This window comes from Heteronotia binoei, chromosome 9, assembly GCF_032191835.1.
Source record: "Heteronotia binoei isolate CCM8104 ecotype False Entrance Well chromosome 9, APGP_CSIRO_Hbin_v1, whole genome shotgun sequence".
NCBI classification, from domain to species: domain Eukaryota; kingdom Metazoa; phylum Chordata; class Lepidosauria; order Squamata; family Gekkonidae; genus Heteronotia; species Heteronotia binoei.
The window spans coordinates 101,860,084-102,436,799 of record NC_083231.1 but is presented as its reverse complement, the minus strand read 5'-3'; the positions used below and the strand labels follow the sequence as shown (position 1 = coordinate 102,436,799).

Below are 576,716 nucleotides of genomic sequence, written 5' to 3'. Positions count from 1 at the left end.
GAAGCAGAGAAAATATTTAGGGCCGAACTGGGTGGCCCCCCCAAACAAAAATTGCTGCTGCAGGCCCAAGCCCTGCCCTCCGCAAGCATCACCCCCAAAATATCCAGGAATTTCCCAACCCAGAGCTGGCAGCCTTAGTTAGGCTACTTGCTATGAGCAAGAGTGTCAATGAGCAGTAAACAAAGGCAGTGTAGGGTTGCCAATTCCGAGTAAGGACATTTCTGGGGTTTGGGGGGCAGAGCCTATGGAGGGTGAAGTTAGGGAAAGGGAAGGGAGCTCAGCAGGGGTGTAATGCCAAGAGTTCACTCACTGAAGCTGCCATTTCTTCCAGGGAAATTGATCTTTTTCAGGTCCAGGAGAACTCCAGGCCCTGCCTGGAAGTTGGCGACCCTTGCTGAATAGTGGGTTCCTCCCCCAAATAAGAAGGCAGGCCTTGGCACTGTAACTACAGCCAACAGCCACCCACTGGTCCCTTGCAGGTGACAATAAGTGGTTGCTGCCTTCAGGAGGGCAGTTGGGGGAGGAAGACCTGTGCCACCATTCAGGTGGGCAAGTACCCAGCAATGTCAAGATGCAGTGGCCAAAGCATCCTCTGTTCACCCACTCCTCTCCTCATTGATGGTGGCTGGTAGGCTCAGTCCAGCTTAGTAGAGGTGACAGCGACCACTTCCATGGCCATGCAGCAATAAGGAAGCCCACGTCAGGGTCAGTGGTGACCGTAAGCCTACTCAGAGATGGTGGACCGTCATCAACTGCCTAAAAGTGGCAAGCCATGGGGCCAGCTCTACACTGGATTTTCTGTCTCCGCAGAGAAGGAAGGATTGCTTTATCACCGTCTCTATGATGTGGTTTCACTAAAGTCTGGACTTATCTGTTACATTCTTATCCTACCCTTAAGAAGATCAGGGCAGCCCACATGATTTCCCTCCTCCACAATTTATCTTCTCAATAACCTTGTGAGGTAAACCCATCTGAGAAAAAGTGACTGACTCAAGGTCAAATAATTAGGCTTCAGGGAAGAATGAGGGTTTGAAACTTTCCAGCTCTAACATTCCAGCCACTGTTACTGAATGGGCATATATCCATTGTGAAAGATGTTCTGGATTTAGAAATATTTTAGCAGTATTTATTTCCTAACACAGAGGACCAAGTCCTTGCATACCAGAGAGTCTTTCTCTCTTCACTATGAGGTTTATTGCATCTTCTTTGTGAATACTAATTAGTAAATGATTTATTTATAAACCTTGCCCATTACCAAATACTGCGAGTTTTTCGTGGGGTAGTGGGTAAACTCTCAGGCAATGATCTGGGGTTCCATGGTTCAAAAATCCAGTGAGCCATGAAGCTCACAATGTAACTTTTGGTGTGTCATTCTCTGACAGACTAAGCTACCTCACAGGGTTGTTATGGGAATAATTGGAGACGGGAGAACCGTGGTCACCATCCAGAACACCTTAGAGGCAGGCTGAGGTAAAATACCCCAGATAACCTGAAAAGACTTTTGGCAAATTTGGGCCAAAATTAACCTGAACTATGGATTCTTCCTAGAACTTTGTCTCTTCACTGTGAATATTAACTAAATTCCTGAGCCTGGGGCTAACTCCAGACCCACAGCATTATCTATAACTGTGGAGACAGGAAAGTCTCTTCAAAGTGCATGCAAGTTAACAAGCATCTAAGCAGTAACCTGATCTCTTCCTGTGTTCTTTTTTGAGTGAGCATGTATATTCTTACATATCAACCTTTCTTTTATGGTTTTATCCTGCCCTTCCTGCAAGAAGCTCAAGGAAGCATATATGCTTCTATCCTCCTCCATTTGACCTAACCACCTTGTATGCTAGATTAGGCTGAGAGAGATGGAGAATGAGTGAATGACCCAAGGTCACCCAGTGATTTTCATGGCTGAGTGAGGATTCAAGCTCAGGAATCTCTATTTCTAGTCTGACATTCTAACCACTACACCACAGTGGCTCAGTGGAGAGCCAGTTTGGTGTAGTGGTTAAGAGCAGTAGACTCTAATCTGGAGAACCAGGTTTGATTCCCCACTCCTTCTCCACATGAAGCCAACTGGATGACCTTGGATCAGTCACAATTCTCTCAGAGCTGTTCTCTCAAGGGCAGTTCTCTCAGAGCTCTCTCAGTCCCACCCACCTCACAGGGTATCTGTTATGGAGAAAGGAAAGGAAAGGAAATTGTAAACTGCTCTGATACTCCGCGTGAAGGGTGGGGTATAAACTCAATCTCTTCTCTTCTTCTACATCAGCTGGATCCACCATATGGGGATCAACTTGGGATAACACTATTTATTTATTTAGTTTATCATTACCGGAAGCTAAACAGAGTCTTCAGCAGTGAAAAGTCATGAAGGAAACTTAAAGCATCCAGGACACCGTTGGAGCCTCTTGGAGCTAAGCTTTATTTATCAAACGGAAAATCAAATATCCACTCTCCATCCTAAACAGAATTAAATCCTTCTCAGCCCATTGACCTCAATGGATTTAGAAAGGACTAACCATGCTTAGGATGGCACTGTGCATGTCCCGGTTGCTTAGCTATCCAGCAACCAAAATCTAAGTTTGGTAAAGTGCTCTGCTTAATTTCATTTCCCTAGCTCATGAATTTAAATGTTGTGCTTTGTTAGGTTCAAATGATCATGTTTCATGTTTATATATAAGATATATTGCGTTCATATGAAAAACCCATAAATTAAGGGTTTAAATAAGATCATAAGTGTAGCCATGTTGAATCAGACCAATGTTTAGTCTAGCGTGCTGTTTCACACAGCAGCCAACCCAATGGTTTATAGCCATTGATGGACCTTTCCTACATAAATTGTGGTGTAGAGATCAGAGAATGTGGGGTAGAAGTTAGAGGCTAGGTAGGATCTGGGACACCAAGGTTTTAATCCCCACTCTTCCACAGACCCCTCTGTGTTCCTCTGTGTCTCTCTAAGCTTAACTTAACTCTCTAAGCCTACTTCAGGATAAAATGTTGTGAGGATAAAACATAGGAGAGGAGAAAGATCTCAGCCACTTTGAGTCCCCGTTGCGGATAAAGGCACAGTATAAATTAAATAAATAAATAAAAATTTTAAGCCATCTAAAGCTGGTGACCATCATTTCATCCTGTGGCATGCTTTGGCTCCACTTTTCGAGAACTGTCTATGGAAAGCACGAGCTGCATTCCCAAAATTCGTGTTACATCTTCATGAATGTAGGATTGTTGAGTATTCTCTGATGGTGGTAACAGCTTGCAGAACCCCGTCAAAGGACGGGGACAAAGGGTGACAATTGGGGGCGAGCTCTCCCGGAGGCGCACACTAGATTGTGGGGTGCCCCAGGGAGCGGTTCTCTCCCCGATGCTATTTAACGTCTATATGCGCCCCCTTGCCCAGATTGTCCGGAGGTTTGGGCTGGGTTGTCATCAGTATGCAGATGACACCCAGCTCTATCTGCTGATGGATGGCCGACCTGACTGCGTCCCAGGGAACTTGGACCGGGCATTGCAGGCCGTGGCAACTTGGCTTAGGCAGAGTGGGCTGAAGCTGAATCCGACGAAGACAGAGGTCCTTTGCGTGGGTCGCGGTGCTCTGGGAGGGGAAATACCACTCCCGGTTTTTGATGGCGCGCCGTTGAAAGCGGCGCACCAGGTCAAGAGCCTGGGAGTTTTACTGGAGCCTTCATTATCGATGGAGGCCCAGGTAGCTGCCACTGCCAAGTCAGCATTTTTTCATCTGAAGCGGGCAAGGCAGTTGGCTCCTTTCCTAGAGCGCCGGGACCTAGCAACAGTGATCCATGCGACGGTCACCTCAAGATTGGACTACTGTAATGCCCTCTACATGAGGCTGCCTTTGTATCGAACCCGGAAGCTGCAGCTGGTGCAGAACGCAGCGGCCAGGCTGCTATTAGGACTCCCGAAATGGGAGCATATACAGCCGGGGCTGCGTCAACTGCACTGGCTGCCAGTTGCATACCGGGTTCGCTACAAAGTGCTGGTCATTACCTTTAAAGCCCTATATGGTCGAGGACCTGCCTACCTGAAGGACTGTCTCTCCCCATACGAGCCCCAAAGAGCACTGAGGTCAGCAGGGAAGAGCAAGCTGACTGTCCCTGGGCCAAGGGAGGCAAAATTACAGACCACACGGGCACGGGCTTTCTCCGTGGCAGCCCCCAGCCTGTGGAATCAACTCCCGGAGGAGGTGCGGGCCCTGCGGAGCTTAGACCAGTTCCGCAGGGCCTGCAAGACCATCCTCTTCAGGCAGGCTTTTTTAGAATGCTGATAGAGGATGACTGAACGGAGGATCCAATAAAGTGATTCTTCAATGACTCTTGCCACTATTTAAATATGTAACAGCGCCCGGAACACCTCTGCTGCTGTTAAACTATAGAATAGATATATTATAGATTATAGATGCTGGATTAGTGTTGTTTTAAAAAAAATTATGCTGTTTTATAATTTTAATGTGTCTATATGTTTAATGCACTTAATGTATTTTAATTACTGTATTTATAACATGTTTTATTGAATGTTTGTTAGCCGCCCTGAGCCTGCCTAGGCGGGGAGGGCGGGATATAAATAAAAGTAATAATAATAATAATAATAACCTTGCAGAAGGGCTGTGGCTCAGTGGCAGAGCATCTGCTTGACACATAGAAGGTCCCAGGTTCAATCCCCGGCATCGCCAGTTAAAAGGACCAGGAAGTAGGTGAAGGGAAAGACCTCTACCCGAGACCGTGAAGAACTACTGCCAGTCTGAGTAGATAATACTGACTTTGGCGGACCAAAGGTCTTGTGTTAATGTGTTTCATGTGAATCTGATAGGTAATGATTTAGAGCCCCCAAAACAAAACAAAAGCCTGACCACCGTGACAGGCCTGTTCCTTAGAGTTATGTCAACTTGCTAATGGTTTTTAAAGTATTCAGCCCTTTTAAGAAACTCAGCATTGAGTCACCATATCGGAGAAATATGGAGAGGAGCCATTAGTTAATAATGGCATACATTCTGCTATTTAACAGAACGGCTTTGAGTGGTTTTAGATTTCTGTTCTAATGGATATATGTTGGCAGCTGGCCTAACTTTCATTAGGAAAGCAGGAAAGAAGAACACTAAGATGTGCACCACAAGCAAAATACGTTCCAAAGTGTTTGTTTATTTTACTTCATGCCTGTTCTCACCTGTCAAACATGCAATCTTTGATTATTAGGACTGAGCTGGAATGGCTTGCCTCATTTTCATCTCCCATTTCCATCCATTTCAGTATTGGGTCCATTGTTGTTGTGCTCCTTGGCAGTTTCTTCCTCTTCCTGAGCCCACCTCTCACATGCCTTACCCTAAATTGCCCACAGTGCTGCCTTACCTTCAATGTTCCCTTTAAGCTGCAGAGTCTTGTGAGCAAAAATTGTAAATTGTGAGCTGCTACTGGCATTAAAGTTGTGAGCTTTTGCATAAATTAGTGTGCTCCGGGGTCATCCTTCCTGAGCTAAGACAAAAATGTGTGAGCTGGAGGCTAAAATCCGTGAGCTAGCTCACGCTAACTCAGCTTCGAGGGAACATTGCTTACCTTGTGGATCACGGTGACCCATACCATTTTGTCACTGAGGGTATGAAGCTGTCTCCAATACAATGATGTCTGCATTGCTTGCAAATAAAATCAGTTGGGTTGCCACAGTCAATGAGATTAGTGTGGGCAAGGGAGCCCAGGGATTCCAAATAGCAATGGAACAATACAAATGCTTGGTGTGGTGAGGCCCCTCAGCCACCACCACAGTCCAGTTGGGTTATTTCTTCAGTTGTCCTGAAGGTACCTGGAGGCTGGCATCCCTAGGCCCAGCTCTGGAGGGCCACAGGTAGAGACTTCCCATGGGGCCCCTCTCCTTCTCTGCCTACCACCATGCTCCCTGCTCATACCGTCCCATATGCTTGCATGCCTTCCGCCTGCCTGTTTGTCCTTCCCCTATCTGCTCACATTAGGGAGGGCTGGCCCACAACCCAGTTTCAGAGCCTTCATGACCCACTTTTGGGTCTTGACCCATAGGCTGGGAAGCACTGCCTTAAGCAACTTCTTACTCTTCATGGCTGGGAAGCACTGCCTTAAGCAACTTCTTACTCTTCTTCATTCAAAATAAGAAATTTTATTCCTGCTCTCAGGCTGCCAGAGTTTAGGGTTACTCAGTAAATCTGATGGGCAGTGGGTTGAAGAGTGATGAAAGGAAATGTTAACATGCAACACATCTGAAACCTGTGGAATTCACTACCACAAGGTTTATTGGTGACAATGACCAATGAAGATTTCACAAAACTTCCACGTGCACAGTAAGGATGAGCCTGTATTTTGAAAACTGACTCTGTTGATTAAAATATCCCCATGCGTTTCAGTTTTATACCAATATCATGCTGATTTTTTTCCGGATGCACTAGTTGTGTATAAATTGTGTAAAAGAAACATGCAAGAAGCAAAGTGTTAATTAACAATAGTGATGAAAATAAGTTGGGGGGGAGGAGAATCATCTTCAGTACTTCTTTTGTTGTGATACCCAGAGGCATCTAACTGGTTATTCTTAGCATGCTGTAAGAGGGGAAGTTGGGCTTCATCTGTTCTTATAGACAGCTTCAAGAGGGGATTGGATAAGCATATGGAGCAGATGTCCATCAGTGGGGCAATGATGTTCTGCATTCTTGGTGCTTCGGGGGGGGGGGGCAACAGTGGGAGGGTTTCTACTGTCTTGGCCCACTGATGGACCTCCTGATGGTACCTGGGTTTTTTGGCCACTGTACGACACAGACTGTTGGACTGGATGGGCCATTGGCTTGATCCAACATGGCTTCTTATAGCAGGGCTATTCTAGTATGTGTTGGTGGACAGGCATCATGTTTGCAGGCTTTGGTGTGTGTGCATCAGGTTTCTCATGCTATGTTTCTTGCGCAGGGGTCACCTTTGGGCTTGTTTTAATTTCCAGATTTTAAACAGACTTACACAAGTGAACCCATCTAGCTGAATGCAGAGAGTTTGTGGCTCAGTGGTGGAACACATGATTTCCATGAAGAAGGCCTCACATTCAGTCCCTAACCTCCATGTTAAATGGACTTGGGCTACTGAGAAAGACCTTTCTATGCCTGGGATACAATTGAACAGCTGCCACTCAGTGTAGACAATAATAAACCGATGGGAAACCGATGTTCTACCTCCAAAATAGGGGTGCTTGAACACTTGGCCATGCAGCTCATGTGCTGTTCACCAGTCTCAAACAAGGAGCTGATTTTTCGATGGACTGTTCACTGACCTATTTGTGTGTGCATGCAGGGCAGTGCAATTGGTTTTTTGTTCATGTGCATTACCACATAGCCCAACTGAGTTTTGTTCCTGCTTTCCTTGCTGTGTCCACACTCTATTTCACAGGCAGTTGTTTAATAAATAGACAGCTAAATCAATCACAAATCGTCTGTATCACTGCCATTTGGTGTTTGTCTAAGTGGTCCTTAGTACTGTTAATAGCTGCTTATCTGATTGGATAGGTAACATTTCTGCACATGCGCAATATGGGGGGGAGGGGAACCTGCTGTAAACCTGTTCAGCAGGCATTCAGTTGTTGGATGTTGAGCTGAACAGATCTGGGGGTCGGTTCACATATTGTCACAGTCAAATGGAGTAAGTTGGCTGCGTAGACACTTGTGATGCAAAATGTGTGGCATCCTGGTGGTGGAAAATGCCGTCAAGTCACAGCCAACCTTTAGTGACCTTGTAGGGTTTTCAAGTTAGGAGGTAGACAGAGATGGTTCGACATTGCTTGCTGCTGCATAGCAACCCTGGACTTCCTTCAGGGTCTCCTATCCAACTACTAGCCAGGGCCAACCCTGCTTAGCTTCTGAGATCTAATGAGATTGGGCTAGCCTCAGCCATCCAGGTCATGGCATGACATTTCTTGTATGAGGCCATTTTGTATGTTCACGATAGTGCCCAGCAACCATGAGTGATATGTGCCTGCCAACCCATGTTTTGTGGTAGTCCTATCCGGGGCTTTTTTTGTAGCAGGAGCTCCTTTGCATATTAAGCCACACACCCCTGATATAGGCAGTCCTCCTGGAGCTTACAGTAGGCCCTGTACAAAGAGCTCTGTAGGCTCTTGGAGAACTGGTTGCATCAGGGGGTGTGGCCTAATATGCAAAGGAGTTCCTACTACAAAAAAGTCCTGGTCCTATCAAAAATAGAAGGTTTATTAAGCAATGGGCTGCCATAGAGGCTGGTGGTTGGTGGTGGGGGCAGGATATCAGTGGGAAATTGTGCAGGACTCTTTGAAAAGGTGGTTTACAATGGCAGAGGTGAAGGCAGAGCTGGAAGGTGCGCATGTGCCATTGCTTTTGAGTGCATGATCCCACCGTACCAGGTTGGAGAATGTGTTTACTCCCCAAACCTTAGGCATGAGACTAGTGCATGTGACCTTTTGTGGGGCTGTAGCATTTGGGGTGGACTTTCTGGCTAAAACAGTGTGGCTGTCGTGATTACAAACCAGGCAGCTCTGCCAATGATTAACCAGTTTATTAAACGGTGGCATTAAGTTGTGCTAGCAGGAGAAGAGAGAGAGGGGGAGCGAGAGGCAACTGCTGGGAAACAGATTGTTTCTGAGCAGAGAAAACAGAAAAGGTGCAGAGAACAGCCGTTTTTCAAAACCGAAGACTGTGATTCCCTGCACACTTGTCTGGGAATTAAATTCCTTCCCCGATTAGATTTGGAAGATGACATTTTGTTGGTGGTGTTAATAATAGGGGAAAAGAGCTTTGATTACCGAGCATGAAAACAGAAATAACATGGAAGTTACAAGGGACTGAAGGAGCAACTGAGATTAATGGCGGGGGGGGGGGGGGGGAAGCTGGGTGCTCATGTGAGAGGCAGAAGGGCTCTTAAGCTGCTACACGTGACGGTCGCTTGAAGTCAACTCAAAGTCAACATTTTTTTTAAAGAAATAATCAACACGGTTAGACACTGTGCAGGCTGCTGTGTGCCTCCTGTACATTGTTTTTCTTGCACCTGCCGCATGCATGCAACGGGCTAGAGCAGAAGGCAGAAGCAGCAGCAGAAGCCGCAGCAGCAGCATTGAAACACTTCCACTGAGAATAGTTGGACAGGCAAGCTAGCTGTACTGGCGTGTTTTGCACAAGGCGTGTATTCTTTCAGCAGATGCTGAGGAACTTGTGTGGTGTAGCTGAGCGGCCGATGCCACGGGGGCTGATGAGCGTCCCACGAGAGTCGGGGGGCAATAGGAAAGCAACAAATCATCCAGAAAACCTTACGCCCAGAGTGGAGGCGTAATTGTGCATAAGAATTGGGGGGGAGGCCTTTTGAAGAGCATCGCTAATGGACAACATGTAGTCTTTGGGGAGAGGCTGTCGTTATTTTTGTGGAGATAAAAAGGAGCCAGCGAGGAGCATCCAAGGCAATTCTTTGGGGGTCTTTTTTTGTCATTGTTCTCATCTTCTGTTCATGCACTGCTATTTGCTGACCTTTCCCAGTGGAATCTTTGCTCCCCCTCCCCATTCGCTCCACTCCACGCAGTTCAAGCCAAGAAGAAGCGCCGATCCCCCGAAACCATGCTGCAAGACCCCCACGAGACACCTTAAATGGACAATATACCTTTATGTTGAGATTCTTTTTGTCACGACATTGCCTCTGCAGGAAATAAAATTGAAAGCTTGAGGGAAAGGAACCGGCAAGACGGGAAGGAAAGCCATCTGGAAACGACTAGCTAAGAAGAAATCTTGGTTTATTTTAAAAGCACTCGGTAGCTAAAATCTACCGAGAAGATCACAGGAAGTCCAAAGGGGAAATGCTGCTCCGAATAGTAGTAAATGAGAATGATTGATAGCGGCTCGTCATCTTGTAGTGGGTTTTAGCCACATGCTCTTTGGGCTGCAGGTGTATCTTAGGCCTGTATGATGCCTGAAGACAGGAATACGGGGGTCCGTGCCTCAGGTGCCTTAGCATCATCCCCCTTTGTTCCCAAAACTACCTACAGGAGAATTAAGCGGTGTTTTAGCTTCCGCAAAGGTAGGTACAGTTTTTCACTTTTTTGGGGGGGGGTAGAGGGTGTTGCAAGGTTTGGGGGGCGGGGATTGAAACACTGTTGTCCGTTTAATAGAAATTTAGAAACAAAGGGTAAGAAACAATAACACAATGTCAACTCCTACTGGCCAGGTTTTGTATCCTTGATTTATAGTTGTAAGGTTACCAGGGGGTTTGTTTTTTGTTCTGTATGGCATTCTGTGAATGAACATTACAGAAGGCAGAAAATAAGTAATAGTTTTGACAGCACTTGTGAGCTAACAAAAACCCCAGGAACACCAAGTTGCCCTTCGGCTTGGAAGAAGTAGCCTGATATATCTGTAAGCAGGGAAGGAGAGTCAAAAGTCTCTAAAGACGTCCAGTGAGCTAGAGGTTTGCCATACACATTTGATCCCTTTCCCCTTTGCTGCCGGGTTTTATGTGCTTGCTTTTCATCCGTGGTTCATATTTTGACTTCGCTTGCTGCAGAATGGATTTTTACAGATGGTACATGCTCCTTTTCCTGCTTACAGGCTTCCACTGTGTATTGTAATTGGGTATTGTAATTGCATGCCTGTGTGTCTAGCTCAGCTACCGGTGGTGGTGAGAGAGGGAAATATACATTCTCTGGGTAGGAGTTGGCAGTGATGCAAGATATACATGAATGTAAGAGTCCTACAGGATCACGCTTAAGGGTCTGAGTCTTCCAGCATTCTCTTTCCAAATGTCAAAAGCTTCCAGGAAGATTTTGAGCAGGACTCAGTCACAGCAGCCCTCTGTGCACATCTGGCATTCAAAACCAGTATGCTTCTGAACTCTCATGGCTAATGAACCTTCATTCTCAGAGGCAGAATATCCTTCATTCCATACGGCTAAAAATTTAGGTCCCAGATGAGAAGAGAGCTCTAGAGATCTCTCTTTCACTCAAAATGTGGGAAACTGTCACCAGTATGTGCAGGCAGGGCAGGGGAACTGTATGTTGGATCCTTGGGAGGGCAGTGGCTTTGATGTCATCTTTACTGCCAATGTTGTCATTTGTTTTATTGTTTTGGGGAAGCTCTCTGCATAAAAGATCGTAGGATAAGTCAATGGCTGTGAGCCATTTCCTGTGTCTGCTCTTGCATGTGGGTAGGCATTTTGAGGGGGAGGGCAGATTGCACCATGCATCAATCATTTGTTACAAGGACAAACGGTGATTATGCATGCTAGGCAAGCCTTCCTTACATGTGTGTGTGTGTGTGTGTGTGTGTGTGTGTGTGTGTGTGGATAATGTGAAACTCTGAGATTGTGGCTAGTAATAATGCTCTGGTCTGATGGGCCAGTTCACAAAGGTGAAAGCTAGAGATGAGTAAAATTCTCCCATGCCCTCCAAGAAATGTCATGAATCATATCAAAACTCTCTAGTTGCCCTTGAAATCCCTACAGATGTAATGACTCCCCAATTTGCTTTGAATTTTGCTTCAGGCAATGTTCAGTGGTATCTCTCAGGATGTGTGAAGTTCCCCCGGGAAATTTTGCTTCCTTTGAAATACCTGCAGATGTTTCCACATGAGCATTACTTCTGAATTTCACTTCAGGTGAATTTTGGTTTATGCATTTAAAGGAGCTTGCAGACAAACGTTTAGGGAGTTTAAGTGGCAGAAGACAATAAGAGGGGAAAAAGAGCAATAGCATCATTCTGGTCATAACTTTGAGTGATGCCACAAGAATGTAAGAAGAGCCCTGCTGACCAGTGGTCTATCTAGTCCAACACCTTATTTCACACAGTGGCCAACCAGTTACCCTGGAGGGCCAACAAACTGGGCAGAGAGGCTGGATTTTGCCTTCTAGCGCTTGTGTTCAGAATGTTACTGCTTCTGAATGTGGAGGTTCTCTTGAGTTGTCATGGCTAATGGCTATCAGTACAACCACTGTCACTGAATCTCACAATTAAAATATTCACTGAGCAAAGAAGTATTTATTTTTGTCTGTCTATTGCCCATCGGCTTTATTGGGTACTGCTGAGTTCAGCTTTAATGGGAGAAGAAGAAAAAGTTCTCTTATCTGAATGGCTCTTGCTTTGAAAACCCAACTAGGGTTTTCAAGTCAGCTGTGATGTGACAGCAAAATCATCATCATCATCATCATCCCCAGCAGGGAGTTTTCATTTTTCACCACTGTTCCATGCTGAATTTTCACGCTGCCCACTATAACCCCAAGATCACTTTACCTCGCAGTCTCTCCACCATTCGGACCCCAACAAAAAAAGTTGATGATGCAAATAATCTTCTTGTTGGGTTTCTACAGATAATTTCAGTTAATGTCACCTGTAGATAGAAGCAAGATTCTTGGAGATTTGAGACTCATCATATGCCCTTTTAAGTCCTTGGCCATCATGACCATTAGAGCAATTACTCAGTGGAACAGGCTTCCTCGGGAGGTGGTGGGCTCTCCTTCCTTGGAGGTTTTTAAACAGAGGCTAGATGGCCATCTGACAGCAATGACGATCCTGTGAATTTAGGGGGAAGTGTTTGTGAGTTTCCTGCATTGTGCAGGGGGTTGGACTAGATGACCCTAGAGGTCCCTTCCAACTCTATGATTCTATGACCAGCAGGCTAATTTAAATTCATTGACCACGATTATAGTAAAAGCTTCTTTAAAGAAGGGTATATTGCCATGGTTGTTGGAGGTGGCAGTTTTCTGGTCTCTGCTGAAACTGACTTTGATCCAGCAGACCTGAATATTTATTTATTTAATTATATCTATATCCCACCCTCCGCTGATGGGCTCAGGGTGGCTAACAATTTATTTAATTTATTGATATTTAACCAAACATTTTTCAGCAAGGTCAATGAGCTGGCAGTATGGTTGACATCTCTCCCACTATCCTCACAACAACCCTGTGAGGTGGATTAGTCTGAGAAGAAGAAGACTTCAGATTTATACCCCACCCTTCTCTCTGAATCAGAGACTCAGAGCAGCTTACAATCTTCTATATCTTTTCCCCCCACAACAGACACCCTGTGAGGTGGGTGGGGCTGAGAGGGCTCTCACAGTATCTGTCCTTTCAGGGCAACTCCTGTGAGAGCTATGGCTGACCCAACTGTAGGTGGAGGAGTGGGGAATCAAACCCGATTCTCCCAGATAAGAGTCCGCACACTTAGCCACTACATCAAACTGAGGGGGAGTGATTGGCCCCAAATCCCTCAGTGAGTTTCATGGCAGAGCTGAGATTTAAATCCAGGTATTCCCAATCAATGTTCCCTCTAAGCTGCAGAGCCTTGTGAGCAAAAATTCTACTTTGTGAGCTACTGGTATTAAAGTTGTGAGCTACTGCATAAATTATTGTGCTCTGGGGTCATTCTTCCTGAGCTAAGACAAAAATGTGTGAGCTGGAGGCTAAAAGTCTGTGAGCTAGCTCACGCTAACTCAGCTTAGAGGGAACACTGTTCCCAATCCTTGTTCAACATTTTATCCACCACACCATGGTACTTAACCTTTGGGCAACCATAAGGTTCTAACTGATATGAACTGGTGGCTGAAACAGACTAAGATTTCGAAGTTAGAGACCATCAATAAGTTGACAAGTCTCCACACTGTTTATCTTTGCCATCAAATCCATGTGCAGCACTGGGTTCCTATAAGGCTTTTGCATCATAACGGGGAAAGGCTTATGTCTCCGATGTTTATTGGCAATTGGTTTGTTTTATTCTTTAATTTTTCCGTTTTTGTTATAGCATGCATTTGGATACTTTATTGTCCTTATTGATTTCAATTGAAAAAACATATTTCTTGCTGTAGCTTTGGAGTTGTCTGCTCAGCTTGGATGGAATTCTTCAGGATTCTGTCTGTCAGGCATGGTATTCTGCTTCCCAGTTCCAGCCAGAAAGGAGAAAGGGTCCATGTTTTCTAGGCAATTAATTTTCTCACTTGACAGGTGGGCACAGGTAGACGTTTAGCAATCCCAGAAAACAGCATGACAGAGCAGGCATAAAAAGGTGTTTAGTATCCCACCCTAGTAGGGTTGCCAAGTCCAATTCAAGAAATATCTGGGGACTTTGGGGGTGGAGCCAGGAGACTTTGGGGATGGAGCCAAGATCAAGGCTGTGACAAGCATAATGGAACTCCAAAGGGAGTTCTGGCCATCACATTTAAAGGGACAACACACCTTTTCAATTCCTTCCTTCCATAGGAAATAATGAAGGATAGGGGCACCTTCTTTGGGGGGTCATAGAATTGGACCCCCTGGTCCAGTCTTTTTGAAACTTGGGGGGGGGTATTTTGGGGAGAGGCACTAGCTGCTATACTGAAAATTTGGTGCCTCTACCCCAAAAAACAGCTCCCGCAGAGCCCCAGATACCCGCAGATCAATTCTCCATGATTTTCTATGGGAATAAATCTCTCTAGGGAATAACAGAGTTCCCAGCAGACATTTCCCTCCCCTCACCCCGCTTTCTGACGCCCCTTAAGCGGGGGGAGGGCCTCCAAACCGGGGGATCCCCTGCCCTCACCTGGGATTGGCAACCCTACACCCTAGAAAAGGTAATGTGTTACACAGTAAAGTAAAGTAAAAGCCCAGTGACACCTTAAAAACTAGCAACATTTATTTCAATAGTTTTTTTATGCAAAGGATCTTGTCTTCAGACAAATAACTGAACTTTTGTTTTATTTTGCTAAGGTAGACTAATACGGCTACCTAGAAATGCCAGCCTCCAAGTGGGACCTGGGGATCTCCCAGTATTACAACACATCTCCTGACTACAGAGATCAGTTCCCTTGGAGAAAATGGATGCTTTGGAGAGTGGATTCCATGGGTGGAATCACACTAGGAATTTGGCATGGCAGTATCACAGCTGTGAAAATGCCGGTGCTCTTTGATGCGTACCATGACAATCACACAGCCCCCATCCTGCTGCTGGGAGAGGCACGGACTGCACACACACAAGAGGAGCATTAAAATTTCTCCTGCATGTGCAAGGCGGGTGCATCGTGTGCCTCGGCTGTTCAGACAGCCAGGGAATGCGGCCTGCATGCGTTTTAGAGATTTGCTACTGGGAAGTTCCCGGTAGCTATTTAATCCAGTCCCAGCCCATCCTAAGACGAGGTAAAGACAGGCGGGTCTCAGGAGGCATATGTGTGCATGTGATCACACACATTAAATCCGTAGGGGAGGCATGGCTAGGTTGGCCAAACATCTTGTGTGATCTCACCCTATGGCATTGTACTCCACTGATGTCCCTGTCCTCCCCAGGCTCCACCCCCAAAGCTCCGAGGGCGTTTTCACACTGACCTTAATCGGCAGCGACGCCCCTCTTCAGCGCGCAGGATCTGCCCGGATTTTGCACCAATTGTCGCGGAGCACCCGGAAGAGCTGGAAAGTCCCGCGGCTTTTGCGGCGCAAATGGAAACTGGGTTTTGGCGGTTTCCATTTGCACCGCAAAAGCCGCGGGACTTTCCGGCTCTTCCGAGTGCTCCGCGGCAATTGGTGCGAAATCCGGGCAGATCCTGTGCGCTGAAGAGGGGCGTCGCTGCCGATTAAGGTCAGTGCGAAAACGCCCCAAGACTTTTCCAACTGAAGCTGGCAACCCTTCCTCCCACCTTCTGCTGGTGTACAGGAAGAACTTGGCAACCCAATGGCTACCCCTTTGCAGTTCCATATTAGACAGAGAGGGTTGCATTTGGTACCCTGAGAATGCAGGCACTTAAGCACAACTCCTCAAATACTGCGTAGGAATTGCAAAAGCGATCGACAGAGAACCTTATAAATGTTTTGTCTTTCAGTCAGAATGCACTTGACATAGGTGGTGAAATGGCAGTCCTCCATGCTTATGTAGTATCAGTGAAAAGCACTCCTCAGCAGAGAGGTGATTGGTGGCGTTACCGTAAACAGAGACTTTTCATGGCTTCTTCAGTTGCAACTGATGTTATACTCCAAGGGTTGATCAAGGTGTCCAGCCGTTGCTTGAAGGCTGCCAGTGAGAGGGACCTCACCACCTCCCTAGGCAGTCATGTTCACTGCTAACCTGCTCTACTGTAAACAATATTTCTAATGTCCTACTGGTACTTTTTTGCCTGACTAAAGGAGATTAGATTTATACCCCTCCCTTCACTACCCGAAGGAGTCTCAGAGCGCCTTCAATCTCCTTTCTCTTCCCCTCCCCACAACAGACACTGCTCTTGAGAGGAACAACTCTGCAAGAACTTCTAACTGACTCAGGTCACATCAGCAGGGCTTGAATTCAGCAGGAGCTCACAGGAGCACAGCTCCTGAACCTCCAGCCAGGGTCTTCATGCACACAGATCCTGGGGCATATGTGATATGCTACTGAGCTCCTGCACCTTTTTCCTACAAAATGACCCCTGCACATCAGCAGGTGCATGTAGAGGAGTGGGGAATCAAACCTGGTTCTCCCAGATAAGAGTCCACACACTTAACCACTACACCAAACTGGCTCTCCATTTGAAGCTCATTCTACCACAGAGTTTTGCCCAAAACCAGAGCATTGCCCCCCGATGTCACTGACATGCCTACGCCACTTCTGAATGGCATAGGTGCATTGCATTTGAGGTTGTTACTCTCCCCCAGGCCTCGGATTCAGCAGGAGCTCACAGGAGCACAGCTCCTGAACCTTTCTGAGAGTTTCCCCTCCTCCTCCCTACCTTGTCCATTGAATAATAAGTGCAGCTGCATAACAATCCCTGGATCAGCTCCACCACCTATTTTTCTACAAAGCAACTCCTGCTCTCCCCCACTGGCCAGCTGGGGGGCATCAGATACCGGGGTGTCCCTCGCCTGCCATGAGGGACCTGGCAAATCTAATATCAAATTCAGTATAAGGCAGCAACTTCATGTGTTTATGGACATTTTGGACCGTGCCACCTCTTGGGCAGAAATGATGCATCAGAGTTGGAGAGCAGTTGCTCGGCAACCACAACCACATGGGTGCTTTTACTTTTTCTTGAGCATGCTCGAGGGCAGCCAGTGTTTTTAGATCCAAGTAGCTACGAGAAAAACTCGTGGGAAATGGCAGAAATGCTAGTAGATGCGCTTGCCAGCAATAGGATAGAGTTACCTGCCCAATCACCTGGCCACTGGCACTGGGCCCTTTATAATATATCCATGAGAGGAACAGCAGAGGTTGTTGAATCCCATCTGGCCTGGCCTGGCCTTGCCTCAGCTTCTGTTACGCTTGAGTCATAACTATTCCTGGAATGTTTGGAAAGGGGGGGGGGGGGAGGAGATTAACTGATTGCAGAAGTTGGTTCCTTTCCCCTTCGTAGCCATACACTTTTTAGACTTAGCAGTCCAAGGCTCTTCTTAAAGAAGCTAGACTATCAGCTGTTCTCCCCCCCCACACACACACACACAGCCACACACACACCTTTCAACATTCCAGTGACCCTCTGTTCTGAACAGAAAAGCAGCCAATGAGTGCAATTTTCCTTTGGACTTTTCTTCATGGTGATGTCAAGAGGGAAGTCAGAAGTGCAAGCAGTGATCCTCCCAGTCTGGTTCAGTCCACACATGCCTGTGGGTTCGCCTGTACTGGTCCTTTTCCCATCCCTTCTACAGCCAGGAACAACTGCCAGACCTATGTGGGTTGTGCAAAGGTGAGATAAGCCGTCTTCCTCTTTCCTCAGATATCCTCCTCCAATTCCACGCGCACCCACATTTTTTTTTGTCTTTATAAAAGGGCAGAAAAAATTGTCAAAGGTCCAAACAAGATGGTATCTTTCTTAAGAGTAAAACCAGAGGAAAGCTTCAAGGAACAAAGTTTGCATTGGTGCAATGGGTAGGGTTGCCAGCAGTGTTCCCTCTAAGCTGAGCTAGCATGAGCTAGCTCACAAATTTTTAGACTCTAGCTCCCACATTTTTGTCTTAGCTCAGGAAAAAATGACCCCAGAGCACACTGATTGATGCAGTAGCTCACAACTTTAATGCCAGTAACTCACAAAGTAGAATTTTTGCTCACAAGACTCTGCAACTTAGAGGGAACATTGGTTGCCAGCCTCCAGGTGGAAATCTCCTGGGATTACAGCAGATCTCCAGGAGACAGAGATCAGTTCGCCTGGAGAAAATGGCTGCTTTGGAAGATGGACTCCATGGCATTATACCCCATTATACCTCCCCAAACCCTGCACTCCCCTGGCTTCTGGAATGTGAGAGCTGGTTTGGAGTAGTGGTTAAGAGCAGTGTTCTCTAATCTGGAGAACCAAGTTTGATTTTCCACTCCCGCTCCACATGAAGTCTGCTGGATGACCTTGAGTCCATCAGAGTTAACTCAGAGCTCTTTCAGCCCCACCTACCTCACAGGGTCACTTGCATTGTGGGAAGAGGAAGGGAAGGTGATTGCAAACCGCTCTGAGATTTCTTTGGGTAGTGAAGAGCAGGGTAGAAAACCAACTCTTCATCCTCTTCTTCTCCACTCCCCAAATCTCCAGGTTATTTCCCAACATGAAGCTGGCAATCCTAGCCATGGAGCAGTTTGCTGTTGTTTATTGTTCTGCAGCATTGTTCTTCCTCCGTGAGGAAGACATTTTAAAATCAAGTTTATTGGTGATGGAGGATAGAAGCCAATCGGACTTCCTTCCCAACCTTCTGTGATGGTACATTCAGTAATTATTTTTTATGATGGTGGAATTGGGAATTAACACACCAGGAGTGCTAAAGAATGCCTTTTTAGAGTTGTCACAGTTTAGAAGAGCTCTGTTCAGATGACACAGCTATAAGCTTCTGTATTACGATAGCATTGTTATGGATATTTCTGCCTTATTTTAAAAAAAGGTATTTCTAACTATCTAAACTCAATATAGGGCATCTGCAGAAATAAATACATAACTTTCACACAAGGGTGGGATATTCCAAAATGTTCATTCCCAGCCTAGCATGAGAGCATAGCATTTTCTGTTCAGAGCTCTAGTTGGATTCCTATTCCACATATCGCTGGCCTGTCGATTAAAATCATTTCCCATCTACATTTTATTTTTTTTAATTTATTTTTTAAAAGTGGGGGGGAGAAGGGAAGGAGACTATAAATGTGTCAGAGTAAAATGTGTCTGAGTGACCTGGAGGTGGGGGAGGCAGACTTTTTAATTAACCACGCCAAGGAATTTAAATTAAAATGCACAGGGCTGCATGATAGACCGGACATACCATCCCAGTGCTATGGATATGGAAAAAGAAATTGGACTGGCATTTTGGAGTTTCTTGCAGTATTTTATCTCTTAGATCATTGAATCTCTGTGCATTTTTGCAAAATCATTTTGTACAAATATAGCCACACTGAAAAACCAAGCCATGCCCTACAGTTGTCTATTGCAGTTACGCACACACACACCCAGTAAGAAAACCTTAGTATGAGCACTCAAAAGTTCTTGACATAGCTGGAAATGAGTCAAGCATGAAATCATGTCTTTGGGCTTACTCACTTGTTTCTGAGACTGCCATGGGATGAACATTTCTTGTTCCAGGACCGTTCTGAATTTTTGCTCTGTTGCTTCTAAATTCTACTTTAACTAGTTCATTCTAAATTCTACTTTAACTAGTTAATTCTAGAACTGGAGCGTATAGTACATGGCTGGCTAGTTCTTTTAGTCCCTTCAGTTAACTTGCATCTTTTCTCTAATCAGGGGTGGAATTCTAGCAGGAGCTCCTTGGCATATTAGGTCACACACCCCTGATGTAGCCAATCCTCCAGGAGCTTACAAAAAAAAAAAAGCTCTTGGAGGCTTGGCTACATCAGGGGTGTGTGGCCTTATATGCAAAGGAGCTCCTGCTAGAATTCCACCCCGTCTGTAAGAAAAATCAGTGGCTATACTGACTAGTGGCTCCTCAATCCAAAATCCTCAAGCTACCACTCTAATGAGCAAAGTTTTTCTTTCTTTCTGAATTATAATTGAAAAAAACAGTGACATATAACAGCTAGCCATAGGACTGATTTAGTTCACTGAATCCTTCCTTCCTTCCTTCCTTCCTTCCTTCCTTCCTTCCTTCCTTCCTTCCTTCCTTCCTTCCTTCCTTCCTTCCTTCCTTCCTTCCTTCCTTCCTTCCTTCCTTCCTTCCTCCCTCCCTCCCTCCCTTCGGTTGAGCTTGAAGACTTCCTCCTGTCTGAGGAGATTTTCTCCAAATTTCATAGCTCTTCCATTGGAAGAACAGCTAGCGTTGTTGTGGGGAGTGAAGTTTCATTATTCAAAATTATTTTTTAAGCTATAACCATTGTTTCCTCTTATTCTATTTTTCTCTTTTGAAAGAAGAATTTATCTTTCATTAAAATTTGTAGTTAACTGTTCACCTTTTTGTAATACTACTTTAATTACTATCTGTAGTTCCTGTTCAGCCTTTTGTCACTTCAGTCCTTACACACCACAGGCTACTCTACAAGGAGGATACAAATGCTTGAAGAGACATTACATGCCTCTGGGCATCCGCAGAATGGAATTCTGTAGAACCTCCTTTCCTGCTCCTCTTCTTTCTGAGTTTCTCTTTCAATCAAAATGAAATTGATTTGAAACAGAATTCATCAAAAAGAGGACAATAAGTGGCTTGTTGGATTTTAGGGAGAAATTGGTTTAAATTAAAAGAATTTCTCTTAACAACCATAGGATGAGCCACTTAAGTTGAAGGATGGTTCCTGTGGCTGGAGGAATGCTACACAGAAGATGGCTGGATCTACCCACCACGTCACCAAAAGAGTTCCAGAGGGTAGCTGTTAGGCTTGCCAATCCCCAGGTCCCAGCGGGGGTTCTTCCGCTTTCCCAGGCTACTTCCCGCCCCCAGAAAACTATGTGCCTTTGGAGGCTTCAGTCTCCGATTGAAAGGCTTCCTCTTGGGATGATGTGTCTGTGTTACTTTTAAGAAGTTGGCAGCAATTCGTGAGTAGAGATGCCAATCCGTTGCTTCAGTTGCCAGAAACGGGGGGGGGGGGAGGGAAACGTCTGCTGAGCACTTCATTATTCCCTATGTGGAGATCGATTCTCTTAGGGTATAATGGGGAATTGATCTGGAGGTTTCGGGGGCTCTGGGGGAGCTGTTTTTGAGGTAGAGGCACCAAATTTTCAGTATCGTATCTAGTGCCTCTCCCCAAAGTACACCCCAAGTTTCAAAACGATTGGACCAGGGGGTCCAATTCTATGAGCCCCAAAAGAAGGTGCCTTCATTATTTCCTATGGAAGGAAGACATTTAAAAAGGTGTGCTGTCCCTTTAAATGTGATGGCCAGAATTCTCTTGGAGTTCAATTATGCTTGTCACACCCTTGTTCCTGGCTCTGCCCCCAATTTCTCCTGGCTCCACCCCCAAAGTCCCCAGATATTTCTTGAATTGAACTTGGCAACCCTAGTAGCTATCTTACTGTGCAGTGGATCAGCTAGATTTGAATCCAGTAGCTCCTTAGATGCCAACAAGATTTTAAGGGTATTCTGGGGGTATGAGCTTTCCAAAGTCAAAGTCAAAGAATTATCTGACAAAATAACATCTATGTTTTAGCCCAGTTATCGGGCCACATATAGGACATTATATGTCACCATCCTGGTATTTACTCCATGATTCTCGAGCTTACTAAGGAGCCTTTGATGAGGAACTTTATCAAAAGCTTTCTGGAAGTCAAGGTAAACAATATCTATTGGGTCTCCTTTGTCCACATGTTTGTTCACCCCCTCAAAGAAATGTAACAGGTTAGTGAGGCAAGATCTTCCCTTACAGAACCCATGCTGAGACTTCCTCAATAACTCGTGTTCATCATTGTGCCTACTCATTCTGTCATTGATAATGGTTTCTACTAACTTTTCCAGTATTGAAGTCAGACTGACTGGCCTGTAGTTTCTCGGATCTCCTCTGGAACCCTTTTTAAAGATGGGGGTGACATTTGCTACCTTCCAGTCCTCAGGAACGGAGGCAGAAAGATTACATATTTTTGTCCAAAGATCCACAAGTTCAGCTTTGAGTTCTTTCAGAACTCTTGGATGTATGCCATCCGGACCTGGTAACTTATTAGTTTTTAATTCGTCTATCAGTTGTAGGACCTCCTCTCTTGTCACCTCAATCTGACTCAGGTCTTTCAACACCCCTTCCAATATAAGTGGTTCTGGAGCAGGCAAACACTTCTCATCTTCCACAGTGAAGACAGAGGCAAAAAATGCATTCAGCTTCTCAGCCATTTCCCTATCCTCCTTCAGTAATCCTTTGACCCCTTGGTCATCCAAGGGCCCCACTGCCTCCCTGGCTGGTTTCCTGCTTCTAGTATATTTGAAGAAATTTTTATTGTTGGTTTTTATGTTTTTTGCAATATGCTCCTCATAGTCCCTTTTTGCCTGCCTGATCACAGTCTTGCATTTGATTTGCCACAGCCTATGTTCCCTTTTATTAATTTCACTTGGACTAGCTTTCCACCACTTAAAAGAGTCCTTCTTACCTTTTACAGCTTCCATTACTTTGTTTGTTAACCATGCAGGCCTTCTCTTATACCTGTTTGTGCCTTTCCTAACTTGAGGTATATATTTTATCTGAACTTCTAGGATTGTAGTTTTAAATAGCCTCAAAGCTTCCCCAAGGGTTTTGATTGAATTTACCTTTCCTTTCAGTTTCCTCTTCACATGCATCCTCATCTCAGAGAATTTACCCCTTTTAAAGTTAAACATGGTTGTGCCGGTCTTTTGCAGCAACTCTCTATTTATACAAATGGTGAAATCAATAACGTTATGGTCACTGCTGCCAAGCGGTGCGATCACTTTTACATCTCTCACCAAATATTGGCAATTACTTAGGACCAAATCCAGGATCGCCCCACCCCTGGTAGGTTCAGAGACCATCTGCTCCATAGCACAGTCATTGAGAGCATGTAGAAACTCAATCTCTTTCGACCAGAACACATATTGACCCAATCAATCTGCGGGTAGTTAAAATCACCTATGACGACACAGTTTTTACGTCTAGCCACCATCTTTAAGCCTTCCATCATATTATAGTCATCCTCTATCTTTTGATTTGGTGGGCGATAACAAACTCCCATAGTTAAATTGCCTTTTGGGCCCTCTATTTCAACCCAAAGCGTTTCTAGAAGGGAATCTAATTCTCTGACCTCAGTCTTACTGGACCATATGCCCTCTCTGACATACAGAGCCACCCCACCTCCAACCCTTCCCTCCCTATCTTTATATAACTTATATCCAGGAATCACCGTGTCCCACTGATTGTCCTCATTCCACCAAGTTTCTGAAATTCCCACAATGTCTATGTTTTCTCCCAACACTAAACATTCCAACTCACCAATTTTACTTTGAAGACTTCTAGCATTTGTGTACAAACATCTATAATTTCCCAGGCAAGCTAGGCCCGCCACCTTCCTCCTGCCACCTCGAGACTCTGGCAGGCAGTCCATTCTGTTTGTCACCATCTCAGTGGACAACTCTGATCCATTACCTGGTAGAAAAGTATCAGCTAACCCTTCATCTCTTTGAGATGAGTTTTCCCGAACCAGAGACATTTCATCTCCTGTCGGCTTTCCCCAAGATTTAGTTTAAAAACTGCTCTGCCACCTTTTTGATTTTAAGCACCAGCAGCCTGGTTCCATCCGGGGACAAGCGGAGACCGTCTTTTTTGTACAGCTCCCGCTTGTTCCTGAAAGCATCCCAGTGCCTAACAAACTTAAACCCTTCCTCCTTACACCATCGTCTCATCCACACATTGAGGCTTCTAATTTGTGCCTGTCTCTCCAGCCCTGCACATGGAACAGGTAGCACTTCTGAGAAGGCTACCTTGGAGGTCCTGGCCTTAAGTCTCCTGCCTAGCAGCCAAAATTTTTCCTCCAGGACATCATGACTGCATTTTTCCAAATCGTTGGTGCCAACATGCACCACGACCACCGGCTCCTTCCCAGCACTGTCTATCAGCCTATCTACTACACTCGTAATGTCCGCTACCTTCGCACCAGGCAGGCAAGTCACCATATGGTCAGTACGCGGTTTTGCCAACCAGCTGTCTACTTGCCTAAGGATCGAATCACCAACTACCAAGACCCACCCCCCTCTCCCTGCCCAGGGATGGTTCCTTGGCACGAAAGGATTTCCGCTCACCAACTGAAGAAGAGGTCCCTTCTGAGGGCGCATTCCCCTTATCCTCAGCCTGGTGCCCTGTTCCCTCTCGACCCTCATGCTCCCTGGCAGCAACGGGGCTGCCACATTCAGAGCAGGGCTCATCTAACACGTCCCCGAGAGTCTTCTGTGAGTGCCTAACTGACTGTCTCTGCTTCTCCAGATCAGTCACCTCAGCCTCAAGGGTACGAACTCGTTCCCTGAGGATCAGGAGCTCCTTGCATCGAGCACACACCCAAGACTTCTATCCTGTGGGCAGATAGTCATACATGTGACACTCAGTACAAAACACTGGAAAGCCCCCACTCCCCTGCTGGCATTCTACCTTCATGATAGCTTTTTAAAAATATGCTGTCCCCTTTTAAACCCTGTTTGTTTATGTGGCTCCCCGCCTGGAGAGTCTACTTACCTTATTGGGAACACAAAGAATCTGGGCTCCTGGTCCTTACACAGCCCCCATTTTGGGGAGGGCGGGTTATAAATTGAAATGAATGAACGAGCAAAGGAACGAACGAACGAATGAATGATGCTTTGACTCTTGAAAGTTCATGCCTGAAAATGTTGTTGGTCTCCAAGGCACTACTGAATTTGTCTAGCTGTACCACCTGGTGGTTGAACAGTTATCCCAGAAGCAGCAGGGGCCCAGAAGCCAAAGCCCAGCAGTTGACCTTCAGAGACATACTGCTTCTGAACTGGAGGTCCCATTCAGCTATACTGGCTAAATAGGTTCCTTTCTATATTACCAGTTGTGCATTGATAAAACACAATAAAAATAATCTCAGTGCAGTATTAAATATGCTCATCTCGACTTTCCTTTTTGTGCTGTGTTTAACATATGCTCTGTCTCATTGATGGAAGTCCACAACAAATGAATTTTGAGGCAGCTGTACAGACCAAGGTAGTGACTCCCTGCACATATGCTGAACAGTGGCACACCAGACCATTGGGCTCAACACGAAGGACTAGTTCTTTGGCCTAAGAGAAGCACTTCCCCCCACCCCTCCTGAGGCGCAGGCAGCTGGCACTGCTTTTGGGGTGTCTGGCTAAATGCAAGCCTTCTGACTCCTCCCTCCTTTTTGCAAGCACATCAGCATCTTCCTAGGTAGATGTTCCTTTTGGGTGTAGGGGGGGGGCAGTTAGACCCCAAAGCTTCCCTGTGGTAGTACAGATTACAGTATCAAGATTCCTTTTCTGCAGTTCTATAAGGAGCCAGTTTGGTGTAGTGGTTAAGTGTGCAGACTCTTATCTGGGAGAACCTGGTTTGATTCCCCACTCCTCCACTTGCACCTGCTGGAATGGCCTTGGGTCAGCCACAGCTCTGGCAGAGGTTGTCCTTGAAAGGGCAGCTGCTGCGAGAGCCCTCAGCCCCACCCACCTCACAGGGTGTCTGTTGTGGGGAAGGAAGATAAAGGAGATTGTGAACCGCTCTGAGACTCTGAGATTGTTGTGAATGACTCTGAGTTGTGGATGAACTGGAACTGAAAACTGTATACAAGTGGTATTTTGTACAAATTTAGTTTTGTTTTTTTTAATGGCACAATGGCATCTGGATCGGGGTGGTGTGGCGGTACTGATGTTGTTAGACCTGTCGCCTGCATTTGATACGGTCGACCATCGGCTACTGACCCGCCGCCTCGCCGATGTGGGGGCTAGGGGGTCAGCCTTACAATGGCTCTCCTCCTTTCTTGAAGATCAAGGACAAAGGGTGGCAATCGGAGGCGAGCTGTCCCAGAGACGCACACTGGATTGTGGAGTGCCTCAGGGAGCAGTTCTCTCACCAATGTTATTTAACATCTACATGCGCCCCCTTGCCCAGATTGCCAGGAGATATGGGCTTGGGTGCCACCAATATGCGGATGACACCCAGCTCTATCTACTAATGGACGGCCGGCCTGACTGCGTCCCAGAGAACTTAGACCGGGCTCTGCAGGCTATGGCAACTTGGTTAAGGCAGAGTGGGCTGAAACTGAATCCAGCGAAGACAGAAGTCCTTTGCCTAGATCGGGGCGCCCGGGGAGGAGAAATACCTCTCCCGGTCTTCGACGGGGCACCGCTGAAAGCGGCGTGCCGGGTCAAGAGCCTGGGAGTTTTACTGGAGCCTTCACTATCAATGGAGGCCCAGATTGCAGCCACGGCCAAGTCAGCCTTTTTCCATCTGAGGCGGGCAAAGCAGCTGGCCCCCTTCCTAGAGCGCCAAGATCTGGCAACGGTGATTCATGCAACAGTCACCTCGAGACTAGACTACTGTAATGCCCTCTACGTGGGGCTGCCTCTGTACCGAATCCAGAAGCTGCAGCTAGAACGCGGCGGCTAGATTGCTGTTGGAGCTCCCAATGTGGGGTCACATACAGCCTGGGCTGCGCGAACTGCACTGGCTGCCAGTTGTATACCGGATTCGTTACAAAGTGCTGGTTATTACCTTTAAAGCCCTATATGGGGCTTTAAACTGAGTGTAGTTACACTAGATGTCTGCTGTCCCTAATGTTTTAAATGGTTTAAATGTCTTAAAATTTTAAATGTATTAATTATTTTAACTGTTTTTATGCTTAAATTCTATTTATGTCAAATTCTTATGTTGTGAGCCGCCCTGAGCCACTTGTTGGGAAGGGCGGGATATAAATCATAACAAACAAACAAACATAAATAAATAAATAAATAAATAAATAAATAAATAAATAAATGGTCGAGGACCTGCCTACCTTAGGGACCGTCTCTCCCCGTATGAACCCCAGAGAGCACTGAGGTCAGCCGGGAAAAACCTGCTGAACATTCCCAGGCCGAAAGAAGTGAAGTTGCAAAGCACCTGCAACCGAGCTTTCTCTACTATGGCTCCACGCCTATGGAACCAACTTCCAGAGGAAATGCGGGCCCTGCGGGACCTTGAACAGTTCCGCAGGGCCTGCAAGACTACCCTCTTCTGATTGGCCTTCACTGATTGAGAGGGAAACTGGTAAAGAACTCACCATCATAAACGTAAACGTAATTATAGCACTAATGTATTTTATTAATTTTAGAATTTTAATCAGAATCAGAATTTTAATTAAACTGTCAATGTAGTTTTATTAATACTGTATGATCAATGTATGAAATAATGTTGTTAGCCGCCCTGAGCCTGCTCCAGCGGGGAGGGCGGGATACAAATAAAAATTGTTGTTGTTGTTGATGCTTTTGTTCTGTTTTAGAAACTAGGCCTGGAAGCCTAATTTCATGGGAGAGGATTTAGATGAGAAAAAATTTTTGGAAGCACAATGGACTCAAATATATAGCTTAATCTTATAGCTATATGTAGTGGCAATGATCTACATTACGTGCTTAGAATCTCATTTTAGTATTTTACTACCCTGTATGTAAGACATAGGCTTGTGCCAACCCAGCTCACTCTGTGACTATCAGAAGTGTTTTGGAACGTCTTCTACTTCATGGGTCTCTGTCTTTTTCTGGATCATGTAACTAGCTAAACTGGGTCAGATTAACTGTCCCTCTAGCTCATCTTCCTGTCTTCTAACAACAGTCAGTCAGGTAAATTTGTGAATATATGATGGAGGCATGTATGGAGACAGTCAGTCAGGTAAATTTGTGAATATGTGATGGAGGCATGTATGGAGACAGTCAGGTAAATTTGTGACTATATGATGGAGGCATGTATGGAGACAGTCGGTCAGGTAAATTTGTGAATATATGATGGAGGCATGTATCCTGTTAGCATCTAGAGATGCCACAAATTTTACAGCAAACATGTTTGACAGCCACAGTCATCTATGAGGTGAACATCCTATCTATCCTATCTATTCACTGGTCTGTTGGCCACCTTGCATGAATGTTCAGAAACCTTGTACCTGTGTAGTAGCTGTGCAGTGGTGGAGTTTCACTTATTTACTTTTCCAAGTCGTTGCATGGTGTAGTCAGTGAGACTGATTCTACCTATGAACAGGGTTGGATTGGGTCACTAAATGTGGGGAATGCCCCTCCCATAAGGGTGCATAAAAATGTTTGTGTGCAAAAATAATGCAAATAGAGCAGATGTATATGAACACAAAATACTAATACTTAAAAAAAAGTTTACTTAGAACCATTGCCTCACAGATTGATTCACTGTCTACTTGTTTATACCATCCAGGCCTTTTTTGTTGCAGGAACTCCTTTGCATATTAGGCCACACCCGCACCCCCCGGATGTAGCCAATCCTCCTGGAATTTACAGTAGATGATAGCACTGGTTGCCAAATGGCATGCAGTGACAAGAGGTTGGAGGAGGGAGGAAAGTTGGATTTCCATCAGGGGCTGTAGGAATGCACATATGTGAAGCACTGTTGATTACTCTGTGCTGTTTGAATACTTCAAAAGTAAGCTGATGAACAGGCTCAAACTCTTCACTAACAGCAAACTATCCAACTGTTATTTGGCTCCCAGATCACAGCTGGTGAACAGATGTTGAGCTGAATAGGCGGGTATTTGAGTAACCCTTTTAGCATCAGGGAGTCAAAGACTTGCTGTCTCTGAAAATGAAAGTTGAATTTTTAACTACTGATAAACCTATCCTCAGTGTTTTCTTCTAATCCTTTTGAAAAGTCTTTTATGCCAGTGTCCATAGCAACATTCTTCGCAAATGAGTTCAATGGGTTGATTGTGCATTGTGTGGAGATAGAACTATTTTTGTCTTAAACATGCTACCTGTCAATTCAAAGGAATGAAACTGAGATTTGTACTAAATTTAATATTATTTATTCGCCCTTAATAGTCTTTAATCGAGAACAAAGGCACTCTCTCTCTCTTTCTCTCTCTCTCTCACATGGATATTCTTTCTATATTGCTGATTTCTGTGTTGTTGCCTGCATTGAATGTGACTCCGAAATCAACTACTACATATCTGCTGGGAACAAATTTATATAGGAGGTCTTCTTGTCTTTCAGCAGACTCTTGATGACATTGGCTACCTTTGGAAGTAAGGTACAGACCAAAGGAACCACAGAAAGTATTTCTTTGTGGTGGGTAAATTCCCTAATATTACAAGGAATAATGAAGAATTCTTGGGTGGAGAGTCTCTCTCTCTCTCTCCCTCCCTCCCTCCCTCCTTCCCTCTCTCTCTCTCTCTCTCTCTCTCTTTCTTGAGACTTTGCCAATCACACTTAATTGGCAAATGCTGTTTTGGGACACACCGCCTGACAGATGGCTGAGAAGAAGGGAAGGAATAATTTCTGGAGGGTACACTATAGATTTTCTGGAGATACAAAATCCACTTCAGCATGGGCAATCCATAACACCATTCCTAAAATTAACTTATCTTGGTTGCATCTTCCCTGTAGCAAATAATATTGTGCTGCTCGCAACCTGGATTCATGTGGTAATATTAAAAGATGTGCCTATGCGTGAGACTCTGAGGTATATTTTTGCTGTGTTGTTTCCAAACAGATGGTGTCAGGTGAAGAATCCAAATTGCACTGTAAATAATGCTGAGACCTAATATTTCTTCCTGCTTTCTGTTCTTCTGTTGGTTTTGAGGAAGAGAAGATACAAAGTAGTGTCATTAATGGTGGGGGAGAAGCTATGTGTCTCTGGAAAAGTCTATAGTTCCTTTGGGAGCCAGCAATAAAAGCTCATATGAAAGGCTGGCTAGATTAATTCGTTTGATCTGTGATGTCCCTATTGCCTTCTTCTCTCACAGTAACTCCAAATAGAGGGCAGGTTATGATGCTATGTGGAAGTATTTGTTTCCTTCCTTCCTTCCTTCCTTCCTTCCTTCCTTCCTTCCTTCCTTCCTTCCTTCCTTCCTTCCTTCCTTCCTTCCTTCCTTCCTTCCTGTCTTGTGGCTCTCAAACATATGATGTTCATGTCTTGTGGCTCTCTGACATTTATTCTATGTGGCTCTTAAGTTAAGCAAGTTTGGCCACCCCTGCTCTAAGGGCAGCACACATATGGATTGCCCGATCGGTTAGGCTCTGAGTAAGTGATTGGCTCAAGATTATCCTGTGAGCCGAGAATGGGGATTATCTGTGATTTGAGAGTGGGAATTATCAGTGGGAAGAGAGTGGGGATTTGACAGCCTTAGCCTTCTTGGTCCAAATACAACTATAGAAGGCTGGATCTCTCAACTTCACACTCACTAGCCTGCTTCACATGTGATCCCTTGAGAACGCACACATGGAATTAGTTAATCGCTAAAAAGAGTAATGCTATGAGGGGTTCACTGGGGGGAAACTGTGTAGATCATGACACTCCATTGTTTCCACATGTATGAACTCCCAGGATGATTTTGAAAAAAAAAACACCTGTCACGCCAGAGCAGTATGATGGAATCAGGCATTGTTGTCAACAAGGGATGATTTAGGACTTCTTCAGACCTCATGAAATTTCATGCACAGCAATGATTTCTCTAGTGGAAATGGCATGGGGCTCGCATGTGCAGTTCATCACATGCACCTGTTTTACAACATGTGGATTAAAAAGTGCTGCCAAGGGTGGCCTTCTGTCACAGGTAATGCAACATGAATTGGATACACATGGACTCGCTTGTGGAATTTACCCGATGTAGGACGTTCATTCTCAGCAAAAAAAATCTGGCCTGTGCATTCCTTTGCGCATCTTTTGTGATGAAGGGATTTTAAATTAATATTTACTGTCAAGAGTCCTCTGAAACTATGAGAAGACATCGGACACCTGTCTTCTTGGGGACGATGCTATGATTTTTGGCCTGCCCTCTTCCATCTCACAATAGAAAATCATACAGTCTCCTGATCCTTCCGCTGCCATAGCTAGTTGCAAGGAATGCTAAACTGCCCTGTTCAATATCTATTTATTTAGAAGAAGAAGAAATTGGATTTATATCCAACCCTATACTCTGAATCTCATAGTCTCAGAGCGGTCACAATCTCCTTTACCTTCCCCTCCCCCCCCCAATAGACAACCTGTGAGATAGGTGGGGCTAAGAGAGCTCTTACAGCAGCTGCCCTTTCAAGGACAACTCCTATGAAAGCTATAGCTGACTCAAGGCCATTCCAGCAGGTGCAAGTGGAGGAGTGGGGAATCAAATCTGTTTCTCCCAGATAAGAGTCCGCACAGTTAACCACTACACCAAACTGGCTCTCTTACTTCATTTATAGCCTGATTTTCACTCCATTGGGGACCCAGAGTAGCTTACATCATTCTCCTCTCCTCCATTTTATGCTCATAACAACCCTGTGAGGTACATTAGGTTGGGAGTGTATGACTGATCCAGGGTCACTCAGCAGGACCTCAAGGCAAAGTGAGGTTTCGAACCTGTGTATCCTAGATCCAGTTCCAGCACTCTAACCACTACACCACACTGGCTCTCTTCAAAGAACTTTTGTAGTACTGAGACAAACTTGGGGTTGGGGTGTCCCATGAATATTTTCACAACCTCAGAAAGTGTCCTGTGTCTTTTGGGTGATTGGGGGGTGGTGTTACAAAGGGTACAGAAGCAATGGAGGAGAGAGACAACCTGTTCCAGCTACTTTGACTAACGATCCAACACATTGTGTGCTTTGATTTGCTGAATTGCAACAGTGAAATTGTCATTGTGCAGCACAGCAAAAACAAGAGTATGGATGTGCATTGGAACATGCCTTGGAATACAGATCACAACACATGTCATCTATCTGTACTAAATTGCTCTCAGTGGGATTCATACTTGAATGTGCATTCTGATGTAAATCCAAATAAGCATTTTCCAATATATTTTCTGTTATTAATAGTGCTGGATCAGATAGAGACAGAGCAAAAATGGTTCCATTTGCATGTTGATGTCACTGTGTAACCAACTCTTACTGGTTCTGTGGTCATGTTAAATTGTTATGTGATCCCTGATTGGCCAGGATAATGTAATAAAGGGGGCCGGGAAACTTTAAAAAAAATGACAACAGAAGCATCAGAGGAACAATTGCTGCAAAAAGACATGAAAATAGCACAAAAACAAAAGGCAGGAGAATTCTGGAATGTTTTATACAGCCCCAGAAAGCAAACTGAGGGTAAAAATTCTGCACTGTTTCAGGATTTTGACCTTCAATCTAGTTTGAAGCTCCCTCCTTTACCGACCTCAGCCAGTTTCCTCAGTTCTTCGAAAGGGCTATCAAATCTATAATTGTGAGTGTGGTATATATGTAATGGAACAGTCTCTCCACCCCCCCCCCCACCCCACACCCCACAGTTTGGTCCTATTGGATTCAATTTGTTCCTATTGAATGGAGCTCTTGTTTCTGTTTCCCTAGTTGTTGGCTGTGGGAAATGTCCTCTCACAAAAAAATATTTTGAGCCAGCTTGTCTCTGCTGAATGAACCTGAGAAGAAGTGCCTGAGCACCCTAACCTGGGAACCCACAGCCAAAGGGGGAACATTACAATGAGCAATGGCTACTCTCTCAATAGAGGGGTTGCCAAGCTCATACCTGCCCTGAATTTGCATCCTGATGACTGGTTTTCCATGAGTCCTGTTCTTATGATCCATCAAGCCAGCTGCACCCCCCAGAAAACCTCCTGTGTTTTCAGCATGCCGGGAAACTGAGTTCTTCAAACACCTAGAAGGCCATTGCTTTCATAAGAGCCATAGTTGGTAGCGACCTTCAGCTTGATGGATCGCAAGTTATGCCAGCTGACATTCAGTCTTTGCTTATGAGCAGCATGTGTGTGTTGACCCAGCCTCGCCGGTTTATAGGAAACAAGGCAGCAAGTGAAGAAGAAACAAAGGCAGTATGTTGTAACAAAGCTCACATTTTTCTTGGTGATGAAGCAGGCAGAGGGGAGCAACAAGGTGTCTCAAGGGAGTTCTGCACCAGGAGAACTGGCTTTACCTTCATTTATCTCCTTTGTACCCTTGAGCTGAATTGCACACGGAGGAGAACAAACCTTGGCATCGAAGCATTAACATCTGCCTTTCCTCTTCCTGGCACTACATATATAAGCTTGCACTTTTTTTAGTGAATCAGTCTCACTGAATTGCTACCTGAGGAATAGAGCTTTGACTCTCAAGAGTTTATACCCTGGATATCTTGCTGGTCCCCGGGGGTGGAATTCTACTATACATATTTGGCCACACCCTCCTGATGTAGCCAATCCTCCAAGAGCTTACAAGGCTCTTTTTTTGTAAGCTCTTGGAGGATTGGCTACGTCAGGGGAGTGTGACCTAATATGCAAAGGAGCTCCTGCTAGAATTCCACCCCTGCTGGTCCCTAAGGGGCTGGACTCAAATCTAGATCTTGTACTGCAGACCAACACAGCTACCTTCTGAGACTAGTCTTGCTTTTGTTAATGTTAGATGTTCTTCTCAGAAAAGTGCAGTACTTTAGGCCAAGGACACCATGAGTGAGAGAGAACGCTTTCAGGGGCTTTTATCATATGAGAAGCCCTGAGATACCAGGCAAGGAACCACTGGTGTTTCAGCTGTGGCTTGTCAGTACCATCCCTCCTGAATCCTTTTCTCAGTTTGAGGAGCTTAAGGACATCAGAAGGGCCCTTCTGGATCAGAAGTGCAGAGCCAACCCTGCCTTTAGGCATACTAGATGATTGCCTAGGGCAGCAGCCTTCTGTCTCACACGGCCTTCTGTCCATCATCCTGTCTCACACAGTATCCAGCAGTACCTCTGGACAACCAACAACAGAGCATAGAGACCTAGACCTTCCCCTGATGTTGGCTTCTGGCTCTGGGATTCAGAGGTTTAGTGCCTCTGAATGTGGAGGTTACCCTCAGACACCATGGCTAAGAAGAAGAGAAGAAGAAGATATTGGATTTATATCCCGCCCTCCACTCTGAAGAGTCTCAGAGCGGCTCACAATCTCCTTTATCTTCCTCCCCCACAACAGACACCCTGTGAGGTGGGTGGGGCTGGAGAGGGCTCTCACAGCAGCTGCCCTTTCAAGGACAACCTCTGCCAGAGCTATGGCTGACCCAAGGCCATCTCAGCAGGTGCAAGTGGAGGAGTGGGGAATCAAACCCGGTTCTCCCAGATAAGAGTCCGCACACTTAACCACTACACCAATGGCTCTAATAGCCATTGATAGACATCCTCCATGAATCTATTTAATCCCCTTTTAAAGCTTAGTGTCTCTAATTTTATTGTGTATGTTGGAGGTGGGGAATAAGGATAAAACAAAGTGACGTGCCACAATGACTTTCTCCCTGAGGAAAATACTCTGAGGCCCCAAGAGACAGATTAAGATACTTAGAAAGCATTACTAGCCTATTTACAGAAACTGAGTCACAGGATTTTTCACTTGATTTTGGGGTTGTGCCTGTACGCTATGAGGAAAGGCCCGGAAGGAATTTTTGCTCAAAGGTGGTTCTCAGCAGCCTTAGTTATATTACAGTGTAACGCCTTGTCCTTGTTTACCAGAGTTTACCAGATACCAGTATGTTTCTGCAGTGAGCCAGACCATAGTGCCCTTCATAATGGAAGGGGGGAAGACTACCCTTTGACACTGGAGCTCTTTCCAGAGAACCTCCACATTCAGAAGCAGTAAACCTCTGAATCCCAGAGCCAAGAGGCAACGTCAGGGGAAGGCCTCAGCCTCTATGCCCTGTTTGTTGGCCCTTCAGAGGATCTGATTGGCCGCTCTGTGAGACAGGGTGCTGGACTAGACGAACCATTGGCTCTTCTATGTTTTTTGAGATCATTGCCATTACGAAGACTATGTGTTTCTCTTATACCCCATGTGTACCACTCTCAATCCATAAAACCTTTTCACTGTGTAGATGCTAAAACTTGAAGGATTCATTGACTCTTTCCATGTCATTTTAATTAGTAAAGATACACTGTGTGTATGCCACATAGGACCACAGCATGGCTCAGGGGATTCTGGAACATACTTGAAAGGGCGTATTTAGGTAACTCAAGGCCCGTGACAGACCTGTTGGGCTTCACTGTTGCCTCACCTGAACTGAGACTCTGACCAGAGTATTTTTACAGTTGCTGGTGCAAGAGAAGATTGGTAGTTTTAGCCAAGTTGTCTTTCACAGGACTTGACTATTGTTATAAATCAATGGTGCGGTCTCATTTGGAGTACTGTGTGCAGTTCTGGTCGCCACACCTCAAAAAGGATATTATAGCATTGGAGAAAGTCCAGAAAAGGGCAACTAGAATGATTAAAGGGCTGGAACACTTTTCCTAAGAAGAAAGGTTGAAACGCTTGGGACTCTTTAGCTTGGAGAAACGTCGACTGTGGGGTGACATGATAGAGGTTTACAAGATAATGCATGGGATGGAGAAAGTAGAGAAAGAAGTACTTTTCTCCCTTTCTCACAATACAAAAACTCGTGGGCATTCAATGAAATTGCTGAGCAGACAGGTTAAAACGGATAAAAGGAAGTACTTCTTCACCCAAAGGGTGATTAACATGTGGAATTCACTGCCACAGGAGGTGGTGGCGGCCACAAGCATAGCCACCTTCAAGAGGGGTTTAGATAAAAATATGGAGCAGAGGTCCATCGGTGGCTATTAGCCACTGTGTGTGTGTGTGTGTGTGTGTGTATAAAATTTTTTGCCACTGTGTGACACAGAATGTTGGACTGGATGGGCCATTGGCCTGATCTAACATGGCTTCTCTTATGTTCTTATTGGTTTATTTTTCCAAAGGGGAATCCTGATGAGGCTTCAGAAGTTCTTGGATGGAAACTTTTGCTTTTCCCCATATGCGCTATAGTTTTCAAAGCAAATCCCCAACTGTATTTCCAAATGAAGACATCTAAAACCTGTTCTGTGCATTGCAGCTGAAAAATTAATTACTTGCACTTTTAAACCCTCAAGTCAGGCTTAATTGTTGATTTGTGTAATTTCCCATAAGCTTTATAGTCAGCTTCATCAGTATTGGATCCAAACGTCAATGGAAATACAGGTGTACAAAAATGTATATATATTTGTATAACTTCTACTGTGGGAAATGTTCCAGTTAATAAATAACCACCCAATGTTTTCCTTGTTAATCATATGGCTCTGCTTCTTAGATCTCCTAAATGACCTTGAGTCTTGTTGATGGATTTAAGAGGAGAAAATCTCCAGAAAATAAAGAACTCCAGTCCTGCTACATAACTGCACTATGCACCTGGTCCTTCCATTCTATTAAACATAAACTAAAGGCAGGCATCCTGAAAATGCTTCATTTTAGGATTTTGAATTTTAGAAAATAATCTGGATTTGATACGTATGCATGAAAGATTCTGTTGTGTATAGGATCCATTCAGAACACCAAGTTCTACAAGCCTCTTATCTCATGGCGATTCCAGATCCACATAATGGGGGGGGGGGGGGCAGAACTGCTGTCTCAATCCATCCAATTTCTACTCATTTTTAATTCCAGGTTTTCTTTTCAATGCAAGTTTACTTGCTACTGCTTCTGACTTTCTTTGGCCATAGTCCAGAAACCCACTGGCATATGGTGTTAGCGGTCCCATTGTCAACTACAGGTAGGTCAGGGTCTACGTACACTGATACTCAGGTAATGCACAAGGAAACTAACCTCTTGTGCTGTAAAGACCATTATACAGCCAATCCAGCCATATTGATCCTTGCCTTTGTAACTGTGGCTAGATTACTGCAACACAGTTTACATGGGACTGCCCTTGAAGATAACCTAGGCACTTCAGTTGGTTCAGAATAAAGGTAGTAATCTGCTGACCGGAGCTCTTAGTTGTGATCCTGTCAGACCCATTTTGAAACAACATCATTGGCTACTTTGTCTTTTTTGCTTTTAATCTAAGGAGCTGGTTCCTTAACACTCTTCATAACCAGGGACCCAGGTAGTTAAAGATACCCTTTTTCTGGTGAACCTGTGATTATTTCATTCTCATAGTGGTCACTTAGCCCAAATCTATTAGAATGGCTACAGCCTGATCAAAAGCTTTTTTGTCTGTGGCATCATCCCTCCAGAACAGCTTTCCAGAGGAATTTAGGAGGTTGTCAACTTGGCTTTTTTCGTGGGGGGGAGGGATTCAAAGGGATTTTGGAGGCTGAAATTCTGAGCCAATGATTCCACTGGGTTGGATTTGAATAGGTGTTTGCCTAGTTGTTGGGACACATTACTTGTAAGTAGGGGCCATTTTGTAGAAAAAGAGGTACCAGAGCAGCACAACTCATTTGCATATGCCACACACCCCTGGCATCGCTGGAAGGTGTACTCAATTCTATCAGCTCAATTCTATCTACTTTAAAATGCTTTGTTGAATTAGAATAGTCATAATAAAACCATAATAATTGTCCCATCATGCTTTTTAAATTACTTTTTCCTATGTGGCCAAAGTGTTATGATGGAGATTTCCATCTGTCTGCTTTATATGTTTTGACTATTTTCCCTTTTTTCGTGGAGGGAAATATTAGAAAGTTTGTCAGCTCTTAGAGTTTAGTGAAATTCTCACAGGGGGGTTGAACAGTGGAGCCCAGAAGCAAGTATTTGGGGGGTGGAGGCTAGAAAGAAAGAGCACCATGAAATTTAGAGGTTCTGGAGCTCCACTCTGGCGAGCTCCTGCCCAAAATGAGGGCTGCCTTAAAGCACTTTGTACCTCTTGTGAATGGAAGGAAAAGTGAGGCATAAAAATTGCATAAAATAAATGAAGTAGGTGTGACCCAAACAGAAATAAGTCATTCCATTCTGGATAATCCTGATGTACCTAATACTTTGATTGCATTCATGTAAATGCAATGTAATTATCTTGGTGCCACTTGAAGACATTTATGCAAACAGTCATTCAGAGAGACACATTAGCCAGGTTATTGGATGGAGTCTGCATAGGATGGTCTTGAACAATGATGGTGGAGGATGGTCATGTGTTCCAGCATTTAACTGCTTGAAACCCTTCCACATAAATGAATCTTCCTAGCTATGTCATAATGATAATCGGGGGGGGGGGGGAGGGGATGAAAGAAACAGGTGTTTTGTTTTACAGTAGGAGCTTATTTGTCCTTTTTTTGTGAACAAAATTTTTATTTTGCAATATATTGAAAAGAATTCTACTATCAAAATCTAAATATAGTCCATCAATACATTACACAATTTCTTACCCCTCCCACCCTCCAAATTGTGACCTCCGCCGGTATACAAAACAAATTAAAAACCTTTTAAAAGTAAAAATTCACATATATAGAATCTTAACTAAAAGTTATTATTCACTTAACTTTATTTAACTCCAATATAACTACTATTCTTATTCTTTTACTCATTACTTACTTCTTAATCCTCAGTATTACAGATTTAATCAGATAACCATAATCTATTCTTATTTGCACTTTTAAAAATTCAATTATTACTTGTTAAACATTGAACATATATTTCATAATCCTTAAATCATCACTAAAATTATTCAAATCTTAATCTTATCTTAACTCACATAAACTTACTATATAAACTCAGCTACTTATATTTTGCTACTAAAACAGTACTCAGTAATCACAGTCCTTTTGGACTTCCGGGGTTGGAAAATGCCGAGCTGAATTGCTTCTCAGAAGGGGAGCAGGCTGGGGCTTCTGTTCGGGGTAGTGGAGGGCAATGTAATGCCTACTGCCTACTTTTCTCAGTCAGAGATCCGTCCTAATATGCACAGGAAACTCTGAGGAGGGAGTTGGCTAAAAGGGAGTCCCGGGGGGGGGGGCTCCTTTGAGGCTTTGAGGGGTCTCCCCTCAAAAGCTTTGACATAAGCTTGACAGGATCCTAACCTTCTTTGAGACTGCTAAACATCTAAATCTATACAAGACCGGTGTTGGATCTGGATAACTGTAGAAAAAAGGTATTGATGACTATCTTCATTCCGGGACTATTTAAAATTAAACAAAATAAAATCAGAAGGTGGGAAATAGAGATTCAGAAAGCTTGGAAGAAGAGGGGGAGAAGGGGCGAAATTTGAACTTTGTAAATTTAAAGGACAGTGCTAAAAAGTGGAAAGGAATTTATTGTTTTGTCTACTTGCAGTTTTGGTGAAAAAGCCCCATCATCACAGATTTGCAGCTCTCACACTCAACACAGGAAATACGTCAAACATCGCAAGATCTTTTTACCAGTGAAAACGGGATTTGGTGGCAAGAAAAGCAGGATGGAAAAGGGAAATCATTGAAGCAGCTAGCCTACTCTAGGGCTATTATGTCATAGAAAAACATTGGCGGCCATTGTTAGAAGGTCAAAATTTAAACAAAGTTTTTAAAGTGTTCGGGACATTAAAAATTGGTGAAGCTGACAGAGGTGACAATTATAAGGTAAATACTATTGGACATTATCGCTGATAATTATTTTAGAAGCCTTTTGAAGGAAAATTTTTTTAAAGGGAAGCAGAAAGTCGCAACCGCCGTTTTGGAAGAAATAAAAACTTTAAAAATTAATATCTGGGCCCAGGAGGCTCTGAGGATGGCGAAATTAGGCTTATTGAAAAGGGCAAGCCTTACTCTATCAAACCTGATAGTTTAAATTTATTGTGGAGAGGTCAAAATTTTTGGTGTTTTTTTTAAATGTCAGAGCATAAGTTAACCCGTGCAAGGACTGCCTCAATGGAGAAAATGCAAGAGCAATTAGAAGCAATGGAAGCCAGGATGATGAAAGGGGTGAGAGACATGATAACGGCTTCTAAAAAAGAAATTAGAAAAGACATTGAAGAGCTAAGGAAAGAAATAGAAGATCTCAGAAATGAGACTGTGGTAACATCAAAGAAAGTGCAAGAGGTGGAAGAGAGAGTGAAAGTACATGATTCCACCTTGTTAAAAATGCAAGAAAAGGTGGCAGTTCATGACTGCAAATTGATGGAAACCCAGATACGCCTGAGAGGAGTACCTGAGGATGAAGAGACTGATTTGAAAGGATATATAATAAGAATAATTGCAGAATTTTTGGAGGAAGATCCTGAAGGAACTAGAAGTACGTATGACTATATGTATAGAGTGAACTCACTATATACCAAGAAAAATAATCTTACCAAGAGATGTGGTTATAAGATATATGACAAAAGAAATGGTGGGAAAAATTTGAATAAAAATTTTGAAAAGACATTGATAGTGGGAGGCAGCAGAGTAATAATCATGAAAGAATTGCCAAGACAAATGATAAATGACAGAAAAGCATATAAAAAATTGACAGAAAAATTACGTGACAATGAAATGAGGTATAGATGGATAATACCTGAAGGCCTGAGCTTTGAGCTGCTAGGAAAAAGGATTGCAATTACAAGCACACAGGAACTGCGTAGGTTTTATGAAGAACATAAAGAATTTGCACCATGATGGATTACAAATTATTATCTTGGAATGTAACTGGACTAAATTAACCACACAAAAAAAGGCAACATTTCACTGGATTAAAAAGCAAAATTGTAATATAGTTTGTTTACAAGAAGTGCATATCAACCAAAAGGTTTACAAATTTTTATGGAATAAACAACTGGGACTAGAATTTTATTCATTGGCTGAACAGAAGAAAAGGGGAGTGATTTTCTATATTAAACAAAAATTGGAGCTGAAATTAGTGTTTAAAGATAAAGATGGAAGATTTGTAGCGATAGAAATAATATTAAATGCAAAAAAAAAGTTGTTATTGGGACTGTATGCACCAAATGGTGCAAAGGATGCTTTTTTAAAAGACATTATACAACAATTTGATGAACTGACTTATGACCAAGTTTTGATAATGGGGGACTTTAATGGAACAATTAAGAACACACTAGATAGGTCTGGGGGTAAAAAAAAAAATAATAAGGAAGGAAAATTGCCAGAGTCTTTTTTTGAATTGGTCAAACAAGAAAATTTGGAGGATATATGGAGGAAATTTAATCCTGAAATGCGGGACTATACCTTTTTTTCAGCAAGACATAGAACCTTTTCCAGAATTGACATGTTGTGGGGCACTAAAGACTTAGACCTTATAACAAATAAAATAGAGATTTTACCTAAAATTGGGGCTGACCATAATCCAATAATGTGGATTACAAAATTGTCTAAGTTGAGAAGATGGAGATTGAATGAGGATTTACTAAAGAATAAAGAAATAGTGACATCTCTACTAAATGAAACTAAAGCTTTCTTCCAAATAAACGATAAAGAGGATATAGAATTTCAGACGGTCTGGGATGCTTATAAAGCAGTAATGAGAGGAATATTGATTACATTGAATAACAAAGATAAGAGGGCAAAAGAAAAACAGATGTTGGACATTAAAAATGAAATAAAGAAAAAAGAAGGGGAACAGAAAAAGGCCAGAGAAAAAGAAAATTATAAGGGAGATTACAATATTACAAACGCAAATGAGACATTTGTTAAATAAAGAACTGGAATGAAATCTAAAAAGATTGCAGCAGAAATCTTTCGAGGGAGAAAATAAACCTGGGAAATATTTGGCCTGGCAACTGAAGAAAAAGAGAAATAAAGTAAAATTATTAATAAAATTGTGGTGGATGGAAGAGAGGTGGTAGATCAAGAAGGAATAAAAAGAGAATTCTTTAAGTATTATGCCAAGTTATTTAAAGGTGTTAAAATAAGGAAAGAAAAGATGGATGAGTACTTACAAAAGATAAAAATAGCACCCTTAGCAGAAAATATGCGAAAAGTTTTGAACGATCCAATTGAAAAAATAAAAATTGAAGCAGCAATTAATGCAATGGAAAATGGAAAAGCACCTGGGCCAGATGGATATATAGCTACATTTTTTTAAACCCTCAAAGAGGAGTTAATCCCTAAACTTCAGAAACTGATGAATATGATAAGAACAAAAGGGAAAATACCAAATACGCGGAAGGAAGCTGTTATTTCGTCGATTCCAAAGGAAGATAGAGATGTTACGAACGTAAAAAATTATAGACCAATTTCATTATTAGTTAATGACTATAAAATATATACAAGAATCTTGGCAGAACGGTTTAAACAATATTTGATAAATTTTATAAAGGAAGATCAAGCGGGGTTTCTTCCCAAAAGGCAAATAAGAGACAATATCAGAACTGTTGTAAATATTGTAGAATATTATGAAAGACATCCAGAAAAGGAAGTAGCATTATGCTTTGCAGATGCAGAGAAAGCATTTGACAATTTAAATTGGGATTTTATGTTTGCAGTAATGGAGAAAATGGAGCTGGGAGAAAGCTTTATAAGAATGATAAAAGCAATATATACTGAACAACGTGCAAGGTTATGTATAAATGCTGATCTTACAGAAAACATGATAATTAGTAAAGGTACAAGACAAGGTTGTCCACTTTCTCCACTGTTGTTTATAATGACTCTTGAAATATTACTGATGCAAATTCAAGAAGATAAAGAAATAGAAGGATTAAAAGTAAAAGGATTTACTTACAAATACAGAGCATTTGCAGATGATATAATGTTTATAAATGAAAACCCCATACAAGTCACACCTTTGTTGTTAGCCAAAATACAAGAATATGGGAAGTTGGTGGGACTTGGTATTAATAAAGAAAAATCAAAACTTCTATGTAAAAATATGCAAATAAATAAGCAACAAGAATTGCAAAGACTAATGGGCTGTGAAGTTACCTCCAAGGTAAAATATTTGGGTGTGGAGATAACAATGAAGAATATTGATTTGTTCAAAATAATTATGAGAAGCTATGGCGTAAAATGGATGAAGATATGTTAAAGTGGAATAAACTTAATTTGTCACTGTTGGGTAGAATAGCTGCAATTAAAATGAATATTCTACCAAGAATAATGTATTTGTTTCAAACTATTCCGATTGTGAAAGAAAATAAACAATAATAGATGACAAAGAAAAATTTCAGAATTTGTGTGGACGGGGAAGAAACCAAGAATTAAAATGAAAATTTTAACAGATGCAAAAGAGAGAGGCGGATTTCAATTACCAGACTTAAAATTATATCATGAAGCAGTTTGCTTAGTATGGACAAAAGATGGATAATGTTGTTAAACAAAAAACTCTTAGCATTGGAAGGTCATGGAAATAAATTTGGCTGGCATGCTTATATGTATTATGGGGGGGGGGGAGATAGATGGCTTTTTCTCTCACCATTATATAAGAAAGAGCTTGCTAAATACGTGGATGAAATATAAGAAATATGGAGATGAGAGAAAACCGTTACGGATAGTGCCAGCCGAAGTGATAAAAATAACAGCTGAGACAGGTGAAGAAAAGTGGTTGGCATATAATCAACTATTAAAAATACAAAGTGGCAAAATAGAATTGAAAACTGCTGAAGAGTTGAATAATAAATATGATTGGTTTCAAATGCAACAAATAAAGAGCTTGGTGGAGAATGACATTAAAACTGAAGGAATAAGAAAAGAGCAAACAGAAATGGAAAAAGTTCTGCTTGGAGACAATGAAAAATTAATTTCAAAATTACATAAATTACTTTTTAAATGGTCTACGGAAGATGAAGTAGTGAAATCTCAAATGACTAAGTGGGCAATTAATGTAAATAAAGAAATACAGATGGAAACTTGGGAATATTTGTGGAAGAACTTTATGAAGCTTTTGACGTGTCATAGTATTAAAGAGAACTGTTTTAAAATGATGTATAGATGGTATATGACTCCTAAGAAATTGGCAAAGATGAATAATATGCCAGACAGATGTTGGAAATGTAAAAAACATGAAGGTTCTTTCTACTATATGTGGTGGACTTGTGAAAGAGCAAAAAAGTATTGGCAGATGATTCAACAAGAAATTTCTAGGATCTTGGGATATGAATTTAAGAAAGTTGCAGAGACTTTTCTTTTGGGATTACAAATGGAAAAATTTCCAAAAGAAGATAGAACTATAATTTGGTACTTGCTTTCAGCTGCTAGGACATTATATGCGCAATTGTGGAAGCAAGGAAAAATGCCAGAGAAATGGGATTGGATTGTAAAAGTTGTGACATGGAGTGAAATGGACAAATTAACAAGAATTTTAAGGGACTCTGATTTAGAAGTTTTTAAGATGGAGTGGAAAAAGCTCAGAAGATATGTAGAAAAAGAGTGGAAAATAAAAGGACATTGGACAATTTTTGGTAATGGTTAAGTCTTAGAAAAAAGAATATTAATTTTTGTTTTTATTAGTTAAGGGTACCTTTAAACATTAGTACTTTAAGTAAATAACACTGGCGGGGGTCAAGTAACGGGGGGAGGGGTGGGTAGAAAGTAACATATGGGATAGATAAAAGAAGTTATTAATGATGCAAGAAATATAATTTGTTACCATATGTTACCAAATAAAATTGTTTTATTTGCGTGTCTTCTAGTTTGATCTTGGACTGCTTTGACCCACTCAGCTTGGAGGAAGTCGACAGAATCCTTGTCACAGCACGCCCAACGACTTGTGATCTGGACCCGTGCCCCTCCTGGCTAATTAGGGCTTGCCAGGAGGAGCTAAGATGCCCTATATGGGACATAATAAATAGATCTCTTTCAGAGGGTCTCTTTCCAACACCCCTGAAAGAGGCACTGGTCTGCCCTCTCCTGAAAAAGGCTACATCAGACCCGGCCGAATTGGCTCATTACCGGCCGGTCTCAAATTCGCCCTTTTTGGGCAAAAATATAGAAGAAGAAGAAGATATTGGATTTATATCCCGCCCTCCACTCCAAAGAGTCTCAGAGCGGCTCACAATCTCCTTTATCTTCCTCCCCCACAGCAGACACCCTGTGAGGTGGGTGGGGCTGGAGAGGGCTCTCACAGCAGTTGCCCTTTCAAGGACAACCTCTGCCAGGGCTATGGCTGACCCAAGGCCATTCCAGCAGGTGCAAGTGGAGGAGTGGGGAATCAAACCCGGTTCTCCCAGATAAGAGTCCGCACACTTAACCACTACACCAAACTGGCTGTGGCGTTGCAGTTGCAGGACTTTCTGGATGACGCTTCCACCTTAGATCCATATCAGTCCGGCTTCCGCCCGGGCCATGGGATGGAGACAGTTCTGGTCGCACTCATGGATGACCTCCGGCGACATCTGGATCGAGGCGGCTCGGCAGTATTGCTGTTGTTAGACCTGTCGGCGGCGTTCGACATGGTCGACCACCGGCTGCTGATCCGTCGCCTCGCCGATGCAGGAATTCAGGGGCTAGCCTTACAGTGGCTCTCCTCCTTCCTTGAAGATCGGGGACAAAGGGTGGCGATTGGAGGAGAGCTGTCCCAGAGACACCCACTTAACTGTGGGGTGCCTCAGGGGGCAGTTCTCTCCCCGATGTTATTTAACATCTACATGCGCCCCCTTGCCCAGATTGCCCGGACGTATGGGCTGGGCTGCCACCGGTATGCTGATGACACCCAGCTTTATCTATTGATGGACGGCCGGACTGACGATGTCCCTATAAATCTGGACCGGGCGTTGCAAGCCGTGGCGGATTGGCTCAGGCAGAGTGGGCTAATGCTGAATCCAGCGAAGACTGAGGTCCTTTGCGTAGGTCGCGGCGGGCCAGGAGGGGAGATCTCCCTACCAACCTTTGACGGTGCGTCACTGATTCCAGTGCGCAGGGTCAAGAGTTTGGGAGTGCTACTGGAGCCTTCCTTGACAATGGAGGCCCAGATAGCTGCCACTGCTAAATCCGCCTTCTTCCATCTTAGGAGGGCGAGGCAGTTGGCCCCCTTCCTGGAACGTAGAGACCTGGCAACTGTGATCCACGCAACGGTCACCTTGAGGCTAGACTACTGTAATGCCCTCTACATGGGGCTGCCCTTATACCGAACGCGGAAACTGCAGCTAGTGCAGAATGCGGCGGCCAGGCTGTTATTGGGACTACCTCGGTGGGAACATGTGCAGCCTAGGCTGCGGGACCTGCACTGGCTGCCGATTGTGTACCGAGTTCGCTATAAGGTGCTGGTTATTACCTTTAAAGCCCTATATGGTCAAGGACCTGCCTACCTTAGGGACCGCCTCTCCCCATATGTTCCTCAGAGAGCACTGAGATCCAGTTCACGAAATCTTTTAAAAGTCCCTGGACCAAGGGAGGTTAGATTGAAAACAACGAGGGAGCAAGCCTTCTCAACAATGGCTCCACAATGGTGGAATCAACTACCAGAAGAGGTGCGAGCCCTGCGAGACCTAAATCAGTTTTGCAGGGCTTGCAAAACTGCCCTCTTTAAGCTCACATTAAGATGAAACCCAGGAAATGACATCTAGCCATCTTATACATAGTCTGAACTGTAGCACCGGAACTTATAATTTATAATGGTCTAACTGTCTATTTAATTTTAACTTAATTTATGAATGCAATTTTATCTATTTTAATTGTTTAATTGTTCTGTAGTAATATTGTATTTTATTGTAATCATGGTGTATACCGTGTCGTGTTAGCCGCCCTGAGCCTGCCTTTGACAGGGGAGGGCGGGATATAAAAATAAATTTATTATTATTATTATTATTATTATTATTATTATTATTATTATTATTATTATTGTTGTTGTTGTTGTTGTTGTTGTTGTTGTTGTTGTTGTTGTTGTTGTTGTTGTTATTTAACCCGAGTAGTCACAATCCTTTTTCTCTTTTAGAGTTCAGTTAATATTATGAAAAACCACTAAATGTCTCTTCACCTTCCATTGCATCTCCACATAGCTGATTTGTCCTTGATTCCTTGCCAGAGAGATAAAAGGAAGGAAAAAATATAATACAGTGCCAGCAAAGCCAGTTGCTAATAGAAACATGGTTGGTTGGGGAGAGAAAAGCTCCTTTCTCTGAGGGATAAACAAAACTGCGTAATCAAAGTAATGTTGAGTTTGTGATCTTCATTTATCCCATATAGATCCCTCCTTTTGTGTTGGGATTCACAGTGGCATATATAGGATCCCCAGGAGGTCTCCTATCTAAGGACCAACGGCACAAATATGCTTAGTTTCAGCAAGCTGGCTCTCATCCAATCACACCTTCATACCTAGATAGATGGTACCAGATCTTTTTTTTTTCTGGAAAAAGAGGTGCTAGAACTCTCAAGAGGGAACTGAAGGAGAAACACATGGATACCCCTTGTGAACATTTAAACATATGTTTTTTTTAGAATTTTGTTTCCATGAAGAGATTCTGGAACTTTGTTTCCACCATGTTCCCCCAGGGAAAAAGTCCTGGGTGGTACCAGTGTTTATGCAGTTCGTAGTCACACACCTCAGATTATTTAGTCCCAAAATGGAGCTATGGCTCAGTAGTACAGTATCAGTTTTGCATGCAGAAGGTCCCAAATTCAATCCCTGGCCTCTCCATGAAAAGGATCAGGTCATTAGTGATGTGAAAGACCTCTGTCTGAGACCCTAGAGAACTACTGCAGGTCTGAATGGGCAATACTGACTTTGAAGAACCAATGGTTTGATTCAGTATAAGGCTGCTAAATGTGCTCAAAATTAAAAAAAAATGCCTTTAAAAATGAAATAATGTTGGAGGGAGTGAAATTTGTTATGAATTGGTTATGATCACTTGTTTTCAATTTAAACTTTTCTGAGGATGAGAAATACCTTCTTGTTTTCCCTGAGAGCCAGTGTGGTGTAGTGTTTAAGAGCACTGGACTCTAATGTGAAGAACTGAGTTTGATTCCCCGCTCCTCTTTCACATGAAGCCAGCTGGGTGACCTTGGGCCAGTCACAGTTCTCTCAAAACTCTCTCAGCCCCACCTACCTCACAAGGTGCCTGTTGTGGGGAGAAGAAGGGAAGGAGATTGTGAGCTACTCTGAGACTCCTTAGGGTTCTGAAAAACAGGGTAATAAAAGCCAACTCTTCTTCTTGATTTTCAGCAATTCCCCTTGAAAACTGTGAGCAGTTTTATTCCTTCAGGGTTTCCTTGTGGGAGTCCAAGGATAGGAAAGTATCCCACAAAACAGCACAGAGAAATGTGCTTATTTTTTCAACCAAGACTTCTATTCCCCTCCACCCCTAAAGGCAAATTGGATTGCCAAAAGCAAAACCTGTCAAAGTTCAGCCCAGCCCTAAATATGCTACCAAAAGTTTTAGACTATCATCCTACATCCATATTGGAGCTAGAAATCTTACCTACCCTATGGCTATTATGATGAGATCTGATGCTTCCCAATGAACCAACTCTGCAATTCCAAAGTTCATGTAAAGATTATAAAGACCTCTGTAGTGCTTGCTGACAGATAGAAAAAATCCATTCTGTCAGCAAATAACATGAAGGATTACCTACATCCAGTCTGGTGTAGAATGGAAAGTCATTTTTATAAACACATTTTTCATGTAAACATGTGCGTTTAAACAGCAACTGTGGTGGAACAGGAAACCTTTCATGTCAAAAGATTCCCTTTACGTTGCATTAAATAAACTTCCTCCATAAATTCTAGTTGTTGTCCACTGGTTCTCCCTGTCTCATAAAAGAGGGCTGTAAAGAGAACATGCATAAAATCATGTTGAGAAATGGAGATTTCTAATATTTATAAAAATGTTCCATAGTACCATCCTGGGCAGAGGTGTACCATTCTAAGCAATTGCATTCAGTGGTCTTGAAAAGGGTGCAGTTCTGCCTAGGATGGCATTGCTGGTTTGCAGCTGAAAACTGAGGGGGGGGGGATTACAAGCTGGAGAAAATATTCAGATTTGACATTGCCATTTAAACTGTCCTAGAGGGGAACATGATCTCTTGTAACACAAAGTTCAAATAATGCCATTAACTCTGTGCTCAAACTATGGATAGTCTTATAAGTGCAGAAGAAACTGTGTGGACCTCATGGCTTGGTAAGTGAGCTTGTGATTTGCATTGAGAAGGTCATATTTCAAACTCTGGCATCTCCAGTTAAAGGATCAGTTGATCCCTTCTCTGTCTTAGACCTTGGAGAGTCGTGGCAGACTAACCAATGGCCTGGCTCAGTATGAGTCAACTTCAGGGCATTTTTTTATAGCAGGAACTCTTTTGAATATTAGACCACACCCTCCTGATGTAGCCAGTCCTCTTGGAGCTTACAGTAGGCCCTGTACTAAGACCCCTGTAAGCTCTTGGAGGATTGGCTACATCAGTGTGTGTGTGGCCTAATATGCAAAAGAGAGTTCCTGCTACAAAAAAGTCTTGGTTTGGACTCTCAAATGCTTGTAACCACGGAAGTCTTGTTGGTTTCTAAGGTGCTACGGGACTTGAATCTAGTTATTGTTATTAATCTTACGTTGCTGACATTCCATATCCTGGGAAGTGGCGGAGGGGGGGGAGGAATTGCAGCCTTAAAAAAAAAATGAGAGGAGAGAACAAAGAGAGGAACTAATTCTCAACATGCAAGATGCCATCACAAATGTGTGTTTTTATAGGCAGAGATTTCTTTCCCGCAGCCTACCTATGCCTCTTCCTTGTTGTTGCACGCAGGTATCTTTGGGCAGAAGCTGGAAGACACCGTCCGATATGAGAAGAGGTATGGAAACCACTTGGCTCCCATGCTGGTGGAACAGTGCGTGGATTTTATTCGGCTGCGTGGGCTGAAGGAGGAAGGGCTGTTCCGATTGCCCGGTCAGGCTAACCTTGTGAAAGAACTGCAGGATGCTTTTGATTGCGGGGAGAAGCCATTGTTTGACAGGTAAGGTGGGGAAAGTATCTCCTTCCAGACTCTTGACATTCCCCAGGACAGGCAGAACCATTCTCTTAAAGGCCCATGGAGTACGTCAAGGGACCATGCTGTGAAATAGATGGAGTCATCAGCCGGGGAGAGTTCCAGTCCCTGCTGAGCCACGAACAAGTTGCCCCAGGATAATAGCCTCCAAATTAATTTTATCCTCAGGTGGACAGCCAGTTAATAGAACACCAGTGTACTGTGGTTAGCAGGTCTCTGCAGATGCTGACATTTCAGATGGTGAAAACCAAACAGGCTGAAACACTGGGAACTTCTCAGCTGATCCTCCTTATCCAGAAGGTTCTGTCATAAACATTACCAGTTCTGCGTGGAATCTAAGCATGCTATTCTGATAATGTCTGAAATGTACCTCTGTGATACATTCCATGTTGTTAAGCACAACCTGAATCATCTTGAATGTTATATTTTATAACTTCATCCTCCTCCTCCTCTCTCTCTCTCCCCCCCCTCTCTGTTTGTCTCACTCTCAATTCAGTTGTGAGGAGGGTCTGTGGCTCAGTGATAGAGCATCTGTTTGACAAACTGGAAGTGCCATTTTCAGTCATCTGTATAGCTAGTTAAAAGGATCTAGTTGTAGGTGTTGTGGAAGACCCCAGCCTAAGATCGTGAAGAGCCACTGCCAATCTGAGAAGACGGTGCTGATGCTGACAGACAATGGTCTGATTCAGTATGGTTCAGTATCAGGTTCATGGGTGTGTTCAGTGCAGACACTGTAAATCAGAAGAGCCCTGCTGGATCAGACCCATAGTCCATCTAGTCCAGCATCCTGTCTCACAAAGTGGCCAACTGGTTCCTCTGAATGGCCAACAACAGGCCTTCTCCTGATTTTGCCCCTGGGCTCTGGGATTCAGAGCTTACTGCCTCTGAATGTGGAGGTTCCATGGTTTAATTAAACTATATGTGCTTAGTGTGATGGTAAGTAATAGGGTTGCCAAGTCCAATTCAAGAAATATCTGGGGACTTTGGGGGTGGAGCCAGGAGACTTTGGGGGTAGAGCCAGGAGACATTGGGGGTGGAGCCGGGAACAAGGGTGTGACAAGCATAATTGAACTCCAAGGGAGTTCTGGCCATCACATTTAAAGGGACAGCACACCTTTTTAAATGTCTTCCTTCCATAGGAAATAATGAAGGATAGGGGCACCTTCTTTTGGGACTCATAGAATTGGACCCCCCTGGTCCAATCATTTTGAAACTTGGGGGGTACTTTGGGGAGAGGCACTAGATACTATACGTAAAATGTGGTGCCTCTACCTCAAAAAACAGCTCCCCCAGAGCCCCCGAAACGTCCAGATCAATTCCCCATTATAACCTATGAGAATCGATCTCCACATAGGGAATAATGAAGTGCTCAGCAGATGTTTCCCTCCCCCCCCCCCCGTTTCTGGAGACTCTGAAGCGACGAATTGGCCTCTCTACTCACGAGTTGCTGCCAACTTCTTCAAAGTAACACAGGCACACCATCCCAAGAGGAAGCCTTTCAATCAGAGACTGAAGCCTCCAGAGCCGCCCTGAGCCCGCCTCTGGCGGGGGAGGGTGGGATATAAAAATAAATTTACTTTACTTACTTACTTTACTTTACAGAGGTGGAAAGGCACATGGTCCTCTGGGGGTGGGGCTTCCCCTGCTGGGGGCGGGAAGGAGCCTGGGAAAGTGGAAGAACCCCCGCTGGGACCTGGGGATTGGCAAGTCTAGTAAGTAACTACGTTTGGATAGGGTCAGAAGGGAGGAGCTTAGCCTTAACTACAGTCTATATGCAGATGTCCTTGTTTAACTGTGGTTTATTCTTTAGTGACTCCCTCTCAGGCTACAGAAAGAAGGCAAAAAAAGAAACGCAGGATTTGTTGAGGCAAACACAGGATCTGTTGAGCTGATTTCTGGTCTCACAAACCAACCATCATTAAAATAAATAGTGAGATTTCTGAACTCAGCCTCTTTGCCTCTCTTCTTCCTCATTGCAAATCCTGTGGCCCAGCTGGTCTCTTTGCTTTGTGATGATCTAGAATGAGGAAAGAAAGCCATGAACAATGGCATTTTAAACTTGAGATGGAAAGGTTGCCGTCGTCACTAAAAAAACATGCCCTAATTTTCATCCGACTACTCAGGTTGCTAGGTCCTTCCTGGCCACCAGTGGGGGATAGAGAAGTAGAGTGGCCAGATCCAAGGTGGGAAACTTCTGGAGGTTAAGGGGTGGAGCCTGGGGAGGTCAGGAACCTCAGTGAGGTGCAGTGCCATAGAGCCCAGCCTTCAAAGCATCCATTCTCTACAGGGGAACTGATCTCTTTAGTTTGGAGATGAGCTGTAATTCCAGAGGATCCCTGGTCCCACCTGGAAGCTGCCATGGCATCTCTGTACTCAAGGACCGTTGCATTCCATGTTCCATGAGAGCCAGTTTGGTGTAGTGGTTAAGTGTGGACTCTAATCTGGGAGAACCGGGTTTGATTCCCCACTCCTCCACTTACAGCGGCTGGAATGGCCTTGAGTCAGCCATAGCTCTTGCAGGAGTTGTCCTTGAAGGGGCAGCTGCTGTGAGAGCCCTCTCAGCCCCACCGATCTCACAGGGTGTCAGTTGTGGAGGGAGCAGATAGAGGAGAATGTAAGCCACTCTGAGTCTCTGATTCAGAGAGAAGGGCGGGGTATAAATCTGCAGTCGTCTTCTTCTACTTCTATTCCGCAGGGGGAGGAACATGTGTGGAAAGCCCTTTGTTATAAGATCTTGCCCATTCATTGAATGGCATTCGATCGATGCTGCCTGCCTGTTTTGCCTCTGCAGTATACTGAGCAGAGAGCCTGCTGTGAGGGATGGTTCCTCTGCGCTTCCATGTTTATGTAGCTAAGGAACATTCCTGCTAGCCTCAGCAACTATATTTCCTGCCATTCAGCAAAGGCACTTCGGCAAGATGGGCCCCTGCAGATTAGCCATAGTTCCTTTAGTGTAGCACTGGAGCTTCTGTGTTCCACTTCTTTCTCGTTGATAAACTTGATGGTGCCCTGGGAGTGTGGAATTTTCCAACTCTGTTATGATGTGGGGAAAATAATCATTTAAAATAAACAGTGCTGCTCCTTGCAGGCTAGTAGCAAGGTTTCACAACTGGAATTGATATAATAGGTTACTTAATGGCATGCAGGATTTAAATTTGGATTGTTATCTGCATTTCTTGATATCCCGGCGATATCTTGTGTGGCTTTTTCATTTGCTTTATTTTCTTCGCGTTTGTGCAGTGAGACATTCTCAGGCATATAGTAATGGCGTTTTGCTTATGTATTTGAAGATTAGTATTGTTTCCACCCTGCTTTGTGATAGCTTGTTGTTATGAGCAGTACACTAAAAAAATTGTCTTGCCTACATCCTGGCCTTTGTAGGTTTGCAGCATTAGAAAAATAGTGATGTCCCTTGTCTTGTACAACTTAAAGCCGCTAAAGGTAGCCAGTGCCTATCCCAGTCTTTTATAAGGAGAGGGGCTGTGGCTCAGTGGGAGAGCCTCTGCATTGCACACGGAAGGTCCCAGGTTCAATCCCCTTTAAAGCCAGTTAAAAAGGACTAGGCCACGGGTGTCGAACTTGTTTGTTTCAAGGGCCAGATTTTACCCAAATGGGACTTTGTGGGCCAACCCATGCTTGTCATAAAATCTCTGCCAGGTAGCAGAGATATAAACTTTATAAAGGATACAGGAAAACACAAAGATATTTTTTTAACTTAAAACACAAACATGCTTAAAAGTCTTGTGATTTTTTAATGGAAGGTTGGGGGATTTGACAATGCAATTTTTAAAATAAAACATGAAGAAAAAGCACAAGGATCACAGAAGAAACTAAAAATATAAAATGCTCTAAATCTAGGAAAACATGAAATGGCTGGGCTTTGCAAGCTTCTCCCCCCCCCCTCCCTCGGTCTACTCAGATTAACAATGGTTTTCCAATGTAATATCCATCCCCTTTTGGCTGTGGGTTCCCAGGGTAGGCACCAGTTATCAAGTCCATTCAGCAAAGACAAGCTGGCTCAAAGCATCAACCCTTTATTCACAAGGAGCTTCAACTGGCCGTAAATGCTGCAAAAAGTGAAAGTGCCTTAGTTCCACTCCATTGAAATACACTGCAGTACAAAGTTGCAAGGAAAACACGGAATGGATTTCCCATTAAGATCTCTTGGTGCAGAGACCTTAATGGAAAATCCATTTTTTTTCCCTTTCAGCTCTGCAAGCCCAGAAGCCAGCAAATACAAGGCAGAAAAAACTGGGGATGTTGTTGGCAGCCCCTGAGCTTAAAAGGGTGAGGACAGGATGGGGAGGGTGGGAGGAAACAGCCCCGCAAGCCTAATTAATGCCCTGGTTGGGCTGGGAGCTTGATAGCCCTGGACTAGGCAGTAAGTGATGTGGAGGAGATCCTGGAGAGTCTCTGCCATTCTGAAAAGAATACTGACTTTGATAGACCAATGTTCCAATTCAGTGTAAGGCAGCTTCATGTGTGTTGTCCATCTGTGAACCCTCATACTTTACATGAAGATAAATGCAGGGCCAGCTCACCCACTAGGCAAACTAGACGGTTGCCTGGGGCTCTGGGAGCGGGGGGGACCTCCTGGTGCCCCAGGCAAGCGCCTAGTTGCCTGCCTCCTCCAGCTGCCCACTGCCACCACCTGCCACCTCCTTTCCCTTCCCTTCCCATCCCTTCGTCTCCCTCCCCCTGGTGCAATCCCCCCTTAGCGTGATCACAGTGCAGTGTGCCTGGGCCCTGCCGGCCGCGACGTGCATCTTATCTTCCGAAGGACACACAGGGGGGAGGTGAAGGGAAGGGGAGGAGGGGGCGGCCAGTGTCACGGCTTGGCATGGCGCCCTCGGGGTGTGACAGAGCACAGTGCTGTGCTGCAGTGCTTGCGGGAGCAGCAGGGGGGGCACCTGCCTGGGGTGCCATGCACCCTTGGGCCAGCGCTGGATAAATGTAGAATGTTCAGGCTTATATACAACAGCTAAGCTCAGTACCGCTTTTCAGAAACACTGCTGACAAGTGGCCAGATTTGCCCTCTCAAAGCCAACCAAAACAAGTGGACTTGCAGAGCTGCCGAAGAACCTCTGGTGTGGCCCCTGTATTAGCAAAGCTTTGCTGCACTCCCAGTGCAATGTGGAATGAACCACAGGAGGGCAGCAACTACACCACAGAAGTAATTAGACTTTTGATGCATCTTTAAGAAAAGTTGATTGTCCAGGTGCCTAGCAAGTGGACGCAGGTAATGCTTCTGTGAGTGCCGCTGTCCGAATTGGGTGGTGCACACCGAAGAACAAAGAAGGGAGTTGGTAGCTTAGTGATTAGATCCTGCTTCCATAGTTGGTGTGATGGAACTTTGGGGCTGGTAGAACGAGGTTTTGCCATCTGCTCAGGGAAGATTTGCATACACGGCAAGCTACTGTCGTAATGAATGAGTGCTGTTTGTTTACAGTGACATTTTCCCCAGCTACAGATGTAAACAGGAAAACAAAGAATTGGATTTCATTGATGCATACAAAAAGGAAATAGGCAGTGATTTTTAAACAATTGCTTCAGAGGAGTCTATTGTGTTTTAAGGAGCAGCTGGGAGCCTAGGAACAATTGCAGGGGTGGAGGACTGTTTGGAAATCCTCCTCCCCTCCTCCCCCCAAAATAACCCTTTCTGGATGTTCTAACGCAGTGGCACTCACTCTGCCAACAGCCAAGAGCCACATTTGAAATTATTTTCAACTGAAAGAGCCATGATTTCCTTCTGCCTCTAATTGGAGTCCTGCACTTTAGAGAGGCTCAGCTTATTATTATTTTTTGTTTAGTGGCAGCTGTTTCAAGGTGGGAACCATGTGCCATCCACAAGACCCACCAGGCAAGGGCCTTCCCCCCTTTCCTGAAACGTGGGGCAGGTGCCGCGTTGAAGAACAGTCATCCGAAGAAGCCACCAGTGGCTCCCAAACCCCACTGAGTGAGCATCACTGCTTTAGGCTCTTGGGGACTTATGAAGACTGATTGCCCCCCTTTTTTTGCTGTCTACTCACTCTCAGCTGCTGTCATCATTTCATAGTCCTGGAACATACTCAGGCCGCTTGAGTTTGTGGGGGGAGGGGGGTTGTCTTTGCTTAATTGACACAGTAAGCCAATAAGTTGACTATGAGTGGCCAGTTTGGTGTAGTGGTTAAGTGTGCAGACTCTAATCTGGGAGAACCGGGTTTGATTCCCCACTCCTTAACTTGCAGCTGCTGGAATGGCCTTGAGTCAGCCATAGCTATTGCAGGAGTTGTCCTTGAAAGGGCAGCTGCTGTGAGAGCCTTCTCAGCCCCACCCACCTCACAGGGTGTCTTTGTGGGGAGAAGATATGGGAGATTGTAAACCGCTCTCAGTCTGATTCAGAGAGAAGGGCGGGGTATAAATCTGCAGTTGTTGTCATCGTCGTCGTCTTCTTCTTCATCATCATCTCTGCAGGGCCCCTCTGTGTTGCTTTCATTATCCATACAGGAGACCACTCAGCTGATTATGAGACACAATGGATTTTCTGTTCTTCATATAAATAGCTGTGGTTTTAAAACATATTCCCAAGTTATCGTTGCAGTGTGGGAAAAATGAAAAGAATGACATTATATCATCCATCCTCGAAGAAGCTTATCTGGAGTAATCCTATAGACAGTAGTGAAATTGCATTGGAAGCTGACTGAGGTCTTTGGCAATGGTCTCCAGAGGATTTTTCATAATAGCTTCTGCACATGTAACACAACTGCTGGCTTGTTAAATTCCTAATAATACAGTTTAGCAGGCTGCTTTCTGGCAAGTGTCGTAAGCAGCTTGTCATGCGTGGTGTGCTTTTGTTGTTGTGGGGAAAAGCTCAACAAAGCTTGGTTTAAATTGGTGGCCTCAAGCAAAACATTTACCTCTGCAAGCATTCCACAGGGCTGTCATCTCACTTAAATGCTTTTGTAACATGACAGTGCTATGTACATGGGCCAGCACATACAAGAAGAATTCCCAAAGCTTATAGAGTCTAAATCGTCTGCTGACAACTGGCAAGTATTTTTCCCATGGCTAGTGCAACATTTGCTCCTGCCTGGATAGCCAAGGCTAGCTTGGTCTGATCAGATCCTGGAAGCTAAGCGGAGTCAGCCCTGGTTAGTACTTGGATGGGAGACCAGCAAGGAAGTCCAGGGTTGCTGCACAAAGGCAGGCAGCCTGTCGGTCACTTCCGGGTTCCTGTCCTGCATCTCGACCTGTGTTATTAGTGACAGGCTGCTTCGGCGTGCCGCTGCGCCGGCCCCCTGGGTCCCACAACGATGGGACCGATGCCACAGGGACGGGCTCGAAACACTCTATAACCCCTCAAAAGAACAGCAGTCTAGCTCGCTTCCCCCGAGCCCTGCCGCCATAAGCCTCAAGGGGGCTCATTTTGCGGCATCTCCCGGTGGGAGGGTGGCACCCGCACGGGACACATATCAAATGAAAGAGGGGGCGCAGGGCTATCAGAAACAGCCGGCAGAGGGAGTCGGGAGACCACCCCACTGGGGGATCCACACCCCGAAAGTGATGAAGGTGGCGCAGATAGAGCCAACAGAGCAAACAGGACAAAATAAATAGGCTGCATTATGCAGCACAGTCTCACTGGAATCTCACTGGAATCTGACTGGCTTCTCAGCATGGAACCCGTTCTCTCTAGTCTTCTCACTTTGAAAAAAGTAAAAAAAGAGTTTTATTTAACTTTATTTCCCCCTTTCCCTCTCTATAAATAATCTTGGTGTTTCCGGCGGTGATATTTGGGGGATTTTTGGGGACGTCACAGGAAGTGCTGTGAAGTCACTTCCTGCTTCCGACAGGTGGCGCGGGGGAAATGATGTCACAGGAAGTGATGCCACTTCCTGTTTCCGGCAGGTGGCGCGGGGGGAAATGATGTCACAGGAAGTGATGTCACTTCCTGTTTTCTGCGGTGGCATGACATCACCGGAAGTGATGTCACCGGAAGTGACGTCACTTCCTGTTTCCCCCTCAAGGTGTCTCTGGCTGGCCTGCAGAAATTATGGCCACCCTATCCCCCCCCCCATAAACAACAGTATCATGGAATGTCCCCTTCCCCCCAATTTAAGTACTGCCTTTTATTTGTTTTCCACTTTTTCTCAGACTACAGTGGTTCAAGGAGGCTCACAAAACTCCCACAATAACAAAATTGTTGAGTCCAGTAGCACCTTTAAGACTAACAAATTTTATTGTAGCATAAGCTTTTGAGAAACACAACTCTCTTCGTCTTGGGCTACTGCCTGCTCAGACTGGCAGTGGCTCTCTGGGGTCTCCAGGTAGAGGTCTTTCACATCACCTGCTTCCTGGCCCTTTTTTAAACAGGTGGTGCCAGGGATTGAACCTGGGGCCTTCTGCATGCATACTGTACCTCTGAGCCACTGGTCCACAGTATCCATAATTCAAGTTCTGACTTGTAAATAAGTTTTAAAAGTAGGACATAATTGCCAGGCAGCTTTATTTTTACTTGTATACATCTAATACATACATTCAGTGAGATGCTTGTGCCAACAAAAGGCTGTATATTTGCAAGACAGGAATCATCTTGCAACCAAGCTCCGTATCACGGTGTGTGTTGTCATGAAACCAGTGCTGTGTTTGCTCATTTTCTCAGCTGTTTGTTCTTTTTGGTCTCATTACATGCTGGCATGAGGCCTACTCTGTGAAGAAGGAGAGTGGGGGAATTACATTGGCAATTGGCAAAGAACCATCTCTCCATTTGTCCTACAAATCAGAACCAACAGCACATGAGTGTCTCGTTGGTTAGCAGCCAGCCAGGTTTTCTCTCTAGTATTTTTCCCCCATTCGTAGAATAAGTTCCAGTTCAGCATCAAATTGCCCAAAAAGTTTTTGAGACGGTCAGCCAAAATTCAAATATATTTTATATTTCCTGTCAGCTGCTCTAACATTTACAAGTCCCTTTAAACCCCAGCCCATAGGCCTGATCAACAAGAAGAGACAGACCAAAAATCTGATTTCAAAATGTCCTTTGAAAAAGAGAGATGGTCCCTATCAGCTGTGTGTTTGTGTTAGTGCATGCACACGTGGGCACAGATGTACACACATAATATGCCTATGCATGCATGTCCCATGAATCACCTCAGCTTGGGAAGTTCTGCCCATTTAGTTCTGTTCTCGCAATATATGGATACCTTTCTTAGCATAACAGTTACAACTTCCCTAATACTGCTCATGTCTAGGATCTTCAGTAAATTGCCCAAGAAGTCAGTTTGGTGTAGTAGTAAAGTGTGCAGACTCTTATCTGGGAGAACTGGGTTTGATTCCCCACTCCTTCACACGCACCTGCTGATGTGACCTTGAGTCAGTCACAAGTTCTCACAGAGCTGTTCTGCTCAAGAGCAGTTTCTGTCAGAGCTCTTTCAGCTCCACCTGCCTCACAGGGTGTCTGTTGTGGGGAGGAGAAGGGAAAGGAAATTGTAAGCCATTCTGAGGCTCTTTTGGGACGTAAAGGGTGGGGCATAAATCCAACCTTCTCCTCCTCCTCCTCTTCTGTCAATGGACAAAAGTGGCGTAGTGCTGGATGAGACTGGAAATATCCCTCACACAAAGTCATGTGTCTGCTGCAAGCAGTCTCTGCAGAGAAGGACCTGCATCTGTGCTAGGTGAACCTGGGAAACTGCCTTATTGGTTCACTCCACGTTCCCTCCTCTGACTAGCAGAGGCTCTCCAGGCCTCAGGCAGGGAAAAACATTGCCCCAGCACTTGAGACTGCTCATCTGGAAATGCGAGGGGTTGAACCTGGGGCCTTCTGAATGCAGAAATGTGTGATGCCAGTCAGTCACGTAGAGCAGAAAGAGGCTTCAAGGGTCACCTAGTCCAGCCCCCTGCACAACACAGGAAATTTATTTATTTAATTTATTTTTTGTTAATTCGTATTCCACCCTTTTCTGCAAGTGGGCTCGGGGCGAATAACAACAAAAGTTTAAACAATTAAAAACTACAAGCTAAAACCATAAAATACAATAAAACAAATAGCATATATGTCACAGGCGGTGGTTTCCATTGGGCGCGTTCTATATATCAGTACAGCAGTGGGCCCAGAGATGGAATAATAGATTAAGATAAAATAATATAGCATCATGAAAGGCCATGGAGGCCAAGCAGATGGAAATAAGGACATCCACTGCCTCAACCGGAGGCCCAGCAGAATAGCTCCATCTTGCAGGCCCTAAGAAATGGCATCAGGTAGGGCCCGGATCTCCACAGGGACCTGATTCCATGAGGCTGGGGCCAAGGCCAAAAAGGGGCAAGTTGAACATCCTTCAGGCCACGGACGGTCAGAAGATGCTGCGAAGCAGAACGCAGCAATCTCTGGGGCGCATATTAACAATTAATTTTCCCACACACATGCTCCTGAAATGTTTTTGGGTGTGGTTGTAGATAATAACAATATGGTGAAGTCAAGGGATGATATTAATAAATTCTTGTGAGTTGGCAGATTCCTTAGGCTGGCAGATTCATGACATAGGAGACCAGCTGCTACTGAAGGTAGATGGAAGGAGTGATAGGAGATATAACTAACTGATAATTACTAACGCACCCAACCAATAGAGTCCAGAGGCACCCATCCAGTAGTCAACATAGCTGCTGTCCAAGGTCCTGAAGGAAAAGGTCTTTTTTTTCTTTTTAAGAGAGCTCATCAGCTGACTTGTAGAAAGATCCAGGTGGGCAACTGTATTAATTTGAAGCAGTAGAACAAAGCAGGAGTTCAGTATCACCTTTAAGACCAACAAGTTTTTATTCAGAACATAAGCCTTCGTGTGCATGCACACTTCTTCAGACGTGGAATGAGGTACAGTAAGCAGAGCTACATTCTAACTAGTAGAAACTTAATGGCCTTGGGCAATGTGAACTTAGAAACACCTAAGAAGCTGTCAAAAGCAGCCGCCTGTTTAAGATGCTACCATAACATACCATACCATCAATAGCTTGCTTCCTCTGTTATTAAAGAGCTAAAATCGTAATATAGCTCCTGTCTAAAACTGCAGAGTCTCAAAGCTGTTTGCCAGCATTAATAACTAAAATGTCTTAATTGTCTTGTAAGGAAGGATCATCAGTTCCTTTATGGAAGGAGGGCTGAGCCATAAATATGAAAGTGTTGCATCCTCTTTCCTCAAGCCCAGGTCATAGAGATAGGGGAGCATGATTTTCCTATCCAGAACCTCATGGGCAGAAACAGAAGGGAGAATGAATGGTGGCTGAGCATGCTGGGTGTATCAGCAGAAAAAGAAGACGACCTGTGTCTTAATAGCTTTCCTGTAAAGACCAAACTTTATCTTATTTTCATTGGCACGCCACCTTCCTCTCCACTGGAGAGACGCAAGGTGGCTTATGTAATTCTCCTCCATTTTATCTTCACAACAACTCTGTGAGGTAGGTTAGGCTGAGAGTAATGTGACTGGCCCCAAGTCACCCCGCAAGCTTCCATGGCAGAGCAGGGATTTGAACCTGGTTCTTCCAGATCCTAGTCTCGCACTCTTAACCACTACACCATCCACTTTTTTACCATTATTTCACACAAGTACTCCTGACAGTTGCACAGTTTTTCTTCCAAGAGATTCTGCGTGGGTCTTCTCTTGAAGTGCCAGATCGGAGGATTGCTCCCGAAAGCTCTCACTCTGCTACGTATGTGTTTGTGTAGTTATTGAAATTATGGATTTGGCTTCATTTAATGAACACACACAGCCTTTTTGACCCCTGGTTATACAAGCAAACCTTCAATTAGGCATATACAAATGAAAGTAAACGAAACCTGGAAGTCCTTAAAAGAAAATTTTAATGAAAGAAATGAAATTGGAATTCTTTCCACCCCCCTTTCCTGTTTAAAAAGCAAATTATCTCTCCTGTAATTTGTTCATTGCCATTATTGTATGATTGGAAAGATCTGCTAGGGTAGTAAAATATTTGAAATGTCACAGAAATGTGCATTAATATTAATGTTGGAATACTTTCCCAGGCAATTTCCATAGATAAACAAAACCCGAGGAATTTCAAAGTGAGTTGGGGGGTGGTCTGTTCATGACTGAGGGTCTCATGAACTTGTGGGTCACTTCTGTAAGCAGCAAGAACCATCTGTTACGTTTTCATCAAACTTCTTCAAGAAGATATCATGCAGGAGTCAGTAATATGCAGGTAATAGAACTCAACTTGTCTGAGAGCCAGTTTGGTGTAGTGGTTAAGAGTGTCAGACTCTAATCCGGAGAACTGGGTTTGATTCCCCCCCTCCTCCACTCGAAGGCAGCACGATGACTTTGGGTCAGTCACAGTTCTCTTAGAGCTGTTCTCTCAGGAGCAGTTCTCTCAGAATTCTCTCAGCTCCACCTACCTCACAAGGTGTCTGTTGTGAGGAAAGGGAGGGAAGGCAATTGTGAGATGCTCTGAGACTCCAAGTAAAGGGCAGGGTATAACTCCTCCTTCTCCTCCTCCTCCTCTTCTTCTTCTTCTTTTTCTTCTTCTCTTTCATCAGGATTACCTAGATCAGGGCTATCCCAGGTTCATCCATAGAACAACCCTGCTAGGCAAGCAAGGCTGAAAGGAGCTGACTGGCCCAAAATCCAGACTGAGTATCATGCTGAGTAGGGATTTCCGTCCCAATCTCTATGGTCCAAATCCATATGACCGAGGGCCAAACTACACATTACCTTTACGCGAGTTTTCTACAAGGACTTGCAGCTAAAGCACAGCTGCAAATTGCTAGTCACATCTTCATTTAGAAGCGTTTCAGGGACCTGATTCAGATGATGACCTCAGCAGGGAAAGACGAGGGGTTCTTGCCTTCCCGCCCCCAGCTGTTTTGGCTCTAGAAAACAGCAGGAGGAAGGCAGGAGCTCCCACCTCCCCCGTTCTATCATCTCAATCTGAACGAGGCCACTGCAGCATTTTTAAATGGAGTTGTCACTGGGAACTCACTGCTCCAGAATGGCTGCATGTCCCCACAGCAAACTCATATTAAAAGATGTAGCTCCATCTCGAGCCCCTGTGAAATGGTTCATCAGCGCAAAGGCTGGTTTATGCCATAAGCAACATTGCTGTAGTGGCTGGGGTTTTTTGTTTGTTTGGTTTTGTTTGGGGCTTTTTATTTGCACCAATTAATGATGCAGATCAAAAACACAATAACCACGACTGTGAGCTGCTGTCCATTTTTGCCAAATGCCCTTTCTGGTTGAGCTCCAGCGTGTTCTAGTCACATTGTATGTGAGCCAAGGGTATTATGAAATATTCTGGCTGAAGGGGAAGAAGCTGTAGTTGAATGCAGACAAGATACTTGTTGGGAAGGCTGGTGGTGGTGGAAGGGGCTGTCAGGTCACCGCTAACATTGCAATCCTGTAGGGGTTTTAAGGCAAGAGATGCAAAGAGGTGGCTTGCTGCTGCCTACCTCTGGATGAGGGTAACCATACTGCAAACGGACCAGGTAATGAGATGGTGCCAGAGCTTTCCCGTGGATCAGGACCGGATCTACATGTTTTTTGAGGGGGGGGGGAATTAAAAAATGATGCCCCCTTATAGGCTATTCTATCTTATGGTCCCATAGAATAGAATGGACTCCCTACCCAATTTGCCACCACCACCCCTCTGTTGGCGCCTAGGGCAAGCAACCCCTCTGCCCCCCCCTAGATCCGGTCCTGCCATGGATGACGAAACAAGTGGGTGCTGTTGCCAGTAATGCCTTCATTCACAAACTGGTTCACAAACTGGCTGTTTCTAGATTCATTCCGTTTGGCCAGGTTGGGCTAAGAACTGAGAGTCCTGTGTTCAGATTTGCCAAGGGAGTGCACTGGGGCCCAACGCAGCTTACAATATTTTTCATCCCTTTTCCATTTTCCCCTTCCAACCAGGGAATGCCGGGCAGAGAGAGAGTAACTGGCCCAAGGCCACCTAGCAGGCTTCCATGGCAGAGGCGGGATTTGAACCTGGATCTTCCTGATCCTGGTTCACTAGACCTCACTATTTGTTTTGTTATTTATTTGTGTATTTACCTTATTTATAGTCCGCCTTTCTCACTTGGACTCCAGGCAGATAATACAGAGTGAGGCCTGGTTGGTCAAAAGGGGAGCCCCCATGCATTCTAGGACCTGCAACCCCCCGCCCCAGCCCCAAAGCAATTGTGTGGGAGACACCAGTCAGTGTTCCCTCTAAGCTGAGTTGGTGTGAGCTAGCTCACAATTTCTTAGCCTCCAGCTCTCACATCTTTGTCTTAGCTCAAGAAGGATGGCCCCAGAGCAAACTAAGGTATGCAGTAGCTCACAACTTCAATGCCAGTCGTTCACAAAGTAGAATTTTTGCTCTCAAGTCTCCACAGTTTAGAGTGAGCATTGATACCAGCTGCCAGATCCAGCCTCACACAGATATCCTTCCCACGTGGCCTTGCTTGCTGGTGTCTCCGCCGTCCCACCTGAGGCCGCCTGCGCATCGGCTTCCTTAAAACGCTGACTGTGAGCACGATTCTCACCGCGCCTGTGCTCGGTAGCGATAGTAAAGCATTAACATATGTATTTACAGCGACCCGCTGGGCCTCTGTATTTATTGTTTATGGGGGAGAAGGAGTAACAGCTTCAGGCGGCCTCATTGGCGGCAGCCACATCCACCACGCTTGTGATACTACAAAGCAAAAAAATCAAAAATGCTGTCGATGCAGCAACCGGAGGGAAGGGAGTCCAGGAAGGGGGGGCTCAGACAGGAAAAAAGAGCTCTAAATCTGTGCTGCCTGCTTGCCAAGGATGGGATTTGGGTCTGTTTGCACACACTTAAAGCCTCCGTATTGTATTCCTGGCGGGAGCTGCATTGGCGAGGATCCTGTCGGACAATACAACGCAACAATTAACTCATCGCTCTATGGCTGGACTGTGTCGACGCCAGCCTCCCTGCTCAGAGGGGAGGAGAAGCAGCAAAGGGTTAACTTGAAGAGGACAAGAATTCCGAAAATCCTCAGGGGCATGGGCTGTTTAATTAAATTCCACACGAATCAGTCCCAAATAGCTGGCTTGCAACTTGCCATAGTCCAGCCAGGGATTTAGCCAGAGAGGCTAAAAGAGGAGGTTATGCTGACATCCTAAAGCAGGGGTGGCCAAACTGTGGCTTGGGAGCCAAATGTGGCTCTTTCACACATATTGTGTGGCTCTTGAAGACCCCCACCCCACCCCCATCACTGCACAGAGAAGGCATTTGTTCTTTAAATCACCTCTCCAAGCCAAGCCAGCCAGCAGCTTGGAGAATTCATTTAAAGTTAAAGTTGCTTTCTTTCCACCTCTTCCTCCTTCCTCCATCTATTTCCCTCCCTCCCTTTCTTGTGGCTCTCAAGCATCTGACATTCATGTCTTGTGGCTCTCAGACATCTGACGTTTATTCTATGTGGCTCTTACATTAAGCAAGTTTGGCCACCCCTGTCCTAAAGGTTTCGAAGTGGCATCTCCTCGCGTGTAGAGCCATGCTGGTGCTTTACGCTAACCGTACGTTTGTCTTGAAGCTGTGGCCCGGATTAAGTGTGGTGGGCTTTGAAGAGCCACTTTATGTAATCCTGGAGTAACAGAGAGGAGCGGCAATTAGAAAGCAGCAAAAGACTGAACATCCCGGAGAATAAGAGTGAAATGGAGTAGAGAAAAATCAATCATAGTTCACAGAAGTAAACTGATTCAATTTAATTTAAAATTAGCTGGGTAATATTTGGCCTCATTTGCCAGGTAATCAAGAGAAACCTCAGGTTGGCTTAAAGGCAGAATCTTGGCAACCTTACATCATTATGGGGCACATTGACCCCATTTGGGTATATTAGAACAGGAAGATGAATGTGATGGGTAGAAAGGCCCTCTATGAAGGCATCCTGTGATCACACAAAGTACGGGAAAGATTTACAAACCTTCCTCTCAGCTGCAACTGAAAACAATCTGGATTTTGTCTTCTGCATGACAATTCCATTGTAATCCTTACAACAGTTCTGGAAGGTAAATTGGGAACCCCCCAAATCAGGTGAGATTCGAACCCAAGACTCTCCGCATCCAGTTTAATGTTCTGCACACCACACCAGCTTTACAGATAAAATGACTTTTTCCTCCCTCTAACAGCCATGCATAGGGCTTTTTTGAGCAGGAATGCAGTTCTAGCTGGCTTGGCATCAGGGGGTGTGGCCTAATATGCAAATGAGTTCCTGATGAACTTCTTGTTTTTTTTAAAAAAAAAAGCCCTGTAATGTTGTCTGCATAGGGCTGCCCTTGAAGGTGCTTCAGAAACTACAGGCAGTCCAGAATGCAGGAGCAAGATTGCTCTTGGAGGGTTCCCCTTGGAGAGATAGTATCTATCCTGTCTTGAAACACTGCACTGGCTGCCAGTGGATTTCTGACTGAAATTCAAGGTGCTGGTGATTAGTTCGAAAGCCCAAAACAGGCTGGTACCTTCATACCTGGCAGACTGCCTTTTTTGACATGTTCCTCCCCAAAATTTGCGCCTTTCAGCTTGCAACTTGGTTGTAGTGACTGGCCCCTGGGATATTTGCTTGCCACCCATTGGGATGAAAACCTTCTTTGTGGTGGCCCCGTCCTGGTAGAACCAGCTGTCAGATGATATATATGAGCCCACCTTGGCGGGGAGGGCGGGGTATAAATCGAATTAAATAAATAAATTAAATAAATAAATAAATGTGGGCCCTGCAGAATTTATCCTGGTAGAGCCAGCTGTCAGATGATATGTGGGTTCTGCAAAACAGAACTCTTTCATTTGGCTTTTAGTTAATTGGGTTTGTTATGTGGGCTGCTTTTTAGTTTTGTTTGTATTGTGTTTTCAACTGAGAGTTAATGTTCTAATTGTCATTAGCCACCTCGGGACCACCAAATGGTGAAAGGTGACATAAATTTAATAAATAAATGCACTAGTAGCAACAACATTGTTCAGTTTGTGTTTCTTGCACAACCTGAAGTGTTTGTTATTGTTTTATGAATATCTGGTGAATGGGGAAGGAAGGATGGAGAGCATGTTAGAAATCCCAGAAATGGGATTGGCAGCATTTGGGGTGAGGATTAACAGGGCTTTTTATAGCAGGAACTCACAGGAACATAGTTCCGGCTGGCTTGGCATCAGGAGGTGTGGCTTAATATACAAATAAGTTCCTGCTGGGCCGCTTCTACAAAAAGCCCTGTGTGAAACAATGGCGATGTCAGGGGTGTGGCCTAATATGCAGATGAGTTCCTGCTGGGGATTAACATGAGCTGAGGTTTATTTCAGCCAGAGCTCCCCAGGAATTATGTTGTGGTTTTGCAGTGAAGAAGAAACTCAGTGAGCAAGGAGAGCCCCAATTTCTATGAGGTTAATCTTTTGCCATGGGAAGGGGGGCACAGTTCTCTTTCCAAAAGTTTAGGGATCCCCCAAGGTGTGTGTGTGTGGGGGGGTGTCAAAATGTCCAGTCTTTCCCCCTTTAGGCAAAACACCAATAGAGAGGGAGGCCCCCTTGTGCTGTAAACTGCGTATTTTAAAGGTGCTGCAAATAAGGTGCTGTGAATTTAGGGGGAGGTATTTGTGAGTTTCCTGCATTGTGCAGGGGGTTGGACTAGATGACCCTGGAGGTCCCTTCCAACTCTATGATTCTATGAAATAGGATTGCCAGCCTGCAGGTGGGACCTGTAGGACTTCTAGAATTACAAGATCACCACAGTGACCTCTCCCCCTGGAGGAAATGGCTGTTTTGGACGGAGGACTTGTGGCATCACGATCCCAGTTGAGTCTCTCCCCCCCCCCCCGCAAACTCTGTCCTCTCCGGGCTCCACCCCCAAATCCAGGAATTTCCCAATCTGGAGTGGCAACCCTATGCAGCAACCACAGTACAAAGCATTCCCAGAAGGGAACATTTGCACATTTGCCTTCCCAGTGTGGTGTTGTGGTTAAGAGCAGCAAACTGTAATCTGGAGAACTGGGGCTGGGGGGAGGTTAATACCCCGCTCCTCCTCCACCTGAAGCCTGCTGGGTGACCTTGGGCCAATCCCAGTTCTCTCCGAACCCTCTCAGCCCCACCCATCTCACAAGGTGCCTCTTGTGGGGAGAGGAAGGGAAGGCAATAGCAAGCGGCTTTGAGACTCCTGAGGGTAGAGAAGAGTGGAGTAGTATTAAAAAAAACCTCTTCTGCTTCTTCCCACTGACACCCCCCTTAAAAACAGAGGTGGGGGCTTAACTGCATGAGTTTTAACAGGAAGCCCCACCCCATCTCAGTTCATTTTGCAGGACGTGTGGCCAGCTCCCACTTCTGGGGCAGGATGGGGGGTCTTCAAACAGAGGTGAAAAAAGAGGGAGATTTCTGGCTCCTTTTGGGTTCATGGCCTGAGAAGGGGTAAAGTTACATTAGCTAGATTCTACTTCCTCGGGTGCATGAAACAAATTAGAGATGATGAGTCCTGGGCACCTTTGAATCCTGGCATTTTATTAATGAAGGCCTGCCTTAGGAAAAGCTCCCATCTCATTAAGGAACCTCAAGAGCTTCCTTGACAATCCTCTTTTAAAACCAACGCAGAAAATAACCTTCTAGGCCGAACCTTTGCTGACAAGGAAGCCTATTTCCTACATTCTCATTTTACAACACCACCATCTAGTGGTCATAAGGTGCTACAGCATCGTTTGCAAGTCCGTACACCTGCCTGCCTCATTAAAAGAAAAAAAAACAAGTTGTGGTGTGCATTAATGAGCATGCTTGAAATAAGTCCAAGCTACAAACGTTTGCCAAGAAATGTGTATATAATTGGACAAAGTGGATAGAGAAAATGTATCCCCCTCCCCTCCCTAACACTAAAACTCAGTGTCAGACAACAAAATCGATCAACAGTAGATTCAGGACAGACAGAAGTAAGTCTTCAGACAATTCACTATCACAAGATGTAGTGAGGGTTTAGAGGGCTTTATCTGTCTATCTATCATTACATTATTTATAGTCGGTCTTTTTTCAGTGAGAATCTGACCAAGTCGTGGAACAGAATGGAAACCTCCATTGGTGCTTCCACATGGCGACTGTTTACAAGTGGACTTTGCTATTCTTACACAATAAAAATTCAGTTTTTAAGTGTGTTATTTAGTGTGTTGGAACACACCCCATGTTTGGAGGCAATGTCTCTTTCTGACAAGTCAAGTCAGCTGTTTTCATGTCTTGCTTGTGGGTTTCTGGAAGCATTTTGCCAGCCAATCTGGGAGAACAGGAAGCTGGACTAGAGAGCCCCTTCAGCTTGAGTCAGTGGGGCTCTTAATAGCTCAGCAGTGGGATTTCTAAAGCCATGCAAAGATTAGCCTTGCATAGGTAACAAGTAAGATAAGTTCAAGAATCCTTGGGCATTAGGGAACCTACAGCCAATGGTTAGCCATTTTATAAAACACGCAGGAGAAGAAGAAGTGTTGGTTTTTATACCCCACTCTTCTCTATCTTTAGGAGTTTCAAAGTGGCTTACAATTGCCTTCCCTTCTTCCCCTCACAACAGGCACCTTGCAAAGTAGGTGGGGCTGAGAGGGTTCTGAGAACGGGGACTGGCCCAAGGTCACCCTCTTTCCTCAGCAGTAGTGAAAGATTTCTTCAGCTTTGTTTTAGATATCTGACATTCCTCCCCAGAGATGATCTTCCCCGTTCTTGTCCCTGCAGAAACACAGATGTACACACAGTGGCATCGCTTTTGAAATTGTATCTCAGAGAGCTCCCAGAACCAGTTATCCCGTACGCCAAGTATGAAGATTTTCTATCTTGTGCCAAACTGCTCAGCAAGGAGGAGGAAACGGTGAGTTTGCTGCCTCTTTCAGCTTGCAAGATTATCCTCTGCTTCATAATATGAATTGGGGAATTGGAGCAGATCAGCAACGCTCCCTTAGCCTCCTTTAGATCTCACCTTTCCTTATATATTATGTTTCCTACTGCCTCTACACACATATTAACACAAGGCGTCTCTGCTTGAGGACTCTGTGCATTCCTATAAAGTGTTTGCTCCCTGAACATAATTTCAGAAGATAGACCTAGGTGGGCAGCCTTGTTGGTCTAAAGCAACAGAACAAATTTTGAGTCCAGTGGCGCCTTTCAGACCAACAAAGTTTAATTCAAGGTGTGAAATACAGACCTTACAAGGTTCCTTTTTGAAAATGTAATGAGAAAGCAGCCTGTAGCTTTCATTTTGAAGTGTCTACAGTGCTCTTGGAATGTTTTCATAGCATTGTAATGTCAGTCTTGGGAAGACCTTCTTTATATGAATGAGCTATAGTTCCACTTTTAAAAAAAAAAAATACAAGCAGCTATTGCACATGGAAGCTCACACCTTTAAGCTACCACTGAACTCAAAATTTGTTCTGTAATTTCAGAAGGTTGCCATGTTGGTCTGGAGTAGAAAAGCACGTTTTGAGTCCGGTAGCAGATCAAGGTGATAAGGGGGCCAGAGTGGCTGTCACCCTCCACAGCTCTCAAGGAGTGAGCAGTGACTCACAAAAGCTCACCCCCTGCCACAAATTGTGTTAGACTTTAGGGTGCTACCAGACTCTTGCTCTTTTCTACCCTCCACAATGCCTGTCTCTCCCATCAAACCCATGGCAAGAATAAGAGGCAACCCAATACTAAATACAAGGAGGGATGATTGAGATTCTCTACAGGAATCAGATCAAATCCTTTAAGGCAGTCTATCAAGAATATGAAGGGAACAAAGAAAGGTGCCTGCACATGGTGACTGCTTGCAAGTGGATTTTGCCATTCTCACACAGTAAAAAAATCCAGTTGCAAAGCACCTTGTTTAGCGTGCTTGAACGCACCAAGGAGCACTTTGCAAAGGAAGGCAACGGCCAACCACCTCTGCTCATCTCTTGCCTTGAAAAGCCGTATAACAAGGGTGGCCAAACTTGCTTAATGTAAGAGCCACGCAGAATAAACGTCAGATGTTTGAGAGCTGCAAGACAGGAAGGAAGGAAGGAGATGGGAGGGAGAGGTTGAAACAAAGCAACTTTAACTTTAATGCACTCTCCAAGCTGGCCAACAGGGCAGTGGGGGCTTTGAGAGCCACACAATATGTGTGAAAGAACCATGTGGCTTCCGAGCCACAGTTTGGCCACCCCTGCCCTATGACATGAAACTTCACGGGGTCACCATGAGTCAGTTGCAACTCAGTAACACACATTACCTATTTATATTGCACAAAAGGATTGTACTTGTTGATTAAAAACAAATAAACAAATATCATGCCAACATTACACTTAGCATCTCTCCCAAGCCCCCACTGCCTTTGGCTTAACTTTTCACAGAGCTTTCCCTAGATTTTATGGTTTGCTATCCGGCCAGCCAGGAATCCTAGAAGCGCTTGACCCTGGTGAGGCAACTCAAGTGATTTCTCCCCCATCACCACCACTTTCTCTGATTGCCCTGAAAACATGTTGAGCCAGCCAAGTCTGTTCATCCTGGTAGTCCAGCTGTCTAGAATTCATCACATTCAACATGGAGTGTTTTTGCTTTAAGCACTGAATGGTGGTGGTGGGGGGGGGGTTATTTTGTAATAGTTCCGATGCTACAAATGTTTGTGCATTTTTCTTTATCTTCACTCAGGGGCTGAATGAATTAGTGAAGCAAGTCAAGAGTCTGCCTGCAGTCAACTACAACCTGCTGAAGTATATCTGCAGGTAAATATCCTCCCTTGGTTCTCAACGTAGGTGTTACAGCAGTGCCCTTGAAGACTGAGGTGTCTCAGCAAACACGCTGGGCTTAGACTGGAGGAATTCTATGTAGCTTTGCATTGTATATCTGCTCAGAGTTTTAGGCCAGGGGTCCCCAGCCTTTCTAAGCTGCAGGCACCTTTGGGATTTTGAGAGGGGGTGGGGAGTGCCACCCCAAAATGGCTGCCAGAAGGTGAACCCACAACTCCTGGGAAGAAAGAAATCCTAAGAAAGACCCAGGTACTTACAAGTCCTCTTCCCCCTCCAGTGGAAACCCCTTTCATTCGGTTGAGGCAGGGCCAGTGCATCCATTAGGCAACCTTAGGCAGTGCCCTGGAGAGGCACTGAATTGGGCATCCCCCTCCGAGGCAGTGGGTGCGGGGGGAGCGAGTGAGCGAGGAAGGGAGAGCCACTGCCTTTCCCGCTTGAAGATAAAGGCCCCGTCGATCAGCTGATCAGCGGGCCCTTTCACCTGCACCCACCCACATGTTTTTAATCACCCGGGAGGGAGAGGGCAGCAGCGCCGAAGGCAGCATGCATCCAGGCGTGTGTCCAGGTCACAGTGCACATAGCCAGGCTGCAGGGAAGCTCCACCCTGCCTCTCAGACGCCCCTCAGGTCAGGCAGCTGAGGTGAAGCAAGGATAGCTGGCTTCCTGGGGGGGGGGGGGTTGTCCATGGATGGGGGGAGACTGGGGGGGGGCCTTGCCTGGGGTGCCTTATAGCCTTGCGCCAGTGCTGGATTGAGGGCAGCCAGTGACAAGTCCTGCCTTACAAGGACTCTGCCCACTTTCTGAAAGGTTTGGCAGGAGCCAAGAGAAATACTGGCAGGCGCTCAGGTGTTCATGGGCCCCAGGTTGAACTTGTTTGATAAAAAACACTGGCTAAATGGATGCAAAGCGCAGGTCTTACATGAACACTATGACCGATAACAGACGGACTTTCAAAGCCGCCCGGGGGGTGGGAGGCAGGTGGACCCAAAAAACGCACCCACAAACGCACATCTGCCTCCCGTCCCCGTCCTGCTCCCGAGTCACCCTCGGCTTGCCGGGAGCTGGCTTGAAAAGGCACCACTTTGAAAGTGGTGCCTTTTCGCTGGGGTGCCTCTGAGGCACCTCCCCAGCCATCTGGAAGGCCCGGAAGTGCCCAGGGAGCACCTGGGGAGCCGCAGATGGGACACATGAGCATTCCAGATGCTCCCCTGGTGCCCACGGCCCACCCCTTTTCTGAGTACCGTCTGGAAGCTCCAGGGCACTCCATTTCCAGCCAGCTCTCTTTGGAGCGGCTTCAAGCCGCACCAAACCCGGCTGTTTATTGTCAGCCTATCGGTCTTTATTAGGCTACTGGGAGAGCACTTGACTATACTAACCTTGTAGGCAGGCCGGGAGATGTGGTTACTTTCTTGTTACTTTGGGCCAACCCCAGGATGTAATGCCATCATTCCCCGTTTCCGCATGGTACTTCAGCAGGGTGGGAACAGGCAGCATCCCATGCATCAGCTGGAATCCTTACTGGGCTGCTCTGCCGTGATTGTGTTAAAATAAAGCAGTAGACAAGTAGCACCTTTAAGACCAACTAAGTTTTATTTAGAATGTAAGCTTTCGTATGCTCTTAAGCAGACTTCATCAGACAAAACGTGTTAAGACAGTGCTTCCTTTTTCCCCCTGTGACAGATTCCTAGACGAAGTCCAGTCCTATTCTGGCGTAAACAAGATGAGCGTGCAAAACCTGGCTACTGTCTTTGGTCCCAACATCCTGCGTCCCAAAGTGGAAGACCCTCTGACCATCATGGAAGGTAAGGTGTGTGTGTGTGTGGGGGGGGAGTCAGGTTGCAAAGCATCGTGAGCCAGTCTACGATATGCACTGGAACATGAAGGATTTCAGCATTTCAGCAAAAGATTGCACTAAGTTAATGAAACACTTCCTGGTACCCAGGACTAAAGAGTGAAACAACTGTAACAAAATATTGCAGATAGATCCAGGTGGGTAGCTGTGTTGATCTGAAGCAATAGAACAAAGTTGGAGTCCAGTGGCACCTGTAAGATCAACAAAGTTTAATTCTGGGTATGAGCTTTCATGTGCAGGCACACTTCATGAGACACCTGGTGAAGTATGCCTGCACACCAACACTAACACCAGAGTGAAAAATGCCCTGGCCCTGGTCAAGAAGAGCCAGACATCCCTTGGGCTGGGGGCTACTAGTAAGTTCTGATCTGCTGATGCAGAGCTCTTCTGGGAGGATCTGTGGATGCAGGGCTTTTTTTTTTGCAGCAAGAACTCCTTTGCATATTAGGCCACACACCCCTGGTGTAGCCATTCCTCCAAGAGCTTACAGGGCTCTTCTTACAGGGCCTACTGTAAGTTCTCAGAGGATTGGCTACATCAGTGTGGTGTGGCTTAATAGGCAAAGGAGTTCCTGCTACCAAAAAAAAAGCCCTGTGTGGATGGATGTACTTGCAGGCAGTCTTTTTTTTTTTTAATTTGTTGTTGTCATTACTAAAAAATATCCAAAGCATCTACTTAATCCCAACAAGCCATTTATCAAGGTTATTGGTGTTGCTCCTTTCCTCTGTGGGTTTACATCCCTCTCGTCAAGAAATGACTTATTTTGTTCATTAGAGAGTCAAGGAGTATGCAAATCAAACTGTTCTCCTAATTGCAAAATAACACATATTTCCCCATAACTCACCGAAACCTGAAAAGATGGATGTTGTGACTGTCATTCTAAGAAGTGACTGTTCAATACAACTCTGTCATTTAAACTGTAGCCTGGTGTAACTTGCATTTGAAGAAAAACAACTTGCACTATTCAGTCTAGAACTAGAAATGATAGAGAGCATGGGAAATTATTCATTTTTTTCCCCATTTCCTTTTATGAAAACATTTACACCCCGCCTTTCCTTGTGGTGTGAAGAGCCCCGTGGCACAGAGTGGTAAAACGGCAGCACTGCAGTCGGAGCCCTCTGCTCACAACCTGAGTTTGATCCCAGCGAAAGCTGGTTCAGGTAGCCGGCTCCAGGTTGACTCAGCCTTCCATCCTTCTGAGGTCGGTCAAATGAGTACCCAGCTTGCTGGGGGGGAAGTGTAGATGACTGGGCAAAACAATAGCAAACCACCCCGTAAAAAAGTCTGCCGTGAAAATGTTGTGGAAGTAACGTCACCCTAGAGTCGAAAACGACTGGTGCTTGCACAGGGGACCTTTCCCCCTTGTGGTTCAAGGTGGCTTGCAATAATAGTTAAAAACATTTCCTGTTAAAACCAAAAATAACATTACCAGCCCCATATCTCACCCCCCCACACACAAAAAAAGCCTGCCATTAAACCCCCTCTTGAAAGTCCTGGCATGCAGGCTGGCCTTGCAAGGCTGCCTGAAGATCTCCATGGAGGGGACCCCTCCGTCTTCAGGGGGCTGGAGCCACGATGGAAAAGTTCGGGGCCATCCTGAGTGGTGAGATAATCGACAGACGGCCACCTGACGGCCATTGTTGGCACACAGAGACATATGGAAGGACACAGTTGAAAGTGCATGGCCCATCTCAGACAAATGCCTAGAGTGGCCTTTGTTAATTTTTTTTTTAATGTTCCCAACCTTATTAGAAGAAGAAGAAGGTCTTGGATTTATATTGACCCTTCACTCTGAATCTCAGAGTCTCACAGCAGCTCATAATTTCCTTTACCTTCCTTCCCCGCAACAGACACCCTGTGAGGTGGGTGGGGCTGGGAGAGCTCTGACAGAAGCTGCCCTTTCAAGGACCACTCTGCGAGAGCTATGGCTAACCCATTCCAGCAGCTGCAAGTGGAGGAGTGGGGAATCAAACCCGGTTCTCCCAGATAAGAGTCCATTCACTTAACCACTACCCCAAGCTGGCTCTAGCAGGATCCAGGAGGGAAAAGGGAGTGGCCACTGCCGGAAGCCAAATTCCAAAGATGGCCTCTATAAAATCAAGGCGAGGTCATGTTGCCTGCCACAGAAAGGAGCGCAGCTGTTGATCGTAATGCATTGAACAGGGCCTCCCACTGACACCCAGGAGCTTGTTTCAATTGATGACATTCTGCAAGGCAGGGCTGGAGGCTTGATGCTCTCTGGCGGCCCCTGCTGGCTGCTCTCCGTTCAGAAAGGCTGATGATGTTGACATCAGATGAATGGAAGAGCCCTTCTCGCAGTCGGCAGAACGTCTCGCCGCAGGTTTCTGAGTCCAACCAACGGCATTCCAGCTCAGCCTCGAGTAATATTGAAGTGAAACTCATAAACAGTAATTAGATCATTTGTCTTCCCACTCATTATTGCTGTTCCCTCCCTACGCGCGCACACACACACCCCCTTTCGGTGTTCTGCCTGCCTTCCTGAACAAGCAGGCTGTTGCCTTTAGATATCTGACTCGTTCTGACATCGTGCCCCAACATTTATCAATATGCTGGGATCAGCAGAGGATCTAGTCATGTGGCCAAGTCAGGAAGAGGGGTTGTGTGCCACCCTGAGTAACACTGGACGTGCCATGGAGCTGACGTGCAAGAGGTTCGCCCTGATCTCGACATGCGTGCCAGACCACGCTGGCTGCCACACTGCAAAGCTGATAAAAGCGCACTGAGAACTAGGCCAGAGAGTATTAATAGTGTGATTCTGTGTGGAGGTGCTCCAGACTTAATGGGAGTAACTCCGCACAGGATTGCGCTGCAATTCACAGACTTCCAGCAATGCTTCCATAGACAGGCTTGGTCGTGCACAGGGCTTTTTTTGAGCAGGAACGCACAGGAATGCAGTTCCAGCTGGCTTGGTGTCAGCGGGTGTGGCCTAATATGTAAATGAATTCCTGAAGCCTTATGTGAAACAATGGTGACATCAGAGGGTGTGGCCTAATATGCAAATAAGTTCCTGCTGGGCTTTTTCTGCCAAAAAAGCCCTGGTCATGCACGTGCTAACCTCATGCACTGCAGGCTACAAGTATTTTTGTTTGTCACCTCAACTGATGACGCTGGCATATGCTGAATGTGACCATTAGTCCATCATGGTCGGGGTGGCCAAACTGTGGTCTTTCAACATATCTTATGTTGTTAGCCACCTTGATTCTCTGTAGAATGGTTGGGATATAAATCTAACGTAATAAATAAATAAATATTGTGTGGCTCCCACTTCCCTTGGAGAGGGCATTTCTCTTTAAATCACTTCTCTAAGCCAAGCCAGCTGGCGGCTTGGAGAATGCTTTTAAAGTTAAAGTTGCTTTCCTTCTATCTCTCCCTCCCCATCTATTCCCTCCCTTCCTTCCTTCCTTCCTTCCTTCCTTCCTTCCTTCCTTCCTTCCTTCCTTCCTTCCTGCTTTCCAACATCTGATATTTATTCTATGTGTCTCTCACATCAAGCAAGTTTAGCCACCCCTGGTCTATATCATCTATTCAGACTGGCAGCAGCTCTCCAGGGTCTCAGGCTGAGGTCTTTCACATCACCTGCTGCCAGATCCTTTAACTGGAAATGCTGGAGATTGAACCTGGGGCCTTCTGATGTCCTGCCATCTAGCCACAGCCCCTCCCTTCCCCTCCCCTAAAGGGCAGCTGCTGCGGTCAGAGCTGGGTGCCAAATGCTGGTTCATATTGAGTTTAGCACATGGTATTGACTGGCTCATGACCTTGACAGTGCGGCTTGGTCCACCTCCTTCTGTGCAACTGCAACTTGCAGAGGGGTTTTCAGCTCAGAGAAATCCCCCTCTAGTCCCCAGTTTGCTCTCTCTCCCATCTACTCAGAAGCAGTTCTTGTGACTGAAAGGGTGCCAACTGCAGGGGGGGGAGGAAGAAGTCCCTCTTCCCTTCCTTCCTTCCTTCCTCCCTCCCCCCCACCCCCCAGCACCTTGAGTGCTGTGCCAGCCTCCTGAGTCCTGGGAACCTGAAGTTTAGGGCATTAGGTGCTCTGAAAACTACATTTCCCAGGACGTCCGACACCTGGGTCTCAAAGCATCAGAGGTAATAGGAATAGAGAGAAAGAGGGGAAACAATGATCTTGCCACTGCTGTTGTAGGAAGCATCAACTACAGTCAGGTAAGTGCCCTTGATGGGTGGCTCAATAAAGCCAAGCTATTCTAAAAAATTTTGGCAGGGGAGAAATTATCTTGATTTGCTGAGCCTGATTCCATATTGAGCCTGAAGCGGGGAGAGGTTTGCCCATCTTAAAAGAGGTATTCCTAGGGCTTTTTTTGTAGCAGGAACTCCTTTGCATATTAGGCCACACACTCCTGATGTAGCCAATCGTCCAAGAGCTTAAGGGCTCTTAGTACAGGGCCTACTGTAAGCTCCAGGAGGATTAGCTACATCAGAGGTGTGTGGATAATAGACAAAGAAGAAGAAGAAAAAGACTGCAGATTTATACCTCGCCCTTCTCTCTGAATCAGAAACTCAGAGCGGGTTACAATCTCCTATATCTTCTCCCCCCACAACAGACACCCTGTGAGGTGGGTGGGGCTGAGAGGGCTCTCACAGCAGCTGCCCTTTCAAGGACAACTTCTGCCAGAGCTATGGCTGACCCAAGGCCATTCCAGCAGGTACAAGTGGAGGAGTGGGGAATCAAACCAGGTTCTCCCAGATAAGAGTCTGCACACTTAACCACTACACCAAACTGGCTCTCCAAAGGAACTGGTACACCAGTTCCTGCCACAAAAAAAGCCCTGGGTATTCCCCCATGTGTAAGATGGAAGGGGGAGACACACCTTCTAAAACGAGGGAACTAGGGACGTATGCATGTGTCATCATCCGAAAGCTGCGTCCTTCCCTTTCAAGACTACCATTTTCTCATATCATGCAAACTGAAGCAGTTAACTGACTGCTGATTGGGTAACAGCCCTCATTATCCTTACCCGTTTGACAGGCCTTGTGTTGTCTTCTAGGTACTGTTGTGGTCCAGCAGTTGATGTCGATGCTGATCAGCGAACATGAGCTGCTGTTCCCGAAGGATGCCGACCTCCAAAGTGGGCAGGAGGTGTGTAACAACAACAACGAGATCCAAAAGAAAGTCATCATAGGTCAGCTCCAGAACAAAGAGAACAACAACACGAAAGATTCGCCTGTAAAACGCTGCTCTTGGGACACACCCGAATCTCCCCAAAGAACCATCGTGGACAATGGGTCTCCCACTGCACAGCCCGGGAGCAAGTCAAACAGCCCCAGGAACAGCATTCACAAGCTGGATGTCACCAGAAGTCCACCCATCACGGTGAAAAAAAACCCAGCCTTTAATAAAGGCAGTGGCATAGTCACCAACGGGTCCTTCAGCAGCTCTGTAGAGGGCCAGGAGAAAACATCTCCAGCTTTACCCAACGGTACCTTGCAGACCAAAAGAACCTCTTCGCTGAAAGGGCCGGTAACCAAAATGGGTACCCACAGTGTGCAGAACGGAGGTGTGAGGATGGGCATTTCCAGCACAGATGCCCACAGCAACTCTCTGAACAGCCGCAACCAAGGCTGGATGCCCAACGGATACGTGACATTGAGGGATGGCAAGCAGAAGGAGCCCATGAGCGATGCGGGCCAACACAACAGACTCTCTACTTACGACAACGTACACCAGCAGTTCTCCATGGTGAACACAGAAGACAAGCAGAGCGTCGACAGCGCCACTTGGTCCACCTCCTCATGCGAAATATCCCTCCCCGAACATTCCAACTCTTGCCGGTCTTCTACTACCACTTGCCCCGAACAAGACTTTTACGGGGCCAATTTCGAAGACCCCGTCTTAGACGAACCCCAACACGAAGAGCACTCCAACCAAGGGGATTATGAGAGCAAAGGCGACCGGAGGAGTGTTGGAGGGCGCAGCAGCCGGGCCACCAGCAGCAGCGACAACAGTGAAACGTTTGTGGTCAACAACACAAGCAATCATAGTGCTTTGCACAGCCTCGTGTCAAGCTTAAAGCAGGAAATGGCAAAGCAAAAGCTGGAGTATGAAACCAGGATAAAAAGGTAAGTGCCCATAGCAGGATGAGTAGCTCATTAATCTGGGCATGCTGATAGGTGAGGCATAGCGAGGCCTCCGCAGCATGAGGAACTTGTTTCTGTAGTCCGTCTCCATTTTTATTGAGCATGTGGACACCTTCAGAATCCTAACATAGGATGGTGGACACAGCAACAAAATGGCTGCCATCAGCAGCAGAGTCAACCACAAAATGGCTGCTGTGGGAGGTGGAGCCGCATGTACAAAGAAAGCTTAAACATATGGGAGAAGAGGAATACTTTTTTAAAAAATACACTGAAAAAGAGGTGTAAGAGAGCAAATAAACCAACTGTGGCGGCAGCTGCCACAACAATGATGTTATTTAAATGAACAGCTAATAAGGTCACCAGTGGCCAGTCAGACACTCTGCTGGGTAAGGGCCACACCTGGACCCACTCACTTTCTTGACAGACGTCAGTGGGCAACATGGTGCCTGCGGCCAACACGTCAGGGACGCCTGCTATAGCTTATTTTGTGTGTGTGTGTTTAAAAAAACATCCTGCTTGTTCAGCTCTCTGAGCCCTCAAGGCAGCAAACACAGATTAAAATATATGATTATTCACCATTGCAATAACGGTGTCTAGATGTGGTGTGCAGAGTTACTCCAATCTCAGCCATTTGGAAGAATTGTCCTGTATGTCAACAAGCTTCAGCTTTAGGTCACCTGCTGAGAAGTAGAATTGTAAAGGCTCACTTGTGAGCTCCTGTTACTTTGGATAGGTTTTTTTTTTTCTGTTCTGCATGTCTTACACCCTCTAGTGGTCAATTAGATATTACATTACTTTATGTCCAGCATAAAAAAGTGAGATATGCTGGACATTAAGTAATGTAATATCAAATCGACCACTAGAGGGGAGTAAATCATGTGTGAAACAGAAACATCCCCCCCCTTAAAGCAATGGAAACACACGAGAAAATGAGAATGCAAAAAACACACGAGAAACGCACAAGAAAATGAGAATGCAAAAAAGTCCTACAAGTCAGTTGCTCCTTCTGCTTCCCATGCAATCTTTTTCTCCCCACACACTCCCCATGTCTGCATATGCAAGTGATTCTTATGATGCCACTTCTTCAGATAGGAAGTTTTGGGATCTGTGAAACCCCTTTCTGGTATCTCCCAAAATTCCTGAGTGGGTATCTCTGAATCAGTTTTGCCTTTTGCTTCATATGCAAATCTGGTAAAAACAACAGGATTGTTGAATCACGCACAGTTTGCCATTGAACCAGTTACCTGGATAGGCTGTCAAGCAAAGGCTGGAGAGACATTTGTAAGGGATGCTGTACCTTGGGATTCCTGCCCTGGGGGAAGGGACCTGCTGCTAGGTTGTCTGTAAAGCATTCTGTGGTTCTATTAAACCAAAAGTAGAAGTTTCTGCTCACCCGCTGTGGTACTCTAGAGGGGCACCGCATGCATTGTGATCAGTGCAGTGGTCATTAAACCCTGCCCTTAATAGTTGGAGTCAGTGCAGTCGCACACAGCAATCGCTTGCACAGCTTAAATCCAAAGAGTTATTGTAAGTCACTTACAGACTGGGCCACTTCTCCTCCTTGGTAAGAAGAATGTGCCATGAAGTCACAACCAACTCATGGCGACCCCTCCACAACGTGTTCAAGACACGAGACCTACAGAGGTGGTTTGCTGTTGCCTCCAGCTGCATAGCACCCCCAGTCTTCCTTGGTAGTCCCCCAACCAAGGACTGACCAGTGTTTCCTCTAAGCTGAGTTAGTGTGAGCTAGCTCACAGTTTTTTAGCCTCTGGCTCACACATTTTCCTCTTAGTTCAGGAAAAATGGCCCCAGAGCAAGCTAATGTATGCAGTAGCTCAAAACTTTTAATGCCAGTAGCTCACAAAGTAGAATTTTCGCTCACAAAACTCCACAGCTTGGAGGGAGTATTGGTGCTGATCAGGGTCAACCCTAGACTCTCTGGCACTCTAGGCGAGGCTAACTTTTGGTGCCCCCCACTGCTCTGATAAAAAGGGGGGGCACCCAATTTAGTGCCCCCAGAAGGCCAGCACCCTAGGCAATCACCTAGTTTGCCTAGTGGCAAGGCCTGCCCTGGTGCCGACCTTGCCCAGCCCTACTAACCTCCCAAGCTCTGATGAGCCTGGGCTAAGATGGGCTATTCGTCTCGCTTCCTTGAGAAAGAGCTTCACTTTATTTGCTGGCTTGGTGAGCCTCAGATCATCCCACAAGGGCCTTCCGTGCAGATCCCAAGGAGGGAGTGGGGGGGAACCCATTTAAATTATAGATGCTCCGACATGAAGTGATGCATTAATAAGTAAGAAAAAAAGGTCAGGAGACATTTTGGCACTTGGCTTAATTTATCTCTCAGGGGGATGATATATCCCTCCCCGCCTCCCTTCTGCCACCAGGTGATCTAAAGATCTAGCTGTAAATGCAAATGAGAACCATGAAATTTATCTCTTCTGACACCGAGGGACAAGAGTGAGAGGCACTCAGAAAGGAAGATGTATTCCATGGCGGCTGCAAGGGCGGAAGTCGCTCCGCAGTGGCTGGCCCTTCAGATTCATAGCATGGGTTCTAATGAGCCCGGGAGACTTTCGATTCCATTCTAGGAAATTGCAAATGAGCCCTGTGGATGGCTTCAGCATTTCAAGAGTCCAACGTTCTAATGTCAGACAAAAGCTAGTAAAGATTCCTAATTTTTACCAGGGTGCTGAAAATGTTGGGGGGGAGGGAGGCGCTGGGGACATTGGAATTAAGTTATTTTGCACTGATGAAACTTGAGTTTTCAAAAACATCAGCTTCACTACTGTAGGTGCCCGAAAATGTTTCAGGAACTGACACAAGTGGTAATGCCCGTCTGTCAAAGCCAGTTCCTTGGCTTCCATCAACTGGGCATGCTGGACTACCAGCCAGACGCGAGGCCAGGGACAGAGGAGGGAGAAAGGAGGGCATGTGCAAGAGAAGTGGCAAACAGGAAAGAACTTCATTTGCAGTTTTCTAGCCAGTTGGTGTAGTGGTTAGACCTGCAGGCTCTTATATGGGAGAACCAGGTTTGATTCCCTACTCCTCCACTTGCAGCTGCTGGAGTGACCTTGGGTCCGTCACAAATTCTCTCAGAGCTGTTCTCTAAAGAGCAGTTCTTGAAAGAGCTCTCTCAGACCCACCTACCTCACAGGGTGTCTGTTTTGGGAAGGGGAAGGAGATTAGAAGCCACTCCGCAAGTGAAGGGTGGGATATAAAGTCAATCTCCTCCATCCTCCTCTTCAATAAAGGGATAGAAAAGCTAGCCAAGGGAGTATCCAGCAAGGGGGAGTTATCCCACCTGCCTAGGACTTGGCTGCTCCCAGACCTAGACAGCCTACCAGGGAAATCAGTCTCTGGGGCTGTTGAGAGAATCCCTTGGCATCCGTGTTCCCAGCTGAGGCTGCTCGAATGCCATCAGATCAGCTCATCCAGTCATCACTCACAAACATGGAGAGTCTGACTGCAGTTCACCGCATCCTCCTATCCCCAACTTATCTGGGGTTCAGGTGATCCTGAGCTCCAGGCTACCTTTGGCCTTAATTGTTCATAGGGCTGGCCTTTGGTCCCAAGAAACCTGACCCAGCATGCAAGTTCTTTCAGTGTCTCAAAGCCCCAGCATGCTGTGCTATAGATAATTCTGCCCAGCCTTGGCTAGCCTGGGCATCTTTGGGCCCTGCCCAGAAGCATTTCTGTTAGGGTTGCCGTGACTGGGTTGGGAAATACTTGAAATTTTGAGGGAGGAGTCTGTGGAGGGAGGAGTTTGGGGAGTGGCTTATAATGCCAGAGTCCACCTTCCAGGGCAGCCATTTTCTCCAGGTGAATTGATCTCTCTCACCTGGAAATAAGTTCTCAGTCCAGGATATCTCCAGGGGAACTACATGACACAAGGGACACGTCTTCCTCATAGAAGCCAGTGCCCACAGAGGCCTACTTGATGCAGTCCCCACAAACAAACACACACAAGATGGAGTGGATAGTTGAGAGGAGTAACACAAAATGGCGGAGAGGAGACACATGTATGCTACATTGAGGAAACAAAGGCATAAAAATGTAGACCGGATGCAGACTGACCCTCAGACAGACCCTAAGAAGGTGACATGAGAAAGACCAAGAAGGGGAAGAAGCTGTCGAAGAGTTCAGCAATGCTGACTGGCCACGGGAAGCATGTCTTTTGTCCCAAGGCCTTGAAAGAGCTGATCATCCAGGGCCTTGCAGTGATGCAGATGTGGATTGCAGCAAAGTCTACAGAAGGAGGAGGGGCAATGGTGGAGCAAGTCGGAACAGGGTGGTGCTTATTTATTTCTCTATTCACCAGCTGCAACTGGTCCCCCAAACCCTGCTTCCAAACACAATGCTTAAAAGGATACTAAAGAGTACTGCTTTGTATGGAATTAATTGCCACAATAGTTTTTTATGGTCAGTTTGGCATTTAAAAGAAATTAAATTTAAAAAACTGGCCAGTAGGTATCTAAAGGACAGTCAAACTTGTAGTGCCCATTGTCAGAGATGTAATACCTCTGATTACCAGATGATGGAGACATATGACATAGGATGGCTCTGACTAGTGTGCCTTGTTTGTGAGGTTGCTGAGAACATCTGGATGAGAATTGCTGAGACACGTTTGGTCTGATCCAGAGTGGGTAGACTGAATAGAGATAGACTCCAAAAATTCACCAGTATTCATTGAGAAGGAACCTGAGGGTGACAAACGCTAAGTCTAAATACCAAATTGCTTAAATAGGAAAGAACAGGACACTGTTGTGGTTGGTGATTACTCCACCTCATGAATGAGAAGCTGAGTGTACTGACCTACATCTACACCTTGACATACTCTAGTGAGTTTCAGGATCTTCAAAATACCACTGTTGCCAGGGCTTTTTTTTGTAGCAGGAACTCCTTTGCATATTAGGCCACACACCCCTGGGGTAGCCAATCCTCCAAGACCTTACAGGGCTCTTAGTACAGGGCCTATTGTAAGCTCCAGGAGGACTGGCTACATCAGGGGTGTGTGGGCTAATATGCAAAGGAGTTCCTGCTACAAAAAAACCCCTGGCTTTGCTATTTAGAGATTAGGAACTGGATATCTGTATGGTCTAAATGTTTTAACTTACTTACCTACCTCAAGTATGCTGATTTAAGCCAGTATGGTTAGTTATTAGCCTTGACCCAGAGACATTCATGCCTATATGAGTCGCCTAGATCAGATAATGAGTCATAAAATGGACAAGTTGTTCATAGGGAACAAAAGAACTAAATTCTCCATCCCCAGCAACTGCATCGAGGGGGGAGTCTCTCACACAGGGCCTGATGGCACAGTTTTTTATGTGAAGCAATGGAGGGGGTGTGACCTGATATGCAAATGAGTTCCTGATGGGCTTTTTCTGCAAAAAAAGCCCTATGTGAAACAATGATGATTGTGAGGGGGTGTGGCCTAATTTGAAAATGAGTTCCTGTTGAGCTTTTTCTACAAAAAAAAGCCCTAATTATGTCAGCATCTTTTTTGGTGCAATAGAAGATCCAGGTGTTAGAAAGCACTTAAAAAGTGTGCCCCACCCTCTTCGCCAACAGCAAGTTGAGTTTACAAATATCCACTGCATCATTGTCTTCTGTTTCCATCCCTCCAGTCTGGAGCAGAGGAACCTCTCCCTGGAGACAGAAATGATGAACCTGCATGATGAACTGGAACAAGAGAAGAAGAAGTTTACAATGGTAGAAATTAAAATGCGCAACGCCGAGCGGGCCAAAGAAGATGCCGAGAAGAGGAATGACATGCTGCAGAAGGAGATGGAGCAGTTCTTCTCAACGTTTGGGGAACTGACAGTAGAGCCGCGTCGGCCCGAAAGAGGCAACACCATATGGATCCAATGAGCACAGCTGACCAAGACTGTGGGATTCTGGGGGGGGGAAAGGGTGGTTAGGATATTACATTGCAACAGGTGACTGGTCACCTGGCTGAGGCTAGCACTCAACATAATGTTGTCAACCTTCAAAAGAAAGCACCATGTCCGCGTCCACCAACCACATCTGCAGTGTGTCCTTTTTGAATTGACAAATCATACCCTTTGAATGCATCATAATGCTACTGTCATGTGTTATACCTGGGTTTGTGTACATAGATTTTAAATAGGTCATCATGACAAAAAAAAAAAAAGCATAGAAAGAGATGAGAAAAAAATATTTTAAAGGCAAGTCTTATATTTAAACCAACACGTCATTGCAATCAAGCTTTATCTTAAGGCTTTTCTCCTTTGCACTTAACATAATAAGCTATTTTTGGCATTGTGTTACCATTGGCTTATTTTGTATATTTTCTTTCGGTTGCCCCCCCTTGCTGGGGAATTAAGATAAATATATATAATGTTAGCTATTAAACAAAAAGATAGTGTGACCGTGCTGTTTGTGCCAATAGATTTGCCCACGACCAAAAAACAACAAAAAAGTGTAAATACTTTTATAAAAATATAACATGAGCATCTAATAAGTTCCAAGTCTTCCTTCCTTCTTTTTGTGTGCGTTAACCTTCCATTCATTCAGCTCAATCCAGACTTCTCCCTATACACACTTTGGGGTGAGCAAAACCCTCCCACTGGCACGGGGCTCCATGTACAGGAGGGCTACTACTGGTAGTTGGGAACCCAGAGGTCAGAGGAGGTGGCATTTTGAGAGCCAATTTGGTGTTGTTAAGTGTGCAGACTCTAATCTGGGAGAACCGGGTTTAATTCCCTACTACACACAAAGCCAGCTGGGTGACCTTGAGTCAGCCACAGTTCCTGCAGAGCTGTTCTCTCCACCTACACCTACCTCACAGTGTGTCTGTCGTGGGGAGAGGAAGGGGAGGAGATTGTAAATTGCTCTGAAACTCTGAATGAAGGGTGGGGTATAAATCCAGTCGCTTCCTCCTCCTCTTCTTCTGGCGAAGATCAAGTTGGGTCAAACTGGCTGCATGCAATGATGAGTTACTAATCACACTTTGCCAAACAGCCAGCTCATTCTTGCTAATTAATGCATAACTGGCAGATACAAAACTTGTGGGATCAAACACATCTGCCTCTCTCCGCCTCTGCGCTCCATCACAGATCACTTCCTTCGCCTGAACACCTTCCTAAAGCCTTGGGGATTGCCCTGAAGGGTTCAGTGACTCAGATGCTACCAGATTAGCATTTGAGACTGCAGGTGGGGAGGAAACTGTAGGAAGCCACTTGGGATGCTGCAATTTTTTACCACAATCCCAATCAACAGCCTAACAGACCACATTCAGCAGTGTCAGTCAGATGCTTTTGGGTCACCTGATCATACCAACAGTCTGCCAAACTGGCGTAAACTGGGTTTTCAGATTGATAGGAGGGCACTGTGGGTGGATTAGAAACTTGCTCAAGGAGTGAGATTCTAATACACTACCCCTATTGCTGCATTTGGGGAAGGGAGGAATGTGTCAAAGTTAAGAGATTGAAGGAGTTCAATCTCTTAACTTTGCTGTATTTCAGCCTTCACCAAACGCAAGGATTGGGGGAGGAGGGGGTGGATTAAAAGACCACTTATAGTTGAGCTGAGACTCACATTTTCAACATATCCCCACTCCCCAAAACTACTGTATTTGAGGAAGGGTGAAACCAGTCCCATAGCTAGGGCTTTTTTTCATGGAAGGAACTCCTTTGCATATTAGGCTGCATGCCCCTGATGTAGCCAATCTTCTTGAAGCTTACAGTAGGTCTTGTAAGAACAGCCCAGTAAGCTCTTGGAGGATTGGCTACATCAGAAGGGTGTGGCCTAATATGCAAGAGAATTCCTGCTACAAAAAAGGCCCTGCCCATAGCCATGGTGGGGCCCACGAAGGTGGACGCCCCCTCCCCAATTTGTGGGTAAAAGTTGTTTTCATTTCCCTGCTAGCAGTCACCTTCTAGCTGGAGGTGTGGACTGACCATCATTTCATTGTCTCTGGCCAGAGAGGTCATTAGCATTTTTAAAGCATTCCTGAGGCTGGAGAGAAATTGACTTGATTTATGTCCTCTGTTACATGCTAGATGATAAACTTTTTAAAAAAAACCTAGCAGTAAGTAACATTAATATGAAGTTTCTTATAAAAGTTCCTTTGTGAGGCCTGACCTGGAATAGACATGCACAAGGTTTTTGTGCAGGAACGCACAGGACCACAGTTCCTGCTGGCTATGGAAGCGTTTCTGCTAGTTTGCAGAGTTTTCGGCTGACTTGGAGAGCAGGCAGGCATTTAAGAGGCTGTCTGTTGAAGCGCCTGCCCCTCCAAGCGTGCTTCTCCAATCGAGTGGCTTGGAGAAAACAGGCACTTTCTAAGACAGCTAACTACCTGCCTCTTAGGCTTGCCAGGTCCCCAGGTCCTAGTTCTGCAGGCTCCTTTCCTCCCCCAGCCAGCTGGCCGGCAGGGAAGCTCCAGTCCCAGCAGTAGCCATGTGTCTTTCCACTTGGGAAGGCTAGAAGAAGCTGAGGGAAGGGCTTGCTTTTTGGAAGGTATGTGCCTTCAAATTTCTGCAGGAGCCTGGGTAAGTCTGTCTTTGAGTCTGTGAAACTTTGGAAAAGTAAGAGAGCCTCAGTTGTTTTGCATTCTTGAGAAACTAAGTATCTGGTTGTTTTGCAATCAGTTTTTGAAAGTCCTTTGCAGGGTAAATAAATAGTGGGGTGAGGAAGTAAGTCTCTGTGAGTCTCTGTTTGCTTTGCATTTGTTTTTTAAAGTTCTTTGTGTTGGGAAATTTTGTGAGGGAAGTTGCACAGTAAAATAGATTGGTTTCCTTGTGTTAGTCTTGGTTAGATTCAACCACTCCTGAGAAAATTGCTCCAGCGAGATTACAATTTTTGTGTGTGTATGCTGTGTTTATTTTGGCTGCTCCGGATGTGTGTGTTTCTGTGTGTCTTAATTCCTTGAGCTATTCTCAGAAGTTCTGCATTATTTCTTTTTAATATTATTAGTATAATTATTGCCTTCCTTCTTCAGAGTTCTTTCCACAAACCTTTGTGTCACTATGCTTTCAGTGGTTCTTAATACCTGGTCGTATCTACCTTTGTCACAGCCATTACTTTATGTTTCTTCCTTCTGCTTTAGGGAGGGGGAGTTGAACAACTATGTGGATGATCTGTAGTCATGGTTGTGAATGTTCTCTCTTTTTAAAGGAGATATATTTAGATATCTCCGTCAGGTACTCCTTTACTTACTGAGTGAGCTTCCTATTCAAAGATATTCAGCCTTTGAAAACAGTTTTTAATATTCAAATAACTGTTTTAGAAGTATTAGTTTCTCCCTTCAGGTTTCATTTTTTTCATATACATTGGTGTTTTCCACAAATACTAGTGCCTTATGATTTCATTTCTTTTTATTTTTTGTACCTTTAGAAGCTCATTGATTTTTTTTAAGCAAAAGACACTTATTTCATTTTTTTTTAATGCAAGGATTGAGACAAATTCCACAATTGCTAGAATGTTCTTAGGATCCTTATCACCGAACCAAAGAGCCAGGTTTTCTGGAGTATTTGGGGGTGGGGCTTGTGCTTTTAAATGAAACATGATTTCCCTTTTTACATTTTGCTTTATAATTAATTTTCCACCTTTTGAAGGCATATGAAAAAGTCTTCTATGGTCTTGTATCTGTCAGTTTCTTTTATTCCTCAGAGTTCCTTCAGAAATTTAGTCCTGAATTTCTCAGTGTTCTGTTTCCTCCATTTAAAAAAATTAGCAACATGGCAAACTTTGGTAATTGTGTTGGAAACTGCTTTAAAGCTAAGGTACATAGGGTGCTTGTCTACTAGAGTAACTATAGTGTCTTTACTCTCTCTAAAACTTCCAGCATCAATCACTAGAAACTCTGAGGTGGGCATGGCTGGATGACCACACTTCTTGTGATGTCAGAGGGTGTGGCCTAATACACTAATCAGTTCCTGCAACCATGGGTGTGGCCTAATATATAAATGATGGTGATGTCAGAGGTGTGGCCTAATATGCTGAGTTCCTGGTGGGCTTTTTCTACAAAAAAAGCCCTGGACATGCATCAGATGCTTAGACAAAACAAAACAAAACAAAACAAGAGCAGCTTCTCCATTCCTTTGCACAACCTGATCTGCTTAACCATGTTTCCTCAGAAGCAAGCTTTGCAATGTTAAACTGCCCCCTGCCTGCCCCCCCCCCCCAAAAAAAATTCTGGCTACAGAGTTGGCTGAAACACAGAAAAGTTTGAGATCTGACACTTGTTAGGCTGGCATTCCTATTGTGAGAACGTGATGTATCATTAGAATACAATGAAGTGACTTGTTGAACACTGTGGAATGAATCGACAGTGTATCAAACCAACTATCCAAAATTCAGGATCCCATTTGTGACCAGCAAACAAGACATGTGCCAAACTGACAGGTGTTCTGATATCCTGAGAAGAGACAGGCCGGGAAAGAGACTTCCTCCTGCCCAGATGTGGAATTCTAGCAGGAGCTGCTTTGCATATTAGGCCACACACCCGATGTAGCCAATCCTCCAGCTGCTTACAAAAAAGAGCCTTGTAAGCTCTTGGAGGATTGGCTACATCAGGGGTGTGTGGCCTAATATGCAAAGGAGTTCCTGCTAAAATTCCACCCCTGCTCCTGCCTATATATGCCTGCCATAGCTTTTACACAAAAGATGCATGGGAGGGGATTCGAAAGGACAGGAGGGAGGCAAGATAGGGGAAGGAAGCATTCTGCTCCAGTTTGTATTTCAGTCTAAGCCAGAAAAGATCTCAAGGTCATGATGCACACCTTTCACACTGCAGCATGACAAATTCGGGGGCATCTTCAAGAGCGATGTATCTAAGGTTAGTCCCACTATGCTTCAGAAAAGTTTATGAACACCCTCCCCCATATAGTTCAGGTTTACAGTGTGTTCTTAATACAGCAGCAACAAATACCCCTTTGGGACATGCATTGTTGGAATATTGTGTATGAAGCCCCAGAATATGAGCTAACAGCAAAGGATGCAGCTACCTTGCTGAAGATAACCTGTCCGGATCTGATCAGTGCCCAGGTGAGGGATTTCAAGTCAGACCCTTTAGAGTCCCAGATGGAAGGAAGGTGGGATATAGATAAGTGTTGTTTCCCAACCCAGAGATGGTAATCCTAACCACCTATTTACTTCTCCTTTGTGAAACCCTGTTGCTAGCATTGGGAACAAAGATTTCCTTCTGCTGCTCAGGAAATGAGAATGCTGAGCTTCACTGGCTACTAGACACAATGCTGGCTAGTATAGACAAGTTTTAATATGGTCCATTAGGATACATATGCATCTAACTCCCCCATCCCTGCAATTCACTGCCACAGGAGGTGGTGACGGCTACAGGCATAGACAGCTTCAAGAGGGTAATGGATAAGCATAGAGAGCCAGTTTGGTGTAGTGGTTAAGTGTGCAGACTCTTATCTGGGAGAACCGGGTTTGATTCCCCACTCCTCCACTTGCACCTGTTGGAATGGCCTTGTGTTAGCCATAGCTCTGGTAGAGGTTGTCCTTGAAAGGGCAGTTGCTGTGAGAGTCCTCTCAGCCCCACTCACCTCACAGGGTGTTTTGGGGGAGGAAGGTAAAGGAGACTGTAAGCCGCTCTGAGATTCAGAGTGGAGGGAAGGATATAAATCCAATATCCTTCTTCTTCATCATCAGTGACTATTAGCCACAGCTTATTGTTGGAACTCTCTGCCTGGGGCAGTGATGCTCTGTATTCTTGTGCTGGGGGGGGGGGGGCACAGTGGAAGGGCTTGTAGCCCTACTGGTGGACCTCTTGATGGCACTTGGGTTTTTTGGTCACTATGTGACACAGTGTTGGACTGGATGGGCCATTGGCCTGATCCAACATGGCTTCTCTTATGTTCTTATCCCATACTGAACACATTGCTTAATCCAGGGTTGTGAATTTCACAGGTCAATTGCATGTCACCCAAGCCTTGACTTGTGGTTGGGTAGATACTCAACAACCTCCTTGGGTTTTCGCTTTCTTGTCTTTGATGGGTTCAAGAGTTTGTTTCCATTGATGAAGGTACTTTTCATCACCAGACACATAACATTACCGTACACAACCATATCTTCAAGTTGCCAACCTCCAGGTGGTAGTTGGTGATCTCTTGGAATTACAGCTGGTCTCCAGCTGACAGAGATATGTTCTTCTGGAGAAAATGGCTGCTTTGGACATTGGTATTATACCAATTGAGTTATTATTATTATACCAATGGAATTATACCATTGAGGCCCCTCCTTTTCCCAAACCCTACCTTCCCCAAGCTGTACCCCCACAATCTCCAGGAATTTCTCAACCCACACCTGTCAACCCTATCATGTGCAACGTACTTGACTGACTTTGCCAGATTCAGTTAAGAATTAGTACTGTCCATGCTGTGAAGCTATGTAAAACCATAGAATTTTGGATCAAGGGATCTCATCCATTACGCTCAATGTGCCAATAAGATTCTTAAGTAAAACACCCTTCATTAAGAGAAATCTGTGTCATTCGGCATGGCCCAGGAAAAGCTTCATTTCAGGTGCTATACCTGTACATAGCGCAATATTGATAACGGGGGTGGAACAGGGTTGGCTCGCTGCTGTTAGAGAGATACCTTGGCCAGTGAAGGATACGCAGGGAGCTCAGCTGATACCACCCCACTGAAACGACACTGTACTCCCAAGTTGTAGAGCTGGCCCTGTGATCAAGGCAGGATGCTTTCTATTTCCAGCTGCATTTTTCAGAGCAGAATGAGAAAGTAGCTAAGGTTTGGGAGTCTACTTTGGTGGAGCCTGAGAATCCAGAGGGTCCCCGTACAGATTGCAAACCAAGTTCCATGAGATGGTCTATTTATGTCATTTCAGAAACAACTTTGTTGTTCGCGAGAGTGCCAATTATGAGTTGTGGGGCAGGGTCCCTTGTAAAGATTTGTACTGGGTCTACAGAAATTACTGGTAGGGCCTGAAGGCGATCTAATCGCTTTACTATATTCAACCAGTAAGTATCTGGTGTGTGTGAAATGCTGTCCTTACAGCCAATTTAAGATGGCCCCAACAAGGGGCTTTTAAGGCAAGTAAGAAGCAGAGATGGTTTGCCATTGCCTTCCTCTGCAGAGTCTTCCTTGGTGGTCTCCCATCCAAGGATCAAGCCTGCTTAGCTTCCAAGGTTCTGATGAGACTAAGCTATACCATGCCACCTTCCCTCCCAGCAAGTATCTTACCGGGGATCATTTTGTAGAAAAATAGGTGGTGGAGCTCATCCAGGGATTGTTAAGCAGTTGCACCTACTATTCCATGAACAAGGTGAGGAGGAGGTGGAACTCTCAGAAAGGTTCAGTAGCTGCACTCCTGTGAGTTCCCACTGAATCTGAGGCCTGTATCTTACAATTATGTCTCAGCCCTGGAATTTGTTTGAGACTTGGTTATACAACATGCAAAGTGAATGAAATGTGTGTTTTGAGTACCAGAGAGCCAGTTTGGTGTTGTGGTTAAGTGTGTGGACTCTTATCTGGGAGAACCAAGTTTGATTCCCCACTCCTCCACTTGCAGCTGCTGGAATGCCCTTGGGTCAGCCATAGCTCTTGCAAGAGTTGACCTTGTAGGGGCAGCTGCTGTGAGAGCCCTCTCAGCGCCACCCACCTCACAGGGTGTCTGTTGTGGGGGGAGAAGATTTAGAAGATTGTAAGCCTCTCTGAATCTCTGATTCAGAGAGAAAGGCAGGGTATAAATCTATAGTCGTCATCTTCTTTTTCTACCTGGAAAAATAACAAGACACGCCACCACAAATTGTAGCCTCAACAGCATGTCTGCATTTCTTGGTTCTGAGCTTGTGACATCCAGAAATGTTTGAATCTCTCCTGTGTGTGTGTGTTTTGTTTCAGAAATACACTATCACACTGACCACAACCCAAAAGAACTGAGACAAGAGTTCAAGAAGACAAGAAGACTGAAAGTTTTTTTTTCTTTTTTTGGCACAAAGGGGAAAATAGATTCCCTTCTGCTTTTAATAACTCAAAACAAACAGAAGTTTAGAATGCATTGACTCAACATTGATCCACAAAAAGGTTGATGAACAAAGCCCAGACCCCTCCATTCCCCCTCATACCACCCACAGGAAACAATGAAAGGTAGAAAGGAAAACGGCTGAAGAAGTAAACAAAACGTACGGATGTTCATTTCCTTATCAAATGTCACATTTGTCAGTTCATCCATGCTCACTGGCGTCGACTTTTAAATCACGTTCAAAACTAAGACCTCGCAATGAAGTTGGACACTTTTTCCCTCTTCCAGTCTTGATGCAAAACTGTGGCTCTTGCTTTTGTGTGTTTCTTTTTTCCCTTTTTTTTGTCGTAATATAGATATAGAGATAAAAAAACTACTTTGATCAACACTGAGAGGTTACACTCCTGGTCGTCGTGAATTATACTTGGAAATCCAATCATGCAGAACTACAGGCGGGTGCAACTTGGGTCTTATAACAGGATAGGCATGGCAAGGTGAACAGTTGGGGGGGGGGGGTGTTGCGAGATGGGATTGGAAATCCTGGTACCGTTTGTTGCAAAACATATTACTGGCCTTAAGTCCCACTTGCTTCAATTTACTAAATATACATAATTCGTTATATACACATAGAATCCTCTAAGCCGTTCCTCTCCAAGCTGATCGCCAGCAGAGGAAATGGCTGGAGGTACCTCATGTAGATCTAGGGTGGCTTTCAGGGAAAAGACAGAGAGCGACAGATTGTTGTAGATTAATTACAAAGAGAGAGGGAAAGAAGGAGTACAGATATTTACATCCTACATCATCTTGCCAGGTCAGAGAAAATGCACAGCCCGGTTCAACAGAAAAACACCACATCGGATAAATCTGGTGGGCCATCGTTTTCTTAGGGTTATTGTTTGTAACCCTCAAAGACACAGTAGTTCCCCTGAAACTAGCATTAAGATATTAAGACGCTCCCTAGTACCAGTCATGTGTGTGTATGTGTACCCTGACTGACAGTAATTCTGTAGGATCTCAAGTCAAGATTTCTGCATCTGCTAGCTGAGCTCTTTCAGCTGGAATGCTGGGAATAATGTTAAGGGGAGATTCAACATGCAAATCTTGCGTTCTTCCCTAAACCATGTTCTGTTAAGGCTAACCGTACAACTCCAGCTTTGGCTGGAAGAAGCCCATAGCCTCTTTTCTTGCAAAAGACAATTGCAAGCATTGATCTGCCTGCAGTGTGGGTCTAGCGCCTCGGTGACATGTACTCTTTGCGTGAAGCACCTATTTGCTGGTTTTAGGATGGGTTGCCAACATCCAGGTGTGGCATGGTGATCTCCTGCTATCACAACTGGTCTCCAAGCAACAGAGGTCAGTTCCTGTAGAAAATGGCTGCTTTGGGGGGTGGGCTTTACAGCATTCTACCCTACTGAAGTCCCTTCCCTCCCTAAACACCACCCCGCCCCCCCAGGCCCCAGCTCCAAAATCTCCAAGTATTTCCCACCCAGTGCTGGCAGTCATAGCTTTAAGACTGTCTTCAGAAAATACGCTTCACCCAGCAGCTATATCCATGTGTGTACAAGATGGCTGCCACTGAACAGCATGGAAGGCATCTGGGGAAACATCCATAAGGTGTTTCAGAAAGACCTATACCCACTCGGGGGGGAGGGGGGGTTGAGATCGAAACAATGGTGCAGGAGGAAACTGGCCTGTGTTTACTGGAACATCCATTCCTGGAAGCAGCTCCTCTCTTTCATCCCTATGCAAAGCAATTTGCATCCATAAAATAGGTTAATAATGAAAGATGGGTGCAGGCTGTTCTAAGACCAAAGTATTTCTTTTTCTGGCATGCAGCCTAATCTTAGCCACATTCTGCTGAACTACTTCATTACAACTGAGCTCATAGAAAACACTCTGCAGTACAGCAGTCTTTTCCAGTGGAATGGACCAGAAATGAAATTCAAGCAATAAAGTTCATGAGCTGTGCGGTCTTTTCCTGCAATAAAAGCAGGATCTGACATATCACCAGAATACAGTTGTTCCTTCCAGCTTACCAGGAAAGATGGCACCTTCCTTCTCCCCAGTATCCCTCCCACCCCCAGTACAAATTTATCTCACAAAGCTCCTGAAGTAATTCAGCTCTACTGTATTTGTGTCCCCTTAAAGCCATCCTTTGAGATTCAAACCAGCTCAAACCGTCGGACTGTTGGAGATGCAGTGTTTTAGGGAAGGCAATTTCTGACCTAGAAAGGCAAATCCAGATTGTATTTAGCAGACCGCCAAGATATGAATGCACCTAGCAAAGTTAAAGGCTTTAAAGAATAAAAAAGATACAACCAAGCAACATTACATGACAAAGTCAGTATTTTTTCCAAAACTATCCAGACCAAATTCTTCTGTCAAAAACAAAACAAAACACCAACTTCCTCAGTCTCCACCCACCCCTAAAGCTGCAGGGTCATGGAGGCCAGGCACAAAAGGTCTTCTATTTGTGAAAAACTGAACATCAGCAAGCGTGGCTTCTGATGCTGCAGAGAGAGAGCAAAAGCTCAGCAGGCGAAATTGCCACTTCTCCACAACACTTTGTCTTGCGGCTCACCTCTTACACTCTTTGTACTACTTAGTTTTCACAAAGGGCCAATAAGGCAGGAAGGCTCTATCAGAACAGCACCACTTCCCACTACAGGTGATGGGGGTCACATGACTGACTGTCCCTCTTTATTTATTTTTTTAAAAAGACCTCTGCACAGATAAAAAAAATAACATATCCGAGAGAAGGCTATGCTGGACTCTTCCCCAATACCCAGGCTTCCATGTGAGGGGCTTTCTTTTATACACGGAGGGGCACTCAGTTATCCGCCCCCTACTTACAGTGGGTAGCATTACAGCCCATTCAAAGACTGACCACCTCACCTGATACTTAAGAAAACTGAGCCCAAAAGATTTAAAAAACCCAAAAACCTGCCTTACAGAAATTCTGTTTCTGAGTAAGAACTGGAGGTAACTTGCCCACCTATTTTCTTGAGGAGCACTGGGGCAAGCTACAGTTCAACTGGTTCAGTTTTTACTAGCATGGAGAGACACGCATCAAAATGGCGCCCCTGGAAATGATGACTAACAGTGCAATCCTAAAGAGGCTTCTCCAGGAATGAGACTCATTGGGCAGACTTTAGGATTTTGAGTAGGCCTTCTTAGGATGCCCCTGGAAGTCAACTTTCCTATAGTCAAGGGCTTGCCTAAGATGGCTGGGAAGTTTTATGGCCTCCATTGAAGAAAGGCTACAGAACTTGGACTTGTATTATTTTGCTGTACTGGGAAGGGTTGCTAGGCAGTGCCTGGCAACTGGCAAGAGAGCTGGGGGGGGGGGGGTTCATCAGTGGCCCAAAAGGAAAAAAGAAAAATTAGGCCTCTCTGCTACTTACCAGAAGTTCTGATTCCTCGTGAATACTAGTGCTACTGGAAGTGAGAAGGATAGTTCTAGCATTACCATAGAGTTTCTGGTGATTGCTAGAACTAACTTTGTCAGTTCTGGGTACCTCTAGGGATCATCAGGAACTGCAAGGTCAGAACTTCCTGTAAGTACTCCAGGTTTTCTTTTTCTTTTTGATGTTTCTCCCCAGGATAATATAGGGTTGCCACGTCCCCACTGAGAGACAATCTCTCACTCCAGGAGCCCTCTGCAGTGATGCCACTTCCAGCTGAAGTGCTGTTACGTTGCCAAGAGTTCCTCTGGTCTTTGGGCAAGAACTCTGTGGTAAAAATGTCTTCTACAATAGAGTGTTTGCCCAAATACTAGAGTGTCCCTGCTTTTGCTATGTTGATATCACCCCTTTGCTCCCTTGATGACTGCTGAAGGATTCCTGGCAACCCTGGATGATCATGACCCTGCCTTTGGCCCCCGTTTCCACCCATCAATCAGCTGAGCATTGGCAGGTAAGGGCTGCAATTGGCTGGAGGTCTCCTGTCATTATGTAGGCAACTTTGAACCCTAGTAATGGGGTATGCTATACTGCTACCTGAAAGTTTGATGGGTGTACAGGAAATAAAAGGGGCTGCTGTTAGAACTGTGCTTCAGGGTGCAATCCTATGGACACCTTCCTGAGAGTAAATCCCATTTAATAGCAAGGGACTTACTTTTAGGGTTGTCAGGTCTGACTCAAGAAATTTCTGGGGACTTTGGGGGTGGAGCCAGGTTGTGCAAGTGTGACTGAACTCCAAAGGGAGTTCTGGCAATCACATTTAAAAGGACTATGCTCATTTTAAATGCTTTCCCTTCATTTGGAAATAATGGAGGATAGCAGCACCTTCTTTTGGGGCTCATAGACTTGGACCCTCTGGTCCAATCATTTTGAAACTTGAGGGTCTTTTTGAGGAGAGGCACCAGATGCTATGCTTAAAATGTGGTGCTTCTACCTAAAAAAACAGCCCCCTCAGAGCCCCAGTTACCCACTGATTGATTCTTCATTATACCCTATGGGAACTGGTCTCCATAGGGTATAACAGAGTGCCCAGCAGACATTTCCTCCCCCACCTTGCTTTCTGATAACCCTGAAGTGGGGGAAGGCTCTCCAACTGGGGATTGGCAACCCTACTTACTTTTGAGTAGACCCGCTTAGGGGTGCTTCTTTAGAAACCAATTTTTAAAAAACAAAAGCAGCATAGCCTGAACATTTCCAGTGCAGTTTTGGTGCCCCTAGTCAGCTTAGCAGTCTGCAGCTCTGTAATAAGCCAAGGTGAGGTGGTGGCCTTGGGGAGGCCCCAGTCACCACCACCTTGCTCTTGCTACTGTAGCCGAAAGAGCTAGTGGAAGAAGTTGGGGTGCTCTGTTGAGCATGAGTAGCTTGCTACACTGTGCTTAAAGATGTGCAAGGGAAGGAATGTTCGGGTGCTCGGGGCCAACAAGGGTCAGAAGCAGTCCAGGGACAGGGCCAAAGCAGGAGGCAACCATTGGAGGCACCTTTATTTGAGCAGCCATTGGTGGGATGGGTTGCTATTCCCCATTGGCTGATGGAAGAGGAACACCCCAGAACCAAAGACTAATTCTAAGGTCAGTTCTCAGCCCAAACCATTACTTGGGCCGGCAGAGCTCCATTGGAGCTCAGCTTGCACCCAGTGGCCAGAGACACAGAAGAAAGCAATGGACTTAAGTTGCTTCTTGTGACAAAATACCTTGAAATAACAGCCTACAAAAAGACATAGGTAGTCAGGAATCAGCCCAGGATTTCCTGAATGAAAGAAAGCCAGGCTGAATAGGTCTACCACCAGCCTTCCTTCTGTTGGATCTGGTCATAGAACAGACATGGCTTCACCATACTGGACTAAAGGATTGCCATCCTCCAGGTGGGAACTGGAGATATCCCAGAATTACAACAGAATTCCAGATAACAGAGATCTATCCCCCCTGGAGGAAGTGGATGTTTGGAGGGTGGACCCTAGGGCATTATATCTAGTTGAATCCCCTCCCCTCCCCAAACCCTGTCCTCTCCTCACTTCGCCACCCCCCAAAAATCTCCAATAATTTCACAACCAGGGGCTGAGCCCTAGTGGACTATGCAAGGATAACCAGACCCAAAACTTAAATGCAAATAAAACCAGAAAAATCACCTGGCCGAGGAAGGGATGAGGATTGCATAGCCTTAAATCTGGATAAATTTGAAGCAAATTCAGAAGTTTGTGCTTAGGCAGAAGTTAAAACCCCTGAGAAATTCTGAGGGAAGAAAAACAAAGTAAATAAGAGAAATCACATTTCTTTGAGGGAAGAGGAGTCGGCCATCCCCAGAAGCTTGCTTCTTTATGGATGGGACCCCCATCTTGCCTGTCTCTTGGAAGCAAAGAATGGAGCTGTCCCAGGTGGTTCATGGGGACATCAAGCATCAAGGTATCTTCTGAAGCTGCAACCCATTCCAGCTGGGTTCTTCAATCTGCTGCCTGCTAATCAGTTTCCTGCCACCTGTTTCCTTCTTTTTTAAAGCAAAGAGACAATCCTGGTTTTTTCTACTACACAGGAATAGGAGATGCTTCAGGAGAGTCCAGGAAGGCATCACTTTTTGTCACTAGGGACCACACATTTGGACACACAGGATGCTTGGCTTGGAACCACGAAATATGCTGTGATTGGCCTCAGCCGCCATTTTGTTGTGGCTCTGAAAACTTGTTCTCAAAATTCTAAAAGCACTCACAGGTTCTAGAAGGTTAGAGGCCCCAGCCTTAGAGGCAGAAAACCACATGACCTGCATGAAGTTCAAGGCAGCCAATGTCTCTTTCAGATATGTTAACATCTCATCATTTTGTCTTGTTTCCAGTTTTCACTTCTACGGTTTACATTTTCTGCCACGACCTGCAACAGTATTAAGTCGGGTTGAATCTTCTTCCTATTTGCCACATCGATTCAAGGGCATTATTGCTAATATGTCAAAATTATATGATCTCTGTTCACGCTGTATGAATAAACACAGAGCCAAAATACGATACAAAAGATAATAACTGTAATACCTGGTGGGCGTTAAAGGCTCAAATCATCCTGCATCTTAATTTCAATTCTCGGAGTGGGCTTGGCTAAGTAAGTACTCTCTGCAGTACTACCCTCAGCCAGCAATCCAGCTTTGCACACCTAAGCAGTCTTCCATGTGCTTTTTAAATGTGCATGTATGGCTGGTAGCCCATTCCTACCCACACTGCACCCTTCTGCCTAAGCCCTATTAAACTGGTTTGGATGCATCTCTGGATGTCACATCCCAGCCCAGCAGCTGTTACGTGGGACTGTCCTGTAATTAAAACTGGACCAGGGATGCGTATTTGACCTTGGCTTGTCAAACACACACATTCATCAAACTGGATACAGGCAGGTCAGTTATCCTTTAGCTGAATGCACAAATCTGTTCCTCAGAATGGGTCAGCCCGTGGGAAGTTGCCTGTTTGTTGTGGATAAAGCTCCAGGTCTATGAAATGAGCCAGCCCAGGACTAACCGCCCATATTCTTTTTGCCACAACCAGAGAACACAAAACTGCAACAAGATGGCCATTGTACAGGGGTGGAATTCTAGCAGGGGCTCCTTTGCATATTAGACCATACATCCCTGATGTAGCCAATCCTCCAAGAGCTTACAAGGCTCATTTTTGTAAGCTCTTGGAGGACTGGCTACATCAGGGGTGTGTGGCCTAATATGCAAAGGAGCTCCTGCTAGAATTCCACCCCAGCCATTGATCGACATTGTATTCTAAGTGTGCCTTTTGTTCATTTATTTGGGATTAGGAGTAATTGAATTCATTTGGATTTACTTCCAAATAAGGATGTATACAGCAGTCCTATAAACAGTCAGCTAACATGTGCGCACACATGCCATCCTATGGCATTGAGATCTATATTCATTATGACCACCAGGGCGTTTTTTGTAGCAGGAACTCCTTTGCATATTAGGCCACACACCCCTGATGTAGCCAAACCCCCAAGAGCTTACAGGGTTCTTCTTACAGGGCCTACTGTAAGCTCCAGGAGGATTGGCTACATCAGGAGCGTGTGGCCTAATATGCAAAGGAGTTCCTGCTACAAAAAAAGCCCTGATCATGACCTTGTTATTCCTTGGAAAGTTTCCCATCAACCAGGGCTGACCCTGCTTAAACTATGGAGATCTGACAAGACTGGGCTAGCCTGAGCTTTCCAGGTCAGGGTCTTGAACTCTTCTGTCTCAACAATCTTGTTGGTCTCAAAGGTGCTCCTGGAACCCAGTGTAGCTCTTCTCCTGAAAACCAACATGGTTGCCCTCTGAAACTCTCTTTTCACCATGAGCTATTCCCCCCCACACCTATGCTCTTCCTAACTGTGACCTCAAGGTTATGAGTGGTTATAGCCATTGCACACACCCCATCAGCAGAAGAGTGCAGTTAGAGGTTGCTGTTGTCTTTCCCTTTGCACTTATGTGGAATCATACCTGCTGCTCTCTATTGCCCATCACATGGTCTTCCGAGGCTGCTTAAGAACAGCTTTCACTGCCCTGAGTAATTTGCTGCCCTCTGCAAACCTGGAAGACTCATTACTGTGCGTCTTTGGAGGCTTCTGATACTAATGAACAAGTACATCTTCACTAATGATCTGTAGTTCCAAGGGGCTGCCCCGATCTGTCAGCACCAAACCTGCGGACAGATTTAATTGCCTTTTAATTGCCCGTAATAGTGGGTGGGGGAAAAAATACAGAGTTAGCAAATGCCATTATTGCTTCGATCACCACTTTTACTGAGGGTGCCTTTATGCCCCCCTGCGACAATGCACTGTGGCATCCCTTTAAACAGTCCCATCCTTGCGCACTGGCTTTTAATTCAGGCTGAGTTAAGGTGACAGTGCCACACACAGGTAATGCTGTTTCATGGCTTTTAGAGAGAGAATACGGAGGCAATCTATCAAACCCTGACGCTCTGTAACATCCATTTCTATGGAAGTTGTGTATGGTTCCCACAAATGCGCTGTTAGTTAGCAAGACTGTGGTATTGATGGCAGCACATGGTAGATTGTCCCGATATTGCTAAATTCATTTTTGCAGTAGTAACCTATTGCTTATTGCTGTCATACATACTGCACTAACTACAGTTTCCTTTTTGTTAAAAAAAAAAAAAAACTCTTCAAAGGAGAATCTCCCTCCCTCCCTCTGTATTAAGGAACTGAAAATAAAACTGTATGGTATAAATTATTCCATGGGGAGGGGAGGGTATTTCTCTCCAGGAGCATTCCAGATTTAAGAACGGCCACGTTTCTACACACGATGGCTTAATCTTCCAGACTGATTGTGATTTCAGTAGCCTTCTTCAAGTGTGGCAAAGATATTTTATTGGTCTGGATGGAAAGATTAGTGGCACTTGCATTTTTAAAACAAATCGGCTTAAAATAAGTTTTTCCCGTCATATGAGGAATTGCAGGTTTCAAGAGAAAGTTAATTTCTTGTATGCTTGGTGAGATTTGGTCACATGACCAAATAGGAATGGTTGTTCCTTCCTGTTATGCAGAGGTGATCACTGACCCTGGTCTCCTGGGCCATTTTCACTGTGGGGAGCGACATTGAAAGTTCAGGTGTTCTAAAAACTTTGGGTTGCAATCCACCTGTGCTTCCACAGGAAGGGATCTTGGTAGCCGCTGCACTTATGACAGTACAGGAGCAGAGCCACTGCATACCTCCACATCAGGTGTGGAAGGGTTTCATTGATGGCCAGGGGTGTTGGAAGTGTGCAACGCCCAGCTGACAGCCAGCAAGGTGCAAAGGAAAAGAAGAGCACCGTGAGCAGTGGTTTCAATTCAGAAATTAAGGATTACTCTCGCTACTTTCTGTCACAGGCCTCAGCTGGTGTGCAGGATTACCTTGTGTGACCAAATGCAACTGACACCGATGCATACCAATTATGAGACTATTGGATATAGTCCCCACTAGTTTGTCAAGAAAAAGCACCATTGATACCCTTGTCAGTTGAGCCTTAAAAAATACCAGTGGCCCTTAGGCACCTGTTGGAATATCTGAACTGCAGCTCGTTCTGTGCATGGCCAACCCCTTCTGACGTGGTCAGGGAGGCTGTGGGTTCCACTGATTTGTCTCAGATAAAGAGTCAGTGAGAGAGCAGACAGCTCCTGAGCATCCACTACTCTCTGAAGAACGGTCCCCACAAGGGAATTTATTTCAACCCATTTTTAAAAAGTCATTCCCTGCCTCTGGCACCCAGATTGACAGTTGTCTGGACACGCTTCCTCTGATACAGCTCACAACTGTGCATGAAGTAAATATACATCGCAGGCCACCAACATACTCTTAACCTTCTCATTATTGCGGCAAGAGGTCCGCTCTACATCCACACCTAGAGTGAGAGATCTTATCTGCCAACAAAGAAAACTCCATTGCTCCAAGAATATTTCCACTGCTTCAGTCAAGAGCTTCCAATTGGTGGGTTCCAAAAGTCATTCATTCTGGTCAGGACGCTTAAGAGAAAGGATGGGGTGGTGCACGGGATATCTGTTGTGGGGGCTCTTTACCTCTCTGCAATTTGGCTCTGAGGAAGAGAGCAGGCTTTGCACAAAGGTTCACTTTCCAGCACCTCTAGCTAAAGGATCTCGGGTGGAAGACGCTGGGATCCAAGAAAGCTAATGCCAGTCAGAGCAGACAATAGGAGCTAGAGACATGAAGTAGCTCCGTGTGTTTAGAAATGTCCAAAGTTCTTCTGGGCCCTGATCTCTGGGCCCTGAGAGTTCTCCCCTGCCCTGAGCTCTGTGAGGAAGGAAGAAGCTTTAAATGTGCTTTCATTCACCATGGATCTTCCATTCATGGTTAATAGATCTTGCCTCCTCAGCAAGGATCTCTCCGAGATGCCTATCCTACCTTGACGGTGCCCTCCTATGCACTGATTTCATTGGTCTTAGATTGGAGTAACTTGTATAGGGTTGCCCTGCCAGATTATCCAATGGCTTCGGCAACCTCATTTTAGCTACCCCCAGGGCCCCAGTAGGTTACCTACTGCCCATCATCAGTTTGGTTAACATCCAAGGTGTATTATATTTTTATGATCTATTTATTTCAAGTTTTCTTTCTAAACCATCTGGTTTTCTATCAAAAGGATCCTTGGAAATTCTCACTGGTTCCTCTCCAATGCTCATCCCGACCATCTCCCACAAACTAAGTGTTCTTCCTTCCAACATATATATCCCCATTCTTAAAAAAAGCAAACCAACCAACCAACCCAGAAGTATCAACCTCTCAAGGATTTCCTGGTTGATCCACCAGCCTTCCAAACGAGCCAGAGCTAAAAAGAGAAACAGAAAACTAAACTTGGAAACTCTATGACAAAGTTTGGTGTGAATTTTTCCCGTTTGACTTTGTTTCTGTATGTCCAAAGCTAATTTAAATTAATCACTGAAACAACTACAACAGACTGTACACTGAGAACTATATTACAGATGGAATTTACATACAAAAGGGGGGGGGGGGCGGTTAGGTTCTCTGTGGCAAGCTGTGTGTGCACATAAATCCTCCTGCCCTCTAGTTAGATGTACACACAGAGCTGTGTGTATACTTGCAAGTGCATAATTGTGTGTATGTACACCAAGCTACATGTGCATTTCTCTGTTGACCCGCCCAGGTGGAAACAGAGAGAGGTTAGATAGGCACACATGTAATCACATCAAGGGACAGGTAACTGCCCACCTTGTCATGCCAACGTGAAAAAGGACAGTTGCAGATTGCTGGTTTTGCAGCCATTGATTTTGCAATTTTATGGAAAAAAGGCTTCTTTTGATTGCTTTTTTTTGTTGTTTTTTTGCACTAAGCATCATTGGAAGAAGACCAAAAAGCAGAGCAACTATAAGTTAAATATTCACTTGAGCTTAGCTGCATTACATAACTCGTTTAGGAGAAGCAGGCTGAAAGGGTTTTGTTTAATCTTTGATAGATTTCTTTTAAAATTTCTCTTCCTTGCCATCATCAAATTCTTTTTTTTATAACCACAATGATTCTTTTGTTTTCCCCTCCCCTAAATTACATCATCTTCTGAAGAACGTCGGGTTTCGCAGGCAGGCGGCTAGTCACCTGCAACAACCGAGGGGTCCTGCAGAAGCTTCCAAACTGCTGTCAGTGTCCGATGCCAGGGTCTGGTCCGTGGACATGGAGGAAATGTCGTTGACAGATGAGGATGGAGGGAGGCTGTCGCTGCTGTTCACTGCTGCACCTGTGCTAAGAAAATGAACACCGACGTGATTCAACCTGAAAGCCGGAGACAGCTCGGAAGGAAACGGGGAGATCGCCTCCCCCTCCCTCCCCTGGCGGCTCCAGCGTTCCTCTTTTTTAAATTGTGTGTGTATGTGTGTGCACATGTGAGTGTGTACCCATGCCTGGAAATCATGACAACCTCTGGCGACTCCAACTGGGGCATGGAGGACATTCAAAGTGGCTTGCTAGCCTGCCTCTGCCTCCCGACCCTCATATTCTCTGGAGGTCTCCCATTCAAATACCAGCAGGGCTTTTTTTGTAGCAGGAATTCCTTTGCATATTAGGCCACTCCCCCTGATGTAGCCAGTCCTCCTGGAGCTTACAGTAGGCCAGGGCCTACTGTACTGTACTGAGCCTCTGTGCTAAGCTCCTGGAGGATTGGCTATATCGAGGAGGGTGGTGGCCTAATATGCAAAGGAGTTCCTGCAAAAAAAAAAAAGCCCTGCTTACCAGCATCGGTTGGCCCTGCTTAGCTTCTGAGATCTGATGAGTTTGGCATGCCTGGGCTATCCCAGTCAGGACTCAGTGTTAGCTGTTCTTATAATAGTAGAGTGGCTGGCCCATGTGCCAGTCATGAGCACAGTGCAATGAGACCACACATGCACAAGGAAGTGGGTGGGGTGTGTCTTTTTATAGGGGCTTCCCAGGTGGCCCCTAAAAATGGCCTTGTGAATAGGGTGCAACTGGATTTTACTGCGTAAAGTGGCATCCCCTTCCAAATAGTGCACTGTAAGTGCATTTTTCAGTGCATGTTGCTTTGAAGCACACCGGATAATGCACCTTTGATGTACCTCAGCAATGTCTGCAAGTGGATTTTCCTGTTTGAACGATTACTAAAGTGCATTGAAAGCGTATTATCCGACGTGTGTGAAAGCAGCCTGAGTGTGCTCCAGGGGCACCAGATGTTGAGAGCAGCTGACAGCCCTTGAGGGGAAGGAAGGAGGGGAAAATCAGGCTGCTCAGCCCATAAATAACTTCTATATCAGGAGTGGCCAAAGTCGCTTAACGTAAGAGCCACATAGAATAAAGGTCAGATGTTTAAGAGCCACAAGGCATGAACGGAGGGAGGGAGGAAAATATATGGGAGGAGGGAGGTGGAAAGAAAGCAACTTTAACCTTAAATGCATTCTCCAAGCCGCCGACTGGCTTGGCAAAGTGATTTAAAGAGACAGATGCCTTCTCCGAGTCAGCCGACAGGGCAGTGGGGGCTTCAAGAGCCACACAATATGTGTGAAAGAGCCACATGGGGCTCTTGAGCTGCAGTTTGGCTACCTCTGTTCTATATAAACAGCTCTATACACCTAAGGTTTTTCCCAAAGCAAACCTGGCATTTTTCATGCTGCACAATTCTTCAGATCTTCTGGAGCCCTTCACGTAACCCAGATATTCACCTAATAAACAGCTTGAAGTGGTTTGAAACCACCAGAAATCTGTGCCCATTTCTGTCTGGCTTATTATAATGGAGCCAAGCGCTTCTCCCTGCCTCCCTTCTCCTTCAGCTTTTAATTGGTTACGCTGCCTGCCCTCGTGCTTTCGATTGATAACATGTTTCACTGAGATATAAGGTATTCTGGGAAAATTATTGCCTCATAAAACCAGCTTGGGTTGCCCCCTCCTCCAACCCAGCCAGCAGCAGCAGCAACAAAGGCATCCGGTTGTCTGGAACTAAAAATGAAAATGTAATGGAAAAGTAAGGAATAAGATATACAATAAACAGCTATGCTCCTTGGTCCAAAGAATTGAGTAAATAAAATGTATTCTCTGGCGAGGGGGAGGGAAGCAACAAAGCGGATCGATGAATAAGGAGGATGCTCCGCTTTAGGTGAAAGCCTGCCCTTAATGAGGCCTCACAAATTAATTTCTCCATACAAGCAAACCGTGTTATCATTTGCACATAAATCACTGAACTCATGCTGCTGTGTATGACAAATTTGACTATGAGCAATGATTTATTCTCATATCCACTACATCATTAAGAAAGATCGTGCTGTGGGTAATGGCAAAATACACTCTTAAATCAAATTTTCAAATTCCACTGCTCGCTCTCTGCTCTGCAACGAACCTGTTGGAGCGCCGTTCTATCACAATTGAAGTCAGGGAGGGTGAAGAGTAGGTAAATCCTCCAACATGGCGTACTCCAATTTGGCACATCTAGCAAGATCTTGCTTATCTCATTCTTGCTAAGCAGTGGCATCTTTTGGGTGAGATGCTTCACCCCTTGGTTGTATTCAGTGGGAAAAGGAACGGATACTCAAAGTGGGCTTTGAGCTTACTGTCTATCCTCCCTTACTCTCCACAATAGGCAGAAATAGGGCTTTTTTTGTAGCAGGAGCTCCTTTGCATATTAGGCCACACACCCCTGATGCAGCCAATCCTCCAAGAGCTTACAGGGCTCTTAGTACAGGGCCTATTGTAAGCTCCAGGAGGATTGGCTACATCAGGGGTGTGGCCCAATATGCAAATGAGTTCCTGATACAAAGAAAGCCCTGGGTAGAAGCAAATACACCCACTGGGACATCCCACAATTATTTATTTCCTTTTAATAATAATAATAATTTTAAAAGTATTGGTCAGTTTTTAATTTCCCATCAAAACCAACATTTCAAAATGCATCAATAAAGCAAATGAAATGCAAACTTTAAAAACCTTTCAAAGGACATCTTATGGTCACAATATTTAACCTGTCTTTCCTCCAAGAAATTCAGGGAAGCATGAAGGGTTCTTTGCCTCATCTGTTTTATCTGCACAAAAGCCCAATGAGATAGACAGATCTGAAAGAGGGGGACTGGCCCAAGATCACCCAGTAAGTTTCATGGCAATGTGTGGGGAGAACTGATCTCAGATCTTCCAAACCCTACCCTGACGCTGTAGCCACTGGGCTCTTGTATAGCAACAACTGGAAAGTTTTGTGCAAATGGTTTTCATAAACAGATTAAAAAATAGCTGTCCCTAAGTAAGCAAATGTGCATTCTGGTGAACCACCCTGAAGTTGCAACCTTTGAGAAAGCTGTGTCTTGTGTCCCTGAAATGTCCATCACTGAAAATGATGAATCATAGAGTTTGGCAGGGTGGAATTCTAGCAGGAGCTCCTTTGCATATTAGGCCACACACCCCTGATGTAGCCAATCCTCCAAGAGCTTACGAGGCTCTTTTTTGTAAGCTCCAGAAGGATTGGCTACATCAAGGGGGTGTGACCTAATATGCAAAGGAGCTCCTGCTAGAATTCCACCCCTGGAGCTTGGCATAAGGTACAAGAAGGTGTGTATCCATTTTTTTTCTCCTGTAAAGGAAACTAAAAGGGGAGCATGTGAGTCTGAAGCCCATCTCTCGTCTCTCCCTGTGTATAATCTTGAGTTTGTATTGGGTGGAATCGAACCAGCTTCTTCATTGGTGAAAAGGGAGGAAGGGTCCCCTTAGACCACCAAAAAGGCTATGCGAGGGGCCACGGGACCTGCATGGAGAGAAGCCATGTGAAATGGGGGCTGTAAGAAGGAAAGGAATGGACTGAGAATTGAGTGGAAAAGTTGGCTGGATCTGGCCCGCTGCCTGCATTGACCTCCAAAGCACAGGAAAGCTCCATTTGCTTTCCTGTGCTTTGGGGTAAAAGCAACACTTTTGGAGTAAGTGCAACATGACCTGATTATGTGACCTATTAAGCACAAAGACATGCACTGAGCAATGTTTGGACTAGATGTACTCATTCCACCCAATCGGGAAGTAGAAAAGAATGTCTAGTACCTCTGCAGCTAGGAATGAACTTGTTGCCCAGGGGATACAGTTCTCTGTTATCTTCCTTCATTTGCACACACTCATACATCATTCAAATGCTTGTCTTGGGTTGTGCAGCCAATACCATAGTCACTGGCTATGCCCTGGCTCAGAAAAGTGAGGATCACTGAGCTAGAACTCCCAGCCAGCCTCTTTGCTGTAGTAGGAACAAACATGGGAGGTTGGAAAGCAGCACTGTGAAATGTTGTACCCAGAAGTGATGTCACAATGCTGTAGAAATTGTCTAATTTCCAGAGGTGGAATTCTAGCAGGAGCTACTTTGCATATTAGGCCACACACCCCAATGTAGCCAATCCCCCAAGAGCTTACAAAAAAGACCCTTGTAAGCTCTTGGAGGATTGGCTACATCAGGGGTGTGTGGCCTGATATGCAAAGGAGCTCCTACTAGAATCCCACCCCTGATTATCTCTATGGTTAAAACTGTACAGATTGGAGTGTTCGAGGGCCTTCGCTCCCACAGGAACAAAGAGTGGTGAAGGGGGTCAGGAGACTGTCATGGCAGGCAACTTGGCAAGCCTACTCTGAGCTGCTGCGGAAAAGTGATACACAGGGCTTTTTTTTGTAGCAGGAACTGCTTTGCATATTGGGCCACACACCCTGATGTAGCCAATCCTCTGAGAGCTTACAGGGCTGTTAATACAGGGCCTATTGTAAGCTCCAGGAGGATTGGCTACATCAGGGGTGTTTGGCCTAATATGCAAAGGAGTTCCTGCTACAAAAAAAGAAGCCCTGATGATACGCAATGGCCATGGGAAACGTGGCTGTGTGAATACAGGCTCATTTACCCTTTGGAGATGGGTGGGAGCTTTATATTGGTCACAGCTACAATTCTGCTACTGAATCATGTGCCAAAGGGGGTGGGGATGCACCATTTGCCTGCCATCAGCTGATCCATCTGATGAGAATGCTGACAATGACTCACAAAGAGATGCAGACGGCAACCTTTGTGGGATTGGACATGCACTTCCTAGCTTACTCATCTCTGTAGATCCTGATTATTAAAAGCGAACTGAAAAAGGACCTCTTTTGTAAATCAGGGATTCAAAGATTGTAGTTTGCATGAGAAGGAAAGTGTAATTTCACTGTAGAGGAGAATCATGTTGAAACCATACTGATGGGTCCCCCCCCCCCCACACACACACCTTTTATGCTCAGAAAGAGTGGGTCAGACACAATGTGTAAGAAAAGGGACTGGAAGATCATGTTCTTCTTCCCCCAATCAAGAGCAAGTCCCTCCCTATGGCTTAGCGGTATTGACTTAGCCACAGTAAATTCCCTTTAGCATTTCATCTTGACCCGTGTTTCAATCTGGGTAGTAAACTCTGGCTGAAAGTGGACACTTGAAAAGAGTTAATAAGATCCATACAATTTAGAACCCATCCGGCTGAGTACAGCACGCTGGGCGTCTGTTGTGGCCTGCTGTGCACCATTTCGGCCATCTCACAAAGGAAAAGGAAAGGGGACACAATACAAGGCTGATGGGCTGCACTTGGTGTGACGCACATCAAGCTGAGACAGCCTTTCATTAAGCCTGGTTAAGCCCAGTGTGAGCATAACCTTTAGTCATGGTTAGGGTGGTCAAGCGAAGAGGCAGCGTGAAATTTGCACTCGAGAGGGAAAAGCCCAGCAGGAAGAAGGCATGAAGTTGCACGGCTCATTTAATTGTGGCTACAGGATTGGCTGCATAGTGCCTACACACCACTCTAAAATGCTCTGTATGGATGCAATAAAGTAAATACACAATTGCTCACACTCACATCTAGGTTGAGATCACACACTAAACAATGCACTTTCAATCCACCTTCAATGCACTTTCAAACTGGATTTTGTCAGTTCGCACAGTAAAATCCATTTGGAAAATGCATTGAAAGTGCATTATTTAGTGTGTGTGATCACAACCCTATACTTGTTCCAAGCCCTGAAAGTAACCAAGACTTTCTCACAGCAATTTAGGGTGCTTTCTCACACACACACTGAATAATGCACTTTCAATCCACTTTCAATGCATTTTCCAAATGGATTTTACTGTGTGAAATGCGAAAATCCACTTGCAAACAATGAACATAAGAACATAAGAGAAGCCATGTTGGATCAGGCCAATGGCCCATCCAGTCCAACACTCTGTTTCACACAGTGGCCCAAAAAAAATTTATACACACACACACACACATATATATATATATACACACCGTGGCTAATAGCCACTAATGGACCTCTGTTCCATATTTTTATCTAACCCCCTCTTGAAGCTGTCTATGCTTGTAGCCGCCACCACCTCCTGTGGCAGTGAATTCCACAGTAACGGCTAAAGTGCATTGCAAATGGACTGAAAGTGCATAACTCAGCATGTGTGCAAAGGCCCTCTATGTTCATTTGAAGTGGGAATTCAATGACTACAACTCATCTCATTAGATTTCCTAAATTGTTTAAAGTAATTTGCAGCTCCAGGTTGATGCAAAGCTAGCCGTGTCCCTGCTGACAGCTGTTGCTGCCCTGGAGCCTGCCCAGAGGACACAATTTGACTATTCACTGGGACTGAGTACCTGAAGGAGAAGGCTGTCCTTTTACTACACCGTTTTTAGTCTTTTCTTCAGAATTCATTACTTCCTTGTAGATTAATTCTGCAAGAGAGAAGGGAACCAGTTACTTGCATACATAAGAGTTGCTACTTTGTCAGAGTCCTCTATGGCCATAAAGACACAAGAGTGAGTGATCCGAATACAAGACCAGCTTTGAAAAGTTGCTAGCCTGTCTTACCTGTGGAAGTCTATATTGCAGGGTTGCCAGCCTCCAAATGGAGTCTGGAGGTCTGCTTTTACAACTGTTCTCCAGTCTACAGAGATCAGTTTCTTTGGAGAAAATGGGACCACTGGAAGGATGAATTCTATGACATTATACCATGCTGAGGCCCCTCCCCTCCCCACAACCTGCCCTCTCCATTTCTCCACCCCCAACATCTCCAGCAAACCAACTGCATTGTCACATATGGAGACATGAACTGTCTAAAAGAGCAGAAAGCTCAGTTCAGCCATAGCACACAGCCAGGGTTTATTTCAACCACTTGTAAAACTAAAACGCTGACAGCACATGATAATTCAAGTGCTGCCCCAACCTATGGTTGAGTGGGTGGGGAGGTGTGGGTCTCTCCCAAGCAGTGTCAGGTTGGGGGCACAAGGCTTTAAAGGCCTGCTGGGACATGTCCACATCCCCTCTATCCATCCTTCCAATTATGGTTTGCCTCAACAAATGTTCTTCTAATTGTCTTCACTCTTTCCACCACTCCACCCCATCCCTTCAGCTGGTCTACTGGCCAATGTAGCCAAGAACAAACCAGTATTAAGCCAGGATATCTACATTCACATATCTGCAAATTGAGGGACACAGCTTTGGTTGGGAAGCCACAAGCATGCTTAAGTAACATCCTTAAGGGTTAACACACAGGCCTTCCTGAGAAGAAAAAGGGACAGAAGAGTACCAACATACCAGTCTTATCAATAACAGAAACATAACTTTCACTATGCCCTACTGAATCTCTGCTGTGTTTTCAATAGAAGTAGGAGGTTCTTCAAACCCAAACCAGATTTGACTGGTCAAGACAAATGTACGTGTATTGGGTTTTTTTTTTTTTTTTGCTATGCCACAATTTTTAGCTAATGAACTGATGCCAGCTTGGCAAAGTGCATCAGTAGTGAGAGTGTAGCTGACTCTCGTGATGAAATTATGCTGGATGTTGCAGCCAATTAGTATGTGTATATGTCAACATGTGCCAATGTGTCATTAAGGCTATATAAAGTACTGCCCACCCTGAAAGGGTGGTAGAGCAGCTTGGTATGCAGGCTTTGGCTTAGCTCTGGCTCTCCGTTTATTACAATAAACTTTTTCTTCTTCCTCCATCGGACTTTGCTGAGTGTCTTCATTGGGCGGAACACTTGGACCACAAATCTGTGGAACAATATGGTTTCAGATCCTGGTTTTATGCATCCTACCTACCAACAGCTAGTAGAACCGCTCACCTGCAGCTCCCCAACAGGGCAAACAATGCCAACCCAGAGTTACTTCAGCTTGGGAAAAGGTCAGGAGGGAAGGCCAAAGCACCTTCTCCCATATTGCAGTCTGGATCTTAATTGGGCCCAGAGACACTTAGGAACTTTAAGAACATAAAAAGAGCCCTGTTGGATCAGACCATTGGATCAGACCAGTGATCTATCTAGCTCACCATCCTGTCTCACACAGTGGCCAGCCAGTTCCTCTGGAGAGGCAACAATAGGGTGGAGAGGCTGAGGCCTTCATAAGAATATAAGAAGATACCTGTTGGATCAGACCAGCGATCTATCTAGTCCACCATCCTCTCTCACACAGTGGCCAACCAGTTCCTCTGGAGTGCCAGCAACAAGGCAGAGAGGCTGAGGCCTTCATAAGAATGTAAGAAGATATCTGTTGGATCAGATCAGTGGTCCATCTAGTCCACCATCCTCTCTCACACAGTGGCCAACCAGTTTCTCTGGAAGGGCAACAACAGGATGGAGAGGCTGAGGCCTTTATAAGAATGTAAGAAGATACCTGTTGGATCAGACCAGCGATCTATCTAGTCCACCATCCTCTCTCACACAGTGGCCAACCAGTTCCTCTGGAGTGCCAGCAACAAGGCGGAGAGGCTGAGGCCTTCATAAGAATGTAAGAAGATATCTGTTGGATCAGATCAGTGGTCCATCTAGTCCACCATCCTGTCTCACACAGTGGCCAGCCAGTTCCTCTGGAAGGGCAACAACAGGATGGAGAGGCTGAGGCCTTTATAAAAATGTAAGAAGATACCTGTTGGATCAGACCAGCGATCCATCTAGTCCACCATCCTGTCTCACACAGTGGCCAGCCAGTTCCTCTGGAGGGGCAACACCAAGGTATAAAGGCAGAGGCCTTCCCCTGATGTTGCCTCCTGGCTCTGGGATGTGCCTCTGAATGTTCCTCCGAGTCAACATGACCAGTAGCCATTGACAGACATCCTCCATGAATCTTATCAAATCCCCTTTTACAACTGTTTATTCCTGTGGCCATCACTACCTCTTCTGGCAGCAAATTCCACATTTTAATAACTCTCTGTGCAAAGGAGTATTTCCTTTTTTGTCCAGAACATCATTCCCAGCAGCTGCTGTGTGGCTATAAGATCAGGGTCAAATTGGGGAAATCCAGACCCCAGTTTGTTCCCAGAGTCTTGCCTAATTCAACACTATGACTGATCTTGCATTTACATGTGGGCTTGTCCTATATTATAAGCAAAACCTATGTAGCGAAACAGATAAAAGAACAGAAGCTCAGGCTAACATGGTGTGGAGCAGAGCAGAGATCTTTTAAAAATGTGATTACCTTTCCACTCTTCGATGGTGTGTTCTCTTTCATCCAGCTGCTTATCATATATCTGTGGAGGGGGCTGTTGAGTAAAAAACAAAGAGAGATAAGCAGAGCATGCTGGGTTACGGAGTATGTAACGCTTATATTGTGACAGGGTGAAGAAGGGAACCTTCTTTAGCTGACGGGTCCAGGCCCAAGTTTGAGACAACCTAAATGAGAGAACAAGCAAGGAAACGAAAGACTGAGCAACACTTGCCCACAAGCAGCCTCGAAGTCTGGCACGGTAGCCGGCTCTGTACAGATGACAGTCTTCATTCCAGTCAGCTCGTAATGCATTCATCCACTGGATAACCCACATTTCAAGGGCGTAAGTCACGGCTATATAGAATTTCTCCTTCTCAGAATGTGAATTTGCATGGATTTTCCCTAAATTAATTCTGCTAGCATTTCAAGTTTCTCCTATCTTAAACAGCAGCCCTCAATTCTGTAGAAATCTTGAGTGATTTCTAGCCCATAGTCATTTGTATTAGCCTGCCTGCCATAGCTAGCCCTACCTTTTCAGATCCTGGAAGCTAAGCAGGGGCGGCTTTAGCTAGGATGGGAGACCTCCAAGGAATACCAGTGGCACAGAGAAAGGGAAGGCAAACCACCTCTGAATATTTCTTGCCTTGAAAACTCCACAGTGCTGCCATAATTCAGCTGTCACTTGACAACAAAAGCACCCCCAAGCCCGGCCTTTTTTCCCTACTATCAAGTCACAGCTGAATTATGGTGGCCCCAAAGCCCCATGATGCAGAGTGGTAAAGCTGCTCTGCTCATGACCTGAGTTCAGTCCTGGCGGAAGCTGGGTTCAGGTAGCCAGCTCAAAGTTGACTCAGCCTTCCATAATTCCGATGTCGGTAAAATGAGTACCCAGCTTGCTGGGGGGAAAGTGTAGATGAGCAATGGCAAACCACCCCGTAAAAAAAGTCTGCCGTGAAAACGTCGGGGTGCGATGTCACCCCAGAGTCGGAAACGACTGGTGCTTGCATAGGGGACTACCTTTACCTTTTACATAGCATTTCTAAGGCAAGAGATGCTCAGAGGTGGCTCTGCCATTGCCTGCCTCTGTGCAGTAACCCTAGACTTCCCTGGTAGTCTCCCATTCAAGTACTACTAATCAGGGTTAATGCTGCTCAGCTTCCAAGATGTGATGAAGCCAGCCAGCCTAGACTATCTAGTCCAAGTCAGGCCTGCCCATGCTTATATTTGTCATTTATGGCCACACTGGCAAGGCTAAAAACAGCAGCTCTTTTCTAGTTTAAAAAATTAGTTCCTTGGCTGAAGCCAAGAAGATTGCATGCGCTGTGACTGATACGGCCCATAGCAAGTTTGTGGTACCAGTAAGTCCTCAGCAACCTTTTTTTTTAAAGGGGTTAAAACTTATTGCAATGTGAGCATGCATTTGCAAGACCTTCCTTGCAAATGGCTCTCCTTCCTTGGAGGTTTTTAAACAGAGGCTTAGATGGCCATCTGACAGCAATGAAGATCCTGTGAATTTAGGGGGAGGTAGTTGTGAGTCTCCTGCATTGTGCAGGGGGTTGGACTAGATGACCCTGGAGGTCCCTTCCAACTCTATGATTCTACGATTCTATGACCAGTCCCACAGGCTCACGTGGCAGGTTGCAATGACCACAGCTGAGTAACTGACGAATCCAGAGTTGCCCATAGGCCTGGAGACCAATGCCTAGAGATGCCAACTCCAGGTTGGGAAATACCTGGAGATCTGGGGGGGGAGGGGTGAAACTTGCAGAGGGCACGATTTGGGGAGGGGAGGGCCTCAGCAGGGTACAGTGCCATAGAGTTCACCCTCCAAAGCAGCCATTTTCTCTAGGGGAACTGATCTTTGTTGTCTGGAGATCAACTCTAATACTGGGAGATCTACAGGCCCCACTTGAAGTTTGGGAACCTGTCCCTTTAATAGAGGCTTGATGGGATGTTTACTTCCATGCCACGAAAAACATCAGTGGCTCATTTCCACATAGTAAGGCTCTGTTAAAGGGACAGGGCATTTTCTTCATGCCAGCTGGCAACTCTGTTCCTGATTCTGTCATGCAATGTAAAGAAGAAGAAGAAGAGGACTGCTGATTTATACCCTGCCCTTCTCTCTGAATCAAAGACTCCTTTATCTTCTCTCCCCACAACAGACACCCTGTAAGGTGGGTGGGGCTGAGAGGGCTCTGACAGAAGCTGCCCTTTCAAGGACAACCTCTGCCAGAGCTATGACTGACCCAAGGCCATTCCAGCAGTTGCAAGTGGAGGAGTGGGGAATCAAACCCGGTTCTCCCAGATAAGAGTCTGCACATTTAACCACTGCACCAAACTGGCTCTCAACAGCTTGCTAACACAAGGAGGGCAAAAGCTGGGACCCTGCTCAGAACCCCTTTGGAGCAGTTTCATATTCCACAGGACTTCAAGGGGTGGGGGGGGAATGGTTCCATACAGCCACAGACAGACGGAAATGGAAGTAAGAGGCTTTCCCGGAGGGGGGGGGGCTCAAATTTGTGAACTGAGCTTTCATAGTGGGTGGTAATATTTTGATGCCGCACATAAAAGAACTCGAAGCGCCAGACATCAGGCACCTTGTGGGAGTCCTCCTTACTTCAAGTGGGAAGAAAGAACAAAGGAAATTGAAAGGGAGTTTCAGATGAAAGGCCCTGTTGGCAATTCCATCGCTACCTGCCGTCGAGTTGTTTCTGCGTGGGTTTTGAGGTGGTACGAAGGCACAGCTGCTTGGTGAGACAACGGAAAACACCAGAAGGCAACAGAAGGATGCAAAGGAGGATTTTAACAAAGAACCACGGCAAAAATCAAAAATACCATTTTCATGTCTGCTAGGGACATTGCACAACAGCTTGGACAAAGGGAAAAGCATTTTACAGTATTCAGTGAAGAACAATTTTACACATTTTTGCCTTTCAAAGCAGTGGGGCTACTATAAAAAAGATTCACTCATCATACTTCCTCTGTTATTTAGCGTTATTTTATCAAACGATGAGGGTTAGAAGACATTCATATTGTCCAACACACTCAACAATTTAACACATTCTCACTTCCCTCCTACAGCTAAGGAGCTCTGGGGTAGGTAGCCTTATAGGGTTGGTTTCCTTACTTGTCCTGGTGAGCAGTGCTCCCTCTAAGCTGAGTTAGTGTGAGCTAGTGCACAATTTTTTAGCCTCCAGCTCACACATTTTTGTCTCAGCTCAGGAAAAATGTCCCTAGAGCAAACTAATTCATGCAGTAGCTCACAACTTTAATGCTAGTAGCTCACAAAGTAGAATTTTTGCTCACAAGATCCCACAGCTTAGAGGGAGCATTGCTGGTGAGTTAAAGTATATTGGGTCATAACTGGTTCTTTTCAGATGTTTATGGGAGGGAGGGCAGGAAAACACATAGGGAATGCTAATCTTAATTCAGCATCACTCCCCAAAAAGAAACAGCATATATACCAGGAATGGTCAAACTTGCTTAACGTAAGAACCACATAGAAGAAACAACAGATGTTTGAGAACCACAAGACTTGAACATCAGACGTTTCACCATTGCTGCTGGATCAGACCAGTGGTCCATCTAGTCCAGCATCCCAGGGCTTTTTTGTGTAGCAGTTCTCCTTTGCATATTAGGCAACATACCCCTAAAGTAGCCAATCCTCCAAGAGTTTACAGGAGTCCCTCTAAGAAGAGCCCTAATGTGTGTGTGTGTGTGGTCTAATATGCAAAGGAGTTCCTGGTACAAAAAAAGCCCCAGCAGCATCCTGTTTTACACAGTGGCCAAGCAGTTCCTCTGGAGGACCAACACAGAGGGCAGAGAGGCCAAGGCCTTCCCCTGATGTTGCCTCCTGGCTCTGGGACACAGAGGTTGACTGCCTCTGAATGTGCAGGTTCCCTTCAGTCACCAGGGCTAGTAGCCACTAGAAGACCTGCCCTCTGTGAACCTGTCTAATCCCCTTTTAATGCTGTCTCTGTCTGCATCCATCACTACAGTCTCTTGACAGCAAATTCTACAACTGAATCACCTGCTGAGTTGAGAAGTATCTCCTTTTGTCTGCCCTGAATCTACCACCGGATGTGTTTAATAAATTTAGCCAAGCCTGTGAAATCCCACCCAGAGAGACCTCTCCCTTCTGCCAGCCATGGCACTGTGAACCTCTCCTGCTCAGCCCAAGAATGGCCCATGACAACAGGAAAGGCACGAGCCTGGGTCATCCCGATTAGCATGTCTGACAGCCTGTCACTCAGCAGCTCGACCGGGCCCAGAGCTTACATTTGCTAATGAGAGAAAAAGCAGAGAGCAGAGGGTAGGGGAGGAGAGGCAGACGAGAAGGAAAACCCAAGGGGGGGTGAGAGCTTGGAATCCACACAAGGAGCTGCAGTACTTTTCTACTTTGTAAGCAGCGGGCTCTGGGCCTTGGGTGCTTGAGGGAGGAAGGTTGTGAACCCTTTATGTCACATCGACTAGACCAGGGGTGGCCAAACTGTGGCTCAGGAGCCACATGTGGCTCTTTCACACACATTGTGAAATAGGTGTGTCTCTCTCTCTTGCTTTCTTCTGCATAACAGCTTGCTTTGCCCGACCCTTGGGGAGGAAGGGGGGAGGAATAGCTTGCTTTGCCAGGCACTCTCAATTGCACAGCAGAGCTACTGAGCCAAGCCTCTCTTCCTTCTATTGGCTGAGGCTCTTCCCCCCCCCATCCCCTAGGGAAGGAAGGAAAGAGCCAGAGCTTCCTTTCCCAGTTCCCTGCATCCCATAGGAGAAATACAAAGAAAGCTTCTTTAAAATTAATGAGTGCTAACATTTTAATTTTTAAAAAAATATATTTGGGTTTGTCTTCCTTATAAAATTTATATCTCTGCTACCTAATTTTAAATAGGCACACACATGGCCCAACCCAGCATGCCTCGGCCCAACCTGACATGGCCCGGCCCAACAAGATCTCATTTCCGTCATATCTGGCCCTCATAACAAATGAGTTTGACACCCCTGGACTAAGGGATGAAGCCCAGAGGAGGTGGTGCTCTTATGAAACAGCAGCACACCTAGGAGAAAGAGAACTTGTTCCCTGCAACTGGGGTTGTGGCTGCCTATGCCAGTTGAGGGTGGATTTGGAGGTTCTGAACTCAGACCCAGACAGAGGCAACAGCAACAAGATTACGCCAACACCCACCCAGCTCCCCTTTCCTCTCCACTAGCTGGCTCCAACCATCATGTCAGACAGACAACCTGGAACTGGCTGGCACTACTGTAGGAAGTGACCAAGACTAAGCCTGTGCCTAGGAACACAATCATGAACACATGAAGCTGCCTTACACTCAAGGAGACCCTTGGTGCATCAAAGTCAGTATTGTCAACTCAGACTGGCAGCAGCTCTCCAGGGTCTCTGGCTGAGGTCTCTCACATCACCTCCTTCCTGATTCTTTTAACTGGAGACACTAGAGATTGAAACTGGGACCTTCTGTATGCCAAGTAGATGCTCTACCACTGAGGTACAGCCATCACCCCAGCTACTGGTTGGGTGCAAGCTGAACATCCTCTACAGACCCACCAGTGTCACTAGGATTCTTGGGTTGCACTGCCAGCCAGCAGCTCCCCAAGGACAGTACCCCATGGGGAACTTTGTCAGAAAGTTAAAGTGAAATGTGCCCCACTTTCCCCCCATATATGCCCACAGAAACAAAGCATCTGGTGACCTCATGAAGTTGATTCCTCACGGGGTGGTCCAGGCTAGAGAGGAGCAGAGGTGGTTTGCCTTCCTCTGCATAGCAAACCTGGACTTCCTTGGCAGTCTCTCATCTGAGCACTGACCATGGCTCACCCCTCCTTAGCTTCCAAACTCTGATAAACTGGGCTATGCAGGCTGCTACACATTCTTCTTAAGAGTGCTCAAAAAGGCTTCTAACCAAATTGGTGCTCATCGCTTTGAGTAAATGCTTTCTAGCTAGGAAGGGGAAATGCACAGGAAGCGATTATAATCACTATATTTAAGGGTGCACCTGGCTCTGTCTGAACTTGCTTGCCCCTTGCGGCTCCAAACAGATGCCGGTAGCCATGGTTACCATTGCCAAGGAAACAGTCCCAAGACTCAAGCAGCATCTCCTTTCAGTTTACCCAGCTCTCCTCACCTGCCAATCTGCAGCAACAGTTCCAAGACATTGAAGACTTCGAGACTAATTACATCTGTTGTGTTGGAAACAAACCTCCACGGTACAGAAACAAACTTCCATGTTACAATTGCTCATAAAAGGAAACACGTTTTAACTTGGTAACTCCATGTCATTGGTATAAAGCTCCATATGCAAACAGAGTGGTGTAACGGACCTTCCAATGAATATTGTTCCGACATGTTTGGTCAGTTGTTTTCATAGCTAGTTGGTTGCAATTTATCTAAGCCTCAAATCAGTACCGAGATTGAGTTAAAAACCCCATAAGACAGTAGAGATAGGCAGCTTAGGACCCAAGTTCTTAACCTTCCCATCTGACCCCTGGAAACAGTCCCAGATCCAAAGACACCCCCATCCTCACCCAGCTATTGTATCCCTCAGCCGTCTTCTCTGGCACCCCATCAAAGGACACTTTAACATGCAAACCACATATACCTCCATTTGCAATGTGAAGTGGTACAATCTGCTATAAACTGTACCGCTTGATTCTACAGCTCCTATAAACCAGCCGGTGTTTTAATACCGGCAATAGAATTGCGCAGAAAAGTGACAATGCAGATCAATGTTACTGATGTAAATGCTGTTTTTTTCAAGACTAACAAGGAAAAATGTGTTCCTGTTTCTCAAATGTACTGAAGCTGTATATTAATCATGCTACTGATCCACTTCCGAGGGAAGAAAATGGAGGAATGACAAATGACACAGGGAATAAAATGACATATGCATCAGATGACCCCACTCAGGGACAAACTGTACCATCCCTTGAGAGACACCTGAAATGTTTCTCTGACACCCTAGCAGCATTTCATGCAGTTTCCTGGAAGTCCTTTTACTTTTTGTTTAAATCACCAGAATCCATAGAGCTGAATTCAGGGCCAAACTCCACCAAAAAATGGGTGTGTGAGACTGAGGGCGGAATCATACTTACTGGCAGGGCTTTTTTTGTAGCAGGAATTCCTTTGCATATTAGGCCACACCCTCCTCATGCAGCCAATCCTCCAAGAGCTTACAACAGACCTTATAATAAGAGCCCTGTAAGCTCTTGGAGGATGGGCTACATCAGGGGTGTGTGGCCTAATATGCAAAGGAGTTCCTGCTACAAAAAAAAGCCCTGGTTACTGGTCCCAATTCTGACCGCCACACATTGATTTAATTTGTCCCCAAAGCCCACACGAACACAACACTGTACATGTGTTGGTTCTGTAGCCGCGTATACACACAATATTGGTGTACACAGGAAGGAAACAGAAGTGAGCCTGCCCTTCTCACCATTGCCTATGTGTGTCATCCGTACATAGACACAGCATTTGCACATATATGCAGGGCTGCCCCTAGACTGTCTGGCACCTAAGGCAAGGCTAACTTCTGATGGCCTCCCTGCACTGATACCATCACCAAATCACAAGGGGGCACCCAATTTGGTGCCCCCAGAAGGCCGACACCCTAGGCAATCACCTAGTTTGCCTAGTGGCAGGGCCAGCTCTGGACATATGAGTTTTACTCAGGTAGGCTCCATCCTCATGAAAAGACACAATTAGAACATAAGAGAAGCCATGTTGGATCAGGCCAATGGCCCATCCAGTCCAACACTCTGTGTCACACAGTGGCCAAAAACCCCAGGTGCCATCAGGAGGTTCATAAGTGGGTCTAGAAGCCCTTCCACTTTGCCCCCCCACCCCAAGCACCAAGAATACAGAGCATCACTGCCCCAGACAGTTCCAATAATATACTGTGGCTAACAGCCACTGATGGACCTCTGCTCAATATTTTTATACAATCCCCTCTTGAAGCTGACTATGCTTGTAGCCGCCGCCACCTCCTGTGGCAGTGAATTCCACATGTTAGTCACCCTTTGGGTGAAGAAGTACTTCCTTTTATCTGTTTTAACCCAACTGCTCAGCAATTTAATTGAATGCCCACAAGTTCTTGTATTGTGAGAAAGGGAGAAAAGTACTTTTTTCTCTACTTTCTCCATTCCATGCATAATCTTGTAAACCTCTATCACGTCATCCCGCAGTCGACGTTTCTCCAAGCTAAAGAGCCCCAAGCGTTTTAACCTTTCTTCATAGGGAAAGTGTTCCAAACCTTTAATCATTCTAGTTGCCCTCTTGTGGACTTTTTCCAATGCTATAATATCCTTTTTGATGTGCGGTGACCAGAATTGTACACAGTATTCTAAATGAGACCGCACCATCGATTTATACAGGGGCATTATGATACTGGCTGATTTGTTTTCAATTCCCTTCCTAATAATTTCCAATAATTTTTTATTGCAATTACACACTGTCTTGACATTTTCAGTGAGTTATCTACCATGACCCCAAGATCTCTCTCTTGGTCAGTCTCTGCCAGTTCACCCCCCATCAACTTGTATTTGCAGCTGGGATTCTTCGCCCCAATGTGCATTACTTTGTACTTGGCCACACTGAACCTCATCTGCCACGTTGACACCCACTCACCCAGCCTCAACAGATCCCTTTGGAGTGCCTCACAATCCTCTCTGGTTCTTACCACCCTGAACAATTTAGTGTAATCCGCAAACTTGGCCACTTCACTGCTTACTCTCAACTTCAAATCATTTATGAACAAGTTAAAGAGCATGGGACCAGTACTGAGCCCTGCGGCACTCCACTGCTTACCGTCCTCCATTGCGAAGACTGCCCATTTATACTCACTCTCTGCTTCCTATTAATTAGCCAGTTTTTGATCCACAAGAGGACCTGTCCTTTTACTCCATGACTCTCAAGCTTACTAAGGAGCCTTTGATGAGGAACTTTATCAAAAGCTTTCTGGAAGTCAAGGTAAACAACATCTATTGGGTCCCCTTTGTCCACGTTTGTTCACCCCCTCAAAGAAATGTAACAGGTTAGTGAGGCAAGATCTTCCCTTACAGAACCCATGCTGAGTCTTCCTCAATAACTTGTGTTCATCAATGTGCCTATTCATTCAGTACTTGAAAATGGTTTCTACCAACTTTCCCAGTATTGAAGTCAGACTGACTGGCCTGTAATTTCCCGGATCTCTTCTGGAACCCTTTTTAAAGATGGGGGTGACATTTGCTTGACATTTGCTACCTTCCAGTCCTCAGGAACGGAGTCAGATGTCAATGAAAGATGACATATTTTTGTCAGGAGATCCACAAGTTCAACTTTGAGTTCTTTCAGAACTCTTGGATGTATGCCATCCGGACCTGGTGACTTATTAGCTTTTAATTCGTCAATCAGTTGTAGGACCTCCTCTCTCGTCACCTCAATCTGACTCAGGTCTTTCAACACCCCTTCCAAAATTAGTGGTTCTGGAGGGGGCAAACACTTCTCGTCTTCCACAGTGAAGATGGAGGCAAAAAATGCATTCAGTTTCTCAGCCATTTCCTTATCCTCCTTCAGTAATCCTTTTACCCCTTGGTCATCCAAGGGCCCCACTGCCTCCCTGGCTGGTTTCCTGCTTCTAATATATTTGAAGAAATTTTTACTGTTGGGTCTTTATGTTTTTTGCAATATGCTCCTCAGTCCCTTTTTGCCTGCCTGATCACAGCCTTGCATTTGCCACAGCCTGTGTTCCCTTTTATTAATCTCACTTGGACTAGCTTTCCACCGCTTAAAGGAGTCCTTCTTACCTTTTACAGCTTCCATTACTTTGTTTGTTAACCATGCAGGCCTTCTCTTATACCTTATACTTCTGATTGCAAGACAGAGCTTACACGTGTACAGTTTGCACATGCACAGACATGTCTTACAGCCAGATTCAGGTGAACATATGTAGGCTGGAGCAGCATCAGAATGTTCAATTAGCATGCTGGTACACTCTATCCCACGTCCCCTTTATGTACAGTGCTCCATCTACAAATAGGTCATATCCTGTCCATATGATCGAGGAAAGGCACAGATCACTCCAAGAACATTGCAAAGAGCAGCAACTGGCCTCAGTCCTAGAAATATGTGAGTTTCTATGGTGTATGCAAAGCTTTAAAAATGCACACTGTTTATTGTCTTTTTCAGTTCAGTGGGTGTGCCATAGAGCAGCAGGGAAAATCTTATTGCTGGGTGTTCAGAAACTGACTTGCTGAAGTCTGTAAACACTTTACTTAAAAGGGACAACTGTAAATTCTGGCTATTAGGGGGGGAAAGAACTTAACTGATGGGAATGTACATGGACACAGGGTGGTAGTGAATATACAATTTTACAGAACAATCAGGGTGGCCAAACTTGCTTAACATAAGGGTCATATAGAATAAATGTCAGATGTTTGAGAGCCACAAGACATGAATGACAGATGTTGGAGGGAGGGAGGGAGGAAGACAGACAGAAAGACAGATAGATGATAGATAGACACAGACAGACAGATAGATGAGGAAGGAGGGAGAGAGAGAGAAGTGAAAATAAAGCAAATTTGACTTTAAATGCATTATCCAAGCTGCTGGCTGACTTGGCTTGGAGAAGGGACTGAAAGAGACAAATGCCTTCTCCAAGCCAGTCAACAGGGTAATGGGGGCTTTGAGAGCTACGCAGTACGTGTGAAAGAGCCTCATGTGGCTCCTGAGCCACAGTTTGGTCACCCCAAATCCAAACAGTGTATTCCAAATACCTTCCCTGAACTGCAATACTTACTATTGAATTAAAGAAGAGTGGAGTGAGAGAGAATGCAAACTGTTTGATATATCCCTGGGTAGCTCAGAGGCTGACAAACCAATGACCTGGCTTTGACCTCCTTTGTCCAGGCCTATCTCGTATACCAAGATATCCCAGAAGAAATCATCAGTCAGGCTGATAAAAACCAGAAACTACACTCCACCATGCCAGCAAAGAGACTTTGAAAGTCAAAGTTTAGCATGCAGAGCAGAATAAACCAAGAAGCACAGAGGAAGGAAGATCGATCAGGCTTGCAAGATTCAGAAGGGTAGAGCAAAAATATTTATTTATCACATTTGTATCTTTCCTCCTCCAAAGGATAGTCTTTTCCCCCTTTCATAATAACTTAATCTTCATGATAACTCAGTGCAGTGGTTCAAGAGAAACTAACTAGCCCAAGGTTACTCCATAAGGAACATAGTGGAGCAGAGATTTGAACCCCTCTGGTCCAAGAACAAAAGTCTGCCCCATGAGATTTCATGTCTGAATACTGGCAAACATTCCCCCACTTCATAGCTTCTTGAGGAGCATTCTGGAACAGGGTGGCCAAACTTGTTTAATAAGAGCCACATAGAATAAATGTCAGATGTTTGAATGCTGCAAGATATGAACATCAGGTGTTTGAAAACCACAAGACAGGAAGGAAGGTGGGATGGAAGGTGGGAAGAAAGCAAATTGATGGGGGGGGGAGGAAGGAAGAGGTGGACTATTTAAAACTATAATCCTAGAAGCTCAGATAAAATACATACCACAAGTTAGGAAAGGCACAAACAGGTATAAGAAGAGGCCAGCATGGTTAACAAACAAAGCAATGGAAGCTGTAAAAGGTAAGAAGGACTCCTTTAAGCGGTGGAAAACCAGTCCAAGTGAGATTAATAAAAGGGAACACAGACAGTGGCAAATCAAATGCAAGACTGTGATCAGGCAGGCAAAAAGGGACTATGAGGAGCATATTGCAAAAAACATAAAGACCAACAATAAAAATTTCTTCAAATATATTAGAAGTAGGAAACCAGCCAGGGAAGCAGTGGGGCCCTTGGATGACCATGGGGTAAAAGGATTACTGAAGGAGGATGGGGAAATGGCTGAGAAGCTGAATGCATTTTTTGCCTCCGTCTTCACCGTGGAAGATGAGAAGTGTTTGCCCGCCCCAGAACCACTAATATTGGAAGGGGTGTTGAAAGACCTGAGTCAGATTGAGGTGACAAAAGAGGAGGTCCTACAACTGATAGACAAATTAAAAATTAATAAGTCACCGGGTCCGGATGGCATACATCCGAGAATTCTGAAAGAACTCAAAGTTGAACTTGTGGATCTTCTAACAAAAATCTGTAATCTTTCATTGAAATCTGCCTCCGTTCCTGAGGACTGGAAGGTAGCAAATGTCACCCCCATCTTTAAAAAGGGTTCCAGAGGAGATCCGGGAAATTACAGGCCAGTCAGTCTGACTTCAATACCGGGAAAGTTGGTAGAAACCATTATCAAGGACAGAATGAGTAGGCACATTGATGAACACGGGTTATTGAGGAAGACTCAGCATGGGTTCTGCAAGGGAAGATCTTGCCTCACTAACCTGTTACATTTCTTTGAGGGGGTGAACAAACATGTGGACAAAGGAGACCCGATAGATGTTGTTTACCTTGACTTCCAGAAAGCTTTTGATAAAGTTCCTCATCAAAGGCTCCTTAGAAAGCTTGAGAGTCATGGAGTAAAAGGACAGGTCCTCTTGTGGATCAAAAACTGGCTGAGTAATAGGAAGCAGAGAGTGAGTATAAATGGGCAGTCTTCGCAGTGGAGGACGGTAAGCAGTGGGGTGCCGCAGGGCTCGGTACTGGGTCCCATCCTCTTTAACTTGTTCATAAATGATTTAGAGTTGGGAGTGAGCAGTGAAGTGGCCAAATTTGCGGATGACACTAAATTGTTCAGGGTGGTGAGAACCAGAGAGGATTGTGAGGAACTCCAAAGGGATCTGTTGAGGCTGGGTGAGTGGGCGTCAACGTGGCAGATGCGGTTCAATGTGGCCAAGTGCAAAGTAATGCACATTGGGGCCAAGAATCCCAGCTACAAATACAAGTTGATGGGGTGTGAACTGGCAGAGACAGACCAAGAGAGAGATCTTGGGGTCATGGTAGATAATTCACTGAAAATGTCAAGACAGTGTGCGTTTGCAATAAAAAAGGCCAACGCCATGCTGGGAATTATTAGGAAGGGAATTGAAAACAAATCAGCCAGTATCATAATGCCTCTGTATAAATCGATGGTGCGGTCTCATTTGGAGTACTGTGTGCAGTTCTGGTCGCCGCACCTCAAAAAGGATATTATAGCATTGGAGAAAGTTCAGAAAAGGGCAACTAAAATGATTAAAGGGCTGGAACACCTTCCCTATGAAGAAAGGTTGAAACGCTTAGGGCTCTTTAGCTTGGAGAAACGTCGACTGAGGGGTGACATGATAGAAGTTTACAAGATAATGCATGGGATGGAGAAAGTAGAGAAAGAAGTACTTTTCTCCCTTTCTCACAATACAAGAACTCGTGGGCATTCGATGAAATTGCTGAGCAGACAGGTTAAAACGGATAAAAGGAAGTACTTTTTCACCCAAAGGGTGATTAACATGTGGAATTCACTGCCACAGGAGGTGGTGGCGTCCACAAGCATAGCCACCTTCAAGAAGGGGTTAGATAAAAATATGGAGCAGAGGTCCATCAGTGGCTATTAGCCACAGTGTGTGTGTGTGTGTGTATATATATATATATATATATATATATATATATATATATATATATATATATATATATATATTTGGCCGCTGTGTGACACAGAATGTTGGACTGGATGGGCCATTGGCCTGATCTAACATGGCTTCTCTTATGTTCTTATGTTCTTAAAGAAAGCAACTTTAACCTTAAACTCTCCAAGCTGCCAGTTGGCTTGGCTTGGAGAAGTGATTTAAAGAGACAAATGCATTCTCCAAGCTGGCCTACAGGGTGATGGGGGGTTTGAGAGCCACAAAATACACGTGAAACAGCCACATATGGCTCCTGAGCCAGAGTTTGGCCACCCCTGCTCTGGAAGGAAGTCAAGGAATATGAACTACACACATGCTCAGAAGCCCACTCCCGTCTTGTTTAATCTACACTGGCTCATAGTCAGCTTCCAGACCCAATTCCAATATATGTATATCACACTGTTTTAAATGTTTGAAATGTTTCCATGTTTGCCACCTTGAGGACCTGGAGCTGGGTGGAAAGGCACCATAGATGTGCTTTAAATAAATTAATAAAACAAATAATTCTGCTCCCCCCTGCCCACGGGAATCATAGCATATGTCCAGCACTAGCCATAAGGTGTGTGCACTGAGTAAATCCTTATTCACATTATCTATTTGATCCATCATTTACTCAGATCATCTGGGTTGAAGCGACTGATGATCGAACCGCTTCAGTTCAATCATCTCCCATCTAGCAATGTGGGGAAGGTCATGTGAATCAACCCTAACTAAAGGGGATGTGCCACATAAACATTTTTTAAAAAATGGTGAGTTACAAAAGTTCCACTTCATTCTGCATCCTGTTTCCCACAGAAGTGCACAAAGAGAGTGTGAAGGCTACGGTTGCCAAATCCAATTCAGGGACTTAGGGTGTGGAGCCAGGAGACTTTTGAGATGGAGCCAGGAGTAAGGTTGTGACAAGCATAACTGAACTCCAAAGGGAGTTCTGGCCATCGCATTTGAAGGGACTGCACACCTTTTAAATGCCTTCCCTCCAATGGAAATAATGAAGGATAGAGGCACCTTCTTTTGGGGCTCATAGAATTGGACCCCCTGGTCCTATGCTTTTTAAACTCGGAGGGTATTTTGGGGAGAGGTACTGGATGCTATGCTGAAAACCTGGTGCCACCACCTAAAAAAACAGCCCCCCAGAGCCCCAGATATCTGCAGATCAATTCTCCATTACACCCTATGGAAATTGGTCTCCATAGGGCATAATGGAGTGCCCAGCAGACATTTCCCTTCCCTCCTCCACTTTCTGATGACCCTGAAGCGGGGGGAGGGCCTCCAAACTGGGGGATCTCCTGCCCCTACCTGGGGATTGGCAACCCTAATGAAGGCAAATGGCCGGTGAAGAACGAAACAGACCTTCAGCTGCTAGAGCTCGCCAGAGCCGAAGCTGCTTTTAGGGGGTGGGGGTGGGGGAGGACTTGGCAACCCTAGTTGTAGCAATAGGAGAGGTTTTCCTACAGCACACAAACTGCCAGAAGAAACTGAAAGCCAGTCTATGCCTAAGCAACAAGACAATAGTACCATTGTTTACAAGCCCTTGGAGGTCAAAGAGCCAGGCATGGTGGTTTCTCCCCAAGTACACTTCAGGGCAATCAGACTCCGGCTTGTCCTTCATCCCTTAGGAACGAACAGCACGTCTTCCAAGTAATAACATGCATTTCCCTCTCGTTAGCAGCAGGTCACAGCCTGGCATTTAAAGAAAGAACACTGGAGTCTACTCTTTTTGAAACCCGTCACTGGGAGAGAAGGCTTTTGCGTCCTTCTGTCATTTCCCATTCTCGTTACGCTCCCTGCCATTTGAACGAGACATCATAATTTTACTGCTCCCCCGCAGCCCGTGAAAAGATCGTAAACTTTTTAATAGACTTATAAAATAATAACTAGCCCAGGATTCTGCATTTGTCTAGGACGCCATCTAGTTTTCCTCATATGTTTCTCATCCTGTAAATTCCAAGAAGATGCACAGGATCATTAGTTTTAGGTTAAGCTCTTGACACAGAAACCGTTGGCATTTTCTACACACGTCAAGCCAGTTTTAATATTCTGCATTCCTCTCTACAATGCTTAAGTAGTCCATTTTGATACCCCCTTGTTCAAATCAAAGACTAACCCTTTTTTTCCATTTTTCCTTCCCCGACCAACATTAGTGGGAATGGCATAAATATAATCCCTTGTTCTGTCACTGCATATGCAACAGTCAAGACCAGAATGACACAGTGGAAAGTGTTGAGCTTATGTAGATAAATGGTGAAGGGCCATGGCCCAGTGATAGAGCATCTGCTTGGCATGCAGAAGGTCCCAGGTTCAAATCCTGACATCTCTAGTTTGATTGCTCAGGTAATAGTGAAAGGTATTTCCCAGAGAATCTAGAAAGCCACTGCCAGACAGGGTAGAAATACTGACCTTTATAGACCAACAGACCTATACAAGACTCTTTTTTGCAGAAAAAGCCCAGCAGGAATTCATTTGCATATTAGGCTACTCCCATTGTTGCCAAGCCAACTGCATTCCTGCCCCCCAAAAGCCCTGGACCCATATAAGCAGTGTCAAGTGTCCAAATAGGCCTAGGGAGATATTTGTATCCTTTTGCAAATAACGGTGATAGGATTCACATGATGTGAAAGTGACATTACCAAACAAAACAAAACAAAACTTTTTATGGGTGGGGGTGGAAAGTGTCATCAATCACAGTTGACTTGTGGTCACCCTGTAGGGGTTTTCAAGGCAAGAGACATTCAGAGGTGGTTTGCCATTGCTTGCCTCTGTGTAGTGACCCTGGACTTCATTGGTGGTCTCCCCTCTAAGAACTAAACATCTTAGACCCTACTTAGCTTTTAAGCTGTAACAAGTGTCAGGCTAACCTAGGCCATCCAAGTCAGGGCTTTGGTGGGGATGAGAGTAGATAACTGCAGGGCTTTTTAATAGCAGGAACTCCTTTGCATATTAGGCCACACCTTCCTGATGTAACCAATCCTCCTGGAGTTTATAGTAGGCCTTTATTAAGGGCCCTGTAAGCTCTTGGAGGATTGGCTACATCAGAGGGTATGTGGCCTAATATGCAAAGGAGTTCCTGCTACAAAAAAAGCCCTGGATAAATGTAACATGTTCACAGGACACAGCCAGCAGTAGTTTCTTCAGCTGTGATTATTCAGAAAAAAATTAAGCCATGGTCGCCTTTGGGAACCTTTAAGGGCGCTCTACCCCTCAGTTTTGCAGGGAGCAAATCCTAATGGGATTATAGCTGTACCAGCATCAATTCAGAGATAAGAAAACGAGAAAAGCAGGAGGGGGGCAAGGATGCTTTAGAGGTGGAAGTGGGTACAAACTACAGGGAGATGGCCGGGTGAAAAGAAGAAAGAAATGGAGAGACAGCTGGTGCAGGTGCAAGAAATACGTAGGAGCTAGCTCAGCATATGGCCACTAATGCTACAAAGAGAAGCCATACCAGATTGAATGACCATCCTTGGATGACTAATCCAGACAGTGGGGAAGAGGGAGTGGAAAATAATGGATCTATAAACGCTTCAGAAGCTGGGCTAGTTATTCCTACACCTGCATACATCATTCATGACACTATAAACAGAATCCAATTCACTTGCAGGGGAGGGGGAAGTACTTGTGTTTGCTTCAGCCATTTGCTTCATCACACATCTGCCTTTCATTGATTTGTTTTGTAAAAAGTTAGCTTTTTTTGCACTGTTAAGATGCATAGTTCTAGCAATCAAAAGCTGAATAAGAAGCTCAGTTTGTATACAACAGAATGAAAAGGAAAGTGTGTGTGTACGTTCCTTCTGTGAAATGCTATATGATGACTCATGCGTAACTATACCGGCAGAGCCCTTTGCTTGTCTTTGCTTATTGTCCCACATTGCCACTGAGGAAATATCAGGCTGCAGCACTGGCAGGCATCAAGGAGCTCTGATTTAGGCATAGCTCATTCTATGGAGTCAGCTCTTAAGGGCTGTGCCAGCATATTCCCCACACCCCCGTCCCACTACCATGCTCTGAGGCTAGGTCTCATAGAATCATAGAGTTGGACGGGATCTCCAGGGTCATCTAGTCCAACCCTCTGTACAATGCAGGAAACTCACAAACACCTCCCCCTAAATTCACAGGATCTTCATTGCTGTCAGATGGCCTTCTAGCCTCTGTTTAAAAACCTCCAAGGAAGGAGAGCCCACCACCTCCCAAGGAGGAAGCCTGTTCCACTGAGGAACTGCTCTAATGGTCAGGAAGTTCTTCCTAATGTTGAGCTGGAAACTCTTTCAATTTAATTTCAGCCCATTGGTTCTGGTCCTACCTTCTGGGGCCACAGAAAACAATTCCACACCATCCTCTATAGGACAGCCCTTCAAGTACTTGAAGAAGGTGATTATATCACCTCTCAGCCGCCTCCTCTCCAGGCTAAACGTCCCCAGCTCCTTCAACCTTTCCTCATAGGACTTGGTCTCCAGACTTGGTCTTCGTTGCCCTTCTCTGGACCTGTTGCAGCTTGTCTATATCCTTCTTAAAATGTGGTGCCCAAAACTGAACACAATACTCCAGCTGAGGTCTTACCAGAGCAGAGTAAAGCGATACCATCACTTCCTGTGATCTGGATGCTCATTACTAGAGAAAAGTGGCCTTAAATGAGGTTACAAACACAGTCCATGTAATACCTTTTATTGGGACTAGCCCAATGACACATTATAATGTGCAAGCTTTTAAGTTCAGCAGAACTCTTCATCAGGCCACATTTTTCAGATAATGACTTTTAACATCTTGTGGCTAGCCAATCTTGGAATCTAAGCAGGGTCAGTCCTAGTTAGTACTTGGATGAGAGACCACTAAGGAAGCCCAGGGTTGCATTGCAGACACAGGCAATGACAAACCACCTCTGTTAAGTCTCTTGCCTCGCAAACCCTATAGGATCACCATAAGGAGGCTGTGCTTGAAACTTTCCACCAAAGGACCAGGATATGGTCCTTCTTCTAGCAGGCAAAGAAGAATCCAATTTCAAGTGGCTGCAGGCAAGCTGTAATAAACCAACCAAACACCATGGAAACAAGTATTCCCAAGGTCCCTAATTTCTTCTTTGGTGGCAGAAAGTGTGGTCAGGAGGCAACCCACTTATGGTGACCCCTCATGGGGGTTTTCAAGGCAAGAGGTGTGATGAGGTGGTTTGACATTGCCTGCCTCTTCATAGCAACCCTAGACTCCCATCCAAATAATAACAGCTTTGCTTCTTAGATCTCTCAAGACTGGGCTAGCCTGGGTCATCCAGGTCAGGACAACTTCTCTCTTGGAATCCAAGTCTCTTTTCTAGACATCAATAAGCTTGCCAGCCTTTTTTTTTTTTAGCTGCCCCCCTCCCTTTCCCAACAGCCTGTTGCCATGACATTAACTAGATGAGGCTTTTTTCTACACATATATGAACATGTGATGCTGCTTTATACTAAGTCAGACTACTGGTCCTCCCATCTACCTCATTATTGTCTACTGGAAGAGGAGGAGGATACCCCGCCCTTCACTCTGAATTTCAGAGTGACTTACAAGGCTATTGTCCACTGGGCCAGGAAGTAGCACCCTGAGGCCTCAAACAGAAATAAGTCTTTCTCAAGACTTGCTGCGTGAGGTAGCTACAGAGATTGAACTTGGGGCATTCTGGAAGCAAAGCGTGTGGACTGACTACAAAGCCATGCTCCTCCCTTCTAAGCAGACGTTGATGAATGTGTCAACGCCTCTTTGGGTGCAAAAGTTAAGCACAGAGGGAGGCAGGGATGTAGACATAAGAATGCTAAGGATCTTGAATACTAACACTTTACAGGCAGATTCCTGCAACAGCTGGAAGCATTGCACATATACTTTGATTCACTTTCTCTTGGCCCTAGTTCCCTAGGACATAATATGAGAACATCCATGGTGTAGGTTAGAGAACGAAAAGCGCACGCTGAGATATTCCCCAACTCCTCCTGTGGCTGAGGAGGGGACCAGCATCAACCAACAGAGAGAAGCGGGACGTGGAGCTGCAATGACCCCAGGCAAAACTATGACAAATCTCAAGACGTTCCAATATTAATTCTGATCCACACAATGATCATTCTGCAGAGGTGCCCAGGATCAGGTGAACCGATAGCTCGGCTACAGGCTTGCGGCAGTTTGCAGGATCATGAAAGAAGTATCTGTTTATCAGTGGTGCATGTTCTATGTTTTTCCAAGTAATTGCACCTCTGGGGAGGGTTAGCCTGGAGGAAGAGCATCCGCAAATCACTCAGCAAACCAGCTAGGGGTGGGCTGAGAGGACCTTCCCTGAGCAGTCTGTTGTGGGGCTGAAAGGAAGCTGTCGGGGACAAATGAGCCCTGCTAAACCATAAATCCTCTTGGCAGGATGTCCCCCCACCCCCCGGAATTTGGATTCCCTAGCACATATGCTATTGGCATGCAACCATCTTCCTTTAGGATGCTGTGCATATGCACAAGCTGGAGATGCCCACGTCTTGGAAATCCAGTATTTGCAGCTGGGAACTGTAGACCTTCTATTCACAAGTCCCTGCCCAAGGGCAGAGTAATGCCATGTGCCACTCTATTCCCAGGAAGGGTGTGTGTGTGTGTGTGTGTGTGTGTGTGTACACACGCTAGGATTGCTAACTGCCTGGAGGAAAAAATGTCCTGTCCCTTTGGTAGAAGCTTAATGGGCTAGCAGGTGATGTGATTTACCTCCATGCCATGAAAAGCTTCACTGGCCCATTTCCACATATTAAGCCGCTATTAAAAGGGAAAGGAACAGACAACCCTAAAACCAAGGAGAAGCCTTCAAGCGTGTGCTGCTTCATTCAGACCAAAGGCAGGGAGGAGATGTGGACAGCAAAAGCCCAGGCATCTTCTTCTGTCAGATAAAAAAAAAGCCTAAAAGGAGCCAGGGCAAGCAAAGTGTTGAGAGCATCCTGGAATGGCTTGGCAAGTGACTCCTCCATCATTAGCCACCTGTGAGGGACTTCCTTTGGAAGACCTCTTGACCATGTTCTCTGGTTGAAATCCAGGAAGGAAGGAAGGAGGGAGGGAAGGAAGGAAGGAAGGAAGGAAGGAAGGAAGGAAGGAAGGAAGGAAGGAAGGAAGGAAGGAAGGAAGGAAGGAAGGAAGGAAGGAAGGAAGGAAGGAAGGAAGGAAGGAGGGAGGGAAGGAAGGAGGGAGGGAAGGAGGGAAGGAAGGAAGGAGGGAAGGAAGGAAGGAGGGAAGGAAGGAAGGAAGGAAGGAAGGAAGGAAGGAAGGAAGGAAGGAAGGAAGGAAGGAAGGAAGGAAGGGATGGGATGGATGGATGGATGCTGGACTAGATGGTCTCAGAGAGCAGGGTCCTTTTGTGTTCTTACTGGTTCCTAGTTCTGCACTATCTTGCAGCAGTGAAAATTAGGAACTTAGGGCTACTGGCGATGTTAATGACAAGGCAACCCTCTAACACCTGCTTGGGGTATTCCTATGATGTGGTATACAGACTGGGAATCCAGGATTCAAGAGGAAATGTGCTGAGGATATAGATGAAGGCATTCTGCTTCAGGGAAACACTCAATGCAGAAAACAGTCAGCTACAAAAGACAGACTGGATGCTTCCCATTGGAAGTCTACCTTTTGTAAGAAGAGCTCAAAGAATGCCTTAATGAGTGGGCCTACTTGTGTCTCTGTAGACCCAGAGATCATTCTCAGGGCTTTTTTTGAAAAGGAACACAGTTCTGGCTGGCTTGGTGTCAGAGGGTGTGACCTAATATGCAAATGAATTCCTGCTCAGCTTTTTCTACAAAAAAGCCCTGTGCAAAACAATGGTGATGCCAGGGGGTGTGGACTAATATGCAAATGAGTTCCTGCAGGGCTTTTCCTACAAAAAACAGCTCTGATCATTCTAATCCTGAAAACAGGGCCAGGGTCAGTGTACCTGAAGTGAGACAGCTGGTCAGGGCCCAGGACTGCCCCCTGTCTATACCCATGCTCCCAAATGCCCCCAAATTGTGGGTGCATTTGGTGGGTGGTGCACAGTACGGCCCTCGTGGTGGCAATGGCAGCAGCACTCCCAGCTGCGTACACTGGCAAGCACTGTTGGGGAAAAGGCATGCAGGTGGTGCAGACAAGTGAACATGGGTGGTAGAAGGGCTTCCAAGTGGGAGATGGATGCATGGGCATATAGGGAGCCCCTGAGCGCTGTCTGCCTAGGTCCCCCCAAAACCTGGAACTGCCCTGCCTAGTAAAGAAACAACAGAAGAAATGAATTGTGCATTTTTTGGGGGGAAACATTAACCTCACATTAACCTCACAGGCAGGGGCGCCTGGTCTGCGGCCAGCTACTAGCTGTGATATCTGCCATCCAAAGCCCATAGATCTTGGGCCTCACAGTCAAAGCAGAAAAAGATACAGGCCTGCAGGCTGCAACCCCTGTCTCCATATGGTACCACATCACCATGGTAACTGAGCACCTCATAAACACTAATGGATTTATTCCCACGGCAACCCTGACATTGGGAAGGATTACAAGATGCGAAGGCTTCTCAGGTGGCTTTTTAGGATTGGTTGTATTTCCCAGAACTGCACAGTAATACCTGATCTTTCTCCCCAGAGGGTAAGCATGGAGTTAATGATGCTTATAAGGCAATGTTCTATGGAAGAAGGACCGTGCCACCGCTGACTTCATTTTCTCTCCTTTCAGCCGGCGTTAACCAAAACCCAGCTAGGACTGGAAAGAATCTTTCACCTCCTCCAGGTAAGAAACAGGCTCTGGAGGTGCTCAATTGTCCCTTTTCTTGTGATGTCATAATTTGCACACTGGGAAATTTCAGTTAACATGAATCAAACGGGCATGTGTAAAGTGCTGACAAGTTGCAGCTGACTTACGGCAGCCCCAGCAAAGGACTTTCAAAGCAAGTGAGAAGCAGAGGGTGGTTTGCCTTCCTCTCCAGAGTCTTCCTTGGTGGTCTCCCTTCCAAGTACCAGTCTTGCTTAGCTTCCAATTTATGGTAACCCCAGCAATGGGCTTTCAAGGCAAGAGAAAAGAAGAGGTGCTCTACCATCACCTTCCTCTTCAGAGCCTTCCTTGGTGCTCTCCCTTCCAAGTACTGACCCTGTTTAGCTAACAGCTTATGGTGACCCCAGCCAAGGGGCTTTCAAGGCAAATGAGAAGCAGAAGTGGTTTGCCATTGCCTTCCTCTGCAGAGCCTTCCTTGGTGGTCTCTCATCCAAGTTCTAACCAGGGCTGACCCTGTTTAGTTTTTGAGATCTGATGAGGCTTGGCTGTACAAATCCACCTTTGCTCCCCAAATGGGCATGTCATGATCCTAGGCCTGATGCGGCCTACAGGGTCCAGGGACGCCTGTATTAAAGTAGCTACAGGGCCTGCATTTCCCAGGATCCCTTCTGTCCCTCTGATTGGGTGAGCAGAAATTTTGGAGGGAAAACTTGCCCAGTAGAGACCAGAGGGATGGGAGCTGAGAGGAAAGGATAAAAGGCCTAGCTGGAGGAGGAGGAATGCTCTCTCTGAAAAGGCTGAACTGGAGAGAGGGCTGCAGCAGGAGTGTTCCCTCATCCAAAGAGTGATGAGTCAGCTGGAATCAGAAGGAAGGGATTGTATAGTTAGCCATGTCAGGGCTTTTATTTTTCTTTGTACCACCTTTACTGTTTTTCCATGTTTACTGTTGCACTGAAAGTTTTACAACCCACTTGTTTGTTCTTGAGCACTTATAAATAAAATAACTGTTGTTATGCTGCCTGGGCCTGCACATCTCTTCAGTCACAGATAAAAAGTGCTTGCTGAGAAGGAAGAAAGGGCCAGGTGGGTGCTCTGGGCCCTCCCAGACAGACCCTTACCAGAGTGGTGGCAGCCTTTACAGGCCCTCCCTGGTTCCCTGCTTGTGACAAGGCATAAGAACTTAAAAGAGCCCTCCTGGATCAGGCCAGTGGTCCATTGAGTCCAGCATCCTGTCTCACCTACAATTTAGAACGATCTAGATAAGCAGTGTGAAACTTTGTGTATTGTAAATTTCTATATGATCATTCCAGCATCGGAGTGATTCTGCAGGAACTTGGTCATCCAAGGCAATGAAGTTATTATATCAAGATTCTAACCCAGTGTGTAATCCTGTGAGATCAGATGTTGGAGGTACTGACCCTATGGAGCATACTCAATCACTCCTTCTGCTAGCAAACTTAACAATTCAGGGCCTATCAGTAGGCCAATAGAGCAGATGTTCCACAGATGAGGCTGTGAGTTTGGCACAGGTACGCAGAAAAACAATATATTGTAAAGGAAGAAGAAACCAGAATGGGGAGGTCATGACTGAGCACACACATTGCCCTCTTTAAGGCATAGAATGTTGAACGTTGTTCTGTGTCAGCTATTGGAAGGGGAGAGAGGAAAACAAATGTGAATGGGGAACTTGGCTAGCTCAGTCTTCTTATAGCTCTTATATAGTATAGGGGAAGAGGAGATTTGGATCAGGAAGAAACTGTCCAATAATTTATCACACCCCACCCACCAATGCAATTTCTTGAAAGCTCTCAACTTGATTCTGTAATAGCAATTGTTGCTTCAAAATTACCGTAATATATTCAACATAGCTAAGTACTGTGTACCGTCACTCTGGGGGTGGGGATGCCATTGGAGGGGCAAAGTGGATTCATCTGCCTTAAACACTTAAAGCAAACAAAGAACTTTAGGGGACAAGTCACTTTCTTACTTACCGCCTCCACTTCTGCTGGGTCATACCAAACGTTAATGTACGGGTGCTGTAAGGCTTCATCCACTGATATCCGCTTGGCTGGGTCAATCACTAGCATCTTTGACAAAAGGTCCCTGGCTTGGCTAGCTGGAGCAATGAAACCAGAAGAGAGAAATGTGTCAAGACATAAAGATTCACAGAAGCCACGAGTAGGGAGGCACTGACTGGCAAGTGTCCACTTCACACTGGTTAAGCTTAGGCAAGGTACATCTGTTAACGTTGTCATGCGGAATTGTTTTTGAAATATTAAGTTTAAAGAGATTGGATTTATACTATGCCCTTCACTTGGAGTCTTATGGAGTAGTTTATCATCTCCTTTCCCTTCCCCTCCCCACAACAGACACCCTGTGAGGCAAGTGGGGCTGAGAGAACTCTCCAAGAACTGCTCTTGAGCAGAACAGCTCTAAGAGAGTTATGACTGACCCAAGGTAACTCCATCAGCTGCATGCGGAGGAGTGGGGAATCAAAGCCGGTTCTTCCAGATAAGAGTCCGCACTCTTAACCACTACACCAAACTGGCTGTCAGGGCTGACCCTGCTTAGGTTCTAAGATCTAATGAAAGCAGGCTAGCCTGGGCAGTCTAGGTCAGGGAGAACGTTGTATTGGACCTTCCTAACCCAATACTTGGCTTTCTTCTTTACTGAAAAACTGAGCCAAGTAAGAACACAAGAGAAGCCATGTTGGATCACGCCAGTGGCCCATCCAGTCCAACACTCTGTGTTACACAGTGGCCAAAAAAAAAACAGGTGCCATCAGCAGGTCCATCAGTGGGGCCAGGACACTAGAATGTGCCCCCCCCCCCATCGAGCACCAAGAATACAGAGCATCTCTGCCCAGACAGAGAGTTCCAACAATACACTGTGGCTAATAGCCACTGATAGACTCCTGTTCCATATGTTTATCCAATCCCCTCTTGAAGCTGTCCATGCTTGCACCTGTCTCCACTTCTCACACCTCCTTCAGTCATTTCCTCTTTCCTTCCAGTCACTCTTGACAAGTTTACCACTATGTTGACATCATGCAGTCCCTCCACACACACCCCTTGATCATACTGCCTCCTGATTTTCTTCTCCCTCACTATTCTCCCTTTCCTACAGCATATAATCAACCTATTTCTCACCTCTTACTATTTCCCTGCCATGCTGGTTGTCCATTCACAAAATGTTCTCTCTTGAGTCATCCTCCCTCTCCACCTACTGCCAAATTTCTTTTCTTTTCTAAGCTCCTAGACAGAGCCTGACATTTAGTCCTGCTGCCTCCACTTCCCTTCCTCCAAGTCCAGCCTTACAATCTGGTTTCTGTACCTGCTTTCCACTGAAACTGCCCTCGCCAAAACAACTGAGAACATCTTCACTGCAAAATCCAAAGATTGATGTCATTCTTTTTTGACTTCTCTGTCAGCTTTTATATAGTTGATCATCTCTTCTGCTTCACCTTCTTCAGTTCCTGCATTTTCATGACTCTGTCCTCAGCTGGTTCTTGTCCCTGTTTCATAAAATATCTTTTCAAGGAGACGCTCTCTCTCTCTCCAATTTTCCTCTGTCTGCTGGGGTCCCTCAACTATCTGACCTTGGCTGTCTTCTATTCTCCTTCTATATACTGGCCATGGGTAACCTCATCAAATCCTCTGGTTTTCAACACTTGTTGTATGCTGATGATACCAAATCTATTTTTGCCCTCCACCCATTCCTGCATCTTCAGTTACTTGTCTAATACTGCCTCATGACTAGCACAAGTTCAATATGTCACGTCCAAACTGAACTTTTCTGAACTTTGGACAACCTCTGTGAAGAAATTCATTTTGTCTTTGGAGGTCTGAAATGAGCAAAACCTTCACTCTGAGTTCTAAAAGTTTTTCCTCCCTCTCTGGGCAAAGTATAGGCAGGAAAGAGGAAAGTCAATTCATTTGCTTTTCAGACTCAACCTCAGCCTACCTTCATACAAATGCTAATAAGTCTAGCCAATAGGAAGGGTTGAGTCTTCCCCTTCAAGCAGGGAACAGAGATTTGAAGGTGTTATGTGCTAGAGAAATTTCAGGAAGAAGTTCCTAGAGATCTCCAGGAAAGTTTTTTTGATCTGGCCTGACTTGGTCAGTTGGTGGGGAAACAGATATGATAAAAAACTCCTTGCAGCGAGGAGGTCTCTCCCTTTGGGGCTAAGTCCAGGAGAGAAGACAGAACACTTAGCTGAAGTCTACAAGGAGCAGCAGCTATGGGGTAGCCAGAAGAGCTGGAGAGATCTTCAAGGTATTGAATCTCTGGAGAGAGATCTGTAACCAGAGCCGGCGCGTACATTAGGCAACATTCGGCAGTTGCTTTGGGTGCCAGCTCTTGGGCGAGCACAAGCCTTGGCTTTCCCTGCCCCAAACAGAGGAGGCGGGGCTTGTGTACCTTGCTCACTTCTGAGCGCAATGCACAAGCCTCAGCTTTCCTCACATCAAGGGGGGGGGGCTTGCGTACCTCGGCTCGGCTCTCCCTGTCCCTGTCCTGCTTGATGACATCACTTTTGACATCATTGTGCTGCAAGCCTCGGCTCTCCCTGTCCCTGGCCTGCTTGATGACATCACGTTTGACATCATTGTGCTGCACGCGCATTTCGATTTGGGGGGGGAGGGGTGCTGCACAGGGGTCTGCCTTTAGTGGCAGAATCCCTAGTGCCGGACCTGTCTGTAACTTCCTAAACCAGAGGACCCTCTCCTATATTTTAACATCTGATAGAGCAAGAGTGGCCAACGGTAGCTCTCCAGATGTTTTTTGCCTACAATTCCCATCAGCCCCAGCCAGCATGGCCAATGGCTGGGGCTGATGGGAGCTGTAGGCAAAAAACATCTGGAGAGCTACCGTTGGCCACCCCTGTGATAGAGCATGGAGAAAGAGAGGGACAGAGAATTAGCATTTTACCCATATCTTTGGAATCCCTTGCTCAATCTGGTGCTGTGCTAAAAGTATGCTTGTGACCTGTTTAAAAATAAATACTTTATAACTTTTGATGCTGGGAGTGGTTCTCTGTACCACACAGACATCCACCATCTCAGGCATTATTTTAAAAGGGGTGCTGGGCGGAAGGCAGGCAGTTGGCAAGTGGGCACACAAGGCAGTAAACTGTCCCCAGGATGACCAGACACTGGGCAGAGGGAGACGCAGAGGCAAGGCCTCAGAACTTGGAAGGGAAGATGAGAGTCCTGATGCTCTCAGTGGGCAACTCCATACAAGGGTCAGGTGGTGGTGGTGGGTTACTGGAGAGAGAGGAAAGCCTCTCCGGGTGTTGTGTGGAGAGCAGGGTGAAACAGGATCTGCAGACTACTGCAGGCACATTCTGCCACACCCTCCACCAGTTTCCTGTTCCTCATACACTTTTCTCCACGTACCCTGTAGAACAAGCACAATGTTATGGCTAGATTTTTTTTTAATCTCTTCTTTCTCTCTTGCCCTCCATAATTAGAATACCCAACCAGGTAATGTTGCTTTCCCCTTTACAACATAAAATATAGTCCTTCCTCTACATACACGCAGCATTAACTTTGCTTCACACTCCTTTTCTGTCTGGTCTTGCCTATTGCAGAATCTTCCTCATTGGTGTTTTGACACCACAGTTCACACTCCCAACTTCTACCTGCAGTCAAGATCATTTGTTGCTGTTCTAATTGTTCTGACCATCTGACATGCTCCTTAAATCCGTGTCCACTCCCGGATCCAGTCCAGATTTCTTATTCTTACCTATGAATCCCCCTATGGGTTTGCCTTACCTTCTCTCTCCCTTGACATATCACAATATATTCCTGTCCAGAACCTTGTGCATATGACTAATGTAGGAACGAACCAATGTGCCTAAAGGGAGGAGTTGGTTTGCAGGCACTGTCCTGAAACCTGCCCACGTATGCTGGTACATGGACACAATGGGCTGGTGAAAAAGAAACAGACCCCGCTGATCATGGAAAAAAAAAAGTTATGCTGAGAATCAGGGACATGCAGGTTCAAAAGCCATGTGGAATGGGGGCTGTAGTAGAGAGAAGTGGGTAAGATTTTTCTGAATGGAAGGACGCTGATTTTCAGCATTTTCTCTGCCTGCTGCCCACCTCAGATTCCCCAACCCCATTGCTTTTCTCCTTAGAAGCACATACTCTTGATTAAAGAAGAAAAAGTAACATTATTTTTATCTGTTAATATCTTCCTTGGAATCATCTTGTTTTAAAAATACCTGGGAGCATGGGCTAATTGCTTTCCCTGCTTATAGGAAACACCATATTTACTCCTAGTCCAGATGTGAAGAAGAAGGAGGAGGTGGTGGAGGAGGAGGAGATGATGCTGATGATGACCACGACGATGGATTTATATCCCACCCTTCACTCTGAATCTCAGAGTCTCAAAGCAGCTCACAATCTCCTTTATCTTCCTCTCCCACAACAGACACTCCATGAGGTAGGTGGGGCTGAAAGTTCTTACAGAAGCTGCCCTTTCAAGGACAGCTCTGAGAGAGCTATGGCTGAACCAAGGCCATTCCAGCAGGTGCAAGTGGAGGCGTGGGGAATCAAACCCAATTCGCCCAGATAAGAGTCCGTGCACTTAACCACTACGCCAAACTGTGCTCAATAATGAACATGAAGACAATGGCTCCAAATTAATTAAAAGCATCACAAACCTGAAGTATAAACAAAAAGAATAGCAATTCCCTTGTATTTGGAACATTTCCACACCTTTTGAAACACCCAATTTCTTGATTGTTCAGGATTAGCAGAAATCCTAGACCAACTGACATATTTATGAGTTTTCTATAGGGTTCTAAAATAATATCTTACAGGCAGGTATTTGTTAGAGCCAAAAAAGCAAAACATGGAATGCTATGAAATTCTCAAATAAAATGAGGCAGAATCCAAACATAGTCTGCAACAGGAAGAAATGTCTCCCTGATCTATAGGATCATTTCCCATATAAAGATTTAAACATTACTTTCTATGTTGCTTCTAACATAGCTGCTTCTAAGGTGTTAATATGGCTCATCTTTAGATTGTCTAGGCAGATAAAAAAGTCATACAGCTCAATCCCTATTATGGTGGCAATAACAGGACTGCTGTTCCCAGTACGATAATATCTGCATCAGAAATCCAAAGGTGGATTACTGTGGTATCCCTAGCCGAAATCCGCTTTGTTTGCAGTAAACTATCTGCTTCCCTATAAAAGCCATTCAGAGTCTGAATGGGAACAGATGCACGGCTGCCCCAGTGTCCTTTGCTACTGAAAGCCCTGGAGAATCCATAAACCTGCGGGAGTCGCAAATAAAGCATGGAATCTGGCCAAGAGAGACCAGCGCTTGAGCTATTCTGGCAGAAGGAGCTGGATTAACCTCTCACTTGTAGGACTGACAGGGAGGGAAACAGTATTCTTCTAATGCAAAATCAGGTGTCTTGGAACTGTCAGTCGAAACGAACACACACACCAAATGTGGGTGTGCAACCAGTTCTATTGTTCTTACTATCAAACAGTTTGTGCCACTGAACTATCATGTTGTTGTTGTTTTAACTATCTGTATGTCTAGTGTTTATTCTTAATTCCTGACACAAATGATTCTTATTTGAGATATGAAAACCCCCGCTCATTCTTCATTCATAGCATGTTTTACAAATAAAATAGGAGCAATAGTGGCGAATAATATTCAGAACAGTTGCCCTGTATTCCAAAGGCAACAGGGATGGGAATGCTTTCGAATTTTCCATCCCTGCAACGTAAAGATCCCCATTTCAAAATCACTTTACTCTTGTTCGAAGTTATTGTCTATGTGCCATTTTCTGCTTTCTCATGCCAAATTTTCCTCATTAAAATTAACACTTTTCCCAATGTTTTTTTTTTATGTCAGCTGCAAATAAATGGTATATAACATATACATGTCGTGGAAACGGCAACTGGAAATGGGAGGGTTGAAAATTTGCAGAATGACCATAAGAGGCAATAAAAAGAAATGGGAAAGGGTATATTTGCACATCCCTCAGTAGAGTACAAATACTCTCATGTATTTCTTCCAGAACAGACCATAATATAAATACCAACTACTGATTTTACGCACAACCTAATAATCTCTAACTCAACATATAACCATTTGTCAAAAGACCAGGCAAAGTCACTCTTCCCTCCTCCCACCCCCATGCACCCTGAAGCAGAGATTTACATAATAATTACATCAATGTAATTTTTAAAAGCTAATTTAAACATCGTATTCTCTACAGCTCTCAGGTTCAGCAGCGAACTATGGGCTCATACACAAAGGTTTTCTAGCGAAGAACACCAGCAATCACCAAGGCACAGCCCAGGATTATGGGAAATCCACATATGTCTGAGCAAATGCAAAGTGCGTTTTCCTGTGCTCACAGAAACCACAATTAATGTGCCCCTTTCTTCCTTACTCCTTGTTTGCAATTAGGCAGAAAGACCATCAAGCAGAAAGATCATCAAGGAGGAAGCATAACTTCCATGCAAGTAAAGCACAAAATCTGGCCCTCTCCCTTTATTTAGATTCAATGCAAAAGACAACTTGATAGTAAAATGTCTGTCAAGGTACTCCATGGCCCCTTGAAAATGTTTGTTGAAAATGTTTGATTTCAAGGGCACAGAAGATTAATGAAAGGGAAGGGAGACAGAGAAGTCTCTCTGGTGTGCCCGCAAAATGAAATGGGGCATGGCTAAAGTTCAGTCTTAGAATATATACTGAATTATATAAATATGAATTATATGAATTATATAAATACTTTCCTTTTGACCCAGGCTTAATACAATATAGTCATTAACAGACATTCTCACATTTTGACATATCACTGTTTTATTGCTTTTGCATGCTCATGCTACTCAGATCAAAGGTTTGCTCAATTTGTTAATTTTACTATTCTGTCACTGAATCTTAAATTTGTACCATTTTGCATTCTAAACCACTCCCTATCAGATAATTTTACTATACTGTCATTGGATCTTAAATTTGTACCAGTTTGCATTCTGAGCCACTGACTACCAGCTATGTGTGGCTTTGGTCACTGTACTGGATTTCTCGTCTGATGAAGTGTGCTTAGAGAGCACACGAAAGCTTAGGTTCTGAATAAAACTAAGTTGGTTTTAAAGGTGCCACTTGACTCCTATTTTGTTCTAGATCCAACACAGCAAGTGATCTTTAAATACCTATTTAGATATCAATATGACGTGGGAATAACTTATGTCAACACACACACTCAAAACATTACTTTTTTTTAAAATTCTCCTGCTATAACTGTTCCAAGTTTTGCTTGAAAAATACTTCTTTACATTGAGATTGATTAAAATGTGGAATTTGCTGCCAAAGGATGTAGTGATGACCACAGGAATAAGCAACTTTAAAAGGAGATTAGATAGATTCATGGAGGATAGGTCTGTCAGTGGCTGCTCGCCATGGTGTCTGAGGGGAACCTCCACATTTAGAGGCACTGCACCTGAATCCCAGAGCCAGGAGGCAACATCAGGGGAAGGCCTCAACCTCTGTGCCCTGCTGTTTGCCCACCTAGAGGACCAGGTGGCCACTGTTTGAGACAGGATGCTGAATTATATAGACCACATCTCTAATCCAGCATGGCTCTTCTTATGTTCTTATGCTTTTGTAATTGTTTTTATTTTATTTGTTTAGCCATGAGCAATTAAAGAACTGGCTTTGCCAATTATTCAGGGAGTGGGGTAGTCTGTCTGTTACAGCAAAATGAAAAAAAAAACATTCACGGCACCCTAAAAACTAAAAGATTTATTATACTTCTGTATGACTGGTCTAAGGACCATTATCTTCACATTATTATACACATTCAAGATACATTATGGCACAAACTTTGGCGTGCTCTGGACCACTTTGTTGAATATATTTAATCCAAGAAAACCGCTCCCAGCATATATGTGTTAATCTTAGAGTTCCAAGAGTTAATCTCAAGGTTCTCCCCTGCCCCCGGTTTGTATTTATTTGTGCCTCAAACTGATGATGTTTTGTGTAGGATGATTTCTGTAGCTGAAGAAGTGAACTGAGTGGAGGCAGGGGGCAGACTGTAATAGTTTCTATGGGTGACAAACTAAGTAACAAAACATCATCTTCTGCTACAGAGGGATGCAATCCTGGTTTTCAGGATGTCAGAACCATTCTTACTGGGTTTGTGGCCATGTTGTTAAGAAAGCGTATTTTTAGTAAGTAGAATGGCAACTCAGAATCTGATGACAGACACATTTGAATGATTCTGCAAAGTGGGGGGGAACGGAACACAGAGCTCTCATCCATGATCCAGTATGCGAAAGACCACCTTAATTATCTTGCTCTCTGCATCTGCCTCAAATCCATTTCAAGTCCATTATTCTGTTTCATCACGGGGGGCGGGGGGTGCAGTGTGTGTGTGTAGGTGGGGGGATTATAGGAAGAGCTCAATGTATCTAAAGCCATTTGACCAGACCTTCAATCACTCCCCAGAGTGCAGGCATAACAGCCTTGCTGTATGAGGGGAAAGGCATTCTGGGTAATGACATGCAAATTACAGCAGATTAACAAACATTATGCGTTGCTGCGGCAAGCAACCTTGGGAATCCATGTGTGCGAAACTGATACAATGCCACGAGTTGTGTAGAAGGCTGCAGAGCAGTGACTGGAAGCCTTTTCGATATTAATCACACATTTATCATTTTGTTCTATGGAAGGACACCATTGAGTTGATGTTAACCATGGGCTCTGTTTATGCTTAAAAATGTCTTGCTTTCCTGTGATTTCACACAGTGGCAGCATCTCTGTAAGCACCTTGTAAGCCCTTGGCTGCCTGTATCAAACCTTGGGTGTTCGTGTTCAGTGTGGCATATTGCTTCTCTGCTGGCACATAATGAATCCAAAGCCATTTTTATGAGTGGAATGCACAATTTGACATTGTTTCTAGCAAGGTTTGTGTGTCTGTATGTGTATTTAGTGAGAGTATAGATCCCCTGAAATGGTATATTTGTTTCAAGCAAGAAGATGACCCTGGAAGCCCAATCTGGTCTCTCTCCTATGCATAACACTGGGCACTAACCACCCTTCTGTGGCTGCAGCTGTCTATGTGTAGTATGGATGCTCCGGGATAAGGAGACATGCTAGAGGACTCTTGCGTGTGAGAGGGAATGGTGTGGGATTGGATCAGAATGTCCATAATTAGAGGCAGTAAGTCTCTGAAACTCAGTGCTAGGAGCAACATCAGGGTAAGGCCTTGACCCCCGTGTCCTCTTTGCTGACCCTTCAGGGCAACTGGTTGGCCGTGGGGTGAAACAGGATGCTGGACTAGATGGACCCACTGGTCTGGCTCAGCAGGGCTCTTCTCATGTTCTTTTGTATGTTTTATTAGGTATTTTAATGCAACCAAAGGCCACGTTGCTTCAGGGAAGACAGTCTGACGTAATTGTTTTCTGATAGCATTTACTAATCAAGTATCATATTCATCAGACAAAAATGACTGAGTGATAGACAGTTGTGGAACTGCTGGAGTCAAGTCCAGTAGAATCTTAGACACCAAAAAGATTTTGAGTGTATGAGTTTTAAAGAGATATCTAATTAAGGGAGTTTTAATTCTTGAAACTGACTAAAAAAACCTGTCCTGGTTGATAAAGCCCACCCCAAAAGAACCACGGTGTAGCCTCTTCATGTTCCTTAGAACTCCTTTGGGTGTCTTGAGCACTAAGGCAAAGTGTGCTGTCAAATCACAACCAACTCATGGTGACCCCATGAAGTTGCATCTCACGGAGCTTTCAAGGCACAGAATAAGCAGAGGTAGTTTGTCACTGGCCTTCCTCTGCACAACCACCCTTGTATCTCTTGGTGGTCTCCCATCCAAGTACTGACTCTGCTTAGCTTCCAAGCTCTGATAAGACTGGGCTAGTTTGGGCATATTTTAAGGCAGGATAGAAAGTATGAGCGAGCATTTTCCCCAGAAAGCTTTTCCTCCCTTGCTAATTTAGGATGGCTCATCTGACAATAGAATCTATGGCACCCAAGACCTGGTCACCTAGCCCCAGTCTCACACTCTGCTGTCCAAGTATGGCTTCTTTGCTCTTACCTTTGAGTTTGTTGTGTTCTGAATCGGCTGGAAAGAGAGAGTCTGGGAAGAGTTTGGGGAAAGTTAGGCCTGCGTATTTAGGTCGGTTTTCCACGTAGTTCCGCACTGTGGGCTGGAGTTTCTTCATGAATTCCGGGCAAGGTGTTCCCAGCTGTTCGATTACCTTATTCCACTGGTCAATATCTGAGTGCAGAGAGTTAAGGAAAGAAGAGGTGTAAACACCCACCCACCCCCAAGCCCACTCTCAACCCATTCAAAGATTACTTCATTCTTCCCATTCCCATGTGAGTTGCATGTCTTGCATTTCAGGAAGACCAACACAGTTGGGTTTGTGTTAACTTTACAGTGGGTGTACCACTTTGCGGGCAATACAATATAAAAAGGATTTCATTCAAAAGCCAAATTCCCAAAAGTCATCCCAACAAGACTATTTGTATTAGCGCCTACATACACACAACTCAACAGTGTAGACTATGTAGCTACATTACATGAACATATCTGAAGGACTGTTTTACTGCTTGGCTTATTCATAGCTGCAGCATTATATCAAACAAATTTCAGAGGGATAAAATAGCATGACCTCTTTACATTTTTCTTGCAGAAATCATTTTACACTACCTTTCCTTTAGCGTTTCAGTCTTCCATGAGATGTCCTGTGTTATTAGAAGTGCATGTTTGGGCAACAGAAAGGCTGCCACGGAGTCCCACTGCATGCAAGAATAGCTCATGCAGATCTGAATTAAAGCTGGCTGCTTTACTCTTATTGACCCTGAGGATTAAGTTTGCTTCCCTGAGTTGAATGTTTGCTGATACAGTACAGTTGGCAGACGGACACTCCAAGGTACTCAAATTCCCCAGACTTAAAATGCCTGCATGTATGTACATGACTATGCAAACTGACTCACTTAATCATGGATACAAGTTAGTGATAGAAAATTTAATGCACAAAAACCTTGTTTAGCATTTCTGAGAATTCCAGCTACACACTATTGTTTTATCTTTCCATTTTAAGGTTTGTACCATTAAATCAACTTAAGTTTTAATAGGATAGAAAATACAATATTAAAAAACAAACAGAAATCCAGATAATCCCAAATACTTCCACGCTTTACCATAAGAAAACCCTGCTCTATCATGTTTACAATTGTTACTATTAACTGTTGTGGTTAATTGGTTGTTGTTAAATTTAGCATCAGTGGCATGCTCAAGGGAACACAGGAACCTCTATTTGGGAGGCTTATAATCTATAGCAGATGGTCAAGACAGCATACCTTTCACACAAGTGAAAACAGGGGCACTCCTGTGTATTTGTACCACGTAATTCTCACACTATGGGTCAATGCTCAAAGTGGCCACCCCCCCACACACACACACATACTAGTACATAATTGCTAAAAGCTCTGCTCTGCTTGCATTCTCTGCATTTATTTAGTCTGCAAGGGTCTATCCTGCACTAATTTAAAACAATGAGTTCCTCTTTTTTGCAGGGAGAGGGGGAAATGTATATTATGGAGGGGGGGACAAAATTATCTTCTAATTAACTTTATCAATAGTTCAAATGAACCTTACCAGCTACAGTTATGAAGTGACAGAAATGTATGTATTATGTTCAGAATTTTGCTATGTATCAGGTGTGCATTTACTTTCATATGCCCTTGAGATAAAACACACCTACTCATGACTCAGAGATCTGGCTTCTCAACGTCAGCATGGGAAAGGCTGAAATGGGGGGGGGGGGAGCATTCCTACTCATTTACCCTTAAGTTTGTTCTGTTTTTAAAGCATCCTCAAATATTTACCCTCAAGGTAAAATAGGGATAGTCAATTTACCATGAGTGAGTAACGAATAATAAGATAGATATATGGTAAATCAGGATCTTTGGAATGTACGGGACATCAAGGGGAGTGGGGACAGGCCCAGGATTGCGTAGACATGAGAGGAAGGGTAATGCTGAGTGGCAGAAAAGTGAGACTATGGTAATTCAAATAGAGTCCTTGAGGAGAGTGTATGCTGAGGAAGTAATGCTGAGGATCACTACTCAACATTCTGCTTAACATGCAAGTAGGTGGAGGAAGTTATTGAAAGAGGAGAGGAAATGGTCTGATTATCAGAAAGAGTGGCTTCTCTTCAGGGTGTAGGAAGTCACATGCCAGAGGTCATAAAGATGAACAACCAGATTGTTGGGTTCACTGAAAACACAGAAACTGGACTGGATTCACATACTGTTATGCATTCACCTGCAACACTCAACCACATGTGGATCCTGCCTGAATTAAAGAAGACTGTGTGCAGTTTGTTTTAATGCAGAAACAAAACAGATTTGACTACAAGGGAACACAGGCACCTCTATTTGGGAGGCTTATAATCTAGAACAGATGGTCAAGACAGCATACCTTTCACACAAATGAAAACAGGGGCACTCCTGTGTATTTGTACCACCTAATTCTCACAGCATGGGTCAGCTTACTTACTTTTCATGTCCCAGTTAGGGCTCCTACATCAGAATACCTATCCTCCTATGACCAAAAAAAGCATCCCTTCTATAAGAGAATGTCTCTAAATTCCAATTAGATTTTACCATCTGTTTTTAGACTGTAAATAATTGTTTTAAATTGTTTACTTATGCTTGATGTTTTTATTTTATTTTTTTTGTTATACATCACCCAGAGCCTTGCTTAAGCAGGGATAGGCAATTCAGAACTCTAATAATAAATAAAATAAAATAAATTATTCTCACAACCATGAAAGTGAGCCTACACTGGACAGAAGGTGAAGGTGGTGAGCCTATAACGGACTACAGGATAACTGATTTTAATTACCTAAAAAACAAGTAATTGAGCAATTTTACCTGGAGAGCAATGATAATGAGGATTGCAGGGGGGTGGGGGAGAGAACCAAGAATTGAAGTATTTTCCCCCTTGTGATCTACTCGAAGATGGCAAAAACAAATATATTACACCAGCTTCTGAAATTCAGCAGTCTGCAGGTCTGAGATGGCAACAAATGAAAACGAAGGCAAGACAGACACATTAAAACACTCCTCAATTCGGTATTAAGCACAAAGATTAGTTCCACTAAGATACGGAGCGGGGATGACACATTTTAATAACAGACTAGGCTTAAATGGATAACCCTTGTGGTACATGATGCAATTTCAAACACTGAACCTATAGCAATGTGAGTTCCAAGGTGTGTTTCTCCCTGGGGATTCACATAGTAATCATGGGGTGTTGAAATACGTACATAATAACTTAAGGTATATAAAGCTGATGTAGGACATTGTATCAATATCATTTGTCAATGACACTGGAGAAGCAGCAGATGCTATCATACACATAAATCTCCTTCTGACCATCACTTGAAGCTGCCTAACACTGAGACCGATGTCGCACTCACCTTACGCCGCTCTCACATTCATCTTCTCAGCGTGGCTTCCTTCTGATTTCACACTATCTGCCCCAGGGCTGCAGCAAGCATCTGCGTTTTCGTGCAGCAAACAGAAACTGGGTTTTAGCTGAAGCTTGCTGCAGCCCCGGAGCAGATAGTGTGAAATCAGAAGGAAGCCACGCTGAGAAGACGAACGTGAGAATGGCGTAAGGTGAGTGCGAAATCAGTCTGAGTTAGACCCTTGGTCTATCAAGGTCAGTATTGTCTACTCTGATAGGTAGCAGCTCTCCAGGGTGCTTGGTAGAGTTCTTTCATATCACATACTCCCGGATCTTTTAGGACCTTCTGCAAGCAATGCTGATTCTCTACCATAGAGTCACAACCTCTTGCTGATGGAACAGATGCCATTTCCCAGTGAGTTCTTTGCAAGGTACTCCAATAGTAAGTAGATGAATAATCACATGAGTGGGAGGAGTTATGCAAATCCATGATTACAAAAAAAATCAATCAAAACCTGAAAGAACTTCGCTGCCTTTTGGCTTTACTTCCAAATCTGCTTCTGACCATCACTCATCATACCTTTGGAATATTAGGCCTTGTTATCAACCACCATGGCTTAGACCTTATGTGGTTTGGGTGTAGCTGCTATGCATAAATGACAGTCCCTTCCCCCACTTTCTCTTACTGCAGTCTTTTACAATGGGGGGGGGGGGAGGCCAAAGTGGGAGCCACAGAGAGAGGGGGAAATCAGCAAAATTACAACACTTTCATGAGCAGAAGTACTTAGAGTGATCAGAAAGGGAGATCAGGATGCAAAACCAATGGTCTGTAGAAGATGCTGAGAATAGTATCACCTTTCGTCCACATCCTATGAGCAAGAGAACACAGGAGGGCATTCTTGCTGTTTTCTCTACAGGAGTTCATTTGGCATTTTTTTTGAAAGCATTATCAAAGTGTGTCGATTGGGGCTAAACATCATCAGGGGTAATATAATTTATATTTTCATACAGTTTGCATCATGAGTGCTAACATAGCACAATAGCTACAATCCTGTGGATTGCTCTACATTTCATTAAAATCTTAAGAAATTAATGTAACATAATGATCATTTTTTACTTTAGAAGATAACAGTTCCAAAAAACCCAAAAAAACTTTAACATCTCCAACCATCTTTCATCTACCTACAAGCAAAGGGGTTGTTAATTTCCTTTTCTTGACCCCCTCATACTATTCTGTTATGTGAAGAGCAGGTTGTTTTGTCCTCCCTCCCCTGGTCTTAGCATGGCCTGGTTATTGATGGGGAATAAGGGAGAGTCATTACCAGCCAGGTGTTCTGGTACCTGGAAAATAAGTCCTATCTATTTGAGGGATGCAGAAAATCAGGTAGAGTACAATGTTAAAATACATGTTTGCAAAAAGCAAGAAGTCTGCACAAAAGGAAAAAAAAGCTGACTGTTTGGAGACCTTTCCTTACCACTGAAAAGTTACACTACAAATGAGAAAAGAATGCAAGAAAATGTTGCAGAGCCTTACAGGAAATGAAAAGCACACATAATAGCATTTCCCCCTATTTGTTTAAGAATATCTACACAGTTAAGGGCAAATTTCAAACAAATCATCAGCTGTTAGTGACTGGTTTCTAGGGAGTTATTTCTATAGCAAAATGCTTTTAATGGTTTAATTATAGAGGGTCTGTGAACAAATTTTAATAACTATGCAGCTGTTTGAAGAGAAACCAGGCTTTTAAAATGCATTATACAGGGCATCTCTTGGTTAGGCTTATCTTTTCCTCCTGGTAATTTATTTGAATGACAGATTTTACAAAAAAAAAAAAAACACCCCTCCATTAGACTAACCACATAGGAACTACAAACCTAAGCCTCTGCATGCTAAGGGCAAGTTTAAATTATCTCTATCTATAAAACACAGGGAAATATTAATATAAAATTAGGAGCCCTTGCTATTTTGCGGTGGATATTTGTTCTAAACCATGATCCTTGATATGCTGAAACAGAAGGGCAGCCACAGGAAGGGCGCTGTTGGTTTTCAACCAAAAGTATTTTTTGTGGTTGTTGGGTAATGGTCTACTGCAGTGGTTCCCAAACTTTTCAGTATGGTGATCCACACGTTCAAATTTACTCGGTATGGTTTTTGGGCACTGTAGGCAAACTATGACTCCGGCACCCATCAAATTCAACATTCCATTTCCTACAGCAGCCTACCCAGATTTTTCTGAGAAACCAGTCAACATTGCACAAAGGGTGCAGCTGCTCCCACTATGAACCCTAAGCAAGTGGCATTCCAACATACAAAGCCTTTGCATGTGGAGACTACATTCCAGCCTCTGATCACTCTCTCCATCTCTCTATCTCTGACCACCCTCTCCATCTCTGTTAACTCACGACCTGTCGAGCCAAACACAGCCCACCGGCTATATGTGGCAGCAAACCTGTTGTTAGAACTCTTTCTTCACCCCATTTGAGTGGTCCCCAGCAGGAAGCGAAAACAGAATCGTCATAGCAAGGGGCAAAGGTGGTGAGCTGCCGTACATGGTTGTGGTGCCTAGTCTGCACTGGCAGCTAATGAATAATACTGACTTGCACCTCTGTTGCCTTGTAGGAGTCTCTGGACGATTTGGGTAGCAAGCTTTACTAGACAGAAATACCACTGAGGGCTCCAGTACAGAGTAGCAGGAGCACAGCATGTATCTGTGTGCACAGCCAGATAGCACATAGTACAGAACATGTTTCTTGTCTGGTTTTCTTCTATTTAGGAATGCCTTTGACATAAAGTCTACAAGCTACATATTCAGAGGCAGTAAACTTGTGAATACTGTGCTAGGAGGCATCATCAGAGGAAGGCCTTGACTTCTGTGCTCTGATGGCTGCCCTTCCAGAGTAACTGTTTACCCAGTGTAGGAGACAGGATGTTGGACTACATGGATCACTGACCTGATCCAGCAGGGCTCTTCTTGTGTTCTTATGCATTACAGAGTTGCTGCATGCAATCCGCTCTCTCACCCAGTAGCGTGACCCAGAAGTGATGTCCCCATGGTGGTGGGGGAAGGCAATCTAGCACTTGCTCCGTGTGATTTAGATCCCTTCAAGAGAATGTCCAACCTCTAGCTAGCTAACTGGATATTGAGGGGAATAAATGAACCCCAATGGGCAAGTGGGTGTTCCAAGTGCCTGAAAAATGAGCTCTTGTTGGCTCTCCTTATAAACAAATAGGTGATAGTGGAGAGATTTAATGGGCTACAAAGTTAACTTTCAGTTCTCCTCTAGAGTTCTTTCCTGCTTTTGCTCTGTTTCTTTGCGACTTGCAAGGCTGTTTGCTTCAAATGTGAAGTCCAACTAAGTAACTATCTCACTTTCCCCAACCATTGACCAGGGAACAGGACAGAGAGGGGAAGGAGCAGTGGCAATTTGGCAAATAGGATTTCAGAATAGGGGGAACAAATAAACAGAAGTTTATTCTTTTTTGAAATTCCTCTGTGGATGGGCAAAGAGCATAAAAGCAAGAGTCTCTGGCTGAGCTAGACTTTATTATTGAGCTGGCATTTGCTACAATATCACTGCGTTCCGCTACTGGGAAATAGTACGTTTGCACTGGGTTGTGCTGCTGGGCACTACCACATTCTGCTATCCTTGCAGATATGGCCCTTTTTCTTTTTCAGAGATTCTCAGATTTTACCTAAGTCCTGTTGGGTTTTGGCACTGACACAGTGGCATTGGTTCTGCTGGGCACATTGCACTGGTCCTTGCAAAAATGTGCCCCCCACACACTTTACCTTCCACTGTAGATATTCTCTGGGGCATTCTGCTGGGCTTGTGTTGCCTTACTGTTCCCCACAATTGGAAATGATGGAGGTTAGGTGCACCTTCTTTGGGTGCCCATAGAATTAGACCCTCCTAACCCAATTTAAAAAAAAAAAACATTGGGGTTCTTTTGAAGACGGGCTCCAGCAGCTATGCTGCAAATTTGGTGCTTCTACCTCAACCCCCTCCCCAGACCACTGAATATACCCTGTGGACATATGGACATATGAAGCTGCCTTCTACTGAATCAGACCCTTGGTCCATCAAAGTCAATACTGTCTACTCAGACTGGCAGCGGCTCTCCAGGGTCTCAAGCTGAGGTTTTTCACACCTCTTTGCCTGGACCCTTTTTTGGAGATGCCAGGGATTGAACCTGGGACCTTCTGCTTACCAAGAAGATGCTCTACCACTGAGCCACCGTCCCTCCCCGACCTGTCCATGTGGTCCCCACATGGTTTAATGGACCCCCCCCCTCAAAAAAAAAATTGGGATTCCTGAATATTTCCTATGAAGGGCCAATAGACTCAACGAGTTCCTCTGGATTTGGGAATACTGGGAAATACTGATATTTTCCAGGTTCAATATACCCAAATGTGGAAAAGAAAAACTATCTTTCCTTGCACAGCCCTAATCAAAAGTACTAGCAGGGAATTATTAGAAAAATTTTCATTTTTTTCATTTCATTTTATTCAATTTATATCCCGCCCTCCCACCAAGGCGGCTTCAGAAATAAATTCTGACGTTGTGATGGACAGATCAGTGGAAACAGCTACTTGGTATGCTGCAGCAGCAACCCACTCCCTCCAAGGGCAAATCAATTATTTGCAGTTTTACGGGAGAAGATTGAAAATAAATGTGTAATGCCTTTGTGTAAGTTTATGGTGCAGACTCGTATGGAAAGCTGTGTGTTGTTCTGGTTGCCCAAGTCAAAAAAGACACTACAGAGCTGCAGAAAAGGGCAACCAAAATTATCAAGGCATAACAACCCTTTTCCTACAAGGAAAGGCATTTCATATGCAGTTTTCACTAGTTGCACATGATTCAGATAAAATGGACAGCAAGAACTTTTTCTCGCTCTTGAATTCATCCAATAAAGTTGATGAGCAATAGACTGAGGAACTGCAAAAGCAAGTAGTTATTCACAGTGCACAACCGACCCATGGAACTCATTGCCACAAGATGCAGGGATGGCTATTCACTTCAATGGCTGACAGAATTTAGCCAGGTCAGGTTGGTGGAGGGCCCAAAAGAAAATGCAGGGCAAAGTCCTGATTGCTTTGAAAGAAGCAATTGTGTGTCTATTCCTGGGATGGGGGGTGGGGGGGGGAAGCAACCTAAATAATTCCCACCCATAGTGGTCATATCATCCTTGAGCAGGTGGTGGATATGCAGCTTCAGGCAGTATTAAAGAAGATGGGTTATAAAGACCCATTCCAATCTAGACTGAGATGAGAACTTGCAAACCATTATTTTTAACTATTTCAAGTTCAGTTTGGGACAGGGGTGGAATTCTAGCAGGAGTTCCTTTGCATATTAGGCCACACACCCCTGATGTAGCCAATCCTCCAAGAGCTTACAAAAAAGAGCCTTGTAAGCTCTTGGAGGATTGGCTACATCAGGGGTGTGTGGCCTAATATGCAAAGGAGCTCTTGCTAGAATTCCACCCCTGGTTTGGGTGTTGCGGCTGAGAGCTTTTATTCACTGGACTTATCCCTTAAAGCACTCTCACGCCCAAATCCCCACAAACTGTTTTGTGTTTTGTTTTTTTTAAATTTAAGTTAGTTCAAAGGACAAATTCTGTGGGTTATAATCTTCAGTCCACCCACCTACTCTTCTGCTGAGTCAATAAGGGCTGCCACAGTTAGAGGCAGAGACTGGAATGTCCTGTAAAGACTTGGTGGATAGACCTTCCTTATGGGCCCCTTCCCCCCCACTCCCATACCCCATTCTCCAAGGAACAGGAATAAGGAAAAGTACCTCTCATAGAACAACGGGAGTCACTGCGATATCAGAAGTCAGTGGACCAAACTTCTCCCTCTGCCTAACCCTCCAATTGTATATTTGAACATTCTAAACTGGTCTAAACTGACAAGCTTAATCCTTCAATCAGTTGGCTTCCTGCTAATGAAAATATATCTGCCCTATGACTGCACCACACTACAGCAGGATTTCCTTTTGCCCCCCCCCCCCTTGGTACTTTGAGTCCATTTATAACATTTATTTTCACATGACCTAGTGACATTGAGTTTCATATGCTAAACTGAACTTCATGATGCACCTAAGAAATTGCAGAGTCTACCATAAACTCTCCTCTCGCTCAGAATGTAAACTTCCATGCACATGCACACTTCGGCGTGCATGCACATGAAAGCTTACATTCTGAATAAAACTTTGCTACTGGACTCCAACTTTATTCTATTGCTTCAGACCAACACAGCTGCCCACCTGGGTCTACCTCCTCTCACTGAATTTGTCATTTTCCAGATGAGAACCAAATGGTCTTAATGCCTAGGAGTCTTGGAGTATATAGCTAATTGCACAGTTATACCATGTCAAGCTGTTTATACGCTACTTAAGACATACTGGACCTCTCTGAGATATTTTATTAGCTTTACCAAATCTTTTTTTCACTTCCCTTTTTCACTTCCCTTGAATTTTCTTAGATCAGTATCAGTAGAAACCTCCAAACACATCTCAGATTTTCATTTTTGGTAGATTTGGCCACAACACAAGTCCTCATTCTTATAATCTTAAATCACTTAATAGAGTTTCTTTTACAGCTCTAGATTCCCAAAAGCATACATAGGAGGCACACCCACAGCAAAACTGGTCTATCAGCCTGCATTAATGTTTTCTGGATATACAGATTCTTCCTTAACTAATGTCAATGCAATTTTTCCTCCCCCAAAAAATTCTTCAGATTTCCTCTGAACCTCCAATTTCATTGCAATTTTCACTTTGGGCAACATCAATGCTACTCTCTCTGAAATTGGGTTCAGTGGCCCCAAATGAAAGCATTTAAGAACATCTACTGTCAGTGAAGATTTCCTAACTTCATTTTTGCTCAGATAATCTGAGTATCAAACCTATAAAATGTTCCAACAAGAAGTACGAGAAGCTGGTGGAAAAAAACAGCGAAGAACATAAAAGATAAATCTGGACAAATGAAGAGATACAAACCTGAGTATGAAATATGAATTAATGGCAGAGGCTTTGTTCTGAACTCACCCACCCCAATATCCTCCCCATTCCTGTTTTGGGAAATACATGGAACATATAAAGAAAAGTCCTTTTCTATCAGACCACTGTAATTATTCTTGTAATAAAAAAAAAATTGCGCCAGGATATGAGCTAGTTATGGACTCAGATTAGGATATGTTTATATACAAGCTGAAAAATGAAAATACAATCTACAATAATTTAGAGGGATGGAGGGTCAAACTTGTTGGGAATCCAAAGACATGCAGTTTGCCAAAGGGGGCAGGGTTATAACCAGGGGTGGAATTCTAACAGGAGCGCCTTTGCACATTAAGCCACACACCCCTGATGTAGCCAATCCTCCAAGAGCCTTATAAGCTCTTGGAGGATTGGCTACATCAGGGGTGTGTGGCTTAATATGCAAAGAAGCACCACTAGAATTCCACCCCTGGTTATATAACAAAGATGGAAAAGAGGGATGAAAAGCAGAGGGAGGGAAAGGTTGCTCCCATAAGTAACATAATTCAAATAAAGATGATGATCCTGTTTGCTTGAAGATCTCCTGATGGCACCTGGTTTTTTGGCCACTGTGTGACACAGAGTGTTGGATTGGATGGGCCATTGGGCTGATCCAACATGGCTTCTCTTATGTTCTTATTTTACATATATGCATGTGTGTGTATGCAGACCTGAAAGACATGGTGGCTTCTGGTGAATGCCCCCTACTGGGGGCTTGGAGAATATTCAGAGAGGTGGCTGAATAAAGCTTCCCCCTGTCCTTCTGGCTACTGGTATTCCAAGGAGGTCTCCCATCCAAGCTCTTGCCAGTTGACCCCACTTAGCTTCCGAGATCTGAGTCAGGGCACTTCAGGAATATTTTTAAATGCCAAAATCTTTTTTTTTTTCCCTAGCTCTTCCTACACTATGTTTCTAGGGTACACCTGCACTTTCTTTTAAGATCCCACCTAATAGCTCCATCCTGTGCACGCAGATCTTGTAAGTAAGCTCAAGTGAGCTGGTGGGATTAATATCTAGGCAAACATGCATGGAGTGGAACACACATGTCACATATATGTATGAATATGTGTACGTTCCACAGGTGTATTCACTGAGAAGCCAGACTTAGCTGTAGCTCTTTGTTACACTGCGTAGCAAATTTGAGTTTATAGGCGTTTACTGTGAGAAAAAAAGTCTTATTGAAAATAGGCTTTGGTTCACTACCTGGTTACTGCAAAAAAAATAACAATGACAAAAAGCAGTGAAATTATTGCTATGGGAGGACTGATCCCCATGCACAACTGTTAGCTGTAAAAAGATAACTGACTAAATCCTTTTCAACACTTCTTAAATTCTGAGTTTCTCAAGTCTTTTATTTTGTGCTAAGATGGACCAGTAGAAATTTGGAAACATTCATATTTCCAGTCTTGATGCACTATCTCTGAGATTCCAGTGCAGGAAACAAGGACTGCTGAAGGCCTTATTTATTAATTTAAATTTCTAACTTGTCCTACTCTGAGAAGTAACAGTACTAAAACCACCAAACTCTTGCGTAATGTAATCTGAACATAATAAATACATACATTTCTAAACTCTTGACCAGTTTAAGCATGAAGAAGCCCCATTATCCAAACTCCAGTGAACTGAATGCAACCACTGGTCCTTCTACCTAATGTATGTTCTTCAGTCTGCTGGGGGGGGGGGGGGCGCAAACAGCAGGATACAAAGCAAACAAAAATAAAATAAATGTAGAGAACTCTTATGGATCTGCTTATCCAAATATTCTGTATATCCCTCAAATCGTTTGGATAAAGAAGGCTATATTGCAATACAGAAAAGTTTTAGCACAAGGTGTGTGTCTAATAATATAACTGGATGGCTGCTAACAATTCTGCTTCTGCGATAGACATTGTTCATGCATCTAGTGGCTTCTACTCCATGCAAAGCTTTTGTCACAAAACAGATTAGTCTTTACGGTGCCATAAGACTTCTCCTTGCTTCTTCTGCAACAGGCTAACATAGCTAACCCTCTGGAATTTTACTGTGTGTAACTTAAACTTTCAAATAAAGCTATTGTGATGAAGGGGAGACCGGCTGGCATTTATGAGTGGCATTTATGTTCCATTTACAGATTATACAATGAAGTCTGTGGCTGTTTATTCTGCTCCCCCAAGAGAGGTAGAAAGAGAAAAAAAAAGATTGAAAATTGTACCTAAAGAGTTCCCACAGCTCGCTAGGAAGGATACGATCAGTGCCTGGAAACAACACAGCACCTTTGATCATTTCTCCCATGATGCACCCTACTGACCACATGTCAACTGAAAACAAAAATGAAATGAAGGTAAACAAGAACACAGCAACAGAACAACAAATAAATGAGAAAGACTTGTCTGGTTGTGTCACAGAACAGACATGGTTGCTTGCTAGGCCTTTCAAGAAAATGTCCCAAATCTGGATTTTCAGGCCTCAGCTCTGAGACTCTGAATCTCCTCAGAAAGCAGGTTGAGAAAACCACTGCCATGTCGCCACCTGGCATTCCATCCCTCCACTTCTGCCGTTTTCTACCCTCTTACAACAGCCCCACAATTCCAACTAGCAGAGGTAGTTGCTGCAACTATAAGGAGGTAGCAGCCAGAGAAGAAAGCCAAGGGGGAAGCTGGTGAAGGGGCACAAGCCTTCCCTTGACCCTACGGATCCAGATCCAAATAACTGGAACTGTAAGCACAACCTTGAGGCTTACATTTCACTACCGTGAATGAAGCCCCACATTTACTCCTGTGAAAAGGGGAACTTACTCATAGGCTAGTTCTTGTGCATTCAGATGGTGGACTGTACCAGGCAAACAGAGTGGATGATTAATGGGTCCATCTTCTCAAGGCCTGTTTTTTTTTTCCACATATGTTGGACTGAGAAAGGAAGGAAGGGAACCTCTTATTTACCCAAATGATTTGTGCTCAAAGAACTTCCTTTTGGGAAAGAAACTGTCTTATTGCTTTGGGTAAGAACTTCTTTGTGTACAGGGTGAGAAGGAGCTGATGAGAGGAACAGAGAAGGTATATTGCAGAATTTTTAAATTTTATTGTTGAACGGTGCGTACAGGGGAGAGAGAGAGAGAGAGAGAGAGAGAGAGAGAGAGAAGAAAGAAAGAAAGAAAGAAAGAAAGAAAGAAAGAAAGAAAGAAAGAAAGAAAGAAAGAAAGAAAGAAAGAAAGAAAGAAAGAAAGAAAGAAAGAAAGAAAGAAAGAAAGAAAGAAAGAAAGAAAGAATCAGTTCTATAGCTAGATGTTACATGTCACTATAGTTTTGCGATTATAATTCAATGACTAATTAAAATAGGTCTCATCAGTATTCCTACAAGCATACTGGCTTCTTTTCTAAAGAATCCTTATTTTCTTTTGGGACATGCAAATCACATTCCCTTTTTCCCTTTCCTGAGCACAGCGGACTCTAATTTTGGGCCTGGTGGCAGCTGCCTCACATGGTGAAATAGCTGTAACTCACAGAACCCACGCTTAGATCAGAGTTGGACTCCTGAGGTACAATTAAATCAGTAACATCTTCTCTTTTATGGCTTGGGGGATGAACTATCTAAAGATACCCTGGGAAACAAATTATTTAAGCTAAAAATCTGTGAAAAGGAACTACTTTCTTGACAAAGGACTATGGAGAAGGAAAAGGAAAGAGAGCCACTGTTGAGTGCAAATGGGCCATTCTTGACTACTGACAGTATCACACACATCTGCCACCTTCCCCTCTCCAACCACTTTTGTGGCGTTTAAACCATCAACTGCACTTTCACATCCATTACCAAGCAAGGGGCATTATTCAAGCAAGTCACTTATGAGTTTCAGCCCTCTGTGGTTTATTTGCCATACACATCTAAACCTATTTTTATAAAGAAATATAAAGGATATCCACAAGGAATGTTCTTAACTATACTTTAAAAATTCAGCCTTGAATATTTCATACAACAGAATCTTCTTTTCGTTTTCAGTCTCAAAATGGTTCTCTTCTTTCTGAGCTAAGATATATAATTTTTTTTAAAAAACAATCCATTCCTTTGCCCCCCTTCCTGAGTTTTTGGCCTCATCGCTCACCAGAGTAGGGCTGTCAGGTCCCTGCTTCATCCCAGCGAGGGTTTTTTTTTGGGGGGGGGGCCTTTCTGGGGTGGGCAGCCCAACACAATTATGTCACTGACATCTGAGGCAGCACTCTGGTTTTGGGGCAATATGGTCTGTTTTGTTTCAAAACCACAGAGTTTGCCCAAACACCAGAGCGTCACCACACAATGTCTCCTGTGCGATGATGTCACATCGTCATGGCAGGGACATTGCACAATGACATTACTGGTTTGTGGTAGGGTTTTCCCTGCTGGCCAGCTGGCCAGTGCTGGGCTGAAGCCCCTAAAAGTGGGGGAACCCCTGCTGGCACCTGGGGGGCTGGCAACACTACTCCAGAGCCCTTCTAGACTTATAATTAGGGTTGCCGACCAGCGGGAGGGTTGTTTCCACCCACTGATTAAGTGAGCGTTGGTGGGCAAGGGCCACAGTTGCCTGGAGGTGCCCTGCCAAAAGTGAGAAGAAGAAGAAGAAGATGAAGAAGATATTGGATTTATATCCCGCCCTCCACTCCGAAGAGTCTCAGAGCGGCTCACAATCTCCTTTACCTTCCTCCCCCACAACAGACACCCTGTGAGGTGGGTAGGGCTGGAGAGGGCTCTCACAACAGCTGCCCTTTCAAGGACAACCTCTGCCAGAGCTCTGGCTGACCCAAGGCCATGCTAGCAGGTGCAAGTGGAGGAGTGGGGAATCAAACCCGGTTCTCCCAGATAAGAGTCCGCACACTTCACCACTACACCAAACTGGCTCTCCAACATGAAAATGGGAACCCTAACTATAACTCTTTGCTGCACAGAGAATGTTCTCTTCTAACACCTTGACACATTCAAATCCAGAGTTAGAGGAAAGATGTAAAGGGGGGTGGGGTAGAGACTCAAAACACTATGCTTTCGGTTTCATTTGCATTTAAAACTACATGCACATTGAGTCTGATTTTTGCAACTGCATGAAGCCATAAGTTGGCTTCTAAACCCAGCCCTGGGTTGACTCACTTTAAATTCCATCCTGGGATTTAGGATGTGATTAGCTTTATCAGCACGAAGGCAGTGCCTATTCTTTGAGGCAGCAAAAACCAAACCCAGAGGAGCAAAATGACCACTGCTGTTCAACTCTGTAAGCAAAATGACAAAAAAAAAAAAACCCAGCAAACCAGATCAAAAAAAACAACAACAGAGCAAACCAGCTTCATCCATTAATAATATATTTGTTCCCTCAAGAAATGTTTTCCTCATTAAATTATTTGTATGAATGCTTGAAGAACAAAACGAATGATATGAAAATTCAGTTAACAGTTTCTTCCACTTCTTTCTTTTTAAGTTCTGAACGCTAACACTGAAAACAGGACTTGCTGTATCTTGGGAGTTGGGGGCAATCCAGCTGTGACTACTAAGGAGAGCTGCAATTTTTAAATTGCAGTAATTACAGAATGAGACGATGCAGTGAATCTTACACAAATGCAAATATAATGCAGGGAGCTACTGGGAAGTATCCTACCATCAATGAGTGGAAGGTAGAGATGCCAGGTGCCTTCTGCTGGTGGGAGGGCTCCCACTAGTGGGCTCAGGTCCACCCTCCCACCTTCACTCACCAATGGGGGAAAAGGACTAGAGGTAGAAATGACATCATGTCAGTAAGCACCGCAAAGCTTTCTGGGATGGCCAGAGTGTTATTCGACACACATTCCATCTGGGTTTCTGGCTGGACATGATGTCACACATCACATGCAGGGCCAGCCCTAAACTGTCTGGCACCCTGGGCAAGGCTAACGTCTGCTCTTTACAGGGAAGAGCAGACATCACTGAGTCACATGGGGGCACCCAATTCAGTGCCCCCAGAAGGCCAGCATCCTAGGCCATCACCTAGTTTGCATAGTGGCAGAGCCAGCCCTGATCACATGATGTCATCTCCATCTCCAGCCAGCCGCATGATATCCCTAACTGGGAACATCTGTGACATCACTAATATCTGGCCAATTCCACTTCCACATCAAGCAGAAGCACATTTTGGGATGTGATTTTATATTGTTTTTAATCTCAAATAACATTTATCAAATAATGTTAACAATTCAGTAGGCCTTATGAATCCCTTTTAAAAGTACTAACAGGCTATCTCCTCTTTCTTGGTGGTCTACCATTTCATGAACCTTTTTATTGTTGTTGTTTGTTTCTTTCCCCTCCTTTTTAATTCTTTAGCGACCGAACTCACCTCTGCAGCAGAGGCACACATAACTAACTCTCAAAAAAGCACAGTGGCAAGACTGCCCTCCAAGGGGAAATGACACCATTAGGGTCAGCATTCACGGTGCAAGTACTAAGAGTAAAACCCAGATGCATCAGTTAGCCCCAAATAAATTTTGTATATCAGAAAGTGGAACCACGTCCTGGAGCTGAAACTTTGTGAAACCTCTCCAACTTCTCCCTGAAGACACACAGGCTAGTCTACGTAACCAGGGGTATGGCAAAAGGCTGTACACACTGTGAGGAAAACAAATAAATGGCTAAAATGCTCTGTCTAACCCAGCTGTGAGGTTTGGGAAGGAGTGGCCTGGAGAAAAGGAAAGGTGCATGTACTTGAATTGATAGATGGGGATGGAACTTGAAATGGAGATGGGACGTACATATTCGCAAATAAAGAAGAGTAATTTTGCTTCCAAAACTATGACCAGTGGTTTACATTTATAAAAAGTAAATTGTACTTACGCATATGTAGCAGGGAATGGTATTGTACTGTCTTATGTGGCAAAATCTACAAATCACTAGCAGTTAATCCTAAACAGAGTCGCACCCTTCTAAGTGTTTAATCTCTATGCAGGTACTTGCTTCACTGAGAAGCTGCACTGTACAAGTGATCTTTAGCATCTCTTGGAAACCAGCCTCTAGTTTTACCAAATAAGAATACCAAGAAAAGGTACCAAGCCTTGCATTGTGTTCTCTTGCACTGTGGTTCGCACATTTGATACAATTATGTCCAGTGAATCACAATGCCATTCATGTTGATCAAAGACAATATGATGGTCGTATTTTTTCCCAGTTGTTTTTGTTTTTTTTCATCAGGATACACACAATCAGTTTTGAATGCTTTACAAGAGTGGCACAACATGGATGAGCACTATCTTTTTTTGGAAATTTAGCACACCCAGTCCAGAGCTTCGCAGGCTCTTTAGTACAAACATGTGAAATGTTTGCTCAATGTTTGTTTCCCATTCACTTCAATGAGGGAGGCAGCTCTGTACAGTAAGAAGGATGAAGGTAGGGTTGCCAACTCCTGGCAGGGGAATTCCTGTAGATTTGGGGGTGGAGCTTAGGGATTATGGTGTTTGGGAAAAGGAGGAAACTCAGCAGGGGTGCCATGCCAGAGTCAGAGTTGCCTGGTGCCTTCTTCCTGCCATGGGGGATTCGGGGGGCATTCCAGGAGTGAGTGGGGAAGTTGGTGGCGCATTGATGTTGGGGTGATGCTCTACTTTTTAAGCAAAACTCTATCCTAAAAATAGCTACAAACCATAGAGTTTTGCCCCAAAAGTAAAGTTCTTAATCTACTCAATGATGTCACTTCTGGAAATGACAGCACAGTTTCTTTACAACAGAAGTGCTTTTGTTTACAACAGAAGTAAACACAGAAGACCCGGCTTGCAGGACAAAAATTGGCCAATTGATACAAAGCAGCAAAACAACACCTTCTCTCACTTCATTATTATGGACAAAAGTTTTCATTGGAAGCATTCACTTCACAGAAGCAATACTGGCTTTTTTATTTATGTGGTTTGCTACATATACACTGGGCTCCAGGCCTCAGATTCAGTGGGAGCTTACAGGAGCGCAATTCTTGAATCTTTCTGAGAGTTCCACCTCCTTCTCCATTGAATAGTAGGTGCAGCTGCATAACAATCCCTGGATGAGCTCTACCACCTGTTTTTCTACAAATGACTGCTGCTGGGCTCTACAAATAAGTAAATGAGTATCCATTCATTTGCAGATCTCCAAACCCAACTTTTGAATGCACGCTGTACACTCTGGAGCTGGTATCCTCCTATCTTTCAATAAATCCCCCACCTTTTCAAGGCAAATTACCTCAGGATGTTAGAAAAAATTGTCCTATATGAATCAACAAAAGGTAGTCAGAATTAATTAGCGGTTATCACTTTACGTCTATCATGCCAGCTAATTTTTACAATGGCCTCCCTCTTAGCTAGCTGGTAGAAATTCGTTTTTCCCTTTTCAACACAAATCAAGTAATACAAGCTTTTTTTCTTCCCCCACAAAAGCGAAGCTTCCCTTTGTTCTTATTTTGTTTACTCGCCTTCCTTTTTTAAACTATTATAATTGTTTTCATTTTCTAATATTACTTTTACCATATTGAGAGATGGTAAAAAGAATATTGCCAAAGCTCAAATGGACAAGACAGAGAAGGGTGTGGGGGTGAGCAGAATTCTGTCAATGATAAACGGGCCCCATGCAGGGAAGAGAGAGAAAAAGAGAGGAGAGTTTTTTTTGAAAATCCATGGGCAGTTCCATTTCCAGGAAACTTTGGAGGAGAGCTGGATCTCGTCTAGGCCACAGATGGGTAAGTTAAAACATTCAAAATAAAATGTTGTATCGACACAAGTCCATACAGCATCAATGCAGACCCGGGATGACGATGCATTAGCAAGCAAAAGATTATGATGTCACCACAAATGCTTCCCCCCCCCCCCAAAAAAAATCACAATTTGTAAAACATTTAGCCAAAAAGAAAAAAAGAAAAATGGGCCATTTTTTTTAAAGAAAAAGCATTGTCAGTAAGAAAAAACTTACAAGCTTGTGATCATGTTACAGGAATATATAAACTGGTATTAACAAATATAAGATTTCAGTTTGAAGATCTGCTTGAAATCATTTCTCATACATCTGGCTTTTCCTTTCCTTGCTGTTTCCCTAGTGACTCCAATCATAATGACACGTACCTGCCCAATGCAACTTGTTTTTTGTGGGAGGGGATTGCTTCTGCCTTTGCATTCCTGCCATATATTATTTGCTTGATTGAAAAGGTTTGGGATGAGGCAGGGGGGGAACGGGGAGAGAAATATTTCGATGAAAACTGCAGCAAATGGAGTAAGGATACAGTCCCTTCCTGGAAAGAGGATTTTGTGGCGCACCATTTCTCCATAATGCATCCTACTGACCATATATCCACTAGAACAGCAGAGACAGGGAAATGAAGAGAGAAGGGGAGGGAAGGTAAAGTTAACTAAGACATTTTGGCTCCTAAAAGGAGAGGAAAAAGAGCAGGTTGATCAGAGAAAGCAGTTTTATGCACCTTCCATTGAACATTTAACACACACAAAAATCCTTCCAATGACATCATAAATAGAAGTTACCGCAAGGTCTGTTATACTAGAAGAGATCAACTTTGTCAGATTATTTTACTGATTTAGAAGATTTAAGGCTCAAACTTGGGAGGACGGGAAGGTCGTGGTTGTAAATTAATCGTTCAAAGTTGCATCTAGTATATGCTAACAGCATCCAGGGCATTACGTTCAGAGGATTTCTTGCTGCTTGTGTGTTGAGAAATCTTTGAAAAATGCAACTCTTAGGTCATGCGGTTGCACTGCTTGCCACTCCCAAGCTCTCCTGGCACCTCTTCTTGCATCACTTCCTCTGCAAGCCAAGTGCATCCAGTCCACACCAGTTTCCACTGCAGAATGCTGTACTGGTAGACTAGCCACCTGAGGAGTGATAGCACAGATATCCTTTGTGTGTACCTACTGCAGGAACCATCTCCCCAAGGCATGTTGCCATTCTACTGCAGTAGATGTATGAATGTCACAGCCCATGTACAAAGAGGACTACTTGGTAAGTCTTTTTAAAAAGAAACTGCTGTCTTCTCTCTGGATAGGGATGCCAGACCCTACCAGTGGGGGGCAGGGTCCTCCGCTGCCAGGCCCCACCTCTTTGCTGCCAATCAGCGGACTGGGGGAGGGGAATTACCCCCAAAACAAAGGAGGAGCGCTCAACATTTCAGTGACATGCCTAAGAGACTTCAACGTGACCTGGAAGTGACATAAGCACTCAGGGATGTAAGGGTGACTCTTTGGTTTTTGGGCTAATTCTACCATATGAGTTTTTGTCCAAAAACCAGAGCATCACCCTGATGTTCCCAACATGCTTAAATCACTTCCACGTCACACTGGAAGTCTTATGGGCACGTTGCTAAAACATGTGATGAAACTCCCAGTTCCCAGTAAGCTCACCCCATCCCCCACCGGCTGCCCGAAAAGACCTGGTTGACAGTCACGAAAGATCCATGCAATCAGCCCTGTTCATGAGAATCTGGTATTCATACATACACACCACAGCAGCAAAGGTAACTTGTTTCCACACAGCTGCAGGATTCTGTGAAATGAGTTTCCTTAGGGCCCAACTAGAGGACATGTGTTGAGTCAAGGTTCCAACGCTGGGGAAAACAACACAGAAGGGAGGGCCAAAGCCCCTCCCCCTCAAATCCTAAGCCGAACTGGGCTTGGGAATGCTAGTTCTCCCAATTGCCCCTATGACTGAACATTTCAGATATATCATCTCGTTTGGCCTGTATTCCATATTGTTCATAGTTTAAAGTATTATTTCATATATGCCTAGATTATCGATAAAGCACTGCAGCAAAAACATGCAGGAGACTCATAAAATGGCTTTAGAACACTGAAAAGAGAGGGGAAGCTACCACCACCATCAACCCAAAACGAAATTATTACGATGTTTTAAATGCTCATGTTTTGGAAAGCATTCATTGACAGTACAAAAACCTGAGACTGAAAGAAAGCAAAATGAAAACCACCTCACGGTGCTTGAAAAATCTGCCCCACCCCCAATGTAATGCAGTAGTTTGAAAGCATTCAGTTCAGCAATCCCTTACTAATGGCATGCCCAGAATGTTAATCTTGCCCATTCTGCAACTCTCAGAATTCCTACTAAATGGCTGGCCCCTGTGACTGAGCAGCAGCCAAAACCAACAGCATTTGTAACTACCTAGTGTGTTGCCTCCATACAATCCGGTGTAGCAGCAAATTCACAGGGCTTAATTTGCAATGGAGAGAGGCAAACACCAGAGAACTTCATCTGTCCTGGCTATTCTTGTGCATGATGCAAAAAGGCAGTAAGTTTGAGCACTTTTAGGGAAGACTTCCAAGCAGGAATTTGTGCGTACCCTGCATGGGTATCTATACCACCACATACACATGCAGTCAGGTGCTCCGGCTGATGGTGGTTTCTCAATGCATACACAGATGACAAAACAGACATGAAACTTCTTGCACAAAAAGGGAAATCTGGTATGCCGTAAACTACATACATGACTCATTTGCAGTCACAGGAATCACGTAATTGTCTGTAGCTGCAAATCGTTAGGCGAGATCTGGCCTTTGGACTGCTCCAGCATAAAGAGTCTTACCAACTGCAGCTCTCCACTCCAAACAGCAAATCTGAACTGGAGAACTTGACCTAGAATTCCATAAATGAAAGGCCAGTTCAGATTGGGTCCGTCATGGGAAATGTCTTCAGAAACCACAGGAATGCACTTTCATGTGGAAGTACTCCAGTCTGGTACACGCCCATTGGAAACCATTATGGCAGCAATTCGCGAGAGGGAGGTCAGTACATCGTTCAGCCTCTGAGCTCACTTGAATCGCTACCAGAAAGTAGTGTCTATAAAATGGGGCGTGCTGAGTTAGGCATAGCTGCATCCCCAGAGATATTTAGGCATCTGGTTGTTGAGGTAGTAGCAAGTATCCCCCTGCCTGGTGGAATGAGTTCCCCCTGGAGATCCAGGCCCTGCGGGATCTGCTTCAATTCCACAGGGCCCGTAAAACAGAGCTCTTTCACCAGGCTTTTAGTTGAGGCAGTGGGCATCACTTGTTATCGGCCTCCCCCTTTCATTCCATCCCAGTGCTATAAGATCTGCTAGACCTGAACAATAGGCCATGTCTGTGAGGCAGAATTTGCCATTTTAGTACCTATTGTTCTCTGCAATCTTAGATTTCATATATTTTAAATTGATTTTTTTAAACTGTTTGTTTTTATGATGTAACCCACCCTGAGCTTGTTCTACGGGAAGGGCAGGCTAAAAATTGAATAAAATAAATAAATAAAATAAATATCCCAGCTGATCACAGGACTGTCCATATGATTCAACTTGAATTTTGGGAGCTCTTGTTCAGCAAACCTCTGTATTCTGTCACCACATGAAGAAATGCAGGTCTGTGCTGCTCTGCAAAACATTAGCTGTGGCATGGAAAACGGCAGGGATGAACAAATTAACACAACTTATTTGTGACAAAACAGCAAGTTCCAAGGGAGAAGGCGTGATCATTGCCAGCCTGAGATGACCAGCCCCATGAACTGGAGTGAAATCATCCCATATAGAAGAAGAAGAAGATATTGGATTTATATCCCGCCCTCCACTCCGAAGAGTCTCAGAGCGGCTCACAATCTCCTTTACCTTCCTCCCCCACAACAGACACCCTGTGAGGTGGGTGGGGCTGGAGAGGGCTCTCACAGAAGCTGCGCTTTCAAGGACAACCTCTGCCAGAGCTATGGCTGACCCAAGGCCATGCTAGCAGGTGCAAGTGGAGGAGTGGGGAATCAAACCTGGTTCTCCCAGATAAGAGTCTGCACACTTAACCACTACACCAAACTGGCTCTCCATAGAAGCATTACGGCTTCACTGGTTTAGAGTCCATGCACAAAAATTCTGGATACTCTAATATTTAACCTTGGCTATGACCACAACATGGATCAGCATATATCTTCTCACTTTTAGAATACTTTGGTTTTTTAAGGAACTTTGACAAGACCTTCAATAAAGTGCCAATACTTGCAAAGAAAGTTCAGGGTTTAGGAAAACTATTAAAATAATCTCTTGCTTTGCAAAATCTAGGCCAAATCATGTAATGCTGGAGTAGTGTGATCTTTTCCATGGAGCTCTACTTACACTGGAAGTTCCCAAGCACAGCATGGCCCTGAACTGCCTCACACCAGGGAAATGCTCTGCTGACATGGAACGTCCACAGGATCCACTCAGCCACATTTTGGATTATTTTGTTATTCAAACCTTACCAGTACAGATCTCAGGCCAAAACCCTGGGACCTGTAGTGAAACTTTAAAATCCTCAATGGTTAGGATAAGCGTGGCGACCGGTGGGAGGGTTGGGGTGGGGACAAGGGGGAGTCATGTGACATCGCCAATGTCAACACATCACTTCTGCGTACAATCTGGGATTAACAACGCCTATTTCTGGGAAAGGCCAGTAACTCTTTGTTGAAACCATAAAGTTTCCAGCAATTCCTAGAGTTACCCATTATCCCTTCTGAGTTGTACCCGGAAGTGACATATTAGAGGCCGGTGGCAGGTTTCTGGTTTTTTAAAAGTATTTTTAACATTTTCCTCTTCTTGCTGCTTGGTGTGGCAGGGGGCAATAGAGCTTATCAGCAGGCGACCTCCTGCCTTAGAGCCCTTCTGATGGATGATGAGACAGCCATGAATTCTCCTTCTCTTTCCACTTCTGGTCCTATTCCCTGCCCCCTTCACCTTCAGTATTGTGCAAGACTTCCCAAGAATTGCTGAACAAATGGTGGAAAACCTGAATGAAAACAGAATGGGGGGGGGGGGGGGGGTGGCTGCGGTGGCCATGATCCTCAACTGGGTCAGGAAATGTAAAGGTACTTGCACATTTTCCAGCTTGCTGTCGGGCAACACGACATCCCACTGTGGGCAAGTGACAACCTCACCACTGCACTAAACACAGACTTTCGTGTTGTTTTATGTTCATTCTGGTCTATCAAACTGATTTCATCTCTTTTTTACCCTTGTTCTTTTTGCCCAACAAAAACAAACAATGGCTCAAAAGCAACAATTGCTTTGGGTTAAACAGAAACCAAGGTGAAGTGTTTCATTGGTGGGGGGGTGGGGAGAAGGGGGTGGTACTGGGTGCACAGGACAGCAAAAGCATGCCTGACAGAGTGGAGCCATTCTTGCTTTTGGGGAGGGCAATCTCAGGGCCTTAAGGGAACAGGGTGAAGCAAAACGGTGGTAAAATATACATCATTTCCATCAACCCAGGTGCCTGCCGAGAGAAAATGAAAGCATGAAACCAGCCTTAAACAGGCAGATTGTTCTGGTGAAGAGATATATACCAGAGGAAACTTTTAAAATTAAATTTAACCTAGCTTTTTAAGGACATTAACCATACAGGGGGGAATATAGATCATACCACACCATGTATTGGTGTGAATTCATATATCAAATGTAAATTATGGCTAAATTACTACAGCCATGCTTGCCCCCTTCGTGGTTTGGCTTCTATTGGCAGACGAATGCCAGCACTAGTAAGAAACGATAATTATTTGCATGTACTCAGATGACTGAAATGGTAACCCCAATTAGCACAAGAACAACGTAATTTGCCCTGCTTCAGGCAGTCTTCTGGTGGCCACATCAGTTCCCGCCCTCACAAGAGGTTTACAGTTTTCTGGGTGGAAAGCGTCATCCAGACTCAGCCAATTTGTGGCGACACTATAGGGTATCCAAGGCAAGAGATGTGCAGGGGTGTTTTGCACAGCAACCCTGGAACTCCTTGGTTTTCCCCCATCCAAATACTAGCCAGGACCGACCTTGCTTAGCTTCCAAGATCTGATGGGATCAAACTATCCTGGGCTATCCAGGCTATCCAACAATGGAGGGGGTGTGCAGATGAAACATCCCCTTCCCACTGACACTCAGCTCATGAAGGGGATGCTTTAGAACATCAGCAGCAAACACAGAACTCAGGATTGGAATTGACACCAGAGCTCACCCTTAATTCCTCCGGTAGCTGCTTTTAAGTTTTCTGATTACGGGGATTTTTAAAAGCATTTCCCCTTGATTAATACCTACAATAGGAAAATCTGCCCTTTAAGCTGATAACCGCTACTAATAACTGCTTTCGAGGAAGTCGCCAGCTTTAAATTGAGAAATGTAAAGTGTGCTGCAAATGGGCCCCGCATTATTACTAAATTTAAATAACAAAGAAATCAGGCTAAAATAGCAATCTAATTGCTGGCTCGCAGATTGCAGTCAGATGTTAGTTAAAGAGCTGCCGCATGCTAATTGGATTCTACGCATTAAAAATAAGAAGGCTGAGAGGATTCATGATTGTCTCTGCCCCCCCCCACCCCTCCAAAAACTGCATTTAGTGTTGAAAAAAGGTATCTTATTCTGAAGGGGAAAAGATTACTTCTGGCAGTAGCAAGTGCAATATAATGGATTTATCTCCACTGCATTCCTTGCTCTCTGAAGCTTGCTACACCTAGCTCAAAACATCTGTAGTCCCTATTTTGCACTGCACGTTTGCAGGGCTGACTTAAAAAAATAGAAAAGAAAAACCCAGAACGTCTGAGATGAAGACATTGTTTGAGCACAAAGGAAATAATCTCCCACTGCTTCCCAGCATGTCGATCTGAGAGGTTCTTTCTGATAAAAGCATCACACATCTCCCATTACCACACTGATATACTTTTCACAGCAGCATCTCCTACCCACACTTGGGACCCAAACTAAGGGTTGTATCCATTGCTGCATTTCATTTCTTCCAGATGGACGGGCTAGCTTTCAAATGGACAGGCACAAGCAAGAGGCACATGAACTGTTCGGGGGATAAAAGAATGTGGGTCACTCCCCCCTCCCAACACATGCACCATCTGAAATTGGACCATTATCTAGAATTGTATCTATTTAAGTCCCTTTTTAGGCATGGAAGGGAATAGACTTGCTACAAAATTGGCCCCTGATTGGCAGACAGTATGAGTTCACAGGATTGGGCAGAACTGGGTGTAAATGATGGAAGGCTGGCCTTTGATAAAGAGAGTAGAACCTCTTTTCTTCTTCCTGTTTCTAGATCAAGGAAGGAGTCAAAGGCTGGAGCCTGGTCTTGAATCATGGAACCCTTCAAGCTGCTAGCCTCCTACTTATGATGTGTTTGTTTCTGTTATTTATAGTCTGCCTTTCTCACTGAGGCTCAAGGTGGATGATGTATATCCAACGAATGTCAGGGGTGAAATTTTAGCAGGAGCTCCTTTGCATATTAGGCCACACACCCCTGATGTAGCCAATCCTCCAAGAGCTTGCAAGACTCTTTTTTGTAAGCTCTTGGAGGACTGGCTACATCAGGGGTGTGTGGCCTAATATGCAAAGGAGCTCCTGCTAGAATTTCACCCCCGCCAACCATCCACACAACCTTTTCCTTGTCACTCCCTTACAAGTGGTTTCAGAGCTTCATTTGCTCCAGCTACTGCCTCTGTTTCTAAGCATTTCCCAAGCAGAAGTAGGCAACCATAGCAGGTACTGAATTCCTGGCCATTTTGTAGCAGCCCAACTAGGGGTGGAGTTAAACAGTAGCCTAATTAAGGTTCAATCCCAAAACCTCCACACTAGGGCGCTATGTCATGTAGTGTAATATAACAATAGCATACTTCCAAGAAAGTGCAATGTGTCTGCTCCAACTGCTGAATAATAACACAGCTTTTTAATAGTTATTCTCACTTACTCGGGATTACTAAGAATTTAAGTACTGGAGAGTCAGGGCACGGGTATCAGAGATCACTAAGAAAATTCTCAGCAACCTGCCAAATTACAATTCCTAGGCTTCTTTGAGGGAAGCCATGACACATAAGGTAATATGAAACCAAAAGAAGTTTGTACCATAGACAGGGTCCATCGGTAAAGGCCAAAACTTTCAGATATGGGGTCCAACATTTTGTCTGAGCTTCATTTGCAAGAAAGCAAAGGACTAGGCACTGTGACAGGTGTAGCCAAACTGCAGCTCAGAAACATTTTTTGTTGAGGTTTTTGATTGAAACTGGATATTGTCTCTTTGTTATTTGACAGGAATTTTATGAGTATCTTCTACTAGTAAAGATCAAATTCATATATTGCTTTTTACATGTTGTTCGTACAGCTTCTTCAGGCTAGATGACAGATTTCTAGTACAACAAATCCCAAATTGTTTCAAAACATGAATTCCTTTGGCCCTACCATTAGAGTTGCCACTCCCCTAGTGGGGGCAGGGCATCTCCTGTCTCTCATTTCCCACCATTGCTTGGAGTGATGTTGGGAGAAACTTTAAAAAAAAAATACCCATTGGGCTGAAGGCAAGAGGTCACTTCCTGGGAAAACCTGGATATGATGTCATACCTCTCTAGAAATCGGCCAAAACTCTATTTCAAGACATGACATCACACCATCATTGACAGCTGCCTCCATACTGCCACCCAATATCCCACTGGTTGCCAGTCTAAGCCTGGCAACTATATATAATATCAACAAACTACTATATTTGACAAAGTTTTACCATCCCCTCTAGAAATAGGCTCAAAGGCTGTCCTGGTTTAGAAATAGGCCTGAATATGGGATGGCCAGATGGAAAGGGCCTTTTCAGTTGTGGCACCAGAATTGTGGAATTCCCTCTCAAAGGAGACTGGTCTGTTCCCCAACTTCTGCCAGCAAGTGAATACTTTTCTGGGGGTTTTTGGTGTTCCCTCAATGACCTTCCCTCCTGTTTATGTGCTTTGTTTAGTTGTTTTAAATTGTTTTATCCATATACATATTTTATAAAGTTTGTTTTTTAATGTTTTTGATCCTTTGCTGCCCTGGGGACCCTAAGTTGAGTGGAAAGGCAGCATCAAAATGTTTTAAATAAATAAACATTTACCCTTTATAAAAGCAGAAAATACATTCCTAACAGTACCTAATATTTAATATGCATCATTCTAATTTAAACTATCCCATTCAAAATTAGTTCAGATGAAAGTCATCCATCACTAGATTTCGTACAACTGCAAATTCTTTTGCCTTTATGAGGCATATACAGCTTGGTTGGTTATTATTTATCATCTGGCAGAGTTACACACAGGAATCACATAATAATATAAAATATGTAACCAACCAAGGTTGCACACACACTAAATAACACACTTTGCAACTGGATTTGTACTGTTTAAGAATAGCAAAATCCACTTGCAAGCAGTCACCATGTGAAAGCACCCTAATGCTTAATAGGAACCATATTTTGAAGTGAGAAAGGCCTGGAGAGTCAGCATTCACTGGCTTCAGGCCACATCTATAGAGTCTCCTAGAACTGCAACGGATGCCAAGGCTTCCTCTCTAGTACAGATGCTCTGTCAAGGTTCTCTCATTGTTCATTGCTTCTGGAGCTACATTATATCCAATTGTGTGGTTACAGAACTTCTCAACTGCAGTGATACAGCTGCATCTTATGCAAAGTTTAGTCATTCTGCCTGCCCTATCAAACCAGATACCCCCAGTGTGTGCATAGTCACAAATGTTTTTTAATTTTGTCGACTGGTTACAGCAGCGAAAACTCAGGTTCTGAATTATTTTGACTTTTAAATTTTAGACTTATATTTATATGGAGCTTGGTTATTTCTTTCCACAGCATGCTGTATCACTAGTTAACAGCTTTTCAACCAGCTGCTTGGGCAGGGGATCATATTCATTTCCATGTGGGTGAAAAACTTAGGATTGCCAGTACGTGCAAAGCCAATTGGTAGCCTTAATTTTACTCCATCCCATGTGGTTTGCCATATGCACGTATATATCCTACCATTCTCCTTGTAGCCCATTCCCAAGATGACCTCTGGCGCTCTGTAATAACGCGTGACCACATATGGAGTCATCATGAAGCTAGTGCCCGCTGTCCTGGCCAGTCCAAAATCCAGAATCTTCAATGTGCAGTCAGATTTTACCACAATATTACTTGGTTTTAAATCCTGGAAGGAAGGAAGGAAAAAAAGAAAGCAGACACAAGACTTACCTACAAGACATACTGGGTGCAGCATTGATTTAGGTCTGGTAGGTTGGAAATATAGGGGAAAGAGAACATAAGACAAGCATGCAAAAACACAAGAAGCACCCTGATATAGCCAACAATTTATTTCTCCCAGGGGCTGGTCAGATGTCTCCAGAAAGGTCACAAGTCAACCTTGAAGGACACAGCCCTTTCCTGCAGTTGTCCTCTAATAACTGAAATTCAGAGGTATACTGTTTCTGAACACAGAAGTTTCCTTTTGCTATCACAGCTAACAAAACATTGATAGACTTATGCCCAATGAATTTGTCAGTCCCTCTTTCAAGGCATCCAACACAGTGGTCATCATCTCAACTAGTATCAATGAGCAATTTCTTCCATCATAAAACAATCACCATTCCATAAAACAGTCACCATGGGTGACATTGCATTCCAGTATTAAGGGGAAAGAAGGGAAAAAATTACATATATCCACTTTCTCCAAGCCATGCATAACTATAAATCAACCCCCTTGTCCTTTTTTATAAACTTAAAAGACCCAAATATCTTGAGAGGAAGATTTTAAGAGAGGACATGATTGTTGTTCAACCAATAGTTGCCAGTGCCATTTTGGAAGAAAATTTAGTAGTTTAAAAAGAGTCACTAGGGCCCAACCCTGACTGGGCCTGCAGTGTGGTGGTAGCACCAGGTGACCTCCCCCTTGTAACTTTTCAAGCACCAAAATGCTCCCCCTCCAAAAAAAAAAAAAAACTGTTGGACCTGTGGCCACCAGAACACACAGTTTAGTTCTCAGGGCCAAACTACAGGATACATTTTTAATGAAGATTCCATGCATGTACAGCTCCAAAATGGAACAACGTAGATAGTTTCAAGGGGAAGGGACCAAGCGGAGGGGAAGGCAGAAGCTCATCCTCTCAATGAGCTACTTTAATTGGGCACTCACTGATTTTTTAAAAGCCATTCCTCGCAGCTGCTGTTTGGCTGTGGAAGAAAGTGAGCTGAATCCAGGGAGTTGATACTCAGCTTGTTAAAAACTGTATTGTGTAGTGTGGCCCTCATTGCAGCAAGGATACAAGCCTAGTTTCCTTGAGGGAAGCAGTGGAAAAACCAGCATTTATTGACACAAACCAAGAACTGAAGGATCATCTGTAAGCCAAATCCTGGTTTTGCAAACTAACCATAGATAAAACAATGGTGGCTGCACTTTATATATCTGAACCAAGCTAGTTTTTGTTTTGAGCAGTCTGGCCTAACATTTCTTCCTACAGATGGAAATAAAACTGAAGCCAGTCAGGGACTTTGAGCTGGCATTCCCAGAAGGAGAAAGGATGCACATATTTTCTTTGCTTCGAGTTTTTCTTCTGCAGAAGCTTGCTTACCCTGTGTATGATTCCAGCGGAATGAAGGTGCTTGATGCCACAAAGCATTTGGTACAGCAGGTAAGACATTCGCTCATGATCTAGCTCCATTTGAATCACCTGGCACAAGTTGGCATCCATCAGCTCCATTACTAAATAACTGGACAGGAGACACAACAGTTACTGCTCACGCACAACTGAAATGATTTTTCATCCCCGCATGCGCCCAACGTGTTGTAGTGAACCACTAAGGACTGTAAGCTAGATTCAAGAGAGTTTTTTTTTGACCTTTGAAAGTTTATAACCCAAAAATCTTGTGGGTCTCTAAAGTGCTACTGAACTTGAATCTAGCTCTTCAAGTGCAGACCAACACAGCTACCCTCTGAATCTAAAGATGGTGGGCTAGATGTTTTACATGGATGCTTGCCTTTACTTGATCTTGCAATGGAGGAACTCCTGGAAAGTGTCTGAGGAAGCCAAGAGTCCCTAAGAACATAATTTAAAACCGATGGAGGTGCTACTAGCAGGGGTGGAATTCTAGCAGGAGCTGCTTTGCATATTAGGCCACACACCCCTGATATAGCCGATCCTCCAAGAGATTAAGCTCTTGGAGGATTGGCTACATCAGGGGTGTGTGGCCTAATATGCAAAGCAGCTCCTGCTAGAATTCCACCCCTGGCTACTAGGGTTGCCAACCCCCACGTGAGAGCAGGAAAGCCATGATTTTGTGGGCTCCTGTGCACTGCCAGCCAGCTGGCCAGTGGGGGAGGGAGCCCTGCCCCCAACAGCCACAACCTGACACAATGTCCCTGACATAGTGACACTATACAGAAGTGATGTCATCATGTCATGGCATTGTGCAGCGACGCTCTGGTATTTTGGGTAAAACTCTAGAGCTGCATGCAGCAACATTGCCCCGCTACACCCCAACTCTTGGAAAGCTCCCTCCCCCCCCCCCACCCACCTGTGAGAGACTATGACGTGGCAACCCTATGTGCTACAAATATAAGATGTGTTTGCCCATGCAAGTGTAATATTGTGGGACACAAACTGGGGACAGTGAAGAAAATTCACAAAAGGCAGGAAAAGTGGACTTTGGGGAAAAAAACATGTTTTGATTGCCTCAAATTTAATTCATGTCAGGTTTTCACTGTGTTCCAGGTAACAGAAGACAATGCTCAGTGGACGGATACTAGCAATTCTCTGCAGCATCCCCAGGCAGCTTATTTTACAGAGTCATAGGTTATCACAAAATAAATATGAAAGAGAAGAAAAATGTTTCACATCCCTATTTTTTTTTTTAACAAGGAGATTATTCCGGAGTGAATTATCCATGTTTCAAAGGCCTGCATACCTCAGGGAGTTTGGAAGAAACAGCCACTTCCTGAGCAAGGGAGCAACACAAAGAAAATAAAACAGAACTCCGTAGAGTCTTTCAGAGATCTTTGCATGCGTGCACATGATCTCCACTTCCTCCCTGCATTTCTTCAAGTACCCCTACTAGAATGCTTTGCACACATTTTCCATTTCTGCTTTCATAAACATAGGTGATGGGTGCTTTCCAAAATACCTAAAGGCAGCAGAAGGATGGAACAAATTCACAGATTCTACCTTGAGCTTCTCTTTTATTAGAAGGAGGAGAACATCTGTTCTATTATTCCTCAATTTTAATTTTCTCTGCAGAGTGCAATGCCCTCTTCTCCTTTATCTCGGACCACACAAAGATTTAGGTTTTACTCCTGCCTGCATTACTTACACATCCTGGAATTCCTCCAGTGATTTCTGTGGTGTGAAGACATTTAATAAACTGATAATCTGAAAAACATAGAGAAGAGGAAGGGAGGGAAGGAGAGAGTGAGGACAGTAAACTATGACCACTTGATCGTGTTAGGATGGATTGTGATATAAAATAACATTGGCTGTTTCTAACTCGTCAGTTAACACTAAACAATCTTGCTACGATAGTAATAACACAAATCTCATTTGGGAGCAAAATGGTGGACAGAGTTGCCACCCTCCAAGTGAGGGTCTAAAGAGCTCCTAGAATTACAACTGATTTCCATACAGGCTGCTCTCCCTCACCATGGTAAGTTATGGGGAAGTGGGGACTGATGAAACGGGCTACCCAAGAATTGGTCTTTCTCGGTTTCTCAAAGAATTCTCGGAAGGAATTTAGTTTTCCCCTCAGGAATTCTCTGAGAAAAGCTGGAAAGGCTAAGGCAATTACGAAGTGAGCCAGAGGGAATTAGCCCACAGTAAGTCTGTTTCTCCATGACAGAAATTGCTTGGATGATGACGATAGGTGCTCTCAAAATATTCTGTGTTCCACTAAAGGTTTCATCCCACACTACAGGCTCAAAGTAATTTCCTCCAGCACTTTATCCTTGGTATTAAATATTCACCAGATAAGTCTCTCACTGTAGCTGATGTCTTTGTCATACCAAGATGTATGAATGTAATATTTGATATTTCACTCTGATATTTGAACACGGTATTTCATCTTATCAGGGCATTTTAGCTGACACAAAATAGTATTCCATACTTAACCATATTTAATAATTCACAACCAGTGGTATTTAGAATATGACATGCAGAGTTCCGCAAGGAACTTGTGGGGAGGGGACATCGCTCCTAACTTTCCTGCCTCTCTTTTCCCCACCCTTCGCTATCACTCTTCCTCTTTTTCTCTGTCTCTTCCCCCCGCAGAGAGATTCATGGGGGATGGGCTCACTTGCCCACCCCTTCCCCACTGCTGTGCATGCCTGGCCAGCCTCCCTCCACTGCTCTAGCCACCCAGTTTCAAGCCCCTCCCCCCAGCTACAATTCTCCTCAAACATCCGGCAGCCCAGTCAATTGCCTCCTGATGCAATGGCAGCAAAAGGAAGACGTGAGAGGAGACAGAAGTTCCTGCCCCTATTCTCCACTGAGACAGCAGAATTTGACTCACATACCCAGACACAGAGCCGGTGTGTCCATTAGGCAACATTCGGCAGCTGCCTCGGGCACCGGCTCTTGAGGGAGCGTGTTGTTTCTGCTTCCTGAGAGGCCAGAGAAATCTTCCGGCCCCTCAGCAAACAGAAACAATGAAGGCTTAACTTTCAGTCCCGGGCACTCTCGAACGCCCAGGACTGAAAGTGTCGCCTTGTTTCTGCTTGCTGAGGGGTTGGAGAAATCTTCCTGCCCCTCAACAAGCAGAAACAAGGGCGTGATGCCACGCATGCACAAAGCGTGCACACGATAATTATTTGTGGGGGGGTGCGCGTCGGGGTTCTGTCTCAGGCGGCAGAACCCCACACACCGGCCCTGCCCAGACATTCCTCATCTCCAATACTGTGCTGCTCAACTCACCAGAAGTTTCAGTAGCAAAGGGAAGGGACAGCAGAGGTTTCCCCTCCTCTCCCCACCAAACCCACCTCCAATGCTGCTGCCTCAGTGGTTGTTTCAGCAGTGTTGGGGGTGTCAGTGTTTCTCCTGGGCAGCCCACACACTTCCAGGAAGGCTGCCTCAGCAGGAGGCAGAAAGAAGGAGGCTTCCAGGAGAAATCTGCCTGAGTTTGTGTAGATAACTGCTCCCTGGGTTTAGTTTCTTTGGAGAAACCCCTCTTCTGAAAGGTTTCAGACTTTTCTACAAACCAAGGGGGTCCCCTAAGCTTGGGGCTAAATCTCCCTTCTGTCAACATGGCCCCAATCTGCAGATTTACGTAACTGCAGATTTAAAGATCTGAAGGTCATAAAAGGTAAAGGTAGAACCCCATGCAAGCACCAGTCATTTCCGACCCTCAGGTGATGTTGCATCATGATGTTTTCACAGCAGACTTTTTACGGGGTAGTTTGCCATTACCTTCCCGTCATTTACACTTTCCCCCCAGCAAGCTGGGTACTCATTTTACTGACCTCGGAAGGATGGAATGCTGAGTCAACCTTGAGCCAGCTATCTGAACCCAGCTTCCGCCGGGATCAAACTCAGGTCATGAGTAGAGCTTCGACTGCAGTACCGCAGCTTTATCACTCTGCGCCAAGAGTCATACCCCACCACAAATTTTGTTAGACTTTAAGGTGCTCCTGGACTCTTACTCTAAAGTACTGACAGTTTTGATCACACTGAGAACTGGACATATTGATTGTATTTGGTATAATTATACAATGGTATTTATTTTGATTCATTTACTTCATTTATTTACTTCAGTAATACAATACAGTAATATATCATTCTCTTCTCTTCCATTTTATCCTCAAACCACCTTCCTGGCCTATATGTGGAATCTCCCTGGATTTAGGGGGGGGGGGTGTTGGGGGGACTCCTCTTTTTTAAGGTTTCAGACTTTTCTACAAATCGAGGGGGGGTGCTTTGGCTCAGAAAAAGACCACTGACATCACTGTCCTCTTGCCACAATGGAGACCTTTGGGTGCATGAGGCAGGTTCCTTGAATATCTGTGCTAGACTTCTCTTTGCATGTTGGCAAGCCTTCACCATTGCAAAAAAGATTGTGATACCTTTCATCTACCAGAACCCCTGCCATAGGCAGTGACTATTCCTATGCCATAGTTTTCCTATGCCATATCTCTCATGAGATTCCCCAAATGGGCCAGGAACTTGAATGTGGTGGGTTCTTTCAGAATGTACCCCAGCAGTATCTCCATCCAATCAGAATCTAAGTTTCTGTCCTACATGCAAGTTAGGGTAGACTGCACCCCTTCCTGCCAGTCATATATTCTCAGCCTCACCTGCCTCACAGGCAGTTGTGAGGATGAAATGGAGGAGAAGAGGCCAATGTAAGCCACTCTAGCACTCCATAAGGTAGAAAGCTTGTATTACTGAGGTAAATAAATGAAGTAAATGTATAAATGCCACTGTATAACTGTACCAAATAGTACCACTAAATTGACACTAAATTGTTCAGGCTGGTGAGAACCAGAGAGGATTGTGAGGAACTCCAAAGGGATCTGTTGAGGCTGAGTGAGTGGGCGTCAACGTGGCAGATGCGGTTCAATGTGGCCAAGTGCAAAGTAATGCACATTGGGGCCAAGAATCCCAGCTACAAATACAAGTTGATGGGGTGTGAACTGGCAGAGACTGACCAAGAGAGAGATCTTGGGGTCGTGGTAGATAACTCACTGAAAATGTCAAGACAGTGTGCGTTTGCAATAAAAAAAGCCAACGCCATGCTGGTAATTATTAGGAAGGGAATTGAAAACAAATCAGCCAGTATCATCATGCCCCTGTATAAATCGATGGTGTGGTCTCATTTGGAGTACTGTGTGTAGTTCTGGTCGCCGCACCTCAAAAAGGATATTTTAGCATTGGAGAAAGTCCAGAAAAGGGCAACTAGAATGATTAAAGGGCTGCAACTCTTTCCCTATGGAGGTGCGGGCCCTGCGGAATCTCGACCAATTCCGCAGGGCCTGCAAAACGGTCCTCTTTACACAAGCGTATGCCGGCTGCTGAATTAGGACCTAGAGTAACCGTGTCTCAAGATTCTCGTCAGTATAGATACTTAAACTGGCAGGCACCAGCGTCAGAATATTATTATGCTGCCAGATTAATTTAACTCAAACTGTGAATTTTAAAATTTTTTAATTATTAACGGGTTTTTATAATGTTTAGATGTTTTTACTGTTAACTAAGTCTTATCTATTACCTATTGTTGTACATGTATGGATGTTGTTAGCCGCCCTGAGCCGCCTCGGCGGGGAGGGCGGGATACAAATAAAATTATTTATTATTATTATTATTATTATTATTATTATTATTATTATTATTATTATTATTATTATTATTATTATTATTATTATTATTATTATTATTATTAGGAAAGGTTGAAACGCTTGGGACTCTTTAGCTTGGAGAAACGTCGACTGTGGGGTGACATGATAGAGGTTTACAGGATAATGCATGGAATGGAGAAAGTAGAGAAAGAAGTACTTTTCTCCCTTTCTCACAATACAAGAACTCGTGGACATTTGATGAAATTGCTGAGCAGACAGGTTAAAACAGATAAAAGGAAGTACTTCTTCACCCAAAGGGTGATTAACATGTGGAATTCACTGCCACAGGAGGTGGTGGCGGCCACAAGCATAGCCACCTTCAAGAGGGGTTTAGATAAAAATATGGAGCAGAAGTCCATCAGTGGCTATTAGCCACAGTGTGTGTATATATATACATATATATAAAAAACATTTTTTTGGCCACTGTGTGACACAAAGTGTTGGACTGGATGGGCCATTGGCCTGATCTAACATGGCTTCTCTTATGTTCTTACCAATATATCCTCAAACTTAGGGGACCCCCCCAGTTTGTAAAAAAAAGAGAGATCCTCCCCCTAAAAAAAACCCCTAAAACTCTTTCTGTGTATGAAACTCCATATCTGACAGTTGTCAAAATCAAAGCCCTCAAGAAACACTGTGAAAGGACTCCAATTTCAAATTTGGAAGTGTGGGGTAGGAAGCGTTCACACTGAAAACTTAAAATTCTGGACTCAGAATTTTGCAAAGATTCCTTTTAAAAATAAATTTCAAATAATTGTCAAGATTTGTTCCAACTTTGTTCAAAGACTAGAGCAGCCCTCTCTTTCACTGCCCTGAAAATGTGTGGATCAATCCTATGGGAAAACACAGCATAAGCAAATGCCCCTCAAAAAAGATCTGGTTATGCTGGAAAGGAGCAGTGCTTCTCCCAGCTCAATGAGAGGACTGTAAAAAGAGGAATGTGATAGACAACTGCTTCTAGAATATGGAGGCACAGTTCTCTCCTCGTATTGTTTTACCCCCATGAGTAAATCCTGACCTTGAACTTAATCCTGATTGTGTTCACATAGGCATTATCCAGCATAAGCGTGTACCAGTTTTGTAGCTGTATACAGGATAACCAGAGAACAGTTGCTCTTTTGTTGCACAAGAGAAGGGAAATGGAATTGGTTTTTTACTCCTTGTGGGATTTAAATAAGAGAGGATCTCCATAGCAACAGCACAATCAGATATGCTGATATGGGGCTCAATTATAACTCACTTTCTTCTGGTTGGCAGACAGGTAACGTGGAGAAGCTTTTGCCCTTTTTGCCAGACATCCGCTTTGGAAAAGGGGTAAAAATCCAAGATGGTGGCCAAGGAAGCAGACCCTTTTCCTTAAGCTCCGTGTTGGCAAGATATTAATAAGTTACTACCTTCAGGTTGTTTTACTTCACTGATCTTGGAGTTTGCTATTAACACTTCTGAGACCTGAGAGATCCAAGAATTTGCTGCCAGGTGGCTGGGAGTTGCTATAGGAGCAGAGAAGCAATCGGCCAGATGCCATTAATTGGACAGCTTTTACTTGGGTTCCCGCCCCCACCCCCCGCCCCAGTTTATCTTGTGTTTTGCATTCCTCCCTAAATTTTTCCTGACAGCTTTGAAGAGTTGTTTTGTGTAGCAAAAGCAAAGCTGCCACTGGCTGAAAACCATAATCTGGACTGAGTTCAGTCTCTTTAAGCCTTTAAACATCAGCTTTTTCTATTGTTTTGCAAGTTTTCAGGCCAACAAGTACTCTCCCACAACCAGTGCTTTGGAAAAGGGTATCATGAATGAATAAGCGTTGATAATAAATAATAATAAATGAAGAATAAGCAGCCCCATGATACAGAGTGGTGAAGCTGCAGTACTGCAGTCTGAGCTCCCTGCTCATGACCTGAGTTCGATCCCGGTGGAAGCTGGGTTTGGGTAGCTGGCTCAAGGTTGACTCAGCCTTCCATCCTTCCGAGGCTGGTAAAATGAGTACCCAACTTGCTGGGGGGAAAGTGTAGATGACTGGGGAAGGCAATGGCAAACCACCCCGTAAAAAGTCTGCCATGAAAACATCATGATGTGACGTCACCGTAGAGTCAGAAATGACTGGTGCTTGCACAGGGGACTACTTTTACCTTTTTTTACTATAAATGAAGCTCATATCCTAAATGCATGCAACTTCTGCTCAAGTATCAGTGAAAGCACATTACTCACATTTGCAGGCATACAGGTAAAGGCAGCTTCAGTTTTTTTGAGGGAAGAGTGCTCCAAGCCCTACATGCCCCCCCAAGTGCATCACCAATGCCTTATCTTCCTCTATGTTATTGCTTCCCACATGCTCTTCTCTCTCTAGGGTTGGTGCTAGTGGGACAAAATAAGTCACTTGCTTCTCTGTTCCCTTCATAATCTCTCCAAAGAAGAACAGCTACATTACCCCACCAGAGGCTCTTGAGATTTTATGAGCCATAGCATGTCACGTACCTGACTGTTGCCAGTCTACAGGGTTATCCTACCCTTTGCTGGGAATGGACTCAGTAAAAGTACAAAAAAAACCCCAACCCCCACTGTGACAATACAAAAATATATAGAAATGAACGCAATTTATCACAAAATTCCTATTCACACATAATCGACTGAAAATTCCATAGGTACCTATACCACAATGCTGATGAAAAATAAAATATTCCAGTGGAACGCCACCAGTGAGATTCTCCATCTTTAAAAAGACAAAGAGCGTTTTCGCACTGACCTTAATCGGCCCGTTTTTGGTTTTTGGCCCGTTTACATTTGCGACGCAAAAGCTGCAGGACTTTGCGGCTCTTCCGGGTTCTGCGGAACAATTAGTGCGAAATCCACGCAGACACTGCGTGGTGAAGAGGGATGTGGCTCCCGATTAAGGTCAGTGCAAAACGCCCCATGTCCTTATTCGTTCATAAGTCCCAACATCAATGGAGTTCTCATCCAGCTGAAGTCAGTCCAAAGGGTTCAAGCCTCTTCTCTCCTTTTCTCTCAATGCGTTTGCTAGCTGACTGAAGCCACATTTCATATGTGATGCTTTTTCAAGAGCCAACAATGCTACAGCATTCAAAAGCACCCTCAGACTTCTACTCAAGCTTTATTGCACGAAAAATGAGGCACACTCAATTGATTATGTGTGAATGGGAATTTTGTGAGAAATGAATGTGTTCATTTCTATATATTTTTGTATTGTCACAGTGAGGGGTTTTTTTTTGAGGGGGGGGGGGTGGATTGGAATCTTTGATGCTGGCCTGGTGCATAAGGCAAGTAATGGCCCTTCCTTTAAAATAAATCATATGAGATGGGGCTGAGGCTCAGGGGAAGAACCTCTGTTTTTCATGAGGAAGGTCTCAGGTTTAATCCCTGGCATCTCCAATTAAAACGGCCAGGCAGAAAGTGATGTGAAAGCTACATACAGAAAATACTTCCTAATGGCATAGCAATTCTCACCCCCCCCCCCAATCATTTTCTCTCTTATCTGTGTCAATCATACACACTTTTTCAATCCCCCCCTCCACTGAAACAAAACTTACATTTTTGTGGTTCACACACTTCATGAGGACTAGCTCCCTGTAAGCTCGCTTAGCGTGCGTTTGATTTTGAAACGGCCTGCTGAGCTTCTTGATGGCCACATTTCTGTCGAGAACAGCATCATATGCAGCACTGGAAGATTCAAAAGGTACAAACAGATCATTTCTGCACATCAGATCATTTCTGCATATTAGCAACAGCCTTTTAATGTCTGATAATGTCAAAGATATTTTTTTTAAATCTTTGCACTAGAGTTCTTGTTAGAAGACACTATCCTATGGCATTCATGCCTGATGCTCCTCCAATCACTCCCAGATTTCTGTTTCATTATTAACATAGATATGTCTTTTCATTCATAAGCATTTATAAGATACTTTGCAATAATGTTAAAATCTATAAATCATAACAAAAAGAGAGCCACAAGTGGGAACCAATTACACAGCATCAAAAATGAACAGAACAAAGAGAATGAGCGGGAACATCAGTATTTACCATAACCTGAAAGCAAGCAGTCAATAAAACCCCTATAGCTCTCTAAAAAGTTACCAGCTCAGCTTGACAGATCAGCGGATATGGAACAATACATTCCTTTCTTGGAACACAATGACAGAGTGTTGCCATAAAATCACTTCACAGCTTCCAAGGAAAGCCTTCGTACGTGAGAATGGGGGTTCATATGGGAGAGAGTAATCCTTAAGCAATCCTTAAGCACTTCTGGAGTTTTAAAGGCTTTGAACTGTCTCCAAAGCCAAGTAGGAAGGAGGAAAGTTGATTGAAAATGAATTCTGCCACATCCACAAACTGCAGTTACATCTGGACAGTGTTTGAATAGCTGGAAGTACACTGGAGTGGTCTCATCACATACCACAGCTTTCCTATTCACCAAACACTGCTAGGGTGCGGTCACACTCACCATTAAATCCGTCTGCAACGCGCCTCTATTATAATCCGCACAACCAATTTTCCGATCAGACAACAGCCAGGCTCCCGTTCTATCCCATGTGGGTCCCGTTGCTGGTCGATCAGAGTGCTCTACCGGACCTCGTTTCATGAGACTTCAATCTGCATTAGCGCAGGCACAGTGATGCCCGCTATCTGCAGCATGTCGCTTTTAAATGGGTCGGATCACTAACAGTTTTGCTAGTCTGTTGGCACTACTTTTCCAGCATGAGCACTATGCATGCAGAAAAAAACCCAGGAATTCAAATCAGTTCACATCTAGTTCACATCTACTTTCAAAAGTGAGTTTTGTTTCCGGACATAGGGGCGGGTAAACGATTTATCGAGCCAACATTTGCTCACTCATTCACTGGCGCAGTGATATCACTTACAAGGGGCTTTGGGAGGGAAGCGGTGGTGCACTTCCGACGAGTCGCCAACGATTGAGTGTTCAAACAAAGAAATTCCGCTCAGAAACCGTCAAAAGAATTTTGTTCCGGATTTAAAGCAGTATCAAATTAGTCCGCGCCCCAGTCGTCTCAACGCGGGACTCGAACGAGCTAACCACCATTCGCAGATGCTGACGTTTGGACAACCGCTTAAAATCTGACATGCTTCTGGACTCCACTCATGCCCGTAGCGGGATTTTATGAACGTCTGACCTCACCCTTAGTTGTATTACTGGGTGTATGAGTGTGCCATCAAGTCGCAGCTGATTTATGGTGACTTCATAGGGTTTTCAAGGTCAGAGGTGGTTGGCCATTGCTTATCTTTGCATAGGCACCCTGGAATTCCTTGGTGGGCTCCCATTCAAATAGTAAACAGGGCTGACCCTGCTTAGCTTCCAAGATATGATAAGATCAGGCAAGTTTGGTCCATCCAGGTCACAGCGTTGCACTACTTTATGGTAACGCAAATCCCCTTCCCAGTCTGCCTCTTCAATGTATAAGATGACTCAAAAGAGGCACAAAAATACATTGATGTGCCTACCTTGCCATGGGGTTGTAGCAATCGGAAATCCTGCAGCTGCCACTCAGAGTAGGTAATACTGACCCTGACAGATCAATGGTCTGACTCAATATAAGATAGCTTATTGTGTTTATAATGTGAGAGGAAACATCAGTGCATCTAATTCTCAATGTGGCCCTGTGTGTGGATACTTATACCCATAGACTGCGGCTATAGGCAGACATGACTGATCTTTCTACAAACCTCAGAAAAGCCCCATGTTTGCAGAAAAATCTAAAATTAAAAAAATAACCATCTAAAAATTATAAAATAATGCCCTGAGCGGCCACTGCTAGACAACCAAACAGTACTACTAGCCTTCAAGCCTTGGTTTCTATCAGTAAAAGGCGGGGGGGGCAGGGCCCTTTCCAAGGCTTTTGTGATTTTCAAGGGATGATTCATTGCAGTCAGGCCTGGCAGCAACCACCAACAGCCTCCTACCATGTGACTTGCATGACTCACCCACACCTAGCTCCTTGCTATTATCCAACAGCAGCCACCCCAAGAAATCCAGTGTGATTCTCCCCAGATACTGCCCTCAAATCTCCAAGAATTTCTGAAGCCAGAATTGGCATTGCTAGTTTGCCCACCAAAATATGTACAAGCTCACCTGCCCACATATAGTTATGTAAAGCATTTGAAGTATTCTTGTATCACAGGAAGGATTTCATCAAACCAAAGCACCTCTAGTAATGGCATGCATCTGTTAGATCTACCTCAAGGTGCCTATTTCTCTGTAAGGATTCCCACAGATGCTCTTGCTGAATATGGCTTTATCTTAGCATCTTTATAGCTGCTACATTTTTTCTTAACAAAAGCTATATGTCAGCCATGGTTTTATCATTCAAACAATAACTTCACAGCAATATGCACTATAAAAAAATATCCTTTACCTTTACAATCAAGCATTAGTGACTGGGGGCATTGAAAATGCTGTAAATAAACCCATAATAAATTATGTTTACAGTTGGCTTAGTAAGGTAAATGTTAGTTTTCCAATTGGTCTTTTTAAAAGAGTGAAAGAAATAACAGTAAATAACTATAAAAATAGTCTGGTTTAATGGAAACAAAGATTGTTTTCAGCTAAACACCTAAACTGCCAGGCTCACAATATATGAAATGTGCATGTATGTGTGTAAATATATAGACACAATATTGCTCTTTAATGAGGCAAACGGGGCATATTTAATTGCCAGGAGAGAAATTAGTGAAGCCGTGCTTATTTTAGGAAACAAAAGATAGTAGGAATCCAAGTTGGTCTTCAGGAGAATTATAAGAGAGAGCAGCAAAATTCTACAAACAGGGATTTTTTTTTGGTAGCAGGAACTCCTTTGCATATTAGGCCACACACCCCTGATGTAGCCAATCCTCCAAGAGCTTACAGTAGGCCCTGTAATAAGAGCCCTGTAAGCTCTTGGAAGATTGGCTACATCAGGCGTGTGCGGTCTAATATGCAAAGGAGTTCCTGCCACAAAAAAAAGCCTTGTCCACATATAAAAACACACCACCACCTGGGGGGGAGAGGAGTATATGTAGCTTACCTGCTCTGATAGAAGAAAACAGGCAAAGAAAGACTCTGAGAATCTTGATCTCATCTATTAGTGTAATAAGCAGATGGAACTGCCTTAGAGTGTTGGACCCTTGGACTATCAGTCTGTACTGGCTGCTCTCACTGACAGCAGCACTCCAGGTCTCAAGCAGAGGTTCTTTTTCAACATCACCAACTCCCTAATCCTTTTTAATTGGAGAAGTCAGGGACTGAACCTATAACCTTCTGCACACAAAAACGGGAGCGATCTAATGTCTTCTTAATTACAGTTTCCACAACAAAAGTCATAAACAGTGAGCTGCCACACGCTAAAAGGGAAGTCTAAGGTTTGCTATCAGAACTGCAATGTAGTATTATTTCAGCTGCCAAAAATTTTAGCTACATGCAAAGTTATTTGTTTTATCTTCATCTCATGGAGATAAAACAAGTACCCAACTAATAGTAACCAAGAAGACTGAGCTTCTCAAGAGGCAGAGTCCTGCTTAAGCAATGGGAAAATCAGTTCCGCTCTCAAATCTGGAAATTCAGGGCAATCCAATTTGGTTAGAACCATATCCATAGATTCAGAGTATGGAATACCATTAAATCTTCCGAACAACAACACAGATGACAAGGTGTTCAAACATACAACATAAATGCCCTTGTATACTTTGGAAGAGATAATTCAAACAGGTAATTTGGCATTTTTGTCAGGAGAAGAATACCAACTGAAAAGGATGAATGTACTCTGATCCCTCTAACCTAGCATACTCTTATAATCAAGATCCCTCAAACATCTTTAAATTTACTGACTTAGTTCACAACTACTGATAGAAACTATGAGCAGCTGGTAATACATGTAATAATTTAAGTTCCAAGTATTTGTCCCAAACACTCATACGATGATCCAGCATAACTAAATCAAGAAGACCCAATTCTAGATTTAATTTCAACATCCTAATTTTTTTATTAAATGCTCTGCACCAAGCCTTTAATACGAAAGACGTATCCCGTATCTCAACTCTCAAAGCTATTCCTGCCACTGATCTTGGAGTTCCCAGAGTGTTGTGCAAAAATCTTAATAACAGTCTATCAATATTGTCTGTTGCCCCCTCAGCATACAATAACTGCCCAGACACTTTAGCATTAAATACTTTAACTCAGGACTTTTTGTGTAGAAAAAGCCCAGCTGGAAGTCATTTGCATATTAGGCTACACCTCCTGGTGGCCAAGCCAGCCAGAACTGTGTTCCTGCTCAAAAAAAACCCTGCTTTAACTCCTGCAGGAACATATCATCCACCAGAGAAATAATAGAATCTCAAAACAGCCTTCCCAGCACTCATGGCTGTTCTTACAACAGAGTTCCAATGCACCTTCCAAGACAGATTCCCTTGAAATATAAGCCATAAGTATTTAAATTGCTCTACTTGTTCCACAGACTGACGTGTTAATACTCTTTTTTATTACTAAAGAGAAGGACCTTTGACTTAGAAATATTAATGCTTAAGCCCTCTTTGGAGCAATACTCAGAGAAGGAGGCTATAAGTTTCCATAAACCAACCACTGATCATGAGAGAGGAGCTGTTATGAAGCACACAAAAGACAAGGCAACTTAACATAACCAAGATAAGGCAGATGGAATTGATCTCTGGACATATAAGACCTCAGATCATTGATATATAAATTGAATAGAGGAGAAGGATACATACAGGGATGCTCAATACAATAGCTCTGTTTTTTCCATTCTCCATTATAGTCTATGGGAATCATTACAGTGAATGGGACCATAGGGCAAGGGTTACGGATCAAGTCACTGTTTGGTTAGGTTTAGCATTACAATTAGCTTTTCATTGTAATCTATGGGATCACAGGGTTAGGGTTATGGATCGAGGCACAGTTAGATAGGGTTAGCATTACGGTTGGATTGAAGGTTATGACTTTGAGAATCATTACAGTGAATGGGATCATAGGGTTAGGGTTATGGATCAAGGCACAGTTAGGTAAGGGTAAGCATTATGGTTGGACTTAGGGTTAGTAAAAAGGAAGATTACATATCTTAGTGAAAGGTATAGTGTTGACAGGAAAAAAATTGGGATGTTTTCTCCATTCTCCATTATAGTCTAGGGGAATCATTACAGGGAATGGGACCATAGGCTTAGAGTTATGGTTACGGATTGAGGCACAGTTAGGGTAGGGTTAGCATTATGGTTAGGTTTGAAGTTAGTAAAAAGGGAGTTTACATATCATAATGAAAGGTATAGTGTTGATGGGGAAAAATTTTGGATGTTTTTCCATTCTTCATTATAATCTATAGGAATCTTTACAGTGAATGAGCCCATAGGGTTAGGGTAAGGTTACAGATTGAGTCACAGTCACATTAGGGTTAGCATTATGGTTCGGTTTAGGGTTAGTAATATGGGATCTTACATATCATAGTGTTGATGGGGAAAAGTTTTGGATGTTTTTCCATTGTCCATTATAGTCTATGGGAATCATTACAGTGAATGGGCCCATAGGTTTTGGGATAAGGTTAGGGTTAGGATTACGGATTGAGTCACAGTTAGGTTATGGTTCAAGGTATGGTTCAGTTTAGGGTGAGGTAGCTTGCATATCATACTGAAAGTTATAGGGTTGATGGGAGAAAATTTTGGATGTGTTTCCATTCCTGATTATAGCTTATGGGAGTTATTACACTAAATGGGCTCATACAATTTGGGATAGGGTTAGGATTGGGGTTACAGATCCAGTCAGAGTTAGGTTACAGTTCAAGGTATGGTTAGAATATGAAACAATGGTACAGTGTTGATGGGAAAAAGTTTTGGATGTTTTTCCGTTCTCCATTATAGCCTATGTGAACATATCATGGACAATAGTTACGTGCAGGGCTCTTTTTCTATCAGGATCTCCTCTGCATATTGGGCCGTGCCCCCTGAAGTAGCCCATCCTCCTGGATATTACCGTAGGCCCTGTACTAAGAGCCCTCTCTTTTAGAATTGGCTACATCAGGGGGGCATGGCCTAATATGCAGAGGAGCTCCTGCTAGAAAAAGAGCCCTGGTTATGTGGATCTTTTGGATCACTTGTTTTTTAATTGGGACTATTATTGCATGTCACCAAGAGATAGGATGATACCTGCCTTGTTAATATAGGTGCCAAAACATTGGTCAACAAGTCAGCATTCACTTTGAATAACTCCGGAGGCCCCAGATCAGGTCCTGGCGCCTTACCAGATTTCATTGCCAGATTAGAGATTTAACTTCTGATACAGCAATTGGAGGTCATTTATTTCTTGGGAAAGCAATTATTGAACTGTACTATTATCAGCAGATTGTGTTAACAAATAAGACCTAAAATGTTCCTCCCAACATCTGGGTGAAATGTGACGAGAAAAAGAGGATCTAGAATTTAACTTGACCTAGAATTTAACTTGTTCCCAGTCATATCCCAAAACAATTTACCATCTTTTTGCTTGGAGGCCCAGATTAACTGCTTCCACGTAGTGACTAAAGCAGCTTTTTAGTTTTTAACGATAGTTCTGAATTCACATTTCAGCAGAAATATCCAATTAAGTATGCCTTTATCATTGTGTAATTTAACTTGCCAATACATATAATGGACTGCCCTTTTAAATGCCCTGCATTCAGGATCAAACCAATTCCCCTTTCTGGCCTGGTCATAATGGCCTTTAATCTGCCCAGAAAATGTATATAACAGCTGGAACAATTTTAACAAGTTGCCCAGGACAAAAAGGTTCCTCTTTGGAATAAAAAGAGAGGAGATTAAAACCTTAAAATAACTATCCTCAGGGCAAGACTTTAACCTTTCCGCTTCCTTTGCAATATTATTATTCCATCTGACTGGTCTAAATCTACCATAATCCTGACTTTATTGAAAAGGTAAAACAGATGGAAGAGCATTACAACCGGAATTATTGAGAGGAAAATGGTCACCACTCAGATATTCTGTCATTGCCGAAGAATCAAACTAAATAAACCAGGCGATACAATAAAATAATCCTGTTCTACGGGAAGGGCAGGCTAAAAATCGAATAAAATAAATAAATATATATATAACACTCGGTCCACAATGATTAATACACATAAAGTCACCCTTATTATCAACCCACTGGCAAATGCTAACTATTAATAGCCCATTGCTGGTAATTACAGAAGATTGTCTTTCCCCTGCACTATTAATTCTAGTATCTCTAGTTCTTCTTGGCTCAAGAGGGAAATTACTTATGGACTGATCTCTGAAGCTTTTAAGAAAGAGCTCCTCATATGTTAGACCAGAAGTACTCTGAGCCGCAACCCCTCCCCTGCAAAGAAAGTGAGGATTTGGCCAGATTTCAAGCCAAACATTGGTCAGGTATTCTGTGCGAGGTGAATTCAGCCTGAGAAGGCCTTCAGATTTATTTCTCTGGGAAACCAGTATGACAGGAAATATTCCCTTTTATTACTCAAGGTGGCCCACAGCACATGTATCGTTGGCAGTTTCCATACCTGAGGCAGTAGTGATATGACATTCCCTTCCCTGAAGTCTCTACTATTAGGCAGATCACTAGGATTACCTTCGTTTTCAAGAATTCAAGGAGAGCTGAGGGAGAAGGACACTTCCTATGTTACCACAGTCAGGGGCATAGCTAGCCTTTCACATTAGATGTAGACCTGTAGGAGAGTGGTCTACAATCTCCTTTCTCTTCCCCTCCCCGCAACTGACACCCTGTGAGGTAGGTAGAGCTGAGAGAGTTCTAAATAGAAACTGTTCTTGAGAGGAACAGTTCTGCACGAATTTCTGACTGACTCAAAGTCACATCAGCAGGTGCATGTGCAGGAGTGGGGAATCGAACCTAGTTCTTCCAGATATGAGTCTGTACATTGAACCACTACACCACACATGTAGATGGAGCCACAACATTTCCAAGTAAGATAAGACCCTCTCCTATAAGAATTCCAGGGATGAAGTAATGACAACATGGCTGTGGAAACTTGGTCTCGGAAGTCTGGCTCAAGAGGATTTAGCCTTCAAGCTGAGGAAGGTGGCCATCTCCACTTTAAATTACTCCATAGCTTCTTTAAGCAGCTTCCCACGCTCACAGTCATGAAGGCTAAAGTTTTTTTTTTTTTTAATCCAGGAATATATAGGGAAACAAGTTCCTGTTCTTTCAATGGAAAATATCATGGAACAAATTATATCATGGAACAAATTAAAGTTTGTGTGTGGGGTGCAGGGTGTTGTAGACCAGAAGATTCCAAGAGAAAAAGAACACTCAATGGCTCCATCCTGTCTACTACAACCCTGGCTATGGTGCAAGGCTGTGCCTTTAATTAATTAAGGAGCATCATTTATAGTCCACTTTTCTCACTGAGACAAAAGGCGGATTACACAGTGTGAGAAAAATCAACAGGAATGGGACATTCAATAAACAATACAATAAAGGTTTGGATTGCAGAAATCAGAAGAAAAAAAGAGCTGAAACAAATCTGAAATAAGCATTAACATGGCACATTGAATAGTACAGATATTATATAGTAATCTATGCAGACATTATATATGCAGACATTATAGGCAATAGGTGCCAGACACTGTACTATAGACTTCAGTCCACCAAACCCCTCCCTTTCCAGTCTCCATCCCCAAATCTTGAGGCATAAAAACCTCCTCAGAAAGTCTGCCGCATGCAGTGATGTTCTTTTAACCTTCTCTAGAAACTCCTCAGCTACTTATCCAAGCAGAAACCACAAAATCCAGATTTCATATTCAATAGCCAACTAGCGCTTTCACACATGCTAAACAATGAAGTTTCAATCCACTTCAGTGATCATTTGCAAGTGGATTTTGCCATTTCACACAGTAAAATCTAGTTGCAAAATGCACTGAAAGTGGATTGAAAATGTGTTATTTAGTGTGTGTGAAAGCGCAGAATGATTCTCCTCTGTTCTCTCAGATGGGTTTCTCAAGGAGAAGCTTCCAAATTCTGGGGTTTCTTTCCAGACTATAGTCTATCCAAAAAGGCTGCACCTTTTCCGTACCAGAATTCTCAATCTAAACTAGCCAGCTTTTCCTTCTTCCATACTGTACATTTGCATTCTGCAAGAAGGCTAACTAAAACCATCATTTCCCACAAAAAAACCCAAGATTGTAATATCGGTATACGTAACTGGAAAAATGATAGTAATCTATGCTATGTTTTTTAAACTTGACATTTTCATAACACCCTAAGTATAATTTTGTAGCTGTCTCCTGTTGCCACTCAGAGGTTCAGGTGTTCATCTGCACTTCAATCAGTTCACGGATTCCTGCAATCCCCTGGAAACAGCTGGATCAGGATTGGCAATCAAGACACCTGCCGTCCGAGGCACAATCATCATGTACTTTTTACAGCCTCTGCAGCTGCTCCGAGGATTAAACGAATCCATCTCTAGTCCTCCTCTGGTATTTCGCAAAGATTACAGGGGTCAAGCCAGAGCCTTGATATATATCATGAAAATGGATGGAGCAATAAAACTCATTACCCTTTAATGTGCCTTGCAGGTGGCAAATGGCTGACCATTGGCCACACAAGGTTCCTGAAAGTGCTACCCGGTACAGCTGACAGTTAAACAGCTGTGTAGGTCTGGTCTTCTGCCTATGAAGAGAGCGCCTATATAGCATAGCAGCTGACATGAAAGATGGGAAGTTCCATGCTGAAATTGCAAACATACCTGCCAATTCTGGCAGTCTTTATTTCAGCCGCTTCTGTAATACAAGGATGGTAATAACAGACTAAGAGCTCCGTGGCACTCAGTGGTAAGCAGCAGTACTGAAGTCCAAGCTCTGCTCACGACCTGCGTTCAATCCCGGTGGAAGCTGGGTTCAGGTAGCTGGCTCAAGATTGACTCAGCCTTCCATCCTTCCGAGGTCAGTAATATGAGTACCCAGCTTGCTGGCGGTTAAATGTAGATGACTGAGAAAGGCAATGGCAAGTTTGGTGTAGTGGTTAACTGTATGGATTCTTATCTGGGAGAACTGGGTTTGATTCTCCACTCCTCCACTTACAGCCTTGGGTCAGTCATAGCTCTGGCAGAGTTGTCCTTGAAAGGGCAGGTGCTGTGAGAGTCCTCTCAGCCCCACCCACCTCACAGGGTGTCTGTTGTTGGGGAGGAAGATAAAGGAGATTGTGAGCCGCTTTGAGATTCGGAGTGGAGGGCAGGATATAAATCCATTATCTTCTTCTTCTTCTTCTTCAAACCACCCCATAAAAGTCTGCCAAGAAAACGCCATGATGTAACGTCACCCCATGGGTCGGTAATGACTCGGTACTTGCACAGGAGACTACCTTTAGCTTTTACTTTTAATAACGGACTTACTGAAACACCAAAGGTACAATCCAGCCAACATTAAGCAGATGGGAGTTCTGTTTCATTGGAAAAATGAACTGCTTCAAAGGTGGTTTGGGGTGAATTGTTGCCAGGGCTGTTTCTTCCAACTAGCCCTCTTTGGGGCAAGATCGTATTCAAAGCAGGGGGTTGCCCATCATGTGGACGGGGAAATGCAGATTTCCAAACCTTCCTGCTTACATTGTGCACTATTTTCCTTCCCTATCCTCTTGAGCTCACAATCCTGCCCCCCAATGGCAGGCTTTTTGCTAGCCTTTTTAACCAAGTAGTTGTAACGCTATAGCAATATGACTAGTAATGATTTTTTAAGTTTTCAAAAAAGCTCTCTAGTGGTGTGAATGTAGTGGGGAAAATGTCAGTTGTAAGGGGATAATACAGAATATACCCTCCATCAAGGCTTTTTTTGGTAGCAGGAACTCCTTTGCATATTAGGCCACATACCCCCTGATGTAGCCAATTCTCCAAGAGCTTACAGGGCACTTAGTACAGGGCCTACTGTAAACTTCAGGACTGGCTACATCAGGGGTGTGTGGCCTAATATGCAAAGGAGTTCCTGCTACAACAAAAGCCCTGCCCTCCAAGTGGTCTGACCTGGATAGCCCAGCCTAGACCAACCATGTCAGATCTCAGAAGCTAAGCAGGGTAGGCCATGGTTAGTACTTGGATGGGAGACCACCAAGAAATACCAGGGTTGCTACACAGAGGCAGGCAATGGCAAACCCTCTCTGAACACCTCTTGCCTTGGAAACACCACGAGGTCACCATAAGTACGCTGTGCCTTAATAGCAAAACAAAAACCCCAAAACCTCCATGTGGGTACTCTGCTGCTACTGTGAACGCTCCTGGGGACTGCTCAATGGGACCTGTAGTCACAGATGCTGTAGCTGATTCAAATACAGCAGCCCTTTAAGAACATAAGAACATAAGAGAAGCCATGTTAGATCAGGCCAATGGCCCATCCAGTCCAACATTCTGTGTCACACAGCGGCCAAATATATATATATATATACACACACATACACACACTGTGGCTAATAGCCACTGATGGACCTCTGTTCCATATTTTTATCTAACCCCCTCTTGAAGGTGGCCATGCTTGTGGCCGCCACCACCTCCTGTGGCAGTGAATTCCACATGTTAATCACCCTTTGGGTGAAGAAGTACTTCCTTTTATCCGTTTTAACCTGTCTGCTCAGCAATTTCATCGAATGCCCACGAGTTCTCGTATTGTGAGAAAGGGAGAAAAGTACTTCTTTCTCTACTTTCTCCATCCCATGCAGTATCTTGTAAACCTCTATCATGTCACCCCTCAGTCGACGTTTCTCCAAGCTAAAGAGCCCTAAGCGTTTCAACCTTTCTTCATAGGGAAGGTGTTCCAGCCCTTTAATCATTCTAGTTGCCCTTTTCTGAACTTTCTCCAATGCTATAATATCCTTTTTGAGGTGCGGCGACCAGAACTGCACCCAGTACTCCAAATGAGACCGCACCATCGATTTATACAGGGGCATTATGATACTGGCTGATTTGTTTTCAATTCCCTTCCTAATAATTCCCAGCATGGCATTGGCCTTTTTTATTGCAAACGCACACTGTCTTGACATTTTCAGTGAATTATCTACCACGACCCCAAGATCTCTCTCTTGGTCAGTCTCTGCCAGTTCACACCCCATCAACTTGTATTTGTAGCTGGGATTCTTGGCCCCAATGTGCATTACTTTGCACTTGGCCACATTGAACCGCATCTGCCACGTTGACATCCACTCACCCAGCCTCAACAGATCCCTTTGGAGTTCCTCACAATCCTCTCTGGTTCTCACCACCCTGAACAATTTAGTGTCATCCGCAAATTTGGCCACTTCACTGCTCACTCCCAACTCTAAATCATTTATGAACAAGTTAAAGAGCATGGGACCCAGTACCGAGCCCTGCGGCACCCCACTGCTTACCGTCCTCCACTGCGAAGACTGCCCATTTATACTCACTCTCTGCTTCCTATTACTCAGCCAGTTTTTGATCCACAAGAGGACCTGTCCTTTTACTCCATGACTCTCAAGCTTTCTAAGGAGTCTTTGATGAGGAACTTTATCAAAAGCTTTCTGGAAGTCAAGGTAAACAACATCTATCGGGTCTCCTTTGTCCACAAGTTTGTTTACCCCCTCAAAGAAATGTAACAGGTTAGTGAGGCAAGATCTTCCCTTACAGAACCCATGCTGAGTCTTCCTCAATAACCCGTGTTCATCAATGTGCCTACTCATTCTGTCCTTGATAATGGTTTCTACGAACTTTCCCGGTATTGAAGTCAGACTGACTGGCCTGTAATTTCCTGGATCCCCTCTGGAACCCTTTTTAAAGATGGGGTGACATTTGCTACCTTCCAGTCCTCAGGAACAGAGGCAGATTTCAATGAAAGATTACAGATTTTTGTTAGAAGATCCACAAGTTCAACTTTGAGTTCTTTCAGAACTCTCGGATGTATGCCATCTGGACCCGGTGACTTATTAATTTTTAATTTGTCTATTAGTTGTAGGACCTCTTCTTTTGTCACCTCAATCTGACTCAGGTCTTTCAACACCCCTTCCAATATTAGTGGTTCTGGGGCGGGCAAACACTTCTCATCTTCCACGGTGAAGACGGAGGCAAAAAATGCATTCAGCTTCTCAGTCATTTCCCCATCCTCCTTCAGTAATCCTTTTACCCCATGGTCATCCAAGGGCCCCACTGCTTCCCTGGCTGGTTTCCTACTTCTAATATATTTGAAGAAATTTTTATTGTTGGTCTTTATGTTTTTTGCAATATGCTCCTCATAGTCCCTTTTTGCCTGCCTGATCACAGTCTTGCATTTGATTTGCCACTGCCTGTGTTCCCTTTTATTAATCTCACTTGGACTGGTTTTCCACCGCTTAAAGGAGTCCTTCTTACCTTTTACAGCTTCCATTACTTTGTTTGTTAACCACGCTGGCCTCTTCTTATACCTGTTTGTGCCTTTCCTAACTTGTGGTATGTATTTTATCTGAGCTTCTAGGATTATAGTTTTAAATAGTCTCCAAGCTTCCCCAAGGGTTTTGACCGTATTTACCTTTCCTTTCAGTTTCCTCCTCACATGCCTCCTCATCTCAGAGAATTTACCCCTTTTAAAGTTAAATGTGGTTGTGGCGGTCTTTTTGGGCAACTCCCTATTTATACAAACGGTGAAATCAATAACATTATGGTCACTGTTCCCAAGCGGCGCAATCACTTTTACGTCTCTCACCAAGTCTTGGGCATTACTTAGGACCAGATCCAGGATCGCCCCACCTCTGGTAGGTTCTGAGACCATCTGCTCCATAGCACAGTCATTGAGAGCATCAAGAAACTCAATCTCTTTCTCTCGACCAGAATACATATTGACCCAATCAATCTGCGGGTAGTTAAAATCACCTATTACGATACAGTTTTTACGTTTAGCCGCTATCTTTAATCCTTCCATCATATTATAATCGTCCTCTCTCTTTTGATTTGGTGGGCGATAACAAACTCCCATAGTTAAATTTCCTTTTGGGCCCTCTATTTCAACCCAAAGCATTTCTAAAAGGGAATCTAATTCTCTGACCTCAGTCTTACTGGACCGTATATCCTCTCTGACATACAGAGCCACCCCACCTCCAACCCTTCCCTCCCTATCCTTCCGATATAACTTATATCCAGGAATCACCGTGTCCCACTGATTCTCCTCATTCCACCAAGTTTCTGAAATTCCCACAATGTCTATGTTTTCTCCCAACACTAAACATTCCAATTCACCAATTTTACTTCGGACACTTCTAGCATTTGCATACAAACATTTATAATTTCCCAGGCAAGCTAGGCCCACCACCTCTGTCCTGCCGCCTCGAGACTCTGGCAGACAGTCCATACTGTTTGTCACCATCACAGTGGTGCTTAACTCAGGGGGTTTTTTTGTAGCAGGAACTCCTTTGCATATTAGGCCACACACCCTTGATGTAGCCAATCCTCCTGGAGCTTACAGTAGGCCCTGTACTAGGAGCTCTATAAGCTCTTGGAGGATTGGCTACATCAGGGCTGTGTGGCCTAATACGCAAAGGAGTTCCTGCTACAAAAAAAAAAAAGCCCTGGATATAATCACAAATATTGCATCACTTGTGGGTACAGGCCCCAGACAGAAATGCTAGTTCATACAGCTGGTAACCTGCCCAAGATTCCTACTGGGCTACAACTCTGCCAGTGGCACTGCATTCTCCACAAATGATTGCGCAGGGCCCATATACTGTCTGAGCTAGCCGTACAATTTAAACCAGTTTTGGTCTATTGATGGCAAATGGACCAGCAGGGGATTTATTAATTTATGAACTACTCCCCCTCTCCCCCCAAAAAAGAAAAAGCCCAAATCCTCTATGCCATTTGCAAGCTTAATTGTGAAATGTGTTCGGTGTAATTTGAACACAGGCTTCTCGTTTGCCAATGAAAACGATAAAATCTGTCAACTTCAGCACAATATTACCATCAAATATCCATTCTCATCCTCATCTATATGCATAGTAGTCGACATAAAAATGTTATACTGCTCTTCCAACCAATTCAGTTGTGGAATCATCTGGAGAGAAGAACTCAAAAATAATTTTGTGGGCTACTTGTTTTGCTGCAGACCCTTTGCGGAACATTCTGCATGTACTAAAATATTTCCAGTACGAACCCATGCAGATGTTCCTTCCACAGTCTATGCCAACAGAACATGTGCATCGTTCTTTACTAAGCTTTTGAGTTTTTAAGACCTGCAATGCTCCTTCAATTGCAACCTGGAACCAGATGAACAAACCTCTAATTTTTTATCAAAGATTTCAGGTTTTCACGGCTGGTAACATCATTAGGGTTTGTAGAATCATTCGGGATCAAGTGCCGTGTTCTACTGGAGAAAGTTTTCCTTCCAGACGTTTCGTTCTCAGCTGCGGAGAACATCCTCAGTGGCATTGCAGCCGGAGCAGGCGCTCAGACCTTCTTGGCTGCTGTGCTAATTTTTTATCATATATTTCCTACTTTTCCATCTGTTTCCAAAGGAGGACTTTAATTGTTTAAAAGAAGGAGATTTTGTAAGGAATAGATTCAGTGAAGGGGTGACAAAAATAGCTCCAGCTCTTGGCATGCAGAAGGTCCCAGTTTTGATCTCCAGCCATTTGTGCTTCAAAACAAAAAGGGTCAAGGAGTTGGTGATGTGAAAAACCTCCACCTGAGACCCTGGGGAGGGTCTGCCAAAGTAGGCAACATAGACCTTGATAGATCAATGGCCTAACTCAGTACGAGGCAGCTTCATGTGCTCAGCTGCTCTTTCCTAAACAAAGCTTAAAGGTCAAGGAGATGTCATCTTGTACATCCGATCAACCTCAGAGCATTTTCTTTCTTTTTTCCCTCAGTGTTTCTCTCTCCTCTTTAAAAAAAACCAAAACCAGCAGCCTAACATTTTTCCTTATCCTTCCTCCAAGGAGATTATTGGTGTTGTCATTGGTGTTGTGCAACGCCAGGTCCATTAATAATAAGACCTCAATTCTTCGAGAATTTCTTCTCGAACAAAATATGGACCTGGCTTGCGTGACTGAAACCTGGACCCGGGAGGGTGAGACAGTGGCCCTCGCGCAAACAACTCCTCCAGGTTACTCAGTCCTACATCAATCACGGACTAGTGGGCGGGGGGGAGGGGTGGCATTGTTTGTACGGGAGGCTTACTCCTTCAGGGCACTCCCGGCCCCAAAGATTGAAGGTATTGAGTGTGCCGGCCTGGCGTGGGAGGCTGGAGAGGGGTTGGCAGTCTGGCTGGTGTACCGTACGCCTAACGCACCAGCCAGCGCCTTACCATCCCTACTGGAGGCGGCGACGGGCTGGGCGTTGGAGCACCCAAGGTTGATAATCCTGGGTGACTTCAACGTCCATGCTGATGACCCGTCCTCCAGTCAGGCGATGGACCTAGTGTCTTCCATGGCGACACTGGGACTCTCTCAACTTGTTGTAACCCCCACTCACCAGGCTGGTCACATGTTAGACCTGATCTTTGCGGCCGGGGTTGTTGTGAGCGATATAACCGCCAAGGCGGTGCCATGGTCGGATCACTTTGCCCTCAAGGCCCGTGTAGACTTGCCTCCCCAAACCTGTTTAGGCGAGGAGCCTATTATGGCTCGCCCGCGGAGCCAGATGGACCCGGAACGGTTCCAAATGGCTCTGCGGGATCCCTGGCCCTCTGGCACCTCTCTCGATGGCCTGGTTGAGTCCTGGAATAATCGGCTCTCCAGAGCCATCGAGGAGATTGCACCTCGGCGCCCTCTGCGGCCTCGGACTAAGCCGGCTCCGTGGTATACCCCGGAACTGCGCCGGCTGAAGCAAGGCCTTAGACGGCTAGAGAGGCAATGGCGGCGTACCCGCGACGAAGCGACTAGAACATCTTATAGGAAGTTTATGAAGACCTATGAGATGGCAATCAAGGCCACAAAGAAAACATACTTTGCGACCAAGATTGCATCTGCAAATTCGCGCCCAGCTCAATTGTTTAGAATAATTCGGAACCTTACTTCACTGCCACAGGGCAACCCAAAAGCTAAGGAATTGGAGATAGGCTGCGAGGCTTTTGCGAAGTTTTTTGCAGATAAGGTCCAATCGCTCCGCCACGACTGCCCCGCCAATTTAGATGCAGTAAGTGAACTTGAGGCCCAATGCGTGTCTTCGGATGTAACCTTGGACTGCTTCGACCCGCTCAGCTTGGAGGAAGTTGACAGAATTCTTGGCACTGCACGATCCACAACTTGTGATCTGGACCCATGTCCCTCCTGGTTAATTAAGGCCTGCCAGGAGGAATTGAAATGTCCTATACGGGACATTATAAATCGATCTCTTTCGGAGGGTGTTTTCCCAACATCCCTGAAAGAGGCAGTGGTCCGCCCTCTCTTGAAAAAAGCTACATCAGACCCGGCCGTATTGGCACATTACCGGCCGGTCTCAAATTTGCCCTTTTTGGGCAAAATTATAGAGAGGGCTGTGGCGTTGCAGTTACAGGATTTTCTGGAAGACGCTTCCACCTTGGACCCATGCCAGTCCGGCTTTCGCCCGGGCCATGGGACGGAAACAGTCTTGGTCGCCCTCATAGATGACCTCCGGCGGCAACTGGATCGGGGCGGCTCGGCGGTATTGCTGCTGCTCGACCTGTCGGCGGCGTTCGACATGGTCGACCACCGGCTGCTGACCCGCCGCCTCGCCGACGCAGGAATTCGGGGGCTAGCCTTACAATGGCTCTCCTCCTTCCTTGAAAATCGGGGACAAAGGGTGGCAATTGGGGGGAAGCTGTCTCAGAGACACCCGCTTCATTGTGGGGTGCCTCAGGGGGCAGTTCTCTCCCCGACATTGTTTAACATCTTTATGCGCCCCCTTGCCCAGCTTGCCCGGAGGTATGGGCTTGGTTGTCATCAGTACGCTGATGATACCCAGCTCTATCTATTGATGGAAGGCCGGACTGGTGATGTCCCTACAAATTTGGACCGGGCGTTACAGGCCGTGGCTGACTGGCTCAGGCTGAGCGGGCTGAAGTTGAATCCAACGAAGACTGAGGTCCTTTGCGTGGGTCGGGACGGACCGGGGGGGGAGATTACTCTGCCAGCTTTTGACGGTGCGCCACTGACACCAGTGCGCAAGGTCAAGAGCCTGGGGGTGCTACTGGAATCCTCGCTATCGATGGAGGCCCAGATAGCTACCACCTCAAGATCCGCCTTCTTCTATCTTAAGAGGGCGAGGCAGTTGGCTCCCTTCCTGGAACGCGACGACCTAGCAACTGTGATCCACGCAACGGTCACCTCAAGACTAGACTACTGCAATGCCCTCTACATGGGGCTGCCCTTGTGCCGAACGCGAAGACTTCAGGTAGTGCAGAACGCAGCGGCCAGGCTGTTGATGGGACTACCTAGGTGGGAACATGTGCGGCCGGTGCTGCGGGATCTGCATTGGCTACCGGTCGTCTACCGCGTTCGGTATAAGGTGCTGGTTATTACCTTTAAAGCCCTATATGGCCGAGGACCTGCCTACCTCAGGGACCGCCTCTCCCCATATATCCCCAGGAGAGCGTTAAGATCTAGCTCCCAAAACCTCCTACAAATCCCTGGGCCAAGAGAGGCTAGAATGAAGATAACTCGGGAGCAAGCCTTCTCATTAGTGGCCCCGCGCTGGTGGAATCAACTCCCAGAGGGGGTGCGAGCCCTGCGGGACCTGAACCAGTTCCGCAGGGCTTGCAAAACCTCTCTTTTCCAACTCGCATTTGAATTAGGACCAGACTAACTTGATAAAATCATTCTAACTCTAGCCATCTTATGTTGTAACTGAAGCTGTTAATATGTAATTGTGACACCAGAAATTATAGCACCTATTTTTATGTATTTTAATCTATATATGTAATTGTATTGTACTTATAATGTTTATCTGCTTTTAATTGAATCATGACGTAGTCATGTCTGTGAGCCGCCCTGAGCCCGCCTTTTGGTGGGGGAGGGCGGGATATAAAAATAAAATTTATTATTTATTATTATTATTATTATTATTAGGGTGGTATACATAGCTAGTCTTGCCAGCCTCCAGATGGGGGTCTAGAGATCTCCCCAGATTACAATTGATCTCCTGACTGCAGAGTTCAGTTCCCCTGCTTTGGAGGATGGACTCTGTGGCACTGTACCCCACTGTGGTCCCTCTTCTCCACAAACCCTGCCCTCCCCCAAATGTATCAACCCAGAGTTGGCAACCCTATACATCAGTGGCTCCCAACCTTTTTGGCACCAGGGAACAGTTTTGTGGAAGACATTTTTTCCATGGACCGGGGGGGGGGGGAGGGTGCTGAGGTTTTTGCCACCCCAGGCTGCTCCCACCACCCACACCCCAACCCTGCCCCCCATGGGGGTCTTTAAATGAGGGGTAGACAAAGGTTACTATAGCAGGCGAAGGGGCAACAGGGCTGTTCTGCCTCACTCCAAAGCTGCCTCCCTCGCAAATGGAGGCAGCCTCGGAGCGAGGCCTTGCTGCCTCTTTCATCCGCCCAGGTCCCAAGTGGACGAAAGGGGCGGTACAGTGCCTCTGCCTCACTCCATGGTCCGGTTGCTAACAGACCATGGACTGGTCTGGGTCCTTGGCCCAGGAGTTGGGGATCCCTGCTGTACATAGCTCTTCCCTCTTATCCCTACAACAACCCCATGATGTCAAGAGGGCTGGTTCAAGATCACCCAGTGAGCTTCAAAGGCCAAGTGCCTATTTAGAGTTGCCAGATCCCCTTGTCCTATTTGAACCCAGATATTCACACTTCTAATTTCACAAGCTAGATTGGCCACTCCCCTTAGTGTGTGTGTGTCCCAGCTCATCAGCTGAAACCCTAGACTGAGCTCATATAAGAGACTACTGTCTTCTTCTCCAATACACTCTACATACTCCAAAGCCTAATTATGTTATCATTCATATTCAAACAAATTCATTAACTTCAAATTATGCCAGAAGTTGTGTGTGTAAATTTCCCTGAAGAATAATTTAATGAGCCCTCCAGGCTTTAAAAGGGGGTCTGACTAGAAGGGCTGAATATTGCCTTTTTTGTCTCTGTTTCTAGAAATGGCATGGAGCCTCATACTGACACTGGGAAACTGCGTGACACGGGGAATTTTCTTTTTTTTTTTCACTCAGGTTGTAATTAAACATTTGGCAGTGGCATCTGCTGTCTATTTGGTAAGAGGTAATCAGCAGCAGAGTTCTGACAGACAGATCCCAAGTTATGTATTCAAAATGGTAATAGGACAGGCAAACAAATTGGAAAGGGATTCAAGATGTGAAGGCATTTTTTTTTTGCCAGAAAATGTCAGTTCCCTAATTTCAGCCACAATCTATTGCAAGAAACACCTGGGAAAAGAGGAAAGTGAATTGGAAACGGTGGACTGGCTTGGCAGAGAGTTTAATCCCTACTACCCCCAGCTTTAGCAATGACCGATATTTATAAATTCCGTGAGAACTCTGTTATTTGTTAGAGCAAGTCCAAATGAGGGGGAGGGTTATGTTTTCAGTAAAAAGGTAAAGGTAGTCCCCTGTGCAAGCACCAGTCATTTCTGACTCTGGGGTGACGTTGCTTTCACAATGTTTTCACGGCAGACTTTTTACGGAGTGGTTTGCCATTGCCTTCCCCAGTCATCTACACTTTCCGCCCAGCATTTTACCAACCTTGGAAGGATGGAAGGCTGAGTCAACCTCGAGCCGGCTACCTGAACCCAGCTCCCACCGGGATCGAACTCAAGTCGTGAGCAGAGCTTACGACTGCGGTACTGCAGCTTTACTGCTCTGCGCCACGGGGCTCTTTCTCTTTTCAGTGGCACATATATCATTGTCAATTCAGCTTGGGCAGTAGTTCTTTGAAGCAACTGATCCAGAAAAGAACAAGCCTGAATTACACCCAAGAGGTTTCTTTATAAAGATCCCACACACACACTTTCCTCTTCTCTCAGCAATCCCATCTAAACCCAGGACAGCTGATTCCTGCAGTGCAGGGCCTGTATGGAATAATAATAGCCACATGGGTCAGGAAGCTGGATGGGCAAGAGGGCAAAACAGTTGGAAGGGAAGGACTTTGCCTCGGACTCCAGAGAGTGAGAGAGAGAGATAGCTCAAGACCTGGAGTATCCTTCTTTTCTACTGCTCTGATGTGTACGCTGCCAGTCTCAGGGAACCTTCCTTCCTTCCAGCTAATACCTTCTTTCCCACTATCTCTCCTCCCTCCTGGCCCCATGAGACCAGGACATGTCTCCTGTATCTCCACCCCTACTAGCTTTTTAGACTAGATTAGAATCCTACTGTCTAGAATGGAGTTCCCTGCAATAAAGGACTCCTATGAGTTCCACAAAGATAAAGAGGCTCCGTGCGTAACTGTTTCTTAGCCGCACATGCAAACCAGATTGCTTCTGCTACGTTAACTGCCTTGAGCACTCTCCTAACCCAATGATTCTTCTGAAAATCACCCCTCTCCTCCATGATCCAAAAGCACAGTTCTGCGGCCCAGAAGAGGTGGGAAAGGAAATTTCCCTTCCTTGTTGCAGCCCACCAACCCACATGGCTGGTGCCCCGTGCAGGTTCTGTGATCTCAGGAAATAATTAACGGGGGGAGGGGGGCTTGCTGTCAAATGAAAGCATCCTTCATTTTGTTTTGGAATGCTTGCAAATTGAGCCTTTTAGTTCTATGCCAAATGAATATGTTGTCATGAAGCGGGGCAGAATTGCTGAGGGATGACTGCGGCTCAGTGGAAGGTCCCAGGTTCAATCCTGGCATCTCCAGTTAAAGGGACCACGCAGTAGGTGATGTAAAAGACTTCTGCCTGTGACCCTGCAGAGCCACTGCCAGACTGAGCAAACAATACCGACTCTATGATGGTCTGATTTAGTATAAGGCACCTTCATGTGATTCCAAGCCCCTTTTTGCTTGCTGCTTTAAATGCCGCATACTCCTCTTACTCACGACAACCGCAGAAACCCAAGATTCTTTTTTTCCCCCTGACATAAATCTTGGTTTGCAGCAGTTTTCAGGCCAGCCATTTCAAGTTAAGGTTTTGTTTTTAAGCATGGAGTAATTCTTAATTTGCATACACTGCGTTTGGCATCGAATGAAGACAGATGCTCCACTTGCATTCCCTGTCATAGCAAGTGCATCAAAACCATCTTTTATCAAGACAACAGTATCACTCATTCTTTGCTGTAATTTCTGAAAGAGGATGGCTTGGATCCTCCTTCTGTTTCTTGAAAGCACCTCTGCTGTCAGAAGAAGGGGGAGGGTGTTACTTGCCGATTCCCTTCCTTCACTGCAGCCCCCGTATTGACCCCCCATAATGTTCCTTGCAGTCTGCTGATCCATGGGGAGCACAATATTGGAGGGGGGAAGGCTGCTGCAGGAGAGGAGGAGGCAGGAAAGTTGCCATTTATATACTACAGCTCTGCTTGTGCTACATAAGATGCAAGCTTAGCTCTGACCTGAATAGCCCAGGCAAGCCTGATCTCATCAAATCTTGGAAGCTAAGCAGGACTGAACCTGGCAAGTATTTGGATGGGAGACCTCCAAAGAATACCAGACGTCTGGAGGCAGGGGCAGGCAGGGGCAGTCACCTCTTTGAATATCCTCCAAGCCCCCAGTAGGGGTCAGTCACCAGAGGTTACCATGACTTCCAGGTGCAAACACGCACACATGCAGATATAGAAGATATTGGATTTATATCCCACCCTATACTCTGAATCTGAGAGTCTCAGAGTGGTCACAATCTCCTCTAGCTTGCCCCCTCCCTACAACAGACACATTGTGAGGTAGGTGGGGCTGAGAGAGCTTTTTACAGCAGCTGCCCTTTCAAGGACAACTCTGTGAAAGCTATGGCTGACCCAAGGCCATTCCAGCAGGTGCAAGTGGAGGAGTGGGGAATCAAACCCAGTTCTCCCAGATAAAAGTCCACACACTTAACCACTACACCAAATCAAGAACTGAGCCCTCCAATCAGATTATAGAGATAAATCTCAGAAAGTAGACAATATGGGGAATCAGCTTATTTATAAATAAACCCCACACCCCAAAAATAAAAGATTCAAGCTTATAGCAGCTAGAAGAAATCTTTTCTGAGAATCTGTTCAGTGGCTTTATCATTCATTATCATGTGTGTGTTCCCACCCCAGGACCAAACTAGACCTGACAATGTCCTCGTGGCCATCAGCAGGGAGCCATCATGATTTCAGAAGTCATTTAAAAATGCCATGGGGGCATGCACCATGGTAGTCTTGTCCTGCCCCCCTTGACTTTTCAAGTGTTAAAGCAGATGTGGGAGGCATGTGGCTGTTTGGGCACCTGATAAGGTGTGAGGGGAGACAAAAACACCTCACCCTGCCATGGCCTCATGGTATTTTTAAATGACTATTTATTATTCTATTCAATTTATATACTACCCATTGCCTAGATAGGGCTCCGGGCAATGTACAACAGATACTAAAACCACATACGCTAAACAGCAATTTGAAATAATAAACACACATTAAAATAAGCAATACAGTTCAAACAGATGGTGGTCAAATTCTAGTTGTGCTATTGCCCTGCAGGGAAGGGAGGAGATGAGAGTGCCAGCCAGGTGGACTCATCCTTAAAGAAGAAGATTTTAGATTTATACCCAGCCCTTCTCTCTGAATCCAAACTCAGAGTGGCTTACAATCTCCTATATCTTCTCCCACAACAGACACCCTGTGAGGTGGGTGGAGCTGAGAGGGCTCTCACAGCAGCTGCCCTTTCAAGGACATCTACTGAAAGAGCTATGGCTGACTCAAGGCCATTCCAGCAGCTGCAAGTGGAGAAGGGGGGAATCAAACCCGGTTCTCTCAGATAAGAGTCCGCACACTTAACCACTACACCAGGGGTGTCAAACTTATTTTTTATGAGGGCCAGATCTGACATTAATGAGACCTTGTCCGGCCGGGCCATGTGTGTTCCAATTTAAGATTAGGTAGCAGAGATATAAACTTTATAAAGGACACAGACAAACACAGTTTAAAAACCCCCCAAAACCTTAAAGCTGTGCAATTGAGAGAGCCAGGCCAAGCAAGTTCTGCCTCCCCCACTTCCTCTCTAAGGGAGAAGCTTCAGCCAATGGAGAAAATAGAGGCTTTGCTCTGTAGCTGCTGTGCTATTGAGCAAACCTGTTAAGGCAAGCTGTGATGGAGAAGGCAACAAGAGAGAGGGAGAAGGAAGCAGATGAGAGCCAGTTGCTTGGGGGGGCCTGATTCAGCCCCCGGGCCGCATGTTTGCCACCTCTGCACTGCACCATACTGGCTCTCCTATAAAAGTAACATCCTTGTGACCAATGTTCCCTCTAAGCTGAGTTAATGTGAGCTAGCTCACAATTTTTTAGCTTTCAGCTCACACATTTTTGTCTCAGCTCAGGAAAAATGGCACTAGAGCAAACTAATTTATGCAGTAGCTCACAACTTTAATGCTAGTAGCTCACAAAGAAGATTTTTTTTTTGCTCACAAGACTCCACAGCTTACAGGGAACATTGCTTGTTCCCTCTAAGGAGGATGCTACCATCTTTAGTATGGCCTTCAGGACAACTTTGTTGTTGTTTTGCTGTCAAGTCACAACCAACTTACGGTGATCCCGTAGGGTTTTCAAGGCAAGAGATGTTCAGAAATAGTTTTGCCACTGCCTGCTTCTGCATAGCGACCCTGATATTCCTTGGTGGTCTCCCATCCAAATACTAACCAGGGTCAACCCTCCTTGACTTCAAGAGAACTTTAGGCAATTGTAAAACAGTTCTTTTGGTATAAAAAACATTGTCCTGAATTGTTAGCAGTACTATGCTACGCTAGATAAAGGCAACCTCCTTGCCTTCCATTTCCCATTTCAGTACACCAAGGAAGTCCAGGGTCACTCTGCAGAGGCAGGCAATGGCAAACCACCTCTGTTCCTCTCTTGCCTTGAAAACCCTACAGGGATCACCATAAGCTGGCAGTGACTAATGGCGTTATCCACCACCACCACTCAGGACCTGGCCAGATTAGAACGCATTGAGCGGCCTTCAGCAAGTTATCACTTCTTAAAGCAAAGTCAAGCATGCCCCTTGGAGCACTTTTCAAGCTTTTTCCTGCTATTATTGTACACAACCAAAAACTAGAAGGGGGTAGTATAAAATGTACCCATATTGGTTTTTGGAATTGCCTGACTGGCTAGGCAGGAAAGTTGGCTTACAGCCCCATTTCAGCCTTCTTGCACTTTACACTTTGCTATCAATCAGGACAACTGGGAACAACACTGAACTGAATCTACAAAGTTGCTAAGGAAACTTGCAAGATAATGGCTGCCAAGTTCTTTGCACATTAAAATCTGGCTTGTTCCTCTCACCTGAACATTTCCAAATTTACTTCCCAAAGTTAAAATTGACTTCTGTCTAAGGCTTGTTTTAGTACTATACCTTTTCCTTTCCGTCACTATCCCCTAATGACTTCTGAATTTTCAAGTTCTACAGTCGGCTATGTACGCAGACTCTCCCTCATTGTTATTCTAATTATCGTGCAGTCTCTCTCAACTAGTCATCTTGTGGATATCACGACTACAGCATTTAGCACCTATTTTATTATATATTTAACTTTTAAATAATTTTACTGTAATTGATATTTAAAATTGTTTATGTTGTTTATGATTCATGGGATTCCCATGCCTGTCAGCCGCCCTGAGCCCGCCTCGGCGGGGAGGGCGGGATATAAAAATAAAATATTATTATTATTATTATTATTATTATTATTATTATTATTATTATTATTATTATTATTATTATTATTATTATTATTATTATTTGTCAGACGAGTATAAAGATTTCCCTCAGTAGCTGTCTGCTTCACAACTTAAGCTTCTTATTGCGGGGGGAGGTGGAGCTCTCATTCTGCATTCTGTAAACCTCCGAGGGAACCAATAGTGCCAGTAGAGCCGATTCATAATCCTCCAGTGCTTTCACTGAGTTAAAGACATTATTGAGTAAACACACATAAAGACTCTCTCTTGTGTTTATTATCACTGGTTAGAACAAGACATATGATTGGAGAACCAGCACTCTGAAGCTTGTCTGAAGGGCATTCTAGGGTTTGGAACACTGTAGCAATGTCAAACTATCAATTTATGATAAGAATTTGGGAATGGAAGAAATAAGAAGGAAAGTTTATCAAAAATCCTTCTATGATGACTGAACATCCTCAGTTTCAATTTATTTATGCATAGCCATGTTACCATAGGAAAAAAATGTTGAGAAAAACTGGTTTTAAAAACCTTTTTTTTTTTTGCAGCGGATTGACTTCATCAATTGCTAGTAAGACTGTTAACAAGCCTGGGAAATCTAACAATGGAATTTGGGGAAAAGTCTTGTATCAGTAGTAGAACATCGGCTTTATATGCAGAAGGTCCCATTGTAAAAAACTCTGGCTTTTCCAGATAAGTGATATGGAAGCTGCCACTCTGAGCAGACTATACTGGACAATATTGAGCTTGATGGACTAAGGCAGCCTCATTTGTCCTATTTTTATTGAATTTGACATAATTATACATTTGTCCAATTACTGATCAAATAAATCGCAACATAGATTAAGAGAGAAAAAGAAACAGCAGAAATTTGCCCATTAAACAAGATTCAGTAACTCATCTCTAACATGACATCTCTTGGATCTGTTCCCCACCCCCCCCAGTATATATTAAACAGAACACACATTTGAACAAACTAAGAAAATCTATTCTTGGCCTTCTCCAAATCTTTTGGCATTGTTAGATCCAACCCTAAGTGTAGCAATAATTTATTTGATGCACAAATAAGAGGTTGGATCCAACCAGTGTTTTGTGAGGCAAAAAAAGGAGGGAGGAGATTCCCTTTGATCACTCAAAAAGGCTACGCTGGGGATTCCTGGGACCTGCATGGCCAAAAGCCATCTGGAAGAGGGGAGAACTAGGCAAGACTGAGTGAAGAAGCTAGTTAGACCTAACTCATCTCCCCTTTGGCCTCTCTTCCACTACTTTCAAATATAAAACTACAGGGGAAAATATCAGGGTTATGTCACCATCCTCCATCCCAAAACACATGGTGTTTTAAATTTAATACCCAAACTTAGTCCTTATGCACTAGACAATTTAGATAATTGTTGCTAGAGACATATCTTCCCCACCTGGAGTTATTGTGGCATGCAACTGGACTGGCATCGCTGGGTAGCTTGAGGAAATTAGTGAGCTTCAGAGAGCCTTCAGTGTATACCTAGTTGTTATGAACAGCAGGGACACAGGGAAGAGAAAATGGATTGCTGAAAGAACACAGTAGGTTCTCTCAGCAACATCACATTATCGACTTATTGCTGTCTGGTAATATGTAGACAAATGGGAAGATCACTTGTTTTGAAATAATGGATGCCTTGACTGGCTTTGTTGAAGTAGGAGGCTGGTGCATTTACCCACTAGATCATGCATCCTGTGACATGGAAGGAGGAGGAGAGCCAGTTAGCATCTTGAAGAATCTTGAAAAGCATGGAGAGAAGTAACAGAGAACCCACCACTTTCTAAACCCCAGGGCTTTTTTTGTAGCAGGAACTCCTTTTCATGTTAGGCCACATACCCCTGATGTAACCAGTCCTCCATGAGTTTACAGTAGGCCCTGTAATAAAAGCCCTGTAAGCTCTTGGAAGATTGGCTACATCAGGGGTGTGTGGCCTAATATGCAATGGAGTTTCTGCTACAAAAAAAAAAGCCCTGCTAAACCCTATTCATATGCACTCAAAAACCCTGCAACAATTCTTGGTTGAGAACACAGATTTCACACACACATGCACACACAAGAGCTGTTCAATACACATGAACATGCTTACAGATGGTAAGATTACCTATCAAGCTACTCTTTTGGTACATTTATTTCCCTCACCTCTTCCTACAGTAGAAGAGCTAGATTTGAGTCCAGGCACACCACAGAGACCAACACAATTTGGAGGGCATAAGCTTTCAAGAGTCAAAGTCCTCTTTGTCAGGCACTGATGAAGGGAGCTTTGACTATCTTGAAAGCTTATGCTTCAAACATTTTGTTGATCTCTATAGTGCTACTGGACTTGAATCTAGCTCTTTTCCTCTTCTAAGGCACTAAAGGCAGCGTATTTGGTCTTCCCTTCTCATTTTTTCCACACGACAGCCCTGTGACATTGGTTCAGCTGAGAGCATGAGACTTGCCCAGGGTCAGCCAACTTCTTGGCAGAATAGGGATTTGAACCCAGGTCTTTCAGGTCCAATGTTCCAACCACTACATTACACTGGCTCTCAGAGAAGAAGTATCTCACACACATGCCATTTCAAGCCTGGAGAACTTATGGCCCAATAAGCTAACTGCAGAACAGGTATAGTGGCCTATTTTTGCTGTCTCAGACAGACAAAGCAAAACAGTAGCTTTCTCAAGCCCCAGACTGGAATGGCTGATGCCATATCTCAATTATCAAGGCTTTTTTTCATAGCAGGAACTCCTTTGCATATTAGGCCACACACCCCTAATGTAGCCAATCCTCCAAGAGCTTACAGGGCTCTTAGTACAGGGCCCACTGTATGGAAGGAAAGGAAAGGTCCCCTGTGCAAGCACCAGTCATTTCCAACTCTGGGGTGACGCTGCTTTCATGTTTTTACAGCAGACTTTTTATGGGGTGGTTTGCCCTTGCCTTCCCAAGTCATCTACACTTTCCCCTCAGCAAGCTGGGTACTCATTTTACTGACTGGATGGCTGAGTCAACCTTGGGCCAGCTACCTGAATCTAGCTTCCGCCGGAATCAAACTCAGGTCGTGAGCAGAGAGTTCAGACCCACAGTACTGCAGTACTGCTGCTTTACCACTCTGCGCCACAGGGCAGCTCCACTTTATGGGGCCTACTGTAAATTCCAGGGCTTTGTGGCCTAATATGCAAAGGAGTTCCTGCTACAAAAAAAGCCCTGTCAGTTCTATAGATCTCATTTTAATTGAATGCAGTGAACCACAGAAACCCACAGCTGTTATACACTGCTGACAAGTTAGGGTGCAGACAATATAAAGCTTCCCACAGTGGCCTGAAATACATAATACAGAAATATGCAAAGCTGCCTTATACTGAACCAGACTGCCAGTCCATCAAGGTCAGTATTGTCTACTCAGACTGGGAGCAGCTCTCCAGAGTCTCAGGATCAGGTCTTTCACACCACTTACTACCTGACCCTTTTTTGACTGGAGATTCCAGGGACTGAACCTGGGAAACTTCTGCATGCCAAGCAGATGATCTACCACTGACCCACAGCTGCTCACATAAAAGTAAAACTCAGCAAATCTCAGAAAGTCACTCTGGGAGTTCTAACTCAACATGTGAAACTAGTTTTCTTTCTGCTGTGATTTAGAAGTGATTTTGGAAGATACTAAATACAGTGGCCGCAAGAGTGATGTAAATAAAACAGACCCAGTTCTTTAGTTTGTCCCGGCTCACAGACCGGCTGATGTCAGAAATAGCTGCAAGAATGGAAAAATTACACCTGCAGAAATGTGTGCTCCCCAAATGCTATATTTCATGGTGCCACATCATGATCAGAAATATTTCTGCATCCCAGCAAGAAGTGTATGAAGCATAAGAGCATAAATGTGAAATATGCGCCCACTTCCTCTACTCCTTGATAGCATCAGCAACAGCGGAGAAAGGGGCTTTATCAAATGGAAGGAAGGATTTGTCAAATAATTACATGTCAACCTTTTCTTTTTATTGCTCTACAACTCACAGACTGAAAAAGGCCCAACAATAATTTCTGCTTCAGAGTTTGTATTTCAAGGTGTTGTTGTTTTTTTTTTCATTCAGTACAGGGTTTTTATCCTGTACTGGATGTCTATCTGGCATGTGAATGAACATTCATTCATTCATTCAGAAAATGTAGATACCATCTGACCAGAGATCTTTTCAAGGCAGCTCACAAAATAAAAACAATAAAATAAAATAATAAAAAGCAACATTATAAAAACCATCATCAGTAAACAAGACAAAAAACACAAACAAGTAGTCTCGGGTAGAGGCCTTTCCGGTCACCTACTACCTGATCGTTGTAACTGGAGACACTGAGGACTGAACCTGCGACCTTCTGAATGCCAAGTTCTACCATTGAGCCCTGAACCTCCTTAAGGCCCTTAACCTATAGGAAAGTACAGAGCCCATCAGTGTAAGACAGATGGAGAGAATAGAAGTGAAAATTCTTTCAGTAGCACACTATTAAACCTGTGGTGGGTCTCTGCTCCCCATACAAAGGAAGAGCTGATCTATAACACAGTAAATTCAACTTCAACGATGAATCTTTGGACAGATAGCAACTTAAGAAAGCAACCCAGCTGACCATGCCTGGAATATAATTGCTCCAAGAATGCATTCCCTCGGCTGCATACTACATGTGATAACGGAAGCAAACTCATAATAGCAGGCTTATTGTAGAATTTCATCCTATGTCAGCTGTCATGGACAAAATCTTTGTAAAAGCCTTCCTTGAAGAAAGACTCCTAACTAACATAATTATGACTAGCAACTGCATTAATGAATCAAGCCAAAGATTTGCAGATTTGCCATTTCTAATATTTGGCATGACGCTGCCTCTGGGCTTTTCTCCATGGCTTGTTTGTTTGTTTTTGATTGGTTCTGGCCCCATACTGCTTCAGTTTATACTGATTTCTGTACATACTTTTTTGCCTTTAGTTTTCACTTAAGGTTTTTTGTGTTTCCCTCAGTTTCTCTTCCAATTTCTTTGAGACCACTTTTACCCTGATTTTTTTTTTTCTGGAAACCAATTTTGAGTTGGCGTTATCCTCATGTGTGCTACTCCCCCCTCCAATACTACTTTAATCAAGTAAGAAAATTTAATCACATGTAGTATATTCACATGTATCCATCCTAAAGCTAGATATGCAACAGCAACAGAAACTTCACAACCAGAAAAGGTACTTCTCTGAGTCTGACAGAAACCTGGATGCAGACCCAGAACTGCCTTGGAACCACAGAACAACAGCAGAGAAGATGGGCAGGAACAAGCAACTATCCGCTAGGAGAACAGTATTTTCTCTCTTTCCCTCGACCTTGTCACAAAATGCACCAGCAGTACAATCTAGTAAGGAAGTTTAACCCAGGTTAGCTATCGCTAAATGAAATTGTCTTGAAAGCTGTAGATTTGTTTCCCCCTTATCATCTTGCAGCTCAATGTTTTCAAACCAGGATTGTCAGAACCTTATCAGACACACCACAGTGAAAAGATGAGCAAGCAGACAAGATTCCCAGAAAAACAAACAGCTTGTCTATCGATCTTCCTCCAGAATGCGTATCTGGAATGCTGAGTACATTTTAGGGCACACTGTAGTCCATGTGGGGCACTGTTAAGGAGGTTCCAGCATGCCTTGCCTGTGTCCTTTGTGAACTAAGAATGTGGCCTATAATGTATCCCACAGTCCTTTGCAATACACAAGGTTTCCTTGGCAAACACATCAGGGTTCTTCAGTAAACCAATGTGGGTGGTGAACACATGAAACTGCCTTACACTGAATCAGGCCTTTGGGCCATCAAAGCCAGTATTGCCTATTCAGACTGGCGATGGCTCTCTAAGGTCTCACGCTGAGGTCTTTTATATCACGTGATCCTTACTGGAGATGTTGGGGATTGAACCTGGGACCTTCTGTATGCAAAGCAGATTCTCTGCCACTGAGCTACAGCCTCTTCTCCTCAAGTCTGAAAAGATTGCAGCAAATTTGAAAAATATACCCTAGAATAAAATAATTTTGCCCCCCTTATGCTTACTGAATAAGGTAAATGTCCCAATTTATGATGGCTGATACTCACTTAAAAATTTCTGCCATGCATTTTCATTATAAAATCTCCAATCAAGACAGGTTTGCTCGATACCTAAAGGAAAATAATGATAACACCAAGCAAATTTCCCTAGGGAAAGGGGTTTTCAAGCTGAGAAGCCACCACACACACACAAAAAAAGAACCACTCTCCAATAGCCACTAGGCCAATATCTGAAGAACAAGAAGACTGTAGGCAGGTCCTCTAAACATAGAATTAGATGCCCATGTTTTTCATGGGGAAGCTGCAACAACTATGGCACAGTTAGCATCTAGAATCCAGCAGCATATTTCAAAAGCAAGATTTTGACATTTGCAATTCTGGGATTTTGCGAGTCTTCCAATGAAGCTCCCACTTCAGCAAGAGATGAATGGATCAGTAAAAGTCACATTTGCTACAGCTATGGAACTCCAACTGCAGTTGTAACAGCATTCAAAAGATAATAGTTTATAAACATCTGCACTTCTATGGAATTTTTAAAGATCCCAGGACTTTCACTCTATTAACACTCAGCCACAGTGCTGCTTTCAGCTAGAAACAAGATGAGCTTGCAAATAACTTTTTTTTTCTGTTAGTACCAGCTGTCACAATTAGCACGTGATGCCTACTGCCATTCCAACAACACTGCATTTGATCCTCTTCAATGAGGAAAAAAATAAAGGGGTGGAGAGGAAAGCAGCTGTTTGAGATCTCTTGGCATAGAAACTGCACTGCTGGTACTAAAGTGTGATAAATCAAGGAGGGCCATCTAGTTTTGGAAGACACTGCTTTTTCCATGCCGCTTGGTCAGTGTAAGCAAATTTGAAGCTTGCTGATTCTAGGACCCTGGTCAGCAACTCAGATTTCACAGGGGGTTCTAGTTTTGAAATGAGCAACATTTAAGCAATCATTGCAAGATTTAGTTAAATAGGTCCTGTTGATGAGACAGGTTGGCCAGCGTAGGTGGGTGCAGTTTTGCAAATGAAAGATCCCAATTCAGAATGGCATGGTTCAGACCCAACAAATCATGACCTGTTGTTGGAAGAATGAGCCTTGTGTTCATATGCACATTCTCGCAACACACCCCAGGAGTCAATTAATGCCTTTATTTGTGCAAAGTCTTGTTTGCCACTGCAACTGAACCAGCAAGTAATGGTCCACCCTCCCCACTCTCCCAAAAAAAGGGACTGCAAAACACTGTTTGGTCCTGGTTTACAAAATCACAGGTTAGTACAGGTGCCCATAGGTGCCATGAAACCTGCCAACACCTTTCTTGGTGTCTACTTTTTATACTTGGTGAGGCTAGTTATGGCTTCTGATTGTCCACTGAATGTGCAGATTCAAAAAAACATTTTTGGCAGCAGCTGCCGCCACAGCACTAAGATCTTCATATTTTTAGACAATAAATTCTTCCTAATAGTAAGCAGAGCTTCTTTCTGAAATGCTGAAGAATTACTATTAGAGCTGTGCCTAACCTTATTCCCTGACATAGTGCGACTGGTTCTGCCTCCTGCTGCAACCATTTTGTGTTTGGCTCCATCTCACACAGCGGCCATTGCATAGCAGTCGTTTTGTGGTTGGGCCCTGTGTCAGAATTCCAAAGGTTTCTACCGGCTCAAAGAGGTTGAAGACCCCTGGGTTAGTGGTTCATACGCAATACCAAACTCTAGTAAGGTAGGTGGAGCTGAGAGGAACAGCTCTCTGAAAACTTGTGACTGACTCAAGGTCACATCAGCAGGTGCATGTGGAGAAGTGGGAAATCAAACCCAGTTCTCCCAGATAACAGTCTACACACTTAACCAGTAACCAGATTGGATTTATATCCAGAAGAGACTGGATTTATACCCTGCCCTTCACTTAGAGTGGCTTACAATCACCTTTCCTTTTCCCTCCCCACAACAGGCACTCTGTGAGGTAGGCGTAGCTGTGAGAGAGTTGCTCTTGAAAGAACAGTGCTGAGAGAGCTTGTGGCTGGCTCAACGTCACACCAGCAGGTACATGTGAAGGAGTGGGGCATTAAACCTGGTTCTCTTAGATTAGAGTCCGCACTCCTAAACACTATATCAAACTGGGTGGAAGTCTGGGTGGAAAACTGTGCCGAAGGGAAGGGGAACACCTCACACTGCTGGGAGCTTTAGAATGTTCACAGTTGGCCTGCGCATGCGCAGTTCCTATGGACTGCACAGATGACATAACGATGAAAAACATTTATTTAAATGTGAGTTTTCATGACTCACAAGTCACTTTGTCAGAAAGATACATGGTGGAAGACCCTGTTGGGAAATCTTAAGGAATAAGGCCCCATATATGATTTCCCGCGAGGGTTTCCCATCACCTATCTGACGAATTGGGGCTCTGACTCATAAAAGCTCATCTTGAAATAAATGTTAGTTTTTAAGGCGTCGCTAGACGTGTAAAGACGAACAATGCAGATGTGTAAAGACTAACAATGTAGAAGTGAAAGAGCACAACAGTGATGTACTAGGAAGGCAAAAAAAACAACAACCCAGAATTAAAATCACCAGACCCTATCAAAAACATGCAGGGTTCATCTGTAGGTCCACAGGATGGCAGATTTCAAGACAGAAGCCAGGGACAGAGGAAAAGTCAACCTATACAGTTCCAAAAACCATATATTAAAGAAGCACTTATATAAATCTCCCAAAGAACCGATTATTTACTCTGCAAGATTTATTGACTCTCTGTATTTTTATAACCTATTCCATATGGTATTCAAACACTATACTGAAAAGACAGAGTTTCTTTTTCTTTTCTTTTTTTAAGTGAAGAATGAATGGCCACATCAATTGGGAAACCTTGCCATTTTTGACAGCTTCAAAGTGATACCATTTGGGACTTATTACCTGACAGATCTGGGCAGTTTTTAGAACATGGAGAGAAGGAATTTATTTGTTTTGCTTGAGACAGTACTTGGGCAGCTGAAGAGGCAAGTACTCCAACAGAGTGTAAATTCCATGCACCCACTAGCTAAAGTTTTCAATCCAGAGAACAAATCCAGTGCTGCTATTTGCAGTCATGTAAATATTTATGAGGGACCAACAAATGGTGGGAATACGCATCAAAACATTGCCCTGGCTGGCCATGTCTCTGTAGCTGGATTTGTTTCACCTTTCTTTCTTTTGGCTTCCACTTCCTTCCTCGGTTGCCTCATTGGCAACCTCACCTGCTATCTTCTCAGCTCTCCTGTAGTCTTACATGCTGCCAATCCCTGTGTCTTTGTGATATCACCACAGGGGGAGTTAGTCTCTTTGTGACATCAACTTCAAGAAATAATAGTATATTCTGAAGAATACAAAAAGTAAGGGCTGTATCCCCTCCCAAATCACCAATGCCCATTGTATTTCAGTCTTCTTTGATCCTTCCCTTACATAGGTGATTGCTAGACATACAAACAGATCTGAGCTGACACAGAGAAATGGCGTAATTGGTGTTGATGTCACCAAGGTACTGATGTCTCTGTTAAGCAAGGGAAAAAGCAGATTCCTAAAGAACACGAGAAAAGCCCTGCTGGATCATTCCGATGGTCTACCTAGTCCAGCATCTTGTCTCACACAGTGGCTGACCAGTTCCTGTGGAGGTCCAACAACAGAGCACAGAGGCCGAAGTCTCCCTCTGATGTGGCTTTCTGGATGTTATGCATTTAGAACATGTATTATTTATCTTCCACGGCACTGAGCAACATTTGTGTCTAGCAAATTGCATATCCCTTTAAAATATAGAAGAGGGTTTCTCAAAACAATTACACACACACACATACACACAGAGGCTTGTACTACTTACCAAACTATTCCCTGAGCCCCAGAGCCGATCGGCTTCAAGTTCTGGTAGCGTTTGAGAACTGTGAAGGTTGAGTCACCCACTTCCACGCTGTAGAACTGGTTGTCAACTTTGCTTTTACTCATATTGTAATATTTGGCAATATATGACACATCCACTTGTTTCCCGAATCCCTGTTACAGGCACAAGACAAAGGTGCAAGGAGAGAAAGAAAACAGAATGCCCGTAAACTATTGGTATAACAATGAAATGAAGCAGACACTGAGGCACTCAAATACAAGCTGGACTGTCATTTCATGCTCATTGTCAGAGAATTTAATGCCAACTATTCTCTTAATGACTTTCACATAATCTTTCCCCCCTAGAAATGGCCTCAAACCCAATTTCAGCCCTTCAGATCTCTCCAGCTCCTCCAAAGATAGGGACAAGCAAACGTTCTCCTATTTCATTTGTTTTTGCATTCAGTTATATTTTGGGTCCTTGCTTTGCACGGATGATTTTGTAGATTTGTTTGCAGAATGCCAAACAAATGTTTGCCATTACTCATGCACACTTTACAAACTTGATGCACAGTTTAGTGGTATTTGTATGCACAATGCAGGCACGCCATGTTTACTATGCTAACTTTTTCAACAACAATATTCGGTGCAAGAGAACAGAAAATGGCACGAAAATAAACAATTGTGGGTTCAATTTGCACAAGAGAAGAAGAGGAATCAAAATAAGAATATCCAGGTCACATCAGCAGGGATGAGAAATCTTCTCTTGATAAAGAATATCCCAAGTCTGGACTGGTCTAGTATAGAACCCCCTTAAAATTATACGAACATCTAATCACACATTTTGCAATTGCAGAATATTATCTCATAAAAGTAACTTTCTGCCCAATGCCTTTAGTTTATTTCTGTTTTAAAATATGCATGTTTTTGCAGGGTGTTTTTGTGTTTATAGAGTTTTCGGGCAAAGACACTGGAGTACATTTGAATACAAGTTTGGGGACAGGGCAAAGCCCTGCGATGAATTTTGAGGAAGTATTCTGAGCATGGCGCAAAGTGGTAAAGCTGCAGAACTGCAGTCCAAGCTCTGCTCATGACCTGAGTTTGATCCCAGCGGAAGCTGGGTTCAGGTAGCAAGCTCAAGGTTGACTCAGCCTTCCATCCTTCTGAGGTCAGTAAAATGAGTACCCAGCTTGCTGGGGGGTAAAGTGTAAATGACTGGGGAAGGCAATGGCAAACCACCTGGTTAAAAAGTCTGCTGAAAAAACGCTGTGATGCGACGTCAACCCAGATTCAGAAATGACTGGTGCTTGCACAGGGGATTACCTTTACCTTTTATTCTGAGCCAAAGCAGGACAATTGGGCTTTGCTGAAGAGAAACTGAGAACACAGACACAATGCAAGGTGACAGGATATATGCCTCCCAACTCTGCAAGTGTGAGAGCACATTCAACTGCACAGCCTCACTAAATGTCCTCTTAGGTAAGAAAGGCACTTATTAAGAAAGCAGAATATGACAGAAGAGTAAAGCGGGTGGCTTTCTTAGAGGCTTGTTTATATATTAAATGTACCATATGATTGGAGGCACAGCCCCTCATCTGGGCAAAATGCACATAATCATCATTTAGTGTTCTAACTAGCAACTGTAAAAAGCCATTCGCTGAAAGTATATGCTGCCATATTTAAACCTGGCACTCTACCCAGTACACACCATTATACCCACAACTATCACATACCAACTCTGGCTGCGGCAGCTGGTGTTTCTCTCCCCAGCCCATGACAGTGTTCAGCTCACAGACAGTGTACTGCTTATTTACTATTAGCAGAACCTGCCAGGGCATCAGCAGACATTCTACCCAGGGCCAGATTAACAATTAGGCCAAGTAGGCACTGGCCTATGGACCCCCATGTCTTTAGGGGCCCCAGGCCGGCTCCCCCCCAGCCCCAGTTTTTCCCCTGCTTGCAACCCTCCCAGCCTGCAAGTGCAGTCAGCAACTGGGCCGCTCTTTGCCTGACTTGCCTGGTGTGGCTGATGGTGGTGTTGTCATCAAGTTTGCCTCTCTTTGCCTCTCCCCCACAGCTTTGTCAAAGGGGCTTTTGAGGAGGTGCCTGCAGGCTGCAGAAGGGGCTGTGGGTAGCAGGGCAGGCACTCCGACTCTGAGATAATTTGCGAGCGGCCCCCCAAGTTTTTGACTGCCTAGGGGCCTCCACAGGGTTTAATCCGGCACTGATTCCGCTTCTGGTCTCAGTGATCTAATCAGGAAGGCCATTTAGTCAGGGTCAAAATGAGAGGTGGACTGATCCTTGAACTGGGGAAGCCTCTGGCCTAATGGGCTGTTACTAACCACCAACAAGTCAAATGGTACCCCTGGGGTGCCAGAACTGTCACAGAAGCTGCTCAGCAGGGACCTAGGGTTGCCAACCTCCAGGTGATGGCTGAAGATCTCCTAGGATGACAATTGATCTCCAAGCAATAGAGATCAGTTCCCCTGGGGAAAAACAGCCACTTTGGAAGGTGGACTCTATGGCATTATACCTCATGGAAGTCCCTCCCTTCCTCAAAATCCGCCTTACTCAAGCTCCAAATCTCCAGGTGTTTCTTAACACAGAGTTGGCAATTCTACTGTTCAGTGGCCAAAGTAGCCACATGTACTGGGGCTTTAACAAACAGCATGTGACCTACTGACACCAGTTTCAGGGAAGACAAGGAGATAAAGCTTACGGTCTTCAGTTCACCCTTTTTAAAAAAAAAAAAATCCTACCCTTCTGCCCAGGAATGCCTGTTTTGCTGACAAGGAATGTATTAACTATGGCATTCCTGCTATTATGCATGGAAATTAGAGAAAGCTAGGAATTCTGGCTTGACACGGATGATGATTGTATAATTTTTGGCACTACTGGACCTTGAAAGTCATACATTGGTCCTCAAAAGAAGGATTAGAGATCCGAAATGGCTTGCTAAGTGGACCGGTTCTCCGTTGGACCCTTTCTCAAATATAGCATTGGAATATAATATAGTGGCTTTGTGTCATATAAGGACAGTAGTAGCATTGTGGAACTAATGAGGTTTTAACTTTCTGCATGACTGATATGTTTTGTATTGATGATACTCTTTTTGTATTTTGATACCATATAATCCTTACACAGTCGGAATTGTGTTTTACACAGAGAGTTTTGTCTTTGTTAAGGATCTCAGGACAGCATACAAGAGTCTATTCTTCCTCCTTTTAGCCTGGCCATACACTTGTAAAGTAGGTTGGGCGAGGAGAGAGTGACTCTCCCCAAAATCATCTCAGAGTCAGTGTCAAGCGTGCTTATTTCTGTAACATGATGGTTCCTTAGACAAAGAGCAGGCCACCAGCTCTTTACTGCTCCTCCCTTATTTACAACCATTGGGCAAGTAATAAATCCATCTGGCCCAAAGATGTTTATGCTACAGCCTGGCTGGTACCACTTTCAAGTCGCCTCTCCCACAGATTCACACAGACAACTCTTATCTTCTGCTAGAGAAGTGTGAGAACGGGAGATGTTTTTAATAGCCCAAATTCCTTAGTGTTTAGCAACCTTTGAACCCGTGATTCAAGTATGCATCTGTAATGTAACCTTTGAAGATATCCTATATAGCAACTGTGTAACTCTGTATAAGTCATTACTCCCAAGGCTTGTGTCCTTGGTTCAGCTTCTGAGTGTCTAACAAAATAGCTTTGATTTAAAACAAAAGACTGATTATTGAGAAATATTGGCACTTGACAGTCAGGACCTTCCTGGATGAACACGTCTCCATACTCAAAGCCCAGAGTGTTAAGAACGGCATAGGCTTGCCAATTCCTGCATGGGAGATTCCAGGAGATTTGGGGAGAGGAGGGCTTGGGGAGGGGAGGAAGCTTAGCATGGATGTGATGGCACAGAGTCTGCCCTCCAAAGCTGTGGTCTTCTTGAGAAGAACTGATCTCTGTCATCTGGAGATTTTTGAGCACTCTCATTTTCAGCACAAGAGCTGCTCTTCTGGTGACAAAAATATCCAGCCTTTTGATCATGGAAAGAGACCTAATTAGTTTCTTGGTCAATCTTTGATAGACAACAAATAAAAATCAATACCCTTTGGGAACCCCTAGATTATGATGCTTTCTTCATGTACTCTGAAAAATGCTGAATGAATCATCCTTCTGATCATATATCCACCACTTCTTCATTTCTCCACTTGTCACCTTGCTAAAAATCACTTTCCCCAAGTCTCCAGTCTAGTTTCCTTGCTGAGTAACACAAGAGAAATCAGCATATGGAGATTGCTGTCTAGGAAGAAGGGAGGGCAGGCAGAGGGAAGGTGTGTGGGGGTTTCTGTGCATTAGGAAGGGTGAAGGGGCTCCACCCATGACCAGACTGAGCACAGTATGCTAATATATTCCAGGCTAATTGCCAACATTAGCTTCTTTAATTACCCAAGAGTCAGGGGGTTTCTTCTGTAAGCCACTCAACAGGAAAATGAACTTACAGCCTAGAGCTGTTAAGGGAAACAAAACAACTAGAAAGGAACTGGAGGCAGAGAGGGGCAAACTTGCAGAACAAATAAACGACACTGCTTAGCACTTCATGGGCTTTCTTGTGTTATTTTGATAGAAAGTGTTTGGAACCCCCATTATCACTGACACCGACAACATCAATATTGTTAGCACCCAGCTATAGGTTGGTAGAAGTGAAAGGACGTCATGAGGCTGTGGCTCTAAATGCCAAATAAAAGGGCGTCCACCTGTGCATAATTCTTATGAGATGTTCCTAAAACACAGGGGGGGGGGGAATCAACTTCTTTGCAGACAGAGTTTGTCCCTAAGGACGGCTGTGAATTCTAGATGAAAGAGAAATCACACCCCACTTCAACAGACCAAATTAAACAATGTGTCATCTGTCAATAGAGCACCATCTATACCACTGCTGAGCTCATATCAAGTCTTCCCAGAAGAATTGTAAGGTTGGAAAGATCGAAGAAAAAAGAAACAGAAATCAACATCCTGGTTCAAGGCTGGCAATCATGATCTAGGAGCTACATCCAGTCCAGCAAGGACCTTTCCTCTTCTCAAGCAGTCCTGCACTGCTTTTGAATATCTGATCTTCACCCATCTAGTCTCTGGGTTGTGTCCAACCAGATTTTCAGCTAGTGAAAAGGTAATAAGTAGGGGAATCAGATGAGACTAAGTTGAAAAATTGGGTGGATCCATCCTGTTGTGTAGAAGACTGGAAACTCTCTCCCTGTTGATCTAGCGCAGGGGTGGCCAAACTTGTTTAATGCAAGAGCCACATAGAATAAACATCAGATGTTTGAGAGCCGCAAGCCATGGACATCAGATGTCTGAGAGCTCCAAGACAAGGAAGGATGGGATGTAAATAGATGGAGGGGAGGGAGAGGTGGAAAGAAAGTAACTTTAAGTTTAAATACATTCTTCAAGCCACCATCTGGCTTGCCTTGGAGAAGTGATTTAAAGAGAGAAATGCCTTCTGTAAGCTGGCCAATGAGGCTGTGGGGGCTTTGAGACCCACACAATATGTATGAAAGAGCCACAGTTTGGGCACCCCTGATCTAGTGCATTGTTATCCTGCCCTTCCTCCAGAGCCCAGAGTGGCATGTGTCGTTCTCCCTTCCACATTTATCCTCACAACAGCCCTATGAGATACCGTAGGCTAGTCGAGAGTGATTGGCTCAAGATCATGACACAGAAGCACTTTGACCTCAGCTTTCCTAACTCAGAAGGCTGACCACACTGGTTCTCTTTGCCAAGGGAAAGTTCTTGATGGGCTGGATGCACCCATAAGTAATCTGTCCTGAAGTAGCCCAACCAATCCCACACTGTAAGTCAGAACCAGTGATCTAATGCATGGGTGGCAAAACTTGCTTAGCATAAGAGCCCACACAGAATGAATGCCAGATGTTTGAGAGCCTCAGAACATGAACATCAAATGAGGGAGGGAGAGAGGGAGGGAGGGGGGAAGGAGGGATAGAGGGAGGGAGGGAAAGGGTGGAAAGAAAGCAATTTTAACTTTAAATGTATTCTCCAAGCTGTCAGCTGGCTTCGCTTGGATAAGTGTCTTCTCCAAGCCAGCCAATGGGGCAGTGGGGGCTTCAAGAACCTCATGATCAGGGCTTTTTTGGTAGAAAAAGCCCAGTAGGAACTTATTTGAATATTAGGCCACACCCCCTGACATCACCAATATTACACATGGGGCTTATTTGTAGAAAAAGCCCAGCAGGAACTTATTTGCATATTAGACTACACCCCACACACACACCAAGTCAGCTGGAACTGCGTTCTTGCTCAAAAAAACAGCCCTGCACATAAAAAGTGTGAAAGAGCCCCACGTGGCTCCCGAGCTACAGTTTGGCCACCCCGATCTAGTGGATCCCAATCTCTGCACAGGTTTTACTACTCAGCCTGTAGCGCATGCAGAGAATCGATGCACCATGAAATACGCTATCAGGCCAAAACAGCTTTGACTGGGTAAAGCCCAGAGATCCAAGTGACATTTCAACTGATTCCAGCAAACAGGCCAAGACATGTGCTGCAGCATAAGGCTGAGAGCTAATCTTGCTTTCCCAGGAACAAATGACAATTGCTGCATTGAGCAGTCCTGTGGCCAGACACAGGTGGGAACACCTTAACAGAGCTGCATTTGGCACTTGCTAATTCTGCCATTTACAGGCATTTTGTTTCGTTCCATCAAGTCTGTCTTTCCTCCCCCAGATAAGGAGTTTTGGTTCCAAGAAGGTCATTCTCACCACCCAGTAACATTACTTGCATTAATTCCCTGACCCAAAGAAATGAATTGTTTTATCAACAGTAACAAATGAGGTACGCTTTGCAAAGAACATTGCACAGGGCAAGCTATAGAAATGATTAATAGCAATAATTATTCAGCAGCAACGGCCACTGAATAATTAAAACTAGAGAGTTGAGGCGATTGCTGAGAATTCCATCTTCATTGAACGTTTTACATCTGCCCAGAGCCTAAAGACGGAAGTAAGTAAATGTTAGTAAAGGCGAGGGCAGAGGGGGCCAACCTTTTTTTGGCAAGCACATCACAAGTCAGGTCCACAGTTGTGGAACTCTGCACACACGTGAAGCTGCACACACAAAGGGGAAGAGCAGAAGATGGCTTCATGGCATAGAAGGCAATGTATCCTCAGCTCCCTACTCATAATCCGGGAAGGAAGGTTAGGAGGACTAATGTTGGCATATCATGAGAAAACTACAGTTAAGAAGTAATATCCAGCAGGACAGTCATGCTCAAGAGATAAGCGTCAAATGTAGAGTATTACATGTCCTACAGGCAAGTCAAAAGGCTGATTACTTTAACAAGGTCAGTTTTAGGGTTCCATTCCCCCACCCCCGATGGAGGTTCCCCTGATTTCAGGGCCTCCAACCCACCGGAATGGAGATGGCCAGTGGGGGGCACCCCTACCCCCACCCCCAAAGATCTCCATCATTGCCCAATGTGCCCCACGAGATGACGTCACCTGGAAGTGATGTCATCCACTGGGCACATCATGAGGGGGACGCTCTAGTACAGAGTTGGCCAAACTGCAGCTTGGGAGCTCCTTCACACACATTGTGTGGCTCTTGAAGCCCCATGATCCCATTGGCCAGCCTGGAGAAAGCATTTCTCTTTTTAAATCACTTCTCCAAGTCAAGCCAGCCAGCAGCTTGGAAAATGCATTTAAAGTCACTTTCTTTCCACCTCTCTGTCCCTTCCCACCCATTTTCTTTCTTTCCTTCCTTCCTTCCTTCCTTCCTTCCTTCCTTCCTTCCTTCCTTCCTTCCTTCCTTCCTTCCTTCCTTCCTTCCTTCCTTCCTTCCTTCCTTCCCTCAGACATCTGACATTCATGTCTTGCAGCTCTAAAACATCTGATGTTTATTCTATGTGGCTCTTATGTTAAGCAAGTTTGGCCACAAACCTGCTCTAGCATTTGGGTAAAAAAAACTCTATGGAGCCCTGCCAGCAAGTAAGACCTGGGAACCATAGTCAATTTATCCATTTTAATGACTAACTTCACAGATGTTTAACAATTTTAAAAACATCAGTGGTTTTAGAAAGCTTCATCCCATTTCTTTGCATTCTTTTTCCTGTGATGTGTCTGAGAAAGATACTACATATAAGAACACTGGCTGCACCGGCAGTAGTCAAGGACACTTTTTAAAAAAAACCCTCTTGTATGGAAACACACACAACCACACAACAAACGGCATGGAACACAGACTGCACTCTTAACACTAACCAAAGCTCATCAGAGTAAAATATGGGTGTCAGTCCTATATAATATGCCTGCTTTAAATTTAAAACTCCAGAATTTCAAGTTGTACGTGAAGTGGTATATTTAACACCTCTCAAATTGTTTCATTCTAAACTTAAAACAAAACCATCATGTGGGAAGGGCTATACAGGTGTAGGAACTTATACATTGTTGGCAGAGTTGTCCTCTAATTTTTTTCTTGTTGGAAAACAATTCTACCGACAATAGAGGAAATCATACATTACAAAATACAGGCAACCCCTGAATCTGTCCTTTTAAATTATTGGTCACCACAGGAGATCCCTTCAGGGAAAGAGAACTTGCTTGCTTGCTTAGCTGGCGGCTACATTTCTTATTGCACAAACCTGGAGAACAAATAAGTTGCCTACATTATCACAATGGTTTGCTAAAATTTGAGACATTATTATCTTGGATAAATTAGCTAGACAGATTGTACAGGCAGAAGTTTCCTACTTAAAAAGACACATTTCTGGAAGCCTGGTACTCTTTTTTTTTTAATACATACAAAACACTGATTCTATTCACTGTAAACTACTGAAAAAACATACCGAATTTATGTTGCAGTAATCTGTTAATTTTCATATGCTACTATCAGAGGTCATTTTGTAGAAAAATAGGTGGTGGAGCTCATCCAGGGATTGTTATGTAGCTGCACCTACTATTCAATGGACAAGGTGGGAAGGAGGAGGTGGAACTCTCAGAAAGGTTCAGGAGCTGCACTCCTGTGAGCTCCCGCTGAATCCGAGGCCTGGGTACTATTATTAAGTCAACATTGTAATCAGCTTACTTCTGTTGGTTGTATTTATTAATCAGCTTACTTCTGTTGGCTGTATTATTTATGATAATAAAGATTTAAAATGGGGAAAAAACCCTCTTGTATGAGGTCTCAGCAGGACTTCTAAAAGGGTCTGCTGGAAAGAAACACAGGGTGGGGCTGTGGCTCAGAGCATCTGCTTTGTATGCAGATGGTCCCAGGTTCAATTTTTGGCATCTCCAGTAAAAAAAAAGCATCAGGTAGCAGGTGATGTTATAAAACCCCAATAACGCTACCTGGGACCTTACAAAACAACTACCAGTCTAAAGGGGGCAATAGTGACTTGATAGACCCAAGGGTCTGACTTGGTATATGATAGCATTGTGTGTTTCTGTGTTACTTAAGGAGCAGGAGTCTATTGAAAAGGATGAATCAACATGCTCCTTTGTGCATCTTTTTATTTTCATATGTTGGTTTTGTGAGCCTTTTATTTTTACCCATTCCTCTTGCTGGAGTTTCCAGATTTGTTTTCTTTGCAACCATCTACCCCAGTTATATGTAAGTGATGTAAAAAGGACATGAAAAGTTGTATAACTTTAATGAGGAAAGGGCACTAAAACGAAGAGATGCAGCATCTCCAGAAAAGAATGGAAAGGAAGGGGGACTTTTTGAGCTGAAATGGTGGGGTTGCAAAATTTGGTAGCATCACTACTCCAGGTCATATCCTTTCTCTAGGCCTGGAGGAGGAATTATTGTCTACTGGGTGCTTCCTGATGAGTCCGGGACCCTTTCTTTCACTGCTGAATACCTTTCCTTCATTGTTATTTATTTGCAGTTCAGGAGAAATGATTTCTAGGGGGCTTAAAAAGCATGTTTTGGAATTAAGCACTGGAGTAATTTTAAATATCAAAACTTCCATTTTTCCAGCAGGACTCTCAAGAGAGGAAACAGGAAAGTTTGTGAGCATTTAAAACGCTCTACGAGCCACAGAAACTATGGTGGATTGCATTCAGCAGGGTTACGGTAGGAAAGAATGATGTTTATTTGCTCGGGAGGAACATTTTTACGACCAATCATGTAGCTTGGGGAATTCAATCATCATCTATATGATTACATAAAATCCTTCAAAGCTGGAGCAGGAAGTGTACGGAAGACATAATGGAGCATGGAGACCTATAAACATTCTAAAGTAGTTGCCACAAACTCCAGTGCCCTTCGCTTACTGCAAATGACACGCATGTCCAGGGAATTTTGACACTCCCCCCCCCCCCACACCAATAAATTATAAGACAAAAATTTAAAAGAAAACATTAAAGGGATGCCTGCAGGCCTCAGTTTCCACAAGCTTATCAAAATATGAATAGGTATCACATTGCCAAATCTGGGTGCAGAGGTTGACAGCACACGATTGCATGTTCCTTGCTCTTACAAGTTGTGCAGTGTTGGGACAAAGATACAGGAAGCTGCCTTATCCTGTGTCAGGTGATTGGTCCACATATCCCAACACTGCCTACTCTGACTCGCAGCAACCCTCCAGAGTCTCAGACAGAATAAGATCTCTTGCAGTACATGGTGCAAGACGGGCTTCAACTGGATACACCAAGGATTGAACCTGGGACCCTCTGCATGTGAAGAATGCTCTATTACACTGAGCTACAGATTTCTACCATTAAGACATAGCTTACAGGAATAGAAACATTAGCTAGGGAATGCTCAACAAGGAGCCCATCCCAGAGACCATGGGATAAATCCCTCAAAAGAGAAGACTCTGTGTCCCAAAGGTAAAGCAGAAGGCAGGCTCCAGCTTACATTCACAGAAGGCAGGTGGAGGATGCTCCCATACCACGCATACTGTGGCATACCGTGTCACAAGGCAGAGTGAAGCTTTAAGACTCTGCTGAGGAGTTCTGTCAGACCAAAAAGCAGACTCCTGGTTCTAAGCTAGAACACCAATACACACACTGAGAGAGGAACAAAAGGTTCTTGTGGCTGTATGAAAATTCCATAAGTCAGACAGAGACCTTAGCTGTGAGCGGACGTAATACAAGCATACAGCACCACCAGTACTCACATGTCACTCCCAGAAGCAGTGCAGAGCTTGGAGAATTGCCTTCCTATATCTGAAGAACCTAAAAGCAGCCCTTCTAGAGCAGGCCAATATAGTACATCTAATTGACCTTCCTGTTTCCAAAGGAAGAACTGCAAAAGATCCAGCTAGTTAAAAGCAGTTAAATAACATCTTGCTGAGAGTTTGTTTTCTCTGCACACAAGTATGCAAGTGACTGCCAATCAGGCATAAAAAAGGTAAAGGTAGTCCCCTGTGCAAGCACCAGTCATTTTCGACTCTGGGGTGACGTCGCTTTCACATTTTCACAGCAGACTTTTTTACGGGGTGGTTTGCCATCGCCTTCCCCAGTCATCTACACTTCCCCCCCAGCAAGCTGGGTACTCATTTTACTGACCTCGGAAGGATGGAAGGCTGAGTCAACCTGGAGCTGGCTACCTGAACCAGCTTCCGCTAGGATTGAACTCAGGTCGTGAGCAGAGGGCTCCGACTGCAGTACTGCAGCTTTACCATTCTGCGCCACGGGGCTCTTTCAGTCAGGCATACCCAGAGGCAAAAGCTGAAGGGATCTTTGGCTTTTAGCCTGAGGGTCTGGGATACAGCTGGGCCAGGGCCGTGCTAGGGTTTTTGGTGCCCTAGACAAGCTGCCCACTAGCGCCCCCCACCCCAAATTTAAAAAAACAGAGACTGTAGGAGAAATGAAGAAACTTGAAACTATTTACATTTTTAATTTACAGGTTTTTATTTTAAATTTTAATTTTTAAAAAAAAAAATTGTGAGATTAAGTAATAAAAATTGTGAGAATACTACTTGATCCTTTTAGCTGGAGGTGCCAGGGACAAGACCTTGTGCATGTGAGAAAGATGCTCTACCACTGAGCTATGGCTCCCACCCCATGGCTCTGTTAAAGTAGAGTAGGGAGGATGAGTGGCAGCCTACTACTTCAACAGGAGCCAATTTTTAGAAACTGTAATTGGTTCTTCTTCAGCTTTTACAATTGTTTAGTTTATCCCTGCCGGGCTCTGAGGAGTGCACTGCGCAGGCGCCATCCGCTTTCACATTTCCCAGGTCTGTAACAAACCCAGGGAATGCAAAACTGCCTGGGAAGTGTCTACACTCCATGAAGCCTACTTTCCACTGGGAAAAGCAGACTCCAAGGAGCACACATGCTGTGCCTGGGGAGAGGGGGTGCCTGGCATCACCCCCTAGGCCATGTGGCATCCTAGGCAGCTGCCTACTTGGCCTACTCCCACACACCAGCCGTGAGCTGAGCAGAAGATCCGCCAGCAGAGAGAGGAGATCTGTTGAACTCTCCCTTCTCTTTCTTTTTGCTCCCTCCCCCCAGCTTTGTGTATTGCTAGCCACCCTGACCTGGATGGCCCAGGCTAGTCTGATCTTATCAGACAGTGGAAGATAAGTAGGTTGACCCCTGGTTAGTACTTGGATGGAAGGCCACCAAGGAAGTCCAAGGCTACTGCACAGAGGCAAGCAATGCCTCTCTTGTCTTGAAAACTCTTAGGGGTCAGTTGCAACTTGAGGGAACTTTCCACCACAATTGTTAGCCACTATGAGTCCCTACTGGGGAGGGAAAAAGTGGAATATGAATATGCTAAATAAAAATAAATGATAATTCTTTTCTAGCAGTGGCCAGACAGATTCCAGAGAAAGGTCCAGAAGAAGGTTCCCCTGGCAACAGACAGCATTCAACGATCAGAACCCAGAGATCCTATTCAGCTCTCCTGGCTAGTGACAGACCTACTTTGATTGGGCCCTAATAGGGTAGAAAGGCAGCCTCCAAATAATCAAAACAAATAAAAAGAAATACATATTCTCCACAAATTTTTCCAGTCACTTTTCAATCAGATAAGCTGGCGAACATCGCCACATCCTTCCACTAAGGCCATTTATCATTTTTTTTTTAAGACAAAGCACATCTTCAGAGAACATCATTTCGTAACTTTTTTTAAAAAGAAATCTTTGGTTTTATTACCTTTCCTTCCTTCAAATAATTTCCTTCCTTCAAATAATTTTGCTTGGAAAAATTACACCCACTACCTGGACAAAAAATACCCCAATAAACAGATAATGGTAGTGGTGATGGAAAATACGGCCAGGTCACAGCTAGTGCAGTGTAGAGGTTATGAGCGCTGGACTCTAATCTGGAGAACCAGATTTGATTCTCCACTCCTTCACATGCAGCCAGCTGGGTGACCTTGGTCCAGTCCCGGTTCTCTCAGAGTTCTCTCAACCCCACCTACCTCACAGGATGTCTGTTGTGGGGAAACGAAGGGAAGGAGGTTGTAAGCCAGTCTGAGACTGAGGGTATAAATACTACTCTTTTTCTTATGGAGCCCCTGCAAGGTTTCCAAGAAGAGAAACATTCAGAGGTAGTTTGCCATTGCCCACAACTCTGGTATTCCCTGATGGTCTCCCATCCAAGTACTAACCAGGTCCGACCCTGCTTAGCTTCTCAGACTTTGGCAAAATCAGGCTAGCCTGGGCCACCCAGATCCAGGGATTAAACCTGTTCCTTTTCCTTGGGGTTGGAAATCATGGATCAGTGCCATAAATAATCTATGTGGTTTTTAAAAAAAAAATTTTGTACAGTACTCAGTGCCACTGTTGATGCTGAAAAAGAGTTGGGGGTGGGTGGGTAGTAGTAACTTGAGGAAAAAAATGATTGATGAAATGGCCAGATGGTACACATGACAATATTTCTGAACCTGGAAAAATGTCAGTATGAATGTCCCTGGAAGAGGAACAGCCAACTGTCCACCTGAGAGTCTGATCTGGTCCACAGATGGTGCCTGGTGGTGCTATTGAGCTTTATTCAAAGCATGTATATAAAAAAAAAAGTTTTCCTGAAGTTTTATTTCTTAGGAAAGCAAAATTATTTGCAAAAGCTGAGTGAGAGAACTAGAATAAAGGAGATGAGATGGTAGGACACACCCATCATGTGACTTTCCCAGCATCTTTTTAAAGCTAAATTTCTAATCAGGGCCTTCCGGGGAGGGGGGAGATTAATCCTTTGACTTGCTCAGTTTTGCCTATAAAAACTGTCTCCAGTGTGTTACTTACTAGCCATGCAAGGGGTGGGGAATGGACAAAATATGTTCATTCATTTTATTTCCCTCCAGTGTTGATAGGAGCTGGAATTGGGGGAGTTATTGATACAAGTGTTCCCTCTAAGCTGAGTTAGTGTGAGATAACACATAGTTTTTTAGCCTCCAGTTCACACATTTTTGTCTTAGCTCAGGAAGGATGGCCCAGAGCAAACTGATTTATGCAGTAGCCAAATCGCTTGCTCACAACTTTAATGCCAATAGCTCACAAAGTAGAATTTTTGCTCACAAGACACCACAGTTTAGAGGGAGATTGATTGATACATAAACCATACAGAGGTTGTTCCCCTCATCTTGCAGCCCTGATTCAATTAGGGCCCAATGCTTCTAAATATGCCAAGAGATCTGTGATCATCATCTTGTCTACGTGGACCCACACTCTTCTGTTTTGATGTTACATTTTCTGTTTGCTCTAGGCTATGCCCAAACTTGCAAGAACTCTCTACAGAGATCGCCTCCATGTGTTGACTGAACACACAGGGAGTGAGAGCAGGCACAAGCATGCTAGCCACCAACACACACATACCCCACGTAATCATCCGGTCGTCTGCATGGTATGACCTTATGAGCAATACTCCCTCTCAGCTGTGGAGTCTCACGAGCAAAAATTCCACTTTGAGAGCTACTGGCATTAAAGTTGTGAGCTACTGCATACCTTAGTTTGCTCTGCGGCCATTTTTCCTGAACTAAGACAAAAATGAGTGAGCCAGAGGTTAAAAAACTGAGCTAGCTCACACTAAGAGCTTAGAAGGAACAGTGCTTGTGAGCAGTTTGGTCTGTATGCCAAAAATAATATGATATCTAGCCTCAGATTGCTGTCTAGTAAACAGAGAAGCTGGTGAGAGAAGAACGTGGAAGCTGACAACCTGACTCACTGGGATCTTGCCCTTCTGTCCTTGTTGGCTATTGTCGGAAACAGGGTTCTGAACTAGATGAACTTATAGAATCACACATGATGATGATGATGATGATGATATTGGATTTATATCCCACTCTATACTCTGAATCTCAGAGTGGTCACAATCTCCTTTACCTCCTCACAACAGACACCCTGTGAGATAGGTGGGGCTGAGAGAGCTCTTACAGCAGCTGCCCTTTCAAGGACAACTGCTGCAATAGCTATGGCTGACCCAAGGCCATTCCAGCAGCTGCAAGTGGAGAAGTGTGGAATCAAACCTGGTTCTCCGGATAAGAGTCCGCGCACTTAACCACTATACCAAACTGGCTCTCCACTACACCAAACTAGAGTTGGAAGAGACCTCCAGGGTCATCTAGTCCAACTCCCTGCACAATGTAGGAAATCCACAAATCCACCACCCCACCCCACCCCGCCCAGCTATGGCCTGATCTTGTTGGTCTCTTAGGTCCTTAAGAGATGCAACTGAGATCAGCCATGCTTTGGTACTGAAGTAGATGCTTTACTTATGTGTTCTTCTCTCAGCAGCTGCTCTATCTTCTGGACGGTGATCCATGGCTAGATATAATTTGTTTGCATACAACCCAAGTTCTTCACTCAACAACCCTGCAGAGTAGTATTCCATCATTTTCCTCCACCAAGCAGACTTTACGAAATGAATTGCTATCTGTATGCTTCTTGCAGGAAGCGCACTGAGACTTATATTCTCTTGTACACCAGTAAGCTGTGGGTTTTTTTTTTAAATCAAAGGGGTGAGTATAAATCAATTATGTGAACTTAGAAAGTGAAACAACCTGTATTAATGCCATCCACTGGACAATTAATATATGCAATTGCTTTGGTCATTTTAACAGCCATTAAACTGATGTTGATGGAACGGATGGAGAAGACATGAAACGAAAGACGCTGGTTCCAACACGAAAGAGTCCTGGTAAGTTAATGCATTTGATGTGAATAATGTGAAACGCTGCATGAGGCTCTTCCATCTTAATGGAGCATGAGCAGAAAGTCCAGGCCTATCCGAGCTTCCTCTCATTAGTTTTTAAAAAAAAACCACTCAGGGGACCAAAGCCATTTGTTCTCCTGCCTGCATACAGCTGAAGAGAGGAAGTGGATGGTCCCAAAGATATCCATCTGGTTACCACTGTGACAGTGATATGTAGGATTGTGCAGAGCCTCTCTGAAACATCATTACTCACTGAAACTCTAACCTTTTTTTTTTTTTTGCAATCTCTAAAACCCTTAAGATAGGGCACGGTCCATGGCTCAGTGGAAGGGCATCTGCCCAGTATGCAGAAGGTCCCAGTTTCAATCCCCAGCATCTCCAGTAAAAGGACAAGCTGGTAGGGGTTGGGGAAAACCTCTGCCTCAGACCCAGGAGAGCTGCTACCAATCTCAGTAATGGGGGAACATAAAAAACATCCAAATAATGGGGAATGGGAAAACATCCAAAAATTTCTCCCATCAACAATATACCTTTCAATATGATATGTAAGCTACCTTTAACCTCACCCTAAACTTAAATACACCTAGCACCGTAACCTAACAGTGACTCGATCTGTAACCCTAAACCTAACCCTAGACCCTATGGGCCCTTTCACTGTAATAATTTCCATAGGCTATAATGGGGAATGAAAAAACATCCAAAACTTTCCCCCATCAACACTATACCTTTTACTATGATATACAAACTACCTTTAACCTCACCCTAAACCTAACCATACCTCACACTGTAACCTAAGTTTGACTCGATCCAAAACCCTAACCCTATCCCAAACCCTATGGGCCCATTCACCGTAATAATCCCCATAGGCTATAATGGGGAATGGAAAAACATCCAAAACATTTCCACATCAACACTATACCTTTCACTATGATATGCAAACTGCCTTTAACCTCACCCTAAACCTAACCGTACCTTGCACAGTAGCCTAACTGTGACTCGATCTGTAACCGTAACCCTAACCCTGATCCTCTGGGCCCTTTCAGTGTAATGATTCCCATGGGCTATAGTGGGGAAGGGAAAACATCCAAAACTCTTCCCCATCAACACTATACCTTTCAGTATCATATGCAAGCTATCTTTAACCTCACCCTAAACCTAACCGTATATAGACAAGTAAATAAATAAATACAGTATGTCACAGAAGTGAGTACATCCCCTCACATGTCCTGTTAGCCGCCCTGAGCCTGCCTGGGCGGGGAGGGCGGGGTATAAATAAAAGTTTATTATTATTATTATTATTATTATTATTACATTTTGTAAATATTTCAGTATATCTTTTCATGTGACAACACTGAAGAAATGACACTTGGCTACAATGTAAAGTACTGAGTCTACAGCTTGTATAACAGTGTAAATGGGCTGTTGCTGTGATGAACTGGTATGGATGCTAACAGCCAGTCCTTCCAGCTAAACAGCAAAGGCAGAACTTAGTACTCTGTCCTTGGCTGCGAAGCTTATTGAATTCCATTCCACCCTCCAAAGTTTAAATGATCAGGCCTTGCATTCTCAAGGGCAATTAATTCCAGGATAGTTGCATTAGGGGCCACTTCGTGCTACAACCATGACACAGAGGCCAGCAAAATCAGCTTCTAAATAGCATCTCTTTATGCTGAAGACAGAAACCGCTGTGAAGTTTACTGCTCTGTACCAGTCAACTTCCGTTCAGAGCATTCATACCAGGTTTCTGGCAACTTTTGCTGACATGGGAAACTTTCCATGCCATTGAACGGCATGACCCAAATGACAACAGTGCTGACAAATTTTACAACTGTACACAGAGGGCTGCCCCACAAAAAAGGGGTGGCCTCCATGCAATAGCTCTGACCTATATCAATCTCTGCAGCATACAAAGACAAAGAGAATAACTGTACCAATCTTTAGAACTAATATGGTAAGGAGGAGAAGGTGGTTTTATCTAGTTTGCTGCCAGCCCCAATTCAAGGCACCGCTTCTAACCTCTAAAGGCTCATACACTTTGGGTGCTTGAGAGACCTCTTTCTACCTGGGCTTTTTTTTTGTAGCAGGAACTCCTTTGCATATTAGGCCACACACTCCTGATGTAGCCAATCCTTCTGGAGCTTACAGCAGGCGCTTTACTAAGAACCCTGTAAGCTCCAGGAGGATTGGCTACATCAGGGGTGTGTGGCCTAATATGCAAAGGAGTTCCTGCTACAAAAAAAGCCCTGCTTACTGCCATACTGGCCAGTCCAGGCACTATGTTTGACTTCATCAGTTATTCTTTGCATGTTTCCCCACCTTTGGAGGTGAGGTGGATGGTCATAAGGGCTCAGGCCTTTTCAAGGATACCATCATGGACATTTGTTGGTTCCCAGCAAATACTTTTCTGTTTCAAATGGCTTTTAAATTATCTGTACTCTTGTTTGGTTGGGTTTTTTTAATCTCCAGCTTTGTGGTTTCATGTATTAACCTGGTTTTTATTTGCTGGTTTATATTATGGTTTTTACTGGCACACATCGGTTCATCTTTGGGGGTCTGACTATATTTTAACAAACTGTACACACCCTCAGACACTGCTAGTGCAGAGGCGGTATTATAAATATTTTAATTAAATAAATAAACTTGGAATCTACGGATGGGAGGGAGAGATGGTACATGTGCCCCACGGTTTCTTCTGAGGTTCCTTCTGCCTGGTTGTTTCCCACACAGGGTACCAATAATGTTTCCACAGCAAAAGCTTACTTTATGAAAGAAGAGAGCCCCATTAACATTAATTCCATTTAAAATGATCTCAATTAACCATTTAATATATCCAGCACACATACACAGAGAGGTAGATCGTATCAGGTGGGTAGCCATGTTTGTTGGTGGTGGTGGTGGTGGAAAGAGCCACCAAGTCACAGCTGATTTATGGTGACCCCAGAGGGTTTTTAAGGCAAGAGGCATTCAGAGGTGGTTTCCCATTGCCTGCCTCTGCATAACAACCCTGGTATTCCTTGGTGACTCCCATCTAAATAATGCCCAGGGCCAACTCCACTTAGCTTCTGAGATCTGACGAGACACCTCAGGCCAGGTAGCCATGTTAGTCAGTAGTAACAGAATAAAATTAAAGCCCTTTACTGAGTATACATTTTCATGAATCAAAGCCCACTTAGTAATACAGAAATGGGAATATATCTGATGAAATGAGCTCTGACTTACAAAAGCCTAAACGCTAGGAAATTTTATTGATCTTTAGGGGGCTACTAGACTTGAACTTTGTTTGACAGAGACAGAGAGGTGCATGTATGTAGAAAGGCCATATCTGTTTAAGACAGGTGGCTAAACTGTGGCTCTTTCAGACATATTGTCTGGCTGTTGAAGCCCCCACTGACCTTTCAGCTAACTTGGAGAAGACATTTCTTCCTCTAAATAATTTCTCCAAGCCGCGCCAGCTGGCAGCTTGGAGAATGAATTTAAAGTTAAAGTTGCTTTCTTTCCACCTCTCCCTGCCTCCTCCATCTTCCTTCCTTCAAACTTCTGATGTTCATGCCTTGCGGCTCTCAAACATCTGGCATTTATTCTATGTGGCTCTTATGTTAAACAAGTTTGGCCACCCCTGGTTTAAGATATTAAAAACATCCCTGATCTTGAAGGAATGTAACATCTCAAAGCACCTTGTGGTTGAAGTTTTTCTTATGGAACCTACATAAGTTGCTCGCACCGAATTTAGGTTGAAGGGGGACTCAGAGATCCCAAACCTTCTTCACCTGTTGATAGGAATGCTCCGTGAAGTTGTCTTCTAGACTGTCCGGACTACCAGAGCCATGAGGTTCCAGCTTCCAGATTTCTTAACTGATAGCCTATTTCACTGAAAGCATCACCTGAGATGTTGGTAGGTACTTGACTACATCAGCTGAATCAAGAGCAAAATGTAACAGGACAGAGTCCATGTAGTGGAACACAATGTTGTGTTACTACTTTTTGTAATAACAGAAGCACCTAGGTAGACTCAGATGAGACATCATGTTAAGCCAGTATCAAAACAACACTGTACATATTTGCTGGAGTTATGCAAATTCCTTGTCCCTGCCTCCATCTTCCCTTCTCACACAGAGCACAATGAAGGAATCATGATTCAAAAGAATCTCCGGTTATCCATGATGTATAACTGCAGGCAGCTGGGTTAACTTGAATTGGTTTCCCTCATTTCCATGTCAGGATTTTAATCCTCATTCTGGGAGGAAAACTAACTTTGGTTACTGGACCTTCTATGACACTCATATGTCATAGTAACTGGAGTTTGCTTTAACCCAGGCTTCCTTTGTTGTGCTCTGTGAAAGAAGGGAGGAAGAGTGAGATGCATGTACAAGTCCATCCACAAGAGCCAGTATGGTATAGCGGTTAAGTGTGCGGACTCTTATCTGGGAGAACTAGGTTTGATTCCCCACTCCTCCACTTGCAGCTGCTGGAATCGCCATGGGTCAGCCATAGCTTTCGCAGAGCTGTCCTCGAAAGGGCAGCTGCTGTAAGAACTCTCTCAGCCCCACCTATCTCACAGGGTGTCTGTTATGGGGGAGGAAGGTAAAGGAGATTGTAAGCTGCTCTGAGACTCTGAGATTCAGAGTGAAGGATGGGGTATAAATCCAATATCATAATCATCTTCTTCTTCTTCTGGGTTTGTAGACCTTGTTGGCTTAATGCATTCTCTGAAAGCAGACTTGTTTTTCTAGCATCCATCTGAGTTCAATAGAACCACTACAAAACTAAACAACTTAAAATCCACATTGGAAATGTCATCATAATTTTTACAATTTTTAAGCAGTGCCCTTATGCTGTGTAACTAACAGTGCAATCCTACGCAATTATTCCTATTTAGACCCACTGAAATTGGCATAGGATTGAACAGTAAGGAATAGTTTTGACACTGTCAAAGTAAACTGTGATGTGGTTTTTGTAAAGAAGACATTGGATTTATATTCTGCCCTCCACTCTGAAATATTCATGATGGCTCATTCAGATATGATAAACAATGGCTTATTTTAACTACAGCTAGTCAGCAAAACTAGGATTTCATTCACAATCCCTCAAACCCTGGTTTGCCTCAACAAGGATTTGCTTTTCCCCTTTAGCCTAGCAGACAACCACCAAAAAATAACCCAGGATTAACCCAAGATGTCTGTGTTCATACATTACACAAAATCATAAGTTAAGATTAACTGCAATTAATAAACCAACTTCAGATCCTGATTTGATAGGACAGAAGCCCAATCTCATCAGATCTCAGAAGCTGAGCAGGGTTGGTATTTGGAAGGGAGACCACCAAGGAAGACTCTGCAGAGGAAAGCAATGGCAAACACCTCTGCATAATCACTTGCCCTGAAACCCAATGAGGTTGCCAACTTACCACAAGTCAGCTGCAACTTGACAACACTTGATGCACACACACACACAACTAATTACAGTTAGTGAAGAAGCTATTATAATATCGACTGCAAAAGATGGAAGTACTGTACCTTGTTTTACCTGTAAGGAACACACACCTGACAAAAGGCAATCTTCACATCCAGGGTAGGTTCACTGCAGAAGTATAAGAAGTGGCGGCTCATAAATACCTGCAAAATTGAGGAAAGAAGGGTATGAATATCTGCCATTGACTTCTGATGTGGAATTTTAACACTGAAAACATTCTATCTGTGCAACCTGGATGCATTGACTCAGCGGGGAAGGGAAGAATATCAAGAAGACGACGACATTGGATTTATATTCTGTCCTCCACTCTGAATCTCAGAGTGGCTCACAATCTCCTTTATCTTCCTCTGTCATAACAAACACCCTACGAGGTAGGTGGGGCTGAGAGAGCTCTCACAGAAGCTGCCCTTTCAAGGACAACTCTGTGAGAGCTATGCCTGACCCAAGGCCATCCCACCAGGTGCAAGTGGAGGTGTGGGGAATCAAACCCGGTTCTCCCAGATAAGAGTCCACACACTTAACCACTACACCAAATCAAGAACTGAGCCCTCCAATCAGATTGCAGAGATAAATCTCAGGAAGTAGACAATATGGGGAATCAGGCTCCAGGGTGCAACACTGTGCTTTTTCCAGGTGGAAGTTCTTCTCCCACAACAGCAATGATGCAGATGGCTAGCATTTCCCTAGAGCTCAGAAGCTATCTGCAGCAATATCTGCATTCCTGAATAAGGCAGGGGGCAGAGTTAGCCTTGTAGCTGATATTGTCAGGGAGATGGTGCTGTGAATAACAAGTTCATGGCCTCAAAGGACAAGGAACAGCAAAACCAATGTGAGCAAGACTGGAAATTCAAAATGGCACTGGGTGGGTAGGGAACATGGAAGGCTACAAGATCCAAAAGATCTTGTAACTACCTTTCAAGCAGCAAAGAGCAGGCAACAGTTCAACTTTGTCAGAGTTTTGGAATTGCCATTTTTGAAGACTTTCTGCTAGAGATTTCTGCTAAGACTTTCTGCTATCTTATATTCAATACTAAAAACTTGCTGGAGTGGCACCATCCATTTAGCCAACCCCAACCCCAAGTCCTCTCACACCAATCAAAACACTGAAATGAGTCTACTGGCTGTTGAAACAGCTTCTGTGACTTCCTACCAACATCTCCCAGGTGAGATTAAGCACTGGGATAAAACTGTTTGGACTGAAAAATCCCTGAGGTTGTATTGCAGTACTATACCATTAAAGTTTCCACTTCAGTAATAAAAGGGAAAGTATTAATATTAATAAAATTAATATTTCACTTGTGCAAATTAATTTAAGAAACTGGAGATAAAGCACAAACTCTTTTTTAGCCTTTTGTTTAAATATTTTATTTATTTTTTCAACAGTAACATAGAAGTTATAATATACACCAAGATGTTAAAAGATAACCTCCAAGAATAAGCTCAACAAGCTATAAGGTAATTGCTTGTAACATATAGGGTTTATGCATGCATCTCAACAACCCTTAAGTTACATTAACTCCAAGACTGTATATGAGGTAAGTGCTTGTAACATATAGGGTTTATGTAACTATCTCAGTAACCCTTAAGCTACTTTGAATCCAGGACTGCAAAACATAATCCTTTTCTCTTCTATATGTACTATTAAAAATGAGCCAGTAAACTACAGCATTGCTCAGACAGAGTGATATCCTTCAATGTATCATTAAGTGTCAAATGTTCCAATACCAGAAACCATTGTTCTACAAATCTGGAATCATACTGAGAATTTTCCAAATGCAAAATGTGACCTGCTGTTTTTCCCCCATTATAAATAAAATTGCATAAACTCTAATCCAATATTCCTAAAAAGAAAACTACTTTCCTGGTCCACGTCTGAATAATTTCAATAGAATAGATTCCAAGTCAGAATAGATTCAAACCTAAAATAAGCACGTCAGACAGTTAAATAAATTTTTTGATAAACATATAAAGCTGTCATATAAGAAAAAGAAGACTGCAGATTTATACCCTGCCCTTCTCTCTGAATCAGAGACTCAGAGCAGCTTACAATCTCTTATATCTTCTCCCCCCACAACAGACACCCTGTGAGGTGGGTGGGGCTGGAGAAGGCTCTCACAGCAGCTGCCCTTTCAAGGACAACTCCTACGAGAGTTATGGCTAACCCAAGGCCATTCCAGCAGCTGCAAGTGGAGGAGTGGGGCATCAAACCCAGTTCTCCCAGATAAGAGTCCACACACTTAACCACTACACCAAACTGGCTCTCTAAACTGGTTCAGACTATTAGTCCATTGAAACTAGTATTGTCTAATCAAAGCATACGCAGAGGAAGGGTGCCACAGTGCCTGCTCATGTGTTTCCTGTTGCACATCTCCTTCTTTCCCAAAGTATCTTTTCCCCAAAGCCAAGAGCCAATCCTGCTTTTCCTCCATTTCACTGGAGCAGGAGGTAGTTCAGGAGACTGTGTGTCTGCAGTGATTACCTATTTGGAAACACTGAAGAAGGCTTGGCTTGGTACTTCTTAACATTTTGTTGAGTCTCCCAACAATTTGCAATGGGAACTCCCCCTCCAAGGAAGTCCTTTTGCTGTGGACTTCCAGGACTTCCACTACCAGTTATTAACATTCCCAAAGTACCCAGAAGTTTGTTAATGTTAAGAACCCCTGACCTAATCCAACTGGCTGCAATTCTCTAAAGTTTGGCTTCCTGGATAATAAAAAAATAAAAATCCCAGTCAGATTTTTGACAAAATGTAAAATACATGAAGCCACCTCATACTGAATCAGGCCATTGGCCCATCAAAATCAGAATTGTCTCTTCAGACTAACAGCAGCTCTCTGGGCTCTTAGATAGAAATCTTTCATATCCCTGCTACCAGATCCTTTCACTCAGAGGTGCCAGGGATTGAACCTGGGACCTTCTGCATGCAAAGCAGATGATCTACCACAGAGCCATGGCTCCTCACCAACAACAAGCTGCCCTCATCCTTTATGGAATGAGCACCAATAGTTATAAAATTTGACATGTTTGTTTCAAAGGTTGCCATGTTTAGTTGCTTAAAAGTTGTATTACTGAGGCAGAGATGCAAAGCATCACCCGGGTTTGCAATTCTGCTTTGCAATTTTGTCCATACTAAGAAAAAAAGAGAGAGAGAGACAATGCACAAAAAAATCACAGTCGGCTCTACATTGATGTGAGGCAGGCTGGTAGCTTCTGATGAGGGATGCAGAGATCTGGAAGCCACTGCTATCACTGCCTCCTCAACATCATTCCAGTCATCTTCCTAGTCAGTCCAGTTCAGTTACCTTCATTGGCATAAGCATCTTATTTATTTTATCAAATTTATATCCCACCCTCCCCTGGCGGGCTCAGGGCAGCTAACACCAAATTAAGCCACATAAAACATTAAAACAAATTCCCCAATCATCTTCCTAGTCATTGTGATTATCCCCACCCAAACCTCATTTTAGGCAGGAGCAGAGCTCTAGAACCTCTTTTTTTCTTACCCCCCCCCCCCAAAAAAAAATACATGCTTCTGGGCTCCACTGTTCAAACCTCCTGTGAGAATTTCAAACTTTCTAATATTTTTCCCCTCAGAAAATGGAAAATAACCAAAACCTATCAAGCAGACAGATGGAAATCTTCATCATGCCACTGTGGTCACATAGGAGAAAGTAATTTAAAAAGTATGCTGGGAGTAAGGTTTTATGATGACAATTATAATTCAAGAAGCATTTTAAGGTAGATGCTGAGCTGATATAATTTAGTGCACCTTCAGGGTGATGCCAGGGGTGTGTGGCATATGCAAATGAGTTATGTAAATGAACTGTGCTAATGAGCTCCAGCACCTCTTTTTCTACTAAATGACCCCTGTCCCCACCGCAAGTCAACTCCATCCCCAGACCCAATCAACCCCACCCCAAAGACCCAGAGAAGCTGTCTTTCCCTTCCACTTTCCAACACTTCTTTAAAGACAGCGCAGCAAGCTCAAGGTGCAAGAACTCAGAACTAAATTGCTGAGCAGACAGGTTAAAACGGATAAAAGGAAGTACTTCTTCACCCAAAGGGTGATTAACATGTGGAATTCACTGCCACAGGAGGTGGTGGCCGCTACAAGCATAGCCACCTTCAAGAGGGGTTTGGATAAAAATATGGAGCAGAGGTCCATCAGTGGCTATTAGCCACAGTGTGTATGTATGTGTGTGTGTGTGTGTGTGTGTGTGTGTATAAATTTGCCACTGTGTGACACAGAGTGTTGGACTGGATGGGCCATTGGCCTGATCTAACATGGCTTCTCTTATGTTCTCATGCCCCACTGGACATGCGTGGTTTGCCCCTGCTACCTTTAAAAACACACAAGGAAGAAAGGAGCATTTGCTGCTCCTGGGTGGAGCGGCAGATGGTGAGAGGTGGGAGGTGGAGGCAAGAGATTGTTGGCTCAGAAGCTCCTTTCCTGACCTGCCTCTGACAAGGATGCTGCATTGTTACATACAGGCTGAGCACGAGAGCCCAGGAAACCAAACAGGAAAATCTTCCCCAGTGATCTCAGCCTAAGACGCACACGTGTTCAATTTTTAATGAATGAATTAATAACCTTGTTCCAAAAAAGCAAGTGTATGACCTTCCTGGCGCTGTGTTGCAGGAGCTTGGATTGCTGTTTCATCGCTCAGTGACTCACTATGCAAGCTTCCCGTTCCACAGATGGTTGAAATTTTTTTCCCCCTCTCTCTCTCTGTCTCTCATCTTTGTGCAACCTTTTAATATTAATCATCATCTCGCTCGTTTCTGGAAACTTACCAGATAATTATGTCCTCACACTTCCAGGGGCATGAAGCATCTAAGTCCCATTACAGAGAAGTAGGATGACTTATTTGAGGCATTATCCTGGTATCAAAAAGGTGGATGATTCAGAGAGCATCTTTCAAAATGAACGGGATTCAGGGCAGAGTGAAAGACAGGAGAGGAAGAGAAATCTTTTCCTCTGTGGGCTACCCACTGTAAGCTGGGTGCACACTGCTGATCATGCAGAGACTTTACCTTCCCACCCACCCCACCATGGAATAATTGAATAAAAAGCTATCTTGAGCCACAAGCAGACATACTTCCTTCCCAGCACAAATGAATTATTGATGCTGTCCTTGTATGCAGTTATTCCTCAAATAACTAAGGAAATATGATATGTCGCTACGGTACATGTCAATGCTTTTTAAAAAGATCTCCTGTGCAACTAAGAAAACAGAACTGTGTGATGGGAGCTACTCATTTAGGACACAATTTTTCATCATGTTCTTCTGTACAAGCCCCATTGCAATAACAAGAATTCTTGCTGATAAAGTTAAGAGTCCAATAGCACCTTTAAGACCAATGAAGTTTTATTCAGGATGTGAGCTTTCATGTGCATGCACACTTTGTCAAACCGGAAATTTTGTCAAACACAAAAATTCTTGCTGTGATCTCATGTCCCTCTCATTCATGTTCATTACTGAGTTTTGGCAATGAGCCCATTTGGGCAACAACAGCGAAGAAGGACTTCCTGGAGGACAGTGTCCTTGGATTTCCAAAGCTGGCTTAAAAAAAAAGCAACTTCATTTAATTCAGTTTGGATACTGGAGTTAATTCAAGGGACTGAACATTGTAATGCAAGAAGAAACTTTAAAAGGTGCTATTCCAGGCCAAATATATGTACTTAATCTGGAGTGCCAGAAGTTGGGCATTCCTGGGTAAAAAACAACAAAAGATGGTGATGCAATGAGTGGTATTTGTATTAGGGGGAGGTATTTGTGAGTTTCCTGCACTGCGCAGGGGGTTGGACTGGATGACCCTGGAGGTCCCTTCAACTCTATGGTTCTATGAGTGGCAATCGGCTGAATAACCTCTGCGGTCAACTGAGCCACCTGCTTGCTTTCTAGTGTTCAATTTACCATACATCTAATGAATCCACACATCCAATAATGGACTCAGTGAACTACCATGGGTTAACGTAATGGTGTGCAGAAGGGGCAGTAAAACTCTCCTGGTGCGTATTATGAACAGGAGTGCGTTTGGACTTATTTCTTATTATCTACAAGATCCTCCATAGAAGGCTTTCATCTGTGGCTTGGCCAATGTATTGACTCAGATGCGAGTGACAGGGCAGAGGTGATCCACCACAATCACAGCTGCATTTTCCCCATAAAGCCAACAAGCTCACAGGAACTTAACAGACAGTACTGAGATAGATCCATGTAGTATTTTTTGCTCTGGGACCATCTACATGCAATGTGTCTGCTCTGTCACTTAGACATGTCCTTTCTGCTAGATCGCCAAGGATGTATTCATGGGCCTTAGTTAATAAGTTATCCCACAAGGAAACATCTGTAGGTTAAAAAAAAAAGCATCACATATGAGAACATTTGTCTCTGCATCTAGTCTCTTTAGACAGTATATCGGATGGTAGTGGAAGGTGCCATTAAGTCACAGCTGACTGATGGCGACCAGTAGAGTTTTCAAGGCAAGAAACATTCAGAGGTGGCTTGGTATTGCCTACCTCTGTGTAGTAAACCTGGACTTCCGTAGTGGTCTCCCATCCAAATACTAAACCAAGGCCAACTCTGGTTAGTTTCTGAGATCTGATTAGATTGGGCTAGTCTGGGATATCCAGGCCAGGGTAGTACACTGGATATTGACATACAAATATTTTATAAAAGAAAAGAGAACTGAGGGGGGCCTCAAAATTTCTCACAAGCCTTCTTCTTGCTTACACTTCTCACACCTATGTGCTGACTATTTCCCAAACAAACCATTTTCCCTCATTATGTGTCATTAAAAAAAAACAGCTCCTCCCTATGTCAATAAAGCTTAGGGACTTTTGTTGCTAGGATGGTAATCTCCAACCAATTGGGGTTATCTTGCAAACATGATGAAGCGACTGCGTCACTAAGTTGATCAGATCTGGCTACGTGATGCAATTGCTAAACCAGCTCAGAGTAAGCAAAATGCTTCCTAATCTCATTTTGAACAGGCAAACATTTTCACCCATTCTCAGCCCCTTCAAAAATTTCCAAGAGAAGGGGCATATCAATGGTTGAGATAGTTACTGCAAAAATACCCTCTATTTCCATTAGAATAATAAAATCATAGAATTGGAAGGTACCTCCAGGATCATCTAGTCCAAACCCTTGCACAATGCAGGAAACTCACAAATACCCTCCCCCTAAATTCACAGGGCTGGTTCATTCAACCAGGGCTTTTTTGTAGCCCAGCAGGAACTCATTTGCATATTAGGTCACACCCCCTGATGTCATCACTGTTTGCCACTTTGGTAATCTGCTCTTCCTCCATGGGTGAAATATACTGGATTCTCTCACGTTATACCAGCAACCAAGCCTCAGATTCAGTGGGAACTCAAAGGAGTTCAGCTCCTGAACCTTTCTGTGAGTTCCACCTCCTCCTTCTGAGAGTTCTACCTCCATTGAATAGTATGTGCAGCTATATAAGAATCCCTGGATGAGCTCCACAACCTATTTTTCTACAAAACGACCCCTGCCAGCAACAACCCTATGAGATAAGCTAGGCTGACTGGGAGTAATGTGCCCAAGGTCACCCAAATAGTTGCTTGTCCAAGCAGGGAACTGAGGCTAGCTCTCTCCACTTAAACCCAATATTCAAGCCACTGCAATTTATTAGTCTTCTTTGCTTCCTGATTCTCTAATTTCATTGCAGCTGAACCCTCAAACGTTCCAAAAGGAGCTACACTCAGGCCTCAATGGCACAGTTAAGCCCAAAAGACTTGAGACTTCCAAGAGTATTTGTCCCTTATTTAGGCTGCTGTACACCTACCTTACCTCTGATTTTGTTCAAGTTCCTGATGGCTGAGATCATATTCTCTGTATCTTGTCTTCCCCAGCATCCTGTCATAAAGCTGAAACTATAGTTCTGTATTCCTTCTGGCTCGCCTGATATTGAATGATCTTGCAGACATATTACAAATGCAGCATTCTATGACCTCTATATTTTTAAACTATACTTTCCCCTCCAATTAACCTGTTGCCTAGATTCACAAGCCAATTGAGCCCCATCATTTGTATTGAGGATGATTTACTCAATCAAAGGAAGCTACTCGTCAGTTATAATCAAATCAGCCTTAAGCTAATTATTCCACTGCCAACTTTTTGGAGGAGGGATTTGAGCTTCATGGTGTTAGGAAATGAGTACCTATTTCTCTACTGGGCCTACAGTAGGCCTTTAAATTATTCTTGCAATAAGTGGTCACAGCGAAAAGGAAACGTACAGTAATGATTTACGCAGGTGAGAGCAACAAACTTAAATCCCAGCAGAAAGGGCTTATCTTCCTTCAAGAAACTTCATGCTTCCAGAGAGAGAAATGAAGGCAGTAAATTAAAGCTCTTTAAAAATTCACAACACTATTAATCTAATTCTGAAACTGACCTACTAGAGAGGGGGAAGAGAGCAGTTAAAGGAGAAAAATCAGGAGCTCTAGTCTTGAAAACCAAGGTGCCTAAGCATTAAATGTAATGCTGAACTTTTCTCTAAAGACAAATTAAAAGTTAAATTGATAGCTCCTCCTCAGGTTTAGCATCTAAGGACATTTGTGAGACACCAGAAGAGTTTCAGTAAGGCTCTATGAATTTCTAAGGAGGGAGCTGTGGCTCAGAGCATCTGCTTTCCATGCAGAGAATGGTGTTGGAGAAGAGTTGTATGAGAAGACTAGACTCACTGGAAAAGACAATAATGTGAATAAAAGTTGAAGACAGCAGGAAAGGAGAAAGATAACATAAAATGGAGTCACTCAATAAAGGAAACTACAATCCTCAGTTTGCAAGACCCAAGTAATGCTGTTAATGATAGGACATTAATTCATAGGGTCACCATTAGTTAGAATTGATTTAGCAGCTCTTCACACACAAAGAGAGAGAGAGAGAGAGAGAGAGAGAAAAGAAACTGGAATTGATTTATTTTTAGTGACACAGCAAGGTTTGTTGCTACAGTCTTCTTTCAGACCCTTTTCTGACCCTTTCAGAGCCTTTTCTGCCCTGGCCCCAGCCTGGTAGAACAAGCTCCTATTTGAGATCAAGGCCCTGCAGGACCTATTACTGTTCCACAAGGCCTGTAAGACAAAGCTGTTCTACCAGGCCTTTGGATGAGGTGTTGGGCATCCAATTAAAACTTGCCTCCTTTGCTAAAGCTTCCTAGCTTCATGTGGCCCAGATTAATAAGACCTAGGATCTAGCAATACCAGCCTGAAAACTATTACTAGTGCTACATGTTTTAAATGATCTTGTTTAACTGTTTTATTGTTTTTAAATATTTTATCTATTTATTGATTCATGTAATGAACTGATAGCTTCAGAACCTATGATGTAATCTGCCCTGAGTCTGCCTGCAGGGAGTGCAGAATACAAGTCTAAATAAATAAATAAATTTATGTTTCTGGCTGAGTCAGAAGAGAGGGTGATTTAGCAGATGCATACCTGAAATTCACACTATCCAACCAGAACACTTAGCCTATGTTCACACCGCAAAGCATCCTTCTAGTTTTTTAAAAAACCCAAAGCATGCAGATAATATAAAATCCTCACACTCCAGTATTTTATTTCTCTATGTGAAGCATGTAATTTTCTTCATTCCAATTTGGGGAAGGGAGGGTGGAGTTACAACCGAGAATGTGTTTCCCTTTGAAACCATGGTAAATAACCCTGAACGCATGCCATAATGACATTAAAGAACTGAAACAAATGTAAAACAAACAAAACAAGCCAAACCTGGACTGAATGACTGTGTGTATCACTGGTAGTTACACGGATTTCCCTCCTCCTGCTTTGCAGGAAGGATTTTCCTTCTCTCTTGCTGGGCTCAGATGTCTTTCAACAGCATGTAGTCATAATGGTCCAATGCTTAGCCCCTGTAGCAATTTCTCAAGGGACCACAGTGATGAACGGTCCCTGGTAGAGTACCTCCCACCCTCATCCCTAGTCTAATACATGACAAGGTGATAGTACAGCATAGAAACAAAATGTTTATCACTTCTGAGAAGCCTTCCCATGACACCAACTGTAAACCACCTCCTCAAAAGCCATCAATTTCTCATAAATCATATGGGCATTTGTTTCCTTTCCTGGTAGTATAGGAGCTCATGATTAAAGAGGGAAAATTACAGCTCAGGCTTTCATAATTTCATATGCATCCCCACTGAGTAAATTTGTGACATCCTGGAACAAAAATCAATAAAATAACTCTGATCCTTAGATAAATGTCAGTAGTAAAGATGCTCGGAGGTATCTAATGACTGCCACAGCAGGCACTATGTTTAATACACTCCAAGCTGAGCTAGAATACTCCCCACACCCAACATGACTTCAGCTTTATTTCCTTCCAAGTATAGACCTATCCCTGGTGAGCAGAAATACAACAAACTCACTTATTATGCAACTATAAGTCTCAACCTTCCCCACAGACCAGCAGAATCACTATGAAATATCCCTGGAGCACTTATTTTGGCAGGTAGCCCAAAAAGGTTACATCTACTGCCTTGCATTTTATTAACATTGTGACCGGCTTTATTTTTAAATGACCTTAGGTGAGCTATGCTAGGCTGAAACAGATGTATAAAATGCTAGTAAAGCTAGCCACAGATTTAATGGCTGAAGCATTAGGGTGCTTGTCTAAAGATATTATTCTCTACCTGTTCAGCGTGTAATACAAACAAATGGTGCAAATGTGTTAACCCGTAACTAATTCACATTAATCAGTTACTCTATCATAATCCACTGTCTTCAACTAGTGGGCTGCAATCCCACATCAGGTGAATCATACCAGTGGGAAAATTCTTTAAAATGTGTGAGTGCAAACAGGCTATTCCAGAGACACACGCTTTGTAAGTTTCTCATCAGAAGAGGAATCTTTGAATGTCTTGGGGGGGAAACTAATGAAGCACCCAACTTGGGTAGTCTTGAGATCAGGGGTGGAATTCTAGCAGGAGCTCCTTTGCATATTAGGCCACACACCCGTAATGTAGCCAATCCGCCAAGACTCTTTTTGGTAAGCTCTTAGAGGATTGGCTACATCAGGCTTGGCTACATCAGGGGTGTGTGTCTCAGGATCAAACCAGATGAGACACTGGGATATCCGTGATCAAATCTTGCCAGTGTCTGAATGCTTTCACAAACTGAAAACACAATCCCTGCACACAGAGAAAGAACACAGCAGAAAATGAGTATTTTTTAAAAAGAGCGTATCCGTCTTTTTTTCCCTTTAAATGGCTAATAGCAGCATGTGCATAAGGCTTTGCATGCTGAAATTGGGTTAAACTTTCTCTCCTTTTCTGAGTGATTCTGATCTAAATTGTGAGGGAGGGGGAAGGGACAGAGCTGTAATTGCCATTTAAAAGCGGAGATGCACCATCCTTCAACTCTCAGGCTGCCTTATCGCTGGCCTTGGTCCTGAATTGCATATTATTACTGTATTTCTTGCTTTGTTGCCTGTTCACTATTGCTGCCCAGAGAATAAGACTATGACCCTGCTGCCTACTTGCCAGACTATACTCAGAATAGAATTCCTCCTCTATTAAACACAGGATCAACAACTGGAATTATATTGGAAAATGCCCCTCACAGATGCCTTGCGGCAAGGCACAGTAGAGCATCCAGAATCCTGACACCAACACTAGTAGAACTGAGAGGTTGTGGAATGGAGAGTTCAGCTAGCACAGACTTCTTTTAAGACCATTATTTTTCAAAGATCAGTACAAGAACTTCAGCAAGAAGAAGGGAACTCTGAAGTCTCAGAGGCAGTTGTTTTATTATAGCAGCTCAAGGAGAGCTCAGTGTTGTCCATGTGGACACATCCATATGCAAAAATGCACTTTTTCAGCTATAGTAAGCATTTGGTGAAAATGTGTTTCAAAGTATTGGGGAGGAAGGAAATTTGTATGCAGGGCTTTTTTTGAGCAGGAACGCACAGGAACACAGTTCCAGCTGGCTTGGTGTCAGGGGGTATGGCCTAATATGCAAATGAGTCCCTGCAGGTTTTTTTCTGCAAAAAAGCTGTGTGAAAACAATGGTGATGTCAGGAGGTGTGGCCTAATATGCAGATGAGTTCCTGCTGGACTTTTTCTACAAAAAAAGTCCTGTTTGTATCTATTTCAGCCTGCAAAACAAAACTATTCACCCTGCAAAACAAAACAATTCACTCATGAGCCATTCCTGCATAATCCAGATCACATGGCACCACAAGCATCCTAATTAATAAATGAAGCACAATTTTTATAACAGTTTTGCACCACCTTAAAGACAAACAAAATTTTTATTCTAGAATAAACTTTTGTGGACTACTTTATCAGATGCATGCAGTGGTTCAGGCAGGCCCTTAAACTTTGGATTTATGAAGAGAACAATTTTAAACAGCAAAGTCAAAGGCTGGTGAAAAGAAGAAAGTGCCAGAGGACACATCATTGTTATGCAAAACTCAAAACATGATCATAAAACAATGCTAGACCATTCACAGTAGCAGTCATTGGCAAGCCCTATTTTTTGCTGTGCATTGCTTAGTAGTTTCAGTAAGATAGTTAACCCATAATAATTAAATTTTGCTGCAAAAAACTAACATAGCTACTCTTCTGGAATTAGTCCATGTTACAGTAATTCAGTCTTCCTGAGATCTATTCATTGGTCTCTCCAGTTCAGTGAGTAGCAGTTGATTCCAAAGCTTCCTGGCCTGCTGGTCTCTGTGTGAGCCAGGTCTGCAGATGATCATTTGGCAGGGTCTGGAGTGCAGGAGCTGTCAAGGTCTGGCAATATCTCTAGCATCCAGGGGTTGTGGACTTAGGAAGTGGTTGATCCCTCAGGCTTGTCATTCTCAGGCCTTAGCCTATGTAGCCTGGGAGGTAATTGGCCCTAGCTGCACTGCTGGAGCTCCTGTGTCTGCACTGTGCCCTGGTCAGAGTCCTGCAAAGAACTACCACCACCACCACCAGAGCACTACTCTAGTTCAACCATGGGGTTGCATGCAGCCGATCTGGCACTTCACCTCCTCTGTGCCACCCTGGCCTGGACCTTATGCCACCACTGTTCCTGTGGGCTGGGAGAAGGCTCTAGGTGCTAGAAGCCTAGAACACTTTCCCCATGAAGAAAGGTTAAAACGCTTGGGGCTCTTTAGCTAGGATAAATGTCGACTGAGGGGTGACGTGATGGTTTACAAGATTATGCATGGGATAGAGAAGGTAGAGAAAGAAGTACTTTTCTCCCTTTCTCACAATAAGAGAACTCAAGGGCACTCAATGGAATTGTTGAGCAGTCAAGTTAGAATGGATAAAAGGAACTACTTCTTCACACATTAACACATGGAATTCATTGCCACAGGAGGTGGTGGCAGCTGCAAGATTAGACAGCTTCAAGAGATTCATCAAAGGCTCTTTAGTAAGCTCGAGAGTCATGGAATAAAAGGATAAGTCCTCTTGTGGATCAAAAACTGGCTAATTAATAGGAAGCAGAGAATGAGTATAAATGGGCAGTCTTCACTGTGGAGGATGGTAAGCAGTGGGGTGCCGCACGGCTCAGTATGGGTCCCATGCTCCTTAACTTGTTCATTAATGATTTGGAGTTGGGAGTAAGCAGTGAAGTGGCCAAGTTTGCAGATGACACTAAATTGTTCAGGGTGGTGAGAACCAGAGAGGATTGTGAGGCACTCCAAAGGGATCTGTTGAGGCTGGGTGAGTGGGCGTCAACGTGGCAGATGAGATTCAATGTGGCCAAGTGCAAAGTAATGCACATTGGGGCCAAGAATCCCAGCTACAAATACAAGTTGATGGGGTGTGAACTGGCAGAGACTGACCAAGAGAGAGATCTTGGGGTCGTTGTAGATAACTCACTGAAAATGTCAAGACAGTGTGCGATTGCAATAAAAAAGGCCAATGCCAATGCTGGGTATTATTAGGAAAGGAATTGAAAACAAATCAGCCAGTATCATAATGCCCCTGTATAAATTGATGGTGCGGTCTCATTTGGAATACTGTGTGCAATTCTGGTCACCGCACCTCAAAAAGGATATTATAGCATTGGAAAAAGTGCAGAAAAGGGCAACTAGAATGATTACAGGCTTGGAACACTTTCCCTATGAAGAAAGGTTAAAATGCTTGGGGCTCTTTAGCTTGGAGAAACATCGACTGCGGGGTGACATGATAGAGGTTTACAAGATTATGCATGGGATGGAGAAGGTAGAAAAAGAAGTACTTTTCTCCTTTTCTCACAATACAAGAACTCGTGGGGATTCAATGAAATTGCTGAGCAGTCGGGTTAGAACGGATAAAAGGAGGGTGATTAACATGTGGAATTCACTGCCACAGGGTGATTAACATGTGGAATTCACTGCCACAGGAGGTGGGGGAGGCTACAGGCATAGCCAGCTTCAAGAGGGGGTTAGATAAAAATATGGAGCAGAAGTTCATCAGTGGCTATTAGCCACAGTGTGTGTATATGTGTGTGTGTGTGTGTGTGTGTGTGTGTATATATATATATAATTGACCACTGTGTGATACAGAGTGTTGGACTGGATGGGCCATTGGCCTGATCCAACATGGCTTCTCTTATGTTCTTAAGAGGGGATTGGATAAACATCTGGAGCAGAGGCCCATCAGTGGCTATTAGCCACAGGGTATTGATGGAACTCTCTGTCCGGGGCAGTGATTCTTTGTATTCTTGGTGCTTTGGGGGGAGGGGGACAACAGTGTGAGGGCTTCTAGTGTCCTGGCCCCACTGATGGTCCTCCTAATGGCACTTGGGATTTTTTGGCCACTGTGTGACACAGTGTTGGACTGGATGGGCCACTGGCCTGATCCAACATGACATATTCTCTTATGTTCATATGTTCAAGTCCAGCCCAGTGGAGACCCAGTAACTATCCCAGGGTTCAGTGGTGAGGTTTCCCATTCACAGTAGCCTCTGCGTCTAATGGTGCATTATTTGCAGGCACCACTGCAGTGCTGATCCCTCTGGTCCTCTTCAACCTTGCAGCCTAAGGCTCTTTTTCAGAACTGAAAATGTTGAGGAAAGTTCTAAGAATGACTCAAACAGCAAGAAGAACAAACATATGGCACTTGTTTTGTCTAGGAAAAAAACATGCAAAAGGATGTCAGAAGGATGCAGGATTGTTCACTCAATCCTGTGGGAATAAAACAAGAAGCAAACGATCCAATTATATGGAACTAGATATATTGTAGAACTATAAAATCAGCACATGCATGAATCCGGCTACCCATAATTGTCAAATACAGGTTAAAATCCAGCCTTTTTTTTTTTTTTACTCAGTCCCCCATTCAATTAAAGCCACCATCCCACACGCCTTTTATCTATGTAGATTCTATGATTCACGTGATAACCTTTCTGGTGGTCAAAATGACTCTTCCTTCCTTATTGCCAATAAAAACCTCACTGGATCCAACCCTTTATTTCCCTTGTATGTCTTCAAATTAAAGTTAGATTAACAAATATTTCAGGTACTTGCTGAGCTTGCTGGGTCCCCTCACGGCTACCTTTTTCAATAATTTTAAATGCTGATTGGGGAGGGGTGGAATAACATGTCTGGAATGGGTTACCATCTCAAGCAAAGAACTGCATTTGAGGAATGTTCCCCTGTTTGAAAAATAAACTCTCTGCATGTCAACATCAACAAAATGACTCACAAAGATAATACAAGGATTTTTAAAAAACACACAAAAACTAACAGTGCAAACCTAAGCAGAGTTATACTGCTCTAAATACATACAATGCATTTAGGAGATGAGAACTGCTCAGGATTGCACTGCTGATTTATTGGGATAAGGCCTGTAATTTACTATTCTATCTAATTTGCTAATGGCCTGGATGCAGGTAACTGTTCTGCATTTTGTAGGGGATACATTCAAAACATTGTCCCCTTTCCTGCACTCTGAAATGGAAGAGTCCCAGAACCCTTTACCAAGTGCTTTTGAAAAACATGTAGATCAACCCAATTGATTATGAAGATAGATGGGATACAGAAATGTTGTTACACTGATTCTTACGGACTCAATAAAGTATGCATCCAAAAACCTAAGCACCAGAGAAAAAGGCCCAAGGAAGAATGGGCCCATGTATATATTTGTTTCAAGTTCTTTGCCCTGCTGCAAAATCTATATGGCCTTCAGGGCTTGATTTTGAAAAAGATTAAACGAAAGGGTTTAAAATAGGGCTGTGTGGATTCTCTGACTGTTCCAGGTAAGTTCTGAAACTGTACTAGGCAAAGAATTCAGCATCCAGAGGATCCCATTTTTCTTAAAAAAAAAAAAAGAAGATAATGTTTATAGCCATTGAAGATTGGAGAATGTAGCTGGAAAGTATACCAGCAACATGGAGGGAAATATCAGGGAAATACCCAGTGCTCGGCAGGGAGTTTTGTTGCATCACATGACTAGCAAAACCAGGGGAAATTTTACAAAATAAGCAAATATACAAATGTGCTTAACCTGCAAAATGTGTCTCTGCAGAATTCAGATTTACTCAGTACAGGATGTTGTTTACCCTTTAGAATGCATACAGCTTTAAGGTGAGTTTGGTGTAGTGGTTAGGTGTGCAGACTCTTATCTGGGAGAACCAGGATTGATTCCCCACTCCTCCACTTGCAGCTGCTGGAATGGCCTTGGGTCAGCCATAGTTCTTGCAGGAGTTGTCCCTGAAAGGGCAGCTTCTGGGAGAGCTCTCTCAGCCTCACCTACCTCACAGGGTGTCTATTGTAGAAGAAGAAGATAAAGGAAATTGTAAGCTGCGCTAAGACTCTGATTCAGAGAGACGGGCAGGGTATGGTCTTCTTCAGTTTTTTTAAAGATTTAAATTAGGGTATATGAGTCAAAACTGATAATCACCTGCCTCACTCCAGTGTCTAGAACAACGGCTGGTTCCAGACAGGGTTAACACACAATGCCCACTCTCTGGAAGCAGCAGGCACTGGATTAGAGGAAGATGCAAATGGCATTCACATATCCTGCCCCCATGCTACTAACTGCTGGCCAGGGCTTTCTTTGAGAAGGGACGCACAGGAACACAACTCGGGCTGGCTTGGCATCAGGGGGTGTGGCCTAATATGCAAATGAGTTCCCACTGGGCTTTTTCTACAAAAAAAAGCCCTGCTGCTGGCACTGCCCCTTCCCACCTCCCCCTTACTGCATTCAGCACAAGAGCACCACTCCAAGAAGAACCTTGCTAGGCCCTCTTGCAGCTCACCAATCCACCCTTCTTCTGGCAGCTAACAGGCAACTTGCAGTTGAGATATCCCTCAATTGTTAAAAAAAGAAAAGCCCTGTTGTTTAAAGAAAAACCTGAAAGGGTAAGAGGGAGTGAAGCTCAGTGCCACCATTTTGAAGTTGAAGCTAAGTTGCACACACACACCCCTGCCCGCCCGCCAAGACTAACTAGTGGCAGAGTTTTCACAAAGAAGTTTTGCCTGCAACCATAGCACCATTTTCGCTTTAATTCAGGGCAGAGGAGCTTTTTCTTTGCTCTGGCTTAAAGGATAAAAGCCCTGGGAGCTCCATGAGTCACAGAGCATGACATTGTATTGAGGCTCCTTTAAAAAGTATGGTCATGCTGTGCTCTATGGGAAGGGAAATCCCTGAATGGTCCCAGCAACTGTTCCTGCCTAACGCCTAGCAGGATTTTGGAATCCAGTGTATGTGTTTTCAGACTGTTGCAAGGGCCTTTGGATCTCTGCCGTAGTTTTCTTGCATGCCTTGGGAGTAAACCTTGGCTCAGTGGTAGAGCACTTCTGTTGTCTGCAGAAATCCCCTGGCTCATTCTCTAGCACTTCCAGTTAAAGGCTCTCAGCTGGCAGGTGCTGGGAAAGACTCTTCTCTGATGGAGACACTGGAGAACCGCTATGAGGCCAAGCAAACCGTTTGTGATAGGCTTTTTGCTCCCTCCTGCCTTCCCTCAAACTGTGGGGCATGATGGGAAGCTTCCTGAGTTTGGAAACCTTCAACCAGATTCCAGTTTCAGAGGAAACCAATGGAACATAATAGACTCTACATTTATTACTCTTTATCATTAAGAAACCTAACAATATAGACTCTCACCATCAATCTCCAATTCTGACATGTTTATTGCCTTTACTGTTTTCCAACCCCCCATAACTGAACCCAGGAAGATGATAACCAGAACCAAACTTGTTATCGTTTTAATCTCTTAAAAACATTTTCACTATTTTGAATCCTAATGCACTGCCCACTACCTATATGTAGTACTCTTCATTGCATTCCATCTCATTATCTGATAAAGTGTGCTTGTTGCATGAAAGCTCATATCCTGAATAAAACTTTGTTGGTCTTAAAGGTGCCATTGGACTCTAACTTTGTTCAATTTGCCACAGTGACTGAAACCAGGTGCATAGGCAACTCAGAGTCTGTTTCCTCCCCACAGACTTGGATCCTTAGCTGCATTTTAACCTGCAACAAGAAGGCAAAAGGCCAGGAAAGCAGTTCTATGAGAGGGAGAAATCCTTTAAGCTGCACACCTAAGCCTCCTTGGGTACCAGTCTAAATGGACAGCCAAGAAATTTATAAATTGCTTTCATTTATAAATTCCATTTATAAATTGCTTTCAACTATGCAAGATACTTTACCATCCTTTTCCTACCCGAATTCACATCAAGCCAGCTGAGTTAATCAGTTTGTAACCCTAAAAGGAACAGCGAGAGCTTTGGGGCTTGTCTCTGCTGGGTATCTCCTTAAAGATAACTCCTTTCAACTTTCTTTGGCCTTGAATTGTCATTCAGGCTGCAGATGGAATGGAATCATCTCTTAAGGTTTCAAAGCTCCATCGCGTTGTGAAGGTATACTGAAATATTTTGTGCATGACTGACAACTAAGTTCTTAAGAATGATCATTATGATAATAACCGGCAACTTGGCCATGCTGCTGTTCAGGGGTTTCCAGTACATTGGCTGTATAATGCTGCAGAAAAAAAACAGATCAAGGGTTGAATCCAGAGCCATTAAAATCAATGACAGTTTTGCCACATTGGCTTCAGTGAGCTATAGATGGCACTTAAGTACAACTTAATGAAGGAGTGCAACTGGTCTCTTGCACAATAAGCAATCAAATATTTTCTTCCTTCAAGGTCAAGTATTTTGTCAAATGAATAGCAGTGTGGTGTAGCAGTCAGAGTTGGGGGGGTGGCTAGAATCTGGATTCAAATCCTCACTCTACTGTGAAACTCATTACATGACCTTGGGCCAATCACCCTCTCTCAACCTAATCTACCTCACAGGCAATGTTCCCTGTAAAATGCAGAGTCTTGTGAGCAAAAATTCTACTTTGTGAGCTACTGGCATTAAAGTTGTGAACTACTGCATAAATTAGAGTGCTCTGGGGTCATCCTTCCTGAGCTAAGACAAAAAATTGTGAGCTGGAGGCTAAAAAACTGTGAGCCAGCACATGCTAACTCAGCTTAGAGGGAACACTGATCACGGGGTTCTTGTAAAAAAGAAGGATCAAGCCATGTATGCTGCTCTAAGTTTCCTGGAGGAAGGAGGATAAAAATGCATATATTGATAGGTTAAAATTATTGGACAGCTGGAGCAGGACAGTCATTAAGATCAGGGCTTTTTCTGAGCAGGAACGCAGTTTCGGCTGGCTAGGTATCAGGGGGTGTGGCCTAATATGCAAATGAGTTCCTGCTAGAGCTTTTTCTCTAAAAAGCCTTGTGTGGAAAATGGCAATGTCACAGGGCATGGCCTAATATGCAAATGAGTTCTCACTGGGCTTTTTCTACAAAGAAAGCCCTGGATAAGATAATGGATTGGATCTAGTCAGTTTTTTTTTCACTCAACCCAGTTCAAGTTCCTTTCCTGCAGTAGCATCTATGTCACATGGCTTTCATCTGGGCCTGTGATCCCCAGTACAGCCTTTTTAATTACCAAAAGGGATTTCTCCTTTCATTGGTGAAAAAGCTGGTGGGATCAACCCAATGAGCTGCAGTCCCCAGTTCAAGCCTTGCCTCTGCTCAAATTCACCAGCAGTGCAATCTCAACCAGAAATCAGGGCTTTTTCTGTAGCAGGAACTCATTTGCATATTAGGCTACAACTCCCCCCCCCCCATGTAGCCAATCCTCCAAGAGCTTACAGGGCCTACTGTAAGCTCTTGGAGGACTGGCTATATCAGGGGTGTGTGGCTTAATATGCAAAGGAGTTCCTGCTACAAAAAAAGCCCTGGCCAGAATTACACCCTTCTAAGTCAATTAACTTCAGTGACTTTCAGAGGAGTGTAATTGTTTAAAAATGCACTGGCTTTTACCTTAGGCAAGCCAGTATCCCCGCCCCTTCTGCCATAAACGATAGCATCTGTCTGCCTTACAATGTTGGTGTATTACCACAATATAATTATATAAAGCAGCTGAAACATATAAAATATTATACACTACATAGGTGCCAGAAACAACACTCACAACTTAAGCATTAAATTTGGTTCGGCTTGTATGGTTGAAGGAATTCCATTAGAACTCACTTTTGAATCCATGGTTACAGTAACATTTCTGTTAATATAGTCTCTTAAACAAATTATTTTAGCTTTTAACAAACACTTTTCACATGGCTTCTGTACTGCTGCAGAGGATTTTCTGTAGAATAGTTAGTTCATGCATCCCCATCTGAATTTCTGCCCAGACTTTGAAATTCCATATTACATGGTCTTGTTTTCAAACTGGCAAGAAAGTTCTGGGAATCCTCCATTGTTCTTTTTTTTTTCCATGTTCAGGTTTTTGTTCAGGTTTTGTACAGAGATCAGTACATCTACTGTTTGCAGTAGCCTTTGATCCCTTCAGTTCATTTGTGGTTTTGCAGGCCAAAAGAGGTCAAAACCTGCACTCTCCTACCTCTGATCTCATTATGGAAACATTTAATTTTCTCCAAGCAAGATCCTTTGCTCCTCAGTGGATACTGAGATGGTTGTATACAGACTGGGGCGGGGGAGGGAGGGGGGACATGACAGCACAGGGTTCATGTGTGAGCCCCCAATTCACCTGCAATAGAAGCCCAGCAGTGAGAAAGGCCAAGGGAGAGGGTGGAAATCTTATCCCCATGCCTCTATTGCTGTATTCAGAAACTGCATTAAGCTCTAATTAAAAAGAGACTGGTTCACATCAGGTAGGACGCTTCACTGCAATGCTTGTAAACTCTGCTCCCACCTCTCAAAGGTGGAGCTTCTTTACTCACGTTTAATCAATTTCCAATTTACCTGTAACATCTGAATATGAGCAATGGGGCAAGCTAGAGACTCCACAAATTGCAATCGTAGGGCTGGAGTCTTCAGAACATGAAGACAAACTGAGCAGGATAGATCATGACAGGTTTGATTCTCAAGGGCTGGAGTCACAAGGGATGCAACAGGTTGGTGAGGGGATTCAGCTTCTTCCAAATGATGTCTTTTAGGGCCAAAATACACGAGACAGATCCTGAGAGTCAGCATGGTGTAGTGGTGGTGGTGGTAAAGAAGAAGAAGATTTATAACTGCAGATTTATAACCCGCCCTTCTCTCTGAATCAGAGACTCAAGAGTGGCTTACAATCTCCTTTATCTTCTCCCCCCACAACAGACACCCTGTGAAGTGGGTGGGGCTGAAAGAGCTCTCCCAGAAGCTGCCCTTTCAAGGTGCTAAACTAGTATCTAGGAGATCCAGGTTCAAATTCCCACTCATGCTATGGAAGCTTGCCGAATGATCTTGGGCCAATCATATCCTCTCAGCCTAACCTACAGAAGTTGCTATGAGGATTAGATGGTAAGGAAAAGAATGACGGATTCTACTTTGGGTCCCCATTAGGAAGAAAGGCGGGGTACCAATAAACTAAGGCGGGGTACCAATAAACTAAATAAATAATAAATACAATCAAGCATTCATGAAGGGACTAACCTTTAAAGCCCTTTTGTTACTGAATGTAGCTCCAAAAGCTGCAAGGAGGAAGGAAAGGCTTCAGCCTCCTATCCTGTGCCATTTTCAGCAGCTGAAATGGTTGTGTCTCTTCTCTGCCCCTTCAGCTCCATGTGTCTATCCCAAGGTACATGGAGCCCCAAGAAAAGGGTAAATAATCCCCTACAGCCATCCCCACTGTTGAAAATGGTGCAGGAGGGAAGCGTGAAGGCACACCCTGCTCCTAGCAGTATCCGAAACCACACTCAATGGCAGAGAGGTTTCTTAAAGGTTAGTCCCCACACTGATGTGGTACTGAGAGTCAGACTGGGCATCCATAACCTGACTTGTGTCAGATATAAAATGTATTCTGGCCCACAGTGCCCCCTTTAACTTTCTCCCATGTAAAACGGCTGCAGTTCACTCCGGAAGGTGAGACTGAAGGCTTTGTTACTGAGAGGGCAAGATCAGCCCTCTATTACAGTTACCATGCGACTCTACCCTGATGAGGAAGTCTGTGGGTGCTTAAATGCATCTTTGAATAGTGTGCCCTACACTGGCATGGTTGCAAGCTCTGGGCTGGGAAATACCTGGAGATTTTATGGGAGGAGACTGGGGAGGAAGGGTTTTGGGGAGGCAAGGGATCTCAACAAGATACAATGCCATCCAAAGTAGCCTTTCTTCAGGTCTTGGGGTCATTTGGAGATCAACTGGAATAGTGGGAGATCTCCACGTGCTACCTGGAGGTTGGCAAGCCTGGGGAAAACTCATGGTGTATAAGACCATGCCATACACATACAACTTCTTATAATGATAAAAGTGTTTGCAGTAGTTTGATATAATGGTTAAGTGCGCAGATTCTTATGGTTAAGCGTGCAGACTCTAAGCTGGGAGAACTGGGTTTGATTCCCCACTCCTCCACTTGCACCTGCTGGAATGGCCTTGGGTTAGACATAGCTATCACAGTTGTCCTTGATAGGGAGGCTGCTGTGAGAGCCCTCTCAGCCCCACCCACCCCACAGAGTGTCTGCTGTGGAGGAAGAAGATATAGGAGATTGTAAGCCACTCTGAGTCTCTGATTCAGAGAGAAGGGTGGGGTATAAATCTGCAGTCTCCTTCTATTCAGTATTCCAAAAACTTTGGTATTAAATCACTACAAGCCAAAATGAACTTGTAAGGCCAAATGTGTATGGATTTTCTTCAAACATGAATTGTTCCCTCACTGGTATTATAATTCCACTGAAACCTTAACTATTTAATTGATGTATAAATATATGCTTAATTAGTATGTGAATACTTTTATCCCAATCCTAACAGCAATTCTAATCATAACCACTGCTATATATTGCAGTGTTTTTAAAAAAGCAATCATTCATTTTCATCTTTTAAAATATCTCTTCTTCCCCAGTGCCACAAGGCTGTTTTACAACATGAATAAATACTTGATGTTTAATTGTGGAAAATGTTCCAGTTAGGCAATATACTGTGGAATGAAACTTTTTTCTTACCATAAAATTAGCAATTGTTCACCCCAAATATGTGCACTTCTATTGACATAAACTGTGTAAACACATAAAACACACATCATTTATTAATATCCTCACATTTGTACACATTAATACGTAATGTGTGGATTTTTACAGCCCAGAAGATAGTACTAAAGTTGCAATCTTCCATATATTTGCATGAGTGGAAACTCCGCTGGGCTTATTCCTCTGCTCCCAGCAGGGCTTATTCCTATGTAGAATGTTCCAACATAGAATACAAGCAAGGCTCTAATGTCTATATCTATAAATATGCATTACTGTATCTCTCCCTCTAGTTGCACATTTACATACTCACACAAGTATCCCACTGAACGTACCAACTGTCATAGATAATGCACATGAAGCTGAGCAGATGTTTACAGAAAAATGTATAGCTATTCAAACCATGTGTGAGATCAGTAGCTGCAAGCTTTATCTGCCACTAGCCACTTATTTTTGCAGTTTTAGGGGGCGGAAATAGGAAATTGAGGGCTGGTTACACAAACTCAACTCCATTTCATTGTGAAAATATCGCATAAACACCCCAAAGGCTAGGGCAGGGTTTCCGAAACTTTTCTTTTCCATGGCCCAGTTATTTTTACACTTCTCCTTCATGACCCACTAAAATTTAGGGGTGGAGCCAGGAGACTTTGGGAGTGGAGCCAGGAATTATGTCATTTCCTGTGGTGTCAAGGGTCAAGTGATGTCACTTCTGGGGCACACTGAACCAAAACTCCACCTTTTCCTGTGATGTCACTTCCAGAATGTCCACCAGTGGGGAGGGCACTAGAAGCCCTCCCACTGTTGCTTCCTCCTCTCCCAGCACCAAGAATACAGACAGAGCATCACTTGCAGGGAAAGAAAGAAGGGAGGGGGCAAAGAAAAAAAAAGCCTTCCTCATCATCAGATGACTTCAGCCAGCAACAATTCTGCCCAGGGGTCATTTGGTAAATAAAAAAAATAGCTACTGGAATGCCCACTCCCTGCTCCTCCCGGCTGAAAAAAACACACACACCCTTCTTTGCCACCCAGGCCTCCCGGGGAAATCTTCCCAAAAGAACATACTGCAAGGCACAGGAAAGCTCATACCTTGAAGAACACTTTATGGGTCTAAAGTGCCAGTGAACGCCGGCTTTTCTCTCAAACACTGGGAGGGGGGGAGAAGGAAGGAGAGGCAGCCCAGCTCCTCTCTGCACAACACAGAGATGGGGGAAGGAAGGAAGCCAAACAGAGCTCAGACTTTGCAGCCTGTGTCAGTCTTCAAGGCTATCTTATCTCTGCACAACAGAGAGATGAGGGAAGGAAGGAAGCCAAACGAAGCTCAGGCTTTGCAGCCTTCATCAATCTTCAAGGGTAGCTTTTCTCTGCACAACAGAGAGACGGGGGAAGGAAGGAAGCCAAACGGAGCTCAGGTTTTGCAGCCTGTGTCAGTCTTCAAGGCTAGCTTTTCTCTGCACAACAGAGAGAATTGGAGGAGGAAGGAAGCCAAACGGAGTGCAGGCTTTGCAGCCTGTGTCAGTCTTCAAGGCTAGCTTTTATCTGCACAACAGAAAGATGGGGAAAGAAAGAAGCCAAATAGAGAGCAGGCTTTGTAGCCTGTGTCAGTCTTCAAGGCTAGCTTTTCTCTGCACAACAGAGAGATGGGGGAAGAAAGGAAGCAGAGCAGAGGTCATGCTTTGCTGGGGGCAGGGCTAGCGTTGGCTTTTCTTGTGGCCCGGTAATGAGGCTTCCGTGGCCCGGTACCGGGTCACAACCCTGCAAATGGGAAACACTGGGCTAGGATATTGCCAGCAGGTCAGAGGAAAATGTCCTTACCATTTAACAGAGTCTTAACATATGTAAATGGTCAGGTGAGCCTTCCTTGATATGGTGTCACCTGGTAGATTCCATCAAGTCTGTGTTAAAGGGACAGAGCATTTTCCCCACAATCCAAGTAAGTGGCATCACTATGAAGGGCTGTTTCACTACCACTGCAAATGGATTGGTTCATATCAGACTTCTAAATAAATTGTTTTGGAAAAGTCTGTTTTCAAAAGGAATATTAAAAGGTTGATTCATTTCTTAGCTTTTGAAAAGAATACAGGAAGTAATTGAGCTTCAGAATAGCCATGTGTGAGGAGCATATTTTAAATGTAGAAACATTTTCAATGGTGCAAGTTTGTAGCAGGTGGATTCAGTGCTCAGTAGATCTGGAGCAAAGCTGAATGGAGAAAGGGACTTTCTCTCACTCTTTTCTCCCCATCTTTCCCATACTTTCTCTGTCTTTCTCTTTCTTTTTCTTTCATTCTGTTTGTCTATCTTCCTTCCTTCCTGCCACCTACACATTCATCACCCCCCTCCCAAATATTTTTCTCAGGCCCTTTGTATTTCTTCCTACAATGGACTTTACTGCTAGTATAGGCCATACAGCTCCTAAAGTGGCATGTCTGAGGCCTTGGAGACTTCTTTAAGGAATGGGCATGCCATAGCAGCAGGGCATGCATGTTTTGTGTTCTGAAGGTCCTGCGTTCAATTTTCAACATCTCCGAGTAAAGGAACAGATGCTCAGAAAGAACTTTCAACTGGAGAGTTGCTGCCAGTCAGAGTAAATGATATTGAGTTAGATGGACCAATTACCTTACTTGGGGTAAGCTTTACATGCACACAGGTGTGTACAATGTCCATCTCTATGAAGGGCAGTCACTATAAAAGCACTAGATCCACCATGCCTGGTCCTAAGCAGCAGGAACCTGACTTTCTTGTTAACATAGAACTAACTGCTTGACCCCAACCTGGATGGTACAGGCAAAACTAATCTTATCTTAAGATAAGCAGGGTCAACCACAATGTTCCCTCTAAGCTCCACAGTGTTGTGGGCACAAATTCTACCCCGTGAGCAAATAAAGCTGAGTGAGCGATTAAAGTTGAGTGCAAGTCTACATCCGTCACGTACATCAGTTTTTTAGAAGATTATGTCCATAACCTTGCAAAAAAATCTCTGAATAATTTTTAAAGCTGTATTTAAACTATATTTTAAGAACAATTTAAACATTAAAAGAGAAAATGGCTGGCGAAGCGATGGTTGTAGAAGGGCACCCGGCATGGTCATTCCGTGAACTTTGGTGTTCGTTGCAGCAGTTTTTGAATAGATACCTTTCCAGGCAGACTGCTTCTTCTCAATTAAACTGGGAAGGGAACCAGGGAGGGGTCAGATTTCTCAAGCCTTGGAAACATCAATAAGAGCCCTCCAAACCTTAACAGGTGTTGCTGGCTGCCAATAACAGAATTCCCATTCCACTCTAGTAGATCAGAAAACCACATCCATCTATCTATTATATATATGTAAGCTCAGCTCAGCTTCACTCTCCTTTGTCTGTTGGGTATGTTTAGCCAGAAGCATGTTAAAAGGCGACTAGCAGAGCACAGTTATTTATTATGCTATGGAGACTCAATTAGTTTGTTGTGACTTGACTTTATATACTCACGCACACAGTTATTTGTGCAGTCTTTTCCCCACAATCAAATCAATTCTGAGCTGCTTGGACATAGATAATGACATAGGAAGCTTTAACCCTCAAAAGCTTACACTCAGCTATAGTCAGTGCTTCGACAGGAGACTACCAAGCAATGCTACGGTTGCTATGCAGAGGCCAGCAATGGGAAACTCCCTCTGTTCATCTCTTGCCTTGAAAACCCTACAGGGTTGCCATAAGCTGGCTGCAACTTGACAGCACTTCCAAAGCAAAGCCCTAAGAATACCTTTTAGTCTGGAATATATAATGTGAGTGCCACTGAAGAGTGAATAACAAATGTTGTCAATGGAAGGAGGCCACTTTAAAATCAATGCACACGTTTAGCCAGCTTCAATTTTACATTCACAGGAAAATGTATTACTTATGGCCAATTCAAATCAGGATTGCCTTCATAAGCAGTTGAAACTAGGGCTTGTTTATTGTCCTGGTTCATATTAGTCATAGGTGGTGTTGACGCATAAGGCTACATCATCATCATCAAAATCATATCCTTTACTGGCATATTTGGTTTTACAAACCGTACTAAAAGTAAGGAAAGGACTAAGGAATATAAGCCAATAAAGCCATACGAAATAATCATCAGAAGACCACAGATTTATACCCCGCCCTTCTCTCTGAATCAGAGTCTCAGAGTGGCTTACAATCTCCTTTACCTTCCTCCCCCACAACAGACACCTGTGAGGTAGGTGAGGCTGAGAGAGCTCTCACAGAAGCTGCCCTTTCAAGGACAGCTTTGCAATAGCTATGGCTGACCCAAGGCCATTCCAGCAGGTGCAAGTGGAGGAGCGGGGAATCAAACTCAATTCTCCCAGATAAGAGTCCACACACTTAACCACTACATAAGGGGGGGATGGAAATCTGATAGACAGTAATGCTATAATATATCCTAGTGGGTTCTTATTGTCAATTGCAAGAATAAGGCTCCCTGCTCTGTGACTTCAGGAAAACTATCATTTAAAAGTTAGCAGATCATAATGTGATCTGGAATACCTGACATATCAGCTAAAAGTGAATCAATATACCTAGTGTTAAAATCTGTATACAAACCACAATAAAACAGAATATGTGCCACTGACTCAACACAACTAGAATTGCAAGGACAGAATCTAGCCAAATATGCAATCTCACTAAACTTACCATTCAAAACTGCTAATGGTAAGACACTGAAATGTGCTAAAGAGAAAGCTCTTTAGGTTTGGGGAGCTTGTAAAAGCGATAGGTAGGTAGCCATCTGCCCTGTCACAAGAGGGATTTCAAGTTAAGAGGGGAACAAGTTGTATTGGCTAGACTATGAAGTTTTTGAATTTCAGTCTCAAGAATCCTACGTTTGATTAATTGGTATGCACTCATAAAGGGAAGCACAGTCAGCAAGTCTAGAGAGATACCAAGGGACAAGATCTTATTCTTAATATTCTCAATTGGAAATATTAAGCTTGGAGAGCATTTCTTGGATAAAACGCCCCGGATCAACAAAAAAGTGCAAACGTAGCCAGAACTTGATTGTGATAAGCCATGCTCTAGTTTCCACTAGATTAAGGCCAGTTTCCGGACAGTGTGAGATACCCATAACTTTCCACAGGAATTTGGATTGCACACTTTCTATGGTCCAATCAAAAACCCTTATCCACATTGGGATCCCATACAATAACTGTGGAATCACTTTGCCCATAAATGCTTTTATTGTGTCTGGAATAAACTGGTTGCCTTTATTGAAAAAGAAACGAGCTATAGCTGAGGTGCTGATGTTGGCCGCATTGGCCACTGATTTACATTGAGTTGGCCATGATGTATGTCATGGGTGCTGGGGACCCTGTAGAGGAAGTTGAGCCTGCAGCAGAAACTGTGCCCCTGCCACCTGCACCAGTGCCCCTGCCTCCTGCTGGAGAAGATCCCAGCCCCCCTGCCTCGCCCTCTCGGGTGGCGCGTGTGCGTGACCGCCTCCGTCAGGACCTCAGGGATCGGAGGAGGGCGGCACGCTCACAAGCAAGATGCTCCCTGAGCCCTGAGTTTTGAGAGGATTCTGGCCCTTCTAAGAGCAAGGATGCTTGAGTTGCAACAGGATCCTGGCTGCCTCTCTGAGCCAGCAATTAGCCCACATGGGCAACAGCCAGCAGAGGGCTATATAGCTGTAGGCTTTGGGAGGAGGCTTTGTGGAAGCAACTAGTCATCTACCTGACGTCCTAGCATCCACTTCGGCTTTTGACTTTGGACCTCCTGACCTTGGCTTGACTTCTGGACCCCCTGACTACGGCTTCTGAACCTCTGACCTACGATACCTGGACAACGATTTGGCTTTGGCACCTTGGACACTCTTGCTCACCGGTTACAGACCTTGGACTGCCCCTGGACTTCGCCTGGCCTGGCCCCAGCTCGTGACAATGTATTGGATTGGATTTGTAGGCCTAAGTATCTGAAACATTTAACTTGTTCCATTTCTTTCCCTACAACTACCCATTTGTGCATTTTCTATAATTTGGAGAATACTAGTATTTTGGATTTTTCAATGTTTAGCTATAGTTTGCTAGTGAAGAGAAAGAGAAGACATCACTTCAACAGTCATTTAAGGCCAATTTGTGAGCAGGACAATTAAACAGGCTACATCATGGTTAAAGCAAACGTGGAAAGGAGAAAGGACTTCAGAAGAGAGGAGGGGGGGAGCATGCGAACCCATTGCATACTTCTGGTATGCCTTGGTTAAGATATTGAGAACACTACATTTGCATGGAGACACCATACAGTATCTCATTAGGTGTTGCCTTGCCAGAGCTCAGCTGACTACAACCCATTCCTGGAAGAAAAGGACCACTTACAATTGCTGCAAAATCACAAAGGTTGTCCTTCACCCCTTGCTCACCTTGAAAGCTAACAAATAGAGAGGGAAGCTTTCACCACAAGAATACAAAAAGCCCGAGGCATCTCTGCCAGGAATGGGACTTTTCTGCTACAAAAGGAAGCTCGATCAAAGATACTATTTTATGCATTAAGAGCATGTTTGAAGGCTAGTTACCAAACGCGAACACATACCGCGAGGGTCTGATACGGTTGTCCCCAAACATTTACGGATACCATTTCAAACATCAGGGGAGCTGTGTGCAAGACAAATCAATCTAAATCCAATTCCTTCCATCCCACTTGCTAGGATTTTCCTAGCTGGGGGAGGCAGCAAGAATGCAACTTGAGTTCACACCCCTTCCTATAATGAAGTTCAATACATGCCACCCACAGCAGTTGCATCAATGACTCAGTCAAAAGTTCTCAATTTTTAAAAATGAAGATTTTTATTATATTATGTATATTATTAATGTACTTATACATATATGTCAACTTTATTAATTTATGTTATTTGTAGGTTGCTTATGATGAATTGTTGAAAATAACAAAAATTTAAGTTTAAAAAAAATGAAGATTGTAAGGATCGGGGGGGGGGGGGTTGTAGAGGGAACTCCTTTGCATATTAAGCCACACAGCCCTGACGTAGTCAATCCTCCAAGAGTTCACAGGGCTCTTAATACAGAGCCTACTGTAAGCTCCAGGATTGGCTTCATCACGGGTGTGTGGCCTAATATGCAAAGGAAAAAAAGTCCTACCAGGTGCCAAATCAGAAGCTCTGTTGGGTGGGAACCCCACCCTGACTATACCCACTTTCCAAAAAGAGTGGGTGCAAAAAAAGGTGTTGGTGGGTGCCATGGCACCCACCGGCAGACACCATGTTGGGAACCCCTGAGTTACACTCTCCAAACTCACTGACTTCAGTGGACTCACTCCACTAACGATGGTGCTACTTATTACCATCTAGCAATGCAGCTCACTAGGCATCTGTGGAGAGTTTTTCAGAGTAACCTACATCAATAGGAAAAGAAGATGGAAAACTGTAAAGGTAACACATCGTACTCCAAAGTATACCTACCTACTGAGGTCACATCTACGTGTCCATGACTCTTAGAGCATTAATGGAAGCTTTATTGAAATGGTGTCTTTATTTACTGAAATAATAAGGAAGTTTCTAGGAGTCTGCATAAAAAGCATATACAACTATCAGTGAATCACTTAAACATCTCCAAGATTAGCCGGGTATTGTGTTCCCCCCAAAAGAGCCTGTGAAAGTCATAAACTTCCTAGGAGAAACAGCTTTTATAAATAGCCAGTCAGCATTTATATAAACCTGTGTTTTATCAGGGATAGTAAAGTTCTCCAGTTTGGTCTAAATTCCCGTTAGGAAGAAGGATTTCTATTTGCCCTGATATGATGGGCAGATTAACGGAGCTGAGAAAGTGACCTTAAAGGCCAGTGCTTAATAAAATTGTAATAGGCAGACCAAAGAGGGCTAGGAAAGTCCTTTTTTTAATTGAGCTGTGGACTCTTCATCACAAGGGATTCGGAAATATTGCAGCAAATAGAATATACTGAGCCAGAGTGGCTGCGGAATGGAATTTTTACCAATAATGTACATTGGATTTGTACAAAATATGTCCACAACTGCCATTTAAAGACCATGCTCTTAAGTCACTCACTGAATTTTAAAAAGCAGGATTTGCATTTAGTGTTGATTAAGGCTCCCATTCTGCCAAGCCCGTTCAAACAATAACCTGGCCCCTCCACTCTTCTATTGTGTGCATGGGAGCCAAACTCTGGCTTGTTTGCTCACACCCCTGATCCTCTGAACCTGTACAAAAGGTAAAATTGAACAAGGAGTGGACCATGTAGATTGTTCTAGGGGGGAAGGTTAGCTGTGTTAGTCTGCTGCAGCAAACCAAAAGTCCACTGACACCTTACAAACAAACAACATTTTTTTTCCATCATGAGCTTTTATGAGAGACAGAGATCACCTCTTCATATTGTGGGGTTTCCCTAGTTCACAGCTTGATGATTTATCTCCAATAAACACGGAAGCAGAAACCAGGCTTGACTATTTAATAATTGCTTTTCCATTATGATTAACCAGAAAACTGGTGGTGGTGGAAAAGGAGGAGGACGAGATGTGATTTATCCCTTTGCCCCTCACTCAAGAGTCTCAGGGCAGCTTACAATGTCCATTCCCTTCCTGTTCCCACAATAGACACCCTGTGATGTAGGTGGGGCTGAGAGAGCTCATTCAAGAATTACCGTACTCTTGAAAGAACTCTGAGAGAACTTGTGACTAACCCAAGGTCACCCAATTCTTACAGATTAGAGTCCGCGCTCTTAACCACGACACCAAACTGGCTCCAACTGGGTTAGAGTATCAGATTAGGATTTGAAAGACTAGGTTCAAATCTTGACATGGAAGCTTGTTGGGTGACCCTTAGGCCAGTTTCTCAGCCTCACTTACATACCCCATAAAGTTGTTCAGATAAAATGTGGGAGGGGAGGAACAATGCTGTAAGCCACTGGGGGGAAAGTGAGATATAAATAAAGTTGCATAAATGTATACATTCCCATTTGCAGGTTTTATATAGATGCTTCCTGGCGTAGACAAGTCTCCCATCCTTATGCACAGTTCTGGTCAAATTTGTTTCCAATGGGAGAAGAGTCAACGGCAATTGGACCCAGAACTTCATGCTTATGCTCAGAGCTCATTATACAAAGCTGAAAATGAGTACTGGTGAAATCAGTAAACTCCCTATTCGAGTAGGTACTGTCCATGTAAAATGGATTGTGTTGAGACTGTCGCCCATGTTCTTCTCCAGTGTCCTCTCTATTTGTCATCCTGCCGGGATTTTTTATATCCCATATTGGCTCAAATTTTAGAGACTTCTGATGATTTTAAGGTGCTTTTTTTGTTTGATAATTCTGATTCAGAAATAACTGAATTAGCAAAAGTTTCTTTATAGAGCTGTGGTTACTTGTCCTGATAAGCAGTACTATGTATCAGGTTTTACTATGTTGCTACTTTGTTTTTATCTTGTAATCCTAACTTTATTCTGTATGGATCTTCTACTCTCCTAATCTGTAACCTGGCTGACTCTCTATTTTATATTTTTATACATGCCAATAAAGGCTTGTCTTGTGTGTGTGTGTGAAATTTGTAAAACTCCCTCCTGCTAGCATTTAGGCAGCAAAGCCAGAGCAGCTCCTTTGTCACAGAGGTGAAACCAAGGGATCTGAAACCCCCTTTTCTATTTCAGCCCTTCAGTGGTATGAGAAGAGTTCCCATGCCCCCCCCCCGCCCCCCTGCCCCTGTCGTTGGTTGGGGAAGGAGGGTACAGTTGCCAGATCCAGGCTGGGAACATCCTGGAGATTTGGGGATGGAGCCTGGGGAGGACAGGGACTTCAGTGGGATACAATGCCTTAAAGTCCACCTTCCAAAGCAGCCATTTTCTCTAGGGCAGCAAGTCTTAATGTGACATATTAAACGATGCAAAAATTACACAGTAGGACCCTAGTCTGCAGAGAGCTAAACAGAGTCGTATAGACCATACTGCCTAACAATTAATCTAAATAACTTTGTGCAGGGGTCAAAATAGGCAGAAAAATAGGTGGTGGAACTCATCCAGAGATTGTTATGCAGCTGCACCTACTATTCAATGGACAAGGAGGTAGAACTATCAGAAGGAGAAGGTGGAACTCCCAGAAATGTTCAGGAGCTGTGCTCCTGTGAGCTCCCACTGAATCCGAGGCCTGACTTTGTGAATGATTTAGCGCAGTGCAACCTATTGCCTGCAAAGAAAAGTCTTCTTGAAAAATTCAGTTTTGCAGTTTGGGGAAGCAGCCTTCCTGATCTCCTCAGACAGGCCATTCCATAAGGCAGGGGCCACAACTGAGAAGGCACACATATGGGCAGTTGTTGATTTTGCCCATTTGTAGGTTGACACCTGCAGAAGAACCTGCTCAGAGGAATGAAGCTGCTTTCGGCATCTCTCAAGTCTTTTTTCCTGCTTTAGCATATTTGTTTTACTTTTCTGCTTCAGTCAATTCACAAAGAAACGCTGATCTTTCCTTGTTTAATGCCAACAAAGAAAATACTCAAGAAGTGTTTTTTAAAATGTATTTACAGATAACCTATTTCCATTCTGACAGTGATGTATTATTCTCATTCATACAAAACTGCGCTTTTGGTAGATATCTGCAGTGAGAGACCAATGAAAGCAGTGCAGCTTTTTCTGCCCTCCAGGAGTTCAGTAACATCAAAATCCAAGTGAGAAAATGAATCGTTATCAATGTACATGAAGCATGGACGTTGCACACTGCTATGATGACAAATGTTTAGAGAGCTGCCCGGGATGAGAGAGCTGCATACAAACTCTCCCAGAGGTTCTCCATCAATGTAATTCTGTTGTACCCAGCATGCACTGCCAAAGCACAAGAATCCAAACCAAAGACCTGGGAGGAGGGCAGCTTTCACATGGGGATGATTCCCTGTTATCCTGGCATTGCTGCAACAAATGGCGATGGAGCATCGACATGGAGGAATCCTCCAGGATATCCCACCATGCCTTTAATTCTCCCCCTCACCAATGAAGTACTGTTTTTCAGCTTTCTGAAAGTATGTACATTATAGTATGTACATTGTGACTGGGTTCGTATCAGTGCTCCTTCTAAGCTGAGTTAGGGTGAGCTAGCTCACAACTTTTTAGCCTTCGGCTCACACATTTTTGTCTTAGCTCAGGAAAAATGGCCCCAGAGCAAACTAATTTATGCAGTAGCCCACAACTTAAATGCCAGTAGCTTACAAAGTAGGATTTTTGCTCTCAAGACCCCACAGCTTAGAGGGAGCATTGGTTCTGATGCTACAGTGGCATACCAACTCCTGAGTCCACCCCTCCCCTCAACCTGGCAAAAAGCACACCAATGGCAGGGGGAATGGTGAGTAATAAGAGTGGACTGGAAGAACATGTTAGATGTGCACAAGTAGGTTCAAAAATCTACATTTTCAAATCTACAAAGTGCACACCCACTTTGAGTGCACATTCTTTCAGGACAGACTGTACCAAAGTAAGTTTAGAGTGAGGGATCACAACAAAGGTGGGGAAAATCCAAAAGGTGGACAAATGAATGACAAGGATGTGCAAAGAACAAAATGTTGGAGGGAACACAGAGCAAGACCTCTGTGTGCTTCAGGTCATGAAGAGCAGCTCAATGCTACATGGCAGGAGGACCTTTCATGTCTTAGATTTGTAAAGGTCAAACCTAATACTATAACATAAACAACAAGGTAGAGAAAAATGGGCATGCCACAACTGAGGCTCTAAGCAAAGAAGGGAGCTGTAGAGCACTCAAGGCAGTAAGCCAAGCTGTCCTGCCCCTAAGGAAGAGGTTGAACAAACACTCCAAAACTAGCATAATTACTAGATCCAGCACCTCCGCACATGCCAACAGGCAAACATTGTGGGGACCAGTGCTCCCTCCCTCTAAGCTGAGTTAGTGTGAGCTAAGTGAGTGAGCTAGTTTTTTAGCCTCCGGCTGACATATTTTTGTCTTAGCTCAGGAAGGATGGCCCCAGGGCAAACTAATTTATGCAGAAACTCACAACTTTAATGCCAGTAGCTCACAAAGTAGAATTTTTGCTCACAAGGCTCTACAGCTTAGAGGGAGCACTGGTAGGGACATTTCAAGGGCAGTGCTAGCAACTATGCTCCAGATGTCATCTATGAGACAAGCAGAAGCCCCCTGTACCGAGAACTTGCTCTAGGTTTAGTAGCATTGTATAACTGAACTGCAATGGCATAAAGCTGATACAACAGAATAAAAAGATGCATCCCTTACCCAGGGGATTCTTCTCAGAGAAGATAACATTGATCCACCACTCTCCAAAGCAGATCCTGCTTACTGATCGCATCTCTTATTTAATCTAATTAAGTTTACGTACCAGTGATATGGAGGCAACTATTAGGGATGCAGCCTCCAGGTGGAATTACAGCTTATCTCTGGGATACAGAGATCAGTTCCCCTGGAGAAAACGGATGCTTTGGAGGGTGGACTCGAGGGCATTGTACCACACTGAGGTCCCTGCCCTCCCCAGGCTCCACCCAGGGCTGGTGCTACTTGTGCTATTTGTGATTTGTGTATTAAAACTGTTAGGAAACTGTTTGAGAAAGAAAACCAAAGATTTATGCTTTGTTATATTACTTATTCTTCTCACAATTTTTTTAAACTGAAATTTAAAATAAAAATAAAAAACAATAAATTAAAAATGTAAAAAGTTTAAAGTTTTGTGCTTTGCATTTTTCCTACATTTCTTCTTTTTTAAAAAAAAAATTGGTTGGAGAGGTCGGACACAAGTGGGCAGAGCCAGTTTGGTGTAGTGGTTAAGTGTGCGGACTCTTATCTGGGAGAACCAGGTTTCATTCCCCACTCCTCCACTTGCACCTGCTGGCATGGCCTTGGGTCAGCCATAGCTCTGTCAGGGGTTGTCCTTGAAAGGGCAGCTGCTGTGAGAGCCCTCTCCAGCCCCACCCACCTCACAGGGTGTCTGTTGTGGGGGAGGAAGGTAAAGGAGATTGTGAGCCGCTCTGAGACTCTTTGGAGTGGAGGGCGGGATATAAATCCAATATCTTCTTCTTCTTCTTCTTCTTCTTCTCGTCTAGAGCGCCAAAAAAAACTGGCCCTGGCTCCGGCTCCACCCCCAAATCTCCAGGAGTTTCCCAACCTGGAGTTGTCAACCCTACCCACCCCCCCATCCTCTGTCAGTGGCCATGGGAGACCTGGCAACCCTATTGAATATACATCTCTGTGACACATTTTTTAACCCCACCTTCTACAAGTAGTCCAGGGTAATGTATATCATGCCTCCTCCTCTCCCATTTTATCTTCAACACAACCCTGTGAGGTAAGTTAGCTGAGAGACGGTGAGCCCAAGGTTAAGTTTACTCATCTGGTTAATTAGCTATATGGAGTGCTTCTCCCACACCAACTTCTCCAGAACTTCCTCAAGTTGGTTAACAAAAGAGAAACAAGGCAATAGACAGTCCAGTGGTAATAGTAATAATAGCAACCACCACCATTTAAAACAGTGAAACCTATTTAATAGACATAAACTCTCAAATGCCTGGCCTGTATGTGGCCCAGGCTAGCCTGATCTGATCAGATCTTGGAAGCTAAGCAGGGTCAGCCCTAGTTAGTATCTGAATGGGAGACCACTAAGGAAGTCCAGGGTTGCTACACAGATTATGGCAAATCCGCCTTGAAAACCATATGGGGTCACCAAAAGTTGGCTGTCACTCGACTAGCATATTCTGCCACCAAATTCTCAACAGTAAAATGATCCCAATGGATGAGTTGAAATAGTAATCGATAAGATAAAATGATGACTGAATGATTCTTTGAAACCGGCTTGTGTCTGCTCAAAATCTAGCATTCTAGCCACTACCCAACACTGGGGTCTGAAGGCAGCGTATGTGATGCCAGGGATACAAAACTTGTGATGCTACCAGGTCAAACACAGCCCTGCCCTCCTGCCAATCCAGTTTTTCAGATACCTTTGCTGGGACTGCCTTGTATCACAGATGTGTTATTAGCAACACCATCAGAGTCAGGCAAAGTGGAAATCCAGGGCCACCACTCACACGCTCAGCAAAGAGCCCCCAAAAGCAGACCCTAGTTTTGTATTTGAAGTCTATGTTACCACCTACTTGGGGAGGCAGGATGAGATTATTAAGTCTGTACCACTTCAGTCTAAGTTTCGGCTTGGAGGGTTGTAAGTCACACGGGCTGGTCCTCTGTCATCAGAACCACAATTGGCAGCAGTTCCAGATAAAAGTCCACAGATGCCAATTCCTGTTCAGCTTTGTCTATTTGTCGTGATTAGGGACCAAAGGTGACAAGAAGGGCTAAAGCTATTTATTTTTGCAGCAGCCAAGAGACAGAGCTGAATGAAAAGACCAGACCTTTCACAGAACACTGACTCACAAAAATATTGATCTCTTCACTCTGTATTTTGTATTTTAAGAGAGGATGCAGTTATTACATGTATATCTGCTTTATATGAACTGTAATGTTTTCAGAGGCATTCAACATCTGAATTGCAATAGCCTATAAACGCTGCAGTAAAATAAACACAAAAAGTATGAATTCCTTATTAAGAGAGCTTGCACAGAGAAGAAAATGTAATAAGAGAATTCATCTAGATACATGCATATTTTAAATGGCTGTGTGTGCAGATGTGTAAACCCTCCAAGCTCAAATTGGCTCCTTATAAGAAATGGTGGAGAACTTGGGGGTGGGTATCCCCTATTAGATTCTCCACCATTGCTTAGGTAGCCCCTCAGTGATTCCACTGTCATCCCAACCACAACCCCCAATCTCTGCTACTGCTCAGCCAAGTGGGGTGAGAGAATAGGAAGAATGTTTACCATCCACATCTCCCTCTTTGTCAGCATCTTAATTGCTGTTTTGGCCTCATCTGAGCTGCCAAAACTATGCGTATCCTATGAAATGTAGGTCATTGGGATCTTAATGTCAGACATTCTATGGACTACATTTCCCAAGCTGCATCTTCATGAAAAGGTAGACATGGGTAGAGGAAAGGCAGAAGGAAGAATCTATCTAACCAATCAGGCTGGTCTCACAGCATCAATATTGCAGGAGAGGGGAAGAGAAGGGAAGCAGACAGGAGCATTCTGATTCTAATACACAGTCTGAGTCAGAGGAGAATTCAAGGGGATAAAGCCGTTTGAAAGTGAGCATTCTAAAGGTCAAAGCACATATTTCTGAGTACATTTGAAGAGGGGAAAGTCACGCTGGTAGCAATTTTGCTTCTGAAATTCTGATCTGGCCCAGTTTTGCCAAGCTTAACATTTAGCTGCATTTTTTTTATCCAAAAGACAAGGTCAACTGAAGGATTTTGGGGAACCCTGAGCAAGACACAATAGGTGGTCCATTTTATCTAGTAGTCCGGGGAAGAGGAGACAGAGGAACCCACAATATTGCTCTGAACTGCCCCATGACAATTCCTTGTATGGTACAGGTCAGGACTACTCTTCTAGAAAAAAACCACTGTTCCTGACATAATATAGAAGCAATGAAAGCCTAACCACATGTTACACTTTATATTTGTCCTTTATGGGGCTTTTAGTCAGATATCAACTGAAAGTTCCCCTCTAGGAACTGGCTCATCAATATCGTTACTTGATGGTTTCTAATTTTAGAGAAACAGATAATGAACCATATTATATAAGTTCAATTAACAAATATAACATTTATAAAACTATTTTATTGTATTAATATATTTATCGGAAATATGTCTTGGTTTTTCTAAAACAGTTGTTTTTCAACTTTGTCAGTATGAATACTGCTGCCCCTAATTTTAAATCTTTGGAGAGAGGAGTTTATTTGTTAAACAGTATTTTTCTAACTTCAAGACATTTAATGTTGTATTTGTATTACTAGAACCTTTTCATGTTCTCTTTAAACATTTCAATAAAAAACTGTTTGTTAAAACAAAAAAGTGTGTGAGCCGCCAGCAATACTCCCTCTAAGCTGTGGAGTCTTGTGAGTGAAAATTCTACTTTGTGAGCTACTGGCTTTAAAGTTGTGAGCTACTGCATAAATTAGTTTGCTTTGGGGGCATTTCTCCTGAGCTAAGACAAAAAATGTGGGCACCAGAGGCTAAAAGCTGTGAGCTCTAACTCAGCTCAGAGAGAACACTGGCCCCCAGTTAATGTAGCTGAGCTTTGAGTCAAGCTATTACAAGATGCTCCAGAGAAAGCACAGTTATAGGGACACAAAAGTGGCTGAAGTAAGGTACATGTGTCATTCTCATGACATCTGAGCCACCACAAAGCCAACTGTATCAAGCATGCACTGAGCTCTTCAGGACTGCAAATAACTGGTCTGCAGAATCTTCAAGTTACAGGAGAAGCAGAGATTCAACAAAAAGAAACCTTTATGCACCATGGGAAAAGTCACCTGATGTCCGGATTTTCAAGTGCTTTCCTAGGGGGGAAATGGGTGCCAACCCCCAGGTTTTGCATAGTTTGGGACACAAGTTGCTTATTTGCAGTGCTCTCTCTGCGTTCATGATCATCCAAAATACAGAAACACACCATCTACTATATTGCCTGCAGGAGCTTCCTCTGAAAACTGAACCAAAACAGAAGATGCATTTAATTGAAATGAACACAGTGATGAGTTCCCAGAGACTGTTTGCCTAAATTCCTCATTTCTTTAATGACAGCTATGTAGTCACCAACAACTACTTTTGGTTAGGATCAGTATCACTTTCAAATGATCCCCACAATTCCATCTCCTATAGAATTTGATACCATAAGCTTTAACACCATGCTGTAGATAGATTATGGGGTTGAATCCAACATAAAAATTCCATTTGCACTAGAGGTCCTGGGCGACTGGAAATGTTAAGGGGAAAAAACTATGGTAGCCATTTGTGTTAAGTCAAAAACTGTATCCCCACTACATTTCAGCTTGCGCCACCAATTTCTAGGCACTGTATTATACAAGGAGGAAAGTGCTAGATGTTGCACAAGATCTTGAACAAGCAGAACTAAGTCTCTTTCAGAGCTCTCTCAGCCCCCAAAATGTCTAGCTTCACACTTAGTGGTGCATAACACTAAAAGCGCTAGAACTTCAGACAGTCTTAGGATCTCCTGGTTATACTACACAAAATGCCATATCATAGTTATAATTATTAATTATGCTCTACATCTGTTTATGCTTCCACTAGCTGGATCCAACCCATGGCATCAAAGGCAACTGTGAGTTCCGGAAGAATCAAGAGGGTCACACTCCACCTGTCAATCTCAGCCAGAGTTCATCACCCAGGGCTACCAAAGCTCTCATCTAGGCTCTCATCTAGGCCCTGTGTGGGATGGCTCCAAGAAAGCAGTTTCCTTTCCAAAAAAAAACCTGTGCCATTTGTTTGCAACCAGGTGTTTGACAACTTGGTTAAAAATGGGATACTAGCAATGAATTTATTGTTGCTCACTCTCCCCACCCCCATCACCACCAATTTAAAGGTTGTTTTAGGCAAGACAAATTATAGCTTTCTTCAAAGAAAAGTCATACAGCAATAAGAGGATCTAATAATGGCACCAATATCTCACAAAAACCTTTAATAAGCAAGAAGAAAGCGTCTTGAATTGAATGGCATGAAACATCTTGTTTACCTCCTCAAGGGAAACCTACTGGGAACTGATTGATCCCAGCAGCTTGGCCCAGACAGAGCACTAAATAACACACACCCCCTCCCAACAGCACCCTCCACCAAGGCAGCATCATGGTGTTTCTGTTTAGAGAACTTCCTCATGCTCTGCATTGGGAAGGTCAACAGGAGGTGTCCACTAGAGGATCACAAAGCAATGTTGCTTCCCCCCCCCCCCCCCCGCAAGGTCAAAGTGTGTCAAGGAAAATGTTTTTTTGCATAACAGTGTTCCACACTTTAAAGTTCATCTCTCATCAAGTTGATTCCATAATGATCTAGGTATGCCCAAAGGTGTGGACCTCAAAATTGAATCTGCTACTAACAGAGGTTTGACAACATTATTATGGAGTCTGACCGTTCATGAAGAATCCATTTTGGCAGCAAAACATAGCCCAGCCCCTGATATACAGTCAAGAATACAGAAGGTAGCAATTCTCGGTACAAAATAGCTACCAATGTTCTACCTACAACAGCATAAAAAATGTTATGCTTCCACTAGCTGGATCCAACCCATGGTATCAAAGGCAACAACATAAAAAAATTTTAGTGCCCCACAGTGAGTGAATCCCTGCATGCACAAATGCTAGACCAGATCATAGGAAAGTATTCCCTACAGCAGGGTGGGCCAAACTTGTTTAACATAAGAGCCACATAGAATAACTGTCAGGTGTTTGAGAGCTGCAAGACATGAACATCAGATGTTTGAGAAAAGGAAGGAGGGGTGGAAGAAAGCAACTTTAAATGCTGGCTGGCTTGGAGAAGTGACTTGAGGGGACAGAGGAGGCTTTGAGAGCCACACAATAGGTGTGAAAGAGACACATATGGCTCCTGAGCCATAGTTTAGCCACCCCTGCCCTATAGCAAACTGATGTACTGTATTATCAGCTTTCATAATCACGTTGTACCCAGACAAAAACAAACCAAAACCCCAGTGGCATCGTGAAGACTAAGAATGTTCTGTATTCTTGGTGCTTGGGGGGCCATAGTGGGAGGGCTTCTGGAGTTCTGGCCCCACTGGTGAACCTCCTTATTTTAGGTTTTGGCCACTATGTGACACAGAGTGTTGGTCTGGATGGGCCATTGATCTGATCCGGCATGGCTTCTCTTATGTTCTAATGTCTATACCACTATGAACTTTTATGAATCACAGTTCATTTCTTCAGATATTGAGCTGTGACTCAGAATGCTCAAACTGGAAAAAAAAATGCTGCTAGACTTTAAGGTGCCCTATGCAGGATCAGGCAGTGGCAACCCACCTCTGAACATCTTGTGCTTTAAAAAGTCTTCGGGGTCACTGTAAGTCAGCTGCAACATGACAGTGCTTTCCTACCCCACCAGTCTTTAAGGTGCCACTGGACAGTTGTTTCATTCTGCTATAATCTTCCCTAAAATCCCTGAAATATCGTTCTAGGTACGGGGGCTTCTCTGCTACCAGAAATCACCACATCACAGCTTGCAACTAGGGTTGCCAATCCCTAGTTGGGGGCAGGGGATCCCCTAGTTTGGAGGCCCTACCCCCACTTCAAGGTTATCAGAAAGCTGGGGGGGGGGAATGTCTCGTAGGTACTTCATTATACCCTATGGAGGCCAATTCCCATAGGAAATAATGGAGATCATAGGTATCTGGTGGTCTGTGGGGCACTAAACTTTTTTGAGGTAGAGCCACCAAATTTTTACCATTTTTTGAGGTAGAGGCATTAAATGTTTAGCATAGCATCCGGTGTCTATCCTCAAAACATCCCCCAAGTTTCAAAAAGAACAAACCAGAGGGTCCAATTCCATGAGCCCCAAAAGAAGGTGCTCCTATCCTTCATTATTTCCAAATGGAGGGAAGGCATTTAAAAGGCGTGTGGTCCGTTTACATGTGATGGTCAGAACTCCCTTTGGAGTTCAATCATGTTTGTCACATCCTTGCTCCTGGCTCCACCCCCAAAGTCTCCTGGCTCCACCCCTAATGTCCCAGATATTTCTTGAGTCGGACCTGGCAACCCTACTTGGAACTGACATAAATCAATGCAAGATGGAGTTGATCCACAGCTTTCCAAGATTTATTTTCGCTGTGTCAATGCAAGTCAAGCTATTGATAAAGCACCAGAGTGTAAGCCACTAGTTTGTGATCCATTTTGGAAAGATTTGATGGGAAAAAATGGGAAAAACATTAGAAGGACAGAGCTATTACTTCCATAAGCTGAAGCAGATGCTGTATAAATGAAGTTCCCGTCATTAGAAGTAATGAATGGGCTGATCAAGGCCAGCCTGACTCCTCCGGTTCTCAATCAGACCTTTGCATTAAAACCAGCCACAGAGACACATTTCCACACTCAGTGGTTTCATGGCCAGCCTTGGCTGCTCTTCAGTGGAGCTAAAAATAAAACAACTTCCACACACTACACAAGTTCAAGGGGAGGGCTGCTTCCCCGTTGCTCACAATGGCACAATTTCTGAAGCAGTGCTCTGCTCTTCAAAGGCATGCGGCGTCAGCAGAGCATAAAGCAGCTGTTGTTGCTGAAGAGGAGAAAGCCAAATTTGATAAAGCTACAGAAAAGGCTATTAACATGGCCTTGAATGGAAGCACGGTGGTCTTGGAGGGGGGAGGAGCCCTCTTCCTTGGTGAGCTGCAATGCACAAAACTTTGCACGCCAAATTTCGGCACGGATCATATGCAACGTCTTCTGCATCAAACCTCCATCTTGCACTGCCTGCCTTTGTTACCATGAAACCAGTGAAAGGTGAGCACTGCCGTGCTGGATCTAAATACATGCTGACTGAACTTTGCATTCGGTCTACCAACCAGGGCTTTTTGTGTAGAAAAAGCCCAGCAGGGACTCATTTGCATATTAGGCCATACCCCCTGACACCACCATTGTTTAACAAAAGGCTTTGTTGTAGGAAAAGCCCAGCAGGGACTCATTTGTATATTAGGTCACACCCCCTGGCCCCAAGCCAGCCAGAACTGTGTTCCTGTGCGTTCCTGCTCAAAAAAGGGCCTGCTACCAACCATGCAGCCAGCCAGGTGAAGCAGAGGCAGGATGGTGGCAGCCATCTGTTTTGGTTAGTCCTTGCGAGGGTGGCTGAGGGTCCTTAACAATCCCAGGTGTGGCAAAATATGACAGTACTGGTGGGCTGGTGGGCACTCTCTGAGACGACCCTCTGCACCTCGGAATGGTGTTGGTGCATTGCGAATGTGAAGGCCTACTGGCCAGGAGAAGAAGAGAAATTTGTCTGGCTCCAAGAAAGAGATAGAGAGAAGGGACTTTGACTGTTTGCTCTACCCTCAGCAGGACCTGAGGATGACCTACAGATGGATGGATGAGGAGGCTCTTTTGCCTTTTGTCACTTTATATTTTTGTTGTGAACCTTTCTAGTTTACAGTGTTCCCTGTTCGGCTATACATTGGAGGAGGAGATTTATACCCCACTTTTCTCTACCCTCAAAGTGGCTTACAATTGTCTTCCCTTCCTTGCCCCACAACTGAGGTAGGTGAGGCTGAGAGAGTTCTGAGGGACCTGTGACTGGCCCAAGGTAACCCAGCAGGCTTCATGTGAGGAGTGGGGAATCAAACGCAGTTCTCCAGATTAGAGTCTGCCGTTCTTAACCACAACACCATGATGGCTCTTATATGCCATTAATATGCAGAGGATGCAAAAACAATTTTTAAAACATATTAATTTTACGGGGGGGGGGAGGGTGCAAGGAAGGGGAGAGAAAGGAAGACTTGCAATTTGTTCAATTTGTGAAAGAGAAGTGATGTAAAAGCAAGGCATGTGAAAACGAAATGGTAGGGCAGCAGGTTTCAGTGTTATCCCTCAGGGGAGTCTTCCTTTCCTCGGGGATGGTGCGCAGATGCAGCACTATCAAAAGGCACTCCTCTCAAACGGCATACAAATGACACTTAACTGGCCTTTTGCCAAAGAGAAGTGGCTTGCAGTGATATTTCAATACCAAACTGATCTCAAAAACTTTAAAAACCAGCAATATCAATGAAGCTGCCTTATACTGAATCAGACCCTTGGTCCATCACTGTCAGTATGGTCTACACAGACTACCATTGGTTCTCCAGGGTCTCAGGCAGAAGTCTTTCACATCACCTACTACATGGTCCTTTGCAACCAGAGATGCCAGGGACCGAACCTCGGGCCTTCTGTATGCCAAGCCATGGCCCCTCCCCCAGTGCCAGCCCAAGGCAAGATTCCTGCCCACTGCCCCCCCTGCTGCCACCCCCCACTGGCCCTCACAACACCGCATTGTGGTGCTGTGTGACAAGGCTCGGCTCCCCCTGCTGCTGCCCGCCTTCCCTCCCTCCCCAACGCTGCAATGCAGCGCCATGCTCCGTCAAGCCTGGGCCCTACCTGCTTCAATGCAGCCAGCACGCCATCTAATGCTTTGAAGTACGCGCAGGAGAAGGCTTCGCTCCCCCTCACTTCCGGTTCCAGAAAGGAGGGGGAAGAAACCTTCTCCTGCGTGTACTTCAGAGTTTTAGATGGTGCGCCAGCCACATTGAAGCTGCTAGGGCCCAGCCTCAGCACAGCTCGACGAGCTCGGGGGCGCGACAGAGTGTGGCACTGCATTGCAGCGCCGGGGAGGGATGGAAAGCAGGCAGCGGGGTGGGTCATGGCAGGGGGGAGGCAGGCAGGCAAACTAGGCTGTTGTCATGGGCACTGGGAGGGGGGAGCCCAATTTGGTGCCCCGCTCCTCTCAGCACCCTAGGTAACTGCCTAGTTTGCCTAGTGGGCGAGCCAGTCCTGCCCTCCCCTGAAGGAGAGATCAGTCATTATCCTGAAACAATATAAATATCAACTGGGCAAGGGAAGTTCTAACAAGCTGAGCGGAGACGCTGAGCAAGCACTAGCTGAAGGAGCAGAACGGCTCCACTTAAAAAACATTCTGGACAAGGACTAAGTCTGCAACAAGAGAGTCCTTCCAATGCCTTATAAATTCAAAGCAGCAACAGAGGACAAAGCAACCTATTCATTTATTAGCTGCACCCCTAGAACGTTTAAAGGCATAAACTACAGGGCTACACTTCCATTTCTTTAGTCTCTAGAAAAGTATGCATTCCACCTCCTTCGAAGGCCAAGTTAAATATATTAGTCTGCTTGTATTTGTCTTATGAGATCAAGGAATTGCAGCTACTTACAAGCAAACACCCAACAGCCACTTCATAACATCCTCTGAATTTTGCAACAAAATTACACTAAAGCAGTCCAGTGTGGGACAATCTATGCAACCACTAGGAACTATAAAGCATCTTGTGGTGCAGGTTATAAAATACTTATTAAGATTAAAGGGATTGTGCAAAATGTTTATGAGATTCTTTACAATTCCAAAGGGCGTGTTTATAAATCAATAAAAGCCTGAATTCAGTGAGAAGTGCAGAGGAGCCAGATCTCATGCTCAGGCTGTCAAAAAGCAGGACCTTGTGTGTGTGTGTGTGTGTGTGTGCGCGCGCATGTGTGTGTTCAGTTTGTGGAACTAGAGCGGCATAATAGAACAGAGGCCAAGCAGTGAACTAGGAAATCTCTGTTTCAAATTCACTTGTGCCATAAACTCATTAGGTAGCTTTAGACAAACCACAATGCTGTACCCCACAAGGGCAATATACTGGCTTTTGGGGATTTGTTCTGCCAGGTATTGACACAAAGTGCTTGAACACTGTAAATGCTAAGCATTATTGTTGCAAGGTTACAGTATAGTGGACAGGGATCTGGTTATAGAAAGTCGCTTTTTACAATGAAGTTCTTTTCCAAAATTTATTTTGTCTGACAGCTCTGCCTACAACAAGGAGTGTCACCTGCCCTCTCCCATAATACAAGAATTCTGGGGCACCTAAAGAAGTGGTGAGGGTGGGAACGCAGCATGGTATAGCCTGATCTCATCAGATCGTGGAAGCCAAGCAGAGTCAGTACTTGGATGCGAGGCCACCAAGGAAGGCTCTGTAGAGGAAGGTGATGTAAACAACCTCTGCTTCTCACTTGCCTTGAAAGCCCCTTGCTAGGGTCACCATAAGTCAGCCATAACTTGACGGCACTTTGCACACACACAGAGAGAGAAGCGGATGGGCAACATACAGGATGGACAAAAGAATAGTCAATGAGTAATTTGGAATTAACTGCCAGTGGATGAAGAAATGACCGGTAGCACAGATGGCTTAAAAGGGGATTATACAAATTCATGGAGGTCCCATCCATCAATAAAGTACTAGTCAAGCAGACCTAACAGAACCTCTGCATGCTGAGGCAATAAACTTCTGAATGCCACCGCTAGAGACAACATCAGGGGAAAGCCTTGGGCTCTATGCCCTGTTGTTGGATCTTCAGAGGAACTGGTTGGCCACAGTGTGACAGAGGATGCTGCCCTAGATGGACCACTAGTGTGATCCAGCAAGGCTCTTCTTACATTCCTCCATCACAATATGGGATGTTATGCCCTAGCAAAAGAACCAGAATTCCAAGGGGTCAGTCCGAATGTAGCATGAATCAGCTTAGCATAGAATGAATTATTTCAAACTGCTTGTTGTTCAGTTTTGGCATCATATGCAAGCTTTGTTAGTTCTTATATTCGTAAAGAAAGGGCATCATTCTCTTGTGTACTCGGCGGGGAGGGCGGGATATAAATAAAAAATTATTATTATTATTACTCCTCAGACACATTTGCTATGGCAATGCAAATACATTACTGTTCCTCCACCTTGCTTCCCATTTCCTAGACTGTCTGTGATTGAAATAATTTCAAATAGTTTGGGGAAAACCATTTCCAAAGATCTGCCACTGAGCAACAATGATAACCACTTGATTCTCTTCTGCAGGGGTGGAATTCTAGCTTACAAGGCTCTTTTTTGTAAGCTCTTGAAGGACTGGCTGCATCAGGGGTGTGTGGTGTAATATACAAAGAAGCTCCTGCTAGAATTCCACCCCTGCTCTTCTGTAAATGCTCTCAGTTCTATTATTATTTCCAGTAAATGTTGGAACGAGGATCGTTTCCATTAGAACTTTTCCAGCTGAAGGCTGCTGAAATACAAGCAATGCATGAGATGACATTTTCTATATGTGTTTAATTATAGCAACTCCCACCCTTGCTGAGTCTGTGGATACTTCTTGAATTCTGAAAAATATAGAAAACATCATCACAAAACATCTGCCACTGGGGAAACAGGCTAACCAGAAAATGGCATCCACTGGAGCTGGGATCAGTTTTTGCCTTTGCAGTTTGCTTACTCCTTGAAAGAAAGATGACAGTTTGCTTTGTGAGTGGCCAGAGAGAAGGATTACCACTGCAAGTCTAGAAGACATAAGGAAGACTGGGCCTGTGGTCCAGTCAAGGGTGAAGGGCTGGGACACACCTGCTGAGCATCAGATCTGCAGTTTACTAATCAATCAACTAGCAGGTGCAGGTTCAAGAGTGTACAGAACAGACCCTGTGCAAGCTACAGACACCAAACTTATCCCCTGTGAGTCTGGTGTCTTTAGCACACCGGGGGACCATTCTACTGGCTCACTAACCTAATGAACTGAACCAGTTCATTTGGTCCCTACAAAATCGTGATGATTCGTGGTTCACGAACATTGCATGCCATGAACCATGAACTGAACCGAATCATATTTTCCTGATTCATGCACATCTCTATTAGGAAGCACTGGAATGAAAGCTGAACCCAAAGAAGTTATTTGCAAATGATTGGCACTCTGATGTAGAGTCCAAGAAAAGCAGTTCTTTCATGCTAGATCGCTATTTCTGTATGTAGCAGTCACTGACTGGTAGGGTTGCCAACCTCCAGTAAGGCCTGGAGATCTCCTGGGATTACAACTCTTATCCAGACTACGGAGATCAGTTTCCCTGGAGAAAATAGCAGCTCTGGTGGGTGGACTCTATGGCATTGCAGCCTGCTGAAGTCTTTTCCTTTCCTAAACTCCACCCTCCCATACTCCAGCCCAGGGCATTTTTTGTAGCAGGGACTCCTTTGCATATTAGGTCACACCCCACTGATGTAGCCAATCCTCCTGGAACTTCCAGTAGGCCCTGTAAGAAGAGCCCTGTAAGCTCTTGGAGGATTGGCTACATCAGGGCAGGGCCGGATTAACAATTAGACTAAGTAGGCACTGGCCTATGAGCCCCCATACCTTTAAAGGCCCCGGGCTGGCTCCCCCTCCCCCCGGTTTTCCCCCTGCTTGCAGCCCTCCCAACCTCCACACACAGCCAGCAACTGAGCCACTCTTTGCCTGGTGCAGCTACTGCTGGTGTTGTTGCCAAGTTTGCCTCTCTTTGCCTCTCCTCTGCAGCTTAGTAAAAGGGGCTTTTAAGAAGGTGCCTGCAGGCTGCAGCAGGCGTCATGGGCAGCAGGGCAGGGCTCCAACTCTGAGATAATTTGTGAGGGCCCCCCAAGTTTTTGACTGCCTAGGGGCTTCCATGAGGTTTAATCCAGCACTGCATCAGGGGTGTGTGGCCTAATATACAAAGGAGTTCCTGCTACAAAAAAAGCCCTGCTCCACCCCAAAAATCTCCAGGCATTTCCAAACCCAGAGCTGGAACCCCTACTGATTGAGCTTTTCGGCAGATCTGTTCAAGGTCGAATAAATTGACTGATTGACAAATTTCCCAAAGTATCTGCAAACGTTGCAACAGCTATTTGCTTCCTCACAACACTTCTCATTCCTCTCCACTCCCCACGCGTTCAGTACAGCCGTACTAGAGTGGAGAAAAAATTCACACTTAATTGAACTCCAAGCTACTGAACGCACACTTGCACTTTCACTAATAGGTCACCCTTGAAATATCAGTTGACAGAGAGCATGAAGCTCTTTCTCTTTCAACACCAATTTTACATTCTGTTGCGCCACTGAAATAAAAAAGGCTTTGGCAAACTTCATTCCTCTTGTTACAACCAGGTGCAGACAAACGCAATGTCAGATTTTATTTAAAAGTACAGCAAAAATGAAAGGAAGGAGAGGGAAGATTCCTGTAGATGCCCCAAAGGTGCTGGGCCTTAATCACTGCATGTCACAAACAGAAGAAAGCAAGGCTGAGCCTAAAGACAGAACAGCTTGTGCGATTCGAAAATCCAAGATTCCATACCTTCAGGCAGCAATAAGTGCTTGAGCCACCTTAAGCCCTTTAGGCAGGATCAGCATTTAAAGATGTCTTGACTCATTATGCTGTCCTAATCTTTTAAGCCACTTGAAAGCCAAAACCTGTAACTAAAAGAATGCTATAAACTGGGTGGTTTTTTTTTGGGGGGGGGGGGGGAGGCAGCAGAGTAATCCAGAAGAACCCAATGAGAAGGGGGGGAAGGTCTAGCTCAGTAATAGTACATCTGTTTTGCACACAGAAGGCCCCAGATTCAGTCCCTGGTGTCTCCAGTTAAAACAAAGGTATCAGGCAGAAGGTGATGTAAAAGACCTCCACCACCTGAGACCCTGGAGAGCTGCCAGTCAGAACAGACAACGCTGAGTTTGATTTTGACTTGGTATATAAGGCAGTTTCATGTGAAGGCTGCAAAGGCCTCCTTCCCCTATAATAAAGCTACTCTGTATTTATCCAACTCAACAATGTTTTCAGTAAAAAAGAGCAAGAGTCCAGTAGCACGAGGGGGGGGGCGAAGCGTCGCGAGAAGATGGCGTACACAAAGTGAAAGAGCTCCGTTAGCCTCCTTCCCCATTTATCACAACTTTAGATCTAGCGAACTCAAATGCCACCAAAAACAAGAGGGAAAACAGCGCGTCAAAAGCAAAAGCAAAACCAGAAAAGAAAGGTCACAGTTTCTTCATATTTTGCCCAAGAAGGTCCAGCAAAGGTTTGTGGCATTACTGCGCAGTCCCCTTCGCCCTTCTCTCTAAAAATGGCGGCAAGCCCTTCCAACCCCCAGCTAGACGTACCTCCTTCCCCTCTTCAGGCAGAGGGCGGCCCGATTATTCGAAAAGATCTAGACTTCCTTAGGCTGGATATACACAAATTTTTTCAAGACTCCATTGCAGAGTATATCTGTCCAATAAGTTCCCAATTAAAAGAAATCACAGAGGACATAGCTACCACTGCAAAGATAGCAGAACGGGCGGCAGAATTAGGGCTTGCACTTAAAGGGGAAGTAACCCATATTAATGAGAGAGAAGAAAAAGTACAAAATAGACTCTTTGCTTTGGAAAATAAATGGAGGGCCCTGAATCTCAAATTTCGTGGGTTTGTGGAGGGGGTAGAAGAGAAAGAAGACCTTCCATTGTTCATTTCAAAATGACTGCAAACAAAATTGGCGCTTAAAGACAGCTTGGCGCCTGAAATTGTGAGAGCCCAAAGACTTGGCCCAGTAATTCAGGCACGTAATCAACCTAGAGACATTTTCATTCAATTTTCTAACACAAGAATTAAAGAAATAATCCTCCAAAAAGCGAGAAGAGAGGATGATCTATCTTATAATGGAAAATGCATTTTAATATTGCTAGATCTCTCCCCAGAGACTTTGGAAAAGCGCAAGAAGAAAACTCAAACATGAGAGGGATAATTTCAATAATATATAGTTTGTTAAATCAGAAAGATTGGAAGAATGAAACCTCTCAGCACAACTTTTGGCATAAAGACTGTGCCAAACAACTTACAGAAGAGCAGTGGTCCAGAGTCTGGGTCTCACCACTGTTTAAAACAAAATCAACCATGTTCAAATTACAACATTATAAAATTGCTTCCCGTTGGTATCTAACTCCATTATATCTCCATAGGGCGAAGCTTAGTCCAAACCCACTCTATTGGAAAGGTTGTGGGGAAGCAGGTACTTTTTTACACTGCTGGTGGTCTTGCCCGAAGATCCAAAACTTTTGGAACTCTATAATAGACAAAGTGGAGGTTATATCAAAGCACTCAATACCTCCTTCCCCAGAATCCATCCTTCTTATTACAGACTTGGCCGCGATCCACGCTCAGAAAGATGACGCCGCCCTCCTTATTTCTCTAGACGCAGAGAAGGCCTTCGATCGGGTTGATAGATCCTTCTTGCAGATGGTATTGAAACATATGGGTTTCCCAAAAGACTTCCTTCATTGGACGTGCCTGACCTACAAGCCTGCTAAGTCAAGGGTGCAGGTGAATGGTCTCCTCTCGACATCAATTAATCTTCGGTGCGGCACCAGACAGGGGTGCCCGCTATCCCCTCTTCTCTTTGATCTTTGTTTGGAGCCATTCGCCAGGTTCGACTGAATGGCAATATCCATGGCATGTGCTACCAATCACAGACATTTAAGATTTTGTTATATGCCGACGACGCCCTGCTCACCATTACGCAGCCGGAAATATGGATACCGGCGATTATTCAACTGACAAATTACTTTGGCAGGTTGTCCGGTTATAAAATTAATTGGCAAAAATCAGAAATTTTACAGATCGGGGGCAAAGTTGCACTGATGGGAGACACTGGGCAGTTCTCAGTTCAAGAGGCCTTTATTACGTATTTGGGTATTCTTATTCCTAAACAGCCTAAGATGCTGATATCGTTAAACTTAAATAAAGTAATAGGGAAAATACAGCCGGAGCTAGAGCGATGGTCCGCTATCCACTTGTCGCTTTGGGGCAAAATAAACGCTTTGAAGATAATCATCTATCCCCGGTTTTTTTACGTGTTGCGTGGTATCCATCAACATATACCGCAGAAGTGGTTTTGAAAAATCAATTCAATATTAATGAATTTCTTGTGGGAGGGGAAACCTCCTCAGCTGTCGTGGGCACATCTACAGTTACCATTTGACCGGGGTGGTTTTGGCCTGCCAAATTTATGTCTATACCATCGGGCATACTTGTTGGCTGGTATCCAGCGCTGGGCTCCACTTAATCATCTTGCTGAGTCTCCCTGGATGAACTTGGAAACCACTGTTCTCACTCCTCTGTTGACATGGAACACGCTCGGGTCAACATACTATCAGGGAGAGTCGGCTCTTCCATTGATTCGGGCGACAAGACAAACATGGAAATATTTGGGCGATACCTACGGATTTGATAACTACATCCATAGCCGGATGACCCTTTGGGGTAACCCTGAAGTGAAAATAGGGGGACGCTCGGTGATTTGGAAGACGTGGGCACAGAGGGGTCTCTTAACTCTCAATCAGTTTAAAGATAGCAATGAGGATGCATTTCTTTCTTTTGAGGATCTACAAAGTGCCTTTGGGTTACCAGCTAACCAATGGCTACAATTCCAGCAACTGAAGCATTCACTCTCTACTTCTTTCGGCATAGACGCTTTGGCAGTTCCGGATGCCCCGCCTCTCCTGCAGACCCTAGAACACGCAATCGAACAAACTAAGCCTGTCCGTGTTTTATATTCATGTCTGAAAAAAGACTCGCAATACTCTATGGAAGATTTGCGATGCCAATGGAGCGAGGAAATCAACTGCCCTATTTACCCTTTTCAATGGGCAGCTATTTGTAGTGGTCTCCGGCATTGTTCGAAAGATCTTCGTTTGATTTTAATTCAACAAAAGCTTTTGTTCAGGATTTATTGGACTCCTCTCCGCCTCTACAAGCATGGTTTGGCTGAAAACTCGGCTTGCTGGCGGTGTCTACGTCCTGAGGCTGGTTTGGCTCATATGCTGTGGAATTGTCCGACGCTACAAATTTTTGGGGATGGGATTGTTCGTTGGATGCAACATGTACTTAATATTGACCAGTCTATCTCTGATATGCAGATATTACTGAACTATTTCCCGTCGACTTGGCCATTGACTCGTTGGCAGCGAAGATGGGCGGCACGTGCAATACTGATTGAGAAGCGGCTTATCCTGCGGCAGTGGCGTGAAGACTTCAATGGCACGATTACTACTTGGCTCGAAGGAATGTATGTCTTGGCTGTGCAAGAAAGGATAGCATATCGCCGGCAATGTCAACAACAACAATATGAAGAGATTTGGTCGGCCTTCTTAGAAGCATCAAAAACTCAACGCTTTGCATCTTGAAGCCTGGGATTTGTCTGTCCGGGGGCGCTTGGGCTGGGGAACTGGCACGCCGGCATCAAATTAAGTTGATTAAATTACAGGCAGTTTAGATTAGGAGAATACTTGGTGGTGGTGCACAGGGTGTAGAGTGAGTGCCTCTGTTCGTTCGATGGAATCCATCCTTCTGAACCTTTGGCCAAATAACAAATTCACCCCTCAAAAAGCGGAGATTATTTCCCTACTACTACTAGCTGGGAAAATTCTACTAGCCAAGCATTGGAAATCGGCAAAAATTCCTTCTCTTACTCTGTGGTTCCAAAAAATATGGGACATTATGATTCAGGATAAAATTGCATCACAAATCCTACTACGTGACAACCCCAAGGCGGGGGATAACTTTATGGAGAAGTGGTTTCTTTTCCTTAATTACATAAATGAAAAATCTTCAAAGAAAAATAGAATGCCTAGAAAATATTTGGACTTTACCTTATATTGATATATACGGGTAATTCTGACTTAACCAATTTGACTAATACTAGACTATATAGAGATTCTTTTACATATTTAGTTTATTAGTTATTGCAAATTGATTTTTGTATTGTTAATTTATTTTCTGTAAAACTTAATCTTTACCTTATTTTGTACAAATGATAATTGATATGGAATCAAAGTTGAATTTGTGGAAAAATAATTAAGTTTTAAAAAAAGAGTCCAGTAGCCCCTTAAAGACTAACAAAATTTGTGGCAGGGTAGCGCCTGGTGGGGGGGGGGGGCTCTAAGACCAGAATAAGCCTAGTGAGAAATCAGTCACTGCTCGCTTCTTCAAATACCCTTCTTCTTCAGATGTTTTCAGGCAGAAGTGTGAAAGGAGAGGACCCAATGAAGACATGCTAGCAGGAAAAACCACATGCGAGTGTGGAACACAAGCAGAACTAGCTCATTTCTGGGTGACTACCAGCCACTGTAGCCAAGCTACTGTTGGTCAGATGCTCTTTTTCTTTGGGTTGCTTTTATATAGATCCTTATTTGCCAGTGAGTGGCTCCATTTTGGGGCTTTTGTCATCCACACAGTGATCAGCCAGTTCACTATTAGATATATCCAGGCCGGATATATATTAGATTTAGAAGGAGCACAGCTCCTGCACCTTTCTGAGGGTCCCCCCCTCTTCCTTCCCACATACCTTGTCCATTGAATAGTAGATGCAGCTGCATAACGATCCCTGGATTAGCAGAGCGGGCAGCCAGCCAGCCACCAGGGGCTATGCCATGTCTCCAGCAGCCCTCATTAACCCCTGGAGAAGCCCAAGCCACCCTTTTCCCACTTCTTATGTGATTTTGGACAGCAGGTGGCTTGCTGGCCTTTTGACTGGGAGGGGGGGGGTGGCCCAGGAGAGTCCCAGACAAACAAGGCTTGCTTGGGCTGGCGGGCTGTCTCTGGGGCTTTCCTTTCTTGCATTGGGTTGCTTTTGGCTGGGGGGGGCGGCATATGCTAATGAGCTCCACCACCTATTTTTCTACAAAATGACCCTTGGATATATCAATAAACGGTTATAGTTAGCCATTCCTGTTCTGCACAGGAGAGCTAAGTCTTAAGGTAGCCTGTAGAAACGAATTAACTGACTTAGGGAATTCCTGAACCAAGTTTGCTGCTGCAGACTTTGGGAGCAGCTGTGGCCAGAATCACATTCTGCTAATTAGATCTGATAGTTCACCTTTTTTGGAGAAGAAGGACATGCACTGCAATCCTACTCATGTATACTCAGAAGTACATTCCACTGAATTCAATGGGACTTACTACCTAGTAAGGGTGCTTAGATTTGTATTCTTAGCCACACTCATCCATACGCTGCTGATCTCTGGAATTCTGACAATGCTCTGTCTAGAGGACAGCTGTGCAAGAAGATAGCTTGGAAATTCAGCTACTGCACTGTTCTGCTGCCAATTTTGTCAGGAACCAGGTATAGAAAGAAGCCACTAATTTTAGGAGGGTATCTATTTATGTTTCACTTAACACCAATAAAAGTGACGCTCTCTGAATCTCAGGTGTGTTTAAGAAATCCCCACAATAACTGATTTTGCATGGTCTCAAGGGGACTTTGTCCAAGGCTTGTGTGAGTTTTCAGCAGGAGGCAAGAAGCAGGTAGAATTAACAACTAGGAGGGTGTCCCTTTGATCCCTGTGTGGTTTGGTATTTAGTATATTTGCCATTAGAGGGAGACAAAGATCTTGTCTCCTTAATTCTTCCTCTACGCTCTCTTCTGCAAGATCATCCTGTCTTCTACAATGTCCTTCCTATTTGCCTCTTAATACAAGGCAGGCTGCCATTTAAAAAGAACATTAGTCAGCAACAGATTAATATTAATATAGTTTCTGCCTCAGACGACTCAGTGGAAATTCCGGTTTGGGGATTTTAAACTCTATTTATGCACTGCTGGTTTATTATGAACAAAAAATACAAAGGTGCCCTTATACTGAGTCAGGCTAAGGCCTGGTAAATTTCTGGAGCTTCCTGGGAGCAGCGTCTATAGAAGGATGATGGGAGGAAACTCAATGAGGATGTGCTATATAAGGCATCCTCCAAAGCTGCCATTTTCTCCTGGGGAATTAATCTCTGCAATTCAGTGGTAACTCTAGGAGAACCCTAGGTTCCATGTCGAGACTGGCAACCCTATACTCTGTTTAGCTTAACAATATCTGTTCTGACTGGAAGCAGTTTTCTGGGGTTTCAGGGAGAAGACATTTGATTTATATTCCACCCTCCACCCCGAATCTCAGAGTCTCAGAGCAGCTCACAATCTCCTTTATCTTCCTCCCCCACAACAGACACCCTGTGAGGTGGGTGGGGCTGAGAGGGCTCTCACAGCAGCTGCCCTTTCAAGGCCAACCTCTGCCAGAGCTATGGCTGACCCAAGGCCATTCCAGCAGGTGCAAGTGGAGGAGTGGGGAATCAAACCCGGTTCTCCCAGATAAGAGTCCACACAATCACTACACCAAACTGGCTCCCCCACAAAAGGTCTTTCTCAACACCTGTTTCCTGCGATCCTTTAATTAGAGGTCCCAGGGGTATCTAGGACCCCCAACCTCCAGGTAGGGCCAGGAGATCTCCTACTTTTACAATTCACCTCCAGACTACAAAGATCAGTTCCCCTGGAGAAAAAAAAATTGCTTTGGAGGGTAGACTCTATGGCATTGTACCCTGGTGATGTCCAGGAGTGGAATTCCAGCAGGAGTTCATTTGCATATTAGGTCATACATCCCTCACGTAGCCAATGATGGGAGATGATGACTGCACTGAGCCCCTGCCCAAGTTGGCAGCACTATTAGAGTCGCCGGCAGCACAAGAGTTGGAAGCCACCCCCTCTGACTACTCAGGAGTTAACAGCCTGGCCTACTTCTTCATAGAGTTGTTCTGGGGATAAAATGAGAGGAAGTGCTATGTATTTTACCCAGAATTCATTGAAGGAAGGGAAGGATAAAGACGGATAGCTAGATAAGAGGAGAAAAGAGCAAGAGTCCAGCAGCACCTTAAAGACTAACAAAATTTGTAGCAGGGGATGAGCTTTCATGCACTGCTCACCTCTTTTCTACTGCTGCAGACAGATTAACATGGCTACCCCCCTATCTAAATAGGAGGAGTGAGGCTCAACAGAATATATTTCATGGTGGTCTAAGCACTGATTATGCATTTTGAAATTAAGCAGGCCTCAGCTCGGTCAGGGCCTGGATGAGTTAGGGTTAGACTGCTATGCAAGTAGCTCTGAGTTTCCTGCACAAAAAGTGGTGTGTGTGTGTGTAATAAATTAATTGGCCATGAATCTGAACAAGCAAGCCAGTGTTCCATCCCTGACTCACCAAAGCCAGTCAAGTGGCTTTCAAACTTTGCTTCTGAAGAAAAGGAGGGGCCGCCCACGCCTGAGAAGTTAGAACAAAAAGACAATGAGTGAAACTCTGATATCCCATAGCAAGGGCATCGTAGAATCATGACATCAATCTTCAGAAGGCCACAGCAATCTGAAGCACCACTTCACCTCAAAGACATATTGCTCCTCCTGTACTCGTTTTCACTTGAGCTCCCTTTGCCCCCGTGTCTCTCAAGAGTTAGAACAAAACTGTCAAAAGCGCTCAGTGTATTTATATCTCACAATGATCGGGATGGCGGAGATACCCTGGACAAATTTTCAATCTTAGACTCTCCCCACCCCCGCAGCAGAGCAAAAAATAGGTTTGGGGAGACAGAAAGTCTATGCTCAAGGCAATTTTCAAAATTTTATTGGCAACAGGTGACGAGAGATAAGCTCTCGGTGGCTCTTTTCCATCTCTGGGACTTGCCTCCTGCTGGGAGTCCATCTGAGCTCTACCCTGGACGTTTTTCTAAAGTGTTAGGGAAGCATTTGATAGACAGGCTGAAGCAAACATAACGGCCATTTTAAATTCACATGTGTTTTATTAAATGAAGTCCCACAAGTCTTGCTCAAGTCTGAACACACCTTCTCATTTTGTATACTTTATGCACAGCTGAGACCAAGGAATCCCAGGTCTAAATCTCTGCTAAGTCACAAAACCTCCTAAATGGCCCCCTGGGCCAATCATTGGGTGCGATCACACAAGAGATTTGGCACAGCAGTATCCCGGCTCTAAAAAACCTGGTTCTTTTTGATCCATGCTGTGGCTTTCATACAGCCCCCCGCCCTGCTGCCGGGAGAGGCACAGGCCTCACATGCACAAAAGGAGCATTTAGACTGTTTATGTGAGTGCAGGACAGATGCTTCCCACGCCTGGCCATTCAGACAGCCAGGAAACACGTCCTACATATGTTTTAGAGGTCTGCTACCAGGAAGTTTCCAGTCGCTATTTAATCTGGTCCCAGCCCATCCTAAAATGAGGTAAGTATGGGTGGACTCTGGGGGCAGATGCGTGCGTGTGATTGTGTACATCACATCTGGATGGGAGGTGTGGCTAGATCGGGCCAAATCTCTTGTGTGATCGCACCCATTGTCTCTTAGTCTAAACCAGGGCTTTTTTGAGCAGGAACACACAGGAAAGCTGTTCTGGCTGGCTTAGCATCCGGGGGTGTGGACTAATATGCAAATGAGTTCCTACTTGGCTTTTTCCTTTGTGGAAATCCCTTTGTGGAACAATGATGATGTCAGAGGGTGTGGCCTAATATGCAAATGAGTTCCTGCTGGGCTTTTTCTGCCAAAAAAAGCCCTAGTCTAAACTACTTCACAGGGTTGCAAACTTTGGGAACAAGAACAGGATAAAATCATTCTACAGTAACTAACAGTGAAGAATTACTATTGGCACTGAGGCCTCAATCACTGAAGTCCCTGATCTAAGTATTGCCCAGCATCTACTTATTTGGAAAGATATGTGCCGTACAACATTGCTCAGTCAATTTTGCAATATGTTGGGTAAGCAGGGAACTTTGCATCTACCATCACATCTACACTGTAGAATGTGGAAAGTTATTAATGGAAAATATATAAGGGCCTGGGAATTACTGTGTATATTTAATTAAAGAAGGGATTGATCTGTGTTTTTCAAGCAATACTGAAGTTTTATTTTCTACATCGGATCTCAATACTGTTTGTTCAGGAACCTGGAGTAATGATTAGATGACTAATGAGTGTCATGCTGATTTCAAGGCAAGAATAACATTGAGGTTCAGAGCCTCAAGAAACAAAATCCTTCAGAGAAAATCATCCATCTGCAATACAAGGGAGTATGCCTGGGGTAACTTGAAATAGATGACCATGTAAAGACTGGGATTTTTAATCTGAAGTAGCATCTTTCAAAAGACAAAAAAAAGCTCTCTAGTGCCCAGAAAACCTAGACAGGCGTATCTCTAATTAGTATTCTGGTACCAGCAGCAGAAAGGGAACCTTATTTCTGTTCAGAAGGGTGCAATGAAGCTGAAAGGGAACCTTATTCTGTGGCTTGGGACCCCGGTTATAGTCTAAGTTCTACGTGGTAGCATGAGATGCCTACACTGTTCACCGCAGTCCCCAACTGGAGGACCAAGTGCTCCAGGATATTTGTGCTGCCCCCATTCAAGCAAGAATACCAGTGAGGGACAACAAACCTGTCCCAGATGGATATAAATTCTTGCTTGGATTAGTTCCATCTCGTCTTTTTCCCCAGTGGGGACTGAAGTGGCTAACTTCATCTCCTCTCCTGAATTTTAGCCTCACAACAACCTTCTGAGGTATCTTTGTGTGCCTTGAATGAACAGATTACTATTCTTATCAGTTCTTGTTTTAAACATCCTCCCCCCCCCCACACACACACCTGTCTTTCTGATGGGGATATAAAAGCACAGACCCAGTGCTTCTGTTGAAGGAGCTCTGACTGGTGAATGCTGATGCTGCAATAAATTTCATCAGTCTTTAGGGCATCATTTCTGTCCATTTATATAGTACTCCCTTAAGTGTTCAGCATATTTCACATGTGTCATCTCAATAATCCCTACAAGTATGTAAAGCAGCCCGGTGGTGTTATCCCAGTTTTGCATGTGGGAGAAGCGAAAGGGGAGGAAAGGTTTATAGACAGCCTAATAGGGCACTGACAGAGGCAAGATCCAAATCAGGGTGTTCCTGAATCACCCTTTTGGCTGTAGTGAGACAGGTTTAATTGTATTAACTAATTGTTTAAATGCATGTAAACATTAATGTGCTTAACTCTATGAACCAAGGGTTAAATAGAGCTGATGCCTTTCTCAGCCACTGCAGGTGCTGAATTGCATAGCATATCTAGTCTGTTTAACTCCCCATTCACAATTCTCTCTCTGTTTGCTCTTCTGTGTACACGCAGATTAAGATTTCCTCTTGTGTATTTGACAAAGTAGGCTCTAGTTTAAGCTTCAACAAAGCAGTCAAGTCTTGGGTAAGAGCCAGCATGGTGTAGTTACAGTGGCTAAGAGCAGCAGACTCTAATCCGGAGAGCAGGATTTGATTCCCCACTCCTCCACATGAAGCCTGCTGGGTTACCTTGGGCCAGTCACAGTTCTCTCAGAACTCTCTCAGCCTCACCTACCTCACAAAGTGACTGTTGTGCGGAGAGGAAGTGAAGGCAATTGTAAGCTACTTCTTCTAGCAGACTTCTTTGTTTATGGTGCACAAGTTCTACTGCTATGCCCCATAAAGGAGCACTGGGTTGTGTATCCTTACAAGCCTGAACTTGTTTTTAAATTGAATACATACATACATATAAATGGCAAGTTATATATATTTTTAAAATCCTGCCTCAGTAACTTTAGCCAGCTCCTCCATCAGGACAACATTAACATGACAGCTTTCACAATGCATTGTTTTGTTTGAACATAAAAGTCATATTTCTGTAGACCTGCCCAGAGATTTGGCACAATTTTTTTGCACAGATTAAAAAAGACTGGCACTTCTAGAACAAAAGTCTCATCCAGGGAGCATGATCTTTTCAGTCAAAGAGAGGGTCCTCTTTTGTGCCAAACTAAGGGCATGAGAAAAAGGTAGCTGTCGCCATAGTAACAGTGGTTGATGTACATTGGTTGTAGGTCTGCAGTTAGAATGGTTCCCTGTTCCTTGATAGTGTCTTGTTAACAATCAAATCAATCGTATCTGCATTCATTGGTCTGAGCTAGAAATTCAAGGGAACAGACATACAGAGAGTTTCCCATTTTATCTTCATGCCAAGCCTGTAAAGTAGGATGATACAGCACATATGCTCACTGCTCACCCAGTGGCTGGAGTAGGTATGTTTACCCTTCTTCCCCATTCCAAGCCCTGTGTATTTCAAAAGATGCCTTTAAAGGGTATACCATTGTAGCCTATTGCACCATTTATTATAGGTTATTACCTTGCTTTTTCTGACTTGTCTAATGCTTTTGAGACCCATTTTCTGCATTGTTTATGGTATGTCCTGTCTTAATATCATTCTACATTGTTTTCTAATTTTGTAATCCTAGCGCTATGGTACTCCTTATTGCAAGATTATGCTGTTACATGGTTTATGTTTATTGCATCTCTTATGGTTCATGTGTTTTGTTTCAGATGTTTTGTAATATGCCTTGAGTCTGAGCAAGAAAGACAGGCTATAAATAAAATAAAACTAGTTTATGATAATGTTTTTCTGTCCAGGCTAGATCGATCTCATCAGCTATTGGAAGCTCAGCAGGGTTGACCCAGGCTAGTAATTAGATGGGAGACCACCAAGGTCACTACGCAGAGGCAGGCAATGGCAAACTGCCTCTGAACATCTCTTGCCTTAAAAACCCTGGGGGGGGGGGTCGTCACCCTAAGTCAGCTGAATCTTAACCGCACTTTCCATTACCAATGTTTGACTGGAGAACCCTGCACTTCTTGGCGAGAAACCAGGGCTTTTTTTGTATCAGGAACTCCTTTGCATATTAGGCCACACCTCCTGATGCAGCCAATCCTCTTGGAGCTTACAGCAGGCCCTGTACTAATTGCCCTGTAAGCTCTTGGAGGATTGGCTACATAAGGGGGTGTGGCCTAATATGCAAAGGTGTTTCTGTTACAAAAAAAGCCCCCTGAGAAACTGCATTTTCAAAGACATGCACACCATTTCATGCAATTCCTGTATCCCACATTGAACCACAGGAGCTAGCAAATATACAACAGGTTCATTTGTCTCATCCTCAATAACATATGCATGAAGTAGTCTACATATGCCAATAGCAAGCCATGGCATGTAACAAGGAAATGGTCAAATGGATGTTTTGGCGGCAATGATGACTTCATTAGAGTTGGCTGGGGGAACTGTTTGGAAAGTTCACACCCCCTCCTTTCAGCTGAACTCATGTTAAACATAACAGGGACAATATGAAGACCTGCTATACTGAAATACTAAATTTACCTTGCATTTAGTGCCTCTGTATGTATTTTGTATGCTAACTCTGTACTTTGTAATTTCATTTTCTGTCCATTTCTGTTTTGACATCTCTGCATTTCAGCCATCACATTTGCTGTTGCCCAAGCTACTCAGTTATGCTTCTTGAATTCTTTTGCCTCAATAAACCCACAATCAGCCCTGAGAACTTTCTACCGCTAGTTCTAAGACTTTGCATTTGCCAGCAGCCAGAGAAAGGCTTACACCACCTCCGTAGTACAGAGAAGATCAGTCTGCCCTCAACCTAGGGTTTTCAACCTCCAGTTGGGGGTTGGAGATCACCTGGAATTACAACTGATTTCCAGGCAACGGAGATCAGTTCCCCTGGAGAAAATGGCTGTATGGCATTATATCTGAGTCCCTTCCCTCCCAAACCCCACCTTCCCCAGTCTCCACCACCAAATCTCTAGGGATTTCCCAACTTAGAGTTGGCAGCCCTATTGGCTATAAATATTGCCTCTGTGCTGGCATCAACAAAAGGGGTTTCCCATCCTCTGCCTTTTCCTGTCTTCCCTACTTCTTTCATGGATCTTTTCTTTTTAGTTTGTAGGCCTGGGGGAACTGGACTATATATCTTGATTGATGAGAATCCAGAAGGTCAGACCAGAACCAACAAGTTGAAATTAAATCAACAGTTCTCAGCTAAACATTAGGAAGAATTTCTTGATAGTGGTTCCTCAGTGGAACAGGCTTCCTTGGGAGGTGGTGGGCTCTCCTGCTTTGGAATTTTTTAAACAGAGGCTAGATGGCCTTCTGACAGTAATGCTGATTCTGTGAACTTAGGCAGATCATGAGAAGGACGGAAGGAAGGGTTGCATTAGTGCTTACTTCTCCTGGCCCTTTCTTACATGCCCAGGGAAATGCTGATGGCCACTATGGGAACAATTTTTCTCCAAGCCAGTTTGGTCAGGGGCTCCTGGAAATTTTTTCCCATCTTCTGGGCATGGAATTGGGGTCACTAGGTGTGGGGAGGTGAATTTCCTGCATTGTAGAAGGGGTTGGATTAGATGACGCTGGAGATCCCTTCCAATTCAATGATTCTATATGACCTGCTTTGGCAAATAATCAGGATATAAATATCAGTGAATAAAGAACTCCACTTCATCCTTGGGCTTTTGTCCTTATATATTCCTTCTTCTCTCTATAGCAGGGGTGGCCAATGGTAGCTCTCCAGATGTTTTTTTGCCTACAACTCCCATCAGCCCCAGGCATTGGCCATGCTGGTTGGGACTGATGGGAGTTGTGGGCAAAAAACATCTTGAGAGCTACCGTTGGCCACCCCTGCTCTATAGAATTGACCCTGTACATAAAAGAGTGGCTGACATTCTGCACTGATCCCCACTTTACATATTCGTGTTAATTTTCCACCTCACCTTCCTTGCCTCTCTTAGTTTTTCCCACATTCGTTATCTCTTCCCTGCCTGCTTTTAGTTCATACCTCTCCAACGCTAAGCATGTTCTGAGGCCAAAACTGTACAGTAAGAAATAATCTAGAATAATCTGTTCTGCAATTTTAGCAATGCAACTTTACACTATTTAGTCAAGTCTCTCTTCTGACATCAAATGACGAAACACCTGTTTTATAGGGTTGTCAGCTCTGGATTGGTAATTCCTGGATATTTGAGAGGTGAAGCCTAGGAAACATGTCGTTTGGGGACAGGAGGAACCTCAGCAGGTTATCATGGCATACAATCTGTCCTCCAAAGCTGCCATTTATCCAGGGAACTAAGCTCTATAGTCTGGAGATCAGCTGTAATTCCATAAGGTCTACCTGGAAGTTGATAACCCTACTGTTGTGGTGGTTTTCTGGGACAAGGCAGATGAGGTCGGAGGGTCCCAAAGTTTCTGGAGAGAGAATCTGAGCCTGGGTATAAATCTACCCAAGTCTGGATCAATAACTGATAGATAAGGTAAACTGATAGCAACAATACGTTTTACTTTTTGAAGAAGTAAGATCATAAATGGGGGGGCACAAACTGAAATAAATATCAACTGATAAGAAGGAGCCACATAAATTTAGTTTAGTTTAGTTTATTAAATTTATACCCCGCCCTCCCCGCTGAGGCAGGCTCAGGGCGGCTTACAACACTGGTCATAATAACAATAGTAATAAAATCTAATCTCACATTAGTAATAAAATCAGTCAATTAATAAAACAATTTAAAACAGTTGGTGCTAATCACTCCCAATATATGGCAATCCTATGAATGAACGTTCTCCGAAACGTCCTATCATTACCAGCCATTCTCAGGTCTTGAAAACTGAGGGCTGCACCTTCTTTATTGAATCAATCCATCTTATGTTGACATGACATGAAGTTTTAAATGGAACATGGAAAGGGAACCCTTTCCTGGGCAAGCTTATCACATATAAATACTGCAATTTACACACCACAGCCAGAAAACTCTGCCACAGTGCCATCCGGTAACACCTTTTTACACTCCATTACTCAAACAAGGGATCTTAATCAGACACCGGATAGTCATAGATCTTTCATCCACACTAATGTTAAACTAATTAGCCCTTCAACAGCTCTACTCTGTTCCTTAGTATAGCCAACTTCATTAGACTCTGAAGAACGTAATTTTGCCCAGAACTGAAGTGTAAAAACTCCACCTGATAGATCTAAACTGTTTTCCCCTACTGACTGGTTCAAGAGCAGCATTCTCATTGGCTCTTGTGCAGCAGGGATTGTTTTCACCAATCTGCTCATCGCAGTCTTCTTGCTCGGTCAAATGGTGAAAAAACAGTTTTTCACTTTTACAAACAAAACTTTCATTACCTTTGCAAGCACATTCATGAACTCTACCATATACAGACTTTGCAGAGTGATGCTTCCCCATGTTGGATCAGGCCAATGGCCCATCCAGTCCAAGTACTCTGTGTCACACAGTGGCCAAAAAAAAAAAAAAGGTGCCATCAGAAGATCCACCAGTGGGGCCAGGACACTAGAAGCCTCCTGCGGTCCACTGAGCCCTGTCCCCAATTTTGTTCCTGGGGGGTGAGTAGACCCTCAGGAATATAAGAGGGAGTGCTGCAGTGAGAGAAGGGAATTAGTAGATGGGAGGGGAACAGCAGAATTTGCTGTCCCCTTTGACACAAATGGAAATTCTGTTCTGTCAAGGTCAAACTATGACTGGGATCACATTTGCTAAATAATGCAGTTTCAGTCCACTTTCTATGTACTTTCAGACTGGCTTTTTCCAGTTCACACAGTAATATCCAGTTGAAAAGTGCACTGGAAGTGGCTTGAAACGGCATTATTTAGCACGTGTGATCACAGTAATATATGTTACATTTTTTGGCAGGTTAGGATGGAGCTCCCCACACTCAACTTGTTTTCCCTACAATCACACAACCTCTGTGGGAAAAGGCATTTTAAAAGTCCCTAGGAGGCCAATTCTGCTCAACACTGTGACATGCAGAGAGCCTCTGCACCCTTTCCCCAAGCTGAAACAGACTCTGTATAACTCTAAAGCTCCACATGGAATAATCCACACATGGGCTCTTTAAAAATGCCTTTCCTGCAGCTACTGTGTAACTGCAAGTCAATCAAGTCCAGGGAACCCCAAACCAACTCACCAAACATAACTAGTTGTAGCCCTCAGGAGAAAATGCTGGGGAAGGGGAGTTGTGTTGGAAAGATACTGGGGAGCTGTGGAGAAAAGAAATGTAGGTGAAATGGTAAGGGAAACCTCTAAGCTACAGCTGAAGCGACGGCCGTCAGCAAAACCGTGAAATGCTTTCTAATCATAAACGCCAGAAGCATTACATCCTGAAGTTATAAACAACACTTGCTGCCTTGAAAATGACCTTAGTTGGGACTACCTGAAATCATACTTCATCTAAAAAACATTTCAGAGGCAATCCTTCTCCTTAAAAAATGGACCGCATCCAGCTTTAGGACATCACATCAACATGTAACTGGTTGCTCTAGACAGGGACATCCGTGCTCCCCTCAAAAAACTACTGAATCGGCCAGTTCTCTTGGACCTGGATGAGCACTGCAGACAACATAAGAACATAAGCAAAGCCAGGTTGAATCGGGCTAATGGCCCATCCAGTCCAACACTTTGTGTCACACAGTGGCCAAAAAACCCAAACGCCATCAGGAGGTCCATTATTGGGCCAGGACACTAGAAGCCCTCCCACTGTGCCCCCCCCAAGCACCCAGAGCATCACTACGCCAGACAGAGAGTTTCAACAATTTTTGTTGTTCATTCACACAGTCGAGTCTGACTCTTTGCGACCCCATGGACAAAGTCACGCCAGGCCCTCCTGTCTTCCACTATCCTCCGAAATCTGCTCAAATTTGTATTTGTTACATCAGTAACACTGTCCAGCCATCTCATCTTTTGCCGTCCCCTTCTTCTTTTGCCTTCTGTCTTTCCCAGCATCAGGATCTTCTCCAGTGAGTGCTCCCTTCTCATTTGGTGGCCAAAGTATTTGAGCTTCAGCTTCAACATCTGACCTTCCAGGGAACGGTCTGGGTTGATTTCCCTTAGGACTGACTGACTGGATCTTTTTGCAGTCCAAGAGACTCTCAAGATTCTTCTCCAGCACCACAGATCAAAAGCATCTATTTTTCTGTGCTCGGCCTTCCTTATGGTCCAGCTCTCACAGCCATACATTACTACTGGGAATACAATCGTTTTGACTATACGAACTTTTGTTGGCAGGCTGATGTCTCTACTTTTTATTATACTGCCCAGGTTCACCATAACTGTCCTCCCAAGGAGGAAAAGTCTTAATTTCATGGCTACAGTCACCATCTGCAGTGATCTTGGACCCCAGAAATGTGAAGTCTATCACTACTTCCATGTCTTTCCCTTCTATTTGCCAAGGTGTGATGGGGCCGGATGCCATGATCTTAGTTTTTTTTTATGTTGAGTTTCAAGCCTACTTTTGTGCTTTGCAACAATATGCTGTAGCTAATAGCCACTGATGGATATGTTTATCCAATCCCCTCTTGAAGCTCTTGAAGGAGGTGTGCAAGAAGATGCACTGGCTTCTCCAAAAGAAGGCTGCTTCTGCACACAAAGTTCCTTTATTAGATCAAGGGCCCTTTTTAATTTAGGGGGAGGGGGGAAATGTGGAGTTGAGTTTGAATACCTTCTGTACATCAGACCACTTCCTATGTTCTCCACATGACATCAGAGTTTGATTAAATTTTCTGATTTTATTGGAGCTGAAGTATATTCTGTCTAGCATCAGAGATTTGATTGCTGACAAAAAGGGGCAGCTTCCAGTTTAGAGAGAAGCCAAGATATTAGCATTGTTTAGCATACTTAGATGGATTAGGAAAACTACCATCCAGCCCTTTTCCTAATCAAGTCATCTTCTTTTTCCCCCCTCAGTAATAATCACTAAGACCTGAACTTAGTGAGAAAGACAGGTTGCTTACCTGTAACTGTAGATCTTCGAGTGGTCATCTGTGCATTCACACTCATGGGATAGTGCGCCTGCGCCGATCCCCGAATCGGTATCTGAAAAAGCCCGGGATTTTTCCGCGCTCGGCGCCAATGAGCATGCGCAAGCGACCCACTGCGCATGCCCACCAGCGCCCGCGCGGCAATCCCGCCAGTTCCTCCCTGACCGCTGAAAGCCCCTTTACTGAAGAGAGACCGTCAGCAGCGGGGAAGGAGGGCGGGTAGTGTGAATGCACAGATGACCACTCGAAGATCTACAGTTACAGGTAAGCAACCTGTCTATCTTCTTCGTGGTCTCTGTGCCTCACACTCATGGGAGATTAGCAAGCAAAGCATACCTGGAGGCGGGAAGACGGTCAGCCTGAAGAAACAGCTTGCAACACCGCAGTTCCCAACCGAGTCCTCTGCTGAGCATGCACGTCCAGCGCGTAGTGCTTCATGAAGGCATGCGGAGAAGACCAGGTAGCCGCCTTGCAGACATCGGAAAGGGACACACCCTTCAGGAATGCCACCGACGTGGCCATCGCCCTTGTGGAGTGTCCACGAACAGGTCCAGGTAGAGGCTTCTTAGCCAACAAGTAACAAAGTCTGATCGTCTCAGTGAGCCATTTGGACAGTCTCTGAGAAGAAATTTTGGACCCTAACTTTGGGGCAGAGTAGGAAACAAAAAGTTGATTGTCCGTACGAAAACCCCGTGAACGGTTTAGATAAAACAGGAGGGCACGCTTAACATCTAACGCGTGCAGTCTGCGTTCCTCATCCGAGGAAGGGCTAGGGTAAAAGGTGGGCAACCAAACCTCTAAGTTAAGGTGAAACTGGGAAACTACTTTCGGGAGAAAAGTAATGTCTGGGGCCAGAGAGACCCCAGCCTCTCTAAAGGCAAGGTATGGGTAGTCACACCGCATCGCTGTGAGCTCCCCTGCACGACGTGCCGAAGTGATGGCAACTAAAAATGCAGTCTTCCAAGACAAAAGTTGCAGGGAACATGTCGCCATAGGCTCAAAGGGGCGACGAGTCAACTTGTCCAGGACCAAAGTCAAATCCCACAGCTGTGGAGGGGATCTAGACGGGGGATGAAGGCGGAACAATCCCTTCATAAATCTCTTGGACTGCGGGTGAGCAAAGACAGAGTAACCCTCAACTGAATCATGAAAAGCAGAAATAGCTGCTAAATAGACCTTAATGGATGAGAATACCAGCCCCTCATCCACCAAGGACAAAAGAAACTCAAAAACTGTGGGCAGCCCAACAGTGTCAGGTGACATTGGAGAGTCAACCACAAAGTCACTGAACTTTTTCCACTTCCTCTCGTAAGAGGCACGGGTGGAAGGTTTCCTGCTACTCTGGAGCACTTGTTGAACCCTGGTGGAGAAGTCTAGTGGTCGATGAACCACGCTGTCAGCTTCAGGTGCGGCACGTTGTGATGGAGCACGTGCCCTCCCTGGGCCGACAACAGGTCCGGTTCTGCCGGGAACTGGTAAAAGGTCCCCCTCGACTGCTGGAGCAGAATCGAGAACCAGCCCTGACGGGGCCACCACGGGGTCACCAGAATGCAACGTGGCTTCTCCTGCACTAACTTGTGGACCACCCTCGTTAGCAAAGGTAAGGGCGGGAACATGTACAGGAACCAGCCCTCCCACCGAAGTAGAAGTCCGTCTCCCAAGGAAGCCGGATCCGCACCTCCCCTGGCACAGAACAATGGGCACTTCTTGTTCTGCGCTGTGGCGAAAGCATCCAGCTGTGGGTAGCCCCAGAGTTGGAACACCGGCTCTAGGAACCTCCATTGCAGTTCCCATTCGTGTGGGGAGGCTCCACCCCTGCTGAGAGAGTCCGCCTGTATGTTGAGGACCCCCGGCAGATGTGTAGCTTTTACAAAAATGTCCCACTGGAGACACTCCTCCCAGAGATCCATCGCCAGAGAGCATAGCCTGCGAGACACTGTCCCCCCCTGTCTGTTTATATAGCACAGGGCAGTGGTATTGTCCGTAAGCAATGCCACAGTCTGTCCCACCAGCAGTGGACGGAACGATCGAAGGGCAAAGTGAACTGCTAGCAGTTCTAGGTAGTTTATATGGCACCGGCTCAGTTTCGGTGGCCACTTGCCTCCCACACACAGCTCCTCCAGGTGGGCTCCCCACCCCCACATGGAGGCATCGGTAGCGATGGTTACTGTAGGGGTCGGCAGATGAAAAGGGGCCCGTTGACGGATGTTGCTCTCTGTTCCCCACCATTGCAGGGAGCGGAGAGTCCCGGGTGGAATGGTGAACCTCTTTCGAGGTGAGTCTCTGAGAGGCCGAAAGTGGCGCAAGAACCAAATCTGTAGGCCTCTCATGTGCAGTCTTGCGAAACGTAGCACGCTTGTCGTCGCGGCCATCAACCCCAGCATCCGCTGGAGCTGCTGAGCCGTGCCCCACCGCCGCCTTTGAAGTAGCTGCACCAGATTGATGATGTCCTTCGCTCTCTGCGAAGGGAGGAATGCTCGATGTTGTTGAGTGTCCAACAGAGCCCCTATGAATTGAACTGTCTTTGAAGGAGTGAGATGGGATTTCTCCAGGTTGACTTGCAGCCCCAGGGTGCCAAGAAGACGCAGAGTGGTAGCGATGTGGGTTGTTAGACTCTCCCTCGACTTCGCCACAAGAAGCCAGTCGTCGATGTATGGGAAGACAACGACTCCCTGCAGACGAAGATGGGCAGCCACCACACTCATCAGCTTCGTGAACACCCGAGGAGCAGTAGACAGTCCAAACGGCAGGGCCCTGAATTGGAAGTGACGAGCACCCACTGCAAACCGTAGGAAACGCCTGAACGCGGGATGGATGCTGACATGAAAATAAGCATCCTTGAGGTCCAGGGTCGCCATCCAGTCTCCCTGATTGATGAGGGGCAGGATTGTTTGCAGCGTAGCCATTCTGAACTTCTGGTACAGAATAAATTTGTTCAGACTCCGAAGGTCCATGATAGGCCTTAGGCCCCCGTCCCTTTTGGGAACCAGAAAGTACCGGGAGTAGAAGCCTCCCGTCCTGGCCTCCGGTGGAACTACCTCTATGGCTTGTTTCTGTAGGAGGTTGTTCACCTCAGCCAGCAGAGGTGGGGAAGGGGGAGTGGTGACTACCACGGACTGGTTTGGGGTCTGAACAAACTCTATTTTGTAGCCCTCTTCTATGATGGACAGAGCCCACCTGTCTGTGGAGATCAACTCCCAGGCAGGCAGGAAAGGGCGTAGGCGGATGGATGAATTCCCAACGGGGACGACGACGCGTGCTTGGAAGAAGTCAAACCCCCTGCTTCTGGGAGCGAACCCCCTTCGACTTGCTGGGCGGTTGTGATCCATAACGGTTCCTGCCGTTACCCGAGTAGGGTGATCGCTCGGACTGGGCAGGGCGAGGACGCCATTGCTCCGGAGAGAACTTCTGATAAGGCTTCTTGGTCCAGGGTTTGGACCACTGCTTGGATTTGGAAGCCTTAGGAGCAGATTGGACACCCAAGTTCTTAGAGGTTTTGACACTCTTGTCGAACTCTTGCAGCGCCGAGTCAGTTGTGGTGCTGAAGAGCCCGTCACCCTCAAACGGCAGATCTTCGATGAAGGTCTTAGTGTCCTGGTGGAGCGTGGTAGACCTGAGCCAGGAGTGCCGTCGGATACAGACTGCAGACGTAATCTGTTTGGCCGAGGCTTCAACCATATGTTTTGCTGCGGCCAGTTGTTGTCTGGCCACAGCGAGACCTTCTTTTTGTAGCCTGGTTGCAGCAGCCCTCTTTTCCTCAGTTAACGAGGAAAGGAAGGGGGAAAATTGTTCCCACACAGCATACTGATATCTAGCCATGCAGGCGGCATAGTTAGACACCTTTATGCCGAGTGCCCCCGCGGAGTAGACCTTGCGGCCCATTCCATCAATCTTCCTCCCTTCTTTGTCCGGTGGGGAGGAGTGGACCTTCCTTGCCTTCGAAGAGGAGGAGACGACCACCGAGTTCGGGCGCGGATGGGTGAACAAGAACTCAGCCCCAGTCTCTTGGACCCTATACATATGGTCCAGCCGTTTCGATGAGACTGGCGTCGAGGAGGGTCGCGCCCAAGGCTCTTTGACCACCTGGAGGATCACCTTGGTCACTGGCAGGGCAACCGCAGTGGATGTGTTCCTTTGCATTATATCGAACACATTGTCGTCCACTACTGGCTCCGGTTGCGTCACAGGCAGCTTGAGGGTGGCGGCAATCCGCTTCACAAGGTCCCCATAGGACTTCAGATCCTCCGACGGCGAGATCGGGAGATCCTCGGCCGTCTGGGAACCCGGTGAAGGCTCCAATCCCTGAACTTCACTCTCCGACTCCGACGAAGAGGAGTCCTTGTGTGTGGAGTGCTCCGAGAGCATCGGGGTCGATTCTCGCGGTGGAAGGATCGGTGGTCTTCGATCCACATCTACCGGAACCAACTGTCGATCCGGGGGAACCGACGCCGACGCAGAGGCCTTCCGAGACCGATGGGATACCCTCGACACCGATGAAAATTGGGATGCTTGCTCCCAATCGTGGTAGTCGTCCGGGTACCAACGACAGGTCTCGTACCGGGAGTAGGGAGGCTGCCACCTGCGTTGCTCCCACGGTGGTATCGGGAAGCGTTGAGGAGGATAGAATGTGTCTCGCCTGACTCGGGGCTTGAATGGTGGGTCGATCACCGGTGCCGACGCATCAACCTCCGAGGCCGATTCGCTCTCGGAGCGACGACGGGAGCCCGAAGACGAAGACCGTTGGGTTAAGTCGATTTCCGGCTCTTGTTCCGACGCCGACAGGCGCTGCTGGTCAGCTGGGCTACGGCGCGGAGGCGTCCGAGGTTTTTTCGGAGGTTTTGTCGACGTCGATGTCGACGCACCGCCCGATGGGGAAGGAGTGCGGGGTCGCTTTCGCTTCTCCTTCGACTTCGCCTTTTTCGGAGGTCGGGTCCCCGAGTCCTCCTGGCGCTTTTTAGCGGGCGTATCCACCGAGCCCTCAAGGGAACGTTTCGTGGAGCCACGCTCTTCCGGCGAGTCCAAAGTCCGTATCGGAGCCGCATCGACCGATGCGAGCTCCAGGGCCGGGGTTTCGGACGACTTCGGTGCCGATACCTCCATCGGTCGATGGGGTGTAAGCGCCGATTCGATCAGTGCCGCAGATAATCGAGCCGCCCGGTTCTTCCTCGTCTGCTTCGAAAAGCGGAGACAATGCGGGCACGAGTCTACTCGGTGGGCCTCTCCCAGGCACAGTAGACACAGGGAATGACCGTCTGGAGGGGCGATCTTCTTCCCACACGCACGACAGCGTTTGAAAAACCCCCAGCGACTTTCCATAGAAAGTAGCCGCAAAAAAACTCCCCAGAACAATCTGAGAGAGAAAAAGAGGAGTGGGGGAAAAGCGCGGGCGAAGCGCCCCGAAAGGCCGTCCGGCGGGCGAACACAAGACGCTTTTTTTTTTTTTCTAACTAACTAACTAACAACTATGAACTACAACTAACTACTAAACAACAACGGTAAACGGGCTAGAACGAGAAGAAAAGGCGAAGCCAAAAAACTTCTCACCGACCGGGGAAACGGAAAGGTAAACCTCTCAGCGCAGCGGTCAGAAAGGAACTGGCGGGATTGCCGCGCGGGCGCTGGTGGGCATGCGCAGTGGGTCGCTTGCGCATGCTCATTGGCGCCGAGCGCGGAAAAATCCCGGGCTTTTTCAGATACCGATTCGGGGATCGGCGCAGGCGCACTATCCCATGAGTGTGAGGCACAGAGACCACGAAGAAGATCCTGAGTTAATTTAGGACTCTTTAACCTAAATTCCTAAATATGTATTGGCATGCTCCCAGCCCATGAATCTCGTTAAAAATCTCTTAATCCTCTTCCCTTTATGATCTCATCTTGACCTCTGTCCTCTCAACCCACTATACTTCTGGAAGTCCACTTTTTTCTAGGGTGACTTCCCCCCTCCCTTGTTCTAAATAGTTACTCTGATACCAAGGCAAAAATAAATACCTATGAAGTTGAAACTTATCAGTGAGGTGCTACAGATTGATATGGTATGTTTTCATGTAGTAGTAAATCTTTCTCCCATGTTGATTCTGCTATCAATTTGGATAGGGTTGCCAGCTCTGCACCAGCAAATGCTAGATTTGGGGGGGTTCTACCTGAAGAGGTTGGATTTAGGGGGATGCAACATCACATCCTCTGTGACGCTCTAGGAACTGCCCCAATCTCTATGGTAAAGATCATAAACACTGTATTACCTGAAAGTGACATCACATTCTCCTGCTGTGTACCCAGAAGTAACATCACTTTCAGGGAACACTCATGTTAAAAACCACATGGATCCCAGGGATTCTTAGAATGTAGAAGTTGCAAAAGGCCATGACAAAATGGCCTGTCAGCATTACTATTTTCTAGTGATACATTTGCAACTTCAAAACGGATGGAAAGCTTTCTGAATGATAGACTGCTTCTGAAAGTACTCTACTAGCCATCATAAAGTCCTTGTTAATATGAGAACGGGCCTAAAGGCCTCACTAACAAATGTAACCTTTAAAGATGGCAGCTGAAATAGGCCGAGCACCCATTAAACCATCTGAAATAGCCATCATTCATTAATCTCTTTGTGCTGAGCTTCATTGGACGCAGGTAGACTAACTGTTTTCAGCCCCAGGGCACATTCCTGAACATTGTTTCTAGTCCCTCATAATTCTTTGATCCAGACATTATATGTCAATTGAAATGGCTGGCAGACAGAGGCTGTAAACTGGAGCCAATCTGATTCTGACCAGTGTAGAATGAACAGTGTTATGGTATATGCACAAATGGCCACTAGATTTCTGGCGATTAATGCTATAAACCACATGAAGTACTGCTCTAATAGCAGCAGTTTGACACACATTAATAGGGCAAACAGAAGATCAATTAGTATGGATTATTTATCTCTTTAACAGACTCACAGTAACATCCTAAACAGAGTTACACTCTTCAAAATACATTGGAATCCATGGGCTTAGAAAGATCTAACCACGCTTAGGTTTGCAGCATCATTTTTGTAACTTATAGTCAAGGTGGTTCAACAGATATAAACAAGGCATTTATAAGCCTCGCCCGCCAAAATGAGCACCTGGGGAGGGAAATTTATTGGGGATTGTAAAAAGAAATTCCACATTAATGAAGTTTTAAACACGCGTAATAACCTATTGTGTTTACAGTTCTCATGTAAACATTTAATAAAAGGGGAGAGAGAAAGCAATCCTTTTACCTTGGCTTTTCTACAATATGATGGTAAATTTGAAAATGCAAATTATGTAACAGATTCTTATAATGTAATCGTCATTAGGTATGTAGGAGAGGTTCTCCATTTTTAACATGGGAACATTCCTTGAGGATAGTATCCATTCTTTAGTGATTAATTACTTTTTAATTACGGTTTTCTGTACCATCCTAAAGTGGCAATATTACTAAATATTTGATGTGACTACGTATAAATTGGATATAATGTGCAGTCTGACCCTAAGCTCTGTGGGTAGATGAAGATTTGTTCTAATTTCACACCATGTTGGATCTAAGTAAAAAAAAGGTAAAGGTATCAAGCAACAGTCGTTTCTGACTCTGGGGTGACATCACATCACAATGCTTTTACCGCAGACTTTTTCCGGGGTGGTTTGCCATTGCCTTCCCCAGTCATCTACACTTTCCCCCCAGCAAGCTGGGTACTCATTTTACCAACCTCAGAAGGATGGAAGGCTGAGTCAACTTTGGGCCGGCTACCTGAACCCAGCTCCCGCCGGGATCGAACTCAGGTCGTGAGCAGAGAGTTTGGACTGTAGTACTGCAGCTTTACCACTCTGCACCACAGGGCTCCTTGGTACACTGGCTTGAATATCTGACCATGTGAACACATGAAGTTGCCTTACACTGAATCAGAGCACTGGCCTACCAGATCAGTATTGTCTACTTACACTGGCAATGGCTCTCCAGAGTCTTACACAGACATCTTCACCTAGTATCTGATCCTTTACTGGAGGTGCCAGGGATTGAACCTGGGACCTTCTGCATGTCTATCACTGAGCCATAGCCCCTATAGGTTATCACTGACTCCACTATAGGGCAGAGGCTTATGTATTCTAAGACACTTATGGTCCCTATCTGGTGAGCAAGGGTAGGCTTGACAAGGATGATCAGTTAATCTTCACTAGCAGACGGTGTATTTATTTATCTATTCAAAATATTTATATCCTGTTTTTCTACAATGCCCCAGATGACTTACAAAATATAAACATACAGTTTGAAACACCTAAATCAAGTTATAACTGCATCAAGGGAGTAAGCATAGTCAATAAGCTTGTGATTCTGCCAGAGACCAACTAGCCTTGCATGCAGCTGTGGTCACTTCTGCATTCAGCCTACTGTGTTTCCTGGTGCTGAAGAATTCCATTTGCCCACACTCAATATCTCCCAAAGCGCTCTTTTTTTACCAGATATTTAGACAACAGGTTGGAGCCAGCCAGCTTTCCCATTGCTGAAAAAGGGAGCGGGGGGGGGGGGGTTTCCACCAAAAAGCTATGCTGGGATCGTGGTACATGCATTGATAAAAGCCATGCTGGATAGGGGATGTAGCAGTAAAGAGAGCAACTAGATGAGGACAAGTGGATTTCAGCCCCCAATATTGAATTTCGTGGATTTTGGTCACTGATAGAATTCATATAAGGTGTTAAGAGGGAAGAGGGAGGTCTGGAAGCAAATAACACAGAAAGGCCTTCTTAGGACAACAAACAAAAAAAGCTAAGTGCGTGTAGCCATACATGAACTAAAAATATGACGTTAAACTAGGGTTGCCTAGCAACTGGTGGGAAGGTTGGGGGAAGGGACATAGGGAACAACATTGCAGGCATGATTATGTCACTTCCAGGGAAAACCTGAACTTGATGGTGGGTAGCTCTAAGAATTGCCATAAACTCCATGGTAACTACCACCACCCCAAGCCGGGAAATAGCAAACCAAGACCAATTGAATTCACTGTTTTTCATTTTACCTGATTCAATTATTCTCCCCTCCTGCAATTCCTCAAAAGCTCCCCATACCTTTACACTCAACAGAGATTATGTTTCAGCATACTGACTACAGTTGCCAGGTCCCTCCTGGCCATGGACAAGGGATGGGGGCTCCCCCCCCCCCCGAATCAGGTTGGAAAACTCTTAGAGATTTGGGAAGGGAGCCTGGGGAGGACAGAGACCTCAGTGGGATACAAAGCCACAGAATCCACCCTTCAAAGCAGCCATTTTCTCCAGGGGAACTGATCTCTGTAGTCTGCAGATGAATTGTAATTCAGGGAGATCCCCAAATCCCACATGGACGCTTGCATCCCTAATACTTTGAAACTTCATAAGAGACTCTGTTTTAATGTAGATTGGGTAAACTTGGGAAGGAAAGAGACACAAAGTGTGTAACTGGTGAGGACAGAGGAAGAAAGAGGAGCAATGGAAGTGAGGGTGCCTCTGTTTTGTGTGTTTCATACACTAAACTTTGTGGGGAAGTATTACCAAGCTATTTTTTCATGGCCACTTTTAACTGGCACAATAATTTTTAGGCATGATAGATGCATTTTGAATATATTCCTCCATACATCACTGCATACAAAAACATGACAGCATTTATTAAGTACAGATGTAAAGCACCTATCTGAGGAATTAATAGTTGCAGAGCCTGGGGAAAAGGAGATGGGAGAAGGAAGAGTGGCAGGCTTGGCTGCCAACCTCCAGGTGGTGGGTTGGAGACCTCCTGCTATTACAATTGATCTCCAAGCACCAGAGATCAGTTGCCCTGGAGAAAATCACTGCTTTGGAAGGTTGACTCTGTGGCATTATACCCCATTGAAGTCCCTCCCCTCCCCAAACCCTGGCCTCCTCAGGCTCCACCCCTAAAATCTCCAGGTATTTCCCAACCCAAAGTTGGCAACCCTAGTGGCAGGGTATGTGGTGGCTTCATGAAAGCAGTGAATCAGCACCATTTCCTCTCTTCATCTTGTAACTTGCAAATATTCTGGTGCTAGTTATCACCTGATTGTTCTTTTAATTATGAGCTGCCAAAGGAAATAATTTTGAAGCGAAAAATGCAGGACTCCCTCCCCATTAGTAACAGTGAAGACTTTCAAACTCTTTTAGTCATAAAGAATACACACTCAGGAATGGATTTTATGAGACACTGAAGTTCATTTATTACCTGAGCCTGGAGAGTTATGAGGCCATAAATATATATTAAATAATTTTATGGGAAACTACTTAATTGTATTAAAATATCACCAGACTCTTCTGCTTACCTCACAGTGGGATGTGAAAGGCACAAACATCTTGACCTGTGTCAGTCCAAAAAAGATCTGAGGCTGACAGAGAAACATCAGATATATACACTCACAGCTCCCTGAGCCCTGGAATCCCTCAACTTTCAGCCAGTGTAATGTGATCACAGAATGTGCAAACTCAAAAGCACATTCCCATGGCTTGGTTTTGACATCTTAACCACAATGATATCCAAAGGCAGGACTTCCAGGAAAACAAGGCACAGCATCATTTTTTAAAAAGAAAAGAAAAAAAAGAAAATAAGCACTGATTATGTTTATTTCATTATTTACTTCATTTATGCCCTGCCTTTCTTCCCAAGCAGCTTACATAATTCTTCTCTCCTCCATTTTATCATCACAACAACTTTGTGGGATGGGTTAGGTAAGCCTGCCAACCTCAAGGTGATAGCTGGAGATCTCCTGGGATTAAAACAGATCTCCAAGCAACAGAGATCAGTTCACCTGGAGAAAAAGGACACTTTGGAAGGTTGACTCGGGGGCATTATACTCCACTGAAGTCTCCCCCCCTCCCCAAATCACACCCTCCTCAGGTTCTACCCCCAAATCTCCAGGTATTCCTCAACCTGGATCTGACAACCCTAAGGCTGACAGAATATGATTGGCACAAGCTCAGTCAGTAAACTTTTTTGTTTAAGTCAGCAAACCTTTGTGGAATGAGTGGGGTTCAATCCTGGGTCTCCCAGGTACTATTCCATACTCTTAACACCACATTGGCTCTAATTATGTTGGGTCCTACTGCATTTTTCAGCAATGCACTGCTTTATGGCAGCTCTAGAGCAGTTTTACAGTACTGCAATTCAGCAAAAGACACATTGGAGTGGGTCAGTACCTGATGCTATTTCAGCAAAATGGAACAGAAGAAGTAAGGCCCCAAAAGAGGAAGCTGGAAAATCAGGCACAAGCATGTCTTATTCTTGTGCTATTGTAACACCATAATATCAAGCTCCTCAAATTCTCTGTATTCTCACCTCAGAAATTTCTCCCCTTTTCCTTTTCTCAGAAACTTCCTGTGGCTCCCTGTCAAGAATAAACTTCCTCCCAAACACAGGGTTGCCAAACCTGGATTTGAAATTCCTGGAAATCTGGAGTTAAAGCCAGAGGAGGTCTAGGTTTGGGGAAAGGAGGGGCCTCACCAGAGTGTAATACCATAGAATATACTCTCCAAAGCAGCCGTTTTCTCCAGAGGAACTTTAGTCTGGTATGGTGTCACTTCCAGGGAAAACCCAAAACTGATGTCAGTCTGCTCTAGGAGTTACCAGAAACCTTATGGTTTTCTCAGAGTTCTAGTGATTCCTAGAGAGATGTCATCTCCAGGTTTTTCCTCAGAAGTGATGTCAACGTTGTCACCTGATGGCACCCCATATTCCCCTTGAGACCCTCACATTTCCTGGCAACCCTATGCACAACATATGGCCTGCATAGTGTTATGCACTATGGCAAGGGCCCCATAATCTGCTCTCCCACCAGAGAGAGAGGCTGTGTTCTGAAAACCGTGCCCCCACCAACTGGAAAACTGGACTCAGCAGAAATTTTCTGAGATGGGGGGATCAGAATGCAGCCTCTCAGCTGAGGGAAATGCATGCATTTGGCAATGTGTCATAGGCACATAGAAACACAGACCTCTGGGATCTTGCTTCTCAGGTACCTGTAAATTCAACCTCCGAGAATGCAGTGGAAAAAAGTTTTCACTACATTCCAAGTGCTTGCAAACCCCTAGGATGCAGTCCGGTAATTTTCAGGATCTGTGTATCACAACATTGCTTCTCACCCACCCTATGGAAGAACTGAGAAACTGCATTCTCACCACCCCTCAAACAGTCATGTGGGAGCTGACTGACATCATAGGATGGAGCAGGAGACATCACAGAGCAGAGCCAGGCAACATAAGGCAGCCATCTTGGGCCCTGTCATGATCCCATATGGCCCATCTAACTGGGCTGAGCACCCGTGAAATAACATGTAAATACATTAGGGTTGCCAGGCCCCCCGGTGGAGGAGGGGATCCCCAACCACTAGGCACTGCCCTGCAGCCACCCATTAGCTGGCCGGCAGGGGGGACTTACCAGTAGAAAGGCCCAGGTCACATTGTCAGCATCGCACATGTAGAAGCTGGTTTTATCATAGAGGCTTTATCAGAGTGTCAACTGGAAGTTGCTGGCATGATGACTTCACTTCCTGTGTGACACAGCAGCATGGACTGAGCCTTTCTCTTGTTATGTGCGCCCCCTAGGGTTGCCAAGTCCAATTCAAGAAATATCTGGGGACTTTGGGGGTGAAGCCAGGAGACATTGGGGGCGGAGCCAGGAGCAAGGGTGTGACAAGCATAATTGAACTCCAAGGGAGTTCTGGACATCACATTTAAAGGGGTAGCACACCTTTTTAAATGCCTTCCTTCCATAGGAAATAATGAAGGATAGGGGCACCTTTTTTGGGGACTCGTAGAATTGGACCCCCTGGTCCAATAGTTTTGAAATTTGGGGGGTATTTTGGGGAGAGGCACTAGATGCTATATAGAAAATTTGGTGCCTCTACCTCAAAAAACAGCCCCCCCAGAGCTCCCAATACCGCCGGATCAATTCCCCATTATACCCTATGAGAATCGATCTCCACATAGGGAATAATGAAGTGCCCAGCAGACATTTCCTCCCCGCCCCCCTTTCTGGTGACTCTGAAATGAGGGACTGGCATCTCTACTCATGAGTTGCTGCCAACTTCTTCAAAGTAACACAGACACACCATCCCAAGAGGAAGCCTTTCCAATCGGAGACTGAAGCCTCCGGAGGTGGAAAGTCACATGATGACTGTGGGGGCGGGGCTTCCCCCCGCCGGCCAGCTGACTGGAAGCGGGAAGGAGCCTGGGAAAGTGGAAGAACCCTGCTGGGACCTGGGGATTGGCAAGCCTAGGGCCCCCTCCATCTCTACTATTTGCCAAGTGGGACCTGGAAACCCTAAAATACACACAGAGCATTTTGAGCAGGAACGCACAGGAACACAGTTCCAGATGGTTTGGCTTCAGGGAATGTAGCCTAATATGCAAATGAGTCCCTGATGGGCTTTTTCTACAACAAAGCCCTGTGTGAAACAATGGTGACATCAGGGGTGTGGCCTGATATGCAAATGAGTTCCCACCGGGCTTTTTCTACAAAAGAAGCCCTGAATATACATATAATATCCTTTACTATGACGCAGAAAAATTGTGTATAAATTGTATGGCAATTAACAAGACCAGAAATGCAGCCCTTAGCACATGAATAGAAAGCCCGAAGAGTGCAAAATTTGGAACTGGAATCAGATCCCATGTTACCTACTTTTGATTAATTCTGGCTGCTTCCATTAAACAAGGAAAGAAGCCTGCTCTTTTCTGTTTTCTCTGAAACACAGAACTTGGGTCAGTAATCAGAATCTCACCATATACCACAGCTTGTGAACTATGGCACAACAGAGAAGTTAACAACAGCTAATGGACCACTGTTTGCTTCTCTAATTTACCCGTCCACAACCTTGATGAATGGATTAAATGAAAATTACACAAAATCCTTAGTAAGCACTTCTGCAATACAGCAAATATGACTTTTCCATGTAAGTTTTTTCTGCCTTCTCAAAGCCTTATTTACAGTTTGATTTTACGGCTGTTTATTATGCACTTAATCCCACAGAATTCAACAGGACTCCCAACTCCACATGCGTAGGATTGAGGCTTAGATAACTGAAATGGGCTCCAAACAGAACACAAATAAATAGTATCTGTTACTATATTTTAAACACAGCATGTATCCGCAGAACATTTGTTCCTCATCTAATTTTGTTTCAGAAACACAAGTACAAAATCCAGGGTTTTTTTCCCCACTGGAAAACCATTCCAGAGCCATGAAGAGAAAATAGCCTCATGGCATCCCAGAGTGCTACCAACCAGCCCTGTCTATACGGCCATTGTCCTCTGTCTGTGTGTACTGTCATTCCTCCATATGTAAACCTTAAGAGAAAATTGCTTGTCTGAACAAAGATGATGTGTGTGTTGCCATAACTGGACCATCACTCAAGTTATTCCAGGGTGCATTTTGCAGCAAAACCCAAAAAAGTGGCAGTATTTTAAAGTATAAGCAAATTATGTGTGTCAGGAGGAGGCCCACACACGCACTTTCTCTCAGTCTAACCTACCTCATGAATAGGGTTGCCAAGTCCAATTAAAGAAAAATCTGGGGTCTTTGGAGGCAGAGCCAGGAGACTTTGGGGGTGGAGCCACGAGACATTGGGGGTGGAGCCAGGAACAAGGGTGTGACAAGCATAATTGAACTCCAAGAGAGTTCTGGCCATCACATTTAAAGGGACAGCACACCTTTTAAAATGCCTTTCTTCCATAGGAAATAATTAAGGATAGGGGCACCATCTTTTGGGGCTCATAGAATTGGACCCTCTGGTCCAATCGTTTTGAAACTTGGGGGGTATTTTGGGGAGAGGCACTAGATGCTATACTAAAAATTTGGTGCCTCTACCTCAAAAAATAGCCCCCCCCCGAGCCCCCAATACCCACGGATCAATTCCTTATTATTCTATATGGGAATCGTTCTCCATAGGGAATAATAGAGTGCCCAGTAGACATTTCCCTCCCCCCCCAAGCTTTCTAAAGGGGGGGAGGGCCTCTAAACCAGGGAATCCCCTGCCCCCTCCTTCTCTCACACACACAAATACTTACTAGATCTTCTTCCTGCAGAACTTTCCTTGCTGTGAAAACGAAAGCAAAAGAAAGGGAGGGGCCGTTCTCCATGGAAACTATTACTGACCCTTTCCAATGAAGCCCTTCCTGTTTCCTGCGCAGCCTTAAAGGCACACATTTTACAAACGGATCAGGAGCTGTACAACTACATGATGCCTCCACACATGTTCTCCCCCCCCCCCCGCTTCCGGATTTTTGGAGAGCAGGGGAGGAGGCTGCAAATTCAGGGGTCCCCCGCCGGGGGGGGGGGGGGTTGGGAAGCCTACTCATGAATTATGTAGGGTTGCCAGCCCTGGGTTGGGAAACACCTGGAGATTTTTGGGCTAGAGTCTGGAGAGGGCAGGGTTTGAAGAGGAGAGGGACCTGAACATGGTACAATGCCACAGAGTCTGCCCTCCAAAGCAGCCATTTTTTCCATGGGAACTGACTGATCTCTGTAGTCTGGAGATGAGCTCTACAAGTGGGAAATCTCCAGCCCCACCTGTCCGTTACCCTGTTCTGAGGATAGAAGGGACTACCACCATATAGGCAGGTCCAAGACCTTTATTTGATCTATTTCAGCTCAGAATTCAACAGGGACTTAAAAAAAAAATGGAGATCGGTTCTCTATTGGCATTCATCCCTTAGCATAGCCAAAAACAAAAACAAATTTGAGAACAAAATTCTCAATCGTTTTCCCATTCTGAATTCTCCTTTGTCAGCTTTCTAGTTTTTTTTAAAATACATCCTTACTGCTGAAAAGCATCTACAGAACTCCTAGTGAAGAAGAATAAGCTTCAAGGCTAAGTAAATCTACTCCGCTAACATTGTTTGAGATCCAAACATTGATTCTGCTTCCTGGCTACTTACTGCTCACAGGAGAACTTTTTCCCCTGTGGTACATCCTTGCGAGAGGAAAAATAAAAACCTTATTCAGAGATCTTGGCCCACACATACAAGATCTTCCACCCACAGTAGCCTCTGCATGCCCGTGTGTTATTGTTCCACTGCCTAACATATGGCTCAATTTCTTGCACTAAAGTTTGGCACTCGTGAACAGAACTGCACAAGCTGTTATTCCTCTTTTTGTTGACAGCCCTCTGAATCCCAGCCACAGGCTATTTTTTGAGCCCTGTATGTCGACTACAGGAAAAGCGATCTCTTTTACAGGACCAGCTTCTGTTGTTGTAGAAGCATGCAGGCACTTCAAATTACATGCAGTCAGGCAGTCATACGAAAAATGAGCCTTTCCCACTTCACAAATGAATCGCAGACAAGCATTCTTTACCTTGCCTGCAGCTTGTCATAGCTCAGCAACACACACACACAACACCCCCGGAAAACTATTTTTAGCCGACCATAGCCTGCCATTACGATTTAGTCAGCATGTATCTGACTGCAGATGATTTCTGAACTGGCTTTCTTTAAAGCACATGAAGCTTTGTGGCTGCTAACAATAAATCTCCGAATTCTATGTACATCCTTAATGTAGCACAGATGCCAAAAAGGGGAAGCAGTGCTAAGAGTAACCCGGCTGGATAGCATCAAATGGCAGATTTAGGATAGACAAAAGGAAATACACAATGAGTGGTTAAAATGTGGAACTTGCTGCCAGAGGATGCAATGATGGTTACAGGCATAGACGGCTTTGAAAGGGGACTAGTAAAATGGACAACTGGCCAGATTCCAGGGGAACTCCTAGAGCCTTGTACTACTGAGGTTCATGCAAAAAGCACTGCACTTGGCCTGATCTTGACAGGCAACCTCTTTTATCATTAATTAAGAGCGCTTACTCAAGAGCAGTTAATACAGTTGTACCTTAACGGGGCCCTCCTGAGTATGCTTTCTTGCCTTGTAAAATGACTTTACAAGTCTGTGGTTGTTGTGAGATTTGAACTGGGGGCCATATCCTATTTTCTCCATCCCTCCTGTGACTTATTTCTTCACATGAATATTTATCATTATAATATCTTCTTTCTAAATACATCCTGAGGCTTATACCTAATGCAAAGGAAGCCCGGCACTGTATACATCTCTGAGAATTTAAAATGGGCTGCTTGGTTCAAATGAAATCCTCTGCTCATGCTCTGAGGCACTCTTGGCACATGATCCTTGTCCCAGCCTACCTCCAACACTGGAAATAGGGTATGGGACTCAAAATCAGTGATGTGGATTATATATTCTGTACATACATGGCAGTCTTGTTTTTGTTATTGCTTCGTATTCTCCAGATATCGGAAGCTGGTGCCCTGACAGAATTTTTTTTAAAGGAGATCACCTTTGCACTGTGTAGCTTGGAACTGGGAATCTCTGGAGTGTGGGTAGGGTTGCCAAGTCTGACTCAAGAAATATCTGGGGACTTTGGGGGTGGAGCCAGAAGACTTTGGGGGTGGAGCCAGGGGCAAGGGTGTGACAAGCACAACTGAACTCTAAAAGGAGTCCTGGCAATCATATTTAAAGGGACAGTGCTCCTTTTAAATGCCTTCCTTCCTCAGGAAATGGAGGATGGGGCATCTTCTTTTGGGGACTCACAGAATAGCACCCCCTGGTCCAATCTTTTTGAAACCTGGGGAGTGTTTTGAGGAGAGCCACAGGATGATATGCTGAAATTTCGGTGCCCCTACTTCAAAAAACAGCCCGTCTGGAGCCCCAGATACTCACAAATCAATTCTCCATTATATCCTATGGGAATCGATCTCCATAGGGAATCATGCATTGTCCAGCAGACATTTCCCTCCCCTCCTCGCCCCACTTTCTGCTAACCCTGAAATGGGGGGAAGGCCTCCAAACCGGGGGATCCCCTGTCCCCAATTGGGGATTGGCAACCCTAAGTGTGGGTGGTTGGACTAAGATCTCAGAAACCTAAATTAAAATCCCTGCTACACAGTGCAAAGGTGATCGCCTTCAAAAAAAAATCCCCGTTCAGCCGTGAAACATTATGTGAGTTTGGAAAACCACTTATTCTCTCTCTCTCTCACCTCATCTACCTCACATGCTTGTTGTTGAAGTAAAATGAAGGACGCCAAAACATCATATGCCACCCTGAACTCCTTGGAGGAAAAATGTGATCAACGGTTGGGGAATTTCACCCACCATGTGTGTGAAATGGTGACCCTATGAATTATGCCAACTCTTTGAATTAATGTCTTCCAAAACACCCTACCATTAAACCCTCGCTCCGATCTTGTAAACTGAGCATTGTGGCTTCCTTTACAGCAGCCAATTCATCTCATGTTGGATCTTTCTCTGTTCCTGCTGCCTTCAACTTTTCCTAGCAGTTCAGGCTTGATTTGATCTAGAACCCACTTAATGGTCTTTTGGGGGTCCACAGTCTCCATAAAACTCTCCTCCAACACCACATGGCAATCCCATGGGTAGTAAAAAAAAATTATATTTAATCAGAGAGACAAACAAAAGCCAAGTAACTTTAAAAAAAAAAAACATCTGGGCCAATCAAAACAACACTAAACAGTGAATAATCCTTTGACTTCTCCAAAGCACTTCACCAGGCTGGATGTTTAAGAAGGAATTCGATGGAGAAAGAAGATGTTTCAAGGATCTAATGTTCCCGTTGAGTTTCTTTGTGACTGTTTTAACGTCCAGCCTAACGAAGAGTTCTGGGGAACTCAAAAGCTTGTGTACTGTTTAGAATTATTTATCCTGATAAAACCTATGGCACAGATTATGTTTTCAGATTGTTCTTCAGACCAAGCAAACAAAAGCTTCATTTTGCATGCTTTAAAAAAAGCAAGATAAATTGTGAAATAACTGCAAATTAACATATTTAATTTAGTTAGTGTATGCCTCATAAACTGCATGCACAATTCTGTGCCAGCACGTTTGTACCCGACAGGATTTCTCTGTAACTATTAGAGGATTTCTTTGTTTTGCTTTTCTCTATTGAACTGTTAAGCCACCTATTTTCTTTTTGATGTCATTTTTTAACCTTTAAAGCCAATCCTTTTGCAGGGCACTTGGGGACAGAGTCCAGCTTACTGTTTACAACAGTTTCATTTCCAGCTTATTTGTCCTCATTGATTCTGAGCTGGAATCCAGACCTGCAAGTTCACATCTCTGAGCATCTTCTCCCTGGTAAACCACCCTGTAGACCAGGGGTGTCAAACACGCAGCCCGAGGGCCAGATCAGGTCCCCCCCCCCGAGGGCCAGATCAGGCCCACAAGCAACTCACTTTCATCTGCTTCCTTCTCTCTCTCTCTCTTGCTTTGCCAGGCTTGCTCAATCTCACAAGAGCTGCAGAGCAAAGCCTCTATTTTCTCTATTGGTTGACTAGCACATGAAGAACTTATGTACAAAAGCTCACAATGCCCAGCCATTTCCCCGTTTTCCCCTGGTCTTAGGCTCAGAAAGCACTGACCATGAGATTTCTGTAATGAATGTCAATGAATCAAAAGTAGGTTTGCAACTTACATAAACACATGTGAACAACACCTGAACAGCATACTCAAGATTGCTACAGCACAGAGATTGTTTCCAGATTTTGATCCGATAATTCAGAGCAAAAGGTATCAGTTATCAGAAACTGTTAAATAAACAAAATATTGCAAGAGTGCAAATCTTTTAAACATATTTTAAGCTTTTTTAAAAAAAAATCTTTAAATGTGCTTGTCTGTGTCCTTTCTAAAGTTTATATCTCTACTACCTGGCATTTTTATGACACATGTGGCCCAAAAAGGTCTCATTTATGTCAGATCCGGCCCTCATAACATATGAGTCCCACACTCCTGCGTAGACTCCTATGCACAGCAGCACCCTGAGATTTCCCTCTACTCCACAACAGGCATTTTCCACCACTAACATTAGAATATTCCTCTGGGCTAGCTGATGCTGTCATGGTTGATGCAGCTATGCTCACTGAACTCTGCCCCCCACAAAAACACAAAAGCAGGCTAAGCCAGCTAATAACAGATGAGGAGCTTGAAGTATAGCTGGAACCCTATTCTGTTGCTCATAAAGACAGAGCAACAGCCAAGCAGAGGAGCACATGGTAGTACAGGTCACAAGTCCCCACACAGTGGCAGCACCTCTGGCAATTGTTAGGGTTGCCAGCTCGAGGTTGGGGCATTCCTGGAGATTTCAGGGGTGGAGTCTGGAGATAGCAGGGTTTAGGAAGGAGAGGGACTCCTGTAAGGTATAATACCATAGAGGCCACCTTCCAAAGAGGCCATTTTTTCCAGGCAAATTGATTTCTGAAGCCTGGAGTTCAGTTATAATCTCAGATCTCCAGTCACCACCTGGAGGTTGGCAACAATAGGCAATGCCCCCAGCTGCCGCAAATACTGGTTGTGTCACTTCACAGGGAAAAAATTGGTCCTCCTTCTACCAGTCAGCTGCTATTTCCCTGCCTGGTTTCTTCCAAAATGATATGAGCAGTAAAATGCAAAATTATAGCTTCTCCTGGTGGCAAACACTGACTCCCACTGCAAGCTCCACCCCCTGTGTTCCCACATTCCCAAGGCTGATGCCATCTCTGCATCCTTTTAAGGAGCCATCTGAGGAGAGAAACAAATGGCAGAAAAAAGGAGCCAGTCCCTTGGCTATTATATCCAGAGGAAAAATATGGCTGTTTTTTGTACTAAGACACAAATGAGAAGGGCTTTCACCTAAGGTCAACTGCATTCGAAGCCCATAAGCAAATTATGGCCAAGTGAGATGATGAAGAGTCATTTTTTATTTATGCTATTTATAGTTGGTCTTTCTCACTTGGACTTCAGGCAGATTACACAGAGTGAGTCAACACAATCACAAGATGGGACATTCAATAAACCATGAAAGAGGATTTAGGTTGTAGAACCAGCCAGAAGTCTAAAAAATAGAATTTCATTTGTCTGGCTCTTCATAAATATAAAGTAGTTATTTGAGGGGAAGGGGGAAGGTGTCATGCTTTAATAGTAAAAAGAGGGACCCTGACCCTTATTGTTCTGCCACCCATACTTTTCCTCAGTTCACTGTTCCATACAATTTTGTCCTCTCCCTCTGGACTGCTGTGAGTATAAGACCAAAATTTTGGAGGGCCTGAATGCCATGGCAGCCATGGAACCAGGTATGTCACATAATTTGTTTTCCTGTGATGTTTGAGTTGGATTTGGTTGGTACAGTGGAGGAAGCAAACGAACTTACTGTCTGAAGGCTGTGGTGGCTCATGGCAGTCTGGTAAAGACTGCCTCAGATGTCTCCTTCCTTGTGAAATCCACCAGGAAGGAATGTTTGTAGATCAGTAAACCAAAGGTGAAGCTTCACATACAGTTCTTTCCTGATAAAATAAGGCTACCTAAATCCCCCACAAAAGGACCGAGGGTCATTGGCAGAGCCTCTGCTTTGCATTCAGAAGATCCTAGGTTCAATCCCTGGTCCCTCCAGTTAAAAGGATCATCTCTCTCTCTCTCTCTCTCTCTCTCTCTCTCTCTCTCTCTCGGTAACCCTAGCAAGGGGCTTTCAAGGCAAGTGAGAAACCAGGGTGGTTTGCCATTGCCTTCCTCTGCAGAATCTTCCTTGGTGGTATTGACCATGCTTAGCTCCTGAGATCTGACAAGATTGGGCTATACTATGCTGCCTTCCCTCCCCAGGTTGCAGTATGTGTTGTGAAAGACCCTGGCCTGAGACCCTGAAGTCAGCATCGATAACACTGACCTCAGTGGTCCGAGTCAGTATAATGCAGCTTCACATGTTCAAACCTTTGGTCTGACAAAACTACATATGTGAATGGATGGGAAACAAGGGAGTGGGGACCAAACTCAGGCCGGCCACCATCCCATTTATTTGATCTGACAAAACTTCAAATGTGTGACAAATGCATGAAACAGAAAGCTCAAACCAGCTGCCTGGCCTCTACTAATCTGTGCTGCAGTCAAACCAGAAGGCATCCTTGACATCAGTATTCCCTCTAAGCTGCAGAGTCTTGTGAGCAAAAATTCTACTTTGTGAGCTACTGGCATTAAAGTTGTGAGCTACTGGCATTAAAATTGTGAGCTACTGGATAAATTATTGTGTTCTGGGGTCATCCTTCCTGAGCTAAGGCAAAAATGTGTGAGCTGGAGGCTAAAAATCTGTGAGCTAGCTCATGCTAACTCAGCTTAGAGGGAACACTGCTTGACATGCTTTCAACCACAGAACCAGGTTTCCCAAGGAGTCTGGCTTACTTTCAGTAGGACTTGGCTAAGGAAATGTCAGCTCTGGGAAAGGAGAGCCACAGTTAGTACTTCGATGGAAGACCACCAAAGGAAGATTTAGGTGCTTATACAGAGGATGACAATGGCAAACCACCCCATCTCATCTCTTGCCTCCAGTGATGGGGTCACCATGAGTTAGTTGAAAAACAATGGACTACTTCATCTATTTCTGGGAATGCATGGTGTGGGTACTGTTACCATTATTACCACTCCTGCCACCACTATAGACATAGTTGCTAGGGTTGGATTAAAACCAGAGGGGCTGGATTTCACATCTGCTCTCAGCCACACAGGTTGCTGGGTGATCTTGGGGCAGTCATTCCCTCTCAGATAACCTACTGTACATGGATAATATCAGGACAAAATGAAGGCAAGAGCTATGTACACTACCTTGAGCTCCTTGGAGGAATGGTAGGAGTTAAAACATGGAAAGATAGAGCCTCTTGTATTTATCTTCTTGAAGTGTAGGTGAAATCCATATGCCAGCATGAAACATGTAGTTGTGGAGATGTTATTCATATAGTTGTGGACATATGTTATTTGTAAATACCAGGCACTAGCCCATCTAGCATAGTACCATCTATATCCACGGGCCATGTTCTGAGGTAGATTACACTTACCAAGTCATTCCACTTAAAATTGTTTGAAGACATCTGAGCCGATTTACGGATTACAGAGTATGCATATTGGTTCTGGGATCCTCAGCCTATGTAACAGCCACATGTGAGCTGTAAGTTCTCCTCAGTTTCCATGAATGTGGTGATTTATTTGGATGGAAAGCATAGTGCACATGGAAATGGCCTTCCCCTTGCCATTTTTCCCTTTCCCTGGTGAATCTGATATTTGCTGGTTTCCTCAAAAGGTCAAATACTGCCCCTGGGACCACTGCATGTCAACAAAACTGTAGGGGTGGAAGCAGGGTTGCCAGACCTGGACTGACAGTTAGTGGACCAGGTGGGAATGGGGATATGAGGAGGTGGCTGGCAGACAACAATGTGACATCACTTCTGGACAAACCTGGAAGTGACATCAGTCCTCTCTAGGAGTCTATGGAAACTCTATGTCGCTTTTGAATTTTCCTAGAAGTGATGTCATGTTGTCAGCCATTATTTTATTTTTCTCACACTGTCAAACAGAGCTGGCAACCCTAGGGGAAAGGCTGGAACTCCTTTCCCCCATACATTGTGCTCACATTCAAAACTGGGCACTGTGCTCACAGGAATGAGAACCCACACCTCATGGCTGACTGTTATCCAGACTGGAGAGACCCCAGACTCAGCCCGTGTATTCTATAATCTGCAGGCCAAACTTGGCACCTTCTGCTTGCAAAGCAAGTGCTCTGTCATTGAGCCCAATATGAAAGCACATCTTGAAAACACACAGTAACGGAAGTGGGTTCAGGTGGGTAGCCATGCTGGTCTGAAGCAGCAGAACAAAGTTGGAGTTCAGTGACACGTTTAAAACCAACAAAGTTTTAATTAAGGTATAAAAGGTATACTTGCACATGAAAACTTACACCATAAATAAAACTTTTTTGGTCTTGAAGCTGCCATTGGACTCAAACTTCATTCTACCAGAATTGCGGAAAGAACTACAGTGGAAAGGAGACGTCACCAAATAAAAGGACTCATGGGCATTATTGGAAAAGGTAAACGCAACACAGAATGTAAAAGTATCAGTACTATTGCAGGTTATATAGGCATAAGTCATCTACCCTTATGGCTAGACATGCATACCTTGGGATCTAAAGGCATGAAAAATGAGACAGAGACCTTTTAAAACGCTGGTGCTTGGCCACCTATGGATGGGAAGACTTGAAGCTCTGTAGCTGAGCGCCAGCTCCTCCTGTTGCTCTCCCTCCTCAGGTTCTCTTGTCTGCAAAGTCTCCGCTTCATCTGGAGCTCAGAGAAACGACAGTACAGGGAGGGTTTGGATCCCCAGATTCACACCTGCCAAACAGTTCAGAAACCAAGAAAGGTTGATTTAAGCCCCTCCACATGGCCATGCAGAAACAAAAGTCCACCCACCCACAAGAAGACATTAATAATAATCATAGCAACAACAAAAGAGTATGAAATAAAGCACTTTACAGAACAGCATAAGCAAATGCTGACCAACAGGCTTGCAATTTAAGTGTTTGCACTGAAAAAGGAGCTAATATAGGTAAATATTGCGTATGCAGCTTTCAGAATGATCTTAAATCATCCCTATTCCAAATGGGTTTAGGGATTAAGGCATAAACAGAACTTGTTACAAGGTTCACATGCTCCTTCCTGTCTCCCCCTTTCCTCTTCCCTTCACGCATGGAATACAACTGAAGTTTTTGTGGTTTTGGAGAGCACAGGCCCATCATAGACAGAGATTAGTCATGATACCCAAATGAGGTCATATTGAAAAACAGTTCTGCATAGACATTTTGCTTAGGAAACAAATCAAACCAGGCATGAGCTCTTCTTCTTCAGGTTTTATTAGCAGCAGCCAATCACCTGGAAAGGAGGCTGCCTATGAAGATTCCAGATGCTCAATCAGGGTAAGCACCTGAAGCTTCCATTTGAAAAAATCAAAGGTCAAGCTAGACATGACAACATCCAGGGGTAGAATTCTAGCAGGAGCTCCTTTGCATATTAGGCCACACACCCCTGATGTAGCCAATCCTCCAAGAGCTTACAAAAAAGAGCCTTGTAAGCTACAGGAGGATTGGCTACATCAGGGGGTATGGCCTAATATGCAAAGGAGCTCCTGCTAGAATTCTACCCCACACAACATCAATGGGTCAGACTCATGGACACCACTGCCATTTTAAAGAGATTTCAAAATGCTATAAGGGCTTGATCCTGACTGAGCCTGCAGCACAGCTGGCTGAGGTGCTCTTGTCCCCCGCCCCCCACTGCCTTTTCAATTGTCAAAACAGCTGTGGAGGAGCAACCATTTCAGCACTAGAAAAGGAATGTGGGAGGGGGGGAAGAGAGGGACAAGACTTCCCCACTCAGTCTGGCACACTGCATTTTTAAATCCCTTTAAAACGGTGGTGGCATCCTTGGGCCATACCCATAAACGCCTTCATGTCTGGTTTGCCCCAAAGGCAGATGCCAGTATGATGTATTGACATTCACTCCTAGGTGTCCTGGCTTCAGTTCCCCACCCAACCAAGGAGCTCGCTGGGTGATCCTAGCCCAGTCACTCTTAACCTCTGCTTTGTCACAAAGTTGTTCTGAGGGCAAAAACGGGGAGGAGTATCCTGATCTACTTGGAGAAAGAGCAGGGTAAAAAAAAAAAGATACTTAATCACAGCTACTGTACTCCACTGGGTCTCTAATAGTGCCTCAAGTGGAAGAAGAAGACGACGAATGCAGATATATACCCTGCCTTTTTCTCTGAGTCAGAGACTCAGAGCAGCTTACAATCTCCTATATATTCTCCCCCCACAACAGACTCCCTGTGAGGTGGGTGGGGCTGAGAGGGCTCTCACAGCAGCTGCCCTTTCAAGGACAACCCCCACAAGAGCTATGGCTAACCCAAGGCCATTCCAGCAGCTGTAAGTGGAGGAGTGGGGAATCAAACCCAGTTCTCCCAGATAAAAGTCCGCACACTTAACCACTACACCAAACTAGAGAGGACCAACCAAGGGTGAAGGTAGAAGAATGGGCTTTATGTGTAGAATCAGAGTTAGAAGGTACCTCCATGTTCATCTAGTGCAACCCGCTGCACAATACAGGAAATTCACATTTACCTCCCACACACAAACACACATACTTAGTAACCCCTGTTTCATGCCCAGATGATGAACATATGAACATATGAAGCTGCCTTATACTGAATCAGACCCTCGAAGATCCATCAAAGTCAGTATTGTCTTCTCAGACTGGCAGCGGCTCTCCAGGGTCTCAAGCTGAGGTTTTTCACACCTATTTGCCTGGACCCTTTTTTGGAGATGCCAGGGATTGAACCTGGGACCTTCTGCTTCCCAAGCAGATGCTCTACCACTGAGCCACCGTCCCTCCCCATGATGTCAAAAAGCCTTTAGGATCCACGGCCAAACTGGCCTGGAGAAAAATTACTGCCTGACCGCAAAGTGGCAATCTGCATTTCTCTGGACATGTAAGGAGGAGCCACAAGAATCAGGCACTGATGCCACTTTTCCTGCCCTCCTTCTCATGATCTGCCTAATTCACAGAATCAGCATCACTGTCAGATGGTCATCTAGCCTCTGCTTAAAAACCTACAAGGAAGGAGAGCCCACCACCCCCTGAGGAAACCTGTTCCACTGAGGAACTGCTCTAATTGTCAGGAAGTTCCTCCTAATGTTTAGTTGGAAACTATTTTGATGTAATTTCAATCCATTGGTTCCGGTCTGACGTTCTGGGGCAACAGAAAACAACTCCGCACCAACCTCTATATGACAGCCCTTCAAGTACTAGAAGAAATGTGCTAAACTACATCCTGTCTCAGTGCCTCAGAACATCCAAAGGTAAAAGCAATGTGTGTTGCTTGGCAAACCAGGTAGGTTTGCATGGTGTCACACTGTGAGATGTACCAGCCCCACAGCACATCTCCTGCCACGCTGGGGGAAACCTAATCCAAATCCTATTCTCACTTTCCCGACAAGCAGCATGCTCCAGTCTTCCCACAGCAGTTCCTCCATCTGATTCAAGGGCAGACACTGACAAGTCCCAAAGCGAGCCACATCTAGGCTTTGCTGCCTGAAGGGACGTTCATTCAGACAAGGGGCCTTTGAGGACACAGCACAAAGAAGAAAAAGTATGACTAAGCCCTCGAGGCTAAAAAAATTGGAGGGATTGGGATGTGGAAGGAAGGGGAGATGAGATTTTGTCATCCTTGAGCTGGGGACAAAAAAAACACAGCCTCCTCCAAACACTTTTGAGCATGGACACCTTTTTGAGCATGGACACACGAAGCTGCCTTATACTGTATCAGTCATTGGTCTAGGAAGGCCATAGAGCAGTGGTGACGGGGGGGGGGGGGCAGGGGGGTGGATTAGATGTACACTGGAGTCCCTTCCCACTCAATGTTTCTTTGAGGACTTCTTCAGTGCTTTTAACATATGCAGTGGTTTTCTGAGTAGCCCCAGTACTGAAGGAAGTGATGGTCCCAGCTAGTGGAACTAATTTAAAAAAAAAAAAAACATGAGAAGATGTAGCATTTTTCAGGCTTTAACTACCTCATTCTTTACAACTTTCCTTCCTATAGTCACGGTGCCACGGCCCAATTCATCAGCAAGCAGCAAGATGGAGATGTTCCTCATACGGGACTTCTGCAATCAGTTGCTTTATTAACAAGACAGCGGTCATGATCTTAATATGTATACTTTGGGAATTTCCCAATCCAGGAAATTTCCCAACCCAGAGCTGGCAACCCTTGTTCCTTGTTGCTCACTCACTCACTCCTGAACAGAGTTTTGGAGTTTGTTTTTAGACTGTTATATTGATTTTAGATTGTATTTTGTTTTATTATATATATAATAAAACAGCCTTGTAGAGGAGAGCCAGTTTGGTGTAGTGGTTAAGTGTACGGACTATTCTCTGGGAGAACCAGGTTTGATTCCCCACTCCACTACTTGCACCTCCTAGCATGGCCTTGGGTCAGCCATAGCTCTGGCAGAGGTTGTCCTTGAAAGGGCAGCTGTTGTGAGAGCCCTCTCCAGCCCCACCCACCTCACAGGGTGTCTGTTGTGGGGGAGGAAGGTAAAGGAGATTGTGAGCCGCTCTGAGACTCTTCGGAGTGGAGGGCGGGATATAAATCCAATATCTTCTTCTTCTTCTATTATTGACTGTTGTAACTCACTCAGAGCCCCTTTGGGAAAGGGTGGGCTATAAGGAAGGAAGAGAGAAAGAGAGAGAGAGAGAAAGAGAGAGAGAGAGAGAGAAAGAGACAGAAAGAGACAGAAAGAGAGAAAGAAAGAAGAGAGCCCTCATGGATTTCCACAACAGGCCAAATAGCATTTGCCTGGATTGTTTCAGGACAGGAAAATGGTGAGAGAGAAGGCTAACACCTCTTGCATATACGTACTAGAGTCATGATTTGCACTGAACACTGCTTTCATAGAAACTGCAGAAACCATGAAAGTACTGTAGCACCTTTAAGACTAACAAATGCTTTCAAGAAACTACAATATGCTACAATAACATTTGTTAGTCTTAAAGGTGCTACTGGACTCTTTACTATTTTGCAACAACAGACTAACATGGCTAACTCCTCTAGATCTATGACCCCAAGAGTCCTGTGTGACTTGTTATACTAAAGAAACACAGAGGGTTCACTCCCGGGATCCAACCTATGCACTACTCTGCAATCTGTGAAAGGACTGTTGAGCAAGCAAAAAACAGAAGCTGATACAAAATCCAGGCAGAAATGAGGGTGTTTCCAGCTATTCACTCACTTCCCAGATTGCCAACTCTGCCCTGGGAAATTCCTGGAGATGTGAGGGCAGGGCCTCTGGAGGGGGAATCAGGGAAGGGATTTCACCTAGAATGTACAGTATACACTAGGGTTGCCCACCCCATTTTGGGAAATCACTGGAGTTTTGGGGATGGAACCTGGGGGAAGCAGAGATTGGGGAGGAGAGGGATCTCAACAGGATATAATGTCATGGAATCCACCCTCCAAAGCAACTATTTTGTCCAAGGGGATTGATTTCTGTAGTCTGGAGATAAGTTGTAATTCCAGGAGATCTCCAGGTCCCTTCCATCAGGGAAGCCTTGGTGGAAATCTCCCATTTTCTCCGAAAGCACACTGGGAACAGCAGAATGCAGCATTTTCTCCATTTTTTTTAGCCCCACCAGGCTAAACAGGGCTTGGAGGGTTGTTAAAGAATCACATTTCATTGTCATCTCTGAGAGGGGAAGAAAGCCACCAGAGAACATCTTATGTAGGCTCCCCCAGATGTGGAATTGACACTGACATACAGAGTCAGAGAAAGCACCCTGCTGCAGCTCATAAGGGTCCCAGATCTAGAGAGGCAAGAGTTACTAAGCAGGAGATCTCCCAAAATTACAACTGATCTCCAGGCAACAGAAATCCATTCCCCTGGAGAGAAGGCTGCTTTGGACGGTGAACTCCATGGCATTATATACCACTAAGGCCCCTCTTCTCTCCAAATCATGCCCTCCTCAGGCTCCATCCTCTAAGTCAGTGGCCCTCAACCATTTTGGCACCAGGGACCGGTTTCGTGGAAGACAGTTTTTCTACGGACCAGTGCGGGTGGGAATGCTGGGGTTTTTGCTGCCCCAGGCTGCCCCCATGCCCATACCCTATCCCTGCCCACCTCATGGGGATCTTTAAATAAGGAGGTGAAGGTCTCTGCCTCACTCCGTGGCCCTGTTGCTAACAGGTCATGGACCGGGACCGGAGGTTGGGGACCCCTGCTCTAAGTTGCCAGGTAGTTCCCAAGCCAGAGTTGGCAGTCGTATCCCCTATATGCCATTACCTTGCTACACATAGCCTTCCAGGTCATGTGATCAAACCAGTCCCTGCCCTCTGGGACCAACTGAAGGTCAAATCATCTTGTAGATACAGAGTTAAGGAACTCTGCCCTCAGATTTTTCAATGCTTGAATGGAAACAACCCCCTCGAGCTTTTCTGCTGCAGCAAAAATCCATTCATTATTTCTTCAGAGACTCCTTTCATGTTGCGAACATCATTAATGACAAGAAATTGGATTTGAAGAAGCAAACAAAGAAACAAGTCTGTCACCCACCCTGTGCTTTCTCCTAGCAGAAGTACATAAAATACTCGCCTAAACATCAGTACGCAATGACACTGGGCCGGGGGTGGGGGGGAAGAAAGTGTGCAAATCTACAAATAGATTCAATAATGCAATAAGTGGGTAATAAAAGTATAACAACAATGCACTCAAGATAAGGTTTGTTTTCATTTCTGTTATGCCACCCGCGGTCATATCTTACAATGGCTCCCAATTTATATGCTGTTATTGCTCATTCAGAACAGAAAATGGGAAAAATAAAAAAGCAGACATTGTACACAAAAAGCAACCAAATGTGTGAGCTGCTTATCTAGGAGGCTTCATTTCCATGCTTCACACAAACATGCTGGAGTAAATCGAATTTAACAGAGGCCAAGAGAATTGTTGCGTCGTCAAGCTGCATTAATAGGGGGTGCCAGGGTTGCGGGATTGCCACTAGGGGTATTTGGTGCATTCGGCTAAATCTATGCTAGGGAAAAAATCTGAAAAATACTTTATCAGTATTTTCTGGATATTTTTTCAGTCGGATATAGATTTGGGTTATTGTTTGCCTATCCAAAGCTGCCAAGCCCTGAAAAATATTAAATCTAAATCTAAAAGGTATTTAAGGGACTGCTGTCCCTTTAAATACCTTCTCCAAGCCATGCAACCCTCTGGCAAATGAACTCCAAAGGTGTTTAAAGTCACCATTGGAGAAAGTATTTAAAGGGACTGTGAGTCGTTTAAACACATTCACAGTTCACTTGCCATGGAGCCACATGGCTTGGAAAAGGTATTTTAAACACCTTTTTTTCCTCCACTGAAAGCAATGGAGAATGGGGGCACCTTCTTTGGAGGCCCATAGGACTGGATTCCCTGGTTCAGTCTTTTTGAAACTTGGAAAGGGAGGCTGAGGAGAGGCACTGGCAGCTATGCTGTAAATTTGGTGCCTTCACCTCAAAAACCAGCCCCACTCCAAGCTCCATATCGATTCCCCATTGTACCCCATGGGGACCATAAATAGCCGCATAAGGTAAAATTGGAGTTTTAAAAATGCCCCCCAAAAAACAGATTTCCTGAATATTTCCTGAATCTGAATACCATCTGGGAATATCAGACAATACCAGTTTTGGGGGGTTCAATACACTTTACCCTGAAAAACATCAGCTTTTTTTTCCCTTGGTGCACCAACACCTTAAGAACATGCATATAGTTTCAAAGTCAGCTGCTACAGCAAGAGATGAAAAAGCTGCAGCTTTTCTGCATTCTTCATAATTTACATTTTAGCTCTCTATGTATACCAATAAAACAGTAACATGTCAGAATGGGAGAATGAGGCAATACATGTTGTCTATTAATTGCTCTATTGCTTGCAAGTATGAGTTAAACGGAGGACATGTCTTTCTCAGAGGTGTTCCTGTCCACCTAATTTAATTTTTAATTAATTTTAAATTAAAATTTTAATTAATTTTAAATTAATTTTAATTAAAAAAATTTAATGTATTTTCCAACACAGACCTGACAACCCTATAAACACTTTTATTTTAAGCTAAATTGAACCCACTTTGATTTTGATTCAACTCTTAGGGCTTCCTAGAGTGAATTCATATTGTAATGTGATTGTATATTTTGTGAGCCGTCCTAAGCCTGCTACAACGGGGGGGGATATAAATAAAATATTATTGTTGTTGTTGTTGTTGTTCTAAGGATATCAAGGCATCTTCAGTTGGGCTTGATATATGCCAGCAATCACATTTTTAATGCTCTTATTTTTAAAAGAATAATTTCCTGCAAGTATCAAATGAACACAGCATGGAGCAGGCAATGCTAAAACCTTAATATCAGTTGAGGTGGGTTTGCTTAATTACACATACAGAAATTTTAATGCAATGTTTATATAAAATATTTCTAATCCTGCCATTTCCCCAGCAAAATGGCATCCTGCAGCTTGAAATGACACACGTAATTTTGCAGTCTCAGTTACCATCTCAATCTGAGGAAAGTTGAGTGCACACAGAAGCTCATGCCTTGAATAAAACTTTGTTGGTTTTAAAGGTGCCACCAGACTCTAAAGGTGCCACTAGAGAGCCAGTCTAGTGTAGTGGTTAAGTGCTTGGACTCTTATCTGGGTGAACCAGGTTTGATTCCCCACTCCTCCACTTGCAGCTGCTGGAATGGCCTGGGGTCAGCCATAGCTCTTGTAGGAGTTGTCCTTGAAAGGGCAGCTTCTGGGAGAGCTCTCTCAGCCCCCACCTACCTCACAGGGTGTCTGTTGTGGGGGAGGAAGGTAAAGGAGACTATAAGTTGCTCTAAGACTATAAGTTCTCAGACTGAAGGGTGGGCTATAAATCCAATTTCTTCTTCTTCTTCTGTTACACATAAAAAACAAACCCCAGAGCCCTCACCTATGAGGTACTTTGCTACTGCCTCAGCAGTGGTTTACCATTGTCTGCCTCTGTACAGCAACCTTGGACTTCCTTGGGGGTTTCCCATCCAAATACTAACCAAGGCCAACCCTGCTTTACCTCCTACCTTTTTTACTTATCCTGCTTCTGTTTCTGACTCAAACAATTATCCGAGAAACCTTTTTTCGGTGTGTCCTCCTGGCAGCCAGCACCCCATTAAACCCTGTGGAGGCCATAATCTCGAGAGCCCCCTCACAAATTATCTCAGAGTCGGAACACCTGCCCCACCACCTGCAGCCTTCAGGCACCTCCTCAAAAGCCCCTTTGACAAAGCTGTGGGGGAGAGGCAGAGAGGCAAACTTGGAGACAACACCAGAAGCAGCCGCACCAGGCAAGTTTGGCAAAGAGATGCTTAGTTGCTGGCCGCGCATACGGGCTGGGAAAACTGGCGCAGGGCCCCTAAAGGGGTGGGGCCCACAGGCAAGTGCCTACTTGGCCTAATTGTTAATCCATCCCTGCTGGCAACAGTTTTGCTGCAAAATTTTTCTCAAAGGCTTGTTCAGCTAGTTTATATGCTTCATCCTGAAAACTAGCAGTTTGTGGTTCTCTGCAATGCAGCCTAGTTGGTTCATATATTCTCCAGCAGTCACTGCACAAACTAAGAAAGCCCACTTGTGACTCTGGCATTCAAGCATTTTGACACAATTTGTTATGTTAGCTGATTCTTGCTATGTTTGGTTTGACCTGATGGAACTCAGCTTCTCTTGCTATTGTGTAACATTCCATATTACGACTGAGGAATACAAGAACATGAGAACTACCCTGATGAAGATAGAAGATATCGGATTTATATCCTGCCCTATACCCTGAATCTCAGAGTCTCAGAGTGGTCACAATCTCCTTTACCTTCCCCACCCCCAACAGACACCCTGTGAGGTGAATGGGGCTGAGAGAGCTCTCCCAGAAGCTGCCCTTTCAAGGACAACTCCTACAAGAGCTATGGTTGACCCAAGGCCATTCCAGCAAGTGCAAGTGGAGGAGTGGAGAATCAAACCTGGTTCTCCCAGATAAGGGTCCGCGCACTTAACCACTACACCAAACTGACTCTGATGGATGAGACCAGTGGTCCATCTAGTCCAGGATTATAGAATCACAGAGTTGGAACAGGCCAGACAAGCCATCTAGTCCAACCCTCTGCTCAATGCAGGATCAGCCTGGAGCACCACAGTTTGTCCAGCCGCTGCTTAAAAACCATCAGCGTGGGGGAGCTCACCACCTCCCTAGGTAGCTGATACCACTGTTGAACAACTCTTACTGTAAAAATGTTTTTCCCCTAATATCCAGCAGATTCTGTTCATCAAAGTGGCCAGTCTGTTGTCCTGAAGACCAATAGGATTTCCAGTCTCCAGGTGGTGGCTGGAAACCTCCTGAATTTGCAACAAGTCTCCAGGTTACAGCGATCAGCTTTGGAAGGTAGACTCTAGGACATTATATCAAGCTAAAGTCCCTCCCCTCCCCAAACCCCACTCTTGACAGGCTCCATCCTCCAAATCTCCACAAATTTTCCAACCCAGAGCTAGCAACACTAAGGTTCAACAAACAAGACATAGAGAACAAGGTTTCTTCCTTGATGTTGCCTCTGTATGTGTCTCTAAATTAGAACAATCACACAGCCTCTTAGCACGGCCTGTGATACAACTGACTTATGGTGACCTCCACGAAGGGTTTTTCAAGGTCAAATGAGAAGCCTACATGGTTTGCCATCGCCTTCCTCTGCACAGCTTCCATAGGTGGTCTCCAATCCAAATACCAACCCTGCTTTAACTTTAGAACATAAGAGAAGCCATGTTGGATCAGGTCAATGGTCCATCCAGTCCAACACTCTGGTCACACAGTGGCCAAAAAACCCCAGGTGCCATCAGGAGGTTCATCAGTGGGCCAGAACGCTAGAAGCCCTCCCACTGTCCCCTTCCCAAGCACCAAGAATACAGAGCATCACTGCCCCAGAAAGAGTTCCATCAATACCCTATGGCAGGGGTGGCCAATGGTAGCTCTCCAGATGTTTTTTGCCTACAACTCTCATAATCCCAGGCAATCAGCCATGCTGGCTGGGGCTGATGGGAGTGTAAACAAAAAACATCTGGAGAGCTACCGTTGGCCACCCCTGCCCTATGGCTAATAGCCACTGATGGACCTCTGCTCCATATCCCCTCTTGAAGCTATCTATGTTTGCAGCAGCTACCACCTCCTGTGGCAGTGAATTCCATGTGTTAATCACCCTCTGGGTGAAGAAGTACTTCCTTTTATCCGTTCTAACCTGACTGCTCAGCAATTTCAAAGAATGTCCCAAGTTCTCACATTGTGAGAAAGGGAGAAAAGTACTTCTTTCTCTATCTTCTCTATCCCATGCAAAATCTTGTAAACCTCTATCATGTCACCCCTCATTCAGCATTTCTGCAAGCTAAAGAGCCCTAGCTAAAGAGTTTCTCCAAGCTAAAGAGCCCAAGCAAAAGAGTTTCTCCAAGCTAAAGAGCTTTCAAAAATCTGATGAGATTGGGCTATAGAATGCTGCCCTCCCTCCTGGTGATTGTAAGATTCCTTTTATTCACTATGGCTAGTAGCCATAAATGGATCTCTCTTCCATGAATCTGTGTCACCTAGGATTGCTAAACCCCCACTAAGAGCAGGGGTTCTCCAGATTTCAGGGGCTCTAATCTGCCACCAGCCACCTGGCCAGCAGGAGAAGCCCCACCCCTGAAAAGCCCCCTCCTGCATCAATGTCATCAGTGTGATGACATCATGCAGTAATGATGTAATCAGGCCAGGCACATTGCACAGTGACATTCTAGCATTTTGGTCAAAACTCTATGGTAACTTCTGTGTGATGTCATCACACTGACAACTAGTTGCGAACCCCCAGTTGCCCCGGTTTGGAGGCCCTCCCCCTGCTTCGGGGTCATCAGAAAGCCGAGGGGGGGTGAGGGAAATATCTGCTGGGCATTATTCCTGATGGAGACCAATTCCCACAGAGTATAATGGAGAATTGATCTGTGGGTATCTGGGACTCGGGGTGGGGGGCTGTTTTTTGAGTTAGAGGCACCAAATTTTCAGCATCCAATGCCTCTCCTCAAAACACCCTACAAGTTTAAAAAGATTGGAGCAGGGGGTCCAATTCTATGAGTCCCAAAAGAAGGTGCCCCTACCCTTCCAGATGGAGGGAAGGCATTTAAAAGGTGTGTGGTTCCTTTGCATGTGATGGCCAGAACTCCCTTCAGAGTTCAATTGCACTTGTCACACCCTTGCTCCCGGCTCCACCCCCAAAGTCCCCAGACATTTCTTGAGTCAGACCTGGCAACCATACACAACATTGCACAAAGCGATCCCTCCCACCCTCTCCACTTCCAGAAGGCTCCCTTCCCAAGCCCTGCCAGCCAGGTAAGTAGACCTAGAAACCCTAGTCTAGCCCCCTTTCAAAGCCATCTATGCTAAGGGCCACTCACAGCTCATTTGCTAGTTGAGTAGATAATTTAATTTTTTGTCCACCCCAAATGAAGAGTGTTACGTAAAGGCTTTTAAAAAATAAGGCATCTATAATCATCTCACATAGAAGCCCCATTGCTGCAGTACTGCAATCCAAGCTCTGCTCACAACCTAAGTTCGATCCTGGTGGAAGCGGGGTTCAGGTAGCTGGCTCAAGGTTGACTCAGCCTTCTGAGGTCAGTAAAATGAGTACCCAGCTTGCTGGGGGTAAAGCGTAGATGACTGGGGAAAATAATGGCAAACCACCCCGTAAACAGTCTGCCGTGAAAACGTCGTGATGCAACGTCACCCCAGAGTTGGAAACGACTGGTGCTTGCACAGGGGACCTTTACCTTTTAATCATCTCCCATAGGCAGTGAGGTTAAGTATTGGCCAGACATCAACAGGCTTACTGACACTGTCTCTTGCCCTGAATACCTGATTAGGTCAGAGGACATATGGGAGATTCATACTATGCTCACTCCATGCCTTGCGCAGCTTCAGACATCCCATTTTCCCAAGACAGCGTTGTGGAAATCCCACCTTGCAAAATGATAATGGCTTTCCAGGTAACAGGAAAGCATTTAATTTTTGAACTCCCTGAAAGAAGACTACAGCAATAATGTTTTCTCAAAGGTGATGTAGTTTTAATGGAATGGCAAACTCGATTGTAAAACGCGTCTGCTGGAAAATATGCCACCTGTTTTTTTAAAAAAAAAGAAAAAGAAAATACACATTAAATTTGATATTATTTACATTGCAGCTGAATTTTAGGAGTCAGCAGTTATGGCCAAGAATAATGAAGCTGATAGGAACTGATAAAAATATTCATGAACTGTTGTCTTGGTTAACAGCACACTAGTCTAAGTGCTGCTCCGCATTTCTAGGAAAAATAAGTTTGAAAACCTAAAAAATGAAGGGAAATGGTATTACTGTAGTATTACATTTCAGAAGGGAAACTGGAACAAAACCTGTTTTGTTTTTTTTAAATGCATTAGCATTGGAGTCTCTGTTTTCTCCAGGTTCCCAAATATAATGCCATACAATGGATTACCCGGGAATTTCTACAATCAAATTTCCTCCACACCAGTTACAGGAACTAAAGACTACATTTACATTCAATGTTTGTTGGTGATATATTCCTTGAGCTGCTACTCCTGGGACCTGATTAAATATGATGCTGGCAGAGCAAAATCAGTCACCCATGGGACTTTGCACCAGTCTCACTCAAACTGGATTGCTAAGCAAAGCATCCTAGAACTTTTTTTTGCTTATTTCATTTTTTTTAAATACAAAGGATTGGCTCTTGCCACAATGCAGAGGAAGAGAAGCTTTACCTTTTCCCCTCATGTGATTCAGTCTGCACAAGAGCTACCATCAAGGCTTTTTTGTAGAAAAAGTCCAGCAGGAACTCTTTTGCATATTAGGCTACACCCCTCCCTGATGCCAAGGCAGCCAGAATTGTGTTCCTGTGCATTTCTGCTCAAAAAAAGTCCTGGCTACCATAAGCCCCTGGTCTGCCAAGCCCCCGGTCTGAGCGGGGGAGGTTCCCAACCCGCTGGCCTATTGGGTCGGCAGGGGGAACCTCCCCCCACATCACTGGCGCAATGATGTCACACAGAAGTGACATCATCAAAATGATGACACGTGTGCGGGGCCGCTCTAGGCATTTCCAGGAAAACTCTATGGTTTCCTGGACACTCTACCCATTTGGAAGGGAAAACTCTATGGTACCCGGGAAGCAGGGGACTTGGCAACCCTAGATTAAGCAGAGAAGTTTCATATGTAATCCTGGCTGGGTTTTTTATAAGGGTTTTGCCCTCAAACAACTGGGGAAGGCCTGCGGCTCAGTGGTCGAGCATCTATTTGGCATGCAGAATATCCTAGATTCAGTCCCTGGCATTTCCAGTTAAAAGGTTGGGCAGTAGATGATGTGAAAGACCTCTGTCTGAGACCCTGGAAAGCTGCTGCCAGTCTGAGCAGACAATATATTAACCTGACTTGGAGGGACTAATGGTCTGATTCCGTGTAAGGCAGCTTCATGTATTCATTACTGTTGCTGTGTACAAAAAATCAAAATGCTGTTTGATTATTACAGTCCAGCATGGAGGCATGATATGATTTGAGTGAAGATGGTCATTACTGGGCATGCAGGAGCTCTAAATAATGTTGATAACTCTCCGAGTGAACAGCTGCGTGTAGGGGTTGCAAAAAACCTGACTCTCAGATTCAAAAAGGTTGTTAAAAAGAATAGGAGCTCAGAGTCTTCAAGGCTAATTAGTTTTAGCCTACTAACAGTCAGCTCTGCATTGATAAGATGATAATAAATAGAAGAAATGCCAAGCCCTTCAAATTTTTCAGTGGGCAGGAAGAATAAAAACCAGCTAAAAATATCTTTAAAGCATTTAAAATACTTAATGCCTTCAGAGCTGACACTGCAGCTGTCTGTAATCCACGCACCGGAAGCCCCCAACATTAAGCATGCAACTGGGTGCTCTTCAAAATTAAGAGTGAAATGAAGTACACATTCTTCATCCATCGGGCATGCAGGATTTTTTGCTGAAATGTATCTTGCCCTATGTCTTCCTCAAGTGGAAACTCAAGACAGGATATAGTCCTGTGACTTATCACAAAAGCTATTTGGGATGACTGATGTGTTTCCACATGTTCAGGAGCTCTTGTACAAGTGGAAATATTCCATGGGATCCAATCCAAATACTCCTGTTCCTAGATCTAGAACTCTTGGCAGGAATTATCAAAAACAAACCACAAGAATAAAATCCCCAGTAAAAATATCAGTCACAACCCAATACATTGTGAAATAGAGATGGACACTGAACTCAGAAGCACAAAGAGCACCTAACTCTGTAATATACTGAACAAATTATATAACAGAAGTAATTATCCTATAACTATCCAACAGTAGCTGTTAAAAGATCTCCCAAACTGGATCATCATAAGCTATCTTGTACTAAGATTTTTGAAAGTCCAAGTATATAATGTTTACTGGGTCACTTTTATTTACATATTTTTCACTTTTTCAAAGAACTCCAGAACATTGGTGAGGCAGGAGGACTACCCTTCACAGAAGCCATGCTGATTCTCCCTTATTCATCTGTATGCCTAATAATTCTATCTTTGTTTACAGTTTCTACTAATTTGCCTGAGACAGATATTCAGCTAACTGGGCTGTAATGTCCTGGTTCCCATCTGGACTCTTTTTAAAAAACAGTGTAATCAGTCAGAGCCCTCTGCTCACGACCTGAGTTCGATCCCAGAGAAAGCTGGTTCAGGTAGCCGGCTCAAGGTTGACTCAGTCTTCCATTCTTCCGAGGTCAGTAAAGTGAGTACCCAGCTTGCTGGGGGAAAGTGTAGATGACTGGGGAAGGCAATGGCAAACCACCCCATAAAAAGTCTGCCATGAAAACGTTGTGAAAGCAACATCACCCCAGAGTCAAAAACGACTGGTGCTTGCACAGGGGACTACCTTTACCTTTTTTTAATCTTCTGGTAAAGCAGCGGAATTTGCTGATGGTTTACATATATGGGCTAGTAGATCAGCTATCTCATATTTAAGTTCCCTAAGTACTCTTGGGTATATGCCATCATATATGAACACAGGAGCAAAATATATATCTTATTGAGCTTCTCTGCCATCTCCCCATTTTCCTTTAGCAATCCCATTCTTTCTTGGTCATCCAAAGGTCCAATTGCTTCTCTGGCTGGTTTCCTGCTCCAGATATATTTAAATAAATGTTTGTTATTTGTCTTGATTCTTTTAGCAACCTACTCCTCAAATTCTTTTTTTACATGCCTAATTTGCCTTTCTTTTGCCAGAGTCTGTTGTCTCCTCTGTTCAGTTCATTGAGGCAGACCTTTCACTTTTTAAAAGAGGCCTCTTTACTTTTTATAGCTTCCTTGACTTGTGTTGTTAACCATGCAGACATTCTTTTAGATTTGGCAGTGTCTTTCTTACCCTGTGGAATGCATTCGATCTGAACTTCAATTAGTGTGTTTTAAATGGCTTCTAAACCTCCTCTAGGGATTTGACTCTCTTGTGTTTTCCTTTCAGCTTCTTTTTAACCATCCCCTTCATTTTTGTAAAGTTCCCTCTTCTGAAATCAAATGTTACAGTTCTGGACTTTAGGGATAACTTTCCATTGACCTGAATGCTGAACTTAACAGCATCGTGGTCAATGTTTCCAACTGGTGCAACAACTTCTACCTCTAACCAGGTTTTGAGCCCTGCTCAGAACCATGTCAAAGATCAATACCCCGTGGTTGGCTCTGTGTCTAGGAATCTCATTTCTACAGCATGATAGATCGGCATCTGCGCATTAGATCGGTTGGCCTCCCCTGCTGTATATCTTACTGCACTGATTCATTGCGCTGTCCAGCTGCACCATCTCATCATAATTGCTCTGCCAAGCTATTTTGTTTATTGAATAACTGTAACTGATTTTTATTAATATATGATTGTATTGTGATTTTATTAATGTTGTGCTCCGCCCTGAGCCCCTACGGGGAAATGGGCGGAATATAAATAAACTATTAATAATTTTTTAAAAATAATGATTCGAGCACATGTTTACCAAGTCATTGTGAAGGTTACTGAAATCTCCCAGTATGACAATGTTATCTTCTTTAGGCACCTTCCTTATTTCCTTCTCCATCTCAAGATCAGCCCCAAAGATTTGATCAGCTGACCCACTTATAAATAAGTTACATTTCTTACATTGAACCTTAGGGTTATTTATCCCTTGGGGTATTTATTCCCATATTGCTTCTGGTCAGGGTCATAGCCAACCTGCATAACAGGTAGGTTTGGGAGAAGATCTGGCCCCAGACACTGGTCAACATTCCACTTAGTATACACATACAGCACTGGAAGGTTAAAACTTGCTCAAAGACACTGCTCCCACTCAGGAAAACACTCTCCACAAAAAAAAAATAAAAACAAAAAAATCAATGGTGCATTTAACTACTTCTCCAGTATTTTGATTAGGCCATTATTTCCCATTAACTACAAATTAATGCATTTCACATCAACGTTAAGTTTTTTGTTTTTTTTAAATTATCAGCCAGGAACTGTCACTGCTGATGAAACATAAAACATGCGTAAGAAGATCCAGCTGTTGCCAAGCCATTTGGTATACAAAAAAAAAAATGAAGAGTTTTATTGACACAGAGCGAAAATGCAACAGCTAATAATGACTGTTCTGATGCAGATCCTAGTGGAGGATAATGCACAAGTATGAGCCCAGTCAGACATTATTGGATAAGCACAAGAACTGTTTCTCTCTAGATGGACCCCATGCTGGTTTCATAATGTCTGTAAAGAAGTCCTACAGGCTGCTTTTGTTTGTATCAAAGGCTTCAAGAAAGCGAGCCATGCCGCCATAGAATGGCTATGGAATCCCATCATTCACCTGATTGTGGCATGCCTCTTTACAGACCTGACTCATTGGAGAGTTGTGGAGCTTTAGACAAACAAAAAAGCACAACTAACACAACTAACAATATATCCATCCTCTGTTTTGCATGGTGCCAATGGCTGGGGCCTACTTGTATGGTGGAATCTTCGGAGTGGTTCACAATACCTGCAGATTTCTATCTATTCCTTAAACTTTTAGCATGTATAATCCAAGTGGCATGTAACAAACACGAAATTGAGCAGACTTTGGAGGATGGTGGAAGACAGGAGGGTCTGACATGATTTTGTCTATGGGGTCGCAAAGAGTCGGACTCGACTGTGCGACTGAACAACAACAACAAATCCAAGTGGCTCTAATCTAGTAAGGCTTCTAGTCCTCATGAAACAGTGGCATTTAGAATTTAAAAACAATGAAGAAGTGGCAAAGCAAGGATCTGAATGGACTCTAGGTATTCAGGAATCTTTGCCTTTCTATTAATGACAAATGAAGTGGTATATATGAACTGGATAGGGTTCACAACTGTACTCTGATTGTGGGGAGGCTCAATATGTCAAAGTTACAAGAATCCTTCCTCTGAAGGTCTTTTGCATCTTAGATATGATTGTGAGCTCTGAAGCCACAAAAGGCAGATGTATGTTACAAATACCACAACCATCCCACAGCTTGGCGGGGCCTGGAAACCCTATTAAGACCAACATTCAGATTCAGTATGAAAAAGTTTTGTATGTTCAACTTTACTACTGCCTTAAAGGCAGCACTTTCCAAACAAGATGATTTTCACATTCAGCAGCATGTCACTAAGTGCTGAGCCAATCAAGTGATGTCTATGCATTTTGGGTGGTTCAAATGGCCCCCTTGGTACTAGGGAGGTACCTTATGTCAAGATTATAAAAAATCCTGGCTCAGGAATTTGAGCACAGCACAGTGACATCTAGTGGTGATAACTGTGATATGTCTGACTGTCGCTAAAGACACATTATTAATCCAGTGATATTATTTCGAATCCCTTTGGAAACTACTGGAATAAATATTGGTCCTAATTATAAGGTCAAAATGCTGTATATGTTCTGAGAAGGAAGGAAGGAAGGAAGGAAGGAAGGAAGGAAGGAAGGAAGGAAGGAAGGAAGGAAGGAAGGAAGGAAGGAAGGAAGGAAGGAAGGGAGGGAGGGAGGGAGGGAGGGAGGAAGGGAGGGAGGGAGGGAGGGGGGAGGGAGGGAGGGTAATTTGGGGGAGGGTAAATCTAAGATAAAACTTTTGAAATCTTGTGTGTGGGAAGCACCATGTGAGTTCTATTAACAAGTGTCATGTCAAATATCCTTGCATAAATTAGGCTAGAATTTGCTGGTGAGAGCAACATTCTAAAGCGTTCAGGAACAACTTACTGGGTCCAAGATTTTATCTATAAACAGATAACTGAATCCAAGTTTGGTAGTCTGTACCAGTGAAATAAAAAAGGAGTCGAACACCATTTTAAAGTCAGAACAGAATTTATTCTAGCAGAAGCTTTTCTAAATCAGACCTAGGTGTATGAAGAGAAGAAATACTTCCAGCATGCGGTTCTTAACTAAAGGCAAATGTTGGGTCAAGTGACCAGCCTCTGGCACAGGCAACAGTGGTGTGTGGCACACCTGGAAAGAGCCGGAGGACCCACAATCTAAATGATTGATTTTATGTCAGTTCTAATCTGCCTTTCCCCAACAGGGCTCAAAGCAGGTTACAGTGTTAGCTTTAAAACATCATAAACACGCTACAATAAGTAAATAGCAAGAAACCCACATAGACTGGTTCTTCCAGTATTCATAGTTTGTTTTATATCCTGCAATCTGCTTTGAGTCTCAACAAGAAATGCAGACTATAAATTGTGTGTGTAAAGTGCCATCAAGTTGCAGCCAATTTATGACAACCCAGCAAGGGGCTTGCAAGGTTTGCCATCGCCTTCCTCTGCAGTCTTCCTTGGTAGACTCCCTTCCAAGTACTGACCCTGCTTAGCGTCTAGGATGTGGTGAGATTGGGCTATGCCATAGCCCCTTCCCTGGACTATAAATTAAGTAAGTAATAAGTAAATATAAATAATTCCAAAATAGCAGAAGACATTGGTCCCTAGTACAACCAATACATCTGCAAGCACAGCTTTTGTAGGAACATCCACCTGGACAACTCTGGGTTGTTTTTCTTTGGGAGGGGGTGTATTTTGTGTGTGAGAGAGAGTGTGTGTGCAGTTGGAAGTCATGGTGACCTCTGGTGACTAACCCCTACTGGGGGCATGGAAGATATTCAGAGAGGTGGTTGAATAAAACCTGCCCCTGCCTCCTGACTGCTGGTATTCCAAGCAGGTCTCCCATCCCATTACTTATCAGGGTCAATTCTGCTTACCTTCTGAGATTTGATGAGATTGGGATTGCCTGGGCTATCCAAGTCGAGGCAACAACTCTGCATTATACAGAGATACTTAAAAGCAGCCATGAAGGATTTTTCCAAAATGTCTGGGTGCCCATTCCTCCAAACAGGTGGCCATCACTGAAAAGGCACTAGAGGGGAGGGTGGTCAACAACCTCCCTTGATTGCAATAAGGGCTATGAAACAAATACCTAAGGCACGGTGTGGCACCACCTCTCCAATGCCATTCTTGGGGCACACTTCCTTAAAAAGTTGTATCATTGTTGTACCCCTTTTCTGTATCACTGGCAGCTGCTGGTCAGGGAAGAAAGTCACCCCAGTTCACATGACAAAGGCAGCTTCAATTTACAGTCAGGTGGGGGAAGACTCATGACAGACAAGCTCTTTGCGGTGGCATTCAACATGCAGACCAAGTCTTAAAATTTGGGCTGCAAATTAAATTTGTATTAGGCAGCCATTATCTCCCAGGGATACAGTGCCTGTACTTTTATGATTAACCCCACCTACCCAATGATAGCAAAGCAGCCCTGCTGATGGTGTTACTGAATAGTCACCTAGCATCTAAACCAATTAATTTTAATAGTTTTTTAAAAAAAAAATACTACAACGTCCCCATTCTTGTTCTTCCTATATGATTTATCACCAAGGCTTTAATGGCATTCAACTGCAGCATTCGCAGTACAGTAATTAATATTCCAGAAAAGCAACGCCAGCTTGCTTGGATCAGGAAATGCAAAAGACAGACGTTTGGCAGCCCTGCATAAAGTTCACTGCCGATGTCAGCCAGATCCAAGAGAGCAGACAAGGCATCCTTTCTCGTAGCCGTAGAAGGGGAACGGTGAACCGTGAAAGAGGCTCGGGCTCTTTTCCTGCACTTCGATGGTTTTGAAGGAAAGCTTTTGTCTTTCTGGAAGCCTTACAGCAGGACAGGAAACAAATACTAAACCCTTGATCTATCTATGCTAATGCTGCAGGCGGCTGAAAGTGGGTAGTGTGTATTGAGTGTCAAATTACACAGGGCTTAAAGGGATCGTGCATCATTCTAATCCACTGGTTGTCAACTGGAGAGTAAAGAACCACAAGTGGGTGAAGAGCAACACATTCTTAAAGCGGGTTCCTAAAGTACCATTATGTATGTACGAAGGCTTTTTTTGTAACAGGAAACCTTTGCATATTAAGCCTCATACCCCTGATGTAACCAATCCTCCAAGAGCTTTTGTTGTTGTTCAGTCGCACAGTCGAGTCCGACTCTTTGCGACCCCATGGACAAAGTCACACCAGGCCCTCCTGTCTTCCACCATCCTCCGAAGTCTGCTGGCGAAATTGTGGCATGAAAGCTTCATCACTACACTGTTGGTGGGACTGCCCGATTGTCAACTCTTTTTGACAAAAGATTATAACCCATGTAGAAAACATATCCGGAACTACCATCCCAAGACAAGTAGAGATCATTATTCTAAATGATTGGCATTCTGTAAAGGCTACAAGATCTCAACTATCCCTTATTATCTCGCTTATAACAGCAGCCAAGAATATAATAGCCCTGAATTGGAAATCTAAGCACAATTTGTCCATAGATAATTGGATCCTCAAAATTTGGGACTTCATCACGATGGAGAAAATCACAGCCGATATTGACACCATAGACCCGATAAAGGCAGCTAATGATTTCTATGCAAAGTGGTATCCAATTCTGGAAAAGATAGAGGTTGACACCACTTTTTCCTCTTCACTTAACCAATGGGTTATCCACAAGAGTATTCTTTTCTTGTGATCACTCTATAGCTGTACAACTCTATTTTATATAACAGTATGTATGTGTAATGAAAATTAAGGCATTACTGTATCAATGTTATTCTCTGTATACAAACATTATATTTAAAATAAAAATTGTTTTGGAAAAAAAAAATCATGTTTGTTACATCAGTAACGCTGTCCAGCCATCTCATCTTTTGCCGTCCCCTTCTTCTTTTGCCTTCTGTCTTTCCCAGCATCAGAATTTTCTCCAGGGAGTGCTCCCTTCTCATTTGGTGGCCAAAGTATTTCCAGCTTCAGCTTCAGCATCTGACCTTCCAGGGAACAGTCTGGGTTGATTTCCCTTAGGACTGACTGATTTGATCTTCTTGCAGTCCAAGGGACTCTCAAGATTCTTCTCTAGCACCACAGCTCAAAAGCATCTATTCTTCTACTCTCGGCCCTCCTTATGGTCCAGCTCTCACAGCCATACATTACTACTGGGAATACCACCGCTTTGACTATACGGACTTTTGTTGGCAGGGTGATGTCTCTACTTTTTATTATACTGCCCAGGTTCGCCATAGCTGTCCTCCCAAGGAGCAAACGTCTTTTAATTTCATGGCTACAGTCACCATCTGCAGTGATCTTGGATCCCAGAAATGTGAAGTTTGTCATTACTTCCATGTCTTCCCCTTTTATTTGCCAAGGTGTGATGGGGCAGGATGCCATGATCTTAGTTTTTTTGATGTTGAGTTTCAAGCCTACTTTTGTGCTCTCCTCTTTCACCCTCAACAAGAGGTTCTTTAGGTCCTCCACGTTTACAGAGTTCTTATTACAGGGCCTATCATAAGCTTCAGGAGGACTGGCTACCTCAGGGTATGTGTGGCCTAATATGCAAAGGAGTTCCTGCTACAAAAAAAAGCCCTTTATGTATGTACGTGCTGTCAAGTCGCAATTGACTTATGGCAACCCCAGCCAGGGGCTGTCAAGGCTAGTGAGAAGCAGGAGATTTACCGTTGCCTTCCTCTGCATAGTCTTCTTTGGTGTCCCCCCCCACACCCAAGTACCGACCCTGCTTAGCTTCTGAGATCAAGCTATACAATACCATTACAGATGCAAATACAGTAAGTGAAAAAATGAAAGTATTCAATTAATTTCTCAGTTGTTGGGGTTTTTTAAATCAAAAATTAGGTCTCCCAGAGCAAATTGGGGCTAAATGCTGATCTTGTTCAGCAGATGTTGAAGACAATCCATCTAGTCCAAGACCTTACTCAATGCCACATGGGTCTGAAACCATAAGCATCGAAGAAATAACTTCAAGTGATTCTGTTGCAGGAACCACTGGGTACTGAACCTGGTGCCTTGCTCTGGTTCCCTCTTTCTTGAACCACCAGCTAGAAGAGGGAACTTAGAAGCATTTCATGCCAAGCAACATACACTACTAGTACAGATCCTCAATGTACATTGGCAGCCAGAACTCTCATGACTCTGCCAATCAGGTGACCAAGGACAGCAAACCCTATCCTGTGTTGCAGTTTCAAGATCTGGTATACTTCTTTTGTTTGGACAATATTGAAAGGAGAAGCAGAAGCAATTTCACTGCCTTTGCACTAACTGGACTGGGAGAAATCATGACAGCATAAGGAATGAATGCTTTCCATGTTGAGCTTCCCAGATTTAATTCTTGGTAAAAGGCTTTAACCCTCTCATGGATTGCTGCCTTGTCGTGGTGAGACGGCTTGCGCAGTTCAATGAGGCTGTGGGCTATGCCATGCAGGGCCACCCAAGATGGACACGCCACAGCTGAGAACCCAGACAAAATGTGATCCACTGGAGAAGGAAATGGCAAACCACTCCAGTATCCTTGCCAAGAAAACCCCATGAACAGAAACAAAAGGCTAAAAGATATGGCGCTGGAACATGAGCCCCTCAGGTCAGAAGGTGCCCAATATGCTACTGGGGAAGAGCATTTAAGTAACCACAGAAAGAGTGAAGCGGCTGAGCCAAAGCTGAAAGGACGCTCAGCTGCGGATGTGTCTGATGGTGAAAGAACAGTCCAATGCTGCAAAGAACAATACTGCATCGGAACAAAGAATGTAAGATCTATGAATCAAGGTAAGCTAGATGTGGTGAAACAAGAGATGGCACGACTGAACATCGACATCTTGGGAACCAGTGAACTAAAATGGATGGGAATGGGTGAATTTAACTCAGAGGATCACTACATCTATTATTGTGGCCAAGAGTCCCGTAGAAGAAATGGTGTGGCCTTTATAATTAACAAGAGAGTGAGGAAGGCAGTAATGGGATACAATCTCAAAAATGACAGAATGATCTCGGTCCGTACCCAAGGCAAACCATTCAATATCACAGTAATCCAAGTCTATGCCCCAACCACTGACGCAGAAGAGGCTGAAGTGGACCAGTTCTATGAAGATCTACAACACCTTCTAGAATTAACACCAAAAAAAGATGTCCTCCTCATCATAGGGGACTGGAATGCCAAAGTATGAAGTCAAAAGGTGACCGGAACAACTGACAAGTTTGGCCTTGGAGAACAAAATGAAGCCGGGCAAAGGCTAATAGAGTTTTGTCAAGAGAACAAGCTGGTCATAGCAAACACCCTCTTCCAACAACCTAAAAGGCGACTCTACACGTGGACATCACCTGATGGGCAACACAGAAATCAGACTGATTATATACTCTGCAGTCAAAGATGGAGAAGCTCCTTACAGTCAGCAAAAAAAAACAAACCTGGAGCTGACTGCAGCTCAGATCATGAGCTACTCATCGCAAAATCCAGGCTTAAACTGAAGAAAACTGGGGAAGCCATTAGGCCATTCAGGTTTGATCTTGATCACATCCCTTATGAATATACAGTGGAGGTGAAGAATAGGTTTAAGGAACTAGAGTCGATAGACAGAGTGCCTGAAGAACTATGGATGGAGGTTCGTGACATTGTACAGAAAACAGCAATCAGCACCATCCCAAAGAAAAAGAAATGCAAGAAAGCAAAGTGGCTGTCTGATGAGGCTTTACAAATAGCTGAGGAAAGAAGGAAAGCGAAAGGCAAAGGTGAAAAGGAAAGATTACCCAACTGAATGCGGATTTCCAGAGAATAGCAAGGAGAGATAAGGAGGCCTTCCTGAAGGAACAATGCAAAGCAATAGAGGAAAATAATAGAACGGGAAGCACAAGAGATCTATTCAAGAAAATTGGAGAAATCAAGGGAACGTTTCATGCAAAGATGGCCATGATAAGGGACAAAAATGGTAGGAACCTAACAGAAGCAGATCAGGAAGAATACACAGAAGAATTATAGAAGAAGGATCTCAATGTCCTGGACAACCATGACAGTGAAATCGATGACCTTGAGCCAGACATCCTGGAGAGTGAAGTCAAATGGGCTTTAGAAAGCATTACTAACAACAAAGCGAGTGGAGATGATGGTATCCCAGTTGAGCTATTCAAAGTCCTAAAAGATGATGCTGTTAAAGTGATGCACACATTATGTCAGTTACCAGAAGAGGTACGGGCCTTGCGGGACCTTAACCAGTTCCGCCGGGCCTGCAAGACTGTCCTCTTCCAGCTGGCTTTTTAATGTGGAATTATTATACCATCTCTATGTAAAGCTATATTATATCTGTAGCACCAAACTAATCTGTGGTTTTAAATTTTGGTTTTATTGAAGTTTTAATGTTTAATTGATGAATATTTGTAAATTTGGCTATTTTGTTTTGTTTTATTATTGTACTATTGTATATTGCATTTTATACTATGTGAGCCGCCCTGAGCCTGCTTCAGCGGGGAGGGCGGGATATAAATTAAAATTATTATTATTATGTCAACAAATTTGGAAAACACAACAGTGGCCACAGAATTGGAAAAGATCAGTTTATATTCCAATCCCAAAGAAGGATAATGCCAAGGAATGTTCAAACTATCACTCATTGCACTCATTTCACATGCCAGCAAGGTCATGTTAAAGATCCTACAAGCTAGGCTTCAGCAGTATGTATTTCGGGAACTACCAGAAGTTCAAGCTGGGTTTCGGAGAGGCAGAGGAACTAGAGATCAAATTGCCAACATTCGCTGGATTATGGAGAAAGCACGGGAGTATCAGAAAAACATCTATTTCTGCTTCATTGACTATGCTAAACCCTTTGATTGTGTGGATCACAACAAACTGTGGCAAGTTCTTAAAGAGATGGGAGTACCAGACCACATCACATGTCTCCTGAGAAACCTGTATAAGGGTCAAGAAGCAACTGTCAGAATGGGATATGGAACAACTGATTGGTTTAGAATAGAAAAAGGAGTTAGACAAGGATGTATATTGTCACCCTGATTATTTAATTTATATGCAGAGTACATCATGCGGAATGCTGCCCTGGAAGAAGCACAAACCGGAATTAAGATTGCCAGGAAAAACATCAACAACCTCAGATATGCAGATGACACTACTCTAATGACAGAAACTCATTTGCATAGTAGGCCATACCCCCTCATACCAATCCAGCTTGAATTGCGTTCCTGTGCACTCCTGCTCAAAAAAAAAAAAAAAACCCTGCATATATACATGAGAAGCTGCCTTATATATTTAGCAAGAATACCAGCCTATCAAGGTCACAATTGATACGCCCATGAGCAGGGAGGGAGGAACTGAGACTCTTGCACACAGACCACAGCTATGTAGCTCCTTCATCCGTACATTACCAAAACAACACAGGGAGAGAGCACAGAGAAATGCCTCAATACCTCTAACAAGCCTAGACCTCTTCATACAATATGCAAGTAGGAACCCTATTAAAACCAGGTAGATTAATGCATCGGGGTGATCTGTTACAGCTGCTCCTCCGCTTCCCTGGATGTTTCCTTTGCAATGCTGGAAAGGTCTGACTATTTGCCTCTCCTAGATTCCTAAATTGATGTGCTGCACCAAGCGAAAAAACCAGAGTTGCTGAACTTCATTTGTAGTAGAGCCGGCCACATTTTATTGGTAAATGAAGCACTCCTTTTATAGTTTGTAAAACACTCCAGGCTCATTAGGCGTGAAAAGCTCCTGTATAAAAATCTAGGATATTAATCACAGCCATTTGCCTCCAAGTCTCAGGCACTTCTCGCTGCAGTTTGAACTCCTTTTCCTATCACCATCTTGAAATGAGTTTGAGTGCAAATGAGATGCAGCTCTCGGATTCAAAGCTCCGCTGGGGAAGAGTTCACTGCATCCTTAAGCCCAACAGGGAATCCATTTAATTCTCACGTTTGCAGCTCATCCAGTTCCTCCCAGTGCAAAGAGCACCACACATGGGAAGGAGCATCTCATTTTACCCTGGCAACACCTCTGAGTGGTAAACTGAGGTGTAGCAGGAAGCCTCCCAGAATCTTGACTCTTGGCCTGTCAGCATCTTGTATATCAGCAGGAGGAAACAAGAGGCAACATATAGCTTGCTAAGGTTGTGCTGCTGTGCTTACATCAAGTTCTGTGGTTCAAAGGTGGGTTTTTTAGTGCTGGAGAGTCCACAGACATCCACCCCTGGTTTCTCCCAGGGGTTGCCAGCTGTGGCAAGGCAACACAGTGGTAAATAAGGGCAAGAAAAGGAGGAGGAGGAAAGAGGGGGAAAGAGAAGGAGGAGGAGAAAGAAGGAAGGAAGGAAGAAGAAGATTGGAGGAGGAGACTGGATTTATACCCTGCCCTTCACTTTGAGTCTCAGAGTAGTTTATAATCTCCTTCCCTTCCCAACACAGACACCCTGTAAAATAGGTGGGGCTTAGAGAGCTCTGAGAGAACTACTTCTGCGAGAACTGTGACTGACCCAAGATTACCCAGCAGGCTTCATGTGGAGGAGTGGGGAATCAAACCCGGTTCTCCAGATTAGAGTCTGTATATACCCAGAGGCATGGACAAATGGCCCCTTGGGAATGGCCTGAAAGCACTTTGGCAGAGCCATCCTGCTGAAATTAAGCAGGGCTTTGTGTGGCAGATGTTCAGACAGGACATTTCCAAAAGTACGATCACAAAGTTTTCTAGGGGTCAGAGGATGTAGGCCACCTTCCATTCCACAGTGGAAGGGAGGGAGGATTCAGGGGTGGAATTCTAGCAGGAGCTCCTTTGCATATTAGGTCACACACCCCTGATGTAGCCAATTCTCCAAGAGCTTACAGGGCTCTTTTTGGTAAGCTCTTGGAGGATTGGCTGCATCAGGGGGTGTGGCCTAATATGTAAAGTAGCTCCTGCTAGAATTCCACCCCTGAACACATTTAAATTCAGGCCATTCAAGCCTGCCATATAGGTACCGTAATGTTCCTAAACCATTTTGTCAATTTTTAACTTCTTTGCAGACAGCTGATTCACATCTGAGTACATATTTATATAATGATGCTCATCTGGGCTTCTCCTGGATGCCTCTTCCGGGGATGATACTTCATATCTGAGCCATGTTGAACCAGGATCTGGTGGAGTGTGTTTGTGTGTTAAGTGTTATCAAGCTGCTTCCAACTTACAGCAACCTATGAATTAAGGCAGTCCCCTGTGCAAGCACCAGGTCGTTATTGACCCATGGGGAGATATCACATCAAGACATTTTTTTGGCAGACTTATTGTTACGGGGTGGTTTGCCATTGCCTTCCCCAGTCATCTACACTTTACCCCCAGCAAGCTGGGTACTCATTTTACTGAACTTGGAAAGATGGAAGGCTGAGTCAACCTTGAGCTGGCTACCTGAACATGACTTCCGCTGGGATCAAACTCAGGTCATGAGCAGAGCTTGGACTGCAGTACTGCACCATGGGGCCCTGTGAAAACAGCCACCAAAAGGTCCTACCATTAACAGCCTTGCTCAGGTTTTGCTACCAAAAGCCATGAATTCCTTTATTGAGTCAACACATTTCACGTTGGGTCTTCCTCTTTTCCTGCTGCCTTTTAACTTTTCCTAACACTGTTGCCTTTTCCGGTGAGTCTTGTCTTCTCATAATGTGACCAAAGTACAATAGCCTCAGTTTTTAGTGTCTGAGAGGAGTTCAGAATTGATTGATCCAAATTAAAATCCTCAATCTGATGCAAAATTTGGTGGGTGACCTTTAGTAAAATGGAGGAAGGGAGACCAACGTCTGCCACCCTGAGCTCCTTGGGAGAACAGTAGGATAAAGATAGACTAAATAAATAATTCTGGTAGCAATTATTGTACATTACCAGCTACAAATATAGAGTTGCTAATCCCCAGGTCCAAGCAGTTTTGGGGGTTCTCATCTCCACGGACCACCTGGCCAGCAGGGGGAAACCCCACTCCTAAACAGGGACATCACTGCACAATGCCCCTGATTTGATGATATCACCCAGAGGTGTTGGGAGAATCACACAAGGATGTTCTGGTTTTGAGGCAAAACTCTATGGTTTGAGGGCAACTCTTGAGGCATTGTTTTGCTGTCTGAGTATTTTAGATGTTTTTTTAAATTGTAAATGTATTGTTGTTTTAATGTTGAAACTGTGGTGGAAACTGTGATGGAAATAAAAATAAATAAAATTTACTATAGAGTTTTGCCCCAAAACCAGAGCATCACCCTCCCACAGCATCACTGATGCAATGATGTCGAGTCCTGGGTAATGTCCAGGGGTCATTTCATAGAAAAAGAAGTGCCGGAGCACATTAGCATAACTCATTTGCATATGCCACACAACCCTGACATCACCAGAAGGTGTACTAAATTAAATCTGCTCAGCATCTACCTTAAAATGCTTCTTGAATTAGAATTGTCATAATACTCCTTACTCCCATTATACTTTTTAAATTACTTTCTCCTGCGGCCACAGTGGCATGAGGAAGATTTCCACCAGTATGCTTTATATTTTTTGGTTATTTTCCCATTTTTTGTAGGGAAAAATATTAGAAAGTTTGTCAGATCTTAGAGCTCAGTAAAATTCTCACAGGCAATTTGAACAATGGAGGCCAGAAGCAAGTATTTTTTGGGGGGGGGGAGGGTAAAGAAAGAGCACAATAAAATTTAGTGGTTCCGGAGCTCTGCCCCTGTGAGCTCTTGCCCAAAATGAGGCCTGGTAATGTCAGCACATCACATGATGTCTCAGGCAACCCCCGAAACACACCTTAAATCCCTTCACAGAAGCAACGAGGGGACCTGGCAACCCTATATACATAGGGCAGGTCAGTTCCAAAACCAATGACCAGCTACAGGCCTCCTGGAACTATTCTTGTAGATGTCAGCCTTTCCTCATGAAGCACAGCTCCGCAGAAATGGTACTGCAATGCAACTCCTTGGTTTTTATCATGTACTTTATTCCTCTGACCTCGGATGCTGCACCTGTCTGCATGTCACGGAATGCAAATGAATACCTCATTAAACATAAACAAGGAATCTTTTTTCCCCCCAACTATATTTTATTGGCAGAGCTCTAAATGAAACAGATAATGAACCATTTAACACAGCAAGTTTTACTGTGATGAAAACCAGGTTTAAAACACCACTAAACTGTATATAGGTTGCATTTTTACTGTCTAGTAAAATAAAGAGATGTATTTGTAGTATTTCAACTTTCCTGCTTGACATTTATAATGTCATTCAACAAGATAGTTTTATTAGATTGAGGGGAAACAGGCATTAAGTGTTCTTCCATAGTCGATCGGAAAAGTCGTTTGTGCCCTAAAGGCTTTTGGGGTGCAGGACAGCTGAACTGTCCTGTGATTCAACATTTTAAAAAAAGGAGTTTGCCCTTAACAAGTTTGGAAATAACTACTGGATTTCATTTCTATAGGGACACAATAGCTTCTGGCTTCGATTTGCTTCTTCCAGCATCCCTTTTTCCTGATATTATGAGACAGAAATATAATACACCAGTAAATATAATATGCCTTGTGAAAGGGCCAATTAGGGTTGCCAAATCTGGGTTGGGAAATTCCTGGAGATTTTGGGGTGAAGCCTGGGAAGGGCAGGACTTGGGGTGTGTCAATGCCTTCCTGGCTGTCAACGGAAATCCACCTCCCTGAGCCAGAGGATTGTGTAATTGCATGCAAGGGGCAGGAGAATTTCAAGTACATACAAGGAGACATTTGTGTTACTGCAGCCGTTCTCAGATGGCTGCCACTGCAAATCCATTCCTTTCCAATCACCTGCCATGCTGAAGGTGGAATTCCCAAAGGCCAACATTCTAACCCATTGGTGTTTTGTCTTGCTGTATGCTGAAGTTTTAATCGTTATGAACAATTGCCCATTGGTTGCCTACTGGTTGTCCATTGCCTACCGCAGGGGTGGCCAACGGTAGCTCTCCAGATGTTTTTTGCCTACAACTCCCATCAGCCCCAGCCAGCATGGCCAATGGCCTATATGGCCAGAGACCTGCATACGTTAGGGACCACCTTTCCCCACACGTTCCCTGGAGAGCACTTTGGTCTGGGTCAAAAAACCTACTTTCATTCCCTGGCCCTAAAGAGGCCAGGCTGATGTCAACTAGAGCTAGGGCCTTTACTGTAGTAGCCCCACACTGGTGGAATGAGCTCCCTGAGAAGGTCAGGGCCCTGCGAGAACTCGTACAGTTCCGCAGGGCCTGTAAGATGACATTCTTTCATTAGGTATTCACAATTTAGATCGTTGGCTACTACAGATCTGAAAAATATCTGGACTACCTCTTGCTATCTGCTCTATATAGAACATCTGGACCATTAAGATCTGCTCTATGGAAAACATCTAGCCGGAATAGTAAAACAACATAACTAAGATCATAGCATCTGAAAAGTCAATTTCTATGTTTTAAATTGTTTTTATGTTTATTATATGTCTATACTCATGTATAGTCTTGAGCATGTGAGCCGCCCTGAGTCTGCTTTGGCGGGGAGGGCGGAATATAAATTGAATTAAATGAATGAATGAAGTTGGCATGCCCTGAGCGTTGGGAAAGATAAGAGTGTAATAGTGAAGTTTTCTAGGAACTGGAGCATTTTAGGCTGACTTGCTGTCAGATAGAGAGAGAGATTTTGATGGAGCCATTACTTCCATCTAGCCAGAGTTCTGGAAAGCCAGGAGTATTTATTTATCTTATTTACAAAATTTGTACCCTGCCTTTCTGCTCTCATCAGAACCATTAAGGTGGTTTACAGATTAAAAACATACATAATAAAAACCTCTCTTAGAAGTCATTAAAACCAAACAAAAACACAATGAAAATAATTAAAACCAAGCTAAAATACACATACCAAAACATAAAAACAGGAATCAAAATACATTTTATTTTAAACATTTATTACTTACCTTTCTTCCTTACATAGCTCAAAGAGGCTAACAACATTGATAAAATACACAAAATAAAATTTAAAAACATAAAATTCCAAATTTAAAATCCCAATTAAAGATTGCTAGCAAACTTAACCATATGCTAGCAATGTCTAACCGTCTTCAGCTGCCTCCTAATTACAGTCTACTCTAGTCCATCCTAGCTGTTATACTGAGCAGAGAAGGAGTTTGGATAGTATGATGGGATGAGGAACCAGCCAGTATTCACATCTGGAACTAAAGACATTAAAAACTTCCCCCTGTCTGTGTTAATCTATTGAAACTAGCAAATTGTGGTATCAGTTATTTCTCAAAGAACCTGTACACTGCAGAAAAGGTGTAATGGTCTGTCCAATCTTGTCAGATATTGGAAGCTCCAAAAGGTCTAGTACTTGAATGGGAAGCCACCAAAGAAAGCTCTGCAGAAGGCAAGGAAAGCAACAGCAAACCACCACCGCCTCTTACTTAGAAAGCCCCTCACTGGGGTCGCCATAAGTAAGTTGTGACTTGATGGTACACAGGGGTGGAATTCTAGTAGGAGCTCCTTTGCATATTAGGCCATACCCCCTGATGTAGCCAATCTTCCAAGAGCTTACAAAAAAGGGTCTTGTAAGCTCTTGGAGGATTGGCTACATCAGGGGTGTGTGGTCTAATATGCAAAGGAGCTCCTGCTAGAATTCCACCCCTGATGTAAGTACATACCAGCACACTGAAAATTTCAGTTTTCTGTAAGTTGTACAAATAATGGAACAATTATCTCCATGTCAGCTGTGCTTGGAAATTAGGTATTTAAGACTGCAGAAGGAGGGCAAAAAGTGAGAAGTGGTGGTGCAAGATGGATAAAAGAGTAGAAGAGCTGAAGGAGGCCGCATAGCACAACCCAACAGTGCCTAAGCTGGGAAATAGAAAAATTCTAGAAGTTTATTATACAAGGCTTTTTGTTTTGTTTTGTTTTTGTTCCATAAGGAGGCAGAACTCTGAAGGACAATCTCATATCAAAGTCTGATAGAACAGTCCTGCTCATTTGTGGCACAGTATCCAAGTGCATTAATTACCCTTCATGATGCTGCTCATGCTATTCCAGTGTGGTACTGTGGTTAAGAATATTGGACTAAGGGGTGTTTTTGTAGAAAAAGCCCAGCAGGAACGATTTGCATATTAGGCCACACCCCCTGACATCACCATTGTTTCACACAGGGGTTTTTCTTTTGTAGGAAAAGCCCAGCAGGAGCTCATTTGCATATCAGGCCACACCCCTGACTCCAAGCCAGCTGGAACTGTGTTCCTGTGCTCCTGCTCAAAAAAAGCCCTGTGGACTAGTCTCTGGGAGATTCAGGTTTGAATCTCCATATGTGCCATAGCACCATGATGGGTGACCTTGCCCACCCTCGAAGGACGGGGACAAAGGGTGGCCATTGGGGGGGAGCGGTCCCGGAGGCACCCACTAGTATGTGGAGTGCCACAAGGGGCAGTTCTCTCCCCGATGTTATTTAACATCTATATGCGCCCCCTTGCCCAGATTGTCCGGAGGTATGGGCTTGGGTGCCATCAATATGCCGATGACACCCAGCTCTATCTACTAATAGATGGCCGGCCTGGCTCCGTCCCAGAAAGCCTGGACCTAGCATTGCAAGCCGTAGCAGGTTGGCTCAGACTAAGCGGGCTGAAGTTGAATCCAACGAAGACAGAGGTCCTGTGCTTGGGTCGCGGTGCCCTGGGAAGGGAAATCCCCTTGCCGGTCCTCGACGGTGTGCAGCTTAAAGCGGCACACAAGGTCAAGAGCCTGGGGGTTCTTCTGGAGCCTTCATTATCGATGGAGGCACAGATAGCGGCCGCTGCCAAGTCCGCGTTCTTTCATCTTCGACGGGCGAAGCAGTTGGCCCCCTTCCTGGAGCACCGTGACCTAGCAATGGTGATCCATGCTACAGTCACCTCGAGACTGGACTACTGCAACGCCCTCTTCATGGGGCTGCCCTTGTGCCGAATTCGGCGGCTGCAGCTGGTGCAGAACGCGGCGGCTAGGCTGTTGTTGGGGCTCCCAAGGTGGGAGCACATACAGCCGGGACTGCGCGGGCTGCACTGGCTGCCAGTGGCATACCGAGTTCGCTACAAGGTGCTGGTTATCACCTTTAAAGCCCTATATGGCCGAGGACCTACCTACCTGAGGGACCGTCTTTCCCCATATGAGCCCCAGAGGGCACTGAGGTCATCCGGTAAAAACCGGTTGAATGTCCCTGGGCCAAGGGAGGCCAGACTGAAGGCTACCCGGGACCGGGCCTTCTCTATCACCGCTCCACTACTGTGGAATCAACTCCCTGAGGAGGTGAGGGCCCTACGATGTTTAGATGGATTCCGTAGGGCCTGTAAGACCCACCTTTTCAAGATGGCCTTCAACTAGTGACAAAACTAGTGACAAAGCTAGAGGCTCCTGAAAATGCTTTTATTCTTTGAAACTCACTGATAATCTGTTTATAACGCTTTATTGTTAACGCCTTATTGTTATGCTAATTTTAATAATTTGTAATTGTTTTAACTATGTTTTTATAAGTATAATTGATGTAATGTGTATTTTATGTTGTGAGCCGCCCTGAGCCTGCTCCGGCGGGGAGGGCGGGATAGAAATAAAAAATTATTATTATTATTATAACCTACCTCCCAGGCCTGTTATGGGCGAAGGAGGAAGAGGAGGATATATACCCCACTCTTCACTCAGAGTTGCTTACAATCTCTTTCCCTTCCACTCCCCACAACAGACACCCTGTGAGGTAGGCAGGGTTGAGAGACCTCTGAGATAACTGCTCTTAGGATGACAGCTCTCGAGAGAACTGTGACTGACCCAAGGTCTCCCAGCTGGCTGATTGTAGGGGAGTGGGGACATAAACCCAGTTCTCCATGTCAGAGTCTGCCACTCTTAACCACTACACCAAACTGGCTCTCTTAAAATGGAAGAGAGGAGAATGATATAAGCCACTTTGAGCCCCCATTGGGGAGAAAGGCAGGGTATAAACTGATTAAATAAATCCCCTCATTATTATTATTATTATTTATTACAGATTAAATTAATAAACACTGCTTTTGCCAGTTGCATGGTGGAAGCCTCAGAGTGACAAGTAGGGCTGACAACATCCCAAAGTGACCTGGTAATAGCCCAGAATTACAATCTACCTCCAGACTACAGTGATCCATTCCCCTGGATAAAATGGCTGCTTTTGAGGGTGGACCCTACAGCTTTACATCCCGCTAAGGCCCCTCCCCTTCCTCAAATCCTCCCCTCCACAGGCTCCATCTCCAAATCGATTTCTCAACCTGGAGTTGGCAGCCCTAGGGGAATGGAGTCACCAAATGCTGATTGTGGGAAAGGGCCTTTCTTAAAGCTAGGGTTGCCAGCTTTGGGTTGACAAATACCTGGAGATTATTGAAGGCAGGGCTTTTTTTTAGCAGAAACACACAGGAACGCAGTTCCGGCTGGCTTGGTGTTGGGGGTGGGCCTAATATGCAAATGAATTCCTGCTGGGCTTTTCTATTACATGTCAGGGGTGTGGTCTAATATGCAAATGAGTTCTTGCTGGGATTTTTCTACAAAAAAAGCCCTGATTGAGGGGGTGGAGCCTGAGGACAGCAGGTTCTGGGGAGAGGAGAGCTTTCAGCAGGATGTAATGCCACAGAATCCATATTCCAAAGCAGCCATTTTCTCCAGGGGAACTGATTTGGGTCAAATAGAGATCAACTGTAATATCAGGAGATCTTCAGATGCCACCTGACGCAAATGCTTCAGTCCAGATGTAGGAGCCTGGTGGCGAAGGGGAGGGCCAGAAGACCAACCGTCCCCAGAAGCCTTTCTATGAGCAGAGCACTCAGGACTCTAATGATTGTATTTGCTACCCTTTCCCTTTGCTAACACAACCCCATGTGATGGAACATTAGGAGCGCTCATTTATGCACTATGCCAATAATAACACGGGGGCCTGATAAAGCACAAAAGGTGCTGATCAATGCATGTGGCATGTTGCCTTTTTGCATTAGTGACTCTCATGCTTGCTCCATTAACAGTGTGGTGGCATTTGTAAAAAATATCAGCACACTGTACCAAGGGAGAATTTTAAGCTTGCAAACGGCAGCCTCCCACAGATGCACACAAATGCCTTCTCACATGCGTTCTCCCTCTCACCTCCAGACTCTGACTCCTAATTTCCAAGGCGGCTTTCACTTTCCCAAGTAGCTATTTATGATAGCTTTGCTTTCCATTCCCTGCCCTCCCCTCCTAATTTCTCACTGTGTGATTTAATGGATTTTCTCTTCAAGGAAGATTCTTTATTCCATCCCTGCTGTGGAATGTTTTTCAGAGAGGCAGATTTAATTATTTATTCTGCACCTCATGCAGCAGTACAAGATCGGCCATTTTTCTTAAGGTGGTTGGTTGATGACGCATCCTTTCCGCTTGCTGGCGCAAAACAACAAGGGAAGTTGGGGAAGGGGGGTTTCATGGCAGGTTTGGGATTCTTAAAAAAAAAAAGAGAGAAAAATACCCACAAATAAAGGCTTTAAAGATCTGTCTGTTTTCCTCCTTTGACCCTTTCTATCAATCCAATGAACCTTTAATGGCACAATAGTACAATAAAACAGGGATAAACAGGTCAAGAACCAGACACCTAAAAATGTAAAGAAGGTCACCACCAACCAGAACCCATTGAAATTAAAAAAGGCAGAGCAGGCAGACAGAATAGATCTATATATTGTATTCTCTAGTCCTTAATTTATCTGAAGTTTATTCTATGTGGGTCTTACATTAAGCAAGTTTGGCCACCCCTGCCCTAGTCCCTTGCCTCACATTCTAGTCACTACATCATACTGACTCTTTTTTTAAAATTTATTAAATTAAATTAAGACTACAGTCCATTTAAAATATGCTGGATATTTACTGAAGAATGAAGAGTGCAAGTCAAGTTTGCATAAATCGTGTTTTCATGAATCTTCCTTGATTCTAGATTTCAGGACAAGCCTAGGAATATCCCAGCTGCAATACAGGAAAATTGCAAAAAGTCCTCCAAGCCATCAAATTTAGGGCATGTTCAGACGCACAGTTTAATCATTATCGCTGCTGTTTCCTACCGGATTAAAAGTGGTTGATCAGACAGCAACATCTGCCTCCCGGAAGTCAATTGTTGTCACCCCCTCCCATTCCTTCTCCAAACTGGATTATTTTGTTACCTGTGTCATAAGCCCTGAGGAGGGGGGGCTGGAAGGGTTAACAGACCAGAAAGAACCAACAGCTGGTCCATCAATCACTCCCCCCACATTCCAGGCACCCATGCTGGCTGTTGACAATCAATCTCCTCCAAACTCTCCCCCTCCCATCTCAAGTATGCGCAGTCATCTTCGACAAACGCTGACAGAGCACAGGCACACTGCACGCCAATGCTTTCAATCTCTTAGCCCTGATTACTACAACTACGGCCACCCAGGGGGCAGGCTGATTGAGGCGCCCATATAACTCACGCCCAGGACTTGGCAACCTCGTGGAAGCAACAAGTCGATTCCCTGGCTTGCATCCACGCTCCTTCCTGATTCCAGTTCCTGACCGGTTTGAATTCCTTGGCACCCTGATCCTTTAGCTTTGGACACTGACTTCTGCTTCTGGTTTGCAATTTTGCTGTGGTGACTCAGCTCCTGAGTGACTTCTTGAACTTTGACTTCGGACCGGCTTTAGACTCCCTCCTGCCTGCATCCTAAGAACGTGATAACCTGCTCCTTTGTGGTGCTTTTTTGATTGTCCGGTTTCACCTCATAGTTTTCTCCATCTGGATAGTTCTGCTGCGATATTAACCAACTTCTGGATGTCTGAAAACTATCCCAGAGCAAAAGGAGCCTCAGACATCTGGTTTACGGTCGCTATTTTTTTTTTTACTACTTAGTGGTATGCGCATAACCACATAATGTTTTCTGACACATGTGCATATGTGCTTATGCACATTATGTGCATGTGCATAATAGTGGGGGAAACAAAAAAAAGATTGTGGAGGATGGGATTTGGGGAGGAGAGATCTCAGCCACAGAGTCCACCTTCCAAAGCAGGCATTTTCTCCGGGGGAACTATAGACTGGAGATCAGCTGTAATTTCAGGAGATCTCCAGGTTCCCCCTGGATATTGGTGGCCCCAGGGCCACACAGGACCCATTCAGCTGGACTGCCATAACTCAGCAGAAGAGCATGCCCCTTGAATGCAGAAGGTCCTAGGTTCAATTCTTGGCATCTCTGGTTAAAAGGCAGCATGTTTTGGTAAAGGCTTTCCAGAGGCCCTGGAGGGCTGCTGACACTCACAGATAACAGTGCACTAGATGGAGCAATGGTGTCACATGGTAAGGCACAGGTTCCCAATCTTTTTGAGTCTTCTGGCACCTCTGGAATTCTGGCACAGAGTAGTAAGTACAGTAGAGTTGCTAGGCCTTCCTTGGCTACCAATGGGGGGACTGTCCTCACACACGGTGCACTGTTGTCACCTGGAAGTGACATCATCGCACCAGGCATGTTGGGTGCTAATGGAGCTCTTCGGGGCGGGGCTCCACTGGTGGCCAATCCTGTGCTGGCAGTTGGAGGCCCTGAAACCAGCACGAAGCTAGGAACCCTAAGGTGCAGCTACAAAATGGCTGCTGGCCACAAGATGCAGAGTCAGCCACAAAATGGCCATCACAGCTTACCTCCAGTCACACAGTGAAGACCTTTGTGCTGTGGTGGCAGCTGCTGCCAAAGCAACATTTTAAAAATCTGCACAGCCAACCAAAACTCCAGTGGCCAATTAGAAGCCTTGCTGGACATAAGCCCCACCTGGCCTTACTAGGGTTGCCAGGTCCAACTCAGGAAATATCTGGGGGTGAAGCCAGGAGACCTTTCCCTTTCCCTTTCCCTAAAAATAAATAAATAAAAATACAGCAGTGCAGTTCCCCTGAATACAATCTTCCCCAGCATGCCTCCATCTTTATTCTCTACTTCCTTCCCCAGGGTATTCTAGGAACTTGGTTCTAAGAATGCCTGACATAATAATGACAGGGTGCATCCTAAGACCAGTATCTCCAGACTATAAAATAACCTAACAGCACCAAAGATACCAAGAGCAGGCTGATAACTGTGCATTCCATCCCTGCACTTGGGGCAGAGATTTTTAACTTCAAGATCATCAACATAATTAATTATTGAACTACTTGATTCAACCATAGTTGTGCTTTCTTCCTCTGTTTGATGCATAAATTACTGTAGGTAAGCTTATGTGGTGACAGGTACACAGAATTTCTGTAAGTCCTGGCTATTCCAATAGCCCTGCTCTCCTCTATTGGCTTTAAGAAGCCCTTCTTTTATCTTATTCTGCCCTGATGTCTCGCCTTTCCTCCTTCTCTTCCTAACCTCCACAAAAACTAGTACCGCATCTTTCTAAAAATTGCCTGGAGTGCCAGTGGGCAAAGCAGGCTGCTGATAGGAGGTCTCCTGCCATAGTAGGAGGCCTGGCACCAGAAGAAAGAACCATGTAAGCGTCTCTGAGCTCCATGGGAAAAGTCCGGGATAAAATGAGATGAATAGAGAGATACCTCCCATCACAGTATAATGTCCGAATGGTAGGGAACACCTCCTGCATTTGAATTCCAATGTCTACAGGAACAGATGGCTAAAGAAGTGTGTTCATTTCCAAAATAACTGTAATAGCAGGTTGTGTTTGTTTTTTTGCTTTTTCCTGCAAGGTGGTGTGTGTAGGTATGCAATATAGCTGATAAAAAGAGCATCTGGACAGGAGGAGTACAATGCCTTGGGGAGCCACATGGACAGCGGCTTAGCATCCAATTGCTAACATACTGACATGCCTAGGAAATGAAGCACCATTTATGAACCATTTATCCTGCAGGGGCAGCGTAGGATCTGGAAACACATGCTTCTTGTTTGACTTCCTGTATCCTGAACCTCAGCCCCCGGTCCCGTCTGTCACTCAGCTTTCAAAATCCCTGGAAACCGACCAACTGCTTCCCAACTTTAAAAAACACAAGGATGATTCAAATGCTACCTTTGCTGTGAAGGAACAGCTGCAGCATTCTCCAGTCCCACACTGCTCCATTTGTAAAAAAAGCACCACATGGGCAGGTAGGAGGATGATAGTTTCCAATGACACTGGCAAGATGTCGGCAGTGTGGGCAGAGACCGTATCATTCCTTTATTCCCACAGGGGAGCAGTGTCAGACTGGAATTGATAAGACAACAGACAAACCCACACTGCAAACCTACACTGTTTGGATCTGACCAGGGCGTTTTTTGTAACAGGAACTCCTTTGCATATTAGGCCGCAACCACCTGATGTAGCCAATCCTCCAAGCGCTTACAGGGCTCTTACTACAGAGCCTACTGTAAACTCTTGGCGGATTGGCTACCTCGGCGGGGTGTGGCCTAGAATGCAAAGGAGTTCCTGCTACATAAAAAAGCCCTAAGTAACAACCTGGGCATTTTCCAAATCTGAAGCAGGGCAATGGGGGAAAATTTAATACATGTACCCTGCTGCTCTGGATTAGAATATACACAAGAAAAATAAGTCCCCTCTACTCATCTTGCTGACTGTGCCTCCAGCATTATTAGTCTGTCTATTGTCCTCCCTGATTATAACACCAGTTTCTCAAAACAGGTTCACGTTAAATATATCATAAAATACAATACACTCATAAAATTGTGTTGACAAAAAAGTTAACAACTCAATATGATTGAACTTGATTCTTTGCGGAAGCAAAGGAAACTACCGAGTGAAAAAGGGAAACCCATGTTCTAGCAGAACAGTACAGGCTTTTCCTGATGTTTCCATATTTCTAAAAGCGAGAAGATCATCAGCCAGACAAATTTCGCTAGGGAGAGACTTCCAAAAAACTGGGACCCCTGCTGAGAAAGCCCTAGACCTCATCTGGGCTGGTGCGACTCAGTAGGCCAGGCAGCCAGCAGCCTAAGGCACCACCTGGCCTCAGGGGTGGGCAGTGGGCACCCCTCCACCCCTTCCCCACTGCCGCTATTCTCACCCTTGCAGCCTTCCCAGGCGGTAGTGGCAAAAGGGTTGAGCAGGGGCAACAGGGCAATAAGGCAGCAGTTGCACCATGGCAGGGGCAGCAGGGCAATAAGGTTGCAGTTGCACCATGGCTCAATGCTTCAAACGCATCTGGGGATAATAGAGACTAATGCATTTGAAGCACTAAAGCAGTGGTTCCAAAATTAATAATATAGCCAGAAGAAGATTTGTATCAATCTTGAAACATGCTGAGTAACCTAGGGAGAATGTAGCCACCAGCCACTTCTGTACCAGTTCATTTTTAAGTAACAATTGACCTGCAGATGGTTACCAACATTATGTTAGTCTACAGTAAGACGTACACCACCCCAATGGAAGACTGCACTGAGGATTGTGATTTACGGACTCTCAATTATTTCACTGATGTCATTACTGAAAAGCACTTTTGGACTCTGAATGAATAAACTGTGAAAAATATTTTCTGTTTAATGTTTATTGTCTGCTAAGATATACTAATACAAGTTAAAGTTTAGCAAGTAGCACAGAGTGCAATTATTGCTACACTGTGTTATCTTGTGTTTACTTAAACTCCAGGTGGTGACTATAGATCTCCTGCTATTACAACTGATCTCCAGGCGACAGATCAATAAAAATGGCTGCTTGGATGGTAAACTGTATGGCATTATACCCAGTCAAAGTCCCTTCCCTCCTAAGTATCACTAGGGGTGGAATTCTAGCAGGAGCTCCTTTGCATGTTAGGCCACACACCCAAAAGGTAGCCAATCGTCCAAGAGCTTACAAAAAAGAGCCTTGTAAACTCTTGGAAGATTGGCTACATCTGGGGTGTGTGGTCTGATATGCAAATAATCTCCTGCTAGAATTCTACCCCTGAGTGTCACCCCTCAAAATCTCCAAGTATTTCCAACCTAGAGCTGGTATTCCTAAGAGATGAGGGAACACACACATTCTCTGTGTGTGTTGCCACATTATGGATAGGGTTGCCAGCACCAGGTTGCAAAATACCTAGAGATTATGGGGGTAGAGCCTTAGGAGGGTGGGGTTTGGGGAGGGGAGAAACTTCAGTGGGGTATAATGCCATGGAGTCCACCTTCCAAAGCAGTCATTTTCTCCAGGAGAACTGATCTGTCACCTGGAGAGCAGCTGTAATACCAGAAGATATCTCCAGCCACCACCTGGAGATTGACAACCACCCTAATTACAGAATAGACCGCCCAAAGTTATCAGGAAGGCCCCCACAATTCTATCATTCCACAAAATGTGAAAAACAGAAAAGTTCAGGAGGACATTCTTATAAAGGAACCAGAACAAAAGTACAAGGAGAGTCTTACAGTCCATTGCAATGTTTATTGAATGTATCACCCCTTTTTACAGCAAGGCCAAAGTTTTCTACCTTTTGTAACCACCCCTTCTTGCATTATAGCATGTCAACCCCTTACATAGTTATGTTGCCTTAAACAGTTTTTTATTTGTATCCTTTCATATTCTATAATCCCAGCCCCACTGCACTGTTTTGCTCATTAGAGATCTTTGCTGTTTTCAGGGTTTTGGTAGAAAAAGCCCAGCAGGAACTCCTTTGCATATTAGGCCACACCCCCTGATGTCACTATTGATTCATATAGGGCTATTGTAGAAAAAACCCAGCAGGGACTCATTTGCATATTAGACCACACCCCTTGATGCCAAGCCAGCCGGAACTGCATTCCTGTGCAATTCCTGCTCAAAAAAAGCCCTGGCTATTTTGATTGCATTGTTGTTTTTAACTCACCTTGAGTCTCACTGAAAAAGGAGGGCTATGGGAGGAGGAGATTGGATTTATACCCCTCCCTTCACTCTGAATCTCAGAGTCGCTGACAATCTCCTTTACCTTCCTCCCCCACATGTTATATGTTGTGATCCGCCTTGAGCCCGTTTATGGAAAAAGGCGGAATATAAGCCTATTAAATAAATAATAAATAACTTACACCCCGTGAGGTAAGTGGGGCTGAGAGAGCTCTCCCAGAGCTGCTCTTTCAAGGACAGCCCTGAGATAGCTATGGCTGACCCAAGGCTATTCCAGCAGCTGCAAGTGGAGGAGTAGGGAATCATACCCAGTTCTCCTAGATGAGAGTCCGCGCACTTAACCACTACACCAACTTGCTCTCAGAAGAAGAGAGGAGGAGAAGGAGAAGCAGTAGCAGCCACCTTAAAGCAGGGGTACCCAACATGGCACCCACCAACATCCTTTTCTGCTCCTGCCAAGTGTTTGTCGGAAGGGGGGGCAGGTAGGGTAGGGCTTTTGCACAGCAAGGATTTTGAATATCTATTGAAAATCTGATTAGCTGTGCAGATTTTTAAAAATGTTGCTCTGGCAGCAACTGTCACCACAACTAGGGTTGTTAGGTCTGTGTTGGAAAATACCTAGAGATTTTGGGGGTTGATCCAAGAGGAGGTGGGGTTTGGGGAGGGGAGGGGCCTCAGCATGGTACAATGCCATAAAGTCTGCCTTTCAAAGCAGCCATGTTCTCCAGGGCAGCTGATCTCTGCCAGCTAGAGATCAGCTGTAAAAGCGGGAGATCTCCAGGACCCACCTGGAGGCTGGCAACACTAACACAAGAATCCTTACTATGTGACAGATGCAGAGCTATGGCAATCATTTTGTGGCTGATACCACCTCCTGCATCAGTCATTTTGTAGCAGTCATTTTTCTGGCTGCACGCATCATGCTATCTTGCCTTCTTCCCGCCTGCCCACAAAGTGTCTGGCAGCCTAAAACTGCAACAATAGGATTTTGCCATCTGTTTTTAAAATGTAAATAATTGTTATTTTAACGGTTTGATGTTTAACTCTTGTTGTACATCTTCCAGAGCCCTGCTGCAGCAGGGATGGGCAATCCATAAATCCAGTAATAAATAAAAATAAATCCAGTAAAAATAAATAACAATATATTCCAGAAGTGCCCACAGGCTCAAAAAAGTTGGTGACCCCTGCCTTAAAGCATGACAGGAGGTGTAAGAGAAGAGATATTCCTTCAAATAACTGTGACTAACAGTGTTGAAGATTGCAGTATCATCACTTTACAGCAATCATCTCTACCTAGGCATCCCAAATCCCCCACTTGGCCTGGGGACCCCCGGTTTGGAACCTTCTCCCCCCGCTGGCCCAAAATCTGGAAAGCGGGGGGGGAATGGCGACCCTTCCCACCCAGCAGCTTCTCGCCCCTTCCCTTCCCACCCTTGAGGGCAGCCCAGCCAGCGGCTCCAGAGGCGGCAGCGGTGCCGGGCGCGCCTCACTCCCGGCTGGCTGCCCGCCGCTGCAGCTAGAGGTGAGCCGCAGCGCTTCCCGGGGCCCTGCCTCCTGCCTTGCCCTCGCCTTCGGTGGCTGGAGGAGCGCCGGTCAGGCGTCGCGGGCGCGGGGACCAAGCGGCGGCCTCCCTGCAGCCTTCGCTGCTCAGCCAGGCCGGGGGGCGGGGACCGGAGAGAGCCAAGGCGCCGGGAGCGGAGCGGAGTCCAGCTGGGAAGGCAGCACGCAGCCGGGCTGGCCCTGCGGCTGGAAGGCTCTTGTTGCGCTGAAGAGGGAAGGCGCGGTGCACCGGCCGGTTTGGAGAGCCTCGGTAAAGGGTGGCGGGGGGCCGGGGAGGTCAGCTCCAGCCAAGATGGGAAATGCCTAGAAATGCGCTGAAGGGGGGGGTTGCTTCGGGTGGAGAACAAAAGTCCTCCTCGGCCGGACCTAAGCCCCCCCCCTCCGGGAATCTGGACTTTGGGAATTCTTTGTAGTTCTAGGGAACTGCCTGCATGCCCTCACTGGCTGGCCTGCGGGACACGATGAAGATTTCTACAGTTGGGCGGGAGGGGGGGGGAGAGAAGGGCTCGGAGAAGAATATTCCCTCTTGGGGGGAGGGGGTTGCCAGCTGGGTGAAGGGAATTCCTGGAGATGTGTGGGGGGGAGGCTGTTTTTTGAGGTAGAGGCACTAAAATTTCAGTATAGCATCTAGTGCCTCTCCCCAAAATACCCCCCAAGTTTCATAAAGATTGGACCAGGGGGTCCAATTCTATGAGCCCCAAAAGAAGGTGCCCCTATTCTTCATTATTTCCTATGGAAGGAAGGAATTTAATAGGTATGCTGTCCCTTTAAGTGTGATGGCCAGAACTCCCTTTGGAGTTCAATGATGCTTGTCACAGCCTTGATCTTGGCTCCACCCCTAATGTCTCCTGGCTCCACCCCCAAAGTCTCCTGGCTCCACCCCCAAAGTTCCCAGATATTTCTTGAATTGGACTTGGCAACCCTATCTCTACCCCCTACAGCCATCATCTTCACCCCCTTGGATTGTCTTGTCTGCACATGAAAACCCACGAGCAAATGACTGCCACAGAGCAATGCTAGTGCAGCATCCAAAATGTATAGATACAACCAGGGCCTTTTTTTTGTAGCAGGAACTCCTTTGCATGTTAGGCCATACCCCCTTAATGTAGCCAATCCTCCAAGAACTTACAGGGCTCTTAGTACAGTGCCTACTGTAAGCTCCAGGAGGATTGGCAACATCCCAGATGTGTGGCCTAATACAAAGGAGTTCCTGCAACAACAACAAAAGCATTCCTAGTTCAAGGTCACAGAAACCTTCAAAGGTCAACTTTAGCACAGCTGGTAATCAACACTGCTTCTTTCTGATGAGGGGTTGGATAATACCTATTTAAGCCTGAGTTTCAAACCAGCCCAAACAGGTAGGGCTTGCTAAGTTTTCAAAAGATGCTAAAGCTTGAGTCAGTCTGAATGGAAGGGAGTCCATGGATATTAGTCTCTTCTGGTAGAGACTGACATACCCAGATGGTATTATTAAGAGACTGCCCTTGGCAGGTTTTGGAGATCAGAATACAGGCACACAAAGACAAGCAGTTTCTAAAGTATGTTGGGCTAATCTGAATCTTATCTTAAATATTCAGTTCCAGCACCTGCACAAATTATAATACCATCACAGCTTTTTATTTTTTATTTTTTTTAAATCTCAATTTTTTAAAAAGCAGAGAGAAAAATCTTTTCCTTTGCAAAACAACAGAAAGCTTTGCGAGGAGAGGATTAAGAATGGCAAAAGTATTTACTTCTGAGGATGGTTTGGGCTCTGTAATGAAAGAATTAAGCACACACAGAAAAATTAAGTATCCCAAGGGTAACACATGTGCCAAAAGACGTGTCTCCTCCAATGCTGATGTTTTCCTAAATCTATTGCAAATAAGCTTACCGAGCATAAGTTCTGCTACTTATAAACACAGACGCGCAAATGCATACAAAGCATCTGACTCATCTTCAGACAATAAAAATATTCCCTCATTTTAGCCTATTTATCCTTCCGAAGCTTCCCTCAAGGGGTAAATCACCATACAATCTGCTTAAATGAGGCCTGCTTATAAATCCTTCTAAAATAGGATAAATATCTGGGACTGAATCAGTGTTATTTTTTAAAAAAAGGAAAGGACGGAGAGTGTGCGTAAGAAGGAGGAAGTACATTCTGTTCAGCAGAATACTTCTCCTACTCCTCCAAATTTGCCTTCAACCCGAAGAATTATCGCTGACTCAAGATAGCAGAGCAAGTCATACCAGAGGAAACCGGAGGGGGGGGGGGCGGGTTGCAACTAAGGAGGAGAACAAACAAAAAAGCTCCCCCAATGGTCCTCTCCCAAGCCACAAAAAAAATGACAGAAGGCTAAATGGATGTTCCACAATAGGAACCCAAAATAAACATCTGCATCTGTAAATAGGATTCCTGGGGAAATGAGGGAGATTCACATTTCTCTCTCTCTGCATTTTACAGGACATTTGACCAAGTGATGTCCCCATGGCCTCAATCCAGCACTCGCAGCCCAGCCAAATTCGCACTCCAGAATCCTTCTCTAGGTCAAACCAGGGCTGTAGTCTCTGGGCTGCGTTTAGTTGGATTAGTCTTCCCCACTCTGAAGTTTGAGCATAGTATATGAACATGCCATTAAGTAGCCAATACATGTTTAATTGCGAGTTAGTTAGGGTTGACAACTCCAGCTTGAGAAATACCTGGAGATTTGGAGGCGATGACTAGGGAGGGTGGAATTTGGGAAGAGGAGGGAGCTCGGAAGGGGTGTGATGCTATATAGAGCGTGCCCTCCCCATACCTGTCATTTCCTCCAGGAAAACTGATTCTGAGTCTGGAGATCAGTTGTAATTCTAGAGCAACACTCACCCCCCAGAGGAACCTGCTATTTGCCCTACCAGGGAACCTTAGTAGCCTACTAGTAATGTAGTAAAGAGTCCAATAGCACCTTTAAGATTAACAAATTTTACTGTAGCATAAGCACCTGACGAAGAGAGCTGTGTTTCTCAAAAGCTTACGCTGCAATAGAATTTGTTAATCTTAAAGGTGCTACTGGACTCTTTACTATTTTGCAGAACAGACTAACACGGCTAACTTTTCTGGATGTATGACACTAGTAACAAGTCAGCCTACGCAATTTTCACCATTGGGTCAAACAGTGGCTCCCCGGGTGCCATTTCATGTTGGGAAAATGATGCAAGAGAGAGCTTAATCTTAATCCCACCTCCCCAAATGCTGTTGTTCCAATCTGAACTGGACCCACACATACTTGAGAATTAAGCAGGGCTTTTTTTGTAGCAGGAACTCCTTTGCATATTAGGCCACACCCTTCTTATGTAGCCATTCCTCCAAGAGTTTACAGGGCTCTTATTTATTTATTTTATTCGATTTATATCCCGCCTTACCCCACGGAAGCGGGCTCAGGGCGACTCACAACACAAAGTTCTAACAATAAATCAATTTAAAATATATTAATAATTTACACAATAAAATAGAGAAAAACACAATTATCAATATGCCATGCTAAGTCTTCCTTAAAATTCAGCTACTCAGATATTCCGATGTTCAGATATTCTGATGTTCAAATATTCGGATGTTCAGATATCAGTCAGTTGTATGCCAACCGGAAGAGGACTGTCTTACAGCCCCAGCAGAACTGCCCAAGGTTCTGCAGCGCCCTCACCTCCTCCGGCAGCTGGTTCCACCAGCAAGGGGCTGTGATCGAAAAGGCCCTGTCCCTAGTTGATTTTTTACTACAGGGCCTACTGTAGTAAGATTGGCTATATCAGGGGTGTTTGGCCTAATATACAAAGGAGTTCCTGGTACAAAAAAAGCCCTGAGAATTAGGTTTCAAGAACTCCCTTAGAATGTCCAGTTGGCAGGACCTGTGGGAGACACATGGGGGACTTGAGGACTTTGTAGCACATTAATTGGTCCTAAATAAACAAACATAGGATCTGTGACATAGTGCAAGCTAATAATTTTTAAAAGGTTACTTTCTTTAAGTACATATTTTCCTCTGAGCTTTTTAAAAACTCTTATACAGACTTCTGCCATTGATCTGTTAATTAACAGTACAAAGTTATGCCAAATTATTCCAGTGTAAATCCACTGAACTGGAATACCTCGCTCTGTATAGGATAGTTTCAGAGGGTAGCCATGCTGGCCTGCAGTACAAAATATACATCCAAGTCCACCAACACTTTAGAGACCAGCAGGGCTTTTTTGAGCCAGAACACACAGGAACGCTGTTCCAGTTGGCTTGGTGTCAGGGGGTGTGGCCCAATAGCCAAGTGAGTTCCTGCTGGGCTTCTTCTACACGAAAAAAGTCCTGTGCGAAACAATGGTGACATCAGGGGGTGTGGCCTAATATGCAAATGAGTTCCTGCTGGGCTTTTTCTACACGAAAAAAGTCCTGTGTGAAACAATGGTGACATAAGGGGTGTGTGGCCTAATATACAAGTGAGTTCCTGCTGTGCTTTTTTGGTAGAAGACCAGTATAATTTGGGGAGTACAAGCTTTCAAGAGTCAAAGCTGCCTTTGTCAGATGCAAGGAGGAATGGAGATTCCGGAGTCCTTATATCCCTGTCAGGAGGTGGGAGGGGTGTTGCAAAGAAGGGAGTCAGGATGCAAAGCTACAATGCAGAATGTTATGAGCTTGATTAGAGCACTGAAAAAGATTTGACACTTGAAAGCTTATTAACCCCCCCCCCTTTTTCCCCCTTTAGGGTGCTACTGTACTTGAATTTAGATCTGTATGGCACTGGAAAACTCTTATAACTAAGGACCTAAAATTACTTTAATTGGATAACTGCTCTACCTTGAAAAGGTATATGTGCCATCTACCAACAAGGATGGGGCAAGTTTATGGTTTACAGAACAAGCCAAACCTACACAAAGCCTAGGGTTGCAAGGTCTGACTCAAGAAATATCTGGGGGCTTTGGGGGTGGAACCAGGAGCAAGGGACTGTGCACCTTTTAAATGCCATCCCTCCCATTGGAAATAATGATAGGACACCTTCTTCTGGGGCTCATAGAATTGGATAAGTAGAAATACTATAAAATTTCAATTTCATGTTAAAAAAAAGAATTGGATCCCCTGATCCAATCTTTTTAAACGTGGGAGGTGTTTTGAGGAGGGGCACTGGATGTTATGCTGCAAATTTGGTGCCTCTAACTCAAATAACAGCCCCCACCCCCAAGCCCCAGATACCCATGGATCAATTCTCCATTATACCCTATGGGAATTGGTCTCCACAGGGTATGATGTTTTGCCACATTTTTGGTTGGTTGGCTACAACTCATTGTAATGGAACAGTAACTGTTTTCATCTGTTCGGGTTGTATGGATTTTTCATGGCCCATAGCTCATTTGATGTTAACGAGTCTGCTTACAGCACTATCGATGAGTTTGCCTTGAAAATATTCTTATATTTGGCTTGTTAGCCAATAAGAACCTTGACCTAAGAGGGCTATTTATCACACTCTGGCACCCAAGAGGTTAACTGAACCCCCCCCCCGCCACTTTCTGATGACACTGAAGTGGGGGGAGGGCCTCCAAACCAGGAGATTCCCTGCCCCCAACTGGGGACTGGCAACCTAGCAAGGCCATGTGGAATCTACAACTCCACTATGACCATTAAAGATGGCATGCTCTTAGGCTGGAACTTCAGTGGAATCAAGAAGAGTCCCAATTGTTTTTGTGGAAATCCTCTCTCTTCTCACTCATGCAATATCTCATTGTGTTTGTATTCACAGTGGTGTAGAGTTTTCTTTACACCTTGCTTTATTATCAGAGCCCTATTAGGGAAGTCCCTTTCCCGTTGCTCCCAGATGCCAATAGGAAATGTGTACTCTACTGATTTAGAATGAGGCCCCTGTGCATTGCTTGCTTGTTTGCTCTTTCTTCAGATTTTTCATTCTCTCGGCTGTATCGATTAAACCAAACGGATATTAAATGCTGACAAATAATTCTGCCTTGCTCACGAGGTAGATTTTGTTTCCCAAGGTCCCACACTTCACTGCTAAATAACCTTAATGCCAAGGACCTCTTCTATTAGCAAAGCTTTTGCCTTCTCTTACATAAGCACCCTTTCAATCAACCTCTCGGGTACAAGCGTGTGATAAATAGCCCTCTTAGGTCAAGGTTCCTATTGGTTAACAAGCCGAATATAAGAATATTTTCAAGGCAAACTCACTGATAGTGCTCTAAGCAGGATCGTTAATGCCAAATGAGCTATGGGCCACGAAAAATCCATACAACCTGAACAGATGAAAACAGCTACTGGTCCATTACAACGGGTTGTAGCCAACCAACCACAAATATGGCAAAACTTGCAGAAAGAGTCTTTTTCCCCCCTTTCTGCCAATGACACACACACACACACGCATGCAGATTATATGCTTGGGAAATACAAAAGGCATGGGAGCAAAGTGAAGGGGAGAAATGAGCAAAAATGCCTTAGGACTAATGGGGGAGTCCTTGTACCACTGGGACTATAACCGAATACCTAGTAGAGTACACTTATGTTTCCCAATAAATTCTCATTGACTGAAGCACCAGATTCTACATAGTGCACAATCCCAGACTAAGATATGCTTTCATTTGCCACACCTTATATGCCCCTCCTTGCATTCACAGGATAAGCTTGTATGTTTAGTTTCAGAGGGTAGGCATGCTGGCATGCAAAGAACAGCTAGGTCCCAGTCCAGTAGCACCTTAAAAACCAACAAGGGATTCAAGGGACAAGCTTTCAAGAGTTTCAGCCAAGGGTGGCCAAACTTGCTTAATGTAAGAGCCACACAGAATAAATGTCAGATATTTGGGAGCCACAAGACAACATCAGATGTCTGAGAGTCACAAGAGAAGGAAGGATGGAAGGAAGGAAGGACAGAAGGAAAGAAGGAAGGAAAGAGGTAGCAAGAAAGCAACTTCAACTTTAACTTGCATTATCTAAGCTGTTGGCTGGTTTGACTTTGAGAAATGATTTAAAGAGAGAAATGCCTTCTCCAAGCCAGCCAACAGGGCAATGGCGGCTTCAAGAGTTACACAATACGTGTGAAAGAGCCATATGTGGCTCCCGAGCCACAGGCTGGCCATGCCTGGTCTAAGCTCACCTCATCAGATATGTTTAGATTATATCTCACTTTGCTCACATTTTCTGCAAGTATTGAGCACATGGCTAAAAGGGCAGAAGGCATGTCTAAGCAAGCATCTTACACAGTTCTGGTTGGATCACTGCAGTACGAAATCACCAGTTTGGGATATGTCTTGACCTCTCACTTAGGACATCACCAACATGCACATTAGAGAACCAGCTTTATGCATTGTATAACCTGTGCTGGCCTAGTGCTTTTCTCTAAGAACATCATGTACCACCAAATATGAACAAAAGTGCATGGCATTGAGCACACACATGAAGCTGCCTTATATTAAATTAGACACTTGGTCCATCAAAGTCAGTACTAACTATTCAGACTCACATCAGTTCTTCAAAGTCTCAGGAAAGGTCTTTTGCATCACCTCCTACCTGATCCTTTTAACTGGAGATGCTGGGGATTGAACCTGTGGCTTTCTGCATACAAAGCAGAGGCTCTTCTGCTGAGCCAAAGGCCCCTACCCTGAGCACTCCATCTCTAACAGTACCTGGCCAGCAAAATTCCCCTGTATGTAAAATGTGGGTGATAGCCATCCAATATAGTTTGCTCCCACATCTTGTCCACGGAAATACGTTGCTGAAGATTCTAACTCCAGACAGCAGAATCCTTTCTTTAAGAAGGGCTTCATGAATTGGATATCTGCACAATTACACACTGGTGTAAAGGGTCCACAGTATGTACAAGCAACATAAAAAAGCAGAAGATACATCTTCTCTTTTCACACAAAGAGCATCATTGTTAGGGGAAGCATATAAACAGGGGCCATAGTTGAAAATGAATTGCAGATTCATGGGTGGAAGAATATAAGAACATAAGGCCCAGTGGCCCATCCAGTCCAACACTCTAATAATAATAATAATAAAATTTTATTTATACCCCGTCCTCCCCGCCGAGGCAGGCTCAGGGCGACTCTGTGTCACACAGTGGCCAAAAAAACCAGGAGGTCCACCAGTAGGGCCAGGACACTAGAAGCCCTCCCACTGTGCTCCCCCAAGCACGGAGAATACAAAGCATCACTGCCCTAGACAAGACAGTTCCAACAATACACTGTGGCTAAGAGCCACTGATGGATCTCTGCTCCATATGTTTATTCAGTCCTCTCTTGAAGTTCAGTTTAGTTGTCCTGAGTGAAGGGAAGGATTTGTGAAGTCAGAATGGAGCGAACAGAAAGAGCTTTAGATGAATAGAGGTCAGAGAAGAATGGCGGGAGACTTGTCAGAGCAATAGAACGCCTTTGGAAGCATGGACTCTCCCTGTCCAAATGACAGCAAAATCAAACTGTTGTTCACATGCTGTTCACCCAACTCCACTAGGCATGTTCCATAGGACCTATTATTACTTCTTCTGATATTTTTCTAAATTCATCTAGAATTGATGGACAGTTGATCTTTAGCAGCACTGGATATCTCTGTAAATGTATTTATAATGCTTGGGTATTAAATGATTCGTTCACAAGACTTAATTCAACCAGTATTCAGCAAGAAAGTCACAACGTATAATCTATCAGAACATCCTTTGTTTAGAAGGCAAGACATTCAGAGGCAAAGCTAGCTGAAAGAATGCAATATGAGAGCAAAAAATTAAGAGGTACAACAAAAGGCAGGAGGAACACAGAAACACATGTTCATGGTATATGGGAAACCGTGATTTGGAATCACTTCACTTGGCTGCTGCATCCCAAATGCAAACCACAATGATCTGAAATAGTGTACCGTGGTCGACTGTGATTTGGTTTGGCATCTGTTATTGACCATTCTATTATGTTATGCAAAGCAAAGCCATGGGCCTCTCTTTCCACAATCATCTATAATCTAACTGAAGGAAAGAGGCATTTCCTTAAAAACCATAAATGCCCCGTGGAAGAATTGCCAGGTCCAACTGAAGAAATATCTGGGGACTTTGGGGAAAGAGCCAGGAGACTTTGGGGGTGGGGACCAAGATGGGGATAATAAAACCTCTGAGTATTTTGAAGAAGCTCTCCAAATTCTTGGGGTTTTACACCTAGACTCCATCTTAACTCCAGAGAATGGCCATGTGAAGGTGATGGGTGATCTCTAAATGCTTACAACCTCAAGATTTAAACAGCCTATGCTTATTGGTTGTTGTAGATTTTCTGGGTTGTGTGGCCATGGTCTTGGCACTGTGAGACCTGATGTTTCACCAGGAACTGTGACTGGCATCCTCAGAGGTATGACCCAGAAAACTGGAGTTCTCTCTGGGTCAAATTGAGAAGAAGTTGGTAGGCAGGTAATTTATAGCTACTCAGGCAGGTGGGGTAGATAATAAATACTACAGATATACCCAGGCATCCAATATTCCACCCTTATATGGAAAACAACTCTGAAAAGCTGTTCTGGAACAGCCTACCAGTCAGGGAACTGGGGAGCATCAAATACTACTATTCTCTCCCTTGTATATAATCTAGATTGCCTGTATGTTCATTACTTAAGTACAGAATCAACTGGTTGACACAAAAATGTAGCATTGCAAAACCCCGACCTTTTCTCCAGCTCACATGGAAAGCATGGAAGCATATGGGCTTTGTGATAATTGTCTATTCTATGGTGAGTGCTTCCAATTTTACTGAGTTTCATGCCTTGCCAAAACAAAATACTGAGCACTGCTGTGAGACTCCCAAATCCTGTCTCACAGAATCCCTAATTTTAAAGCAGCACAAACTGCAGACCCTATCGCTATATTCATCTGCTCCTATTTGAGATAACGGATATGTGATCTTCTAAATTGCAGAGTCATTAACATGATTGTGATGTGACTGTCAGAAGCACTTTTCAAAAGATCTGTTCTATCATTTGATAAAACTGAACCGGAAAAACTGCATGGATTCTGGAATCTGGATTGCTATGAAAAGGCTGCGAATTAACCTTTTTTTAAAAGAAAATTTGGAACATATAATATATTTAAACCGCTTGCATGCATGCAAAATGAAGGGAAACAGCTACCTCTGAGGCATTCTGTCCTCTGAGGCATTCACAAAATTTCATCTGGGATTACCAGCATGAACCTGTAAACGTTAAAACATTTATCACATTTTGGTCATTTAAAAAAAAAAAAACGCCCTCCCTTTGCAATCCAATTTTACTATGTCTTGTTAGTTATCTGTAGCCAGCCAGATGGACATTAGGAATTCTGCTGAGCGTGGCCACTGACCTCAATTTCAGCAACATTAGGCCTTTGAGTGACCTGCATAGAGAGGATGTTGTGTCATTGAAATGCAAAGTATCCTGGGCACAAGATGAAGACACTTTCTCTCTTATGAGAGGTGGCTGAAGAGAGAACAGCAAATCCAATACATGAATCTCTCCTTTTTAATTGAATAGATCACTATCATAAATAAACAACCATGGAATATAAAAATGTCACTAAAAGGAAGAAGCCTTCCAATGTAATACTGGGCTGGATGATCCAGAGAGTACTTTCTGCTAATGGAAGGGACTTCCACTAATTTCTGCTAATGGAAGCAATTCCCCAAGTTGTCGCCCGTGGGTGCCCTGATGACCAATGATATCCTTCCTGGTGTCTGCCTGGTTTTTCTGTAAAGCCCCTCTTCTCCAAAAAAAAGCAGTCAAGTCCTCCTGGCTTTACACCACTTCACTGAAACAGGAGGTGCTTCAGATGCATTACCTTCAGGTCTGCAGGGGGCACCTTTTCAGAAACTGCTGCCCTGTTATAAAAAAGGTTATTGGCTTGAAATCTCCCAACTCTTTGTCATCGCCCCTCTGGAAGCCATTTTGTGGTGCACCCACTTCCCTCCCCCATCAAGTCACTGCCAACTTCTTAACAACCTTGTAGAGTTTTCGAGGTGAGAGTCATTCAGAGGTGGTTTGCTACTGCCTGGCTCTGTGTCACAATCCTGGTATTCCTTGGTGGTCTCCCATCCACCTATTGACCTGGGCTGACCCTGCTTAACTTCTGAGATGTGACGAGATCAGGACAGCCTGAGCTATCCAGGTCAGGGGGGCACCTGCTACCCTGACTTAAAACTCCAAATTAATTAATTAATTAATTAATTTTGATTTATATCCTGCCCTACCCCACCGAAGCGGGCTCAGGGTGGCTCACAACATAAAATTCTAACAATAAGTCAAAAATTAAAATACATTAATAATTTACACAGTAAAATAAAACACAATTGTCAGCGTGCTATGCTACAGTCTTCTTAAAATTCAGCTATTCAGGTATTCAGATATTCTGATGTTCAGATGTCGGTCAGTTGTATGCCAACCGTAAGAGGACTGTCTTACAGGCCCTGCGGAACTGCCCAAGGTCCCGCAGGGCCCTCACCTCCTCCGGCAATTGGTTCCACCAGCAAGGGGCTGTGATCGAAAAAGCCCTGTCCCTAGTTGACTTCAGACGGGCCTCCTTTGGCCCGGGGATTGTAAGGAGATTCTGAGAACCCGATCTCAGCACTCTCTGCGGAACATATGGGGAGAGACGGTCCCTAAGGTAAGCAAGTCCTAGGCCATATAGGACTTTAAAGGTAATAACCAGCACCTTGTACCGAACTCGGTATATTATCGGCAGCCAGTGCAGTCCCTGAAGTCCTGGCTGAATGTGCTCCCATCTAGGGAGCCCTAATAACAGCCGGGCGGCAGCGTTCTGCACTAGCTGCAACTTCCAGGTTCGGCACAGGGGCAGCCCCATGTAGAGGGCATTACAGTAATCCAACCTTGAGGTGACCGTTGCATGGATCACTGTTGCCAGATCGTCGTTCTCCAGGAAAGGGCCCAATTGCCTTGCCCGCCTAAGATGAAAAAATGCAGACTTGGCAGTGGCTACTATTTGGGCCTCCTATAGCAGGGATGTTGAACTCATATGTTATGAAAGACAGATCTGACATAAATGAGACCTTGTTGGGCCAGGCTATGTCAGGTCAGGCCATGTCGGACCGGGCCTTGTGTATACCTATTTGTTATTAGGTAGCAGAGATATAAACTTTATAAAGGACACAAACACAATTAAAGATTTTTGCTTTAAGAAAACTTAAAACATGCTTAAAACATTAGCACTCATTGGTCTTAAAGGTGCTTTCTTTGTATTTCTCCCATGGGATCCAGGGAACTGGGCAAACGAAGCTCTGGCTCTTTCCTTCCTTCCTCAGGGGACCAGGATGGGGAGGAGCCTCAGCCAATAGAAGGAAGAGAGGCTTGGCTTAGTAGCTCTACTGTGCAACTGAGAGCCTGGCAAAGCAAGCTCTGCCTTCCTCCCCCCCCCCCCCCCGCTTCCTCCCCAAGAGAAAAGCCTCAGCCAATGGAGAAAATAGAGGTTTTGCTCTGTAGCTCCTGTGCGATTGAGCAAACCTTGCAAAACAAACTGTGACGCAGATGGAAGCAAGAGAAAAAGAAGCAGACAAGAGCCAGTTACTCAGGGGCCTGATAGGAGCCTTCTGGGGGCCTGGTTTGGCCCCAGGCCACATGTTTGACATCCCTGATCTATAGGCTTTACAGCATTCAAGACCTCTGTATTAGTGGGACACATTTCCAAGCCTTCTCCCTACCACTGCAGCCCATTGATCTCCCCATAGTGCTTCTAGGGAATAGCAGTTCACAGGAAGAGCAAAAACAGACCTCCAAGAACAATACAGGAGGAAAATATGAGATCTGCAGTAGAAGATGGGAAATTGTCAAAAACCAGCCCCCTCCTATTTTGAGAAATTATTGTCCTAATCCAGCCCAACAGCTGAAAATACTTGTCCAGTTTATAACTTGCAAGCTATAAACTACTGCTTCAGGCAAATATTCTCTCGCTGTACGTGCCAATATAGCAGCCCTAATAGCCCAGATTGGTCTCACCTCATCAGCGCTTGGAAGCCTAAGCAGAGTTGTACTTTGGACAGGAAACCAGCAATAAAGACTGGGACTGCTATGCAGAGGAAGGCAATGGCCAACCACCTGTGCTCATCTCTTGCCTCATTCTCATGAGACTGAACTTCATGGGGTCACCATGAGTCAGTTGCAGGGGTAGAATTCCAGCAGGAGCTCCTTTGCATATTAGGCCACACCCCCTGATGTAGCCAATCTTCCAAAAGCTTACAAAAAAGAGCCTTGTAAACTCTTGAAGGATTGGCTACATCAGAGGTATGTGGCCTAATATGAAAAGGAGCTCCAGATAGAATTCAACCCCTGGTTGGTTGTAACTCAATAGCACACTTTACTTTTTTATATGGACCAACAGTTGCTGTTTTTAAGACATGTATTTTTCAATGAACCACAGAGTTCTACAGAAGCTTATCAGAGATTTCATGACGCGAAGAAGAGCAATGAAGAACAAGCTGTCCAAAAGACAGATTTAAGGTTGCCTCTGCCACCAATCTTTCCTTGCATTTTACAGCTTCAGGAAGGTACTAGAAAAGGTCTAATGTAGGCTCACCATTCACGCAGAGTGACAGCACAGTCAAACCTGGAATGTTTGGCTCTACTGAAATCAAGGAAGGAGTGGATTTAAGCAATGCAACAGTTATAGATGCACATGCAAAGCTAAAGTACAGATTTCAGAGGTATGTGGTGCTCAAGTCTCCCCTATGCAGTTTTATGAAGACATCATTAATGAATGTTCCAGGTCTCTCTGGCAAAGCCTGAGGATATGGAGTCTGGATCTGGATTTATATCTCTTTCCCACGTTAGCTAGGAAAGGCTTGTGACTGCACAAAATAAATGACCTCTGTAGTACAAAGACTACGTTGTGAAACGGAAAAAGTTGTGCTGTAACAGTAGAAGCACTGGATCCAACCACCTCACTCTTAATTGGGTTGCCAACCTCCAGGTGGTGGCTGGAGATTTCCTGCTATTACAACTGATCTTAAGGTGACAGAGAAAATGGCCATTTTGGAAGGTGGACTCAATGGCATCATACCCTATTGAAGTCCTTCCCCTCCCAAAACTCTGTCCTCCTCAGGCTCCACCCCCAAAATCTCCAGTTATTTCCCAGCTCAGAGCTGGCAACCCTACACAGTTATTTATCCACCATGTCATAAAAATCAGAAGCCTCTTAGCAAACAAGTTAAAGAATGCTAAAGTTGGGCCCTTTTTTCAGGCAAACACAGGACTTTTTCTGAGCAGGAAAGCAGTTCCAATTGGCTTGGAGCCTGGGGGTGTGGACTAATATGCAAATGAGTTCCTGCTAGGCTTTTTCTATTAAAAAGCTCTATGTGAAACAACGGTAGCATCAGGGGTGTGGCCTAATATGCAAATAAGTCTTGCTGTGAATTTTTCTACAAAAAAGCCCTGGGCAAGCACAAACCTATTGTCCACATAAATAAAGCTAGGGGCTCTGTTTTCTGAAGAGTTATTATTGTAGGTATTCTTGTAGAAGCTCTTGTTGTGAAGAAAGCAAGAAGTTCTTGCTTGAGTCATGCAATGAATTCAAAGCTGCATTTGTGGAGAAAGGAGAATATCATTTTCTTAAAACTATTCTTTCAATTACAGAGTTGAGAACGCTTCTACTTTATAAAGTAAATTTGTAAATGTACAGACTGCAGACAGCCATTGTTCAGGCTTCTCTTCAAGAACATGTTTTCATATTTGTTATTTCCAAATCATTATTCTTTATGGTGACTGGTTGCTTTCTATAAACTTACTAGTATAATGTTGAGAATACATAACCTAAAAGCTAGCTGACCCAGTATATTCCAAAGCAAGACATAAGCTGGTGCCAGGTATGTGGGAAGTGTCCTCTTCCATAATATAATATAAACTGATGAAGCTTTCTCTGAACCACCATCAACCTCCATCTGTATGCTAACATGTGTGTGTCCTTCTACAAGGAGGAACATTGTTATTATAACCTGGCGAGCCTAAGTGTTCCCTAGACCAGTGTTTTTCAACCTGTGGGCTGGGACCCACAAAAGTAGGTTGTAAAGCTCCAAGTGGGTCATGGGCAGGCCCTCAAAAGTAGCCACCCCTGCCCTTTCCATTGCTTTCTTTTGTATCTTAGAAGTCAAAAACTGGCCCTGGAAGAAGTATATTTCCTGTTATGTATTAAGTGGTATTTTTTATTCACTGCATATACATGTTGAGTGAATTGTTTAGAATCTTAGGGAGAATAAGCGGGAATAATGGTGAAGGAGAGGGTGGAATACAACCTCCATATGAAAGGCTGAAAGCAGCCCTGTGTCGTAGAGTGGTAAAGCTGCAGTACTGCAGTTCAAACTCTCTACTCATGACCTGAGCTCGATCCCAACAGAAGCTGGGTTTAGGTAGCTGGCTCAAGATTGACTCAGCCTTCCATCCTTCCGAGGTTGGTAAAATGAGTACCCAGCTTGCTGGGGGGAAAGTGTAGATGACTGGGGAAGGCAATGGCAAACCACCCCGTTAAAAAAGTCTGCCGTGAAAATGTCACGATGCAACGTCACCCCAGAGTCGGAAACTGGTGCTTGCACAGGGGACTACCTTTACCGTTTACCTTTTATGAAAGGCTGTGTATGTTGTAATGCCTAGGGTTCACAGTGAAGAAGCTGTGCCCTTTGTGTGATGTTTGTTGGTTTCTCAAAAATATTTGATTAGCCACTGTAGAACACAAAATGCTGAATTAGATGAGTGCCAAGGTCAAAGATTGCCTAGGGCACCAAAAATCTTGGGCCAGCCCAGAAATGGGTCTCCATACCAAGTAGTCAATTCGAACTTGGGGGTCACCATCAGTGTTTTCTCTAAGCTGAGTTCTCTAAGCTAGCTCACAGTTCTTCAGCCTCTGACTCACACATTTTTGTCTTAGCTCAGCATGCTCAGGAAGGATGGCCCTTGAGAACACTAATTGATGCAACTTTAATGCCAGTAGCTCACAAAGTAGAATTTTTGCTCATAAAAAGCTTAGAGGGAACACTGGTCACCGTATCAAAATGTTTGGGAAGCACTGCCCTAGACCATGCCAAGAGCTCTCCTGTCTTCCAGACTGAATATTCATTGCATTCAGTTTAAAGATCTTTGCATGCAGAACAAGTCCTGATAGAGAAACAGATTTGCATGTAAATACAGGATTCTGCTCATGGCCTGCCCTTAATGGACTAGGATGCATGGCTCTGTTTGTGTCACAGAAGACAACAATTTGTGCCAGCAGAGCAGTTTTGAGTTACATCAAAGTGTATTTAATATTTTCTTGTCTGGCAAGTACAAGGAAATTTGTGCAACACAGGCCAGGTTTGCTAAATTAGGCGCAATTCATTGCATGTAAATTGTTATTCTAATGAGCATCTTCTCTGGATTTATGTGTTATTGTCCCTCGTCTGATGCAGCTGCATAGGCTCTTTGCCACAGTTATGGCATGAATGATATCCAGAAGATGTTTTTTTTCTTAATGCGACTTGATAAAAGTATAATCAAATTAATTTTAAAGACAACTGTAAATCAGGCATTTATAATGCCATAAAATATCTGCGCACACACTCTGATGACTAAAATCTAACCCCAAAATTAATGCAGACATTTAAATAGCATTATAATTTGCAATTAAGCTATGCTGATCTATTTCAGAAATAGCTCAGAAAGGAATTTATTTACCAGTTCTTAAGAGCTGTGGCACATCTTAATGAGAACGTAATTTCTCTCTTTTTCCCTCTAGTTGCTTTAGCTTCTTGTGCTTGGGGGAGTAAATATATTTCCATTGATTCTATAACATATACTCAGCTACTTATTATCTCCGTTGTGGATTGTGCATAGAGCATTAGGTGCCATGATTGCTACAAGTCAAAAGGTGGGGCCTGGAGATCTGCTTTTACAGCTGATCTGTAGCTAGTGGAGATCAGCTCCCTGGAGAAAATGGCTCCTTTGAAGGGCATTGGACCACGTTGAGGCCCCTCTCCTTCCCTGGTTCCACCCCTAAAGTCTCCAGGTATTTTCCAAACACAGACCTGGCAATCCTAACTCAAAGGAATTCTTTAGCAGAGCTGTAAGGCTTAATCCTTCTGAGAACAGATGAAGATTTTCATCCTCCCCTTGTTGGATACCAGGGCTATCAATTATATTTTAAAGTCATCATTTTTATTTTGACACAGTTCACAAAAACTACATCGCTTTATGCATATGAGAAAGCAGCCCATTTTACTGAACACTGACATTGTGATCAGGAAGAGAATTCCCTCACTCTATGAAAATAGTGTTTTGATTTCTTCAGTCTTGTTTGAAATTGCTCTCCTGGGCTACAATCCAACACAAATGCACTTATGTCATTTAGCCACATTTATAGTCCATCCTTCTTCTAAAGAACTCAGTACATGGTTAGCCCAAGTCTAATCACTAGACTAAGTGGACAGTGGGGGATTTAAGCCTGGATCTCCCCAGACTTTGTCCACCATGCCAACAACTACTACACCACACTGGCTTAGATGCACAAATATCAGTGGACTTAAAGGTTCCTAATTCTACCAGATAGTGGCCCTTCTCTAAAATTTTACTGTCATGTGCAGGTTTGTTTTTTCCAATCCCCCACTGATTCCTCGGTACAAAGAATGGGAGACTAACAAAGGGTGAAGACAGATGAACACAGAGGCCACTTTGGAAGCTGCTTCACCAGGTTTCATTCATGTAATACTGGCTTGAATCGCCTAAACTGGATAGCCCAAGCTAGTCCAACCTCATCCAATCTTGGAAGCTAAGCAGGGTTAGCCCTGGTCTGTGTTTGGATGGGAAACCAAGGAAGAAGAAGGTCACAAAAGGGAGGCAGGCAATGGAAAACCACTTCCAAAAGTCCCTTGCTTTAAAAACCCTAAGGCAGGGATGGCCAAACTTGCTTAATGTAAGAGCCACATAAAATAAATGTCAGAGGTTTGAGAGCCGCAAGACTTGAATGTCAGAGGGAGGGGAGGGAAGAAAATAAATGGGGACAGAGAGCTGGAAAGACAGCAGCTTTAACTTTAAAGGCATTCTCAAGCTGCCAGTCGGCTTGGACAAGTGATTTAAAGAAACAAATGCCTTATCCAAGCCATTTGAGGGGGTGCTGGGGGCTTCAAGAGCCACACAATATGTGCAACAGAGCCACACGTGGTTCCTGAGCCACAGTTTGGCAATCCCTGCCCTACGGCTACCAGTAGGCTACCAGTTGACTGCACTTTCCTCCACCATCACCAATACTGTCTCACTGTGAATTCTAAAATACTTGATTGGCTACTATCTGTGACATCTACCATTTGAGCTCCATTTTGCAACTTTTCTGAGGGAAAAAAATGTAATTACTGTTTAACTGAATAAATTTATAGCACTTAAGGGGGAATGATGACAGTCAACCTGAATTACTTGAGGAGAGGCAAGACTGACAGCTAAACCAGTAGGTTCATTTGCTGATATATCCCATGCCAGTTGTGACATTAGTAGGACATGCTGAATAAATCCTGTTTAAATATTATATACTTCCAGGGCTTTTTTGGTAGCAGGAACTCTTTTGCATATTAGGCCACACATCCCTGATGTAGCAAATCCGCCAAGAGCTTACAGGGCTCTTCTTACACAGCCTACTGTAAGCTCCAGGGGGATTGGCTACATCAGGGGTGTGTGGCCTAATATGCAAAGGAGTTCCTGCTACAAAAAAAGCCATGTATTAACCAAAACCACAAATAAGCACAATGTCTTTGTGTTTAAAGTTTACCTTTTTAGGAATTCTGTCTCATGGCCCTTGATGAGAACATTTCTCAAGATGCCATGGTAAGAAGGAAGAGAAGACCGGGATTCCTACAAGCTGGGTCCAGACTGGAATTTTGAGCCAGCACACAGACAGGATGCAGGTGGACCAAAAAAGTGCAACCAAATGCGCACATGTGCCACCTGCCTTGCTCCTACCCCCAGGAAGGTTGGGGGCAGGAGCCAGACGCACACATTTGGTCACACCTTTCCGGTCCACACGCATCCCATCTGTGTGCTGGCTCAAAATGTCGGTCTGGATCCAGCCACAGAGAAGTTAAAAATGTATGACACCAGCATTCCAGGTACTGCCAGTATGTCCTCCCTACCACAAACAAGCTGCAAAGTACAAAATTACAAGTAGGTACAAAATACAGAAGCAACACAAATGTTTTATTTATCTACCCATCTGCAGCCCACTGGGCAATTTTCCAAGTGAAGTGTTTGCATATTACGTATATACTTTATATTTTTCAACATCATAGGCGGTGGCTGAAGGATGAGCTGCCAACATGGCAAATTGCCATACTGCTCAGGCAGTCAGTTATGATCCTCCTCCCATGCCCTGTGCCCAATGCCCTTGCCCGCAGAGGAGTGGCAGGTGGCATTCAGAGACAGGGTTTTTTCAGAGGTGACACCTCTCTCTTGAAGCTCACCTGGCATCCACATTAAATTCTTTTATGTGCCACATTAAAACATTTCTTTTAACCTAGGCTTTTAACCTTTGCATATTAGGCCACACCCCCTGATGTAGCCAATCCTCCAAGAGATTACAGGGCTTTTAATACAGGGTCTACTGTAAACTCCAAGATGACTGGCTACATCAGGGGGTGTGGCCTAATATGCAAAGGAGTTCCTGCTACAAAAAAGTCTCGCTTTTAACCAAGAGGTTTCATCCTTTTTTTAAAAAAAAAAAGCTGCTTTATGGTCTGCTTCTATGCTGAGTGTTGTTTTATCAATAGTGTTAAAGACTATTCAATCATTATGCTATTTTTAATGGTTTTGTACTGTTTTAATCGTTTCTTTGGGGGGGTTGTTTGTTTTACTTGTGAATCACTTTGAGCACATCTCTGGAGAGGTGGCATATACATTTTCTAAGCAAAATAAATAAAAGTCACTGTATGAAGCGTTTTCTGCACTGAGGCTCTCCCAGTCTTTGAGTAGCAAATGTCATAAACAGTGGAGGAAGCTCTTGAGTGAAAACACAATCCAGAATAACCACTGAAAATCAATTTATTTCTGCTAGATGGGAAAACTGCTTATGCATAACACAAAGAAGCAAAATGTCATAATAGTAACATCTGAAGGTGTGCGTTATGTAATGTCCGTTGCTTTCCATAAGGGCATCAGAAGCCTCCTTAGACAGACATTGGTTCAGGAAGCATTTGTGTATCTCAGCATGATGTAACATTTGAAGGATGCAATCCTTCCATGGTAGCATACCCCAGTGATCTGCTTCTGAAAAACCAATCACTGAACCACACTGGTAGTTGCATGTTGAAAGCTAGCTCAGCTCTCAGAATCTTTGTTACCATGTACTAAAACAAAGAGCACACTAAAAGTAAAACAGTTTCCGTTTAGCCCATGCATCTAGTGATGTGATTGCCTCCAGGAACACACAGGGGTTGTGGCCTAACCCAGATTCGCAGGAACTTAATATAAAATGCCTTTATACCTTGGGTTTCCCATTAGGACACTTATGGTGGGAGACTCCAGGTAATTGCAGTTCTTACCCACTGGTGCTAATCTGGTCAGTAGATATGATTATCCTGGGGAGAATTAAACACACACACACACAAGGCCTTGTCTATTTACAGGAAGTTCTGAACACAGAGTTGCTGGCAAATCCTAGAGCTACCCGGAAGTGATAAAGAATAGCTCTAGGAATCATGAACTCTATGGTCAGAAATTCCTGTAAATTGTTGTTCTTCAGTTGCACAGTCAAATCTGACTCTTTGCAACCCCAGGGACCTCATCATACCAGGCCCTTCTATCTTCCACTATCCTCCTAAATTTGCTCAAATTCATGTTCGTTGCATCAATAACATTGTTTAACCTTCTCATACTTTGCTGTCCCCTTCTTCTTTTACCTTCAATCTTTCCCAGCATCAGGGTCTTCTTCAATGATTGCTCTCTTCTCATTTGGTGGCCAAAGTATTTGAGCATCAGTTTCAGTATCTGACCTTCTGTGGATTTCCTTTAGGATTGACTGATTTGATCTCATTGCTGTCCAAGGGACTCTCAAGAGTCTTCTCCAGCACCACAGTTCAAAAGCATCTATTCTTCAGTGTTCGGCTTTCCTTATGGCCCGACTCTCACAGCCATACATTACTACTGCGAATACCATTGCTTTGACTGTACAGACTTTACTGAGCCAGGACATTGGTCTAGTGCTACCTATTCTTGGTTTGCTGTGGCTCTCTAGGACTTAAAGCAAAGAAAAGCCTTTCTCAACTTGCAATGTATATACTGCAGCTGGATATGCCATCTGGGACCTTCTCCATGCAAAGCATATCACTAAGCCATGCCTTTTCACAGTACATTCGTGGGAGCTGTCCACAAGGCAACTTCAACTCACACAACTACAGTAGCTCTCTTCTGAGTCCACTATCATCATAAAAACGTCAGAAGTGGTGTATACAATCCCCAACATGGAGGTTACTCTTCAAAGAAGTGTAATCTCCCTTCAATCCCAGTCAGACTACAGATCTATAACAGCTCTCCACGCTCTCCTGGAGGACACCCAATTATGAACTGAGCCTTCAAGCACTGACGAAAAATCGAGTGCATGTTTTTCAGGAGCTCTTGTATTAATCTATTTGCACTCTGATCTCAGCAATGAATATGGACAGAATTTTTTGTCAGTATTCAGCCTCTCTCTGTCCCTGCCTACATTTGCTGTTCATAAAGAGCTTGTACATGAAATCTAAAGAGTAATTGGCACGAGAGGGTTTTATTTTTTTTTAATGAACAAGATTTCTAAAGGTCATATTATGGCAACCCAAATTAATCCGTTATAAATGGCTTGCATGGTAATAAATGCACTCAAGTTAACATGGGAACAGAACATGCAAACATTACATACCTAGCCCAGCTGACATGGATTTGACCATTTTCTATGGGGTGGGGGGAGATAGATCTATCTTTATTGGCCTAGGGCAGGAGAAAAAATTAGTCATTCAATTGGCACGCAGCACCACAAAGTTTTATTGGGGAAGAGAGGGTGTGTGTCAATGATTTACATTTTCATTAGTTCTGTTTTGTACTATTGCAGTTATAGCCAGGTCCATTGTTCTCACTTTCTGATTCCACACCACCACTAGATTTCCCATAGACAAAAAAGAAAAAAGAAAATGGGAGGAGGGGTAGAAAGCAGCATTTTGTAAAGGGACATTTGCAAAACCTAAGCAGGCTTTTATATATGCAGATAATTCCCTGATTTGCAGGGATAAATGCCAGCCTGAAGAGCAAAATGAAGGATTAGCAAATGAATTATTTACATGTCCCACTCAGTAGTTCAGATATAAAATTAAGTACAAATGTGGTAGCAAAACTTGGACACCACTAGCTGAGGAGGAATCCATTTCAGAGTACTGACAACATGCTGAAAAAAATATCAGTTTGTGATTACCACCAAAAAAAAAATCAGCCACATGGAATGTCTTTTTTTTAAAGTAAGCAATTTAAAATTCTATTTAAAACCTGTTCTGGCCAATCCAGAAAGTTCATACTGCGTGTCAATTGAATGGGCCATTTGTCACGACCATGTTTCCACTCATATTTGAAGAAAGCCCCTAGGTCAGAGTATAAACAATTTTACATAACCTCATTCTTAATCACAGTTTATGGGATTCCTGGATAAAACTTAGAGTCCCTATTGAGGGTATTCATCTATCAGTGGATTACTCCAGGGAAACTGCTCAATATGAACATATGAAGCTGCCTTATACTGAATCAGACCCTTGGTCCATCAAAGTCAGTATTGTCTTCTCAGACTGGCAGCGGCTCTCCAGGGTCTCAAGCTGAGGATTTCCACGCCTACTTGCCTGGACCCTTTTTGGAGATGCCAGGGATTGAACCTGGGACCTTCTGCTTACCAAGCAGATGCTCTACCACTGAGCCACCATCCCTCCCCAAATATACACGTTAAAGGAAGAATGAAAATAGTGACTTGCCCATACTATTAGTAGGAGAGCCCAACCTACTGAGGCTTCCTAATAGAACTGGTTAGTATCAGCAAAAGCGAATTGTGTACTTTTAAGAATCTCTTCCCGTAATGGAAGAACGGCTTCCTGCACATGTTCAGAGATATTTGTGTCCGTCATCACTTCACACACTCTAGAACCTTGCAATGATAGTAGTTTCTATATCTAAGACTGAGAAGCTGTAGAAATAACACGCTATCAAGACATAACCAACTCATGGTGACCCCATCTACGGCACGAGATAAGCAGAGGTAGTTTGTCATTGCCTTCCTCTGCTTAGCAACACCCCTATCTTCCTTCATGGCCTCTTATGGTTGCCAGCCTCCAGGTGGGACCTGGAGATCTCCCACTTTTACAACTGATCCCCAACTAGCAGAGGTCAGCTTCCCTGGAGAAAATGGCAGCTATGAAGGGTGAACTCTATGGGAGCGTACCATGCTAAGGCCCCTCCTCTCCTCAAACCCTGCGCTCTCCCAGCTCCACCTCCAAAGTCTCCAGGTATTTTCCAACACAGACCTGGCAACCCTACTCCCATTAGAGTTGCCAACCTCCAAGTGGCACTTGAAGATCTCCCACTATTACAGTTGATCTCCAGACAACCAAGATCAGATCCTGTGGAGAAAATGGCTGAACTGGAAAGTGGACTCCATGGCATTATACATCACTGAGGTCCCTCCCTAAACTCCACCCTCCCCAGGCTCCACTCCCAAAATCTCCAGGTCTTTCTCTACCCAGAGCTGGCAACCCTCTCTCCCATCCAAGTACTGACTGCTTAGCTTCCAAATTCCAACACACTCGGGCAGAATTGCTCTTACTTCATAGGCTACAGCGCCAGTTCCTGACAGTGCATGGAAAACAGGGCTGAGACTGTTTTGAGGTGAACCTTGAGCTCATCAATCTCAAAACAAGGGTTTATGCCTCAGCTTTCCATGTCAGAAATGATGCCCCAAGGTTCACCAGGACCATTCCCAATGGACATGAACCACACATTAGCCTTGCAATTCCATGCCACAGAAACTTAGCCAGGAGTGCATCAAGACACAATGAGATAAAGTGGACGCAGACAGTATTAAGTTGTGGCACTTTAAAGGTAACAGCATACATGGACTGCAGAGGCCAGAAGCATTATTCTGAGCTGGTAGATTACACACAAGAGCAACAACTCCCAACAATGGGGCCAAGGGCCATGAAGCAATACAGCCTGTGACATTTCTCCACCATGCTCAAGTGTATCAGTACAGTGACCAGTCACAACAACAGTACTGCTGGTAACCCAATTTTCCTAGCATTGCCCAGTTAATTTAACACTTGTAGTAGGAGAGAGAGAAAAATATGGCCTTATCGAAACCAGGACCTTCTCCTTAGTACCGGTGTTAATTTAACATTACAAACCTAGGCAAACTGTGTTATCATCTGGTTACTACTACTGTGAAAAGGTCAATGCGCTCATCTCATACATAGCTGAGCTGCACCAAGCGTACTCTTGCGTTTCACACCATTCCACAGTTCAATTTTTTCCATAAACCAATTTACAATGGCGCTTCCTGCATCTGATGAAGCACAGTCTAGGACACCAAAGTTTATAACCTCAATAAACCTGTTTGTCTTCAAAGTTTTATTTCAATAATTTCAATAATTTTATCTCACCTTTTCTTCCCAGAACAGACCCAAAGCAGGTCACAGCATTGCTTGCTTCATCAACTTTGTTAGGGAGGTTAGGCTGAGAGAAAGTAACTGGCCCAAGGCACCCAGGAAACTTCCATGGTAGAGGAAATATTCAAAGCTGGGTCTCCCCAATCTTATCCCAACACTCTAACCTTTACACCACACTGGCTCACAAGAGCTGTAGCAAATTAATATGAAGATGATATTGGATTTATACCTTGCCCTTCACTCTGAATCTCAGAGTGGTTTACAATCTCCTTTTACCTTCCTCCCCACAACAGACATCCTGTGAGGTGGACGGGGCTGAGAGAGCTCTCACAGAAGCAACCCTTTCAAGGACAACTCTGCAAGAGCTATGGCTGACCCAAAGCCATTCCAGAAGCTGCAAGTGGAGGAGTGTGGAATCAAACCCAGTTCTCCCAGATAAGAGTCTGTGCACTTAACCACTACACCAAACTGGCTCTCAGGTATGCCTCCTCTCTGAAATATTCTGTCACATGCATTTACATTGCTACACCCAAAAGGATTTTGTGGTGATGCTGAAGATTCTGTTAGTTCTTGGCTAAACTGTATGGAAATACAAGGCAAACAGAGGGAACTCTAGGAACCACTGGCTTAGCTGCTCTGATTCTGCACAACTTATGAACATCAAAACAAACACAACCCATCATGGCCTGCCTGAAACTTGACAGATCTCCTGTTTTTGCAGTGCAATGTTTCATTCCCCACCTAGCCCTGATTTTTTGCTGTAAAGGAGGATTATAAACCACTTGTTGGCTGCCATACATGATCAGTGGGCCAAATTCACCTTGATATGTTAAAAATTGTTCAGGCCTGTACAAAATATTGCTGGGTTCCACTGGATGTAATGCTCAGACCCTAGAGAGGGTGAAGAAAGGAATAGGGTTGCCAGGTCTGTGTTAGAAAATACGTGGAGAGTTTGGGACCGGATCTGGGAGAGGGCAGGGTTTGGGGAGCAGAGGGGCCTCAGCATGGTGCAATGCCATAGAGTCCACCCTTCAAAGCTGCCATTTTCTCCAGGGGAGCTGATCTCTGCCAATTGGAGATCAGTTGTAAAAGCAGAAGATCTCCAGGCCCCACCTGGAGAATAGAACCCTAGAAAGGAGACATAAAAGAGAGGCCTTGGAAAAGGAGGCTGAAACAAACAGGAGGAGGGACTACAAAAGGAAGTTTGCCAAAGATCTGTCCCTTTCAGAAGTTACAGTTGTGGTTACCAACCAACACTTCCTCTAAGAAATAGAGTCTTGGGAGCAAAAATTCTACTTTGTGAGTTACTGGCATTAAAGTTGTGAACTACTACATAAATTAGTTTGCTCTGAGGTCATTTTTCCAGATGATATGAGAGCCAGTCTGGTGTAGCTGTTAAGTGTGTGGACTCTTATCTGGGAGAACCGGGTTTGACTCCCCACTCCTCCATTTGCACCTGCTGAAATGGCCTTGGGTTAGCCATAGCTCTGGCAGAGGTTGTCCCTGAAAGGGCAGCTGCTGTGAGAGCCCTCTCAGCCCCACCCACCTCACAGGGTGTCTGTTGTGGGGGAGGAGATATAGGAGATTGTAAGCCGCTCTCAGTCTCTGATTCAGAGAGAAGGGTGGGGTATAAATCTGCAGTTCTTCTTCTTCCCTGAGGTAAGACAAAAATGTGTGAGCCGGAGAATAAAAAACTGTGAGCTATCTCACACTACCTCAGCTTAGAGGGAATACTGCTACCAACTACACATAACAGGAACATGCATGATGTGGTTGCCACATGTAATATGTACATTTTCCATGCACAATACTACAACTTCAGCATGCACAAAATGAATGTTGGATTTTTCAGTTCAGTAGCGCCACCTGCAGATTGGCAATCCTATCCGCATCACCTATGACCTGATCCTTTACTCTGGAAATGCTGGGAATTGCTGCATGCTCTATTAGTGAGTCACAGCCCATTTTCAGAATAGCTGCTTCTTCTCACTACAGACACAAAAACATTCATAATGAAATATCCTAGCGTCCATTGGAGGCCTGTTTTTTTGTCCCTCTGTTCTGATCCCCTGAAGCTTTAAGTGCATTTGAAGCATGGCTGAGGGTGAGAGTCATTGTCTCTCTGATAGAGCACCAAGTACTGTTCCTTCTCTCAGAGCATTGTGTGTGCTAATTTGCTATAAATGTACCTTATCTGGACAGTACAACTTCTACAGCTATGTGTGACGCCCTGATGAATTGCAGACAAGCTTATGGTTTCATTATAAAAGCTGAAACTCTGCCAGATGACATGGAAATGGGCTCAGAGCAGTCAATCTGCCAAAGGCATCTGGGTCATCACAGCTGTGTTTTTTTGTACTAACATCGTCACAGCCCATCAAGGTTCATATAGGCATTCTGAGGCTCCAAAAAGTTCTAATGCATCAACACTATTTATTTTTCTGGAACAGACAGAATACATGTGTCCAGAAGATTTTAAAAATATATGTATATTTAATGAAAGGCCTTTCTCAGCCTCATCTTGTTCGGAACCTTTCCCAGCTATTTATATAATGTGAGCTACCCCACCCCTTCTTCAACCGTCTGATCTGCAGATTCATAGGTTGCTATTACATTCAATAGCTGTCAAACACAAAAGGCCTCCGCTTGATCTCTTGCAACCTTCCAGCCTGTTTTGAAGGACTGAAACGGTTGCGACCCTTGTGTTTTTACACAAACCCAGTTTTAAAAGAAATATGGATTTAAGCCACTCAAGGCAAATAGAATATGCATTTCTCTTGGGGCACCCAAAGTAAACTCTTCCTAGAAATGTAGATAGCCTTGTAGAAATGTAGATAGCCTTGTATTCAAAACATTTCCCATGCATTTTCTTGTGTCATTCCCCTACAAGAGCCCAGGATGGTAGGTCAGTACAGTTAACCTGAATATATTGCAGATGGTGGAGCAAAAGTTAAAAGATAACAGCTTGCCTATGGCTACCCATCAAGTTCTTGAGTTTGTCAAGATTAGAGACAATAACTTTGCAGCTCAGTTTTCTCCTTTTACACTATGAAGAATGATGATGGAGGAATCGTTTAAATCAAGGCTCCACTGTAGATTACTATGTACATGTACAAGGAATGATCCACTTTTCTTACAATATGTTAAATCAGATAAGAAGCTTAATTGTTATGAGGAGATCAATGTCTTTAGGAAGACATGGTGGAAGCATTTCCCATGATGCTTTAAGCCCCTGAGTTAGATCCAGAGTAGCATTTCCATAGGTGCAAGAACCTCTGCTCACATATCATGACTTTCATGGCTACCACCCTTCTGCAAAAGTTGTGCTGTAACAGCAGAAGTTCTTGTGCCTGTAGAAATGCAGCACTGGATCCAACCACCTCATTCTTATACATAGGGTTGCCAACCTCCAGGTGGCAGCTGGAGATCTTCTACTATTACAACTGATCTTAAAGTGATTGAGAAAACGGCCACTTTGGAAAGTGAACTCAATGGCATCATATCCCATTTAAGTCCTTCCCCTCCCAAAACTCTGCCCTCCTCAGGCTCCACCCCCAAAATATCCAGTTATTTCCCAACCCTGAGTTGGCAACCTTACACATATAGTTATTTATCTATACTGTCATAAAGTTCAGCCAAGTCATGCCTGTTTCAAGTAAGTAGGTATCTTTTGACCTTTTAATATTTTTATTTATTTTACATTATGGCAGCTTCTCATAATTCCTTTGGCAAATGACTAGGATCACAATGCCATGGAAAGAGAAACATATACATGTAAACTGCGCTTTTTGAAAATAAAGAGTAAACAGTGAAGCAAGGGACAAAGAAAAAGGCATTATATTCAACAAGATTCTGTTCAATCACCCCAACTATGAAGTTCAAGACTACTGGCCACAGAAATGCAAGTGGTAACTTGAAGTAGGAAAACATGCACTCTCCAAACCACAATGGAGCAACAAATTGTCCCACCAGTAACATCTATCATATCACAGCAACTTCTCACTAATCCCTCAGCATCACAAGGAGCTATAGCAGTACTCTGCCTCCTTTTGGATAGATACTTCAAACTCAAATATGAACAGCCCATGCTAGTTTAAATCAAGAGTCCAGATTATCCCACAAATTGCCTCCAGAGGTATCCCAATTACAAATTATACAGGCAAAACACAGTACAGAAACTAATAACAAACACAGCAACTGTGTTGAACAACAGTAACATTGTAGATTTCTATTATTTCTTAAAATATTATAGTTTTATCATTTAAATTTGTGTTGCCAAAGAACTTACAAGCAGAACAAGATGGTTCCCTGTTGCTTCCCTCTGACATCCAATAATTCAGAGTAAATTTCCATACCCCAAATTAATAATCTACCTTCTATTAATGTGTCTAACCTTTTGCTAAAGCCTACTTAAGCAGCTAGAAGCCACTAGCCTTTTTCAGTCATAATTTTTTTACCACATATATGGGGTGAACCTACTAAATGTGATCCTTCTGATAGACATGACCACCATTTTGTCTGAAAAGAACAACCCAGTTCACACAAAACAGCATGTAGCGTGTTCTCCTCATACATGTGGTAAACTGTGACAGCTGAAAAGGGTGATGGTGGGAACAAATCACATCAATACACATACACTGTGTGAAGCAGTGCTTTCATTTCATCAACCTTGAACTTACTGTCCATCAATTTCACTGTATAACTCCTCAATGGGACACATAAACACAACACAAGACAAGCCATCTAGCTCAGTACTGTGACTGTCTAATTTTTATCTCACCCTTCCTCAAAGGAGCTGACAGCAGTATACATGGCTCTCTCCTCTTCCAGTTCATCCTCACAAGTAATCCTGTGAGGTAAATTAGGCTGAGAGGATCTGATCTCAACTCCTTTCTTTAACTCTGACAACAGATTACATGGACAGCAAGTCTCCACATTAGTCTTGGTTACAATGGAATCTTTTCCAACACATTCAACAGGATATACTTGGGAATGAACCTGGGTTTGTTTGCCTAACAAAGCAGACTGTCTATTACCGTGCCACATTCCCTCTCCAACCCAGCATTATGAAACTCAGACACAGATATTTCAATCTCTCTTTTCATGCTTTTATTTGTTTAACTTCCATCAGGTCTAGTCTTAATTGTCCATTTCCAAAATAGAACATCATAACCTCTTTAATATTTGTCTCATACAGCAGATGCTGCAACCCCCTGGTTATTTTAGTTTTACAATGGAATCACAAGAGAGGTTCTAAACTGTATGTTGAAAATAACACATTGGCCACATTAGGGTAAAGAGATGCCTTTGAAAAGGATGGGTACAATAGAATCCACCAAGGGGTATCAGTGGCTTCACTGGAACTCTTCACAGCTTGAGATAGTCCTTCATCTACTGGAAAAGTGTTCAAAGAGATCTGTTTTGTGGCTGTATTCAGGGAAAGTTACCTGCTGGTGATCAAATCCTCAAAGGCAGTCCACCCTCAATCACAAAGGAAATGCTGTGATTTTATTAGAATAATTTTTTATTCACCTAGCTATTTTTAAAAAAAAAAAAACCCTATCATTTATAAATTGAATAAGAGAATCTAGATGAAGAGAATACCCATCATTAATATAATAGTATAGGACAATTCTAGGACAGTTCTAACAAGGAGTATAGAAGTAAAGACCCTTGAAAATGCAGTGACTTGACAGTGCAATCCCAAAAAAAGGATTATATCCTTCTGAGCCCACTGACTTCAATTGACATAAAAGGCTGTAACTCTGCTTAGGAGCATGCTGTTAAAATATCAGTCTCTATATTTTTATTTTTTTAATTGGGGGAGGTTAGCTGTCAGAGGCACTTTGCTTACCTTGACAGTTCCTCTTAAAAGAATGCTCCACAAAAGTGAAACTTTTTATTATATATTATCCTACTGCTGAGTTTTGCACTTAAGGTTTCTGTTGAATGAAAAGCAGTGGCAAACATGTATTAATAAATACCACGGCTCTCCTTGGATTGTGTTTTTTCTCTTTTTACTAATAGCGTTCATAGGGAATAATTGAAGTGCACGGTCTCTGCTCTAAGAAACTTACAATTTAAGATTTAGCGTTTGGAGAAAGAGGGGAGAGAAGTCCAGTCCCCCGTGTATTTTGACTGCATTTCAGTAGGGCATTTTCAGAGGACCAACAGGTTCAGGTGAAGTCTTCTCAGAAAAGGTGGGCTTTGAGGGGGTGGGAGATAAGGAGGTAGTATTCCTTATACACAACTCAGCACCAGTGATCTTAAGCAAGTTCCTAATAGAACAAGCTGGCTTATAATACAATTGGTCTGTCCAGTGCAGTATTTTTCTGCTGTAACTGTAATACACATAAACAAAAATTTTGGTTAAGGGTATTTCCCATGTCTGTGCTTCCAGTCCTTTAACTGGAGATACTGCCTATTGGAGATACTGTATATGGGGTATGGTGACTGACCTAAGCACTCTCCACCCTGAAATCTAAAAAAAAAAAAAAATACTTCAGTGCTACCTTCCATGGCAGAGTTCACTCATGGCCCTTTCAGCATATTACAGCGAGGAAGGTAACCCAGTACTCCCGTTTCACCACTGAATGATCAAGTTCTTTTTCAGATTTTCTGTGTAAAAGAACTCTGTTCTCTGCTGCAGTGCAGATCAGCTGCATACAACTGATGGAGCAAAGAGACTCTAAAGAAGTCTTGCTCAGATGTTAGAGAATCAAGGCTGAAAATGTCCAATGCAACATTCATTTGAAGTAAGGTAAAGGGAACAGCAGAAGCTGAGCTGTATTAAAACATAGCTCACAAAGAACTAGGAAATCCCAAATTTTAAATCCACATCAGCTGTCTACAAGCCTCAGCCTTCCCCTGCCTTGCATCTGGAGAATGGGGATAACAATACCAGCTAGGGATGCCAGCCGCCAGGAAAGATCTGGGATCTCCTGGAATTACAGCTCATCTCCAATCTACAGAGATCATTCCCCCTAGAGAAAATGGATGCTTTGTTGGGTGGATTCTGTGGCACTGCACCCCACTGAGCATTCTGTCCTCCCCAGACTCCAACCCCCAAATCTCCAAGAGTTTCCCAGTCTGGAGCCAGCAATCCTATCCCCCCCATCCCTCACAAGTGGCCAGGTGGGGGGGGGGGAACCTGGCAACCCTAATACCAACCAACCTTGTGACCTTGTAAACACTACTGGATTAATGCATTTGAGGCTCTTTGAACACCCTGAAGTGCTAGACAAACGCAAAATAAAAGTAACCTTCCCAAGGTTCTGCAAAGATAAAAATTGGTGACTTTGGTTTTGAGACCTAGCCACATTAGAAAAAGTAAAGTAATATATCCCAAAAAGATTTGGGATATATTAGAATTACCTTCTTTATTACATTACTGTTTTTTTTACATTTGACCCTCATAGTTCTGAAAAAGCTGCAAAATGCTGAAAAGTTGTTGGGGGGGGGGGGGAGATGGCTAGCGTTAACCACTGTTTCTTCATTACAGTAGAGTTTATATACCTCTAAAAAGACTATTTCCCCCAGAAGTCTCCATCTCTGTAGATGGTGCTACAGTAAGCAGAAAAATGAAGGGTTGCAGCAAATACAGCCTTATTTTGATTAGTGCTAAAACCCAGTCTTCTTTGCCAGGCTTTTTAAGTAGACATGCCTATATAAGAACACAGAAGAAAGCAAGAACTCAAAGGCAATTGGCCTGTGCTGGTGCCACAGCATTGTTCAAGCTACACAGGCCTCAGCCCCATCAGTACCTGGATGAGAAGCTGTCTAGAAATCCATTTGCAATTACTTATTATTCTGGTTCAATAGAGAAGCTCCTCTTTTCTTCCTGCCACTACCCCCAACGGTTCCAGAAAGCAGCAAAAATGGTTATCAAAACATGCATTTGTATTTGAGTCACGTCCACAAGGCCTTCTATAAACCCTCCCCCTCCTGTTTGTTACCAGGATATTCCATTTATTTCAGTTTCTAGCCCAATTTGCTCCCCACCACCACCAACTCACAGGCTCAAAGCAGTTAACATCAGCTTAAGCAATAAAAAAGGGGATAATGCATAAAAAGTTACCCCACAACGGTCTGAACCCTGGGGAATTAAAGTGGATGTAGAAATTGATTTTTTTTTTCAAAACAATCAGCACAAACCAGGCTGCCAAAACCTCAGTTTGGATTTTGTGCTGATCTCATAAAGATGACCTTTGTGTATGTGTGTGTGTGCCTACCGATGGATTTTTTTAAATCACATTTTTTTATGTTCTGTCCTTCTTTCAAGATGCTCAGGGCATAACAGGTTCTCTCATTTTATCCTCACAACCCCATGAGATAGATTAGGATGAGCTATTGACTAGGCCAAGGTCAGGCAGTAAGCTTTACAACCCAGCAGGTATCTGATCCCAGGTCTTCTTAATCTAAGTCCGGCACTCTCTCCACTGTGCAACACTGCTTCACCCATTCATCCATTGGCACTAGTAACATGTCCCCCCCCACCTTTCTCTCTCCCTCCCCCAGCCCTTTTCAATACAGGAGACTGGACTGATGTTCTCTGAGCTCCTTACCAACTCTACGGTTCTTGGAGGGGAACAGAAATTCTCCGTAAGGTTGCAAAACACAGCTAGGCCCTTGGTGTGATGCCCAAAATTTCCCTATTCCTATTTGCAAACAAAGCCCAAGCATAAGTTTGCAATGCCTTAACAATAATTTGTGCCTTTCTGTTATTGACCCTGAGCTAGGAAACCATTAAAAAAAATGGCTACAGATATGCCTGAAAACACACACACACATCACATCCCCTTCTGGGAACCAGTCATAAACAGCTTCTCCCAGCAAAGCACAAACATACATACACAATCTCAAACATGAGAGAAAGAGAGAGAGAGAGATCAGTGTTTTTCCCCAATAGTCAGCATGCAAGCAGAGATAGCCAAAGGCAGCTAGTACTTCTGTGCTAAACGATTCCCCTCCCACCTTTCCCAAATCATTCTGGCACAGTGAAGCCTCTTTGCCATATGCCACAGCAACAAAACAGGATGTGTGCAAAAGAATACATGCCCTGAAACAGCAGAACAGAACAGGGGTCCAAGAGGCTCCCGATTTAAAAGCTTAGGCCAGTTCGGGTCATTCAATAACAACAGAAGTGGGGGTGGGGAGAGACCCAATTGCTCTGAATCAGAATATAAGCAGGTATAATTTAAGGCTGTCAGCTGTCCCTTGTTGTATTGGCATATCTTACCCTAAGGGGCAGCCCTCTTTCAAATCATCAGCTTTTGGTAGCCCTCCTTTGTTTTGAAATTTTGCTCTGGCAGCCCTAAGAAGGCTGCCTTCTGGAACAGAAATTAAAATAGCATAAGGAAAAGGAATTAGTAAATACTAGGAGGGGGGGGGGGAGAAGGACTGCCAACACACCGATAATCATTATACTAATCCCACACACACACAACTGACAGTAATGGGTTCCAATGTTTTGGTCACCCTAAGGACCCCTTTGGTTGCCCGGCTTCCTCATTCTTGCACTGTTTGACTCAAGCCTGTTTGCATGCGGCCAACACAATCACTGTGTGTCTTTCCCCTGTCAGCCGGGCTCTCTCACACCCCCATCTTGATCGGCCTCGCACAAGAAGATCAGCATCCTCCAAGCAGCCAACACAGCTCTTTTAAAAAAGGAAAAGAAAGTACAAAATAGGAAACCAGCATCATCTACACTAACATCACTCTTTTCATTCTTTCTCAGCCATCTTCATGCTCTCTCTTGGGGAAAAAAACAAAGAGAGACATGTTTTATAGGCAAGGGTTTGCCATTCACAAGGCTCTTGTTGAGGGGGGGGGGGAGTCACAAAGAGCAGAGTGCGAGGGATGGATGGAAGCGCTGCATTGAAGGACCCGGTGAGCCTCTGCACCAAAAAGGCACCCATGTAAACAAGACTATGGAGCCCAGCTCTGAGCATACCACAAAGCCAGACCAGATCGGCAGGATACTGACCTCCGACAGACATGCAAAACAAAATGTGCATTTTAGTAGCAGCAACCAACAGCATCGCCCTCAGCACTGCAGAAATTCTCTTTGGACATTTCATCCTATTACAATAGCCAGGCTGTCAGAGGCTATTCCTGTAAATCTACATTGATTTCACTGCAGTCTTTATAAGAATTTGTGGGATGCCTCCCCCACCCCCAATCCTGGCACATAACCAATCTGCTTCTTCCCCGCTACCACTGAACAACATTTAGTATTCCTATAAAATGCATCTTTGGCTCCCAATCCTGTACACGGAAGAGTTATGCAAGACAGCTGTGCTTATCTTAAGAAAGAACTCCTGCGGGGGGCGGGGAGAAATCCGGGACACCCCCCCCCCAAAAAAATAAACCCCAAACCGCTTCAAATTTTCTTTTTCACCTCCCAGCCACATACATACACATCCCACCAACATAGTTTTCGAGAGGAGCACTTTTCAGATTTATCACTGCTCAGGCTGGAGCGGGGGGGGGGGGTGTGGGGGGGGGCCTGTTATGAGCATGAAAACGCAAATAGCACCGAAGAAGGTCCTTTTTCAGACACGCACAACTAGCCCCTAAGCAAACAGGGGGTTCTATTTTTTTTTCTGCATGAACCAGTCCTTTAAAAAAAAAAAAAACATGAAGGCGCAGCGTTTCCACCGGGTGGAAGAGGCTTGCCCGCAGCAGCAGCACTGTTTACATCCACCCCCACCCCCTTCCCGGCTCGTTCAAACCATGTCAGTGGCTACCACCTTCCCAACTCAAGAGAAAAAGGCGCATACGAACCCAAGCCAGAGCAAGCAGGCAGGCAGGCGGCGCCTCCAGTTGCCAACGCGGCGAGCTGCTCCCCTGCCTCTGTGGGCAGTTTACTTCATGAACCTGCCTCCCTCTTCTCCCTCCCTCCCTCCTTCAACACTCCCCCCCCCTTCCCTGTATCGTTTTTTAACAGCCCTCCATATTCATCATCCCCGAGACCCGGCCATTCACTCTCCTGCTTCCCTCCCTCCCTCTCAGCCACCCACCCACCAACCCCCCGCCGCCGCGCAGCTCGCCTACCATTCCGCGCCTCTCTCCCGGGGACAGTCACCTTTTCCCCCCGCGCGCGCCGCAGCCACCTTTACGCAGTCTTGGGAAGCCACATTTCCCAAATGGGGGAGAGGAAGGGGGGACAGAAATGGGCGGGAAGGGCACGAGAGGATTCCGGGGGGGGGGGGAGAAAAAATAAAGGCGGGCAGGTGGCCCCGGAGCAACCTGGGTGCGAAGGGAGGGGCGGCAGCAGGGGAGACCGGGAAAGGAGAAAAAAAAGTAATAACAACAATGCTAATGCCGAGGCTCGCAGCAAAGCCCAGAGGCGAGGCGAAGGGGACGGGCGAGGGCTGCAGGTGAGGGACTCAGAGGCGGAAGGAGAGGGCGGCGGGGAGGCTGGGGGGGAAGCAGAGCGCGCGGCTTGCTGAATCACCCTCTTTTACTGTCTGGAGCCCATTGTGCATCGTGATGCTGGCTTGTACCATTGTGGAGCCTACCAGAGGAGACAGGCAGCAGAGGGCTTGGGGACTGGGGCTGCCATGGCAACGGGAAGGAGCGCACGTGACGTCAAAGCCCGGCGAGGCCTCGGAGGGAGGGGTCGGGGAGGAGGAGAAGAAGGACGAGCCCAATCTGCAGCCCGGGCGCCTGTTCCTATCTGGTGGCTGCAAAAGCAAACCCAGAGGCCGCCGGGAGCTGCGCGCAAAAAGCTGCTGCTGCAGCAGCAGCTTCTGCTTCGCGACGGGGCTGGAAGCGGCAGCCTGAGTATGCCCGGACCCGGGGGTGGGGAGAGGAGCAGCGGCTGGCAGGCGAAGGCATTGGCGGCTGCGTGGAGGACTCCCGCGAGCGGCCTGGGACGCGCCGTTGGAGAGGCAGCCGCTCGAGGCGGGCGCGGGGGAGCTCCCCGCCGCCGGGTTCTTTGGGCCAAGCGGCGCCGTCCGCTTCCCTGCGGCTCTTCCTGGGCTTGGCCAGGCGGTTGAAGGCCTGGTGGCTGGTCAGCGCTGGCAGGTTGGGAAGGGACCGCATCTGCGGCTAGTGCTGATTCCCATGGAAATGCTGGGGACTGTGGGGAGGGGGGGAGGCTCCACAAAAGAAGACTCCTTCCAAAGAAAGCAGACTTCAGCATCTCAACCCATCACCTCATGGACTCTGAAGTTCACCTGTCCTTTTGACTACCCCACCCCACTTTGGCCCCTAGCTCTGCCGATCGATTCAGTGAGCTTTATCATTCTATAAGTACTACTTTCCCCTGTTTATTTACACCCCACCTTCCACCCCAAAGCATTCTCTCCATTTTATCCTAACAACCCTGTATGGTAGGTTACAATGAGAGTGTGCGACTGGCCCAAGGTCACCCAGCAAGCCTTGGCACAGTGGGGATTTGAACCTGCGCCTCCCAGATCCTAGTCTGACCCTAGTCATTAAGACAGATCCAGCGGTGTTGGGATGAAGCAATAGAACAAAGTTAAGAATCCAGTGGCACCTTTAAGACCAACAAAAGTTTTATAAACTAAGCTTGATGTTCTTTTATGCTATTGAAAACATCTTGATTATTCTGTATAATTTACTGCCCACCTTCTAAATGTATGACTGTTATTTCTGCTCCCATTTCATTGTATTTAAAGAAGTGTGCTTGCACACAAAAGTTCATACCTTGAATAGCACTTTGTTGGTCCTAAAGGTGCCACTCGACTCAAACTTTACTCCAGCCATTACAGCATGCAAAAGATGCTGGGGGGGGATGGCAAAAATACAAAATCCTGAACATTAAATTGTTCACTTGTACATCATGTGAGCAGGATGTGAAATGGTATAGTATCAGGGGTGGCCAACAGTAGCGCTCCAGAAGTTTTTTTGCCTACAACTCCCATCAGCCCCAGCCATTGGCCATGCATCTGGAGAGCTACCGTTGGCCACCCCTAGCCCAGTCATGTCAGATCGTGGCAACTAAGCAGGGTTGGTACTTGGAAGGGAGACCACCAAGGAAGACTTTGTAGAGGAAAGCAATGGCAAGCCACCTCTGCTTAATCACTTGCCCTGGAAACCCTGTGGGGTTGCCAGAAGTCAGCTACAACTTGGCAGTGCTTGCTGGCCTTTTGACTGTGGGGGGCAGCGACTAAGGAGAGCCCCAGGTGAGCAAGGTCTGCTTGGGCTGGCTGGATCTCTAGCCGGCCCAAATAGGCCTCACTTGCCCAGGGCTCTCCTTTCTTGCATCGGGTTGCTTTTGGCTGTGGGGGGGGGGACGGCATATGCTAATAGATTATGCTATTGAGCTCCACCTATTTTTCTACTAAATGAGCCTGCGTGTTAGTCTGTACCAGTAGAAAAGTGCAAAAGTCCAGTATCACCTTAAAGACTAACCCAATTTGTGGCTGGGTGTATCTGAAGAAGTGAGCAGCAGCTCACGAAAGCTCCTACCCTGCTACAAATTTTGTTAGTCTTTAAGGTGTTCTTATTTGTTTGTTTGTTTACTACATTTATATCCCACCCTCCCTGCCAAAGTGGGCTCAGTGCAGCTCTTGCACTTTTCTACTTCCCCCAATGTTATCTTATCAACAATCCTCAAACAGTGCTTAGGCTGCAAAAGAGTGAAATTTCCCAGTGAGCTTCATGGCAGGGGACAATGGTACAGTGCTTGTATGGAGAAGGTCCTCCCAAGCCCACTTCAGTTAAAAAATTAAGTTACTAGTACTCACCCAGCACGTCTCACATCCTGGCCCCTATTCCTAAACAAAACATCTGTAAAGTTTTTAGTCTTTTTTCCTGGGGAAGGAGCTCCAACCTCCTGTTCACTTCTTTACTTTTAACAGCCATTGATAGACCTACTTTACATAATTGTTTTCCCATTTCTTTGTCAAAGCTTCTATGTTAGTCATTACAACAAGCTCTCACAACCCATTCTATAAGAAAACTGTATAGGGCACAAAGGAATGCTTCCTTTTGCCAGTTCCAGCATACCACTCCTCAGTTTTATTGGACAGCCTCCTGCTGTTATATGGGAGGGAGGGAAATAAAATAATTCCCCTCTGATCACTCTTTTCACAGCCTTCATGGTTTCATAAGCCTCTGTAGCATAGTGGTTAATGAAATGAGCTGGGAACTGGGAGGCCGCTGGTTCAGGTTTCATTCTGGTCACAATTTTTCTCTGTAGTCTTGGAAACTTGGTCTTTCTTGGGGACAAACCAGATGAGACACTAGGAGTTTCAGGATCCTTCTTCCATTGCAAGCACAGGGCAAGAGAAGAAGAAAATGTTCTCAAGTTGCAGCCAACTCGTGGCAACCCAATGTGCAGGGCATACCAGGCGCAAGAGAAGAGCAGAGGTAGTTTGCCACTGTCTGCCTCTGCACAGCAACCCTACTCTACCTTGGCAGTCTCCCATCCAAATACTTACTATGGCTGACCTTTCTGACAAGCTCAGGCTACACTGTGGCCTGTTTGGGCTGCTATACGGCAAAGGAAAGGGGAGTTTTACCCATGTCTGGTGTAGCCCCACAAAACCGTTCTTTGCCCGTTGGAGAAAATATGCACGCTTGCTTGGGTGTAGAGATCCATTCAACACAGTGTAATTTCTTTCTAAATGAAGATAATTTAAGTTTGTGCAAAAATGTTTTAACCTTCTGAGATTAGAACTACCTTTCCCTATATATCCCCACTCCTTCCAGCAGCTTTCTCTTGTACAGGGAAATGGGTTTAGCCAGGGCTTTTTTAAAGCAAATACGCAGTCCCATCTGGGTTGGCAGTAGGGGATGTGGCCTAATATGCAAATGAGTTCCTGCTGGGCTTTTGCTATAAAAAGTCCTGTGTGGGACAATGGTGTGGCCTGATATGCAAATGAGTTCCTGCTGGGGGTTTTCTGCAAAAAAAAAACAAGCCCTGGGTTTAGCAATAATCTTGGCAAGTACTTGGATGGGAGACCTCCTTGGAATACCAGGAGGTGGGGGCAGGCTTTATTCAGCCGCCTCTCTGAATTTCCTCCAGGCCCCCAGTAGGGGTCAGTCACCAGAGGTTGCCATGACTTCCAGGTGCACATACACTCACACATGCACATATAAATTTTAAAAAAAAACCAGATATCTTATTTTTATGACTTTTCCCCTCCTTCCCTTGCCAAATTAAACAATGGTGCAGAGCAATCTCTTCCCTGCATTCTGGCTACAGACCAGCAGGGGTTCTATCACCGACAGCAGCCCTGTTCATACATTTACCCAAGTCATTCCTCCAGAGGTTTGGTAGAGGACGTTATCTGCACACATGGCCCTATCACATTCAGGCACAGTCAGGTGTTCTAGCATTCAAGTTTCCATGGTTACCTTGGGGACAGTGAAACAGATTACTCCTGATTGAGTGAGGCTTGTTAGGGCAACCTGTTTCCTAGCAGGGCTGGTCCTTAACCCCCAAGCAACTGCAGGAGTGTAAACATGGCCTGGGGGAGTCACATGACACAGGAGGAAGTGACAGACCTGGCTGATGCCTACCGTTGTCATACATGAGTGCCACAACCATATGGGTTTTATTTGAACCTTTGTAGCGTTGCTTATTTGGATGGGTGAAAAATACTTCAAACTAGTCCCAGTTGTAAGCACAAAGCTGCTTAGAAAACCCTCTAGCAAAACTGCTGGAAGTAAATGCAGGTTGCAAGCTGCAATTAAGGGCCAACCCTTCCATTCCCCTTTTGCGTTCCACCCATCTCAAGCCGCGGCAAGGAAAACAGCGCTCAGCGAGTTGATAAGTTAGCCAGAAAATAGTAGGAGACAAGGCAGCCTTGTAGCAAATGGATGAAATAGTGGCTTAACATCCAGGGTTGGGTCTCCTCCCCCCACCCCTTCCCATTTTCAAATTGTTTGAAATCGATGGGATAAACAGAATTGCTATTACTGGCTACCTGACCTATGTAAATAAACAGAAAGAACTAACGTTTCCGGCCTGTTGAGAAGGTAGAGAATCATTCTTTTCTCTGCTTTCCAGGTTGGCTGGGAGGATGAGTTGCAGAAGCAGCCTGAATGTGGTCAGTGGCCACACAAGGGTCACTGGGTTTTTTGAGGCACTATTTTACTGGGGAGGGGGTGTGGCTTGATGGTGGTGCACCTGCTTGGCATGCAGAAGGCCCCAGGTTCAATCCCCGGCACCTCCAGTGAAAAATAGAGGTGGCCAAACTGAGGTTCAGGAGCCACATGTGGCTCTTCCACACATATTCTGCGGCTCTCAAAGCCACCACCACCCCATCAACCAAATTTAAGAAGGCATCTCTTTAAATCACTTCGCCAAGCCAGCCAGCAGCTTGGTGACTGTATTAAAGTTGCTTTATTTCCACCTCTCCCTCCCATCTATTTATCCCCACTAGGCTTGTTCCAGTGTAGGAGCCCTTCCCACCCCCCCAGCACTTCCATCCAATTTCACACAAGCTGCTTCAGGGCTGCGACTTGCCTTGCCTCTTTCCCACGGCAAGCAGAAACCTTCTTGCTTGCTGCAGGAAAGAGGCTGGGCAAATCACAGCCCCATAGCAGCTTGTGCAAAATCGGACAGAAGCGCCAGGGGAAAAAGAGCTCTGGCACCAGAACAAGGCTTTGTTACCTAAAATAATTGAAGGAGAAGATGATCAGCCTGTACCTGAGAGAGCCGGTTTGGTGTAGTGGTTAAGTGCACAGACTCTTATCTGGGAGAACCGGGTTTGATTCTCCACTCCTCCATTTGCACCTGCTGGAATGGCCTTGGGTTAGCCATAGCTATTGAAGGAGTTGTCCTTGAGAGCCGTCTCAGCCCCATCCGCTTCACAGGGTGTCTGTTGTGTGGGGAGAAGATATAGGAGATTGTAAACTGCTCTGAATCTCTGATTCAGAGAGAAGGGTTGGGGTATAAATCTGCAGTCTTCTTCTTCTACCTTATTCAGCTGACTCAGATGTTCCCAAGTTTACCTGCAAAGTAATAAACACCGCCCCTTCTGTTATTCTTAGTGCACAACTGTTCTCATATTGACTACCCTTGAACCAACAGAGAAAAATAGTTGACTATTGGCCAAAGGGGTTAACTGCCTTTTGCCGATATACAGCAAAATGGATTACATTTACCAGCCCACTTATAATCTACAAAAATAGCTGGGAGACAGAGCCTAAGTTCTTTCGGGGGTAGCAAAGGCTCCCAAAAGTAATTACAGTATTTGTCTTCTTGAACACCCAAGCTAATAGAAAACTGCATCTTCCCAGTGGCTGTCTTTAGCGATAAAGGAATTGTGTTTCCCCCAGACCATCGCAGCCTTATCAGCTTTTCAGTACATGGGCATCTCTAGCAGTTGGTTCCACTTTGCTTCTTGTAATGCCTTCCTGAGATGAACTGGTGGGCAAGAAAGAGACTTAAAGGTTCACTTGCTTATTGTGGCGCAAGCTTTTGTAAGCAAGAGACAATTTCAGCAAATGCATGAACCAGACCAGTAGGGGTGTGTAAAAACACAGTTTCATCTTGCTCAGTATTAGTGTAGTGGAGATGCAGACGATTGTTCTGACAAGTTAGTGCCACAGTTCTCTGTACCTAATTTACCTTTCCAAGCCAACTGCCACGAACAACAGTTTGTTCATTTCCCCCTCCCTTTAAATTTGGGAGTAAAAAGGTAAAGGTAGTCCCCTGTGCAAGCACCGAGTTATTACTGACTCATGGGGTGGCGTCACATCACGACATTTTCTTAGCAGACTTTTTACGGGGTGGTTTGCCATTGCCTTCCAGGTCTTTAACAGGTACAGAAGCAGAGGCAATCCCAAGAGCTAATCAGCTAGCACTGAGAGAGCCTGTGATGTGTTAGCCCTCCCAAGGCTAGCAATGGCTGATCAAGAACACAGGTGTAAGATCTTCTGTGCCATTTAAGACTGAGAGGCTGCAATCACACACTCTAAATAATGCACTTTCAATCCACTTTCAGTGCACTTTACAACCGGATTTTACTGTGTGAACTGGCAAAATTCAGTTGGAAAGTGCATTGAAAATGGATTGAAAGTGCATTATTTAATGTGTGTGATTGCAGCCAGAGAGCCCCAACTGGATCAGTGAGGATTGTGTCTGTCTGTTTTAGAGGCGGCAACTTCCAGATGGGGCCTGGAGTTCTCCCAGAATTATAACTTAACTCCAAACTACAGACATCAGTTCTCCTGAAGCAAAAGGCATCTTCAGAGGGCAGTTTCTGTGGTATAAAATAAATTGGAGGTGAAATTCCTCCCCAAATCCCGCCCCCTCAAAGACACTATTCCCAAATCTCCAAGAATCTCCCTGGTCAGAATTAGCAATCCGAATCTGTTGACTGGTTCCTGGGAGGATCTGTTTGCAATCACCCTTTACCCATGTAAGCATTGGCTTCCTTGTTTTTATACATATCTGCTGCTGCGTAAGCATTTCGAGTTAATTCACAAGTTCAGAACAATGGGCTCCCCAGGGTTGAATAGAGACCTGGGATGTTTATCTCACTAGAGATGATAATTTTCTGCCTCCCAGCATTTCTCCTCAGCTCTAATCAAGCTGATTGCAATATACATTGTACCATTGCATCCTTTACAACCATTCTTTACAACAGACAGACTGATTCCCCACTAGCCTTGTACCTGTCTCACGCTCCTCTTCTCCGTGGCGCTTCTGTCTGATTTTGCACAAGCTGTCACAGGGCTGCAACTCCACCTCTTTCCCACGGCAAGCAGAAATTGGTTTTCAGAGGATCTTGCTTGCTACAGGAAAGAGGCAGAGCGAGTTGCAGCCTCGCGGCAGCATGTGCAAAATCACACAGAAGCCCCATAGAGAAGAGAAGCGTGAGGCTGGTACAAGGCTAGTGGGGAATTGGTCACAGACTAATAGTGTTATCCATTCTGATCTAAGCATGCGTTACAACACCCCTTCCACATTCTGACTATGATAAAAGGACTCAGTGCTCCATTTCTATTCTTTTGTGTCTGATGAAGGGAGCTTTGACTGTCAAAGGCTTCCACCCCAAAACTCTTGTTGGTCTCTACTGTGCTACTGGACTCTAACTGTGTAAGCATTGTGGTCATAGATCCAAAGGATTTAACCATGTTAGTCCATTGCTACAAAATAGTAAGAGTCCAGTAGCAGCTTTAAGACTAACACATTTTATTGTAGCATAAGCTTTCAAGAAACACAGCTCTCTTCATCAGATGCATCGATCACATGCATCTGACGAAGAGAGCTGTGTTTCTTGGAAGCTTATACTACAATAAAATGTGTTAGTCTTAAAGCTGCTGCTGGACTCTTTACTATTGTGTAAGCATTTTGAGTCAAATGAAAAACTTAAAATGGCGATTAAAATTTAGAAACACCACTCCATTGTCTGTAAGTTGGCAGTATTTTTACCAATGACTGGCCTCTTCTTCCCTATGAAGGACATCAAGGCTTCTGTTAATAAACTCTTCCCTTTCCTTGATTTAATGGAGTGTCGTAATCCTTTCCACCAGGCTCCGAACCGTCTCCTCTAAGGGTCCTATCAACGTACACTTTTGACAAGTGTAGTCCATCTTGTCCCCAGGGAGTGAGACAAAAATTTGCTGGTGTGTTGTTCCATTTCCATGACTTTTGACAAGAAAACACATTTTCAGCTGCATCTTTGGCCCTTTATGCACTCTCCTTTCAATCCATGTTCACCGTGGTCTCGTCTAAGCAATTCTGTGCTAAAATCAAATTCAACCTTTTTATCCCAGGGTGGGTTTTTTTCTCATTCTGTATTGCGTTACCTCCCTTCAGCAGTCAGCCGGGTTTGAACCTGCTGTTGCCCTGGTTTTTTTGGATGCTGTTTTACCACAGACTTATCAATCACCTCATATCTAACTCTGAAACACACAACCCCCCCTCCCGAATAAAATGAATGGCATTCCAAGGGATTGTGCTGCTTTCCTTAGATGGGGCAAGATACTTTGCTTCTCTTCGCTGGGAAACAGGCAGCAGACAACAAATGGCAATATCAGGTTTCCCTTGAGTGTCGTCATGCCTCAAGCAGTCTTGTGAAATTTTAAATTTCAATACATAACACTGCAAACACACCAAAGGGAATGGTGCAGGTGGTTAAAAGCCCCAGGCAGGAAAGACAAGCAGAAGTACTGAGACTGAGAACTACTTAAACCTGGTTTTGTGTGACTCCTAACTGGCAGCACAGAGCATGGCAAAGCAAGTATCCAAGATCCTCAGGCTTAAGTAGTCAATATATGGGAGTTCTGTGGGTGGAGCTCTCAGTTGTTTTTAATTCAGATGCCAGGTGTGGGATTCAGGTAGAAGCCCATGGTCTGAGAACAGCTTTTAAGTCTCCTCCTTGGGTGGGACGGTGGCTCAGTGGTAGATCATCTGCTTGGTAAGCAGAAGGCCCCAGGTTCAATCCCCAGCATCTCCAACTAAAAAAGGTCCAGGCAAGTAGGCATGAAAAACCTCAGTTTGAGACCCTGGAGAGCCGCTGCCAGTTGGAGTAGACAGTACTGACTTTGATGGACCGAGGGTCTGATTTAGTATAAGGCAGCTTCATATGTTCATATATGTTCCTCCATGCCATTTCACTGATCAAGAAGAAGAAAAGAAGAGATCGGATTTATACACCGCCCTTCACTACCCGAAGGAGTCTTAGAGCAGCTTACAATCTCCTTCCCCTTCCCTCCCCGCAACAGACACCCTGTGAGGTAGGTGGAGCTGAGAGCGCTCTGACAGAAACTGCTCTTGAGCAGAACAGCTCTGAGAGAATTTGTGACTAACCCAAGGTCACTCCAGCAGTTGCATGTGGAGGAATGGAGAAATCAAACCCAGTTCTCCCAGATAACTGAATACCCCACCACATCTACCCTAGCATAGTGACCCTGGACTTCCTTGGTGGTCTCCCATCCACATACTAACTGGATCTGACCCAGTTTAGCTTCCAAGATCTGACAAGATCAGCCTAGCTTGGGCCATCTAGGTAAGGGGGCCCTGAATATGTACACATATGCCATACCTTTGTGCAGGGCTTTTCTTGTAGCAGGAACTCCTTTGCATATTACTCCACACCCTCCTGATGTAGCCAATCCTCCTGAAGCTTACAGTAGACCCTGTACTAAGAGCTCTGTACTGTAAGCTCTTGGAGGATTGGCTACATCAGAGAGGTGTGGCCTAATATGCAAAGGAGTTCCTACTACAAAAAAAGCCCTGCCTTTGTGACAAAGTTTTTGTCCAGTGGCACTTTAAGACCAACAAAGTTTTATTCAATGTATGAGCTTTCATGTTCACTTATAGATATGACATCAAAACTGAATTTGAGTTATTTTATAACCCTGCACATTTTAAGATTTGCACCTTTGGGGGGGGGGCTAAAGAAAACAGCTCTTTGAACTCAAAACAGACAGCCAGGAATAGTTCTACTCTGTGCTGTACTATGCACAGCAAAGAAATTGAAACCGACAGAGATCTGAATATTACGCAGCTTGGCTCCAAAGTGCTTATTCTCCATCATTCATTTCTTCAGTTCAGAGTCTGTTCATACATGTAATTAAAAGGTAATGAAGTAGATAGAAGATGTATCTAGATGAATAACCACATGCTGAATAAGACAGAAGATTCAGGAAATTAGACGCCAGTGTTGTTCTCATGTTATTCTGCCAGCTAGCTGCAATCCTATATACACATCCAAAAATAAGCCCCGCAGAATAAATCCAATGCAAGGGATTAGGATGCATATCTGGTTTAGATATACACTGTCGTCATACTAAAATTCAGAAATACTAAGCTCCGCTCGTGGAGTGGGCGACATATAAATGTAAAGAAAGTAAATAAATAAACAATAAAATAAGCAGGCCCAAGTATGGCTGATAATAGAATTTCTACCTGTATCAGACATAACAATTCCTAAAGGCAGAGGCCATTTAAATCTGACCAAGTATCTTTAGATCCAGAAGCAGGGTAGCCAAGAGAAATATGGATATTTCATAAGCATATTAAAACACACTCTCTCAATGGAGAAATCTTGAGTACATCCTTACCTCAGTATCTTCTCCTTGGCAACATAGGCAAAAACCATTATTTAAAAGCCATGCTTCAACTACACATATTTATTCATTCCATATCATATTCTTTCTGGTTCCTGTCCCTAGCAGATTCCCACTTGCTCTTTGGGAGTCGTCTTTCAAAAGCCTAAAGAAGGACAACTCTAGCAACTAAACCCTGATTTGTACAGAGGATTTAATTAGACCTTCTGGTTCGGATGCAACAGCAAGCAGCTGTTCTGCAACTAATTATCAAGCCATGTGCAAGAAGAGAAGGAAGTTGAGGGGGATTTCTACTTAATTTATACTCCTCCTTTCTCCCCAGTGGGGGACCCAAATCAGCTTACGTGATTCTCCTCTCCTCCATTTTATCCCCACAACAACCCTGTAAGGTAGGTTAGGTTGAGGTTATGTGACTGGCCCAAGGTCATCCAAGAAGCTTCCATGGCAGAGTGGGGATTAGAACTCAGGCCTCTGAGATCTTAGTCCAGCATTCTAACCAGCAAACAGCCAATGATGTGTGGATCTTGCTGCAGAGCTGGCAGTGCAGAAAGTCTGGTGCCAGAGCCAAATTGCTGTGTCTTGGTTCAAGAAACATGCACAACTACAGAACTTCCTGGAAACGGGGTGGGAGGGAGAGGACTTACCCAACTGGTACCCAGCAACACCACAGCATCACTTCCAGGGCTTTCTTTTGTAGCAGGAACTTCTTTGCATATTAGGCCACACCTCCCTGATGTAGCCAATCCTCCAAGAGCTTACAGGGCTTTTAGTACAGGGCCTACTGTGAGCTCCAGGAGGATTGGCTACATCAGGGATGTGTGGCCTAATATGCAAAGGAGTTCCTGCTACAAAAAAAGCCCTGAATTCTGAGTGTGTAATCCAGGGCTGGCATTAGCATATTCTAAGGCGGGGCTGCTGCTGGGGCCCAGGGCTTCTGACAGGGCCCTCAGCTGCCAACTCCCCCCAAAAAACTGTCCTTTCCCTGCCTGCTCACTTGTGAGTGCTCTGCTATCCACGCACACACTGCCCAGGGCCATCAGGGAAAGGGCTGCAGGTGGCTGTGAGAATAGGCAGTGGGAGGGCTTGTGAGCAGAGCAGGGGAAGGATACACAGGCAGGAAGTGAGACCCAGGGGTAAGTGGGCATGAAGGAGGGGCCTGGGAACTCTCTGCCCGGGGCTCCCAAAAATCTGGAACTAGCCCTGGCATAACTGGAAGTGATGTCACTGTATTACAGAGTACAGCGATGTCACTTCGAGTTACACATCCGGAAGTAGTGACATCATGTTGTCACAGGATGCTATTTAGCCAATCCCATTTTTTCCCCATCACCCTATCAAGCAGCAGTGGGAGAAGATCAATGATGGGAGATTTCATACCAGAGCAGGCAATACAACCAACCAACACCCCACACTTTCTGGTCTAAACACTTCTGAGCAGAAGTTCCTTGCTGATAAGATCTAGTCTATACATGCAGTTAGGCGTGCCACCTAGCTAGGCTTCCCTGTTTGAGCCAGCTGCCAGATGAGAGCTTTTTCATATAATGCAAGGGATAGGAAACAGGGACCAATTATGCACTAGAACTTTAATCCTGGCTTAGCCCTGTCCCCACACTGACATTCTACACTACAATCATAGAGTCATAGAGTTGGTTTCTCTGATTCTAGTGTAGAATGTCACTTTGGGGACAGGATTAAAGGTCTTGTGCGAAAGGGTGCTTTTAAACTGTCCAGTACTTTTTAAAATGTCGTGTTCAACATATGACCCAAGGGACAAATGTGACTGTCCTCACTCTGAGGTGTAGCCCGCCTGAGGTCTCTCCCCTTCCCTCTGTAGGTTCTATCCCAAATTGCCAAGATCCCAGACCTAGAGTTGGCAACCTTACTTACGCACAGCTGCAAAGATATTCGGTAGCAACTAGGATGGTAGCAAGGCAAATGGATCTAAGGGGCTTACACATGAGTGGTATGATTGATTGCCTGCTGGGCATGATTATTTGAAGTTTGTAGAACCCCTAGTTCCTGCTGCGCAAATCTGCGATTTTCAAATAATGTTTATGTACAAGTAAATCCTAATCTGGATAGCCCAGAATAGCCTGATCTCAGAACCTTAATAGGGTTGCCAGCCTCCAGGTGGGGCCTGGAGATCTTCCACTTTTACAATTGATCTCCAGCTGGCAGAGATCAGCTCCTCTGGAGAAAATGGTTGCTTTGAAGGGTGGACTCCATGGTACTGTGTCATGCTGAGGTCCCTTCCCACCCCTAATCCCACCCTGTCCCAGATCCCACCCCCAAAGTCTCCAGGTATTTTCTAACACAGACCTGGCAACTCTAGAAGCTAACCTGGGTTGACCCTGGTTAGTATTCGTGATGGGAGACCACCAAAGAATACCAGAGTCAGGCAAACCATCTTCTTAGTGTCTCTTACTTGAAAACTCCATGGGGTTACTATAAGTCAACTGTGACCTGAAGGCAAAAGAAAAAGAAAAAAGATGTGAAATAGAAATTTATAAAGGTTTAGCAGGTTCTACATTGTCTTAACACAATTTGTAGGAGGAAAAAAAAGTGGGTTTTTTAATAAAAAGAGAAAAAGGGAGGTTATTAGGTATTGCTGATGAGAGCAGAATTTGTGATATATGAAAGTAGTCCATACCCAGAAAGCATTGGCATGTGAACCCCCCCCCCACACACACACACCATGTTACCCATAACTTGAACGTTCCTAACATTAACACTTTCTGTCATCCTTGGTTGCCTGAGGTTTGCATGAACCCTCCGGCAGACTGGCCTTCCACCATCCGCTCTTAGCAAGATAAGAGCATTTCTAATTGCTTTTGATGCCCTTCCAGTCTGTAAGGATGGGATCAGCATTAGTAGAATCCAGTTATTGGCTTATGTTCTGGGTTTAGCAAATTAATATGAGAAACACTGGGGAGAAGTGTGGGCAAAGGAGGAAAAAAAAACAGATTTGATCCTCGATTTGGTTTGGCTCATCTACATATTGTCTTATTATTCACAAACATTCTTGACATGATCAATGAGGATTGTCAACCTAAATGAATGACCCCCGAGGCTTACGAGGAGTATATTTTTCCCCTCCTAAGCATTTCTGACATTGCTTTCTTGTATCACTGCCATTCCCCACCCAATGTGAGCTTACAAAAAATACATTTTATGGAAACATTTCATGCATTTGGCAGAGAGCTATCAAAGATGGAAAGGACATGGTCAGAGCCAACTGGCATCTGTGCGAGAATCCCATGTTCTGATTAGGATGCAAGCATTTCTAGGGTCTCGTCCAAACTTCCTCTTAAGGTTGCCAGGTCTGCCCTAGCTACTGGGGGTGGGGTGGGGGGTAGGGTTGTCAGATCCAGGTTAGGATACTCCTGGAGATTTGGGGATGCAGCCTGGGAAAGACAGGGATCTCTATGAAGCACAATGCTATATACAGGCCACCCTCCAAAGCACCCTTTTTCTCCATGGGAACTGATTTCTGTAACCTGGAGATGAGCTTTAATTCCAGGGGATTCCCAGGCCCCACTTGGAGGTTGTGCAACCACAATAGAGAATCACAGCAGAGAATGCCTACAGATAAATCGAAGTATCCGTGGAAACCAGCCTCAAGCACATAAAGCAATATCACCAAAATTATACAAATATATCACACTCTCAATAAATTACACACTCATAAATATATCCTAGCAATGGAACAAAGGAAGAGAACCTTGGTGTAAATAATTAGTGTCCCAAATCAATGTCCAATTTTCTATCACCCAGTCCTCAAATTCACCAAGTTCCTAGATGCGTAGTGTTCCACGGTCCAAAGAACAGTTTATAATCTCGATAGTAGTATTTGCAGCAACGACGCAGTATTTTAAATCCCTTGTTTCCCTTTTGCTTTATCCAAGTTTTAACAACTCATTCTGGGTATGGCAAAATCAGAATTCTGAAACACATCCAAGTGTTTATTTCTCACAGTCTTGCAAACTTGGTGAATATTTGTATAATTTTGGTGATATTGAATATTTTATAATTTTGGTTTTGGGCACCACATTTTAAGAAGGACAAGCTGGAATGGGTCCAGAGGAGGGCAACGAAGATGGTGAGGGGTCTGGAGACTAAGTCCTATGAAGAAAGGTTGAAGGAGCTAGGTCTGTTTAGCCTGGAGAGGAGGAGGCTGAGAGGTAATATGATCACCATCATCAAGGACTTGAAGGGCTGTCATATAGAGGATGGTGTGGAATTGTTTTCTGTGGCCCCAGAAGGTAGGACCAGAACCAATGGGCTGAAATTAAATCAAAAGAGTTTTCATCTCAACATTAGGAAGAACTTCCTGACCATTAGAGTGGTTCCTCAGTGGAACAGGCTTCCTCAGGAGGTCGTGGGCTCTCCTTCCTTGGAGGTTTTTAAACAGAGGCTAGATGGCCATCTGACGGCAATGAAAATCCTGTGAATTTAGGGGGAGGTAGTTGTGAGTTTCCTGCATTGTGCAGGGGGTTGGACTAGAAGATCCTGGGGGCTCCCTTCCAACTCTATGATTCTATTATATTGCTTTATGTGTTTGAGGCCGTTTTTCATGGATACTTTCAGTTTATCTCCAGTCACCCACCTGGAGGCTGGCATCCCTACATGATCCACATTAGTTCTCTGTACTCTTTTTAGAATGCCTACCCTGGCTACTGCACATAGGCCAAGGATTCCTGAGTACTTCAGAGGGTGAAACCCCTTATCTCTAGCACTGGGACATTCAATTGATGAGATACCCAGTAATCTTCAAAGACATGAATCAGCTCTTAGAAGGGGCTTTATCTGGAGATGCCTTCCTGCAGAAAGGCATTGTATGGAGCTTGTATCTTCATTGAATGACTACAAAGCTGTACCATTTACATGCAAATAGGCATCTCCTTCTAGATTCACAGTTGACCACAGAGATGGATGATAATCTACCTCCAGGTTTCCATGCATTCCCAGTATAGTATTGGCCCAAATTTACATTTATGGGACCAGCTGCATCCGGTTTGTATTTGCATTCAGTGTTTGCATTCCTGGTGCAGGTCTTCTATGTGCAGCAAACAATTATGCACACAGGCTAACAATGGATTGTTGTGTTCCACATGCAGCACGAAGACCTATTTATTCCAAACTGTGGATTCCCCCAAAACAATCCCAACTAAATGTAATGGAATCCTCACCGACCCTCCAAGACAGAGATCACAGTGGAAACATCAATTCAGTATGTGACAGACCGCAGGGGGGAAAGACACCTTCCAGATCAAGGATTGTTAGGAAAGGGAAGGAAAGTAAACAGTTTGTGTCCATATAGTCAAAAGAAAGCACTTGTTAATTCAATGAACAATTTGTTTATTGAGTTCGCTGTGACAATATATAGTAACAGTCCCTCACTTAAGCGGCTTTGGATAGGTTAGACAAATTAAGGGAGGATAGGTCTATCAATGGCTATTAACCATAGTTAAATGGAAAATCCAACCTGAGGCCAAATATCTCTGAATAACCAGTGTTGCAGGTGAAATAGCAGAGGAGGTTTGTGAGTCTTCATGCCCTTTTGGGGCTTCCTGGGGACAACAGATTGGATCCAGCCATATTTTTTATTCAGTCTCAGCCAACTGCCCTCCTGAGAGCCAATTTGGTGTTGTGGTTAAGTGCGTGGACTCTTATCTGAGAGAACTGGGTTTGATTCCCCACTCCTCCACTTGCAGCTGCTGGAATGGCCTTGGGTCAGCCATAGCTTTGGCAGAGGTTGTCCTTAAAAGGGCAGCTTCTGTGAGAGCTCTCTCAGCCCCACCCACCTCACAGAGTGTCTGTTGTGGGGGAAGGAGATATAGGAGATTGTAAACAACTCTGAGACTCTGATTCAGAGAGAAAGCAGGGTATAAATCTGCATTCTTCTTTTCTTCTTCCAACCCGCATGCCTTTTGTCCATGTTGGTTCCATAATCCTCAGTATATCCTATACTGTGGTTCTATCAGCAGGTGGGATCCAACTCATTGGCTGGCCACTCTTGGAAAGCAGCTACTACACTAGATGGATCCTCATCTGATCCAGCAGAATAAAATGTATGTGCCTCAGTTTCTGCTGTTCTGTTTTTCCCTAGCTCCTGTTCAAAATGCCTGAGCCTGTATAGAAACGCACTCTCAGCTAGAAGGCAGACATCAAAGGATCTTGAGTGGAATCCAAGGCACCCAGCTCAGTTGGCTGAACAAACAGAGGCTAATGATTCAGTTCATACAACTGAATTAGGACCTCTTGACTTCATCCGCAATGTCTCCTCCTTTTGTGGAGCTCATGCTTAAGTGTTTTAATTGCATTGGCATCTCAGTATCCTGTCTGGACGCTGAATTTGTTACAACACACAACCATTACGCTCAGCAGATGCATGGAAGGAAACTCTCAAACCTATTCGTTCTGCATCACACCTGTTTACTTGTGTCAGTAGGAATTACAAGCATGTTGGAAACGGTGACATTTTCCAGCTTCATGTCAGATTAGCACAGGACCATATGTTTATATTGGTTCTGGCGTGAACTCATCGTCAGATGACGACTCTATGCAAAAACATTACCAGAGCTGGAAAGGAGCAGAAATCCCACCACACTGCAGCTTCGAGGCTTGAATGAAATTAGTTCTCCAAAGCAGAAAATTAAATGGCTTCATCACGCCATTCCCCACGGATTCGCACTCTGTACAATTGGAGCCTGGTTCTAGCCCTTCAGCTGTATTACAGCAACAGACGAACAACACACAGAAGCATGAATTAGCATTGCCTGGTATTTTGTCAGCACCTGGCACTACTAGTGTGACTTGCGGTGCGTGCAAAGAGCAGGTGAAGGGCCCCTCTTTTTAAAGAACAGTTCAGCAAACACACAAACACTCGAATATGCAGAAATGTTACCTGTATTAGGGATGTAAAAACACTTAGTTGATTAACCATCAGGTCTTAATTAATTACAAGATTACTTTTATATAATTTAGATAAATTTGCAAACCCATCTTTTTTGAACTACTGAAAAGTACAAGGTAACATTCAATCATTAGAATTTATTTTAAGTTGCTGAACCCCACCCCTCAACTGGAAAGTTCTTCAGGGGGCACGCCAGGAAAATCAAGTCACAATAAAGCAAAACAAACATTATTGATAAAATTAAAAATCAGCAGCATCGGGGGGGGGGGGGAATATTTATTTATATTTCTTCACATTTTTATCTTGCCGTTCCTAGATGGGCTCAGGATGAATAAATAAATGCTACAAGAACAGCAAATACACCTAATAGAAACAGTAAAAGGCAGACAGATGATAGATAGAAAGAGAGGAAAATGATTGATGATGATGATAGAGGAGGAGGAGGAGGAGGTGGAGATGGATGGATGGATGGATGGATGGATGGATGGATGGATGGATGGATGGATGGATGGATGGATGGATGGATGGGGCACAACTGGCACAGCATGGTCAAAGTCTAGCTCCCGGGTCAAACATGGCATAGGTAATTTGGCAGCAGCAACAAGTTCATGGGCAACTCCAGAAATCAGAGTCAAAACATGATCTAAAGGTTCAGAGTCATAAGTCAGGGGCAAGGACACTGGCAGCAAAGTCAGGAATAAAATGACGCGATGCCTCCACAGCCAGTCTCCCCCCTTCTCCACCCTTTTTAACAGAGACACTCATCTTGTGGCTGGATTGCATCATGCAGGTGCGTGTGCATGCAACCTCCTGGTATCACTGGGCTGCTAATCGCACACTCTGCTGATCACACATCAAGAAGAAGACTGCAGATTTATACCCTGCTTACAGTCTCCTGTATCTTATCTCCCCACAACAGACACCCTGTGAGGTGGGTGGGGCTGAGAGGGCTCTCACAGAAGCTGCCCTTTCAAGGACAACTCCTGTGATAGCTATGGCTAACCCAAGACCATTCCAGCAGGTGCAAGTGGAGGAGTAGGTAATCAAACCCAGTTCTCCCAGATAAGAGTCTGCACACTTAACCACTACACCAAACTGGCCAACCCTCCTTTGTCTACATGTCAACAGTTCCGGTGACTTGGAGGCAAGGTGGACGGTGACATGCTCCCTGATACTAAGCCTTGCAGCTGTATAGCTGGGATGCTGCTATCAGGCTGCAGATCATTGGTTGGCAGCACAGAAGTAGCTTCCTGTAGCAAGCTGTCTGGAACTGACCGCGGGTTGGGACCTTCTTCACGTGCCCATTCCTTTTCTGAAGAGTCCTCTGCCCCTTCAGGGTTAACCATGCCCGGCTGACCCTTGAAAGTTAGTTAGCCAGGCTAGGCCCAGTCTCATCAGATCTTGGAAGCTCAGCAGGGTCGGCCCTAGTTAGCACATGGATGGAAGACCACCAAAGAAGTTCAGTATTGCTATGCTGAAGCAGGTAATGGCAAACCACTTCTGAACGTCTCTTGCTTTGAAGACCCTATGGGGTCGCCAGAAGTTGACTGATTTGATGGCACTTTTCACAGATAGGTAGGTAGATAGGTAGACAGACAGACAGATATAAAACAAACATACATCATCATTACAAATTCAAAATCAGTGCTTCAGTGTTCCCCAGACTATTTACAAAAAGAAGGAAAGAAAGAGAAGAGGGGACAGAGAGAGGCCAAGGGCAAGAACTCCTTTGCATATTAGGTCACACCCCTCTTATGTAGCCAATCCTTCAAGAGCCTACAGGGCTCTTAATACAGGGCCTCCTGTAAGATCTTGGAGGATTGGCTACATCAGGGGTGTGTGGCCTAATATACAAAGGAGTCCTTGCTACAAAAAAAAAAAAAAAAAAACCTCTGTCTAAAGCCAAAGTTTCAAATGGGATGGTGCCAGGCTGATTCACCACTGATTGAGGGAAGGAACAAGCTGGATGATGGGAAGTAGGATAATGGGGAGGATAGTGAGGGCAGAAAGGGTGACAGAGGAGCATAAGCAGAGAAGATCTCTTGGGTTTTCAAAAGCATGGTGTTGAGATCGGAGGCTCAAATGCAGTGGTTGGAGGCAAAGCTGGGAGCACGAAATAAATTTCCTAGTTGATGCTAAAACACCCAAAACTGTTCCTGTTGGACATAGCCCATTGCCTTCCAAAACAATTATATCCAATTACATTGAGCTTACAGACCAAAGAACCAGAGATCTCCAGTTCAGACACGGATTCACAAATACAGCATCTTTGGTGTCAGACTACAATTGTTTTAAAGCAATCAAGACATCTCTCAGAGTAAACTCGAGCATTTCAGATTATTTTTGTGCTCTCATCAATGAGATCTTTTGTACTTCGTGTCTCAAGGTTGTGAAGCCTGATGTAGCAGCATGCTTGACTTTGATCATGCAAAGCTGCTTTTTTTTTGATCGTACAGCTGTTTTAATACTAGTGTGATCGTTGGCCCTGCTCAGCTTTTTGCTAAGTATTCCAGTGAAATGGAAATTGGGTTTGGTGGTGTGCAAGCATTAATTCGAGTTGCGGCTCAACCGCATATGGTCCCTAGAACAGATTTCCCAGGGTTATCCACCAAGCTCTGTGAGTAATGAATGTACAGACTTCTAGCTCTGCTCACCCGACCAAATTCCATGGAAAGAAGGATTGTGTCTGCTGGCTTGTTACCCAAAAAGGGTATCTCTTATTGATGGGGAAATTAGCCTAACAGGAGATACAGCAAGAGAGAATCTCTACCTATGCACACCAGAATCTTTCCCTTAGAGGACTCTCAAAATAAACCAGTCAGGTGTTCAACTGGAAGTTGTTTTATTGAAAAATAAATAAAAGGACAAAACATACACATTGAGAGATCCATTTGTCTTGATATATTTCTCTTTAGGGTGGGAGGGAAGTCACCAGCAAGTCAGCCGTTATGGTCCACCTTCCAAAATAGTAGGGTTGCCAGGTTGGTGTTGGATAATACTTGGAGACTTTGAAGGTGGATCTGGGAGAGGGCGGGGTTTGGGAGGGGTCTCAGCATAGTACAATGCCTCTTCCGCTTATCTGGTGGCAACAGTAGGTAGGCAGGAGACCTGGTTGGAAACCTTCCCTCTCTCCCAAGTGCCTTCAGTGCTGCTATTGCAGGATCCTGGGCACTGAGGACCCTGGGAACTGTAGTTCTCCAGGTCAGCTGTGTTCTAAGAAGGGATGCCAGGCCAAAGGCACTTTGCACCTACACCTGCTGTGGCCCCTCTTTACCGTTAGAGGGAATGAGAGCAATACTTGGATTAAGGGATAAACTGGAAATTCTTCCTATTCTAATTTTAGTCATGGTTCTCGTGAGCCGGCAATAATGTTTAAAAGTGTATTCAAGAAAAATGTATTTGGTTTATCTCTACTTTAGAGGCAGGGGGAAAGCGAAATCTCCGTGCCATTGCCCTAATCTACACTGTTATATTATCTTCCAGGCAGCTTCACTCATTAGCAGTGCCTGCTTCAGGGAAGGTCTTGGAAATGAGATGTAAAGCTCAGGGGGTTTGTGCTGGCAAAGTCTGAAAAATGAAAGCAACTCGAAAGGATTTGCCACAAAAGCCAGCGGCAGCCACGCATACGAATCGCTGCCAGTTCCAAATAGCTCTTTCCAGCATCGTGGTTACACAGCAAAACATATGCCTAATGGAAAAAAGAGTCAACCAAGGCTATCAAGATAAAGTGCACTAGAAAGGCGGTTGTTGCTCATTTGTTGTGCACAATCCCAGTCTGTTCCATCAAGGAAGCACTTCAGTGGGGAAGACATAATCTATCACATGTATTCCTAGCCCTCAAATCAAAATACTTTGACATGGAGGGAAATATAGAATTTTCCTCCACTTAGTAATGTTCCCTGCCTGTTTTAGATGTTATATGGAATGCAGTGAGCAAAGGGTTGCCAGCTCTGGGTTGGGGAATACCTGGAGATATTTATTTGTTTGTTTGTTTGTTTATGTTAATTTGTATTCCGCCTTTTTCTACGAGAGGGCTCAGGGCGCATAACAACAAAAATTAAAACAATTAAAAACTACAAGCTAAAAACCACAGGATACAATAGAACAAACAACATATATGTTGCAGGCGGCAGTTTCCAATTGGGCACATTATACATATCAATACAACAGAAGGCCCAGAGATGGAATAACAGATTAAGATGAGATTAAAAAAAGATAGCATCATGACAGGTAAGGGAGGCCAAGCAGATGGAAATAAAGATGTCTGCTGCCTCAGGCGATGGACCTAGTGTCTTCCCTGGCGACGCTGGGACTCTCTCAATTTGTTACAACACCCACGCACCAGGCCGGGCACATGTTAGACCTGATCTTTGTGTCCGGGATTTCGGTGAACGATATCGCGGTAGAAGCGGTACCATGGTCGGATCACCTAGCCCTCAAGGCCCGTGTGGGGATGCCACCCCAACCCTGTATGGGCGGAGAGCCTATTTTGGCTCGCCCCCGGAGCCTGATGGACCCGGAACGGTTCCAAATGGCACTGGGGGATCCCTGGCCCCCTGGCGATTCCCTCGATGACCTGGTGGAGGCCTGGCAAGGCCGGCTAACCAGGGCTATCGACGAGATCGCACCTCGACGTCCTCTGCGCCCTCGCAGGAGGCTGGCTCCATGGTATACCCTGGAGCTACGCCAGCTGAAACAGGGGCTCAGACGACTAGAGAGGCAGTGGCGGCATACTCGGGACGAAGCGACGAGAACATCTTATAGAACGTTTATGAAGTCTTATGAGATGGCAGTCAAAGCTGCAAAGAAAGATTACTTTGCAGCCAAGATTGCATCTGCAAATTCGCGCCCAGCACAATTATTTAGAATAATTGGAGATCTTACTACATTGCCTCAAGGCAAACCAAATGTTAGGGAATTAGAGATAGGCTGTGAGGCTTTTGCGTAATATTTTGCAGATAAAATCACATCGCTTCGCCAAGACCTGCCTATCACATTGGATGCAGTACAGGAACTTGAGGCTCCGCGCCTGTCTTCGGGTTTGGAGTTGGGTCGGTTTGACCTGCTCAGCCTGGAGGAAGTCGACGGAATTCTCTCTGTTGCGCGCCCAACAACTTGCGATTTGGACCCTTGCCCCTCCTGGCTGATTAAAGCCTGCCAGAGGGAGCTTAGATGTCCTTTACGGGACATTATAAATAGATCCCTCTCGGAGGGTCATTTTCCATCACCTCTAAAGAGGCTTTGGTCCGCCCCCTCCTGAAAAAATGTACAGCAGACCCGGCCGAATTGGCAAATTACCGACCGGTCTCTAATTTACCGTTTTTAGGTAAAATTATTGAGAGGGCAGTGGCGCTGCAACTACAGGGTTTTCTGGATGACGCTTCCATCTTAGACCCTTGCCAGTCCGGCTTTCGCCCGGGCCACGGGACGGAGACAATGCTGGTCGCCTTGGCAGATGACCTCCAGCGGCAACTGGATCGAGGTGGCGTGGAGGTGCTGATGTTGTTAGACCTGTCGGCAGCGTTCGACATGGTCGACCATCGGCTACTGACCCGCCGCCTCGCCGACATAGGGGTCAGGGGGCTGGCTTTACAATGGCTTTCCTCCTTCCTCAAAGGTCGGGGACAAAGGGTGGCAATCGGGGGTGAGCTTTCCCGGAGGCGCACACTAGATTGTGGGGTGCCTCAGGGAGCAGTTCTCTCCCCGATGTTATTTAACATCTACATGCGCCCCCTTGCCCAGATTGCCCGGAGTTTTGGACTGGGTTGTCACCAATATGCGGATGACACCCAGCTCTATCAGCTAATGTATGGCCGGCCTGACTGCGTCCCAGTGAATTTAGACCGGGCACTGCAGGCCGTGGCAACTTGGCTTAGGCTGAGTGGCTTGAAGCTGAACCCGACGAAGACAGAGGTCCTTTGCGTGGGGCGCGGCGCTCTGGAAAGGGAAATACCTCTCCCGGTTTTTGACGGTGTGCCGCTGAAAGTGGCGGGCCGGGTCAAGAGCCTGGGAGTCCTACTGGAGCCTTCACTATCAATGGAGGCCCAGGTAGCGGCCACTGCCAAGTCGGCATTTTTCCACCTGAAGCGGGCAAGGCAGTTGGCTCCTTTCCTGGAGCGCCGGGACCTGGCAACAGTGATCCATGCGACGGTCACCTCAAGACTGGATTACTGCAATGCCCTCTACATGGGGCTGCCTTTGTGTCGGACCCGGAAGCTGCAGCTAGTGTAGAACGCAGCGGCCAGGCTGTTATTAGGACTCCCGAAATGGGAGCATATACAGCCAGGACTGCGCGAACTGCACTGGCTGCCAGTTACATACCGGATCCAATACAAAGTGCTGGTTATCACCTTTAAAGCCCTATATGGCCGAGGACCTACCTACCTGAGGGACGATCTCTCCCCATATGAGCCCCAAAGAGCACTGAGGTCAGCAGGGAAGAACATGCTGACTATCCCTGGGCCAAAGGAGGCAAAATTACAGAGCACCCGGGCACGGGCCTTCTCTGTTACAGCCCCGTCCTTTTGGAATCAGCTCCCAGAGGAGGTACGGGCCCTGCGGAATTTAGACCAATTCCGCAGGGCCTGTAAGACCATTCTTTTCAAGCCGGCCTTTGTAGACCGCTGATAAGATGGCTGTTTAATCCACCAACGATTTTATCTAGTGATCTCTGCCATTATATAAATGTACAGAATAACATCAGGAAGACCACCGCCGTCTAAATTATGGAACGACTCAGATAATTGGAACTGGTTTTAGATATTGTTGTTTTAAATTACTGTATAATTTAAATGTTGTTTTAAACTTATCATATATTGTATAATTTTATTGAACTTGTTGTTAGCCGCCCTGAGCCTGCCTAGGTGGGGAGGGCGGGATATAAATAAAATTTATTATTATTATTATTATTATTATTCAACCAAAGGTCTGGCAGAATACCTCTGTCTTGCAGGCCCTACAAAATGGTAATAATTCAGGTAGGGCCCAGATCTCCACAGGGAGCTGATTCCACCAGGCCGGGGCCAAGGCTGAAAAGGCCCTGGTCAAGCCAAGTCAAATGTCCTTCAGGCCAGGGACAGTCAGGAGATGCTGTGAAGTGGAACACAGCGATCTTTGGGGCGCTTATGGAGAGAGGCTGAGGAAGGTGGGGTTTGGGGAGGGGAGGGGCTTCAGCATGAGATACTGCCATAGAATTCACCTTCCAAAGCCACCATTTTGGCCAAGTGCCCTGATCTCTGTCCCCTGGAGATCAGCTTAATCCCAGAAGGTCTCCAGCCACCACCTGGAAGTTGGCAATCCTATATGACAATGCTAGGTTGTGGAAATTCCTGGAGATTTGGGGTTGGAGTTTGCAGAAGGTGGAGTATTGGTAGGGAAGGTTGCTTGGTGGGGATGAGTTGCCATGGAATCTTCCTATTAAGCTGCTCCCTATTAAGCTGCCTACAGGGGAGCTCATCTCTGTAAGCCCCCCCCCCACTCCAAAACTCTGCCTTGTTCTGGACCAGCCACGTCCAGCAGCCAGCAGGTACACGATGCAATAATACTGTTGGTTTAGCAGTGCAAAGCTTAAAAGCACCAGAAAAGGGAGTAGCTGTGTGGAAGCAACTTGTCCGTTAGTTACTGACCGTGTTGCCTGAATTCTGAATGGATCTCCTTTTCTCTGACCTTGACCTGGATCTAGAAACCTTGGTATTGGATTCTCCTTTGGACTTGAAGCCATGAGTGTTATCGAGCCAGTATCTGAACCAAGACCAGATTAACAATTAAGCCAAGTAGGCAAGGGCCTATGGGCCCCCATGCCTTTAAGGGCTGGCTCCCCTCCTTAATTCCCCCCCCCTGCTTGCAGCCCTCCCAGCCTTCATGCACAGCCAGCAACTGAGCCACTCTTTGCCTGACTTACCTGGTGAGGCTCCTGCTGGCCTCATCACCAAGTTTGCCTCTCTCTGCCTCTCCCCCACAACTTTGTCAAAGGGGCTTTTGAGATGCCTGTAGGCTGCAGCTGAGGCCACAGGTGATGGGGTGGGTGCTCTGACTCTGAGATAATTTGCAAGGGGGCCCCTGAGATTTTGACTGCTTAGGGGCCTCCACAGGACACTGATATGAACTTTGGAACTGTACTCAGACCAGCTCTGATGCCTAGAAACTACCTCTGTGTGTTTGCTGTATAATAGTACTTAGGATAGTCCTCTTCAAGCTTCAACATCCAAATTTCCAGGAATTTCCAACCCAGAGTTGGTAACCCTAGCTCTATCACAGATTTAGGAGGTATTTGATTGCTGGGGAGGGGGTCAGCAGTAGGAAGTACCCATACAGGGAGCACATACATTGAAGGTGGAGGTATTGTGACTCAATCACACCCTACGTTTTTTATAAACATGGCACTTAGGTATGCATTTTGCAGGGACAAATGTAGTCCTATTCTAATATGTTAAATGTGCCTATTTGCAGTGTTTGGTTTTGCATTCCATGTTAACTGAACTTTCCAGCACTTATGGTAGATGCATTTCTCTGATGCATAAAATACATGTATGTTAGACAATAATTTACATGGAATTTCCATCTCATTATAAAACATTGTGTGTAATTTTGCATAACTAAAGGTAATGGACTGGAAAAGCATGCAATAAAAATCCCAGTTTTATTTGATCATAAATTAAGTCCTTTCTTTCATATTTGCATAGTGGCATAAGAGTTATAATTTGCTTTGTTTTAATTTAGCGTCAATAAAATTGATTCAGACATCTGTTTCCAAAACAGAAAAAAGTGTTGTTTTTTCCAACATGAATTTTTAAAGTACAAGATTGCCTGCTTCTTTTAAATTTTGCCCCAGAGGTTTTACTTTAAGAGCATATTCCTACAGCTGCAAACCTGGTAGTAATTTGCAAAGTCCCATCCACTCCAATTATCTAATTAACATTGACCAGAGTTTTAATATTGCTGCTTGGTAATTCCATTGGCCATTCCATCTAAGAATTGTATGCAAATTTTAAGTCAGCAGCCAATATGGTATTCCTGCAGCACAGAGTAGTAAAGCTGCAGTACTGCAGTCCAAGCCCTCTGCTCACGACCTGAGTTTGATCCTGGCGGAAGCTGGGTTCAAGTAGCTGGCTCAAGGTTGGCTCAGCCTTCCATCCTTCCGAGGTCGGTAAAATGAGTACTTTCTGGGGGGGAAGTGTAGATGACTGGGGAAGGCAGTGGCAAACCACTCCGTAAAAAGTCTGCCATGAAAACATTGTGATGTGATGCCACCACAGAGTCAGAAATTACTGGTGCTTGCACAGGGGACTCTCTCTCTCGGCTTGGCTTCGCGAACGAAGATTTAAGAAGGGTGCAATAGCCCACGTTTGCTGCAGGCTCGCTGGTGGCTGACAAGACCAATGTGGGACAGGCAGGTCCGGCCACAGCGGCTGCAGGGAAAAGTCTGATTTAGGGTTGGTCCTGTAGCAGTGCGATTCTTCCTCAATCTCCTTTTGTCCTCAAGACCAGCTATGCGTGCGTTCTCAAAGGAAGAGACAGCCTGGTGGATGGTGTGCCTCCATGCTTTGCGATCTGAGGCTAGGTCAGACCACTGGTGATGGTTGATGTGACAGGTGCTAAGGGATTTCTTCAAGGAGTCCTTGTACAGGGGACTACCTTTACCTTTTTGGAGCCCCGTGGCGCAGAGTGGTAAAGCTGCAGTACTGCAGTCCAAACTCTCTGCTCACAACCCGAGTTTGATCCTGGTGGAAGCTGGGTTCAGGTAGCCAGCTCATGATTGACTCAGCCTTCCATCCTTCCGAGGTAGGTAAAATGAGTGCCCAGTTTGCTGGGGGGGAAGTGTAGATGACTGGAGAAGGTAATGGCAAACCACCCCATAAAAAGTCTGCTGTGAAAATACTGTGATGCAATGTCACCCCAGAGTCGGAAATGACTGGTGCTTGCAGTCACAGGCTAGCCCTGAAGAGACATGAATTCACAGGGGCACTGAATGACCCTGTGCCACAGGCACTCTTCAGCCAAGCCTACCTCACAGGAAAGAGATGAAGATAGGTTTGCCAAACACCAGGCAGAGCCTGGATATCTCCCAGAATTACAACTGTTCGCCAGACTACAATGATCAGTTCCCCTGGAGAAAATGGCAGCTTCCAAAGGTTGACTCTATGGCATTATACCCCACTTTTCCAAGTTCATGCTTTCCAGGTTCCACATCAAATATTCCAAGGTGAGTTGGAACCAGTGGTGGTTTGCCATTGCCATCCTCTGGTGACCTTTCTTTGGTGGTCTCCTGTCCAAGTGCCAACCCTGCTTAGCGATGTCAAGGCCAACGCTATGCTGGGAATTATTAAGAAGGGAATTGAAAACAAATCAGCCAGTATGATAATGCCCCTGTATAAATCAATGGTGCCGCCTCATTTGAAATACTGTGTACAATTCTGGTCACCGCACCTAAAAAAATGTATTATAGCATCGGAAAAAGTCCAGAAAAGGGTAACTAGAATGATTAAAAGGTTGGAACACTTTCCCTATGAAGAAAGGTTAAAACGCTTGGGTCTCTTTAGCTTGGAGAAACATCGACTGAGGGGTGACATGATAGAGGTTTACAAGATTATGCATGGGATAGAGAAGGTAGAGAAAGAAGTACTTTTCTCCCTTTCTCACAATACGAGAACTCATGGGCACTCAATTAAATTACTGAGCAGTTGGGTTAGAATGGATAAAAGGAAGTACCGGTACTTCTTCACACAAAGAGTGATTAACACATGGAATTCACTTCCACAGGAGGTGGCGGTGGCTACAAGCATAGACAACTTCAAGAGAGGATTGGATAAACATATGGAGCAGAGGTCCATCAGTGGCTATTAGCCACAGCATATTGTTGGAACTCTGTCTGAGGCAAGTGATGCCCTGTATTCTTGGTGCTTGGGAGGGGCAACAGTGTGAGGGCTTCTAGTGTCCTGGCCCCACTGATGGACCTCCTGATGGCACCTGATTTTTTTGGCCACTTGTGATACAGAGTGTTGGACTGGGTGGACCTTTGGCTTGATCCAACATGGCTTCTCTTATGTTCTTATGATGTTTCATGTCAGTGAGTTTTGGAGATTGCTAGAGCACCACAATGATGTGTGACTTCATTTCCAGTTACATGCCATAACATCAGCTAGGGCAGGGGTCCTCAACCCCTGGGCTGGGGACCGGTACTGGGCTGTGACCTGTTTGAAACGGGCAGCACAGCCTTGCCCCCCCCCCGTGCAGCCTCGCCCCCCATGGTGCCTTTCCCCCCCCCATTTTCATCATTTTAAGGCCAGGAAGGGGTGGTGAAACACCTCCCAGGCTAACCCCACCCCCGCCAATCAGCTGATCGTCCAGGAAAACTGCCACTGCAGCAGCAAGGGACACTGTCCTTGCCTCCTTCCCCGGCCTTAAAATGGTGAAAACGGGGGGGGGAGGAGGCAGCGAGGCTGTGCAAGAGGGGGCAAAGGAGGGAGGAGGAAACAGGGAGGAGGAGGAGGCAGCAAGGCTGTGGTGGGGGCAAAGGAGGGAGGAGGAAAAAGGGGGGAGGCGTGCGGGGAGGCCAAATTGGGTGCCCCCACACTACCAGCCCTGGGGCCGTGGCCAGCGGGCTGGCCCTGGGTGTCACGGCTGGGGCCGGGTCAGGCAAAGTCCAGAGGCAGTCCGAGGTCTGTAGCCAGCAAGCAGGAGTGTCCGAGGTGCCAAATCCAAATCGCTGTGCAAGTATCGCAGGTCCAAGGTCCAGAAGCCGAGGTCAGGGAGCCCAGAAGTCCAAAGCCAAAGTCAGGGATTCAGGAACCAAAGTCAAGCCGGAGTGGATGCTAGAACGTCAGGGAGATGACTAGTTGCTTCCACAAAGCCTCCTCCCAAAGCCCACAGCTATATAGCCCTCTGCTGGCTGTTGCCCATTTGGGCTAATTGCTGGCTCTGGGAGGCAGCCAGGATCCTGTTACAACTCAAGCATCCTTGCTCTTAGGAGGGCCAGAATCCTCTCAAAACTCAGGACTCAGGGAGCGTCTTGCTTGTGAGCGTGCCGCCCTCCTCCGATCCCTGAGGTCCTGACGGAGGCGGTCACGCACACGAGCCACCCGAGAGGGCGAGGCAGGGGGGCTGGGATCTTCTTCAGCAGGAGGCAGGGGTACTGGTGCAGGTGGCAGGGGTACAGTTTCCTTGGCAGACTCGTCTTCCTCTGCAGGGTCCCCAGCACCCATGACACTGGGGCCAGTCCCTGGGGCCAAAAAGGTTGGGGACCACTGAGCTGGGGGGGCGGGGGGAGGCTGTAAAGTTGCTAGATTCAGGCAATAACGGGCAGTGAAAGCAGGAGACTTAGTCCTCCTAAAAAGCTGTGATATATGGACTGAAGCAAAAGTGACTGCAACTTTTTAAAACAAAGAAGTTAATACAACCTTACAGATACATTGGCCTAATTTATTAGCATAACAAAATTCCTACTAGCCTGCTCATGAGGGCTGCTATGTCCTCCCAGCCACCAGCAGGGGATGGAGGGGCTGCAAGGTTGCCGGTTAGGAAATGCCTGGAAATTTGGGGATGGAGCCTGGGGAGGGCAGGGACCTCAGTGGGGTACAAGGCCATAAAGTCCACCCTCCAGAGAGTCTAATGTAGTGGTTAAGCGCATGGAATCTTATCTGGGAGAATCAGGTTTGATTCCCCACTCCTCCACTTGCAGCTGCTGGAATTGCCTTGGGTCAGCTATAGCTCTCACAGAACTGTCCTTGAATGGGCAACTTCTGGGAGGGCTCTCTCAGCCACACCTACCTTACAGGGTGTCTGCTGTGGAGGCGGGGGGAGAGGAGGGAAGGTAAAGGAGATTTTGACCACTCTGAGATTCAGAGTATAAGGCAGGATATAAATCCAATATCTTCTTCTCCAGGTCCCCAAGTCTACCCTGGAGGCTATCATCCCTACTGCAAAGGAAGGAAGGTGTAAAATACTGAGTTCGGAGGTGTTCAACCATAATGATGCTTTATTGAACAACACACAACAACAAGACAACATGACGGGGCCAAGTTCCTGCTTATATGGTCACACCTGGAACAACCTCCCCCCAAGTCTTGGCCAGTCCAGGCGGTTGAATATCCATGCCCTAAACACCCATTGACTCCCTGGAAGGGTCCAGCCTCTCTTAGGTAACCCGTGGTTACCCTCACTTCCCCAGAGCTCGCGAAGCCGCACTGAGTTGTAAATTCTGGTCCTAAAATGCAGTACACAACAGAAGGAAGGAAGAACAGAAACTCTAACTTCAGACCTTTGAAAAGTCAATTAAATAACACAACTGTTCCAGGATTACAGAAAAGGTACTTGGGAATTATTTTTATTTTTGCTTTACAGTAATTTAAGATAAGTAAAACCTGCATAGCACACAAAAAGTAACAAATAAATCCCAGATGAACAGTTCTGGGATCAAACTGTACTGAAAAGGGAAATATTCCATGTTTATCTTTTGTCGTAATACAGCAATCGTTTCCCTTTCTGCCATAGAAACACTCTCCTCCCTTTCCCAACTGACATCTATTGTCAAGGGTAGGGCTTTGAAATGGAAGCAAGCTGGACAAGGAATCACACCTTCCCCCCCACACACACACCCGTTTCTGCAAAGTATGTTAATATATGGGCTTCATCTGTGGCAGGTTTCACTCCTGGAGCAATCTGATTTCAATACCAAATTGTATCATTAATAATAAAGTCCCTCTGGATGCTATAAGCATATTCAAAGGGCAGGCTTGCTCTCCCCACCCCCCAACAGTAACCAGCCATAGACCTCTATATTAGCTTAATTTAAGCAGCAGGATTTCCAGAAGAGATGGCATTAACTTCAAGCAGCTTTACATTTTTGAGCCTTAGCACTTTCCTTGGGAATTAGGCCCTGGCCCCTTGAGCGGATACAGAATTCCCTTTCCATGTCATGCAGAGTAAAGTAGGGTTGCCAACATCCAGGTGGTAGCTGGAGATCTCCTGCTATTGCGACTCATCTCTAGGCAACAGATAAATTCACCTGGAGAAAGTAGCTGCTTTGAAAAGTGGACTCTATGGCATTATATCCCCTTGAAGTCCTTCTACTCTCTGAGCTCTGCCCTCAAATTTCCAGGAATTTCCCAAGCCAGAGCTGCTAACACTAAGGAGCTGTGATTCAAGCAGAGTGGGGTTGGGGACCAAGAACTCAGGGGGTAGGGTGGAATTATTTATTTCAGGCCCGCTTTTAAAGATTAGACCACTTATCAGTCAAAAAGACAATGCTAGTTAATTTACCGCTTGGGAGGATGATCACCAGAAAGGCAACTAGTTGATGGAACTCCATGTGGGGCCTGGAGATCTCCTTGAATTACAATTGATTTCCAGACAATCAACTCTCTCTAAGGCTAAGCTGTGGTTTTTTGAGCAAAAATTCTGCTTTGTGAGCTACTGGCATTAAAATTATGAGCTACTGCATAAATTAGTTTGCTGTGGAGCCATCCTTCCTGAGTTGAGTAAAAAATGTGTGAGAGCCAGAAGCTAAAAAACTGTGTGCTAGCTCACATTAACTCAGCTTAGAGGGAACACTGCAATCCAGATCAATTCTCATGGAGAAAATGCTGGGCTTTTTCTACAAACCCCCCCCCCCCTGGGCATGCCTATATGTGGTATTGATTTTTAAAACTGCAATTGAGCAAAAGGATTCTCTAGTTTGTAGACCCCCATAACTTACTACAACTCCTTTTCAATCCACAAGAGTAGTAAAACAACATTAAGAAACTCGTTTCCTTAATTTTTTTTTTTGCATAAACATGATGATTCAGGTAAGAATTATTTGCTGACTACTTCAATGAGGTGTATTAACAGGCCTGACAATTTAATAACTACACAGAATGGATCATTTATAAAACCTCACCTGTGGATTATACCGAGCCAGCTGGCACTCAATGATAAGTGAAAGCATGGCCAAGCATCTGTTTTAAACTTTGTAATATAACTATTTTTATATATGGTGTATGACCAATGGTATTTCCTGTTACTATGTATGGATGTGAAAGCTGGCCAATGAATTAGGGTTGCCATTCTCCTTGTGGGACCTCTGTCCTGCTTTTACAACATATCTCCAACTGACAGAGACCAACTCCTTTAGAGACACTGGCTGCTCTGAAGGGTGGACTTTATGGCTTTGTACCAGGCTGAGGCCCCTCCCCTCCCCAAATCCCGCCCTCTCCAGATCCACCCCCAAAGTCTCCAGGTATTTTCCAACACAGACCTGACAATCCTAAACAAAGCTGGCAGGAAGAAAGTAGATTCATTGAAATGTGATATTGGGAGAGAGTCCTAGGAATACCAGGGATCACCAAAAAGACAAATCAAGCCTGAACTCAACCTTGAAGCTAAAATGACCAAACTGAAGCTACTATACTTTGGTCGCATTATGAGAACACAAGAGTCACTGGAAAAGACAATAATGCTAGGAAAAATTGAAGGCAGCAGGACAACACGAGACCCAACACGAGATGGATTGACTCAGTCATGGAAGCCACAACGCTCAGTTTGCAAAGTCTGAGCAAGCCAGTTAACGATAGGTCATTTTGGAGATCATTTGTTCACAGGGTCGCTAAATCAGAAATAACTTGATGGGGTCATTTCATAGAAAAATAGGTGGTGGAGCTCATTCGCATAACTCATTAGCATATGCTGCCCCCCCCCCCCCAACAACCAAAAGCAAGCCGATGCAAGAAAGGAGAGCCCTGGGCAAATGAGACCTGCTTGGACTGGCTAGAGATCCTGCCAGCCCAAGCAGGCCTTGCTCAACTGGAGCTCTCTTGCCCCTCCCCACAGTCAAAAGCCACCCACCACCCAAAATCACATAAGAAGTGGAGAAAGGGTGGCACGGGATTCTCCAGGGGTTAATGGGGGTTGCTGGAGGTGTGGGAAAGCCCCTGGTTGCTGACTGGCTAACCGCTTTCCTAATCCAGGGATGGTTATGCAGCTGCACCTATTAGTCAATGGAGAAGGTAGGTGGGGAGGAGGAGGGGGAACCCTCAGAAAGGTTCAGCTCCTGCTGAATTCAAGGCCTGATGGTACGTAACACACACACACACGACCAATGCCACTCTTGTACATTTCTTCCAGTGCCCTGAACACAGACTCCTCTTAAATGACATCCTCACGTACAGAGGACTTGATGATCAGGAAGCCTCCTTTAGATTCTTGTTGCCTATATAACTTTCAAGACCATTAAACATGGAAATGCTACTGCTATAAACCAACAGAGAGCCCAGCTTAGCTTGAGCTCTTCAGAGCTTGACAACTAAGTAGGGTCAGCCCTAGTTAGTATGTGGATGGGAGACCACCAAGGAAGAATGGGATCGCTACACAGAGGAAGACAAACCACCTCTGCTTGTCTCTTGCATAGAACACCCTCTGGATGGGGTTGCTGGAAATTGGTTGTAACTTGAGAACACATTTTTTCTTCTACTCCTCTTAGATTAAGGCTGCAGAACCATATATGCTCAGCTCTAAGCAACTCGCATTGAGCTCTGTATACACACCTAGGATCAGGCACTGATAGGATTGGGAGAGGGGGGAGACAAGTAAGAATGGTGATACCCAGGCCTCTGATTCAGCGGGAGCTCACAGAAGCACAGTTCCTGAACATTTCTGACAGTTCCACCTCCTCCTTTTGAGAGTTCCACCTCCTTGCCCATTGAATAGTAGGTGCAGCTGCATAACAATCCCTGGCTGACCACCTATTTTTCTACAAAACGACCCCTAGTGATACCACAACATCATTTCCAGCTGAAAAACTGGAAGTCAGGTCACCATGCCTTACCACACAACACTCAAAGAATCTACCAGATGGGTTTTATCATACAGTTATGGAGGATTCCTAGAGTGTCGTGCAACATGGTAGCATCATTTCAACTGGAAACGATGTCAAAGCATCATGCAATAGTGTTTCCCTCCACCAGTTCCCCTCAATAGCCTACTGAGTGCTGGTGGGGGACAGGGGAGTGCCAGCAGGGTTCTCCCACCTGTGGCTGGAAAATAGCAAAACTAGAACTTTGCTGCACCAATTTGACTCAGTAAATAGCAGAGCAAGAGGACATGAGGTGACTATGATTGTCACAGTGCTTAAATGTGGCCAGTGGCTCTCCAGGGAGGTCTTTCACATCACTTACTAACTGAGCCTTTCACAAAGATGCTGAGGATTGAGCTTGGGACTTTCTGCTGGCAAAACTGGTCTACTGAGTCACAGCCCCACCACTTATGGCATCTCAGTTGAGACTTTGAGCGCACTTTTTCTAATTAGATTAAAGTTCGAGGGCAGAAGCACCTTACAGACCAACAAGATTTCTAGGGTATAAGCTTTTGAGAATCAACCATCTCTTTGTCATTTACAGGTAGGAACAAAGATCCCTGAGCTTTTTTATCCCCCCAAAACTTATTGGTCTGTAAGGTGCTACTGGACTCAAATTTAACTCTTCTACTGCAGACTGTCAAAACATAAGAACATAAGAGAAACCATGCTGGATCAGGCCAATGGCCCATCCAGTCCAACACTCTGTGTCACACATTGGCCAAAAAACCCGGGTGCTATCAGGAGGTCCACCAGTGGAGCCAGGACACTAGAAGTCCTCACACTGTTGTCCCAAGCACCAAGAATACAGAGCATCACTTGCCAACATGGGTACCCTCCTGAAATTTTCTCTATGGAGGTACTCCTGTAGGGTCGCCAGCTCCAGGTTGGAAAATATTTGGAGATTTTGGGAGTGGAGCCTGAGGAGGGCAGGCTTTGGGGAGAGGAGGGACTTCAATGGAGTATAATGCTATAGAGCCCACTGCCCAAAGCAGCCATTTTTCTCCAGGTGAATAGATCTCTATAACTTGGAAATCTGTTGTAATCCCAGGAGGTCTCCAGTCATTGCCTGGAGGTTGGCAGCCCTACACTCATGCTACCTACACTGTATCCTTTAACACAGGATATCAATATTATTTTATTTCCTTCTGTCTTCCCTCTTTGATTTTGTTGTTGTCTCTATGATCATTGTTGTTTTATTGGTCGTGTTTCAGTGAGTTTATGACGGTTCTTTCTGTTTTATAGATGATAGGAAATTCTTATTGTTACGATTAGTATTACTGTGAGCTGCCTTGGGAAATTAATGTGGAAAGGCAGGATATAAATGTACTGAAGAGAGAAAGAAAAAAGAGCGCATTCCCCCTCATCCTTGTTGCATTCGGACTCCTGGGTTGACAGTTACTGAAGTGAGCATATCCAGCAATTAAAGAGCACAGTCAGGACTGGAATCACTAGGCCTGAAAGGAAGAGCCACTGGTTAATAGTTTTAGGGCCTTTCTTTAAGCATGGAATAAGAAGCAGTGGCGGGATGAGAGAAATGAGCTGTCAGGTTGTCAATACCTCACACGTCACTGTAGTCATTCCAATTTGCCAGCCTCAGTTCTCTCCAAGTCTCTGGGGCTGAGAAGCTGGTTGGTGGAAGGATGTTTTTGTGGGAGCACACAAGCATTCTCCTCAGGCAAGCACTAAACAGCATTGACAGCGCACTGTTTTGCAGGAAAATATGGATTATTCCAAAGCAAAACACCAGGCAGCCAGTGCCTGGTTTAAGAAAGGAAGGAAGAGAATCAGCTTGCTTTTAAGACAAGAGGTGTGTGTGTATGTGAGAGAGAGAGGGCGGGGGAGAGAGAGAAAGAGGTCATTTTCAAAAGAGAATATACAGTAATAAATTCAAGGACAGCTGATGAAGTTTCAGGTTAAACAAGTGGAAAGGAACAAAAATGTGGGGAAATGTCCCCAAACAGCAGGGATTTATAGTTTTGAATATGAAATCAAAGCACATTGGTCAGTCTTTTGTTACCTCAGCAGCCAGAAATGGCAAGTCTTTCACATTTTCCTTGCTCAGTTAGAACTTCAAAAGGTTGCAGCTTTGTATGAACAAAAGAATCCTCACCCAGTTAACCTGATCTCAAAGCCATGAATTTCAATGGAATTAAGAATGCAGATTCAAGATAACTGAATGTAGGATAATTCCAGAGGTGTAGCCGTGTTAGTCTGTTTGATCAAAAATAAATAAGAATCTTGTGGCATGTCAAAGATTAAAGGATTTTATTTCAGCTTTTGTAGACTTAGAAAGCTCCCTTTGTCAGAGGCATGTCATGGATATTTGATAGGCTGCTGTATGTTTTTGTCTGCTAGTCAGGATTGCAACATGCATCTGATGAAGTAGGGCTCCATACCACAAAAGTTTGCCCAAATAAAATATTCTGGGTCTTTAAGGTACCACTAGACCACTACTAGGATAGCCTGATCTTGTCAGATTTCGGAAGCAAAACAAGTCTGGCCCCAGTCAGTATTTGGATGGAAGACCACCAAGGAATACCAGGGTCACTATGCAGAGGCAGGTAATGGTAAACCACCTCCAAATGCTTCTTGACTCGAAAGCCCTACAAGCCCGTTGTGACTTGACGGAGGGGAAGGACTAGTTTTTAATATGGTGTTGTTATTGTCTAATATGGGGTGGCCAAACTGTGGCTCGGGAGCCACATGTGGCTCTTTCACACATATTGTATGGCTCTTGAAACCTGTACCACACCATTGGCTGGCTTAGAGAATGCATTTATTTATTTATTTATTTATTTATTTATTTATTTATTTATTTATTTATTTATTTATTTATTTATTTATTTATTTATTTATTTTAGTATATTTCTATTCCACCCATTCCCCATAGGGCTCAGGTTGCTTTCTTTTCACCTCTTCCTCCCCAATCTATTTTCTTTCTTTCTTTCTTTCCTTCCTTCCTTCCTTCCTTCCTTGTGCCTCTCAAACATCTGATGTTTATTCTATGAGGCTCTTATGTTAAGCAAGTTTGGCCACCCTTGATCCAATAGAATCCTCAACACAATAAGGATTGGTTCATATTGTTGCTCTGTTGAAACAATCACCAGTGCTTGGAAGAGGTGCAGAAAACTGTAAGGAGGAGGCAAGCATGTAGCTGTGTGAAGAAACAGCAGTTGAGAGATCCCAGCAGAGACAGCCTCCTATAATGTGGCTGAAGCCACTTGGAGGAAGAGGATCTCTCTCTGTGGGGATTTGACAGATTCAGGTGAGTAGCCATGTTGGTTTGAAGCAGCAGAACAAAGTTTAAGTCCAGTGGCACCTTTAAGACCAACGATGTTTTATTCAAGGTGTGAGTTTCCGTGTACACACACACTTCTTCAGATACAAATTCAGAAGTGGAGATTTGATGTGGACTAGTAGATCACCTGCCTGATTGCTCCCACTAATATATTTGTCAATGAAGTCAATATTACAAAATGCCATAAGTAATTTCTTTCCTTCAAAGGGAATGAACCCAAATAAATGCTGCCCCTGTAATTGCCCTTGTCAAGGAAGTAACAGTATATTTCTCTGTCAGATTATTATCCTTCTCTTCTTCCCAAAAACTATATAGAGTTGCCAAGCCAACCAGCAGGAGGGTGGGAGATTGGGGACATGGTGAGGGCTGCTGCCACCAGAACCATGACACCACTTTCAGGTAATATCTAGAAATTACAGCAGTGCCTCTAGGAACTGTTGGAAACTTTATGGTAAAAACCACAGAGCTGGGGGGAGGGCATAGAGCTGATCTTTTTAAAAAAATCTCACTGGAGTTGCTCATATTATGATGGCTACCTCTCATTTCAGGGTATTCCCCAGAATACATAGTACATACTTGTTTTTTTTTTAAATCAGTTTTTATTTATTCTTTTTTATCTTTTCCACCATCACTGCTCTAAGCAGCAGAGGGAAACGGGATCTCAGCGACAGGGGATTACCTGTACCAAATGGGGGCTTGGCAGCCTTATATAGGCAGCAACTATTATGGTTTCTCCTCCATTTTATCCTTACAACTCTGTGAAGTAGGTTCATCTGAGAGACAGATTGACTGGACCAAAGTGGCACACTGAGCTTCATGGTGAACAGGTGTTTGAACCACACTCTTCTTAAACTTAATCTGTCAGTGGCTCGGGAGCCCCATGTGGCTCTTTGACATCAGAGCACTAGTGCCCAACATGGAAACTGCCCCATGTTTCAAGAAGATGGGCAAATCTATTGGCCAGAAGTGTTGGCAGGTAGTTTCCACTTAACTCAGAGAGAGGTTCTAACCACCCCATCTCTTGCAGCACTAGAGTTCAACTTGAAGGACTCTTTTAATGTTAAGGAACCACTTATCTTTTAACACACAACCTAATAAAGTGTTGAGAACTTAAAAGCTTGCTTACTGGTTTGTGTTAAAAGTCTGACTTGCAAGCCCTTCCACTGACTCCAGATACCCAAGCAGTGGCTATATAGTTCAGTGGGGGTAAGGAGAAACAAACTAACATCCTCAGAAGTACTCTGGAAATTTAAAAATGCATTTAATATTAATGCATTTAATATTAATACTTATATCTTGTTGTATGCATGTATTTGCTGGGGTAGTACAAAGAGCATACAGTAATAATAATAATAATACTTTTTATTTGTATCCTGCCCTCCCCGCACAAGCAGGCTCAGGGCGGCTCACAACATATAAATGCAATACAATACAATAAAATCATACAGTAGTCATATGTCTCTTTGGGTTTGGTAGTAATCAGAGCTTTTTTTGAGCAGGAGCACACAGGAATGCAGTCCCAGCTGGCTTGGCATCAGGGGTGGGGCCTAATATGCAAATGAGTTCCCGCTGGGCTTTTTCTACAAAAAAGCCCTGCGCAAAGCAATGGTGATGTCAGGGAGTGGGGCTTAATATGCAAATGAGTTCCTGCTGACTTTTTCTACCCCCAAAAAAGCTCTGGTAGTAATTGTATGTGTGGCTCTTTTCAGGCTGAGGAACGAGTGCCACTGTCCTAGGCTGGCATTCTAGCCATAAACTGCAGTGGCTCCTAGTGGCCTATCATCTCATCCTCCACATGGAACATCCATAAACAGGAACCACAAGGAATTGGTGGATGATTTATGGTTACTACCTATGGCTTCCCCATGTCAGATGATGTTTTCAGGAGGAGTAGCCACAACATTCACCAAAGCTATATGCTCCTTGTTTGGCAATGTTTCTAGTGTGGTGAGGGATCAAACCACACAGTACTGGATCCCACTCTACATTGGTAATGTGTGACTGATGCATTCACTGTTTGCTTACCGTCAAAGAGGCAATTCTAACCCACTGTGATGATTTTGCACACAGAACTTATTGGCAATTCTAACCCACTGTGATGATTTTGCACACACGTAATTTATTTTTCCATATTAACTAACACCAAATGAAAGGGGGGGGGTGATGGAAGCGCACAGATCTTCATGCAGGTGTGCAGTCTTGAACAGCTTGGAAACAGCTCAAAGATTTAGATAAAATGTTGGGTAAACATTGACTATCTGAGGGGCTGGTTTTTCAGAGCTAGTTGAAAGGAGATAATTGAAAGATAAGTGGAGGACGATGTACATTGCAAGAGAAGAGAAAGACAGGAAACCAAGAAAATATTGTGTTGCTCCAATTAGACCTATGCATGGAAGTTAGCTTCCATGTACAGAGCCAGTACAGATGTCTGAATGATCATCTGCATCGTGATGTTCATCCAAAGCCTATTGAAATGTCAGCATGTGCCTTTTGATATATCTGAGAATGCACATCATCTTCCAGGCAGGGCCTGCCAACCTGTATGCAACTATTTATGCACAATTAGATGTGTATAAGAATCTGTATCAGGAAGAGGTGGCAAGAATACACAGAAGAATTATACAAGAAGGACCTCAATGTCCTTGACAACCATGACAGTGAAATCGCTGACCTTGAGCCAGACATCCTGGAGTGTGAAGTCAAATGGGCCTTAGAAAGCATTACTAACGACAAAGTGAGCGGAGATGACTGTATCCCAGTTGAGCTATTCAAAGTCCTAAAAGATGATACGGTTAAAATGATGCACACATTATGTCAACAAATTTGGAAAATGCAACAGTGGCCACAGGATTGGAAAAGGTCCGTTTATATCCCAATCCCAAAGAAGGGTAATGCCAAAAAATGTTCAAACTATCGCACCATTGCACTCATTTCACATGCCAGCAAGGTCATGTTAAAGATCCTACAAGCTAGGCTTCAGCAGTACGTAGATCAGGAAGTACCAGAAATTCAAGCTGGGTTTCGGAGAGGTAGAGGAACTAGAGATCAAATTGCCAACATTTGCTGGATTATGGAGAAAGCACGGGAGTATCAGTGTTTCATTGACTATGCTAAAGCCTTTCATTGTGTGGAGCACAACAAACTGTGGCAAGTCCTTAAAGAGATGGGAGTTCCAGACCACCTCACATGTTTCCTGAGAAACCTGTATAAGGGTCAAGAAGCAGCCATCAGAACGCAATATGGAACAACTGATTGGTTTAGAATAGGAAAAAGAGTTCAACAAGGATGTATATTGTTACCCTGCCTATTTGATTTATATGCAGAGTAGATCATGTGGAATGCTGGCCTGGATGAAGCAGAAGCAGGAATTAAGATTGCAGGGGAAAACATCAACAAACTCAGATATGCAGATGATACCACTCCAGTGGCAGAAAGTGAGGAGGACAAGAACCTCTTGTTGAGGGCAAATAGAAGGGGAAGACATGGAAGTAGTGACAGACTTCACATTTCTGGGACCCAGTATCGCTGCAGATGGTGACTGTAGCCAAAGACATTTGCTCCTTGGGAAACAGCTATGGCAAACCTGGGCAGTATAATAAAAAGTAGAGACATCAGCCTGCCAACAAAAGTTCGTATAGTCAAAGCGATGGTATTCCCAGTAGTAATGTATGGCTGTGAGAGCTGGACCATAAGGAAGGCCTAGCACAGAAGAATAGATGCTTTTAAGCTGTGGTGCTGGAGAAGACTCTTGAGAGTCCCTTGGACTGCAAGAAGTCCTAAGGGAAATCAACCCAGACTGTCCCCTGGAAGATCAGATGCTGAAGCTGAAGCTCAAATACTTTGGCCACCAAATGAGAAGAGAACACTCACTAGAGAAGATCCTGATGCTGGGAAAGACAGAAGGCAAAAGAAGAAGGGGACAGCAAAAGATGAGATGGCTGGACAGCGTCACTGATGTAACAAACACGAATTTGAGCAGACTTCGGAGGATGGTGGAAGACAGGAGGGGGCCTGGCGTGACTTTGTCCATGGGGTCGCAAAGAGTCAGACTCGACTGTGCAATTGAACAACAACAAAAAAGAATCTCCACCTTTAGCCCTGACTAGCATAAGCTCGTCAAGAATTTGGAAGAGTCGGCCACAGTCTGTACTTGGAGGGGAGACCACCAGGGAAGACCAAATTTGCTATGTAGAGGAAGGCAATGGCAAACCACTTCTGTTCATTTCTAGCTTTGAAAACCCTATAAGAGGTTGCCTTGAGTCAATTGTGACTTGACAGCACTTTTAAAATTGTTATTAACAAATATTTCTTTCTTTCATCTAAATAGTAGCCAAACCCAACAACTTTGAAGATCAGGCATGTTCAGGGTGCTATGACTGAGGACAGGAACGTTTCTCTCCTAATAAAATTATACTATATTTAATGGCTTCTCAGAATATTTTGCCAATCCTCAGATATGCCTTAGTTTTCAAATGGTTTGAACCAGGGATTTTGTGGTAGGGAAAAACCCAGCAGGAACTCATTTGCATATTAAGCCACACCCCCTCATGCCACTATTGTTCCACATAGGGCTTTTTAAATAAAAAGCCCAGCAGGGATTCATTTGAATATTAGACCACACCCCCTGAGACCAAGCAGCCGGAACTATGTTCCTGTGCGTTCCTGCTCAAAAAAAGCCTTGGTATGAACTGAGAAATTTTTTTGGTTGTTAATGATTTTCTGTATGGTCAATTTTGCTTTACTTTGTTCTCATAAGCAAGGAAGGGAAATGTGCATTTGGTTCATGGTGAGGATATCAGGGGGTTTATAAACCAAAAGGAAACAGAGTGGATTTGCATTTATATGGAACAGATAAGTACCTTCTTGAAGAACCTGGAATATTTAACCCAGCATTCACATGGACTCTACTGTGTAAGAATTCATTTCCTCTGCAAATTTACATAAACAAGCATAATAATCAGCAATGCCTGTTATCGGTGAACTGAATCTATTTTCAGATCATGCCATTCAAAGCTGAAACACGTTTTTTTTCACAGACTGGCAACCTTCTGCCAGTCTGCTGTTTTCCTCTGACAGGGTTTTACATTCTCAGGGGCCAGGAAATACTGGTATCTGATTCTGCTCTGCTGAAATCCTTGGCACTAGGCAGTTTTGTCTTCTAGGTTTCATGCATTAAGACATGGTGCAAGGAAATGAGAGAAACCACCTTAATTTCCTGTGTGGCAAGCAGCTTAATGGACAAGACAGACAGCACCATGGTTCCAGCTGATGACAGCGGATTCAGCTTAGGCAGGCAGGAGGTGGCTTTAGATTAAAGGTCCCTTTTTCGGAACAGACGCACCAGAAGACACTTTTGGAATTTATGACATCATAATTTTCTCCCCTCCCCCTCAAAAAACCTAGGCTTACTGCAGTTGTGACAGAATCAAACTGAACATCTGATCAACAGCTCATTTTTCTGCTTTCAATGGGATACATACTTTTTTGGTTTGTTTCTTCTTCTCAGCACACCAGGGGCACAGTCTGACCACATCTTGTGTCCAGCTAAACATTTTGCAAGATGCAGACAAAGAGGCCTTTAATACCATGGTCTGAAAGATGAACTTTAATACCACCCCCAAATCTAGGCTTACATTGTTTTCCAGCTGCAAAACTTGAAAAACTGCACACTCAAAGGGGGGTTGCCAGCCTCCAGGTGAGACAAGCAATGAAAGTTAAAAACTACCGTTGGCTAACAAAGTTTAATAAAACCATTTAAAAACCTTATATATTTTAATACTTCGTATTGTAACAGAGGTCCAACTCTAACATTCCCATATTACAAAAAAAGGCCTGGAGATCTCCCACTCTTACAACTAATCTCCAGCTGGCAAAGATCCGCTCTCCTGTAGGAAAATGGCTGCTTTGAAGGGTGGATGCTATGGCATTGATTCTGCTGAGGCCCCTCTCCTCCCCAAACATCGCCCTCCCCCAACTCTACTCCCAAAGTCTCCACGTATTTTCCAACCCAGATTTGGCAACCCAAGCGCATTGTTTTATATCATTATGGTTGGTTCGAATAAAAAAGTATTACATAGTGTTTGTTTTTTTCCAAGTTGAACAAAGCCTGCATATCATAGACCAGGGTTTCCCAAACTTTTCTTTCCCATGGCCCGGTTATTTTTACACTTCTCCTTCATGACCCACTAAAATTTGGGGGTGGAGCCAGGAGACTTTGGGGGTGGAGCCAGGAGACAGGAATTATGTCATTTCCTGTGGTATCAAGGGCCAAGTGATGTCACTTCTGGGGCACACTGAACCAAAATTCCACCTTTTCCTGTGATGTCACTTCCAGAATGTCCACCAGTGGGGACAGGGCACTAGAAGCCCTCCCACTGTTGCTTTGCCCCCCTCCCAGCACCTAGAATACAGACAGAGCATCACTTGCAGGGAGAGAAAGAAAGAAGGGGGGGGGGCAAAGAAAAAAAAAAGCCTTCCTCATCATCAGATGACTTCAGCCAGCAACAATTCTGCCCACGGATCGTTTGGTAAAAAAAAAAAATAGCTACAGGAATGCCCACTCCCCACCCCTCCCGGCTGAAAAAAACACACACACCCTTCTTTGTCACCCAGGGAAATCTCCCCAAAAGTACATACTGCAAGGCACAGGAAAGCTCATACCTTGAAGAACACTTCATGGGTCTAAAGTGTCAGTGAACGCCAGCTTTTCTCTCAAACACTGGGGGGGGGGGGGAGAAGGAAGGAGAGGCAACCCAGCTCTTCTCTGCATAACACAGAGATGGGGGAAGAAAGGAAGCCAAACAGAGCTCAGACTTTGCAGCCTGTGTCAGTCTTCAAGGCTAGCTTTTCTCTGCACAACAGAAAGATGGGGGAAGGAAGGAAGCCAAATGTAGTCCAGGCTTTGCAGCCTGCATCAGTCTTCAAGACTAGCTTTTATCTGCACAACAGAGAGACGGGGGAAGGAAGGGAGCCAAATGGAGAACAGGCTTTGCAGCCTACATCAGTCTTCAAGGCTAGCTTTTATCTGCACAACAGAGAGACAGGGGAAGGAAGCCATATGGAGAGCAGGCTTTGCAGCCGGTGTCAGTCTTCAAGGCTAGCTTTTCTCTGCACCACAGAGAGAAGGGGGAAGGAAGGAAGCAGAGGTCATGCTTTGCTGGGGGCAGGGCTAGCTTTGGCTATTCTTGTGACCCAGTAGTGAGGCTTCTGTGGCCCGGTACCGGGTCATGGCCCTGCAAATGGGAAACACTGCCATAGACCACTTCATGTCTGATTAATGTCAGCCCCCACTTTTTGTGATTAGGTAGGTAACAAAGCAGAATGGCTACTGTGTCCCTTATAAATTGTTGTAGACTATGTTCAGCTTTGTGGATCATCAGATATGCTGCACAGTTGACTATCAAAATAGCATTTCCCAGTGTGGCTCCAGTGGTCACCATGGCTGTACTGATATGTTTCCTGCTCCTGTACTGCCAAACCCTTTCCACACTCCTTCCTTATCCCTTGTCACGATCTCTTAGTCTTTGGTCCTCTTCACATTCCCTTCCTTCCTGCTCTCTGCTTTGTCATATTTCATATTCATTCTTTTATTTCTCTGTTCTTCTTTTCCTTTTGAGTCTCTCTATCCTTCACCCATACCCTACACCTCTTCTGCAGTTGGCTTTAAGTTATTCTAAGGCAATTGGAAGGAGAGGTTAAAATATAATCCTTAATATAGAACAAAAGCCACAAAGACTTTTTATTTATTTTTGAAATTTTATTCCCACCCAACCATTATACTTAAGGCTCAATGTGGCAACTTCTTCCCCCCCCCCCCCTCACAACAACTTCATGAAGTAAATTAGACTAAGGCCTAACTGCACAATATATCAGGTGTTCCAGGAACAGGACACCCAACAACTATTAGGATTGCCAGCCTCCAGGTGGGGCCTGGAGATCTCCCGCTTTTACAGCTGATCTCCAGCAGGCAGAGGTCACCTCCTCTGGAGAAAATGGCTGCTCTGAAGGGTGGACTCTATAGCATTGTGTCATGCTGAGGCCCCTCCCTTCCCCAAACCCCACCCTCTCCCAGCAATACTCTCAAATCTCCAGGTATTTTCCAGCCCAGACCTGGCAACCCTTATTATGTTACCAAGCATGTGGAGACCAAATTTGGACTGGAAGTGTAGTGAAAGGTGAGGGGATTTCCAAGCCTTTCCCTCAGCATACCATTTTACCCAACAAAAATGGCCCCTGGGAATTGCTATTTTCTAGGCCTCCCAGCAATTTCAGCCACTACCTGCTGACACTCAGCTGGTCGGTGGATGAAAGCAGGCCAACCAAACAGGGGCAACAATAATCACTGCTGACATCTCTTCTGGTACTTCGGGGGCAACTGCTAGAGTGTTGTCCTGCTGTGATGCCAGTGACATCATCACCAGGAACTCATTTGCATATTAGGCCATACCTTCTGACATCACTAGACGGAGGCTTCCCAATCCCCAGGTCCCAGCAGGGGATCCCCCGGTTTCACAGGCTTCCCCTGCCCCCAGCCAGCTGGCCAGCGGGGAAGCCCCTCCCTCACAGCCACCATGTACCTCTAGATCTCCGGCAGCACCTGCAAACAGGTCCGGTTTTGAAATGTGTGTGTGTGCCTTTAAATTGGAGCAGGCAGTAGGAAGTACTTCATGGGGAAGGGTTAGCAACAGCAGACCTTGTCATAGTGCAGCCCCTCCCTTTGTTTTGCTTTGGTTTCAGACAAGTGAGTGTGTGTGTAAAAGAGAGCAGCCTAGCCTGTGTACTTTCCAGACCTCATTGAGGAGGCACCAGAGACAGTTAAAAGTGTGTGTGAGTGAGAGAAAGAAAGAAAGAAAGCGGGGGAAGGGGAGGGAACTCTATTATTCCTTATGGAGACTTATTCTCATAGGAAATAATGAAGAATTGATCCATGGGTATCTGGGGCTCTGGGGGGGCTGTTTTTTGAGGTAGAGGCACCAAATTTGCAGCATAGCATCCATTACCTCTCCCCAAAATACCCTCCAAGTTTCAAAAAGATTGGACCAGGGGGTCCAATTCTAGAGCCCCAAAAGAAGGTGCCCCTATCCTTCATTATTTCCTATGGAGGGAAGGGATTTAAAAGATGTGCGGTCCCTTTAAATGTGATGGCCAGAACTCCCTTGAAGTTCAATTATACTTGTCACACCCTTGCTCCTGGCTCCACCTCCAATGTCTCCTGGCTCCACCCACAAAGTCCCCAGATATTTCTTGAATTGGACTTGGCAACTCTAACTGGAAGTGACGTCACCCGTCCAATAGGTTACTTTCTGCATACTGACACAGAACATTACAGTGCCGTCAGCTGCATTTCATGGATGTGTTCTCACACTGTCCAATGAGAGACCTTGTTTCCCCCCCCCCCAAAAAAAAACACAGCCAGAGAGAGAGAGAGCCACGTGTGGTGGAGTGGGCAGCAGCAGGTTCAGCGTCTCACGAGAGGGGGTGCTCATGGGTGGCTCTGCATCTCTTGCTCTTTGCAAGCCCATTGGAGGCTGGAGGTGGCAGAAAGCATGGAGTGTGCAGTCTGGGAGTGCCTGGCTGCCTAGTGCCTTCCCTCTGCAAGAGACCTTTTTTTGAGCCAGAGCCCTGGCCGAGCCAGCCGGAATTGTGTTCCTGGTCAAAAAAAGCCCTGATGATCACACCACAACAACAATCGCTGTCCTGTCCCCCCACAGTAAGAGCCCTACTATTCGCCCGGTTGTGAAAATATGTGTGTACTGATACCAGTGATATTGAGAGACAGTGACTGCTCCAAAGTTATTCAGTGAACACCATGGCTTAGGAATTTGCGTACATATTTCCCTGTTCAAAGTATTACATACTATTTCCAATTGCCTCTCTGTGCAGATGGAATTATAATAAACTGATCAGGGAAGCAATTTATAGACGGGATTAAGGAAGGAAAACCCAAAGCTCATTGCTTATTTTGCTTTAATTTTTCTGCCTTTACCTGGAATTTCCCCCCAGTATTCTTTTTGTTAATTGAATTTCTTTTCTCCCTACATACACATTATTGGAATTTGCTCTTTTTCATTTTTCAGGCATTGATTTTTTTAAAAAATTCCCCCTGTGCTTCATGTGAAGCTGAAATGAGTAAAATGATTAGGATGCACTGCTTTTTATTGCCTGTACTCCATCTTCAGCTATTTATGGTAGGCAACCACCCAAGCATTAAAGTGGTTCCAACCCCTCAGAAATGAATGAGACTTAGCTTAGCAGAATGCTTTAAGGATTGAAATCCCAACTAAGAATGGGTTAACTAAATGCAGGGCTTTTTTTGAGCAGGAGCCCTGGCCAAGCTAGCCAGAATTGCAGGGGAACAGGCCTAATATGCAAATGAGTTCCTGCTGGGCTTTTCCCACAAAAAGCCATGTGAAACAATGCTGCAGTCAGGGGGTGTGGCCTAATATGCAAATGAGTTACTACTTGGCCTTTTTCTACAAAAAAGTGTTCAGTCTGGAGACGGGCTTTTTGTAGCAGGAACTCCTTTGCATATTAGGCCACACCCCTCTAATGTAGCCAATCTTTCAAGAGCTTACAGGCCTCGTAGTACACAGCCTACTGTAAGCTCTTGGAGGATTGGCTACATCAGGGGCGTGTGGCCTAATATACAAAGGAGTTCCTGTTGCAAAAAAAGCCCTGGTCTGGAGAGATCACCCCACAGATTCAACTCTAAGTGAACATAAGAAGCTGTCTTACACTGAAGCAGGCCACTGAGCCATCTATTGTCTCTTCTGACTGGCAGCTGCTGTCCAAGACCACAAGCAAAGGAATTTGTCAGGCCTTCTTGGAGCTAGGAGGGATGATGGCATGGTATATAGCCCAGTTTTGTCTGATCTCGCAAGCTAAGGAGGGTCGGTACTTGGGATGGGAGACTACCAAGCACAGTTCTGCAGAGGAAGGCAATGGCAGACCACCTCGGTTGCCTGAAAAACCCCATTGCTGGGGTTGCTGTATGTCATTTAGACTTGACAGCACATGTGTACTGTGCATCTTCCCGAACCTTTCAATTAAGGATACCAAGGACTGAACCTGGCATCTTCTGCATGCCCCTCTACCCAGGGTTTTTTTCAAAGAGAAAGCTCAGCAGGAACTAATTTGCATATTATGCCACATCCCCTGACATCACCAGTCAGGGCTTTTGTTGTAGGAAAAAGCCCAGCAGGAACTCATATGCATATTAGGCCACACCCCTTGACACCAAGCCAGCTGGAACTGCGTTCCTCTGTATTCCTGCTCAAAAAAAGCCCTGCCTCAACCACCATAGTCCTTCTTTCATTTACTCCAGCGGCCATTATGTGCTCTTCCATGACCTGTTAAAACAGTGGCTGAAGGTCACTGCCATTATGCATGGGATAAAGATGAAATCAGTTCATTGAAACTTGAAATGGTGATGTCCTGTATGACTAAGAGGAAGTCAATATACTTGTTTTGACCAGGATCACAGAAAGATCAGGTACATAATCAAAAATGCTCCTGAATCTAGCCTTGCTCTTAAGCACAGAAATACCAGCATGGGCCAAGTATATATATGTATTTTTTACAGTCACATCTGATGTGCCAGCTGGGATACTTCCTGAAGACTAAAGACTTGCCAATTATCATTCATGCTTTATTAGTTCCCAAGACTGATGATTGCCATGTGTTCTGCATAGGGCTGCCTTTGAAGATGATCTGCAGTCTGCAGCTGATGCAACATCCATAGGCCACATACAGGTAATGTTGGATTGTCAAGAGCATATAGCATGTCTTCTGTTAACGCAACTGCTGCCTGTTCACATCTGAGCGCAACTAAAAAGCCAGGTGTTGCTATACTTTGTGTCCTTTTGATACACTTATTTATTTAATTTGTTTACTTCATTTACACCCCTGTTTTTCTTCCCAATGGGATCCCAAAGCAAGTTACGTCATTCTCCTCTCCTCCATGCAAGGTAGCTTAGGTTGAGAGGGTTTGCCTGATCCAAGGCCACCCAGCAAGCTGCCATGAGCAGGGATTCTAACCTGGGTCTCCTAAATCATTGTCTGGTATTCTAAAGCAGGGGTCCCCAACCACTGGGCCGTGGACCGGTACCGGTCTGTGGACTCCTAGCAACTGGACCGTGGAGCGAGGCAGAGGTGTCACAACACCCCCACTCTCCAGGGACCCAGGTGGACAAAAGAGGCAGTGTGGCCTTGCTCCGAAGCTGCCTCCCCTTGCATCAGCTGATCGGTGGAGGCAGGGCTGGCTAGCCCACTAGGCAAACTAGGCGGTTGCCTAGGGCGCCAAATTGAGCTCCGCCCCCCTCCCGGTGCCCATGGCAAATGCTTAGTTTGCTTGCCTCCCTCTTCCCCCCTCTGCCACCCCTGCCCTCCTCCCTCCCTCCCTTTGCGGTGCTGCAAGCCAGCACCGGGCTCCTCCCCTCCCCCCCAAGCCAAGCCGAGGCTGCTCTTTACCAGCTTCAATGTGGCTGGCGTGGCTTCTAAGCCTTTGAAGGGCCTGCGAGAGGAGACTTCGCTCCCCCTCACTTCTGGTTCCAGGAAGGAGGGGGCATGAACTCTCCTCCTGCAGACCCTTCAAAGGCTTAGAAGCCGTGCCAGCCGCATTGAAGCTGGTCAGGAGCAGCCTCAACTCAGCTGGGGTGGGGGGCAGAGCGGAGTGTGGCGCTGGCTTGCAGCGCTGCAAACTGAAGGAGGGCGGCCACAGTGGGGGGTGGAAGCCAGGGAGCCTGCCTGGGGTGCCATGCGCCCATGGGCCGGCACTGGGCAGGGGTCTTAAAATGCAAGGGGGAGGCAGATTGACCTTCTGCCCCTTGTTAATTAGCGGGACGGCGGCAGGAACGGCCCCAGTTTCCCCCCGTTTAAAAACCCCCATGGGGCAGGGATGAGGTGAAGGGGGGCATCTTGGGATAGCAAAAACCCCAGCGCTGCCCCCTCCCCCCCCCCAATCTGTGGAAAAATTATCTTCCCCAAAACTGGTCCCTGGTGCCAAAAATGTTGGGAGCCACTGTTCTAAAGCACTACAGTAGAGCACTAGCTCTAATATATATCCTGCACTTTCAAATCGGTTTCTGATTTCTGGCAGTTAAAATGAGTAAAAATAATAGCTGCTTGGGAGGAGCTGTAGCTCACACTCATGCTTTGCATGCAGTAATTCTCAGCATCAATCTGTAGTATCTTCATTTAAGGATTTCCAGTAGGAGTTGCCAGCTGCAGGCTGGGAAATTCCTAGATATTTGGGGTAGAGCTTGGGGAGAATGGTGTTAGGGGAAAGGGGGGAAATCTGGGGATGTGATACCATGGAGTCCACCCTCCAGAGCTCCCCTTTTCTCTAGGGGAAATGATCTCTGTCATTTGAAGATCAGTTACAATTCCAGATGAATTCTAGGCACACTTGAGTGGCAAACCTAATCTCAGGGAACAAGAATGTGAAAGGTTGTGAGATCCATTTGAGATCCCCAGAGAGCTGCTGACGGTCAGAGGAGGAAATACTGAATTGGTTGGACTGATCATCTTGAACTAGTTCAGAGCTGCTCCATATTTCATATATATGGTCAATAACAGTCGATAAAATCCAATAAAACCAATTTAATAATGCAGCAGTATAACACTGTAAAACCAGTGGCAGAATGTCATACTAAATGCAAGTAGTAGCACATATTAAGCTCAGAGGAAGTGTCAATAAATGATGAAAAATATTAAGAAGAAAAGAAAAACCAAGGAACAAAGGCCTATGTGAAAAGAATGGCTTAGCACCTCTTGATCTTGGCCCTAAGGGATGTCTTCTTAGAAAATCTGCAGCTCATTTTTAAGTTTTCTCCTTGATCTTATTATAGTATTCCAGGGCTTTTTTTGAACAGGAACACACAGGTATGCAGGAGGTGTGGCCTAATATTCAAATAAGTCCCTGCTGGGCTTTTTCTACAAAAAAAGCCCTGTAAATGTACTGCCTGTTCCTTATTTTAAGGAGGGGAAATCTCACCCCATGGCAAGCCCACTCTCACACTGGTTCCTTTTCCCCCTTTCCCTGTTGCTTTATTTCCCTTCCTCTTCCCTGCTGCCAGTAAACACTGAGGACTCCAGGTTATAACACAGTTAGGTGTGAAATATCCAGAAGGGTTTCTTCCCTTATCCCAAGCATCAGATACCAAGTAGGATACTGGCAAATGGCACAAACCCTTTCTGCAGATTCCCCAGCACAGTCTACACAGGGTGTAGGACTCCACATTGTCAGATGCGTTACCCCAGCAATCCAAAATGGCACCCAAGGTCTTACAATGTATTCCCACGAGATTTCAGTCATTAAGTACATTTTGTATATTTTCTCTGGTGGAAAGTGCTGTCAGGTCGCAGCTGGTTTGTGACAATTTATGGCAAGAGATGAAGAGGGGTAGTTCACTGTTGAGGGTTGCCAATCCTGAAGTGGGGGCAGGGGATCCCCCGGTTTGGAGGCCCTCCCCCAGCTTCAGGGTCATCAGAAAGCGGGGGGGGGGGGAATGTCTGCTGGGCACTCCATTATTCTCTATGGAAAATGATTCCCATAAAGTATAATGGAGAACTGATTCATAGTTATCTGGGGCTCTGGAAGGGCTGTGTTTTGTGGTAGAGTCACCAAATTTGCAGCCTAGCATCTGGTGGCTCTCCTCAAAACACCCTCCAAGTTTCAAAAAGATTGGACCACGGAATCCAACTCTATGAGCCCCCAAAGAAGGTGCCCTTATCCTTCATTATCTCCAATGGAGGGAAGGCGGGTGGTCTCTTTAAATGTGTGGCTAGAGTTCAGTTATGTTTGTCACAACCTTGCTCCTGGCTCCACCTCAATGTCTCCAGATATTTCTTGCATTGGACTTGGCAACCCTATCACTGTTGCTTGCCTCTTCATAGCAAACTTGGATTTTTCTCGGTGGTTTCCCATCCAAGTACCAGGACCAACCCTACTTAGCTTCCAACATTTGCTGACAGCAGGGTACTCTGAGCCATTCAAGGCTATATGGTTTTCTACCCCATTTTTAAATACACATTTATTTATTTATTTCTACAAACCTGAGACTTCCAGCAATTTTGCAGAATCAGAGTCTCAGAGCAGCTTACAATCTCCTTTATCCTCTTCCCCCACAACAGACACCCTGTGAGGTGGGCAGGGCTGAGAGAGCTCTTTCAGCAACTGCCCTTTCAAGGACAGTTCTGTCAGATCTATGGCCGACCCAAGGCCATTACAGCAGCTGCAAGTGGAGGAGTGGGGAATCAAACCCGGTTCTCCCAGATAAGAGTCTGCACACTTAACCACTACACCAAACTGGCCCACTTGGGGGAGGGGCAAACATGGCTATAACACATACAGACAGGGAAAACTCTGGTCAATGTACCATTAATCAATTAATATGGCCAATTAATATTGTCAATTAATATGGCATTTTAATTGGTGATGCCCCAAGTGTATAACATGTATACTATGAATGTCTGCAAACCCCCCATATCATATGCTTTTGGAAAGCAAGTTAAATGTTTTTTGTTCAAGAAACCTTTCTTATGCATTAATACCTGGCATATTTATGCTTTAACGGGCATTTTATATCATTGCCTTTGAATATATAAGAAGCTGTGCTATATTATTGTCATGTACAGTATTCTTTAATAGTATTATGTATACTGTTAACCATTATGAATTTCCCTCTGGGGAAAAAATGGTGAGATAAATGAATTATAAACAAAATAAACATGAACTTTAAAATCTGTAGGATAGAGACTACTGGCAATTATAGACAGGCATACTTAATTTTGTACAGCAAAATGGAAAATGTAGTACTGATGGACAAGATGTAGATGTGCTTTAAAAAAAAATTCAATATATTCATTGGAAGAAAAATGCCAAAAACGTTAAAGGCTCATATAGCACAGAAGATGGCTGCAACACTCCAAACTGCTGCCACCTTCTGGTGCTAGAGGGAAATGATCACTGTTCTGCATTAAACAATGAGATCTCCTGCTTTCTAAAAAAAAGACAGGTGAGAAGTTACTGGTGGGGAGGGAGAGAGAAATACAATTTCTTTCCAGAAATGTAAACATTGTGCACAAAAATTCTTGAAACCTAGAACTGCTGAGTAACAAAAATTACTTCTGCTAACCTTATAAAAAACATACCAAGCTTCATTTAGTTTGTGTTCCACATAGTAGTTAATACATTTTTTAAAGTCAGCAGAAATTGGAACTGAGGATATTTTCAACATTAAGAAGTAATATAAAACTCCCTGAGTAGGAACAAGTACTGACTGCTAATCTAGAAGGTGCTGGTTCCCGGATATTGTTTGAACATTCTGTGTTTGCCCTTGCATTGCCAACTTCCAGGTAGGGGCTGGAGATCTCTTGGAATTACAACTGATCTTCAGATTACATAATTAGATTGTTATTTATTTATTTATTTAAAACATTAATTCCAGTTCTCCTGGAGAAATGGCTGCTTTAGAAGGTAGACTGCATGGCCTTATACTCTACAGAAATCCCTCCCAGTTTGGTGTAGAGGTTAATTGTGCAGACTCTTATCTGGGAGAACCGGGTTTGATTCCCCACTTCTCCACTTGCACCTGCTGGAATGGCCTTGGGTCAGCCATAGCTATCGCAGGAGTTGACCTTGAAAGGGCAGCTGCTGTAAGAGCTCCCTCAGCCCCACCCACCTCACAGGATGTCTGTTGTGGGGGAAGAAGATAAAGGAGATTGTGAGCTGCTCTGAGACTCTGAAATTCAGAGTGGAGGGCGGGATATAAATCCAATATCATCTTCTTCTTCCCCTCCCTAAACTACACTCCCACAGACTCCACCCTCAGATCTCCAGGTATTCCAAAACCTAAAGTTGGCAACCCTCTGACTTCTGGTTTTTGTCATCAATATCTGGAAATCAGAAGTACAAACTGATGAACTGGGGGGGGGGACAGTTGGAAATCCTCCCCCACAAAACCTCCCTCTGCCTTCAGGATCTTCTATGTTCTCAGGGCTTGTGGCACTGATAGGTAATGTCAGACTCTGGTTAATAATATTATAGGGGAGTCCTTTCAGATGGTAATGAAGACTTCAAACAGGGAAATATTATCCATCTGAGGAGTGCTCAGCACATGAGATGGGGCCCTGGACTTCAACTCCAAAGTCCAATCCTGATGGCTGCATTGGGGCTCAATGGAGCTTTTCCAGTCCTCATGTGGCTGGGGTTTTTTTTTTGGGGGGGGGGGGTGTCTGTGTGTGTGTGTGTTTCAGTTTTCTTTTTAATTAAATGTACAGCAGCCTGAACAGCTTGATCTCCTCACAGCTTGGAAGCTAAGCAGAGCTGGCCACAGTTTGTATTTGGATGGGAGACCCACAAGGACAATAAGAGCTGCTATTCAAAATGTCTTTAAAGGCCAATTGATTTTTTTTTAAAAAAAATCATATAAATTGGATGCTCCTGCCTAAGCACATATGGGAAATAAAGACCTATGTAATAGCTGGATTCAGGTGCAGTAGCACCTTAGAGACCAACAAGATTTTCGGAGTATAAGCTTTTGAGCTCCCTCCATCAGATACAAGTCAGAGTGGAGATCTCGCAGTCCTTATATCCCAATCAGAAGGTGGGAGGGGTGTTGCCAGAGCTTTTTTTGTAGAAAAAGCCCAGCAGGAATATATTTGCATATTAGGCCACACCCCCTGACATCACCATTGTCTCACACACAGTTTTGATGTAGAAGCCCAGGACTAACTCATTTGCATATTAGGCCACACCCCCTGATGCCAAGCCAGCCAGAAATGTGTTCCTGTGCATTCCTGCTCAAAAGAAGCCCTGGGTGTTGCAAAGAAGAAACTCAGGCTGCAGAGGTACAACAGTGCACATTGTAATCTGCTAGAATAGAGCAGAGGAGAAATGCTTAGGGGCGGAGAATTAGCGTGTGTGCCTGGTGGGTCCATTTTGTGAATGAACTCAAATTCAGCAAACTCACATTGTAATCTCTCCCTGAAGCTTCTGTGTTTGAGGATGATGACTGCCACTCAGAGATCATCAATGGAATGAACTGGAAGATTAAAATATTCTCCCACTGGTTTTTGAGAGTTGTGGTTCTTTTTGCAAGTTCTACTATCTTTATTAGTTTTATGAAGATGATTTTGTTAGATGCCCTATATTTGTTATTCTTCCCTCCTGAGGAGGATGGAGAAAGTAAACGTTGCTCAGAACTTCAGAGCTGCAATTTATATTCTTCCCATGACCGATTAGAGGTGGGAGGGAGTCTCTCTCTTCCTTTCTCAGTTTGTTCCCAGCTGGTAATGTCAGTTATCATCTTGGCCTCAAGTGTGCTCAGGATAAATAAATCCTTAATTAAAAATGAGGGTTTGAGTGCTCCAAATGATCGATTTAGGCTAGCAAATAATCACAACACCTTCACATTCCCATTTTCTCTTGAAAAAGCCTTGGAGAAGTAATCGCACTCCCAATGGTTTTATAGTCGTTAGACAGGTGATAAGGTGTGCGCATTAAGGCATGGCAGTTCACTTTCTGAAGATAAATTCTCCCACACACATATCAGAACAACACACCTCTTGAAAGAAAGAGAGAGAGAGAGCACAAAGGAGGTGAGAGGGTAAAAATAATCCCTTATGATGCAGAGGAGCAATACTTTGTTCCCGTCTGTCTGGCTGTCTTTTTGTGTAGAGTCACACAAACAGCCAGTATTTGTAGCAGGAATTCCTTTGCATATTAGGCCACACACCCCTGATGTAGCCAATCCTCCAAGGGCTTACAATAGGTCCTGCAATAAGAGCCCTGTAAGTTCTTGAAGGATTGGCTACGTAAGAGAGGTGTGTCCTAATATGCAAAGGAGTTCCTGATTTTAAAAAAGTCCTGCAAACGGCCAAGATGATGAATCCGAACACCATGTTTTTTGGGCAGTGATTTTGCTTGATGTTGGTTACTTGAAACCCTCTGGCACATCACTAATATGAGTCAATGTTACAGCACACACATCTTGAAAATTATTGGTTTTAAGCTGCATTGTTTTTATGAATTGAAATGTATTGGTTTTAATGTTTAAATGTGAAGTATTTAATTGTTTATATTTAAATTGTTAAATTGTTATTGTTGGAAGCCGCCCTGAGCCACTCGTGGGAAGGGCGGGATACAAATCCCGAATAAATAAATAAATAAATAAAACACACTCATACTCTCAGACAAAAACATCAAGGGATGAATTGTGACTTTGCCACTCATCAGCATCATGTCAGAACTTTTGAATGAGAGGCTACCAATCCCACTGATCTAAATCACCTTCACTTCCTCAGCTGTGTTCATAAGAATCAATCCATTCTGCCATGGCAAACTGCTTCTCCTCCCCCATATTGTCCATCAGAATTCACCACTGTGAGCTGCAGTCATTCCATATTGACTGCCATCAGCACACTTTGTGAGTAGGGGAGGGGGGGGGAAACCATGACAAGCCCAATTTCCATAGTGAGTTCTTCTAACTTCTAAAATGAATCTGTCTGTCCTACACACAGTCAGACCATTGGTCTAGCTAGATCAGTACTGGTGTAGTGCCAGTTTGGTATAGTGGTTAAGTGCGCGGACTCTTATCTGGGAGAACCAAGTTTGATCCCCCACTCGCAGCTGCTGGAATGGCCTTGGGTCAGCCATAGCTCTTGCAGAGCTGTCTTTGAAAGGGCAGATTCCAGAAGAGTTCTCTCAGCCCCACCTACCTAAAAGGGTGTTTGTTGTGTGTAAGCTGCTCTGAGACTCTAAGTGAAGGGCAGGGTATAAATTGAATATCTCCTCCTCCTCCTCCTCTTCCTTCTCCAAATGGCTTTGGAACTTAGTTGAACTATTTCCCAGCTCTGCTGTCCATAATCCATTTATTTGGAGATTCAAGGGACCCAATGAGCAGCGGTGTAGTGTAGTGGTTAAAATAGGATCTGGGAGATCCACTCTACCATGGAAGCTTGCTGTATGACTTTGGGTCAGCCGCTCTAGGCACTTTCACGCACAGTAAATAACGCACTTTCAATCTACTTTAAATACACTGTGCTTTTACACACTTTGATTTTACTGTGTGAAATGGCCAAATCCACTTGCAAACATTCACTGAAATGGATTGAAACTGCATTGTTTAGCATGTGTGAAAGCACCCTCTCTCTCAGCCTACCCTCACCGGGTGTCTATGGTAATGATAAAATGCAGGAAGGGGAATGATACAGTAACCTGCCTTGAGTGCTCAATGGGGAGAAAAGTGGAATATAAATGTCTGAAATAAATAAATGAACTGGGACCTTCTGCATGTAAAAGATGTGTATCCTCTGAGCTACGTTCCCTTTCTTCTTAACCTTTAGTTAGTAGATTGGATATAAAGGGCCAGGAAATTCACCATGGTAGGAATACCAGGCCCCATGGTAAATGTAGTCTTGATGGGCCCTCTCTCGCACAATATTAACTATACACAACAACTATAACAATAGTAACGCTGTAAACCACTTCCTGAATGGGTATGAGAGCAGCCCTACTAAATCAGGACAAAGGTCCATTGGCCCTGCATCTGCACAGTGGCCCAAACAGATGCTTCCCAGATTCAAGTTTAGTAGCTCAGAGACGAACAAGACATTTGGAGTATGAGCTTTCTTTCTTTTTCTTTTGTATTTTTGAATTTGTGGGTGTACACCTGGAAGTCATGGCAACCTCTGGTGAGTGACCCCTACTGGGGGGCAGGAGGATATTTAGGGAGGTGGCTGAATAAAAGCCTGCCTCTGCCTTCTAGCTCCTGGTATTCCAAGGTCTCCCATCCAGGTACTTGCCAGAGTTGGCTCTGCTTAGCTTCCGAGATCTGACGAGATCAGGCTTGCCTGGACTATCCAGGACAGAGCTAGGATATGGGCTTTCAAGCATCAAAGCTCCCTTCATCATATACAAAGGAGTTTTTGACTCTTGGAAGCTCACGCCTGCCCCCAAGATGCTGTTGTATTAAGATCAACACGGCTATCCTCTGAAACTATCTTTATGGAACTATCCCAGATGTTCATAAGCAAAGTAGGAAACAAACAATCCTCAAGTAATGTTGCCCCCATCCCGGCAGCTGGTGATCCGTGGCGTACTGCCTCTACACATGGTAGCTCCATTGTCATCATTACTAATAGCCATCAATAGACCCACCTTCCGTGAATTTATCTAATTCCCTTTTAAACTCTCCTAAGCTAGGAGCTATGGCCACATCTTGCAGCATAAATGCCATAAATTAATGATGTGTTGTATGATGAAGTACTTTCTTTCCTCACTTTATGGAGGGTGATCTCATCCGTCTGTCTCTTGGTTATGTGTTATGGCTTAAGGTTACTTCTCCTGAAATGTTATGTGCTTTAGTTCAGGTACTTGATCACATGTTAAGACATGAATATTTCAGAATGAAGCTTTGAAATATACAGAAGGAGCAAGTGGGAAAGAACTGGACCATTTCCCCTAAAAATGTTGGGGAAAGTGCATTTGAAACATATGGCCTTTATACCATACATGTATATTCTATATTTACCAATGTGTACCTGATTTCAAGGCGGGTAGGCAGCATAGTATGTATAGCCCAGTCTCGTAAGATCTTGGAAGCTAAGTAGGGTCAGTACATGGAAAAGAGACTAACAAAGAAGACTCTGCAGAGGAAGGCAATGGCAAATCACTTCTGTTTCTCACTTGCCTTGAAAGCTGCTTTCTGGGGGTTGCATTAGCTGCGACTCAATGGCACGTTATAAACACACAAACACACACGCACAAATTCAAGGTACCTTATGAAAATCCACACTTCCTCTAGATCACAGCATGACCACTGGGCAATGCAAAGAAAATCTTCTTGATGCTCAACAATCCTGCAGCTGTCTCAAGTCACCCTTAAGCAATACCTGTCATTCCTTTACTCCCTGTAACCCCTATTTACTCAGTATATCTACCACCATGACACTTAGAACAATGGAACCCCCAGGACTTAACAGAGATATCAGCTTCTTATCTTACTACACATGCTTAGCCACTCAATCCTCACAAACACAGAAATCAAACTATTTTGGTCTTAAAGGTGCCACTGGAGTCAAACTTTATTCTCACATCTGTTGTTACCTGCTGTATTATCTGTATACCAATTTAATGCAATTTATATCCACTATAAGCATATACAGCTTCAAGAGGGGATCGGATAAACATATAGAGCAGAGGTCCATCAATGGCTATTAGCCACTAGATATACATGGAATATTCTGTCTGGGGCAGTTATACTCTATATTCTTGGTGCTTGGGGGCAACAATGGGAGGACTTTTGGAGGAGGAGGAGGATTTATACCTGCATTTCACTTGGAGTCTCAGAGTGGCTTACATTCCCCTTCCCTTCCTCTCCCCACAACAGATACTCCATGAGGTAGCTGGGACTGAGAAAGCTGTGAGAACTGCTCTTGAGAGAACAGATCTGAGAGAATGGGGTATCAAACTATAATACAGTGGGTTCTATTGCTCACAGCATTGACTCTCATACATAACACAAACCCAGTTCTCCAGATTAGAGTCTGCCATTCTTAACCACTATACCAACTAGGGTGGAAAGTGCTAAGTGTTGCACAAGATCTTCCACAAGCAGATCTGCGCTGTGTATATGTTTTCACTTGTGCCTCGCTGGATTTAAGCTGATGATTCTTCTGCCGCATGTGTGAGAAAGGAGAAGAGGCACAGTGCCAGAGCCTTCAGCCAGTTAGAAGGTTTACAGCAGGACAAAGGCAGGCACTGAGAAAGGGGAAGACTTACTACATCACAGGGCTATAATAATAACTCTTCGGCTTTTGTGCCACCCTATTGAGCTGCTGCTGTCAAGACTTCCTAAAACCTACTTCTGTCCATTCTCTCCTCTGTCAGGCATACACACAGAACCTCACACACACTGGCACTCCAGGCTTACTCTTGAAAACCAACTGACAAGTGAATATTCTGTTGAATGTAGTTGTCAAACTCAACTGTGTTCTACTGTGGCAGTCAACAGACTTAGGGCTGACAAGTCCCCCCCAGTCCGGGCAGGGAATACCCCGCCCGGGAGGTTCCCAACCTGCTGGCCCACATTGGGCTGGTGGGGAGAACCTCCCCCTATAGCACTGGTGCGATGACATCACCCAGAAGTGACGTCATCGCACACACTTCGCACACAAAAATCCTCCACTCTGGGAAACCGGGAACTTGGCAACCCTAGGCAGACTTCCGCCCAAGGAGGAAAAACCCAGCAGGAACTCATTTGCATATCAGGTCATACCCTCTGCTGTCACCAGAAGTGACGTCACCTGTTTGAGAGCCAGTTTGGTGTAGTGGTTAAGTGTGTGGACTCTTATCTGGGAGAACCGGGTTTGATTCCCCACTCCTCCACTTGCACCTGCTAGCATGGCCTTGGGTCAGTCATAGCTCTGGCAGAGGTTGTCCTTGGAAGAGCAGCTGCTGGGAGAGCCCTCTCCAGCCCCACCCACCTCACAGGGTGTCTGTTATGGGGGAGGAAGGTAAAAAAGATTGTGAGCTGCTCTGAGACTTTTTGGAGTGGAGGGCGGGATATAAATCCAATATCTTCATCTTCTTCTTCTTCTGTTCAGTAGGTTACTTTCCATATATTGACACAGAACAGAACAATGCCATCAGCTGCATTTCATGGATTTGTGTTCTCACACAGCCCAATGAGACACCTTCATCGATTTCTCACTAGCCTTATGCTGTTCTCACGCTCCTCTTCTCTATGGGTGATTAACATGTGGAATTCACTGCCACAGGAGGTGGCGGCAGCCACAAGCATAGCTAGCTTCAAGAGGGGTTTAGATAAAAATATGGAGCAGAGGTCCATCAGTGGCTATTAGCCACAGTGTGTGTGTATATATAATTTTTTTTTTTTGCCACTGTGGTGTGGGGATTCATTCAGTTTAATACAGAGAAGACGTGTTGGAATGCAGGCTTGAGGAACATAGAGAGATAAAGAATGTGGACAGTGCTTTTTCATATAACCTTGATTTTGCTGTTAGAGAAAACTTATTGTTTCTTTCATATACGCATGTGTGAGCTACTGTCTCTGGGCAGAATACACAGGGTAATTAATTGGCTGGTACAGGTGGCATGTTATTAAGTCATGAAAGATATAAAAGGCAGCCCTCGGTATTGGGAGGGGGCTTTTTGTTCCTTTTGGTGCTTTTGGTCCTTTTGGTCTTTTTGTAGCGTCTTTTGTCTTTTGTAGGGCTTTTTGTAGGAACTAAGAATGTACCAAGAAGATAATAAAGAGTTTTTGAGTTATGAAGAAGCTTCTGACTGATTTGCGCAACACTAGATAACTTTTTCCAGGCGCCTCCTTGTGTGCATGTGTGTGTTTTTCTTTTGGTGTAAATCTTTCTCTTATCACCAGTGCGTGGGCTGGATCCTAAGCACTTGGTCCCAGCTTCTGAATTACGACACTGTGGGACACAGAGTGTTGGACTGGATGGCCCATTGGCCTGATCTAACATGGCTTCTCTTATGTTCTTATGGGGCTTCCATCGGATTTCACACTATCTGCCCTGGGGCTGCAACTAGCTTCGCCTTTTCACACAGCAAACAGAAACTGGTTTTTAGAGGATCTTGATTGCTGCGCGAAAGAGGCAGAGTTCATTGCAGACCCTTTGGCAGATAGTGTGAAATCCGACAGAAGCCCCGCTGAGAAGAAGAGAGTGAGAGCAGCATAAGGCTAGTGGGAAATGGGTCCTTGTTTTGCCCCCCCAACACAGTTAGAGAAAGAGCCACATGCGGCAGAGCAGGCAGCAGAGGCCTAGCTTCTCCCAGGAAGGGGCACTCGTGGGTAGCTCTGCATCTCTCACTCTTCACAAGCCCGCTGGAGGCGGCAGAGGACGGAGCACATGGTCTGGGAGCAAGTGGCTGCCTAGTGTCTTCCCTCGGCTGGAGAACTTTTTCTGAGTTGGAGCCCTGGCCAAACCAGCTGGAACTGCGTTCCTGTGCATTCCTGCTTTAAAAAAAGAAAGCCCTGCTTCTACCAATCAGCAACTCTATTCAGTTCAACATATAACAACTGGAGAGCCTGCCAAAAAGCTTTGCATAGGGTTCTTCAAAACCATCCATGTGTGAAAACATGGCCAATCTAAATAGATATCGCAGACATTAACACTGCTAAGAACAATGTAGATCAGAGGTCCCCAATATGGTGTGCATGGACACTACGATGCCCTTCAAAACCTTTCCTGGAGACTACCAAATGTTTTCAGAAAGCGGGCAAGGCAGATGGTTGAGGCTTTTGCCAGCAAGGGTTCTCATTGTGTATTGGAGATCTGATTGTCTGTTCAATTTTTTTAAAGGTTGCTTCAACAGCAGCTGTTACCACAACATAAGGATCATCACTGTGTGGCTGAAGGTATGCTGTGGCAGCCATTTTGTGGCTGGTTCTGCCTCCTGTGGCAGCCATTTTGTGGCTGGTTCTGCCTCCTGTGGCAGCCATTTTGTGGCTGTCCACAATGTTGTGTCAGAATTTCAAAGATGCCCACAGGCTCAAAAAGGTTGAGGGCCCTGACATAGAGGAATATCAAATAGTAGAAGTCTCCATTTATTTACGGCTGCTTTCTGTGATATGTGACTAATTTAACTGCTTATTCAGACAACTGCCTGATGACAGTGGCACAATAAGGATGGGGTAGAAAAAGGGCTCCATTGGGCTGCATGAGAAGATGTATGCATGCATGTACTGTGCAACACTGCTAGGAAGGAACTGCAGTGAAGCAACCTGCTGAAAAGCCACAAATGGATCAACAAACAAAAATGGGTTCCCTGTTTGGAAGATATTACATCATGCCTTTTTGGGCGTGGGCTTCGTCAATAGACTAATTCTCAACTTCAGCCACTTGGGTTCAATTTACCAGAACATTTCTGCATGCAACACAGTCCTTGTCCTGGTGGAAATGCTAAAATTACGCCTTGTTGTCTGCTTGTGCTAAGTGAAAATGATTTTATCTCCATTATGTTGTCCAAACACAGAAGACATAGTACAAGAGATTTCTTCCAGTACAATCTCCAAAAGCCAATTAAATACAATCATGCAACTCCATCTGTTTCACAATTCATTGCTCCATGTGTGCATTTGGTATTTTGTCAAAAAAAAATTATATTGAATTGCTATAGGTTGAATCCAGTGCAAAATTTCCAATTATGCTACAGGTGTTGTGGAAGCAGAAACAAAAGAAAAAGAGCAAAGCATCTATCTGTCTGTCTGCCTTTGTCAAAATTATTGTTTCCTGGCTTGCATTCCCACTTGTACAAGATGCTGTGCAACCAATTTGTGGGCAATATAGAGACAGGAAAGTGATAGTGTTGCACAAGATCTTGTGGGAGCCCAACTGCACTGAGTCCATTTATGCTTCTATTTGTGCATTGCTGGATTCTAAGCCTGTGTGTTGCTGCATTTCCACTATTACTCTCCACTATTTCTTACACCAAGTATTCCAAGTATCTATTTCTTACACAAGCTGAACTCTGCTACGTACCCTTCTTTTTCTGCTCACGCATCACTGGATCCAGCCCTCCTTATCTGTAGGAGGATTATAACATTGGCCTACCTTAGAAGGTTATGGGAAAGGTTACTGAGATAATAGCTCATGTGCTCTGAGCACTTAGGAAAAATATATACGTACTTAGTATAATAATTACCATAATCGGAGCAACCCTGGGCCAGCAGCCCTCACTCCTGGCTCCACTAATGAGGCAGGTCATGGCCAATGTCACAGTAGTGTGGTAGGCTGCTGACAATGGACCATGCTTGTAGATGTTGTAAAGTGTTCTTTGAAAGAAGAACAAGAAGAGCTGGTTCTACCCTAAGGAGTCTCAACATGGCTTGCAATCACCTTCCCTTCCACTCCCCACAACAGGCACCTTGTGAGGTAAATGGGGCGGAGAGAGCTCTGAGAGAATTCTGACTGGCCCAAGGTCACCCAGCTGGCTTCATGTGGGGAGTAGGGAATCAAACCCATTTCCCCGGATTAGAGCCCATCACTCTTAACCACCAAACTACGCTGGCTCTTTTCCCAAGTAACCCTCTTATCCCAGAGTAACTCTAACAGTGAGGCAGCAAAGGAGAGGAAGGTGGTAGACACAGCTGAGGAAGGTGGTGTGTGGCCTCTAGAGCAGTGGTTCCCAACTTTTTTGGTATGATGACTAGGGTGGCCAAGTCTAGGTTGGAAAATACTTGGAGGCTTTGGAGGTGGATCTGGGAGAAGGTGGTGTTTAGGGAAGGGAGGGGCCTCAGGATGGTACAATGCCATAGAGTCCACTTTTGAAAGGAGCTATTTTCTTCAGGGGAGCCAATTTCTGCCAGCTAGAGATCAGTTGTAAAAGCAGGAGATCTCCAGACCCCACCTGGAGGCTGGCAACTCTTAAGTGGTGACCTACATAAGTAAATGAGAGCTCAGTTTTTTTGGCACCTGAGGTGAACTGTAACTTTATTGTCCATGTAGCCTAGCACTGAACATATGAACATATGAAGCTGCCTTATACTGAATCAGACCTTTGATCCATCAAAGTCAGTATTGTCTTCTCAGACTGCACATTCTACAGTGGCAAACCAGATGTTGCTGAGAAACATCACAAACAGCACTCAAAGGGCACAGCTGTCCCCAACCAAGTGACATTTCATTTCCCCCTCTGTCCAGCTACTACTGTAAAGTTACTAGTTCCTGGATAATGTTTCCTCATCATTTTGTCGCAGAGGGAGGTGGAAGAGGAGAATGTGAGACTATTGCCAAGGAGGATGAGGAGGGAAAGTGTAGTGTATGGCGTTCATAGAACGCCATCATTCCAGACAGCGCAACCATTTTGTTATAACGTACCATCGATAAAGCGTTAGTCCGCTAAAGCCGCGGAGGCAAAGGTGACAACCCCATGCCTCCGCGAAGAGCGCTGGTCATCCGCCAATCACAGCGAGTGGCGGGAAATATGGCTGGCCAGCATTGGACTGGCCAGCAGGGTGAATAGTTCCGGATCTGTATATATGCGGGACCCGGCCCGCGTGTTCTCTCTCTTACCTCGTGTTTGTACCGTGCAATAAACTATGTTGCCCTACGCGCGTCTCTCAGACTGGTACATAACAGTGGCGACGAGGATGGGATTCTAGTCCTTCGACAAGGGCTACGAAGGAGACGCCCGGGCAACTCGTCGTCCCATCGCTTCATCGCTGTATCGCTACTTCGCCATGACCAGTACCAGCGGGAACACCGGTCACATCGAAGCTTTCGACCACACGAAGCCCGAGGGATGGGAATCCTATTCGGAGAGAGTCGATTGCTATCTGAGGGCGAATCGAGTAACCGAGGACGGCATGAAGCGGGACGTGCTCCTGAGCGTATGTGGGGCCGCCACCTTTGAGATCGCAAAGGGTCTCTCGGCGCCCGCCCGCCTCACGGAGAAAACGTACACGGAGGTCGTCCGACTCCTCACGGGCCATTTCCTGCCGCAGCCGTCGCGGGTGGCCCGACGGTTCCTCTTCCACAAGAGGGACCAGGCCCAGGGAGAATCCGCTGCAGACTACCTGGCCGCCCTGCGCCAGATCGCCGGAAGCTGCAACTTCCCGAATTTGGAAGAGACCTTGGCCGACCGGTTCGCTTGGGGCCTCCGCGACGAGAGGCTCCAGCAAAAGCTCTTCGCAAAGGAAGAGCTCACGCTTCAGGGCGCCTTCAGCGAGGCCGTGGCCTTCGAGCGCGCCTCCCGGACGTTCTCCAGGGCCAAGTCGGAAGCCGTCCACCACGAGGAGCTGGACCCCCATCACCCGGACGAAGGAGAAGCGCTCCAGATGCACCGCTCGGCAAGACCAGCCTCCCGAGCCCCACAGCGGCCCCGGGCAAACGAAAGATCGAACCAACGCAACAACGAAGGAGCGAACTGCGCCAGTTGCGGCGACCCCCACGACCGGCGGGACTGCAAGTACAGGACCTGGGACTGCAGGAGCTGCGGGAAGACCGGTCACATAGCGCGGGCTTGCCGAGCCAAGCCCCACCGCCCGCGGCCAACCACGCACCACGAGGCCGCTGAGTTCCACTCCACGGCCTCCACCACGCTACAGGTACTGAACCTGCCCCTGGCCACCCCCAACAAGATTAAGGTGTCGGTCCGCATAGAGGGGGCCCCCTGCCTCATGGAGGTGGACTCGGGCTCCTCCATCTCCATAATTGCGGAGGAGACCCTGAGGCGGTTACACCCCGGCTACAAGAGACAGCTGCGGTCGGCCGACTTTGTACTGCGGGACTTCCAGAAAAACCCGGTCCAGATCGCGGGGTGGGCGAGGGTGCGCGTGGAGCGAGGGTCTTTCAGAGGCCCGCTAGATATCCTGGTAGTCAAGCGACCACTGGCGACCCTGTTGGGCCTCACGTGGTTCGGCCCCTTAGGAATCAGAGTTGAGGTGTCACAAATGACCATGGCCGGGGGGTTCGGGGAGGTGTGCCGAGAATTCCCAGAGGTTTTTGACGGGTCGTTGGGTAGCTACAAGGGCCCGGCCATCTCCCTGCCGCTCGACCCCACGGTCAGACCAACCCGGCTTAAGGCAAGGAGAGTCCCCTTCGCCCTAAAACCTAAAATCGAGGCTGAGCTGGACCGCCTAGTAGCACAAGGGGTCCTAGAGCCGGTCGATTACGCCATGTGGGAAACCCCCATAGTGACTCCGGTCAAACCGAATGGGGACGTGAGGATTTGTGCCGACTACAAGTGCACAATCAACAAGGCGCTCCAGGATAACCCCTACCCAGTGCCGGTTGTCAGCCACGTCCTGGCCGCCCTTGCGGGGTCCAAAATTTTCGGGAAGCTGGACTTGGCACAAGCCTACCAGCAGCTTCCGGTGGACGCCAAAACGGCCGAGGCACAGACGATTGTGACCCATAGGGGGGCGTTCAAGGTGAACCGGCTACAGTTTGGGGTCAGCGTAGCTCCGGGGATCTTCCAGAGTATAATGGACGCTCTCCTCAAAGGGATCCCAGGAGTCCAGCCCTTTTTCGACGACGTTTTAATCGCCGCCCCGAACCCTGAGGAGTTCAGCAACCGTCTCAGGGAGGTGCTCCGTCGTTTCCAAACCGCTGGACTCAAGGTGAAGAGGGAGAAGTGTTTGCTGGGGGTACCGCGGGTGGAGTTCCTAGGATTCGCCGTGGACGCAGAGGGAATCCACCCGACCGAGGAGAAAACCAGGGCCATCGTACAAGCCCCAGCCCCCACGAGTAAAGCGGAGCTACAGAGCTTCCTGGGGGTGCTCAACTTTTATCACACGTTCATACCCCACAAAGCGGCCATCGCGGAACCCCTACACCGGTTACTGGACAAAAAAGCTCCTTGGGTGTGGGGGAAGAAGCAAGCCGCTGCGTTCCAGGCAGTGAAGGACGTCCTGGTCTCTAACGCGGTGCTTCACCACTTCGATGAGCGCCTTCCAGTCATTCTGGCATGCGATGCATCGCCGTACGGGGTGGGCGCTGTTCTGGGGCACCAACTATCGGACGGCCGGGAGGTACCGGTCGCCTACTATTCCCGCACCTTAACGTCAGCGGAGCGTAATTACGCTCAAATAGATAAGGAAGCCCTGGCGATCGAAGCGGGGGTTCACAAATTTAACGATTATTTGTATGGTCGCAAGTTCACGATAGCGACCGACCACAAACCTCTCTTGGGTCTGCTAGCCCCCGACCGGCAAACCCCCCAAATCCTGTCTCAGAGGGTGCTGAGATGGAACCAATTCTTAAATTCATACACCTACACACTGGTACACAGGGCGGGCAAGGCAATGGGCCACGCCGATGCCCTCAGTCGTTTACCACTGCCGGACACGGGGCCCGACCCAGCACCAGCCCACCAGGTGATGTCAATAGAGGCACTCCCTGACCAGCCCATACACGCTGCCGAAGTGGCAAAGGCCACAGGGAAAGACAAAACCCTAGCGAGGGTGCTCGACTGGGTGGTGAGGGGGTGGCCAGAGAGGGACCTGGGGGGAGAGTTCAAACCGTACAAAATGAGGCGGGAGGAACTCGCGGCCCACAAGGGGTGCCTGCTATGGGGGAGCCGGGTGGTGGTTCCCCCTCCCCTTCAGAAAAGGGTCCTTGCATCACTACATGAAACGCACCCGGGCATGGTGAGGATGAAGGCCCTAGCCAGGAGCTATGTGTGGTGGCCGGGAATGGACGGAGAAATAGAGGACTGGGTCCGGAGATGCAGTGCGTGCCAGGAATCGCGGCCGGACCCACCCAGCGCCCCGGCCACAAGGTGGGAAACCACTAGGAAACCCTGGTCCAGGCTCCACATAGACTTCGCGGGGCCGTTCCAGGGGCAGATATTCCTTATAATCGTGGATGCATACACAAAATGGTTAGAGGTCTTCCCTGTAGCATCCACCTCCTCGGCAGCCGCCATCCGAGCCCTGCGCCGGGTCCTATGCACCCACGGCATCCCAGACACCCTGGTCTCGGACAACGGGGCCGCCTTCACCTCGGGAGAGTTCCAGGCTTTCCTTCAGAGGTACCTCATAAGGCACATCAGGTCGGCCCCCTTTCACCCCGCCACCAACGGCCAGGCCGAGCGGATGGTCCGCACTACCAAAGAGGCCCTGGGCAGGATCGTGCAGGGCGACTGGGATCACAGGCTGGCCGCATTCCTTTTTGACAACAGGGTCATCCCAAACCCAGCCACAGGGGTCAGTCCAGCTGAGCTCCTCATGGGGCGCAAGCTCACCACAAGGCTGGACAGGCTGCACCCCGACCGGGCCGCGAGGCAGCCAGGGGGTTCTTTGCCGGGGATCCAGTGTTCGCCCGCAACTACGCCGCGGGACCCGAATGGGTGGCTGGGCGGGTGCTACGGGTCGTGGGCTCCCGTCACTATGAAGTATCCACTGAGGGGGGCCAGATCCTACGCCGGCACATCGACCAGATGCGCCGCAGGACCCTACCCGAAGCACCCACAGAAACAAGAGGGGCAGCCCAACCAAGCCCCCGAACTCGCCCCGCAACCCTCGGATGCTCAGGCTCCCGAGGAGACGCCGGGTCCCGAAGTCAGCACGACTCCGCAAGCCACCCCACGACGTTCGACTCGAGAGCGCCGGCCTCCCACCTACCTACAGGACTATGTTACTAACTGAGGGGGGAGGGGTGTAGTGTATGGCGTTCGTAGAACGCCATCATTCCAGACAGCGCAACCATTTCGTTATAACGTACCATCGATAAAGCGTTAGTCCGCTAAAGCCGCGGAGGCAAAGGTGACAACCCCATGCCTCCGCGAAGAGCGCTGGTCATCCGCCAATCACAGCGAGTGGCGGGAAATATGGCTGGCCAGCATTGGACTGGCCAGCAGGGTGAATAGTTCCGGATCTGTATATATGCGGGACCCGGCCCGCGTGTTCTCTCTCTTACCTCGTGTTTGTACCGTGCAATAGACTATGTTGCCCTACGCGCGTCTCTCAGACTGGTACATAACAGAAAGAATGATGGAAAGTGTTATGTACTGAATTTAATGTTTCGAGGGAAGCTTCATACGCTCCCGAGCAACCACAGGAAACGCTAGAGACTCTTGATTGATTTGAACTCGAAGCAGCAACCAATGAGCGGTCTTGGCATGAAACTTGACTGCCGTGGTTTGGTATGGGAAACGGGTGTGTGTATTTTGTTTGCATGTATATAAGTGGGGTCTCGGCCCTGCCATGTTGCCTTAGTATGTAGATACCAATAAAGCATGTTCCTGTTTGAACTCCAATGCTTTGAACCCAGTATTTAACAAAAAGGGTAGGAGCAGCCATGAGAGAGGGCTGGCCCGCAACCAATGCTTTGAAACCCACTTTTGGGTCCTGATCCACAGGCTGGAAACAATGCTCTAGAGGGCCCAGATCCTGAAAGAGTAGACACACCCATGAGATTCCAGCCCTTACAGCCTATCCAACTGGGGAAGAGACTCTTGTTCTGCCCACTATATAACCAATTGGAATCTGACAAGAAAATAGGGTTTGTTAAGAATAGGGGTGGCCAAACTTGCTTATTGTAAGAACCACACAGAATAAACGTCAGATGTTTGAGAGTCCCAAGACATGAATGTCAGATGTTTGAGAGCCACAAGACAGGGAGGGAGGGAGGGCAGGCAAATAGATCGGGGCAGGGAGGGGATGTGGAAAGAAAGCAATTTCAACTTCTCCAAGCCAGCTAATGGGGTGGCAGGGGCTTCAAGAGCCACACAATATGTGTGGAAGAGCCACAGTTTTACTGCCAAGCTGCTTATAGCCAGAACAAGGACTTCTAAGGTCTGGTGCACACATACATCAGGATGAGGTGGTAGAGCCCTGGTAGAGTGGATTGTACCACTTAGACTGAAGGCACAGGGAAATCACATTTATGAACGATTCCCAGGATTTAAAAATAAATAAATAAATAACACAATGCAGAACTCTATCTTTGGTCTGCTAGTTTTGTTTTTACTTCCAGGGAGGGTGTGTGTGTGTGTTTAATGTGGGAAAGCATCCTAAGATAGCAACTGCACCCCACCCCCTTACGGCCTGAAGTGGTTCAGTCTTCTCTACCTTTCAATATTTGACTGCTTTAATTCTGCTGCTTGTAAATAGCCCAGGGTAGCCTAATCATGTCAGATCTTGGAAGCTATCTTGGATAGGAGATCCCCAAGGAAAGCCAGGGTTGCTGTGCAGAGGAAGGCAATGGAAATGTCTCTTGCCTTGAAAGCCCTATGGCAGTGGGGGCGAACCTATGGCACGGGTGCCAGAGGCGGCACTTGGAGCCCTCTCTGTGGGCACGTGCGCTCCCTCCCCCCTTCCCCCACCCACATGAGGCTCTGGAGTCATATCTCATTGAAGCTTCTCCTCTCCCCAAACTCAGGCTCCTTCCCCCAAATCTCCAGGTATTTCCCAACCCAAACTTGGCAACCCTAACTGGGCCTCCTTCAGAGAGACAACAGGGCACGCCAACCTTTTTGACCTTGTGGGCACCTTTGGAATTCTGATGTGGGGGGATGTGCCACCACAATGCAGCCCCCAAGCACAACACACAGAGGAAAGTTCCTTGCAGGTATTCCTGGAGTTTTAGGGGGTTAGATGGGACCCACTAGGGCAGCGGTGGCCAAGCTTGCTTAACATAAGAGCCACATAGAATAAATGTCAGATGTGTGAGAGCCACCAGACATGAACGTCAGATGTCTGAGAGAAGGAAGGAAGGAAAATAGGCAGGGAGGGAGGGAGAGAGAGAGGTGGAAAGAAAGCAACTTGGACTTTAAATGCATTCTCCAAGCCACTGGCTGGCTTGACTTGAAGAAGAGGTTTAAAGAGATAAATGCCTTCTCTGGTGGGGGCTTCAAGAGCCACACGATGTGTGTGAAAGAGCCACATATGGCTCCTTGAGCCACAGCTGGGCCACCCCTTCACTAGAGAGATGGGTATAAGGCAGCTTCACATTTTCATGTAGCCAAGACGTGGTTGCATTTCATATTTCAAAACTGTTGTGGCACGGTCCAAGCCAAAAGGAAGAAGAGAGCATGGGTGTGTGGAGATGCGGGGGGTGGAAATCAGGACCTTGAATCAAGCACGTTTTTTTGAAGGGATGTGGGTTTATTACAGGAAATGGTGGATCCCGCTAATCTGGCAGAAACAGCGGCCGGGATCTCCTCTGGTTTAGGAGTGGAAAGGGAGGAACTGCAGGCTTCCTTGCTTTCAAATATAATGCTTCTGATAGCAGTATCTGAGCAGAGCTCTTTCAAGCTACAGGGACCATAAGGCAAATTGTTGATAAGCTGTTTTTGAACTGCTGCACTGGTGTTCTGGTTTCCCAGAGCATCCCTGACAAGTGTTTCTCCAGCCGCTGCTTAAAGACTGCCAGTGAGGGGGTCGATTGCACTGTTGAACAACTCTTACTGTTAAAAAGTTTTTCCTATGCCAGTCCTCTCCTCTGCTGCCAGCAGGAACAGCTCCCTGCCCTCCTCTAAGTGGCAGCCCTTCTAATACTTCAAAAGAGCAATCATGTCTCCCCCCTCAACCTCCTCTTCTCCAGACTGAATATCCCCAAGTCCCTTAGCCTTTCCTCATTGGGCTTGCTCTCCATGGTTATTCGGAAGTAATCTATAATGAGCACTGTGGCACCTACTCTCTACACATGCACAAGATTGCAGTTTTAGTTTAAAGAAAGAAGAAGATATTGGATTTATATCCCGCCCTTCACTCTGAATCTCAGGGTCTCAGAGCAGCTCTCAATCTCCTTTATCTTCCTCCCCCACAAAAGACACCCTGTGAGGTAGGTGGAGCTGAGAGAAGCTCTCCCAGAAGCTGCCCTTTCAAGGACAGCTCTGTGAAAATTATGGCTGGCCCAAGGCCATTCCAGCAGCTGAAAGTGCAGGAGTGGGGAATCAAACCCAGTTCTCCCAGATAAGAGTCCACGCACTTAACCTCTACACCAAACTGGCCCTTCTTTCTCACATCAGACTTTCTAGTTAATACAATTCAGACTATCCCTGAAGTTTCCAAGGGTAGCCGTGCTGGTGCATAGTAGAACAACTAGATTCAAGCCCAGGAGCAGCTTAGAGACCAACAAGGTTTGGAGGAGGGGGCACAAGCTTTCCAGCATTAGAGCTCCCTCAATTAGATAAAAGGAGCTTTGACTCTCAAAAATCTTGTTCTCTAAGGTGCTGCTGGACTCAGATTTAGTCATATAAATCAGTGGACTCCTTTCATCAACTTAATTTATTAACTAACATCATGTATCCCCTGCCTTCCTCCCCCAAAAAAACACTGAAGTGGTTTGACACACTCTCCCCTTCTCTTTTATCCTCACAACAAACCTATGAGGTGGGTTAACTCAGAGTATATTACTGGTCCAAGGTTTCCCAGCAAGCTGCCAGGGCAGAGTGGGCATATGGATCAGGACCTCCCAGATCTGATTTGTACACCCTAACTACCAGCTCCTACTAAACACACTATATTTTAATGTATTCTTTTTTCCTAATGGCAAATTAGAATGTTTATAATGTATGTTGCATGTTCAAAAGTAAATTAGGTGGACAGGAACACCTCTGGGAAAGACATGTTCTCAGTTTAACCCAGACCTGCAAGCAACAGAGCAATGAACAGCCTCCATTTATTACCTTATGACACTCTCACCATCATTCTCCCATTCTGACATGTTACTATTTTGTTGGTTTCCTAAGCAAATGCTATCCAGACCAAATGTTCTTTCAGTTTTTTAATTTCACTATGAGTTGATTTTTCTAAACTAAACCCTCAGTATTCAGGTTAAATTGCCATGTTTGCACTTTGTGATAAATAAGTGGGTTTTGGGTTGCAGTTTGGGCACTCGGTCTCTAAAAGGTTCGCCATCACTGCCCTATGGGGTTTCCATAAACCATGTGACTCGGCAGCAGCAACAACAACAACAAAAGCATAAATCAGGTTGAAAGTTTGGAAGGGGCTGAACTACCCAGGGAAGCAAACTATGGCCTGCGTCTGCCTTCCGCCACTTGCAAATCAGTGGTTGATCTCAAGGATAATGGGAAAGTAAACAAGTACTTCACCTTGTCATAAAGCTATGCTAATTACAGTGCCATCCCATTATAGCAGTGTGATAGAACTCTAAGAGCTATTATTATGTAGGATCTGACATTGGAAATCCTGGTCGTTTGCATTCTACGGTTCCAAGGGGAGCGATACAAATGGAAGCCCATTATAATGAGGGCATGCACATCAGCCAGTCAGCTGCCAAAATGGGCAGCTTGGCGATTTAACGACACTCCTTTCATCTAAAGGTATGACTTCTTTATAAATCTTACTTAGGGATGCCATTGTAATGAGGTCAATAAATCTGTGCTGTGCCATCCAGCATGCTAAACACTATGCCAGAGCAAGGAATGAATTCGACCCAGCATCACCGGCCTTAGTCTTTTAGAATTCCATGGCCGACAACTGCTCAGCCAGATGGTAATCATTGCTAGGACGGGAAACAGGTTTTTATTTCTGCATATTCCGTGTTGCTCTTAAAAGTTTGCCCTAGGGCTAAGACTCATGGCGTCTTAGTAATGGGATGGCTACACAGCACCGTTAGTTCCTGCCAAGAGAGCATGGACATATGTGGCACATTTAGGAAGTTTTTAGGTTCGATTGTAGCTGCAGTTTCAAGGTAGTCTGCTTTGTAATTCTCTGCAGTGGATGGACTATGATCTGGGAGACACAGATTCAAATCCTTCACTCAGCCATGGACGCTGGCTGGGTGACCTTGGGCCAGTGTAACCTTTCTCACCAGTAAAAAGGTCAAGGTAGTCCCCTGTGCAAGCACCAGACATTTTTGACTCTGGGGTGACATTGCTTTCACAACGTTTTCACAGCAGACTTTTTACGGGGTGGTTTACCATTGCCTTCCCCAGTCATCTACACTTTCTCCCCAGTAAGCTGGGTACTCATTTTACCGACCTCGGAAGGATGGAAGGCTGAGTCAATCATGAGCCTGCTACCTGAACCCAGCTTCTGCCAGGATCGAACTCAGGTCATGAGCAGAGAGCTCGGACTGCAATACTGCAGCTTTACCACTCTGCGCTACGGGGCTGCTTTTCTCACCAGTAGAAAGGAGCAATAATCCAGTAGCACCTTAAAGATTAACAAAATCTGTGGCAGTAACTCATGTAAACTCATGCCCTGGCCCCTGCCGCAGATTTTGTTAGTCCTTTAGGTGCTACTGGACTATTGCTCTTTTCTGGATCCTGGCCCAGGTGTTTGACATCATGCTGAAACATACTTAGATGACTGACAGCACCATCAGAAGCAGATTTACACCCTCTGACTTCAGTGGATTTGGAACTGTGCAGCTCTGTTTAGGATAGCACTATTGAACTAGCCCCGAAAAGCACAATTTGCCCGAAGCATTGACTGATCTGTAATTACAGTTGCTCTGTGCTGTGTCTGTATTCTGCATCTTATATGGAACATCTGAAGTCATATCTATGTCTCATTCTAATCAGACGTGAAAAAACCACCATGTAAGAAGTTTGCTAAGAAGACAGGTGTATACAAGTTAATAATATGCACTAGTCAGGCGAAACGCCTTCCACGAAGAATGACATTCGTTTCTTAATATCGCCATAAGCAACTGTCCAACACCCACTTCTCCTGACATCCTACATTTGCCATAAGTAACACAAAACCATACTGCAAGGAGCGCACTTTCATGTTTCCAAAAACACATACTCCTCAAGAATCTACTTCAATCCCTTGAACACAGTTTGAACATGCTAGTAATGATTGCGGATTACAAGCAAATTATAGAAGGGGTCACCATTTGCCTTGGTTGCGGGGGAAACTGCACAGTAAGAGGTCTGCATAGGTTCTAAATGAGGGGTGTCGAACTTATTTGTTATGAGGACCGAATCTGACATAAATGAGTCCCTGTTGGGTCGGTCCGTGTGTGTGTCATAAAATGTAACGCCAGGTAGTGGAGATACAAATTTTATAAAGGATACTGACAAACACAATGAAAGATTTTTTAAAAAAATAACACATGATTAGAACATTAGCACTCATTGGTCTTAAAGATGCTTTCTCTGTATATCTCCCATGGGATTCAGGGAATTGGGCAAAGGAAGCTCTGGCTATTTCTTTTTTCCCCAGGAGACCAGGAGGGGGAGGAGCCAATAGAAGGAAGAAAGGCTAGACTCAGTAGCTCAGCTTTGTGATTAAAAGAGCCTGGCAAAGCAAGCTCTCCCTTCCCTGCTTCCTCCCCGAGGGAGGAGCCTCAGCAAAAGGAGAAAACAGAGGCTTTGCTCTGTAGTTCCTGTGCTATTGAGCAAGCTTGGCAAAACAAACTAGAAGCAAGAGAGAGGGAAAAGGAAGCAGATGACAGCCAGTTGCTTGGGGGCCTGATAGAAGCCTTCCGGGGGCCTGATTCAGCCCCCAGGCCACATGTTTGACACCCCTGTTCTAAATGGTCAGATCCTGGCCTCATCCTCTTCAGCCAAAGAGCCAATTCATGAGCAGTGCTTGGGAGAGAGGGGGCAAGAACTGTTGCTGCCCATTGTTGCCCCCTTTGGTGCTCCTTTGACCTTGTTTGATTGTGCAAACAGGACTCAAGATAGGGTGTTACGTGCAGCTCCAATAGTTGGGGGGGGCATTTTTTACAAACTACAACTATGGAGGCTGTAATTTCCATCAGAAGGGAGGAAAACGGCTTATTAATGCTCTTGTGGCATTTTTCTACCTAAAATTGTTTTGCATTAGGGGGGGGGTTACCCCACAAGCAAAAAGATAAGGTTACCAAGTTGGAGTAAAAGTAGCTAATGAGAGATGATTTTAGCAGAACAACAGCACAGTGGGGAAGATTTGCTCTGTCCATGCTGTCTTTTAAAAATATTCTTATCTGCCTCTCCTTATTAAGCTCAAGACAACTAACAGTAATTCACTAAAGCTTATTTGTGTGTGTGTGTGTGTGCGTGCATGCACATGTCAAGTGCTGTCGAGCTGCAGCTGATTTATAGAGACCTGATAGTGTTTTCAAGGCAAGTGAGAGCACTACAGAAGTAGTTTGCCATTGCCTGCCTCTGCAAAGTCTTTTTTGGTGGTCTGTCATCCAAGTACCAATCCTGTTTAGCTTCCAAAATCTGACAAGACCAGACTATACAGTACCATTCCACATCCCAAAATGTAGCAAAATACATTTTAGCAGGGCTTTTTTGGTAGAAAAAGCCCAGCAGCAGCTCATTTGCATATTAGGCCACTCCCCCTGACACCAAGCCAACCGGAACCACGTTCTTGTGTATTCCTGCTCAAAAACAAAAAACCTGCATTTTAGCAAAATACGTTTTAGAAACAGCTGAGACTTTACTTACGCTGAACCTAGGAGCAGAAGGATTATATTTCAATCCAAAGGAAGGCGGTAGTCATCCCTACAGTTGGAATACTATTCTTTCCCCCTCTTGGAATTAATTTCAGATATGGGGACATTGCTCTGATATTTATGTGAGCTGAAGATTAAGGCTACTCGAAACTGGACATTATTGATTACCAGTTCAGCTCAGCTTTCTTAAGGTGATCAAGTCTGGAGTGGCGAGAGAAGAATATTGTTTGTTGAAGCCACATTTTTGGACTAGCTTGATATCTGTTTGCAGTCGCATCAAGTTACTGCACTGTACTATACCATGTGCTGTATTACTTTGCTGTTTGTGAATTTCCTTGTTAAAGTGTGTTTTGAAACTTTACACATTGTTTTTAATTACTGATGTTAAATACCCTAGAGATTTGTTAAGTACCTAAGACTTTTGTCACCCTGGGGCATTTCTTTAATTCTGTAGTCACACAATTACCCCAGGTCTCCTTTGTATTCTTGATTAACCATACAACAGCAGCAGCTGCAGAAGACAGACCAAATCACCAAACGTCAGGAACTGAGGTTAACTCTGCTAGTAAGTTTTCAACATTTCAGAAAGAAGCTGTTTAAAAAGGGTGCCTTTTAAAATGAACATGTTGTCAAATTTATTATTATTATTTTGCATACACACAAAGTAAGGAGAGAGAGAGAGAGAGAGAGAGACCCTCATCTGACAGTATCTGTCTTCATTTTTCAGACATCTGACCCAGCTATTCCTTTTACATGATATGGACAAAAGCTCCAGCTGCCTCCTCCAACTTTCTAAAAATGCTTGCCAGGAACCAGGAAAGATGTTAATTGGCACCATGTGGGCACCACTGGGGACTCCTGTACTAAAACCACAATTACACCTTGACCTTAAAAAAAAAAAAAAGTAGACCAATTTCGCACTAGGCTTTTAATCCTGGTTTGACTCTGTCCCCAAATTGACATTCTACGCAAGAATCAGAGAAACTAACTCTATGACTCTATGATTTTAGTGTAGAATGTCACCTTGTGGGCAGGGCTAAACCAGGATTAACAGTCTAGTGTGAAATTGGCCTGGGACCACTCTTCCTTTCCTGTTCCAAAAGAATCCCCATGTGGCCACCTGGAGGCAATTCTTTTATGTGCGGTTCATAAGAGTCCATTCACCCTTCTCTACATTGGCGATTCTCAGCAGGAAAACTGCACGAACTAGTCTTATGTCATGAAAGGCATGAATCATGTACCTGTCTATCACACTTTCTAGGTGAATGAGGTTATCATTTTTGTACAACAGCTGTCTCCCGTCCTTCTGTCTGAAACAAGGCCTCCTCTTGCCACTTGCAACTTTCACTCCACAGCCTGAATAATCACCCTTCCGAGTCAACAACTATGAATGTGACATTTTGAAATGGCCTGAAACAACCTTGTTTTGACCTCACTAGGAGACGGTCTGATTTTTATTCAGCACAGTTATGAGCGAACCAGTTTTATCTGGAGACGATAATGAGGAGAGCCTATTGGGCAGAAGCAGTTCCAAAAGAATCCAAATCCAGAATCCAATTGGACATCAAACTCAATGTTCTGAACTCACCAGGGAGAGAGAGGATAAATTTACATAAGGTTAATCCTCTTCTCTTCTGTCTCGTCTACTTACAGTTCAGAGAGTGTCTGGACTTTAAATTAGCTTCTTATCCCAACAATGGGAGAGGCTAATTTCTTTTACAACTTTCAAGAGACGTAATTTTGTGATAGCAAACAGACTTACAACTGCAGCTGTCCAACTGTTCCACAAGTTCAAAATGCAAAGTTGTGCTTGAAGTTCGGTGAATGCCTACAAGACCTGTCTCATTGCAATGGGACATCCACTCAGTTTTGTTTTGTTTTTGCTGTCAAGTTGCTGCCAATTTATGGCAATCTTAGGGTTTTAATGGCAGGAGACATTCAGAGGTAGTTTGCCGCTGCATAGCAACCCTGGATTTCCTTGGTGGTCTCCCCTCCAAGCAGGGTTGGAATCCTAGCAGAAGCTCCTTTGCATATTAGGCCCCACCCCCTGATGTAGCCAATCCTCCAAGAGCTTACAAAAAAGAGCCTTGTAAGCTCTTGGAGGATTGGGTACATCAGGGGGTGGGGCCTAATATGCAAAGGAGCTCCTGCTAGAAGTCCATCCCTGCCTCCAAGTATTGACTGGAGCTGACCTTGCTTAGTTTCCAAGATCTAATGAGATCAGACTAGCCTAGATTCCAGGTGAGAGCCTACCCAGTTTAGTATTTTTCAAATCAAGATGAAAATTAGGGCACTATTATTATGAGCCTATGTGCTGAAATCTGAGTTCAAGCAGTGCAAGGAGTCAACTCATCCTTCCCACAGGTTACTTGGCAACCACTGGTGTCACTGAACTAGTACATAGATGCTATTTTCAATCCTGATCTGCTCTGCAGTGTTGTGAGGAGATTAAATAAAGGTAAAGGTAATCCCCTGTGCAAGTACCAGCCATTTCCAACTCTGGGGTGACATTGCTTTCACAACGTTTTCATGACAGACTTTTTATGGGGTGGTTTGCCATTGCTTTCCTCAGTCATTTACACTTTACCCCCAGCAAGCTGGGTACTCATTTTACCGACCTTGGAAGGATGGAAGGCTGAGTCAATCATGAGCTGGCTACCTGAACCCAGTTTCTGCTGGGATTGAACTCAGGTCGTGAGCAGAGCTTGGACTGCAGTGCTGCAGCTTTACACCACAGCGCTCTTGATGAGATTAAATGGTGATATGGAAATCTCTTTTTCGTGAGAACACAATCAGGTCAATACACTTAGGCTTCTAAAATATGGTACAGGAAGTCAGTGGTTGGTTGGTTTGTTCATTCATTCACTTACTTACTTTATTTATACCCCCACTTTTCTGTCCCATGGAGACACAAACTGGCTTGCAACATTCTCCCCTTCTCCATCGTATCTAGGGTTGCCAAGTGGGTGTTGGAAAATACCTGGAGACTGGGGATGGATCCAGGAGAGAGTGGGGTTTCATGGTAAAGTGGGGTTTCAAACTCTGTCTCCCCAATCCGAGTACAACGCTCTAACCATTGTGCTTTGCTGGCACTGTCTCAGGATACAATCCTAAGGACTCTTTAAAACACAGTACTTGCTTCTTGCTTAGAACTGCTCCCTCAGTTCTGCACTGAACCTTATCTCTTGGATTACGCAAAAAGGGTAGAAGTGACTGTAATCAAAATAAAAATTGTACCTCATGTGAAAATGTGTTTTGAGGCTCTGGATGTTTGGATGCTGTGAAATACAATTACTTCTGCCACTACAAGGGGGAAAAGACTGTGGGACATTTTTTACTTTAAGACACATTTGGAACTTGGCATAGGATAGAAAAATACCCCAGGATACAATTTATAAATTTTTTTCACATATTTGATAGATGGTTAAAGGCTCCTAAAATACCGTATACACCAATACTTCTTCAATTACAGTTTTCTCTGGGCAGTAATTAATTGCAGTAGCTCCCACAGAGATGCTATATAGATGATAAAACCTGGAAAAAAGTGTGTTCACCTGAGTCATTTTGACCTTCTATAAAAACACAGAAAGACATCTGAGAGGCATTGATCTTATATTTGATAAAAAGACTTTTTGAGAAGTCTATTGGGATTAGAAACTTTTATGGATTTTTTTAAAGAATTGCCCATGCCTACCTCTAATCAGCAGCCATTTTTCTAATGTGTTATTTGCTTTGTTCCTGCTGTAGATTTTTAGATTCAGTAGCAGCTACTAGAATTCGCAAGGATATGAATATCGTCTTGGTTGCAGAGGGCCAGTCCCCAGGGGACAGTAAGCCTTGGTGCAGACAGCTGGGGTTAAAGTGTATAGTGGCCTGAGGCAATTCTCTGTCTAGGCTGGGCTGTCAAAACATTTAAATTTATGTTTCCACTCCTTTGTCCCTGCTCCATTCCTCTCAGGTGCTCTTTGCCCTGAACCTGCAAGAGAAGCAACACTGCTAGGTTTAAAAAAATCCCAGTTTTTAAAAGGATATGGGGACTTGTAAAAATCCTGAGGGACAGCTGAGCCGGTGTGAGAGGGAGCCAGTGGTAGCCACAGTTGGAAAGTCAATGTAGTGCAGTGGTTGTCAACTCAGCAGGGCCAGTTCCAGGTGCTGGGAGGCTCTGGGCAGAGAATTCCCAGGGCCCCCTTCCTCTCCTCTACCCACCACCAGGCCAGTTTGGTGTAGTGGTTAAGTATATGGACTGTTATCTGGGAGAACTGGGTTTGATTCTCCACTCCTCCACTTGCAGCTGCTGGAAGGGTCAGCCATAGCTCTCACAGAGCTGTCCTTGAAAGAGCAGATTCTGGGAGAGCTCTCTCAGCCCCATTTTCCTCCCCCCCCCCGCTTTCTGATGACCCTGAAGCAGGGGGAGGGCCTCCAAACCAGGGGATCCCCTGCCCCAACCTGGGGATTGGCAACCTTAGGCTGGGGCCTGGGAGACATGGATTTGCATCCCCTGGGCTTTTTTTGTAGCAGGAACTCCTTTGCATATTAGGTCACACACCCCTGATGTAGCCAATCCTCCAAGAGCTTACAGGGCTCTTATTACAAGGCCTACTATAAGCTCCTGAAGGGTTGGCTACATCAAGGGGGTGTGGCCTAATATGCAAAGGAGTTCCTGCTACAAAAAAAGGCATTGCGCATTCCCACTCTGCTATGAAGTTGGGCTGGCTGTTCTCACTCACCCCAATCCATAGGTTGTTGGGAAGGGAAGAATTGTGTGTAGGGGGAGAGAATAGAACCACATTATTAGAGGAAGTGTGGAATAAAGACAGATGTGCCTAAATTGCTCATAGCCATTTTTTATTTGTTTGCCTTTTGTATTTAAATGTGCATGTGTGCACATGCGTGCATATATGTGCACCTTGAAGTTACAGCAGTTTCTGGTGATTGACCCCTACTGGGGGGCCTGGAGGCTATTCAGAGAGGTGGCTGAATAAAGCCTGCCTCTGACCTCGCAACTGCTGGTATTCCAAGGAAATCTCCTGTCCAAGTACTAGCCAAAGTCAATCCTGCTTAGCTCCAAGATCTGATGAGATGTGGCTATGTTCATATTAAAATTTTGTCATTCAGTTAGTTCTGCTGGATGTCCTGTGAAAGGGGGTCCCCAGTCACACTGTGATGTTCTCCATGGCTGCATTGTTTTCAGATTTGCTTTTCGACCAGAATGGCTGGAAATGATTTCTCTTCTGCATTTGCGAGCCATCATAGTGAGCAGAGAGCCCACTGGCCCACCGGAAGACTCTAGAGAGCCAGTTTGGTGTAGTGGTTAAGTGCATGGACTCTTATCTGGGAGACCTTGGTTTGATTCCCCACTCCTCCACTTGCACCTGCTGGAATGGCCTTGGGTCAGCCATAGCTATTGCAGGAGCTGTCCTTGAAAGGGCAGCTGCTGTGAGAGGCTTCTCAGCCCCACCCACCTCACAGGGTGTCTGTTGTGGGGGGAGAAGACATAGGCGATTGTAAGCCGCTCTGAGTCTCTGATTCAGGAAGATGGGTGGGGTATAAATCTGCAATTCGTCTTCTTCCATAAACACTGTTTTTGCTTCCGTTCTAGGACTGCAAAAACCAGAGAGCTGTTAAAACACCCACCAGGATACACATGGCTTCCTAGAGGCTGCCTTCACACTGGTGCTTTACAAGTTATATAATATTACTTTCCCCTCGTTTATAAGTTTTAACCAGATACAGATGTCCAGAGTGAAAACTGACAACAGAATTTAAATGGTATATAAAACACTAAGTTCATAATATCCAATCTGCTTGGCCAAGATTTTTAAATAAAAAATACATTTTATAAAATCCTATTTGCTTTGTGTCAAGCAGTATTTTCAAAGATGTTATTCAAAAAGACCTTTCATTTTAATCAGAAATCTATTGTTAAACACATTCAGTTTCATATTCAGTCCCTTTAAAACCACATGCAGCCCCAAGTAATTGAATTCAACTGCAATCATTCGGAAAATGAATGTTCATTTTCTTCCAGTACTTATTGCAGACCAATTTTTTTTAATGTGTATCTCTAGTGAGAAACACATTAAAAAAACACACACACATTAAAAAAAATTAATATGTATCTCTAGTGAGAAAGGAGCAGCCCTGTGGCGCAGAGTGGTAAAGCAGCAGTACTGCAGTACTGTGGTCTGAACTCTCTGCTCACGATCTGAGTTTGATTCCGGCGGAAGCTGGATTCAGGTAGCCAGTCCAAGGTTGACTCAGCCTTCCATCCTTCCGAGGTCAGTAAAATGAGTACCCAGCTTGCTCGGGGGGAAAGTGTAAAAGACTGGGGAAGGCAATGGCAAACCACCCTGTAAAAAGTCTGCTGTGAAAACGTTGCGAAAGCAACGTCACCCCAGAGTCGGAAATGACTGGGGCTTGCACAGGGGTCCTTTCCTTTTTCCTAGTGAGAAAAGTAAGGTCACAAATAGAAAACCATTATCTAGCAGGTCAGATTCAGGTAATACAGACTTACAGGAATTGATCTGCTTTCTGGTAAATCGAGTACATTTCAACTGTGCAACAAAATTGGGCAACAATTAGCATTGAGATTGCTTCAGTTGTGTAACTCTTTTAAAGATTCAGCCATCCTGAGATTGGTAGAAACCAAATTGTGGTTTCAGTTGGGCAGACGTTTTGGTCTGCAACAGAATATCCAACAAGATTTTGGGAGTATGAGCTTTTGAGAGTCAAAGCTGATTAAAGATAATGACATTTCGCCCTGTATTTCACACATTTCATGCCCTTTTAACCTGGTCATTTTGCTCCCCCCCCCCCCGCCCCAAACTCCCACATAAAATGACTACACAGATGTATTCATAGCATCTGAAGAAGTGACCTATCCAGTCCATGAACAATTACGGTATACCGGAATAAAATTTTGCTGGTCGATAAAGGTTAATTTGCTGGTCAATTTGTTACTCTGAAAGCGGCAAACAAATGGCCGGTTTGAAAGACTCCAGTTTTCTAGATGCAAAGATTTGGGTGTAAATCCCAGATTCACTGTAATTGAATCCAAATGGACTCAGAAATGCAAGATGTCAGTACAATGCAAGGACACAGCTTTATTTGGCTTCCGCTAGCGGCTCCGGTCTGCATCCAGCTTTGCAGCATAACAAGGTCCTTTTCCTCCTGCGGCGGCAACCACAACTCCACGGGGTAAACAAAACCACTGCAAAGCCCTGCCTCTGCAAGCAACCTTTGCCTAGATAATTGATTTCTGTTTTTAATATAGCACCAGTGAAGCATGGCAGGAATCTATTTTACATTTATTATACAGGCCACAGTAGATTTAGCTGCAGAGACTTGACTGCCAATTAATATTTCCAGCATTTCTAAAGCATTCTGCCATTCTTTTTGAAGTTAATAAGAGGAACTTCAGGATTGCAGGTCCTGAATGCAGCTCACCAACTCTGTGGGGTGGCCCACCAGGATCCAGTAACTGCTTAGGTTTGCTTCCTGACAAACAAGAAAGATTACCAAGCACCTTGCAAGGCAGTGGGAGGCGGTTCAGATGACTGGCTGTAGATCTCTTGAAATGTCACCCAGGGCTTTCTTTTTTTAAGCAGGAATGCATAGGAATGCAGTTCCAGCTGGCTTGGTGTCAGGGGGTGTGGCCTAATAAGCAAATAAGCCCCTGCTGGCCTTTTTCTATAAAAAAGCCCTGTGCACAACAATGTGACATCAGGGGGTGTGGCCTGATTTGCAAACAAGTTTTTGCTGGGCTTATTCTACCAAAAAAAATCCTGATGTCAGCTAATCTCTTAGCCATATTACTAAATAGTAATATATTGGAGGCAGGGTTGCCAGTCCAGCTCAGGAAATATCTGGGGACTTTGGGGGTGTAGCCAGGAGACTTTGGCAGTGGAGCCAAGAGCAAGGTTATGACAAGCATGACTGAACTCCAAAGGGAGCTCTGGCCATCACATTTAAAGGGACCGTGCTCCTTTTAAATGCCTTTCCTTCATTGGAAATAATGCAGGATGGGGGGACTTTCTTTTGGGGCTCACAAATTGGACTCCTTGGTCCAATCTTTTTGAAACTCAAGGTTTTTTTTTAGGAGAGGCACCAGATGCTATGCTGAAAATCTGGTGCCTCTGCCTCAAAAAACAGCTCTCCCCCAAGCCTCCATCATATCCTATGGGGACCAGTCTCCATAGGGCACAATGGAGTGCCCAGTGGACATTCAACCCCCCCAGACACACACTTTCTGATACCCTTGAAGCAGGGGGAGGGCCTCCAAACCAGGAGATCCCCTGCCCCCAGCTGCAGATTGGCAACCACAAAATTGGGTGGGGGCAACACTTTCTATAAAAATATTTCATAAGAGCTTGAACTTTGGGGTTCAGGTGTGTTAAGGAAAAGGTCCCAGACTCCTCCTCATCCTTCTTGTCTTTGGTCAGAGGAGTACTTTATCAAAATAATAGCTTCGCTCAAATTCTGCAAAAGCCTCCAGGTATTATGACTTGTCTCCAGATTACAGAGAGCAGCAACCCAGAAGCAAATGGCTGCTCTGGAAAGTGAGCTCTCTATGGCATTATATCCCACCGAGGCCCCTCCCCTTCCCAAAGCCTAACCCTCCCCAGGTCCCACCACCCCAAATCTGCAGGAATTTCTCAACCCAGAGATGGCAGCCCTACACCGGAAATGGCGGGTCTTAAAAGCTTGCGTCCCCTCAGCTATAAAGACCCAGCCAGGGTATGCATTCAGCCCAAATGATGAATGCTCAGAGCACTAAACTCTGGCTTCAACACTGCCTTCATCACTGCTAAGAAATGAAAATTAATTTGCTGTTTTATTGTGTCCTTTTAAAGACAATACTCAAAACGAATGACTGAGAAGTTGGTCCTTTCATGTCTTCCACCTAATTTGAGATTATGTTAACTTCAATATGTTCAGCCCCAAACGAAAATTAAGTTATTGTTGTATTTTAACTGTTTTACTATGACTGTGATCTGCCCTGAGCCCACATGGGAAAGGACGGAATATAAATTGACCAAATAAATATAAATAAATACAAACCTTGAAGGTATAATGTAAGTCCCTTGTCTCTAGCATTGTCATATCTGGATTGGGAAATACCTGGAGATTTTGGGGATAGAGCCTCAGGGGGTGAGGTTTGGGGAATATTAGTATCTACAGTTGGAAATCAGTCTTTTTTTGATAAGCTGAAGTGAAATAAAGCTATCATACATAATTAACTCACCCATGGAATGAATGAGGACTGATATTACACCATGTCAGATCATCTTCTGGCGTGTACAATATTTGACAGAACCAGGGCTTTTTTTTGTAGAAAAAGACCAGCAGAAACTCATTTGCATATTAGGCCACACCCCTGATGTCACCATTGTTTCACTCAGGGCTTTTTTGTGGGAAAAGCCCAGCACAAACCTATTTGCATATTAGGCCACACACCTCTGATGCTGAGCCACCAGAACTGCATTCCTGTGCGTTCCTGCTTTAAAAAATAATCAAATTAAATTTAAAAACCCTGGAGAGAATCCATCAGCACACCTCCTTTGGATCTTCATCAGTATACAGGATTTGCAATTGATTTGGCTGAGAGAATGTTCTTGAGTTTGGCTGAAGGGCTGTCAGTCCTGAGTTTATGTTTGGCTGTGACTGTTTTGGAGTTTATTTGGATTTCCTTTGTACGTAACCTATGGATGTTTACTTTTTGTATTACAGGAGTTTGTAAGATTTCAGTAATATGACAAATGCACACAGATATTGGTTCCTTGAATTTATTATGCAAAACAACATAGCTTCACCTAGAGGCTGGCAACACTAAAATACAGTGCTGCTGGTTCCCTCTCTTTGCTTAGTCAGCAGTGACAGAAGCACAGGCCTTTCCCAGTCTGGTTTGCCCAACAAGGGCAGCACCAATGTCAACCAGGACAGGGTCAAAACAACAGTCATTGCATTTTCTTTCCACGTTGTCAACAGCCTTGAACTTTTGCAAAAGCGGGGTAAGCAACACGATGACACGTGACCCCTTTAATATGTTCACAGGTTCATTACTGTGGAACCAACTCCCTGAGGAGGTGAGGGCCCTACGATGTTTAGAGGGATTCCGTAGGGCCTGTAAGACCCACCTTTTCAAGATGGCCTTCAACTAGCGAAAAACTGTGACAAATCTAGATATGCTGCTAGAAATGCTTTTATTCCTGAAATGTTTTTACTTCTGAAATTTATTGAAACCTGTTTTAACGCCATACTGTTATGTTAATTTTAATATTCTGTAATTGTTTTAACTATTTTATAAGTATAACTGATGTAATGTGTGTTTTATGTTGTGAGCCGCCCTGAGCCTGCCCCGGCGGGGAGGGCGGGATAGAAATAAAAAATTATTATTATTATTATTATTATTATTATTATTATTATTATTATTATTATTATTATTATATTGCCAACCTCAAGACTGGCTGGAGATCTCCTGGAATTACAACTGATCTCCAGATGACATAAATAATTTATTTATTAAAAATGTTTATTCCATCTCTCCCAGAGAAAATGGATGTTTTGGAAGGTAGATTACATGGCTTTATACCCTACTGAAGTCCCTTCCCTCCCTAAACCTCACTCCTGCAGGCCCCACCCTCAAATGTCCAGGTATTTCTGAACCTGGAGTTGGCAGCCTTAAGAATATAAGAACATAAGAGAAGCCTTGTTAGATCAGGCCAATGGCCCATCCAGTCCAACACTCTGTGTCACACAGTGGCAAAAAAATTATATATATATATATATATATATATATATATATATATATATATATATATATATATATATATATATATATATATATATACACACACACACACACACACACACACACACACACACTGTGGCTAATAGCCACTGATGGACCTCTGTTCCATATTTTTATCTAAACCCCTCTTGAAGGTGGCTATGCTTGTGGCCGCCACCACCTCCTGTGGCAGTGAATTCCACATGTTAATCACCCTTTGGGTGAAGAAGTACTTCCTTTTATCCGTTTTAACCTGTCTGCTCAGCAATTTCATCGAATGCCCATGAGTTCTTGTATTGTGAGAAAGGGAGAAAAGTACTTCTTTCTCTACTTTCTCCATCCCATGCATTATCTTGTAAACCTCTATCATGTCACCCCGCAGGTGACATTTCTCCAAGCTAAAGAGTCCCAAGCATTTCAACCTTTCTTCAATTAAATTAAAGCCTTACATTTCAGGGAATATGTAACTGCTCCCCTTCCCCAAGAACTAGGTGGTTTAGCCCAGTAGGGATGGCAGAATTGTATGGAATTTAGCCTCAGGGAAAGATTGATTGCAGGGGTAAGCTTGGTAAGATTTTTCTGGCTCTTATCACCTTGTATAAGGTAACTGGAAAACTTTATATATAGATATTACTTAGCAGTGGGAGGTTTATTAAATTTAGTTTATAGTAGTGATTATATTGTTATTACTAGGGTATGTCTTTCAAGCAGCAGTCTGCAATCTGGTTACTGCACTGGCTCTTTCTCACAAGCAGGTATGCACAGGTACAGGCAGGATGTATGCCACTGTAATGTGTGAACAGGGCTTCTATGAGGTCTCCTCAGTATGTGTGCCCCCTAACTGGGTTGCCCAGGGGTGGAATTCTAGCAGGAGCTCCTTTGCCTATTAGGCCACACACCCCTGATGTAGCCAATCCTCCAAGAGCTTACAGGGCTCTTTTTTGTAAACTCTTGGAGGATTGGTTACATCAGGCATGTGTGACCTAATATGCAAAGGAGCTACTGCTAGAATTCCACCCCTGGGGTTGCCAGTCTCTGGGTGGTGACTGGAGACCTGGTATTACAACTATCTGAGTGACAAAGATCTCTATTAGATGGAGATCAGTTTCCCTGGAGAAAAATGGCTGCTCTGGAAGGCGGGCTCTATGGCATTATACCCCACTGAGATTCCTCCCCCCTCTAAATCCTACTTTCTGTAGGCACCATCCCCTAAATCTCCAGGTATTTCTCAACCTAGAGATGGAAACTGTAGCTGCCCTGTTCTGGAAGCCTAGGATGACTGAGGGAGACAACTTAAATCCCATTTTATTCAAGTTGTTCAATCCCTGTGCAATTTAAGAGGCAGATGAACCTCTAAGAATGATTTAAAATTAGGATATTTATTACACATTCGGGGTGGGGGGGGGTGATTTTGACATATGTCATTTGCCTAAGGTCCACCAGAGGGAAGTAAAGGTACATCTGAGAATTCCAAGCTGAAAGATTGGTTTCCACTGTGAAGTCCCTTGTTTGCTTGAGCAGATTATCTCCACAAGAACTGGAAATGACTTTTGGGCTGAACAGAAACAGCCCATTAATACTCTTTAAAAACAAACACTCCCACAGTACATTTGCAAGGTCTCATGTAAACAAATGCAGAATTTATGAATCAGACAGATTTCTGGTAAGAAAATATCGAAGGAGGAGATGGAAATCTACCCATAAAAAGTCCTAATTCCAGGTAGTAACTGCTGGTTGCTATGAAAAAGAAAGAAGAGGAATTGGCTGCCCTCCACTCTCTCAGAATTAAGAAAGTAATGATTCAGCTGCAACTTCCCCTCTGCATTCTTTTGTTTTTTTGGTTCCATCTTGGCTCCTGCATTGAGCAAGACTTCAGGTGTCCCATACAGAAATGAGGCAGGGACTAAAGGGAAAAGATCAAAAATGAATTGGCAGGAGAAACCACGGCTGTTACATCTGAGGCTTAAATGCTAGTTTAAGCTAAGCAACAGAGGAAAGCTCTGTGTTGCAACCTGGCAACACTTCCTGTTTTATAGATGGCATGAAAAAGGAGGATATGTGAAGGACTTATGCTTAAAGCAAGCAATACATTTAGATGACTGGGGAAGGCAATGGCAAACCACTCCGTAAAAAGTCTGCCAAGAGAACGCCGAGATGTGATGTCACCCATGGGTCGGTAATGACTCGGTGCTTGCACAGGGGACTACCTTTACCTTTTTATACATTGCCAACTCATTGTACGTATATTTATGTGCATATGTATTTAAGAAAACTTTCACTAGGTTGGAACATTTTTGGAGATCTGAGGAGGCAAAGCATGGGGAAGGCTGGGTTTGGGGAATGAAGGAACCTCAGCGTATACAATGCCACTCATTCCACCTTCCAAAGCAGCCATATTGTTCTGAGGAAATTAAATATCTATTTATGGCAGTCAGTTGTAGTTCCAGAAGATCTATAGCCCCTACCTGGAGAATAGCTACATACAGTGGAGCTGTTCCTGGGTAGATGTTGCTCTGCCAAAAAAGGTACTTAGATGAAGACCTCTTTCAAATATCTAGAAATCTCCCTCCCCCATTTCCTGTTTGTTTCTCGGTGTGTCTACCAAACTCTTATGTCATGGGTGCTGGGGACCCTTCAGAGGAAGTTGAGTCTGATGAGGAAACTGTGCCCCTGCCACCTGCACCAGTGCCCCTGCCTCCTGCTGGAGAAGATCCCAGCCCCCCTGCCTCGCCCTCTCGGGTGGCTCGTGTGCGTGACCGCCTCCGGCAGGACCTCAGGGATCGGAGGAGGGCGGCACGCTCACAAGCAAGACGCTCCCTGAGCCCTGAGTTCTGAGAGGATTCTGGCCCTTCTAAGAGCAAGGATGCTTGAGTGGTAACAGGATCCTGGCTGCCTCCCTGAGCCAGCAATTAGCCCAAACGGGCAACAGCCAGCAGAGGGCTATATAGCTGTGGGCTTTGGGAGGAAGCTTTGTGGAAGCAACTAGTCATCTCCCTGACATTCTAGCATCCACTCCGGCTTGACTTTGGTTCCTGACTCCCTGACTTTGGCTTTGGACTTCTGGACTCCCTGACCTCGGCTTCTGGACCTCAGACCTGCGATACTTCTACAGTGATTCGGATTTGGCGCCTCGGACCCTCCTGCTTACTGGCTACAGACCTCGGACTGCCTCTGGACTTTGCCTGACCCGGCCCCAGCCGTGACAGATTGCTTCCACCGACAAACACCCACTCCACAGGATGGATGCTGAAGCAAGTGAAACCACAGAACTACTGGCTGCGCTCCAAGCCCAGGTACAGCAGCTAACACAGGCAGTAGTGCACTTGCAGCAACAACCTGCGGCCAGTGCTCCAGCCAAGTGCCCAGTTCCCCCACCTGACAGATTTGGGGGTGCCGTGGAAGAATTTCCTGCCTTCCTAGCACAGTGTCGGCTGTACTTTGAACTGAGAGCACGGGACTTCCTCAATGACAAAACCAAGGTGTGTTTCGTCATCAGTCTGTTAAAGGGGCAGGCGGCCAAATGGGCCACACCCTTACTGGTCGCGTCCTCTCCCCTACTGACTGATTACCAGGGGTTTGAGGCCCACCTGTCTGCTGCTTTCTCAAACCCAGTCCAAGCAGCCACAGCTAACCGGAAGATCAGGGCACTGAAACAAGGCAACTCCTCGGTGGCTCAATATGCCACTGAATTCAAGCTCCTGACCCAGGACTTGGCGTGGAATGAGGCTGCCCAGATGGACCAGTTTACTGAGGGGTTGGCAGAGGAGGTCCTGGATGAACTGGCCAGGGTGGAGCAGCCACCCACGCTCCAAGAACTTATCACCCTCTGCCTCCGCATCGATGGCCGCCTGGAAAGTCGCCGCCAAGCCAAGACCAGAGGGCGCCAGCTCCCTGCGCCGTGCTACCTGGCTCCTCGCCCGTCCCCAGCTAGTACCAGCACCAAGGACGAGCCTATGCAGCTTGGAGCTGCTCGACCCCGCCTGACCCCAGAGGAAAAGACCAGACGCCGCACGCAGAATCTGTGCCTCTACTGCGGCACGGCAGGCCACTATGCCTCTGGCTGCCCTGCTAAGCATCGGATACCTGGACCTTCGCTGCCACCGCCGCCAAAAGGGCAGCCCCAGGCGTAAGTGGACCCCCCAGCCTGGGGCGACTAGCTGGGTCCTCCGAACAGCGGGCTGATACCCCAGGGCCATTCCTGCTACCAGTCAAACTCCGTCTGCCTGACGAACGCTGGCTGTTCGTGTATGCCATGCTGGACTCGGGAGCGGCCCACTGTTTTATAGATGCCGCCTTTGTGAAGCAGCACCAGATCCCTGTGCAGACAAAAGGGATTCCGTCGCTGGTGGAGGCTATTGACGGGCGCCTCCTCCGTTCTGGCCCCGTCACCCAGGAGACCTGTCCCATCACCTTCCACGTCCAGCAGCACCAAGAACAGCTGCGGTTTGATGTCGCCCGCATGCCTCGCTTCCCGCTGATTCTAGGCCTTTCCTGGCTGAAGCTGCACAACCCCATCGTGGACTGGTCCCAGCAGGAACTACGCTTCCGAGACCCATGCCCCCATCTGACTCCTCCCACCACTCTAGCAGCTGGCATCCCGAGTGGTGGTCCTCAGCTCCCTCAGAAGTATGTGGACTTTGCTGATGTCTTTGAAGAGACAGGAGCTGATCAGCTTCCCCCTCACCGGCCCTACGACTGTGCCATTGATTTGGTACCTGGGGCACCACTCCCGGTGGGGCGTCTGTACCCAATGTCGGAGCCGGAGTTGGCAGCTCTGCGAGACTTCCTGGACAAGAACCTGAAACGCGGATTCATCCGACCCTCAACCTCTCCCCTATCTGCTCCAGTGCTCTTCGTGAAGAAGAAAAGTGGGGAGCTCCGGCTGTGCAATGACTACCGGGCCCTGAACAAGATCACCATCCGCGACCGGTACCCTCTACCACTGATCCCTGAACTCTTGGATCGCCTAAAGGGGGCCCAAATCTACACCAAGCTGGACCTCCGTGGAGCGTACAATTTGGTGCGCATACGGCCCGGAGACGAATGGAAGACCGCGTTTGGGACCCGATACGGGCAGTACGAGCACCTGGTAATGCCCTTCGGACTGACCAATGCCCCCGCTGTCTTCCAGAGGTTCATGAATGACATATTCCGGGACCTGCTCGACCGCTTCGCGATCATATACCTGGATGACATCCTAATTTACTCCCGCAATCCTGCCCAGCACGCCGAGCACGTCCGCCAGGTCCTGCAGCGCCTACGAGCCCATGGTCTCTACGCCAAGCTGGAGAAGTGCGACTTCGACCTGCGCTCCGTCGAGTTCCTTGGCCACATCGTGTCACCGCAGGGGATCCTCATGGACCCGAAAAAAGTAGAAGCGGTCCTGACCTGGCAGGCTCCTCAGAATCGCAAAGACCTGCAGCGGTTCCTCGGTTTTGCCAACTACTATCGGCAATTCATCCCGGCCTACGCATCCCTGACCACACCCCTGACTCAACTACTCCGCCCCAAAGAACCCTTCCACTGGTCCCCAGAGGCCGATAACGCCTTCTCCACCCTGAAGACTCGCTTTGCCACCGGGCCACTCCTGAGATACCCCGACCCCCAGCTTCCCTTTACGGTGGAAGCTGATGCCTCCAACGTGGCCCTGGGAGCAGTGCTGTCCCAGCGCGAGGAGCCGTCCCAGCCACTACAGCCCTGCGCCTATTACTCGCGGCAGCTCACTGCTGCAGAGAGGAACTATACCATCTGGGAGAGGGAGTTGCTCGCGATCAAGGCGGCGTTTGAGGGTTGGCGACATTACCTCGAAGGGGCTCGCCACCCTGTTCAAGTGCTCACCGATCACCGGAACTTGGAACACCTCCAGACCACCCGCCGTCTCAACCAGCGCCAGATCCGGTGGTCCCTATTCTTCTCTCGCTTCGACTTCCGGATCTCCTACATCCCCCATACCCAGAACCGGAAAGCAGACGCGCTCTCCCGGAAACCGGAATACGCCCCTGCCTCAACTGAGACCGCGCCCGCTGCTCCAATCCTGCCGCCCTCAGTATTTGCAGCCACCTCCACTTCACCAGCACTCGTGGAGGACATTCGGGCTAGCCAGGCCAATGATCCCTGGGTCCAGCAACACCTCCAGGCTCTCCAAGATGACCCAACAGGGGAGTTCACGACTCGAGGCGGCCTCTTGCTACACCGCGAACGCCTCTATGTGCCGCCCGGGCCCTTGCGGGCAGAAGTGCTACGCCTGACCCACGACTCGTTACCCGCCGGGCACTTTGGACAGCATAAGACCACCCACTTGCTGACAAGGGAATTCTGGTGGCCACGAGTTCGCGCTGATGTTGCCCGCTATGTCAGCTCCTGTGACGTCTGCCGACGGGCCAAAGACATCCCAGCCAAACCCTCAGGGTTGCTGCAGCCCTTGCCCACATCTTCAGGACCCTGGGATACCATCTCGATGGACTTCATCACGGAACTTCCACGCTCCAAGGGTCAGACTTGTATCTGGGTGGTCGTCGACCTATTTACCAAGATGGCCCACTTTGTTCCGTGCCCGAAACTCCCCACAGCTCAGGAGACGGCCCAGCTTTACCTGCAACACATCTTTCGTCTGCATGGACTCCCAGCCCATCTGATCTCCGATCGGGGCCCTCAGTTCTCCTCTCGGTTCTGGCAAGCCCTCCATTCCAGCCTGGGTACTCGAGTGCACCTGTCCTCGGCCTACCACCCACAGACAGATGGCCAGACAGAGCGCACCAATGCCACGCTAGAGCAATATCTCCGCTGTTACACCTGTTACCAGCAGGATGACTGGACCACTCTATTGCCCCTAGCGGAGTTTGCATACAACAACGCGGTCCATTCATCCACCCAAATGACCCCGTTTGCTGCAACCTACGGGTACCACCCTCGGTTCTTCCCAGCGATCCTACCACCCACGAATGTCCCCGCCGTCGATGCCTACCTGCAAGAACTCCGTGCCAGCCAAGACTTGCTCCGAGAGCAGCTACAGCAAGCCAAGGAGGCATATAAACGGGCTGCGGACCGAAAGAGGCAAGAAGGCCCTCCAGTGCAGCCGGGGGATCAGGTGTGGCTCTCAACTCGCTACCTGTGCCGGCCTGGTCGGTCTCACAAGCTGGATGCACGGTTCATTGGACCCTACCCCGTCGTTGAACAAATAAACCCCGTCGCCTTCAGGCTCCAGTTGCCACCCCACCTCCGCATTCACCCCGTGTTTCATCGCTCCCTCCTTGTTCCGGCTGCACCCCCTGACCCAGCTCGGACTCCTTCCCCACCGCCGCCACCACCAGTGTTGGTGGATGATGAGGAAGAATATGAGGTGCGCCAGATCCTGGACTCCCGGTACCATCGTGGAGGCCTCCAGTACCTGGTGGACTGGGAGGGATACGGCCCAGAAGACCGGTCTTGGGAGCCCGAGGACAATCTTCATGCCCCGGACTTGGTGCACCAGTTCCACAACGACCACCCCGACCTTCCAGGTCCCTCGACGGAGGGGGGCCCTGGGGGGGGGGATAGTGTCATGGGTGCTGGGGACCCTTCAGAGGAAGTTGAGTCTGATGAGGAAACTGTGCCCCTGCCACCTGCACCAGTGCCCCTGCCTCCTGCTGGAGAAGATCCCAGCCCCCCTGCCTCGCCCTCTCGGGTGGCTCGTGTGCGTGACCGCCTCCGGCAGGACCTCAGGGATCGGAGGAGGGCGGCACGCTCACAAGCAAGACGCTCCCTGAGCCCTGAGTTCTGAGAGGATTCTGGCCCTTCTAAGAGCAAGGATGCTTGAGTGGTAACAGGATCCTGGCTGCCTCCCTGAGCCAGCAATTAGCCCAAACGGGCAACAGCCAGCAGAGGGCTATATAGCTGTGGGCTTTGGGAGGAAGCTTTGTGGAAGCAACTAGTCATCTCCCTGACATTCTAGCATCCACTCCGGCTTGACTTTGGTTCCTGACTCCCTGACTTTGGCTTTGGACTTCTGGACTCCCTGACCTCGGCTTCTGGACCTCAGACCTGCGATACTTCTACAGTGATTCGGATTTGGCGCCTCGGACCCTCCTGCTTACTGGCTACAGACCTCGGACTGCCTCTGGACTTTGCCTGACCCGGCCCCAGCCGTGACATCTTATTCCGTTGTTTGTGTTTTTGCTGTACAATGGGGAGGGGAGGGGAAGGATAATCAAGTAGAGGGGTTTCAATTTAGAATAAGCTGAGATATGGTCTGAGGACACCCAGTGGGGATGCCTGGGGGTCTGTTTTAGGTTCTCTTATGTATTTGCTGTTGTCTGAGTTCAGCTAGCTTAAAGTAAGCAGTAATGATTCATTGAACAAGAACAGTCCCACAAGAACAGGCAACACAGTGAACTATATGCATTTTAGCTGAGTAGAACACGCCCCCTTTGGTTGGCAGCAACCCCTCCTATTGAATGTGCTCATCAGCTTTACAGATGATACTACATTGGGTGGGGAAGGATAGATTGCAGCTGGACTTTGATACAATGGAAGCTTTAGCCAAGGCAAATAAAATGACGTTTTACAGGCACAAGTGTAAAGTGCTACACTTTGGAAGTAAAAATCAGTTCTATGAATAATGGATGGATGACATTTGGCTGGGTAGTAAATCCTGTGAAAAGGATTTGGGGGTTCCAGTGGACCAAAAACTCAAGATGAACCAGCAGTGTAAAGTGGTGGTTATAAAGGCTAATGCAATTTTAGGTTGCATTAGCAGAAATATAGTGTCAACATCACACAACATATTGCTGCTGCCGGTTTGGTTATAACCAGGGCTTTTTTTGAGCAGGAACGTAGTTCCAGCTGGCTTGGTGTCAGGAGGTGTGGCCCAATATGTAAATGAGTTCCTGCTGGGCTTTTTCTACAATGGTGATGTCAGAGAATGTGGCTTAATATGCAAATAAGTTCCTGCTGGGCTTTTTCCTACAAAAAAGTCCTGGTTATAACAAATAAATAACAAAGTTGGTGAGGGTTTTGGAGACCATGACCAAAGAGGAGAGGTCAAAGGAGCTGGGAATCTCTACCCTGCAGAAGAGACATTTGCAAAGCAATGTGATTGCCACCTTCCAATACCTAAAGCAATGCCATGTAGAGGGTGGGGTGGATATGTTTTCAGTCATGTTGGATGAGAGGACTTGGACTAATGGATATAAACTTCAACAAAGGAGGTTTCAACTAAATCTGAAGAAGAACTTCCTAATGGTGAGCGATATTCCCTCTAAGCTGTGGAGTTTTGTGAGCAAAAATTCTACTTTGCGAGCTACTGGCATTAAAGTTGTGAGCTACTGCATGAATTAGTTTGCTCTAAGGTCATCCTTCCTAAGACAAAAATGTGTGAGCCAGAGGCTACAAAACTGTGAGCTAGCTCACACTAACTCAGCTAAGAGGGAACACTGATGCAGAGCCAGTTTGGTGTAGTGGTTAAGTGTGCGGACTCTTATCTGGGAGAACCGGGTTTGATTCCCCACTCCTCCACTTGCACCTGCTGGGATGGCATTGGGTCAGCCATAGCTCTGGCAGAGGTTGTCCTTGAAAGGGCAGCCGCTGTGACAGCCCTCTGCAGCCCCACCCACCTCACAGGGTGTCTGTTGTGGGGGAGGAAGGTAAAGGAGATTGTGAGCCGCTCTGACTCTTTGGAGTGGAGGGCGGGATATAAATCCAATATCTTCTTCAATATCTTCTTGATGGTAAGGTGTGTTCAGCACTGCAGCAAGTCTCCCTCATGAACTGGTGGGTTTTTTTTGTTGTTAGAGGTTTTCAAGTACCTACTTGTCAGATACACTATTACTGAAGTTCCTGTGTTGACAGGGAGCTAGACCAGATGGCCCTAGTGGTCCCTTCCAACTCTGAGGTGTCAGTCCCTTCGAGCTCTATTTCTTGTCGTTAGGAAAGCAAGATCTATTTATACAGACTAAACAGAATGTCTACACTGACTTCTGAAGAGCAGGGGATGGAAGATAAAATGGTAATGGGGGAGGCTAGGTCAAACAGGTATGGAGAGAGTATTAGGCCCACCCTGCCAGTACACAGGTCATACATATAAAATGTAGAAACCCATCTGCACTATCTCTGGCACGGTCTGCTGGCTATACAGCTGGCAAGAGCCTAGAAAAGTGCCAAAAAGGATGAAAAAGCACTTTGTACATTTGCCATTTTATTCTTCAGCTGCAGGACTATTCATTCTTCTTTGGTTTAGCATTGGAAGGAAAGGAGCCAAGGGTGAAAAAAGGGGTTTCCTTTGTTTATTTTTCAGAGCAAAACAGATGTGTGTTCGAAGACAATCCGTCATGTGTAATGAACGCAGCTTGGACTTGAGGCACAGACAAGATTGCATTAGAAAAACCATCCTGGATGTCGTATTTGCCTTTCTTTTGTAGCTAGCATGCTCAAGTTGCAAAGCATGTCACTGCTGCCACCATTCAGAGAGAGAGAGAGAGAGAGAACGAGAACCGTTCCTTCAAAAGAGATAAGAAACCTGGGCTCAAACAGAAATATGTCCTTTTAAAAACATGCATTTGGCTGTTATCAAATTAAAAAAAACATCAACAGAAATCAAACATCAAACAGAAATATGTCCTTTTTAAAACATGCATTTGAAGAAGAAGATATTGGATTTATACCCTGCCCTCCACTCCGAAGAGTCTCAGAGCGGCTCACAATCTCTTTTACCTTCCTCCCCCACAACAGACACCCTGTGAGGTGGGTGGGGCTGGAGAGGGCTCTCACAGCAGCTGCCCTTTCAAGGACAACCTCTGCCAGAGCTATGGCTGACCCAAGGCCATGCCAGCAGGTGCAAGTGGAGGAGTGGGGAATCAAACCCTGTTCTCTCAGATAAGAGTCCGCACACTTAACCACTACACCAAACTGGCTCTCCTGTTAATTTGGCTGTTAAAACACTCATAACAAAGTTGCGTTTTTTATTAGCAAAACTGAATAGAAATGTTGAACTCCCTTCCCTGCAAGCCCCTGAAGAAAAATGAGGCTGCATATGTCTGCAAACTGCATTTTATAGATGGGTGGAATTCATCCCATCTTTGTCTTACTCTCTTTGAACACTAAAAAATTGTAATTTTCAGCATTCAGATACAGGAAACCGTCACTAGAAAAGTCAAGTTCAAATAAGAGGCTGTACGATTGGCTAGTTTTCCAGGTCACTATTCCATACAAAACAGATAAATCAGTATTTTAAAATGCTTTTACCTCACCTTTCCCCCATCAAGTAGGATCCAAAATGGCTATCAGTAAACCACATCCAGAAGCCATGACACTGCACTAAAAATTTCTCCAATACAAGAAGCCTCAGTCCCTTTTCCCAGGTTGGAACACACTGTCACAAAGCTGCTTTGTCAGACTATTGGTCTAAGTATTGTCTGCTCTGACTGGCAGGATCTCCAGCAGAAGTCTCTTACATCTTCTGCTATCTGATCCTATTAAACTGGAGATATGGAGTCTTGAAGCTGGAACCTGCTGCATGCCAAGCAGATGCTCTATCACCAAGCTACATCTAGGGTTTTCAGCCTCCAATGGAGGCATTGGGTTCTCCTGGAATTGCAGCTAATATCCAGAGTTCCCTTGGAAGAAATGACAGCTTTGAAAGATGGATCCCATGGCACCACTGAGTTCGAGAGCCAGTTTGGTGTAGTGGTTAAGTGTGCTGTGCGGACTCTTATCTGGGAGAACTGGGTTTGATTCCCCACTCCTCCACTTGCAGCTGCTGGAATGGCCTTGGGTTAGCCATAGCTCTCGTAGGAGTTGAAAAGGCAGCTGCTGTGAGAGCCCTCTCAGCCCCAACTACCTCACAGTTTGTCTGTTGTGGGGGGAGAAGATATAGGAGATTGTAAGCAGCTCTGAGTCTCTGATCCAGAGAGAAGGGCGGGGTATAAATCTGTAGTCTTCTTCCCTTCTCATTCTGCCTTCCCCAGCCAGTGCTCCAAAATCTCCAGATATTTCCCAAGTTTGAGATGGCAATCAAAGCTACAGCCTGTCCCCTGGTGGCAGCAGCAGTGAAGTCCTGGTCAGAGGGTCTTTGTGGCTCAGGAAAAGGGAGCAGGGCTGGTATCAATGTATGTCAACGTGAGGCAGCCTTTCTAGCAGGGCCTGCTGCCACTGCCACCCTTGCCTGTGTGCATTTTCATATATGCTAAATAGTGCACTTTCAATCCACTTTCAATGCACTTTACAACTGGTTTTTACAGTGTGAAATGGCAAAATTCACTTGCAAACTGTTGCTGAAGTGGATTGAAACGTCATTATTTAGCATGTGTGAAAGCATAACCTGCCATCTGGCTGCCCAACAGCACTGGGGAAAGGCCGTGCAGGTGATGCATGTGGCTGTTTGTAGGCTCAAGCTTGAAGCATGCTTCCATTACTCTCCAGGATCCTGATGCCTGCTTTCCGATTGGCTGTTCTCTTAGAACCAGCCAATCAAGGCACAGGACATTTCTCAAGAAAATGCAAATGAAGGATCCTGGAGAGACCAATAGGAGGGATTGCCGCCAATGTAAAGGACAAGTTAAAGGAGGCAGGTTTAACTCGGCCACAGTATATATATTCAGTTGGGTTGCCTGTGTTGTTTGTGACTGTTCTTGTTCAATAATCTGTTACTGCTTACCTAAAACTGGCTGAACTCACTTTACAATACTGGCAACCAGGTTGTGACATATACACAGATCAGCAGGTGTGTATGAAGGGATGCAGTCGGGGTGACATTAGAGAGGGGACCACTTTCCGACCACCCGCTCCCTAAATCTGGAATTGACCTGCATGAGAGAGCAGGAATGAGGGGCTGGTATTCATCAGCCCCGGCTGTAAACACTCTCTTCCCCCCACATCAGTTACTGTACAGTAGAATGAAATTTCCTTTTGGCCTTTCTTTATTACATTGGTTAGATCAGTCAGTCTCAGAATAAACTATTGGCCAGAGTACAAAGAAGGGGCATAAGCTTATGTAACTCAGCTGGCTGTTTTCACCACAAAAGGCCCCACTACTGAAGAAAAAGAACTTTTAAAAAACCCTGAATAGAGCTTGTCTCTTCCTCAGTGGGAACTATTGTGGAAAAACTGAGAGCCAGTCTACACATTACAAAAAGTGTTTGTGTCTGTTGGGGGCAACAGAAGGATTTTGTATCACACACGCAATGAGAATTCAGGCTTGACCATGGCCCACTGGGAAAAGACGCTTCCCCCAACACCATTTTTATCTCCTCAAACTGCCTACACCCAGGGTCCCCAAACTTTTTGAACCTGACGTGGCAACTTTTGAATACCAATGCAGGGTGGTGGAGGCAGCCATAACATGGCCCTGTGGGAGGTGGAGCCAACCAAACACACACAGGAAGCCGAAGTGTGAGAGAGAAAAAGGGTAAATTTAAAAAATATACTGGGAAAGAGGAATCAGAGAGAGAATAAGCCAGCAGTGTAGTGACAGCTGTCACAGAAATGTTGTTTTAAACTGCACAGCCAATCAGATCTCAAATGGGCATTTAGAAGCCCTAGTGGGCAGGAGTTCCACGTGGTCCCACGCATTTTCTAAAAACACTTGGCCCACCAGGAAAGATGGTTGGTGGGTGTCACAGTGCTCCTGGGAAACCATTTTGGGGGATCCCTGCCCTACACAATTCCTCAGCATGCTTTGAGGATACAAAAACTATGCTGGAGGAAGGCAAAAGTTGCATCTATCTAGGTTTCCATGTCTGAAGCAGAAAAGGTCTATGTTCATATAGAATACACACAACTCCCATCTCATAACTGAAAAAGAATCCTCACATCACCCCCTCCCAAGAAATACAAGGCCTGCTAAGAAACAATGCCAGCACTCTTCTTTGTACATATTTCTATTCTCTGGATCCCACCCATAGGCCAGTAAGCCTGCACATTATATATAATTATAGAATATGGCAAGGGAATATGCATATGGACCACAGATAACATCTGTGGGCCACCTGTACAGAGGTGAAAGCCCTTGAAGACTGGGCCTGCAAGACATATTACCTGCCTTTGGCTCAGGGAAATCAAATATTCTTTGATTTCAGTTGAATTATTGGCAATATAAGGTGCTAGGGATCTCCAACAGTCACTGCTTGTAGTGGTGCCCATGAATGACTTACACCCTGTGCATCTAGAGCAGCTTGCAAGCAGGAGAGGGGCGGGGGCAGCAGCTCCACTACAGCAGAGGTCTAGAGAAGGGGTGGCCAAACTTGCTTAACTTAAGAGCCACATAGAATAAATGTCAGATGTTTGAGAGCCACAAGACATGCATGTCAAATATTTGAAGGCAAGAGGTAGGCAGGCATGCGGAAAGAAGGAAGGAAGGGAAATAGATGAGAGAAAGGTGGAAAGAAAGCAACTTTAAATGCATTTTCCAAGCTGCCAGCTGGCTTGGAGACATGACTTAAAGTGAGAAATGCTTTCTCCAAGCTAGCGGATGGGGTGGTGGAGACTTCAAGAGCCACACAATATGTGTAACAGAGCAACATGTGGCTCCTTAGCCACAGTTTGGCCACCCCTGGTCTGTGGATGTACTGTGGGTTCCCTTGTAGCAGGATCAGGTGACCTGGGCCTGACACCCTCAGTCTGAGCTATTCCTACATTGCTGACTTCTACAATGCCAACCCTAATGAGCACTACGCATGGATGAACTGTGTATTTAAAGTGTGTTGTGCTATTTTCAATTCAAAGTTATTCATTAGACCAAAGTCTTAGGGTTAAAGTAGTCCAGGATTCCCTTCATGGCACCAAGTGTTTTAGAAAGTAGGCAGGGTCAGGTAGGGCTCCGGTCCAGTAGGGCTTCTGATTGGCCACTGGAGATCCAATGGGTTATGTGGATTAAAACAGCATAGTTATGGTGGCAGAAGTTTCTGCCACAATATTGGTTCTATTATCTCTCTCCCAGTGTATTTATTTTAAGGTATTCCTCATCTCCTACACCTGAGCTTTCTCTCTCTCTCTCTCTCTCTCCCCACCTCTGAAGGCAGCCATTTATTGTTGCACTCATTACCCTGTGTCAGAATTCCAAAGGTGCCCACGGGCTCAGAATGGTTGGAGACCCCCGTACCAGCCCATTATCTGACCTAATGCCACAAAAGTCTATGGTAGAATCATCTTTATACCAAAGTAAAATGTACGAAAATCCTCAGCTATTAGACATTGTCTTATAAAACTAGGGTCACTACCTCCTTACAGGACAGAGGCTCAGTTCCTAGAATAGCCATTGTAGCTTCTTCCTTGATCTCTCTGCTGTTGGATTTCTGCCTACCATGCAGCTATTCGAGGTATAGAACAAAAAAAGGGCAGTTAACCTACCAAATAATGCAGTCCTAAACAGTTAAATCCTTCTAAACCCATGGGCTTAGAATGGCATAACTCTACTCGAGACTGCACTGCAAAACAACAGTCCCATTCACATTTACACAGGAGTACCTTTACCTTTTACCTTTTTACTTGTTAGCAGTTGGACCCCTCCTTCCACTGAGGGGCAGCTTAAGGCAAAACCATCTCGCTGTACATTGACTTAAATAAAACCTTAAATGTAGGGCGCTGCTCAGGCCAAAGTGAGCCAAGACGGACTTAGTCAAGCAGAAGCCTGGGAAAGCAGTTTCAAGGTGTGAGTAAAAGAGGCTGGCTGGTTACTTTTCCCTCCTCGCCCTGGAGACATGCATGGCTCAGAACAATGGGTCACCCGGGATCTGTTGAGACACTGGAGAATAACCCCTTCAACGCCCAAGCCTGACTTCCCTTCACCATTATCCTTGATTAAGTACCACTCAAGCAATGCTTAAGTTTATTCAACTTCCCCATCACTCTTCCTGCCCAGTGCTTGTAGGGCCATCAAACCTCTCCCACCCCTTTGTCTACCTTCAGTGGAATGATCAGTTCATTGTCATAAAGCAGTAAGTCATCCTGACTCAAGATACATTTTGTCCTATAAATATGTCCCCCAGCTGACACAGCAGTGTGTGTGTTCTTGGATTGTTCACACACCTCCACTTGCATATGGGTCCTCTCTCTTGCCTCTCAAAACGCTGGCTATTTCCTCTTCAACTTGCTGCTTTTGTGGACCCTCTTCAAGACCGGTAAATATCACCCACCCCTACAACACTGTCACCTTTCCACCCTGATTTTCCTAGTTAGCTCTTATTTGTTTGCTGTGTGCACCCTTGTTTTATCCTGTTTTCATTTTGTCTTAGGGTTGCCAAGTCCAATTCAAGAAATATCTGGGGACTTTGGGGCTGGAGCCAGGAGACTTTGGGGGTGGAGCCAGGAGACATTAGGGGTGGAGCCAAGATCAAGGCTGTGACAAGCATAATTGAACTCCAAAGGGAGTTCTGGCCATCACATTTAAAGGGACAGCACACCTTTTAAATGCCTTCCTTCCATAGGAAATAAAGAAGAATAGGGGCACCTTCTTTTGGGTCTCATAGAATTGGACCCCCTGGTTCAATCTTTTTGAAACTTGGGAGGTACTTTGGGGAGAGACACTAGATGCTATACTGAAAATTTGGTGCCTCTACCCCCAAAAACAGCCCCCCCCAGAGCCCCAGATACCCGCGGATCAATTCTCCATGATTTTCTATGGGAATAAATCTCCATAGGGAATAACAGAGTTCCCAGCAGACATTTCCCTCCCCTCCCCCTGCTTTTTGACGACCCTGAAGCGGGGGGAAGGCCTCCAAACCGGGGGATCCCCTGCCCCCACCTGGGGATTGGCAACCCTATTTTGTCTACTAAAAACCTTTCCAGTAAAATAACAGCCTAGTTATTTCAAGAGTTCTCTCAAGGACTATCCCCATATACATAGGTGTCTTGATCCTTGTTACCCGCTTCTCACCCTCTCCAAATTAATTTCCAAAACTTAGAGGAGACTGCCTATTTCAGGTAATGTTAAGTGCCACTTAAACTGGAGGAACTTCTACTTATGTACAGAGTAGGGCTGTCAGTTTAGGGTAGGGAAATTTCTGGAGATTTGGTGGTGAAGCCTGGGAACACTGGGGTTTGTGGAGGGGGAGAGAACTTAGTGAGGTATAATGAGATACAGACCACTTTCCAAAGCAGCCTTTTTCTCCACGAAAACTGCTATCTGTAGTATGGATATCCATTGTAATTCCAGGAGATCTCCATGCCACGCCTACTTGCCAACCCTAAGAATTGGACTACCTGACTCTTAGGGTCCTTGTATTAGTCCACTTTTCTCAGTGGCCATTTTTCAGGCCTGGTTTGCTGTGATAGTTGCCAACTCACAGCAAATATAAGAAGCAGCAGCTTTGCACACCAACAACCCAGCAGCTGCATTAAGCAGGCCAGTTGTGTGCACCAGCTTTTAGTCATCTAAATTCATTCGAAGCATGAGTCACATCCCTATGCTGTAACCTTGCTAGGAAATGAGACACTTCCAATTAGCAAAATGTATATTTGGTGTTATATATATATTTTAAAGGAGAACAGCCATTCTCCAGAATGTTATGAAAAACAGAACTTGAAAATTCATAACACATGATCCCATTTGGCAAAAATAGCACTAAGCAGAGAAAAGGAAAATTTCCGTGAGAATGAAGCCAAGAAGGGGCGAGCAGTCAAGATCAGACAGCCTGCCTCCTTGGTGAGCCTTTGCAGGCTCTGGTGAGAATTGTCTGTTCCTGTATCCAAATACTAAGAGCACCTTCACAAACCCTGGTCTGTGTGCTGCTACAATAGGGAGGTTTCTTACCAGCAGCCCTAATTGCCCACCATTTCTATGAAAAAATAATACTTAAAAAAGCAACAGTGGCTGCACCATCATACCCCTTCTGAGGAAAACCTGGAAGTGACATACAGTAGCTCTAGGAATTGCTGGAAACAGTATGGTTACCATGGAGTTACCAGTGATTCCTAGAGCTACTGTGCATCCCATCCAGGCTTTCCCCAGAACTAACACAGAAACACAGCCAATGATGCCCCCGCCAGTTGCCAAACCAGGCGTGGCAACCCTATGTAACTGAATTAAGATAGGTGTTCACAAAAGCCAAAATTTTCTCTGGGGTGGTGCCTTCATTGTGGAACGCCCTTCACATATTTATTCAACTGAGCTATTCAACTGAGGTTGCTGACCTTTACATTTTTGGTGTCAAATTAAGACCCAGGACTTTTGAGGAATGTAGTGGACTTTGGGTTTTGCAAACCTTTTTAAATATCTCATCAGAATTGTTCTGGAGTTTTAAAATGTTTTAAAAACATTTTTAGACTGCTGCTGCTTATATAGAACTTTATATCACGGTGTTTAATCTTGCTACTGTCTATTAAACATTTTTTTTCTAATTTGAAATGGACTGATTTCATGTTCTCATGCTTATGTTCTCTGTTCCTATTGCTTCTGTCTTGATATTTTCTTCAACTATTTCTTGAGACCAGACTAGATGAGAACATAAGATAGAAGTAACTGAAATGTTACGAAAATGGATAAATAAAGCTTATGCCTTGTGTTTATTGATTTCCACATTTATAATTGTACACTGTCAGTTTTAGCTCCTGAGATGGTTACTAGCACTCAATTGTAAAAACAAGTGAAATAGAAGAAGAAGAATTGCAGATTTATACCTCGCCCTTCTCTCTGAATCAGAGACTCAGAGTGGTTTACAATCTCCTATATCTTCTCCCCCCACAACAGACACCCTGTGAGATGAGTAGGCTTCCCAACCCTCCCGCCCTGGTGGGGGCCCCCAGCATTTCCACCCTCTTCCCCCGCTCCCCAAAAAAACAGAAGCGGGGGGAGGGGGGAAACGGCGCCAGGGAGCATGGCGAGCCACCCCATCCCGGAGCGGGCGAGGCCGCCGCGCCGCTGCCGCCCCCTCCCCGCCCACCGCAGCTGCTCCTCCGAGATGGCCCCAGCCTGAGCCCATCTTGGAGGAGCAGCCAAGAGGCGGCAGCAGCGCAGGGGAGAGCGAGGCAGGCCAGGAGCATGGCGAGCCGCGAATCCGGGCCCTTCACCACGCCCCCGGCCCACCTTCACCCCCCCCCTCCGATTTCACCCCAGAGGCGGAGCGGGCGAGGCTGCCGCGCCGCTGCCGCCTCTTCTCCGCTCACCATGGCTGCCATGTGAGTACCTGAGATGAAATTGGAGTGCATCCCCCATCCTGTTCCTCTGACCGCGGACGAATTATACATGGAGGCTGCGAGAAGAGGCGGCAGCAGTGCAGCAGCGTTGCCCGCTCTGAGATGGGACGGCTCGCCACGCTCCCTGGCGCCGTTCCCCCCCTCCCCCCTAGCTCCACCCCAGTGTTCCTGGCTCCACCCCCAAAGTCCCCAGATATTTCTGGGGTTGGACTTGGCAACCCTAGAGGTGGGTGGGGCTGAGAGGGCTCTCACAGCAGCTGCCCTTTCAAGGACAACTCCTGCAAGAGCTATGGCTGACCCAAGACCATTCCAGCAGCTGCAAGTGGAGGAGTATCAAAAAGAGTATTAAACATATGTATCTACTGAATCAGTGATAAAACCAAGCACTAACTCCAACATTATCACCATAGAACCAAACAACTGATAGTAAAAATAGCACATTTGGCCTTCCACTAATTATCAGGAAGCAGATAAAGGTCAGGGATTAAAGAAAATCAACATAAAGTCTGTTACTTAACATGGTGCCCAAAGACAAACAAGCTTGTTAAAATGGATTGTTGTGCATGTGCATGCTTGCAAGGAGTTCCACAGTTAAGGAGCCACAACCAAGAAGCCCCTGTCTGGTGCTCACCCCACCAGCCAAGAACTCACAAAGCAAGGCATCTGGAGAGATCTGGTAGGCTTGTATCAGAGTAGGCAGCCATTCAGATAGCCTGGTTTCAAGCTGTTTAGGGCTTGATTGATAATAATCAACACTTTCACTTGTCCCTTGGTAGTCTATGTACATATTGGGAAGTACTAAATTGTTACATTGTCCTTACGCTTTGTGCAAAGTGAGGCTTCCAAACAGCCCTTAAAGGCAGCACTTTGCAGTAATCTATCCGTGAAATGATCAAAGCATGAATAACTAAGGCCACATCTCGAGGAAGGTTTGCATCAGGTATGTCAGCCAAAGATGACTAAGACACATTCCACAGAGCAGACTACATCTATCTGTCTAGGCATCTACCCAAATATTGGCCTATCAATTTTTATCCTGCCCTTCCTTCAGGGCAGCATACACAGTTTGCTCTTCCTCCTCCATCTTGTGAGGTAAATTAAGCTACAAGACAAAGCCAGAAACTAGCCCAAAGTCATCCAGAAAGCTTCAGGTCATCCTTGATATAGTAATCATTAAGAGGATTCCACCACACCCCTTCCCCACATTTTCCTTCATGTAATCTTAAGGACAGGAAAAGCTCTAGCAATTTTGTACATGGTCGATATTTTACTGTACAAGTTGTAATTTGACATTTAACACAATGCTTTATTTATTTATATAATTTTAACCAAATAACTATTATTAATGAGAACCCAGTAATGTCATTGCTTATTATATATTACAGATTCCCCTGAAGAAGCCTGTTGATTAAATGAATACAGAATGTTGAGGATTTTAACTGAGTATTCAAGTATGTTTTTAGTTTATCCTGCACCTTCAGCTTGGCCTTATTTTTTAACTCTGATCATTACACCTGTTTTGTCATGGCCCTTAAGCTCATTCAAACACTCCATCTTGACTGTCCGTTCCTACACTAACAGCAGAGGCACACAGAAAGTGGATACAGAAAGGTGCAAAATTATATATTTTAACTGACAATTTGTGACCTATCCCAGCAGATCTGAATATAACTGCAAAACACTCCCTCCTCTTGTCGAGCCACCAGAGGGGTCGGCCAAGCGTCTGTCGTGATGCCCCCCCTCCAGGCGGGCAGAAGGCGCTCCGCGCGGGAGGCGGAGCCCCGGCCCGTCGCGGGGGCAAAAAAGGGAGGGTCGGTGGCTCAGTGGTAGAGCATCTGCTTGGGAAGCAGAAGGTCCCAGGTTCAATCCCCAGCATCTTCAACTAAAAAGGGTTCAGGCAAGTAGGCATGAAAAACCTCCGCTTGAGACCCTGGAGAGCAGGAGGGACAGTGGCTCAGTGGTAGAGCATCTGCTTGGGAAGCGGAAGGTCCCAGGTTCAATCCCCGGCATCTCCAAAAAAGGGTCCAGGCAAAGAGGCGTGAAAAACCTCAGATTGAGACCCTGGAGAGCCGCTGCCAGTCTGAGAAGACAATACTGACTTTGATGGACCGAGGGTCTGATTCAGTATAAGGCAGCTTCATATGTTCATATGTTCATATGTTCACCTGACCTGGATAGCCCAGGCAAGCCGGATCTCGTCAGATCTCGAAAGCTAAGCAGGGTTGACTCTGGCCAAGTACTTGGATGAGAGACCTCCCTGAAATACCAGTAGTCAGGAGGACAGGGGCAGGCTTCTTCTGTCTTATCTGGAAGAACCAGGTTTGATTCCCCACTCCTCCGCTTACAGCTGCTGGAATGGCCTTGGGTTAGCCATAGCTATTGTAAGAGTTGTCCTTGAAAGGGCAGTTGCTGCGAGAGCCCTCTCAGCCCCGCCCACCTCACAGCGTGTTTGTTGTGGGGGGGACAATATATAGGAGATTGTAAGTCGCTCTGAGTCTTTGATTCAGAGAGAAGGGGGGGGGGGTTATAAATCTGCAGTCTTCTTTATTCAGCCACCTCTCAGAATATCCTACATGACCCCAGTAGGGATCAATCACCAGAGGTCACCATGACTTCCAGGTGCACACACACTCACATGCACATAAAAAAACAAAAATATCCCCTAAAGGAATATAACTGCAAAAAGAAATCAGGCAGTGCTAGAAACTAAAACTTAGGGGCACCTGATGAAGCCGATGGGCAGGAGATTCAGGATGAACAAAAGAAAATTGTTCTTTACTCAATTAATGATTAAAATGTGGAATTCACTGCCAGAGGATATAGCGACCACTACAAGCATATATAGCTTTATGGAGGATAGGTCTTTCACGGAGGATAGAGTCAACAGCGGCTTGTGGGTCTTGGTGATGAAAGAGAACCTCCATGTTCAGAAACAGAAAATATCTGAATACCAGTGCAAGGAGGCAATGACACCAGGGAAGACTTTGGCCTCTGTGCCCTCTTGTTGTTGGCCACTGTGCAAGGCAGGATACTGGACTAGCTGGACCACTGGACTGATCCAGCAGGGCCCTTCTTCTGTCTTTATGTATGCTCATGCAGGGCTCTCATCCTTTTTTTCAGTATGTGCTTTACATGGGAGGGTCAGGGTAGTAGGAAGTTAAACTGCTGTGCTAAAGCAAACAGAGCTGAAATGGTTTCTTGAGATTATGAGGGGTGGGGTGGCCAGAGTTCAAGCAGAGGTGGGTGGGTCAGAAAGGATACAAGTCAGTCTCAGCTGTGCAGAAAGGAAGCAGAGATCGAGCAAGCAGACTGAGTGGGTGAGGTTGTACCAAATGTTTTGCAGGAGGGATGGAATTACATCCACACGGGATTGTGGAGGGAAAGGGGAATGAGTTAAAACTGGACTAAAAATCCCTCCCAAAAAAAATTAGCCAAGGAAGGAGACAGTTTTTGTTTGTTTCCTCCCGATTTTACAACTGATCTCCAGCTGGCAGAGATCAGCTCCCCTGGAGAAAATGGCTACTTTGGAGGGTGGACTCTATGGCATTGTACCATGCTGAGGCCCCTCCCTTCCTCAAACCCCACCCTCTCCTAGATCCACTCCAGGTATTTTCCAACACAAACCTGGCAACCCTAATTTAGCCTCATATTTACAGTAAGTGAAACAGAGGCTTAGAAAGTTTCTGACAATGCCAACATATTAAGACAAAACCTAGATGTATCATCTTTTATTAGAAGGAAGGAGGGAAGATGGCATGGTATAGCCTGATCTTATCAGATCTTGAAAACTAAGCAGGGCCAGCAGTTAGAAGGGAGACCACCAAGGAAGACTCTGAAGAGGAAGGCTATGGCAAAGCAACTCTGCTTCTTAGTTACCTTGAAAGCCCTTTGCTGGGGTTGCCATTGGTGTTCTCCTCCCTCTAAACCCCATTCAGTAGCAATCTGGAGCTGCACAGGGTCTTGTACAGCCCATTGGCCATTGGTTGCCTTATGTTGATTGAAACTTGACACCACTTATGCACATATTAAAAGAAAAGAAGAAATAATACAGACCCAGAAACATGATTAAAATGTTTCCAATAAAAGGGATTGGATCTATATAATTTTGCAAAATGTTGAAGGATGTAAAAAGGAAGATAGTGGATGTAAAAAGGAAGATCGTTGCAATGGCAGGATTGCAAAAGGTGCTCAGAGCAAAGAAAAACAACAGCCTCCTTTCCCAGAGCCAGAACAGAGAATAGGTTTGCTAGACTTGTGACTGATACTTGGGAAGGAAAGAATTTGGAGTATTATTGTTAGTCTGAATATTCAAGCACCTGTTCTGAGATCCATAATTCTTTTGAATGATTTTGAGTCTACTTTACATGTTACATTTTCATAAACGAACACCATGGTAAGTAAAGGTTCCTGTATCAAGGGATATACTTTCTTGCAGCATAAACACTGTGATAAACTATGTCTTCTATATATATTTTTTTTATGACAAACCATCTTCTTTCTTACAAGCAGAACACACCAGGACAAAAAGTAATCAAAAGACTGCACAACCCATGATGCACAGACATCTTTACTCAAGTGAAACAATTAATGGGGGTGGGTAATAGTACCAGAACTAACCAAAATTCAAACAGCAAGTAGACTTTGAAAATCCATTGATCAGGGCAGAGAAAACTAAGATGTAAATGTAATTCTAACTAGAGTTTTAATTTAAGCTTATTTTTTACCTCTTGGCAGGGTTGGCTCATGGATTGTTGGCAATCTAGGCTAATCCCACTGTTCTCCCAGGTTGTGGGAAAGCCACCACTGCCCCCTTCCTTCACTGGGAAGCTTCCCCCCACTCATGCCACCCTCACTGGGGCCAAGGCCGTGGCTTGCCTCACTGGCACAACAGGGCGGCAACAACAGCTCTGGAAAAGGTCATATACCCTGGTTTGCCTAGCCTCCCTCATCCCCAGAGGAGGCAGGGAAGCAGCAGGCTCTTTGGGGTTGGTAGTATTGCCCAGATCCCAATACTGTGGGCAGGCAGGATGCTTTGGCACCCCTCCTCCTCTGGCACCCTAGACCATTTCCCAGGTGCACCTAATAGATGAACTGTCTCCGCCTATTGGACAAACCCCATTAACTGCTTTGCCAGTATAATGGATCAAACAAGTCAATCTTTTCTACTTATACAGGCAGACTAACATGTCTACCCATCTTGATCAGGGCTGGTTCTTTTAGATGTGAGGTCAAGTGATCCCTGCTCAGTGGTAAGGTTAATGGTTACAAGTGGTGCTTTTCTGTAGAAAAAGCTCAGCAGGAACTCATTTGCATATTAGGCCACACACCCTGACATCACCATGGTTTCACACAGGGGTTTTTTTTTAAGAAAAAGTCCAGCAGGAACTTATTTGTATATTAGGCCACACCCCCTGACAACAAGCCAGCCAAAACGGTGTTCCTGCTCAAAAAAAGCCCTGGATAAGAAGCAGTTATAAGAGTACTCCATGTGCCAAGAACTTCACAGCAAATATGTTTGGCAGTGAACGCACTGTTTTTAACAGCTGCAAGCACTCATGATAATCACTCATGACATGAGGTCCCCTCACCTCGTTGCTAAATACTTTGTGGCTCTGCAGAAGCAATGATGGTTGGTGGATTTTCATTTTCTTTTGCCTTGCAGCTTCTTTTGACATCTGCTCCATAGGTGAAATCCATTCACAGAGGTTCAGATCAGGTGCTGGGGGAGATTATGATTTCTGTAAGGCTGTGCAAAAATAGGCATGTGTAAAAAGAACATTGCAACAAGACTTTTAAAAAGACTATTATGATGGACCGCACTTTTAAAAAGTTTAGAAGTGCTGTATAAACAGATGAAGATATTGGATTTATATCCCGCCCTCCACTCCAAATCTCAGAGCAGCTCACAATCTCCTCTACCTTCCTCCCCCACAACAGACACCCTGTGAGGTGGGTGGGGCTGAGGACTCCCACAGCAGCTGCCCTTTCAAGGACAACCTCTGCCAGAGCTATGGCTAACCCAAGGCCATTCCATCAAGTGCAAGTGGAGGAGTGGGGGATCAAACCTGGTTCTCCCAGATAAGAGTTCACACACTTAACCACTACACCAAACTGGCTCTCCTGTGAGTCATTAATTCTTCACAGAGCCAGAGAATCTTGAATTATCTGATTTCTGAATGGGATGCTGAGGAGAATTTAGTCTGTTTTCAGTTTTAATTGTATTTTATCAATTTATTTTTGTATTTTAAGTGATTTTATGCTGCAATCTGCCCTGAACCCACTTGGGAAAGGGCGGAATATAAATCCACCAAATAATATATACATATATTATATATATTATATATACATATACCTGATTTCACCTGACTTTTTTTCCTCTGTTAAGTAAAATATTTTGTTATTTTTGAATTTCAAGTGCCTCAACTGCCATTTAAGTTGCTCATGATCCTTCCTTCAGGTTCCTGTGCTGAGCCAACAGCCAAAATATTGTACTGTGGCAGGGCAAGACAACCAGAGTTCTTTAGCAAAGAAAAAAACCCACATTACTAGGGCAACTCAGTAAGGTAAAGGAAAATGAAGGGAAAACCTTGCCTCTGAGGGAAGGAAGTGGACAGGGCCATCATAATGATGGTTATCTAGAATCTCTGGCTGAGTGACTGGTTGCCATTTGGCACGTGGCAAGCATGTTTCTAGAGGGCAGGGAAAATAGGACTCTTGTCAGTCCCATTTACTATATGGTTTGAACAAGCAGAAAGTGACCCAACGAGCAGGCTTGAGCTGCTCATGGAAAGCTAAACTGTTCAACAAAAACTCCTCACAACTGTCTGGTATTCAGCACAGAGCGGTACTAGCCTTCTGGAACTTCAGTGCTTCAATAATAGTGTTGCGTATGTGAACTGTAATGGGGATATTTAATGGTGTTCCTGCCTGGCTCATTTGAGCCAGTAGGACTGAGCTTGGGGACTCGGGAACAATGGGCAGTAGGATCCAAATCCCTGCTGCCCTGCTCCAATCACAAGCCCCCTGCTTGTTTGAATGATCCAATGGCATGCTTACTCAGGAACCTTGTAGTGTATATAGTTGGCCCCATGCTTCAGTCTTCGAGTGCAGCCCCATACTATGCTGTACTGAAATAAAGCAGAGAAAACAATGGCAACACAATATAAACAGAAATCTAAATTGCCTTCACGCAATCACCGGCTTAAATCACACTCCGCTGCACTTGCAGCTTCTTCACAAGCCAACTGACAAGGTCCTCAGACCAGCCACTCTCAAACACCCATATTGACAAGCCGTCAATTAAAAATTCTAATATGGGTGTTTGAGAGAGGCTGGTCTGAGGACCTTGTCAGTTGGCTTGTGAAGAAGGTGCAAGTGCAGCAGAACGCGATTTAAGCCGGTGATTGCGTGAAGGCAAGATTTCTCCTTCGGAAGCCGACATCAGTGGAAGGACTCCGTTTGGATTTTACTCCTGAGTAGTATTACTCCTTATAGACTTTTTGAAAAGAATTCGTCAGAGTCATCCTTAGGAACAGTGTTTCTGTTTGGGACTTTATGCTCTCTATGTGATTTATGGTTTTGGAATGTAATTTGGATGTTTTTGCACAATATAATGTATAGATTTTTGTAAAATTTGTCTAATTGTATTCCTGACACAATTGTTTTTAGATTTCTGTACTGAAATAAAGAGCTATGATCACTGCCACCCCGCCTCTTCCTTGGGCTGAACTCACTATATTATAAATAGGTAATTATTATTTATTATATTTTTATTCTACCTTTCTTCCATTCTGGGACTCAAAGTAGTTTACAACAGACTTTTAGGAGGTCTTCAGTTCAGGTGCTAACTAGAGTCATACCTGCTTAGCTATAGCATAGCTGCTATATTACATGCCCCTGGGACCAAATATGTGCCAGCGCTGACAAAAAAGCCTTCACTTGTATGCACCCAGTTCCTGTTGCATCACTCCCTGCTTCTGGGTAGTCCTAAAAGAGAATTGCTTGAAGTGTCAAGCATTTTATAAGGTATGGAAAACAGCACATAGGGCACTGTGCAAATTGTTTACAGGAAATTCAAGATGAATGTGATTATTAGAGCAAAATGAATCTCCCTATTAAGTCCCTAGAAAACAGGTTTGAAACTTGGGGACCAAGTACTGCATGAATCGTTCTGTCAGCTAAGTAGATTCACTTTTGGAGGAAGGATGTAGGAAGGACTTTGCCATGACTAATATACAGGATAATAAAACAGGACTCCTGTGGCACCTTGATGGCTAGCAACATTTATTCCCGCATCAGCTGTTGTGAGTCACTGCTCACTTCATCAAATGCATATGATTGTATGTCCATTGCATCAATACTTTGACATTCACAACAGAGAGGTGGCATTGTGAATAGAAATGCATTGACCAAATGGATGTACACTGCTATGCATCTGATGAAGTGAACTCTGACTCACAAAAGCCACCAGACTCCTGTTTTATTTTACCTCCTCCACAAATTAACACAGCTATCCATTTGAAATGAATACAAATAATGTTTATTTATCACATGTTAACTAGTGCCAAATTTCAATTAAAATGGTTACAGTGCCATGTAATTTAGCTGCCGTGGCTCAAAAGCCAGGTTTGAATGATCAAATAACCCAACAATTATTTGCTGTGGGTGTTCAGAAAGAATTTACATAAAAGATTACTAAAGAACTGAGTTCATTAAAATTGCCATAACATGCTGACAAATTCCAAACAACGAACAGGACATTTTGCAAAATCTGTCCTTTAGATTATAAACTCAGCACAGTTTCCTTTACTGGCTCTATTTTAAACCCATCTTGTTCCCTCCTATACATATGTACAGGGCTTTTTTGGTAGGAAAATGCCCAGCAGGAACTCATTTCTGTATTAGGCCACACCTCCTGATGTTACCATTGTTTCACACAAGGATTTTTGTAGAAAAAGCCCAACAGGAACTCATTTGCATATTAGGCCATATCCCTGACACACAAAAAATTCCTGTTCCAAAAAAGCGTTGCGTATGTACATGCTGTCAAGTCACAATGGATTTATGGCAATCTCAGGAAGAGGTTTTCAAGACAAGTGAGAAGCAGAGGTAGTTTGTCATGGCCTTAAATAGGCCCCTCCATTTGGAAGACTGACAGCATTGGTGGGGAACCAAACATACAGACCTCATTTGTTTCTTTAAAATTGTTAGACTCCCAACTCTCCCTAAAATGGTGGACAAAAGTGCTGTCAAGTTGCAGCCAACTTACAGTGACCCCATAGGATTTTCAAGGCAAGAGATGAACATGGGTAGTTTGTAGGATTGCCAAACCCAGGTGGGGGCAAGGGACGCCCTGGTTTGGAGCCCCTCCCCACTTCAGGGTTATCAGAAAGTGGAGGGGGGACTCCATTATACCCTATGGAGATCAGTCCCCATAGGGTATAATAGAGAATTAATCTGTGGGTATCTGGGGCTCTGGGGGGACTGTTTTTTTAGGTAGAGGAACTAAATTTTCAGCATACCATCCAGTGCATTTCCTCAAAGCACCCCACCCCCCAAGTTCCAAAAAAGATTGGACTAGGGGTTCCAGTTCTATGAGCCCCAAAAGAAGGTGCCACTATCCTTCCAAATGGAGGATAGTCCCTTTAAATGTGATTGCCAGATTTCCTTTGGAGTTCAGTCGTGCTTACCACACCCTTGCTCCTGGTTCCACCCTTAAAGTCCCCAGATATTTCCTGAATTGGACCCGGCAACCCTAGTAGTTAGCCATCTCCTGCCTCTGCATAGCAATCCTAGATTTCCTGAGTGGTCTCCCATCTAAGTACTAACCAAGACCAATCCAGTTTAGTTTCTGAGATCTGATGAGATCAAGCCAGCCTGGGCCACTCAGGTCAGGACAATATAGTTTACAACATACTAAAACCCAACAACCACTTAAAATCTTTAAAATACTCATCCCTAAAGAGAACCCTATCCAAATCTATTATGTCATAAAAGAGCCTAAAAGGATCAAGTATTGTTAACAGAGATTATAAAGAAAGTAGGATTGGCGTTTGTTTCCTTGTTTCAGTATCTTTGGTTTTAAAGTTGCATACTATCTGGGCAACAAGTTTAAATCACACCGAGCACATATTAGTGCCACTATTACAACAGAAAAGCTGATTAAATTAAATTGCATCAAATGCTGGTGAATCGAGAAATAAAACGGTCAAATGGAAAGAGGGGCTATACTACTACACAGTTTCACAGATTTGGATGGCAGAACCAACAGGCCCACTCCAACTCTTTGTACATTCACTCATCCCAAAAGTGTTGTGCATAGAGGCCAAGGTGGCCCAATTGTGGTCCTTTTAGGGTCTGTACACAGAAATATGGAAAATATAATATTTCTTAAAGAATGTAATTAGAATAATAGAATCACAGAGCTGGAAGGGGCCATACAGGCCATCTAGTTCAACCCCCTGCTCAATGCAAGATCCTAGAACACTCCTGATACGTTTTTTCTTCCAGCCACTGCTTATAGGCTGCTAGTGAGGGGATGCTCACCATCTCCCTAGGTAGCTGATTCCACTGTTGAACAGCTCTTACTTTTTCCTAATATCCAGCTGGTACCTTCCCATTGTTAATTTAAACCCATTACTGTCAGTCTTCTCCTCTGCTGCCAACCGGAAGGAGCTCCCCACCTTCCTCTAAGAGACAGTTCTTAAAAATAGAACAATTCTCCCCCTCCTCAAATTCCTCTTCTCCAGACCGAACGAACATTCCCAAATCCTTCAGATTAGAGTAGCAAGACTATTACTGACAACCCCCCCCCCCCCAAACGCTAGACTAAAAAAATCATTGCCTTCAGTAGACATTTTGATAACCAAATGTTGACTTATTACACTCATAGGTAAACTTACAATATATGCATACCAGTTTTCCCTCTAAGCTGAGTAAGTGTGAGCTAGTTCACAGATTTTTAGCCTCCAGCTCACACATTTTTTGTTCTAGCTCAGGAAGGATGGCCCCAGAGCACACTAATTTATGCAGTAGCTCACAACTTTAATGCCAATAGCTCACAACTTTAATGCCAGTAGCTCACAAAGTAGAATTTTTGCTCACAAGACTCTGCAGCTTAGAGGGAACATTGATGTATATCTTGGGGGAAAGAAAATGTTATTCTCAAAATGTTTGGGTTTTTTTTTTTTTAAAGAATAGGCAGTCTTTTATCTTATACTGGAACAAAGTAAAACATGACAAAGATATTATATCAGCTACATTGTAATGTGTATGATAAATAGAGATTATGTAAATTATATGTTTATATTATACCTATTTGAATAATTATTGGAAGAATATAAATATTCTCACAGTTCCTAAAAGAATGTAAACTGGATGCCAGGCAAGCCTCTGTAAGGTGTGAGTTCTACTGGGCTTCCATATGCAGGGGCTCACAACGGAAAGCTTCTGAAGATGAACTCAGTGGACAAGCAGATCCTTATAAGAGAAAGCACTCTTTCATTAACTTTCTCCCAGTCATATAGGGCTTTATGACCTCTGACCTGGATAGCCCAGGCTAGCCTGATCCCATCAGATCTCAGAAGCTAAGAAGAATCGACTCTAGCTAGTATTTGGGTGGGAGACCTCCAAAGAGTACCAGCAGAAGCTTTTTTGGTAGCAGGAACTCATTTGCATATTAGGCCTGCTGTAGCTAATCCTCTTGGAGCTTTCAGTAAGCCCTGTACTAAAAGCCCTGTAGGCTCCAGGAGGAATGGCTACATCAGAGGTGTGTGGCTTAGTATGCAAAGGAGTTCCTGCTGCAAAAAAAGCCCTGAGTACCAGGGTTGTGACATGGAGGCAGGGAATTGCAAACCACCCCTGAATGTCTCTTGCCTTGAGAACGCCACTGGGTCGACATAAGTCAGCTGTGACTTGACAGTACCTTATAAAACATAAAAAGCAGACAGATGGAAATCTTTATCATGCCACTGTGGCCACATAGGAGAAAGTAATTTTAAAAGTATGATGGGAGTAAGGTTTTATTATGACAATTATAGTTCAAGAATCATTTTAAGGTAGATGCTGAGCTGATATAATTTAGTACCCCTTCCGGTGATGTCTGGGATGCATGGTATATGCAAATGAGCTGTGCTGATGAGCTGTGGCACCTCCTTTTTTTACGAAATGACCCCTGTCCACAAGCGTTCTAAGGAATATAGCATGGGTTTTGAGTTTTCTCTGATTTATGCATGTAACAACAACGTTTTTGTATTATTATGTGCTCTTTTGTTATCTGAATCAATCTGCTATTTATGCCCACCCATTTTTTTATAGTCCTAACTTACGTCTTACTTGAGAATCTAGAAGAGTCACCATAAAGAGGTGATAACATTTTAATACATATAGGAAACCTATTGAACTTGGTCTCATGCCGAGAGACCGTTGCTATCAATACTCATTCCAGAGGATGAAAAAATGGTAGATGCCCCGGCAAGACCTCATAACAGCTGCTTAAAACAAAGACAGGCTCCTTCACAATCTGATAAACTAATCTAGAATACATTCAGAATGAAACCATGATACTCTAATATAACAAATACCAGCATTCAGCACATAATTGGTACAGCAAAAAATAATAATAATACTGAAGTGTATTAATCAAAGAACAATTGAAAGAACGCATTCCTTGGGTAAGTTATACTTCCTACCGCTAAATGAGAAAGATGATCTGAATGACAGAACAAATCAAACATTTCTGTGGCTTCAGCCAGACTTGCTTTCCTGACTTCTTTGCCTACTAAGGCACTGAGACAATAATTGCATTTACTGCTGCAAAGGAAGTTGTTGAGTCTACATTGCTTCCTCTGATGTCCATAGCATTGAACAAATGACCCTGCTTCTAGTTTAAAATAAAAGGAAATATGAAGCTGCTATCATTATCCATGTTTCATCTTTGAACTGTTTCTTAATAACAAACATCAACCACAGAGAAGCTGTATTTGAAACATTGTTTGCCTTTTGGGGAGAAAAAAGAAGCATTCCTAAACCAAAGTACACTTCTAAATTATATTGCTTTGCAATCAATAGATTAGCTTCATATCAGCTAGACCACACCCCAAATTGTCAGAAAAATATTAGACCAAAAAGAGCTGCAGACAATATCTCCAAGCATCAGTATATGTTTGTCCTTGGTTACTTGCAAGCTACAACTAAAAATAACCAGAAACATTAAAATCTCACTATTAAGACCTACTGTCAGATAGGGTTACCAACTGGCTTCGAGGGGGGAAATGTCCTATTCCTTTCTTCAAGGCTTAATGTGTGAAAAAGTTTTTTGTGGCATGGAGGTAGGGTTGCACGCCTTCAGGTGGGACATGGAGATCTCCCGCTTTTACAGCTGATCTCCAGCTGGCAGAGATCCGCTCCCCTGGAGAAAATGGCTGCTTTGAAGGGTGGACTCTAGGGCATTGCACGATGCTGAGGCCCCTCCCCTCTCCAAACCCCACCTTCTCCTGGATCCACCCCCAAAGTCTCAAGATATTTTCCAACACAGACCTGGCAACCCTACGTAGGGATAAATATTAAAGGGACAGCACATTTCCCACCCCCCCAGACCAGCAACCCTATAGTGTCAAGAGTATAACCAGGATGCCATAACCTCCATCTTTGTAATGCTACAACATCAAGGCTACAAATCAGAGACTTCAAGTCTATAATGCGTTTTTAGGCTCCAGGGCAATTCTGTCCATCACTGTTCCTATTGATGTGGAAAGATTATAAAAGTCAGGCTGGCTTTCTAGAAGTCCTATACAGTTTTATAAAAAATTGCTCACCTTATTTTACAAAGGGTTAGATATAATGACTCCTTTCTATGAAGTGGGGTCATGACTCACTTCTGTTCTTCGAATGAGAAAGACTTCCTCCAATGAAGAATAACTTTTTTCTGAAGCAGAAAGGCTCCCTCTGATGGGAAAAAAGCCTTTCTTTGTTGAAAGAAGTCTCTTGGCTGGAGAAAGGCTTGGTCAAAGGGAGTTATAGAATCCAACTTTTCCACACACTCAGTCCTGATTTTCTTGGCAGGCAATCCACATTATAATCTGTTGGACATGCTTCTTCCCCACGTCTGTCCTCTCTGTGCATTTTCACAGCTGTAGAGTCAGTATATTTTCTTCAATAATGAGGATTTTTAAGGGAGGATGCTGTTGTTATTGGTGGCATCATTGGTAGCATTACAGCACTCCCTTAATCTTTTTAAACAGCCCTAAAATACTAATATATTGATACAATGTTGCAATAATAGTTTAAGAGGGTTCTGTGAATTCTCAGCTTTCATTTTTTTAAAGTAAGTCTCCAGCCTCTCCCATCAAAGATATATGCCTTTTCCTTGTACCTTTGAAAAGGAAAGTGATAGAGACTTACTTTTTAAACATTAAAGCTGGAAATTCAGAGAACCAAACTAAATTCTCATTACAACACTGTATCAATCAGGGGTGGAATTCTAGCAGGAGCTCCTTGGCATATTAGGTCACACACCCCTGATGAAGCCAGCCTCCAAGAGCTTACAAAAAAGAGCCTTGTAAGCTCTTGGAGGATTGGCTATATTAGGGGTGTGTAGCCTAATATGCAAAGGAGCTCCTGCTAGAATTCCACCTCTGGTATCAATATATCAATTACAATAGTCCAATAATTGAAAAGTGGGCTGTAGGTGTGTGGGAATGGGCAGACAAAGAAAACCAACAGAAACATCATGCACAAGGAAAAAGTCAATTCAAAATTGACTTTCCGAAAAAGATTAGATAAAAGTGGTTTCGAAATTATCAGAAAAAGCCTGGGGAATAGCAAAAAAGAATAAGCAAAAAAAGTGATGCAGAAAATAAAGGCACAAAATGTAAGCAGAAATCAGAGATAAATTGAAGGATAAACTGAAGCACTATGTGGCCAGAATCGGTGGAAAAAACTCATGCAGAAAAGCCCACAGTGGAAGAAATTTAAGGCTCTAATAATCCAATGTGTGCAGATTTCCTTCTCCTTCATACAGTGAGCAATATTGTTTGTGACAACTTTGAATGCTTCACTGTTGTAGGGCCTCATTCTGATGGCATGTTAGGTCTTGGAGGGTGGAAAGAGAAGGGCATAGATAGCAATAGCTCATAGCCTTCCTAATTTCAGAAATCTTTTTTTAAAAAATTAAAATGTGCCACATACATATTACTACACAATCAGTGGAAAGAAGAATAAGGCAAGGTATTCTAGGATGTGGAGTAAATTATAATCGTAACATTCATAAAAACAAAAATGTTTACAGTCAAGGGCAATATCAACAAAATGTCAAGATAGGAAGGGTCAATATTCTATCTCAGATCTGAACATAACATTCCCCCTGCAGAATATTTTGGAATCTACCCCATCCCGTGGAGGAAGGATCTCTGCTATTCCCTCTTTCCCTGAAGTACCTGAGAGCTACCAACAAGAAAGGGGGGAAATCTCCAGGTTCACATACAAACTAAGGGGCAGATAGGAAAGCCGCCCTGAGCCACTTGTGGGAAGGGCGGGATATAAATCCCAAATAAATAAATAAATAAAGGGGCAGAGCAAATTCATATATCTATCACTCCATACAAAATAAAAATTTATTTTGAAATATTCTGGGATGTGAAGTAAACTTTAGCTATAAAACCCATTAAAACCCATAAAAACACAATTAAATTAAATATCAACAAAAAATCAGACAGGAAAGGTCAACATTACATTCCAGATTCAATCAGAAAACTACCCCCACAAAATACTTTGAAACTACTCCCTACTGTGGTAGGGAAACCACTTTCACACCCTCCCTCCCCTAATCTATCAACAGGGGAAAAGAGGAGAGTTTCAGAAATCTTCTTTTAATGGATTGTCATTCAAGACTACAGTATTGCAGAAGTCAATGTGAATCGTCTTTACAATTATGGATTTCTGCCAAGGAGATGGCAGGAATCCAAAACTATAAACACTGACTTGCCCACATATGTCACTACCATTAATGATAAACAATGAAGTTTTAAAAAATGAATAAAAAAGATAAAAATGGGACAAAGTTAACATAACGACCAGTATTTATCTCGTGTCGTTTTTACTACTAGTCTATACAGGCTTCTAAACTGGGAGCCAGACTGTGTCAAATTTATCGAGGATGTTTATTCTATTGCCAGGTGCAGGGTATTAAAAGCAGCCTATTGTTATGTTAACTGGGTGCCAATATTTATACCACATATACAAACCATAAAACCAGTAACTTGCTTATGTTAGTCAGTTTTCATAGTTCCCCACCTACATGTGCATTTGGGAGATATTTTTGTATTGTGTGTGTTTGCACCTGGCAACCTCTGGTGACTGACCCCTTTTGGGGGCCTGGAGAATAGTCAGAGAGGTGGCTGAATAAAGCCTGCCCCACCTCCCAGTTCCGGTATTTCAAAGTCTCCCATCCAAATCCTTGCCAGAGCCAACCCTGCTTAGCTTCTTAAATTTGACAAGATCGAGCTTGCCTGGGCTCTCTAGGTCAGGGCCCTGCCTACATGCACTTCTAATTATCACTGGATCACAGTCTTGTCCTAATTGATAATGGGTAGTCTCTGTTGTTCTTGTCAACCTGAATCTGTCAGGAAGATGTCCAAAGACTCAAAAAAAGGCTGGGTAGGAAAGAAGGCATGCCATTGGTCTGTTCGCTGCAACTTTAGGAGCAGCATTATTGATCCACAAGAATCTGCCACATGAGATTCTGACTGCAATCAAATGAGTGCCTCACAGAGACCATTTACCACCTGATTTTTTTTTTTACCATATAGCACTGAGACACTGGGAGAGTCCACCTACATCCTATAATGAGAATTCTGCCATGCATCCATATCAAATGAGAAATCAAAGGAACTAGGGGTGTGGTAAAACTGTCATTATAATTTGGGCTAGTGCTAAAGATTACCAGCTTCCCAAAGGGTTGTATACCCAGTGTCATACATTACAGCTTGGTGGTTTGTTATGTGCAACTATTTTTAGATAGAAGATACCTCATCTTGTCATAAAATGAGGTCATTCTTATTCCAATAGATTCTTGATTCCAGCAGTCTGACCCATTCTGGGAGGAGATTATAATATGGCCACATTAGATGTGATGCGGGATCCCCATGCATTTCCACATGTCTACCTATTTGTGTCTTAAACAAAGGGAAGGGATGCCAGCCTCCAGGTGGGACCTGAAGACCCAGAATTACAGCTCATCTGCAGACTACAGAGATCAGTTCTCCTGGGGAAAATGAATGCTTTGAAGGGTGGACTCTACAGCATTATACCCCACTGGGGTCTCTGTCCTCCTCAGGGTCCCCTCCCCAACAAATCTCCAGGATTTACCCAACTTGCAACCCTACCACCCACTGGTGGCCAGGTGGGATCTGGCAACTCTAACACAGGGTCCAGTTTATTTGCTTTTTAAGTAGAGCGTGTGGGTGAAGGGAGCTAAACTGTTCCGCTCTCCTGATGAACCATGCCATACTCCACTGCTTCAGGGACTTTTGAGTCAATCCACTTTATCTACATTTATTTAAATATTTATACCCTGCTTCTCTCTTCAGAGGAACCCAAAGTTGCTTACAATAGAATGAATGCCATATAAACAAACCATCAAACAAGCAAATAAAGAAGTTCTACCCAAGATTTACCGTATTTTTCACTCCACTTTTTTTGGGGGGGGGAAGTGAGTCTTATGGTGTTAAAAATACAGTAGTTGCTGGACTCACTGGTTGGCACAGTTGAAGATATAGGCTGTGAGCCATTCATACCTCTGGCCACACCCAAAGCTTTACAGGGCACCTGAAATGGGAAGTGGAAAGCCAGCAAAGATGGTAAGCAGCTAATAAGATGTCCCTGCTATTCCTTGCTATCTTTCCTGAGTTCTGGTATTAAAGCCAGGTTGGAAGAAAAACCATGAAAGCATTGGAATACGATGAGCTAAGATGGGGAAAGTTGCAGGATTTAGTTCCCCTCACTGGCATTCTCCAGTTTTGTTTTGTTTTGTTTCTTAAAACACTTTTGACGTGTCAAAGAGAATTTGTATAAAAATCCTGGAAGTGGCTGAAATGGACATACTGACTGATTTATAGAGAGAGCAGCAAACAAGACATCGAGGAACTTTGGCAACCATTCTATAACTGGATTAATACAAATGATTAAACTGAACTCCTTTCAATGGTATAAGCAAGACTCTTAACTTTGAACTTTAAGCTAACTAATGATTGAACTAATGATTGAAAAATTGTTAACAGACCTACAGAAATCACTGTGATTACTGGTGAAATGACAGTATAATTGAATTATATTATAGTGGAAATTTGTAGAGCTATAATGATGGTGATATATGACCCCCAACTTCTCCTTTCCTTTGTGCTCCCCCTTCCCAAACCTAAACTCAATAAATATATTTGAAAGCAAGACATTGTTGATGTAAACATGGGGACACATATAGACATAGATCTCCTGTCATACCAGTTTGGCCCCAAGATGCAATATCAGTGTTCCACAAACATTTGCTACCATGGACACAGGTTTTTCCTGGATTGAAACTGGAAACCCATTTCACTCTTCCAAAACATTAATAAACAGATAATCAGGTTTTGGAACAACAAGCAGGCATGAGGGGAACCCCAAATAAAGACACCTCCTAGCATTCTGTCTTCCTGGATGCCCAGCCAATAAGGGACTGGAGTATTTTTTGTGATAATGGTGATCTGACAGGGATTCCCCTGCACCTATCAGTTGTAGTAAGGAATTCCATGCACTTTTCCTTTCTAGTGCCACAAACTGTACATCAGTTGAGTGAAGAGGAGGGGGATTCATTGGTACATAGGAGAAGTCTGTGTCAGCAGGCACAGAGTGGGAAGATCTAAGATAGTGGTTTAATTGTTCAAGGCACTCTTTCTCAGCATAGTAGTTCTATTTTTTCAAAATGTTTCTTCTTTAATACCTCGCCCCCACCCCTTCCCAGGACCCAAAGTGGCTTACAAAGCAGCTTCTCCTCTCCTCATAACAATCTTCTGAGGTAAATTAGGTTGAGGGTGTGTGATGAACTCAAGGTCACCCAGTAAGCTTTCATGGCAGAGTCGGCATTTGAACCTGGGTCTCCCACATGAATGTAAGCTAACCCCGCCCCCCCGATAAAAGATTATACACAAGAAGTATTTTCTATTATTGAACGTAACTTAACATATATGTGAATTTAAGGTGATAGTACATGGGGGGGGGGTGGACAACTAATCTTCCTTTTAGATACACAGGGTAAATAAAAAAAAAGATCATCTCTAGCCACGCAGGCCATTGAGATATAGGAGGAAGACACAGGGTTGCCAGGACTGTGTTGGAAAATACCTGGAGACTTTGGGTGTGGATCCAGGAGAGGGTGGGGTGAGGGGAAGGGCCACACAAAGCCCTAGAGGCCACCCTTCCAAGCAGCCATTTTCTCCAGGGGAGCCGATCTCCGCCAGCTGGAGATCAGCTGTAAAAATGGGAGATCTCCAGGCCCCACCTGGAGGCTGGCAACCCTAGGACAGTTACACAGGGTTTGGTGCCTGAAACATCTTACAGCAAGGAATATGGTTTTATCCTTCTAATACACCACAATTTTCTTTTAGATTTCCTCCTCTCCTGGCTTTCAAGAGTCCAAGCCCCTTTAAATTCTTGTTGTTCTCTAAGGTGCTGGACTCAAAGTTCTGCTGCAAATTAACACAGATACCCTCTGAAATTAATCACTAAAGTTTCCTATGCTTGATCTGAACATGTGAAAACTACCTTAAAGAAAGAGTCAGACCACTGGTCTGCCTAGCTATGTACTGCTTCTTCCGACCAGCATTTTTCCAAGGTCACAGGCAGAGAGGGGTCTTTCACCAGCCTTCTGGTGGTAATGCGCTGAAAGCTAATCTACCAACAACTGGTACATATTGGTTGCTGTCCAGAAGTGAGGCTTGAGACCTTCTGGGATCTTCTGCATGCAAAGCAGGTGCTTTGCCATCCAGAGTCTGTTCCCCATTTCCAGCTGAAACTGGAACATTTAATGCTGCAGTCATTTGGTCAGAAATGTAGTTTGTCCAAAACAGGGCTTTTTTACAGAAAAGGCCCAGCAGGAGCTCATTTGTATATTAGGCCACACCCCCTGATGGCACCATTGTTTCACACGGGTTTTTTTTGTAGAAGCCAAGCAGGAACTCATTTGCATATTAGGCCACATCTCCTGATACCAAGCCAGCTGAAACTGCGTTCCTGCTCAAAAAAGCCCCAAGAAATCCAAACATCTCTCCTATATACTCTAATTCATCTGAATGAATCCATGATGTATGGCCAAGTCATGCAACACAGAAACTACGTGGCCAGCAGAAAAATCTCAAGCCTCACCTCTGGATGGCAAACAATAGTTGGTAGATTAGCTTTCAGCACATTACCACCAGCAGATGTAGCTGGGTGGTGGCAGTGATGCGTAGAAAGCCAATGCCTGCAGAGCTCAGGGCATGCTGACGGTAATCACATGACACCCTTGGGGTTCGCTGCTGGATCTGGAACTCAGCACAGGCCGTTTTCTGGAGGGAGCCCCATGCTGACTGAGTTGTGTGACTTGGCCTAAGCTCTCAGAGTTGACAACAGCATTCTTTGCCAACCAAATCAGTTCACTGCATTTACAACATTTTTTTGTGCGATTATGGCTTTTCAAAGCTATCAGCAGCAATTTGGAGGGAATGACTGAGCAGCATTAGCGTTAAGAACTGGAGATACATTTTCACTTTAAAAAACATTGTGTCCGTGATAAACATAATGTTTTACACATGTGCACGCAAACATTTTTTGTCCCTGAGAAAGGGAGTCAAGCAGAAAAGCCACAGCTGTGAAATGGAGGGGAAAATTAGGAAACACATTTGTATGATTTTAAATCACTGCAGAGAATTAGCTCTAATCGCTCTACCTAGGAGTTCTCCAAGTATCCTATCTGAAGCTGGCCCCAATCTCTGGGTTTTTCTATCTGCATGTGAGCCAGGTTCAGAATTTATAGCCTGCATAAGCCAAGAGCACAGCTGTGAAAGATATACAGTTAAATGCAGGACTCAGAGGGCTACTTTACAGAGTACATTTTTAGAGGAATACTTTATACCTATAATGTAGCATGTGCATGCAATAAACATGTTTGTGTGTGTGTTATAGAGGTACACTTGTACAAATATGCAATTAGATTAACTCTTTATCAGCTGTACTTCTAGTGACACTTATGCTTCTGCATAATGTGAGGAAAACTGCAAAATGAGCTGCACATCCAACAGCTGTTCTAAGGACCAAATTATTATCCTAAAACAAAACAGCAGAAGTGTTATTTCAACATTATGATGGGAGCATAAACAGCTATTGGATGATGCATACAGAAATCTGTGTTTTTAATTGGAACCAGCAAGAAACTCTAGAAACCTAAAAACCTGCATCAATTGCCAGATGAGACTATAAAGCTGCCTTCTCCTTTTGAGCAATGCAAGTTGTGAACTAGAAGGCTGAGATAGCTGGATGATCAAAACTGAGTGACTTCAGATTCTTCCCTGATGGAATTCTAGAGGCATTCTAGTGCTGTCTAAATGTCCTCGACCTAGAGGCATCCCACTGCTGCCCAAATATTTATTTATTGGGCTTATATTCCGCCTTTTCCCATAATGGGTTCAGGGTGGATCACAACATATACAGTATGTCACAGAAGTGAGTACACCCCCTCACATTTTGTAAATATTTAAGTATATCTTTTCATGTGACAACACTGAAGAAATGACACTTGGCTACAATGTAAAGTAGTGAGTCTACAGCTTGTATAACAGTGTAAACGTGCTGTCCCCTCAGACTTACGCAACCCACAGCCATTAATGTCTAAACTGCTGGCAACAAAAGTGAGTACACCCCTAAGTGATAATGTCCAAATGGGGCCCAAAGTGCCAATATTTTGTGTGGCCACCATTATTTTCCAGCACTGCCTTAACCCTCTTGGGCATAGAGTTCACCAGAGCTTCACAGGTTGCCACTGGAGTCCTCTTCCACTCCTCCATGATGACGCCACATAGCTGGTGGATGTCAGAGACCTTGCACACTTTTACCTTCCATTTCAGGATGCCCCACAGATGCTCAATAGGGTTTAGGTCTGGAGATATGCTTGGCCAGTCCATCACCTTTACCCTCAGCTTCTTTAGTAAGGCAGTGGTCGTTTTGGAGGTGTGTTTGGGGTCGTTATCATGTTGGAATACTGCCCTGCGGCCCAGTCTTCGAAGGGAGGGGATCATGCTCTGCTTCAGTATGTCACAGTACATGTTGGCATTCATGGTTCCCTCAATGAACTGTAGCTCCCCAGTGCCAACAGCACTCATGCAGCCCCAGACCATGACATTCCCACCACACTTGACTGTAGGCAAGACACACTTATCTTTGTACTCCTCACCTGGTTGCCGCCACACACGCTTGACACCATCTGAAACAAATAAGTTTATCCTGGTCTCATCGGACCACAGGACATGGTTCCAGAAATCCATGTCCTTAGTCTGCTTTTCTGCAGCAAACCGTTTGCGGGCTTTCTTGTGCATCATCTTTAGAAGAAGCTTCCTTCTGGGACGACAGCCTGCAGACCAATTTGATGCAGCGTGTGGTGTATGGCCTGAAAACTGACAGGCTGACCCCCCACCCCTTCAACCTCTGTAGCAATGCTGGCAGCACTCATACATCTATTTCCCAAAGCCAACCTCTGGATATGACGCTGAGCACGGGCACTTAACTTCTTTGGTCAACCATGGCGAGGCCTGTTCTGAGCGGAACCTGTCCTGTTAAACCGCTGCATGGTGTTGGCCACTGTGCTGCAGCTCAGTTTCAGGGTCTTGGCAATCTTCTCATAGCTTAGGCCATCTTTATATAGAGCAACAATTTGCTTTTTCAGATCCTCAGAGAGTTCATTGCCATGAGGTGCCATGTGGAAGTTCCAGTGACCAATATGAGGGAGTGAGAGCGATAACCTGCTCCCTCTTCACACCTGATACCTTGTACCACTAACGAGTCACATGACATCAGGGAGGGAAAACAGCTACTTGGGCCCCATTTGGACATTATTACTTAGAGGTATACTCACTTTTGTTGCCAGCAGTTTAGACATTAATGGTTACATGTTGCATAATTTTGAGGGGACAGCACATTTACACTGTTATACAAGCTGTAGACTCACTACTTTACATTGTAGCCAAGTATCACATGTTCAGTGTTGTCACATGAAATATTTACAAAATGTGAGGGGGTGTACTCACTTCTGCGACATACTGTATATTGGACAATAAAAACCTACAATTCAGTTTTAAAACAATACAATAAAACCAAAACAGTAGAACAATAAAACAGAATAAAGTGCATCACCGGTGGAAAAGGCATATTTCACAAAGTACAACAGTTTTTGACCCAAGAAGAAGTGATGGTGTTAATAATCAGATTCAGCACCACAACAAGGCTATAAAGCATGATGTCACAATAAGGGAGGCCGATTGATGGAATAGTTTGTGGAGTAGGACGCCCGCTGCCTCAACCAAAAGCCTGGCGGAACAGCTCCATCTTACAGGCATTATGAGATGGCAGTAGCTCAGGTATCCTCTTATCTATGCACCCTTTTTATTTGCCTAAACCTTTATATGCTCTTGTGCACAACTGGTGCATTGTTGGTGCAAGAGCAAATTCTGCAGCATGGCTTATACTAGAGCCACTCTTACGTCTCCTCAGCCTCATAACTCTGCATCTTTCTATGACCCACTGAGGAAGAGAGTCCTCTCCTCTCCGTATCTTTTCACTTTTGACTTCACAGCACTGTTCATTGATGGTTCCTCTCATTGTTTTATCACAAACCATGCTGTTCACTGTGTTTTATTAAAGTCCCTAGAGTCACATGTGCTAAATCACAAACCGTATGCTAAGCCATACTGACGGTTCTTCAGTGAAACAGGCTGCAGCACCACTGGACACAATGCTGTCCCCCATCCACACTTTGACTCATGGCAAAGAGCAGCAAACATTCAGATGGCTTGCAATGGACACTTAGGCCTTCCACCTGCAGCAGGTTGCTTTCACAGATATGAAGTCTCTGCAAGCCAAAGATCAGGTCCAGAGGTCATGTGCAACACTAGAACATATGCTTTACAAGTAGGAAGCTTGGGAATGCCACACTGGGTTGGGAAATTCCTGGAAATTTGCTGGCAGAGCCATCAAAGAGTGAAGTGGAGGCTGCTGAGCAGGGTTGTGATGCCACATAGTCCACCCTCCAAAACTGGCATTTTCTCCAGGGTAACTGATCTCTATAGTCTGGAGATCAATTGCTATTTTGGGAAAATTCTGGACTCACATGGAACTAGGGATGCCAGGTCCCAGTGGGGGATCTCCTGGATTCAGGAGCTCCTCTCTATCATGGATTAGCTGGCTGGTGGGAGAAACCCCTCGCCTAAACAAGGATGTTGCTGCCAGTGTTCCTTCTAAGCTGAGTTAGTGTGAGCTAGCTTTGGTCCCATGTTTAGACATGACTCTAGCATGTGAAAGACTCTTGGGAGTGTTTTCACACTATTCCTCAGATCCATCCCAAAGTTTGTGATTTCCAAACTGTTTTCATTCTTCCAGCTGCTATGAAAAATTTAGCCACTGAGAACTGAACTGCTGCCAAACTGACATCTTGTTAACAAAACCTATGGAAAACTACACAATTATGAATCAACATTTCTCATTTTACAAAATCCCATATCATACATTCTTAACTCTATAGTGTTATGGGAAAGATATGTCTAAACTCCCTATCTCTCCCAATATGACACCCCCAACACACTTTGAGCCCCAAAGAACTGTACTAAGCATACTTTGTTTCCTACAGAATGTTGAGTATTTCCACCTGATCTCCTCATTTTGAGGTGCCTTGTTCCTGATTATCCCACATTTAGACAGCTTCCATCCATCTTTCTAAAATTCCAGGGACTCTACAATGTAATCTCATCTACTGTGACCAATCTGTTGAATATTCTTTGGCCTGCAGAGCATGGTTTCTATCCAAAGACTCACATGCGCCTTTTGACAGCACCAGTTACCTGTCAGGGAAGGGGTCCAGATTTGCTATCTCTGCCTTCCAAACAGCTAAGCTGGCAACTGTTAAAAAGCTACATGCAACACCCTTTGGATTATCCAATGCAGGTTGGTGTGCCAACAGTGAAATTTTATGCTATACACATGGTACCCTTTTGTGCATTCTGGATTCAATCCAGGAGGCAATCCACATATGGAAGTCTATTTTTGCCCACAAAATCAGAGAGGATATTGAGACAAATGGTTGAAAATATGGCTTTGAGAGGATTCTGGCAATTCATTTTTCATTAGAGTGTTTGAGGGGAAATCTGTGAGAAGATAACCCAAATTGTGGGTCTTCCATAGGCAACAAGCACAGCAATTTTCCAAGTGAAGGAGGGACAGAAGCCCATAATACTTTGTTCTCTGGCTTTAGCCATGCTCTTGTAAAACGAAGTCAGATCCTGCATCATGTTTACAGTAAAACAACCTATACAAACATCCTCCTTGTTAAAAAACAAAACAAAAAACTTCATACATAATGTTTAAGTAATGACACAATGACAATTCAAGGTGAGAAACTTATTTCCTGAATTAAAATGTAAGGAACATGCTATCAAAGAATTGCAAATAAATCCAAAGTAAGGGATTTCTGCTGGAAGAGATATGCATATTTCAAAACCATATTATCATATTGACCCGAAAGAAAGATGATCCTCAATGTAACATGATCTCCCTTTAAAAAGACCATACAAATAACTGTAACTTGTAAGCAAATCTGACAGTCCCCTTTTTTTCTTGATGCCATATGTGGGAAAAAAATCTTAAAGTCTTCCTTTCAGATAAAAAGGGCATTATTTCCAGCCAACTGTATCCATAATATTTATGGCAGGAAAATGTACTTTTATACAATATGCACCCTCATATTACGACGGTGACTATTATTACCATATTACAATTTACAAACTAGGGATATGAGAAAATAACTTGCCCAAAAAGTTATATAGCAAAATTAGTTTAAACTGAACAACTCTTTAGTCCAGTAGCACCTTTAAGACCAACAAAGTTTTATTCAAGGTATAAGCTTTTTTGTGCACGTGCACTTCCTCAGATACAATGAAACAATATCTACCCAGCTGAATCTTAGTTTATACTGGTAATCCTTATTTCCAAAAAGCATTTGTCATTTTCACTGTTTTTCTGACAGAATTACTTCTTTAATTATTATTTTAATGGCTGCTTGGGAAACCATGGTTAGGCCTCAAATATTTACCCATGCCTTTATCCTTTCCAAAGACAGGCTTTACCATTAAGCTCTAGCACCAACAAGAGCCCAATTTTTATTAAAAACAAAACAAAAAACAAAAGATTATTCCTTTTGAACCACTTCCTTCCTCCAAGGAATCAGGGAAGAATACAGAAGAACGCAGGATAAAGAGCAACTGCTCCCACCCCCACCCACCCCCATTCTTAATCTTCCCTGAACCCACTGTCCATGAACCATGAGGAAAGACAGGGTATAAATGTTATAATGAATAAAGTTAATATATTATAGTTGGAAAAATCCTTACAGGAAAACAGAGAAGGGGGGAGAGAATGGAGGAGGTAGATTAGAGCTTCTCTCTTTCTAAAAGTGACTTTTTTTGTCTCCATATGCCCTCAATCCAGCCTTTTCTGTACTGCAAAAGTCATCCATACTTCTTACAGTTCTTCTAATCCCAACACCAGGAGCCTGGGCCTTTAATTTTACCCAGATTTACTTCCTCCCTCATCCTCAACAGGATGCTGAGAACCACTGTGGATGCCTAGACGAAGACTGCCTCTGGGCTTCCTCTCCTCACATTCAGAAGAACACAAACAAGTTATTTGTGTAGCAATCCTTCGGTTCTTATAGCCAGTAGTTGGCTCCCAGAGTGATCCAGGCCCAGGAATTTGGCACTCTTGGGCTGAATTCATAAGCAATGAATATTGTGCTATCATTCTCCAATAGCAACAATTCACTTCTTAGATTGTCTTGTCCATGTAGGAAAATCCAGTTATGCATGATAATCCAAGTACAACCATACTGTTTCTCCCCACCCCACCCCATGGACCCTATTCTCCCAGCCTAGGGTTGCCAATCCCCAGGTGGGGGCAGGAGATCCCCCGGTTTGGAGGCCCTCCCCCCGCTTCAGGGTTGTCAGAAAGCAGGGGGAGGGGAGGGAAATGTCTGCTGGGAACGCTATTATTCCCTATGGAGATTTATTCCCATAGAAAATCATGGAGAATTGATCCGCGGGTACCTGGGGCTCTGGGGGGGCTGTTTTTTGGGGTAGAGGCACCAAATTTTCAGCACAGCATATAGTGCCTCTCCCCAAAATACCCCCCAAGTTTCAAAAAGATTGGACCAGGGGGCCCAATTCTATGAGCTCCAAAAGAAAGTGTCCCTATCCTTCATTATTTCCTATGGAAGGAAGGAATTGAAAAGGTGTGCCGTCCCTTTAAATGTGATGGCCAGAACTCCCTTTGGAGTTCAATTATGCTTGTCACAGCCTTGATCTTGGCTCCACCCTCAAAGTCTCCTGGCTCCACCCCCAAAGTCCCCAGATATTTCTTGAATTGGACTTGGCAACCCTATCCCAGCCCCATCCCATGGACCCACTTTGGGCATGATCATCCTCCCTTCCTCATGCTTGGCTCCTAGGGTTGCCAAGTCCATTTCAAGAAATATCTGGGGACTCTGGGGGTGGAGCCAGGAGACATTGGGGGTGGAGCCAGGAGCAACACTGTGACAAGCATAATTGAACTCCAAAGGGAGTTCTGGCCATCACATTTAAAGGGACCACACACCTTTTAAATGCCTTCCCTCCATCGGAAATAATGAAAGACAGGGGCACCTTCTTTTAGGACACATAGAATTGGACATAAGAACATGAGAAGCCATGCTGGATCAGGCCAACAGCCCGTCCAGTCCAATACTCTGTGTCACACAGTGGACAAAAAAACCAGGCGCCATCAGGAGGTCCATCAGTGGGGCCAGGACACTGGAAGCCCTCCTACTGTGGCCCCCCTTTTTGAAACTTGAAGCGTGTTTGGAGGGGAAGCGTGTTTGGAGGGGAGGCACCAGATGCTATGCTGAAACTGATGCTATGCTGAAGCCCCAGATACCTGCAGATCAATTCTCCATTATATGCCATGGGAATCAGTCTTCATAGAGAATAATGGAGTGCCATAGCGAATAATGGAGTTCCCTCCCCCCCCCAACCTTCTGATGAACCTGAAGCGAGGAGAGGGCACCCAAACCAGGGGATCCCCTGTCCCCACCTGGGGATTGGCAATCTTAATGGCTCCACAGCATCCCTTCCTGATATCTCCCCCCCCCTCTCTGCACTGCAGAACTTCAAGAGCAGGCCAATCTGTCTCAGCTGGGGGCACTGCAAAGAGCCTTCTTTCCTTGAAGCTGCTGAAATAATACTACTAATAATAGTAATTCACTTTCTAATAATAATGTTAGTCTACTTGACAAGCAGTAGTGAAAATAATTTACATTTTTTTACTGGTAATACTTTCTCCTTTAGGGGCTCAACACAGATTTGGCCTCTTCCTTTCCAGCCTGTCACTCATACCTCAGGCCTACATGTGAATAATAAAAGGGATGAAGGTTGAGCTATGTTAAGTAGCAAAGTTAAATATGAGGACTGTCCTGAGCAGAACGCTCCAGGCTAGCCCAATCTTGTCAGATTCTGGAAGGAAGCTAAACAGGGTCAGACACCTGGCTAGTATTCAGATGGGAGGCCTCCAAGGAATACCAGGGCAGAGGCAGGCAAGGGCAAACCAGCTCTAAACCTCTTTTGCCTTGAAAGGCCTGCTGGGTCGCCATCAGTGTTCCCTCTGAGCTGAGTTGGCGTGAGCTAGCTCACAAATGTTTGTCTTAGCTCAAGAAAGGTACCTCCAGAGCACAATCATTTATGCAGTAGCCCACAACTTTGATGCCAGTACCTCACAACGTAGAATTTTTGCTCACAAGACGCTGCAGCTGTGGGAACATTGGTCGCCATATGCGATGACTCTTCCCACCACCAAGTATCAGGGCTACACAGTCTAGACATACTACTCGCCTGGTAGTGAGTAAAACTTCATATATAAACACCCACTACCAAGCCTCTGATAAAATGGGCACCAGTCCATTAAAGATTATGCCTAGAATAGAAATTTTAAAAGTTAGGAAAGTTATGTCTAGAACCAAAATTTTAAAGTGTTAGGCTGGAGCCTGTCACAAGCCTTTTGTTTGCTTTTTTAAATAAAAATCTAGGAGCGTCCCCACTACTAAATTTCAGAAGGGCCTTCCTTCTTCTTCAGAGGGTAAGAGGTCCCCCCTGCAAGCATCATACCCTCAACACGAAAGCTTGCAGGAGCCGCGCAAAGTGCAAGGGAGAGGAAAGGAAGGGCTGTCGCAATAGGCTTTTCTGGAGAAGGCTGCTCTCCGCAGCAACAAGCGAGCAGGCCTGAAGGTTGGCTTAGTAACCAGAGACCTGCCAGGGCCCCAGAACGGGGCGGGACGGCGGGCGAGCGAGCGAGCGAGCGAGACGGGATCCCAACCCGCCTGTGTCAGCAGCTTCCCTGGTGCCAGAGGGGCGTGAGTGGCAGGCGAGGGAGGCTTGGCGGCTGGTTACAATGGTTACAGCCCCGGCGAGGCAGCAGCGGTAGAGACGCGCGCAGCACTCCGGGGAGCTGCCTGGGCTGAGGCAGGGAGGGAGAAAAAGAAAAGAAAAGCGGGGGCTGGACTCCCCCCCTTCGAGCCCCCTGCTCGCCTCGACCCTCCCTGCCTGCTGCTTCTCGTTATTATTCTTGCAAAGAAGCTGGGCAGCTTTGCAAGGAGGAGGAGAAGAGACAGGGCTTGGAGCAAGAGCGAGTTTGGAGCTGCCTCACTACCTCCTCCTCCTGCTCCTTGCCAAAAAAAAGGGGACGGCGGCAGGCAGGCAGGCGATGGGGGATCCGGGGCTTGCAAACTAGCAGCAGGGAGGCGATGCTGTGCCCCCAAGCCGGGGCTCTCTTGCAGATTCCAGGTCGCCCCGCGGTGGGGGAGAGGGAAGCGAGAGACGAGAGAGCCTCTTTTTCCAGCACGCCGGGATCATCGAGTCTCTAACTGAAGCGGCTGGTAAGTTGAGGCTGCATGCACCGAGGGGTTTGGTTTGCTCCCTCCACCTTTCTTTGTACCTAGCCATTGTCGTTGGGGGAGCAGGAGGGCGAGAAGCGTCTCTCGCAGGCCCCCCTCCCCACGCTTGTTTGCTTGCCCCCTGGTTGTGCGTGGCTACCTCTCACGCGAGGATACTTGGCGGGTATTGCTGACGGCTGCAATTCAGGGAAACTTTGAGGGGTTTTTGTGTTTGTTTCTGTGTGAGGATTCCCGCCCCCCCTCCTCTTCCTGAGGTCTTAAAGGAGGAGAAAAGGAAGAGCTGGGCTGGAATCGCGGTGGGGAAATGGGGGACAAATGCCTTGGAAAGGGAATCATGGGGGCATCCTCTGTGGGGAAGGGCTGAGGGAATAGGGTCGGTGACCCGTGAGGCCAACCGCCAGAAGTGCTATAGTTGGAAGGGGCGACAAAAAGGTCAAGGTCTCCCTCCCAGGCGGTGATTTTTTGGAGTTCTGCACAATCAGTTTCCACATTGAGGTGCCCTATAGGGAATTGTGTATCTAATAATTACGCCTCTTCGGTTTGGGAAAGTTTGGGAGGCCGGAGTGGAGATAAGAGGCACGTGTGGCTTTTCTTAGAGCTGAGAGGAGAGTTTGGCCGAAGTCGCAAATGAGAGGTTTAGGGACTGTAAAGATACTTCGGTGCAGATGTGCCTGCTGGAGAGAGGAGGTGGGGGAAATGGGGTATACTTTCTTCCCCTTCTGCTCCGTTTTGCATCTCTGTTTCTTTCAAACAGCAGGCCTGCGTGTGTCTCTCTTTTGAATGATTGTGGAAAAACTGGTGTCTCATCAGAAGAATGCAAGGCAAGGGGGGGGGTAGCCTATGCAATTTGATGCAACTGTTTTTCTGTTGTGATTGTGGTGTCCCACTATTTCCTGTCCAGAATCCTCATAGCTGAAGTTCTGAGGTTGACAAAGCAGCAAACGTAGAGAATTCTTTTTGAATAAGAATTAAACCCAAAAGTTAAGACACCCAGACTTTGTTACAAGAAGAATACTCATGATTCTCTACCAAACTCTTTTCAGAGACACACCAGCTTTCAATCTTAGGCTTTTATGATGCTGGCTTTCTCCAGTTAGACTAGAGTAACTTTGGATAGAATTGCGCTGTAAATCACTAACTCTGGAGTGATGCTGCTAAAGTCAGTGGAGAACTAGAGATAAGGGACAATTGTGGGAGGAGGGGGGAAATCGAAGGAGAAATCTACTGAGGAGTGATGAGAAATTATACGGGTTTCATTTTGATATTTATCTGCCTGTGATCAACACCTCCACAAAACCACAGCATAATCTCTCTCATATTGGCAAGTGTGTCATCCTCTCTAAATTGCATGTTTGAAACACAACAAAGGCCGTGACTTCACAGAGAACTGCCAGGAGCTCTGGCTTGTTGGGAATTTAAAAATGGGGCAACCGGTTTTGTGTGATGGGTGGATCCAGAATTAATATGTAGGGCATCCGAAGCTGTGGAGCTGGAGCTGGTTGGCGGCTGTTGGTGCATGTAGAGAATCTTTATGGAGCAGAGTGAACTTGATGTGTTCCCCCAACTCTTGAAGTAGGAACCTGGCATGGTTATGGGCTGTGGTCGCAGCATGACTGGATTAATCAGAGACACCGGATTGCAGCCAGACCCTCTGCTGGTGTTTTGACTGTTTGCATCTGGAGATATTCAAGACATATTTTCAAATGGAAAAAACAACCCCTCATTAGGGTTTGCAGACTTAATTGACTAGGGAGTCGAGTGTATTTTTAGTTTCTGGCAGTGTTCAGATCAATCCATAGAGTACATTTGGGTCTTGCCTTTTCTTCAGGAAGCTCAGGGAGGTGTATGTGGTTCTCTCTTCCCTTGTTTTGTTCTTACAACAACCCTGCAAGGTAGGATTGGTTGAGATTCCGACTGGCTTGAGATCATTCAACAAGCTTCTTGGTGTGTGGGGATCTGAACCTGTGTCTGGATGTGGCCACCAATCTTTTATCTTTAGGTATTTACTTTCCTTAAAAGAAACATTTATTTAAAACATTTATTAGCCACCTTTCTGCCTTATAAGAATTCAAGGATGCTCATGATGTAAGTGATAATAAACACATTTTCAAAAACCTAGTTAAAATCAATACTTTAAAACTACCAGTAGGCAGAGATACTAATCAAATGCCTTCATGAATAAAACTGTCTTCAGCTGCTTCCTTCCTCCCACCCAGCTATATCTCCCTGGGAAGGTTGCTCCATAACTATATGGGGCTGGCCCTGAAAAGGCCTTCTCTTGTGTATCCACCAGGCAAATATGGGGTTGGGGCAAAAGAGACTGGAATTTGGGCTTTTTGGAAACTGAAGCCAGAAACGCCATCCCCACTATGCATTTCTCATAGCTATTAGTAATAAGTTGTGTAGTAGAAGCATTCTATCCATGCTTAGCAAGATTATTCTCTTTGTTGCTTCTTTGGACATTGCCGGACTGAGCCTTTACTTTCAAGACAGGCTTTGGGGGTGCACTGCCACATAATTCTTCATGTACCCTCTGCTGCTGCTGCCGGGTTCTCTTCATTTTGTGTAGCCTATTTTTGATGTTTATTCAGAGACCCTTAAAGTCTAGCCCAGGGATGTCAAACTCATTTGTTATGAGGGCCGGATCTGACATAAATTAGACCTTGTTGGGCCAGGTCATGTTGGCCCAGGCCATGTATGTTCCTATTTAAGATTAGGTAGCAGAGATATAAATTTTATAAAGAACACCGACAAACACAAATATATATTTAAAAAAACTTAAAACATGCTTAAAACATTAGCACTCATTGGTCTTAAAGATGCTTTCTTTGTATTTCTCCCATGGGATCCAGGGAACTGGGCAAAGGAAGATCTGGCTCTTTCCTTCCTTCCCCAGGGGACTGTGGGGGGGGGGAGGAGCCTCAGTCAATAGAAGGAAGAGAGGCTTGGATCAGTAACTCTGCTGTGCAATTGAGAGAGCCTGGCAAACCAAGCTATTCCTCCCCAAGGAAGGAGCCTCAGCCAGTGGAGAAAATAGACTCTGCTCTGTAGCTCCTGTGTGTTTGAGCAAGCCTTGCAAAGTAAACTGTTATGCAGAAGGAAGCAAGACATAGGGAGAAGGAAGCAGATGACAGCCAGTTGCTCAAGGGCCTGATAGGAGCCCTCCGGGGGCCTGATTTGGCCTCTGAACTGCATGTTTGACACCCCTGGTCTATCCTGTCTCAAGGTGGGAGTGGGGGCTAACATGGGATACAAAAGTCCTAGCTTTGAAAATAAAAGCTGCTTCCAGAGGGAGAAACTAGAAGTAAGGAAGCAAAATGGGGACAGGAAATACTTAATTTATTCCCCACCTGAAGGCTTTCTGTCCCAACCCTTCTTCCCCTAGGTGCTTCCTTTCCCCTTCCTCCCCTAGACAGAGGTTTTGAGCTTTGGAACAGCAGCTTCAATTTCGGTATACGGAAGGAAACAATTAAGACCTCCTTCCAGCTCCTTGGTTCTTTTCTGCTCCAAATCTACCCCTCCCAAAACTGGTGTGTGTTTGTTTTTTTCTTAAGGAAAGCTGTTAATTGCTTTTAGGTGCATTTGTGGGTCAAGGAGAGGATGCTCAATAGTAGGGCAGATGTCTTTCTTTCAGAAGGTAGTCGGCCGATGCTGTGCAAATTGCACTGGTTACCACTTGGGTACCGTATCTGCTTCAAGGTTCTAGTGCTGACATTTAAAGCCTGGGACTGACCTACCTGCAGGACCGCCTCTCCCCATAGGAGCCCTGAAGACTGTCGTGATCTGGCAATCAACATCATCTGGCTATCCCTGGTCCAAAGGGCGGCCATCTTGCCTCAACCAGGGTCAGGGCTTTTTTGGCCATGGCCCTGGCCTGGTGAAATCAGCTCCCCATGGAGATCCGGGCCCTACCGGACCTGTTGCCATTCTGTAGGGCCTATAAAATGGAGCTGTTCCGCCGGACCTTTGGTTCAGCCATCTACTCCCTTCCCCCGCAGTGACTTACCATCTGAATTATTATACTCAGGCCGATAACAGTGTTTAATCTGCAAAATGTGCCCGTCCCGCCTGTATTATATTTTTATTGAGTTATGTGGTGTTGTTTAGTTGTAGAGCAGGGGTCCTCAAACTTTTTAAATAGTTCACTGTCCCTCAGACTGTTGAAGGGCCGGACTGCCGTTACTGTACAAGGCCGCGGGCCGTCAGTTCTCCGTCTTCTGCATCTCTCTCCCTTCCCCACACCACACACCCCGGCCTGGGAACTCACCTCACCTTGGTATCACCTCACACTCTGTCTCCGCCGCCTCAGCCCAGTGCCGGAAGTGTGCGTTGCTAATGCGAGTTTAGGTCGAACGTCGCTTCCGGTCTGATTTTGCCATAACCCGGCGGGCCGCATAAACGTCCTCAGCGGGCCGCATCTGGCCCGCGGACCGTAGTTTGAGGACCCCTGTTGTAGAGTATTAATTTTATTGCTATATTTTAACTGCTTTTATGCTTGTAATCTGCCTTGAGTCCGTATGGAGGAGGGCGGAATATAAATCTGCTAAATAAAATAAATAAATAAAAGGAACCAGGTGCAATTGGGTGCTGGAGGAGTCCTTTCTCTGCCTCAGTCCCTGGCTAGCTGCTGCCAGTCAGAGTAGACAGTACTAAATGGACCAGTGTTCTGACTCAGGGTAAGGCAGCTTCATGTGTGGAGTTAGCCCCTGAGCGCACTCGCACTGCTTCACAAGCGGAAAAGGGCTGTGGTTCAGTGGTAGAGCACTGCTGGGCATGGAAAAAGGTCCCAAGTTGAAACTCCAGCATCTCCAGTTAGAAGAAACCGGTTATCGTTGATGTGAAAGACCTCTTGCTGAGTTTCTGGAGAGCTGCTGCCAGTCTGAATAGACCTTGGTGGACCTGTGGTCTTTTTCAGTGTAAGGCAAACTCATGCTGTGATGGGGAAACTAGTTTGGACTTAGGCTGGCTAAAACTTGGCCTGTTCTTGTAATAGCTGAAAGTGTGCAAGCACATTTCAACTTGTGTATGCGGACTCAAGTGAGGACTGATATGGGTGTTCCTGCCGGGCTCATTGGAGCCATGTGAACCGGACTTGGGGACTTGGGAACAATGGGCAGCTGGACCCAAATCCCTGCTGCCCTCTACCAATTACGGGCCTCCTGGTTTGAATGACCCAATAGCGTGCCTGCGCAGGAACCCTGAGTTGTATGTAGTTGGCCCAGTTCCTCAGTCTAGAAGTGCAGCCTGCCTAATGCTGTGCCTAATAAAAAGCTGATGTTCACTACCACCTCGCCTCTTCCATGCTTTGAACCCCCTGTATTATACAATTGTTGCGTGATACTGCTGCAAGCAACTTATCTATTGATGGAGGAGAGAGATTTTGTATATAGAAGAGAGGGAGCAGATCTCTTTGCCGCTGTGACTGGGGACGGGGTTGTTTATCCCTTAAACAAATGGCTAAGAGCAAGTTGTCATGCAGGGATTGAACCGCAGGGGAGAATGCAGTCTCTGAAGAACTAAAAGCAAATAAACAAAATGAAAACAAAAAGTTCATCCAGTGGTAATTTCCTGTCCTCATAATAAGAAATCTTGCTGAATGTGCTTTTGCAGCAGAGGAAACTAGATTGAAACTGGATTGAAACAAAAGCGGTGTGTATATGTGGGTGCGTGTGTGTATAAGGGGGGTACTTGAGGTCTGTTTATTAGGAATTATGCCCCAAGCGGTCTTTAGTGATGGATGCCTATGGCACTTGGTGTTTCATGCAGCAATCACAATAACTATCGAGAGAAGAAAACTTTTTCTTTAGCCTGCAACTGCCTCTGAGTAATTCCCACATCAAAAAGGTAGGAAAGAAGTTCAGACTGCATGGAACAAATATGCTTTTCCTGAGAAAGAAGGTGATTGCGCAGAAAGGTTTAGCAGAAGAGGAGTGAATAGTGGAGAAATTGGACACTGGGAGGTACATAGGCTTCCTAAGTTTCATTTCTAATGTTGTTAATGCTATTAATGGGGGGATGACCCGGTGGAAGTTATTAGTAGGGTACAATTACTGAGCTTAGAAGGGGTGAAGCACGCCTCCCCAACCACCCCATTCCCCACTGCTTTGACATTAATTGCAATATTCAGTTCAGAGACAGTGTGAATCCCTGTGTAAAGAAATGCGTATTTTCTTGGGAGGTTTGCAATGAGCCAAACTCCCACTTTTTGTTTTAACAGTTCCCCTCCCCCTCTGGGCAGAGAACAGGTGGGGAAGGAGAAAGTCAGTGCAGTTGCTGTCCAGACTTACCTTCATACAAATCCTAACAGGTCTAGACAATAGGATGACCGCCCCCCTTCTCGCTGTTTCTTCCAAGCAAGGAACAGAGATTTGGAGGACTTTAGGCTAGAATGGATTCAGGAATAATCTCCAGGAAGAAGCCCAAGGTCTAGGAAATGCTTCTTTGACCTGGGCTGACTTGGAGAAACAGATATGATAAAAACTTGCAGCAGGAAGGAGGTCTCCTTTCCTTGGGTGCTGCATCCATGAGTACACACAGACCTGTCCCCTGCATCCATGAGCAGATGCAGATCTCTGACCATGTGCTCGCCTCAAGACTTGGAGCAAACGTCAAGGTAATGGTAACACTGTAAGGATCTGGAACAGGTTAAGTTCAAGAAACATGTCCTGTTTTAATATCTGATAGTGCTTTGAATAGAAAAAAGGACAGAGGATTTGTGTTTTATCCATTTCTTTTGGAATCTCTTGCTCAATTTGATGCTATGCCTAAAGTATACTCGTGGACATTTTCCTTTTCTATAAATGTAACTTTTGATGCTGGGAGTGGTTCTCTGTACCACATAGACCTTCTCCATCTCAGACATGCTATTTTAAAAGGGGCACCGGGGTGTGTGGGGGAGGCCAGCATTTGGTAAATGACTGATTCCTACAGGGGTGCACAAGGCTCTAAACTGTCCCCATGGTGACTAGATACTGGGCAGCAAAAGACACAGAGGAAAGGCCTTAGAACTTGCAAGGCAAACTGGGAGTCTTGACCCTCCCAGTAGGTAACTCTGACAAAAGTGGAAGGGTGGAAGAAAAGCCTCTCCAGGGGCTGCAAATCCTTGGTGGGCAGGGCGGAATAGGGCTTGCAGGCCAGAGTAGGCCTGTTCTGCCACATCCTGGGTTGTTTTTTTTAAGTGTAGTTTGTATCATTATCTTACTGCAGGGTACTGATTGCTGGATGGCCCAGGCTAGCCAGATCTTGGAAGCTAAGCAGGGTTGGCCCTGGTTAGTATTTGGATGGGAGACCACCAAGGAAGTCCAGGGTTTCTATGCAGAGGCAGGTGATGGCAAACCGCCTCTGAACAGCTCTTGCCTTGAAAACCCTATGGGGTTGCCATACGTTGTCTGCAGCTTGCTGGCACTTTCCATCACTAAGGTGGAAAGGTCCATCAAAACATGGTTGGAAGGCTGGTTTATAAACCACAGTCAACTAAACTATAGCCTTCTTGCTTATTCCATCATTACCCGTATGCAGGGCTTTTTTGTTGTTGTTCTTGGTAGAAAAAGCCCAGCAGGAACTCTTTTGCATATTAGGCCACACCCTCTGACACTAAGCCAGCTGGAATTGCATTTCTGCTAAAAAAAAAAAAAAAGCCCTGCCCACATGTATTCGTATGAGATACCTGCCCAGGGCAAAGGTAATGAAACCAGAAGCACCCTAGTATTTGAGCAATTGTCTGTGGGTTGACTCCACGCCCGCATACCCATGTTGTTGGATACTGTGCTATTGCAGCACTGTGGCTGTTTTTCTCAACTCTTATGTGGACAAGGCAGCCCAAGTTGTGAATGACTGGTCTTGTGCAGCGATAACCCAATATCCAACCAGCTGTGAATGCTGCACAAACAAATTATAATTAAAATAAAAGATGGATTTCATATTCAGTTCTGAACTGAGCTGCTATCTAGTTCTGCCTTGTGTTCTGAGCCCTGTCTACCTCCTGGCCCCTTGCTGTGGAATTGGCACATGGTCAAAGCGTGTAAATATTTCAGTCATTATTTTAGTGGTTTGTCTGCTAACACAGCGTTGATAGATGGGATTTGACATGTCTTCCCATTCAGTGCAAAGGTTTGGATTAGAGAAGAACAAAAGCTTCCAGAATTAAAGACCCTGGTATTAGAACTGGAAAATGAGCTAGCTGGCAAGAAGCACTACATTTAAAGGTCTAGAAATGTCTTCATTGACTTTGGCCCCTTTTGCATGTAATTCTTTGACTTGCGGCTTAATGTTCATTGTTCAAGACCAGCTGTTATGGAACCACAAGTACACTGTTTACATATTGCCAAAGCTGGTGGTTTATTTTCATGAAGCAGTTTTCATCCGAAACAAGACAAAAAAGCAACAGTTGGGTAGTTACAGAAGTAATAGGAGACACCCCCCCACGAACAAATCACAATAATTGTGGTTATTTCTTCCTTTAACAAACTAGGTAAACATACATTTGCAGAAATACTAAACATGCCTGTGTTCCCATTGGTACTCTCTGTTCTAGATGCGAGGTGGGGGAAGTTGAAACCCAAGGAACTCTGTTCCTTACTGCCTTGTATCCAATAAGATCTGCTTGTGGAGTAGAATTTTCCTACTCCCTGCTCCTGCCCACTGAAATTTTGTTTCTGAGGGAGTCATAAGGGGTAATATGGGTGTCTTCAGGGAAGGAAAACTTGATGGAAATTGGCATCCCTTCTTCCCTGGAAGGGAATGCCTTTCTGTCTTCAGAACAAAGTGGTTAGTTTTAACAAGCGCTGACCAAATTTTCTTCAGTTTTAAGAGGAGCCTCCCAAATTTAGAAGCCAGGGTTATTTTTCAGCCTTTAGGGTTTTATGTTGTAACAACAATGCTTTCTAATTATTGATACCACTGAACATAACCATAGTTGCTTGCCATTTTTAAAAAAAATGCATACCAAAAGTATAATGAAATACCGGATAACCCAGGTTGTCATCACAACCAGGGCTTCTTTTATAGAAAAAGCCCAGCAGGGACTCATTTGCATATTAGGTCACATCCCCTGACGTCACCAGAAGTGATGTCGCCCATTCAGTAGGTTACTTTCCGCAAATTGACACAGAACAGTACAGTGCCATCAGCTGCATTTCATGGATGTGCGTTCTCACACAGCCCAATGAGAGACCTGGTTTTGTCCTCCCCCAAACATGACTGGAGAGAAAGAGCCATGTGCGGTGGAAGAGGCTGCAGCAGGCCCAGCTTCTCCCGGGAGGGGGCGCTTGTGGGTGGCTCCATTTATCTTGCTCTCTTCGCAAGCCCATTGGAGTCTGGAAGTGGCAGAGAGGATGCAGTGCGTGGTCTGGGAGCGCATAGCTGACTAGTGCCTTCCCTCTGCTGGAGACCTTTTTTTGACCGAGGGCCCTGGCCAAGCCAGCCAGAACTGTGTTCCTGTGCATTCCTGCTAAAAAAAAAACCAGGATCAGAGCAAAAAAGCTAACCTCTGTCTCTTGCCTAAATAAACTTTGTACTGCTATGGCCCCATGGTTAAGCTGCAGTACTGCAGTCCGAGCTCTCTGCTCACGACCTGAGTTTGATCCCGGCGGAAGCTGGGTTCAGGTAGTCGGCTCAAGGTTGACTCAGCCTTCCATCCTTCCGAGGTCGGTAAAATGAGTACTCAGCTTGCTGGGGGGAAAGTGTAGTTGTCTGGGGAAGGAAATGGCAAACCACCCTGTGAAAATGTCGTGATGTGACGTCACCCAACAACTGGAAACGACTGGTGCTTGCACAGGGGGCTACCTTTACCTTTTTTTTTTTTTACTGCTATTGAGAAGCACTGAAAGGCACAATCAATGACTGATGAAAATTTTAGGTGCAACAATGAAATTTCCAAGTGCCGCAGTGCCCAGGATTTGTCAGACACTGGGATACAAAACTACTTTTTTCTTTCTTGAGCTTTCTCAGTTTTTGGCCAGAGCCCAGAATTTGTTGCAATGATCAATATGGCAGCCATTTAAAAATATATATTACAAAGAGCCAAACGGCAAGAAACTGCTTTGTTTTCTTGGCATTTCCTCAGTGATCCTTCCTTCCCAACCTAATTACTGTTTTTATGTTTTATATGTATTTTTGCACCATTTTTCGTTGTTTTAATGATGTTTGTTTGAGGGGTTATAATGTGATTTTAATGGTTTTAAAATGTGATTTTTATCATGTATGTTAGTAGCCCCTGTAAGAATAGAAAAGAGGAATACAAATGTTTAAATAGAATAGAGTAGAAATGCTGAAATATCTGTGATTTACTTTTCACCATGTATTTTATTGTTAAATAAAGGCCAGGAGGGGGGGCTTTTCTGATCAGATCGACTTGTGGGCAGTTCTTTAACTTCTATTTTCCCTATTTCTTTCTGTCTATCTAGTATACTTTTCTCCTGTCCTTTCCCTATGGAGCCCATAGCTGTACATATGGCAGTCCCTGCCTTATTATATCTTCACAACAGCCCTGTAAGGTAGGTTAGGCTGAAGTAAAAATTACTGGCACAAGGTCATACAGTGGGCATCGCAGCAGAGCTGGGATCTGAACCCAGGTTTCCCACCTCCTAATCAAATGGCCCCTGCAACTGCTGTTTGTCTAATTAGGGCAGTTTTTGTGTTTTCCCCAATAATAAGGGCATGCATCTGGAAAGTGGCTTCCTCTTTGCCCTCTACTCATGGCTACTGTTGAATTGCTCGTGGTTCTTTGGTGCCAGTCCTGTGTATTCTGGGAGTGGTGTCTTCCCTTCATATTTGATATGTTTACTTCAGGAGGCAAATGTAATGGCAATTTAAAAGATTAAGGAAAGCAACCCTACCGAGAATATAGGTGGAAGCCCGATCTTATGTGGGTTTATTTGGAATACCCACCAAGTTTGGTTGTTTTATTCATATGGAATTGCACCATAAATGTGAGATAGAAATTCTTCTCCCTTAATACTAGTATTTGTTTTCCTACCTTCATGAAATTGATCTTCACAATTATGAGAAATGGAAATCTGAATTTTTTTTGGGGGGAGGGAACATTTTTAGAAAAGATTTAAGGCAGTTTGTGTATTTCTCACTGAGGTTGCCTTAATGGATTACTTTCAAAGTAAGTCTTGCTGGGGATGTATATCCGTTCCAAACACCTTCCTGGTATTCCAGGAATGTTCTAGGGATTTTGGACAGCTCCTGATGAGAGGATGCCAAGATGTACTGACAGTGCTTTTTATTGGTATGCCACCTTGGGAAGGTATCCAGAACCTCCTGCATGGAAGCAAAAGTTATATGGAAACTGGTCTCCTCTTTTACTTTTAACACAATTTTTTAAAAAAACAAACAAACTCCCATTGTGTTTTCAAAAACCAAGCTACTTTATTTAAGAAAAAGTTATAAGGAAACATTAAAAAAACTCATTTTGCAGTTGTTTGCATGCTGTTGAGCAATCCAAGTTATCTTCCATGGAGGCAAAAGCATCAATTTATCTAGAGTGAATTGCATTCCACAAAGAATTTCCTCTCCCTCTTCTAGACAGCAATCTGTAGCTTTCACATATAAGATGTATTTTTAAGATAAGACCTTAAGGAAGAAGGCGTTTGCTTCTGAAACTGGCAGTGCTCTTTGAAAGGTCTGCTTTTTCTATTTAAACACATTGTATGAAAGCAAATCTGGATTTGCCACAGTAAAGAGCAGAAGATTCAACCAAATCTGGCTTCCTTATAATTGTATCTGATACCTGAAGTTGCAGACACAAAATTGTACTTACTTGGTGTTGACATTTATCCTTGCAAATCTAACCCTTGAAATACCTGTACTTCAAAGACGCCTATATATGGATCTGCAACCCATTCTTGCAAAGAAGTTCAGCAAGTGCCCCTCTCTGTTCAGTCACCAAACTCTATTTGGACAATTTCTGTCAGGCACATAGGAACTGGACATTATAAGAAAATAACAGAAGCCATTTTGGATCAGGCCAGTGGCTCATCTAGTCCAACACTTTGGGCGTTTTCGCACTCACCTTCAAGTGGTGCGACCACCCTCCTCACGCCGGCGGATCTGCAGGGATTTCGCACCAGAAGCGCCGGCGCACCCAAAAGAGCTGGCGACTTCCGTCGCGAAACCAGCTCAAACGTTTTCCTGCTTCTTGGCGGTTTCCGTTTGAGCTGGTTTCGCGACAGAAGTCGCCGGCTCTTTTGGGTGCGCCGGCGCTTCTGGTGCGAAATCCCTGCAGATCCGCTGGCGTGAGGAGGGTGGTCGCACCACTTGAAGGTCAGTGCGAAAACACCCTTTGTGTTATATATGGCCAAAACCCAGGTGCCACATAATGAACAATCCACTTCAAACGCGCTTTGCATTAGAGTGTATACGTTATTACTTCATTTGTTCTTTACTCTTGGTATTTCTTCCTTCTTTTAAGCAACACAGTGTAGCATGGGAGGAGGAATCCCATTACTCATTCCTTGCAACCACTTTGTAAGGTGATATGAGAGAAAATGTTTGATCCAAGATCACCTTGCTGGGTTGCTGAGCTCCGGGCAGGACCTGGAGTTCTCGCAGAATTTCTATTGATCTTCAGACTACAGAGATCAGTTCCCCTGGAGAAAACAACAGCTTTGGAGGATGGACTCTGACAGGAATTTTCCAACCCAGAGTTGTCAGTACAATTACCCCGTAAGTGACCTTCATGGTCCTAATGAAGTCTTGAACCCAACTCTTCCTGGTAGCCATCTAACCCTTAAATCATGATACCACATTGGTCCTCAGTTATTTTCATGTGGGAAGAAGATGGTGCCAGTTTCAGTTCCACCTTTGTCATGAATTTATTAGATGCCTTTGGGTAAGTAATTCAGAGAGCTCCCCAATCTATATCATGGGGTTTAGTTTATTATTATTACAATGAGATCATCAATCAATAACATTAATATATACTACACACTGGATGCATAAAATATTCTGTACAGAAAATAAACAATTAATAGTAATAATAAAGTTATTAAAATGACTAGACCATGTTCTTCTGCCTTGCTAAACACGGCAGAGTGCAGAATCTTGCAACCTTAAGGGTAGTTCTGTTGAAACAGCCAGCAAGAAGAAGAGAAGTATAAATATAATTTGATCTACCTGGGTATTTGGATAGGATTGGGATATTGTACATATTCTAAATGTCCTGGTAAAACAGGCATTGTAAGAGGACATGTTCAATTGTTTTTACTATTCCAGACTGACATAGTCAGAGAATTGTACATATGGGGGATATGTGTATATCTCCCTTCAAGATGAAGAGCCCTGTGGCTCAGAGTGTTGAAGCTGCAGTACTGCAGTCCTAAGCTCTGCTCACGACCTGAGTTTGATCCCCGGCAGAAGCTGGGTTTTCAGGTAGCCGGCTCAAGGTTGACTCAGCCTTCCATCCTTCCGAGGTCAGTAAAATGAATACCCAGCTTGCTGGGGGGAAAGTGTAGATGACTGGGGAAGGCAGTGGCAAACCACCCCGTAAAAAGGCTGCCGTGAAAACATTGTGAAAGCAATGTCACCCCAGAGTCGGAAATGACTGCTGCTTGCACAGGGGACCTTTCCTTTCTCCTTCAAGATGGGCAGATGGAAGGACATTAAACTGGGCTAGAACGAAGGCTTTCTGCGCTGCTTGGGGAATTTTAATGTATAAAGGTAACTTGATGGAATGAATTTTTCGTTACCGATCTGTCAACTTGAAGGACAGTGTCTCATAGTCTCTGCTTGATTAGTGCTCTGGCTTCTTGGTATCCAAGATGCTGTAAAACTGTACAGGCGAAACCAAGTAGTTGCAATGTGTCCACTCTTGCTCTCACTCACCTTGAGTGAAAATTGTCCAAAAGGATTAATGAAGCTAATTTTTTTGGGGGGAGGGGGGTGGTTACCTTGAGCCAGAAGCATATAGCTTGGAACAAGGCACGTACTTCTACTGGAACCATCCCTGCTTCTAGCCTAAGCAGGGCACTGGGCTGAGGTACTCCAAATAAGGATATGAGGTTTTGAGCTGGATTGCTTCTAGTTTATGGTACTCATGGCATTGCACAGACGTGTCTGTGAACTATAAGCTGGGGAATCACCCTGCCTTGAAAGACTTTCAATATATATGGTATATGAGACATTCCCTTTGTAAAGAAGAACCTTAAAGTTACTGTAGCCCCTCTCTTTGGGCAGATTCAGTTAAATAGAAAGCGGAGCTGTCTATGAGCCAGAGGGATGGAACACTATGCCTAAATACCTGAATACTTTAACTTGTTTGATCTCTTGGTCATCAGTCTGCCACCTGTGTTTGATAAACCTTTTAGAGAGAACAAGAATTTTGGTCTTTGAAAGATGAATGCTTCTTTTTCAGTAAGCCATACGTGCGTACAGTGCTCTTTTGAGCCCTGCTTCGATGTAAGATTGAATAACTGTGTCATCTGCATATAGTAGTGTGGAGATTGGTCTATTTGGGTGGATGAGTGAATGGAAGTCAGGATTGGATAAGATCTGCACCATGGAGTTTATGTAGAAGTTAATAAGGGAGTAAGAATGCAACCTTGCTTTACACCTCTCCTAACCAGAAGTACATGGGACAGATGACCTTGTGGTACATCTCGGTGACAAATAGTTGTTCTCATGTAGTGTATGTATAAGGGCAAGCAGCCTGCAGTCTATTATGGGAGCTTCTAGTTTTAGCCATAATCTGTCACTATCAAATGTCATCTTTATAATCAACAAAGACTGTAAAATGCCTCATGCAGTCTGGCAGTATATTTCTCCCCAGAATGGTGCAGAATCAAGCAATGGTCCATTGTCGAGCGACCGCTTCTAAAACCTGCTTGTTCCTTAGCTAAGATGTTCTCCCTATTGAGCCAGTCTTAAAACTTCCAGCGTAAGTGTATGGTGTAAAGCTTAGTTTGGTCAGTTTGGTGTAGTGGTTAAGAGCAGTGGATTCTAACCTGGAGAACTGGGTTTGATTCTTTACTTCTCCACATGGAGCTGCTGGGTGACCTTGGGCCAATTACAGTTCTCTCAGAATTCTCTCAGCCCCATCTACCTCACAGGGTGTATGTTGTGGGGAGAGGAAGGGAAGGAGATTGTAAGCCACTCTGAGTGAAAGGTGGAGTATAAATCCAATCATCTTCTTCTGCCTACCACACTAAGCAGACTGTTTGGGTGGTAATCAGAAGGGTCTGATTTCACCCCCTTTTTATATATCAGGATGATGATGGCCAGACCCCAATCTCTGGGGATCTGTACAGTTTGGACATTGTATGTGAAACGAGTGGTAAGGATCGGTGCCCACCATTCAGTGTCCATTTTGATCATTTCCGGAGGGATCAGATCACTCCCTGGGGCCCTTTCCAACCTTATCTGGGCTACAAACCTCTTTACTTTTGCAGCCGAGACTGGAGGCCAGGGTGGGAGGTTTTCTGAATAGGTGGAGGGGACGCCTAGGCAGCATTGTGATGCAGAGTACAGAAGAATGGGTCTCCTAAGTTTTTGTGAGTATCCCACAGGAGAGTTTTGAGCCATCAGATTGGAAACCACCTGAAACAGTTTTCAAAAAGAATGCAACATCTTTGAATTTGGTAACATGAGTAAATTAGAGCCAGGCCACTTTTAGTACTTCTGTTTTTCTTTTGAATTAGTTTTTTGTATTGTTTTAAAACATATAAACCCAAAGGAATTATACCGATGCTCTGTGACTTATATTGAGTAAATTTGACTATTAACTTATTTTTTGCTGACAAACATTCCTGATCAAATCACAGTATTTTACTCTTGGGGGGCTCAAAGGTGGGTTTGTTTTTAGTGAATATGCAATAGATGTTCATAGATTTCACTCTAAGATGGCTTCAGAGTGCAAGTAACTGTTTTACTGCGGAGTTGGCGGATCTTATTGGAGCTGAGGGGAGTCTTTGGTTTGCTTATCTATATTTTTGCAACATTTGATTCTTTTATAACCAGAGACATGAGTTAGCTTTGCATCAAATTTCTCGGGTGAGCTGTTAGATTTTGAATCTTTAATGCAAGTGTTCGCTATCTTAGTGAGTCCTGACCCTTAAATAATCTACATAATCTAACAGTTTGTGTGAAACGAAGAGAAAATCAATAGTACTCGCTCCTTGGCTTGACCAGAATGTGTACTCACCAGCATTGTTGCTTAAGTACAACAGTTCATAATAGGGGCTGACTTTGGCATTGAAATTGCAAGCTTCTGAAACAAGAGCATCATGGAACTTCAGTAGGAGACTAGTTATGTACTTTTCAAGATTTCGCCAGATTTCCTGTAGGCTAAGCTTATTACCTTGAGGGGGCTATATATATATATTAATAATTAAAGGCAAGATCTGTTGAATTATATAGCTATGGCCTGTGCAATTGGCCCTAATTCTAATACTGTGACCTGAAGTTTTATATAAGCTAGAATAGTCAGGCCTCCTCTGGGCCTACTTTTTCTCTCTGCAGCAGAGGCAAATAATTCACATGTAGAAAATCCATCCACTGTCATATGCACCTGGGTCCCAGATTCTTAAAGAGTAATGTCAGACGAGGATAGGTATTCCATAAAGGAAGGATCAGCTCTCTTGGATGGCCAATCAGCAGTGTTGCAGGAGAGGATTTGGATGTTGCCATGAAGTTGCAATTGTCAATCTGAGTGGCTCGTAAGATTTTCCTCCCTTTTCCCTATATCATGGGGATGATGCTGGGTATGTGTTTATATGCTGTATTTAATTGTTTTAATTGTATTTATGTATGTATGTTATTGGATTTATATCCCACCCTCCCTGCCGAAGCAGGCTCAGGGCGGCTTACAACAATAAAAACATTTACAATACTGAGCATTAACTAATTAAAACCTTAAACAGTACAACAATTAAAACATATTAAAACAATTTGGCGCTAATGATAAATTCCAATATCTTCAGCCTTCTTGGGTATCCTCATATATAGCTATCAATTGAAAGCAAGTTGAAACAAAGCTGTCTTGCAAGCCTTGCGGAACTGTTGGGTGTTTTTTTTTTAATGTTTGGCACCTTGGGGAACCTGAGTTTGGGTGGAAAGGTAGTATAGAAATGTTTTAAATAAACAATACCATTCTACCTTTCAGGATTTTCGTAAGGGTTACTGAGTTGATGCGTGATGAATGCTTTCATTTGCCTGGTATCTACTGAGAATTAGGCCTTTTCCAAAAAGTAGTGTGCCTTAACATTACATGATTAAATTTCCTGCCTCTGTGGACAGAGTAATTCATTGCTGTTTAAGAAATGGAGTTAGAGTTTGCTCTCTACTGCCTATTTGTTGATTGACCTACATCTCTGGTCATTTGAAAGTATTACACAATTACATTAGAAAATCTCTGACCCAGAGAATTCAGACATTAAGCTTTGGACCCTAATCTTATTCCTAAATGGAGTGTGCCACTGAGTACAGAACGGATTTGTACGGTTTTCATTCTTTGTGTTTAACTTAAAAAAAAATCTTTGTATGCTCTCTATGTTAATTATTTGTTGTTAGTTTTAAATTGTGTTCATGTATGCAGAGTCTCTGAAGATATGGTAGCACTGGAAGAGATTCAGAAAAGGGAAATTGGAATGTTTAAGGGACTGCTGCACATTCTATATGAGGAGCACTTAAAGTAGTGATTCGCTCATGGAGAACCACATTTGCAACTTACCTTCAACCAAAACAGCCACATTTGTTTCCATTCCTTGCATGAAGCCCTTACCTCATTTTTTCCTAAAATGGGGCTAGTGCCACATTGTGGAACGGTGTACAGAAGAGCCACAGATGGCTTGTGGAAGTCTGATATAGCTCGTGAGCTGCTGAGTATCACTAAACTGAGAAGGTCAGGTCAGGCTGAGAATGTGAGTGGCCCAAGGTCACCCAGCAAGCTTCCATGGAGGAGAGAGGATCTAGGAGACAAACGTGTCTCCCAGATCCTGGTCTGCTATACTTACCAGAAGAAGAAGAAGAGTTGGTTTTTTCTAGCCAAAGGAGTCTCAGAGTAGTTTACAATCCCCTACCCTTCCTTTCCCCACAACAGACATCCTGTGAGATAGTTGGGACTGAGAGAGCTCTGAGAAAGCTGTGACTGACCCAAGGTCACCTAGCTAGCTTCATGTGAAGGAGGAGTGGGGAATCAAATCCGGTTCTCCAGCTTAAAGTCCGCTGGTCTTAACCATTACATCACACTGGATCTCTCCCTACACTAAACTGATATTTTCTCCCTTCACAATTATAATAGTATTTGGCACCCAGTGAATTTGAGGAGCACTAGATTCAAGGCCGACAAAAGGAAGTACTGCCTCACTGAAAGAATAATTAACATGTGAAATTCACTGCTGCAGGTCAAGTAGTAATAGCTTCTGGTTAAGTTGGCTTTAAATGAGGCTTAGATGCATTCATGGAGAACGCACTTGTCGGCGGCTATTAGCAGCAGTAACCTTCTGAGTATTAGCACTGCAGAAACCTCTCTGACTTGCTTGCAGACCTTCTGGAGACATTTGGCCATGCTCATTTATTATTTTTAATTTGCTTTGTAACCTGCCTTTCTTGCTGAGTCTTATGGTTGAAATGGGATGTTGGGCTAGATGGACCATTGGTCTGATGTACCACAGCTGATTTTATGTTCTTATGAGATACTCATACTTTTTGTATACTGTTTGACCCTCTGCACAGGTCTGTGAAATGGGATGCACATTGTTCAAGCAGGACCTACTTTATCTGTATTCCAAAGAGAGTGGATTTTGCAAATTTTCTGGTTCTGTTCAAATATCTTAACTTTCATTTCTCCCTTGTGAGAGAGAAACGCATGAGTTGTGGGATTTTTAAAAACCATTTTTTAACCAGTGGTTTCTGTTTCCTTGAGCTAAATTCTTTCTGTTAACACATTTTTCAATGTTTTTAAGTGGTTTATTTTTTTTTGGTAAATTTATTTAATAAACTTCTACTGCGCTCATCAACCCTAAGGGTTTCAGTATATTAAACCAATATAAAAAGAACTGTATACAGGTGGTTTTTAAAAAAAAAAAACCATCCTATTTATACCTGCATCTTGGAAAGAAGAATGGCAACAATAATCAATAGCATAGAAGAAACAAAAATAATTAACAATTGCAATGAAAAAGAGGTGGTCTAGAAATCTGAAAATTAAACCATCCTCAAAGAACCTGAAACAAACATGGCTCGGTCTTTAATCTGTATGTGTTGCTGCAAATGTGTTTCATGTTATAGGCCAGTAGTCTCCAGCCTTTCCTGTCATGGAACCCACCAAATTGCACACATGTGATAGAGAGTCATGTGACAGGAAGTTCTCTCCATATGTATGCAAAGAAAGGCAAGATGCATGATGCTATTGTGCTCTGTGCGTGTGCACTGGTAGCAGATTCTTTCTTAAAATACTGTGACTGTGTAGAGGCTTATGAGCCACAAGGTGGGGTTCTACATTGTACCTAAGGGTTCTGACCCTTGGGTAAACTGTAGGCTTGCCAGTCCCTTGGTTGGTGGTGGGGATTTCTTCCCCCCTCCCCCGATTCTGTTGCCTGCTGCCTCAAGCAGCAGTGTATGGGGGGTTTTTTTTTAAAAAAAAACATTGATGCTGGCTGTATGGCTATGTCACTTCTGGTTAAAAAGAAACCCCTGAAGTGACAGAGGGAAACTCTAGGAATAGCTGGGAACTCTATGATAAAAACCAGAAGTAACATAGAGATGCAGACAATGTTGCACGCTCTTCTATGTTTCCACTCCCAGTCGCTGATTGCCAGGCAACCCTAGTTGACAACCACTTCACAATTCTGATGTTTTCCAGTATGCCTAAAGCGGTTCTTACTTTGTAGTAGATTATAACTAGGTTAAAGAAGAGTCAAGACTTTACTGCTAAGTGTTCTATTGCAAACCATCATTATTTCTCCACCCTCTTCTACCCTGAGAGGTGTAAACCCACAGTCACACCATTTTAACCACCAAACCAGGATCGGCTCTGTTCCCAACCTCCCATCTCTGTTGACATATACAAGCTTTTGGCCAGTTTTGTGGTTCTACAGGAAAGACAGCTGTAATTTCAACTTGCCCATCCTCAACTCTCACATTTATGTTCCCATTTACATTAAGTCAATTTGCATATAATTACCATTGCATAATTTTTGCTACTGCTGGTCAAGAGCAGATCTACTCACCTGTGCAGGGCAGTGTAGCTCACTATTCTCCCCCCTTCCCACAAACAATGATCTAACAATCAGGCATTGCAGAAGCCTGCTTTTGCAGCCTTGAGGGCTAGAAACTTGGTGTCTTTTTAAAAGTTAACATTCTAAAGTTGCTAAATTAAACCTGCTACTAATTTCTGCACTAAGTGATAGAGGAGTTCAACACCCATTTTGAATAGTCTGTTTTCTCCATGTTTGCTTCCAAATGGAGCTTTACTCTGGTTTGACAACTAAATTAACAGTGGTGGAAAGTGCTGTCAATTTGCAGCCAACCTATGGTGACCCTGTAGGGTTCTCAAGGCAAGAGACATTTAGAGGTGGTTTGCCATTGCCTGCCTCTGCATGTCTTGCACACAGACTTCCTTGGTGGTTTCCCATCCAAATACCAACCAGAACTGATACTGCTTAGCTTCTGAGATTGTAGCTAGCCTCAGCCAATCCAGGTTAGGCACCAAACTAACCAGAGTCCGTATTTGAAGTGGGCGGCATATAAATTTAAAGTAAACTAAATAAACTGGAGTGGGATATTTTTGAGCATCCACACAACTTGGTCATCATTTCATCTCCATTCTGGGTTTTCCATTCTTTCCCA

The 576,716-nt window shown here is 44.7% G+C and overlaps 2 protein-coding genes across 10 annotated transcripts in view; one reads left to right on the top strand and one right to left on the bottom strand.

Moving 5' to 3' along the window:
* Positions 1-85,663, top strand: part of ARHGAP24 (Rho GTPase activating protein 24) — a 505,935-nt gene extending 420,272 nt beyond the window's left edge. For 4 of the 5 annotated variants that reach the window (XM_060247095.1, XM_060247094.1, XM_060247097.1 and 1 more), the window contains 6 exons: positions 49,299-49,506; positions 69,182-69,314; positions 71,111-71,184; positions 72,889-73,010; positions 78,085-79,156; positions 84,805-85,663. In XM_060247095.1, the coding sequence (XP_060103078.1) occupies positions 49,299-49,506; positions 69,182-69,314; positions 71,111-71,184; positions 72,889-73,010; positions 78,085-79,156; positions 84,805-85,048 (1,853 nt within the window). In that variant the 3' untranslated portion in view covers positions 85,049-85,663. Of the gene's footprint in view, positions 1-8,589; positions 10,041-49,298; positions 49,507-69,181; positions 69,315-71,110; positions 71,185-72,888; positions 73,011-78,084; positions 79,157-84,804 lie in introns of those variants that run through there. The other variant, XM_060247096.1, reaches the window with a different exon arrangement.
* Positions 85,664-104,515: 18,852 nt separating this feature from the next.
* On the bottom strand, positions 104,516-417,980 carry MAPK10 (mitogen-activated protein kinase 10). 5 transcript variants are annotated; one of them, XM_060247089.1, is made up of 14 exons: positions 417,961-417,980; positions 338,177-338,389; positions 246,059-246,130; positions 224,424-224,593; positions 188,403-188,532; positions 180,852-180,910; positions 179,117-179,255; positions 177,534-177,699; positions 161,040-161,111; positions 148,393-148,575; positions 138,301-138,425; positions 114,016-114,079; positions 111,198-111,275; positions 104,516-104,824 (listed from the first exon to the last, which is right to left on the bottom strand). In XM_060247089.1, the coding sequence occupies exons 2-14, from the start codon at positions 338,192-338,194 to the stop codon at positions 104,682-104,684; spliced, it is 1,419 nt and encodes a 472-aa protein (XP_060103072.1). In that variant the 5' UTR covers positions 338,195-338,389; positions 417,961-417,980; the 3' UTR covers positions 104,516-104,681. The 5 variants fall into 5 exon arrangements, with proteins under 5 accessions (XP_060103072.1, XP_060103073.1, XP_060103075.1 ...); XM_060247090.1 differs by having other exon boundaries at positions 338,213-338,389; XM_060247092.1 differs by having other exon boundaries at positions 246,032-246,130; positions 338,213-338,389; positions 417,961-417,979.
* Positions 417,981-576,716: the final 158,736 nt, after the last annotated feature.

Excerpts from the sequence above, each read along its gene's own strand:
- MAPK10 (XM_060247089.1), bottom strand. Across the intron at positions 114,080-138,300 it reads ACCCAGCAGAAGTGGAGGCG|CCCCCTCCACAGATATATGA; the intron begins GTAAGTAAGAAA and ends TTTACTCAACAG. Across the intron at positions 104,825-111,197 it reads AGGACAGCCTTCTCCTTCAG|GTGCAGCAGTGAACAGCAGC; the intron begins GTACTCAGTCCC and ends TTCTTAGCACAG.